Source organism: Pleurodeles waltl, chromosome 10 (assembly GCF_031143425.1).
Source record: "Pleurodeles waltl isolate 20211129_DDA chromosome 10, aPleWal1.hap1.20221129, whole genome shotgun sequence".
NCBI lineage: Eukaryota > Metazoa > Chordata > Amphibia > Caudata > Salamandridae > Pleurodeles > Pleurodeles waltl.
In genome coordinates this window covers 411,387,362-411,964,077 of record NC_090449.1, presented here as the reverse complement: position 1 = coordinate 411,964,077, position 576,716 = coordinate 411,387,362, and positions in this window count along the sequence as shown.

Here is a 576,716-nt window from a genome sequence, read left to right as displayed (position 1 = left end):
AGCACCACAAGAGAGGCCCATGGGCTTTCAGAATGTTCAACCACTCCTAAGTCAAGCATTTTCTGAACTTCTTGCTTTATGCAGTCCCTGACATGGTCAGGCTGCCTATGGATTTTACTTTTGACAGGCATGCTGTCTCCAGTATCAATTGTGTGTTCACACCAAGATGTGGTGCCTGGCACAGTTGAAAAGAGTTCAGAAAACTGACCTAAGAAATGTATGCAGTTGTCTTTCTGCTCAGCAGTAAGACATTTTGCCAAAACTAAACCTTCCACTAGAGCATCCTCTTCTGTGGAAGAGAAGAGATCAGGGAGAGGGTCACTTTCTTCTTCCTGTCCTTCATCTGTTGCCATGAGCAGGGTGAGATCAGCCCTGTCATAGTAGGGTTTAGGCGATTGACATGGAGCACCCTAAGGGGACTCCTGGCAGTGCCCAGGTCAACCAAGTAGGTGACCTCGCCCTTCTTTTCAACAATGAGATGGGGTCCACTCCATTTGTCTTGGAGTGCTCTTGGGGCCACAGGCTCCAATACCCACACCTTCTGTCCTGGTTGGTACTGAATCAGAACAGCCTTCTGGTCATGCCATTGCTTTTGGAGCTCTTGGCTGGCCTGAAGTTTTTACTGGCCTTTTTCATGTACTCCGCCATTATGGATCTTAGGCCAAGTACATAGTCCACTATATCTTGCTTAGGAGCTTTTAAAGGTTGTTCCCAACCCTCCTTCACAAGTGTTAGAGGACCTCTTACAGGGTGCCCAAATAGGAGTTCAAAGGGGCTGAAGCCCACTCCTTTCTGGGGTACCTCCCTGTAAGCAAAAAGGAGGCAAGGTAACAGGACATCCCATCTCCTCCTCAGTTTTTCAGGGAGTCCCATTATCATTCCTTTGAGAGTTTTATTAAACCTCTCTACCAGTCCATTTGTTTGTGGATGATAAGGTGTGGTGAATTTGTATGTTACACCACATTCCTTACACATAGCCTTCAAGTATGCAGACATAACGTTGCTACCCCTGTCTGATACAACCTCTTTTGGGAAACCCACCATGGAAAAGATTCCCAGGAGGGCTTTTGCCACTGCAGGTGCTGTAGTGGTCCTTAGAGGAATAGCTTCAGGATATCTTGTGGCATGGTCCACTACCACCAAGATAAACCTATTGCCTGAAGCAGTAGGAGGGTCAGGGGGGGCAACTATGTCAACCCCTACCCTTTCAAAGGGAACCCCAACCACAGGTAGTGGAATAAGGGGAGCCTTTGGAGTGCCACCAGTCTTGCCACTGGCTTGGCAGGTCACGTAAGACTTACAAAATTTTTTTGTGGCCTCTGACATCCTAGGCCAGTGAAACAGGGGGACAAGCCTTCCCCATGTTTTAATCTGACCTAAATGTCCAGCCAAAGGAATGTTGTGTGCCAGAGTTAGGAGGAACTGTCTGTACTGTAGGGGAATGACCAATCTCCTGGTTGTTCCAGGTTTTGGGTCCCTTGCCTCTGTGTACAAGAGGTTGTCCTCCCAGTAAACTCTATGTGAGTCACTGACATCCCCATTTTGCTGTTTTGACAGCTTGCTGTCTGTGACCCTCTAATGTGGGACAGGATTGCTGTGCCACACTCAGCTCCTCCCTGGCAGGCCCCCCTCCACCCAAAAGCTCAGCAGTGTCTGCTGCCAGCTCTTCTCTCTGGTGAAGGTTTTGCACAGGGTGGAAATTCTTCTTCCTCAGAAGTTGAATCATCTGTAGAGGGAGGGATAGTGGGTAGGGATTTACCCTTGCTACCCCTAGCTTTAGGGAGCACTTGGTCCATTGTTCCAGGATCCACGTCACCCTGTCCTTTTTGCTTTTGGCCTGAGCCCTTGTCAAAGCAAAAATATGCCCAGGAATGCCCAACATTGCTGCATGAGCCTCCAACTCCACTTCTGCCCAAGCTGATGTCTCTAAATCATTTCCTAGTAGACAGTCTACAGGTAAATCTGAAGCAACCACAACTTTCTTTGGACCAGTAACCCCCCCCCCCAGTTGAGATTCACAACAGCCATGGGGTGGCTAGGAGTGTTGTTATGAGCGTCTGTCACTTGGTACTGGTGACCAAGTAGGTGTTGTTCAGGGTGTACCAGTTTCTCTTTTACCATGGTAACACTGGCACCTGTGTCCCTGTAGGCCTGAACCTCAACACCATTGATTAGGGGAAGTTGCTTGTACTTATCCATATTAAGGGGACACACAACCAAGGTGGCCAAATCAATGGCACCTTCAGAGACTAGCACAGCCTCTGTGGTCTCCCTAACAAGACCAGCCCCAACTAAATTACCAAAAGTGAGCCCAGCTGCTCCCTTGGATTGGCAATTAGTAGGTTTGCCCCCACCACCACTGCTATTACTAGGGGCACTAGAGGTTGCAGTAGGGGTTGTGGTAGTGGGAGGTTTGGTGCTTTTCTTTGGACAACTGGCATCAGTTGTCCAATGGCCTTTTACTTTATATAAATAGCACCAAGGTTTTGTCACTTGATTAGAAGAGGATTTGGACCCACCACCCCCACCAGAGTAATTTTGTGGGCCTGATGAAGACTCATTTTTAGATTTGTCCCCACCCTTGTCTGATGACTTACCATCCTTATTCTTGCCATCCTTGTCACACCCTGTATGAACTTTTCTGTTCACTCTTGTTCTGACCCGTTTGTCTGCCTTCTTTCCCAATTCTTAGGGAGAGGTCAGATCTGAGTCCACTAGATATTGGTGTAACAAATCAGACACACAGTCATTCAGAATATGCTCTCTCAGGATTAGATTGTACAGGCTTTCATAGTCAGAAACTTTACTGCCATGTAACCACCCCTCCAAGGCCTTCACTGAATAGTCAACAAAGTCTACCCAGTCTTGTGAGGACTCTTTTCTGGTTTCTCTGAACTTAATCCTGTATTGTCCAGTGGTTAAGCCATAACCATCCAAGAGTGCATCCTTCAAAACTGCAAAATTATTGGCATCACTTTCTCTAACCGTAAGGAGCCTATCCCTACCCTTTCCATTGAAAGATAGCCATAGGATAGCAGCCCACTGCCTTTGAGGGACCCCCGTACCATACAGGCCCTCTCAAGTGCAGCAAACCACTTGTTAATGTCATCCCCCTCCTTGTAAGGGGGAACTATCTTGTGCAGATTCCGGGAATCATGCTCCCTCACAGGATTGTTCTCAGGAATACTGCTGCTGCCACCATGGGGTCCAAACCCCAACCCCTGTCTCTCCTTCTCCAGATCTAGGGATTCCCTGTCTAGAGCCATCTGTTGCTGTTTAAGCTTCAGCCTGGTCTCTTCCACTCTCAACTTGTTGAGTTCCCTTTCTAACATTTTGTCTTCAGGGTGGGTGGGTTGGGAATGTTTAGACACAGAAGATGGATTGGAATTAACAGTGGGAAACCTGTCCCTAACAGCTTGCACTCTAACAACCTGGCATTCAGGAACAAAAACATCCCTACAATGATGGGAGCTTCTATTACTACCAGCATCCCTGTACACCTCCCTCAAGGGGCTCCCTGAGTCAGAGTGTGAGCTATCTACTAACTTCTCAGATGAAGTGCCAGCTATGGACTTATCATTCTCAATGAGCATGTTAAACAGAAATTCTCTAGAAGGGTTCTTTCCTACCACTAAACCTCTATCAATGCAGAGACTCCTTAGGCTCTTAAAGTTAAGATTGTCATATGTTGTATTGACCATTTTAAGAGAAGTTCCTACACCAGACATGATAGAAGAAGGTTTAGGGACAGTGAGAAGAGAGAAAAAGTTTCAGGACTTTTTAAAGAACAGGAAAAAAAACTTTTTCAAACTTTTTCAAACTTTTAGAAAGTTTAGGAGTACTTTTCAGCACTTTGCAGAAAGTGTAAGAGAAGAAAAGCAAAACTTTTTGGTTAGGTGTACATACACTGAACTTGTTTTGTATATTTTTCTCTTATGAAAAGTACAATATGACAAAGTGGTAAGTAGTTACAAGTACTTATCCAACTGCTGCACAACCAATGTAGGAGGCTGGCCTGGCCTTTAGTGGGTACCAAATGGTACTTACACTCTGTACCAGGTCCAGTTATCCCTTATTAGTGTAGAAGAGGTGTTTCTAGCAGCTTAGGCTGATAGAAGGTAGCTATAGCAGAGCAGCTTAGGCTGAACTAGGAGACACGCAAAGCTCCTACTACACCACTGGTGTCATATGCACAATGTCATAAGAAAACACAATACACAGATATACTAAAAATAAAGGTACTTTATTTTTATGACAATATGCCAAAAGTATCTCAATGAGTACCCTCAGAATGAGGATGCCAAATATACACAAGATATATGTACACAATACCAAAAATATGCAGTAATAGCAAAAGGAAGTAATGCAAGCAGTGTAAAGTTACAATAGATTGCAATAGGAGAACATAGGTATAGGGGCAACACAAACCATATACTCCAAAAGTGGAATGCGAACCACGAATGCACCCCAAACCTATGTGAGCTTGTAGAGGGTTGCTGGGACTGTAAGAAAATAGTGAGGGTTAGAAAAATAGACCACCCCAAGACCCTGTAAGATAGGTGTAAAGTGCACCTACAACCCCCAGAGAGCACAGAAGTCGTGAAAGGAGGATTCTGCAAGGAAAACCAATACCAGCAATGCAACAACAGTGGATTTCCAGACCTGAGTACCTGTAAGACAAGGGGACAAAGTCCAAGAGTCGCGACACTGTCGAGAGTGGGCAGGAGCCCAGGAAATGCCAGCTGAGGGTGCATGAAGCTGCCACTGGATGGAAGAAGCTTGGTGTTTTGCAAGAACGAAGAGGACTAGGAACTTCCCCTTTGGAGGATGGATGTCCCACGTCGTGAAAAAGCTTGAAGAGGTATTCCCATGCAGAAAGACCGCAAACAAGCCTTGCTAGCTGCAAGGGTCGCGGTTAGGGTTTTTGGATGCTGCTGTGGCCCAGGAGGGACCAGGATGTCGCCACTTGGATGAAGAGACAGAGGGGGCATCCAGCAAGTCAGCGAGCCCTCACAGAAGCAGATAGCTCCTGCAGAAGTATCGGAACAGGCACTTGGAAGAGGAGTGAACCGGAGTCCACCCGAAGTCAGAAAAGAGAGTCCACGACGCCAGAGGACAACTCAGAAGGTTGTGCACTGCAGGTTAGAGTGTCAGGGACCCAGGCTTGGCTGTGCACAAAGGAAATCATGGAAAAGTGCACAGGAGCCGGAGCAGCTGCAAATCACTCAGTACCCACAATGCAGTCTAGCGTGGGGAGGCAAGGACTTACCTCCACCAAACTTGGACTGAAGAGTCACTGGAGTGTGGGAGTCATTTGGACAGAATTGCTGAGTTCCAGGGACCACGCTCGTCCGTGCTGAGAGGGGACCCAGAGGGCCGGTGATGCAGTCTTTTGTTGCCTGCGGTTGCAGGGGGAAGATTCCATTGACCCACTGGAGATTTATTCAGAGCTCCTGGTGCAAGAAGGAGGCAGGCTACCCCCAGAGCATGCACCACCTGGAAACAGTCGAGAAAGCCGGCAGGATAAAGCGATACAAGGTTGCTAGTAGTCGTCTTGCCACTTTGTTGTGGTTTTGTAGGCGTCCTGAGCAGTCAGCAGTCGATCCTTTGGCAGAAGGTGAAGAGGGAGTTGCAGAGGAACTCTGGTGAGCTCTTGCATTCGTTATCTGAAGAATTCCCCCAAGCAGAGACCCTAAATAGCCAGAAAAGGAGGTTTGGCTACCTAGGAAGGAGGATAGGCTAGTAAGAAAGGTAAGAGCCTATCAGAAGGAGTCTCTGACGTCACCTGCTGGCCCTGGCCACTCAGAGCAGTCCAGTGTGCCAGCACACCTCTGAATCCAAGATGGCAGAGTTCTGGGGCACGCTGGAGGAGCTCTGGGCACCTCCCCTGGGAGGTGCAGGTCAGGGGAGTGGTCACTCCCCTTTCTTTTGTCCAGTTTCACGCCAGAGAAGGGCTGGGGGATCCCTGAACCGGTGTAGATTGGCTTATGCAGAGATGGGCACCATCTGTGCCCATCAAAGCATTTCCAGAGGCTGGGGGAGGCTACTCCTCCCCAGCCCTGACACCTATTTCCAAAGGGAGAGGGTGTAACACCCTCTCTCTGACGAAGTCCTTTGTTCTGCCTTCCTGGGCCAGGCCTGGCTGGACGCCAGGAGGGCAGAAACTTGTCTGAGGGGTTGGCAGCAGCAGCAGCTGCAGTGAAACCCCAGGAAAGGCAGTTTGGCAGTATCCGGGTTCTATGCTAGAGACCCGGGGAATCATGGAATTGTCTCCCCAATGCCAGAATGGCATTGGGGTGACAATTCCATGATCTTAGACATGTTACATGGCCATGTTCGGAGTTACCATTGTGACGCTATACCTATGTATAGTGCACGCGGGAAATGGTGTCCCCGCACTCACAAAGTCTGGGGAATTTGCCCTGAATGATGTGAGGGCACCTTGGCTAGTGCCAGGGTGCCCACACACTAAGTAACTTTGCACCCAACCTTCACCAGGTGAAGGTTAGACATATAGGAGACTTATAAGTTACTTAAGTGCAGTGGTAAATGGCTGTGAAATAACGTGGACGTTATTTCACTCAGGCTGCACTGGCAGGCCTGTGTAAGAAGTGTCAGATCTCCCTATGGGTGGCAAAAGAAATGCTGCAGCCCATAGGGATCTCCTGGAACCCCAATACCCTGGGTACCTCAGTACCATATACTAGGGAATTATAAGGGTGTTCCAGTATGCCAATGTGAATTGGTGAAATTGGTCACTAGCCTGTTAGTGACAATTTGGAAAGCAGAGAGAGCATAACCACTGATGTTCTGGTTAGCAGAGCCTCAGTGAGACAGTTAGTCATCACACAGGGAACACATACAGGGCACACTTATGAGCACTGGGGCCCTGGCTGGCAGGGTCCCAGTGACACATACACTAAAACAACATATATACAGTGAAATATGGGGGTAACATGCCAGGCAAGATGGTACTTTCCTACACACATTACGAGACCATCTTTGTCACAGTTTTATACCACCCGTGATCGACCATACGTGGCTACCCAAACCACCACATGGCTCTTTCAAGTGCGGCCATTGTAATATCTGCTGTTACCTCAAAGATAAATTACTTTCTTTTCAATATAATACAAACTTTGTACATAGGATTGAACATTTCATCAATTATAACACTACTTTTGTTGTTTACTCTGTCATATGTATATGTGGGATTATATATGTGGGAAGCACGATTAGGCCTCTAAAAGAAAGGATAAAAGAACATGTCAGGGCCATCCATTCCAACATGCAAACTATCCCTTTGCTACACATTATTATAGCACACATGGGCAAAGAGAAATCTTAGGCATTTCTGTACCTGGTTTTCGATACAATAAGCAGCTTCCCTAGGGAGGCAATAAGACCGCATTCCTTGGACTTTTAGAAAGTAGTTGGATCCTAAAACTTAGGGCTGTGGAAAAAGGCTTTAACACTGATAAGGACCTTCATGTATTTTTATAATTTTAATACACACTGGTAGTTTTTTCATTACATGCATGATTACGCCATTCATAAGTTTTGTATGTATCTGTGTCTCATTTGAGATTCTGTTCTACTATCCCATTTGTTGATATGATATATCTTGCAAACATGTACTTTGTGTTTATTTATTTACTTGTTTGTTTCTCTTATGCTTTTTGGTTAATTCACCCTCCCCCCCTTTTTTTTGTATATATCATGCATTCTCTCTTTTCCTTGCATCATATTCATTATGTGTGTTCTGTATGTTGTGACTCCCGAAATTCATTGAACTACGAATATCTTCGATAATATCTGTTACTCATTGACTCTTACTACATAAGTGCTGTACTAGGTTTGATGAAATAAGTAATGATGTTCATTTGAATGGCTTCAATGTTATTTTTTATCGTATCATTTCACATACTATGACTTCCGTTAGAATATTTAACTGATTTATTCCTATTTTTCCTTTTGTTTGTTTCCCCATTTCATTGTCACTTTTTCATACTTTTTCTTACCGCTATGTTTCTGCTTTTTATTATATTCGGGCTTTTTCACTTTAACCTTTCCAATATGGTACCCGTGTTTCAGTCCTATCGGGGCTCTCGATCTTAACTGTTGCCTTCTTTCTATTTCCACGACACATCACTGTAAAATGGCTTCTGCTTGTCTTTTACGTGCTACACGCTGCCTGCACGTCGGACCACTCAGACCGACTCTGTCTAACACGGGTAAGCTCGCAGACCTGCTTTTTTCTGTCAAACAATGGATTAGGAGTTTTTTATTGCCTTGCCGCATTTCCGTAGTTAGTTTCCATTTCATATTGTGTTTATGGAACCGCTGGGCTTCACTCTGCGATTCCAACCTTTTTTACTGCATCCTGATAGTTTTTTTCTTTAAATGTTTTATGTTATGCAGGTGGGTTTTTACATTTATAACAACTATACTGTGTGGGCCAAGAGTTCCATTAACCCTTAGATATTTTATTATATTTATCTTAGTCCATCTCTCCGGTTACTGTTCTCCCCTAAACTATTCTGCTGGCTCCGCACCAATTTAATTATGTTTTGGGCCAGATATGCTTCTTCTATTTATATATTTACTACTTATTATTGGTCACAATATTTTTAAATATTAATGGGAATTTTTGTACAAATTCCTTAGTTCCTTCTGGGCTTATCACAGCCTATCTCTATTTAATCATGTTATGACCGACTTGATGCCCTGAGATTTTTCCTGATAAACCACGTTACAGTGATTTGCTGACTCACTTTCATCTGTGAACGCCACAATTCTTCGCTGGACTTTATGACAATTCAGTCCTCTCATGTATGAATTCATCTTTACTCATTATATTTCGGTATGTTGCTTCTTTCTGTTCTTATTATCATCTTTGTTGCTCTCACCTCTTACGTTAGTAAAATACGCAAACTATCGGTAGCGTAGCACATTATTACCTCTAGCGTTTTTGTGCATTGTTCTATACACTGACCACGGTGCTTTTTTGGGTAACTTTTCTGCTTTTTGTTCTGCGGATTACTTGGTACACACTTTCAATACTCTCCGTCACAAAGTCCAGGTTTTTTTTTTGCATGATGTCTTTTCTCACTTACTCATCTGATACATCCGTTTTTTCCTCCCTATTCTTTTCTTCTCACCACCTCTCAATTCTCCTCTATATCTTCACCAAATCCCCAGTATATACACTATGTACCTTTTGAGCTTTGTGTACTTCAATGCAGATGATTTCGCTTACACCATTACATATGGTTTTCGATCTTTGATTTAAAGCCTTGAAAAAGTCCTTCAGACGAAACACGTGTTGGCTGTTTTGCGCATTGGTTATACTTACCGGAAATAAAGGTTACTCATTGGAAGAAAAAAAATCTCTTTGTGAATTTTGGACTGTTTTACTATCTGTCCATACTGCTTGGACTATCTTTTGGAGTGCCCTGGTATTTTGCTTAATATGTTTTCCAGCACAGTTCATAACTCTGTTATGATCAGTGCATTGGACACCTGGGTGGTTGGGTGTCATACCGGCCCTGGCACCTTCACATTGTATCTCAACATTCTGGATTGACCAGCCATTCATCTTGATCATTGATGTGCGGACTTTATAGCATCAATCACCGTTCTCTTATTTCTCTAGTGTTCCTACCAATAGATGTCTGCTGCACCTGTGATCCGAATAGCTGTGGCTCTACCCGGATGATTTCCTCCACCATGACCCTGAGCTCCTCCTCTGAAAACCTGGGGTGTCTTTGAGGTGCCATGATGTGGTGTGGGTGATGTGTGAGGTGCTGTCTGTTGTGATGTGTGAGGGGATGTGTTGGTTGAGGTGCGTGGATGTTGTATAAGTGATGGTGTTGTGTGTCTGTGGATGCATGTGTTGTGTTCGCTAATCTCTCTCTGGCCTTCTTTCAAATTTTGGGTTTTAAGGGTTTGTGGGTGATGTGGTGTGTGCTTTATATTTGATTGGGTGTGTGGGTGTGGTGTGTGTATGTGTATCAGGTGTGTGTATATTGAATTGTCCAATGTGGTTGTGTTTTGTAAATGTTTGTGTATTTTGAGTGCAGCGATGTGTACCGCCAATTGATTACCGCGATTGAAAGACCACTGCATTGATTTGTGGGTCGTGATAGTGTGGGCGTATTCTTGTTGGCATGACGGTGTGGGTTTTGGAATTGCCAGTTTATCACTGACCTTTGGTGTGGTGAACTTGTGTGGGTGTCTGTATTGTGGTGGATTCCGAGCTGTGAGTCATACCTGTAGCGGATTTCCACTGACGCAACGGTATGTTGGCAGTCTTCAGCACGGCGGAAAGCATGATTTACTGCGAAGGTTGTAATGAGAGCCTATATGTTTTAAAGTATTTTTTCTGCTACCCGTGCCTGTGTACTGTAGACCCTCTCTGTTTAAGGCAGCGTGGCCTTTTAAAGTGCTGTTTCTTTAATGGTGACTGTTTGAAATTTCCCTCCCAGTTTGTGGCACAAAACTGCATAAAGCCTCATCCTCATTTTTCTTAGTAAGAAGTCTACATACATCTCAGTGACTATCCAGAGTGTGTTTAGGAGACTGCTTAATCTGTTTCTGTGATTTAAATTGTGTTTCAAAACTGTCTGCATCCCCTGTCTCAGCCCTAAAAAAGCCACATTTCAGAGTGCGCATCAAGCAGTATTTCAGTGTATTTTTACAACCTCTCCCTTATCTGTAAAGTAGACTCTGCTAGCTTGGAAGTGTGGATTCAGCCTGTCTGTATCCAAGGAGAATCTGAATAGAGCAGCAGCTCCCTCCTCCGTTCCTACAGGGGCTGTGCCTAGCTGATTGGCTGTCTGAGTCCAAGGCAATGTGAGCACTCCACACACACCTGCCCTGGCACCTTAAGTTTGTGGAGGGAACACCAAGAGAGACAACTCCATTTTGTGAGCCCAGCTCTTTCACTGTGCCCTAATACAGCCCAGTGATCAAGGATTCCTAAGAGACCTAGGTAAGGAGCCCCAGAATTTTCTGTGAAATCTTATTATCTGTTTTAATGTGTTTTGTACTGCAACCTGTGCCTGTTTATTGTGGACTCTATGTGTTTCAGGCAGCTTGGCCTATTAAACTGCTTTTTTTTAGCCATGACTGTTTGAAATTTCCCTCCTAGTTTGTGGCACAAGACTGCATAAAGCCTCCCCCCTCTTTTCTAAGTGGAAAGTCTACATACATCTCAATGACTATCCAAAGTGTGTTTAGGAGACTGCTTAATCTGTTTCTGTGATTTAAATTGTGTTAAGGAACTATCTACTTCCCCTGTTTTTGCCTTAAAAAAGCCACATTTCAGAGTATGTGACAAGCAGTATTTCAATGTTTTTTTTACAATATCTCCTTTACCTGGAAACTAGATTCTGTTAGCTTGGAAGTATGGATTCAGCCTGTCTGTGTCCAAGGAGATTCTAAATAAAGCAGCAGCCCCCTCTTCCCTTCCCTCAGGGGCTGGGCCTAGCTGATTGGCATTCTGAGTCCCAGGCAAACCTCAGCCCTCCTCCCACACCTGCTCTGGCCCCTTAAGTTAGGGAAGGGAATCCCAAGACAGCCATCTCCATTTTCTGAGCCCAGCATTTTACCTGTGCCTTAAAACAGCCCAGTGATCAAGGATTCCTAAGAGACCTAGGTAAGGAGCACCAGACGTTTCTGTGAAATCTTATTATCTGTTTTAAAGTTTTTTTTACTGCAACCCGTGGTTGTTTACTGTGGACTCTATGTGTTTCAGGCAGCTTGGCCTATTAAACTGTTGTTTTTTAGCCGTGACTGTTTGAAATTTCCCTCCTAGTTTGTTGCACAAGAATGCATAAAGCCTCCCCCCTCTTTTCTAAGTAAAAAGTCTACATACATCTCAATGACAATCAAAAGTGTGTTTAGGAGACTGCTTAATCTGTTTCTGTGATTTTAATTGTGTTAAGGAACAACCTACATCACCTGTTTTTGCCTTAAAAAAGCCACATTTCAGAGTGTGCGACAAGCAGTATTTCAGTGTCTTTTTACAACCTCTCCCATATCTGGAAATTAGATTCTGCTAGCTTGTAAGTGTGGATTCAGCCTGTCTGTATCCAAGGAGAATCTGATTAGAGCAGCAGCTCCCTCCTCCCTTCCCAAAGGGGCTGTGCCTAGCTGATTGGCTGTCTGAGTCCAAGGCAATGTGAGCACTCCACACACACCTGCCCTGCCACCTTAAGTTTGTGGAGGGAACACCAAGAGAGCCAACTCCATTTTGTGAGCCCAGCTTTTTCCCTGTGCCCTAATGCAGCCCAGTGATCAAGTATTCCTCAGAGACCTAGGTAAGGAGCCCCAGACATTTCTGGGAAATCTTATTATCTATTTTAAAGTGTTTTTTACTGCTACCCGAGCCTCCTTAATGTAGACTGTCTATGTTTCAGGCAGCTTAGCCTTTTAATGTGCTGTTTTTTTAGCCATGACTGTTTGAAATTTCGCTCCTAGTTTGAGGCACAAGACTGCATAAAGCCACCCCCGTCACCCCTCTTTTCTAAGGAAAAAGGCTACATACATCTCAGTGACTATCCAGAGTGTGTTTAGGGGACTGCTTAGTCTGTTTCTGTGATTTCAATTGTGTTTAGAAACTGTCTGCATTTCCTGTTTTTGCCTTAAAAAGCCACATTTCTGTGTTTGCGACAAGCAGTATTTCAATGTTTTTTTACAATCTCTACTTTACTTGGAAAGTAGACTCTCCTAGCTTGGAAGTATGGATTCAGCCTGTCTGTATCCAAGGAGATTCTAAATTAAGCAGCAGCTCCCTCTTTCCTTCCCAGAGGGGCTGGCCCTAGCTGATTGGCTCTCTGAGTCCCAGGTAACCTGAGCCCGCCTCCCACACCTGCTCTGGACCCTTAAGTTTGGGGAGGGAACCCAAAGACAGCCACCTCCATTTTGTGAGCCCAGCTTTTTCCCTGTGCCCTAATGCAGCCCAGTGATCAAGTATTCCTCAGAGACCTAGGTAAGGAGCCCCAGACTTTTCTGTGAAATCTTATTATCTGTTTAAAAGAGTTTTTTAATGCTACTCATGCCTGTTTACTGTAGACTCTCTATGTTTTAGGCAGTTTGCCCTTTTAAAGTGCTGTTTTTTAGCCATGACTGTTTGAAGTTTCGCTCCTAGTTTGAGGCACAAGACTGCATAAAGCCACCCCGCCACCCCTCTTTTCTAAGGAAAAAGGCTACATACATCTCAGTGACTATCCAGAGTGTGTTTAGGGGACTGCTTAGTCTTTTTCTGTGATTTAAATTGTGTTTAGAAACTGTCTGCATTTCCTGTTTTTGCCTTAAAAAAGCCACATTTCTGTGTTCGCGACATGCAGTATTTCAATGTTTTTTTACAATCTCTCCTTTACCTGGAAAGTAGACTCTGCTAGCTTGGAAGTGTGGATTAAGCCTGTCTGTACCCAAGGAGATTCTAAATCAAGCAGCAGCTCCCTCTTCCCTTCCAACAGGGGCTGGGCCTAACTGAATGGCTCTCTGAGACCTAGGTAACCTGATCCCTCCTCCCACACCTGCTCTTGCCCATTAAGTTTGAGGAGAGAACCCCAAGACAGCCTCTTTCATTTTGTAAGCCCAGGTTTTTCCCTGTGCCCTAATACAGCCCAGTGATCAAGGATTCCTAACAGACCTAGGTAAGTAGCCCCAGAGTTTTCTTTGAAATCTTATTATCTGTTTTAAAGTGCTTTTTACTGCAACCCATGCCTGTTTATTGTGAACCCTCTGTGTTTCAGTCAGCTTAGCTTATTAAACAGCTGTTTTTTAGCCGTGACTATTTAAAATTTCCCTCCTAGTTTGTGGCACAAGACTGCATAAAACCTCCCCCCCTTTTCTAATTAAAAAGTCTACATACATCTCCATGACTATCCAGAGTGTTGTTAGGAGACTGCTTAATATGTTTCTGTGATTTAAATTGTGTTTAGGAACTATCTACATCCCCTGTTTTTGCCTTAAAAAAGCCATATTTCAGATTGCGCGACAAGCAGTATTTCAGTGTCTTTTTACAATCTCTCCCTTATCTTGAAAGTAGACTCTGCTAACTTGGAAGTGTGGATTCAGCCTCTCTGTATCCAAGGAGAATATGAATAGAGCAGCAGCTCCCTCCTACCTTCCCAGAGGGGCTGGGCCTAGCTGATTGGCTCTCTGACTCCCAGGTAACCTGAGCCCTCCTCCCACACCTGCTCTGGCCCCTTAAGTTTGGGGAGGGAACCTAAAGACAGCCACCTCCATTTTGTGAGCCCAGCTTTTTCCCTGTGCCCTAAAACAGCCCAGTGATCAAGTATTCCTCAGAGACCTAGGTAAGGAGCCCCAGACTTTTCTTTGAAATCTTATTATCTGTTTAAAAGTGTTTTTTATTGCTACCCGTGCCTGTTTACTGTAGACTCTCTGTGTTTCTGGCAGCTTGGCCGAATAAAGTGCAGTTTTTTAGCCGTGACTGTTTGAAATTTCCCTCCTAGTCTGAGGCACAAGACTGCATAAAGGCTCACCGCCACCCCTTTTTTCTAAGTAAAAAGGCTACATACATCTCAGTGACTATCCGGGACGTGTTTAGGAAAGTGCATAATCTGTGATTTAAATTGTGTTTAGAAACTTTCTGCATCCCCTGTTTTTGCCTTACAAAGTCCCATTTCAGAGTGCACTACAAGCAGTATTTCAGTGTTTTTTTACAATTTCTCTTTTACCTGGAAAGTAGACTCTGCTAGTTTGGAAGTGTGGATTTAGCCGGTCTGTATCCAAGGAGCATTCTGAATAGAGCAGCAGCTCCCTCCTCCCTTCCCACAGGGTTGGGCCTAGCTGAATGGCTCTCTGAGTCCCAGGCAATGTCAGCCCTCCACCCACACATGCTTTGGCACCTAAAGGTTATGGAGGGAACCCCAAGACAGCCAACTCCATTTTGTGAGCCCAGCTTTTTCCCTGTGCCCTAATACAGCCTAGTTATCAAGAATTCATAAGAGACCTAGGAAAGGAGGACCAGACTTTTCTGGGAAATCTTATTTTCTGTTTTAAAGTATTTTTTAATGCTACTGTGCCTTTTTACCATAGACTCTCTGTGTTTCAGGCAGCTTGGTCTTTTAAAGTGCTGTTTTTTAGCCGTGACTGTTTGAAATTTCTCTCCTAGTTTTTGGCACAAGACTGCATAAAGCTTACCCCTCCCCCTCTTTGCTATGTAAAAAGTCTACACACTTCTCAGTGACTATCCAGAGTGTGTTTAGGAGACTGCTCAATCTGTTTCTGTGATTTGAACTGTGTTTAGAAACTGTCTGCATCCCCTGTTTTTGCCTTAAAAAAGCCTAATTTCAGAGTGAGCGACAAGCAGTATTTCAGTGTTTTTTTTAAAATCTCTACCTTACCTGGAAACGAGACTCTGCTAGGTTGGAAGTGCGGACTTAGCCTGTCTATATTCAAGGAAATTCTGAATAGAGGAGCAGCTCCCTTCTCCCTTCCCACAGGGGCTGGGGCTAGCTGATTAGCTCTCTGAGTCTCTGACAAACTTAGCCCTCCTCAAACACCTGCTCTGGCTCCTTAAGTTTGTGGAGGGAGCCCCAAGACAGCCACCATTATTTTGTGAACCCAGCTTTTCCCCTGTGCAATAATACAAACCAGTTATCAAGGATTCATAAGAGACCTAGGTAAGGAGCCCCATCTTTTTCTGGGAAATATTATTATCTGTTTGAAAGAATTTCTTTACTTCTACCAATGCCTGTTTACTGTAGACTTTGTGTTTGAGTCAACGTGCTGTTTTTTAGCCATGACTGTTTGAGACTTCCCTTCTAGTTTGTGGCACAAGACTGCATAAAGCCTTCACCCCCTCTTTTCTAAGTAAAAAGGCTTCATACATCTCCGTGACTATCCAGAGTGTATAGAGGAGACTGCTTAATCTGTTTCTGTGATTTAAATTGTGTTTAGAAACTGTCTTCATCCCCTGTTTTTGCCATAAAAAACACCTTTCAGAGAGCGCAACAAGCACTATTTCAGTGTTTTTTTTACAATATCTCCCTTACCTGGAAAGTAGACTCTGCTAACTTGGAAGTGTGGATTCAGTCTGTCTGTATCCAAGGAGATTCTGAATAAAGCAGCAGCTCCCTCATCCCTTCCCAGGGGGCTGGCCCTCGCTGACTGGCTCTCTGACTCCCAGGCAACCTGAGCCCTCCTCCCATACCTGCTCTGGCCCCATACGTTTGTGGAGGGAACCGCAAGACAGCCACCTCCATTTTCTGAGCCCAGCTTTTTCCCTGTGACCTAATACAGCCCAGTGATCAAGGATTCCTAAGAGACCTAGGTGAGCAGCCCCAGACTTTTCTCGGAAATCTTAATATCTGTTTTAAAGTGTTTTTTACTGCAACCCGTGCCTGCTTACTGTAGATTCTCTGTTTCAGGCAGCTTGGCCTTTTAAATTGCTGTTTTTGAGCCGTGACTGTTTGAAATGTCCCACCTAGTTTGGGGCACAAGATTGCATGAACCCTCCCCCGCGGCTTTTTTTTAATTAAAAGGCTACATACATCTCAGTGACTATCCAGTGTGTGTTTAGGAGACTGCTTAATCTGTTTCTGTGATTTAAATTGTGTTTGGAAAATAACTGCATCTCCTGTTCTTGCCTTGAAAAAGCCAAATTTCGGAATGCGTGACAAGCAGTATTTCAGTTTTTTTAATAACCTCTCCCTTACCTGGAAATTTAACTCTGCTAGCTTGGAACTGTGATTTCAGCCTATCTGTATCTGAGGAGATTCTAAATAAAGCAGTAGCTCCTTCTTCCCTTTCCACAGGGGCTGGGCCTCGCTGATTGGCTCTCTAAGTCCCAGGCAACCTGAGCCCTCCTCCCATACCTGCTCTGGTCCCACACGTTTGTGGAGGGAACCCCAAGACAGCCACCTCTATTTTCTGAGCCCAGCTTTTTCCCTGTGCCATAATACATCCCAGTGATCAAGAATTCCTAAGAGACCTAGGTATGGAGCCCCAGACTTTTCTGTGAAATCTTATTATCAGTTTTAAAGTGTTTTTTACTGCTACCTGTGCCTGTTTACTGTAGACTCTCTGTGTTTCAGGCAGCTTTGTCTTCTAAAGTGCTGTTTTGAAGCCCTGATTTTTTAAAATTTCCCTCCTAGTCTGTGGCACAAGACAGCATAAAGCCCCCCCTTTTCTAAGTAAAAAGACTACATCCATCTCAGTGACAATCCAGAGTGTATTTAGCAGCAGACATTTTAATCTGTTTCTGCGATTTAAATCGTGTTTAGAAACTGTCTGCATCCCATGTTTTTGCCTTAAAAAAGCCAGATTTCAGAGAGAGCGACAAGCAGTATTTCAGTGTTTTTTTACAATCTCTCCCTTACCTGGAAAGTAGACTCTACTAGTTTGGAAATGTTGATTCAGCATGTCTGTATCTAAGGAGATTCTAAAAGCAGCAGCTCCCTCTTCCCTTCCCACAGGGGCTGGGCCTAGCTCATTGGCTCTCTGAGTCCCAGGCAGCCTGAGCCCTCCTCCCATGCCTGCTCTTGCCCTAAAGGTTTGTGGAGGAAACCCCAAGACACCCACCTCAATTTTCTGACCCAGTTTTTTTCCTGTGCCCAAATACAGCCCAGTGATCATGGATTCCTAAGTGACCTAGGTAAGGAGCCCCAGACTTTTCTGGGAAATCTTATTATCTGTTTTAAAGTGTTTTTTACTGCTACCCGTGCCTGTTTACTGTAGACTCTCTGTGTTTCAGGCTGCTTGGCCTAGTAAAGTGCTGTTTTTTAGCTGTGACTGTTTCAAATTTCCTCCCTAATTTTTGGCACAAGACTGCATGAAGATCCCCCCGCTTTTCTAAGTAAAAAGGCTACATACATCTCAGTGACTATCCAGCGTGTGTTTAGGAGACTGCTTAATCTGTTTCTGTGGTTTAAATTGTGTTTAGAAAATAACTGCATCTCCTGTTCTTGCCTTGAAAAAGCCACATTTCAGAATGTGTGACAAGCAGTATTTCAGTTTTTGTTGTAATCTCTCCCTTACCTGGAAATTCGACTCTGCTAGCATGGAAGTGTGAATTCAGCCTGTCTGTATCTGAGGAGATTCTGAATAAAGTAGCAGCTCCTTCTTCCCTTTCCACAGGGGCTGGGCCTCGCTGAGTCCCAGGCAACCTGAGCCCTCCTCCTAAACCTGCTCTGGCCCCATAAGCTTGTGGAGGGAACCCCAAGACAGCCACCTCTATTTTCTGAGCCCAGCTTTTTCCCTGTCCCCTAATACATCCCAGTGATCAAGGATTCCTAAGAGACCTAGGTAAGGTGCCCCAGACCTTTCTGTGAAATCTTATTATCTGTTTTAAAGTGTTTTTTACTGCTATCCGTGCCTGTTTACTGTAGACTCTCTGTGTTTCAAGCAGCTTGGTCTTTTAAAGTGCTGTTTTGAAGCCGTGACTGTTTGAAATTTCCCTCTTAGTTTGTGGCACAAGACATCATAAAGCCCTCCCCTTTTCTAAGTAAAAAGGCTACATCCATCTCAGTGACAATCCAGAGTGTATTCAGCAGACGTTTTAATCTGTTTCTGTGATTTAAATCGTGTTTAGAAACTGTCTGCATCCCATGTTTTGCTTAAAAAAAGCCAGATTTCAGAGAGAGCGACAAGCAGTATTTCAGTGTTTTTTTACAATCCCTCCCTTACCTGGAAAGTAGACTCTACTAGTTTGGAAATGTGGATTCAGCCTGTCTGTATCTAAGGAGATTCTAAAAGCAGCAGCTTCCTCTTCCCTTCCCACAGGGGCTGGGCACAGCTGATTGGCTCTCTGAGTCCCAGGCAGCCTGAGCCCTCCTCCCATACCTGCTCTGGCCCCATGGGTTTGTGGAGGAAACCCCAAGACACCCACCTCCATTTTCTGAGCCCAGTTTTTCCCTGTGCCCAAATACAGCCCAGTGATCATGGATTCCTAAGAGACCTAGGTAAGAAGCCTCAGACGTTTCTGGGAAATCTTATTATCTGTTATAAAGTGTTTTTTACTGCTACCCGTGCCTGTTTACTGTAGACTCTCTGTGTTTCAGGCAGCTTGGCCTAGTAAAGTGCTGTTTTGTAGCTGTGACTGTTTCAAATTTCCTCCCTAATCTTTGGCACAAGACTGCATGAAGATCCCCCCCGCTTTTCTAAGTAAAAAGGCTACATACATCTCAGTGACTATCCAGAGTGTGTTTAGGAGACTGCTTAATCTGTTTCTGTGATTTAAATTGTGTTTAGAAACTGTCTGCATTCCCTGTTTTTGCCTTAAAAAAGCCACATTTCAGAGTGTGCATCAAGCAGTATTTCAGTGGGTGGTTTTTCAATCTCTCCCTAACCTGGAAGGTAGACTCGGCTGGCTTGGAAGTGTGGATTCAGCCTGTCTGTTTCAAAGGAGATTCTCAATGGAGAAGCAGCTCCCTCCTCCATTACCACAGGGGCTGGGGCTAGCTGATTGGCTCTCTGAGTCCCAGGCAACCTTAGCCCTCCTCCCACACCTGCTCTGGCCCCAAAGGTTTGTGGAGGGAACCCCAAGACACCCACCTCCATTTCTGAGCCCAGCTTTTTCGCTGTGACCTAACAGCCCAGGGATCAAGGATTCCACAGAGACCTAGGGAAGGAGCCCCATACTTTTCTGAGAAATCTTATTATCTGTATTAAAGTGTATTTTACTGCTACCCGTGGTGGTTTACTGTAGATTCTCTGTTTTAGGAAGCTTGGCCTTTTAAAGTGCTGTTTTTTAGCCATGACTGTTTGAAATTTCCCTCCTAGTTTGTGGCACAAGACTGCATGAAGCCTCCCCCGCTTTTCTCAGTAAAAAGGCTACATACATCTCAGTGACTGTCCAGAGGGTGTTCAGGAGACTGCTTAATCTGTTTCTGTGATTTACATTGTGTTTAGAAACTGTGTGCATCCTCTGTTTTTGCTGTAAAAAAAGTCACATTTCAGAGTGCGCGTGAAGCAGTATTTCAGTGTTTCTTTACAATCTCTCCCTTACCTGGAAAGTAGACTCTGCTAGCTTGGAAGTGTGGATTCAGTCTGTCTGTATCCACAGAAATTCTGAATAGAGCAGTAGCTCCCTCTTTCCTTCCCACATGGGCTGGGCCTAGCTGGTTGGCTCTCTGACTCCCAGGCAATGTGAGCCCTCCTCCCACACCTGCTGGTGCCCCTTTAGTTTGTGGAGGGAACCCCAAGACAGCCATCTCTATTTTGTGATCACAGCCTTTTCCATTTTCCCCTAATATAGACCAGTGATGAAGGATTCTTAAGAGACGTAGGTAAGTTGCACCAGACATTTCTGGGAAATCTTGTTATCTGTTTTAAAGTGTTTTTACTGCTACCCGAGCCTGCTTAATGTAGACTGTCTAAGTTTCAGGCAGCTTGGCCTTTTAAAGTGTGTTTTTTTTAGCCATGACTGTTTGAACATTTCCTCCTAGATTGTGGCACATGACTGCATAAACCCTCCCTCGCTTTTCTAAGTACAAACACTACATACATCTCAGTGACTATCCAGAGTGTGTTTTGGAGACTGCTTAATCTGTTTCTTTGATTTAAATTGTGTTTAGAAACTCTCTGCAGCTCCTCTTTTTGCCTTAATGAAGCCACACTTCAGAGTACGCGAGAAGAGGTATATCATTGTTTTTTTACAAACTCTCCCTTAGATGGAAAGTAGACTCTGCTAGCTTGGAAGTGTAGATTCCGAAAGTCTGTATCCAAGGAGATTCTGAATAGAGCAGCAGCTCCTTCCTCACTTCCCACAGGGGCTGGGCCTCACTGATTGGCTTTCTGAGTCCCAGGCAACTTGAGCCCTCCTACCACACCTGATCTGGACCCTTAAGATTGAGGAGGGAACCCCAAGACATCCTCCTCCATTTTGTGAGCCCAGCTTTTTCCCTGTACCCTAATACTGTCCAGTGATCAAGGATTCCTAAGAGACCTAGGTAAGGAGCCCCAGACTTATCTGGGAAATCTTATTATCTGTTTTAAAGTGTTTTTTTACTGCTACCCGTACCTGTTTACTGTAGACTCTCTGTGTTTCAGGCTGCTTGGCCTTTCAAAGTGCTGTTTTTTGCCATGACTGTTTGACATTTCCCTCCTAGTTTGTGGCACAAGACTGCATAAAGCACCCCCCCTCTTTTCTAAGTGAAAAGGCTACAAACATCTCAGTGACTATCCAGTATCCAGAGTGTGTTTAGGAGACTGCTTAATCTGTTTCTGTGATTTAAATTGTGTTTAGAAACTGTCTGCAGCTCCTGTTTTTGCCTTAAAAGTGCCACCTTTCAGAGTGCACGACAAGCAGTATTTCAGTGTTTTGTTACAATCTCTTCCTTACCCGGAAAGTAGACTCTGTATGCTTGGAAGTGTGGATTCAGCCTGTCTGTATTCAAGGAGATTCTGAATAGAGCAGCAGCTCCCTCATTCCTTCCCACAGGCGCTGGGCATAGCTGATTGGCCCTTTGAGTCCCAGGCAACCTGAGCTCTCCTCCCTGACTTGCTTGTGCCCCTTAAGTTTGTGGAGGGAACGCCAAGACAGCCACCTCCATTTTGTGAGCCCAGCTTTTTCCCTCTGCCCTAATACAGCCCAGTGATCAAGGATTCCTAAGAGACCTAGGTAAGGAGCCCCAGACTTTTCTGGGAAATCTTATCATCTGATTTAAAGTGTTTTCTACTGCTGCCCGTGCCTGTTTACTGTAGATTCTCTGTGTTTCAAGTAGCTTGTCCTTTGAAAGTGCTGTTTTTCAGCCATAACTGTTTAGAATTTCCATCCTAGTTTGCGGCACAAGACTGAATAAAGCCTCCCCCCTCTTTTCTAAGTAAAAAGGTTACATACATCTCAGTGACTATCCAGTGTGTTTAGGAGAAGCCTAATCTGTTTCTGTAATTTAAATTGTGTTTAGAAACTGTCTGTGTCCTCTGTTTTTGCCTTAAAAAAGTCATATTTCAGAGTGCACGACAAGCAGTATTTCAGTGTTTTTTAACAATCTCTCCCTTTCCTGAAAAGTAGACTCCTATAGCTTGGAAGTTTACATTCAGCCTGTCTGTATCCAAGGTGATTCTGAATAGAGCGGCAGGTCCCTCCCTTCCCACAGGTGCTGGGCCTAGCTGATTGACTCTCTGAGTCTCAGGCAACCTGAGCCCTCCTTCCACACCTGCTCTGGGCCCTCAAGTTTGTTGAGGGAACCCCAAGACAACCACCTCTATTTTGTGAGCCCAGCTTCTCCTTCTGCACTAATTCAGCCAAGTGATCAAGGATTCCTAAGAGACCTAGGCATGGAGCCCCAGACCTTTCTGGGAAATCTTATTATCTGTTTTAAAGTCCATTTTACTGCTACCCATGCCCGTTTACTGTCGACTCTCTGTGTTTCAGGCAGCTTGTCATTTTAAAGTGATGTTTTTATCTGTGACTGAAATTTCCCTCCTAGTTTGTGGCACAAGACTGCATAAAGCCTCCCCCCTCTCTTCTAAGTAAGAAGGCTACATGCATCTCAGTGACTATCCAGAGTGTGTTTGGGAGACTGCTTAATCTGTTTCTGTGATTTAAATTGTTTTTAGAAACTGTTTGCATCCTTTTGTTTTTGCTTTAAAAAAGCCCAATTTCAAGTTTGTGATAAGCAGTATTTCAGTGTTTTTTTACAATCTCTCCTTTACATTCAAAGTAGACCCTGCTAGCCTGTAAGTATGGATTCAGCCTGTCTGTATCCAAGGAGATTCTGAAGAGAGCAGCAGCTCCCTTCTCCTTTCCCACAGAGGGTGGGCCTAGCTGATTGGCTCTCTGAGCCCTAGGCAACCTGAGCCCTCCTCCCACACCTACTCTGGCCCCTTAAGTTTCTGGAGGGAACTCCAAGACAGCCACCTCCATTTTGTGAGCCCAGCTTTTTCCCTCTGCCCTAATACAGTCCAGTGATCAAGAATTCCTAAGAGACGTAGGTAAGGAGCCCCAGCCCTTTCTGGAAAATCTTATCATCTGTTTTAAAGGTTTTTCTACGGCTACCCGTGCCTGTTTACTGTAGACTCTCTGTCGTTCATGCAGCTTGGCCTTTTAAAGTGGTGTTTTTTAGCTGTGACTCTGAAATTTCCCTCTAAGTTTGTGGCACAAGAGTGCGTAAAGCCCCCCCCCCTCTTTTCTAATTAAAAAGGCCACATACATCTCAGTGACTATCCAGTGTGTTTAGGAGACTGCTTATTCTGTTTCTGTGATTTAAATTGTGTTTAGAAACTATCCGCTTCCTCTGTTTTTGCCTTAAAAAAGCAACATTTCAGAGTGTGCAACAAGCAGTATTTCAGTGTTTTTTTACAATCTCTCCCGTACCTGGAAAGTAGACTCTGCTTGCTTGGAAGTGTGGATTCAGCCGGTCTGTATCCAAGGAGATTCTGAATAGAGCAGCAGCTCCCTCCTCCCTTCTCACAGGGGCTAGGCCTAGCTGATTGACTCTCTGAGTCCCAGGCAACCTGAGCCATCCACCCACACCTGCTCTGGCCAATTAGGTTTGTGGAGGTAACCCCAAGACAGCCACCTCCATTTTGTGAGCCCAGCTTTTTCCCTCTGCCCTAATACAGCCAGTGATCAAGGATTCCTAAGAGACGTAGGTAAGGAGCTCAGGACTTTTCTGGGAAATCTTATTATCTGTTTTAAAGTGTTTTTACTGCTACTCATGCCTGTTTACTGTTGATTCTCTGTGTTTCAGGCAGCTTGGCATTTTAAAGTGCTGTTTTTATTTGTGACTGTTTGAAATTTCCCTCCTAGTTTGTGGCACAAGACTGCATGAAGCCTCCACCCTCTTTTCTAAGTAAAAAGGCTACATACATGTCAGTGACTATCCACTGTGTGTTTCTGAGACTGCATAATCTGTTTGTGTGATTTAAATTGTGTTTAGAAACTATCTGCATCCCCTGTTTTTGCCTTAAAAAAGCCGCATTTCAGAGTATGTGAAAAGCAGTATCTCAGTGTTTCTTTACAATCTCTCCCTTACCTGGAAAGTAGACTCTGCTAACTTAGAAATGTTTATTCAGCCTGTCTGTAGCCATGGAGATTCTGAATAGAGCAGCAGCTCCCTCTTCCCATCCCACAGCAGCTGGGCCTAGCTGATTGACTCTCTAAATCCCAGGCAACCTGAGCCCTCCTCCCACACCTGCTCTGGCCCTTTAAGTTTCTGGAGGGAACCCCAAGACAGCCACCTCCGTTTTGTGAGTGCAGCTTTTTCCCTCTGCCCTAACAGCCCAGTGATCAAGGATTCCTATGATACCTAGGTAAGGAGCCCCAGACCTTTCTGGAAAATCTTATTCTCTGTTTTAAAGTGTTTTTTACTTCTACCCGTGACTGTTTACTGTAGACTCTCTGTGTTTCAGGCAGCTTGGCCTTTTAAAATGTTGTTTTTTAGCCATGACTGTTTTTAATTTCCCTCCTAGATTATGGCATAAGACTGCGTTAAGCCACCCTCCCCTCTTTAGGAAGTAAAAAGGCTAAGTGCATTTCAGTGACTATCGAGTGTGGTTAGGATACTGCCTAATCTTTTGCTGTGATTTAAATTGTGTTGAGAAACTGTCTGCATCCTCTGTTTTTGCCTTAAAAAAGCCACATTTCAGAGTGCCCGACAAGCAGTATTTCAGTGTTTTTTAACAATATCTCCCTTACCTGGAAAGTAGACTCTGTACACTTGGAAGTTTGGAATCAGCCAGTCTGTATCGAAGGAGATTCTCAATAGAGCAACATCTTTCCCCTCCCTTCCCACAGGGGCTGGGCCTAGCTGATTGCCTCTCCGAGTCCCAGGCAACCTGAGCCCTCCTCCCACACCTGCTCTGGCCCATTAGGTTTGTGGAGGGAACCCCAAGACAGCCACCTCCATTTTGTGAGCCCAGTTTTTTCCCTCTGCCCTAATGCACCCCAGTGATCAAGGATTCCTAAGAGACCTATGTAAGGACCCCCAAACTTTTCTGGTAAATCTTATTATCTCTTTGAAAGTGTTTTTTACTGCTACACATACCTATTTACTGTAGACTCTCTGTGTTTCAGGAAGCTTGGCCTTTTAAAGTGCTGTTTATAGCCATGACTATTTGAAATTTCCATCCTAGTTCGTGGCACAAGACTGCGTAAAGCCTCCCTCCCCTCTTTTCTAAGTAAAAAGGCTACATACATCTCAGTGACTATCCAGAGTGTATTTAGGAGACTGCCTAATCTGTTTGTGTGATATAAATTGTGTTTAGAAACTGTATGCATCCCCTGTTTTTGCCTTAAAAAAGCCACATTTCAGAGTGCGTGACAAGCAGTATTTTACTGTTTTTTTTTACAATCTCTCCCTTACCTGGAAAGTAGACTCTGCCGACTTGGAAGTGTGGATTCAGCCTGTCTGTATCCAAGGAGATTCTGAATAGTGCAGCAGCTCCCTCTACCCTTCCCACAGGGGCTGGGCCTAACTGATTGGCTCTCTGAGCCCCAGGCAACCTGAGCTCTCCTCCCACACTTGCTCGTGCCCCCTTAAGTTTCTGGAGGGAACCCCAAGACAGCCACCTCCATTTTGTGAGCCCAGCTTTTTCCCTCCACCCTAACACAGCTCAGTGATCAAGAATTCCTAAGATACCTAGGTAAGGAGTGTAGGAGTCTGGTCTGGCTTGTAGTGGGTACCAGAGGTACTTACACCTTGTGCCAGGTCCAGTTATCCCTTATTAGTCTAGAAGAGGTGTTTCTAGCAGTTTAGGCTGATAGAAGGTAGCTATGGCAAAGCAGCTTAGGTTGAACTAGGAGACATGTAAAGCTCCTACTATACCACTGGTGTCATATGCACAATATCATAAGAAAACACAATACACAGATATACTAAAAATAAAGGTACTTAATTTTTTATGACAATATGCCAAAAGTATTTCAGTGAGTACCCTCAGTATGAGGATAAGTTATATACACAAGATATATGTCCACAAACCAAGAGTATGCAGGTTATAGCAAGAAAAGTAATGCAAGCAGTGTAAAGTACAATAGATTGCAATAGGAGCACATAGGTATAGGGGCAACACAAACCATATACTCCAAAAGTGGAATGCGAACCACAAATGGACCCCAAACCTATGTGATCTTGTAGAGGGTCGCTGGGACTGTAAGAAAACAGTGAGGGTTAGAAAAATAGCCCACCCCAAGACCCTGAAAAGTAGGTATAAAGTGCACCTACTACCCCCAGAGAGCACAGAAGTCGTGATAGGGGGGTTCTGCAAGGAGAACAAACACCAGCAATGCAACAACAGTAGATTTCCAGACCTGAGTACCTGTAAGATAAGGGGACCAAGTCCAAGAGTCGCGACAGTGTCGAGAGTGGGCAGGAGCCCAAGAAATGCCAGCTGAGGGTGCAAGGAAGCTGCCACCTGTTGGAAGAAGCTTGGTGTCCTGCAAGAACGAAGAAGACTAGGAACTTCCCCTTTAGAGGATAAATTTCAAACGTCGTGAAGAAGCTTGCAGAGGTATTCCCGTGCAGAAAGAGCACAAACAAGCCTTGCTAGCTGCAAGGGTCACGGTTAGGGTTTTTGGATGCTGCTGTGGACCAGGAGGGACCAGGATGTCGCCACTTGGATGAAGAGACAAAGGGGGCACGTAGCAAGTCAGGGAGCCCTCACAGAAGCAGGCAGAACCCGCAGAAGTACCTGAGCAGGCACTCAGAAGAAAAGTGAACCGGAGTCCACAGAAAGTCACAAAAGGGAGTCCCACGACGCCGGAGGACAACTCAGAAGGTTGTGCACTGCAGGAAGGAGTGTCGGAGAATCATGCTTGGCTGTGCACAAAGGAAATCCTGGAAGAGTGCACAGGAGACGGAGCAGCTGCAAATCACTCGGTTCCCAGTAATGCAGTCTAGCGTGGGGAGGCAAGGACTTACCTCCACCAAACTTGGACTGAAGAGTCAGTGGACTGTGGGAGTCACTTGGACAGAGTTGCTGAGTTCCAGGGACCAAACACTGAGGTTCTGGTTATCAGAGCCTCAGTGAGACAGTTAGGCATCACACAGGGAACACATACAGGGCACATACTTATGAGCACTGTGGCCCTGCCTGGTAGGGTCCCAGTGACACATAGACTAAAACAACATATATACAGTGAAATATGGGGGAAACATGCCAGGCAAGACAGTACTTTCCTACACAACCCCCCCCCCAGGACAATAAGACTAGCCAGGACCTGATGAGTCTTCATTGTCTAAGTGGAAATATCTGGAGAGTCCATCTGCATTGGAGTGGGTACTCCCAGGTCTATGTTCCACTGTATAGTCCATTCCCTGTAGGGATATGGACCACCTCAGCAATTTAGGATTTTCACCTTTCATTTGTTTTAGCCAAAGTAGAGGTTTGTGGTCTGTCTGAACAATGAAGTGAGTGCCAAACAGGTATGGCCTCAACTTCTTCAGTGCCCAGACCACAGCAAAGGCCTCCCTCTCTATGGCAGACCAACGCTTTTCTCTAGGGGTCAACCTCCTGCTGATAAAAGCAACAGGTTGATCCTGGCCCTCAGAATTAAGTTGTGATAAGACTGCCCCTACCCCTTATTCAGATGCATCAGTTTGGACAATGAATTTTTTGGAGTATTAGGGGCTTTTCAGGACAGGTGCAGAGCACATGTCCTGCTTCAGCTCCTCAAAAACTTTCTGACAGTTTGCTGTCCATAATACCTTCTTAGGCATTTTCTTTGATGTGAGGTCATTAAGAGGGGCTGCAATGGAGCCATAGTTCTTTATGAACCTCCTGTAATACCCAGTGAGGCCTAAAAAGGCTCTCACCTGAGTCTGAGTTGTAGGGGGAATCCAATCTATAATAGTTTGGATTTTCCCCTGAAGTGGTGCAATCTGTTCTCCACCTACCAGGTGTCCCAGAAAAACCACCTTCCCCTGCCCTATCTGGCACTTTGAAGCCTTGATAGTGAGGCCTGCCTTTTGCAGGGCCTCCAAAACTTTCCATAGGTGGACCAGGTGATCATCCCAGCTGGAGCTAAAGACAGCTATATCATCTAGATATGCTGCACTAAAAGCTTCCAGCCCTTGCAGGACTGTGTTCACCAACCTCTGAAAAGTGGCAGGTGCATGTTTCAATCCAAAAGGCATTACTGTGAATTGGTAATGGCCTCCAATGGTTGAAAATGCAGTTTCTGCTTTTGCATCTTCTGATAACTTGATCTGCCGATACCCTGCAGTCAAATCAAAAGTGCTTGGATACTTGGCAGATGCCAGTGTATCTATTAGCTCATCTGCCCTGGGTATAGGGTGAGCATCAGTTTTGGTTACTTGGTTGAGACCTCTGTAATCCACACAAAATCTAATTTCCCTTTTACCATCTTTGGAATGAGGTTTTGGTACAAGTACCACAGGAGAGGCCCATGGACTTTCAGAGTGCTCAACCACTCCCAGTTCCAGCATTTTCTGCACCTCTTGCTTTATGCAGTCTCTGACATGGTCAGGCTGCCTATAGATCTAACTTTTGACAGGCAAGCTGTCTCCAGTATCTATAGTGTGCTCACATCAAGAAGTGGTGCCTGGCACAGTAGAGAAGAGTTCAGAAAACTGACCCAGGAGATTTATGCAGTGGTCTTTCTGGTCAGCAGTGAGACAATCTGCCAGTACTACACCTTTCACTAGAGCATCTTGTTCTGTGGAAGAGAAGAGATCAGGGAGAGGGTCACTCTCTTCTTCCTGTCCCTCATCTGTTGCCATGAGCAGGGTGAGATAAGCCCTGTCATAGTAGGGTTTCAGGCGATTGACATGGAGCACCCTAAGGGGACTCCTGGCAGTGCCTAAGTCAACTAAGTAGGTGACTTCTCCCTTCTTTTTAATAATTATGTGGGGTCCACTCCATTTGTCTTGGAGTGCTCTTGGGGCCACAGGCTCCAAGACCCACACTTTCTGCCCTGGTTGGTACTGAACCAAAACAGCCTTTTGTTCATGCCGTTGCTTTTGGAGCTCTTGGCTGGCCTGAAGGTTTTTACTGGCCTTTTTCATGTACTCAGCCATCCTAGATCTTAGGCCAAGTACATAGTCCACTATGTCTTGCTTTGGAGCTTTTAAAGGTTGTTCCCAACCCTCCTTAACAAGTGTTAGGGGACCTCTTACAGGGTGTCCAAATATGAGTTTAAAGGGGCTGAAGCCGACTCCTTTTTGGGGTACCTCCCTGTAAGCAAAAAGGAGGCAAGGTAACAGGATATCCCATCTGCTGCGGAGTTTTTCAGGGAGTCCCATTATCATACCTTTGAGAGTTTTGTTAAATCTCTCCACTAGTCCATTTGTTTGTGGATGATAGGGTATGGTGAACTTGTATGTCACACCACATTCCTTCCACTTGTCCTTTAAGTAAGCAGACATGAAATTGCTTCCCCTGTCTGATACCACCTCTTTTGGGAAGCCCACTCTGGAAAATATTCCCAGGAGGGCCTTTGCCACTGCAGGAGCTGTAGTGGTCCTTAGAGGAATTGTATCAGGATATCTGGTGTCATGGTCCACTACCACCAAGATAAACCTATTGCCTGAAGCAGTAGGAGGGTCAAGGGGGCCAATAATGTCAACCCCTACCCTTTCAAAGGAAACCCCAACCACAGGCAGTGGAATAAGGGGTGTCTTTGGAGTGCCACCTGTCTTGCCACTGGCTTGACAGGTTTCACAGGACTTACAAAATTCCTTTGTGTCCTCTGACATTCTAGGCCAATGAAACAAGGGAACAAGCCTGTCCCAAGTTTTCATTTGCCCCAAACGTCCAGCTAAGGGAATGTCGTGGGCTACAGTTAGGAGGAACTTTCTGTACTCCTGAGGAATCACCAATCTCCTGGCACCTCCAGGTTTTGGATCCCTTGCTTCAGTGTACAAGAGGTTGTCCTCCCAGTAAACTCTGTGTGAGTCACTGACATCCCCATTTGCTTGTTTGACAGCTTGCTGCCTTAGACCCTCTAGTGTGGGACAGGTATGCTGTGCCACACTCAGCTCCTCCCTGGCAGGCCCCCCTTCACCCAAAAGCTCAGCAGTGTCTGCTTCCAGCTCCTCTGATGTAGGTTCTGCACAGGGTGGAAATTCTTCTTCCTCAGAAGTTGAATCCACTGTAGAGGGAGGGATAGTAGGTAGTGATTTACCTTTACTAACCCTAGCTGTAGGGAGCACTTGGTCCATTCTTTCAGGATCCAAGTCACCCTGTCCTTTTTGCTTTTTGGCCTGAGCCCTGGTCAAAGCAAAAATATGCCCTGGAATGCCCAGCATTGCTGCATGAGCCTCTAACTCCACTTCTGCCCAAGCTGATGTCTCTAAATCATTCCCTAATAGACAGTCTACAGGTACATCTGAGGCAACCACAACTTTCTTTGGACCAGTAACCCCCCCCAGTTGAGATTCACAACAGCCATGGGGTGGCTAAGAGTGTTGTTATGAGCATCGGTTATTTGGTACTAGTGACCAAGTTGGTGTTGTTCAGAGTGGACCAGTTTCTCTATTACCATTGTAACACTGGCACCTGTGTCCCTGTAGGCCTGAACCTCAACACCTTTTATTAGGGGTAGTTGCTTGTACTTATCCATGTTAAGGGGACAAGCAACCAAGGTGGCTAAATCAGTAGCCCCCTCAGAGACTAACACAGCCTCTGTGGTCTCCCTGATCAGACCAACCCCAACTAAGTTACCAAAAGTGAGCCCAGCTACTCCCTTGGATTGGCTATTAGTAGGTTTGCTCCCACCACCACTGCTATTACTAGGGGCACTAGGTGTAGCAGCAGGGGTTGTAGTGGTAGGAGGCTTGGTGGTTTCTTTGGACAACTGGGATCTGTTGTCCAGTAGCCTTTTATTTTACATAAATAGCACTGTGGTTTCTTTTCTTTGTTTTGATTTGAAGAGGATTTGGGCCCACCACCCCCACCATAGTGTTTTTGTGGGCCTGATGAAGACTCATTTTTAGATTTGTCCCCACCCTTGTCAGAAGACTTACCATCCTTCTTCTTGCCATCTTTGTCACCCCCTGTATGAACTTTTCTGTTCACCCTTGTTCTGACCCATTTGTCTGCCTTCTTTCCCAATTCTTGGGGAGAGGTCAGATCAGAGTCCACCAAGTACTGGTGTAACAAATCAGACACACAATTATTAAGAATATGCTCTCTCAGGATTAAGTTATACATCCTTTCATAGTCAGAAACATTACTGCCATGTAACCACCCCTCCAAGGCCTTCACTGAATGGTCAACAAAGTCTACCCAGTCTTGTGAAGACTCCTTTTTGGTTTCTCTGAACTTCATCATGTACTGTTCAGTGGTTAAGCCATAACCATCTAGGAGTGCATTCTTAAGAACTGTGAAATTATTGGCATCACTTTCCTTTACAGTAAGGAGCCTATCCCTACCCTTTCCACTGAAAGATAGCCATAGGATAGCAGCCCACTGCCTTTGAGGGACCTCCTGTACAACACAGGCCCTCTCAAGTGCAGCAAACCACTTGTTAATGTCATCCCCCTCCTTGTAAGGGGGAACTATCTTGTGCAGATTCCTAGAATCATGCTCTCTTGCAGGATGGCTATTGGGAATACTGCTGCTGCCACCATGGGGTTCACATCCCAATTTCTGTCTTTCTCTTTCTATCTCCAAGGACTGCCTATCTAAATCCAGCTGTTGCCTCTTGAGCTTCAGCCTGGATTGTTCCACTCTCAATCTATTGAGCTCCCTTTCTAACACTCTGTCATCAGGGTGGGTGGGTGAGGCATGTCTGGAAACAGAAGTATGGTGAGAATGAACAGAAGGAGACCTGGCCCTAACAGATGGCACTCTAACAACCTGGCTAACAGAAATAACACTCCTACTATGATGAGAAGGAACACTCTTACTTTGATGTGAGATAACACTATTACTGTGATGTGAAATCACATCAGTACCAGCTATGCTAGGTGGTCTGCTAATGGGCAGGTTGAGAAGAGTCCCTCCCAAATCTTTTGCTAGGGGTGCCCCAGGATCAGATTGGGAACCATCAGCTAATTTCTCACCAGAAGTGCCAACTAAGGTCTTATCTTGTTCAATGAGCATATTAACCAACAGTTGTCTTGAGGGATTCTTCCCTACCCCTAAACCTCTATCTATGCAGAGACTCCTTGCTTCCTTCCAGCTAAGGTTATCATAAGCTATGTTGGACAGATCAAGAGTATGGCCTGTACCAGACATTTTAGACAGTGTTTAAGGGATAGAAAAAGTGAGAAAAAAGTTTTTCAGAACTTTTTGAAAGACAGAAAAAAACGTTTAAAACTTTTAAAGAACTTTTTAGAAAGTTTAGAGGTACTTTTCAGCACTTAGTAAAGAAGTGAGAGAAGAAAAGCAAAACTTTTTGGTTAGGTGTACATACACTGAACTTGTTTTGGGTAAACATCCTTTATGCCGAATTTTTTATAACGAAGTCCTGGTTAACGAAAGCGGAACAACGCTTTCTTTAACCACGACTTCGTTATTTTGTGCCTTAACCACGCATGTCCTGAACAACGAACATGCATGGTTAAGGTACAAACAAGGGAGTCGGCTGAGGAGGACGACGCAGATGACAAGGTGACGACTCAGGTAAGTGGGGGGGTTTAGGTTTTGGGGAGGGGTTGGGGGGGTGGGGCGTTTTTGGTTTTGGGGAGGGGGTGGGGGGTCGGGGGTTTTAGGTTTTGGGTTGGGGGGTGGGGCGTTTTTGGTTTTGGGGAGGGGGTGGGGGGTCGGGGGTTTTAGATTTTAGGGTGGGGTTGGGAGGGTGGGGAGTTTTTGGTTTTGGGGAGTGGGTGGGGGGGTCAGGGGGTTTTAGGTTTTGGGGTGGGGTTGGGGGGGTGGGGCGTTTTTGGTTTTTGGGAGTGGGTGGGGGGTCAGGGGGTTTTAGGTTTTAGGGTGAGATTGGGGGGGTGGGGCGTTTTTGGTTTTGGGGAGTGGGTGGGGGGTCAGGGGGTTTTAGGTTTTGGGATGGGGTTGGGGGGGTGGGGTGAGGGATGTAGTGTGAATGGTGCCTATTGCTAATGATTTTATCAGGAATGCCTTTACAATGAAATATCGTTGTTAAGGCATTCGTGGTAAAATCATTAGTAGTAAAGACGAGGTCGGTGTTCCAACCTCGTTGTTAAGGTTAGTAGTAGTTTAAGATTCGGTGTTCCGTCATATAACCCTTGTTTTGTATATTTTTCTCTTATGAAAAGTACAATGACAAAAGTGGTAAGTAGTTGCAAAGTACTTATCCCACCGCTGCACAACCAATGTAGGAGGCTGGACTGGCTTGTAGTGAGTACCAAGGGGTACTTACACCTTGCACCAGGCCCAGGTATCCCTTATTAGTGTATAGGGGTGTCTAGCAGCTTAGGCTGATAGAAAAGGTAGCTCAGCAGAGCAGCTTAGGCTGAACTAGGAGACGAGTGAAGCTCCTACAGTACCACTAGTGTCATATGCACAATATCATAAGAAAACACAATACACAGATATACTAAAAATAAAGTTACTTTATTTTTATGACAATATGCCAAAGTATCTCAGTGAGTACCCTCAGTATGAGGATAGCAAATATACACAAGATATATGTACACAATACCAAAATATGCAGTAATAGCAATAGAAAACAGTGCAAACAATGTATAGTCACAATAGAATGCAATAGGGGCACATAGGGATAGGGGCACCACAAACCATATACTCTAGAAGTGGAATGCGAACCACGAATGGACCCCAAACCTATGTGACCTTGTAGAGGGTCGCTGGGACTGCAACAACAATGGATTTTCAGACGAGAGTACCTGTGGAACAAGGGGACCATGTCCAAAAGTCACGATCAAGTCGGGAGTGGGCAGATGCCCAGGAAATGCCAGCTGTGGGTGCAAAGAAGCTGCCACTGGATGGTAGAAGCTGAGGATTCTGCAAGAAAGACAAGGGCTAGAAACTTCCCCTTCGGAGGATGGATGTCCCACGTCGTGAAGAGTCGTGCAGAAGTATTTTCCAGCAGAAAAACCGCAAACAAGCCTTGCTAGCTGCAAAGATCACGATTAGGGTTTTTGGATGCTGCTGTGGCCCAGTAGGGACCAGGATGTCGTCAATTGCGTGAGGGGATAGAGGGGGCGTCCAGCAAGACAAAGAGCCCACTCAGAAGCAAGCAGCATCCGCAGAAGGGCCATAACAGGCACTACGAAGTGGAGTGAATTGGTGTTCACCCGAAGTTGCACAAGAGAGTCCCACGCCGCCGGAGGACAACTCAGGAGGTTGTGCAATGCAGGTTAGAGTGCCAGGGACCCAGGCTTGGCTGTGCACAAAGGAAATCCTCGGAGAGTGCACAGGAGCTGGAGTAGCTGCAAAACACGCGCTTCCTAGCAATGCAGTCTAGCATGGGGAGGCAAGGACTTACCTCCACCAAACTTGGACTGAAGAGTCACTGGACTGTGGGAGTCACTTGGACAGAGTTGCTGAGTTCAAGGGACCTCACTCGTCGTGCTGAGAGGAGACCCAGAGGACCAGTGATGCAGTTCTTTGATGCCTGCGGTTGCAGGGGGAAGATTCTGTCGACCCACTGGAGATTTCTTCTGAGCTTCTAGTGCAGAGAGGAGGCAGACTACCCCACAGCATGCACCACCAGGAAAACAGTCGAGAAGGCGGCAGGATCAGCGTTACAAGGTCGCAGTAGTTGTCTTTACTACTTTGTTGCAGTTTTGCAGGCTTCCAGTGCGGTCAGCAGTCGATTCCTTGGCAGAAGGTGAAGAGAGAGATGCAGAGGAACTCTGATGAGCTCTTGCATTCGTTATCTAAGGAATTCCCCAAAGCAGAGACCCTAAATAGCCAGAAAAGAGGGTTTGGCTACTTTGGAGAGAGGATAGGCTAGCAACACCTGAAGGAGCCTATCAGAAGGAGTCTCTGACGTCACCTGCTGGCACTGGCCACTCAGAGCAGTCCAGTGTGCCAGCAGCACCTCTGTTTCCAAGATGGCAGAGGTCTGGAGCACACTGGGGGAGCTCTGGGCACCTCCCAGGGGAGATGCAGGTCAGAGGAGTGGTCACTCCCCTTTCCTTTGTCCAGTTTCGCGCCAGAGCAGGGCTGAGGGATCCCTGAACCGGTGCAGACTGGCTTATGCAGAGATGGGCACCATCTGTGCCCATCAAAGCATTTCCAGAGGCTGGGGGAGGCTACTCCTCCCCAGCCCTGACACCTTTTTCCAAAGGGAGAGGGTGTAACACCCTCTCTCTGAGGAAGTCCTTTGTTCTGCCTTCCTGGGCAAAGCCTGGCTGGACCCCAGGAGGGCAGAAACCTGTCTGAGGGGTTGGCAGCAGCAGCAGCTGCAGTGAAACCCCGGGAAAGGTAGTTTGGCAGTACCCGGGTCTGAGCTAGAGACTTGGGGGATCATGGAATTGTCTCCCCAATGCCAGAATGGCATTGGGGTGACAATTCCATGATCCTAGACATGTTACATGGCCATGTTCGGAGTTACCATTGTGACGCTACATATATGTTGTGACTTATGTATAGTGCACGCGTGTAATGGTGTCCCCGCACTCACAAAGTCCGGGGAATTAGCTCTGAACAATGTGGGAGCACCTTGGCTAGTGCCAGGGTGCCCACACACTAAGTAACTTAGCACCCAACCTTTACCAGGTAAAGGGTAGACATATAGGTGACTTATAAGTTACTTAAGTGCAGTGGTAAATGGCTGTGAAATAACGTGGACGTTATTTCACTCAGGCTGCACTGGCAGGCCTGTGTAAGAATTGTCAGATCTTCCTATGGGTGGCACAAGAAATGCTGCAGCCGATAGAGATCTCCTGGAACCCCAATACCCTGGGTACCTTAGTACCATATACTAGGGAATTATATGGATGTTCCAGTATGCCAATGTAAATTGGTGAAATTGGTCACTAGCCTGTTAGTGACAATTTGGAAAGAAATGAGAGAGCATAACCACTGAGGTTCTGAATAGCAGAGCCTCAGTGAGACAGTTAGTCATAACACAGGTAACACATACAGGGCACACCTATGAGCACTGGGGCCCTGGCTGGCAGGGTCCCAGTGACACATACAACTAAAACAACATATTTACAGTGAAATATGGGGGTAACATGTCAGGCAAGATGGTACTTTCCTACACTAGGGGCACTAGAATTTGCAGTAGGGGTTGTGGTAGTGGGAGGTTTGGTGTTTTTCTTTGGACAACTGGCATCAGTTGTCCAATGGCCTTTTACTTTACATAAATAACCCCAATGTTTTTTTACTTGATTTGAAGAGGATTTGGAACCACCAACCCCACCAGAGGATTTTTGTGGGCCTGATGAATACTCAGTTTTACTTTTGTCCACACCCTTGTCAGAAGACTTGCCATCCTTCTTCTTGCCATCCTTGTCACCCCCTGTATGAAACTTTACTGCCATGTAACCACCCCTCCAAGGCCTTCACTGAACAGTCAACAACGTCTATCCAGTCTTGTGAGGACTCTTTTCTGGTGTCTCTGAACTTAATCCTGTATTGTTCAGTGGTTAAGCAAAATCTATCCAAGAGTGCATCCTTCAAAACTGCAAAATTGTTAGCATCACTTTCTCTAACAGTAAGGAGCCTATCCCTACCCTTTCCATTGAAAGATAGCCACAATATAGCAGCCCAGTGCCTTTGAGGGACCCCCTGTACCATACAGGCCCTCTCAAGTGCAGCAAACCAATTGTTGATGTCATCCACCTCCTTGTAAGGGGGGACTATCTTGTGCAGATTCCTGGAATCATGCTCTATAACAGGATTACTATCCGGAATACTGCTATTGCTGCCACCATGGGGTCCAAACCCCATTATCTGTCTCTCCTTCTCCAGGTCTAGGGATTCCCTGTCTAGTGCCAGCTGTTGCTGTTTAAGCTTCAGTCTGGTCTCTTCCACTCTCAACTTTTTGAGTTCCCTTTCTAACATGTTGTCTTCAGGGTGGGTGGGTTGGGAATGCTTGGACACAGAGGATACATTGGAAACAACAGAGGGAGATCTGTCCCTAACTGACTGGACTCTAACAACCTGGCATCCAGAAATGAAGACCCCCCCTACTATGATGGGAGCCTCCATTAATACCAGCATTACTAGGTGGTCTGCTAAGGGGCAGATTTGGAACAGAACCCTCACCACCTCCCTCAAGGAGTTCCCCTGAGTCAGAATGGGAGCCATCTATTAACTTCTCATTTGAAGTGCCTGCTTGGGACTCATCGTTCACAATCAGCTTGTTATATAGAAACTCTTTTATGGGTTTCTTTCCTATCACTAAACCTCTATCTAAGCAGAGACTCCTAAGGCTCTTGTAATTCATATTGTCGTAGGTAGTATTGACCATTTTAAGAGTAGACTCTACATCGGACATGATAAGAGAAGGTTTAGAGACAATGAGAAGAGAGAAAAAGTTTCTGAACTTTTTAAAGGTCAGAGAAAAAACTTTTTCTAACTTTTTGGAAACTTTTAGAAGTTTTAGAGTACTTTTCAGCACTTAGTAGAAAGTGTAAGAGGAGAAAAGCAAAACTTTTTGGTTAGGTGTACATACACTGAACTTGTTTTGTTTATTATTCTCTTATGAAAAGTACATAATGACAAAGTGGTAAGTAGTTACAAGTACTTATCCCACCGCTGCACAACCAATGTAGGAGGCTGGCCTGGCTTGTAGTGGGTACCAGAGGTACTTACACCTTGTGCCAGGTCCAGTTATCCCTTATTAGTGTAGAAGAGGTGTTTCTAGCAGCTTAGACTGATAGAAGGTAGCTATGGCAAAGCAGCTTAGGCTGAACTAGGAGACATGTAAAGCTCCTACTATACCATTGGTGTCATATGCACAATATCAAAAGAAAACACAATACACAGATATACTAAAAATAAAGGTACTTTATTTTTTAATGACAATATGCCAAAAGTATCTCAGTAAGTATCCTCAGTATGAGGATAAGTTATATACACAAGATATATGTACACAAACCAAAATTATGCAGGTTATAGCAAGAAAAGTAATGCAAGCAGTGTAAAGTTACAATGGATTGCAATAGGAGCACATAGGAATAGGGGCAACACAAACCATATACTCCAAAAGTGGAATGCGAACCACGAATGGACCCCTAACCTATGTGAGCTTGTGGAGGGTCGCTGAGACTGTAAGAAAACAGTGAGGGTTATCAAAATAGCACACCCCAAGACCCTGTAAGGTAGGTGTAAAGTGCACCTTCAACCGCCAGAGAGCACAGAAGTCGTGATAGGGGGATTCTGCAAGGAAAACCAACACCAGCAATGCAACAACAGTGGATTTCCGGACCTAAGTACCTGTAAGATAAGGGGACCAAGTCCAAGAGTTGCAACAGTGTCGAGAGTGGGCAGGAGCCCAAGAAAAAGCCAGCTGAGGGTGAAAGGAAGCTGCCACCGGATGGGAGAAGCTTAGTGTTTTGCAAGAACAAAGAGGACTAGGAACTTCCTCTTTGGAGGATGGATGTCTCACGTCGTGAAGAAGCTTGCAGAGGTATTCCCAGGCAGAAAGACTGCAAACAAGCCTTGCTAGCTGCAAGGGTCAAGGTTAGGGTTTTTGGATGCTGCTGTGGCCCAGGAGGGACCAGAATGTTGCCACTTGGATGAGGAGACAGAGGGGGCGCCCCGCAAGTCAGGGAGCTGTCACAGAAGCAGGCAGCACCCACACAAGTACTGGATCAGGCACTTAGAAGAAAAGCAAACTGGAGTGCACCCGAAGTCAGAAAAGGGAGTCCCACGACGCCGGAGGACAAATCAGAAGGTTGTGCACTGCAGGTTAGAGTGTCAGGGACCCAGGCTTGGCTGTGCACGAAGGAAATCCTGGAAGAGTGCACAGGAGCCGGAGCAGCTACAAATCACGCGGTACCCAGCAATGCAGTCTAGCGTGAGGAGGCAAGGACTTACCTCCACCAAAGCTGGACTGAAGAGTCACTGGACTGTGGAAGTCACTTGGACAGAGTTGCTGAGCGGGGACGCAGAGGACCGGTGATGCAGTCTTTTGTTGCCTGCAGTTGCAGGGGAAGATTCAGTCGACCCACGGGAGATTTCTTCAGAGCTCCTGGTGCAAGAAGGAGGCAGGCTACCCCCAGAGCATGCACCACCAGGAAACAGGCGAGAAAGCCGGCGGAATGAAGCGTTACAAGGTTGCAGTAGTCGTCTTTGATACTTTGTTGCGGTTTTGCAGGCGTCCTGAGCAGTCAGCGGTCTATCCTTTGGCAGAAGGTGAAGAGGGAGATGCAGAGGAACTCCGGTGAGCTCTTGCATTTGGTATCTGAAGAATTCCCCAAAGCAGAGACCCTAAGTAGCCAGAAAAGGAGATTTGGCTACCTAGGAAGGAGGATTGGCTACTAAGAGAGGTATGAGCATATCAGAAGGAGCCTCTGACATCACCTGCTGGCACTGGCCACTCAGAGCAGTCCAGTGTGCCACAGGCACCTCTGTTTCCAAGATGGCAGAGGTCTGGGACACACTGGAGGAGCTCTGGGCACCTCCCCTGGGAGGTGCAGGTCAGGGGAGTGGTCACTCCCCTTTCCTTTGTCCAGTTTCGCGCAAGAGCAGGGCTGGGGGATCCCTGAACCAGTGTAGACTGGCTTATGCAGAGATGGGCACCATCTGTGCCCATCAAAGCATTTCCAGAGGCTGGGGGAGGCTACTCCTCCCAAGCCCTCACACCTATTTCCAAAGAGAGAGGGTGATACACCCTCTCTCAGAGGAAGTCCTTTGTTCTTCCTTCCTGGGCCATGGCTGCCTGGACCCCAGGAGGGCAGAAACCTGTCTGAGGGTTTGGCAGCAGCTGCAGTGGAGACCCCGGAAAGGCAGTTTGACAGTACCCGGGTTCTGTGGTAGAGACCCGGGGGATCATGGAATTGTCCCCCCAATGCCAGAATGGCATTGGGGGGACAATTCCATGATCTTAGACATGTTACATGGCCATGTTCGGAGTTACCATTGTGACGCTGTACATAGGTAGTGACCTATGTACAGTGCACGCGTGTAATGGTGTCCCCGCACTCACAAAGTTCGGGGATTTATGCCTTGAACGATGTGGGGGCACCTTGGCTAGTGCCAGGGTGCCCACACACTAAGTGAGTTTGCACCCAACCTTCACCATGTGAAGGTTAGACATATAGGTGACTTATAAGTTACTTAAGTGCAGTGGTAAATGGCTGCGAAATAACGTGGACGTTATTTCACTCAGGCTGCACTGGCAGGCCTGTGTAAGAATTGTCAGAGCTCCCTATGGGAGGCAAAAGAAATGCTGCAGCCGATAGGGATCTCCTGGAACCCAATACCCTGGGTACCTCCGTACCATATACTAGGGAATTATATGGGTGTACCAGTATGTAGGAAAGTACCATCTCGCCTGGCATGTTACCCCCATATTTCACTGTATATATGTTGTTTTAGTCTATGTGTCACTGGGACCCTGACAGGCACGGCCCCAATGCTCATAAGTATGTGCCCTGTATGTGTTCCCTGTGTGATGCCTAACTGTCTCACTGAGGCTCTGCTAACCAGAACCTCAGTGGTTATGCTCTCTCAGCTTTCCTAATTTCTCACTAACAGGCTAGTGACCAATTTCACCAATTTACATTGGCGTACTGGTACACCCATATAATTCCCAAGGGGCCCCTGACACTAGCCTGGACGATGAACTGCCCACCACCACCGCCGGCGCTAGTGGACAGGACGCCCCGCCACAGGACCACCACACCAGCACCCCACCCCCTGCAGACGGAGAACCACCCCGCAAGCGGTCCCTGAGATCCAGGAACAGGACAGAGCAAGATGTCAAGACCCCCACCAGGAAATGAGACCACCCTGATTGTCATCCCACTGTCCCACTTTGTGACCCTGTCCATATTGGAACTGTTCCAGCTCCACTTCCTATGCCCATATGGGCAGTGAACCTGTGAGACTAATAGACTGGACTCTGCCATGGACATTCCTCCACCATCACCCATCACCATTTTGCCACCACCTCCAATAATTAGCACTTCAATAAACACCCTTGAACCACAAAAAAATCTACAGTCAGTCTGTGATTTATAAAATGTATATTAGCTATGACAATGACAAAATCCGTTCGAAAATGTAATGTCAACATACCTATGTCACACATCACAAGCCCATGAAGGATGCAAGCTGATGACACACGTTGGTAACCACACCTGTGAAACCGTAATGGAAATGTACCACTTAGTTAGCATATATTGCTTCAAATTGACAAACAGGATAGAGGTAGAAGTGTGAAAGTAAATGTTATAGTAAAAAAATGTGTTCTCACCTGTGTGTCACTGGAAATATTGCTGTATGACAGAGTCCCTGTTATCAATGTCTTCATCCTCTGCTTCCTCCTCATCACTGTCCACAGGCTCCACAGCTGCCACAACACCGTCATCTGGACCATCCTCCTGCAGAAAAGGCACCAGGCGTCGCAAAGCAAGATTGTGAAGCATAGAGCAGGCGAAGATGATCCGGCAGACCTTCTTTGGTGAGTAGAATAGGGAACCACCTGTCATATGGAGGCACCTGAACCTGGCCTTCAAGAGGCCGAAGGTGCGTTCAATCACCCTCCTGGTCCGCCCATGGTCCTCATTGTAGCGTTCCTCTGCCCTGGTCCTGGGATTCCTCACTGGGGTCAATAGCCATGACAGGTTGGGGTAACCAGAGTCCCCTAATAGCCACACACGGTGCCTCTGGAATTGACCCATCACATACGGGATGCTGCTATTCCGCAGGATGTAGGCGTCATGCACTGATCCAGGGAACATAGCATTTACCTGCGAGATGTACTGGTCTGCCAAAGATACCATCTGTACATTCATCGAATGATAACTCTTCCGGTTCCTGTACACCTGTTCACTCCTGTGGGGGGGGGCCAAAGCCACATGGGTCCCATCAATGGCACCTATGATGTTAGGGATATGTCCCAGGGCATAGAAGTCACCTTTAACTGTAGCCAAATCCTCCACCTGAGGGAAAACGATGTAGCTCCTCACGTGTTTCAGCAGGGCAGACAACACTCTGGACAACACATTGGAAAACATGGGCTGGGACATCCCTGATGCCATGGCCACTGTTGTTTGAAATTACCCACTTGCAAGGAAATGGAGTACTGACAGCACCTGCACTTGAGGGGGGATTCCTGTGGGATGGCAGATTGGTGATATCAGATCTGGCTCCAACTGGGTACACAGATGATTAAATGTCGCTCCTCCATTGTCAACAGGTCCACCAGCAGTCGGTACACCGGAGGATTCCGCCATCTCCTCACATGTCCCAGCTGACGGTGCCTAGAAAGGACAACAGCGACCACAGAGCCAAGCAACTCAGAGGTATGTACCCACAGCTACACAGTACACGAAACATAATCCAAAAAGTTGTCTGTAAGTGTGTTGAGTCCAGGCCTAGGTGTGTGTGACGCAGTTGCAAATGAAGCCATGTGGGCCCCTGAAATGGCAGCTGCCTGACCTCTAAACTGGGACAATTCGATGTGAGGTAACTGCGGTGGAGTTGTACACCGTCGCGGTAGGCGGTCGAAGACCGCGGCGCAATGCTGCATTGGTTAACATTGGACCCTATGGGTCCCAGGAGCCAATGACGAAGTGCGCCGGTGGTGATGATACGCACCACCGCGGACGTCACCGCCGCGGACGTGACCGCCATTTTCTATCTGTTCAATCACTCGATACCTGATCTTCGACAGGAGAGGACCTACACTTCAAGTGCTGATGTGACCTCGGTCTGGAAGAGACAATGGCACGTGCATCTGGGGAAAGGGCCCCTGCCTTCACTGCACAGGAGTTGGAAAAGCTTGTGGACAGGGTTCTCCCCCAGTACACGCTACTCTACGGTCCTCCAGACCAACAGGTGAGTACATAGGGTGCAAGTTGTATGGCTTATGCCTGGGTGGAGTGGGCTGGATGTAAGTAGGAAGGCGGGCAGAGTTATGCGAGCATGAAGGAGTGTGAATACATGTGCCACATGGCAAGGGCAGGGATGTGGGCCTCTCACTTCGACGGTGCTGTTGCTAATGACTTCTCTTCTTCCCCTGTACATGTCATGTAGGTCAGCGCCCACCAGAAGGAGGATATTTGGCGTGCCATCGCCAAGGAAGTCCGGACCCTGGGGGTCCACCAGAGACGGAGCACCCACTGCTGTAAAAGATGGGAGGACATTCGCCTCTGTGCCCCCGACTTCTACAGGTACAGCTGCCACCCCCCCCTACCAGCACCGCCCTCCCAGCAGCCCCTCAGCCTTCGCTCCGTGCCCGCTCACCCAGGAGGGTGGGCATCACCTTCACCCCAGGCAACTCAGCCCCTGCCCCTGTCACCCCTGCTGCCCTCAGTGAGGAGGCCATTGACCTTCTCAGGTCACTCACTGTTGGGCAGTCTACCATTGTGAATGCCATCCAGGGTGTAGGAAGGGAGTTGCAACACAGTAATGCATTCCTGGAGGGCATTCATTCTGGTCAGGCTGCCCTTCATCGAACCCTGCAATCTCTGGCCTCAGCACTGATGGCAGCCATTGTCCCTGTCTCTAGCCTCCCCCCTCCAACTTCCTCCACCCAGACCCAATCCCCTGTACCCCAGCCTATCCCAAGCACACCATCAAACCAGCCTGCACACACGTCAACACACAAGGGAAGCTCAGGCAAACATAAGCACCACACATCCCACAGGCACTCACACAAGCATCACCCACATACAGACACAGCAACATCCACTGCCTCCACTGTGTCCCCCTCGTCGTCGTCTCCCTCCTCCCTCCCAGTGTCGTCTACACTCTCACCTGCATGCACTACATCTACAGCCACTAGGACTCGCACCAGAACACCCAGCACCACACCCCGCTCACCTGCACTCATCACCCCCACTACCATTTACACGTCCCCTCTGTCCTCTCCCAGTGTGTCTGTGACGCCCCCTCCCAAAGTACACAAACGCGGGCACCCACACACCCAACATCCATCCACCTCACGACAGCCTCCAGAACATGCACCTGCATCCAAATCATGTAAAGTTACACCTCCTACAACCATCTCCTCTTCCTCCACTCCCAGACCCCCTCCAGCTACCCATTCCAGTGTTCGTCAGAAACTTTTCCTGAGCAACGTTGACCTCTTTCCCACCACCCCCCCCTCCAATTCATAGGTCCCGTACTAGCACCTCAGTCAAAAAAAGTCCGGTTTCAGTGGTGCGTGTTAGATGTATATGGAGTGCATCGGGCACCTGGGCAGCCAGTGTGACACGGAGCCAAAGCACTGCCAGTCCACCCCCTGTAAAGCACCAGAAGTTGGACAGTGCCCGACGGGAGAGGGTGAAGACTCCTGCCGGCAAAGCCGCTCACAAGGGTCCCGGGGGGAGTGCCGAGTCAGCTGTGACTCCTCACAAGGTGGTGAAGGGGCAGAAGAAGTCTCCAAAGTCTGGGAAGAGCAGCATGGCGTAGAAGGCCGCCATCCTCCCCGCTGGCCAGGACACCACCGCCAGCACTATAGTCACTGGTCCGGAGACCACCGCCAGAGTCAGTGCCCAGGAGGGCAGCACAATCGTCACTGGTCAGGAGACCACCGCCAGAGTCAGTGCCCAGAAGGGCAGCACAATTGTCACTGGTCCGGAGACCACCGCCAGAGTCAGTGCCCAGGAGGGCAGCACAATCGTGACTTGTCAGGAGACCACCGCCAGAGTCACTGCCCAGGAGGGCCCTGGCAGCCACAGCCCCGCTGGGCACTGAGGGACTGTCATGCCACACACCGCTGCACAGGTCAGAGACAGCAAAGTCAAGCACCCCTGAACAGGCCAAAGACCGCCATGACAAGCACCTCTGAACAGGTCAGAGACAGCAAAGTCAAGCACCGCTGAACAGGGCAAAGACCGCCATGGCAAGCACCGCTGAACAGGGCAAAGACCGCCATGGCAAGCACCGCTGAACAGGGCAAAGACCGCCATGGCAAGCACCGCTGAACAGGTCAGAAACTGCAAAGTCAAGCACCGCTGAACAGGGCAAAGACCGCCATGGCAAAGCACTATTGAACAGGGCAAAGACCGCCATGGCAAGCACCGCTGAACAGGGCAAGCACCGCTGAACAGGCCAAAGACCGCCATGGCAAGCACCGCTGAACATGGCAAAGACAGCCATGGCAAAGCACCGCTGAACAGGGCAAAGACCGCCATGGCAAGCACCGCTGAACAGGGCAAGCACCGCTGAACAGGGCAAAGACCGTCATGGCAAGCACCGCTGAACAGGGCAAGCACCGCTGAACAGGGCAAAGACCGCCATAGCAAGCAGCGCTGAACAGGTCAGAAACTGCAAAGTCAAGCACCACTGAACAGGGCAAAGACCGCTATGGCAAAGCACCGCTGAACAGGGCAAAGACCGCCAACTCAAGCATCGTTAGCCCATGTGCAGCTGGGATAGTGACGGAACTGGGACCGTCACGGGCAGCGTGATGCACTCTGGGCACCAGTCCCCCTCCAGAACCAGTGGAGAACTGCATCCACTACCTGAATCCTTCACAGGATGAAGCACTCTGGGCACGGGTCCCCCTCCAGAACCAGTGGAGAACTGCATCCACTACCTGAATCCTTCACAGGATGAAGCACTCTGGGCACCAGTCCCCCTCCAGAACCAGTGGAGACATGCATCGACTTGAGAGACTGTGGCTTTGCACTCCCCAGGATGGTACAGTGGGCAAACCAACCACTGTAGAGACCTGAGAGACTGTGGCTTTGCACTCCCCAGGATAAAGCAGTGGGCAAACCACCCACTTTAGAGACTTGAGAGACTGTGGCTTTGCACTCCCCAGGATGGTACAGTGGGCAACCCACCCACTGTAGAGACTTGAGAGACTGTGGCTTTGCACTCCCCAGGATAAAGCAGTGGGCAAACCACCCACTGTAGAGACTTGAGAGACTGTGGCTTTGCACTCCCAAGGATGGTACAGTGGGCAAACCAACCACTGTAGAGACTTGAGAGACTGTGGCTTTGCACTCCCCAGGATAGTACAGTGGGCAAACCAACCACTGTAGAGACTTGAGAGACTGTGGCTTTGCACTCCCCAGGATAAAGCAGTGGACAAACCACCCACTTGAGAGACTTGAGAGACTGTGGCTTTGCACTCCCCAGGATAAAGAAGTGGGCAAACCACCCACTGTAGAGACTTGAGAGACTGTGGCTTTGCAGTCCCCAGGATACATCAATGGGCATGGAGCACCATTGTGGATCTGGCGTAGTGCACTCATCCGGCTGAGGTGCCCCCCTTCTCTTCCCCCTGATGTGCCTGTTGTATTTCTATCTGATGCCCCTGCAGTGTTCTCTCCGTTTGTGGACAGGTATCTAGTGGTGGCCTCGCCCATGCATTGTGGGCCCAGTGGTCCACGGACATTGAAATGTGCATACCTGCACTACTAATCGTGATGTATATATTTGGAATGTGTATATATTTCTGTATATATGAGCTTACTGTATTTGGATACATTACAATGGTTCAAGTAATTTGGTTTTGACTTTGCATTCTTCCGGGGGGGTTGTGGGTTGTTCCTGTGATGTTTGGAAATGCATTGGTGTGTGTGTTGTAGTGTGCGAGGGTCGTGTTGAGGGTGGGGGTGTTGCGTGTGTGTGTCTCTGACTTTTGCCTCCCCTATGTCGTAGATGCAGTACTCACCGTTGCTGGTGTTCGTAGAGGAGCAGGAAGACAAGCGCAGGGAGTATTTGGAGTTCGGGCTCCATGGTGGCCTCCTTCCTCGTGGAGTGTGTTCAGGTGAGCGTTTTCCCATTGCAAAAGCTGTTCCCACCATGTTTTTATCCACAGTGAATCCGCCCCGGAAAAGGTGGCGGATTGGTGTGTTGTAATACTGTGGGCAGTACTTTGTCTTCCGCCTGTCTGTTGGCGGTGTCCGCCGCGCTGCTTGTCTGTACCGCTGTGGCGGTCGGTTTTTTGAAGTGGCTGTCTATGTTGGCGGTTTCCGCCACGGTCATAATTCCCTTTTTATTACCGCCGGCCTGTTTGCGGTATTACCGCAGCTTTAACACCGTCCGCCAGGGTTGTAATGACCCCCATTATCTTTAAATGTTTTTTACTGCTACCCGTGCCTGTTTATTGTAGACTCTCTGTGTTTCAGGCAGCTTGGCCTTTTAAAGTGCTGTTTTTTAGCTGTGACTATTTGAAATGTCCCTCCTATTTTGTGGCACAAGACTGCGTAAAGCCTCCCCCCCTCTTTTCTAAGTAAAAAGGCTGCATACATCTCAGTGACAATCCAGAGTTTGTTTAGGAGACTGCTTAATCTGTTTCTGTGATTTCAATTGTTTTAAAAACTGTCTGTATCCCCTGTTTTTGCCTTAAAAAAGCCACATTTCAGAGTGCGTGTTAATCAGTATTTCATTGTTTTTTTACAATCTCTCCCTTACCTGGAAAGTAGACTCTGCTAGCTTGGAAGTGTGGATTCAGCCTGTCTGTATCCAAGTAGATTCTGAACAGAGCAGTAGCTCCCTCTTGCCTTCCCACAGGGACTGGGCTTCAGTTAACTTGGCCCTTTTGTATGTTTCTATTGTTTGCTGCATATGTTGTTGTGATAGGTTGTTGGGGGCTGGTCTTTCTATTGGCTTAGGGATTAAAGTTGGGTTTGTGATTTGTAGTAGTATTGAGATTCTGATTGGTCCTGGTTTTTAGGGTTGGGTTTGTGATTGGTAGTAGGGTTGAGATTCTGATTGGTTCCTGGTTATTAGGGATGTGCTTTTGATTGGTACTAGAGTTGAGATTCTGACTGGTTCTTGGATCTAGGGTTGGGCTTGTGATTGGTTCTCTGGTTTAGGGATATGATTGGTAATTAGAGTTGGGTCTCCCATCGGTTGAGAGATTTAGGGTTACAAATTTGACTGGTTAGGGATAAGACTAGGTTTCTATTGACCAGTAGGGCTATTTAAGCCTAGGGCTCAGGGTGTATTAGCCCAGGCGTCTCACCTAAGGGCGGAGAAGACAAGGGCAGCTGCCTTTTTGAGCCTCTTCGGGACTGGTAGTGACTAGGGCCAGAAATTCTGCCCAATTTTCCATTCATCAGAAAGGACCTTACTCCCTATACATCCATCAACATGCAAACACATTATCTGCAAAAACATCCAACTCCTGCATCACAAACTGACCTCATACAAATTGCAATGTCTCATCACCCAACAAGATACCCCATATAAAACACCTATACACATATCCACCACAACTACACCAGTAAAACACCTTAATTCTCACAGCAAACACTACTCTGTCCACTCCCACTAACTCAACCTGCCATTGCCCACACAACACTAAACCACATTATACATTACTTTCAGCCATCCAGATACACACTCCCTGTTCACACAAACTAACAACACTATCCTCCATTTGTTCCACACAGATTCCCTTTTATCATGACGATTCCTAAACCCAGCCTTCCAACAAACCATCAACAAATGCCCTTCCCCTCTCTTCACCAATTACACACAACCATACAATCCTCACACTCCACTCCACCACACATATTACCTCTTCCAGTAATCACAACTAACACAAACTCCCCCGACACACACCCATCCCCTCTTACACACCTCATACATTAATCTCCAAAACACATCAACACCTCCTGTAATACTCTAACTCCACTCACCAGCCCTAACTCACAAACAAATCCCTCACAGAAAACCACTACATCAATATCCCCTCACTATTCCACAAAAACAATACAGACCACACATATCAGCACATCAAATCAACACAAACTTTTATTCTACTTATCGTCACACCCACTCCTACCCTCATGACTATACAAAGAAGTAAATCCTGTCCAATCTTTACCCCTACATTCTCACTCTTCACAAACATCTACCACACGCACCCCAACACAGCAACATTCATTCACAAGCCTCTCATCCATTGCACAATTTAGAGCCTTACATTATGATGCACATGCTCCTTCACCACCACTAACCCATATTGCTTCGACGTTAAACAGACACAATCACAATAAACAACATTCCACTCTTAACAACTTTGCATCCCCTTGCCTATTACATAATAAGGTTACCCTACAAAAACAATACACCCTTCTTGTCTCTCTCAGCCACCAAGTCCACCACCCACACACACAGACCCAACAAAATGACTCCCAAACCTTCTGGAAGAGGAACACTATATTGAAAAACAAGACTATTGTGACCCTCACACAGTTATCACATCTAACAACACACCTGCTACAAGCTCAAAATATACTGCTCACCCTTCTCCTAAACAAAACAACACCGCCACTGAACTAGCAGCTCATAAATGCTTGGTCACTCTAAAAAAACAAGCACCACATCTACGACCTGCTCACAGACACACAACCTGACTTACTATTCATAACAGAATCATGGTTGGGAGATGACATGGCCCCAGTGTTGCATGAAGCCCTTCCTCTGGATCAAACCATCACACAAAACCGTAGAGGCAAGAGATGAGGTGGACTAGCTATTATATTCAAACAGGCAATGAATCTCAGTAAAACAGACAACATTTCCATACAATGTAGTGAAGCCCTCCTCACCAGATGCCACCCTACACCAACTTCCTCCTGTAACTTTCTTGTCCTTTATAGACCTACACCTTACAACTCAACATTCCCAATGCTTCTCTAGACACAGTCTCAAACCTTATTACATTGTACACAAACCTATGCATTCTTGGGGACCTAAACATTTGGTTTGACAAACCCAATGTGCCCCGTCCAAAAGCTATCACCACTGGCCTAGTCACATTAAACATACATACAAACATACATCAGATTGTACACAATCCTACACACATCACTGGACACATCCTAGATGTCATTTTTGCTAAGCCTGAAACTAGATAACGTTCAATGCATGACGCCAATCACATGGTCAGACCACCATTTGATAACTTTCTGACATAAAACACCACAAATCAACACACCCCACAAGTACTTACATACATGCACCTATCAACCTTGGAGCAAACTCAGTTTTGATGACTTAGAAACACAACTAACAGCCAACACAGATCTAGATACAATTAATTATGTTCTAAAACTTTATGAGTGGCTACAGGAAGCTTTTGATATCCTAATACTACTCAGAAAAAACTTAACAGGACAAAAGAAAACCAACACCTTGGAGAAACACAGAACTTAAAAATATAAAGCAACAAATCAGAAAGTTGCAGCGGACCTGGCTCAGAACAAACAACCGTCAAGACAAACTGCAGCTACACAAACTTAACAGAATATACAAATCATCAATCAAAAAAGCTAAAAAAAATGTACTACTCAGACAGAATTAAAAATGCTAAATCTGCAACCAAAGAATTTTATAAACTTCTCAATGAATTTTGAAAACCAAGGCAGACACATTGGACTCCTATTTAAAACAGAAGAAATCCATCAGCACCAACCCCTTTCCTAAAATACCCTCTAAGAACAAACCAACCCAGCCTCTCCAGTCCTTCATACAAATATCACAAGGTGAATTCATGGATTTGGTCAAAGCAAGCAGACCTTCGGGTTGCCCTTCTGACCCACACATCTTCAAGAACATTCTTTTATCTACTTCTGCTGCCACACCTGTAAGAAGAATCATAAACAACTCTTTAACTACAGGAACTTTTCCTGTAGACCTGAAAAAGGCAAACATACAACCGTTATTAAAGAAAACAAACCTAGACCCGCAGGACCCCAACAACTACAGACCAATCACAAATGGACCTTTCCTGGGCAAACTGATAGAAAGAGCAGCATTCGCCCAGATGTCACATTTCATTGAAGACAATTCTATACTTTCAGACTACCAAACTGGATTCCGCCCAGAAAGAGGCACTGAATCGTCACTCCTAGAAATCTGGGATGATCTTAAAAACACAGTTGACCGCAATGGAGTTGCTGCACTACTTCTCTTGGACCTCTCAGCTGCCTTTGATGCGGTTGACCATGACACTCTAATTCAAAGACTCCACGAAGCCGGCATAGAAGGGACTGCTCTCGACTGGATTACATCCTACCTTTAACAAAGAACTAATATCATCTATTCTCCCCCTTTCTCGTTCAAACCCTACCTCACAAAAGCAGGGGTCCCCCAAGGATCAATCATCTCACCTTTGCTTCTCAACATCTACGTGATATCATTACCAGAACTGGTCAATGAATTTCATCTCACATGCTACAACTATGCAGATGACACACAAATACTACTTAAATGAGAATGTACCAAAAACATTGAAAACTCACTAATCTTCAGCTGCCTCAGAGTCGCTGATCAGTGGATGACTTGAAGCCATCTCAAACTAAGGCCGTCATTATGACATTGGTGGTAAGTCCCGCCTACCTCCATGCCGACCGCCACCAACATACGGGCGCTGCGGCGGATTACCGCTACCCATATTATGACACACACATACCAATCCGTCACTATACAGACACACACACAAGTCCGCCAGCCCAAAGGTCAGTGATAAATTGGTGGTACCAAAACCCATACCGTTATGCTAACAGAACTATGCCCACAGCATCATGACCCACAAATCAGTGTGGAGGACATTCAACTGTGGTAAACCATTGGTGGTACATACCGCCGTGCTCAAAATACACACACATACAAAACACCACCACATTGGACAATTCAAACTACACACACCTGACACACATACACACACCACACCCATAACCCACAACACTATAAAACACACACCCTCAATACCCACAACCCCTTACGATGAAAAAATATTACCAACTGAGAGAGACAGACCAAGATCACCCACAGAACCAGAGCCACATACCACCATCACCCATACACCATCCACACACCTTACAGCACACACCCCAACACATCACCCCACACACCCTCACACACACCACACACACTACACCCATTGTACCACAAAGACACCCCAGGTTCTCAGAGGAAGAGCTAAGGGTCATGGTGGAGGAAATCATCTGGGTAGAGCCACAGCTATTCGGGTCATAGGTGCAGAAGACATCCATTGCTAGGAAGATGGAGCTATGGCGGAGGATGGTGGACAGGGTCAACGCCGTGGGACAGCACCCAAAAACAAGGGATGACATCAGGAAGAGGTGGGACTACCTACGGGGGAGGTGCATTCCGTGGCAGCAAGACACCAGATAACAGTACAGAGGACTGGCGGTGGACCCCCACCTCCTCCCCACAACTAACAACATGGGAGGAGCAAGTCTTGGCAATCATTCATCCTGAGGGCCTGGCAGGAGTAGCAGGAGGACTGGACTCTGGTAAGTCAACTCTCTATTACTATCACCCCCTACCTGCATGCCATAACATACCCCCACCCCTGCCCACACCCCCATCACCCCACCACCTCGTATACACCCCACCATCACAACCCACTCATCCCAATGTCAAGCTCTGCATGTAGCACCAATGCACGGAACGCCATCACAGACCTGCATGGACACACATTACTAAAGCATGCACACTTGAGACAATCACCTAGCCCACCAAATCACTACTCACACAAGGCTAAACTGCCACGGCAATAACAACCATAGAGGGCAACACACCAATGCACAAGATGACACACACAGAAACAATAACACTGCATTTACATCCCCACAGGTTCCCCATCCAACGTCACCGGAGAGGAGGTGCCAGCAACATCAAGCCCCCCCTCCCAGAAGAGGCCCACAGTGATGACAGCATCTCTGGATGCCTGGATCTGGATGTTCAACCTGGCCCATCAGGGACCTCCAGACAGTCGGTTACCCAGGCACAGTCACACACTGTAGAAAAGTAGCCTCTTTCTAGCATGGTTACCCCAATTTTTGGCCTGTTTGTGAGTGTGTGTCCGTGTGTTTTTACTGTGTCACTGGAATCCTGCTAGCCAGGACCCCAGTGCTCATGGATAAAAACCTGTATGTCAGGGTGTTTTGCCAGTCTCACTGGGATCCTGCTAGCCAGGAACCCAGTGCTCATAGTTTGTGGCCTAATGTGTATGCCTGTGTAGTGCCTGTCACTGAGGCTCTGCTAATCAGAACCTCAGTGCTTATGCTCTCTCTGCTTTTAAATTTGTCACTGTAGGCCAATTACTACATTTACCAATTTCAATTGGCATACTGGACCCCCCTTTTAAGTTCCTAGTATATGGTACCCAGGTACCCAGGGTATTGGGGTTCCAGGATATCCATATGGGCTGTAGCAATACTTTTGCCACCCACAGGGAGCTCAGACAAACCCTTACACAGGACTGCCATTGCAGCCTGCATGAAAGAGTGCACACACTATTTCCCAGCCGTTTTCACTGCACTTAAGTAACTTATACGTCACCTATGTGTCTAACCTTCACTTGCTGAAGATTAGTTGCAAAGTTACTAAGTGTGAGGGCACCCTTGCACTAGCAAAGGTGCCCACACATAGTTCAGGGTCATTTCCCCAGACTTTATGAGTCCAGGGACACCAAAACACGTGTTCACTACATATAGGTCAATACCTATATGTAGCTTCACAATGGTAACTTCGAATATGGCTATGTAACATGTCTAAGGTCTTGGAATTGCCCCCCCCATTCCAAATCTGATATTGGGAAGCCAATTCCATGCATCCTGGGGGCTCCACCCTGGACCCCCACTACTGCCAAACCAGCTCTCTGAGGCTTGCACTGCAGCTACAGCTGCTGCTACCTCACAGACAGGGTTCTGCCCTCCTGGGGTCTGGGCAGCCCAGTCCCACCCAGGAAGGCAGAACAAAGAATTTTCTCTGAGAGCAGGGTGTTACACCCTCTCCCTTTGGAAATAGGTGTTACAGGCTGGGGAGGGGTAGCCTCCCCCAGCCTCTGGAAATGCTTTGAAGGGCACAAATGGTGCCTTCCTTGCATAAACCAGCCTGCACCAGCTCAGGGACACCTTATCCCCTGCTCTGGCGGGAAACTGGACAAAGGAAAGGGGAGTGACTACTCCCCTGTCCATCACCACCCCGTGGGTGGTGCCCAGAGCTCCTCCAGTGTGTCCCAGACATCAGCTATCTTGCTTTGCAAAGTGTGGGGGCACTCTGGAGGGCTCTGAGTGGCCAGTGCCAGCAGTTGACGTCAGAGACCCCTCCTGATAGGTCCATACCTGAGAAGGTAGCCAAATCCCCCTCTCAGGGCTATTTTAGGTGTCTTCTGTGGGTTCTCTTCAGAATCTGCTTCTAAGTTTCCTTCAGGAATCCTCTGCAACAACTTCAGACTCTTCTGACCTCGGATCAACCACAGCCTCCTCTAAGAAACGCTGTAACTGCAACAAAGTGTCTACAAGAGACACTTTTCTCCAGCAACATCAGCTCCAAGTCAGCAACTGCAACAGTTTCCATGGTGTGCACATTCTGGGGACTCCCTGTCTTCATCCTGCACCAGAAGAACCGAAGAAACCTCCCGTGGAGTGACAGAATCAGTCCCCTGCTCCAAGCAGGCACCTTCCAAGGCAATGACTGGTACCCTGGGACTCCACTTACAGCAATGACCATGCTCCTAATGACGCAGAGGATGGACATCATTGTTACAGGCTGTCCTGAGGTCCTGCTGACGCAATTTGGAGGAGATAAAACCTTGCCTTCCCCGAGAACAACAGTACCCCTGTGTTTTGTGTCTTCTTTGCCTCCTGAGGCCTCTGTGCTCTCTTTGCAAAATTCCTTCATGCACACCCAGGCCCAGGTCCCCAGCACTCCACCCTGCAAGGCTGAACTCTCTGAGTTGTTCTCCGATGGCGTGAGACCTTCTTTTGTTGTGCTGCATCAACTGCCTTTTGCACCTCCTTTGAGCCCAGATCCTGTGGCTTCTGGGGATGCTGGCTGGCATCCTGAGGGCTCTCTAAAGTGCTGAGAGCCCCCTATTCCTCCCCACACAGAGTTGAGGCCCTCAGATCCCTTCTGTGTCCATCCAGTGCCATTTTGATGAAAAACGCACTTTTGTCGTAGCCAAGGCTTGTTGGCACCTTCCAACATGAAATCTCAGCTGCAATGATCTTCACGCCATGGCCCATCTTTTGCATCATGAAGGAATTCACTGGCATCTGTCTAGGGTGCATTTCTGCAATCTCTGACTAACTGGGGACTTTTTTTGCACCCTCTTAGGGTTGGCAGGGGCTCCTGTCCATCCTGGAACTTCTTTCGACTTCTGGAATTAGTCCCCTTCCTTTGCAGGTCTTCAAGTCCAATAATCCAGCAGTTGTTCTTTGCAGACTTGGTTGGCTGCTGCAAAATCCCAAAAACGAGGTGTAGTGTGTCCTAAGGAAACTTGCAGTACTTTACTCCTGCTTTTCTGGGCTCTGGGGTGGGGTAATTTACTTACCTTTACTGTATTCTTACTCTCCCAGCAATTCTGCACATACTACAATGAGGTAATGCCGCTGACGTTGTGCGCCGCTGCGGGAGGCGGTCGAGTACCGCTGTGCAACTCCTCGTTGGTTGTCATTGGGCGCTATGGGTTACAGTGGCCAATGGTGAAGTATGCCGGTGCTTACAGTACGCACCGCCGCAGACGTGACCGCCATTTTCTATCTGTTCTCTCACTTGCTACCTGACATTCAATAGGAGAGGACCTACACTGCAAGTGCTCCTATGACCTGTGTCTTGAAGCGACCATGGCTCGAGTCACTGGGGAAGGGGCCCCTGCCTTCACCGCTGTAGAGTTGGAGAGACTGGTGAATGGGGTCCTACCCCACTACCGAATGCTGTATGGCCTCCAGACCAACAGGTGAGTAGACTGTGAGCCCGATGCATGGGGCATGAATGAATATAGTGCTGTGTGTGAGGGCCTCATGTGGGGGGGGTTGATGGAAGGGTCCTGGGCAGCGTGCTGCATGTATGGTGGGCAATGTCTGTGCATAAGGGGATGGGAGGGCTATGGTGGGACATGAGTATAACAGGCCGGACAATATGGCTGATACCTTTTTCTATGTTTATTTGTCTGCAGGTCAGCACCCATCAGAAAAAGGGTATATGGCGTGCCATCGCCAAGGACGTTCGGACCCTGGGGGTCTACGGCTGGAGGAGAGCCCACCGTCGCAAACGGTGGGAGGAACTGAGACGCTGGGCACGAAAGATGGCAGAGGCCCAGCTGCGGACGGCCTCCCAACGAGGAAGGGATCCCCGTCGAACCCTGACCTCCCGATATTCTGCATACTAGAGGTGACCTATCCAGAGCTGGATGGGCGCTTGAGGGCATCACAGCAGCCACAAGGGGTTGAGTACAGTTTCCAAATCTACTACTTGTGCATGTTGGGGTGGTCTATGGGTGGGGGATGTGGGACTGTGGGTGCTAGTAGGCATCCACTGTGGGGTCTGTGAGTTTCAGGTATGCTGCTATTGGTGTTAGGTATTCCTGTTCTTGGGCTGGTAACTAGCATTGTGACTGGTAGTGTGTTGCATAATGCGTAGGGCTGTTCCCTGTGTGATGCTGCTGTGTACGCCAGCGGTGGTGTTGGGGCAGCCATTGACCAAGTGTATCCTTTGTCTCTTCCCCCCCTTTTTGTTTTGTCACCCTGTCCTTATATATTAGCATCATCTGGCAGAGGAGCAGAGGCACCGGAGGCAAGGGAGCTGCATCCCACATGGCCCATGAGGCCAAATCCACCAATGGTGAGGGTACCAGTGGGGCGGAGGGCGAGGGGAGCACCACAGCAAAGACAGGAGAGGACAATTCTGACAGTGATACCTCCTCTGATGGAAGCTCCCTGGTGGTGGTGGACACCTCTGTGACCACCCCAACTACAGGTACAGCCATCACCACCCGTACCAGCACAGCCCTCCCAGCAGCCCAGCAGCGAGATTCCGGTGCCCATTCACCCAGGAGGGTCGGCATCTCCTCCACCCCAGGCACCTCGAGCCCTGCCCCAGTCAGCTCTGCTGCCCTGAGTGAGGAGGCTATTGACCTCCTGCGATCCATCTCTGTTGGGCAGGCAACCATAGTGAATGCCATCTAAGGGCTGGCAGGCCGTTTGCAACAAACAAATGCATTCCTGGAGGGCATTCACTCTGGCATGGCGGCCCAACAGAGATCAATCCAGGCTCTGGCCTCCTCCCTAATGGCAGCCATTGTCCCTGTCTCTAGCCTCCCCCTCCAACTTCCTCTACCCAGTCACATTCCCCTCAACCCCATCCTATCTCAAGCACACATTCAGATCAGCATGCACCCAAGACAACACACAGGAATGGCTCAAGCAAACACAAGCACCACACATCATCCCACAGGCACTCACACAAATACCATCCAGATGCAGACACACCAACATCCACTGCCTCCACTGTGTGCCCTCCTCCTCCTCGTCCACCACCCTCCCAGTAGCGTCTCCACTCACACCTTCATGCACTACATCCTCATCCACTACACCCATCATGCCTACCACTGCACACCCCTCACTGGGAGTCACCACCCCCACATCCATGCACACGTCCCCTGTGTCTTCTCCCACTGTGTCTGTGCCCACTCCTCTCAATGTACACAAACGCAAGCACTCAGACACCCAACAGCCATCCACCTCACAATAGCATCCAGCCCATGCACCTGCACCCAAGCACAGCAGACAGATACCTCCTACAACCACTCCCTCTTCCTCCACTCCCAAACCTTCACCCTCTTTGCGCCCCAGTGCCCCTAAGAAGCTTTTCATCTCCGCCGTTGACCTTTTCCCCACTACTACCCCCCGTCATTCACGTCCACCACCCTCCCAGTAGCGTCTCCACTCACACCTTCATGCAGTACATCCTCATCCACTACAGCCAGGGTGGTCAGAACCCAGCCGAGCACCTCAGTCACCCAGTCTACGGCTAGGGGGAGAGGTTTCAGGGAACCAGCCATCAGCACTGACAGTGTGCCTGCACCAGCTACCAAGGGGAAAGGCAAGGAGGCACCACCAGCTGCCAAGGGGAAAGGCAAGGAGGCACCACCAGCTGCCAAGGGGAAGGGCAAGGAGGCACCACCAGCTGCCAAGGGCAAGGAGGCACCACCAGCTGGAAAGGGCAAGGGCAAGAGGCCTGCCCTTGCAGGCAGGAAGGGCAGGAGGTCTGTTGATGGGACTGATTCTGAGCCCCCAACACCAACCATGGTGGTTCAGCCGTCCGAGGCAGCAGGGGAAGGGCAGGAGCCTCCCCCACCACTGGCTTTCACCAGCACCACCACCAGCACCACCACCAGCACCACCATCAGCACCACTGCCTGCACCACTGCCTGCACCACTGCCAGCAGCAGCAGCCTCAGTGGGCAGCCGTCCGAGGCTGCAGGGGATGGGCTGGAGCCCCCCCCCACCACTGCCATCACCACCACCAGCCCCAGTTGGCAGCCGTCTGAGGCTGCAGGGGATGGGCTGGAGCCTCCCGCCAGCACCGACACCAGCACCGCCACTGCCTCCACTGAGCAGTCGTCACCGCCAGCGGGCAGTGTGTAGTGCTGCCTATATGGACTGTAGTGCGTCCTGGACCCTGCAAATCCTGTGGGTGTGACACCCAGATGAGAGACTGTGACTTTGCACTCCCCAAGTGCTGCATCACAGGGCACAATCCAATAACCCCATCCAAGCCAGAATAAAGCACACTGGGCACTATGCCCCCTTCAGAACCCGTGGAAGAAGCCATCCACTTAGCCCATCCTTGCCAGGATGAAGCACACTGGAAACTATGCCCCCCTCCAGAACCAGTGGAAGAAGCCATCCACTCACCCCATCCTTGCCAGGATGAAGCACACTGGACACAAGCCCCCTTCAGAACCAGTGGAAGAAGCCATCCACTCAGCCCATCCTTGCCAGGATGAAGCACACTGGACACAAGCCCCCTTCAGAACCAGTGGAAGAAGCCATCCACTCAGCCCATCCTTGCCAGGATGAAGCACACTGGAAACTATGCCCCCCTCCAAAACCAGTGGAAGAATCAATCCACTCACCCCCTCCTTGCCAGGATGAAGCACACTGGCCACAAAGCCCTCTCCAGAACCAGTCGAGAATCCATCCACTTGAGAGACTGTGGCTTTGCACTCCCGAGGACCAAGCAGTGGGCAGACCACCCACTAGAGAGACTGTGGCTTTGCACTCCCCAGGACTAAGCAGTGGGCAGACCACCCACTAGAGAGACTGTGGCTTTGCACTCCCCAGGACCAAGCAGTGAGCAGACCACCCACTTGAGAGACTGTGGCCTTGCACTCCCCAGGACATCGCACAGGGCATGTAGCCCTCTCCAGGACCAATGGTATTGTACCATCTTCAAGCTGAGATGCCCCCTGTTCCCCATCCCCCTGAGGTGCCTGTGTATTTTTGACCTGATGCCCCTCCGGTGTTCTCTCCGTGTTGTTGCAGGAGTCAAGTGGGGCCTTGGCCTATGTGATGTGGCCTGTGGCCCACGGACATTGTGGACTTGGCTGTGTCCCTCCATTTGTATATATGTGTATACTGTTTTGATTTTGAAGCATGATTTTCTACATTTTATATTATTACACTCACCGCTGGCCTGTTGGTGGTATTACCGCTGCTTTATCACTGACAGCCAGGGTTGTAATGAGGGCCTAATTGCCTCCAAAACAGAAATACTCATATGTGGTGACTGGAAAAATTATGACCCGCTGTGCGCCTGGCCTGACGATCTCGGACCACCTCTTCAATTATCCAAGGAAGTTAAAAACCTTGGAGTCACCATGGACTCCAAGTTAACAATGAATGCCCAAGTGGACAAATTAGCACAAAAAATCTTCATCACCTTGAAGACTCTTTTCTGACGCATCTTCCCCCACCTCTGATTTCCACACAAGGTGCAGGCTACTATCTCGCTTGTACTATCAAACTGGAGCATGCCAATGGCCTCTACCATGGATCATCTCTATTATGAAAAAACTACAATGTATTCAGAACCCCGCAGCCAGGTTACTATTACATGTAAAGCCACAAGCCCACATCTCCCCTGCCTTAAGAGCACTACTCTGGTTACCCGTTACCAGAATATGCACCTTCAAGCTGCTTTGTATCACCCACAAAGCTATACACAGAATAGGATCAGAAACAAAATAACCAAATACATTCAACAAAGAAACCTCCGCTCAAGATTGGCACCCCACCTTAGAACACCGCCATACAAGAAAAAGACTATAGGTGGTACATCCTTCTCCATTCAAGCTTCCAAACTATGGAATTCATTACCCCCAAATATAAGATCCACAGATAAATATCTCGTCTTCAGAAGACTACTCAAGAGTTGGCTCTTTCCTTCATAACCACCATATTCAAACATCTATGGACTGCATGTGTCTGTGTTGATAAATATTTTTTATCTGATTATGTGTATATTCTACATATGTATAGTTCTTTAGGAAATATGTATCGCTACTATGTCATAACGATAAATTACACACATACTCTTTAAACCTGTTTAACTAATGTATATTTACTCATGGTTTCAATATGTATATGTATGTACAAATATGTGTGTATATGTGTGTTTATTCATGTGTGTGTGTGGGGGGTGTATCTCTCTATATATATATATATATATGCATATGTATATATATATATATATATATATATATATATATATATATATATATATATATATATATATGTTATTCTACGCTTAACATGTTCATAGGTCATTGCATAAGTTGTTATATTAGATACTAATGAATACCTGCTCTCATTTTATATCACACTGATCAAATGTTTATTATCATAGGCATTTGGTATTCAAAAATTGAGTAAAGATAAAAAAATGTTAGATAAGGACACTTATGAATTAACTTCAAATGTTACAAATCGTGAAAGTCTGTGTTTATACAATACTGCTTTTCTTCTCATATTATACCCATTACTATATACCTTGGACATATATTCCCTTACTATGTATTTACATATCTATTTATTTATTACTCTAGTCCTACCGTATTAGAGAAAAAATGAAATACAAATAAAATAAAATCTATAAATAAAATTCGAATTATAAATACATTAAAAAAAATATATAATAATAAAGAATAAATAAATAAAATAAAATTAATAATAGAAAATGTGTACATATATATATATATATATATATATATATACAGCAAACAGAAAAAATAGTATTCGCACACTCAGGTATCAGGAGCAAAAAAATTCAGTTTAATCCATACACAACGCGTTTCGACTGACACAGCAGCCTTGGTCACGTGATAAGTATCACCAATAGGATACCTTTAAATACCCTCCTAAATTAAACATAAAAATAGGATTATCACCCTGTGAATTAAATCAAATCAAAACCAAACCACAACTACTTTGCAGTTACCATGATATAACCAATACTAATAATAAATACATTAATATAATAAATTAGTACCCCAAATATAAACGATATGATTAAAAACCATAATTTGCAGTTCCACAACTTTTCCTAAATAATTATTATTATTTTTTTTTTTTTCATAGCTTTATAGTCTGTTAAAAGGGGAACACACACATCAGGGAACAGTGTTATTACATACTAGAATTCATATTTCTTATTTCTTTATCAAACATCGTATCTATAATAAAATATTATTATAAGTTTGTAGAAAAATAGAAAATCAACTAAATAGTAAAAATATACACTGCTAATATATCATCAAAGACTCAATCAGGGTAAAAAGTTATCTACAATAATAAATTATTAGAAATTCTTATCTGAACAATTGCAAAGCAGATCACCGAACGGTGTTATATGAAACAAATAAGGAGAATGAATAGAAGAAAAACAGGTAGAGTAGAGTTTGATTGATCTTCATCCGACCCAAAGTATCTGAAAGGAATATCCAAAATTAAATAAATACCACAAAAAACTTAAAGAGCAAATTCATAAATGCAAAAAGAACACAGTACATTAAAAAATTAAAAAAATTATCCCTGGACATGTTCTACATTTTTATCCACACCCTAATGATTCTCATACAGGTGAGTATTTTAGTTCTTCCCCCATATTCAAACCTGTTGGGATCTTGGTCTCCAAATCCAAAATATATATTGACTCTTGTTTCCTTAACATTAATTCTCTGTTCCCTCCTCGATGGTATGGAAGAACATGTTCAATACCAAAATAGGAAAGTTTAGTACAGTCTGAGTTATGTTTTTCTTTGAAATGCCTTGCTACCGGATAATGCTCATCATTAGATGTAATAGCTCGCATGTGTTCTAAGATCCGTTTCTTCACACTGTGTTTGGTGCTTCCGACATACCAACTCAAGCAGGGACATTCCAAAACATAGATCACAAAAGGGGTACTGCATGTTATAAATTGGGAGATCAATCTGGTTTTCCCAGGTCTAGGTAAAACATACTGCTTCCGCATAGTGCTATTACGACATGCTTTGCAGTGGCCACAGGGAAAGAAGCCTTGCAGATTGTGTTGTCTCAGTTGGGGAACTGTAGTAATATCATTGGACCTCAAAATATTATGTAAACTTCGTCCTCTTCTATAAGTGATCCGGGGTCTTTGCTGAATTGTACCCCCAATTACAGGATCACTTTTTAAGATATTCCAATTTTTTGAAATAATGTTGTTAATCTGTCTTGTATCCTCACTAAATGTCATAACAAGTCTCGCCACATCATTGTCATCATCTTCCTCTTGTTTAATAGTATTATCAAAAAGGGTATCAGATCTTTTAATTCCCTTAGTCTTATCAATTGCTCTTTTGATTACCCAATCTGGGTAACCACGCTGTTTGAACCTTATAGTCATCTCCTTTTGTTCAGCCTCAAAAGCTTCATCAGTACTACTGATTCGTTTTGCTCTTAGTAATTCACCAAAGGGGATACTCCATTTTAAACTATCTGGGTGACCACTTGAGGCATGTAGTAAACTATTACCCGCTGCGTGTTTCCGGAATAGTTCAGTTGTAATATTCTGTTTCTTAATCAGAATATCAAAAAATTAGATGGAGGAACTACTCATATTGCAGGTCAAACCAATATTCAAATCATTTTTATTCAATTTGTCCACAAACTGAGTAGCCTCTTCTTTCGTTCCTTTCCAAATAATGAAAAGGTCATCAATGTATCTGAGCCAAAGGATTGCCTGATTGGCTTCTGGGTATAATTCTTCATTTCTAAAAATAGTCTCCTCCCACCAGCCAAGAAAAAGGCAAGCAAAACTAGGAGCGAAGCAAGTACCCATAGCAGTCCCAAGGGTCTGTTGATACAAAATCCCATTAAACAAAAAGAAATTGTTAGTTAGACAGTATTTGATCATATCTAATATCATCTCAGTATGGGCCAGATATTTCAACGACCTAGCACGCAGAAAATGTTTACATGCAGTAATACCCTTATCATGATCTATAATAGTGTACAACGAGTTGACATCCAACGTCAACAGCAAAAAGTCATCTTCCCAGACAATACCCTCCAGTTTGCCTAAAAAGTCCTTTGTATCACGGACATACGAGGGTAAATTGGTAACAAATTCCCTTAGGAAATGATCAACATATTTAGAGACATTTTCAAGCACACTACCACACGAGGATACAATTGGGCGTCCCGGAGGATTGCTTTCATTTTTATGGATTTTAGGAAGTATGTACAAGATAGGCAGTTTAGGGAAGTCTCTTTTCAAAAAACAATATTCCTCCCATACTAATAGGCCTCTATCTTTCCATTCCATCAATAGCTGCCAAATTCCAGTGACACTGTTAACATATGCCTCCTTAGTAGTAACCATGTAAAATACTGTGTTGTTCAATTGACGCATAACTTCCTCAATATATCTTTGTTTGTCCATCAATACTATATTACCGCCTTTATCAGCAGGACAAACAACAGTATCCTTGTCTACAGCCAACTTACAAATAAAGGATCTCTGTGAATGTGTCAGATTCTGATTACATCTCGGTTTAAACCAAGTTTTGCGACGAAATTTCATTAAATCCTTAACCACCATATCATAGAATGTATCGATGTTGTCATGATTCATGTTGGGAAAAAATTTGGATTTAGGTTTAAAACCAGTTGGAACCGATAAATCATAAGTAATATTTAACTCATCAAGGATTTGGTAAACATCATGAGTTACATTCGGGTTTAAATAATTTTTTTCTAGTTCATACAATGTTATTAAAGAATCAACATCACCAATACTCAGCACATCCTGGCTATCAGATGTCAGGGGACGAATATCCCCCGCCTCTGATGGATTTTTTAATTTAAACCATTTCTTCAATTTCAATTTCCTGATGAATTTATAGAAATCAATCCTAGTCTCTGCATAATTAAAGCGTTCAGTGGGGCAAAAAGAGAGACCTAGACATAGGGCCTGATTCTAACTTTGGAGGACGGTGTTAAACCGTCCCAAAAGTGGCGGATATACCACCTACCGTATTACGAGTTCCATAAGATATAATGGACTCGTAATACGGTAGGTGGTATATCCGCCACTTTTGGGACGGTTTAACACCGTCCTCCAAAGTTAGAATCAGGCCCATAATGTCAATTTGTCGCTCTCAGACAAAGCAAAGTTCGATAAAATAACAATAGTTTTATTCACCATAGTGTTATCCATTATATCTGCGAGTTGGAGCTTCTTGTTATTTTTCCCACTTGCCCCATGTTGTAATCGGTTCTTGTTGTGATTTCTAAGTCTTTCTCGCCTCTTCTTGGTCCGCCCCGTCTTCCTCTTCGGCCCGATATCCTGCCCTTGTGATTTGAAGTCTGTCCCTGTTGGTTCTTGGAAATTTGCCTGCCATGACGCAGCAGGCGATATTCGTCTAAAAAAGTTGCTGGTTTGTTGGTAATTTCCTCAATAGATTTTTCACTTTCTAACGAACTCGGGGTATCAGACTCCCTTGTGCTTTCTACATCACTTTCTACGTCAATCTATCTCTGAGAGTGATGTAGAAAGCACAAGGGAGTCTGATACCCCGAGTTCGTCAGAAAGTGAAAAATCTATTGAGGAAATTACCAACAAACCAGCAACTTTTTTAGACGAATATCGCCTGCTGCGTCATGGCAGGCAAATTTCCAAGAACCAACAGGGACAGACTTCAAATCACAAGGGCAGGATATCGGGCCGAAGAGGAAGACGGGGCGGACCAAGAAGAGGCGAGAAAGACTTAGAAATCACAACAAGAACCGATTACAACATGGGGCAAGTGGGAAAAATAACAAGAAGCTCCAACTCGCAGATGTAATGGATAACACTATGGTGAATAAAACTATTGTTAATTTATCGAACTTTGCTTTGTCTGAGAGCGACAAATTGACATTATGGCCCTCATTCTGACCTTGGCGGGCGGCGGAGGCCGCCCGCCAAAGTCCCGCCGTCAGGTTACCGTTCCGCGGTCGAAAGACCGTGGCGGTAATTCTGACTTTCCCGCTGGGCTGGCGGGCGGTCTCCTTCAGACCGCCAGCCAGCCCAGCGGGAAAGAGGCTTCCACGATGAAGCCGGCTCGGAATCGAGCCGGCGGAGTGGAAGCTGTGCGACGGGTGCAGTTGCACCCGTCGCGTATTTCACTGTCTGCGCAGCAGACAGTGAAATACATGTAGGGGCCCTCTTACGGGGGCCCCTGCAATGCCCATGCCAGTGGCATGGGCACTGCAGGGGCCCCCAGGGGCCCCGCGACCCCCCCCTACCGCCATCCGGATCTCGGCGGTCCGACCGCCGGGATCTGGATGGCGGTAGGGGGGGTCAGAATCCCCGCGGCGGTGCAGCAAGCTGCACCGCCGCGGAGGATTCAATGGGGCCGCGGTACACTGGCGGGACCCCGCCAGTGGTGCCGGTCCGACCGCGGCTTTACCGCCGCGGTCGGAATCCCCATTGGAGCACCGCCGGCTTGTCGGCGGTGCTCCCGCGGTCCTCCGCCCTGGCGGTCAAAGACCGCCAGGGTCAGAATGAGGGCCTATGTCTAGGTCTCTCTTTTTGCCCCACTGAACGCTTTAATTATGCAGAGACTAGGATTGATTTCTATAAATTCATCAGGAAATTGAAATTGAAGAAATGGTTTAAATTAAAAAATCCATCAGAGGCGGGGGATATTCGTCCCCTGACATCTGATAACCAGGATGTGCTGAGTATTGGTGATGTTGATTCTTTAATAACATTGTATGAACTAGAAAAAAATGATTTAAACCCGAATGTAACTCATGATGTTTACCAAATCCTTGATGAGTTAAATATTACTTATGATTTATCGGTTCCAACTGGTTTTAAACCTAAATCCACATTTTTTCCCAACATGAATCATGACAACATCGATACATTCTATGATATGGTGGTTAAGGATTTAATGAAATTTCGTCACAAAACTTGGTTTAAACCGAGATGTAATCAGAATCTGACACATTCACAGAGATCCTTTATTTGTAAGTTGGCTGTAGACAAGGATACTGTTGTTTGTCCTGCTGATAAAGGCGGTAATATAGTATTGATGGAAAAACAAAGATATATTGAGGAAGTTATGCGTCAATTGAACAACACAGTATTTTACATGGTTACTACTAAGGAGGCATATGTTAACAGTGTCACTGGAATTTGGCAGCTATTGATGGAATGGAAAGATAGAGGCCTATTAGTATGGGAGGAAATATTGTTTTTTTGGAAAGAGACGTCCCTAAACTGCCTATCTTGTACATACTTCCTAAAATCCATAAAAATTAAAGCAATCCTCCGGGACGCCCAATTGTATCCTCGTGTGGTAGTGTGCTTGAAAATGTCTCTAAATATGTTGATCATTTCCTAAGGGAATTTGTTACCAATTTACCCTTGTATGTCCGTGATACAAAGGACTTTTTAGGCAAACTGGAGAGTATTGTCTGGGAAGATGACTTTTTGCTGTTGACGTTGGATGTCAACTCGTTGTACACTATTATAGATCATGATAAGGGTATTACTGCATGTAAACATTTTCTGCGTGCTAGGTCGTTGAAATATCTGGCCCATACTGAGATGATATTAGATATGATCAAATACTGTCTAACTAACAATTTCTTTTTTTTAATGGGATTTTGTATCAACAGTCCCTTGGGACTGCTATGGGTACTTGCTTCGCTCCTAGTTTTGCTTGCCTTTTTCTTGGCTGGTGGGAGGAGACTATTTTTAGAAATGAAGAATTATACCCAGAAGCCAATCAGGCAATCCTTTGGCTCAGATACATTGATGACCTTTTCATTATTTGGAAAGGAACGAAAGAAGAGGCTACTCAGTTTGTGGACAAATTGAATAAAAATGATTTGAATATTGGTTTGACCTGCAATATGAGTAGTTCCTCCATCGAATTTTTAGATATTCTGATTAAGATTAAGGAACAGAATATTACAACTGAACTATTCCGGAAACACACAGCGGGTAATAGTTTACTACATGCCTCAAGTGGTCACCCAGATAGTTTAAAATGGAGTATCCCCTTTGGTGAATTACTAAGAGCAAAACGAATCAGTAGTACTGATGAAGCTTTTGAGGCTGAACAAAAGGAGATGACTATAAGGTTCAAACAGCGTGGTTACCCAGATTAGGTAATCAAAAGAGCAATTGATAAGACTAAGGGAATTAAAAGATCTGATACCCTTTTTGATAATACTATTAAACAAGAGGAAGATGATGACAATGATGTGACGAGACTTGTTATGACATTTAGTGAGGATACAAGACAGATTAACAACATTATTTAAAAAAATTGGAATATCTTAAAAAGTGATCCTGTAATTGGGGGTACAATTCAGCAAAGACCCCGGATCACTTATAGAAGAGGACGAAGTTTACATAATATTTTGAGGTCCAATGATATTACTACAGTTCCCCAACTGAGACAACACAATCTGCAAGGCTTCTTTCCCTGTGGCCACTGCAAAGCATGTTGTAATAGCACTATGCGGAAGCAGTATGTTTTACGTAGACCTGGGAAAACCAGATTGATCTCCCAATTTATAACATGCCGTACCCCTTTTGTGATCTATGTTTTGGAATGTCCCTGCTTGAGTTGGTATGTCGGAAGCACCAAACACAGTGTGAAGAAACGGATCTTAGAACACATGCGAGCTATTACATCTAATGTTCAGCATTATCCCGTAGCAAGGCATTTCAAAGAAAAACATAACTCAGACTGTACTAAACTTTCCTATTTTGGTATTGAACATGTTCCTCCATACGATCGAGGAGGGAACAGAGAATTAATGTTAAGGAAACAAGAGTCAATATATATTTTAGATTTGGAGACCAAGATCCCAACAGGTTTGAATATGGGGGAAGAACTAAATACTCACCTGTATGAGAATCATTAGGGTGTGGATAAAAATGTAGAACATGTCCAGGGATGAATTTTTTAATTTTTTAATGTACTGTGTTCTTTTTGCATTTATGAATTTGCTCTTTAAGTTTTTTGTGGTATTTATTTAATTTTGGATATTCCTTTCAGATACTCTGGGTCGGATGAAGTTCAATCAAACTCTACTCTACCTGTTTTTCTTCTATTCATTCTCCTTATTTGTTTCATAAAACACCGTTGGGTGAACTGCTTTGCAATTGTTCAGATAAGAATTTCTAATAATTTATTATTGTAGATAAATTTTTACCCTGATTGAATCTTTCATGATATATTAGCAGTGTATATTTTTACTATTTAGTTGATTTTCAATTTTTCTACAAACTTATAATAATATTTTATTATAGATACGATGTTTGATAAAGAAATAAGAAATATGAATTCTAGTATGTAATAACACTGTTCCCTGATGTGTGTGTTCCCCTTTTAATAGACTATAAAACTATGGAAAAAAAAAATATATGTATTTAGGAAAAGTTGGGGAACTGCAAATTATGGTTTTTAATCATATCGTTTATATTTGGGGTACTAATTTATTTTATTAATGTATTTATTATTAGTATTGGTTATATAATGGTAACTGCAAAGTAGTTGTGGTTTGGTTTTGATTTGATTTAATTCACAGGGTGATAGTCCTATTTTTATGTTTAATTTAGGAGGGTATTTAAAGGTATCCTATTGGTGATACTTATCACATGACCAAGGCTGCTGTGTCAGTCGAAACGCGTTGTGTATGGATTAAACTGAATTTTTTTGCTCCTGATACCTGAGTGTGCGAATACTATTTTTTCTGTTTGCTTCATTTATTACCGATTTGCTCGTGCCGGTTGTCGCACCACCCCTTTGGGCTGATTGAGATCTGCTTTCGAGTATTTTGTTTTTTTCATATATATATATATATATAAAATTCAATAAAAAAGATTATATTTTACTCTCTTGTAAGCTTTACTTTGGCTACCCATCACCATGTGTCCTGTCTTTATCTATTTATCCTCGATTCCCACTCTGATCATACCAAATAAATTCTACTACTTTCATCTCCTAAATAACCCTGCCTAAGCTCTTTCCTCCTCTTCCACATCTAACTCACCCAAACCTCAGTTTACTACCATGATCTCCCAAACAAACCTACTACATTCTCCCTTTTATGTCACCTTCAACTCATCCAAAACCCTTCCTGCTACTATGATCTCCCTAATCCTTTCCACAGACTCTTCTCACTCCCACCCCCCTTTACTCATCCCAAGCCTAAATCCTATTACTATAAACTCCAAATTAACACTTCTGAATTCTTCCCTCCTCTACACCTCCATTACTCCAGTCACTCCAACTAACAAACTCACATATTCACGGCTCAAACTCACTCATAATAATACTAAAACTGTACTCATATTTCCCTATACTAATTAACCACTAATTCCTTTTGGGTTCCAGAATAGCGTGCTGCTTGCCAAAAAGCACTTCAACGCTTCAATAGGGGAAGTAAATGCTATATAAATACTATTACAATTTCAATTACAATAACAGATGCTGCCCTCCTTGCATAAGCCAGTCTACATAGGTTCAAGGACCCCAGTCCCTGCTCTGGCGCAAAACTGGACAAAGGAAACAAGAGTGACCACTCCCCTGTCCATCACCACCCCAGGTGGTGCGCAGAGATCCTCTAGTGTGTCACAGACTTCAGCCATCTTGTTTTCCAAGGTGTGGGGACACTCTGGAGATCTCTGAGTGGCCAGTGCCAGCAGGTGACGTCAGAGACCCCTCCTGGTAGGTCCATACCTGATAAGTTAGCCAATCCCCTAATCAGGGCTATTTATGCTCTCTCCTGTGGGTTTATGTAGGAAAGTACCATCTTGCCTGGCATGTTACCCCCATTTTTACTTGTGTGTCTGTTTGCTTTTGCCTGTGTCACTGGGATCCCACTAGCCAGGACCCCAGTGCTCATAGTTTGTGGCCTATATGTGTTCCCTGTGTGGTGCCTAACTATATCACTGAGACTCTGCTAACCAGAACCTCAGTGATTATGCTCTCTCTGATTTTTAAATTGTCACTGCAGGCTAGTGACCATTTACACCAATTCTAACTGGCACACTGGAACACCCTTATATTTCCCTAGTATAAGGTACCTAGGTACCCAGGGTATTGGGGTCCCAGGAGATCCCTATGGGCTGCAGTATTTCTTTTGCCACCCATAGGGAGCTCAGACAATTCTTACACACACTGCCACTGCAGCCTGAGTGAAATAGCGTCCACGTTATTTCACAGTCATTTTACACTGCACTTAAGTAACTTATAAGTCACCTATATGTCTAACCCTCACTTGGTGAAGGTTAGGTGCAAAGTTACTAAGTGTGAGGGCACCCTGACACTAGCCAAGGTGCCCCCACATTGTTCAGGGCAATTTCCCCGGACTTTGTGAGTGCGGGGACACCATTACACGCACCAATACCTATATGTAGCTTCACAATGGTAACTCCAAACATGGCCATGTAACATGTCTAAGATCATGGAATTATCCCCCCAGGCCAAATCTGGTGTTGGGGTGCCTATCCCATGCACCCCGGGGCTCCAGAATGGAGTCTGGGTACTGTCAAACTAAGTCTCTGGGGTTTTCTCTGCAGCTACCACTGCTGCCAAACCCTCAGGCAGGTTTCTGCCCTCCTGGGGTCTGGGCAGCCCAGTCCCAGGAAGGCAGAACAAAGGATTTCCTCTGAGAGAGGGTGTTACACCCCCTTCCTTTGGAAATAGGTATTAAGGGCCTGAGAGGAGTAGCCTCTCCTGGCCTCTAGGAATGCTTTGAAGGGCACAGATGGTGCCCTCCTTGCATAAACCAGTCTACACCGGTTCAGGGATCCCCCAGACCCTGCTCTGGCACGAAACTGAACAAAGGAAAGGGGAGTGACCACTCCCCTGTCCATCACCACCCCAGGGGTGGTGCCCAGAGCTTCTCCAGTGTGTCCCAGAACTCTGCCATCTTGAATGCAGAGGTGTGAGGGCACAATGGAGACCTCTGAGTGGCCAGTGCCAGCAGGCGACGTCAGAGACCCCTCCTGATAGGCTCTTACCTGGTCATGTAGCCAATCCTCCTCTGAGGGTTATTTATGGTCTCTTCTGTGGGTTCCTCTTCAGATAATGAATGCAAGAGTTTCTCTGCATCTCTCTCTTCAACTTCTGCCAAGGATCGACTGCTGACAGCTCCAGGACGCCTGCAAAACCACAACAAAGTAGCAAGAAGACAATCAGCAACATTGTAGCGCCTAATCCTGCCGGCTTTCTCGACTGTATCCTGAGGGTGCATGCTCTGAGGGCTGTCTGCCTCAACCCTGCACTGGAAGCCAAGAAGAAATCTCCCGTGGGTCGATGCAATCTTCCCCCTGCTAACGCAGGCACCAAACTTCTGCATCACCGGTCCTCTGGGTCCCCTCTCATCTTGACGAGCGTGGTCCCTGGAACACAGGAGCTGGATCCAAGTGACCCCGACAGTCTAGTGGTCCTTCTGTCCAAATTTGGCGGAGGTAAGTCCTTGCCTCCCCACGCCAGACAGTAATCCTGTGTGCTGCGTGATCTGCAGATGCTAGGGCTTCTGTGCACTTTTGCAAGGATTCCTTTGTGCACAGCACAGCCCAGGTCTCCAGCACTCTGTCCTGCATTGCTCAACTCGCTGAGTTGACCACCGGCTTTGTGGGACCCTTTTTTGTTGTGTTGAGATGACCTCCATGCTCGGATTTCTTGAATGCCTGTTCAAGTGCTGCTGCAGGTGCTGCCTGCTTCTGCATGGGCTGTCTATGTTGCTGAGTGCCTCCTCTGTCTCCTCCTCCAAGGGGTGACCTCCTGGTCCTTCCTGGGCCCTGGCAGCACCCATTATCTTCAAACCGCGACTCTTGCAGCTAGCAAGGCTCATTTGTGGTATTTCTGAGTGGAAACAACTCTGCATCCTCCAGCACGCTGTGGGACATCTTCTGACCAAAGCAGAAGTTCCTGGAACCTTCCGTTGTTGCAGAATCTTCAGCTTCTTCCACCCAGAGGCAGCCATTTTGTACCTTCATCCGGGGTTTAGTGGGCTCCTGCCCCCTCAGACAGTTGCGTGACTCTTGGACTTGGTCCCCTTCCTTTACAGGTCCTCAGGTCCAGGAATCCATCTTCAGTGCTTTACAGTCAGTTGTTGCCTTTGCAGAATCCCCTATCTCGACTTTACTCTCTTTCTGGGGTAGTAGGGTAACTTTACTCCTACTTTTCAGGGTCTTGGGATGGGGTATCTTGGACACCCTTAGTGTTTTCTTACACTACCAGTGACCCTCTACACACTACACTAGGCCTGGGGTCCATTCATTGTTCGCATTCCACTTTTGGAGTATATGGTTTGTGTTGCCCCTAGGTCTATTGTCTCATATTGCATTCTATTGTGTTCTATAGTGTTTGCACTACTTTTCTAACTGTTTACTTACCTGATTTTGGTCTGTGTGTATATTTTGTGTTTATTACTTACCTCCTAAGGGAGTATATCCTCTGAGATACTTTTGGCATATTGCCACTAAAATAAAGTACCTTTATTTTTAGTAACTCTGAGTATTGTGTTTTCTCATGATATAATGCTCTATGATATAAGTGGTATAGTAGGAGCTTTGCATGTCTCCTAGTTCAGCCTAAGCTGCTCTGCTATATCTACCTCTATCAGCCTAAGCTCCTAGAACACTACTAATCTACTAATAAGGGATAACTGGACCGGGCACAAGAAGAACCACAAGTTACCCACTGTAAGCCAGGCCAGCCTCCTACACATCCCTGTCTAGTATTTCCTGCATTTGACATAGGCCCAATGGACCAATTCCATTGCCCAACTTTAAAACATACTAATAGGAAGTCTGAGAATTTACACTCACACTGTTGGTTAGGTAAAAATCTCCAAACAGGTGGTTTACATCCCCGCAGGGAAGTAACCATACAGTGGATGATGAAGGGAGTAACCACTCTATTGCAGATCTACTCTCCACTTATCAGCACTTAGACAATAAAGTCTCATCTTGCCAAGGTTAGCCTTATTGTCCTTCGTTTTGGGGGGTTATGTGAGAAAGTAGCCTCTTTCTAGCATGGTTAACCCCACGTTTGGCCTGTTTGTGAGTGTGTCAGTGTGTTTTTACTGTGTCACTGGGATTCTGCTAGCCTTGACCCCAGTGCTCATAGTGAAAACCTATATGTCGGTGTGTTTTGCCTGTCTCACTGGGATCCTGCTAGCCAGGACCCAGTGCTTGTAGTTTGTGGCCTAATATGTGTGTTGTCAGTAGTGCTTAACTCTGTCACTGACGCTCTGCTAACCAGAACCATAGTGCTTATGCTTTCTCTGCTTCCAACTTAGTCACTATAGTTTAGTGACTTAATTTACCAATTTCAATTGGCACACTGGACCCCTCCTAAAAGTCCCTAGTATATGGTACCTCGGGACCCAGGACATTGGGATTCCAGGAGATCCTTATGGGCTGCAGCATTTCTTTTGTCACCCATAAGGAGCTCAGACAAACCCTTTCATAGAACTGCCTCTGCAGCCTACATGAAATAGTGCACAAACTATTTCACAGCCATTTTCACTGCACTTAAGTAACTTATAAGTCATCTACATGTCTAACCTTCATTTACTGAATGCTTGGTGCAAGGTTACTAAGTGTGAGGGCACCCTTGCACTAGCAAAGGTGCACCCATGCCCTCCAGGGCCAATTCCACAGACTTCGTGAGTGCAGTGACGCCATTACACGTTTGAACTACATACAGGTCAATACCTATATGTAGCTTCACAATGGTAACTCCAAATATGGCCATGTAAGGTGTCTAAGATCATGGAATTGTCCCCTCATTCCAATTCTGGTATTGGGGAGCCAATTCCATTCATCCAGGGGGTTCCACCATGGACCCCCAGTACTGCAAAGCCAGCACTCTGAGGCTTGCACTGAGGCTACAGCTGCTGCCACCTCAGAGACAGTGTTCTGCCCTCCTGGGTTCTGAACAGCTCTGTTCCAGGAAGGCCGAACAAAGCATTTCCTTTGGAAGGAGGGTTTTACACCCTCTCCCTTTGGAAATAGGTGTCACAGGCTTATGAGGGGTAGCCTCCAAGAGACTCTGGAAATGCTTTGAAGGGCACAGGTGGTGCTCTCATTGCAAAAGCCAGTCTACACCGATCCAGAAACCCCCAGTCCCTGCTCTGGTGCGAAACTGGACAAAGGAAAGGGGAGTGACATATACAAGTGGTTTGCTGAACGTGAGAGGGCCTGTAAAGTTCAGAGGGTCCCTCAAGTCCAGTGGGCTGCAATCCTTTGGCTATCCTTCACTGGCAAGGGGAGAGACAGACTCCTTATTGCCAGGGAGGATGATGCAGATAACTACCATATACTCAAAAGTGCACTATTAGATGCTATGGAACAATACAGGATAACATTCAGAGAGACCGGAAAGGAGTCATCACGGGATTGGAAAGATTTTGTGGACTGTTCAATGAAGGACCTAGAAGGTTGGTTAAATGGCAGTAAGGTGCCTGACTATGAAAGCCTATATAACTTGATTCTGAGAGAGCATATATTGAATAATTGTGAGTCTGATTTGTTGCATCAGTATCTTGTGAACTCGGCTCTGACCTCACCCCAAGAATTGGGAAAGAAGGCAGACAAATGGGTCAGAACAAGGGTGTAGGAGGCTGGCCTGGCTTGTAGTGGTTACCAAGGGGTACTTTTACTCTGTACCAGGTCCAGTTATCCCTTATTAGTGTAGAAGAGGTGTTTCTAGCAGCTTAGGCTGATAGAAGGTAGCTATAGCAGAGCAGCTTAGGCTGAACTAGGAGACATGCAAAGCTCCTACTACACCACTGGTGTCATATGTACAATATCATAAGAAAACACAATACACAGATATACTAAAAATAAAAGGTACTTTATTTTTATGACAATATGCCAAACGTATCTCAGTGAGTACCCTCAGTATGAGGAGGACAAATATACACAAGATATATGTACACAATACTAAAAATATGCAGTAATAGCAAAAGGAAGTAATGCAAGCAGTGTAAAGTTACAATAGATTGCAATAGGAGCACATAGGTATAGGGGCAACACAAACCATATACTCCAAAACTGGAATGCGAACCACGAATGGACCCCAAACCTATGTGAGCTTGTAGAGGGTCACTGGGACTGTAAGAAAACAGTGAGGGTTAGAAAAATAACCCACCCCAAGACCCTGTAAGGTAGGTTTAAAGTGCACCTACCACCCCCAGAGAGCACAGAAGTCATGATAGGGGGATTCTGCAAGACCAACACCAGCAATGCAACAAAAGTGGATTTCTGGACCTGAGTACCTGTAAGACAAGGGGACCAAGTCCAAGAGTCGCGACAGTGTCGAGAGTGGGCAGATGCCCAGTGTAGGAGGCTGGACTGGCTTGTAGTGAGTACCAAGGGGTACTTGCACCTTGCACCAGGCCCAGTTATCCCTTATTAGTGTATAGGGTGTCTAGCAGCTTAGGCTGATAGATAATGGTAGCTTAGCAGAGCAGCTTAGGCTGAACTAGGAGACGTGTGAAGCTACTACAGTACCACTTAGTGTCATATGCACAATATCATAAGAAAACACAATACACAGTTATACTAAAAATAAAGGTACTTTATTTTTATGACAATATGCCAAAGTATCTTAGAGTGTACCCTCAGTGAGAGGATAGGAAATATACACAAGATATATATACGCAATAGCAAAAATATGCAGTATAGTCTTAGAAAACAGTGCAAACAATGTATAGTTACAATAGGATGCAATGGGGAAACATAGGGATAGGGGCAACACAAACCATATACTCCAGAAGTGGAATGCGAACCACGAATGGACCCCAAACCTATGTGACCTTGTAGAGGGTCGCTGGGACTATTAGAAAATAGTGAGAGTTAGAAAAATAACCCTCCCCAAGACCCTGAAAAGTGAGTGCAAAGTGCACTAAAGTTCCCCTAAGGACAAAGTAGTTGTGTTAGAGGAATAATGCAGGAAATACACAAACCAGCAATGCAACAACTGTGGATTTCCAATCTAGGGTACCTGTGGAACAAGGGGACCAAGTCCAAAAGTCACAAGCAAGTCGGAGATGGGCAGATGCCCAGGAAATGCCAGCTGCGGGTGCAAAGAAGCTTCGACTGGACAGAAGAAGCTGAGGTTTATGTAGGAACAAAAAGGGCTAGAGACTTCCCCTTTGGTGGACGGATCCCTCTCGCCTTGGAGAGTCGTGCAAAAGTGTTTTCCCGCCGGAAGAACGCCAATAAGCCTTGCTAGACGCAAATAGTGCGTTTGGCGTTTTTGGACGCTGCTGGGGCCCAGGAGGGACCAGGAGGTCGCAAATTGGACCTGAAGAGAGAGGGAACGTCGAGCAAAACAAAGAGACCTCACTGAAGCAGATAGCACCCGGAGAACTGCCAGAAACAGGCACTACGAGGATGCGTGAAATGGTGCTCGCCGAAGTTGCACAAAGGAGTCCCACGTCGCCGGAGACCAACTTAGAAAGTCGTGCAATGCAGGTTAGAGTGCCGTAGACCCAGGCTTGGCTGTGCACAAAGGATTTCCGCCGGAAGTGCACAGGGGCCGGAGTAGCTGCAAAGTCGCGGTTCCCAGCAATGCAGCCCAGCGAGGTGAGGCAAGGACTTACCTCCACCAAACTTGGGCTGAAGAGTCACTGGACTGTGGGGGTCACTTGGACAGTGTTGCTGGATTCGAGGGACCTCGCTCGTCGTGCTGAGAGGAGACCCAAGGGACCGGTAATGCAGCTTTTTGGTGCCTGCGGTTGCAGGGGGAAGATTCCGTCGACCCACAGGAGATTTCTTCGGAGCTTCTGGTGCAGAGAGGAGGCAGGCTACCCCCACAGCATGCACAAGCAGGAAAACAGTCGAGAAGGCGGCAGGATCAGCGTTACAGAGTTGCAGTAGTCGTCTTTGCTACTATGTTGCAGGTTTGCAGGCTTCCAGCGCGGTCAGCGGTCGTTTCCTTATCAGAAGGTGAAGAGAGAGATGCAGAGGAACTCGGCTGAGCTCATGCATTCGCTATCTCTAGTTTCCCCAGAGACAGAGACCCTAAATAGCCAGAAAAGAGGGTTTGGCTACCTAGGAGAGAGGATAGGCTACTAACACCTGAAGGAGCCTATCAGCAGGAGTCTCTGACGTCACCTGGTGGCACTGGCCACTCAGAGCAGTCCAGTGTGCCAGCAGCACCTCTGTTTCCAAGATGGCAGAGGTCTGGAGCACACTGGAGGAGCTCTGGACACCTCCCAGGGGAGGTGCAGGTCAGGGGAGTGGTCACTCCCCTTTACTTTGTCCAGTTTCGCGCCAGAGCAGGGGCTAAGGGGTCCCTGAACCGGTGTAGACTGGCTTATGCAGAATTGGGCACATCTGTGCCCAAGAAAGCATTTCCAGAGGCTGGGGGAGGCTACTCCTCCCCTGCCTTCACACCATTTTCCAAAGGGAGAGGTTGTCACACCCTCTCTCAGAGGAAGTTCTTTGTTCTGCCATCCTGGGCCAGGCCTGGCTGGACCCCAGGAGGGCAGATGCCTGTCTGAGGGGTTGGCAGCAGCAGCAGCTGCAGTGAAACCCCAGGAAGGGCAGTTTGGCAGTACCAGGGTCTGTGCTACAGACCACTGGGATCATGGGATTGTGCCAACTATGCCAGGATGGCATAGAGGGGGCAATTCCATGATCATAGACATGTTACATGGCCATATTCGGAGTTCCCATTGTGAAGCTACATATAGGTAGTGACCTATATGTAGTGCACGCGTGTAATGGTGTCCCTGCACTCACAAAGTTCAGGGAATTGGCTCTGAACAATGTGGGGGCACCTTGGCTAGTGCCAGGGTGCCCTCACACTAAGTAACTTTGCACCTAACCTTTACCAGGTAAAGGTTAGACATATAGGTGACTTATAAGTTACTTAAGTGCAGTGTAAAATGGCTGTGAAATAACGTGGACGTTATTTCACTCAGGCTGCAGTGGCAGGCCTGTGTAAGAATTGTCAGAGCTCCCTATGGGTGGCAAAAGAAATGCTGCAGCCCATAGGGATCTCCTGGAACCCCAATACCCTGGGTACCTCAGTACCATATACTAGGGAATTATAAGGGTGTTCCAGTAAGCCAATGTAAATTGGTAAAATTGGTCACTAGCCTGTTAGTGACAATTTGAAAGTAATGAGAGAGCATAACCACTGAGGTTCTGGTTAGCAGAGCCTCAGTGAGACAGTTAGGCACCACACAGGGAACATATACATGCACACCTATGAGCACTGGGGCCCTGTGTGACAGGGTCCCAGTGCCACATACATATAGGCCACAAACCTATGAGCACTGGGGTCCTGACCAGCAGGATCCCAGTGACACATAACAACCATACTGAAAACATAGTGTTTTCACTATGAGCACTGAGGCCTGGCTATCAGGATCCCAGTGAGACAGTGAAAACAGTGACAAACACCCTGACATACACTCACAAACAGGCCAAAAGTGGGGGTAACAAGGCTAGAAAGAGGCTACCTTCTCACACAACCCCCCCCCAAACGAAGGACAATAAGGCTAACCTTGGCCAGTTGAGACTTTATTGTCTAAGTGGTGATAAGTAGAGAGTAGCTCTGCAATAGACTGGTTACTCCCTTTATCATCCACTATATGGTTACTTCCCTGTGGGGATGTAAACCACCCTGTTTGAAGTTTTTTAGCTAAGCAACAATGTGAAGATGTATTTTCAGAGTTTCTATCAGTAAGTTTTAGTTTAGAGCAGTGGGAATTGTCCACTGAACCTATTTGTAGTGATGGAAATGCCAGACAGGGATGCTGTCTCAGAAAAGCCATAGCTGGGCAAAAACTTTGTCCATCTGGCTGGAAGAGAGAACAGGGATGCTGTTTCTCTTGAGTTGGAGCAGGGCAGGGATGCTGTCCTATGAGCTCCACACTAGGGCAGGGATGCTGTCCTAAGTGTTGTGAGGTAGTGCAGGGTTTCTGCACTAAAGTTTCTCTGGGAGGGTTGGAGGGATGCTCCATGTTAACTAAAATGGTGCTGTTTTTCTCACCAATGTTAGTAATCCCACAGAGAGGTACTTCCACCTCAGGGAGTCCAGCTTTGCCAGCTGATGATTCCCTTGGAACAGGTGCCACCCCAGGAGAGGTTTCTCCCACCACAGGAATAGTATCCTGAATGGTAGGGTGGTTAGGGGATACTGTGATACCCTTTTTACCTGTTGATGGAGAGGGATCCTGAGTTTTCAGGCCTTCTCTCCTTTGCTTTTTCATTTCACTTGAAATGAGAGGGAACAATTCCTCAGGGATGCCCAGCATGGCTGCATGGGCATAAAACTCTACATCAGCCCAACCTGAGGCCTCTAGGTCATTACCTAAGAGACAGTCTACAGGTAAGCTAGGTGATACCACCACCTGCTTAGGGCCAGTAACTCCACCCCAACTAAACTGAATTATAGCTAAGGGAAGAAACTTAGTGGAGTTATGGACATCAATAATCTTATACTGTTGTCCAATGATGTGTTGTTCAGGAGGCACTAGGTTTTCAGTCACCAAAGTGAAACTGGCACCTGTGTCCCTGTAGGCCAAGGCCTCCACACCATTTATTGAAACTGTCTGCCTGTACTTATCCATTGTAAGGGGACAAGCAGCCAGTGTGGCAAGGCCAGTGCCACTAGGTGTGACAGAAACTGTCTTGGGACTGATTACATCAGTTTCCACTATGGACCCATAAGTGAACCCAACTACACCCTTTGCTTGACTGTTGCCAGCAGTCCCACCACTAGTACCACTACTGCTAGGGGCACTAGAGCTTGATGTATTAGTGGTGGTAGGCTCAGGGGGTTTACCTGGACAGGACTTATCCCCTGGCCTATGGCCTCTATTTTTACACACAAAGCACCAAGGCTTTTTAATGTGTGCAGGTTGGGAAGAAGAGGAAGAATTTGTTTTATCCCCACCCTCTGAAGAGTGTTTAAGATTTGAAGTGGGATCTTTGGTTTTACCCTTATCCCCATGCTTATCTTGAGATTTTTCACCATCTTTCTTCTTATTGCCATCTTTGTCACCCCCTGTATGAACTTTTCTGTTCACCCTTGTTCTGACCCATTTGTCTGCCTTCTTTCCCAATTCTTGGGGAGAGGTCAGATCAGAGTCTACCAGGTACTGGTGCAACAAATCAGACACACAATTATTAAGTATATGCTCTCTCAGGATTGTGTTATACAGGCTTTCATAATCAGTAACTTTACTGCCATGTAACCACCCCTCCAAGGCCTTCACTGAATGGTCAATGAAATCAACCCAGTCTTGTGAAGACTCCTTTTTGGTCTCTCTGAACTTTATCCTGTACTGTTCAGTGGTTAAGCCATAACCATCCAGGAGTGCATTCTTAAGAACTTGGAAATTATTAGCATCATTTTCTTTCACAGTAAGGAGCCTATCCCTACCTTTTTCACTAAATGATAGCCATAGGATAGCAGCCCACTGCCTTTGAGGGACATCCTGTACAACACAGGCCCTCTCAAGTGCAGCAAACCACTTGTTAATGTCATCCCCCTCCTTATAAGGGGGAACTATCTTGTGCAGATTCCTGGAATCATGCTCTTTTGCAGGATGACTATGGGGAATACTGCTGCTGCCACCATGGGTATCTAAACCCAACTTCTGTCTTTCCTTCTCTAATTCAAAAGACTGTCTATCCAAATCCAGCTGTTGCTTTTTAAGCTTCAGTCTGGTTTGTTCCACCCTCAACTTATTGAGTTCCCTCTCTAACATTCTGTCATCAGGGTTGGTGGGAGGGACATTTCTAGAAACAGAGCTATGATGGGAATGAACAGAAGGAGACCTGTCCCTTACAGAAGCCACCCTAACAGCTTGGTTTACAGAAACATTACTACCAGTATGGTGAGAATAAATGCTTTTGCTATGATGTGAGACAACACTATTTATTTGGTGTGGCTCATCATCATTACCATCTATGCTAGATTGTCTAGTAATGGGCAGGCTAGGAAGTTTCTTTCCTGAATCTTTTCCTGGGGGAGTCCCTGAATCAGATTGGGAACTATTAGGTACTTTTTCAACAGATGGGGCACCTATGGCCTTATCCTGTTCTCTAAGCATGTTAAGTAACAGTTCCAAGGAAGGATTTTTCCCTACACTCAAACCTCTCTCTATACAGAGACTCCTTGCTCTTTTCCAGCTAAGGTTGTCATATGCAAGTTTGGACAGATCAACACTTTGGCCTGTGCCAGACATTTTTTAGAGAGAGTTAAAGTGATAGAAAAAGAGAAAAAAGTTTTCAGAACTTTTTGGAAAGACAGAAAAAAACTTTTTAAACTTTTAAGAACTTTTTGAAAGTTTAGAAGTACTTTTCAGCACTTAGAAAAGAGTGAAAAGAGGAAAATGCAAAACTTTTTGGCTATGTGTATATACACTGACCTTGTTTTGTATATTTTTCTCTTATGAAAAGTACAATGACAAGAGTGGTAAGTAGTCTCAAGCACTTATCCCACCACTGCACAACCAATGTAGGAGGCTGGACTGGCTTGTAGTGAGTACCAAGGGGTACTTGCACCTTGCACCAGGCCCAGTTATCCCTTATTAGTGTATAGGGTGTCTAGCAGCTTAGGCTGATAGATAATGGTAGCTTAGCAGAGCAGCTTAGGCTGAACTAGGAGACGTGTGAAGCTACTACAGTACCACTTAGTGTCATATGCACAATATCATAAGAAAACACAATACACAGTTATACTAAAAATAAAGGTACTTTATTTTTATGACAATATGCCAAAGTATCTTAGAGTGTACCCTCAGTGAGAGGATAGGAAATATACACAAGATATATATACGCAATAGCAAAAATATGCAGTATAGTCTTAGAAAACAGTGCAAACAATGTATAGTTACAATAGGATGCAATGGGGAAACATAGGGATAGGGGCAACACAAACCATATACTCCAGAAGTGGAATGCGAACCACGAATGGACCCCAAACCTATGTGACCTTGTAGAGGGTCGCTGGGACTATTAGAAAATAGTGAGAGTTAGAAAAATAACCCTCCCCAAGACCCTGAAAAGTGAGTGCAAAGTGCACTAAAGTTCCCCTAAGGACAAAGTAGTCGTGTTAGAGGAATAATGCAGGAAAGACACAAACCAGCAATGCAACAACTGTGGATTTCCAATCTAGGGTACCTGTGGAACAAGGGGACCAAGTCCAAAAGTCACAAGCAAGTCGGAGATGGGCAGATGCCCAGGAAATGCAAGCTGCGGGTGCAAAGAAGCTTCGACTGGACAGAAGAAGCTGAGGTTTCTGCAGGAACAAAAAGGGCTAGAGACTTCCCCTTTGGTGGACGGATCCCTCTCGCCTTGGAGAGTCGTGCAGAAGTGTTTTTCCGCCGGAAGAACGCCAACAAGCCTTGCTAGACGCAAATCGTGCGTTGGGCGTTTTTGGACGCTGCTGGAGCCCAGGAGGGACCAGGACATCGCAAATTGGACCTGAAGAGAGAGGGGACGTCGAGCAAGACAAAGCGCCCTCACTGAAGCAGATAGCACCCGGAGACGTGCCAGAAACAGGCACTACGAAGATGCGTGAAATGGTGCTCGCCGAAGTTGCACAAAGGAGTCCCACGTCGCCGGAGACCAACTTAGAAAGTCGTGCAATGCAGGTTAGAGTGCCGTTGACCCAGGCTTGGCTGTGCACAAAGGATTTCCGCTGGAAGTGCACAGGGGCCGGAGTAGCTGCAAAGTCGCGGTTCCCAGCAATGCAGCCCAGCGAGGTGAGGCAAGGACTTACCTCCACCAAACTTGGGCTGAAGAGTCACTGGACTGTGGGGGTCACTTGGACAGCGTCGCTGGATTCGAGGGACCTCGCTCGTCGTGCTGAGAGGAGACCCAAGGGACCGGTAATGCAGCTTTTTGGTGCCTGCGGTTGCAGGGGGAAGATTCCGTCGACCCACGGGAGATTTCTTCGGAGCTTCTGGTGCAGAGAGGAGGCAGGCTACCCCCACAGCATGCACAAGCAGGAAAACAGTCGAGAAGGCGGCAGGATCAGCGTTACAGAGTTGCAGTAGTCGTCTTTGCTACTATGTTGCAGGTTTGCAGGCTTCCAGCGCGGTCAGCGGTCGTTTCCTTATCAGAAGGTGAAGAGAGAGATGCAGAGGAACTCGGCTGAGCTCATGCATTCGTTATCTCCAGTTTCCCCAGAGACAGAGACCCTAAATAGCCAGAAAAGAGGGTTTGGCTACCTAGGAGAGAGGATAGGCTACTAACACCTGAAGGAGCCTATCAGCAGGAGTCTCTGACGTCACCTGGTGGCACTGGCCACTCAGAGCAGTCCAGTGTGCCAGCAGCACCTCTGTTTCCAAGATGGCAGAGGTCTGGAGCACACTGGAGGAGCTCTGGACACCTCCCAGGGGAGGTGCAGGTCAGGGGAGTGGTCACTCCCCTTTCCTTTGTCCAGTTTCGCGCCAGAGCAGGGGCTAAGGGGTCCCTGAACCGGTGTAGACTGGCTTATGCAGAATTGGGCACATCTGTGCCCAAGAAAGCATTTCCAGAGGCTGGGGGAGGCTACTCCTCCCCTGCCTTCACACCATTTTCCAAAGGGAGAGGGTGTCACACCCTCTCTCAGAGGAAGTTCTTTGTTCTGCCATCTTGGGCCAGGCCTGGCTGGACCCCAGGAGGGCAGATGCCTGTCTGAGGGGTTGGCAGCAGCAGCAGCTGCAGTGAAACCCCAGGAAGGGCAGTTTGGCAGTACCAGGGTCTGTGCTACAGACCACTGGGATCATGGGATTGTGCCAACTATGCCAGGATGGCATAGAGGGGGCAATTCCATGATCATAGACATGTTACATGGCCATATTCGGAGTTCCCATTGTGAAGCTACATATAGGTAGTGACCTATATGTAGTGCACGCGTGTAATGGTGTCCCCGCACTCACAAAGTTCAGGGAATTGGCTCTGAACAATGTGGGGGCACCTTGGCTAGTGCCAGGGTGCCCTCACACTAAGTAACTTTGCACCTAACCTTTACCAGGTAAAGGTTAGACATATAGGTGACTTATAAGTTACTTAAGTGCAGTGTAAAATGGCTGTGAAATAACGTGGACGTTATTTCACTCAGGCTGCAGTGGCAGGCCTGTGTAAGAATTGTCAGAGCTCCCTATGGGTGTCAAAAGAAATGCTGCAGCCCATAGGGATCTCCTGGAACCCCAATACCCTGGGTACCTCAGTACCATATACTAGGGAATTATAAGGGTGTTCCAGTAAGCCAATGTAAATTGGTAAAATTGGTCACTAGCCTGTTAGTGACAATTTGAAAGTAATGAGAGAGCATAACCACTGAGGTTCTGGTTAGCAGAGCCTCAGTGAGACAGTTAGGCACCACACAGGGAACATATACATGCACACCTATGAGCACTGGGGCCCTGTGTGACAGGGTCCCAGTGACACATACATATAGGCCACAAACCTATGAGCACTGGGGTCCTGACCAGCAGGATCCCAGTGACACATAACAACCATACTGAAAACATAGTGTTTTCACTATGAGCACTGAGGCCTGGCTATCAGGATCCCAGTGAGACAGTGAAAACAGTGACAAACACCCTGACATACACTCACAAACAGGCCAAAAGTGGGGGTAACAAGGCTAGAAAGAGGCTACCTTCTCACACCCAGGAAATGCCAGCTGAGGATGCAAGGAAGCTGCCACTGGGTGGAAGAAGCTTGGAGTTCTGCAAGAACGAAGAGGACTAGGAACTTCCCCTTTGGAGGATGGATGTCCCACATCGTGAAGAAGCTTGCAGAGGTGTTCCCACGCAGAAAGACTGCAAACAAGCCTTGCTGGCTGCAAGGGTCGCAGTTAGGGTTTTTGGATGCTGCTGTGGCCCAGGAGGGACCAGGATGTCGCCACTTGGATGAGGAGACAGGGAGGGCACCCATCAAGTCAGGGAGCTCTCACAAAAGCAGACAGCACCTGCAGAAGTACCGGAACAGGCACTTAGAAGAGGAGTGAACCGGAGTCCACCCGAAGTCAGAAAAGGGAGTCACACGACACCGGAGGACAACTCAGAAGGTTGTGCACTGCAGGTTAGAGTGTCGGGGACCCAGGCTTGGCTGGGCATAAAGGAAATCCTGGAAGAGTGCACAGGAGCCCGAGCAGCTGTAAATCACGCGGTACCCAGCAATGTAGTCTATCGTGGGGAGGCAAGGACTTACCTCCACCAAACTTGGACTGAAGAGTCACTGGACTGTGGGAGTCACTTGGACAGAGTTGCTGAGTTCCAGGGACCACGCTCGTCATGCTGAGAGGGGACCCAGAGGACCGGTGATGCAGTCTTTTGTTGCCTGCGGTTGCAGGGGGAAGATTCCGTCGACCCATGGGATCTTTCTTCAGAGCTCCTGGTGCAGAATGGAGGCAGGCTACCCCTAGAGCATGCACCACCAGGAAACAGTCGAGAAAGCCGGCAGGATGAAGTGATACAAGGTTGCAGTAGTCGTCTTTGCTACTTTGTTGCGGTTTTGCAGGCGTCCTGAGCAGTCAGCCGTCGATCCTTTGGCAGAAGGTGAAGAGGGAGATGCAGAGGAACTATGGTGAGCTCTTGCATTCAGCACCTGCTGGCCCTGGCCACTCAGAGCAGTCCAGTGTGTCAGCACACCTCTGAATCCAAGATGGCAGAGGTCTGGGGCACACTGGAGGAGCTCCCCTGGGAGGTGGAGGTCAGGGGAGTGGTCACTCCCCTTTCCTTTGTCCAGTTTCGCGCCAGAGCAGGGCTGGGGGATCCCTGAACCGGTGTAGACTGGCTTATGCAGAGATGGGCACCATCTGTGCCCATCAAAGCATTTCCAGAGGCTTGGGGAGGCTACTCCTCCCCAGCCCTTCACACCTATTTCCAAAGGGCGAGGGTGTCACACCCTCTCTCAGAGGAAATCTATTATTCTGCCTTCCTGGGCCTGGGCTGCTCAGACCCCAGGAGGGCAAAATCCTCTATGAGGGGTTGGCAGCAGCAGCAGCTGCAGTGAAAACCCCAGAAAGGCAGTTTGGCAGTATCCGGGTTCTGTGCTAGAGACCCGGGGGATCATGGAATTGTCCCCCCAATACCAGAATGATATTGGGGTGATAATTCCATGATCGTAGACATGTTACATGGCCATGTTCGGAGTTACCATTGTGACGCTATAAATAGGAAGTGACCTATGTATAGTGCACACTTGTAATGGTGTCCCCGCACTCACAAAGTTCAGGGAATTTGCCCTGAACGATGTGGGGGCACCCTGGCTACTGCCAGGGTGCCCACACACTAAGTAACTTGGCACCCAATCTTCACCAAGTCAGGGTTAGACATATAGGTGACTTATAAGTTGCTTATGTGCAGTGAAAAATGGCTGTGAAATAACGTGGACGTTATTTCACTCAGGCTGCAGTGGTAGGCCTGTGTAAGAATTGCCTGAACTCCCTATGGGTGGCAAAAGAAATGCTGCAGCCCATAGGGATTTCCTGGAACCCCAATACCGTGGTACCTCAGTACCATGTACAAGGGAATTATATGGGTGTACCAGTGTGCCAATGAGAATTGGTAAAATTAGTTGTAGGAAAGTACCATCTTGCCTGGCATGTTACCCCCATTTTTCACTGTATATATGTTGTTTTAGTTGTATGTGTCACTGGGACCCTGTCATCCAGGGCCCCAGTGCTCATAAGTGTGCCTGAATGTGTTACCTGTGTAGTGACTAACTGTCTCACGGAGGCTCTGCTAATCAGAACCTCAGTGGTTATGTTCTCTCATTTCTTTCCAAATTGTCACTAACAGGCTAGTGACCAATTTTACCAATTTACATTGGCTTACTGGAACACCCTTATAATTCCCTAGTATATGGTACTGAAGTACCCAGGGTATTGGGGTTCCAGGAGATCCCTATGGGCTGCAGCATTTCTTTTGCCACCCATAGGGAGCTCTGACAATTCTCACACAGGCCTGCCACTGCAGCCTGAGTGAAATAACGTCCACGTTATTTCACAGCCATTTTACACTGCACTTAAGTAACTTATAAGTCACCTATATGTCTAACCTTTACCTGGTAAAGGTTAGGTGCAAAGTTACTTAGTGTGAGGGCACCCTGGCACTAGCCAAGGTGCCCCCACATTGTTCAGGGCCAATTCCCCGGACTTTGTGAGTGCGGGGACACCATTACACGCGTGCACTACATATAGGTCACTACCTATATGTAGCTTCACAATGGTAACTCCGAATATGGCCATGTAATATGTCTATGATCATGGAATTGCCCCATCTATACCATCCTGGCATAGTTGGCACAATCCCATGATCCCAGTGGTCTGTAGCACAGACCCTTGTACTGCCAAACTTCCTTTCCCGGGGTTTCACTGCAGCTGCTGCCAACCCCTCAGACAGGCTTCTGCCCTCCTGTGGTCCAGCCAGGCCTGGCCCAGGATGGCAGAACAAAGGACTTCCTCTGAGAGAGGGTGTTACACCCTCTCCCTTTGGAAAATGGTGTGAAGGCAGGGGAGGATTAGCCTCCCCCAGCCTCTGGAAATGCTTTCATGGGCACATTTGGTGCCCATTTCTGCATAAGCCAGTCTACACCGGTTCAGGGACCCCTTAGCCCTGCTCTGGCGCGAAACTGGACAAAGGAAAGGGGAGTGACCACTCCCCTGACCTGTACCTCCCCTGGGAGGTGCCCAGAGCTCCTCCAGTGTGCTCCAGACCTCTGCCATCTTGGAAACAGAGGTGCTGCTGGCACACTGGACTGCTCTGAGTGGCCAGTGCCACCAGGTGACGTCAGAGACTCCTTCTGATAGGCTCCTTCAGGTGTTGCTAGCCTATCCTCTCTCCTAGGTAGCCAAACCCTCTTTTCTGGCTATTTAGGGTCTCTGTCTCTGGGGAAACTTTAGATAACGAATGCAAGAGCTCATCCGAGTTCCTCTGCATCTCTCTCTTCACCTTCTGCCAAGGAATCGACTGCTGACCTCGCTGGAAGCCTGCAAAACTGCAACATAGTAGCAAAGACGACTACTGCAACTCTGTAACGCTGATCCTGCCGCCTTCTCGACTGTTTTCCTGGTGGTGCATGCTGTGGGGGTAGTCTGCCTCCTCTCTGCACTAGAAGCTCCGAAGAAATCTCCCGTGGGTCGACGGAATCGTCCCCCTGCAACCGCAGGCACCAAAGAACTGCATCACTGGTACCCTGGGTCTCCTCTCAGCACGACGAGCGAGGTCCCTTGAATCCAGCAACTCTGTCCAAGTGACTCCCACAGTCCAGTGACTCTTCAGTCCAAGTTTGGTGGAGGTAAGTCCTTGCCTCCCCACGCCAGACTGCATTGCTGGGAACCGCGACTTTTGCAGCTACTCCGGCCTCCGTGCACTTCCGGCGGAAATCCTTTGTGCACAGTCCAGCCTGGGTCCACGGCACTCTAACCTGCATTGCACGACCTCCTAAGTTGTTCTCCGGCGACGTTGGACTCCTTTGTGCAACTTTGGGTGAGCACCGTTTCACACATCCTCGTAGTGCCTGTTTCTGGCTTTTCTCTGGGTGATACCTGCTGCTGAGAGGGCTTCTTATCTTGCTCGATGTCCCCTCTGTCTCCTGACGCAATTTGCGACATCCTGGTCCCTCCTGGGCCACAGCAGCATCCAAAAACCTTTACTGCACGATTTGCAGCTAGCAAGGCTTGTTGGCAGTCTTTTGGCGGGAAAACACTTCTGCACGACTCTCCACAGCGTGTGGGATCCCTCCTCCAAAGGGGAAGTCTCTAGCCCTTGTCGTTCCTGCAGAAACCTAAGCTTCTACAGTCCAGTAGCAGCTTCTTTGCACCCGCAGCTGGCATTTCCTGGGCATCTGCCCATCTCCGACTTGCTTGTGACTTTTGGACTTGGTCCCCTTGTTCCACAGGTGCCCTCGACTGAAAAATCCATCGTTGTTGCATTGCTGGTTTGTGTCTTTCCTGCAGAATTCCCCTATCACGACTTCTATGTCCTTTGGGGAACTTTAGTGCACATTGCACTCACTTTTCAGGGTCTTGGGGTGGGCTATTTTTCTAACCCTTACTATTTTCTAATAGTCCCAGCGACCCTCTACAAGGTCACATAGGTTTGGGGTCCATTCGTGGTTCGCATTCCACTTTTGGAGTATATGGTTTGTGTTGCCCCTATCCCTATGTGTTTCCATTGCATCCTATTGTAACTATACATTGTTTGCACTGTTTTCTAATACTATTACTGCATATTTTGGTATTGTGTATATATATCTTGTGTATATTTGCTATCCTCATACTGAGGGTACACTCTGAGATACTTTGGCATATTGTCATAAAAATAAAGTTCCTTTATTTTTAGTATAACTGTGTATTGTGTTTTCTTATGATATTGTGCATATGACACTAAGTGGTACTGTAGGAGCTTCACTCGTCTCCTAGTTCAGCCTAAGCTGCTCTGCTAAGCTACCATTATCTATCAGCCTATGCTGCTAGACACCCTATACACTAATAAGGGATAACTGGGCCTGGTGCAAGGTGCAAGTACCCCTTGGTACTCACTACAAGCCAGTCCAGCCTCCTACATTAGTCACTAGCCTGCAGTGACAATTTTAGAAAGCAGAGAGAGCATAAACACTGAGGTTCTGGTTAACAGAACCTCTGTGATACAGTTAGGCACCACACAGGGAACACATACAGGGCATACACTATGAGCACTGGGCTCCTGCTTAGCAGGATCCCAGAGACATAAGGGCAAAAACAAACATACATACAGTAAAAATGGGGGTAAAATGCCAGGCAAGATGGTACTTTCCTACATCTTGTGGTAACCATTCACTGGTAAGGGTAGGGATAGACTCCTTACTGTAAGAGAAAGTGATAACTACAAAGTTTTGAAAGATGCACTCTTGGATGGATTTGGCTTAACCACTGAACAATACAGGATAAAGTTCAGAGGTACCAGAAAAGAGTCCTCTCAAGACTGGACAGACTTTCTAGACTGTTCAGTGAAGGCCTTGGAGGGATGGTTACATGGCAGTAAGGTGACTGACAGTGAAAGCCTATATAATCTTATCCTGAGAGAGCATATTTTGAATAATTGTGTGTCTGACTTGTTTCATCAGTACTTGGTAGACTCAGATCTGACCTCTCCCCAAGAATTGGGAAAGAAGGTAGACAAATGGGTAGAACAAGAGTGAACAGAAAAGTTCATACAGGTGGTGACAAGGATGGCAAGAAGAAGGATGGCAAGTCTTCTGACAAGGTTGGGGACAAAGCTAAATAGCATTGTGAGTCTTCATCAGGCCCACAAAAATCCCTTGGGGGAAATGGGTCCAAATCCTCTTCTAACAATCAAAAGAAGCCATGGTGTTATTTATGCAAGAGTAAAGGCCATTGGGCAAGTGATTCCACCTGCCCAAAGAAAAACACCAAGGATCCTACTACCACAACCCCAACCTCTAGTGCCCCTAGTAACAGAAGTGGTTGTGGGAAGTCTACTACAAATAGCCACTCAAAGGGTATCAGTGGGCTCACCATTGGTAATGTAGTTGGCGTTGGTCTTGTTAGGGAGACCACAGAGGCTACTTTAGTCTCTGATGGTGGAATTGACTTTGCAACCTTGGTTGCTTGTCCCGTTAATATGGGTAAGTACAAGCAACTTCCCCTAATAAATGGTGTTGAGGTTGAGGCCTACAGGGATACAGGTGCCAGTGTCACTACGGTGATTGAGAAACTGGTTCACCCTGATCAACACCTACTTGGTCAGCAGTACCAAGTGACTGATGCTCATAACAACACTCTTAGCCACCCCATGGCTGTTGTAATTCTCAACTGGGGGGGGAGTTACTGGTCCAATGAAAGTTGTGGTAGCCACTGATTTACCTGTAGACTGCTTACTAGGCAATGATTTGGAGACATAAGCTTGGGCTGAAGTGGAGTTGGAGGCTCATGCAGCAATGCTTGGCATTTCGGGCATATTTTTGCTCTCACAAGGGCTCAGACCAAGAAGCAAAGAGGACAGGGAAGCTTAGATCCTGGAACAATGGACCAAGTGCTCCCAAAAGCTAGGGGTAGAAAGGGTAAATCCTTGCCCACTATCCCCCCCCTCCAGAAGATTCCCCTTTTGAGGAAGAGGAACCCTCTCCCTGTGTAGAACCTACACCAGATAAGCTGGCATCAGACACTGCTGAGCTTTTGGGTGCAGGGGGGCCTGCTAGGAAAGAGCTGAATGTGGCACAGCAGACCTGTCCCACACTAGAGGGTTTGAAACAGCAAGCTGTCAAACAGCAGAATGGGGATACCACTGATAGCCTTAAGGTCTATTGGGAAGATAACCTCCTTTATACTGAGTCAAGGGACTCTAAACCTGGAGCTGCCAGGGGATTGATCATCCCTTTGCAGTATAGGGAGTTTCTTCTGACCTTGGCACATGATATTCCTTTGGCTGGGCATTTGGGCCAGAGCAAAACTTGGGACAGACTTGTTCCATTCTTTCACTGGCTCACATGTCAGAGGACACTAAGGAGTTTTGTGGCTCCTGTGTGACCTGCCAAGCCACTAGCAAGACTGGTGACACACCTAAGACCCCCTTAATTCCACTTCCTCTCGTTGGGATGCCCTTTAAAAGGGTAGGGGTTGACATAGTTCGCCCCCTTGACCCTCCAACAGCTTCAGGCAATAAATGTATCCTTGTCGTAGTGGACCATGCCACTAGGTATCCTGAAGCAATTCCCTTAAGGACCACTACAGCTCCTGAAGTGGAAAAATCCCTCTTGGAAATCTTTTTCAGAGTGGGTTTTACTAAGAAAGTGGTGTCAGACAGAGGTAGTAACTTCATGTCTGCATATCTCAAAGCTATGTGGAAGGAGTGTGGTGTAACCTTTAAGTTCACTACCCCTTATCATCCACAGACAAATGGTCTGGTTGAGAGGTTTAATAAAACTCTCAAAGGTATGATTATGGGACTCCCTGAAAAACTCAGAAGGAGATGGGATGTCCTGTTGCCATGCCTCCTTTTTGCTTACAGGGAGGTACCCCAAAAAGGAGTGGGCTTTCGCCCCTTTGAACTCCTCTTTGGACACCCTGTGAGAGGTCCCATTGCTCTTGTGAAGGATGGTTGGGAACAACCTTTAAAAACTCCAAAGGAAGACATTGTGGACCATGTACTTGGCTTAAGATCCAGAATGGCTGAGTACATGAAAAAGGCCAGTAAAAACCGTCAGGCCAGCCGAGAGCTCCAAAAGCAATGGCATGACCAGAAGGCTGTCCTGACCCAGTACCACCCACGACAGAAGGTGTGGGTATTAGAGCCTGTGGCTCCAAGAGCGCTCCAAGACAAATGGAGTGGACCCCATCTCATTGTTGAAAAGAAAGGTGAGGTCACCTACTTGGTAGACCTGGGCACGGCCAGGAGTCCCCTTAGGGTGCTCCATCTCAGTCACCTGAAACCTTACTATGACAGGGGTGACTTAACCCTGCTCATGGCAACTGATGAGGGGCGGTAAGAAGAGAGTGACCCTCTCCCTGGCCTCTTCTCCACCACTGAAGCTGATGGCTTAGTGGAGGGAGTAGTGCTTGCAGATTGCCTTACTGCTGAGCAGAAGGACAACTGAATAAATATCCTAGGCCAATTCTCTGACCTCTACTCACTGATACCAGGTACCACTACCTGGTGTGAGCACACAATCAACACTGGAGACAGTTTACCTGTGAAAAGTAAGATTTATAGATAGCCTGACCATATCAGGGACTGCATAAAACAAGAGGTACAGATAATGTTGGACTTAGGAGTGATTGAGCCTTCAGAAAGCTCATGGGCTAGTCCAGTGGTGCTTGTCCCAAAACCTCACAGTAAAGATGGTAAAAGAGAAATGAGGTTTTGTGTTGACTACAGAGGTCTCAATCAGGTAACCAAAACTGATGCTCACACTATACCCAGGGCAGATGAGCTAATAGATATACTGGCTCTGCCAAGTATCTAAGCACTTTTGACTTAACTGCAGGGTATTGGCAGATTAAGTTGTCAGAAGATGCTAAACCCAAAACTGCATTTTCCACCATTGGAGGGCACTATCAGTTCACTGTTATGCCCTTTGTTTTGACAAATGCACATGCCACTTTTCAGAGGTTGGTGAACACAGTCCTGCAAGGGTTGGAATCTTTTAGTGCAGCATATTTAGATGATATAGCTGTCTTTACCGCCACCTGGGATGATCACCTGGTCCACCTATGGAAAGTTTTGGAGGCCCTGCAAAAGGCAGGCCTCTCTAGCAAGGCCTCAAAGTGCCAGATAGGGCAGGGGAAAGTGATTTATCTGGGCCACCTGGTAGGTGGCGAACAGCTTGCACCACTGCAGGGGAAGATCCAGACCGTTATGGAATGGGCTCCCCCTACAACTCAAACCCAGGTGAGATCCTTCTTAGGCCTCACAGGGTACTGTAGGAGGTTCATTAAGAACTATGGCTCAATTGCAGCTCCTCTTAATGACCTCACCAGCAAGAAGATGCCTAAAAAGGTATTGTGGACAGCTAGCTGTCAAAAGGCTTTTGATGAGCTGAAACAGGACATGTGCTCTGCACCTGTCCTAAAAAGCCCTTGTTACTCCAACAAATTCATAGTCCAGACTGATGCTTCTGAATTAGGGGTAGGGGCAGTTCTATAACAGCTTAACACTGAGGGCCAAGATAAAACTGTTGCTTTTATCAGCAAAAGGTTGACCTCTAAGGAAAAGTGTTGGTCTGTCATAGAGAGGGAGGCCTTTGCTGTGGTCTGGGCACTGAAAAGGTTGAGTCCATAACTGTTTGGAACTCACTGTATTGTTCAGACAGACCACAAACCTCTGTTATGGCTTAAACAAATGAAAGGTGAAAACTCTAAATTGTTGAGGTGGTCAATCTCCCTACAGGAAATGGGCTATACAGTGGAAAATAGATCTGGGAGTACCCACTCCAATGCAGATGGACTCTCCAGATATTTCCACTTAGACAATGAAGACTCACCTGGGCAAGGTTAGCTTTATTGTTCTTCGTTTGGGTGTGTGTGTAGGAAACAACCATCTTGCCTGGCAAGTTATCCCCATTTTTACTTGTATATCAGTTTGTTTTTGCCTGTCTTACTGGGATCCTGCTAGCCAGGACCCCAGTGCTCATAGTTTGTGGCCTGAATGTGTATCCCTGTGTAGTGACTAACTGTGTCACTGAGGCTCTGCTAATCAGAACCTCAGTGCTTATGCTCTCTCTGCCTTTCGAATTGTCACTATAGGCTAGTGACCATTTTCACCAATTCTAATTGGTACACTGGAACAACCTTATAATTCCCTAGTATATGGTACCTAGGTACCCAGGGTATTGGGGTTCCAGGAGATCCCTATGGGCTGCAGTATTTCTTTTGCCACCCATAGGGAGCTCAGACAAGTCTTAAACAGGACTGCCATGTTATTTCACAGCCATTTTACACTGCACTTAAGTAACTTATAAGTCACCTATATGTCTAACCCTCACTTGGTGAAGGTTAGGTGCAAAGTTACTAAGTGTGAGGGCTCCCTGGCACTAGCCAAGGTACCCCCACATAGTTCAGGGCAATTTCCCCAGACTTTGTGAGTGCCAGGACACCATTACACAGTGCACTACATATAGGTAAATACCTATATGTAGCTTCACAATGGTAACTCCAAATACGGCCATGTAACATGTCGAAGATCATGAAATTGTCCCCCCATGCCAAATCTAATCTAGTATTGGGGTGCCAATCCCATGCATCCCTAGGGCGCCACCATGGACCCTGGGTACTGCCAAACCAGCTCTCTGGGGATTTCTCTGCAGGACCGCTGCTGCCAACCCACAGACAGGCTTCTGCCCTCCTGGGGACTGGGCAGCCCAGGAAGCGCTGTAACAACAACAAAGAATCCAGAAGGGCTACTTTTCATCTGCAACATCAGCTCCTGCCAACAACTGCAACAGTTTCCACGATGCACACACTCTGAGGACTCCCTGTCTTCACCCTGCACCAGAAGGACCGAAGAAATCTCCAGTGGAGTGATAGAGTCACTTCCCTGCTCTTGCAGGTGCCTTCTAAGTCTCCTGGTGACGAGCGTGCTCATTGGAACACAGGTGATGGACCTCTTCGACACAGACTGTCCCAAGGTCCTGCTGTCCAAATTTGGAGCAGGTAAGAGCTTGCCTTCCCCGTTTGCAACAGTACCCCTGCACACCACGTCATCTTCACCTCCTGATGCCTCTATGCACTATTTGGTACAATCCTTCATGCACAGCCTGACCCAGGCTCCCAGCACTCTATCCTGTGACTGTGAAGCTCAACTCGCTGAGTTATTCTCCGGGGGTGTGGGACCTTCTTTTGAAGTGCTGCAACAACTGCAATTTGCACCTTCTTTGTCCCCGTGTCCTTGGCCCTCCGTGGGTGCTGCCTGGTCATTTGTAGGTTCCCTCCAGTGTTGGGAGTCCCCTCTGCCTTCTCAGTCCAAGTTGAGGCCCCCAGGTCCCTCCTGGGCCCAGGAAGCGCCACTTTGATGCAAAATGTGACTTTGCTTGAACCAAGGCTTGTTTGAAGAATCCAGTGCCGAAACTTCCTGCATCCAACATCTCTTCGTGGGACATCAATTGCATCATGCAGTAACACACAGACATCTTCCTTTGGTGCATTTCTGCAGTCTTCGTCCAACCAGCAACTCTTCTTTTGCATCATATTCTAGGTTGGCAGGTGCTCCTGTCCTTCCTGGAACCTTCTGGGACTTCTGGACTTGGTCTCCTCTCTTTGAAGTTCTTCAGGTCCAGGAATCCACCATTTGTTGTTTGCAGTCTTGCTTGGTTCTTGCAGTAACTCTAATCACGACTTGTAGTTGTAGGAGGCTGGATGGGCTTGTAGTGAGTACCAAGGGGTACTTGCACCTTGCACCAGGCCCAGTTATCCCTTATTAGTGTATAGGGTGTCTAGCAGCTTAGGCTGATAGATAATGGTAGCTTAGCAGAGCAGCTTAGGCTGAACTAGGAGACGTGTGAAGCTACTACAGTACCACTTAGTGTCATATGCACAATATCATAAGAAAACACAATACACAGTTATACTAAAAATAAAGGTACTTTATTTTTATGACAATATGCCAAAGTATCTTAGAGTGTACCCTCAGTGAGAGGATAGGAAATATACACAAGATATATATACACAATAGCAAAAATATGCAGTATAGTCTTAGAAAACAGTGCAAACAATGTATAGTTACAATAGGATGCAATGGGGAAACATAGGGATAGGGGCAACACAAACCATATACTCCAAAAGTGGAATGCGAACCACGAATGGACCCCAAACCTATGTGACCTTGTAGAGGGTCGCTGGGACTATTAGAAAATAGTGAGAGTTAGCAAAATAACCCTCCCCAAGACCCTGAAAAGTGAGTGCAAAGTGCACCAAAGTTCCCCTAAGGACAAAATAGTCGTGTTAGAGGGAAAATGCAAGGAAAACCCAAATCAGCAATGCAACAACGATGGATTCCTGACTGAGGGCACCTGTGGAACAAGGGGACCAAGTCCAAAAGTCACAAGCAGCTCGGAGATGGGCAGATGCCCAAGAAAGGCCAGCGGTTGGTGCAAAGAAGCTCTTACTAGGCTGAAGAACTGTGAATACTGCAGGAACGACAAGGGCTAGAGACTTCCCCTTTGGAGGATGGATCCCCCACGCCTTGGAGAGTCGTGTAGAAGGGTTTTCCCGCCGGATGGACGCCAACAAGCCTTGCTACACGCAAATCGAGCGTTTGGCGTTTTTGGACGCTGCTGGGGCCCAGGAGGGACCAGGAAGTCGCAAATTGGACCTGTAGAGAGAGGGGACGTCGAGCAAGAAAAAGAGCCCTCACTGAAGCAGGTAGCACCCAGAGAAGTGCCAGAAACAGGCACTACGAGGATGCGTGAAACGGTGCTCGCCGGAGTTGCACAAAGGAGTCCCACGTCGCCGGAGACCAACTTAGAAAGTCGTGCAATGCAGGTTAGAGTGCCGTGGACCAAGGCTTGGCTGTGCACAAAGGATTTCCGCCGGAAGTGCACAGGGGCCGGAATAGCTTGCAAAGTTGCGGTTCCCAGCAATGCAGCCCAGCGAGGTGAGGCAAGGACTTACCTCCACCAAACTTGGGCTGAAGAGTCACTGGACTGTGGGGGTCACTTGGACGGTGTCGCTGGATTCGAGGGACCTCGCTCGTCGTGCTGAGAGGAGACCCAAGGGACCGGAGATGCAGCTTTTTGGTGCCTGCGGTTGCAGGGGGAAGATTCCGTCGACCCACGGGAGATTTCTTCGGAGCTTCTGGTGCAGAGAGGAGGCAGACTACCCCCACAGCATGCACAAGCAGGAAAACAGTCGAGAAGGCGGCAGGATCAGCGTTACAGAGTTGCAGTAGTCGTCTTTGCTACTATGTTGCAGGTTTGCAGGCTTCCAGCGCGGTCAGCGGTCGATTCCTTATCAGAAGGTGAAGAGGGAGATGCAGAGGAACTCGGCTGAGCTCATGCATTCGTTATCTAAAGTTTCCGCAGAGACAGAGACCCTAAATAGCCAGAAAAGAGGGTTTGGCTACCTAGGAGAGAGGAAAGGCTACTAACACCTGAAGGAGCCTATCAGCAGGAGTCTCTGACATCACCTGGTGGCACTGGCCACTCAGAGCAGTCCAGTGTGCCAGCAGCACCTCTGTTTCCAAGATGGCAGAGGTCTGGAGCACACTGGAGGAGCTCTGGACACCTCCCAGGGGAGGTGCAGGTCAGGGGAGTGGTCACTCCCCTTTCCTTTGTCCAGTTTCGCGCCAGAGCAGGGGCTAAGGGGTCCCTGAACCGGTGTAGACTGGCTTATGCAGAATTGGGCACATCTGTGCCCAACAAAGCATTTCCAGAGGCTGGGGGAGGCTACTCCTCCCCTGCCTTCACACCATTTTCCAAAGGGAGAGGGTGTCACACCCTCTCTCAGAGGAAGTTCTTTGTTCTGCCATCCTGAGCCAGGCCTGGCTGGACCCCAGGAGGGCAGCTGCCTGTCTGAGGGGTTGGCAGCAGCAGCAGCTGCAGAGAAACCCCAGGAAGGGCAGTCTGGCAGTACCAGGGTCTGTGCTACAGACCACTGGGATCATGGAATTGTACCAACAATGCCAGGATGGCATAGAGGGGGCAATTCCATGATCATAGACATGTTACATGGCCATATTCGGAGTTACCATGGTGAAGCCACATATAGGTAGTGACCTATATGTGGTGCACGCGTGTAATGGTGTCCCCGCACTCACAAAGTTCAGTGAATTGGCTCTGAACAATGTGGGGGCACCTTGGCTAGTGCCAGGGTGCCCTCACACTAAGTAACTTTGCACCTAACCTTTACCAGGTAAAGGTTAGACATATAGGTGACTTATAAGTTACTTAAGTGCAGTGTAAAATGGCTGTGAAATAACGTGGACGTTATTTCACTCAGGCTGCAGTGGCAGGCCTGTGTAAGATTTGTCAGAGCTCCCTATGGGTGGCAAAAGAAATGCTGCAGCCCATAGGGATCTCCTGGAACCCCAATACCCTGGGTACCTCAGTACCATATACTAGGGAATTATAAGGGTGTCCCAGTAAGCCAATGTAAATTGGTAAAATTGGTCACTAGCCTGTTAGTGACAATTTAAAAGTAATGAGAGAGCATAACCACTGAGGTTCTGGTTAGCAGAGCCTCAGTGAGACAGTTAGGCACCACACAGGGAACATATACATGCACACCTATGAGCACTGGGGCCCTGTGTGACAGGGTCCCAGTGACACATACATATAGGCCACAAACTTATGAGCACTGGGGTCCTGACCAGCAGGATCCCAGTGACACATAACAAACATACTGAAAACATAGTGTTTTCACTACGAGCACTGAGGCCTGGCTATCAGGATCCCAGTGAGACAGTGAAAACAGTGACAAACACTCTGACATACACTCACAAACAGGCCAAAAGTGGGGGTAACAAGGCTAGAAAGAGGCTACCTTCTCACAGTAGTGTGTGCTAAGGAAACTTGCAGTACTTTACTCCTACTTTCCAGGGCTCTGGGGTGGGCTATTTTACTCACCTGTGGTTTTCCTACTCTCCCAGCGATTCTCTGCACATAACACTTGTCTAGGCGGGAATTTGTGATTCATATTCCACTTTCTTGGTATATGGTTTGTGTTGTCCCTAGACCTATTTTCTTCCATTGCATTCTACAGCTTTTCCTATTGTTTGCGTTATCCTATGACTATTTACTGACCTTATTGTGGTATCTAGTGTATATATTGTGTATAATACTTACCTCCAGCAGGAGTATTGCCTCTAAGATATTTTTGGCCTTGTGTTACTAAAATAAACGACCTTTATTTTTTGTAACACTGAGGCCCGTATTTATACTTTTCGACGCTAAACTGCGTTAGCGCAGTTTAGCGTCAAAAAGTATTGCGCCGGCTAACGCCATTCTGAAGCGCCATGCGGGCGCCGTATTTATTGAATGGCGTTAGCCGGCAAAAGCAGACCGGCGCTGCCTGGTGTGCGTGGAAAAAAAACACGTACACCAGGCAGCGCCGGCGTTGGGAAAAATGGCGCTAGGGCGTCTTAAAAATGGTGCAAGTCAGGTTGACGCAAAAAATCGCCTCCACCCGATTTGCGCCATTTTTAACGACGCCCAGACGCCATTTACATGACTCCTGTCTTAGTAAAGACAGGAGTCATGCCCCCATACCCAATGGCCATGCCCAGGGGACTTATGTCCCCTGGGCATGGTCATTGGGCATTGAGGCATGTAGGGGGGCACAAATCAGGCCCCCCTATGCCAAAATTTTTTTTTAAAAAATTATACTTACCTGAACTTACCTGAATGTCCCTGGGGTGGGTCCCTCCATCCTTGGGTGTCCTCCTGGGGTGGGCAAGGGTGGCAGGGGGGGTCCCTGGGGGCATGGGAGGGCAGCTGTGGGCTCATTTTGAGCCCACAGGTCCCTTAACGCCTGCCCTGACCCAGGCGCTAAAATCCGGCGCAAATGCGGGGTTTTTTGCCCCGCTCACTCCCGGGCGTCATTTTTGCCCGGGAGTATAAATACGACGCATTTGCGGTGCAGTCATTTTTTTAGACGGGAACGCCTACCTTGCATCTCATTAACGCAAGGAAGGCGTTCACGCAAACAAATGACGCTCTTTCCTCATACTTTGGCGCTAGACGCGTCTAACGCCAAAGTATAAATATGGCGTTAGTTTAGCGCCGAATTTGCGTCGAAAAAAACGACGCTAATTCGGCGCAAACGGAGTATAAATATGCCCCTGAATATTGTCTTTACTTATGTATAAGTACTGTGTAACTATAGTGGTATTGCAGGAGCTTTGCATGTCTCCTAGTTCAGTGTAAGCTGCTCTGCTACAGTTACATCTATCAGCCTAGGCTGCTAGAACACTCCTACATTTCACTAATAAGGGATAACTGGACCTGGTATAGGGTGTAAGTACTCAAGGTACCCACTACAAACCAGGCCAGCCTCCTACAATGGCTAACACCAGGGACAGACTGGAGGAGCTCTTGGGACCAGCCCTGGGGTGGTGACGGACAGGGGAGTGGTCACTCCCTTTCCTTTGTCTTGTTTCACGCCAGAGCAGGGACTGGGGGTCCCTGAACCGATGTAGACTGGCTTATGCAAGGAGGGCACCATCTGTGCCCTTCAAAGCATTTCCAGTGGCTCTGGGAGGCTACCCATCTGAAGCCTTTTAAAAATGCATTAAAAATCGTACGGAAGCAACTTTGGAAAAGTTCTTGGCACAGGGTCACCTGGATGGGCCGCTTGGAAAAGCAGCTCGTTTGCAAATTCAAAGTGGTGCCTGGGGGTCCTCTTTGGCTGTCGAGGACACAAGGGGTGGGGGACCTGGGGCACACAGCAGAACCTGCGATGCAAGGCCCAGGGTGGCCAGGTGCAGGGAGTTTTGGAAGTTTTGGATGCTGTGCGCAAAGAGGTCCACTGGAGCTGGAGGTAAGTCTCTTTGGGGGTCGCTTGCAGGACAACGGGGGCACTCTGGTCAGAGATCCAGGGTGTTCCTGAAGTCCCTCAACTGGGGCTTCCTACTGATCCTTTGTTAGCTCTGGGGGAGCTGGTTTTCTCCTGGTCTGATGTCAGCTGACCAGGACCAAGGGTATTGCTCTATCTCAGCCAGCAGGGGTCGCAGCACCACCAAACTAGGTACAGTTGGGGGTCACTCCTGTACTGTCGTCTCTGTGATGTCCGGTCACGGAGATATCGCCAATTCAGTAAAGTATCCTTCACTGTTTTTTTGGTCTTTCGCAGTTTACTTGCTTTTCTCGAGTGATGCCTTCACTCAGGAGGGAGATCTGAGGTAATCCTTGAAGCCTGGAGGTCCCCTGGGTTTCTTGGGGTTGGTCCAGTGTTCAGCTCCTCCGCTGTCGCGATTGTCAGGACTCTGGTGCAGCAAGCAGGGGCCTTGGCGCCTCTTCTGGTGCAGCAGGACCTCAGTTCTCATCCTGGCGGTTTCTCTGGTGCTCGTTTTCCTGTCTGTGAGAAAGTAGCCTCTTTCTAGTATGGTTACTCCCACTTTTGGCCTGTATGTGAGTGTGTGTCAGTGTGTTTTTCCTGTGTCACTGGGATCTTGCTAGCCAGGACCCCAGAGCTCATGGATAAAAACCTATATGTCAGTGTGTTTTGCCTGTCTCACTGCGATCCTGCTAGCCAGGACCTCAGTCCTCATAGTTTGTGGCCTAATGTGAATGTTGTCAGTAGTGCTTAACTGAGTCACTGAGGCTCTGTTAACCAGAACCTCAATGCTTATGTGCTCTCTGCTTTTAAATTTGTCATTGTAGGCTAGTGACTTAATTTACCAATTTCAGTTGGCACACTGGACCCCCTTATAAGTCCCTAGTATATGGTACCAAGGTACCCAGGGCATTGGGGTTCCTTACTGGCTGCCGCATTTCTTTTGCTACCCATAAGGAGCTCAGACAAACCCTTCCAGAGGCCTCCTTTTGCAGCCTGCATGAAATAGTACACACACTATTTCACAGCCATTTTCACTGCACGTAAGTAACTTATAAGTCACCTATATGTCTAACCTTTACTTGCTGAAGGTTAGGTGCAAAGTTACTAAGTGTGAGGGCACCCTTGCACTAGCAAAGGTGCCCCCACATAGTTCAGGAACAATTCCCAGGAGTTTGTGAGTGCGGGGTTGCCATTACATGTGTGCACTACATATAGGGCAAAACCTATATATAGCTTTACAAAGGTAACTCTAATATGGCCATATAAGGTGTCTAAGATCATGAAATTGTCCTACCATTCCAAATCTGGTATTGGGGAGCCAATTCCATGCATCCTCGGGGCTCCACCATGGACCCCCAGTACTGCCAAACCAGCTCTGTGAGGCTTGCAATGCAGCTACAGCTGCTACCACTTCACAGACAGGGTTGTGCCCTCCTGGGGTATGAGCAGCTCAGTCCCAGGAAGGCAGAAAAAAAAATTCATTTGGGAAGAGGGTGTTACACCCTCTGGAATTAGGTGTTACAGGCGGGGGAGGGGTAGCCTCCCCCAGCCTCTGGAAATGCTTTGAAGGGCGCAGATGGTGCCCTCCTTGCATAAGCCAGTCTGCACCGGTTCAGTAGTGCGACACTGGACAAAGGAAAGGGGAGTGACCACTCCCCTGTCCATCAACACCCCAGGGATGGTGCCCAGAGCTCCTTCAGTGTGTCCCAGACCTATGCCATCTTGTTTTCCAAGGTTTGGGTACACTCTGGAGGCCTCTGAGTGTCCAGTGCCAGCAGGTGACATCAGAGACCCCTCCTGATAGGTACATGCCTGATAAGGTAGCCAATCCCACTTTCAGGGCTATTTAGGGTCTCTCCTGTGGGTTTCTCTTCAGATTCTACTTGCAGGTTTCCAGCAGGAATCCTATGCAACTACTACTTCATCCTCTGACCTCGGATCGACTGCAGACTGCTCCAGGAACAGCTGTAACAGCAACAACGTATCCAGATGGGCTATTTTTCCTCTGCAACTTCAGCACCAGCCAGCAACTGCATCAGTTTCCATGGTTTGAACACTCTGGGGACTCCCTGTCTTCACCCTGCACCAGAAGTACCGAAGAAATCTCCCGGCGGGTGACAGAGTCACTTCCCTGTTAAAGCGGGCACCTTCTGAGTGAATGACTGGTTCTCTTGAACTCCTCTCCTGGCAACGAGCTTGCTCCTTGGAACACCGAGGTTGAACTCCATAGACACAGACTGTTCTGAGGTCCTTCTGTCTCAATTTGGAGGAGGTAAGACCTTGCCTTCCCCGAAAACGACAGTACCCCTGTGCACCACGTCTTCTTCACCTCCTGAGGCCTCTGTGCACTCTTTGCAAAATTCCTTCATGCATATCCTAGCCCAGTTCCCCAGCACTCTATCCTGCGACGCTCAACTCACTGAGTTGTTCTCCAGCGGCGTGGGACCTTCCTTTGTAGTGCTGCACCAACCACATTTTGCACCTCTTTTGCCCCTGTGTCCTGGGACTCCCATGGGTGCAGAGTTGAGGCCTCCCGGTCCATCCGGGGTCCAGATAGCGCCATTGTGTTGCAGAACGTGACTTTCCCGGAACCAAGGCTTGTTGGAGAATTCCAGCACCAAAACTCACCTGCATCCAACTTCTCTACGTGGGACATCCAGTGCATCAGGCAGGAACCCGCTGATATCTTCCATGGGTGCATTTCTGCAGTCTTTGTTCAACTGGGGACTCTTCTTATGCACCCTCTTCTGGGTTGACAGGGGCTTCTGTCCTTCCTGGAACTTCTTTTGACTTCCAGACTTGGTCTCCTTCCTTTGCAGGTCTTCAGGTCCAGGAATCCACCATCTGTTGTTTGCAGTCTTGTTTGGTTCTTGCAATAACTCTAATCACGACTTGCAGTGTGCCCTAAGGAAATTTGCAGTACTTTACTCCTGCTTTTCTGGGCTCTGGGGTGGGGTAATTTACTTACCATTACTATATTCTTACTCTCCCAGCGATTCTCTACACACTACACTTGTCTAGGGGGAATTCATGATTCGCATTCCACTTTCTTAGTATATGGTTTGTGTTGCTCCTAGACCTATTTTCTCCCATTGCCTCCAATAGCATTTCCTATTGTTTGCAATATCCTATGTCTAATTACTTACCTTATTTTAGTGTCTAGTGTATATATTGTGTATAATACTTACCTCCAGAAGGAGTTTTGCCCTTTAAGATATTTTTAGTACTGTGTCACCCAAATAAACTACCTTTATTTTTGGTAACACTGAGTACTGTCTTTACTTGTGTATAAGTACTGTGTCACTATAAGTGGTATAGCAGGAGCTTTGCATATCACCTCGTTCAGCCTAAGCTACTCTGCTATAGCTACCTCTATCAGCCTAAGCTGCTAGAACACTACTACTTTTCACTAATAAGTGATAACTGGACCTGGTGTGAGGTGTAAGTACCCAAGGTACCCACTACAAACCAGGCCAGCCTCCTAACTTGTCTACTTGGAATCCTTTTCAAATCTTTTTCAAATCTGAAACTTCGTCTAAGGGAGCACCATAAATACTGAATTTAGTGGGTGTTTTAGAGGGAACCTAGTAGTGTCCAATGGGGCACTTACCCTTGGGTGGCTACACCCATTATCATGACCATTTCCTGTGGGAAGGGTCATTTCCCTAAACCTCATTGGCTGTTTCTCTCAATTTCAAGATGGAGAAATCTGAATCAGAGGGTCCACTTTGAAAGCAAGCTCTTAGGGGTGGTGGATGCTGAGTGAGGCCCCTCCTCCTACCCTTAGTCTAGTTTCCCGCCTTTGCTCCAGCCAAAAGTGTGGGATTGCAAAGGGGGAAGCCCTCTGCTTCTAGCAGCAGGCCTGGAGGATCGAGGTTCAGGGGCTGTAGCCCTTTGAATCTCACCACCAGGGTGTTGGACATTCCTGAGGCAGGGGGTGTTAGCTTCTCCACCCAGGAAGGCCATTGTCTTACAAACCGGAGAACCAGGGCTCTCCCCAGGTTTGTATATTGGCTGTCTGGAGTCGCAGCTGGATGGAACCAGCCAGCAACTCTGCCAGTTAGGGTTAGCTTTTGCAGGGGGCACCTCTAAGGAGGCCCCTGGGTACATTTAAGGTTAAATCCAATACTGGCATCAGTTTGGAATTAATATTCTGAGTTGTTTGATACCAAACAACCCAGGGTACAGAGTGGCCATTATTTAGCTAGGGAACTCATGTTTGAAAAGCTTTCTGACAACTAGCTGTCCACAATACCTTTTTAGGCATTCTCTAAGAGGAGAGCTCATTAAGAGGGGCAACAATGGAGCCATAGTTCTTAATGAACCTTCTGTAATACCCAGTGAGACCTAGGAAGGTTCTGACCTGGGGCCGTGTAGTATGGAGATCCCAGTCCATAATGGTCTGAAACTTCTCCTGTAGTGGTTCAATCTGTTCTCCACCTACCAGGTGGCCTAGATAAACCACTTTCCCCTGACATATCTGGCACTTTGAAGCCTTGATAGTTAGGTCTGCCTTTTGCAGGGCCTCCAAAACTTTCCATAGATGGGCCAGGTGGTCATCCCAGGTGGAGCTAAATACGGCAATATCATCTAAGTATGCTGCACTAAAAGCTTCCAAACCTTGGAGGACTGTATTCACCAGCCTCTGGAAAGTGTCAAGTGCAATTTTCAAACCACATAACAGTGAAATGATAATGCCCTCCTATGGTAGAAAATGCAGTTTTTGCTATAGCATCCTCTGATAACTTGATCTGCCAATACCCTGCAGTCAAATCAAAGGTGCTTAGATACTTGGCAGAAGCCAGTATGTCTATTAGCTCATCTGCCCTGGGTATAGGGTGAGCATCAGGTTTGGTTACAATATTAAGACCCATATAGTCCACACAAAACCGCATTTCTCTCTTTTCTTCTTTGCTATGCAGTTTGGGGACAAGCACCACTGAGGGCTCAATAACTCCTAGATCATACATTTTCTGAACCTCTGTTTTAATGCTATCTCTGACATGGTCAGGCTGCCTGTAAATTTTACTCTTGACAGGTAAACTGTCTCCAGTATCAATTGTATGTTCACACAAGGTAGTTGTACCAGATATGAGAGAAAAGAGGTCAGAAAACTGTTCTAGGAGATTTTTGCAGTCCTCCCTCTGCTCAGCAGTGGTGCAGTCTGCAAGCACCACTCCTGCCACTAAGCCATCAGCTTCAGGGTTGGAGAAGAGGCCAGGGAGAGGGTAACAATCTTCCTCCTGCCTCCCATCTGTGGCTCTGAGCAGGGTTAAGTCAGCCCTGTCATAGTAAGGTTTAAGGCAAATGAAATGAAGCACCCTAAGGGGGCTTCTGGCAGTGCCCAGGTCCACCAGATAGGTGACCGCACCTTTCTTTTACACAATGAGATGGGTTCCACTCCATTTGTCCTGGAGTGCTCTTGGGGCCACAGGCTCCAACACCCACACCTTCTGTCCTGGTTGGTACTCTGTCAGGACAGCCTTCTGGTCATGCCATTGCTTATGGAACTCTTGGCTAGCCTGAAGGTATTTACTGGCCTTTTTCATGTACTGAGCCATTCTAGATCTTAGGCCACGAACATAGTCCACAATGTCTTGCTTTGGAGGTTTGAAAGGTTGTTCCCAAACCTCCTTAACTAGAGCAAGGGGATCCTTAACAGGGTGACCAAAGAGGAGCTCAAAGGGGCTGTAGCCCACTCATTTATGGGTACCACCCTGTAGGCGAAAAGGAGGCATGGAAAGAGGACAGCCCATCTCCTTCTGAGTTTCTCAGAGAGTCCCATGAGCATGCCTTGGACTGTTTTATTAAACCTCTCAAGCAATCCATTTGTTTGTGGATGATAAGGGGTGGTGAACTCGTAGGTAACACCACACTCCTTCCACATTGCCTCGAGGTATGCAGACATGAACTTACCACTTCTGTCTGATACAACTTCCTTTGGGAAACCCGCCCTGGAAAAGATTCCCACGAGGGCTTTTGCCACTGCAGGTGCTGTAGTGGTCCTTAAGTGATATCTTCTGGATACCTTGAGGCATGGTCCACTACCAAAAGGATTAATCTATTGCCAGAAGCTGTTGGAGGGTCAGGGGGCAAACTATGTCAACCCCTCCCATCTCAAAGGGCACCCCACCCACTGGCAGTGGGATTAAGGGGGCCTTTGGGGTGCCACCACTTTTGCCACCGGCTTGGCAGGTGACACAGGAGCGACAACATTCCTTTGTGTCTTCTGACATATGGGGCCAGTGACAATGGGGAACAAGTATGACCCATGTTTTACTCTGGCCTAAATGCCCAGCCAAGGGAATGTCATGAGCTAGAATTAGGAGGAATTCCCTATACTGGAGGGGGATGACCAGTCTCCTGGTGGCACCAGGTTTAGGGACCCTTGCTTCAGTATAGAGGAGATTATTCTCCCAATAAACTCTGTGGCTGTCATTGACATCCCCATTCTGCTGTTTGACAGCTTGCTGTCTGAGACCCTCTAGCGTGGGACAGGTCTGATGTGCCACACTCAGTTCCTCCCTGGCAGGCCCCCTTGCACCCAAACGCTCAGATGTGTCAGCTTCAAGCTCCTCTGGTGTAGGTGCTGCACAGGGAGATGACTCCTCCACATCAAAAGAGGAATCATCTGGGGAGGGAGGAATAGTGGACAAGGGTTTGTCCTTCCACCCCTAGTTTTTGTGAGCACTTGGTTGTAAAAGACTGGCCTGGTTTGTAGTGGGTACCTGAGGTACTTACACCTTATACCAGGTCCAGTTATCCCTTATTAGTGAAGTAGTAATGTTCTAGCAGCTTAGGCTGATAGAGGTAGCAATAGCAGAGCAGCTTAGGCTGAACTAGGAGACATGTAAAGCTCATGAAATACCACTTCTAGTTACACAGTACTTATACACAAACAAAGACAATACTCAGTGTTACCAAAAATAAAGATATTTATTTGGGTGACCTAGTACCAAAAATATCTTAAAGACAATACTCCTTCTGGAGGTAAGTAATATACACAATATATACACTAGACACTACAATTAGACAAGTAAATAGTCATAGAACAATGCAAACAGTCAGAAATCATATAGAATGCAATGGAAGAAAATAGGTCTAGGGGCAACACAAACTATATACTAAGAAAGTGGAATGTGAATCTCAAATTCCCCCTTAGAGAAGTTTAGTGTGTGTAGAATCGCTGATAGAGTAAGAATACAGTAAAGGTAAGTAAATTACCCCACCCCAGAGCCAGGAAAAGCAGGAGTAAAGTACTGCAAGTTTCCTTAGGACACACTTGTAGGAAAGTAGCGTCTTGCCTGGCATGTTACCCCCATTTTTACTTGTATGTATGTTTGTTTTTGCCTGTGTCACTGGGATCCTGCTAGCCAGGACCCCAGTGCTCATAAAGTGTGCCCAGTATGTGTTCCCTATGTGGTGCCTAACTGTATCACTGAGGCTCTGCTAACCAGAACCTCAGTGTTTATGCTCTCTCTGCTTTTAAAATGGTCACTGCAGGCTAGTGACTAATTTTACCAATTCTGATTGGCACACTGGAACACCCTTATAATTCCCTAGTATATGGTACCTAGGTACCCAGGTGTAGGAGGCTGGCCTGGCTTATAGTGGGTACCCTGTGGTACCTCCACCTTGTGCCAGGTCCAGTTATCCCTTATTAGTAGAATAGAGGTGTTCTAGCAGCTTAGGCTGATAGAGGAAGCTATAGCAGAGCAGCTTAGGCTGAACTAGGAGACATGCAAAGCTCCTACTATACCACTTATATTACATAGCACTATATCACAAGAAAACACAATACTCAGAGTTACTAAAATTAAAGGTACTTTATTTTAGTGACAATATGCCAAAAGTATCTCAGAGGACACCCTCCCGTAGGAGGTGAGTAATATACACAATTTATATGCACACAAACCAAATTAAAGTAAGTAACAGTTAGAAAAGTAGTACAAACAATGTAGAATCTCAATAAGATGCAATAGGTAGAAATAGGCCTAGGGGCAACACAAACCATATACTCCAAAAGTGAAATGCGAACCACAAATGGACCCCAGGCCTAGTGTAGGTTGTAGAGGGTCACTGGGACTGTTAGAAAACACTAAGGGTGTCCAAGATACCCAACCCCAAGACCCTGAAAAGTAGGAGTAAAGTTACCCTACTACCCCAGAAAGACAGTATAGTCGAGACAGGGGATTCTGCAAGAACAACAACTGCCAGCAAAACACTGAAGATGGATTCCTGGACCTGAAGACCTGTAAAGGAAGGGGACCAAGTCCAGGAGTCATGCAAGTGTCCGGGGGGGCAGGAGCCCACTAAACCCCAGATGAAGGTGCAAAAGGGCTGCCTCCAGGTTGAAGAAGCCGAATATTCTGCAACAACGGAAGATGCCAGGAACATCTCCTTTGGTCAGAAGATGTCCCACGGCGTGCTGGAGGATGCAGAGTTGTTTTCACGCAGAAAGACCGCAAACAAGCCTTGCTAGCTGCAAGAGTCACGGTTGAGGATTTTGGGGGCTGCTGGGGCCCAAGAAGGACCAGGATGTAGCCCCTTGGAGGAGGAGACAGAGGGGGCAGTCAGCAACTCAGTGAGTCCTGACAGAAGCAGGCAGCACATGCAGAAGTACCAGAATGGGCACTTAGAAGATCTGAAGACAGCAGTCAACTCAGAGCCACAAAGGAGGGTCCCACGACATCAGAGTCCAACTCAGCGAGTTGGGCAATGCATGACAAAGTGCGGGGGACCCAGGCTAGACTGTGCACAAAGGAAGTCTTTGAAAAGTGCACAGAAGCCGGAGCAGCTGCAGTTCATGCAGTACACAGGATCACTGTCTAGCGTGGGGAGGCAAGGACTTACCTCCACCAAATTAGGACAGAAGGGCCATTGGACTGTCGGAGACACTTGGACCCAGCTCCTGTGTTCCAGGGACCACACTCGCCAGGATGAGAGGGGACCAAGAGGACTGGTGATGCAGAAGTTTGGTGCCTGCGTTGGCAGGGGGAAGATTCCGTCGACCCACAGGAGATTTCTTCATGGCTTCCAGTGCAGGGTGAAGGCAGACAGACCTCAGAGCATGCACCACCAGGAAACAGTCGAGAAAGCCGGCAGGATGAGGCACTACAATGTTGCTGGTAGTCATCATGCTACTTTGTTGCGGTGTCCTGGAGCAGTCATCGGTCGATCCTTGGCAGAAGTCAAAGAGGGAAGTGCAGAGGAACTCTGGTGTGCTCTTGCATTCGTTATCTGAGGAATAGCCCAGAGGAGAGACCCTAAATAGCCCGAAAAGGAGGATTGGCTACTGAGAAAGGTAAGCACCTATCAGAGGGGTCTCTGATGTCACCTGCTGGCACTGGCCACTCCGAGCTGTCCAGTGTGCCCCCAACACCTCTGAATCCAAGATGGCAGAGGTCTGGGACACACTGGAGGAGCTCTGGCCACCTCCCCTGGGAGGTACTGGTCAGGGGAGTGGTCACTCCCATTTCCTTTGTCCAGTTTCACGCCAGAGCAGGGCTGGGGGATCCCTGAACCGGTGTAGAATTGCTTATGCAGAGATCGGCACCATCTTTCCCATCAAAGTATTTCCAGAGGCTGGGGGAGGCTACTCCCCCCCAGCCCTTCATACCTATTTCCAAAGGGAGAGGGTGAAACACCATCTCTTAGAGGAAATCCTTTATTCTGCCTTCCTGGGCCGGGACTGCCCAGACCCCAGGAGGGCAGAATCCAGTCTGAGGGGTTGGCAAGAGCAGCAGCTGCAGTAGAAACCCCGGAAATGCAGTTTGGCAGTACCTGAGTTCTTTGCTAGAGACCCGGGGGATCATGGAATTGTCCCCCAATACCAGAATGGTATTGGGGTGACAATTCCATGATCTTAGACATGTTACATGGCCATGTTCGGAGTTACCATTGTGACGCTATACATAGGTAGTGACCTATGTGTAGTGCACGTGTGTAATGGTGTCCCCGTACTTACAAAGTTCGGGGAATTTGCCCTGAACGATGTGGGGGCACCTTGGCTAGTGCCAGGGTGCCCACACACTAAGTAGCTTGTCACCCAACCTTCACCAAGTGAGGGTTAGACATATAGGTGACTTATAAGTTACTTATGTGCAGTGAAAAATGGTTGTGAAATAACGTGGACGTTATTTCACTCATGCTGCAGTGGAAGGCCTGTGTAAGAATTGCCTGAGCTCCCTCTGGGTGGCAAAAGAAATGCTGCAGCCCATAGGGTTCTCCTGGATCCCCAATACCCTGGGTACCAAAGTACCATATACAAGGGGATTATATGGGTGTACCAGGGTGCCAATGAGAATTGGTCAATTTAGTCACTAGCCTGCAGTGACAAATTTATAAAGCAGAGAGAGCATAAACACTGAGGTTCTGGTTAGCAGAGCCTCAGTGATACAGTTAGGCACCACACAGGGAACACATAGAGGGCACATACTATGAGCTCTGGGGTCCTGCCTGGCAGGATCCCACTGACACAAGGGCAAAAACAAACATACACACAGTGAAAATGGGGGTAACATGCCAGTCAAGATGGTATTTTCCTACACCGCTGCCTCAGGTCTTACTTAAGTGCCTGTTCCGGTACTTCTGCGGATGCTGCCTGCTTCTGTAGGCGCTCTCTGAGTTGCTGAGCGCCGCCTCTCCCTCCTCCTCCAAGGGGCGACATCCTGGTCCGTCCTGGGCCCCAGCAGCACCCAAAATCCTCAACCGCGACTCTTGCAGCTAGCAAGGCTTGTTTGCGGTATTTCTGCGTGGAAACACTTTTGCATCCTCCAGCACGCCGTGGGACATCTTCTCACCAAAGGGGAAGTTCCTGGCACCTTCCGTTGTTGCAGAATCTTTGGCTTCTTCCACCCGGAGGCAGCCCTTTTGCACCTTCATCCGGGGTTTAGTGGGCTCCTGCCCCACCTGGACACTTGCGTGACTCTTGGACTTGGTCCCCTTACTTTACAGGTCCTCGGGTCCAGGAATCCATCTTCAGTGCTTTGGTAGCAGTTGTGGTTCCTGCAGAATCCCCTATCACGACTATACTGTCTTTCTGGGATGGTAGTGTAACTTTATTCCTACTTTTCAGGGTCTTGGGTTGGGGTATCTTGGACATCCTTACTTTTTTCTTTCAATCCCAGCAACTCTTTACAACCTCCCAGACGTCTGGGGCCCATTCGTGATTCTCATTCCACTTTTGGAGTATATGGTTTGTGTTGCCCCTAGATCTATGTCTACCTATTGAATCCTTTTGTAATTCTACATTGTTTGCACTACTTTTCTTACTGTTACTTACCTGTTTTGGGGTTGTGTACATATAATTTGTGTATATTACTTACCTCCTAAGTGAGGGTATCCTCTGAGATACCTTTGGCATATTGTCACTAAAATAAAGTACCTTTATTTTTAGTAACTCTGAGTATTGTGTTTTCTTATGATATTGCACTATATGATATAAGTGGTATAGTAGGAGCTTTGCATGTCTCCTAGTTCAGCCTAAACTGCTTTGCCATAGCTACCTCTGTCAGCCTAAGCTGCTAGAAACACCTCTATTCTACTAATAAGGGATAACTGGACCTGGCACAGGGTGTAAGTACCACAAGGTACCCACTATAAGCCAGGCCAGCCTCTTACAACTACACTTCATTTTTGCGATTTTTCAGCAGTCAACCAGGTCTGCAAAGAACAACTGCTGGATTATTGGACCTGAAGACTTGAAAAGGAAGGGGACCAAGTCCAGAAGTTGAAAGAAGTTCCAGGAAGGACAGAAGCCCCTTCCAACCTAGAAGAGGGTGCAAAAGAATAGTCCCTGGTTAGTCGAAGACTGCAGGAATGCACCCTAGGAAGATGCCAGCAGGTTCTTGCATGATGCAAAAGATGTCCCACGGCGTGAAGATTGCTGCAGATGGGATTTTGTGTCGGAAGTCGCCAACAAGCCTTGGCTATGACAAAAGTCTGTTTTGCATCAAAATGACACTGGATGGACCCAGGAGGGACACGGAGACCTCAACTCTGTGTGAGGATGAAGAGGGGGCAATCAGCACTTTAGAAAGCCATCAGGATGTCAGTCTGCACTCCCAGGAGTTGCAGGGTCTGGGTTTAAAGGAGGTGCAAAATGCAGTTGATGCAGCACAACAAAAGAAGGTCCCACGCCGCCGGAGAACACCTCAGCGAGTTGAGCATTGCAGGATGGAGTGCTGGGGACTTGGGCCAGGCTATGCATGAAGGAATTTTGCAAAGAGTGCACAGAGGCCTCAGAAGGCGAAGAATACACAATACACAGGGGTTACCTGGTTCTCGGGGAAGGCAAGGTCTTACCTCCTACAAATTGCATCAGCAGGACCTCAGGACAGTCTATGTCTATGATGTCCACCATCTGTGTCCTTGGGGGCACGCTCGTCATTGTGAGAGGAGTCCCAGGGTACCAGTCATCATCTTGGAAGGTGCCTGCTTGGAGCAGGGGAGTGACTCCTTCACTCCACAGATTTCTTCAGTTCTTCTGGTGCAGGGTGAAGACAGGGAGTCCCCAGAGCGTGCACACCATTGAAACTGTTGGAGTTGCTGACTTGGAGCTGAGGTTGCTGAAGGAAAGTGTCTCTTGAAGACACTTTGTTGCAGTTACAGCGTTTTCTTGGATCAGGCTGTGGTTGATCTGAGGTCAGAAGAGTCTGAAGTTGTTGCAGAGGGTTCCTGAATGAAACTTGCAGCAGAATCTGAAGAGAACCCACAGGAGAAACCCTAAATAGCCCGGAGAGGGGGATTGGCTACCTTATCAGGTATGGACCTATCAGGAGGGGTCTCTGATGTCACCTCCTGGCACTGACCACTCAGTGCCCCACACCTTGCAAAGCAAGATGGCTGAAGTCTGGGACACACTGAAGGAGCTCTGGGCACCACCCCTAGGGTGGTGATGGACAGGGGAGTGGCCACTCCCCTTTCCTTTGTCCAGTTTCCTGCCAGAGCTGGGGAGAAGGGGTCCCTGAACTGGTGTAGACTGGTTTATGCAAGGAGGGCACCATCTGTGCCCTTCAAAGCATTTCCAGAGGCTGGGGGAGGCTACCCCTCCCCAGTCTGTAACACTTATTTCCAAAGGGAGAGGGTGTAACACCCTGCTCTCAGAGGAAATGCTTTGATCTGCCGTCCTGGGACTGGGCTGCCCAGACCCCAGGAAAGCATAACCCTGTCTGTGGGGTGGCAGCAGCTGTAACTGCAGTGCAAGCCTCAGAGAGCTGTTTTGGCAGTACTAGGGGTCCATGGTGGAGCCCCCAGGATGCATGGAATTGGCTCTCCAATATCAGATTTGGAATGAGGGGACAATTCCATGATCTTAGACATGTTACATGGCCATATTGGGAGTTACATCCAACAAAGAACCCTCCGCTCAAGACTGGCACCCCACCATACAAGAAAAAGACTGTAGGTGGTACATCCTTCTCCGTCCAAGCAGCAAAACTATGGAATTCATTACCCCCAACTATAAGAGCCACAGATACCTTTCTTGTTTTCAGAAAACTACTCAAGAGTTGGCTCTTTCCTTCATAACCACCTTTTTCAAACAACTATGAACTGCATATGCCTATGTGGATAAATATTTTTTTCAGATTATATGTATATTTCTATTTATTTATAGTTTCTTTGAAAAATATGTATTGCTACTGTCATAACAATAAAATACACACACACTCTTTTAAACCTGTCTGACTAAGTATTTTTTACCCATGATTCTAATTATGTATTGTATGTGCATATGTGTGTATTCGTGTGTGTGTGTATAAATATTTTTATATATATATATATGTGTATGTATGTGTATATGTTGTTTCTGTGCTTGGCATGTTGTGGATCATTGCATGGCTCCTGGTTTTTTTGGGTTGTTATACTAGATATCTATGAATTTCTGCTCTCATTTTTCATCACTCTTATGTCATGTCTCTATCAAACTATCCTCCATTCTCACTCTGACTCATCCCAAATCCCTTCGACCACTTTCATCTCCTAAATATCTCTGCCTAAGCTCTTCCCTCCACCTCCACATCTAACTCACCAAACCTCACTCTACCTCTGTGACCTCCCACACAACCCTACTAAATTCTCCTGCATTCATCTCACCCTGCTACTATGCTCTCCCTAACCCTTCCACATACTCTTCACCCCTCCGCCCCCCTTTATTCATCCCAAGCCTTTGGATTGAGTAAATGAAGGATATACTCCCAATTAACACTTTTAGATTTCTTTCCTCCTCCACCCCTCCATTACTCCAGTCAATCTAACTAACAAACTCTCATATCCGCAGCTCAAATTAACTCATAATAATACTAAAACTGTACTCATTATTAAATGATACTAATCCATCACTAATTCTTGTTGGGTTCCGGAGTAGCGTGCTACTCATCGAAAAGCGCTTCGACGCCTCGTCCGGGGTAGTAAGCGCTATATAAATACGATTACAATACAATACAATACCATTGTGAAGCTACATATAGTTATTGATCTATATGTAGGTCACACGTGTAATGGTGTCCCCACACTCACAAAGTCCAGGGAAATGGCCCTCAACTCTGTGGGGGCACCTTTGCTAGTGCAAGGGTGCCCTCACACTTAGGGCCGTATTTATACTTTTTGACGCAAAACTGCGCTAACGCAGTTTTGCGTCAAAAAAATTAGCGCCGGCTAACGCCATTCTGAAGCGCCATGCGGGCGCCGTATTTATTGAATGGCGTTAGCCGGCGCAAGCAGACCGGCGCTGCCTGGTGTGCGCGAGAAAAACCACGTACACCAGGCAGCGCCGGCGTAGGGGGAAAATGGCGCATGGGCGTCTTAAAATGGGGCAAGTCAGGTTGCGTCGAAAAAATCATCGTAACCCGACTTGCGCCATTTATTTTCGACGTCCATCCCCCATCAACATGACTCCTATCATTGTAAAGATAGGAGTCATGCCCCCTTGCCCAATGGCCATGCCCAGGGGACTTCTGTCCCCTGGGCATGGTCATTGGGCATAGTGGCATGTAGGGGGGCACAAATCAGGCCCCCCTATGCCACAAAAAAAAAAAAAAAAAATACTTACCTTAACTTACCTTAATGTCCATGGGATGGGTCCCTCCGTCCTTGGGTGTCCTCCTGGGGTGGGCAAGGGTGGCAGGGGGGGTCCCTGGGGGCAGGGGAGGGCACTCTGGGCTCATTTTGAGCCCACTTGTCCCTTAACGCCATCCCTGACCCAGGCGTTAAAAAGCGGCGCAAATGCGCCGTTTTTGGCCACGCCCACTCCCGGGCGTCATTTTTGCCCGGGAGTATAAATACCACGTAAAGGCCTGGGAGTCATTTTTTAAGACAGGAACGCCTCCCTTGCATATCATTAACGCAAGGAAGGGGTTCACGCTAAAAAATGACGCACATTCCGGGAACTTTGGCGCTAGACGCGTCTAGCGCCAAAGTATAAATATGGCGTTAGTTTTGCGTCGAATTTGCGTCGAAAAAAACGACGCAAATTCGGCGCAACCAGAGTATAAATATGCCCCTTAGGGCCGTATTTATACTTTTTGACGCAAAACTGCGCTAACGCAGTTTTGCGTCAAAAAAATTAGCGCCGGCTTACGCCATTCTGAAGCGCCATGCGGGCGCCGTATTTATTGAATGGCGTTAGCCGGCGCAAGCAGACCGGCGCTGCCTGGTGTGCGCGAGAAAAACCACGTACACCAGGCAGCGCCGGCGTAGGGGGAAAATGGCGCATGGGCGTCTTAAAATGGGGCAAGTCAGGTTGCGTCGAAAAAATCATCGTAACCCGACTTGCGCCATTTATTTTCGACGCCCATCCCCCATCAACATGACTCCTATCATTGTAAAGATAGGAGTCATGCCCCCTTGCCCAATGGCCATGCCCAGGGGACTTCTGTCCCCTGGGCATGGTCATTGGGCATAGTGGCATGTAGGGGGGCACAAATCAGGCCCCCCTATGCCACAAAAAAAAAAAAAAAAAATACTTACCTGAACTTACCTTAATGTCCATGGGATGGGTCCCTCCGTCCTTGGGTGTCCTCCTGGGGTGGGCAAGGGTGGCAGGGGGGGTCCCTGGGGGCAGGGGAGGGCACTCTGGGCTCATTTTGAGCCCACTTGTCCCTTAACGCCATCCCTGACCCAGGCGTTAAAAAGCGGCGCAAATGCGCCGTTTTTGGCCACGCCCACTCCCGGGCGTCATTTTTGCCCGGGAGTATAAATACCACGTAAAGGCCTGGGAGTCATTTTTTAAGACGGGAACGCCTCCCTTGCATATGATTAACGCAAGGAAGGGGTTCACGCTAAAAAATGACGCACATTCCGGGAACTTTGGCGCTAGACGCGTCTAGCGCCAAAGTATAAATATGGCGTTAGTTTTGCGTTGAATTTGCGTCGAAAAAAACGACGCAAATTCGGCGCAACCAGAGTATAAATATGCCCCTTAGTAACTTTGCACCTAGCCTTCAGCAAGTGAAGGGTACACATATAGGTGACTTATAAGTTACTTAAGTGCAGCAAAAATGGCTGTGAAATAATGTGTGCATTATTTCACGCAGGATGCAATGTCAGTCCTATGTAAGGGTTTGTCTGAGCTCCCTATGGGTGGCAATAGAAATGCTGCAGCCCATACGGATCTCCATATAGATCTCCTGGAACCCCATTGGCCTGTCTACCTAGGTACCACATACTAAGGACTTATAAGGAGGGTCCAGTATGCCAATAGAAATTGGTAAATGAAGTCACTGGCCTACAGTGTCAAATTTAAAAGCAGAGAGAGCATAAGCACTGATGTTCTGATTAGCAGAGTCTAAGTGACACTGTTAGACACTACACAGGCAGACACATTAGGCTATAAACTATGAGCACTGGGGTCCTGGCTAGCAGGATCCCAGTGACACAGTAAAAACACACCGACACACACTCACAAGCAGGCAAAAAGTGGGAGTAACCATGCTAGAAAGAGGCTACTTTCTCACATTGGTCCATTCCCTGTCTTCTTTGCTTCTTGGCCTGAACCCTAGTAAGAGCAAAGATATGCCCAGAAATGCCCAGCATTGCTGCATGGGCCTCGAACTCCACCTCAGCACATGCTGAAGTCTCCAAATAATTTCCTAATAGACATTCTACAGGTAAGTAAGTGGCTACCACAGCTTTCTTTGGAAAGGTAACCCCCCCCCCCAGTTGAGATTCACAACCACCATGGGGAGGCTAACAGTGTTGTTATGGGCTTTTGTCACTTGGTACTGATGACCAAGTAAGTGTTGCTCAGGGGCAACTAGTTTCTCTAACACCATAGTGACACTGGCATCGGTGTCCCTGTAGGCCTCATTCTGAACACCATTTATTAGGGGTAGTTGCTTGTACTTACCCATATTAAGGGGGCAAGCAACTAAGGTGGCAAGGTCAATGCCACCATCAGAGACTAGAACAGCCTCAGTGGTCTCCCTAACTAGACCACTCCCACTACATTATCAGTGGTGAGCCCAGCTACACACTTGGACTGGCTATTAGTAGTGTTCTTCCAACAACCACAGCTATTACTAGTGACATTAGTGGAAGAAGTGTGGGCTGTGGTGGTGGATGGTTCGGTGTATCTTTTTGGACAAATGGGATCACTTGCCAAATGATCTTTGGCTTTACAGAGTTAACACCATGGCTTTTTCTGATTGTGAGAAGAGGATTTGTGCCCACCACCCCCAGAGGATTTTTGTGAACCTGATGAATACTCAGAAGATTTTTTATCTTTGTCCCCACCCTTGTCATGAGACTTACTGTAGGAAAGTACCATCTTGCCTAGCATGTTACCCCCATATTTCACTGTATGTATGTTGTTTTAGTCCTTGTGTCACTGGGACCCTGCCAGGCAGTTCTCCAGTGCTCATAGTATGTGCCCTGTATGTGTTCCCTGTGTGGTGCCTAACTGTATCACTGAGGCTCTGCTAACCAGAACCTCAGTGTTTATGCCCTCTCTGCTTTCCAAATGTGTTGCTATAGGCTAGTGACTAAATTTACCAATTCACATTGGCATACTGGTGCACCCAGATAATTCCCTTGTATATGGTACTGAGGTACCCAGGGTATTGGGGTTCCAGGAGATCCCTATGGGCTGCAGCATTTCTTTTGCCACCCATAGGGAGCTCAGACAATTCTTACACAGGCCTACCATTGCAGCCATTTACCACTGCACATAAGTATCTTATAAGTCACCTATATGTCTAACCTTCACCTGGTGAAGGTTGGATGTCAAGTTACTTAGCGTGTGGGCACCCTGACACTAGCCCAGTTGCCCCCACATCATTCAGGGCAATTTCCCCTGACTTTTTGAGTGTGGGGACACTATTACACGCGTGCACTATACATAGGTCACTACCTATGTATAGCGTCACAATGGTAACTCCGAACATGTCTAAGATCATGGAATTGTTACCCCAATACCATTCTGGTATTGGGGGGACAATTCCATGATCCCCCAGGTCTCTAGCACAGAACCCGGGTACTGCCAAACTGCCTTTCCGGGGTCTCCACTGCAGCTGCTGCCAACCCTTCAGACAGGTTTCTGCCTTCCTGAGGTCCAGGCAGCCCTGGCCCAGGAAGGCAGAACAAAGGATTTCCTCTGAGAGAGGGTGTTACACCCTCTCCCTTTGGAAATAGGTGTGAAGGGCTGGGAAGGAGTAGCCTCCCCCAGCCTCTGGAAATGCTTTGATGAGCACAGATGCTACCCATCTCTGCATATGCCAGTCTACACCGGTTCAGGGATCCCCCAGCCCTGCTCTGGTGCGAAACTGGACAAAGGAAAGGGGAGTGACCACTCCCCTGACCAGTACCTCTCAGGGGAGGTGCTCAGAGCTCCTCCAGTGTGTCCCAGACCTCTGCCATCTTGGAAACAGAGGAATTGGGGGCACACTGGACTGCTCTGAGTGGTCAGTGCCAGCAGGTGACATCAGAGGCTCCTTCTGATAGGCTCTTACCTCTCTTGATAGCCAATTCTCCTTCCTTGGTAGCCAAACCTCCTTTTCTGGCTATTTAGGGTCTCTGCTTCGGGGAATTCTTCAGATAACGAATGCAAGAGCTCACCAGAGTTCCTCTGCATCTCCCTCTTCGCCTTCTACCAAGGATCGACTGCTGACTGCTCTAGGACGCCTGCAAAACTGCAACAAAGTAGCAAGATGACTACCAGCAACATTGTAGCGCCTCATCCTGCCGGCTTTCTCGACTGTTTCCAGGTGGTGCATGCTCTGAGGGTAGCCTGCCTTCACCCTGCACCAGAAGCTCCGAAGAAATCTCCCGTGGGTCGACGGAATCTTCCCGCTGCTAATGCAGGCACCAAAAGACTGCATCACTGGTCCTCTGGGTCCCCTCTCATCCTGATGAGCAGGGTACCTGGAACACAGCAACTCTGTCCAAGTGACTCCCAAAGTCAAGTGACTCTTCAGTCCAAGTTTGGTGGAGGTAAGCCCTTGCCTCCCCACGCTAGACTGCAAAGCTGTTTATTGCGTGATTTGCAGCTGCTCCGTCTTCTGTGCACTCTTCCAGGATTTCTTTCATGCACAGCCTAGCCTGGGTCCCCACCACTCTGTCCTACAGTGCACAAACCTCTGAGTTGGCCTCCGACGTCATGGGACCCTCTTTTGTAACTTCGCGTGGACTCCAGTTCACAAATCTTTTAAGTGCCTATTGGGGTACTTCCACAGGTGATGCCTTCTTCTGTGAGGGCTCTCTGAGTTGCTGAGTGCCACCTCTGTCTCCTCCTCCAAAAGGCGATATCCTCGTCCTTCCTGGTCCTCAGCAGCACCCAAAAACCTCCACTGCAATCCATGCAGTTAGCAAGGCTTGTTTGTGGTATTTCTGCGTGGGAACAACTCTGCAAGCTACATTGCAACGTGGGACATCTGTCTTCCAAAGCAGAAGTTCCTAGTCCTCTTCTTTCTTGCAGAATTCGAAGCTTCTTCCATCCAGAGGCAGCTTCCTTGCACCTTCATCCAGGGTTTCCTGGGCTCCTGCCCCCACTGGACACTGTCACGACTATTGGACTTGGTCGCCTTGCAGGTCCTCAGGTCCAGAAATCCATTGTCAGTGCACTGCTGGTGTTTGTTGTTCTTGCACAATCCCCCTATCACGACTATTGTGCTCTCCTGGGGTAGTAGGTGTACTTTACTCCTACTTTTCAGGGTCTTGGGGCGGGGTATCTTGGACACCCTGACTGGTTTCTTACAGTCCCAGCAACCCTCTACAAGCTCACATAGGTCTAGGGTCCATTTGTGATTCACATTCGACTTTTGGAGTATATGGTTTGTGTTGCCCCTATACCTATGCTTGCCTATTGCAACCTATTGTAATTCTACACTGTTTGCATTACTTTTCTGACTCTTACTTACCTATTTTTGGTTTGTGTACATATAACTTGTGTATATTACTTACCTTCTTTCTGAGGGTACTCACTGAGATACTTATGGCATATTGTCATAAAAATAAAGTATCTTTATTTTTAGTAACTCTGTGTATTGTGTTTTCTTATGATATTGTGCATATGATATAAGTGGTATAGTAGGAGCTTTGCATGTCTCCTAGTTCAGCCTAAGCTGCTTTGCCATAGCTACCTTCTATCAGCCTAAGCTGCCAGAAACACCTCTGTTCTACTAATAAGGGATAACTGGACCTGGCACAAGGTGTAAGTACTTTTGGTACCCACTACAAGTCAGGCCAGCCTCCTACATTTCCCATCCTTGTACGTGCTGTCTTTGTCACCCCCTGTATGAGCTTTTCTACTCACCCTTGTTCTGACCCATTTGTCTGTGTTCTTTCCCAGTTCTTGGGGAGTGGTCAGATCATATTCCCCAAGATACTGATGCAATAAATCAGACACACAATTATTCAATATATGATCTCTCAGAATCAAGTTATATAGGCTTTCACAGTCAGTCACCTTACTGCCATTTAACCAACCTTCTAGGGCCTTCACTGAACAGTCTACAAAATCTGTCCAATCCTGTGATGACTGCTTTCTGGTCTCTCTAAACTTTATCCTGTACTGTTCAGTGGTTAAGCCCACGCATCTAAGAGTGCATTTCTGAGTATATGGTAGTTATCTGCGTCATCCTCCCTGACAATATGGAGTTTGTCTCTCCCCTTGCCAGTGAAAGATAGCCACAGGATAGCAGCCCACTGAACTTGAGGGACCCTCTGAACTGTACAGGCCCTCTCAAGTGCAGCAAACCACTTGTATATGTCATCTCCATACTTGTAAGGAAGGACAACTTTATGCAGATTTCTTGAATCAAATGAGGGTTCCCGTACATTAGAATTCATGGAACAGCTGCTGCCACCATGGGGAACTAACCCCAGCCTTACCTTTTCCACAGCCAGGGATTCCCTGTCTAAGGCCAACTGTTGCTGCTGTAGCCTCAATCTGACCTCTTCTAACCTCAGCTTTCTGAATTCCCTTTCTAAGGAATGGTCCTCAGGGTTAAAAGTGTGGGATGCTTCTGAAACAGAAGTAACTTTGGAATTTGCAGAGGCAGATCTTTCCCTAACTTGAGCCACCCTAGTGACCTGGCCTCTAGGTGTCAAGGGAGACCTACTAGTGTGTGAACCCTTACCACTCCCAGTTACAGTAGGGTGTTTGTTGACAGAAAGATCAGTGGAAGGACCCTCCCCAGGATTATCAGTGTGCTCCTCTAAGCCTGCCTGGTTGGAAGCTTCCTCAGCTTCCCCATCTGGCTGATCCTGACCAGTTCTAAGTCCCTGGTCATCCTTCAGGAGAAGATTTAAAAGGAATTCCTTATTGGGGTTCTTCCCAATCCCTAAACTCCATTCAATACAAAGACACCAAAAACATTTAAAGTTAAGATTCTCATATGTTGTTTTCACAACTCTAGAGGTAGCTTCGGCAGAAGACATGTTGAAAGAAAAAGAGTTTAGGAAAGTAAATAAAAAGTTAGTAGGCTAGCACACCTAACATTTTAGAGAAAATGAGAAACTTTTCAGAAAAACTGTAAAACGTTTGCAAAGTTTAAAGAACTTTTTAGAAAGTTGGAAATTACTTCTAGGTACAATATGTATAGCTATAAATATTGGAGCAAGCTTTTCTTGTGAAAAGCACCAGTAACAAAGTGGTAAATCAATTACAAGTACTTATCCCACCTCTGCACCTCCACTCTAGGAGGCTGGCCTGGTTTGTAGTGGGTACCTTGGGTACTTACACCTTACACCAGGTCCAGTTATCCCTTATTAGTGAAATGTAGTAGTGTACTAGCAGCTTAGGCTGATAGAGGTAGCTTTAGCAGAGCAATTTAGGCTGAACTAGGAAACATACAAAGCTCCTGCAATACCACTAATTGTTACACATTACTTATGCACAAGTATAGACAATACTCAGTGTTACAAAAAGATATTTATTTGGGTGACACAGTATCAAAAATATCTTAGAGACAATACTCCTTCTGGAGGTATGTTATATACACAATATATACACTAGACACCAAAATTAGACAACTAAATTGTCATAGAACAATGCAAACAGTAGGACAGTAGGCAATTCTATAGAATGCAATGGGAGACTATAGGTCTAGGGACAACACAAACCATATACTAAGAAAGTGGAATGTGAATCACAAATGACCCCCTAGACAAGTGTAGTGTGTGCAGAATCTCTGGGAAAGTATGCATACAGTAAAGGTAAGTAAATTACCCCACCTCAGAGCCCAGAAAAGCAGGAATAAAGTACTGCGAGTTTACTTAGGGCACACTACACCTCGTGATTGGGAATATGCAGTAACCAACCAAGTCTGCAAAGAACAACTGCTGGAGTCCTGGACCTGAAGACCTGCACAATAAGGGGACCAAGTCCAGGGGTCAAAAGAATTTCCAGGAAGGACAGGAGCTGCTGCCAACCCAGAAGACGGCGCAAAAGAAGTGTCCACGGTTAGTCGAAGACTGCAGAACTGCACCCTAGGAAGAGGTCGGAGGTTTCCTGCATCATGCAAAGGATGTCCCACGACGTGAAGATGGATGCAGATGTGATTTCATGTTGGAAGTTGGCAACAAGCCGTGGCTACAACAAAAGTGCTTTTTGCGTCAAAATGGCACTGGAGAGACCCAGAAGGGACCTGGGGGCCACAACTCTGTTGGAGGAGGAAGAGGGGGCGCTCAGCACTTTATAGAGCCCTCAGGTTGCCAGGCAGCACCCACGAGAACCCCAGGACATGGGGACAAAAAAGGTGCAAAATGCAGTTGGTGCAGCACAACAAAGTAAGGTCCCACGCTACCGGAGAACAACTCAGCAAGTTGAGCATCACAGGATGGAGTTCTGGGGGCCTGGGGCCAGGCTGTGCACGAAGGAATTTCGCAAATAGTGCACAGATACTCAGGATGTGAATAAGACGCAGTATACGGGGGTACGGCCGCTCTCAGGGAAGGCAAGGCCTTACCTCCTCCAAATTGCGTCAGCAGGACCTCAGGACAGTCTATGTCGAAGGGGTCCAACCTCTGTGTCCTTAGGAGCAGGCTCGTTACTGTGAGAAGAGTCCAAGGGAACCGGTCATCATCTTAGAAGATGCCTGCTGGTGCAAGGGAGTGACTCCGTAACTCCACGTGAGATTTCTGTAAGGAGAATCTGAAGATAACCCACAGGAGAGACCTAAGTAGCCCTGAGAGGGGAACTGGCTACCTTATCAGGTATGGACCTATTAGGAGGGGTCTCTGACGTGACCTGTTGGCACTGGACACACAGAACGCTCCAGCGTGCCCCCACACCTTGCAAAACAAGACAGCTGAAGTCTGGGACACACTGGAGGTCACTCCCCTTTCCTTTGTCCAGTTGGAAGAAGCTGAAGATTCTGCAACAACGGAAGGTGCCAGGAACTTCTCCTTTGTTCAGAAGATGTCACACGGCATGCTGGAGAATGCAGAGTTGTTTCCACGCAGAAAGATCACAAACAAGCATTGCTAGCTGCAAAGGTTGCGGTTAAAGAAAATGGGTGCTGCCCGGGCCCAGGAAGGACCAGGGGGTCGCCACTTGGACAAGGAGACAGAGGCGGCGCTCACACAGAGAGCCCAAGCAGAATCAGGCAGCACCCGCAGAAGTACTTGAACATGGGTTCAAGAAAACTGAACACAACGGTCATCTCAACACTACAAAGGAGGGTCCCACGAAGCCGGTGGTCAACTCAGTGAGTTGAGCAATGCAGGACAGAGTGCTGGGGACCTGGGCTGTGCTGTGCATGAAGGATTCCTAGAAAACGTGCACAGAAGCCCTAGCAGCTGCAGTTCATGCAGTACACAGGATTACTGTCTGGTGTGGGGAGGCAACGACTTACCTCCACCAAATTTGGACAGATGGACCACTGGACTGTCGGGGTCACTTGGATCCAGCTCCTGTGTTCCAGGAATCATGCTTGTTACAATGAGCTGGGACCCAAAGGACCAGTGAAGCAGAAGTTTGGTGCCTGCGTTAGCAGCGGGAAGATTCTGTCGACTCACAGGAGATTTCCTCTTGGCTTCCAGTGCAGGGTGAAGGCAGACAGCCCCCAGAGCATGCACCACCAGGAAACAGACGAGAAAGCCGGCAGGATTAGGCGCTACAATGTCGCTGGTAGTCTTATTGCTACTTTGTTGTAGTTTTTAAGGCGTCCTGGAGCAGTCAGCAGTCAATCCTTGGCAGAAGTCGAAGAGGGAGATGCAGAGGAACTCTGGTGAATTCTTGCATTCAGTATCTGAAGAGAAGCCCACAGGAGAGACCCTAAATAGCCCTCAGAGGAGGATTGGCCACCTAGTCAGGTAAGCACCTACCAGGAGGGGTCTCTGACGTCAACTGCTGGCACTGGTCACTCAGAGGCCTCCATTGCCCTCACACCTCTGCATTCAAGATGGCAGAGGTCTGGGACACACTTGAGGAGCTCGGGGCACCACCCCTGGGGTGGTGACGGACCGGGGAGTGGTAACATCCTTTTCCTTTGTCCAGTTTCGCGCTAGAGCAGTTAAACTGCCTGATGGTGCTGTGAGAAACATGTTTTCGTGCTGTGAGAAAGCATATTTAGAAAATGTGCCTTTGAAAGAAATGATGTTCCTTTTGTTCTTGACAGAAGGGTTTGGATACTTTTATCTGCTTACAGAAAAATGCAGGAGGGATGTAGGCAGTTAGAACATGAAAATAAGAATTTATGTGAACAAATTAGCCAGAACACATTAATGCAAGATAATGCTGAAAGCAATAAAACTGCTGTTTTAGAAGAATCTGTTTTTTCTCATTCCAGTAATGAGGGGGATAAGACAGCTGTGAGCCAGTCTGAGCCTCCGTGTGAGCCGGACTTTTTGGCAGCTGAAGTGCATTCCTTAAATGATAACACGGAGAACAGAGCGTCGCAAAATGTGCAGTTACTGGCACAAGCAAAACAAAAGATTTTAGATTTTCTTACTGTTTGCACTAAGCAAGAGACACCAAGTTTCATTAGCTTGTTTGATTTTTGGAAACAGTATAGCCCTCATCTGAGTGAAATCTTAACACTTTGGTATAAAGTCATTAGGAAAAAATATAAGCAGCTGCGCGCTTTTAATTTGGCAAATGAAATAATTCAGACTTTAGGTTTCTGCGCAGTGCAAGAGGGAAACACTGATTTACATGTAAATCAGGAACAGGGGAAGAAAAGAGTGCCCCTGCAAGACAGGGCTAGAGTCACTGCAGCCCTACATGAACAGGTGCCACAAGCCCCTTTTCAGGATGTGGAGAGGGTGCAGGGAGTACCACAGGTAAAAGAGTCACCAGTGAAATTGAGTGCACCATTTGAATTCGTGTCCCCTGAGGATAAAAAGCATGTTTGTTTGACTAATGATTCATTGACTGAAATGTTGTTTTCTAGCACAGGAGAAGAAACAGCGTTATACAATGTGTGTCAGACTTTAAAGCAAGAGCTGTTTGAGATGTGTCATTTTTACACTGATTGTTGGTTCACTGCCAATGGTTTAGCCGTTTGGTTTTCCACATGGCTTGTACATAACTGGTTCAATTGCCTTGCAGATGTTAAAGACAAAAATTCAGAGAGAGAAGTGTCCACCCAGAATTCTGACTTAGTGGGGTTGGCTAAGTGGGTGCACCAGAAATGTGGACAGCTGGTAGAAAAAGCCACTTACAGGTGGGCAGAGATGAGAGAAATGCACACTCCCCTAGATTTGATCAAAACTGTGCAGCACGTACAAGAGAAATCTGTCCCACAAGCAGTCACAGAGCAGTTGGGGAGAGGACAGATACCAGGACAGATATGGCAAATTGATCAGGTTTTAGGGGGAATGATTGCTGCTGATTACCAAGGAGAAATCAAAATTACGTTGATAACTAGAAAATAATATGATTCATTCATACAAATTGGAGACAGAATGGCCCAACTTGTCAAAAGTGCAGTGAATGGAGGTTTGGTAAAGAAGGAGTCTGCCCCAGCCCTTCTGACAGTGCAAGAAAAGGGAAGCTGTGGTGAAGCACATAAAAACCTCAGTGCTGAGGTACGGGTTGAAGCCCCAGATGACCCTCCAGAACCTGCAGAAATTATAACAAAGGGCCCCAAAAACGTCCTGCTGATTATAAAACAGGGAGAGGAAGGGCACATTTCAGATAACAAAGGTTATTTGCAAGAAAAGTCATACTTTTTTCTTTTGCAGATCCTACCACGTTTCGCCACTGTCCATGAGTGTGCCGTGTGGTCTCCCTTCGGGTGTGTGCGTGTGGGGTCGGGGAAGGGACCGAACCCCCAACCTGAACCTGACTGAATAAAGTACAAGCCCCATGTATCCATTTTGCGCAAATGGCGCCTTCAATTCAAGTTCAACTTGTTTGATTACATTCTTCCACTGGAACTAAGCAACCTTAACAGTTAACTGTCTGTGTTTTTTCGTGTGGAACTCTGACTTTCACTTACATTCCTACAAACCTTTAAGGTGGACCGTGCACCTTTATATGAGTAGAACTCATGCTACATCAAATAGCTATTTTAGAGACACTATTATCTCAATCAGAGTATATAAGTTTCAGTCTTTTTTGTGTAGATGTATCTGATGTGAAAGGTTATGAGATCAATATGTTATTCCACTTCCATTGCTTTTCAGTGATTGCTTTGATCATTCAAATCTGATTTGCTTATAATGTTTTTTTTTGTTGATATTGGTTGTTTTTTTGGGGGGTTTGAAATAAGAGGTATGTGAAACAAAAATTAATTGGTCATAGGGTGGAATGTGATGATATTAATTGTGTTTGACCAATGACATTGTGTTTCACCCCTGCGCATATTAGTTGCTCAATGTTCACCAGTAGCACATTATGGGGGTCATTACAACATTGGTGGTAAAAGGCACTTACCGCCGTGCAGAAGACCGCCAATACACCGCCGCCGCTGCGGTATTCCGCCACAGCTATTATGACACACATCTTGGAATCCGCCGAAATTCAGACACCCACACAACACCGCCACACCAAAGGTCAGTGATAAACTGGCGGAAACAAAACCTCCACCTCCACGGCAACAGAAACACGCCCATGCTATTACGACACACGAATCCACACGGCGGTCTTACAACCGCGGTATTCCATTGGCGGTACACACCGCCGAGCTAAAATTCACACACATCTCCAAAACACCGCCACATTGGACAATTAAAAATACACACACCTGAGACACATACAAACACCACTCCCACACACCCAACACAATATAAACCACACACCCACATCACCCACAAACCCCTACGACAAAAAAGTCACAAACAAAGGCTAGAGAGAGAGCACAGAATAGACAACCCCATCACACAGAGGCACACAACACCATCACCCACACAACATCCACGCACAAAAAACCACACACCACTATACTCACCACACTCATCACCACATACACCACCCCACACATCACACACACCACTCCATGTCACGCCAAAGACACCCCCACTTCTCCGAGGAGGAGCTCAGGGTCATGGTGGAGGAAATCGTCCGGGTAGAGCCACAGCTATTTGGATCACAGGTACAGCACACATCAATAGCCAGGAAGATGGAGCTATGGCGCAGAATAGTGGACAGGGTGAACGCCGTGGGACAGCACCCAAGAAATAGGGAGGACATCAGGAAGAGGTGGAACGACCTACGGGGGAAGGGGCGTTCAACGGTATCCAGGCACAACATCGCGGTACAGCGGAGTGGCGACGGACCACCACCTCCTCCCCCACAACTAACAACATGGGAGGAGCAAGTCTTGACCATCTTGCATCCTGAGGGCCTCGGAGGAGTCGGTGGAGGATGGGACACTGGTAAGTCAAATCTTAACTATCAGATCCACCACCCTACCTGCATGCTATCACACACCCCCACCCTCACACCCTCCCCTATCACCCCAAATCCTCACTAATGTCTATATAACACAAACTACACATCCCAACACCAAGCCCTGCATGACACAACAAAGCATGGACACCTATCACCTAAGCATGCCCACTGCACATACCCAGAACAACCCCCTAACCATCATCACACAAGCCCCCTCACAGGAATGCTTGCACTGGGGTACACAAACACCCACTCATTGCACACCATTATACACACACATGCAATAATCATGCACTTATGCCCCTGCAGGAACCCGAAAGACCGTCACCACACCAGAGGGTCCAAACAACACCACTCCACCCCCAGAAGAGGCCCACAGTGACGAGAGCAGCTCTGCCCTACTGGATCCTGATGACCAGCCCGGACCATCGTGGGCCTCGGGACAGTCGGTTCCCCTTGCACAGGCACAGCCCAACACCAACCTTCCATCCTCTGGTAACACCAGCACAGCACCCACCCAGCTGGCCCAAACCTCCGTACCCAGGACAGGTCAATCAGCGGTGTGTCCACCACTACAGGGCACCCAGGATAACCCGCCACCCCAACAACAACAGGGACCTGTGGGCAGTGGTAGTGGGCACATGGTTCAGGGGACGGAGGCACAGGAACACAGGGGAACTGGGAGGGCTGCAGTGCGACAGGGGGCGGACAGGCCAAGGGAACCCACTCTCCACGAGGCCCTATCCTCCATCATGGGAGCATACCACCATTCCCAGGAGACGATGGCGACGGTCCTGGACAAGTTGCAGGAGACACTGCGCCTGCAGGACGAACTGTATTTGGGGTTGAGGGAGGAGCTCAGGACCATCAGCTCCGCCCTGGGCACCATCGTAGGGGTGCTGAAGGACATAAAGAAGACCATGAGGGACACCATGGCACTCCAAGGGGCCCCTGACACTAGCCAGGACGATGAACTGCCCACCACCTCCGCCAGCGCTAGTGGACAGGACGCCCCGCCACAGGACCACCACACCAGCACCCCACCCCCTGAAGACGGACAACCACCACGCAAGCAGTCCCTGAGATCCAGGAACAGGACAGAGCAAGATGGCAAGACCCCCGCCAGGAAATTAGACCACCCTGATTGTCCTCCCACTGTCCCACTTTGCTACCCTGTCCATACTTGAACTGCCCCACCTCCACTTCCTACGCCCAGATGGGCAGTGCACCTGTGAGACTAATAGACTGGACTCTGCCATGGACATTCCTCCACCATCCCCCATGACCATTTTACAACCCCCCTCCACTTTTTGAGCACTTAAATAAACACCCTTGAAACACAAAACAATCTGGAGTCAGCCTGTGATTTATTAAATATGTATTATCAATGACAGTGTCATAATGGGTTTACCATTGTAAGGCTAACATACCTATGTCACACATCACAAGCCCTTGAAGGATGCAAGCAGTTGACGTAGGTAGGTAACCACACCTGTGAAACCGTAATGGAAGGGTACAACTCAGTTACCAAATAGTGATTTAAATCGAGAAACAGGATAGAGGTAGACGTGTGAAAGTTAATGTAATGTTAAACCTGAAAATGCTCTCACCTATGTCTCACTGGAAATATTGCTATATGACTGACTCCCTGTTGTCGTTGTCTTCTATATCAGCTTCATCCTCATCACTGTCCACAGGCTCCACAGACTCCACAGCTGCTACAACACCGTCATCTGGATCATCCTCTTGCAGAAAAGGCACCTGGCGTCGCAAAGCCAAATTATGGAGCATGGAGCAGGCGATGATGATGTCGCACACCTTCTTTGGTGAGTAGAATAGGGAACCACCTGTCATATGGAGGCACCTGAACCTGGCCTTCAGGAGGCCAAAGGTGCGTTCGATCACCCTCCTAATCCGCCCATGGGCCTCATTGTAGCGTTCCTCTGCCCTGGTCCTGGGTTCCTCACTGGGGTCAATAGCCAGGAAAGGTTGGGGTAACCAGAGTCCCCCAATAGCCATTCACGGTGCCTCTGGAGTTGACCCATCATATCAGGGATGCTGCTATTCCGCAGGATGTAGGCGTCATGCACTGAGCCAGGGAACATAGCATTTACCTGGGAGATGTACTGGTCTGCCAAACAGACCATCTGAACATTCATGGAATAATAACTCTTCCTGTTCCTGTACACCTGTTCACTCCTGTGGGGGGGACCAGAGCTACATGGGTCCCATCAATGGCACCTATGACGTTGGGAGATATGTCCAAGGGCATAGAAGTCACCTTTCGCCGTAGGCAAATCCTCCACCTGAGGGAAAATTATGTATCTCCTTACATGTTTCAGCAGGGCAGCCAACACTCTGGACAACACGTTGGAAAACATAGGCTGGGACATCCCTGATGCCATGGCCACAGTAGTCTGAAAAGACCCACTTGGAGCACTGACAGCACCTGCACGTCAGGGGGGATTCCAGTCGGATGGCGGATTGGTGACATCAGGTCTGGCTCCAACTGGGTACATAGTTCCTGGATTGTGGCACGGTCAAACCGGTAGGTGACGATGACATGTCTCTCTTCCATTGTCAACAGGTCCACCAGCGGTCGGTACACCGGAGGATTCCGCCATCTTCTCATATGTCCCAGCTGACGGTGCCTACGAAGGACAACAGCGAAGAACCAGTCATTATTCCTCCAGCTATGTACCCACAGTTACACACAAGACTACACCACTCACAAAACCCTTCCTGTATGTGTGTTGAGTGTAGGCCTAGCTATGTGTGACGCAGTAGTAAATGAAGCCATGTGGACCCCTGAAATGGCGGCTGCCTGACCTCTAAACTGGGACAATGGGATTGTGGGGTAACTGCGCTGGCATTGTACACCGTCGCGGTAGGTGGTAGTAGACCGCGGCGCAATACTGCATTGGTTAACGCTGGACTCTATGGGTCCCAGGAGCCAATGAACAGGTGCGCCGGCGTTAATGATGCACACCACCGCGGACGTCACCGCCGCGGACGTCCCCGCCATTTTCTATCTGTTCAATCACTAGATACCTGATCTTCGACAGGAGAGGACCTACACTGCAAGTGCTGCTGTGACCTCGGTCTGGAAGCGATGATGGCTGCTGCGTCTGGGGAAAGGGCCCCTGCCTTCACTGCACAGGATTTGGAGAAACTGGTAGACGGGGTCCTCCCCCAGTACACGCTACTCTACGGTCCTCCAAACCAACAGGTCAGGACACAGGGAGCACGTTGTATGGGCTAGGCCTGGGTGGAGAGGGCTGTTGGAAGAGGGAAGGGGGCAGAGTTCATAGAACATTAATGCAAGGGAATGAATGGGCCACATGGCCAGAGTAGGGAGGTGGCCGCTCACAATTACGGTGCAGTTGGTAATGACTGTTCCTCTTCCCTTGTGCATCTCATGTAGGTCAGCGCCCACCAGAAGAGGGACATCTGGCGTGCCATCGCCAAGAAGGTCCGGACCCTGGGGGCCCACCAGACACGGGGCACCCACTGCCGTAAGAGATGGGAGGACATTCGCGCTGCAGAAAGAAGACAGCAGAGGCTCAGCTGGGGATGGCCTCCCAACGTGGGAGGGGTGCCCGTCGCACCATGACCCCCCTGATGTTCCGGATCCTGGCGGTGGCCTACCCGGAGTTGGATGGGCGCTTGAGGGCCTCACAGCAGACACAAGGGGGTGAGTACAACCTCATTCTGCAGACTTTGCGTGCAGTGGAGGTGTCTGGGTGGGGGAGGTGGGCTGTGGGTGTCCCTAGGCCAGGGCGAGTTAGGTAGGCAAGACCTCTCCGTAATGTAGGCCATTTGGCATTCTACCCCACCTCAGCAGAGTGCCAAGTCGAGGTATAGTTTCCCCTGTGGCATCCATGTGCGCAGATGTCCACCATTGCCATGTAGTCAAAATCCCAGAAATTGCGTGTGCAGAGGGCAGGAGCACGGCGTAATGCAGGGGGCTGCTGCGTCGGTCTTGTCCGCCAACGGTGGCGGTATGCCATGCACTAAAACTCTCTTTCTTCTGTCTTCCCCCCTCTTTCTGCTCTCCCTGTCCTTTTGTACATCAGCATCAACAGGCGGAGGTCCAGTGGCACCGGAGCACGAGGGAGCTGCATCCCACATGGCCATGGAGGGCCACACCACGGTCTCTGAATGCACCAGTGGGACGGAGTGCGAGGGGAGCTTCACGTCGGCCACCGGATCACCAACCAGTGACACGGACTCGTCCGACGATGGGGGCTCCCTTGTGGTGGCGGCACCATCTGTGCCCTCACCTCTACAGGTACAGCCGCCACCTCCCCTACCAGCCCCGCCCTCCCAGCAGCCCCTCAGCGATCGCCCCGTGCCCACTCACCCAGGAGGGTGGGCATCACCTTCGACCCAGCCACCTCAGGCGCCGCCCCAGTCACCCCTGCTGCCCTCAGTGAGGAGGCCATTGACCTCCTCAGGTCACTCACTGTTGGGCAGTCTACCATTGTGAATGCCATCCAGGGTGTAGAACGAGAGTTGCAACACGGTAATGCATTCCTGGAGGGCATTCATTCTGGTCAGGCTGTCCTTCATCGAACCCTGCAATCTCTGGCCTCAGCACTGATGGCAGCCATTGTCCCTGTGTCTAGCCTCCCCCCTCCAACTTCCTCCACCCAGACCCAATCCCCTGTACCCCAGCCCATCCCAAGCACACCTACAGACCAGCATGCACACAAGTCAGCACACACAAGTAGCTCAAGCAAACATAGGCACCACACACACCACAGGCACTCACGTAAGCCTCACCCACATGCAGACACATCAACATCCACTGCCTCCACTGTGTCCCCCTCCTCCTCATCTCCCTCCTCCCTCCCAGTCTCATCTACACACACACCTGCATGCACCACATCTACAGGCACCATGAATCGCACCAGGACATCCAGCACCACAAGCCGCTCACCTGCACTCACCACCTCCACTGCCATTTACACGTCCCCTGTGTCCTCTCCCAGTGTGTCTGTGACGCTCCCTCCCAAAGTACACAAACGCCGGCAATCACTCACCCAACATCCATCCACCTCATGACAGCCTCCAGTACCCGCACCTGCACCCAAAACAGCTAAAGTGACACCTCCGACAACCACCTCCTCTTCCTCCACTCCCAGACCCCCTCCAGCTACCCATCCCAGTGTTCGTCAGAAACTGTCCCTCTGTAAAATTGATCTTTTTGCCCCCCCTCCAATTCATCATTCCCGTCGTAGCGCCTCAGCCAAAAAGCCTCGAATACCAGTGGTGCCTGTTCAAGGTTTGTGGAGTGCACCAGCCACCAGGGCAGGCAGTAGGACCCGGAGCCAAGGCACTGGCAGCCCACCCCCTGTAAAGGCTCTAAAATTGGAGAGTGGACGACAGGACCGTGTTAAGACTCCTGTTGGGAAAACAACTGACATGGGTTCCAAGGGGATTGGAGAGTCAGCTGCGACTCCACCAAAGGTGGGGAAGGTCCAGAGGAAGTCTGCCCAGCCTGTTGTGAGTGTCACGGCGGAGAAGTGCGCCATCATTTCCGGCGGTCGAGACACAACCGCCAGCACCGTCGTCACTGGTCCAGAGACCACCGCCAGAGTCACAGCCCAGGAGGGCCCAAGTATCGTCACTGGTCCAGAGACCACCGCCAGAGTCACAGCCCAGGATTGCCCAAGTATGGTCACTGGTCCAGAGACCACCACCAGAGTCACAGCCCAGGAGGGCCCAAGTATCATCACTGGTCCAGAGACCACCGCCAGATTCACAGCCCAGGAGGGCCCAAGTATCGTCACTGGTCCAGAGACCACCGCCAGAGTCACAGCCCAGGAGGGCACAAGTATTGTCACTGGTCAGGAGACCACCGCCGGAGTCAGTGCCCTGGAGGGCCCCGGCTGCCACAGCCCCGCTGGGCAATGATGGAACGTCATGCCACACACCAATGCCCAGTGTAGAGAACGTCATGCCCCACACCAATATCCAGTGTAGAGAACGTCATGCCACACACCAATGTCCAGTGTAGAGAACGTCATGCCACACACCAACGTCCATATCAGAACCGACATGGCAAAGCACTGCTGAACAGGGCAAAGACCGCCATGTCAAAGCACCGCTGAACAGGGCAAAGACCGCCACGGTAAAGCACCTCTGAACACTCGAGAGACCGCCATGGCAAAGCACCGCTGAACAGTCCTGAACCGCCATGGCAAAGCACCGCTGAACAGGGCAAAGACCGCCATGGCAAAGCACCGCTGAACAGTCCTGAATCGCCATGGCAAAGCACCGCTGAACAGGGCAAAGACCGCCATGGCAAAGCACCGCTGAACAGGGCAAAGACCGCCATGGCAAAGCACCCCTGAACAGGGCAAAGACCGCCATGGCAAAGTACCACTGAACAGGGCAAAGACCGCCATGGCAAAGCACCGCTGAACAGTCCAGAACCGCCATGGCAAAGCACCGCTGAACAGGGCAAAGACCGCCATGGCAAAGCACCGCTGAACAGGGCAAAGACCGCCATGGCAAAGCACCGCTGAACAGGGCAAAGACCGCCATGGCAAAGCACCGCTGAACAGGGCAAGCACCGGGTAGGAATGAATGGACCGCCACATCAGGCATCCTTATCCCATGTGCAGCTGGGACAGTGACAGGACACAACCTTTCACGGGGACACTCATACAGTCTGGGCACCAGTCCCCCCAGTACCAGTAGAGACCTGCATCCACTTGAGAGACTGTGGCTTTGCACTCCCCAGGGTGGCACAGTGGGCAACCCACCCACTGTAGAGACTTAAGAGACTGTGGCTTTGCACTCCCCAGGATGGTACAGTGGGCAACCCACCCACTGTAGAGACTTGAGAGACTGTGGCTTTGCACTCCCCAGGATGGTACAGTGGGCAAAGCACCCACTGGAGAGCCTTGAGAGACTGTGGCTTTGCACTCCCCAGGATGGTACAGTGGGCAACCCACCCACTGTAGAGACTTGAGAGACTGTGGCTTTGCACTCCCCAGGATACATCAATGGGCATGGAGCCCCGTCGTGGATCTGGCTTTGCAGTAATTCGGCTGAGGTGCCCCCCCTTCCCTTCCCCCTGAGGTGCCTGTAGTATTTCTATCTGATGCCCCTGCAGTGTTCTCTCCAATTGTGGTCAGGTATCGTTTGTGGGCCTCGCCCATGCATTTTTGGACTGTTGGTGCACGGACATTGTTATGTACATATCTACACTACTTCTCGTATTGTATATAATTATGACTGATTTTCAAATATATCTGTATATTTTTGTATGACATGTATATTGGCAGATTACTATGTTTGACCGAATTTCACATTGTCTTTTCATTCTTCCGGGGGGTTTGTGGGTTGTTACTGTGTTTTTTGTGAATGCATTGGTGTGTATGTTGGAATATGCGAGGGTGGGGGTGTTTGCTGGGTGTCCCCCTAACTTTTGCCTCCCCCCTTCCCCGTGTCATAGGTGCAGTACTCACCGTTGTCTTCGGCGCCTACGTAGCTGTTGGTCGTAGAGGAGCAGAAACACAAGGGCAGGGAGTATTTGGAGTTCGGGCTCCATGGAGTCCTCGTTCCTTGTGGAGTGTGTTAACGTGAGGGTTTTCCCATAGCAAAAGCTGTTTCCGCCGTGTTTTTATCCACGGTGAATCCGCCCCGGAAAAGGTGGCGGATTGGCGGGTTGTAATACTGTGGGCGGTACATTGTCTCCCGCCTGTCTGTTGGCGGTGACCGCCGCGCTGCTTGTCTGTACCACCGTGGCGGGGGGTGTGCTAAAGTGGCTGTCTATGTTGGCGGTTTCCGCCAGGGTCATAATTCCCTTTTTTTGTCCACCGGCCTGTTTGCGGTATTTCCGCAGCTTTAACACCGTCCGCCAGGGTTGTAATGACCCCCTATATGTTTTGTTCAGGTTAGCTGCCTATTGGTTTTGACATGGCATTAGCCATTACATTTTGTAATCAGTTCAGCTGCCTATTGGCTTTGACATGGCATTAGCCATTACATTCTGTATTCAGTTTAGCTGCCTATTGGCGTTGACATGATATTAGACATTACATTTGATATTTAGGTTAGCTGCCTATTGGCTTTGACATGACATTAGACATTACATTTGATATTTAGTTTAGCTGCCTATTGGCTTTGACATGACATGAGACATTACATTTGATATTTAGGTTAGCTGCCTATTGGCTTTAACGTGGGGTTAGACATTGCAATTGAGACATTACAGATGTCTGTGTTTTTCCTAGCTGTATTTTTCCACAAGGAGAACCAAGCTGTTTTCTTCAAACCAGACCTTAGCTGATAAGAGCACGTAGATTTTGTGTTAACCTCACAATCCAGTCTGAGAGCGGAATGGATCAGGAGAACTGGCCACTCTCCAAGGTTGTTCAGATCTGACACTGAGTTTGCTTTTAAGGATGACTCTGGGCTACAGTGAGTTAGATTTGAAACAGCTTGACTTCAGGCTGGAGCTAGACGTCAGATGCCAGTCTCCCGTTTGGGTAGATAATCTCTTTCTCGCAGTTCACCGGATTCATCAACTTGCAGACCCCAGAAAGATGAAGCTGAGTTAGGCCCTACCGCCTTGCCCATACGGTGATGAATTTGACTTTTATGCTTTGCTTTGCAGTTATGATATATATTTGCTGTGTACATTGCAACTGAGAAGTACTGTGATATTTTTTGCTTTCATTGCTGCGACTACTTTGAAACTTGTGCTTGAGATCTACTAATTTCGTCTCTCAAGAACTTGTGGGTGGGGGAGAATTAACAACAATAAAGGTCTTCTTTGAACTCAGAAGTGCATTCCAGAGAGGTTCTGCAAGCTCCGATAAGAGATATGTAGGAAAGCAGAACATTATGGCGTAGTCAACAGTTTTCAGAGTCGGGAAATTGGTGGATTTCTTATTGCACAATTTAAAAGTGTAATTGTTTTTTGTTGTTTAGAGAATTACAGAAGCACGGCAGACCATGTTTGAAAATGCATGTGAAGTTAAGCTGCCTGATGGTGCTGTGAGAAACATGTTTTCTTGCTGTGAGAAAGCATATTTAGAAAATTTACCTTTTGAAAGCAATGATGTTCCTTTTGTTCTTGACAGAAGGGTTTGGATACTTTTATCTGCTGACAGAAAAATGCAGGAGAGATGTAGGCAGTTAGAACAGGAAAATAAGAATTTACGTGAGCAAATTAGCCAGAACACATTAATGCAAGATAATGCTGAAAGCTATAAAACTGCTGTTTTAGAAGAATCTGTTTTTTCTCATTCCAGTAATGAGGGGCTTAAGACAGCTGTGAGTCAGTCTGAGCCTCCGTGTGAGCCAGACTTACTGGCACAAGTAAAACAAAAGATTTTAGAGTTTCTTAGTGTTTGCACTAAGCAAGAGACACCGAGTTTCATTAGCTTGTTTGATTTTTGGAAACAGTATAGCCCTCATCTGAGTGAAATCTTAACACTTTGGTATAAAGTCACTAGGAAAAAATATAAGCAGCTGCGCGCTTTTAATTTGGCAAATGAAATAATTCAGACTTTAGGTTTCTGCGCAGTGCAAGAGGGAAATACTGATTTACATGTGAATCAAGAACAGGGGAAGAAAAGAGTGCCCCTGCAAGACAGGGCTAGAGCCACTGCAGGCCTACATGAACAGGTGCCACAAGCCCCTTTTCAGGATGTAGAGAGGGTGCAGGGAGTACCACAGGTAAAAGAGTCACCAGTGAAATTGAGTGCACCATTTGAATTCGTGTACCCTGAGGATAAAAAGCATGTTTGTTTGACTAATGATTCTTTGACTGAAATGTTGTTTTCTAGCACAGAAGGAACAGCATTATACAATGTGTGTCAGACTTTAAAGCAAGAGCTGTTTGAGATGTGTCATCTTTACACTGATTGTTGGTTCACTGCCAATGATTTAGCCGTTTGGTTTTCCACATGGCTTGTACATAACTGGTTCAATTGCCTTGCAGATGTTTAAGAGAAAAATTCAGAGAGAGAAGTGTCCACCCAGAATTCTGACTTAGTGGGGTTGGCTAAGTGGGTGCACCAGAAATGTGGACAGCTGAGAGAAAAAGCCACGTACAGGTGGGCAGAGATAAGAGAAATGCACATTCCCCCAGATTTGATAAAAAACTGTGCAGCATGCACAAGAGAAATCTGTTCCACAAGCAGTCACAGAGCAGTTGGGGAGAGAACAGATACCAGGACAGATATGGCAAATTGATCAGGTTTTAGGGGGAATGATTGCTGCTGATTACCAAGGAGAAATCAAAATTATGTTGATAACTAGAAAGAAATATGATTCATTCATACAAATAGGAGACAGAATGGCCCAACTTGTCAAAAGTGCAGTGAAAGGAGGTTTGGTAAAGAAGGAGTCTGCCCCAGCCCTTCTGACAGTGCAAGAAAAGGGAAGCTGTGGTGCAGCAGGTAAAAAACCTCAGTGCTGAGGTGTGGTTTGAAGCCCCAAATGACCCTCCAGAACCTGCAGAAATTATAACAAAGGGCCCCAAAAACGTCCTGCTGATTATAAAACAGGGAGAGGAATGGCACATTTCAGATAACAAATGTTATTTGCAAGAAAGGTCATACTTTTTTCTTTTGCAGATCCTACCAAGTTTCGCCACTGTCCATGAGTGTGCCATGTGGTCTCCCTTCTGGTGTGTGCGTGTGGGGTCAGGGAAGGGACCGAACCCCCAACCTGAACCTGACTGAGTAAAGTACAAGCCCCATGGATCCATTTTGCTCAAATGGCACCTTCAGTTCAAGTTCAACTTGTTTGATTACATTCTTCCACTGGATCTAAGCAACCTTAACAGTTAACTGTCTGTGTTTTTTCGTGCGGAACTCTGACTTTCACTTACATTCCTGCAAACCTTTCAGTTGGACCGTGCACCTTTACATTAGAGTAGAACTCATGCTACATCAAATTGCTATTTTAGAGACACTATTATCTCAATCAGAGTGTATATAAGTTTCAGTCTTTTCTGTGCAGATGTATCTGATGTGAAAGGATATGAGATCAATATGTTATTCCACTTCCATTGCTTTACAGTGATTGCTTTGATCATTCAAATCTGATTTGCTTATAATGTTTTTTTTTGTTGATATTGGTTGTTTTTTGTTTTTGGTTTGAAATAAGAGGTATGTGAAACAAAAATGAATTGGTCATAGGGTGGAATGTGATGCTATTAATTGTGTTTGACCAATGACTTTGTGTTTCACCACTGAGCATATTAGTTGCTCAATGTTCACCAGTAGCACATTATGGCCCTCATTCTGACCTTGGCGGTCGGCGGAGAGGCGGCGGTCGGACCGCGAACAGACCGGCGGTATTAAAAATGGCATTCTGACCGCGGCGGTCACCGCCGCGACCGACCGCCACTTCCCCACTCCGACAGCCACGGCGGTCATGACCGATGGGCTGGAGTCTGCGCACTCCGGTCCGGCGGTCGACCCAAGACCGCCAACGGTATCATGACCCTGCTTACCGCCGCGGTTTCTGGCGTTCGGGAACCGCCATGCGAACCATGGCGGTAGGCACTATCGGGGCCAGGGAATTCCTTCCTTGGCACTGATAGGGGTCTCCCCCACCCCCCACTGCCCCCCCGAGTCCTCCCCCCACACCCTCCACCCCCCTGCCACCCCCCAGAGGTGGTACGAACCCCCTCCCCACCCCCACCCCGACATGCACATACACGCACCCCGACATGCACACACCCCCAACATGCACATATACACACCCCCTACACACACACATACACAACGGGGACACATACCCGCACACATACATGCCGACATGCACACCCGCCGAACTAAACACATTGCCCATAGGCACAGCAGCACTCCCCGCCCGCATGCACGCACTCACACACCCCCTCTACACACTCACACGCACACCCCCATGCACGCACACATCACACAACACCCCCCCACCCCCTCCCCTCACGGACGATCAACTTACCTTGTGCGTTGGTCCTCCGGGAGGTGACAGGAGCCATGGGGAGGTGACCGCCAACAGAAGACCGCCAACAGAAGACCGCCACACAGAAATGTGGGTCGTAATTCTGTGGGCGGTGTTCTGCTGGCGTGGCGGTGGAGGTTGACCAGTCTCCACTTTCCCGCCGACCGCCAGTGTGGCTGCTGGCGGTTTTCCGGCGGAACGCTCCCAGCGGTCAGAATGCGCACAGCGGCATACCGCCGCGGTCGGCGGTCTTCACCGCGGCGGTAACTCGGCGGTCTTGCAAAAAGACCGCCAAGGTCAGAATGAGGGCCTATATGTTTTGTTCAGTTTAGCTGCCTATTGGCTTTGACATGGCATTAGCTATTTCATTTTGTATTCAGTTCAGCTGCCTATTGGCTTTGACATGGCATTAGCCATTACATTCTGCATTCAGTTTAGCTGCCTATTGGCTTTGACATGATATTAGACATTACATCTGATATTTAGGTTAGCTGCCTATTGGCTTTGACATGACATTAGACATTACATTTGATATTTAATTTAGCTGCCTATTGGCTTTGACATCACATGAGACATTACATTTGATATTTAGGTTAGCTGCCTATTGGCTTTAATGTGGGGTTAGACATTGCAGTTGAGACATTACAGATGTCTGTGTTTTTCCAAGCTGTATTTTTCCACAAGATGAACCAAGCTGTTTTCTTCAAACCAGACCTTAGCTGATAAGAGCACGTAGATTTTGTGTTTACCTCGCAATCCAGTCTGAGAGCGGAATGTCCCAGGAGAACTGGCCACTCTCCAAGGTTGTTCAGATCTCACACTGAGTTTGCTTTTAAGGATGACACTGGGCTACAGTGAGTTAGATTTGAAACGGCTTGACTTCAGGCTGGAGCTAGACGTCAGATCCAGTCTCCCGTTTGGTTAGATAATCTCTTTCTCGCAGTTGACCGCAGTCATCAACTTGCAGACCCCAGAAAGATGAAGCTGAGTTAGGCCCTACCGCCTTGGTCATACGGTGATGAATTTGACTTTTATGCTTTGCTTTGCAGTTATGATATATATTTGCTGTGTACATTAGAACTGAGAAGTACTGTGATATATTTTGCTTTCATTGCTGCAACTACTTTTAAACGTGTGCTTGAGATCTACTAATTTCGTCTCTCAAGAACTTGTGGGTGGAGGAGAATTAACAACAATAAAGGTCTTCTTTGAACTCAGCAGTGCATTCCAGAGAGGTTCTGTAAGCTCCGATAAGAGATATGTAGGAAAGCAGAACATTATGGCGTAGTCAACAGTTTTCAGAGTCGGGAAATTGGTGGATTTCTTATTGCACAATTTAAAAGTGTAATTGTTTTTTGTTGCTTAGAGAATTACAGAAGCATGGCAGGCCATTTAGAAAATGCTTGTGAAGTTAAACTGCCTGATGGTGCTGTGAGAAACATGTTTTCTTGCTGTGAGAAAACATATTTAGAAAATGTGCCTTTTGAAAGAAATGATGTTCCTTTTGTTCTTGACAGAAGGGTTTGGATACTTTTATCTGCTTACAGAAAAATGCAGGAGAGATGTAGGCAGTTAGAACAGGAAAATAAGAAGTTACGTGAGCAAATTAGCCAGAACACATTAATGCAAGATAATGCTGAAAGCTATAAAACTGCTGTTTTAGAAGAATCTGTTTTTTCTCATTCCAGTAATGAGGGGCTTAAGACAGCTGTGAGTCAGTCTGAGCCTCCGTGTGAGCCAGACTTACTGGCACAAGTAAAACGAAAGATTTTAGAGTTTCTTACTGTTTGCACTAAGCAAGAGACACCGAGTTTCATTAGCTTGTTTGATTTTTGGAAACAGTATAGCCCTCATCTGAGTGAAATCTTAACACTTTGGTATAAAGTCACTAGGAAAAAATATAAGCAACTGCGCGCTGTTAATTTGACAAATGAAATAATTCAGACTTTAGGTTTCTGCGCAGTGCAAGAGGGAAACACTGATTTACATGTAAATCAGGAACAGGGGAAGAAAAGAGTGCCCCTGCAAGACAGGGCTAGAGTCACTGCAGCCCTACATGAACAGATGCCACAAGCCCCTTTTCAGGATGTGGAGAGGGTGCAGGGAGTACCACAGGTAAAAGAGTCACCAGTGAAATTGAGTGCACCATTTGAATTCGTGTCCCCTGAGGATAAAAAGCATGTTTGTCTGACTAATGATTCATTGACTGAAATGTTGTTTTCTAGCACAGGAGAAGGAACAGCGTTATACAATGTGTGTCAGACTTTAAAGCAAGAGCTGTTTTAGATGTGTCATTTTTACACTGATTGTTGGTTCACTGCCAATGGTTTAGCCGTTTGGTTTTCCACATGGCTTGTACATAACTGGTTCAATTGCCTTGCAGATGTTAAAGAGAAAAATTCAGAGAGAGAAGTGTCCACCCAGAATTCTGACTTAGTGGGGTTGGCTAAGTGGGTGCACCAGAAATGTGGATAGCTGGGAGAAAAAGCCACGTAAAGGTTGGCAGAGTAGAGAGAAATGCACATTCCCCTAGATTTGATCAAAACTGTGCAGCACGCACAAGAGAAATCTGTTCCACAAGCAGTCACAGAGCAGTTGGGGAGAGGACAGATACCAGGACAGATATGGCAAATTTATCAGGTTTTAGGGGGAATGATTGCTGCTGATTACCAAGGAGAAATCAAAATTATGTTGATAACTAGAAAAGAATATGATTCATTCATACAAATTGGAGACCGAATGGCCCAACTTGTCAAAAGTGCAGTGAATGGAGGTTTGGTAAAGAAGGAGTCTGCCCCAGCCCTTCTGACAGTCCAAGAAAAGGGTCGCTGTGGTGAAGCAAATAAAAACCTCAGTGCTGAGGTACGGGTTGAAGCCCCAGATGACCCTCCAGAACCTGCAGAAATTATAACAAAGGGCTCCAAAAACATCCTGCTGATTATAAAACAGGGAGAGGAAGGGCACATTTCAGATAACAAATGTTATTTGCAAGAAAAGTCAAACTTTTTTCTTTTGCAGATCCTACCAAGTTTCGCCACTGTCCACAAGTGTCCCATGTGGTCTCCCTTTAGGTGTGTGCTTGTGGGGTCGGGGAAGGGACCGAACCCCCCACAACCTGAACCTGACTGAGTAATGTACAAGCCCCATGGATCCATTTTGCGCAAATGGCGCCTTCAGTTCAAGTTCAACTTGTTTGATTACATTCTTCCACTGGAAATAAGCAACCTTAACAGTTAACTGTCTGTGTTTTTTCGTGTGGAACTCTGACTTTCACTTACATTCCTGCAAACCTTTCAGGTGGACCGTACACCTTTACATGAGTAGAACTCATGCTACATCAAATTGCTATTTTAGAGACACTATTATCTCAATCAGAGTATATAAGTTTCAGTCTTTTCTGTGTAGATGTATCTGATGTGAAAGGATATGAGATCAATATGTTATTCCACTTCCATTGCTTTACAGTGATTGCTTTGATCATTCAAATCTGATTTGCTTATACTGTTTTTTTTTGTTGATATTGGTTGTTTTTTGTTTTTGGTTTGAAATAAGAGGTATGTGAAACAAAAATGAATTGGTCATAGGGTGGAATGTGATGCTATTAATTGTGTTTGACCAATGACTTTGTGTTTCACCACTGCGCATATTAGTTGCTCAATGTTCACCAGTAGCACATTATGGCCCTCATTCTGATATTGGCGGGCGGTGGTCGCCGCCCCACCAATATCTGGCCGCCGAATGACCGCCCCGCGGTCAAGAGACCGCGGCGGCCATTCCAACTTTCCCGCTGGGCCGGCGGGCGCCCTCCAAAAGAGCGCCCGCCGGCCCAGCGGGAAAGCCCCTGCAACAATGAAGCCGGCTCCAAATGGAGCCGGCGGAGTTGCAGGGGTGCGACGGGTGCAGTGGCACCCGTCGCGATTTTCACTGTCTGCTAAGCAGACAGTGAAAATCTTTGTGGGGCCCTGTTAGGGGGCCCCTGCACTGCCCATGCCAATGGCATGGGCAGTGCAGGGGCCCCCAGGGGCCCCAGGGGCCCCACGACACCCGTTCCCGCCATCCTGTTCCTGGCGGTAAAAACCACCAGGAATAGGCTGGCGGGAAGGGGGTCGGAATCCCCATGGCGGCGCTGCAAGCAGCGCCGCCATGGAGGATTCCCTGGCCCAGGGGAAAACCGACGGAAAACCGCTGGTTCCCCTTTTCTGACCGCGGCTTTACCGCCGCGGTCAGAATGGCCCTGGAAGCACCGCCAGCCTGTTGGCGGTGCTTCCGTGGTCCCCGGCCCTGGCGGTTTGAAACCGCCAGGGTCGGAATGACCACCTATATGTTTTGTTCAGTTTAGCTGCCTATTGGCTTTGACATGACATTAGCCATTACATTTTGTATTCAGTTCAGCTGCCTATTGGCTTTGACATGGCATTAGCCATTACATTCTGTATTCAGTTTAGCTGCCTATTGGCTTTGACATGGCATTAGACATTACATTCTGTAATCAGTTTAGCTGCCTATTGGCTTTGACATGATATTAGACATTACATCTGATATTTAGGTTAGCTGCCTATTGGCTTTGACATAACATTAGACATTACATTTGATATTTAGTTTAGCTGCCTATTGGCTTTGACATCACATGAGACATTACATTTGATATTTAGGTTAGCTGCCTATTGCCTTTAACGTGGGGTTAGACATTGCAGTTGAGACATTACAGATGTCTGTGTTTTTCCAAGCTGTATTTTTCCACAAGATGAACCAAGCTGTTTTCTTCAAACTAGACCTTAGCTGATAAGAGCACGTAGATTTTGTGTTTACCTCGCAATCCAGTCTTAGAGTGGAATTGCTCAGGAGAACTGGCCACTCTCCAAGGTTGTTCAGATCTCACACTGAGTTTGCTTTTAAGGATGACTGTGGGCTACAGTGAGTTAGATTCAAATCTGCTTGACTTCAGGCTGGAGCTAGACATCAGTTGCCAGTCTCCCGTTTAGGTAGATAATCTCTTTCTCGCAGTTGACCGGAGTCATCAACTTGCAGACCCCAGAAAGATGAAGCTGAGTTAGGCCCTACCGCCTTGCCCATACGGTGGTGAATTTGACTTTTATGCTTTGCTTTGCAGTTATGATATATATTTGCTGTGTACATTGCAACTGAGAAGTACTGTGATATACTTTGCTTTCATTGCTGCGACTACTTTGAAACGTGTGCTTGAAATCTACTAATTTAGTCTCTCAAGAACTTGTGGGTGGGGGAGAATTAACAACAATAAAGGTCTTCTTTGAACTCAGAAGTGCATTCCAGAGAGGTTCTGTAAGCTCCGATAGGAGATATGTAGGAAAGGAGAACAGTCATCTTCTTCAAACTCTTCACACAATCAGAAGAAAAAGCCTTGGTGCTATGTATGTAGAAATAAAGGCCATTGCCAGGGAATGGGCCCTGCCAAGGTATTGCCCCTAAGCCTACCACCACTAAGACATCAGACTCTAGTGCCCCTAGCAATAGTGGTAATAGCAGTGGGCTACTGGAAATAGTCAAACTAAAGGTATAGTTGGGTTCACTTTTGGAACCATAATAGAAACTGGGGTAGACAGTCCCAAGACAGTTTCTGTCACACCTGGTGGCCTTGGCCTTGTCACTTTGGCTGCTTGTACCCTTAACATGGATAAGTACAGGCAATCAATCTTAATAAATGGTGTTTAGGTCCAGACCTACAGGGACACAGGTGCCAGTATCACTTTGGTGACTAAAAACCTGATGTCACCTGCACAACACCTCCTTGGACAGAAGTACCAAGTTACTGATGTCAATAACTCCACTCAGTCTCTCCCGTTAGCTGTAGTTCAACTTATTTGGGGTGGAGTTACTGGCCCTAAGCAGGTGATGGTATCACCTAGCTTACCTGTAGATTGTCTCTTAGAGAATGACCTAGAGGCCTCAGGTTGGGCTGATGTAGAGTTTAGTACCCATGCATCCATGCTGGGTATCCCTGAGGAATTGCTTCCTCTCATTTCTGTTGAAATGAAAAAGCAAAGGAGAGAAAAAGGCCTGCAATCTCAGGATCCCTCTCCACCAACAGGTAAGAAGGGTATCAAAGTATCCCCACCCTTACCCACCCTGCCACTAAGGATACCATTCTTGTGGTGGGCGAAACCTATCCTGGGGGGGAATCTGTACCAAAAAAGCCCTTAGCTACCACACCTGGACTCCCAGAGGAAAAAGTACCTCTCTGTGGAACTACTAAACCAAATTTGTAAAACTGGACCATTTTAGTAAATGTGGAGCATCCTTCCAACCGTCCCAGAGAAACTTTAGTGCAGCAGCCCTGCACTGCCTCTAAACACTTAGGACAGCAGCCCTGTCCTGGTGTGGACCTTATAGAACAGCAGCCCTGTCCTTCTCCAACTCAAGAGAAACAGCAAACCTGTTCTCTCTCACAGCCATATATTGCCCAGCTATGGCTTTATTGAGACAGCATCCCTGTCTAGCATTTCCTGCATTTGACATAGGCCCAGTAAACCAATCCCACTGCCCATCTTTAAACATACCAAGAGGAACTCTGAGAAGTTACACACACACTGTTGGTTAGGTAAAAATCTCCAAATAGGGTGGTTAACATCCTCACAGGGAAGTAACCACATAGTTGATGATAACAGGAGTAACCACTCTATTGCAGATCTACTCTCCACTTATCACCACTTAGACAATAAAGTTTCAATTGGCCAAGGTTAGCCTTATTGTCCTTCGTTTAGGGGGAGAGGGTTGTGCGAGAAAGTAGCCTCTTTCTAGCAATGTTACCCCCACTTTTGGCCTGTTTGTGAGTGTGTGTCAGTGTATTTTTACTGTGTCACTGGGATCCTGCTAGCCAGGACCCCAGTGGTCATAGATTAAAACCTATATGTCAGTATGTGTTGCCTGTCTCACTGGGATCCTGCGAGCCAGAACCCCAGTGTTCATGGTTTGTGGCCAATTGTGTATGCCTGTGTAGTGCCTAACTGTCACTGAGGCTCTGTTAATCAGAACAGCAGTGCTTCTGCTCTCTCTGATTTTAAATTTGTCACTGTAGGCCAGTGACTTAAATTACCAAATCAATTGGCACACTGGACCCCTCTTATAAGTCCCTAGTATATGGTACCTAGGTAACCGGGGCATTGGGGTTCCAGGAGATCCACATGGGCTGCAGCAATTCTTTTCCCACCAATAGGGAGCTCAGACAAACCCTTACACAAGACTGCCATTGCAGCCTGCTCGAAATAGTGCACACACTATTTCACAGCCATTTTCACTGCACTTAAGCAACTTATAAGTCACCTATATGTCTAACTTTCACTTGCTGAAGGTTACGTGCAAAGTTACTAAGTATGAGGGCACTCTTGCACTAGCAAAGGTGCCCCCCATAGTTCAGGGCCATTTCCCCGGACTTTGTGAGTGCGGCAACACCATTACACGTGTGCACTTGTATAGGTCAATACCTATATGTAGCTTCACAATGGTAACTCCAAATATGGCCATGTAACATATCTAAGACAATGGAATTGTCCCCCCATTCCAAATTTGGTACAGGGGAGCCAATTCCATGCATCCTGGGGGCTCCACCATCGACCCCCAGTACTGTCAAAGCAGCTCTCTGAGACTTGTGCTGCAGCTACAGCTGCTGCCACCTCACAGATAGGGTTCTACCCCCCCCCCCCCGGGGTCTGGGCAGCCCAGTCCCAGGAAGGCAGAACAAAGCATTTCTGAGTGTTACACCCTCTCCCTTTGGAAATAGGTGTTACAGGCTGGGGAGGGTGTAGGAGGCTGGCCTGGCTTGCAGTTGGTACCAGAAGTACTTACACCTTGTGCCAGGTCCAGTTATCCCTTATTAGTGTAGAAGAGGTGTTTCTAGCAGCTTAGGCTGATAGAAGGTAGCTATGGCAAAGCAGCTTAGGCTGAACTAGGAGACATGTAAAGCTCCTACAATACCACTGGTGTCATGCACAATATCATAAGAAAACACAATACACAGAAGTACTAAAAATAAAGGTACTTTATTTTTATGAAAATATGCCAAAAGTATCTCAGTGAGTACCCTCAGTATGAGGATAAGAAATATACTCAAGATATATGTACGCATTGGGCGGAGAGGAGGCAGGCACCACCTGTTGCTGGGGCAGGAGCCCTTTAACTAACTTCGCGCTCCTGCTGTCGCGGGAAGCGCATTGACCGGAGAGGAGGCAGGCGTCACCTGTTGCTGGGGCAGGAGCCCTTTAACTAACTTCGCGCTCCCGCTGTCGCGGGAAGCGCATTGGCCGGAGAGGAGGCAGGCGTCACCTGTTGCTGGGGCAGGAGCCCTTTAACTAACTTCGCGCTCCCGCTGTCGCGGGAAGCGCATTGGCTGGAGAGGAGGCAGGCGTCACCTGTTGCTGGGGCAGGAGCCCTTTAACTAACTTCGCGCTCCCGCCCATCCTGCGCCCGTCATCGCCCGTAAGAGGCTGGGCTGGGCCACCCCTCTTTCGTTCTCAGTGGAGGGTGACTATTCATATCTACTAATACTTGGAGTATAAATTGGAGTCTTTTTTTGTTTTTAGTGGGTTTTTAATAGTTTAATTAGTTTGTTTTGTTTGTTGTTTTGTTGTTGCATTGTTTTTATTTATTTTTCTATTTTTGTAGTAATGGGCAGGAAAAGATGTCCATTAACTGGTCCATTGGGGGTTGGTGGTGGCGGTAGTAGACAGGGTAGTGGCACCACCACATTGGATTCCTTCCTCGCAAGAGCTGTCGGGGTTGTTACAAAGGAAATTGATTTGGCAGAGAGGAGGCTATCCATGGAACTGGAGGATTGGCGCCAGGCCCCAACAGATAGTGGTCCTCGTGAGGCCGTGGATGTGGAGGTGGCTTAACTGGGGGGGGGTCCAAGGTGCTGTTATGGCTGCTGTTGAGCCTGTCCAGGTTGAGCCAACAGAGTCAATAGAGGGTTCTGGTGGCCAACGCCCCTCTAGAAGAAGTAAAAGACTTTTATTATCTTCTCCCCCGGCCTGCCCCATGGATAAATGTAGCCCTCCCCGAGGAAAAAAAAGGCCCTAAAGAAATTGATACCCAAGTCAAAAACATCTCTCTTGGAGCTCCTTAAGGGTGTGAGCAGTGACCCTGCACCTTGTCAGCACCTGGGGTGTGTTGCAACTAATTTATTGTCCAAATTTTGGGAAATGATCCAGGAGATTTTGTCCCCCGTTTTGGCGAAATTATCAGCCATAGAAAAAACAGTCTAGCAGTTTTGTGTGGAAGGAAATCAAGGGAAGCATGGGGTAGGTGGATGTGTGGCCTCGACTAGGCGTCCCCATTCCAGTGATGAGTTGTCCCTACCAGAGGAAGTTGCGGGGCCGCTGGGGCCCGTGGGAAAAACATCTTACTTATTGGTGAATCCTGTAAACTCTGGGGGTCAGGGTGCCTGTGTTGAGACTGCTCCGGCCGCACCGACCTCTCTATTGAGGGCGGATAGGACTGTCAATATGTCTAGTTGCAGTAGGCAGTCTGATCCGGATTCTGTGGCAGCCGGGGGGATTGGCCAACAGTGGATTGGAAAACGATAATTTGAACTTGCCGACAGCCAGGCCTTCCCTGGCCTGTTTGGATCTTCCCCCAGCATGTGCCCCCTATGTGGTAGCGCTGACAAATGTGCCTGTTCTTGCTCCTGGGGCAACTGAGTCTACGAACCAACTCATAAATAAGGTTGGCCATTGGCTGAGCAACAACTGTGATTTTTCATGTAAGGATTTTAAGGATATTCTGTTTGCCAGATAAATTGGCTGGGTCGGCCCCAAAAATAAGGTGGGGAATGAAGACTGTATCATTATAAATGTTAGATATCCTGCCCTGACTCAAAGGCTCCTTTCTACCCATCGTTCTGCTGTCCTTAGAGCAGGTTCAATGGGTATGGTCCCTCTGGTTTTTTTTTATGATCACATGCAATTGAGTACTGGGGTGTCTCTTGGTTATGGTAGGAATCCCCCCCTGGGTCAGAATAGCCTGCAGGCGACTAGGAGAAGAACTGCTACCAACAGCAATCTCTCCTTGGAAGGGGTGGACTGACAATGCGCCAATACGATGGCTGTACAGGTAGAGGTTCCTCCACAGTGTAATCTTATCTCATGGAATATTGCGGGCTATGAGGCTAAGTTATCTGATCAAGCATGGGTTGGGTGTGTGGCTAACTATGATGTTATCATGCTTCAGGAAACCTGGTCAGAGGGGCTGTCTGTTTGGGATGGGTATGATAGATATGCAATCCCAGCTGTGCAGTCTCTTGGTGGCCGCTCAAAAGGTGGCCTGGTTACCCTAATTCGCCTCTCCAAGATAGTGGGTGCTTTTCAAATTAACTGTAACCACCGAGGTATATTGTTGGTATGGGTAATCTTCTCCAATAATTGTAATATTTTATTGGTTAACTTCTATAACGCTGTGTGGGATGGGGGGTGCCAAATTGGGGCCCTGTTCTCCGTTCTTCAGGTTCTGAAATACAGAATGGAGAAGGTGGGGCTGGAATTTCATGCTATCATCTCTGGAGATTTTAATGCCAAGCTGGGCAGGCTCAGCACTGTGGTTAATCCCTTTATCTGTGACTGCGAGGATTACTTAGCGCATGGTCTGCAGGACTCTAGAGGCAGGGATCTAATAAAGGAACTCAGGAAGATGGGCCTTTTGAATTTTTATGATATAGAAGAGTTGGCACCCACCAACTCCCAACCTATGTGGGAAGAGGGTCTGGATCCACCATTGATTATATTTTTGTGTCTCTCCCTATGAGAGATTTGGTGATTGGGGGTAAAGTGTTAGGGGAGTGTTTTAGTGATCATAATCCCCTTATAGTGTCCTTTAAACTCCCTGGGGCTCTACGTAAACTAGGATGAGGTAGGCCTGTAGCAGTGGTGACAAAGGACCAGGGTGGGCGGCTTGGGTGGAAGCAAGTACACTCCCAAAAAGTTGTAGGAAGGGTGGTGGGGGATAATTTACATCTATTTAAGGAAATACTCCTGATAGAGGTTCAAATCCTAAGACTGTTATGAATGCCATAACAGTAGTAAATGCAGCAGTTAAATACTGCCTTTTTTCAGTAGGCAGCCACCCCAGTAAACGTAAATGTGGCTGGTATGACAAGGCCTGCTATGATGCAAGGGCAAACCTAAAGATGGCTACCAAGAATCACCCTAGAGATTGGGTCCTCGTAAAAGAAGCTAGAATGAGGTACAAAAGGGCCCTGAGGGATACTAAGCTAAAACATAAAGATAAAGCCTGGGAAGAGTTAGAGCGTGCTATAGCTCTGAAGGACCCCGCCCTGTTTTGGAAGGTGGTAAATAGAGGTTCCTTTGAAACAGAAACATCTGAGGGCCTTGGCTGTAACATCGCCCCGGAGGCCTGGGTAATTGATTTTTGTAATATTTTTGAGGGTATTCCCTTAAGAAATATCCGGGAGAACGTGTATGATGTGGCTCCTAACCTAGCAATCAGGTTTTCGCTCCAGGAGGTTATTGATGCATTACAGAGTAGCGCGAGTAATAAAGCTCCGGGCCCGGATTCGATCCCTATGGACTTGTATAAAGCTAACCCCCAGCTATGGGCACCTATTCTGCTAAATGTTCTCAATGCAGCAGTTACTGTGGGCATTCCTGCCTCATGGAGACTGGCATGTATTGTCCCAGTGTTTAAAAAGGGCGATCGTAATGACCCTAAGTCTTATCGCCCTATATCTCTCCGGGACTCTTCTGCAAAGATTCTGGGATTATTCTAAGGCGTCTGGAGGCCTGGATGATAGGAAATGATATTTTAAGCCGGGAACAGTATGGTTTTAGGGAAGGCCTCGGTACGCGAGAACAATGTCTCAATTTACTGATGATGTTCGGTAAATACACGCAGGCCAGGAAAGGTACCCTTTATCTTGCTTTTATGGACCTTAGCTGTGCCTTTGATAAAGTGAACCGGTCTATTTTATGGGAGAGGCTAAATCATTTAGGGTTGGATCCTAATATTGTAGAGCTGCTCCGATATCTCCATTCTGGGACAGTTGCAAATGTGAGGGTGGGGCCTAATGGGGAATGGTCAGAGGCTTTTAAGCTTTCAAGAGGTTTGCGCCAGGGGTGTGTCCTGGCTCCTACTTTGTTCCTTCTATATACAAAGGTTCTGTCTGATTTTTTGATGGAACACTGTAGGGATGTCCCAAAGGTGAAGGGTATTGATATCCCTGGGCTGACCTACGCGGATGACGCGTTCCTCATGGCCCGCACGATGAATGGTCTCCGGGAAATAGTTAGAGCTTTTGCTACCTTTATGTCAGCTTTGGGTTTAGAGGTCAATTTTAAGAAATCACATTTTATGGTTTGCGGAAGACCCCTGAGCAGGGTGGGGGAGCTAATGGTGGAGGATCAAGTTATTAGCAGAGTCCATGAGTTCCCATACTTAGGGGTCATTTTTGATGAGAAAGGATCCTGGAAACCCTGTATTGCCAGAAGGGTTGTGCTTTTTCATGCAACAGTTGGTGCGACTTTTGACTTTGCTGTAAGGGTAGGTAGTAAACCTATCAAGCCCCTGCTTGAAATTTATTGGCCTAAATGCCTTCCTGTCCTGCTGTATGATGTGGCACTTTGAGGGTATAGGGATACCCGAGCCTTTACGGTGGAAGAAAATCGTTTCTGCAGAAGGCTTCTGGGAGTTGGACAAAACATCCCTGGTTTTTGCCTTCACCTGGAACTGGAGCTTGAGTTTGTGCGGGACACTATCCAGTTGGCTCCCCTTCTGTTATGGATCTCAATCTGGAGTAACGAACATGCCACTCTTAATAGGGATAGCCTAAGGGATTGTTTGGCTTGCAACAATGCAAAGAATATTCCCTGGCTGATGCACATAAGGAAGATGGCTCATGACCTGGGGCGGCCTGAATTGTTTGATTATCCCGAGGGTCTGACTAGCTATGATAAGAAATGGGTTAAGGATAATTTTCTGAGAATACAGGAGACCAAGAGGGAGGGGGAGGCTTTAGGGAAAAAATCGATCAGGGATTTGATCATGCTAAAGATGTGGGTGGGCCCTGAACGCTATCTCTTAGAAATAAAGGATGTGAGGGAAAGGTCTCTCATAACTCGATTCCGTTTGGGGAGCATTAGAAGTAATTTGTGTTTCCCGCTAGGTCAGTATGGGACAAATGTATTAGACTCTGTCCCTGTGATGGGGTGTCCCATCAGACCCTGCTCCATTTTACATTGTTTTGCGTTTTCTATGCACCGTTTAGAACTCGTTTTTTATTACCTCTCCTAAGGCCCAAGGGTTTCGTGCAATATCGCCCTACTTTTATGTGGTTGCAAATGGCCTCAGATGTATTGGTATGGAAGGGCCTGGTATCATTCTTGAAGGGAGCTATTACTTGGCCTAATAATGTAGAGTTTTTAGAATGATTTCTTCTATTTTATTGTTTTTATGAATGAGGTTTTTATATGTTCATATTTATGATGGCTGTTTTTACTATATGTGGTTTTATTGGTATATTAATAATGTATTGGTGATTATTTGCTGTAATGGATGAATTTTTTCATGCCAAATAAATGTTTCTCTTTCTTTCATGTACACAAACCAAAATTATGCAGGTAATAGCAAAAGGAAGTAATGCAAGCAATGTAAAGTTACAGTAGATTGCAATAGGAGCACATAGGTATAGGGGCAACACAAACCATATACTCCAAAAGTGGAATGCGAGCCACAAATGGACCCCAAACCTATGTGAGCTTGTAGAGGGTCGCTGGGACTGTAAGAAAACAGTGAGGGTTAGAAAAATATCCCAACCTAAGACCCTGAAAGGTAGGTGTAAAGTGCACCTACTACCCCCAGAGAGCACAGAAGTCGTGATAGGGGGATTCTGCAGGAAGAACAAACACCAGCAATGCAACAACAGTGGATTTCTGAACCTGAGTACCTGCAAGACAAGGGGGACCAAGTCCAATAGTCGCGACAGTGTCGAGAGTGGGCAGGAGCCCAGGAAATGCCAGATGAGGGTGCAAGGAAGCTGCCACCTGTTGGAAGAAGCTTGGTGTTCTGCAAGAACGAAGAGGACTAGGAACTTCCCCTTTAGAGGATGGATGTCCAACATAGTGAAGAAGCTTGCAGAGGTGTTCCCATGCAGAAAGACCGCAAACAAGCCTTGCTAGCTGTAAGGGTTGCGGTTAGGGTTTTTGGATGCTGCTGTGGCCCAGGAGGGACCAGGATGTCGCCACTTGAATGAGGAGGCAGAAGAGGCACCCAGCAAGTCAGGGAGTCCTCACAGAAGCAGGCAGCACCCGCAGAATTACCTGAACAGGCACTTAGAAGAAAAGTGAACTGGATTCCACCCAAAGTCACAAAAGGGAGTCCCACGACGCCGGAGGACAACTCAGAAGGTTGTGAACTGCAGGTTAGAGTGTCGGGGACCCAGGCTTGGCTGTGCATGAAGGAAATCCTGGAAGAGTGTACAGGAGCCGGAACAGCTGCAAATCACGCAGCACCTAGCAATGCCGTCTAGCATGGGGAGGCAAGGACTTGCCTCCACCAAACTTGGACTGAAGAGTCACTGGACTGTGGGAGTCAGTTGGACAGAGTTGCTGAGTTCCAGGGACCACGCTCGTCGTGCTGAGAGGGGACACAGAGAACTGGTGATGCAATCCTTTGTTGCCTGTGGTTGCAGGGGAAAGATTCCGTCGACCCACGGGAGATTTCTTCAGAGCTCCTGATGCAGAAAGGAGGCAGGCTACCCCCAGAGCATGCACCACCTGGAAACAGTCGAGAAAGACGGCAGGATGAAACAATACAAGGTTTCTAGTAGTCGTCTTGCTGCTTTGTTGCGGTTTTGCAGGCGTCCTGAGCAGTCAGCGGTCGATCCCTTGGCAGAAGGTGAAGAGGGAGATGCAGAGGAACTCTGGTGAGCTCTTGCATTTGTTATCTGATGAGATCCTCAAAGCAGACACCCTAAATAACCAGAAAAGGAGGTTTGGCTACCAAGGAAGGAGGATTGGCTACCAAGAGAGGTAAGAGCCTATCAGAAGGAGCCTCTGACATCACCTGCTGGCACTCGCAACTCAGAGCAGTCCAGTGTGCCACAGACACCCCTGTTTCCATGATGGCAGAGGTCTGGGACACACTGGAGGAGCTCTGGGCACCTCCCCAGGGAGGTGCAGGTCAGGGGAGTTGTCACTCCCCTTTCCTTTGTCCAGTTTCACGCCAGAGCAGGGCTGGGGGATCCCTGAACCTGTGTAGACTGGCTTATGCAGAGATGGGCACCATCTGTACCCATCAAAGCATTTCCAGAGGCTGGGGGAGGCTACTCCTCACCAGCCTTCACACCTATTTCCAAAGGGAGAGAGTGTTACACCCTCTCTCAGAGGAAGTCCTTTGTTCTGCTTTCCTGGGACAGGGCTGCCTGGACCCCAGGAGGGGAGAAACCTGTCTGAGGGGTTGGCAGCAGCAGCAGCTGCAGTGGAGGCCCCGGAAAGGCATTTTGAGACCTGGGGGATCATGGAATTGTCCCCCCAATGACAGAATGGCATTGGGGTGACAATTCCATGATCTTAGACATGTTACATGGCCATGTTCGGAGTTACCATTGTGACGCTGTATATAGGTAGTGACCTATGTACAGTGCACAAGTGTAATGGTGTCCCCGCACTCACAAAGTCTGGGGAATTTGCCCTGAACGATGTGGGGGCACCTTAGCTAGTGCCAGGGTGCCCTCACACTAAGTAACTTTGCACCCAACCTTCACCAGGTGAAGGTTAGACATATAGGTGACTTGTAAGTTACTTAAGTGCAGTGGTAAATGGCTGTGAAATAACGTGGACGTTATTTCACTCAGGCTGCACTGGCAGGCCTGTGTAAGAATTGTCAGATCTCCCTATGGGTGGCAAAATAAATGCTGCAGCCCATAGGGATCTCCTGGAACCCCAATACCCTGGGCACCTCAGTACCATATACTAGGGAATGATATGGGTGCACAAGTATGCCAATGTGAATTGGTAAATTTAGTCACTAGCCTGTTAGTGACAAATTTGGAAAGCAGAGAGAGCATAACCACTGAGGTTCTGGTTAGCAGAGCCCCAGTGAGACAGTTAGGCATCACACAGGGAACACATACAGGGCACATACTTATGAGCACTGGGGCCCTACCTGGCAGGGTCTCAGTGACACATAGACTAAAACAACATATATACAGTGAAATATGGGGGTAACATGCCAGGCAAGATGGTACTTTCCTACACAACCCCCCCCCCAACGAAGGACAATAAGACTAGCCATGACCTGATGAGTCTTCATTGTCTAAGTGGAAATATCTGGAGAGTCCATCTGCATTGGAGTGGGTACTCCCAGGTCTATGTTCCAATGTATAGTCCATTCCCTGTAGAGATATGGACCACCTCAACAATTTAGGATTTTCACCTTTCATTTGTTTTAGCCAAAGTAGAGGTTTGTGGTCTGTCTGAACAATAAAGTGAGTGCCAAACAGGTATGGCCTCAACTTTTTCAGTGCCCATACCACAGCAAAGGCCTCCCTCTCTATGACAGACCAACGCTTTTCTCTAGGGGTCAACCTTCTGCTGATAAAAGCAACTGGTTGATCCTGGCCCTCAGAATTCAGTTGTGATAAGACTGCCCCTACCCCTAATTCAGATGCATCAGTTTGAACAATTAATTTATTGGAGTAACAAGGGCTTTTTAGGACAGGTGCAGTGCACATGGCCTGTTTGAGCTCCTCAAAAGCTTACTGACAGCTAGCTGTCCACAATACCTTTTTAGGCATCTTTTTACTGGTGAGATCATTAAGTGGGGCTGCTATGGAGCCATAGTTTATATTGAATCTCCTGTAATTCCCAGTGAGGCCTAGGAAGGATCTCACCTGGGTCTGAGTTGTAGGGGGAACCCAATCCATGATTGTTTGGATTTTCCCCTGAAGTCGTGCAATCTGTTCTCCACCTACCAGGTGTCCCAGATAAACCACCTTTCCCTGCCCTATCTGGCACTTTGAGGCCTTGATAGTGAGGCCTGCATTTTGCAGGGCCTCCAAAACCTTCCAAAGGTGGACCAGGTGCCCATCCCAGGTGGAGCTAAAGACAGCTATATCATCAAGATATGCTGCACTAAAAGCGTCTGACCCTTGCAGAACTGTGTTCGCCAAACTCTGAAAAGTGGCAGGTGCATTCTTCAAACCAAAGGGCATCACTGTAAATTGGTAGTGCCCTCCTATAGTTGAAAATGCAGTTTTAGGTTTAGCATCCTCAGCCAATTTGATCTGCCAATACCTTTCAGTCAAATCAAAAGTGCTTAGATACTTGGCAGATGCCAGTGTATCAATGAGCTCATCTGCCCTGGGTATAGGGTGAGCATCAGTTTTTGTTACCTGATTGAGACTTCTGAAATCAACACAAAACCTCATCTCCCTTTTTACATCTTTTGATTGAGGCTTTGGTACAAGCACCACAGGACTCGCCCATGGGCTTTCAGAAGGTTCAACCACTCCTAGATCAAGCGTTTTCTGAACCTCTTGTTTTATGCTGTCCCTGACATGGTCAGGCTGCCTATAGATTTTACTTTTGACAGGCATGCTGTCTCCAGTATCAATTGTGTGTTCACACCAAGATGTGGTGCCAGGCACAGTTGAAAAGAGTTCAGAAAACTGTCCAAAGAGATTTATGCAGTTGTCTTTCTGTTCTGCAGTCAGACAATCTGCTAAAACTACTCCCTCCACTAAAGCATCCTGTTCAGTGGAGGAGAAGAGATCAGGGAGATGGTCACTCTCTTCTTCCTGTCCTTCATCTGTTACCATGAGCAGGGTGAGATCAACCCTGTCATAATAGGGTTTTAGGCGGTTGACATGAATCACCCTAAGGGGACTCCTGGCAATTCCCAGGTTTACCAGATAGGGAACCTCACCCTTTTTTTCAACAATTAGATGGGGTCCACTCCATTTGTCCTGGAGTGCTCTTGGGGCCACAGGCTCCAATACCCACACCTTCTTTCCTGGTTGGTACTGGATCAGAACAGCCTGCTGGCCATGCCATTGCTTCTGGAGCTCTTGGCTGGCCTGAAGGGTTTTGCTGGCTTTTTCATGTACTCAGCCAATCTGGATCTTAGGCCAAGTACATAGTCCACTATGTTGTGTTTGGGAGCTTTTAAAGGTTGTTCCCAACCCTCCTTCACAAGTGTTAGTGGACCTCTTACAGGGTGTCCAAAGAGGATTTCAAAGGGGCTGAAGCCCACTCCTTTCTGGGGTACCTCCCTGTAAGCAAAAAGGAAGCAAGGTAACAGGACATCCTATCTTCTCCTGAGTTTTTCAGGGAGTCCCATTATCATACCTTTGAGAGTTTTATTAAACCTCTCTACCAGTCCATTAGTCTGTGGACGATCCGGAGTGGTGAATTTGTAGGTTACACCACATTCCTTCCACAAAGCTTCAAGTAAGTAGACATAAAGTTGCTACCCCTGTCTGATACAACCTCTTTTGGGAAACCCACGGTGAAAAAGATTCCCAGGAGGTCTTTTGCCACTGCAGGAGCTGTAGTGGTCCTTAGAAAAATTGCTTCAGGATATCTTGTGGCATGGTCCACAACCACCAAGATAAACCTATTGCCTGAAGCAGTAGGAGGGTCATGGGGCCAACTATGTCAACCCCTACCCTTTCAAAGGGGACCCCAACCACAGGTAGTGGAATAAGGGGAGCATTTGGTGTGCCACCAGTCTTGCCACTGGCTTGGCAGGTCACACAAGACTTGCAAAAATCTTTAGTGTCCTCTGACATCCTAGGCCAGTGAAACAGGGGGACAAGCCTTTCCCATGTTTTGATATGGCCCAAATGCCCAGCCAAAGGAATGTCATGTGCCAGAGATAGGAGGAACTCTCTGTACTGCAGGGGAATGACCAATCTCCTGGCTGCTCCAGGTTTTGGGTTCCTTGTCTCTTTGTGCAAGAGGTTGTCCTCCCAGTAAACTCTATGTGAGTCACTGACATCCCCATTTTGCTGCTTGACAGCTTGCTGTCTGAGACCCTCTAATGTGGGACAGGATTGCTGTGCCACACTCAGCTCTTCCCTGGCAGCCCCCCCCCCCACCCAAAAGCTCAGCAGTGTCTGCTGCCAGCTCATCTGGTGAAGGTTCTGCACAGGGAGGAAATTCTTCTTCTTCAGAAGGAGAATCGTCTGTCGAGGGAGGGATAGTGGGTAAGGTTTTACCCTTGCTACCCCTAGCTTTAGGGAGCACTTGGTCCATTGTTCCAGGATCCAAGTTACCCTATCCTTTTTGCTTTTTGGCCTGAGCCCTTTTCAAAGCAAAAATATGCCCAGTAATGCCCATCTTTGCTGCATGAGCCTCCAACTCCACTTCTGCCTAAGCTGATGTCTCTAAATCGTTCCCTAGTAGACAGTGTACAGGTAAATCTGAGGCAACCACAACTTTCTGTGGACCAGTAACCTCCCCCCCCCCCAGTTGAGATTCACAACAGCCATGGGGTGGCTAAGAGTGTTGTTATGAGCGTCTGTCACTTGGTACTGGTGACCAAGAAGGTGTTGTTCAGGGTGTACCAGTTTCTCTATCACCATGGTAACACTGGCACCTGTGTCCCTGTAGGCCTGAACCTCAACACCATTTATTAGGGGAAGTTGCTTGTACTTATCCATATTAAGGGGATAAGCAACCAAGGTGGCCAAATCAATGCGCCTTCAGAGACTAACACAGCCTCTGTGGTCTCCCTAAAAAGACCAACCCCAACTAAATTACGAAAAGTGAGCCCAGCTACTCCCTTGGATTGGCTTTTAGTAGGTTTGCTCCCACCACCCCTGCTATTACTAGGGGCACTAGAATTTGCAGTAGGGGTTGTGGTAGTGGGAGGTTTGGTGTTTTTCTTTGGACAACTGGCATCAGTTGTCCAATGGCCTTTGACTTTACACAAATAACACCAAGGCTTTTTAACTTGATTTGAATAGGATTTGGACCCACCACCCCCACCAGAGGATTTTTGTGGGCCTGATGAAGACTCGGTTTTACTTTTGTCCCCACCCTTGTCAGAAGACTTACCATCCTTCTTCTTGCCATCCTTGTCACCCCCTGTATGAACTTTTCTGTTCACTCTTGTTTTGAACCATTTGTCTGCCTTCTTTCCCAATTTGTGGGGAGAGGTCAGATCTGAGTCCACTAGATATTGGTGTAACAAGTCAGACACACAGTTATTCAGAATATGCTCTCTCAGAATAAGATTATACAGGCTTTGATAGTCAGAAACTTTACTGCCATGTAACCACCCCTCCAAGGCCTTCACTGAACAGTCAACCAAGTCTATCCAGTCTTGCGAGGCCTCTTTTCTGGTGTCTCTGAACTTAATCCTGTATTGTTCAGTGGTTAAGCCAAATCCATCCAAGAGTGCATCCTTCAAAACTGCAAAATTGTTAGCATCACTTTCTCTAACAGTAAGGAGCCTATCCCTACCCTTTCCATTGAAAGATAGCCACAATATAGATGCCCACTGCCTTTGAGGGACCCCCTGTACCATACAGGCCCTCTCAAGTGCAGCAAACCACTTGTTGATGTCATCCCCCTCCTTGTAAGAGGGAACTATATTGTGCAGATTCCTGGAATCATGCTCTCTAACAGGATTACTATCAGGAATACTGCTATTGCTGCCACCATGGGGTCCAAACCCCAATCTCTGTCTCTCCTTCTCCTGGTCTAGGGATTCCCTGTCTAGAGCCAGCTGTTGCTGTTTAAGCTTCAGTCTGGTCTCTTCCACTCTCAACTTTTTGAGTTCCCTTTCTAACATGTTGTCTTCAGGGTGGGTGGGTTGGGAATGCTTGGACACTAAAGATAAATTGGAAACAACAGAGGGAGATCTGTCCCTAACTGACTGGGCTCTAATAACCTGGCCTCCAGAAATAAAGACACCCCTGCCATGATGGGAGCTTCTATTACTACCAGCATTACTAGGTGGTCTCCTAAGGGGAAGATTTGGAACAGAACCCTCCCCACCTCCCTCATGGTGATCCCCTGAGTCAGAATGGGAGCCATCTATTAACTTCTCATTTGAAGTGCCTGCTTGGGACTCATCATTCACAATAAGCATGTTATATAGAAACTCTTTTGTGGGGCTCTTTCCTATCACTAAACCTCTATCTAAGCAGAGACTCCTTCGGCTCTTGTAATTCAAATTGTCATAGGTAGTAATGACCATTTTAAGAGCAGACTCTACATCAGACATGATAGAAGAAGGTTTAGAGAGAGTGAGAAGAAAGAAAAAGTTTCAGAACTTTTTAAAGAACAGAGAAAAAAACTTTTTCTAATCTTTTTGGAAAGTTTTAAAAGTTTTAGAGTACTTTTCAGCACTTAGTAGAAAGTGTAAGAGGAGAAAAGCAAAACATTTTGGTTAGGTGTACATACACTGAACTTGTTTTGTATATTATTCTCTTAGGAAAAGTACACAATGACAAAGTGGTAAGTAGTTACAAGTACTTATCCCCCCGCTGCACAACCAATGTAGGAGGCTGGCCTGGCTTGTAGTGGGTACCAGTGTGATGCTCCAAGTATAGTGGAGGTAAGTCCTTGCCTCCCCACGCTAGGCTGCATTGCTGGGTACCGCGTGATTTGCTGCTGCTCCAGCTCCTGTGCACTCTTCCGGGATTTCCTTCATACACAGCCAAGCCTGGGTATCCGGCATTCTAACCTGCAGTGCACAACCTTCTGAGTTGTCCTCCAGTGTCGTGGGACTCCCTTTTGTGACTTTGGGTGGATTCTGGTTCACTTTTCTTCTAAGTGCATGTTCAGGTACTTCTGCAGGTGCTGCCTGCTTCTGTGAGGGCTCCCTGACTTGCTGGGCGCCCCCTCTGTCTCCTCATTCAAGTGGCGACATCCAGTGTGTCCCAGACCTCTGCCATCATGGAAACAGGGGTGTCTGTGGCACACTGGACTGCTCTGAGTTGCGAGTGCCAGCAGGTGATGTCAGAGGCTCCTTCTGATAGGCTCTTACCTCTCTTGGTAGCCAATCCTCCTTCCTTGGTAGCCAAACCTCCTTTTCTGGTTATTTAGGGTGTCTGCTTTGAGGATCTCATCAGATAACAAATGCAAGAGCTCACCAGAGTTCCCCTGCATCTCCCTCTTCACCTTCTGCCAAGGGATCGACCGCTGACTGCTCAAGACGCCTGCAAAACCGCAACAAAGCAGCAAGACGACTACTAGAAACCTTGTATTGTTTCATCCTGCCGTCTTTCTCTACTGTTTCCAGGTGGTGCATGCTCTGGGGGTAGCCTGCCTCCTTTCTGCATCAGGAGCTCTGAAGAAATCTCCCGTGGGTCGACGGAATCTTTCCCCTGCAACCACAGGCAACAAAGGATTGCATCACCAGTTCTCTGTGTCCCCTCTCAGCACGACGAGCGTGGTCCCTGGAACTCAGCAACTCTGTCCAACTGACTCCCACAGTCCAGTGACTCTTCAGTCCAAGTTTGGTGGAGGCAAGTCCTTGCCTCCCCATGCTAGACGGCATTGCTAAGTGCTGCGTGATTTGCAGCTGTTCCGGCTCCTGTACACTCTTCCAGGATTTCCTTCATGCACAGCCAAGCCTGGGTCCCCGACACTCTAACCTGCAGTGCACAACCTTCTGAGTTGTCCTCCGGCGTCGTGGGACTCCCTTTTGTGACTTTGGGTGGAATCCAGTTCACTTTTCTTCTAAGTGCCTGTTCAGGTAATTCTGCGGGTGCTGCCTGCTTCTGTGAGGACTCCCTGACTTGCTGGGTGCCTCTTCTGCCTCCTCATTCAAGTGGCGACATCCTGGTCCCTCCTGGGCCACAGCAGCATCCAAAAACCCTAACCGCAACCCTTACAGCTAGCAAGGCTTGTTTGCGGTCTTTGTGCGTGGGAACACCTCTGCAAGCTTCATCGCGACGTGGGACATCCATCCCCCAAAGGAGAAGTTCCTAGTCCTCTTCTTTCTTGCAGAACTCCAAGCTTCTTCGAACAGTTGGCAGCTTCCTTGCACCCTCAGCTGGCATTTCCTGGGCTCCTGCCCACGCTCGACACTGTCGCGACTATTGGACTTGGTCCCCTTGTCTTACAGGTACTCAGGTCCAGAAATCCACTGTTGTTGCATTGCTGGTGTTTGTTCTTCCTGCAGAATCTGCCTATCACGACTTCTGTGCTCTCTGGGGGTAGTAGGTACACTTTACACCTACCTTTCGGGGTCTTGGGTGGGCTATTTTTCTAACCCTCACTGTTTTCTTACAGTCCCAGCGACCCTCTACAAGCTCACATAGGTTTGGGGTCCATATGTGGTTCGCATTCCACTTTTGGAGTATATGGTTTGTGTTGCCCCTATACCTATGTGCTCCTATTGTAATCTACTGTAATTCTTCACTGCTTGCATTACTTTTCTTGCTATTACTTACCTAATTTTGGTTTGTGTACATATATCTTGTGTATATAACTTATCCTCATACTGAGGGTACTCACTTAGATACTTTTGGCATATTGTCATAAAAATAAACAACCTTTATTTTTAGTACTTTCTGTGTATTGTGTTTTCTTATGATATTGTGCATATGACACCAGTGGAATAGTAGGAGCTTTACATGTCTACTAGTTCAGCCTAAGCTGCTTTGCCATAGCTACCTTCTATCAGCCTAAGCTGCTAGAAACACCGTTTCTACACTAATAAGGGATAACTGGAGCTGGCACAAGGTGTAAGTACCTCTGGTACCCACTACAAGCCAGGCCAGCCTGGTACAGGAAGTGACTCCATCACGCCACTGGAGAGTTCTTCGGTCCTTCTGGTGCAGTGTGAAGACAGGGAGTCCCCACAATGTGCACACCATGGAAACTGTTGCAGCTGCTGGCTGGAGCTGAAGTTGCAGATGAAACATAGCCCATCTGGATACTTGTTTGCTGTTACAGCGGTTCCTGAAGCAGTCTGCGGTCGATCCGAGGTCAGAGTATGAAGTAGTAGTTTCAGAGGATTCCTGATGGAATCTTGCAAGCAGAATCTGAAGAGAACGCCACAGGAAAGACCCTAAATAACCCTGAGAGGGGGATTGGCTACCTTATCAAATGAGGACCTATCAGGAGGGGTCTCTGACGTCACCTGCTGGCATTGGCCTCTCAGACGCCTCCAGAGTGTCCCTACACCTTGGAAAACAAGATGGCTGAAGTCCGGGGCACACTGCAGGAGCTCTGGGCACCACACCTGGGGTGGTGATGGACAGGGGAGTGGCCAATCCCCTTTCTTTTGTCCAGTTGTGCACCAGAGCAGGGGAAAAGGGGTCCCTGAACCTCTGTAGACTGGCTTTTTCAAGGAGGGCACCACCTGTGCCCTTCAAAGCATTTCCAGAGGCTGGGGGAGGCTACCCCTCCCCAGCCTGGAACACCTATTTCCAAAGGGAGAGGGTGTAACACCCTCCCCCGAAAGGAAATGCTTTGTTCTGCCTTCCTGTGACTGATCTGCTCAGACCCCAGGAGGGCAGGACCCTGTCTGTGAGGTGGCAATAGCTATGGCTGCAGTGCAAGCCTCAGAGAGCTGGTACTGGGGGTCCATGGTGGGGCCCTCAGGATTCTTGGAATTGGATCCCCAATACCACATTTGGAACGGATGGACAATTCCATGATCTTAGACACCTTATGTGGCCATATTCGGGGTTATCATTGTGAAGCTACATTTAGGTGTTGACCTATATGTAGTGCACTCATGTAATGGCGTCCCCACACTCACAAAGTCCATGGAATTGGCCTTGGACTGTGAGGGGGCACCTTTGCTAGTGCAAGGGTACCCTCACACTTAATAACATTGCACCTAGCCTTAGGTAAATGAAGGCTATACAAATAGGTGACTTATAAGTTACTTAAGTGCAGTGAAAATGGCTGTGAAATAATATGTACACTACTTAATGCAGGCTGCAGTGGCACTCCTGTGAAAGGGTTTGTGTGAGCTCCTCATGAGTGGCAAAAATAAAAATGCTGCAGCCCATAAGGATCTCCTGGAACCCCAATGCCCTGGGTACCTAGGTACCATATACTAGGGACTTATAAGGGGGGTCCAGTGTGCCTATTGAAATTGGTAAATGAATTCACTAGCCTATAGTGACAATTTTAAAAGCAGAGAGAGCACACGCACTGAGGTTCTGATTAGCAGAGCCTCAGTGACACTGTTAATCACTATTCACAACACACACATTAGGCCACAAACAATGAGCACTGAGGTCCTGACCAGCAGGATCCTAGTGAGACAAGAAAAAACATACTGACATACAGGTAAAAATGGGGATAACATGCCAAGAAAGATGGCAAAAGGGAGACATGGAGGTGCTTCTCGTCCAGCGTGCACGCAGACACAGAGCCCAGCAGCAACAACAGCAGCTACCACAACACCAGCACGGACCCCAAAGGCAGGGCAGAAGGCAGGAGAGGATATTCCGCACCAGAACAACCCTTCATGGCCTCAGGGAACATGACATCATCCATAGGTACAGGTTGAACTGGCAGGCCATTCAGCAACTACTGCGAAACATTGAGCGACAGTTGGCACCCACCTTGCTGACACCCTGCACCATCCCAACAGAAACCAAGCTGCTTGCCGTACTTCACATGCTGGCAAGTGGCTCTTTCCAAACAACTGGTGCCCTGGTTGCCGGAATATCACAGCCATCATTCTCTGCCTTTTTACCCAAAGTACTGGATGCCATCATTGGACTCACACCCCGCCACATCTGCTTCCCTAACACACTGCAGAAGCAGCAGGAAACAAAACAGGGGTTCTACCTCATTAGTGGCTTCCCACACGTCCTTGGTGCAATCGACTGCACACATGTACGCCTTGTGCCACCTGCTGCAACTGAACACCTCTACCGCAACAGGAAGCACATACATTCCATCAATGTGCAGGCCATTGTCGATCACCAAGATTGATCACCAACATTGTGGCAAAATATCCTGGGAGAGTCCATGACTCATTCATCTTCCGTCACAGCACCATCAATCAACACTTCCAAGATGGACGGTATGGCAATGGACTACTTGTTAGTAAGTACAAAAACCTGCTTATATACACACTGCACAGCAACCCTCTAGGACACACAACACATACACCACAACAGCAACATGTCGACAGGATCACACTGAGGTTGTGACATCGCTAGCCATGTTTCTTAGGTAACCATTAAACCTGTCACACATCTGAAATTACTGTACAGCCTAATGTTAAGACGTCAATGATCACAACGTTTGGACTGTGTTGCCTAAATGTCACCTTGCAAATTGTAAGCGTCTCAATTATGTTTATATTAATCCATTGCATAAGTCTAAAGGTATGTGATGTCCAGGGTACATTGATATGAACGTGTTAACAACACTGTCAATTTTAACCTGTGTATGGAACTATCATCTCACCCCCGGTGAAGACACAGGGACACCTGTATCACAAGTCACAATGCTAGGGAGGGCACACTGTACTGCAAATCCCAAAACATACTGCTGACAACTGGTCAGAGGCCAAACACTTGTCCAGCCAAGGAAACAACACAATGCAGATGGTACATCCTACAAGCCTAGGATGTGACACAATACCATAAAAGAGTCACAGACAACACAAGACAACTACTGTCATGCAAGGTGATTTCAATAGGGCTAGCTACATCAACATGATCCCATTCAATTTCTCTTGCAGCTGATCAGGGGTATGGCATCCAGCCATGGATAATGACACCTATTGGCAACCCGAGTACTGCAGCAGAGCGTGCCTACAATGACGCACATAGGAGGACACGCACCATAGTCGAGAGGACCTTCAGCATCCTCAATTCGAGATTCCGGTGCCTCGACATCACTGGTGGTAGCCTCCTATATTCCCCGGAAATGGTCTGTAAGATCATTCTAACATGTGCCATTCTGCACAACATTTGCATAAGAAGGAACATTCCCATCCTGGAACAAGAGCCACACATGCCTGAAGAGGAGGAAGAGGAGGATGGTGGCCTGCAACATGAGGGGGAACAACAAAACACGGCCGCTGGTTTGTGTAGGCGGCAACATATCATGAACAATTTATTTTAAATATAATCACCATCACCACTTTATGAACTAATTTAAATAAACACCTATAACACTCACCATATCATGGTTTGGCTATTCATTTTTGCTCACCTTTATCTCTAACTATCAGGATAAGAGTGCTGCCTCATGGAGCATTGCTGATATACCAATTAGGACACTGAAAATCCCAGAGCAAATGTGCTGCGTACCATACAACGGTCACATACACACACACTGTAAATGACATACATCCTGTACATTTCACCTTTGAAGGACAATAGCAGAGGACCACACCTATTTCACACATACATGTTGGCAATATGGTGCATCGCAGGACATGGCACACACCAAAGAGACCATCACTCAATAAGGGAAAAACACACCTCATACATGAGGCAGTTGATGTGCTTTTGAATCAGTAACAGGAATGTATGACCAGGCCCTTGACAGCAGTAAGTCCAATTGCATCCAATCTTTGCAAGGACTGTCTGTGACTAGAGTTCCCTAGAATCAGAACATACACAGCACATACACAGCACAAGTGCCACACATATGAGCAGCATTGCGAACATGACATTCCATATACATGTCAGCCCATTTCCTAACTCCTGACACACCCATGCACCTGGTCATAACCCACCTGTCTGAAGAGGTCCCTTGAATACTAATATGTGTACCCCGATATTCCCTCCTCTACACACACAGACTAACAATAGGAATTCAGTGTGCTACACCCTTTCCTATGGTATACCATTGTCATAGTACATCTGACTGCATGGACGCCAGGTCAATTAATACACTGGCTTCTAGTTTCTAAGCCCTATTAGCAGCTGTAGATTGCTTCCCATGTGAAAACGTCTGTTGGCCATTAGAATGCAAATCTCACCCTACAGGACTTGTGAGAAACAGATGCAGCCCACACCTGTGATCACCTCCATGCACACCACCCATTTCAATATGCACTGCCCCTGCTGATGCCTGGAACAGCATAGGAGTTGCCATTTTGTCAAATACACCGCATTGTTACTAATTAAGCCGTGCAACACAGCCCTTGGGTTCATGTGTCACCTTCAAAAACACAGGACATACACAGTTTTACATATCAACTGTCTAGTTCGTCCTTTAAACAGTCTTAGTCAGACCACTGTTTATGTAACTTGTGAAATTGCTGGACCCTGATTGACCCTGCATCCTGTCAGCCGGACTGGTATCTGTCTGTGCATCACCCTAAAGTTTCCCTGTGGCTATGTACGTACCACACTTGCTTTACCTAACCTCTCATTCCTCAGAGGGTATTTGGTCATGTGCTTCATCAATGCATACCCAAATACATTGTATAGCATAATCTACCTTTTAATTGTACCATATGAGTTAAATCCTCTGTAAATACCAAAATTCATGGCCCATCCCTTCTCTGGGTCTCATTTATGCATGAACGACAAAGTGTGACAGTGCCCCAGGGCCATATGCAGGGATTGGGTACGGGGCCTTCAGCAGAACCAGCAACCTCTGATAATGCCCATGAAAAGTCCACACATGTCAGGACCCTGTCAGTTCATGCACAGGATTACATTGCTCACAACATATTGTTGGGCCATGTGTGGTGATTAGCTGCGAGAATAATCAGCACAGAGGCTATGATGTTCCCAAATGCAGTGGGAATTGCAGAGGCCAACCTGTGTACAAATGTTGTAATGACACCTGCCGGAACATGACACCTGAGACATTATCTCACTCAGCACACCAAGGTTGCCCTGTTGGCAGTCTCATTACACGTCTTAAGTGACAGGGTGGGACCATCCCCATGTAGGTTCTCATGTCCTCATCCACTTTACTCACATTGATCAACAAAGGATACTCAGTAGATAAAGGAATAGCTGCCACTGACTCATGATGAGACCTGGACCTAACTGTGACAACATACACCCCTAAAATATACAGGATCAACATTGGACCACACACATGAACAACACGTGCTGCCTCGTCTGCTGGTCCACCACAGCCACTGGAGATTTGTGGCTCAGTTATATGACCTCAACTGTGGCGTTATCATACATTTGTGGTTCACCTTTGGCTGTCTGGGCCGATTACATGGTACCCACTTCCTCAATGCATGTGTCTGACTCACTGTGGGATTCACCAACAAGTGCCCAGGAAACTGTTACAAAAAATCTAGGACATAGGATGGTGAAATTGTGGACCATTGACATGAATAAGCGTCTGCCATCTATCTGGTGCATGCTTTGTCATTTGTGGTGTCTACGTTACCCAAAATCTTGGAAGTGCACATAACGGATGTTGCTACATTTATGACTAACACATTTCCTCTCTCATTTCCACAATGACTTGCATCTAAGGTATGGACACATTTACTTCACATTCATACAAGCATATGTTCAATGATGCATCTTGTGATGCACACACACTCGGTCAATAACTACATTAGTTGCCACTGCACACACATGGAGCCATAGACACTGAGGTATTGTACTTATGTGCGTCACCTTGCTATCCTCTCCTGATGCCAAACATGTCCAAATTGTGCAATTCATATATGTAGGCCACACATATGGCCATCTAGTGCATCAGCCAACCGTCAAAATCCTGTTAAGGAAGTAGCGGGTCATGGTCCGCTGCAGTATGATGTCTCACATGTGAACATACACTATCAACACCATAGTGGGTGCAATCAGCCTATCTCTGATGTGTCCCAAATGTAACATAACGTAAAATCTGATAAGATGCCCAAAACCAGTTCAAGCACTGAAATTTTGACGTTGCTAGCGTTATGCGTCATTTTTTTCCCACCAATGCAGATTGTGCATCATATTTTTTGATGCACAGGAGTGAAAATTAGGCTAATTTTCACTCCTGTGCATCGAAAAATATGACGCACAAACTGTATGCGTGAAAAAATATGATGCATAACGCGAAAAAAGGTGGCCATTTTATGCAGGAAGTGATGTAATAGGATATCCTGTTTACAGATTAATCAATCAATCAAGGATTTATAGAGCACACTAATCACCCGTTAGGGTCTCAAGGCGATGGGGGGAGCTACTGGTCGTAGAGCCATGTCTTGAGGCGTTTCCTGAATGTCAAGAGGTCTTGGGTCTGGCGAAGGTGGAGCGGTAGGGAGTTCCAGGTCTTGGCGGCTAGGTGAGAGAAGGATCTTCCTCCTGCGGTGGTGCGGCGGATGCGGGGGATGGAGGCGAGGGCGAGGCTGGCGGAGCGAAGATTGCGGGTGGGGATGTGGAAGGTGAGTCTGTCGTTGAGGTAGGCTGGGTCTGTGTCGTGGAGGGCCTTGTGTGCGTGGATGAGGAGTTTGAAGGTGATCCTCTTTGACACTGGTAGCCAGTGAAGGTCTCTGAGGTGGGGGGAAATGTAGTCACGGCGTGGGATGTCCAGAATGAGGCGGGCGGATGCGTTCTGGATTCTTTGCAGTTTTGTTAGGAGTTTGGTTGTTATTCCTGCATATAGAGCGTTTCCGTAGTCCAATCGGCTGCTGACCAGGGCGTGGGTGACAGTTTTCCTGGTTTCAACGGGAATCCACTTGAAGATTTTGCGGAGCATGCGGAGAGTGTTGTAGCAGGAAGAGGAGATGGCATTCACCTGCTGAGTCATGCTGAGTGTGGAGTCCAAAATGAAGCCTAGGTTACGTGCGTGGGTGGTGGGTGAGGGTGCTGTTCCTAGGGAGCTGGGCCACCAGGAGTCATTCCAGGTTGATGGGTTGGTGCCAAAGATGAGGATTTCTGTCTTGTCTGTGTTTAACTTGAGGTGGCTCGTTTCCATCCAGCTGGCGATGGCGTGAAGTCCATTGTGGAGGTTGTTCTTTGCAGTTGTAGGGTCTTTCGTGAGGGAGAGGATGAACTGTGTGTCCTCTGCATAGGAAACTATGTTGATGTGGTTGGTTTGTGCGATGTTGACGAGGGGGGTCATGTAAACATTGATGAGCGTGGGGCTGAGCGAAGATCCTTGGGGAACTCCACAGAATATTCTGGAAGCTTCTGACAGGAACGGTGGGAGGCGGACCCTCTGGGTTCTGCCTGAGAGAAATGACGAGATCCAGTCGAGTGCCTTGTCGCGGATTCCAGCGTTGTGTAGGCGTGTGCGGAGAGTGTGATGACATACCGTGTCGAAAGCTGCGGAGAGGTCCAGGAGGATGAGTGCTGCTGTTTCTCCTTCATCGAGCATGGTCTTAATGTCGTCTGTGGCAGCAATGAGTGCAGTCTCAGTGCTGTGGTTTCTGCGGAATCCGGATTGGGTGTTGAGTACCTTGCTGTCTTCCAGGAACCGGGATAGTTGGCTGTTTAAAATTTTTTCGATGACCTTGGCTGGGAAGGGGAGGAGGGAGATCGGCCGGTATTTCTTGGGGTCGTCTGGGTCTGCCTTTGGTTTCTTTAGCAGGGCGTTGATTTCTGCGTGCTTCCATCTTTCTGGGAAGGTGGCTGACTCGAAGGAGCTGTTGATGGTTTTGCAGAGGTGGGGGACGATGATGATGTTTGCCTTATTGAAGATATGGTGTGGGCAGGGGTCCGATGGTGATCCGGAGTGGATGGAGGCCATGGTGGTAGCGGTGTCCTCTATGTTGACTGGGGTCCAGGTGTGGATGAGGTGGGTGTTGCTTGGAGAGTTGTGTTCTTGGGTGTTTGTAGTCAGCTGGTGGGTCTGGGGTTTGAAGCTATTGTGGATTTCTTCTATCTTTCGACGGAAGTGGGTTGCCAGTGAGTTGCGGAACTCCTGTGATGGCAGGGGTTCGTTGGAGCAGGTCCTGGGCGTGGAGAGCTCATTGACGATGCCGAAGAGCTCTTTACTGTTGTGAGTGTTGGCGTTGATGTGGTTTTTGAAGTGGGTCCTTTTGGTGGTGCGGATCAGTTGGTGATGTTTACGTAGGGCATCCTTGAAAGCAATGTGGTTGGAGTTGGTAGGGTCAAGGTGCCAGGTTTATTCCATTCTGCGACATAGCCATTTGGATTCCTATAGTTCTGGGGTGAACCAGCTGGCCTTGATTCTGTTGGAGGTGTTTGGGGGTTTTTTGAGCGGTGCGAGGGTGTTGCCGCAATCTTCTATCCAGCGATGCAGGTTGGTGGTGGCTATGTTGGGGTCCGGGGTTCCAGGGGGTGGGGCCCGGGCGAGAGTGGAGATCAGTTGATCCGTTATGTACAGTGGGTGTACTTTCACTTTCACATTGCAGTCTGTGAATCTTCTAGACTGTGTGGCTGTGTTCTGAGTGGTGTCCAGTGATTTTGTGTTTTGTGTCCTGTGTGCTATCTTAATTGTCATTTTGTGAAATAAATATTGCTGTTGTATAGTGTCCTAGTGTGTTTTGTTTACATTTGTCCAGTATTCTAGTGTTTTTGTTGTTTGGGGGAGTCTGTTGTGGGTAGTGCTAGTTTGGGGATAGTTGGGCTCTTTTAGTGGTTAAGTTTACTTTTCTTCTTTTTTTGTACCCCTACTTTCCCCCTTTTCCCCTTTCTACTTCTTTATCCCCTATTCCCCTTTTCATTGCCGAGATGTCTGGTAGGCCATGTCTTGGCAGGATGGGTGAGGAGGAGTTGGGGGGCTTTATATGGCTTGTGTACCATTTCCTACTACTCATGATCGAGGCAGGGTGATATAGGGGTATCACACTGAGGCATGCAGAATCCGGTGTGGAAAGGTGCTGCATCACTTGCAGCGCGTGTATGCCAGCCCGAGGAGTGACCACCAGCTGAAGCACCGGTGGGCTGACCTCATCACCAGGGAGCAAGATCTGCTGGACCACCTGGGAATAGTGATTGGTGGCCCTGTTGGTGAGTACTAATCATGTAAATGTGCACGATTAAATGCTCTGTAGTGACATCAGATGATTTGTACAATATCTGTCAGCTAAGTTGCTGACTGTGTGTAATACTGCAAAAACATGCAAGGTAATTGATGCACTATGAGAAGGATCACAATTGCTAGCAGTAAAGAAGCACGTGCTCTGCAAACTTACAGGATACTTTTCCGTTAAGTAAATTGGTGCCGCCTTTGTGTCAGACAACCAAACAAAATAGGAGCCAATCATGTCTATATAGGTCACATTTGCCAGAGAAGTAAAGATGTACTAAAATATTGCCTAACTTTGTTGACGCAATAGCTAGACTGACTTTAGAAACACTACATGATGCAGAAAATGAGTGCTGGCTTAACGTCAATTGATGATAGCAAAGTGGCCCAGACATATGTCTCATGTGAGTCTGGTGAGTCTGGAAGGAAAGCGTTCACGGAAGTTCTATGAATGTTAGGGATTATTGTGGTCCTTCATCTTTTTAGATACATGTCAGATATTAATTTAAAAACATCGTGAAGAGGTGTAAGGTGCCCTCAGCTGACATCTTAGACTGGTATTTGGAGTTAGTTGTGCCACATTCCAATTAGGGATGGCAGTCCAAAGGTGTGCACATGGGTTCACATCTCCATGGTTGGTGCAAATCATCATTGCTGGGCCACATCAAATGAAGAAACTGTAACAACATGAGGGCTTACAAACGTCCCTGCCCCTCTGTACATTGTACCTATGTGTAATAAATGTGTCATGGCCACATGGGCTGTTTGACTGGTAATTCAGTCCTCACGTAACCAGGCTTTGGATGTCTCTCTTGGATGCACATGATGAGACGATTACACTCCATTATTATTTCTGATCACTAATGACGGAGCATGTTTGCCACCACATGATAGTTAGGGCCACTGCATATGTGCAGATATGTGTGTAACTGTCACAGGAGACCCATGCTATGTACATGTTGGCCGTGATATATCAGATGCAGTATCATCATGTCTGAATGGTTGTCATTTCCTTATTCAGCTTACACATTGGATATGTCTTTGAAATTGTTGGTCAGTGCACAGATTCTGAGCACATTTCTTCCTTCCATGCCTTACAGGTGGACCGGCATCCTACACTGTGGGAGAGGTGGCTACGTTTGAGGACCCCAACCACTCCAGTAAGTGTTGATATGTCTGCTATGTGTTGTGTTTGCTGGTGATGTGTGATGGACTCCTGTGTGTTGAACACATAGCAAGGTGTGATGCGCTGGCCAATTATTTGTCTTGTTCCATGAGTGGGATTTCAATTTCTCAAAAGTTTTGAGTTGGCCAATGCTTATCCGATTGTATTATCTAGGGATTGTAGGTCATTCCTGTAGGCCCACAATGAGTACTGGGGTGAGTCATGTGGATAACACTTGTATCAACAAGAGTCGCACTGGAACTCAGCTCAGATTTAGTCAGCCTGTCAGACCCACATTCTCCCAGACTGGTACTGCAAATCGCTTTCCAACTGACTTTTGCTTCCCTATTCACCAAAGTACTTATTAAACTGTAGGTAGAACTTCCTAGCAGCATGTACTTCCACATGTAGTGCTACAGGTATATAGAACTTGAGTGCAATGGCCTAGGTGTGCATGCTAATCATGATCATGGGTGTTCTTGCAACTCTGTGTCTGGTGTAAGCCATGCCTTACTAGAAGTATATGTTGTGTACCAAGCTCTGCATTTCCTTACATGTGTGGCGCTATGATTGGTCAAGGGTTTGCAGAATCCTAATTGTTGATAGACCTTACCTGTTGTGTGTGTGTAGAGACAAACACGTTTTCTATACACTCCTGGGTGTCTATGTTGTTTGGAATTGTTCATTGTTTCTCCCCCCCCCCCTCAAACACAGGCATGGGTTTGTGAATAGGGTACCTAGGACTGATGCTACCAGTATGTTACACATACATGTGAATAAGTGACTGGTCGGAACCTAGTTTACACACTCAGGTATGGCACATGGGTACTATACTGGCAAGTCCAGTTACAACTTGCAGACCATGTGGCTTTAGTTTTGCATTCCGTACACTGTCATCTGTAGCCCAGGTACTGGCGGAGGATATGCAGCATGATTGTTAGTTGATAACTGGCAGAACTCAGATGGCAAGTCAATGCCAGTTGTTACCCATCTCGTAGGTTTTGGATGTGCTATGTGTGATGTGACCTTTGCAGGCTGACCTGCCATGTACTTCCTCAGGGTCATTCAATGATCTGTACGGTGATATGAGCTGTTACAAGTACAGTAGATGTACTGTCAGATTTACTTCTTGTGCCATTTCAGACAATGCAGTTCCTAATGTAAATTATTTGCCTTTGTCTTCACAGCTGCAAACATGACACCCATCCAGGTCCGTGAGTTCCAGAGGCGGGCCATGAGATACCAACATATCCTGCTGGTAGAGTTGGGGTTCAGGATTATGGCCCGTAGATACCGCCATGAACGGGCTTCCGGAGCATGGAAGGCTTTCCCACAGGGTGGCCCTACTTTGCCCACCACAGCCACCACCAGCACAACCACCAGTTCCACCCAGGTGGCACCACCCACAGCTGGGACTGTTGTCCCAACGTCTGCTGTAGTTCCAGGCCCCAGCATTGCAACAGCTTCAGGACAGCCTACAGGCCTTGGCTCTACACGCCCACAAACCTCCTCTGCTGGTACCCAGACTGCCCCCGCTCCAACAGTTGACCCTACAGCATTCCAGGAAATGGAACGTAAGATGGACCGTGTGTTGAGGAAGATCAGTAATCTGAGCCGGGATGTTCGCCATATTAACAGGCGTGTTAAGTCCATAAAGCGGACCCTCCGGAGGGCCAACCTCTAGACTTTGATGACAATGGACATGATTCCCTCCCCTCCCTCCTCTTTCCTTGTTCTCATACTTAGTGGGCTTAGGGAGCTTAGTGTTAGGTTAGTATAGTCTGTTAGTTTAGTTAGTGTTAGTAGGTGGGGGGTCCTGATTCTTTCTATTTTTACTTATTAAGTGTATGGGTGGATGGATGGGGGGCTATGCTGGGGTTCTTGTGTGTTTAATTTAAAAAAACAACAACAAAAATACACAAAAAAAAAGTGTTGTGGCAACTCCCTTACTGCAGTGGTGAATTCCTTGACAGTTTCTTGTAGTCCTTGCAGGATGGATGTTAGCGCCTGCATGGCTGCTGCCTGATCTGGAGATTACATCATGCACGAACGCACCCCCTCTAGGCTGGCTGCCATAGTTTGCATCCATACCCGCACCTCATTGGCCAGCTCCCACTGTACCCCAACTACAGTTCTCTCAAAGCTGGTGCCTGTGTCGTCTGAGTCCTCAGCTGTATTGGAACTGCAAGGTCTTACAATTGGGGTGGTGGGTGGATCCTCTGTGATGGCTGCTTGTTCTGTGCTCCTCCTTGTGACTGAAGGTGGGGTCTGGAGGGTTCCAAGGACCTCTCGGATGGTCTGCTGGGGAATGTTTGTCAGCTCGTCAGCCATGTCATCAGGGTATTCTGGGACAGGCATATCCGCATGAGATCCATCTTCCTCTGCATTGAAATGGGGTACAATTAGTGTGTGTGTTGTGGCATTAGTGATGTGACATGCCTGCCTTGTGATGAATTCACATTGTGATCTTGTTTCATGTTCATTGCTCCAGTCTTTCAGATGGGCATTCTCCCAGGCCCATTGCCCACCTGTATGTCACATGTATTGTGGTAAGTTATTAGACTTGTCCGCATCATCTCCTCTAGGTGTTGGTTTAGGCCAAATAGTGAATTGCCACCTTCTTGTCCTACTCAACCCTCCGTCTACATTCATTCTCATGATGAGGCCTTTCACTGGCTGTGGGCGTTCTGATGGCACTGGCAGCACACTTCACAATCTGGACCTGCCCCAGTCTCTGATCTTTCACATCCACTTAAATGTAGTTGACATGTAGCGTATCCTATGCATAGCATTGTTATGGCACGATATGGATGTTGGCATTGGTAATGTGTACAGCTGATGTTGGGAATGTGTGGTACATTGGATTGCCCTGATAAGCGTATCAGTGTCCTATTTCCTCTCCTGACTGTACAGGTGCATTTCAGTGACCAGTTACATGTGTCCTCCCCCTTAATGCTGTTGTCTGAGCAGTATGACATTTGGGATGTTACATTGTGACCCAGGCACAGGATGGACCCTGACATATGCAGCATGGGTATGTCCTTAGTGCTGTGTAGCTCCTACTGTTGATGACATTGGCTGATGTTTGCGACAACTATGGGCATTGACATTTGACAGGACTGGGGCCTTTGTCTTGTTTAAGGGGATTACTGGAATTGTCATCATCAACCCTCAAATATTTGCTGTGTATGATCCATGGGGAAGTTACTGCCATTGGCTACTTGAGCTGCACACAGAGCGGAGGTGGTAGTGACAACTGTCGTCACAGTTACATTCCAGTTGTCGGTATGGCTAGAGGTTGTTAATTGGGCCCTAATTAATGTAGGGGGTATGGTGGCTGACATGTGCCAGGATGTCAGTTTGACGTTGTGCCCTTCCCTCCTGGCGTGACTTTCCCTTTGCTCCATCGTTGGCATTGCAGCATGCCCCCATGGGACTGTTGTTAGTGTAGTGTAATGGTGTGCCCCAGCTTCTGTCTGTGCAGGCCATGCCCCCATGACATACCCCTTTACCCATGCCACTCTATGTATATGATGACTTCCATGCATTTTGTGGTCGGTATCCCCCCTGCTTACGGTTAACATTAGTGCACTTTAATTCCCCATGCGACTTACCCTGCATGTGCGTTGTCTCCTGGTAGTCTGCGCTGTCCTGTCCTTAAATCCCAGAGCACATGGCCTGTTTAAGTTCCTCAAAAGCTTTCTGACAGCTAGCTGTCCATAACACCTGTTAGGCATTTTCTTGCTTGTGAGATCATTAAGCGGGGCTGCTATGGAGCCATAATACTGGATGAATCTCCTGTAGTACCCTCTGAGGCCTAAAAAGACTCTCACCTGGGTCTGAGTTGTAGGGGGAACCCAATCCATGATAATCTGGATTTTCCCCTGTAGTGGTGCAATCTGTTCTCCACCAACCAGGTGGCCCAGATAAACCACTTTCCTCTGCCCTATCTGGCACTTTGAGGCCTTGATAGTGAGGGCTGCCTTTTGCAGGGCCTCCAAAACTTTCCATAGGTGGACCGGGTGATTATCCTAGGTTGAGCTAAAGACAGCAATATCATCAAGATATGCTGCACTGAAAGCCTCCAACTTGCAGGACTGTGTTCACCAACCTCTGAGACCCTCTAATGTGGGACAGGTTTGCTGTGCCACACTCAGCTCTTCCCTGGCAGGCCCCTCTCCACCAAAAAGCTCAGCAGTGTCTGCGGCCATCTCCTCTGGTGTAGGTTCTGCACAGGGAGGAAATTCCTCTTCCTCAGAAGGGGAATCATATGTAGAGGGAGGGATAGTGGGTAGGGATTTACCCTTGCTACCCCTAGCTTTAGGGAGCTCTTGGTCCATTGTTCCAAGATCCAAGTTACCTTGTCCTTTTTGCTTTTTGGCCTGAGCCCTGGTTAAAGCAAAAATATGCCCAGGAATGCCCAGCATTGCTGCATGGGCCTCCAACTCCACTTCTGCCCAAGCTGATGTCTCCAAATCATTCCCTAGTAGACTGTCTACAGGTAAATCTGTGGCTACCACAACTTTCTTGGACCAGTAACCCCCCCAGTTGAGATACACAACAGCCATGGGGTGGCTAAGAGTGTTGTTATGAGCGTCTGTCACTTGGTACTGCTGACGAAGTAGGTGTTGCTCAGGGTGGACCAGTTTGTCTATCACCATAGTTACACTGGCTTCTGTGTCCCTTTAGACCTGAACCTCAACACCATTTATTAGGGGAAGTTGCTTGTACTTATCCATATTAAGGGGACAAGCAACCAAGGTGGCAAAATCAATGCCACCATCAGAGACTAAAACAGCCTCTGTGGTCTCCCTAACAATACCAACCCCAACTTCATTGCTAATAGTGAGCCCAGCTACACCCTTGGATTGGCTATTAGTACTAGATTTCCAACCACCACTGCTATTACTAGGGGCTCTAGAATTTGCAGCAGGGCTTTTGGTGGTGGGAGCTTTGGTGTTTTTCTTTGGGCAACTGGAATCAGTTGCCCAATGGCCTTTGACTTTACACAAATAACACCAAGGATTTTTAGGTTGATTATTAGAAGAGGATTTGGACCCAACACCCCCAGAGGATTTTTGTGGGCCTGATGAAGACTGAGAATGTTTACTATTGTCCCCACCCTTCTCAGAAGACTTACCATCCTTCTTCTAGCCATCCTTGTTACCCCGTGTATGAACTTTTCTGTTCACCCTTGTTCTGACCAATTTGTCTGCCTTCTTTCCCAATTCTTCGAGAGAGGTCAGATCAGAGTCCACTAGGTATTGGTGCAGCAAGTCAGACACACAATTGTTAAGAATATGCTCTCTCAGAATAAGATTGTACAGGCTTTCATAGTCAGATACGTTACTGCCATGCAACCACCCTACCAAGGCCTTCACTGAACAGTCCACAAAATCTGTCCAGTCTTGAGAAGGATCTTTTCTGGTGTCTCTGAACTTAATCCTGTATTGTTCAGTGGTTAAGCCAAATCTATCCAAGAGTGCATCTTTTAAAACTTTGTAGTTATTGGCTTCACTTTCTCTGACAGTAAGGAGCCTATCCCTAGTCTTTCCAGTGAAAGATAGCCACAAAATAGCAGCCCGCTGCCTTTGAGGGACCAACTGTACCATACAGGCCCTCTCAAGTGCAGCAAACCACTTATTAATGTCATCCCCTCCTTTTAAGGGGGGACTATCTTGTTAAGATTCCTGGAATCTTGCTCTCTAACAGGATTGCTATCAGAAATACTGCTGCTGCCACCAAGGGGAACTAACCCCAACCTCTGTCTTTCCCTCTCTATGTCTAGGGATTCCCTATCTAAGGCCAGCTTCTGCTGTTTAAGCTTCAGTCTGGTCTCTTCAACCCTCAACTTTTTGAGTTCCCTTTCTAACAAGTTATCCTCAGGGTGGGTGGGTTGGGAATGCTTTGACACAAATGAAATATGGGAAGTTTCAGAGGGGGACCTGTCCCTAACTGTCTAGACCCTGGTAACCTGGCCTCTAGGGATAAAGGATGCCCTACTGCTATGGGAACCTCTATCACTACCAGCATCACTAGGTGTCCTGCCACGGGACAGACCCTTGTCAGAACACTCCCCAGCTCCTCCAGGGGACTCCTCTGAATCAGACAGGGAAGCTTCTCCCTTTTCTACCCTCTCATGTGATGGCCCGGACTGGTTCTGGTCATCTACAACAAGCATGTTAAAGATGAAACGCTTTTGTGGGGTTCTTTCCTGTACTCAAACCTCTATCCAGGCAGAGACCCCTCAAACTTTTATAGTTCAAACTCTCATATGTTGCATTAACAGTTTTGAGAGTGGAATCTACAACAGACATGATAGTATAGGTTTAAGGATAGTAAGAAAGAAAAACTTTTAGAACTTAGAAAGCACAGAGAAAAAACTTTTTCAAACTTTGGAAAGCTTTTTAGAAGTTTTAAGAAACTTTTCAGAACTTTGTTAAAAGTTTTAGGATAGAAAAGTAAACTTTTTTAGTTAAGTGTACATACACTGAACTATTTGGTATATGATTCTCTTATGAAAAGTACCAAATGACAAAGTGATAAAGCAGTTGCAAATACTTAATCCACTGCTGCAACTAATGTAGGAGGCTGGACTGGCTTATAGTGGGTACCTTGTGGTACTTACACCCTGTGCCAGGTCCAGTTATCCCTTATTAGTAGAATAGAGGTGTTTCTAGCAGCTTAGGCTGATAGAAGGTAGCTAAGGCAAAGCAGCTTAGGCTGAACTAGGAGACATGCAAAGCTCCTACTATACCACTTATTTTATTGCTATGATATAGCAAAATATCATAAGAAAACACAATACTCAGAGTTACTAAAAATAAAGGTACTTTAATTTTATGACAATATACCAAAAGTATCTCAGTGAGTACCGTCAGTAAGAAGGTAAGTAATATACACAAGTTATATGTACACAAACCCAAAAAAGGTAAGAAATAGTAAGAAAAGTAATACAAACAGTGTAGAATTACAATAGGATGCAAGAGGTGAACATAGGTCACAAACCATAGACTCCCAAAGTGGAATGAGAATCACGAATGGACCCCAGACCTATGGAAGCTTGTAGAGGGTCGCTGGGACTGTAGGAAAACAGTCAGGGTGTCCAAGATACCCCACCCCAAGACCCTGAAAAGTAGGAGTAAAGTACACCAACTACCCCAAAAGTACACAATAGTCGTGATAGGGGGATTCTGCAAGAACAACAAACACCAGCAAAGCACTGAAGCTGGATTCCTGGACCTGAGGACCTGCCAGGGGACCATGTCCAAGAGTCGCGTTAGTGTCCATGGGGGGCAGGAGCCCAGAAAACACCAGATGAAGGTGCAAGGAAGCTGCCTCTGGATGGAAGAAGTTTAGGATTCTGCAACAACGAAGAGGACTAGGAACTTCTCCTTTGGATGAAAGATGTCCCACGTCGTGCTGAAGGTTGCAAAAGTGTTTCCACACAGAAATACAACAAACAAGCCTTGCTAGCTGCAAGGGTCGCAGGAGAGGTTTTTGGGTGCTGCTGGGGACCAGGAAGGACCAGGATGTTGCCCCTTAGAGGAGGAGACAGAGGGGGCACTCAGCAACTCAGGGAGCCCTCACAGAAGCAGACAGCACCTGAAGAAGTATCAGAGTAGGCACTTAGAAAATTTGTGAACCGGAGCTGGCTCAGAGTCACAAAGGAGGGTCCCACGACGTCGGAGGTCAACTCAGCGGGTTGAGCACTGTAGGACGGAGTTCTGGGGACCCAGGCTAGTCTGCGCACGAAGGAAATCCTGGAAGAGTGCACAGGAGCCGGAGAAGCTGCAAATCACACAGTACACAGGTTTGCAGTCTAGCATGGGGAGGCAAGGACTTACCTCCACCAAACTTGGACTGAAGGATCACTGGACTGTGGGAGTCACTTGGATAGAGTTGCTGTGTTCCAGGGACCACGGTCGTCAGGATGAGAGGGGACCCAGAGGACCGGTGAGGCAGTCTTTTGGTGCCTGCGTTAGCAGGGGGAAGATTCCGTCGCTCCACAGGAGATTTCTTCTTGGCTTCCAGTGCAGGGTGAAGGCAGATAACCCCCAGAGCATGCACCACCAGGAAACAGTCGAGAAAGCCGACAGGATGAGGTGCTACGATGTTGCTGGTAGTCGTCTTGCTACTTTGTTGCGGTTTTGCAGGCGTCCTGGAGCAGTCACCGGTCGATCCTTGGTAGAAGTCAAAGAGGGAAGTGCAGAGGAACTCTGGTGAGCTCTTGAATTCATTATCTGAAGAATTCCCCAGAAGAGAGACCCTAAATAGCCAGAAAGGGAGTTTTTGCTACCAAGAAAGGAGGATTGGCTACCAAGAAAGGTAAGAGCCTATCAGAGGCGATCTCTGACATCACCTGCTGGCACTGGCCACTGAGAGCAGTCCAGTGTGCCTCCAACACCTCTGTTTCCAAGATGGCAGAGGTCTGGGACACACTTGAGGAGCTCTGGGCACCTCCCCTGGGAGGTACTGGCCAGGGGAGTGGTCACTCCCCTTTCCTTTGTCCAGTTTCATGCCGGAGCTGGGCTGGGGGATCCCTGAACCAGTGTAGACTGGCTTATGCAGAGATGGGCACCATCTGTGCCCATCAAAGCATTTCCAGAGTCTGGGGGAGGCTACTCCTCCCCAGCCCTTCACACCTATTTCCAAAGGGAGAGGGTGTAACACCCTATCTCAGAGGAAATCCTTTGTTTTGACTTCCTGGGCCAGGGCTGCCTGGACCCCAGGAAGGCAGAATCCTATATGAGGGGTTGGCAGCAGCAGCAGCTGCAGTGGAACCCCCGGAAAGGCAGTTTGGCAGTACCAGGGTTCTGTGCTAGAGACCCGGGGGATCATGGAATTGCCCCTCCAATACCAGAATGGTATTGGGGTGACAATTCCATGATCTTAGATATGTTACATGGCCATGTTCGGAGTTACCATTGTGACGCTATACATAGGTAGTGGCAGGGTCAACACAGTGGGACTGCATCCAAGAACACGGGATGACATCAGAAATAGGTGGAACGACCTACTGGGGAAAGTGCGTTTCGTGGTCTCCAGACACCAGATTGATGTACAGAGGACTGGCGGTGGACCCCCACCTCTCCCCCTACAACTAACAACATGGGAGGAGCAAGTTTTGGCAATACTGCATCCTGAAGGCCACACAGGAGTAGATCGAGGACCGGACTCTGGTAAGGCAAATTTTTACTACTTCATCCCCCCCACCCCAACTGCATGCCATCACATACAAATACCCTCACCCCCTTGTCAACACCAGGAGAGACACAGTGGCACAACAAGGGGCCCCTGACACTAGCCTGGACGATGAACAGCCCTCCACGTCCGCTAGTGGACAGCAGATGCAGAACCACCTCGCAAACGGTCCCTGAGATCCAGAAACAAGACAGAGAACATTGCAAAGACCCCCGCCAGGAAATGAGACCCCCCTGAATGTCACCCTTTTGTCCCACTTTGTCACTCTGTCCATCCTTCAAACGCCATTGCTCCACTTCCTATGCCCCTTTGGACAATGCACCTGTAAAACAAATAGACTGGACTCTGCCATGGACATTCCTCCACCATCACCCCAGCCCATTTTACAACCCCCTCCATTTATTTGCACAGAAATAAACACACTTCAATCACAAAACAATCTGGAGTCAGTCTGTGCTTTCACAAATGTGTAATTGCAATAACCATGGAATGTAGCAATGTCAATTTACTTGTGCACATACCGATGTAACACAGCTGTAGGCCTGGAGGAAATATAGCAGAGGGCACAAAGTGGAACCCACATCTGTGAAATGGAAAGGCATAGTGACAAGTCAGGGTCCATACACTGAGTAAAAATGACAGACTCATGCAAGCTCCAGAAATTGTATGAGATGTGGGAGGCAGTGACATATTCTTACCTGTGTCTCACTGGAGGTATTGCATGATTATGTTGTTTGGGTTGTCGATATCCTCTTCTTCTGCCTCCTCTTCTTCACTGTCCACAGGCTCCTCAGCTGACACAAGACTACCAGCTGGACCATCCTCCTGCAGAAAAGGCACCTGCTGTCGTAAAGCCAGGTTGTGCAGCACACAGCAGGCCACGATGATCTGGCACACCTTCTTTGGTGAGTAGTAGAAGGAACCACCTGTCATATGGAGGCACCGGAATCTGGCCTTCAGGAGGCCGAAGGTTCTTTCGATCACCCTCCTAGTTCGCCCATGTGCCTCATTGTATCGTTCCTCTGCCCTTGTCCTGGGATTCCTCACTGGGGTCAGTAGCCATGACAGGTTGGGGTAACCAGAATCACCTGCAAAGATCGAGGGACAACTGTTAGACACACACTAACCCTTAGGGACACCCCCATACCCAGACACCTATTCACACTGTATAGGGTCCTTGGCCTCACCTATTAGCCACACATGGTGCCTCTGGAGTTGCCCCATCACATAAGGGATGCTGCTATTCCTCAAAATGTAAGCATCATGCACTGAGCCAGGAAACTTGGCATTCACATGGGAGATGTACTGGTATGCCAAACACACCATCTGCACATTTATCGAATGGTAGCTCTTCCATTTTCTGTACACCTGTTCACTCCTGCGGGGGGGACCAATGCCACATGTGTCCCATCAATGGCACCAATGATGTTGGGGATATGCCCCAGGGTATAGAAGTCACGTTTCACTGTGGGAAAATCCTCCACCTGAGGGAACACGCTGTAGCTGCACATGTGTTTCAGCAGGGCAGACAACACTCTGGACAACATGTTAGAGAACATTGGCTGTGACATCCCTGATGCCATGGCCACTGTTGTCAGAAAGGACCCACTGGCCAGGAAATGGAGTGCTGACAGGACCTGCACTAGAGGGGGTATCCCTGTGGGATGGCGGATAGCTGACATCAGGTCTGGCTCCAACTGGGCACACAGTTCCTGGATTGTTGCATGATCAAGTCTGTAGGTGACTATTATGTGTCTCTCTTCCATTGTCGACAGGTCCACTAGCGGTCTGTACACCAGGGGATGCCGTCATCTCATCACCTGCCCCAGCAGACGTGTTCTATGGAGGAGAACAGCGAGCAGAGAGTCAGCCAACACTGAGGTATCCAAAAATTTAATTTGCACACATTTATTAATCAGCAATGTGCCTGTAACTGTGTGCATTCCAGGCCTACATAGGTGTGATGCAGTTAATATTAATGCAATGGGGCCCCCTGAAATGGCAGCTGCCTGACCTGTAATGTGGGACAAGGGGATATGAGGTAATTGCGCTGGCATTGTACAGCGTCGCGGTGGGCGGTCGAAGACCGCTGCGCAATTCTGCATTGGTTAACATTGGGCCCTATGGGTCCGAAGAGCCAATGACGATGTACGCCGGTGGTGACGGTCCGCACCGCCGCGAACGTGACCGCCATTTTCTGTCTGTTCACTCTCTTGTTACCTGACCTTCAACAGGAAAGAATCTACACTGCAAGTGCTGCTGTGACCTGTGTCTGGAAATGACGATGGCTCATGTGTCTGGGGAAAGGGCCCCTGCCTTCACTTCGGAGGAGTTGGAGAAACTAGTGGATGGGGTCCTCCCCCAGTACACGCAACTGTATGGTCCTCCAGACAAACAGGTGAGTACACTGTGAGCATGCTGCATGGGCAATGCCTGTTTTGAGTGATGTGGATGGAAGATACATGGGGAGGGCTGAGGCCTCCATGTGCGGACGCTGAGTGTAGGTGCGTCAGGGCATGGGTGGGAACGGGGGGCAATGAGTATGACAGTCCGGACGGGTAATGAATTTCCTTTCCCCCTGTACCATTCCTCTAGGTCAGCGCACACCAGAAGAAGGCTATTTGGCGTGCCATCGCCAAGGACATCCGGACCCTGGGGGTCCACCACAGACAGAGCAGCCACTGCCGTAAAAGATGGGAGGACCTGCGTCGCTGGAGCAAGAAGACGGTGGAGGCCCAGCTGGGGATGGCCTCCCAACGTGGGAGGGGTGCCCGTCGCACCATGACCCCCCAGATGTTCAGGATCCTGGCGGTGGCGTATCCGGAGTTGGATGGGCACTTGAGGGCATCACAGCAGCCACAAGCGGGTGAGTACACTCTCATTCAGCTGACATAGCGCGCATTACGAGGGGTCTGGGCGGGGAAGGTGGGCTGTGGGTTCCCCTAGGCCAGGGCAATCTTGGTAAGCAAGGTCCCTTGTGAGGCAGGCTATGTGGCACCCCAACCCCACTAGTGGTTAGAGCCATCTACACCTAGTCAGGCCCCTGTGACTTCCAGGTGTGCAGCAATTGGGCTTAGGCCTCGTACCCCATTGGCATGTGATTAATCTAGGAACTATAAGTGCATGGAGTAATGCAGAGGGCTGCTATGTCTGTTGTGTCCACCAACGGTAGTGGTGTTGCATGCACTGAACATGTCTTTCTTCTGTCTTCCCCCCCTCTTTTTGTGCTCTCCCTGTTCTTGTGTGCAATAGCATCATCAGACGGAGGAGCATTGGCACCGGAGCAGGAGGGAGCTGCATCCCACTTGGCCCTGGAGGGTGAAGTAATGGAGTCTGAAGCCACCAGTGGGACGAAGGGTGAGGGGAGCTCCACGGCAGGGACAGGAGCAGAGACCAGCCACAGCAACTCCTCCTCTGATGGGAGCTCCCTTGCGGTGGCGGGCACCTCTGTGCCTACCGCATCAACAGGTACAGCCGCCACCCCCCCTACCAGCACTGCCCTTCCAGCAGCCCCTCAGCGTCTGTCCTGTGCCCGCTCACCCAGGATGGTTGGCATCTCCTTCGCCCCAGGCACCTCAGCCCCTGCCCCAGTCAGCCCTGCTGCCCTCAGTGAGGAGGCTATTGACCTCCTGAGATCCCTCACTGTTGGGCAGTCTACCATTCTGAATGCCATCCAGGGTGTTGAGAGGCATTTGCAACAAACAAATGCATACCTGGGGGGCATTCATTCTGGCCAGGCAGCCCAACAGATAGCATTTCAGGCTCTGGCCTCAGCACTGATGGCAGCCATTGTCCCTGTGTCCAGCCTCCCCCCTCCAACCTCCTCCATCCAGACCCAATCCCCTGTACCTCAGCCTATCCCAAGCACACCATCAGACCAGCATGCACACACATCAACACACAAGAGTGCCTCAGGCAAACATAAGCACCACACATCCCACAGACACTCACACAAGCATCATACCCATGCACACACACCAACATCCATTTCCTCCTCTGTGTCCCCCTCCTCCAAGTCTCCCTCCTCCCTCCCAGTCTTGTCTCCACTCACACATGCATGCACTACATCCTCATCCACTACCTCCATCACCAGCACGCCCATCACCACACACCGCTCACGTGCAATCACCACCCCACTACCATTCACACATCCCCAGTGTCCTCTCCCAGTGTGTCAGTGAGCCCTCGTCCCAAAGTACACAAACGCAGGCACACACCCCCCCAACAGCCATCCACCTCACAACAGCCTCCAGCCCATGCACCTTCACCCAAATTCAGCAGACGTACACCTCCTACAACCACTACCTCTTCCTCCACTCCCAAACCCCCTCCATCTAGCCATCCCAGTGTGTCTAATAAACTTTTCATGTCAAACCTTGACCTCTTCCCTTCACCTCCCCCCCGTCCTTCCCCTAGGGCCAGGCTTTCCAGGTCCCAGCCCAGCACCTCAGCCACCACATCCCCAGGCACAGTGGTGCCAGCAACTGCGGGGTCATGGAGTGCCCCAACCATCAGGGCTTCCAATGTGCCACGGAGCGAGGGCAAGGACATTCCGCCACCTGCCAAGGTTAAAAAGGTGCCCACATCCCGGAGGGAGAAGCCGAAAACACCTGCCACCAAGGGGTCAGCGAAAACGAAAGGGGATAGTGGCAAGACAACTGCGCTACCATCAAAGTTGGGGAAGGGCAAAAAACTGAAGGGCAGGTGAGGAGAGGGCATGGTGGCACCTACTGAGGGACCAGTGTCACACCTTCTGTCCACGTCCACGCCAACCAGTACGGAGGCGAACACTGCCACCTGCACCGGCACCTGCACCGCCATCAGCACCACCACCTGCACCACCTCCAGCATGTCTACAGCTGCTGCAACAGTCCCCAGCCTCTTCACCGGTGGGCAGCCGTCCGAGGCTGCAGGGGACATCCTGCTTTTTCCCTCAGCAGGTGCTGACACATGCCCCGCTGCCACAGACCCCGCAGTCAGCAACGCTGCCACAGACCCCGCAGCCAGCACTGCCACCACAGACCCCGCAGCCAGCCCCACCACAACTGACACCAACCCAAAGCACCCCACTGCTGACACCGCTGCAAGCACCGCCAGCGGCCCTGCGACGTCCTCGGACAGTGGCACCACCGCAGACGTGCATACCATCCCCAGTGGTCATTCGTCCGAGGCTGTACCCAAAAACCTCTACCTCGACCCTTGCAGCTAGCAAGGCTTGTTTGCGGTATTTCTGTGTGGAAACACTGCTGAAACATCCAGCAAGTAGGAGTAAAGTTCCCCTACTACCCCCAAAGGACACAATAGTCATGATAGGGGGATTCTGCAAGAACCACAAACACCAGCAAAGCACTGAAGATGGATTCCTGGACCTGAGAACCTGCAAGGCAAGGGGACCAAGTCCAAGAATCGTGATAGTGTCCGGGGGGGGCAGGAGCCCAGGAAACCCCGGATGAAGGTGCAAAAGGGCTGTCTCCGGGTGGAAGAAGCCAAAGATTCTGCAACAATGAAAAGGGCTAGGATCTTCTCCTTTGGATGGAAGATGTCCCACGGCGTTTTGGATGTTGCAGAAGTGTTTCCACACAGAAATACTGTAACAAGCCTTGCTAGCTGCAAGGGTCACGCTAGAGGTTTTTGGGTGCTGCTGGGGACCAGGAAGGACCAAAATATCACCCCTTGGAGGAGGAGACCGAGGGGGCGCTCAGCAACTCAGAGACCCCCACAGAAGCAGGCAGCACACGCTGAAGTACCACAGCAGGCACTTAGAAGATTGGTGTAACCGGAGTCACAAAAGGAGGGTCCCATGACGTTGGAGTCCAACTCAGAGGGTTGACCACTGCAGGACGGAGTGATGGGGACCCAGGCTATGCTGTGCACAAAGGAATCCTTGGAGAAGTGCACAGAAGCCGAAGCAGCTGCAAATCACGCAGCACACAGGTTTGCAGTCTAGCGTGGGGAGGCAAGGACTTACCTCCACCAAACTTGGACTGAAGGATCACTGGACTGTGGGGGTTACTTGGATCTAGCTCCTGTGTTCCTGGGACCACGCTCGTCAGGATGAGAGGGGACCCAGTGGACCGGTAATGCAGTCTTTTGGTGCCTGCGTTAGCAGGGGGAAGATTCCGTTGATTTCTTGTTGGCTTGCAGGGTGAAGGCAGACTGCCCCCAGAGCATGCACCACCAGGAAACAGTCAAGAAAGCCGGCAGGATGATGTGCTATAATGTTGCTGGTAGTCGTCTGCTCCCCTCACCAGTGCCTTGAGACCCTGACAGGTGAGTAGCGCGCTTTATAAATTACGTGATTGATTGATTGATACTTCATCACCTCAGGAGGCTGCGCTCCTGTGATTCTGTCCCTTGCCGGTTCCTCGGTCGGGCAATCCACGCTCCTTTTCCACTCAAGCCACAAATCAGCTGGAACTATGATCTCAAAAGAGAGTATTCAGGTCTTCCCAAAGACATTTCGCAAGTGTCACAAACTTGTCCATCTGCTGATACCAGTCACAACAATGTGCGGTACCCCTTATAAAAATTGTTAGAAACCAGTCTTAATAGAATAACTTTCCAACAGAAAAATCCATTCAAATATAATTTCGGTTTAACCAATCAAAAATCAAAACATTTATTGTTGTGCATACATTATAAACTAATTCGAAACAACTATTGTGTACATGATTATACAATTCATGCCTCAAAACAAATTATAGATTTGATTATAATTATAATAATCAGTTTAAACATTCATTATAACCCGTCCGTCAAAATGTTTTTCACAGTTCAAGCCAATTTGTAACAATCAATTAATTGTAATTCGTCCGTCATGTTATTATAATTCAAGCCATAATTCAAGCCAACACGTGTTTCGTCTCGGGACAGTGTTTTCTCTCATCCCAAATGACTTCTTCAGGGCTGAAAAGATTTTTGTAGGCAAGTTAAATGTACAATAGTTAAAGAAACCAAAATGCTCCAACTTAAAAATTCAAAAAGTCTCCAAAAGTCCCAAAAGAGAAAAAGATATATAAAGGATCTAGTAAATTCTGATAGAGCACCCTTAAACTGCAAAGATATTTGAAATATATGAAAAGTGACAAAGGGTAAAAAATCAATCACCAATGGGGCATCCCCAACCCCAAACAACCATAGTATACCTGAAAAGGGGGATTGTGCTATCGTCATGCATTAGTATAATACAGTGATAAACATCTCCAAATACACTCCTCCGAGTAATAAGCAAGACCCTTCCGTGTCATTAATCACACCAATGTGTTGCATGCCATCTACGAATTGTAATGCACTAAAGTAACCAATCTTCCCATTTATTGCTAGTGCTAATTGTATAAGCTACACCTATCTTAGTTAAATGACTACTCACCACTTGACTTTAATTATTTGTCTCTAGTAATCAAAACAACAACAAACAAGTCTCAGTAAGATAACTCCATGTTGTAATCAAAGTCCTATTTTCTTAAATAAAGGTAATTTCACATATAATACCTCCGTTAAATCTTCCAATAATAAAGATTTCCACCAAAACTTATATACGGAAAATCCAATGCCGTTCTAAAATGTAAAATATTATACCATTAGTTATCTTCCAAGTTACATGTCATCTCTATGATAAAACTGCCCTGGCTCAATTGCTCACCTGGCTAATACAAGCAATTATCTAAATCATTCATCGGTAAAGCAGGACGCCATGTGACGAGTACACACAATGTGTCAATCCAATAACCCCAAAGCGCATCTATATGGAAAAGTTTTGTCATTAGTACTCTTCTCAAATAAATAAAACCTGTTAGTAGCGCTTCCTTCTCTCCATGTACTTATCTGAGTACCTCCTGACGAAATTCCAAACCGGCATACACAGTAAAAGGACGCCGTGTTGCGAGTACGCACAGCGCGCCTTATTCACCCGGAAGTTAAATACGCTTCCGAGGTGAGTTCAAGTCTTCGACCGTAGAGACAAACAACGGACTAACGGTCATGTTCATTCATTATAACCCGTCCGTCAAAATTATTTTCTTGTATTTAGTCTAACACTACTTAGTGAGTCCGCAGTGCAAAGCCAAACCGTGCAAACCTATTTTTACTTCTTTTTTTACTCCGGACAGCTATGAAAAATTACGATGTACCTTGTAGACAGGTACTAATCTTCGCTGTTATGTCATTTATTTCCTTATTTAACTCCCATTACATCAGAATAAAATTAAAACCAAAAATCGACCATATCCAATTTTTTTACCCTTATTCACCAATTATTTAAATTCCAAATCAACGTCTTGCACTGTGCCCAAATAGATATACCACAAATCAAACACCAATCCGTGATTTATTCAGTTTAAGTAATAAAATAATTTAATCAATATAACAAACTAAAGATATATTACTGTTCCAGCGCTTAATAACCATTTGTGAATTGTTGGAGAATTTTGGTTATTGTAAACATCACAATATGCAGTGTATCATCATGTTACATAAACAAATCATTTCACTTTTCACTTCATTTCCCTAAGAAAAATTCCAGTTCCCTATCAGAGTTGAGGCCACACTCAACAGTTCTAAGTCTCATAATCCATAATGCTTCTTTTTTCCGAAGGGCCACTTTGACTCAAACTCGACTCGTTGACTTCACTATCGACCTATTAAACCGCGCAAATTACAACATAAACCAAGTGTCTCATACACTTACCAATATACTCCGGAGTCTTAGACCACGCAGGGTCCGTACATCATCAACAACAACGTGTGCAATTTTTTAGCACAAAGCGCCACACTCACATGAAGTTTGCCGACTTCCCTACTCTCATACTGCTGAGTACGCACACTCCTACTAAAACATCATCATCTGGCCTAAATCCTCACAAAGGGCCAGATGTATAAAGAAATCAATATTACCGAGTCGCAATAGGCCATGTATCATAATAGAGATTCGGAATTAGTGATTTCTTAAAAATCGCTATTTGTGGTTTGCGAGGCCCAAATGCCAAATCAAAATTTGTATTTTTGCAAATAGCGATTCGGTAATTGAAAATCGCAAACTGCGAGAAAGCACACCTGGAGGAGCCTGATGACATCACAATCTGGAAGTGAGTCATCCCAGGCAGTTTCAGGTGCCACACCCAAACCAGCACTCAGAGAGAGTCAGCCCAGCCACACTGAGCAACACTCTGAAGAAGGCAGCACGCCAGAACAACCATGGACACCTCTACGCAGGGAAAGGAGCAGGAAGAAAGGAAGAGCAAGCTGAAGTTCAGTGAGCAAGAGCTGGAGGTGCTGACAGAGGAGGTGGTCAGGAGCAGGAGCCATGGCCGGTTGTTTGGCAAAAGCTCACTCCAGGTGCCTGAGAGTGAAAAATGCAGACTCTGGGCAGATATCCAGACGAAGATTTGCGCTGTTGGAGTGGCATATCGCTCTGTAGAAGAAATTAAGAAGAGGTGGTACGAACTGCGTTCCCGTGCCAAGGAGAGGGTGGCAAGACGACTGCAGGAGGCCAGGAGTACAGGAGGTGGACCACCCACAAAGACATCCTCCACCCCAATAGAGGACCTAGTGGAGTCCACACTCCTCCCGGAAGCAGTCAGTGGGGTCACAGAGATTGACACCTCCGGCACACCAAGTACCAGCAAAGGTAAGTCCAATATTGAATTGTAACACCATATGTGTATGCACAAAAGCCCCTTAGGAATTAGCAAGTAATGTTAAACATTGTGAGAAGTAGTCCATTCCACATCTTAGAAGCAGCACAACAATGCTTTATGGGAGTGGTAGTCCACAACCCAAAGCTGAAAGTAGCACATACAATGTAAGAGGCAGAGTGACACACAGAAGAACACAACACCCACAACACAGTGAAGATAAGTACCTGTACCTTTATTACCATTGTGTGACCTGTATTGTAAGAAACAAAGCTGACATGCTGCATATTGTTGTTGCAGGTGGGACAGGCCCAGCAGCCACATCATGTGCCAGTGCAGGGGAGACAGACACCCATCCTGCTTCAGACTCCAATACAAGTGAGTCCCAGAACATTGCGACACTCCGACGCAGGCCTAGGGCACTGCCACTGCCAGAAATGAGTCAGGACTCTGATGAGCAGCAGGAAGGCTCACAAACACCGTCCCCAACTGGCAGATGCACCCAGATGCAGGAGCCCCGTTCGCAGCAGACCACAGCACCCCGCAGGATGCCGACATATGCAGGTGCACAGGCTTATGAGGCAGGTGAGGGAACATCCATATTTGGTGGCCTGGAATCGGCTATGTTGCAGCAGCAGCGCCTGCAAAATAAAAAGATCACGGCATTACAAAGGCAGATGCAGCAACATAATGCTAACATGGGGGGCCTGCATCGCCAGCTGGAGTGCCTGAATGCCAACATTGAACAGCTGCATGAGGGAGAGGTCCAGGCATCGCAGGACACAAGGGAGCGCACTACTGCTGTGAGGGAACTATGTAAGGAGCTGCGCCATGACAGCGTGAGCCACCGCAGGCAGGAGCGACGCTTCATGAGCATGTTTGGGGGATTTTGTTGCTCTGTGACTAGGCTGGCTAATTCCACCTCACTAATATCGCATCGTGCAGTGGCTGCACAGGTTGAGGCAGCACACAGCAGCAGGGATGTTGCCCAAGGACCATTACAGATCACTAATGTGATCGACAATATAATGGGAAGCCATTCAGCCACACCTAGCGAGCTTGGACTGAGGGGCACAGAGGACACTTCCAGCCTCAGCAGCCTAGCTGTGCCCGAAATGGACACCAGACGGTGCAGTGCCAGGCACAGCACTGCCAAAGAGGCAGACAATCGAGGTGCCAGTGAGGCAACTTCACACTCGAGTTGTGTGCGTGGCCGAAAGAAGTGACTGAAGGGGCCAAAGGGGACTGTATGTGTGTCTGGAATGAGTACACTATGAAGGAATAGTGCTTTACTGTGAACTGTTATTGGTTTTTTTTCACAATCACTTTTGTGTGTATTCGTTGGACTAACATTACCTGAAAAGAAGGTAATAAATGTATTTAGTACAGTACATTTGTCAGTGGATTTGTGTTTACATACTTACATCTGAAATGGTTTTGTGTGATGTCAGCACGCCTTTGCCTTCCCTCTGCTGCACTGGTCCTGTCTGCTGGCTGTAGGGGTGGTATGGGATCATCATCCTCATCTGAGTCTGGCTCCGATATTTCCACAGGTATGCCCCTGGTGGTAGCTATATTGTGCAAGATTACACAAGTAGCCACTATTCTACATGTTGTCTCTGGGCTGTACTGTAGTGCCCCTCCACTTTTGTGGAGGCACCAGAAGCGACTCTTCAGCAGCCCAAAGGTGCGCTCCACCACGTTGCGGGTCGCCCTGTGTGCTGCATTGTATCTCCGTTCTGCTGGTGTTGCAGGATTAAGGTAGGGCGTCATCATGTAGGTGCACACTGCGTAGGCACTGTCTCCTGGAAGGGACAGAGGGTATATTGAGTAACTGAGCCATCTGACATCTGCACGCCATCAATGCGCCAGTGTACAGAGGGTCAATACCTAGAAGATATCCTTCACCAAACTCCCCAGCTAGCAGTCTTGTGTGAATCCCGCTGTGGCAAAAGATGTACGAATCATGTGTGCTCCCTGGGTACCTGGCCGCGAGATCAGTTATGATACAGGAGGCATTGCATATCACCTGTATGTTCATTGAATGTTGGTATATACGGTTGCGGTACACATACTCTGTGGCAGATGGTGGACATATTGCAACATGTGTCCCATCTCTGGCACCTAGGACATGGGGGAACTGTGCTATCTGGTAGAACTCAATTTTTGTCTGCTGTATTTCCTGTGGGGTGTGGGGGAATCTGATGTACTGGTGTATTCTGCTCAGCATGGCGTTAATAAATGCATTGAAAAATCGAGAGGATGCTGTGTGAGACCCCTCCAGCTGCTGCTATGACCCCTTGATAGCTCCCTGAGGCGAGTAGGTGGAGAGAGCATAATACCTGCACATGGGTGGGGATGCTATGAGTCCTATGTGTTCTGCGCTGCAGTATGGGTTGTAGCTCAGCTATCAGATCAAATATCATGGCTGAGTTCAACCTATACCTCTCAAATATTTCCTCCTCTGTCTGATCAAAAAGGGTTATGCGCACTCTGAAAATGCGCTCCTGTCTCCTCCTCCCTCTCCTCAAACCTGCAGAGATCCTCATCCTCCTCGCCATGACATAGAGTGCAGCCATTGTTGAAAAGAGTCTGAGGCATTCTGGGCCTCTTTATATAGGTTTCACCTGGTTACCACCTGGTTTCACTTAGTGGTATTTTGCATGTGCAACATGCCATTCTGCGAAAAATCACAATTGGCGATTTTTTGATGCATCGATTTGCGACCTGGGTTTTGCGATTCTCATTTTGTGCCTCGCAATTTCCTACTTGAAATACCGAATCGCAAAATGCGACTCGCAAAAAATCGCAATTTTTGCGATTTCTTATTTTTGGTCTGCGAATGCCTTTCAGGCATCGCAGACCACGTTTTTGCATTCTCAAACGGCCAAATTTTGCGATTTGCACCGTTTGCGAATGCAAAAATCTTTGATACATCTGGCCCAAACTTCACAATTCACCTGCGGTATGCATAAGCTGTGCAAACGCAAAATCTACTTCATCTACACTATCACTAGAACGCCGAGAACACACTCAAACTCCCTTCAGCAAGCTCTGAGATTACGGGAAAGCCATTTGGGACTTAGGGGCACATCATTTCCCCAAATTGTATCATTGAAAAAAAAACTTTCTCCCAAAACACAACTTTTCCGATACACCTTACTTACTTCCAAACCACGCCCATCAATCTCTACCATAAACCAACACCTTTCTACCAAACTAATTTTTGGACCATTAACACTATCAAACCGTAGCCCCTCGTACTGGGGCCCCAAAGGGCGAAACCATCCCCTGCTACCAAAAACTGTTAGCGTGTCAGAGCCTTAATAAGTAAACTTACAAGGATGCACGTTTAGGTCGATAAACCTTTGGAACACGTTCGGAGACTTCCCAGTACGAGATGTCTTCTTGGCATCACAAATCAATAGATCAAGAAACCAATCAATAATTTCAATAACTAATCAACAAACTAATCAATGACATTTAGTAAGAATCGATAAGTTGAACACACCATGACCTTTCAGTCATGAATAACCACACCAATTTAGTTAAGTGTTAGGATATTTATTTCCCTATTGGTTACAATCTAATGTCATCTCTGTTAATCTTATTAGCAATGAATCTCATTAGAAACTCTTCTAATTAGCAATTAGAACGCAATTAATCAATGCTTATAGAATATTCATTCAGTATTAGGCACATCATTAATATGAAGCAACTTAGCAGAGTCTCAGTAATGCATGATTCAACAAAGCAAGAACTCAGTCGTTTGCCTATTTGCCTATGATAATTGTGAACACCTTAACTAACCTCAAATGAGCATTAGCATGTTGGGCTTCATGCAAAACATTTTAGCAAACACAAATTTAGAAAACATCTAAACTATGGCCTCTATCAAAATAGCAGTTGGTACCTAGAAAGAAAAGGCAAATAGACAATTACAATTTTGCATCAGATAGTTACCAATCCAACAGATCAGCAAACAGCGTCAGTCTTCGTCCTCAGGACATCAGTCGATTCACCATTAGCAGAGATAGGATGGGGCAAAGTCTCAATATAGCATGGCTAAGGAATAGGACCCTTCCCTCATATGGAGGAGAAGTAAGAACAAAGCAAGAATGGGTAGAGATGGTTTAGAGTATCAGGACAAAACACTAGAGGAATGGTAGCAAGCCGTCTGGTAAGTGAGCAAGAGAGTGAGAAAAGTCTCAGTGAGTGAAAAAAGTCCCTGTTTCTTCTTGGGTCATGCCGTTAAATCAAAACTGTCTAATTAGCCTTTAACTCCTCATTGGATAATAATTTGCACATCGTTATCTCTGTCCAATAATTTTTCAAGCATCTTGCCAGAATTTTTCACATACCACAGTTCTCATGTCACAGATTGGCCCATATTATTGATGTCTTCAACGGTTGGAATGTCAGGTAGGAAAAGTTACACTTTGCGCTCCAGTCAGTGTCTCCATTGTCTTCTCCTAATAAAGTTAACCTTGCACCTGTTACGAATTCCACTGTTGCATTCAGCAAGAACGTCGCCTTGAGTAAGTCAGTTCTCATGAGAAAGAAGTTACTACGGCTACACACACATAACTTCTGGAAAAATACAGCTTTGTGTCCTTCAGAAGAACAGCACATTACCCTTTAGAAAATGCAGTTTAATATGAGGCCAGGCAGCTAGGCCCAGACCCTCGCTATGCTAAGGCCCTCTAATTTTACTAAAACAAACTCTTAACACAAACTCTAAATACGATATGCTAATACAAATTCAAAACATTATAGCATAATAATTCAGAATTAACAAGTTTTTCATTAGTCTTCATATACATTGGTAGCCAGTCCCTGTGGGCACCTTTCAAACTTGTGCATTCTTTTCCATGATAACACATTTTCTACGTAGCTTAATCGCACAATATATTGCAAGCTTTTCATGTTAATATTGCTTTTAAAAGACACACTCCAACAGGGTGAGTCAGCGTTTTGACTTTGCTAATAATATTTCATTGAATTATTTATTTGTGCATTTATTTTCATCTCAAGGGTAAGAGAACTGTAATGCAGCATGACACAAAGGTATTTTTATAGTAAAACATATCGTAACTCAAGTGCTACATGCGTGATGCGAAGCTGTATTGCCTGCTGGAAGTCATATTTATGTGTCACAAGTCAGCTGTGGATCACACAGCAGTCAAATGCTTGCTGCAACACATGAAAATACCATACAGTGTCAATCATTTGTTTTGGCCATCGGCATTGTCACAATATGGAAAGTTCAATAAGCCAAGAGATCAGTAATAAGGAGAATGAGGCAAACAAGCAGTCTAGGAGGGAGAGGGAATTGAATTATACTGAGGGAGAAGTTCAAATTGTGGTAACTGGAGCCACTAAAAATGAGAAATTGTTGTTTGTGAGCTACAACTTGCAATTAGCTAAACAGGATGTATTATTGCAAGCAATAGTGGACAAGAAAAACTGGGGTGCACCAACCAGAAGGACTTCAGTAAAATGCAAGAACAGGTGGCATGATCATCAATGCAGGACTAAAGAGGCACTGGCCAGGAACCTAAAGGCTGCAATGAGGACAGGATGAGGACCAGAATTTGAGGAAGAGTTGAACAAACTTGTGGAGCAGGTGGCATCACTCATTGTTTGCCATAGTTAAGATAATGGACAGTGCTGACTTTGACCATCTGCACAATGTGCAGGGGAAATGCAAACATAATGAACACAAAATAGTGGATGCCATCATCGTTTCCTGCACCAGTCTGCCTCCAGGGTGGACTGCAGCTACTTTAATCCCTGAGCTCTCAGGAGAAGGAGGGGCTTTGGTGGATAGCGCTTTTAAGCATGAGACTCTTTCCTGCCTGTGGCTCGCCAGTGGAACATGTTTGGATGCCATCCAGACGTAGCCTGGATGAATTCCGGGCCAAGAGTGGGCCATCTGCACCAAGCAGCAGCCTTGAGAGGCAAGGTTGGGCCCCACCTCTTGGACCCATGTGTCTGCAACTGGTTTGTTACCTCATCTACTGATTTGAGTGGCAACATGTTGAAAAGGAAAACTATGGCAGGTACCTTGGGGGGCACGATTGCCTGTATTGATTCTTTTATTGTCTGTGCTGCAGGGTTTCTATCAAAGGAAACTAAGCTGACTGAAAGACGTGTTTCACTGGGGGAGGCAGGAGACGAGTAGCTTTCCCCGATGGCTCAGGCACTCATACGGGGGCTGTTGAAGGTGTTAATGCTGCCCGACTGCCTCTGCATTCTCCAAAGCTGAATTGGGCCAGCCCTAGCCAAGTGGACAATTTGTCTTGCACAGAGCCCCCAGTGAGGAGGAAGAGGGCTGGAACCCTACGTAAGAACGGGCCCTCAAATGGTAATGGGCTATTGTAAAACAAGGTGCTGCCATGCATCCCTTCAAGACAGGTGAACTCTACTTTCACACTGATTGTTTGGTGAAATAGTATTTGTCATGGCTCCTCTTTGGAAGCCAATGTGTCTAAATTACTCTGTATTGCTACTTCCATCCCCTCCCCCAGCACTGTCCCTCCTAATTCTTAACTTGGAACTTAGTGCAACTGATAACAGGGGGTGTATTCCATCCAGTGCACTGACTCTTCCCTGCAAGAATGGTGTTTCTGGTGGGTCACTTAACGTCCTGACCATGAATATTGCTGGTTTCAGGAAAACACAACAAATATAAGAATGCCCTTTCCAGACTCCTGGTTAAGTTCCATTTGGTAGTAGTGAACAACTGCTTCATTATCTAGGCCATTTTGCCTCTACTTTTATGGAGGTTGACAGTGAATCCACTATTGATTATATTATAGTTTCCGAGACCATAGGTACTCTGTTGCATGATTTCGAAGCGGTCTTCTCTGGTTTCTGCGATCATGCTAGAAGCTCATGTAGTCTGCTGTTGGGGAATACGGTAGGTTCTAAACATGTGCTTGCTAAGAAAAACAGATTTTAATTAAATTTTTGGCATGTGTTCTTAAAATGAAATAAAATTCCAATAATTATTGTTTATGGGCAGGAAGGTGTCTATTCCTGCACATAAACAATCATTAAATAATGACGATTTGCTACGCCTATGTGTGCTTCATTGTACAGCACATATAAGACTAGTGAATCACCATTGTGCTTTGTGCAAGGGTATCTGTGTTGTCGCTAGGCAGCTAGCTTTTGCACCAACAGTAGGGAAAACACAGGGATTACAGTGTATTGCATTAAACATGCAATTCCCTGTGTTTCTGAGGTGACGCAGCGCAGCACTGCCACATTCGGTGCAGTGGCACGCTGCGCCACTTCTTAGTAAATGAGACCCCAATGCATGGAGAACCATTTTCTAAAGAATCTCTTAAGTTGTTTCCATAGTGTGTGTAATGAGGAGCTAGGACAAAATCAAACTTGCCCCTCTATTGCTGTAGCATTCAATCTAGACAAGGGAGTCGGCCAAGCTAAATCACTGGGTGTTATAATGATATTTTGAAAGCTGATGCAGCCCTTGAGATGCCTTTGGTCTATTATGTGATATCAACCTTGGAAAAATTAGGGCTGATGAAGGTATTTACAGCACATCAATCCTGCTTGTCCTATAGTAAGACAAGGTTAAAGCAAGTATTTCTGGTGTATATGTGGGGGAAAAGAGTGGAGTCCAGCTAAAATCAAACATCAGTGCTTTTTATCAAAAGACTCCCTCCTATGTGGGCCTCCAACCCTATTTGTTAGGTATCCAGAACCTGCAGCACTGATTTGTTCTTTCTAGGTTTCACCTTAATTATTTACCCTCAATGGTAGGCCTACCTTAAAGGCGTTACGACTTGAAGGAGCTCGTCCTTGTCTCCTGAACAGACAACACAAACTGGTATACCTTGTGCAGTGTCCTTTAGCCTTGGACAGAAGGTACTGATTATATGTCGTGCAAAGGATAACTAAACAAGAAACGTATTTCTCATTCTCCTGGACTAAAAGCAAGCTGATAAAAAATATGTAAAAATCATTGTTAAAAGCAGCCTTACTAAAATGAATATAATTTGAACTATAAAGCAAATCTAAAAGAGGGGTGACCAACTTGGTACCTAGAGGTCCTCATGATAAGCCAAGGATGACTATTATATGCCATTTCTACATAGACAAAATGAGCATTCCTGCCCTTTTTGCCTACATAAAAGCCAAATACTATGGCCCATATTTAAGGAAACGTGTGCACAAATGCGCTAGCGCAGTTGTGCGTCAAAAAAATGTACAGAGAGCTAACGTCATTCCCTAGCAACATCTGTGTGCTATACTGTCACACAATGGTGATACGGGATGCTTAGTGCCTCAAAAAAATAATGCTAACCACTGCACATGCCATGGGAAAAAATTACGCTAATGTTGCAAAAGTGACGCTAGACCATTTTGCTGCACTTTTTTTTGATGCACAATAGGTTAGCGCCATATTTAAAAGCATTAGTGTAAAAAAAATTAACATGTGAGAAGACAAGATGGAAAATGGAGGCCAGGAGAGACCCCAGGGAGATCCCAGTCAGCCAAGTACCAGCCAGGAGGGTCCAGAAAAGTCCCAGGAGAAGGAGAAGAGGAAGCAGAAGTGTTGCTTTAGTGAGGAGGAGCATGACTTCTTGGTTAGAGAGGTGACAGTGCATCAACACCTGCTTTTCATCACCTTCAAATTGAAGCGAAGCCAAACTCAACAGCGTGGTAGAGGTGAGGAGGACTGTCATGGATTGCAAGAAGCGCTGGCACGGTTGCAAGCGCAGAACTTGGGGGGAGAAACTGGCCAGGAACAGAAAGGGAGCACTGCAGACTGGAGGAGGAAGTCCCACACCACAGGAGGACCTGTCTGAGCTGGAGGAGATGATTGCAAAGGTCATCCCAGAGGAGCTGGCCACTGGAATTGAAGGACAGGACAGCACAGACTACCAAGAACTATCACAAATCCAGGGCAAGTTGCGGGGGGGACTGTCTGGAATCTCACAAATGCCAGAAGGGGAAGGCACATAGGCCACACCCAATGAATGCTAAAAGTTTGCATCGGGATAAATAGGCCCTGAATCAAAATTCCACATCTCCACCCAAGCCACATTTGAGGTGACGCTCTGGTTGCGTAATGCACTCTGACATATACACAACGCGGTCATAAGCCACTTACTGTGGCTTTACACTACCTTGCAAATATGCAGCACATTGCCTGGAAGGGACATGCAATTAGTGTGGCTGTGTCACAACACCCATTGCATATTGTTTTTGCTCCAGATCCAACAGAACATGTTCATCGGAGACTGTGACTGAAGTCAACACCACCCCAGGGGTGGTGTTGGGATAGAGCAACAAAGCAAATTGCTTTCCTTCCTCTTTGTGTCATTGCCCTTCTCATGTGTGCTCTGTCCTGCTGCACACATAGAAATGCCAACTTGCCAAATTAGCTTGTTCATGTGCAGGAAGGGAGACCTCCCTGCATATAAACAATCTATTCCCTCAACACAGACACCCCTTCTCTATGGTGCAAGGATGCCTGTGTTGGTGCTGGAAGAACAAATCTGCCAAGGCCATGGGGGAAACGCAGAGGTGTGCAGTATTCTAGTAAACATGGTGCATCCCTGCATTTCAAAAGTGGCGCAGAGACATGTAAATTATACTGCTGCTACACTGAGTTGTCTCTAGAGGAAAAAATCTGAGCCTAAGTGTACAACCTATGGAATGCAAACCGCACAGGGTGGACCAACAACAACTCCACACACCTCCATTTGAGAATGGGCACAAAAGTGAACTCATACAACACATGGGCATGTCTGTGACCATTATTTGTGCTGCTCTACAAGTAGCTTCAATCTCACCATGTAACAAGGTTGTCTGTGATGTGTGAATGGTAGGTTTTCTGTACAATGGGACATCTACATGCGTAAGAACTAGCACAAGTGACATCACAGTTGCAGTATTGGCATAATGTCTCAAATCTGTAATGCAAATGTACCATCATGCAAATAGTTGCCCATGTGGATCCAAGCTGCACATTCCCCTTGTGCCATATCGACAAAGTCTCAAAATGCATACATTGATCCACATTCTACATCCTTCGCCCAACATATGCATGTTGCAGATACGCTGTATGCAAGAAAATGTCCCAAATGTAGGGAGGGACAAATTAATGGGCAGTCAATCCATACGAGTTGGACTGTCCCATCCAATTAGCACATGTGTGAGGCCTGCTAAAGGCAGATGACAATGTAACACAAGCATTGTGAGCAATGGACCTACCTCTGCTTTGCTGCACTAGGGCCACCATTCAACGTGGCAATGCAGTATAGCACCAGAAGAGTGACAACACACATTACACTACTTTGGGAATGTTTACCATGGTGAATAGGTAGGTAAATGACATGCCACTATGGTGTCCGTGGCAGGGGTAAGGAGCCTGCAAGGAAGTTGGTGGTGTGGGATCAAAGCACAAAATACCTTGAAAGGTTGCCCCATGTGCGATGCAGAATGCAACACATAGTTTATAACTACAACCTGGGGTCTGTAACATGTCACTGAACCTCCAGTAGCAAGTAAATGATGTGTCATGTCAACAGCCACCACAGTAAAAGATTGACATTTCACTTTCTCATTGGAGAGGATGACCCCTTACCGCCTTTCGACCTGCCTGTCCTGGATTTTACGGATGACATGGATGACAAGCTGCCAACCGTCAATAAATAGACTCTTCAGGAGGACAGAGGTTCTCTCCAGGCACCACCTCTACTCGCAGGGAGGTCACACAGTATTGCTTGGTCTCCACATGAACCACCCAGCTACCAAAACACAGCACCAGCCAGTCCTGACACAGCCCTGGACTCCAGGGTCAGACATCACCTTTCAGAAGACATTGGTAGGAGTGCAGCGGGAGCTGGCCAAGCAGGTACGGTGATGATGGAGATCATGGCAGGCAGCCTAGAGGGAGTGCAGAGGGGCCTCAGTTCAAATAAGGACAACTCAGCTGCCATCATAGGCCCCCACTGCCCACTAAGTGGAGTCCAGCAGTCCCTGGCCGACATAGCTGCTGTCATGAGACAGAGGCTTCAATAATTGCAACAACTGTCCTCCCAAAGTAGCAGCAACATGATAGACAACAGGCTGGGAAGCATGCAGCGGGAAGTAGCCTCCCTGAGGGAAAACATGGCTACCTACCACCGTGATGTTGCTGTGTTTTTGAGAAATCAGCAGTTCCTCCTTGCTGCAGTGATGCTTTATGTGTTCCCACAAATGGTAGCTACTGGGACCTTTGACTCCACATCTCTATCCCCTGAGCTGTGGGTGCTCTCTCAAACCACAACAACAGCACACCCATGGCACAGGTGGAACCACACATATAAGAGGATGAAGATATGTAAGGTACAACATTAACACAGTAAACCAACCGGTAGCACCAGTCTGTGCCACATGGACAGTATCTCCTTAGTTCTGTGTCTAAGACCATGCCAGTGTTGTGACATCTGGCAATGTGCCCTTTTCTCTCTACCACTGTTGACTTGTCTGCTATGTACTGTCATTGTCTCAACTTCTACCTATTTCCAATTTGAACACCTCCTCACTAATGCACACTTATCCTAACCATGTCTCATGACATGCCCCTAACCCTTTGACTCTGAATGGCTCAGAATCTCTCATGGAGTCTGTAAACTGGACATTGTATTGCATTGGAAAATAAACTTACAACTGTGAATAAATATCCTTTTTTTTACATTTAACATGTCAACGTTTACTGTGATCCATCAACTCACCTAAATGTATGCATTGTGTGAAGCTATGTCATTGAGAACATAACCTGAATTACTTGGGTGCCTTACTGTCAGACACAAAGCCACCACTGGGATTCCTTCTTGAAAAAGGTGACAGATGGTGTTGTGGGCTACAACCACCTTACTGATCCTTAAATACATGTATTGAACAGATATCCATGTAAGTTGACATATGGCATGTATGCGTCAAAACCAAGTGTCTGGAAATTTTCCCAGATAAGAGCACCAGTACAACTAATATGTATGGTTCAGAAGAGGAACATTTCATCAGTGATGGGCAACTGGCAGTGTGTCAGCATAGAGACCCTAAAATGGCTGATGTTATATGTTCCACATTTTCCATCTATAATTCTGACATACTTCAGCGATGACAGTTGAAGGTCCATACTTATCTGTATAACTGGACCTGGTATAAGGTGTAAGTACCATAGGCACCCACTACAAAACAGGCCAGACTCCCACACTATGATGATAGGAAAATTAAATACTTGAGGTTATTCATAATCACTGGAGGAGCAGGTGGCAACATTCATTTTCACAGTGTTGTTTGCTGGAATGTAGGTTAGAGGCAATGCAGAGCTGGGTAAATCCCTAAATGAACTTACAAATGATTATGCACTGGAAAGTAACAAATATTTATTATTTTCTAGTTTATGCTAATGTATGTGAGCATCAATAATCACTTTGGATTGTGGTGTTCACAATGAGCGGGGACAGATACTATGAAATTATACCCACATATGTAAACCGAAATGTAAAACATACAACATAGTTGTGTTTCTATGTGTGTTCTTCATACAAAACCTGTGTAATGCTAGGGTACAGTTCTCAATGGACTGGGAGCTTTTGGTTTTAATATGTGTACATGGCATGGAATATGGTGTGTTGCACTCAATGTGTAATGGTCATTCCTCAATTAACAATCATCAGTTCACCTGGTTATGTGGAGAACAAACCACACATCCCCTTGACGCATGCTTTATGACTCATAAACCTGTTAATAGTCATTTTCACCTCTACTTTATATGTGTGCAGCGTTGCACACCACACATGTGAGAAAGTAGCCTCTTTCTAACATGGTTACCCTTACTTTTGGCCTGTTTGTGAGTGTGTGTCAGTGTGTTTTTACTATGTCACTGGGATCCTGCTAGCCAGAACCCCAGTGCTCATAGATAAAAACCTATATGTCAGTGTGTTTTGCCTGTCTCACTGAGATCCTTCTAGCCAGGACTCCAGTGCTCATAGTTTGTGGCCTAATGTATGTGTTGTCAGTAGTGCTTGACTGTGACACTGAGGCTCTGCTAGTCAGAACTTCAGTGCTAATGGTCTCTCTGCTACATTTACCAATTTCAATTGGAACACAGGACCCCCCCTTATAAGTTCCGAGTATAAGGTACCTAGGTACCTAGGACATTATGGTTCCAGGAGATCCATATGGCCTGCAGCATTTCCTTTAGTACCCATAAGGTGCTCCGACAAATCCTTGCACTGGTCTACCATTGCAGCCTGTGTGCAATAACGCACATGTTATTTCACAGCCATTTTCACTGCGCTTCAGTAACTTATAAGTCATCTATATGTCTAACCTTCACTTGCTGAAGGTTAGGTGCAAAGTTACTAAGTGCGAGGGCACCCTTGCACTAGCAAAGGTGCCTCCACACAGTTCAGGGCCATTTCCCCTGGCTTTGTGAGTACGGGGACACCATTACACGCGTGCACTACATATAGGTCACTACCTATATGTAGCTTCACAATGGTAACTCCAAATATGGCCATGGAACATGTCTAAGATCATGGAATTCTCCCTCCATTCCAAATCTGGTATTGGCAGCCAATTCCATGCATTGGTGCTGGTGATCAGGTAGGTGTGCCTCAGAGGCAACCAGTTTGTCCATCACCATGGTGACACTGGCACCTGTGTCCCTGTAGGCCGCAACCTGAACACCATTAATCAGGGGTAGCTGCTTGTATTTATCCATATTAAGGGGACAAGCAACTAAAGTGGCTAGGTCCATGCCATCATCAGAGATTAAAACAGCCTAAGTGATCTCCCTAACGAGAAAAACCCCAACTACATTCCCAATGGCGAGCCCAGTTACCCCCTTTGACAGGCTATTAGTAGTGTTTTTCCCACCACAACTGCTATTACTAAGGGCACTAATGGTTGCAGTTGGGGTTGTGGTGGTGGGAGTTTTTATGTTTTTCTTTGGACAATGAGGATCACTTGCCCAATGGCCTTTGGCTTCACACATATAACACCAAGGTTTCTTATCTTTGTGGAAAGAGGATTTGGACACACCACCCCCAGAGGATTTTTGTGGGCCTGATGAAGAGTCTGATGATTTATTATCTTTGCCCCCACCCTTGTCAAGTGACTTACCATCCTTCTTTTTGCCATTCTTTTCACCCCGTACGAGCTTTTCTGCTCCCTTGTTCTGACCCATTTGTCTGCCTTCTTTCCCAATTCTTGGGGAGAGGTCAGATCTGAGTTCACAAGATACTTATGTAACAAGTCAGACACACAATTTTTCAAGCTATGCTCTCTCAGAATCAAGTTACATAGGCTTTCATAATCAGGCACCTTACTGCCATTGTAGGGGGCTAGCCTGGCTTATAGTGGGTACCTTGTGGTACTTAACCTTGTGCCAGGTCCAGTTATCCCTTATTAGTAGCTTAGAAGTGTTCTAGCAGCTTAGGCTGATTGAGGTAGCTATAGCAGAGCAGTTTAGGCTGAAGTCGGAAACATGGAAAGCTCCTACTATACCACTGATATCATATAGCACTATATCATAAGAAAACACAATTCTCAGAGTTACTAAAAATGAAGGTACTTTATTTTAGTGACAATATGCCAAAAGTATCTCAGAGGATATACTCCCTTAGGAGGTAAGTAATATACACAAAATATACACACACACCAAAAGCAGGTCAGGAAAACACTTAGAAAAGTAGTGCAAATACTGTTGAACACAATAGAATGCAATAGGAGACAATAGGCCTAGGGGCAAGACAAACCATATACTCTAAAAGTGGAATGCGAACTACAAATGGACCCCGGGCCTAGCGTAGTGTCTAGAGGGTCACTGGGAGTGTAAGAAAGCACTAAGGGTGTCCAAGATACCCCACCCCAAGACCCTGAAAAGTAGGAGTAAAGTTACCCTACTACCCCAGAAACACAGTAAAGTTGAGATAGGGGATTCTGCAAAGACAACAACTGACTGCAAAGCACTGAATACGGACTCCTGGACCTGAGGACCTGCAAAGGAAGGGGACCAAGTCCAAGAGTCACTCAAGTGTCCAGGGGGGGAGTGTGAGAAAGTAGCCTCTTTCTAGCCTTGTTACCTCCACTTTTGGCCTGTTTGTGAGTATATGTCAGGGTGTTTTCACTGTCTCACTGGGATCCTGCTAGCCAAGGCCCAGTGCTCATAGTGAAAACCCTATGTTTTCAGTATGTTGTTATGTGTCACTGGGACCCTGCTAGCCAGGACCCCAGTGCTCATAAGTTTGTGACCTATATGTATGTGTTCCCTGTGTGATGCCTAACTGTCTCACTGAGGCTCTGCTAATCAGAACCTCAGTGGTTATGCTCTATCTGCTTTCTAAATTGTCACTAATAGGCTAGTGACCAATTTCACCAATTCACATTGGCATACTGGAACACCCTTATAATTCCTTAGTATATGGTACTGAGGTACCCAGGGTATTGGGGTTCCAGGAGATCCCTATGGGCTGCAGTATTTCTTTTGCCACCCATAGGGAGCTCCGACAATTCTTACACAGGCCTGCCACTGCAGCCTGAGTGAAATAATGCCCACATTATTTCACAGCCATTTTACACTGCACTTAAGTAACTTATAAGTCACCTATATGTCTAACCTTCACCTGGTGAAGGTTGGGTGCTAAGTTACTTAGAGGGTCATTCTGACCCTGGCGGCCGGTGGCCGCCAGGGCCACCGACCACGGGAGCACCGCCAACAGGCTGGCGGTGCTCCAACGAGCATTCTGAACGCGGCGGTTCAGCCGCGGTCAGAAGCGGAAAGTCAGCGGTCTCCCGCTGACTTTCCGCTGCTCGTTTGAATCCTCCATGGCTGCGGAGCGCGCTCCGCAGCCATGAGGATTCTGACCCCCCCTACCGCCATCCTGTTCATGGCGGGAAAGCCGCCATGAACAGGATGGCGGTAGGGGGGGTCGCGGGGCCCCTGGGGGCCCCTGCCGTGCCCATGCCAATGGCATGGGCACCGCAGGGGCCCCCGTAAGAGGGCCCCGCAAAGTATTTCAGTGTCTGCCTTGCAGACACTGAAATACGCGACGGGTGCCACTGCACCCGTCGCACCTTCCCACTCCGCCGGCTCGATTACGAGCCGGCATCCTCGTGGGAAGGTCGTTTTCCCCTGGGCTGGCGGGCGGTTTTTCAGCAACCGCCCGCCAGCCCAGGGGAAAACTTGTAATACCCGCCGCGGTCTTTTGACCGCGGCGTGGTATTTTGGACGGCGGCATCCTGGCGGGCGACCTCCGCCGCCCGCCAGGATCATAATGAGGCCCTTAGTGTCTTGGCACCCTGGCACTAGCCAAGGTGGCCCCACATCGTTCAGGGCAAATTCCCCGGACTTTGTGAGTGCGGGGACACCATTACACGCGTGCACTGTACATAGGTCAGTACCTATGTACAGCGTCACAATGGTAACTCCGAACATGGCTATGTAACACGTCTAAGATCATGGAATTGTCACCCCAATGCCATTCTGGCATTGGGGAGCCAATTCCATGATCCCCCGAGTCTCTAGCACAGACCCGGGTACTGCCAAACTACCTTTACCGGGGTTTCACTGCAGCTGCTGCTGCTGCCAACCCCTCAGACAGGTTTCTGCCCTCCTGGGGTCCAGCCAGGCTTGGCCCAGGAAGGCAGAACAAAGGACTTCCTCAGAGAGAGGGTGTTACACCCTCTCCCTTTGGAAAAAGGTGTCAGGGCTGGGGAGGAGTAGCCTCCCCCAGCCTCTGGAAATGCTTTGATAGGCACAGATGGTGCCCATCTCTGCATAAGCCAGTCTACACTGGTTCAGGGATCCCCCAGCCCTGCTCAGGCGCGAAACTGGACAAAGGAAAGGGGAGTGACCACTCCCCTGACCTGCACCTCCCAGGGGAGGTGCCCAGAGCTCCTCCGGTGTGCTCCAGACCTCTGCCATCTTGGAGACAGAGGTGTTGCTGGCACACTGGACTGCTCTGAGTGGCCCGTTCCAGCAGGTGACGTCAGAGACTCCTTCTGATAGGCTTTTACCTGTGTTGCTAGCCTATCCTCCTTCCTAGGTAGCCAAACCTCCTTTTCTGGCTATTTAGGGTCTCTGCTTTGGGGAATTCTTTAGATAACGAATGCAAGAGCTCATCAAAGTTCCTCTGCATCTCTCTTCACCTTCTGCCAAAGGATTGACCGCTGACTGCTCGGGACGCCTGCAAAACCGCAACAAAGTAGCAAAGACGACTACTGCAACCTTGTATCGCTGATCCTGCCGCTTTCTGGCCTGTTTCCTGGTGGTGCATGCTCTGGGGGTAGCCTGCCTCCTTCTTGCACCAGGAGCTCTGACGAAATCTCCAGTGGGTCAACAGAACCTTCCCCCTGCAACCGCAGGCAACAAAAGACTGCATCACCGGTCCTCTGGGTCCCCTCTCAGCACGACGAGCGTGGTCCCTGGAACTCAGCAACTCTGTCCAAGTGACTCCCACAGTCCAGTGACTCTTTAGTCCCAGTTTGGTGAAGGTAAGTCCTTGCCTCCCCACGCTAGACTGCATTGCTGGGTACAGCGTGATTTGCAGCTGCTCCGGCTCCTGTGCACTCTTCCAGGATTTCCTTTGTGCACAGCCAAGCCTGGGTCCCCGACACTCTAACCTGCAGTGCACAACCTCCTGACTTGTCCTCCGGCTTCGTGGGACTCCCTTTTGTATCTTCGGGTGAGCTCTGGTTCACCCCTCTTCCATGTGCCTGTTCCGGTACTTCTGCGGGTGCTGCCTGCTTCTGTGAGGGCTTGCTGACTTGCTGGGCGCCCCCTCTGTCTCCTCATCCAAGTGCCGACATCCTGGTCCCTCCTGGGCCACAGCAGCATCTAAAAACCCTAACTGCAACCCTTGCAGCTAGCAAGGCTTGTTTGCGGTCTTTCTGCGTGGGAATACCCCTGCAAGCTTCTTCACGACGTGGGACATCCATCCTCCAAAGGGGAAGTTTCTAGCCCTCTTCGTTCTTGCAGAATCCACAGCTTCTACCATCCGGTGGCAGCTTCTTTGCATCCTCAGCTGGCATTTCCTGGGCATCTGCCCACTCTCGACTTTGTCGCAACTCTTGGACTTGGTCCCATTGTTCCACAGGTACTCTCGTCCGGAAATCCATTTTTGGTTGCATTGCTGGTGTTGGTCTTCCTTGCAGAATTCCCCTATCACGACTTCTGTGCTCTCTGGGGAATATAGGTGCACTTTACACCTACTTTTCAGGGTCTTGGGGTGGGCTATTTTTCTAACCCTCACTGTTTTCTTACAGTCCCAGCGACCCTCTACAAGCTCACATAGGTTTGGGGTCCATTTGTGGTTCGCATTCCACTTCTAGAGTATATTGTTTGTGTTGCCCCTATACCTATGTGCTTCTATTGCAATTCACTGTAACTATACATTGCTTGCATTACTTCTTTTTGCTATTGCTGCATATTTTTGGTATTGTGTACATATATCTTGTCTATATTTGGCATCCTCATACTGAGGGTACTCACTGAGATACTTTTGGCATATTGTCATAAAAATAAAGTACCTTTATTTTTAGTATATCTGTGTATTGTGTTTTCTTATGATATTGTGCACATGACACCAGTGGTATAGTTGGAGCTTTGCATGTCGCCTAGTTCAGCCTAAGCTGCTCTGCTATAGCTACCTTCTATCAGCCTAAGCGGCTAGAAACACCTCTTCTACACTGATAAGGGATAACTGGACTTGGTACAGTGTGTAGGTACCCCTTGGTACCCACTACAAGCCTGGCCAGCCTCCTACGGGAGGAGCCCCCAAACCCTGGACGAAGGTGTAAAAGGGCTGCCTCCGTGTGGAAGGAGCCGAAGACTCTGCAACAACGAAAGGCGCCAGGAACTTCTCCCTTGGTCAGAAGATGTCAAACGGCGTGCTGGAGGATGCAGAGTTGTCTCCACGCAGAAAGACAGCAAAAAGCCCCGCCAGCTGCAAGAGTCACGGCTGAAGGTTTTGGGTGCCGCAAGGGCCCCGGAAGGACCAGGAGGTCGCCCTTTGGAGGAGGAGACAGAGGGGGCGATCAGCAACGCAGGGATCCCACGCAGAAGCAGGCAGCACCCGCAGAAGCACCTGAACAGGAGTTCAGAAGATCTGAGCACGGCACTCGTCTCAGCACAACAAAAGAAGGTCCCACAAAGTCGGAGTCCAACTCAGCGAGTTGGGCAATGCAGGACGGAGTGCTGGGGACCTGGGATGTGCTGTGCACTAAGGAAGTCTTGCAAGAGTGCACAGGAGTCCTAGCAGCTGCAGTTCACCTAGTTGTAGGAAAGTACCATCTTGCCTGGCATGTTACCCCCATATTTCACAGTATATATGTTGTTTTAGTCTATGTGTCACTGGGACCCTGCCAGGCAGGGCCCCAGTGCTCATAAGTGTGCCCTGTATGTGTTCCCTGTGTGATGACTAACTGTCTCACTGAGGCCCTGCTAACCAGAACCTCAGTGGTTATGCTCTCTCTGCTTTCCAAATTGTCACTAACAGGCTAGTGACCAATTTCACCAATTCACATTGGCATACTGGAACACCTGTATAATTCCCTAGTATATGGTACTGAGGTACCCAGGGTATTGGGGTTCCAGGAGATCACTATGGGCTGCAGCATTTCTTTTGCCACCCATAGGGAGATCTGACAATTCTTACACAGGCCTGCCAGTGCAGCCTGAGTGAAATAACGTCCACGTTATTTCGCAGCCATTTACCACTGCACTTAAGTAACTTATAAGTCACCTATATGTCTAACCTTCACCTGGTGAAGGTTGGGTGCAAAGTTACTTAGGCTGTCATTGGCAGAGTGCCGCGGAAGCACCGCCAACAGGCTGGCCGTGCTTCATGGGCAATTCTGACCGCGGCGGTAAAGCCGCGGTCAGAAAAGGGCAACCGGCGGTTTCCCGCCGGTTTACCCCTGCCCCAAAGAATCCTCCATGGCGGCGCTGCTTGCAGCCCCGTCATGGGGATTCCGACGCCCTTCCCGCCATCCTGGTCCTGTCGGTAAAAACCGCTAGGAACAGGATGGCGGGAACGGGTGTCGTGGGGCCCCTGGGGCCCCTGCCCTGCCCATGCCACAGGCCTGGGCAGTGCAGGGGCCCCCTAACAGGGCCCCATAATGATTTTCAGTGTCTGCCTAGCAGACACTGAAAATCGCAACGGGTGCCACTGCACAGTCGCACACCAGCAACTCCGCCGGCTCCATTCTGAGCCGGCTTCATCGTTGCTGGGGCTTTCCCGCTGGGCGGGCGGGCGGCCTTTTGGCAGTCGCCCGCCCAGCGGGAAAGTCAGAATGACCGCTGCGGTCATTTGACCGCGGTGCGGTCTTCTGGCGGTCTCCGCCCGGCGGGCGGCGCCCGCCGCCGGCCGGGGTCGGAATGACCCCCTTAGTGTGTGGGCACCCTGGCACTAGCCAAGGTGCCCCCACATCGTTCAGGACAAATTCCGCGGACTTTGTGAGTGCGGGGACACCATTACACATGCGTGCACTGTACATAGGTCACTACCTATGTACAGCGTCACAATGGTAACTCCGAACATGGCCATGTAACATGTCTAAGATCATGGAATTGTCACCCCAATGCCATTCATGCATTGGGGAGACAATTCCATGATCCCCCAGGTCTCTAGCACAGAACCCGGGTACTGCCAAACTGCCTTTCCGGGGTCTCCACTGCAGCTGCTGCTGCTGCCAACCCCTCAGACAGGTTTCTGCCCTCCTGGGATCCAGGCCCAGGAAGGCAGAACAAAGGATTTCCTCTGAGAGAGGGTGTGACACCCTCTCCCTTTGGAAATAGGTGTGATGGCTGGGGAGGAGTAGCCTCCCCCAGCCTCTGGAAATGCTTTGATGGGCACAGATGCTGCCCATCTCTGTATGAGCCAGTCTACACCGGTTTAGGGATCCCCCAGCCCTGCTCTGGTGCGAAACTGGACAAAGGAAAGGGGAGTGACCACTCCCCTGACCTGCACCTCCCAGGGGAGGTGCCCAGAGCTCCTCCAGTGTGCCCCAGACCTCTGCCATCTTGGAAACAGAGGTGTAGCTGTCACACTGGACTGCTCTGAGTGGCCAGTGCCATCAGGTGACGTCAGAGACTCCTTCTGATAGGCTCTTACCTTTCTTACTAGCCTATCCTCCTTCCTAGGTAGGCAAACCTCCTTTTCTGGCTATTTAGGGTCCCTGCTTTGGGGAATTCTTCAGATACCAAATGCAAGAGCTCACCAGAGTTCCTCTGCATCTCCCTCTGCACCTTCTGCCAAAGGATCGACCGGTGACTGCTCAGGACGCCTGCAAAACCGCAACAAAGTAGCAAAGACGACTACTGCAAACTTGTATTGCTTCATCCTGCCGGCTTTCTCGCCTGTTTCCTGGCGGTGCATGCTCTGGGGGTAGCCTGCCTCCATCTTGCACCAGGAGCTCTGAAGAAATCTCCTGTGGGTCGACGGAATCTCCCCCCTGCAACCGCAGGCAACAAAAGACTGCATCACCGGTCCTCTGGTCCCCTCTCAGCACGACAAGTGTGGTCCCTGGAACTCAGCAACTCTGTCCAAGAGACTCCCACAGTCCAGTGACTCTTCAGTCCAAGTTTGGTGGAGGTAAGTCCTTGCCTCCCCACGCTAGACTGCATTTCTGGGTACCGAGTGATTTGCAGCTGCACCGGCTCCTGTGCACTCTTCCAGGATTTCCTTCGTACACAGCCAAGCCTGGGTCCCCGACACTCTAACCTGCAGTGCACAACCTTCTGAGTTGTCCTCTGGCGTCGTGGGACCCCCTTTTGTGACTTCGGGTGGACTCCGGTTCACTCCTCTTCTAAGTGCCTGTTCCAGTACTTCTGCGGGTGCTGCCTGCTTCTGTGAGGGCTCCCTGACTTGCTGGGTGCCCCCTCTGTCTCCTCATCCAAGTGGCGATATCCTGGTCCCTCCTGGGCCACAGCAGCATCACAAACCCTAACCATGACCCTTGCAGCTAGCAAGGCTTGTTTGTGATCTTTCTGCATGGGAATACCTTTGCAAGCTTCTTCACGACGTGGGACATCCATCCTCCAAAGGGGAAGTTCCTAGTCCTCTTCGTTCTTGCAAAACACCAAGCTTCTTCCATCTGGTGGCAGCTTCCTTGAACCCTCAGCTGGCATTTCCTAGGCTCCTGCCCACTCTCGACACTGTCGCGACTCTTGGACTTGCTCCCCTTGTCTTACAGGTACTCAGGTCCGGAAATCCACTGTTGTTGCATTGCTGGTGTTGGTTTTCCTTGCAGAATCCCCCCTATCACGACTTCTGTGCTCTATGGGGGTTGTAGGTGCCCTTTACATCTACCTTACAGGGTCTTGGGGTGGGCTATTTTTCTAACCCTCACTGTTTTCTTACAGTCCCAGCGACCCTCGATAAGCTCACATAGGTTTGGGGTCCATTCGTGGTTCGCATTCCACTATTGGAGTATATGGTTTGTGTTGCCCCATACCTATGTGCTCCTATTGCAATCTATTGTAACTTTACACTGCTTGCATTGCTTCCTTTTGCTATTACTGCATATTTTTGGTATTGTGTACATATATCTTGTGTATATTTGGCATCCTCATACTGAGGGTACTCACTGAGATAGTTTTGGCATATTGTCATATAAATAAAGTACCTTTATTTTTTAGTATATCTGTGTATTGTGTTTTCTTATGATATTGTGCATGTGACACCAGTGGTATAGTAGGAGCTTTGCATGTCTCCTAGTTCAGCATAAGCTGCTCTGCTATAGCTACCTTCTATCAGCCTAAGCTGCTATAAACACCTCTTCTACATTAATAAGGGATAACTGGACCTGGCACAAGGTGTAAGTACCTCTGGTACCCACTACAAGCCAGGTCAGCCTCCTACAGTAGTACACAGGATTACTGTCTGGCGTGGGGAGGTGTAGGAAAGTACCATCTTGCCTGGCATGTTACCCCCATTTTTCACTGTATATATGTTGTTTTAGTTGTATGTGTCACTGGGACCCTGTTCACCAGGGCCCCAGTGCTCATAAGTGTGCCTGAATGTGTTACCTGTGTAGTGACTAACTGTCTCACTGAGGCTCTGCTAATCAGAACCTCAGTGGTTATGCTCTCTCATTTCTTTCAAATTGTCACTGACAGGCTAGTGACCAATTTTACCAATTTACATTGGCTTACTGGAACACCCTTATAATTCCCTAGTATATGGTACTGAGGTACCCAGGTTATTGGGGTTCCAGGAGATCCCTATGGGCTGCAGCATTTCTTTTGTCACCCATAGGGAGCTCTGACAATTCTTACACAGGCCTGCCACTGCAGCCTGAGTGAAATGACGTCCACGTTATTTCACAGCCATTTTACACTGGACTTAAGTAACTTATAAGTCACCTATATGTCTAACCTTTACCTGGTAAAAGGTTAGGTGCAAAGTTACTTAGTGTGAGGGCACCCTGGCACTAGCCAAGGTGCCCCCACATTGTTCAGGGCCAATTCCCCGGACTTTGTGAGTGCGGGGACACCATTACACGCGTGCACTACATATAGGTCACTACCTATATGTAGCTTCACAATGGTAACTCCGAATATGGCCATGTAACATGTCTATGATCATGGAATTGCCCCCTCTATGCCATCCTGGCATAGTTGGCAGAATCCCATGATCCCAGTGGTCTGTAGCACAGACCCTGGTACTGCCAAACTGCCCTTCCTGGGGTTTCACTGCAGCTGCTGCTGCTGCCAACCCCTCAGACAGGCATCTGCCCTCCTGGGGTCCAGCCAGGCCTGGCCCAGGATGGCAGAACAAAGGACTTCCTCTGAGAGAGGGTGTTACACCCTCTCCCTTTGGAAAATGGTGTGAAGGCAGGGGAGGAGTAGCCTCCCCCAGCCTCTGGAAATGCTTTGTTGGGCACAGATGTGCCCAATTCTGCATAAGCCAGTCTACACCGGTTCAGGGGACCCCTTAGCCCTGCTCTGGCGCGAAACTGGACAAAGGAAAGGGGAGTGACCACTCCCCTGACCTGCACCTCCCCTGGGAGGTGTCCAGAGCTCCTCCAGTGTGCTCCAGACCTCTGCCATCTTGGAAACAGAGGTGCTGCTGGCACACTGGACTGCTCTGAGTGGCCAGTGCCACCAGGTGACGTCAGAGACTCCTTCTGATAGGCTCCTTCAGGTGTTAGTAGCCTATCCTCTCTCCTAGGTCGCCAAACCCTCTTTTCTGGCTATTTAGGGTCTCTGTCTCTGGGGAAACTTTAGATAACGAATGCAAGAGCTCAGCCGAGTTCCTCTGCATCTCTCTCTTCACCTTCTGCCAAGGAATCGACTGCTGACCGCGCTGGAAGCCTGCAAACCTGCAACATAGTAGCAAAGACGACTACTGCAACTCAGTAACGCTGATCCTGCCGCCTTCTCGACTGTTTTCCTGGTGGTGCATGCTGTGGGGGTAGTCTGCCTCCTCTCTGCACTAGAAGCTCCGAAGAAATCTCCCGTGGGTCGACGGAATCTTCCCCCTGCAACCGCAGGCACCAAAAAGCTGCATTACTGGTCCGTTGGGTCTCCTCTCAGCACGACGAGCGAGGTCCCTCGAATCCAGCAACTCTGTCCAAGTGGCCCCCACAGTCCAGTGACTCTTCAGTCCAAGTTTGGTGGAGGTAAGTCCTTGCCTCACCTCGCTAGACTGCATTGCTGGGACCCGCGACTTTTGCAGCTACTCCGGCCTCCGTGCACTTCCGGCGGAAATCCTTTGTGCACAGTCCAGCCTGGGTCCACAGCACTCTAACCTGCATTGCACGACCTCCTAAGTTGTTCTCCGGCGACGTGGGACTTCTTTGTGCGACTTCAGGTGAGCCCCGTTTCACGCATCCTTGTAGTGCCTGTTTCTGGCACTTCTCCGGGTGCTACCTGTTGCTAAGAGGGCTCCTTGTCTTGCACGACGTCCCCTCTACCTCCTGGTCCAATTTGCGACCTCCTGGTCCCTCCTGGGCCACAGCAGCATCCAAAAACACTAACTGCATGATTTGCAGCTAGCAAGGCTTGTTGGCGTTCTTTCGGCGGGAAAACACTTTTGCACGACTCTAGACGGCAAGAGGGATCCGTCCACCAAAGGGGAAGTCTCTAGCCCTTTTCGTTCTTGCAGAAACCTCTGCTTCTTCTGTCCAGTAGAAGCTTCTTTGCACCCACAGCTGGCATTTCCTGGGCATATGCCCATCTCCGACTTGCTTGTGACTTTTGGACTTGGTCCCCTTGTTCCACAGGTACCCTAGATTGGAAATCCATCGTTGTTGCATTGTTGGTTTGTGTCTTTCCTGCATTATTCCTCTATCACGACTTCTTTGTCTTTTGGGGAACTTTAGTGCACTTTGCACTCACTTTTCAGGGTCTTGGGGAGGGTTATTTTTCTAACTCTCACTATTTTCTAATAGTCCCAGCGACCCTCTACAAGGTCACATAGGTTTGGGGTCCATTTGTGGTTCGCATTCCACTTTTGGAGTATATGGTTTGTGTTGCCCCTATCCCTATGTGTCCCCATTGCATCCTATTGTAACTATACATTGTTTGCACTGTTTTCTAAGACTATACTGCATATTTTTGCTATTGTGTATATATATATCTTGTGTATATTTCCTATCCTCTCACTGAGGGTATACTCTAAGATACTTTGGCATATTGTCATAAAAATAAAGTACCTTTATTTTTAGTATAACTGTGTATTGTGTTTTCTTATGATATTGTGCATATGACACTAAGTGGTACTGTAGTAGCTTCACACGTCTCCTAGTTCAGCCTAAGCTGCTCTGCTAAGCTACCATTATCTATCAGCCTAAGCTGCTAGACACCCTATACACTAATAAGGGATAACTGGGCCTGGTGCAAGGTGCAAGTACCCCTTGGTACTCACTACAAGCCAGTCCAGCCTCCTACAGGAGGCAAGGACTTACCTCCACCAAATTTGGACAGAAGGGCCACTGGACTGTCAGGGACACTTGGATCCAGCTCCTGTGTTCCAGGGACCACTCTCGTCAAGATGAGAGAGGACCCAGAGGACCTGTGATGTAGAAGTTTGGTGCCTGCGTTAGCAGTAGGAAGATTCTGTCGAACCACAGGACATTTCTTCTTGGCTTCCAGTGCAGGGTGAAGGCAGACAGCCCTCAGAGCTTGCACCACCAGGAAACAGTCGAGAAAGCCAGCAGGATGAGGCACCACAATGTTGCTGGTAGTCTTCTTGCCACTTTGCTGCGGCCCTGCAGGCGTCCTGGAGCAGTCAGCGGCCGATCACTGGCAAAATTCAAAGATGGAAGTTCAGAGGAACTCTGGTGAGCTCCTGCACTCGCCATCTGATTAGAAACCCACAGGAGAGACTCCAAACAGCCCTCAGAGGAGGATTGGCCACCCAACCAGGCAAGAGCCCATCAGAAGGGGTTTCCGACGTCACCTGCTGGCAATGGCCACTCAGAGGTCTCCACTGGGCCCTCACACCTCTGCATTCAAGATGGCAGAGGTCTGGGACACACTGGAGGAGCTCTGGGCACCACCCCTGGGGTGGTGATGGGCAGGGGAGTAGTCACTCCCCTTTCCTTTATCCAGTTTCACACCAGAGCAGGGGCTGGGGGCTCCCTGAACTGGTGTAGACTGGTTTATGCAAGGAGGGCACCATCTGTGCCCTTCAAAGCATTTCCAGAGGCCAGGAGAGGCTACTCCTCTCAGGCCCTTAACACCTATTCCCAAAGGGAGAGGGTGTAACACCCTCTTTCAGAGGAAATCCTTTGTTTTGCCTTCCTGGGTCTGGGCTGTCCAGGCCCCAGGAGGGCAGAAACCTGTCTGAGGGTTGGCAGCAGCCACAGCTGCAGAGAAAATCCCAGAGAGCTAGTTTGGCAGTACCCAGGGACCATGCTAGAGCCCCGGGGATTCATGGAATTGTCCCCCCAATACCAGAATGGTATTGGGGGGACAATTCCATGATCCTAGACATGTTACATGGCAATGTTCGGAGTTACCATTGTGAAGCTACACATAGGTATTGACCTATATGTAGTTGACGCTTGTAATGGTGTCCCCACACTCACAAAGTACGGAGAATTTTCCCTGAACAATGTGGGGGCACCTAACCTTCACTAAGTGAGGGTTAGACATATAGGTGACTTATAAGTTACTTAAGTGTAGTGTAAAATGGCTGTGAAATAACATGGATGTTATTTCACTCATGCTGCAGTGGCAGTCCTGTGTAAAAAAATTCTGAGCTCCCTATGGTTGCAAAAGAAATGCTGCAGCCCATTGGGATCTCCTGGAACCCCAATACCCTGGGTACATAGGTACCATATACTAGGGAATTATAAGGGTGTTCCAGTGTGCCAATCAGAATTGGTAAAATTAGTCACTAGCCTGCAGTGACAATTTTAAAAGCAGAGAGAGCATAAACACTGAGGTTCTGGTTAGCAGAGCCTCAGTGATACAGTTAGGCACCACACAGGGAGCACATATGGGCACACCTTATGAGCACTGGGGTCCTGGCTAGCAGGATCCCAGTGACACAGGCAAAAACAAACATACATAGTAGTAAAAAATGGGGGTAATATGCCAGGCAAGATGGTACTTTCCTAAAGCCATGTAACCAACCCTCTAGGAACTTCACAGAACAGCCCAACAAGTCTGTCCAGTCCTGTGATGGCTCCTTTCTGGTCTCTCTGAACTTAAGTCTGTACTATTCAGATGTTAAGCCCAGACCATCCAAAAGTGCATTTTTAAGAACCTGGTAATTATCTGCATCATCCTCTCTGACAATAAGAAGTCTGTCTCTACTGTCTCTACCCTTGCCAGAGAAGGATAACCAAAAGATGGCATCCCACTGTACCTGAGGGACCCTCTGAACCTTACAGGCCCTCTGAAGTTCAGCAAACCACTTGTTGATGTCATCACCATCCTTGTAAGGAGGGACAACCTTGTGCAGATTCCTAGAACCAATAAAGGCTCCCTAACATTTGTATTTCTAAAACTGCTGCTGCCACAATGGGGAACTAACCACAAAACCTGCCTCTCTTTCTCCACAGCAAGGGATTCCCTGTCTAAGGCCAACTGTTGCTGTGTTAGCTTCAGCTTCTGAGTTCCCTATCTAGGGACTGGTCCTCATTGTTAGAATTATGTGAAGCCTCTGAAACAGAGGTAACATGAGAGCGTGCAGAGGCAGACTCTTCAGTCCAAGTTTGGTGGAGGTAAGTCCTTCCCTCCCCACGCTAGACTGCGAAGCGGTGTACTGTGTGATTTGCAGCTGCTCCGGCTCTGGTGCACTCTTCCAGGGTTTCCTTCATGCACAGCCTAGCCTGGGTCCCCAGCACTCCGTCCTGCAGTGCACAACCCTCTGAGTGGTCTCCGACGTCATGGGACCCTCCTTTGTAACTTCGCGTGGACTCCGGTTCACTCTTCTTCTAAGTGCCTGTTGGGGTACTTCTGCGGGTGCTGCCTGCTTCTGTGAGGGCTCTCTGAGTTGCTGATTGGCCCCTCTGTCACCTCCTCCAAAAGGCAACATCCTGGTCCTTCCTGGTCCTCAGCAGCACCCAAAAACCTCCACTGTGACCCTTGCAGCTAGCAAGGCTTGTTTGCGGTATTTCTGCGTGGGTACACCTCTGTAAGCTTCATCGCGACGTGTGACATCTGCCTTCTAAAGGAGAAGTTCCTAGTCCTCTTCTTTCTTGCAGAATTTCAAGATTCTTCCATCCGGAGGCAGCTTCCTTGCACCTTCATCCCTAGTTTCCTGGGCTCCTGACCTCCTGGACACTGTCGCGACTATTGGACTTGGTCCCCTTGCCTTGCAGGTCCTCAGGTCCGGAAATCCATTGTCAGTGCACTGCTGGTGTTTGTTGTTCTTGCAGAATCTCCCTATCACGACTATTGTGCTCTTTTGGGTTAGTAGGTGTACTTTACTCCTACTTCTCAGGGTCTTGGGATGGGGTATCTTGGACACCCTGACTGCTTTCTTACAGTCCCAGTGACCCTCTACAAGCCCACATAGGTCTGGGGTCCATTCGTGATTCGCATTCCACTTTTGGAGTATATGGTTTGTGTTGCCTCTATAACTATGCCTGCCTATTGCAACCTATTTTAATTCTACACTATTTGCATTACTTTTCTGACTCTTACTTACCTATTTTCGGTTTGTGTACATATAACTTGTGTATAGTACTTACCTTCTTACTGAGGGTACTCACTGAGATACTTTTGGCATATTGTCATAAAAATAAAGTACCTTTATTTTTAGTAACTCTGTGTATTGTGTTTTCTTATGATATTGTGCATATGATATAAGTGGTATAGTAGGAGTTTTGCATGTCTCCTAGTTCAGCCTAAGCTGTTTTGCCATAGCTACCTTCGATCAGCCTAAGCTGCTAGAAACACCTCTATTCTACTAATAAGGGATAACTGGACCTGGCACAAGGTGTAAGTACCTTTGGTACCCACTACAGGCCAGGCCAGCCTCCTACAGTATGGACCTATCAGGAGGGGTCTCTGACATCACCTAGTGGCACTGGCCACTCAGAGCCCTCCAGAGTTCCCCCACACATGGATGAAGTCTGGGCACACAGGAGGAGCTCTGTGCACCACCCCTGGGGTGGTGATGGACAGAGAAGTAGTCACTCCCCTTTCCTTTGTCCAGTTTCCCGCCAGAGCAGGGGAGAAGCGGTCTCTCAACCGGTGTAGACTGGTTTGTGCAAGGAGGGCACCATCAGTGCCCTTCATCGCAATTCCAGAGGCTGGGGGAGGCTACCCCAACTAGGCTTACCTACGACAAAGGTGCGTTTTTCATCAAAATGGCAATGGATGGACCCAGGTGGGACTTGGCGGCCTCAACTGTGTGTAAGGAGGAAGACAGGGCTCCCAGTACTTTAGAGATCCCTCAGGAGCTTTGGAGCTATATGTGTAGAAATAAAGGCCATTGGCCAGGAGATAAGTCCTGCACAGGTAAAGCCCCTGAGCATACCACCACTAAGACATCAAGCTCTAGTGCCCCTAGGAGTAGTGGTAATAGTGGTGGGACTACTGGCAATAGTCAAGCAAAGGGTGTAGTTGACTTCACTTTTGGGACCATATTAGAAACTGGGGCAGACAGTCCCAAGACAGTTTCTGTCTCACCTGGTGGCATAGGTCTTGCCACATTGGGTGTGTGTCCCCTTAACATGGATAAGCACAGGCAGTCAATCTTAATAAATGGCCTTGAGGCCCAGGCCTACAGGGACACAGGTGTCAGTATCACTTTGGTGACTGAAAACCTAGTGTAACCTGCACAACACCTCGTTGGACAGAAGTACCAAGTTACTGATGTCAATAACTCCACTCAGCCCCTCCCCTTAGCAGTAGTTCAATTTAGTTGGGGTGGAGTTCCTGGCCCTAAGCAGGTGGTGGCATCACCTAGCTTAGCTATAGATTGTCTCTTAGGGAATGACCTAGAGGCCTCAGGTTGGGCTGAGATAGAGTGTAATACTCATGCATCCATGCTGGGTATCCCTGAGCAATTGCAAAAGCAGCACAATCCCAGGAAGGCAGAACAAAGCTTTTCCTCTGAGAGCAGGGTGTTACACCCTCTTCCTTTGGAAATAGGGGTTACAGGCTGGGGAGGGGTAGCCTCACCCAGCCTCTGGAAGTGCTTTTAAGGGCACAGATGGTGCCCTCCTTCCATAAGCCAATCTACACTGGTTCAGGGACCCCTTGTCCCCTGCTCTGGTGTGAAACTGGACAAAGGAAAGGGGAGTGACCATTCCCCTGTCCATCACCACGTTAGGGGAGGTAACCAGAGCTCCTCCAGTGTGTCCCAGACTTCAGCCATCTTGCTTTGCAAGGTGTGGGGGCACTGTGGAGGCCTCTGAGTGGCCAGTGCAGCAGGTGACATCAGAGACCCTTCCTGGTAGGTCCTGACCTGACGAGGTAGCTAATCCCCCTCTCAGGGCAATTTAGGGTCTCTCTTGTGGGTTCTCTTCAGATTCTGCTTGCAAGAAAGTTTCCAGCAGGAAACTCTGCAACTACTACTTCATCCTCTGACCTCGGATCAACCGCTACCAACTCCATGAACCATTGTAAATGCAACAAAGTATCCACAAGGGTTACTTTTCCTCTGCAACTTCAGCTCCAGCAAGCAACTGCAACAGTTTCCATGGTGTGTATGCTCTGAGGACTCCCTATCTTCATCCTGCACCAGAAGTACTGAAGACATCTCCTGTGGGGTGACGGAGTAACACCCCTGCTAATTCAGGCACCTTCCAAGATAAGGACCGGTGCTTTTGGACTCCTCTCACAACAAAGAGAGTGTTCCTAATGACACAATGACCCCATTGACATAGACTGCCCTGAGGTCCTGCTGATGCAATTTGGAGGAGGTAAGACCTTGCCTTCCCTGAGAGCGAGGGTACCCCTGTGTAGTGCGTCTTCTTCACCGCCTGAGGCCTCTGTGCACTATTTGCAAAATTCCTTCATGCACAACCTGGCCTTGGACCCCTGCATTCCATCCTGTGATGTTCAACTTGCTGAGTTGTTCTCTGGCAGCGTGGGACCTTCCTTTGTAATGCTGAACCAGCCGTGTTTTGCGCCTCCTTTGTCCCCATGTTCTGGGACTTGGGTGGGTGCTGCCTGGCACCCTGAGTGCTCTCTAATGTGCTGAGAGCCCCCTCTTCCTCCTCACACAGTGTTGAGGCCCCAAGGTCCTTCCTGGGTCCAGGCAGCACCATTTTGATGCAAAACTCATATTTGTTGTAACCAAGGCTTGTTGGTGACTTCCAACACGAAATCACATCTGCATCCATCTTCACGTCGTGGGACATCTGCATCATGCAGCAACCCGCTGGCATCTTCCTAGGGTGCATTCCTGCAGTCTTCATCCAACCAGGGACTCTTCTTTTGCACCCTCTTCTGGGTTGGCAGGGGCTCCTGTCCTTCCTGCAACTTCTTTCGACTTCTGGATTTGGCCCCCTTCTTTTGCAGGTCTTCAGGTCTGGGAATCCACCATTTGTTGTTTGCAGTCTTGCTTGGTTCTTGCAATAACTCTACTCACAACTTGAAGTGTGTCCTAATGAAACTTGCAGTACTTTATTCCTGCTTTCCCGGGCTCTGGGGTGGGGTAATTTAGTTACTTTTACTGTATTCTTACTCTCCCAGCGATTCTGCACACACTACACTTGTGTAGGTGGAAATTCGTGATTTTCATTCCACTTTCTTAGTATATGCTTTGTGTTGCCCCTAGACTTGCTTTCTCCCTTTGCAATCTATAGCATTTCCTGTTGTTTGCATTGTTCTATGACTACTTACTTGTCTAATTTTGGTGTTCTAGTGTATATATTGTCTATAATACTTACCCCCAGAAGGAGTATTGCCTCTAAGATATTTTTGGCCTTGTGTTACCCAAATAAACGTCCTTTCTTATTGGTAAAACTGAGTATTGCTTTTACTTGTGTATAAGTACTGTGTAACTATAAGCGGTATTGCATGAGCTTTGCATGTCTCCTAATTCAGCCTAAGCTGCTCTTCTACAGCTACCTCTATCAGCCTAAGCTGCTAGAACACTACTACATTTCACTAATAAGGTATAACTGGAACTGGTATAAGGTGTAAGTACCCACTACAAACCAGGCCAGCCTCTTACACCAGTGCCAGCAGGTGACGTCAGAGACCCCTCCTGATAGGTCCATACATGATAAGGTAGTCAATCCATCTCTCAGGGCTATTTAGGGTCTCTCCTGTGGGTTTCTCTTGAGATTCTGCTTGCAAGCTTCCATCAGGAATCCTCTGCAACCACTGCTTCATCCTCTGACCTCGGATCAACCGCAGGCTGTTCCAGGGACCGCTGTAGCTGCAACTAATTTTCCAGAAGGGCTATTTCATCTATGCAACTTCAGCTCCAGCCAGCAACTGCAACAGGTTCCAAGGTGTGCAAGCTCTGGGGACTCCCTGTCTTCACACTGCAACAGAAGAACTGAAGAAATCTCCTGTGGAGTGACGGAGTCACTTCCTTGCTCCAGCAGGCACCTTATAAGACAATGACTGTTTCTCTTGGACTTCTCTCCTGGTGATGAGCTTGCTCCTTGGAACATAGGTGGTGGAGCCCTTCGACACAAACTGTCCTAAGGTCCTGGTGTCCTAATTTGGAGGAGGTTAGAGCTTGCCTTCCCCGTTTGTGACAGTACCCCTGCACACTGTGGCATCTTCACCTCCTGAGCCCTCTCTGCACTATATGCAAGAATCCTTCATGCAAGGCCTGGCCCAGGTCCCCAGCACTCTATCCTTTGACGCTCAACTCGCTGAGTTGTTCTCCGGCAGTGTGGATCCTTCCTTTGTAGTGCTGCAGCAACCGTAATTTGCACCTTCTTTGTCCCAGTGTCCTGGGACCTCCGTGGGTGCTGTCTGGTCATCTGTGGGTTCCCTCCAGTGTTGGGAGTCCCCTCTGTCTCCTCAGTTCGAGTTGAGCCCCCCAGGACCCTCCTGGGTCCAGGCAGCACCATGTTGACGCAATCCGTGACATTGCTTGAACCAAGGCTTGTTGGACGAATTCAGCACTGCAACTCAGCTGCATCCAACATCTCCACATGGGACATCCTTTGCATCATGGAGGAACCCACAGCCATCATCTTTGGTGCTCATCTGCAGATTTCTTCGAACCAGAGAATCCTCTTTTGTACCATCTTTTACGTTGGCAGGGGTTCCTGTCCTTCCTGGAATCTTCTGCAACTTCTGTTGCCCCTAGACCTATTTTCTCCTATTGCATTCTATATCTTTTTCTATTGTTTGCACTATCCTATGACTATTTACTTACCTGATTTTGGTGCCTAGTGTATATATTGTGTTTAATTCTTACCCCAGGAAGGAGTATTGTCTCTAAGATATTTTTGGTCTTATTTCACTAAAGTAAAGTACCTTTATTTTAGTAACACTGAGTAGTGTATTTTAATTTTTATAAGTACTCTGTAACTATACTGCAGAAACTTTGCATATCTCCTAGTTCAGCCTAAGCTGCTCTGCTACAGCTACCTCTATCAGCCTAAGCTGCTAGAAGACTACTACATTTCACTAATAAGGAATAACTGGACATGGTATAAGATGTAAATACCCAAGATACCCACTACAAACCAGGCCAGCCTGCTACATTGGGGGTGCGGCAGTGGGATAAGTACCTTCAATTGCTTTACGACTTTGTTACTAGTGGTTTTCACAAGGAAATCTTGCTCCAATACTTAGAGCTAACCATAATTTTCCTTAGAAGTAATTTCTAACTTTCTAAAAAGTTCTTTGAACTTTGTAAAATTTTTACAAAGTTTCTGAAAAGCTTCTTCTTTTCTCTAAAAAGTTAGGCCTGCTAGTCTACCAACTTTTTACTTTTTTCCTAAACTCTTTTTTCAACATGTCTAGTGTAGAAGCTACCCCTAGAGGTGTGAAAACAACATATGAGAATCTAAACTTTAAATGTTTGAGTGGTCTCTGCATTGAAAGGAGTTTAGTGATTTGGAAGAACCCCAATAAGGAATTCCTTTTAAATCTTCTCCTGAAGGATGACGAGGGACTTAGCACTGGTCAGGAACAGCCAGAGGGGAAAGTAGAGGAAGAGTCCAACCAGGCAGGCTCAGAGGAGCATTCTGATAATCCTGGTGAGGGTCCTTCCATTGATCTTTTTATCAACAAACCCCCTAGTGTAGCTGGGAGTGGGAAGGGTTCACACACTAGTAGGGCTCCCTTCACACCTAGAGGCCAAGCCACTAGGATGGTTCAAGTTAGGGAAAGGTCAGCCTCTGCCAATTCCAATGATACTTCTGTTTCAGAAGCATCCCTACTTCTAACCCTGAGGACTAGTCCCTAGTTAGGGAACTCAGAAAGCTGAGGTTACAGGAGGCCAGACTGAGGCTACAGCCGCAAGAGTTGGCCTCAGACAGGGAATCCCTGGCTGCAGAAACGTAAAGGCAGGGGTTTGGGTTAGTTCCACATGGTGGCAGCAGCGGTTTCAGGAATTCCAGTGTTAGGGAACCTACATTTGTTTCCAGAAATCTGCACAAAGTTGTTCCCCCTTAGAAGGATGGAGATGACATATATAAGTGGGTTGCTGCACTTGAGAGGGCCTGTACAGTTCAGAGGGTCCCTCAAGTTCAGTGTGCTGCAATCCTGTGGCTATCTTTCAATGCGAGGGGATGAGACTCCTTATTGTCAGGGAGGATGATGGAGATAACTACCATATACTCAACTGTGCAGTCTTAGATGATCTGGGCTTCACCACTGAACAATACAGTATAAAGTTCAGAGAGACCAGAAAGGAGTATCACTGGATTGGACAGATTTTGAGGACTGTTCAGTGAAGGCCCAAGAAGGTTGGTTAAATGGCAGTAAGGTGACTGACTATGAAAGCCTTTATAACTTAATTCTAAGCATATATTGAACAATTGTGAGTCTGATTTGTTATATCAGTATCTTGTGGACTCAGATCTAACCAATCCCCAAGAATTGGGAAAGAAGGCAGACAAATGGGTCAGAACAAGGGTGAGCAGAAAAGCTCATACAGGGGGTCACAAGGACAGCAAAAAGAAAGATGGTGAAAAATCTTAGGACAAGGTTGGGGATACAAGTGAGCATAAATATCCTTCTTCAGGTCCAAAACACTCCTCTGGGGGTGGGGATAAATCATCTTCTTCATCTTCTTCTCACTCTTCACACACTAAAAAGCCTTGGTGCTATGTGTGCAGGGGTACAGTCCATTGGCCAGGGGATTAGTCCTGCCCAGGTCAAGCCCCTAAGCCTACCACCACTAATCCATCAAACTGTAGTGCCCCTTGCAGTAGTGGCAATAGGAGTGGGACTTCTGGCAATAGTCAAACTAAAGGTGTAGTTGGGTTCACTTTTGGGTTCATAATAGAAACTGGGGCAGATACTTCCAAGACAGTTTCTGTCACACCTGGTGGCATTGGCCTTGCCACCTTGGTTGCTTGTACCCTTAACATGGATAAGTACAGGCAGTCAGTCTTAATAAATGGTGTTGAGGCCCAGGCCTACAGGGACACAGGTGCCAGTATCACTTTGGTGACTGAAAACTCGGTGTCACCTGCACAACACCTGCTTGGACAGAAGTACCAGGTTACTGATGTCAATAACACCACTCAGTCTCTCCCCTTAGCTGTAGTTCAACTTAGTTGGGTGGAGTTACTGGACCTAAGCAGGTGGTGATATCACCTAGCTTACCTGTAGATTGTCTCCTAGGGAATGACATTGAGACCTCAGAATGGGCTGAGGTAGAGTTTAGTACCCATGCATCCATGCTGGGTATCCCTGAGCAATTGCTTCCTTTAATTTCTGATGAAATGAAAAAGCAAAGGAAAGAAAAGGCCTGAAATCTCTGAATCCCTTTCCACCAACAGGTATCAAAGTATCCCTTCCTCACCCTGCCACTAAGGATACCATGCCTGTGGTAGGAGAAGCCTCTTCTGGGGTGGAACCTGTACTAAGAGAGTCATCAGCTACCACAGCTGGACTCCCAGAGGTAAAAGTACATCTCTGTGGAACTACTTATCAGGATGTCCAAAATTGCACCATTTTAGTAAATGTGGAGAAACCCTCCAGCCCTCCCAGAAAAACTTTTGTGCAGCAGCCCTGCACTGCCTGTGAATACTTAGGACAGCAGCCCTGTCCTAATGTGTAGCTTATAGGACAGCAGCCCAGCCCTGCTCCAACTAAAGAGAAATAGCAACCCTGTTCTCTCTTACAGCCATACGGACAAATGTTTTGCCCAGCTGTGGCTTTATTGAGACAGTATCGCTGTCTAGCCTTCTCTTCATTTGACATAGGCCCAGTGGACCAATCCCACTGCCCAACTTTAAAACATACTAAAAGGAACTCTGAGAATTTAAACTCACGCTGTTGGTTAGGTAAAAATCTCCAAGCAGGGTGGTTTACATCCCCACATGGAATTTACCATACAGTGGATAATAAAGGGAGTAACCACTCTACTGCAGATCTACTCTCCACTTATCACCACTTAGACAATAAAGTCTCAACTGGCCAAGATTTGCCTTATTGACCTTTGTTTGGGGAGGCGAGGTTATGTGAGAAAGTAGCCTCTTTTTGGCATGGTTACCTCCACTTTTGGCCTGTTTGTGAGTGTGTGTCAGTGTGTTTTTACTGTGTCACTGGGATCCTGCTACCCAGGACCCCAGTGCTCATAGTGAAAACCCTATTTGTCAGTGTGTTTTGCCTGTCTCACTCTCATCCTGCTAGCCAGGACCCCAGTGCTCATAGTTTGTGGCCTAAGTTGTGTGTTGTCAGTAGTGCTTAACTGTGTCACTGAGGCTCTGCTAACCAGAACCTCAGTGCTTATGCTCTCTCTGCTTCCAAATTAGTCACTATAGGCTAGTGAATTAATTTGCCAATTTCAATTGGCACACTAGGACCCTCCTTATAAGTCCCTGGTATGTGGTACCTAGGTACCCAGTGCATTGGTGTTCCATGAGATCCTTATGGACTGCAGCATTTCTTTTGCCAACCATAAGGAGCTCAGACAAACCCTTTCACAGGACTGCCATTGCAGTCTGCGTGAAATAGTGCACATACTATTTCAAAACCATTTTTACTGCACTAAGGGGGTCATTCTGACCTCAGCGGTAAAAGTCGCGTACCGCCGGCCAGAAGGCCGCCATAACACCGCCGCGGTAAACCGCCACGGTCATTCTGACCCGCAACTGGCAAACCTCCAAAAACCCGACATCCACAAAAGTCCGCCACAACAAAGGTCAGCGGGAAACTGGCGATGACCAAACCTCCACCGTCACGCCAACAGAAATACGCCCATTCCATTCCGACCCACAAATCCCCGCAGCGGTCTTTCAACCGCGGTATTCCATTGGCGGTACACACCGTTGCGCTCAAAATACACACACAGCTCCAAAACACCGCCACATTGGATAATTCAAAATACACACACCTGAGACACATACACACACCACTCCCACACACCCAATTAACTATAAAACACACACCCACATCACCCACAAACCCCTACGACCACAATTGCGAGTGAAGGACAGAGAGAGAGAGCACAGCATAGAGTGCACCATCACACAGAGGCAAATCACAACATCACCCACACAATTTCCATGCACAAAACACCATGCACCACCACACTTGTAGGAGGCTGGACTGGCTTGTAGTGAGTACCAAGGGGTACTTGCACCTTGCACCAGGCCCAGTTATCCCTTATTAGTGTATAGGGTGTCTAGCAGCATAGGCTGATAGATAATGGTAGCTTAGCAGAGCAGCTTAGGCTGAACTAGGAGACGAGTGAAGCTCCTACAGTAATACTTAGTGTCATATACACAATATCATAAGAAAACACAATACACAGTTATACTAAAAATAAAGGTACTTTATTTTTATGACAATATGCCAAAGTATCTCAGAGTGTACCCTCAGTGAGAGTATAGGAAATATACACAAGATATATATACACGATACCAAAAATATGCAGTATAGTCTTAGAAAACAGTGCAAACAATGTATAGTTACAATAGGATGCAATGGGGACACATAGGGATAGGGGCAACACAAACCATATACTCCAAAAGTGGAATGCGAACCACGAATGGACCCCAAACCTATGTGACCTTGTAGAGGGTCGCTGGGACTATTAGAAAATAGTAAGGGTTAGAAAAATAGCCCACCCCAAGACCCTGAAAAGTGAGTGCAAAGTGCACTGAAGTTCCCCAAAGGACAAAGAAGTCGTGATAGGGGAATACTGCAGGAAAGACACAAACCAGCAATGCAACAACAATGTATTTCCAGTCGAGGGTACCTGTGGAACAAGGGGACCAAGTCCAAAAGTCACAAGCAAGTCGGAGATGGGCAGATGCCCAGGAAATGCCAGCTGTGGGTGCAAAGAAGCTTCTACTGGACAGAAGAAGTGTTGGTTTCTGCAGGAACGACAAGGGCTAGAGACTTCCCCTTTGGAGGACGGATCCCGCACGCCATGGAGAGTTGTGCAGAAGTCTTTCCCCGCCGAAAGAACGCCAACAAGCCTTGCCAGCTGCAAATCGTGTGGTTAGCATTTTTGGGTGCTGCTGTGGCCCAGGAAGGACCAGGATGTCGCAAATTGCGCCAGGAGGTAGAGGGGACATCGAGCAAGACAAGGAGCCCTCTCAGCAGCAGGTAGCACCCAGAGAAGTGCCAGAAACAGGCACTACGAGGATGCGTGAAATGGTGCTCACCCGAAGTTACACAAAGGAGTCCCACGTCGCCGGAGACCAACTTAGAAAGTCGTGCAATGCAGGTTAGAGTGCTGTGGACCCAGGCTTGGCTGTGCACGAAGGATTTCTGCCGGAAGTGCACAGGGGCCGGAGTAACTGCAAAAGTCGTGGTTCCCAGCAATGCAGTCTGGCGTGGGGAGGCAAGGACTTACCTCCACCAAACTTGGACTGAAGAGTCACTGGACTGTGGGAGTCACTTGGACAGAGTTGCTGGATTCAAGGGACCTCGCTCGTCGTGCTGAGAGGAGACCCAAGGGACTGGTAATGCAGCTTTTTGGTGCCTGCGGTTGCAGGGGGAAGATTCCGTCGACCCACGGGAGATTTCTTCGGAGCTTCTAGTGCAGAGAGGAGGCAGACTACCCCCACAGCATGCACCACCAGGAAAACAGTCGGGAAGGCGGCAGGATCAGCGTTACAGAGTTGCAGTAGTCGTCTTTGCTACTATGTTGCAGTTTTGCAGGCTTCCAGTACGGTCAGCAGTCGATTCCTTGACAGAAGGTGAAGAGAGAGATGCAGAGGAACTCGGATGAGCTCTTGCATTCGTTATCTTAAGTTTCCCCAGAGACAGAGACCCTAAATAGCCAGAAAAGAGGGTTTGGCTACCTAGGAGAGAGGATAGGCTAGCAACACCTGAAGGAGCCTATCAGAAGGAGTCTCTGATGTCACCTGGTGGCACTGGCCACTCAGAGCAGTCCAGTGTGCCAGCAGCACCTCTGTTTCCAAGATGGGAGACGTCTGGAGCACACTGGAGGAGCTCTGGACACCTCCCAGGGGAGGTGCAGGTCAGGGGAGTGGTCACTCCCCTTTCCTTTGTCCAGTTTTGCGCCAGAGCAGGGCTAAGTGGTCCCCTGAACCGGTGTAGACTGGCTTATGGAGAATTGGGCACATTTGTGCCCAACAAAGCATTTCCAGAGGCTGGGGGAGGCTACTCCTCCCCTGCGTTCACACCATTTTCCAAAGGGAGAGGGTGTAACACCCTCTCTCAGAGGAAGTCCTTTGTTCTGCCATCCTGGGCCAGGCCTGGCTGGACCCCAGGAGGGCAGAAGCCTGTCTGAGGGGTTGGCAGCAGCAGCAGATGCAGTGAAACCCCAGGAAAGGCAGTTTGGCAGTACCAGGGTCTGTGCTACAGACCACTGGGATCATGGGATTGTGCCAACTATGCCAGGATGGCATAGAGGGGGCAATTCCATGATCATAGACATGTTACATGGCCATATTCGGAGTTACCATTGTGAAGCTACATATAGGTAGTGACCTATATGTAGTGCACGCGTGTAATGGTGTCCCCGCACTCACAAAGTCCGGGGAATTGGCCCTGAACAATGTGGGGGCACCTTGGCTAGTGCCAGGGTGCCCTCACACTAAGTAACTTTGCACCTAACCTTTACCAGGTAAAGGTTAGACATATAGGTGACTTATAAGTTACTTAAGTGCAGTGTAAAATGGCTGTGAAATAACGTGGACGTTATTTCACTCAGGCTGCAGTGGTAGGCCTGTGTAAGACTTGTCAGAGCTCCCTATGGGTGGCAAAAGAAATGCTGCAGCCCATAGGGATCTCCTGGAACCCCAATACCCTGGGTACCTCAGTACCATATACTAGGGAATTATAAGGGTGTTCCAGTAAGCCAATGTAAATTGGTAAAATTGGTCACTAGCCTGTTAGTGACAATTTGGAAAGAGATGAGAGAGCATAACCACTGAGGTTCTGGTTAGCAGAGCCTCAGTGAGACAGTTAGTCACTACACAGGTAACACATTCAGGCACACTTATGAGCACTGGGGCCCTGGATGCCAGGGTCCCAGTGACACATACAACTAAAACAACATATATACAGTGAAAAATGGGGGTAACATGCCAGGCAAGATGGTACTTTCCTACAACACTCACCACACTCTACAACACATACACCACCCCTCACCTCATCCACACAACCCCATGGCACCCCAAAGACACCCCAGGTTCTCTGACGCAGAACTCAGGGTCATGGTGGAGGAAATAGTTTGTGTAGAGCCCCAGCTCTTCGGGGCACAGGTGCAGCACACCACCATTGCCAGGAAGATGGAGCTATGGAGCAGAATAGTGGACAGGGTCAACTCTGTGGGACAGCATCCACGCAATCGGGACGACATCAGGAAGCGGTGGAACGACCTACGGGGGAAGGTGCGTTCCATGGTATCAAGGCACAACATCGCTGTACAGAGGACTGGCGGCGGACCCCCACCTACTCCCCCAGAATTCACAGCATGGGAGGAGGAAGTCTTGCACATCCTGCATCCTGAGGGCCTCGCAGGAGTAGGCAGAGGAATGGACTCTGGTAAGTCAAATCTTCACTACTCCATTCCCCCCACCCCACCTGCATGCCAAATCATACCCCCACCCTCACCCCCACCCCCATCACACCAACTCCTTGCAAATGGCTCACCATCACATCCCACCCATCCCAAAACCTAGCCCTGCGTGCGTCCCCAAAGCATGGACACCCATCCCCAAAGCATGCCCACTGCACACACCCATCACCCCCACAAGCCACCGTCACAAAAGCCCCCACAAGGGAATGCCAGCCCTGGGGGACACGGCCACCCACCCATTACACGAAATGCCACACACAGAAGCAATAACCATACTCTTATACCCCTGCAGGACCCGAACGCCACCACACCACCACGGAGGGTCCAGAGATGTCCATCCCACCCCCAGAAGAGGCCCCCAGTGATGACAGCATCTCTGTCTCCCTGGACCCTGATGACCAGCCCGGCCCATTGGGGACCTCGGGACAGTCGGTTCCCCACAGACAGCCACAGGCTACACCAGACCTAACCCCCTCTGGGAACACCAGCACAGCTCCCACCCAGCGGGCCCATGCCTCTGTCTCCAGGACACGTCAATCAGCAGTGTGTCCACCACTACAGGGCACCCAGGTTGACCCACCACCCCAACAACAACAGGGACCTGGGGGCAGTGGTAGTGGGCGCACCGTCCAGGGGACAGAGGCCCAGGGAAACAGGGGAACTGGGAGGGCTGCTGTGCGACAGGGGGGTACAGGCCCAGGGAACCGACTCTCTAAGAGGCCCTCTCCTCCATCATGGGAGCATACAACCACTCCCAGGAGACGATGGTTACGGTACTGGCCAGGTTCCAGGAGATCCAGGTCATGCAGGAGCAACAGTACATGGGGTTCAGAGAGGAACTGAGGAACATTAGTTCCGCAATGGGGACCATCGTCGTGGCCCTAACCCAGATAGTCACCACATTGCGGGACCATATGGCACCACAAAGGGCCCCTGTCACTAGCCTGGACCAGGAACAGCCTACCACCTCCGCCGGCGCTAGTGGACAGGAGGCCCCCACACAACGACAGGCCACCAGAACCCCACCTCCTGCAGAAGAAGAACCACCCGGCAAGCGGAACCTGAGATCTCACAAGAAGACAGAGTAGGATTGCAAGACCCCCGCCAGCAAAGGATACCCCCTGATGTCATCCCACTGTCCCACATTGTCACCCTGTCCAACTTTGAACTGCCCCTGCTCCATCCTTCCACAGGCATATGGACAATGCACCTGTGCGACTGAGAACTGGACTCTGCCATGGACATTACTCCACCATCACCCATCCCCGTTTTACAATCATGTTCCTTAAATTTAGCACTTGAATTAAATCACTTCTTGCACTAAAAAAATCTGGAGTCTGCTTGTATTTTGAACAAATGTATTAGACATAACGGTGCCAAAATGTTCAGTTACATTGTGATGACAACATACCACTGTCACACAGCTGTAGTCCATGGGCAAACAAAGCAGAGGTCACGCAGTGGGGCCCACAGCTCTGAAAACGGAAGGGAAAGTCACAACTCAGTTAACAGGAACTGGGGGGGAACTCAGACAGTAGAGAGGCAGGAGACTTTAAGTAAATGTAAAATGGCGGGGTTGATTCGTACCTGTGTGCTACTGAAAATACTGTTGTATCACTGTGTCCCTGTTGTCTGTGTCGTCCCCGTCGTCCTCCTCCTCTTCACTCTCCACAGGCTCCACAGCTGCTACAACACCACCATCTGGACCATCCTCCTGCAGGAAAGGCACCTGGCGTCGCAAAGCCAGGTTGTGAAGCATACAGCAGGCCACGATGATATGGCACACCTTCTTTGGTGAGTACATTAGGGATCCCCCTGTCATATGCAGGCACCTAAACCTGGCCTTCAGGAGGCCGAAGGTTCTTTCTATAATCCTCCTAGTTCGCCCATGGGCCTCATTGTAACGTTCCTCTGCCCTTGTCCTGGGATTCCTCCCTGGGGTCAGTAGCCACGACAGGTTGGGGTAACCAGAGTCACCTATTAGCCACACACGGTGTCTCTGTAGCTGTTCCATCACATAAGGGATGCTGCTATTTCGCATGATGTACGCGTCATGCACTGACCCAGGGAACTTGGCATTTACATGGGAGATGTACTGGTCAGCCAAACAGACCACCTGAACATTCATAGAATGATAACTTTTTCTGTTCCTGTACACCTGCTCACTTCCACTGGGGGGAACCAAGGCCACATGGGTCCCATCAATGGCACCAATGAAGTTGGGGATATGTCCAAGGGCATAGAAATCACCCTTCACTGTACGCAAATCTCCCACCTCAGGGAAAACAATGTAGCTCCGCATGTATTTCATCAGGGCAGACAACACTCTGGACAAAACCTTAGAAAACATAGGCTGAGACATCCCTGATGATATGGCCACTGTTGTTTGGAATGATCCACTTGCCAAAAAATGGAGTACTGACAGAACCTGCACCAGAGGGGGAATCCCTGTGGGTTGGCGAATGGGGGACATCAGGTCTGGCTCCAGCTGGGCACACAGTTCCTGTATAGTGGCTCGGTCAAGTCTGTATGTAAGTATGACATGTCTTTCTTCCATTGTCGACAGGTCCACCAGCGGTCTGTACACAGGAGGATTTCTCCATCTCCTCGCAAGTCCCAGCGGAAGGTGCCTAGGAAGGACAACATGGAGCACAGCGTCAATCAACCCACAGGTACGTAACCACAGCTTGCACATCACACGATTCGCTATGCATTGAATGGCTTGTATGAGTGGCAATGCAAGGCCTAGGCCTGTGTGACGCCGTAGAAATTCAGCCATGTGGGCCCTTGAAATGGCGGCTGCCTGACCTGTGAAGTGTGACAATTGGATGTGAGGTCAATGCGCTGGCGTGGCACACCGTGGCGGTAGGCGGTCGAAGACCGCGGCGCAAAGCAGCATTGGTTAACATTGAACCCTATGGGTCTCAGGAGCCAATGACGATGTGCGCCGGCGGTCGCGGTATGCACCGCCGCGGGCGTGACCGCCATTTTCTACTTGCTTAATCACTCGAGACCTGATCATCCACAGTAGAGGACCTATACTGCAAGTGCTGCAGTGCTGAAAATGGATGCTGCGACTGGGGAAAGGGCCCCTGCCGTCACATCTGAGGAATTGGATAAACTTGTTGATGGGGTCCTCCCCCAATATGCGCTACTCTACGGTTCTCCAGACCAACAGGTAAGTACACTTGGAGCACGTAGTATGGACTATGCCTGTGTTGAGTGGGGTGGATGTAAGATGGTGGGGAGGGGAGCGAATGAGGAGTGCAACGCATGACAGATGAGAGCATGTGCCACATGGCAAGGTTGGGGAGGGGGGGCCGCGCACATCGACCATGCAGAAAAGTGATGATATTGATTTTTCAACCCTGTACATGTCACATAGGTCAGCGCCCATCAGAAGATCGACATTTGGCGTGCCCAACAGATGGGGCACCCACTGCCGCAGGCGGTGGGAGGACATCCGCCGCGGGAGCAGAAAGACCGCTGAGGCTCTGCTGTGGATGGCCTCCCAACGTAGGAGAGGTGCCAGTCATCAATTGACCCCCCTGATGTCCCGGATCCTGGCGGTGGCCTACCCCGATTTGGATGGGCGCGTGAGGACATCACAGCAGACACAAGGGGGTGAGTATCAGCACATTCCGCTATATTAGCGCACAGTGGAGGCGTCTGGGTGGGGGAGGAGGGCTGTGGCTATCTCTAGGCCAGGGCGGTTTCTGTAGGCTAGGCCCCTCCGTTAGACATGGCCCTGTGCCCCCGCCCCCCACCTCTGTAGGGTGCTAAGTACAGCTATCCATGGCCTGGGCTCACCTATGTGTGCATTTGTCGTCCATAGACTTGTAGGCCAAGTCACTAGCATTGAGAAGTGTACCCCGAGTGTGCGGCGTAGTGCAGGGGGCTTCTGTGTCTGTCCTCTCCGCCAACGGTGCCGCCAATGCATGCACTCAACATGTCTTCTTTTCTTCTCCCCCCCACTTTTTTATGGTTTTCCTGTTCATGTGTGCATTAGCATCATCAGGCGGAGGAGAAGTGGCATCGGCGCACGAGGGAGCTTCATCTCACATGGCCCCGGAGGGCCCTGCAACCGACTCCGAGTTAACCAGTGAGGCGGAGGGCGAGGGGGGCTCCACAACGGGGACCCGTGGAGACGTCAGCGACACAGACACGTCCTCGGAAGGAAGCTCCCTTGTGGTGGCGGCAACATCCGTGCCCACCGCAACAACAGGTACAGCCGCCACCCAGCGCACCAGCTCCGCCCTCCCAGCAGGCCCTCAGCTTCCGCCCCGTGCCCGCTCGGCCAGGAAACGGCCATCTCCTTTGCCCCTGGCACCTCAGGTCCTGCCCCAGTTACCCCTGCTTCCCTCAGTGCGGAGATCATTGACCTCCTCCAGACGCTCATTGTTGGGCAGTCTACCCTTTTGAATGCCATCCAGGGGGTAGAAAGGGAGGTGCATCGGAGCAATGCATACCTGGAGGGCATTCATTCGGGTCAGGCTGCCCATCAGCGACCGTTCAACGCTCTGGCCTCAGCACTGACGGCAGCAATTGTCCCTGTGTCTAGCCTCCCCCCTCCAACTTCCTCAACCCAGTCCCACTCCCCTGTTCCTCTGCCTATCCCAGACACACCTACAGACCAGCCTGCACACACATCAACACCCAAGGGCAGCTCATCCAGACATAAGCACCACAGATCACACAAGCATTCACCCAAGCAATATCCACATGCAGACACAGCAACACCCACTGCCTCCACTGGGTCCCCCTCCTCCTCGTCTCCCTCCTCCCTCCCTGTGACGTCTCCACTCACACCTGCATGCACACCACCATCAGCCAGTACGTCCATCACCACCACACCCACCAGAACAGTCCACACACGTGCAGTCACCACCCCCACTGCCATTTACACGTCCCCTGTGTCCTCTCCCAGTGTGTCTGTCACTCCCTCTTCCAAGCCACACAAACGCCGGCAGCCACCCACCCAACAGCCATCCACCTCACCACAGTCTCCAGCACAACACCTGCACCCAAAGACAGCACACTTGACTCTCCTACAACCACATCCTCTTCCTCCACTCCCATACCCACTGCACCTACCCTTCCCATTGCTCCTAAAAAGTTGTTCCTCTCCAAAATTAAACTCTTTGCATCACCTGACCCACCCCCTCCATCTCGTAAGAGTCCAAACAGCACCTCAGCCACCACAAGCCCTGCACCTACAAGGACCATCGTTCAGGGCTATTGGAGTCCACCAGCTCCTAGGGCAGGAACATCGGCCAGCAGCAAGGGGACAGCCAGCCCACCCCCTGGGAAAAGAGCCAAAAAAGGGAAGGGCCGGCGCGACAGGCCTGAGACGGCTGCCCCCAAGGACACCACCCTTGCACCGTCACCTGGCCCATCCACAAAGGGAGGCAAGGGCCCCAGAGATTCGGCCAAGGGGGGCAAGGGCAGCAGGGCGGACAAGTCCGGCAGCAGGCGAGCTGCCCAGGAGAGCCCCACCAGCCCCATTTGGGGTGTGACGGAGGACACCCACGGGCCCAGGAGTCCAGCACAGGAGGGCCCCGCAAGCGATAGGTCGGATGGCGACTGAGCGGGAATAATTGCCCAGATCTGGTTCCCTAGGAACACAAGACAAGCACCGCTGAACAGGGCCCCGCCATGAGAAGCACCGCTGAACAGGGCCCCGCCGTGAGAAGCACCGCTGAACAGGGCCCTGCGCTGAACAGGGCCCCGCCGTGAGAAGCACCGCTGAACAGGGCCCGCCGTGAGAAGCACCGCTGAACAGGGCCCCGCCAAGACAAGCACCGCTGAACAGGACCCCGCCGTGAGAAGCACCGCTGAACAGGGCCCCGCCGTGAGAAGCACCGCTGAACAGGGCCCCGCCATCTCTGCACCGCTCCGCTGGGCCCTTCCTGTCAAGCACCGCTCCGCTGGGCCCCGCCGTCTCTGCACCGCTCCGCTGGGCCCTTCCTGTCAAGCACCGCTCCGCTAGGCCCCGCCGTCTCTGCACCGCTCCGCTGGGCCCCTCCTGTCAGGCACCGCTTGTAGGAAAGTACCATCTTGCCTGGCATGTTACCCCCATTTTTCACTGTATATATGTTGTTTTAGTTGTATGTGTCACTGGGACCCTGCTAGTCAGGGCCCCAGTGCTCAAAAGTGTGCCTGAATGTGTTACCTGTGTTATGACTAACTGTCTCACTGAGGCTCTGCTAATCAGAACCTCAGTGGTTATGCTCTCATTTCTTTCAAATTGTCACTAACAGGCTAGTGACCAACTTTACGAATTTACATTGGCTTACTGGAACACCCTTATAATTCCCTAGTATATGGTACTGAGGTACCCAGGGTATTGGGGTTCCAGGAGATCCCTATGGGCTGCAGCATTCCTTTTGCCACCCATAGGGAGCTCTGACAATTCTTACACAGGCCTGCCACTGCAGCCTGAGTAAAATAACGTCCACATTATTTCACAGCCAGTTTTAACTGCACTTAAGTAACTTAAAAGTCACTTATATGTCTAACCTTTACCTGGTAAAGGTTGGGTGCTAAGTTACTTAGTGTGTGGGCACCCTGGCACTAGCCAAGGTACCCCCACATTGTTCAGGGCCAATTCCCCGGACTTTGTGAGTGCGGGGACACCATTACACGCGTGCACTACATATAGGTCACTACCTATATGTAGCTTCACAATGGTAACTCCGAATATGGCCATGTAACATGTCTATGATCATGGAATTGCCCCCTCTATACCATCCTGGCATAGTTGGCACAATCCCATGATCCCAGTGGTCTGTAGCACAGACCCTGGTACTGCCAAACTGCCTTTCCCTGGGTTTCACTGCAGCTGCTGCCAACCCCTCAGACAGGCTTCTGCCCTCCTGGGGTCCAGCCAGGCCTGGCCCAGGATGGCAGAACAAAGGACTTCCTCTGAGAGAGGTTGTTACACCCTCTCCCTTTGGAAAATGGTGTGAAGGCAGGGGAGGAGTATCCTCCCCCAGCCTCTGGAAATGCTTTCATGGGCACACATGGTGCCCATTTCTGCATAAGCCAGTCTACACCGGTTCAGGGACCCCTTAGCCCTGCTCTGGCGCGAAACTGGACAAAGGAAAGGGGAGTGAACACTCCCCTGGGAGGTGTCCAGAGCTCCTCCAGTGTGCTCCAGACCTCTACCATCTTGGAAACAGAGGTGCTGCTGGCACACTGGACTGCTCTGAGTGGCCAGTGCCATCAGGTGATGTCAGAGACTCCTTCTGATAGGCTCCTTCAGGTGTTGCTAGCCTATCCTCTCTCCTAGGTAGCCAAACCCTCTTTTCTGGCTATTTAGGTTCTCTGTCTCTTGGGATTCCTTAGATAACGAATGCAAGAGCTCATCCGAGTTCCTCTGCATCTCTCTTTTCACCTTCTGCCAACGAATCGACTGCTGACCGCGCTGGAAGCCTGCAAAACTGCAACATAGTAGCAAAAAAATGACTACTGCAACTCTGTAACGCTGATCCTGCCGCCTTCTCGACTGTTTTCCTGGTGGTGCATGCTGTGGGGGTAGTCTGCCTCCTCTCTGCACTAGAAGCTCCGAAGAAATCTCCTGTGGGTCGACGGAATCGTCCCCCTGCAACCGCAGGCACCAAAGAACTGCATCACCGGTACCTTGGGTCTCCTCTCAGCATGACGAGCGAGGTCCCTTGAATCCAGCAACTCTGTCCAAGTGACTCCCACAGTCCAGTGACTCTTCAGTCCAAGTTTGGTGGAGGTAAGTCCTTGCATCCCCACGCCAGACTGCATTGCTGGGAACCGCGACTTTTGCAGCTACTCCGGCCTCCATGCACTTCCGGCGGAAATCCTTTGTGCACAGTCCAGCCTGGGTCCACGGCACTCTAACCTGCATTGCACGACCTCCTAAGTTGTTCTCCGGTGACGTGGGACTCCTTTGTGCGACTTCGGGTGAGCACTGTTTCACGCATCCTCGTAGTGCCTGTTTCTGGCACTTCTGAGGGTGCGCCTGCTGCTGAGAGGGCTCCTTGTCTTGCTCGATGCCCCCTCTGTCCCCTGACGCAATTGGCGACATCCTGGTCCCTCCTGGGCCACAGCAGCATCCAAAAACACTAACCGCACGATTTGCAGCTAGCAAGGCTTGTTGGTGGTCCTTCGGCGGGAAAACACTTCTGCACGACTCTCCACAGCGTGTGGGATCCGTTCTCCAAAGGGGAAGTCTCTAGCCCTTGTCGTTCTTGCAGAAACCTACGCTTCTACTGTCCAGTAGCAGCATCTTTGCACCCACCGCTGGCATTTCCTGGGCATCTGCCCATCTCCGACTTGCTTGTGACTTATGGACTTGGTCCCCTTGTCCCACAGATACCCTCGACTGGAAATCCATCGTTGTTGCATTGTGGTTTGTGTCTTTCCTGCAGGATTCCCCTATCACGACTCCTATGTCCTTTGGGGAACTTTAGTGCACTTTGCACACATCTCAGACTACTTACCACTCTTGTCATTGTACTTTTCATAAGAGAAAAATATACAAAACAAGTTCAGTATATGTACACATAACTAAAAAGTTTTGCATTTCCTCTTTTCACTCTTTTCTAAAGTGCTGAAAAGTACTTCTAAACTTTCTAAAAGTTCTTAAAAGTTTAAAAAGTTTTTTTTCTGTCTTTCTAAAAGCTCTAAAAACATTTTTATCACTTTTTCTGTCACTTAAACTCTTTCTAAAATGTCTGGCACAGGCCAAAATGTTGATCTGTCCAAACTTGCATATGACCACCTTAGCTGGAAAGGAGCAAGGAGTCTCTGTGTAGAAAGAGGTTTGAGTGTAGGGAAGAATCCTTCCTTGGAATTATTGCTTAACATGCTTAGAGAACAAGATAAGGCCACAAGGGCCCCATCTGTTGAAAAAGTAGCTAATGGTTCCCAATCTGATCCAGGGACTCCCCTAGAAAAAGATTCAGGAAAGAAACTTCCTAGCCTGCCCATTACTAGACAGTCTAGCATAGTTGGTACTGATGTTGAGTCACACCATACAGATAGTGTTGTCTCACATCATAGCAAGAGCATTCATTCTCACCACAGTAGAACTGATGTTTCTGTTAACCAAGCTGTTAGGATGCCTTCTGTAAGGGACAGGTCTCCTTCTGTCCATTCTCACCATACTTCTGTTTCAAGACATGTCCCTCCCACCCAACCTGATGACAGATTGTTAGAAAGGGAGCTCAATAGATTGAGAGTGTAACAAACCAGACTGAAGCTCAAGAAGCAACAGCTGGATTTGGATAGACAGTCCTTAGAAGTAGAGAAGGAGAGACAGAAACTGGGTTTAGAAACCCATGGTGGCAGCAGCAGTATTCCCAAAAGTCATCCTGCAAAAGAGCATGATTCTAGGACTCTGCACAAGATGGTTCCCCCTTATAAGGAGGGGGATGACATTAACAAGTGGTTTGCTGCACTTGAGAGGGCCTGAGTTGTACATGATGTCCCTCAAAGGCAGTGGGCTGCTATCCTATGGCTATCATTTAGTGGAAAGGGTAGGGATAGGCTCCTTACTGTGAAAGAAAGTGATGCCAATAATTTTACAGTTCTTAAGAATGCACTCCTGGATGGGTATGGCTTAACCACTGAACAATACAGGATAAAGTTCAGAGAGACCAAAAAAGAGTCTTCACAAGACTGGGTTGATTTCATTGACCATTCAGTGAAGGCCTTGGAGGGGTGGTTACATGGCAGTAAAGTTACTGATTATGACAGCCTGTATAACTTGATCCTGAGAGAGCATATTCTTAATAATTGTGTGTCTGATTTGTTGCACCAGTACTTGGTGGACTCTGATCTGACCTCTCCCCAAGCATTGGGAAAGAAGGCAGACAAATGGGTCAGGACAAGGGTGAACAGAAAAGTTCATACAGGGGGTGACAAAGATGGCAACAAGAAGAAGGATGGTAAGTCTTCTGACAAGGGTGGGGACAAATCTAAAAATGAGTCTTCATCAGGCCCACAAAAACACTCTGGTGGGGGTGGTGGGCCCAAATCCTCTTCAAATCAAAACAAAGAAAAGAAACCATGGTGCTATTTATGTAAAATAAAAGGCCATTGGACAACAGATCCCAGTTGTCCAAAGAAAAACACCAAGCCTCCTACCACTACAACCCCTACTGCTACACCTAGTGTCCCTACTAATAGCAGTGGTGGTGGGAGCAAACCTACTAATAGCCAATCCAAGGGAGTAGCTGGGCTCACTTTTGGTAACTTAGTTGGGGTTGGTCTGATTAGGGAGACCACAGAGGCTGTGTTAGTCTCTGAGGGGGCTATCAATTTAGCCACCTTGGTTGCTTGTCCCCTTAACATGGATAAGTACAAGCAACTACCCCTAATAAATGGTGTTGAGGTTCAGGCCTACAGGGACACTGGAGCCAGTGTGACTATGGTCATAGAGAAACTGTTCCACCCTGAACAACACCTACTTGGGCACCAGTACCAAGTAACCGATGCTCACAACAACACACTTAGCCACCCCATGGCTGTTGTAAATCTCAACTGGGGGGGGGGGTTACTGGTCCAAAGAAAGTTGTGGTAGCTTCAGACTTACCTGTAGACTGTCTATTAGGGAATGATTTGGATACATCAGCTTGGTCAGATGTGGAGTTGGAGGCCCATGCAGCAATGCTGGGCTTCCCAGGGCATATTTTTGCTTTAACTAGGGCCCAGGCCAAAAAGCAAAAAGGACAGGGAAACTTGGATCCTGGAACAATGGACCAAGTGCTCCCTAAAGCTAGGGCTAGTAGAAGTAAAGCACTTCCTACTATCCCTCCCTCTACAGTGGATTCAACTTCTGAGGAAGAAGAATTTCCACCCTGTGCAGAACCTACACCAGAGGAGCTGGAAGCAGACACTGCTGAGCTTTTGGGTGAAGGGGGGCCTGCAGGGAGGAGCTGAGTGTGGCACAGCATACCTGTCCCACACTAGAGGGTCTAAGACAGCAAGCTGTCAAACAGGCTAATGGGGATGTCAGTGACTCTCACAGAGTTTACTGGGAGGACAACCTCTTGTACACTGAAGCAAGGGATCCTAAACCTGGAACTGCCAGGAGGTTAGTGATTCCTCAGGAGTACAGAAAGTTCCTCCTAACTCTAGCCCACGATATTCCCCTAGCTGGGCATCTGGGACAAATGAAAACTTGGGACAGGCGTGTTCCCTTGTTTCATTGGCCTAGAATGTCTGAGGACACAAAAGAATTTTGTAAGTCCTGTGAAACCTGTCAAGCCAGTGGCAAGACAGGTGACACCCAAAGGCACTCCTTATTCCACTGCCTGTGGTTGGGGTTCCCTTTGAAAGGGTAGGGGTTGACATAGTTGGCCCCCTTGACCCTCCTACTGCTTCAGGCAATAGGTTTATCTTGGTGGTAGTGGACCATGCCACAAGATATCCTGACACAATTCCTTTAAGGACCACTACAGCACCTGCAGTGGCAAAGGCCCTCCTGGGAATATTTTCTAGGGTGGGCTTCCCAAAGGAAGTAGTATCAGACAGGGGAAGCAATTTCATGTCTGCTTAGTTAAAGGCCATGTGGAAGGAGTGTGGTGTGACTTACAAGTTCACTACACCCTATCATCCACAAACAAATGGACTGGTGGAGAGATTTAACAAAACTCTCAAAGGCATGATTATGGGACTCCCGGAAAAACTCCGAAGGAGATGGGATATCCTGTTACCATGCCTCCTTTTTGCCTACAGGGAGGTACCCCAGAAAGGAGTGGGCTTCAGCCCCTTTGAACTCCTCTTTGGACACCCTGTTAGGGGTCCACTAACACTTGTCAAGGAGGGTTGGGAACAACCTTTAAAAGCTCCAAAACAAGATATTGTGGATTATGTACTTGGCCTCAGATCCAGGATGGCTGAGTATATGAAAAAGGCCAGTAAAAACCTTCAGGCCAGCCAAGAGCTCCAGAAGCAATGGCATGATCAGAAGGCTGTTTTGGTTCAGTACCAACCAGGGCAGAAAGTGTGGGTCTTGGAGCCTGTGGCCCCAAGAGCACTCCAAGATAAATGGAGTGGACCCCACATAATTGTTGAAAAGAAGGGTGAAGTCACCTACTTAGTTGACTTAGGCACTGCCAGGAGTCCCCTTAGGGTGCTCCATGTCAATCGCCTAAAACCCTACTATGACAGGGCTGATCTCACCCTGCTCATGGCAACTGATGAGGGACAGGAAGAAGACAGTGATCCTCTACCTGATCTCTTCTCTTCCACAGAACAAGATGCTCTAGTGGAAGGTGTAGTTTTGGCTGATTGTCTTACTGCTGAGCAGAAAGACCATTGCATAAATCTCCTGGGTCAGTTTTCTGAACTCTTCTCTACTGTGCCAGGTACCATTTCTTGGTGTGAGCACACTATAGATACTGGGGACAGCTTGCCTGTCAAAAGTAAGATCTGTAGGCAGCCTGACCATGTCAGAGACTGCATAAAGCAAGAGGTGCAGAAAATGTTAAAACTGGGAGTGGTTGAGCACTCTGAAAGTCCATGGGCTTCTCCTGTGGTACTTGTACCAAAACCTCATTCCAAGGATGGAAAAAAGGAAATGCGGTTTTGTGTAGACTACAGAGGTCTCAACCAGGTAACCAAAACTGATGCTCACCCTATACCCAGGGCAGATGAGCTCATAGATACACTGGCATCTGCCAAGTATCTAAGCACTTTTGATTTGACTGCAGGGTATTGGCAGATCAAATTATCAGAAGATGCTAAACCTAAAACTGCATTTTCAACCATTGGAGGCAATTACCAATTCACAGTAATGCCTTTTGGATTGTAAAATGCACCTGCCACTTTTCAAACGTTGGTGAACACAGTCCTGCAAGGGCTGGAAGCTTTTAGTGCAGCATATTTGGACGATATAGCTGTCTTTAGCTCCAGTTGGGATGATCACCTGGTCCACCTATGGAAAGTTTTAGAGGCCCTGCAAAAGGCAGGCCTCACTATCAAGGCTTCAAAGTGCCAGATAGGGCAGGGGAAGGTGGTTTATCTGGGACACCTTGTTGGTGGGGAACAGATTGCACCACTTCAGGGGAAAATCCAAACTATTGTTGATTGGGTTCCCCCTACTACTCAGACTCAGGTGAGAGCCTTCCTAGGCCTCACTGGGTATTACAGGAGGTTCATTAAGAACTATGGCTCCATTGCAGCCCCTCTTAATGACCTCACATCCAAAAAGATGCCTAAAAAGGTATTGTGGACAGCTAGCTGTCAGAAAGCTTTTGAGGAGCTGAAGCAGGCCATGTGCTCTGCACCTGTCCTGAAAAGCCCTTGTTACTCTAAAAAAAATTATGTCCAAACTGATGCATCTGAATTAGGAGTAGGGGCAGTCCTATCACAACTTAATTCTGAGGGCCAGGATCAACCTGTTGCTTTTATTAGTAGGAGGTTGACCCCTAGAGAAAAGCGTTGGTCTGCCATTGAGAGGGAGGCCTTTGCTGTGGTCTGAGCATTGAAGAAGTTGAGGCCATACCTGTTTGGCACTCACTTCATTGTTCAGACAGACCACAAACCTCTACTTTGGCTAAAACAAATGAAAGGTGAAAATCCTAAATTGTTTAGGTGGTCCATATCCCTACAGGGAAAGGACTATAAAGTGGAACATAGACCTGGGAGTAGCCACTCCAATGCAGATGGACTCTCCAGATATTTCCACTTAGACAATGAAGACTCATCAGGTCATGGCTAGTCTTATTGTCCTTCGTTTGGGGGGGGGGTTATGTAGGAAAGTACCATCTTGCCTGGCATGTTACCCCCATTTTTCACTGTATATATGTTGTTTTAGTTGTATGTGTCACTGGGACCCTGCTAGTCAGGGCCCCAGTGCTCATAAGTGTGCCTGAATGTGTTACCTGTGTTATGACTAACTGTCTCACTGAGGCTCTGCTAATCAGAACCTCAGTGGTTATGCTCTCATTTCTTTCAAATTGTCACTAACAGGCTAGTGACCAATTTTACCAATTTACATTGGCTTACTGGAACACCCTTATAATTCCCTAGTATATGGTACTTAGGTACCCAGGGTATTGGGGTTCCAGGAGATCCCTATGGGCTGCAGCATTTCTTTTGCCACCCATAGGGAGCTCTGACAATTCTTACACAGGCCTGCCACTGCAGCCTGAGTGAAATAACGTCCACGTTATTTCACAGCCATTTTTCACTGCACTTAAGTAACTTATAAGTCATCTATATGTCTAACCTTTACCTGGTAAAGGTTGAGTGCTAAGTTACTTAGTGTGTGGGCACCCTGGCACTAGCCAAGGTGCCCCCACATTGTTCAGGGCCAATTCCCCGGACTTTGTGAGTGCGGGGACAACATTACACGCGTGCACTACATATAGGTCACTACCTATATGTAGCTTCACAATGGTAACTCCGAATATGGCCATGTAACATGTCTATGATCATGGAATTGCCCCCTCTATACCATCCTGGCATAGTTGGCACAATCCCATGATTCCAGTGGTCTGTAGCACAGACCCTGGTACTGCCAAACTGCCTTTCCCGGGGTTTCACTGCAGCTGCTGCTGCTACCAACCCCTCAGACAGGCATCTCCCCTCCTGGGGTCCAGCCAGGCCTGGCCCAGGATGGCAGAACAAAGGACTTCCTCTGAGAGAGGGTGTTACACCCTCTCCCTTTGGAAAATGGTGTGAAGGCAGGGGAGGAGTAGCCTCCCCCAGCCTCTGGAAATGCTTTCATGGGCACACATGGTGCCCATTTCTGCATAAGCCAGTCTACACCGGTTCAGGGACCCCTTAGCCCTGTTCTGGCGCGAAACTGGACAAAGGAAAGGGGAGTGACCACTCCCCTGACCTGCACCTCCCCTGGGAGGTGTCCAGAGCTCCTCCAGTGTGCTTCAGACCTCTGCCATCGTGGAAACAGAGGTGCTGCTGGCACACTGGACTGCTCTGAGTGGCCAGTGCCATCAGGTGACGTCAGAGACTCCTTCTGATAGGCTCCTTCAGGTGTTGCTAGCCTATCCTCTCTCCTAGGTAGCCAAACCCTCTTTTCTGGCTATTTAGGGTCTCTGTCTCTTGGGATTCCTTAGATAACGAATGCAAGAGGTCATCCGAGTTCCTCTGCATCTCTCTCTTCACCTTCTGCCAAGGAATCGACTGCTGACCGCGCTGGAAGCCTGCAAAACTGCAACATAGTAGCAAAAACGACTACTGCAACTCTGTAACGCTGATCCTGCCGCCTTCTCGACTGTTTTCCTGGTGGTGCATGCTGTGGGGGTAGTCTGCCTCCTCTCTGCACTAGAAGCTCAGAAGAAATCTCCTGTGGGTCGACGGAATCGTCCCCCTGCAACCGCAGGCACCAAAGAACTGCATCACCGGTACCTTGGGTCTCCTCTCAGAACGACGAGCGAGGTCCCTTGAATCCAGCAACTCTGTCCAAGTGACTCCCACAGTCCAGTGACTCTTCAGTCCAAGTTTGGTGGAGGTAAGTCCTTGCCTCCCCACGCCAGACTGCATTGCTGGGAACCGTGACTATTGCAGCTACTCCGGCCTCCGTGCACTTCCGGCGGAAATCCTTTGTGCCTCCAGCCTGGGTCTACAGCACTCTAACCTGCATTGCACGACCTCCTAAGTTGTTCTCCGGCGACGTGGGACTCCTTTGTGCGACTTCAGGTGAGCACCGTTTCATGCATCCTCGTAGTGCCTGTTTCTGGCACTTCTGCGGGTGCTGCCTGCTGCTGAGAGGGCTCCTTGTCTTGCTCGACGCCCCTTCTGTCCCCTGACACAATTGGCGACATCCTGGTCCCACTTGGGCCACAGCAGCATCCAAAAACACTAACTGCACGATTTGCAGCTAGCAAGGCTTGTTGGTGGTTCTTCGGCGGGAAAACACTTCTGCACAACTCTCCACGGCGTGCAGGATCTATCCTCCAAAGTGGAAGTCTCTAGCCCTTGTCGTTCTTGCAGAAACCTACGCTTCTACTGTCCAGTAGCAGCATCTTTGCACCCACCGCTGGCATTTCCTGGGCATCTGCCCATCTCCGACTTGCTTGTGACTTTTGGACTTGGTCCCCTTGTCCCACAGGTACCCTCAACTGGAAATCCATCGTTGTTGCATTGTTGGTTTGTGTCTTTCCTGCAGAATTCCCCTATCACGACTCCTATGTCCTTTGGGGAACTTTAGTGCACTTTGCACTCACTTTTCAGGGTCTTGGGGTGGGCTATTTTTTTAACCCTTACTATTTTCTAATAGTCCCAGTGACCCTCTACAAGGTCACATAGGTTTGGGGTCCATTCGTGGTTCGCATTCCACTTTTGGAGTATATGGTTTGTGTTGCCCCTATCCCTATGTGTCTCCATTGCATCCTATTGTAACTATACATTGTTTGTGCTGTTTTCTAATACTATTACTGCATATTTTGGTATTGTGTACATATATCTTGGGTATATTTGCTATCCTCATACTGAGGGTACTCACTGAGATACTTTTGGCATATTGTCATAAAAATAAAGTACCTTTATTTTTTGTATATCTGTGTATTGTGTTTTCTTATGATATTGTGCATATGACACTAGTGGTACTGTAGGAGCTTCACTCGTCTCCTAGTTCAGCCTAAGCTGCTCTGCTAAGCTACCATTATCTATCAGCCTATGCTGCTAGACACCCTATACACTAATAAGGGATAACTGGGCCTGGTGCAAGGTGTAAGTACCCCTTGGTACTCACTACAAGCCAGTCCAGCCTCCTACACCACTCCGCTGGGCCCTTCCTGTCAAGCACCGCTCCACTGGGCCCCGCCGTCTCTGCACCGCTCCGCTGGGCCCTTCCTGTCAAGAACCGCTCCGCTGGGCCCTTCCTGTCAAGCACCGCTCCGCTGGGCCCCGCCGTCTCTGCACCGCTCCGCTGGGCCCTTCCTGTCAGGCACCGCTCCGCTGGACCCTTCCTATCAAGCACCGCTCCGCTGGGCCCTTCATCTCAAGCACCGCTCCGCTGGGCCCTTCATCTCAAGCACCGCTCCGCTGGGCCCTTCATCTTAAGCACCGCTGGCCCATTGGCAGGGCTGGATCTGTGTCGGGCAGGGCTTCACGAAGCACTCTGGGCACCATGCCTCCTCCATAACCAGTGGAGTCTGTAATCCACCAGATGGACTGTGGCTTTGCACTCCCCAGGATGGTACAGTGGGCAATCCACCCACTGTAGAGACTTGTGGGACTGTGGCTTTGCACTCCCCAGGATGGTACTGTGGGCAATCCACCCACTGTAGAGACTTGAGAGACTGTGGCTTTGCACTCCCCAGGATGGTACAGTGGGCAATCCACCCACTGTAGAGACTTGAGAGACTGTGGCTTTGCACTACCCAGGATGGTACAGTGGGCATGGAGGCCCCTTGTGGATCTTGCGTCGTGGACTCATGTGGCTGAGGTGCCCCCCCTTCCCTTCCCCCTGAGGTGCCTGTGGTTTTATTATCTGATGCCCCAGCAGTGTTCTCTCCAATGGAATCGGGTCTCGTGTGTGGGCTTTGCCCATGTGTTTATGCACATTGGCCCACGAACAATGGCATGTAGCCAATATGTGCAGGGCTTTTGGACTATGTATACATTGTTCATGTTGTGATTTGTATGTTTTAAAAATCTCATATTTCACTTAAGTTCAAATATGCTTTAATATACTTCTATTTTAATGATCATTTTATTTTGTCTTTGAATTATTCCGGGAGGTTTGGGGGGTGTAAATCTGACTTGTTGCTCTGCATTGGTGTGTGGGGATTTGGGGGGGGGGAGTGTCGCGTATGTGTGTGCCCGTAATCTTTTCTCCTCTCCCCTCCCCTGTGTCGTAGGTGCAGTACTCACCGTTGTCTCCTGCGGCGGCGTTTGTGCTCCTGGTAGAGGAGCAGGTAGACAATCGCTGGTAGGATGTTTAATTCAGGTTCCATGCTGTCCAGATTCCTCGTGGAGTGTATAGAGGTGAGCGTTTTCCCGTTCGTGGTCTGTTTCCGCCGTGTTTTTATCGGCGGGGCTCCCGCCCCGGAAAAGGTGGCGGATTGGTGGGTCGTGATAGGGTGGGCGGTACATTGTCTGCCGCCTGTCTGTTGGCGGTGACCGCCGCGCTGTTTGTTTGCCCCGCCGTGGCGGTCGGAGTGTTAAAGTGGCGGGCTGTGTTGGCGGTTACCGCCAGGGTCAGAATTCCATTTTTTTTACCGCCTGCCTGTTGGCGGCTTGCCTGCCGCTTTAACACCGACCGCCGGGGTCGGAATGACCCCCTAAGTGACTTATAAGTCACCTATATGTCTAACCTTCATTTACTGAAGGTTAGGTGCAAATTTACTAAGTGTGAAGGCACCATTGCACTAGCAGTGGTGCCCCCACTCAGTCCAGGGCCAATTCCCCAGACTTTGTGAGTGTTGGGACGTCATTACATGCATGCACTAAATATAGGTCAATACCTACATATAGCTTCACAATGGTAGCCTTGAATATGGCCATGTAAGGTGTCTAAGATCATGGAATTATCCCCCCATTCCAAATCTGGTATTGGGGAGCCAATTCCATGCATCCGGGGGGCTCCACCATGGACCCCCAGGACCGCAAACCAGCTCTCAGAGGCTTACACTGCAGCTGCTGCCATCTCACAGACAGGGTTCTGTCCTCCTGGGGTCTGAGCAGCTCAGTCTCAGGAAGGCCAAACAAAGCATTTCCTTAGGGATGAGGGTGTTACACCATATCCCTTTCTTTAAATAGGTGTTACAGGCTTGGTAAGGGTAGCCTCCCAAAGTCTCTGGAAATGCTTTGAAGGGCAACATGTGCCCTCCTTGCATAAGCCAGTCTACACCGGTTCAGGGACCCCCAGTGCCTGCTCTGGTCCGAAACTGGACAAAGGAAAGGGGAGTAACCATTCCCCGGTCCATCACCACCCTGGGGTCTCTGACGTCTAAGTCCATACCTGATAAGGTAGCCAATCACCCTCTCAGGGCTATTTAGGGTCTCTCCTGTAGGTTTCTCTTCAGATTCTGCTTGCAAGTTTCCATCGGAATCCTCTGCAACCACTGCTTCATCCTCTGACCTCGGAGCAACCGCAGACTGCTCCAGGAACCGCTGTAACTGCAGTAAGGTATCCAGAAAGGGTACTGCGAATGTGCAACTTCAGCTCCAGCCAGCAACTACAACAGTTTCCATGGTGTGCACACTTTGGGGACTCCCTATCTTCACCCTGCACCAGAAGGACCAAAGTAATCTCCAGTGGAGTGACAAAGTCACTTCCCTGCTCCAGCAGGCACCTTCTAAGACAATCACTGGTTCTCTGGGACTCCTCTCCTGACGACGAGCATGCTCCTTGGAACACAGGTGGTGGACCCTTTCGACAAACACTGTCCTAAGGTCCTGCTGTCCAAATTTGGAGGAGATGAGAGCTTGCCTTCCCCGTTTGTGACAGTACCCCTGTGCACTGCATCATGTTCACATCCTGAGGTCTCTATGCATTATTTTCAAGAATCCTTCATGCACAGCCTGGCCCAGGTCCCCAGCATTCTATCCTGCGGCGCTCAACTCACTGAGTTGTTCTCCGGCAGCGTGGGACCTTTTTCTGTAGTGCTGCAGCAACCACAATTTAATTCTTTTTCCCGGTGTCTTGGGACCTCCGGGGGTGCTACCTAGTCACCTGTGGGTTCCCTGCAGTGTTGGGAACCCCCTCTGCCTCTTCAGTCTGAGTTGAGGCCCCCAGGTCCCTAGTGGCTCCAGGCAGTGCCATTTTGAAGCAATCCCCGACATTGCTTGAACAAAGGCTTGTTGGATGAAACTAGTGCTGCAACTTGCCTGCATCCAACATCTCCATGAGGGACATCCTTTGCATCATGCCAGAACCCTCAGCCATCTTCTTTGGTGCTCTTCTTCAGACTTCTTCTAACCGGAGAATACTCTTTTGCACCATCTTCTAGGTTGGCAGGGGCTGCTGTCCTTCATGGAATCCTCTGTGACTTCTGGACTTGGTCTCCTCTCATTACAGGTCCTCAGGTCCAGGAATCCACCATTTGTTGTTTTCAGTCTTGCTTTGTTCTTGCAATAACTCTAATCATGACTTGTAGTGTGTCCTAATGAAACTTGCAGTACTGTACTCCTACTTTCCCGGGCTCTGGGGTGGGGTATTTTACTTAATTGTGGTGTTTTCTTACACTCCCGGCAATCCTGTACACACTACACTTGCCTAGGGGGGAATTCATGATTCGCATTCCACTTTCTTAGTATATGGTTTCTGTTGCCCCTAGTCCTATTTCTTCCTATTGCATTCTATGGTACTTCCTATTGTTTGCTCTATCCTATGACTATTTACTTACCTTATTTTGATGTGGTGAGAAGAGGCCTCTTTTTGCATGGTTAGCCCCACTTTTTGCCTGATGTTGATGTGTTCCAGAAGTTGGTAGTGCCCAGGGCCCCTGCTAAACAGGTTCCCTGGGCCAGATGTTTTTCCCTAAAACTGTTGTGATGCATGGAACAATTGGTTATGCTCTTAAATACCCCTGTAAGTCCCTAGAAAATTGGTACCTGTAGGAAAGTACCATCTTGCCTGGCATGTTATCCCCATATTTCACTGTATATATGTTGTTTTAGTGTATGTGTCACTGGGACCCTGCCAGCCAGGGCCCCAGTGCTCATAAGTGTGCCCTGTATGTGTTCCCTGTGTGATGACTAAGGGGGTTATTACAACTTTGGAGGAGGTGTTAATCCGTCGCAAAAGTGACGGTAAAGTGACGGATATACCACCTGCCGTATTACGAGTTCCATAGGATATAATGGACTCGTAATACGGCTGGTGGTATATCCGTCACTTTACCGTCACTTTTGGGACAGATTAACACCTCCTCCAAAGTTGTAATAACCCCCTAACTGTCTCACTCAGGCTCTGCTAATCAGAAACTCAGTGGTTATGTTCTCTCTGCTTTCTAAATTGTCACTAACAGGCTAGTGACCAATTTCACCAATTCACATTGGCATACTGGAACACCCTTATAATTCCCTAGTATATGGTACTGAGGTACCCAGGGTATTGGGGTTCCAGGAGATCCCTATGGGCTGCAGCATTTCTTTTGCCACCCATAGGGAGCTCTGACAATTCTTACACAGGCCTGCCACTGCAGCCTGAGTGAAATAACGTCCACGTTATTTCACAGCCATTTACCACTGCACTTAAGTAACTTATAAGTCACCTATATGTCTAACCTTTACCTGGTAAAAGTTGGGTGCTAAGTTACTTAGGGGGTCATTCCAACAAAGTTCCCCCGTCAGAAGACCGCACCGCAGTCAAATGACCACGGCGGTCATTCTGACTTTCCTGCTGGGCGGGCGGGCGACCGCCAAAAGGCCGCCCGCCCGCCCAGCGGGAAAGACCCAGCAACGATGAAGCCGGCTCCGAATGGAGCCAGCGGAGTTGCTGGGGTGCGACAGGTGCAGTGGCACCCGTCGCGATTTTCAGTGTCTGCTAAGCAGACACTGAAAATCATTATGGGGCCCTGTGAGGGGCCCCTGCACTGTCCATGCCAGTGGCATGGGCAGTTCAGGGGCCCCCAGGGGCCCCACGACAGCCGTTCCAGCCATCCTGTTCCTGGCGGTAAGAACCGCCAGGAACAGGATGGCGGGAAGGGGGTCGGAATCACCGCCATGGAGGATTCCTATGGCAAGGGGAAAAACGGCGGGAAACCGCCGGTTTCCCTTTTCTGTCCGCGGCTTTACCGCTGCGGTCAGAATTGCCCAGGAAGCACCGCCAGCCTGTTGGCGGTGCTTCCGCGGTCGTTGGCCCTGGCGGTCCATGACCGTCAGGGTCAGAATGACCCCCTTAGTGTGTGGGCACCCTGGCACTAGCCAAGGTGCTCCCACATCGTTCAGGGCAAATTCCCCGGACTTTGTGAGTGCGGGACACCATTTCACGCGTGCACTATACATAGGTCACTACCTATGTATAGCGTCACAATGGTAACTCCGAACATGGCCATGTAACATGTCTAAGATCATGGAATTGTCACCCAAATGCCATTCTGGCATTGGGGAGACAATTCCATGATCCCCGAGTCTCTAGCACAGACCCGGGTACTGCCAAACTACCTTTCCCGGGGTTTCACTGCAGCTGCTGCCAACCCCTCAGACAGGTTTCTGCCCTCCTGGGGTCCAGCCAGGCTTGGCCCAGGAAGACACAACAAAGGACTTCCTCAGAGAGAGGGTGTTACACCCTCTCCCTTTGGAAAAAGGTGTCAGGGCTGGGGAGGAGTAGCCTACCCCAGCCTCTGGAAATGCTTTGATGGGCACAGATGGTGCCTGTCTACACCGGTTCAGGGATCCCCCAGCCCTGCTCTGGCACAAAACTGGACAAAGGAAAGGGGAGTGACCACTCCCCTGACCTGCATCTCCCAGGGGAGGTGCCCAGAGCTCCTCCAGTGTGCTCCAGACCTCTGCCATCTTGGAAACAGAGGTGCTGCTGGCACACTGGAGTGCTCTGAGTGGCCAGTGCTAGCAGGTGACGTCAGAGACTCCTTCTGATAGGCTCTTACCTGTGTTGCTAGCCTATCCTCCTTCCTAAGTAGCCAAACCTCCTTTTCTGGCTATTTAGGGTCTCTGCTTTGGGGAATTCTTTAGATAATGAATGCAAGAGCTCATCAGAGTTCCTCTGCATCTCTCTCTTCACCTTCTGCCAAAGGATTGACTGCTGACTGCTCAGGACGCCTGCAAAACCGTAACAAAGTAGCAAAGATGACTACTGCAACCTTGTATCGCTGATCCTGCCGCTTTCTTGCCTGTTTCCTGGTGGTGCATGCTCTGGGGGTAGCCTGCCTCCCTCTTGCACCAGGAGCTCTGAAGAAATCTCCCGTGGGACGACGGAATCCTCCCCCTGCAACCGCAGGCAACAAAAGACTGCATCACCGGTCCTGTGCGTCCCCTCTCAGCATGACGAGCATAGTCCCTGGAACTCAGCAACTCTGGCCAAGTGACTCCCACAGTCCAGTGACTCTTCAGTCCAAGTTTGGTGGAGGTAGGTCCTTGCCTCCCCACTCTAGAATGCATTGCTGGGTACTGCGTGATTTGCAGCTGCTCCGGCTCCTGTGCACTCTTCCAGGATTTCCTTTGTGCACAGCCAAGCCTGGGTCCCTGACACTCTAACCTGCAGTGCACAACCTCCTGAGTTGTCCTCCAGCGTCGTGGGACTTCCTTTTGTGTCTTCGGGTGAGCTCCGGTTCACTCCTCTTCCAAGTGCCTGTTATGGTACTTCTGTGGGTGCTGCCTGCTTCTGTGAGGGCTCCCTGACTTGCTGGGCGCCCCCTCTGTCTCCTCATCCAAGTGGCAACATCCTGGTCCCTCCTGGGCCACAGCAGCATCCAAAAACCCTAACCGCGACCCTTGCAGCTAGTAAGGCTTGTTTGTAATCTTTCTGCGTGGGAACACCTCTGCAAGCTTCTTCACGATGTGGGACATCCATCCTCCAAAGGGGAAGTTTCTAGCCCTCTTCGTTCTTGCAGAATCCACAGCTTCTACCATCCGGTGGCAGCTTCTTTGCACCCTCAGCTGGCATTTCCTGGCATCTGCCCACTCTCGACTTTGTCTTGACTCTTGGACTTGGTCCCCTTGTTCCACAGGTACTCTCGTCCGGAAATCCACTTTGGTTGCATTGCTGGTGTTGGTCTTCCTTGCAGAATTCCCCTATCACAACTTCTATGCTCTCTGGGTAATATAGGTGCCCTTTACACCTACTTTTCAGGGTCTTGGGGTGGGCTATTTTTCTAACCCTCACTGTTTTCTTACAGTCCCAGCGACCCTCTACAAGCTCACATAGGTTTGGGGTCCATTCGTGGTTCGCATTCCACTTTTGGTGTATATGGTTTTTGTTGCCCCTATACCTATGTGCTCCTATTGCAATTCACTGTAACTATACATTGCTTGCATTACTTCCTTTTGCTATTACTGCATATTGTTGGTATTGTGAACATATATCTTGTGTATATTTGGCATCCTCATACTGAGGGTACTCACTGAGATACTTTTGGCATATTGTCATAAAAATAAAGTACCTTTATTTTTAGTATATCTGTGTATTGTGTTTTCTTATGATATTGTGCATATGACACCAGTGGTATAGTAGGAGCTTTGCATGTCTCCTAGTTCAACCTAAGCTGCTCTGCTATAGCTACCTTCTATCAGCCTAAGCTTCTAGAAACACCTCTTCTACACTAATAAGGGATAACTGGACCTGGTACAGAGTGTACGTACCACTTGGTACCCACTACAAGCCAGGCCAGCCTCCTACATTGGTTGTGCAGCGGTGGGATAAGTACGTGTAACTACTTACCACTTTGTCATTGTGTACTTGTCATAAGAGAATAATATACAAAACAAGTTCAGTGTATGTACACCTAACCAAAAAGTTTTGCTTTTCTTCTCTTACACTATCTGTTAAGTGCTGAAAAGTGCTCCTAAACTTTCAAAAAGTTTCTAAAAAGTTGAAAAAGTTTTTTTTCTGTTTCCTTAAAAAGTCCTGAAACTTTTTTTCTCTTTTATCTGTCCCTAAACCTTTTCTATCATGTCTGATGTAGGAACTTCTACTAACTTGGTCAGCTCAGCTTATGACCACCTTAACTGGAAGGGTTTAAGGAGTCTCTGCATTGATAGAAGTTTAGGAGTGGGAAAGAATCCCTCTAGAGAATTGTTGTCTAACATGCTTATTGAAAATGATAAGGCCTTAGCTGGCACTTCAATTGAGAAGTTAGGAGATAGTTCACACTCTGACTCAGGGGAGCCCCCAGTAAGAGTGTTAGAAGGGGACCTTCCCAACCTGCCCCTTAGCAAACCACCTAGCATAGCTGGTAGTAATGTAAGTTCACATCACAGTAGGGATAATTTTATTCCTGCAGGCCAGGTTGCTAGAGTGCCAACTGTTAGGGACAGGTCTCCCTCTGTTCATTCACATCATTCTTCTGTGTCAAAGCATTCCCAACCCACCCACCCTGATGACAGATTGTTAGAAAGGGAGCTCAATAGATTGAGAGTGGAAGAGTCCAGGCTGAAGCTTAAACAGCAATAGGTGGCTCTAGACAGGGAATCTCTAGACTTAGAAAAAGAGAGACAGAGGTTGGGGTTTGGACCCCATGGTGGCAGCAGCGGTATTCCAGATAGTAATCCTGTGAAAGAGCATGATTCTAGGAATCTGCATAAGATAGTTCCCCCTTACAAGGAGGGGGATGCCATTAACAAGTGGTTTGCTGCACTTGAGAGGGCCTGTGTTGTACAGGGGGTCCCTCAAAAGCAGTGGGCTGCTATCCTATGGCTATCTTTCAGTGGAAAGGGTAGGGATAGGCTCCTTACTGCGAAGGAAAGTGATGCCAATAATTTTGCAGTTTTAAAGAATGCACTCTTGGATGGATTTGGTTTAACCACTGAACAATACAGGATTAAGTTCAGAGAAACCAGAAAAGAGTTCTCACAAGACTGGGTAGACTTTGTTGACTATTCAGTGAAGGCCTTGGAGGGGTGGTTACATGGCAGTAAAGTTTCTGACTATGAAAGCCTGTACAATCTAATCTTGAGAGAGGATATTCTGAATAACTGTGTGTCTGATTTGTTACACCAATATCTAGTGGACTCAGATCTGACCTCTCCCCAAGAATTGGGAAAGAAGGCAGACAAATGGGTAAGAACAAGAGTGAACAGAAAAGTTCATACAGGGGGTGACAAGGATGGCAAGAAGAAGGATGGTAAGTCTTCAGACAAGGATGGGGACAAATCTAAAATTGAGTCTTCATCAGGCCCACAAAAATACTCTGGTGGGGGTGGTGGGTCCAAATCCTCTTCTAATCAAGTAAAGAAACCATGGTGCTATTTATGTAAAGTAAAAGGCCATTGGACAGCTGATGCCAGTTGTCGAAAGAAAAGCACCAAGCCTCCCACTACCACACTGCAACCTCTAGTGCCCCTAGTAATAGTGGTGGTGGTGGGAGCAAACCTACTAATAGCCAATCCAAGGGAGTAGCTGGGCTCACTTTAGGTAATTTAGTTGGGGTTGGTCTTGTTAGGGAGACCACAGAGGCTGTGTTAGTCTCTGAAGGTGCCATTGATTTGGCCACCTTGGTTGCTTGTCCCCTTAATATGGATAAGTACAAGCAACTTCCCCTAATAAATGGTGTTGAGGTTCAGGCCTACAGGGACACAGGTGCCAAGGTTACCATGGTCATAGAGAAACTGGTACACCCTGAACAACACCTACTTGGTCACCAGTACCAAGTGACAGACACTCATAACAACACTCTTAGCCACCCCATGGCTGTTGTGAATCTCAACTGGGGGGGGGGGTACTGGTCCAAAGAAAGTTGTGGTTGCCTCAGATTTACCTGTAGACTGTCTACTAGGGAATGATTTAGAGACATCAGCTTGGGCAGAAGTGGAGTTGGAGGCTCATGCACCAATGCTGGGCATTCCTGGGCATATTTTTGCTTTGACAAGGGCTAAGGCCAAAAAGCAAAAAGGACAGGGTGACTTGGATCCTGGAACAATGGACCAAGTGCTCCCTAAAGCTAGGGTTAGTAAGGGTAAATCCCTACCCACTATCCCTCCCTCTAAAGATGATTCTACTTCTGAGGAAGAAGAATTTCCCCCCTGTGCAGAACCTTCACCAGAGGAGCTGGAAGCAGACACTGCTGAGCTTTTGGGTGGAGGGGGGCATGCCAGGGAGGAGCTGAGTGTGGCACAGCAAACCTGTCCCACATTAGAGGGTCTAAGACAGCAAGCTGTCAAACAGCAAATGGGGATGTCAGTGACTCACATAGAGTTTACTGGGAGGACAACCTATTGTATACAGAGGCAAGGGACCCAAAACCTGGAGCAGCCAGGAGATTGGTCATTCCCCTGCAATACAGAGAGTTCCTCCAACTCTGGCACACGACATTCCCTTAGCTGGACATTTGGGTCACATCAAAACATGGGAAAGGCTTGTCCCCCTGTTTCACTGGCCTAGGATGTCAGAGGACACAAAAGACTTCTGTAAGTCCTGTGTGACCTGCCAAGCCATTGGCAAGACTGGTGGCACTCAAAAGGCTCCCCTTATTCCACTGCCTGTGGTTGGGGTTCCCTTTGAAAGGGTAGGGGTTGACATAGTTGGCCCCCTTGACCCTCCTACTGCTTCAGGCAATAGGTTTATCTTGGTAGTAGTGGACCATGCCACAAGATATCCTGAAGCAATTCCTCTAAGGACCACTACAGCACCAGCAGTGGCAAAAGCCCTCCTGGGAATCTTTTCCAGGGTGGGTTTCCCAAAAGAGGTTGTATCAGACAGGGGTAGCAACTATATGTCTGCATACTTGAAGGCCATGTGGAAGGAATGTGGTGTAACATACAAATTCACCACACCTTATCATCCACAAACAAATGGACTGGTAGAGAGGTTTAATAAAACTCTCAAAGGAATGATAATGGGACTCCCTGAAAAACTCAGGAGGAGATGGGATGTCCTGTTACCTTGCCTCCTTTTTGCTTACAGGGAGGTACCCCAGAAAGGAGTGGGCTTCAGCCCCTTTGAACTCCTATTTGGACACCCTGTAAGAGGTCCTCTAACACTTGTGAAGGAGGGTTGGGAACAACCTTTAAAAGCTCCTAAGCAAGACATAGGTGGTCATTCTGACCTCGGCGGTAAAAGGTGCTTACCGCCGGTCAGAAGACCGCCATAACACCGCCGCGGCCGCGGTAAACCGCCACGGTCATTCTGACCCGCAACTGGCAAACCGCCAAAAACCCGACATCAACAAAAGTCCGCCACACCAACGGCCAGCGGGAAACTGGCGATGACCAAACCTCCACCATCATGCCAACAGAAATACGCCCATGCCATTCCGACCCACGAATCCACGCGGCGGTCTTTCAACCGCGGTATTCCATTGGCGGTACACACCGCCGCGCTCCAAATACACACACATTTACAAAACACAACCACATTGGACAATTCAAAATACACACACCTGATACACATACACACACCACACCCACACACCCAATTCAATATAAAACACACACCCACATCACCCACAAACCCTTACGACCAAAAAAAACTACTGAAGGCCAGAGACAGACAGCACTGCTTAGATAACACCATCACACAGAGGCAAACCACACCATCACCCACGCAATATCCACACACAAAACAGCACACATCACCACACTCACCACACTCTACAACACATACACCACCCCACATCTCATCCACACCACCCTATGGCACCCCAAAGACACCCCCGGTTTTCAGACGCCGAACTCCGGGTCATGGTGGAGGAAATAGTTCGGGTAGAGCCCCAGCTCTTCGGGACACAGGTGCAGCACACCACCATTGCCAGGAAGATTGAGCTATGGCAAAGGATAGTCAACAGGGTCAACGCTGTGGGACAGCATCCACGAAATCGGGATGACATCAGGAAGCGGTGGAACGACCTACGGGGGAAGGTGCGGTCCATGGTATCAAGGCACAACATCGCAGTGCAGAAGAGTGGCGGCGGACCCCCACCTACTCCCCCAGAATTTACAGCATGGGAGGAGGAAGTCTTGCACATCCTGCATCCTGAATGCCTCGCAGGAGTATCTGGAGGAATGGACTCTTGTAAGTCAAATCTTAACTACTTCATCCCCCCCACCCCACCTGCATCCCATATCATACCCCCAACCTCACCCCCACCCCCATCACACCTACTCCCTGCAAATGTCTCACCATCACAACCCACCCATCCCAACACCTAGTCCTGCATGAGTCCACAAAGCATGGACACCCATCACCAAAGCATGCCCACTGCACATACACATCTCCCCCACAAGCCACCCTCACTAAAGCCCCCACACAGGAATGCCAGCCCTGGGGTACACGGGCACCCACCCATTGACCGATATGGCACACACTGAAGCAATAACCATACCTCTATACCCCTGCAGGACCCGAACGCCACCACACCGCCCAGGAGGGTCCAGAAATGTCCATCCCATCCCCAGAAGAGGCCACCAGTGATGACAGCAGCTCTGTCTCCCTGGACCCAGATGACCAGCCTGGACCATCGGGGACCTCGGGACAGTCGGTTCCCCTCACACAGGCAATGGCCACAGCAGACCCAACCCCCTCTGGGAACACCAGCACAGCTCCCACCCAGCGGGCCCATGCCTCTGTCTCCAGGACACGTCAATCAGCGGTGTGTCCACCACTACAGGGCACCCAGGGTAACCCACCACCCCAACAACAACAGGGACCTGGGGGCAGTGGTAGTGGGCACACGGTCCAGGGGACGGAGGCCCAGGGAAACAGGGGAACTGGGAGGGCTGCTGTGCGACAGGGAGGGACAGGCCCAGGGAACCCACTCTCCACGAGGCCCTCTCCTCCATCATGGGAGCCTACCACCACTCCCAGGAGACGATGGCGACGGTACTGGCCAGGTTCCAGGAGATCCAGGTCATGCAGGAGCAACAGTACATGGGGTTCAGGGAAGAACTTCGAAGCATCAGTTCCGCAATGGGCACAATCGTCGGTGCACTCAACCAGATTTTCACCACATTGCGGGACCATGTGGCACAACAAAGGGCCCCTGTCACTAGCATGGACCAAGAACAGGCAACCACCTCCGCCGGAGCTAGTGGACAGGAGGCCCCCACACAACAACAGGCCACCAGAACCCCACCTCCTGCAGAAGAAGAACCACCCCGCAAGCAGGGCCTGAGATCTCATAAGAAGACAGAGTAGGATGCCAAGACCCCCGCCAGCAAAGGATACCCCCTGATGTCATCCCACTGTCCCACATTGTCACCCTGTCCAACCTTGAACTGCCCCTGCTCCACCTTCCACAGGCATATGGACAATGCACCTGTGAGACTGAAAAGCTGGACTCTGCCATGGACATTCCTCCACCATCACCCATCACCGATTTGCAACCATGTCCCTATTTCCAGCACTTTAATAAAAACACTTATTGCACAAAAATCATCTGGAGTCTGCCTGTATTGTGAACAAATGTATTAGACATAACGCAGCCAAAATGTCCAGTTACACAGTGATGAGAACATACCACTGTCACACAGCTGTAGTCCATGGGTAAACAAAGCAGAGGTCATGCAGTGGGGGCCACATCTCTGAAATTTAAAGGGAAAGTCACAAATCAGTTAACATACACTGGGGGAATAGGCCAGACAGTGGAGAGGCAGGAGACTGTAAGTAATCGTAAAATGCCGGTGTTGAATCTTACCTGTGTGTTATTGAAAATACTGTTGTATCACTCTGTCCCTGTTGTCTGTGTCGTCCCCGTCGTCTTCCTCCTCTTCACTCTCCACAGGTTCCACCGCTGCCACAACACCACCATCTGGACCATCCTCCTGCAGGAAAGGCACCTGGCGTCGCAAAGCCAGGTTGTGAAGCATACAGCAGGCCACGATGATATGACACACCTTCTTTGGTGAGTACATTAGGGATCCACCTGTCATATGCAGGCACCTAAACCTGGCCTTCAGGAGGCCGAAGGTCCGCTCGATCACCCTCCTAGTACGCCCATGGGCCTCATTGTACCGTTCCTCTGCCCTGGTCCTGGGATTCCTTACTGGGGTCAGTAGCCAGGACAGGTTGGGGTAACCAGAGTCACCTATTAGCCACACACGGTGTCTCTGTAGCTGTTCCATCACATAAGGGATGCTGCTATTTTGCATGATGTACTCGTCATGCACTGACCCAGGGAACTTGGCATTTACATGGGAGATGTACTGGTCTGCCAAACAGACCACCTGGACATTCATCGAATGATAACTTTTTCTGTTCCTGTACACCTGTTCACTTCTTCTGGGGGGAACCAAAGCCACATAGGTCCCATCAATGGCACCAATGATGTTGGGAATATGTCCAACGGTATAGAAATCACCCTTCACTGTAGCCAAATCGCCCACCTCAGGGAAAACAATGTAGCTCCGCATGTATTTCATCAGGGCAGACAACACTCTGGACAACACCTTTGAAAACAGAGGCTGAGACATCCCTGATGAAATGGCCACTGCTGTTTGAAACGACCCACTTGCCAAAAAATGGAGTACTGACAGAACCTGCACTAGAGGGGGGATCCCTGTGGGTTGGCGGATGGGTGACATCAGGTCTGGCTCCAGCTGGGCACACAGTTCCTGTATAGTGGCACGGTCAAGTGTGTATGTCAGTATGACATGTCTTTCTTCCATTGTCGACAGGTCCACCAGCGGTCTGTACACCGGAGGATTCCTCCATCTCCTCGCAAGTCCCAGCGGATGGTGCCTAGGAAGGACAACATGGAGCACAGAGTCAAGCAAACCACAGGTACGTTCACACAGCTTGCACAGTACACGATTCTCTATGCATTGAATGGCTTGTATGAGTGGCAATGCAAGGCCTAGGCCTGTGTGACGCAGTAGAAATTAAGCCATGTGGGCCCTTGAAATGGCGGCTGCCTGACCTGTGAAGTGTGACAATGGGATGTGAGGTCAATGCGCTGGCGTGGCACACCGTGGCGGTAGGCGGTCGAAGACTGCGGTGCAAAGCCGCATTGGTTAACATTGAACCCTGTGGGTTTCAGGAGCCAATGAGGATGTGCGCCGGCGGTCGCGGTACGCACCGCCGCGGTACGCACCGCCGCGGCCGTGACCGCCATTTTCTTTCTACTTAATCACTCGAGACCTGATCATCCACAGGAGAGGACCTATACTGCAAGTGCTGCTGTGACCTCGGTCTGGAAGAGACAATGGCTGCTGCGACTGGGGAAAGGGCCCCTGCCTTCACTTCAGAAGAATTGGAGAAACTCGTCGATGGGGTCCTCCCATAGTATGCGCTACTCTACGGTCCTCCAGACCAACAGGTAAGTACACTGGGACCATGTTTTGTGGCCAATGCCTGGGTTGAGTGGGGTGAATGAAAGATGGTGGGGAGGGGAGCGAATGAGGCATGCATCGCACAACAGATGAGAGCATGTGCCATATGGCAAGGTTGGGGAGGGGGGCCACTCACATCGACCATGCAGAAAATGATGATATTTTTTTCCCCACCCTGTCCATGTCACATAGGTCAGCACCCATCAGAAGATCGACATTTGGCATGTCATCGCCAAGGACGTCTGGACCCTGGGGGTCCACAACAGACGGGGCACCCACTGCCGAAAGAGGTGGGAGGACATCCGCCGCGGGAGCAGAAAGACCGCGGAGGCTCTGCTGGGGATGGCCTCCCAACCTAGGAGGGGTGCCACACGGCAATTGACCCCCCTGATGTCCCGGATCCTGGCGGTGGCCTACCCCGATTTGGATGGGTGCGTGAGGACATCACAGCAGACACAAGGGGGTGAGTACCAGCAAATTCTGCTATATTAGCGCACAGTGGAGGTATCTGGGTGGGGGAGGAGGGCTGTGGCTATCTCTAGGCCAGGGCGATTTCAGTAGGCTAGGCCCCTCCGTAAGGCATGGCCCTGTGCCCCCGCCCCCCACCTCTGTAGGGTGCTAAGTACAGCTATCCATGGCCCTGGGTCACCTATGTGTGCATTTGTCGTCCATAGGCTTGTAGGCCAAGTCACAATAATTGAGTAGTGTACACCGAGTGTGCGGCGTAGTGCAGGGGGCTTCTGTGTCTGTCCTCTCCGCCAACGGTGTCGCCAATGCATGCACTCAACATGTCTTTGTTTCTCCCCCCCCCTTTTGTTGTGGTTTTCCTGTTCATGTGTGCATTAGCATCATCAGGCGGAGGAGAAGTGTCATCGGAGCACGAGTGAGCTGCATCTCACATGGCCCCGGAGGGCCATGCAACCGTCTCCGAGTTCACCAGTGAGACGGAGGGCGAGGGGAGCTCCACAACGGGGACCCGTGGAGACGTCAGCGACACAGACACGTCCTCAGAAGGGAGCTCCCTTATGGTGGCGGCAACATCCGTGCCCACCGCTACAACAGGTACAGCCGCCACCCAGCGCACCAGCTCCGCCCTCCAAACAGCCCCTCAGCGCTCGCCCCGTGCCCGCTCGGCCAGGAAGGCGGGCATCTCCTTCGCCCCAGGCACCTCAGGCCCTGCCCCAGTTACCCCTGCTGCCCTCAGTGAGGAGATCATTGACCTCCTCCAAACGCTCATTGTTGGGCAGTCTACCCTTTTGAATGCCATCCAGGGTGTAGAAAGGGAGGTGCACCGGAGCAATGCATACCTGGAGGGCATTCATTCGGGTCAGGCTGCCCATCAGCGATCATTCAACGCACTGGCCTCAGCACTGACGGCAGCCATTGTCCCTGTCTCCAGCCTCCCTCCTCCAACTCCCTCCACCCAGTCCCAATCCCCTGTTCCTCTGCCTATCCCAGACACACCTACAGACCAGCCTGCACACACATCAACACCCAAGGGCAGCTCATCCAGACATAAGCACCACAGATCACACAAGCATTCACCCAAGCAACATCCACATGCAGACATGCCAACAGCCACTGCCTCCTCTGTGTCCCCCTCCTCCTCGTCTCCCTCCTCCCTCCCTGTGACGTCTCCACTCACACCTGCATGCACACCACCATCAGCCAGTACGTCCATCACCAGCACACGCACCAGAACACTCCGCACACGTGCAGACACCACCCCCACTGCCATTTACACATCCCCTGTGTCCTCTCCCAGTGTGTCTGTCACCCCCTCTTCCAAACCACACAAACGCAGGCAGCCACTCACCCAACAGCCATCCACCTCACGACAGCCTCCGTCACAAGCACCTGCACCCAAAGACAGCACACTTCACACTCCTACAACCACATCCTCTTCCTCCACTCCCATACCCACTGCACCTACCCTTCTCACTGCTCCTAAAAAGTTTTTCCTCTCCAAAATTAACCTCTTTGCATCACCTGACCCACCCCCTCCATCTCGTAAGAGTCCAAACAGCACCTCAGCCACCACAAGCCCTGCACCTACAAGGACCATAGTCCAGGGCTATTGGAGTCCACCAGCTTCTAGGGCAGCAACATCGGCCAGCAGCAAGGGGACAGCCAGCCCACCCCCTGGGAAAAAAACTAAAAAAGGGAAGGGCCGGCGCGAGAGGCCAGAGACGGCATCCCTCAAAGACACTACCCAGGCACCGTCACCTGGCACTTCCACAAAGGGAGGCAAGGGCCCCAGAGAATCGGCGAAGGAGGGCAAGGACAGCAGGGCGGACAAGTCCGGCACTAGGCGAGCTGCCCAGGAGGTCCCCACCAGCCCCATTTCGGGTGTGAAGGAGGACACCCACGGGCCCAGGGCTCCAGCACAGGAGGGCCCCGCAAGCGAAAGGTCAGATGGCGACTGAGCAGAAAATATTGGCCCGATCTGGTTCCCTGGGTACACATGTGAAGCACAGCTGAACAGGGCCCCGCCGTGACAAGCACCGCTGAACTTGGGCCCCGCCGTGACAAGCACCGCTGAACTTGGGCCCCGCCGTGACAAGCACCGCTGAACTTGGGCCCCGCCGTGACAAGCACTGCTGAACTTGGGCCCTGCCGTGACAAGCACCGCTGAACTTGGGCCCTTCAAGACAAGCACCGCTGAACTTGGGCCCTTCAAGACAAGAACCGCTGAACTTGGGCCCTTCAAGACAAGCACCGCTGAACTTGGGCCCCGCCGTGACAAGCACCGCTGAACTTGGGCCCCGCCGTGACAAGCACCGCTGAACTTGGGCCCCACCGTGACAAGCACCGCTGAACTTGGGCCCCGCCGTGACAAGCACCGCTGAACTTGGGCCCTTCAAGACAAGCACCGCTGAACTTGGGCCCCGCCGTGACAAGCGCCGCTGAACCTGGGCCCCGCCGTGACAAGCACTGCTGAACTTGGGCCCTGTCGTGACAAGCACCGCTGAACTTGGGCCCTTCAAGACAAGCACCGCTGAACTTGGGCCCTTCAAGACAAGAACCGCTGAACTTGGGCCCTTCAAGACAAGCACCGTTGAACTTGGGCCCCGCCGTGACAAGCACCGCTGAACTTGGGCCCCGCCGTGACAAGCACCGCTGAACTTGGGCCCCACCGTGACAAGCACCGCTGAACTTGGGCCCCGCCGTGACAAGCACCGCTGAACTTGGGCCCTTCAAGACAAGCACCGCTGAACTTGGGCCCCGCCGTGACAAGCGTCGCTGAACTTGGGCCCTTCCTGTCAAGCACCGCTCCGCTGGGCCCTTCCTGTCAAGCACCGCTCCGCTGGGCCCTTCCTGTCAAGCACCGCTCCGCTGGGCACCGCCGTCTCTGAACCACTCCGCTGGGCCCTTCCTGTCAAGCACCACTCCGCTGGGCCCTTCATCTCAAGCACCGCTCCGCTGGGCACCGCCGTCTCTGAACCGCTCCGCTGGGCCCTTCCTGTCAAGCACCGCTCCGCTGGGCAACGCCGTCTCTGAACCGCTCCGCTGGGCCCTTCCTGTCAAGCACCGCTCCGCTGGGCACCGCCGTCTCTGAACCGCTCCGCTGGGCCCTTCCTGTCAAGCACCGCTCCGCTGGGCACCGCCGTCTCTGAACCGCTCCGCTGGGCCCTTCCTGTCAAGCACCGCTCCGCTGGGCCCTTCATCTCAAGCACCGCTCCGCTGGGCACCGCCGTCTCTGAACCGCTCCGCTGGGCCCTTCCTGTCAAGCACCGCTCCGCTGGGCCCTTCATCTCAAGCACCGCTCCGCTGGGCACCGCCGTCTCTGAACTGCTCCGCTGGGCCCTTCCTGTCAAGCACCGCTCCGCTGGGCCCTTCATCTCAAGCACCGCTCCGCTGGGCACCGCCGTCTCTGAACCGCTCCGCTGGGCCCTTCATCGCAAGCACCGCTGGCCCATTGGCAGGGCCGGATCTGTGTCGGGCAGGGCTTCACGAAGCACTCTGGGCACCATGCCTCCTCCAGAACCAGTGGAGTCTGTAATCCACTTGATGGACTGTGGCTTTGCACTCCCCAGGATGGATCAGTGGGCAACCCACCCACTGTAGAGACTTGTGAGACTGTGGCTTTGCACTCCCCAGGATGGTCCAGTGGGCAACCCACCCACTGTAGAGACTTGTGAGACTGTGGCTTTGCACTCCCCAGGATGGTACAGTGGGCATGGAGGCCCCTCGTGGATCTGGCGTCGTGGACTCATGTGGCTGAGGTGCCCCCCCTTCCCTTCCCCCTGAGGTGCCTGTAGTTTTACTCTCTGATGCCCCTGCAGTGTTCTCTCCAATGGAATCGGGTCTTGTGTGTGGGCTTTGCCCATGTGTTTAGGCCCATTGGCCCCCGAACAATGGATGATGGACAATATGGACCGGACTTTTGACCTATGTATATATTGTTGATGATGTAATATATTTTATTTATATATTTCATATTTCACTTAACTTCAAATATGCTATAATATACTTCAATTTTAATGATCATTTTATTTTGTCTTTGCATTCTTCCGGGGGGTTTGGGGGGTGTCACTCTGACGTGTTGCTCTGCATTGATGTGTGTGTTGTAGTGGGTGAGGGTGGGGGTGGGTGTGTGGCGTATGTGTGTCCCCGTAATTTTTTGCCTCCCCCCTCCCCTGTGTCGTAGGTGCAGTACTCACCATTGTCGTCTGCGCCGGCGTTCGTGCTCCTGGTAGAGGAGCAGGAAGACAATGGCTGGGAGGATGTGTAGTTCCGGTTCCATGCTGTTCAGATTCCTCGTGGAGTGTGTAGAGGTGAGCGTTTTCCGTTAGGAAAGTCTGTTTCCGCCGTGCTTTTATCGGCGGGGCAACCGCCCTGGAAAAGGTGGCGGATTGGTGGGTCGTGATAGTGTGGGCGGTACATTGTCTCCCGCCTGTCTGTTGGCGGTGACCGCCGAGCTGTTTGTTTGTACCGCCGTGGCGGTCGGAGTGTTAAAGTGGCGGGTTGTGTTGGCGGTTCCCGCCAGGGTCGGAAATCCATTTTTTGGACCGCCAGCCTGTTGGCGGGTTGGCCGCCGCTTTAACACCGACTGCCAGGGTTGGAATGACCCCCATAGTGGCTAAGATCCAGAATGGCTGAGTACATGAAAAAGGCCAGTAAAAACCTTCAGGCCAGCCAAGAGCTCCAAAAGCAATGGCATGACCAGAAGGCTGTTCTGATTCAGTACCAACCAGGAAAGGTGTGGGTCTTGGAGCCTGTGGCCCCAAGATCACTCCAAGACAAATGGAGTGGACCCCACATCATTGTTGAAAAGAAGGGAGAAGTCACCTACTTGGTTGACTTGAGCACTGCCAGGAGTCCCCTTAGGGTGCTCCATGTCAATCGCCTAAAACCCTACTATGACAGGGCTGATCTCACCCTCCTCATGGCAACAGATGAAGGACAGGAAGAAGAGAGTGACCCTCTCCCTGATCTCTTCTCTTCCACAGAACAAGATGCTCTAGTGGAAGGTGTAGTTTTGGCAGACTGTCTTACTGCTGAGAAAAAAGACAACTGCATAAATCTCCTGGGTCAGTTTTCCGAACTCTTTTCTACTGTGCCAGACACCACTTCTTGGTGTGAGCACACTATAGATAATGGAGACAGCATGCCTGTCAAAAGTAAGATCTATAGGCAGCCTGACCATGTCAGAGATTGCATAAAACAAAAAGTTCAGAAAATGCTTGAACTGGGAGTGATTGAACATTCTGAAAGCCCATGGGCCTCTCCTGTTGTGCTTGTACCAAAACCTTACTCCAAAGATGGAAAAAGGGAAATGAGGTTTTGTGTAGATTACAGAGGTCTCAACCAGGTAACAAAAACTGATGCTCACCCTATACCCAGGGCAGATGAGCTCATAGATACACTGGCATCTGCCAAGTATCTAAGCACCTTTGATTTGACTGCTCTTGGGGCCACAGGCTCCAATACCCACACCTTCTGTCCTGGGTGGTACTGAGACAGGACAGCCTTCTGGTCATGCCATTGCTTTTGCAGCTCCTGGCTGACCTGAAGGTTTTTACTGGCCTTTTTCTTATCCTCAGCCTCTCTGGATCTTAGGCCAAGTACATAGTCTGCTATGTCCTGTTTAGGAGCTTTTAACGGTTGTTCCCAACCCTCCTTCACAAGAGCAAGTGGACCTCTTACAGGGTGCCAAAAGAGGAGTTTAAAGGGGCTGAAGCCCACTCCTTTCTGGGGTACCTCCCTGTAGGCAAAAAGGAGGCAAGGTAACAGGACATCCCATCTCCTTCTGAGTTTTTCAGTTAGTACCATTATCATACCTTTGAGAGTTTTATTAAACCTCTCAACCAGACCGTTTGTGGATTGTGAGGGGTGGTGATCTTGTAGGTAACACCACAATCCTTCCACATTGCTTTTAGCTATGCAGACATAAAGTTGCTACCTCTGTCTGACACCACTTCCTTAGGAAAACCCACCCTGGAAAAGATTCCCAGGACAGCCTTTGCCACTGCAGGAGCTGTAGTGGTCCTTAAGGGGATGGCTTCAGGATATCTTGTGGCATGGTCCACTACCACCAACATAAATCTATTGCCTGAAGCTGTTGGAGGGTCAATGGGGTCAACTATGTCAACCCCTACCATTTCAAAGGGCACCCCAACCACTGGAAGTGGAATTAGAGGGGCCTTTGGAGTGCCACCAGTCTTGCCACTGGCTTGGCAGGTCACACAAGATTTACAAAAGTCTTTTGTGTCCTCTGACATATGAAGCCAGTGAAACAAGGGGACAAGTCTTTCCCAAGTTTTCGTCTGGCCCAAATGCCCAGCCAAAGGAATGTCATGAGCCAGAGTGAGAAGGATCTCTCTGTACTGAAAGGGAATGACCAATCTCCTGCCAGCTCCAGGTTTAGGGTCCCTTGACTCTGTGTACAAGAGGTTGTCTTCCCAGTATACCCTATGGCTATCACTGACATCCCCATTCTTCTGTTTGACAGCTTGCTGTCTCAAACCCTCTAATGTGGGACAGGTTTGCTGTGCCACACTCAGATCTTCCCTGGCAGGCCCCCCTGCACCCAAAAGTTCAGCAGTGTCTGCTGCCAGCTCCTCTGGTGTAGGTTCTGCACAGGGAGAGGATTCCTCTTCCTCAAAAGGGGAATCATTTGTAGAGGGAGGGATAGTGGGCAGGGATTTACCCTTTATACCCCTAGTTTTTGGGAGCACTTGGTCCATTCTTCCAGGATCCAAGTTTCCTTCTCCTTATTGCTTCTTGGCCTGAGCCCTTGTCAAAGCAAAAATATTCCCTGGAATGCCCAGCATTGCTGCATGAGCCTCCAACTCCACTTCTGCCCAAGCTGATGTTTCCAAATCGTTCCCTAGTAGGCAATCTACAGGTAATTCAGTGGCTACCACAAGTTTCTTTGGACCAGCAACCGCCCCCCCCCCCCCCAGTTGAGATTCACAACAGCCATGGGGTGGCTAAGAGTATTGTTATGAGCATTAGTCACTTCGTACTGCTGACCAAGTAGGTGTTGATCAAGGTGGACCAGTTTTTCGATCACCATAGTTACACTGGCTCCTGTGTCCCTGTAGGCCTCAACCTCAACACCATTGAATAGAGGTAGTTGCTTGTACATACCCAAATTAAGGGGACAAGCAACCAGGGTGGCAAAGTCAATGCCACCATCAGAGACTAAAACAGCCTCTGTGGTGTCCCTAACAAGACTAACCCCAACTACATTGCCAATAGTGAGCCCAGCTACACCCTTGGATTGGCTATTTGTAGCAGATTTCGCACGACCACTGCTATTACTAGGGGCACTAGAGGTTGCAGCAGGGGCTGTAGTGGTGGGAGGTGTAGGAGGCTTGCCTAGATTGTAGTGGGTGCCAAAGGTATTTACACCATGCGCCAGGTCCAGTTATCCCTTATTAGTAGAATAGAGTTGTTTCTAGCAGCTTAGGCTGATAGAAGGTAGCTACGGCAAAGCAGCTTAGGCTGAACTAGGAGACATGCAAAGCTCCTACTATACCACTTATATGCACAATATCATAAGAAAACTCAATACACAGAGTTACATAAAATAAAGGTACTTTATTTTTATGACAATATGCCACAAGTATCTCAGTGAGTACCCTCAGTAAGAAGGTAAGTAATATACACAAGTTATATGTACACAAACCCAAAATAGGTAAGTAAGAGTCAGAAAAGTAATGCAAACAGTGTAGAATTACAATAGGTTGCAATAGGAGAACATAGGTATAGGGACAACAAAAACCATATACTCCAAAAGTGGAAAGCGAACCATGAATGGACACAAGACCTATGTGGGCTTGTAGAGGGTTGCTGGCAGTGTAAGAAAACAGTGAGGGTTACCAAAATACCCCACCCCAAGACCCTGAAAAGAAGGAGTAAAGTGCACCTACTACCCCAAAAGAGCACAATACTCGTGATAGGGGGATTTTGCAAGAACAACAAACACCAGCAGTGCACTGACAACAGATTTCTGGACCTGAGGACCTTCAAGGCAAGGGGACCAAGTCCAATAGTCGCGACAGTGTCCAGGGGGGCAGGAGCCCAGGAAACCCCAGATGAAGGTGCAAGGAAGCTGCCTCTGGTTGGAAGAAGCTTGGAGTTCTGCAAGAAAGAAGAGGACTAGGAACTTCTCCTTTGGGAGACAGATGTCCCACGTCACGATGAAGCTTGCAGAGGTGTTCCCACGCAGAAATACCACAAACAAGCCTTGCTAGCTGCAAAGGTTGCAGTAGATGTTTTTGGGTGCTGCTGAGGACCAGGAAGGACCAGAATGTTGCCTTTTGGAGGAGGAGACAGAGGGGGTGCTCCGCAACTCAGAGAGCCCTCATAAAAGCAGGCAGCACCCGCAGAAGTACCCTAACAGGCACTTAGAAGAAGAGGGAACCGGAGTCCACGCAAAGTTACAAAAGAGGGTCCCACGACGTCGGAGACCAACTCAGAGGGTTGTGCACTGCAGGACGGAGTGCTGGGGACCAAGGTTAGGCTGTGCATGAAGGAAATCATGGAAGAGTGCACAGGAGCCGGAGCAGCTGCAAATCATGCAGGACACAGCTTTGCAGTCTAGCGTGGGGATGCAAGGACTTACCTCCACCAAACTTGGACTGAAGAGTCACTGGACTGTGGGAGTCACTTGAACAGAGTTGCTGTGTTCCAGGGACCACGCTCGTTGTGCTGAGAGGGGACCCAGAGGACCGGTGATGCAGTCTTTTGGTGCCTGCGTTAGCAGGGGGAAGATTCCTTCGACCCACGGGAGATTCCTTTGGAGCTTCTGGTGCAGAGTGAAGGCAGGCTACCCCCAGAGCATGCACCACCTGGAAACAGTCGAGAAAGCCGGCAGGATGAGGTGCTACAATGTTGCTGGTAGTCGTCTTGCTACTTTGTTGCGGTTTTGCAGCGTCCTGGAGCAGTCAGCGGTCGATCCTTGGTAGCAGGCGAAGCGGGAGATGCAGAGGAACTCTGGTGAGCTCTTCCATTCGTTATCTGAAGAATTCCCCAAAGCAGAGACCCTAAATAGCGAGAAAAGGAGGTTTGGCTTCCAAGGAAGGAGGATTGGCTACCAAGAGAGGTAAGAGCCTATCAGAAGGAGCCTCTGACGTCACATGCTGGCACTGGCCACTCAGAGTAGTCTAGTGTGCCCCCAACACCTCTGTTTCCAAGATGGCAGTGGTCTGGGACACACTGGAGGAGCTCTGGGCACCTCCCCTGGGAGGTGCAGGTCAGGGGAGTGGTCACTCCCCTTTCCTTTGTCCAGTTTCGTGCCAGAGCAGAGCTGGGGGATCCCTGAACCGGTGTAGACTGGCTTATGCAGAGATGGGCACCATCTGTGCCCATCAAAGCATTTCCAGAGGCTGGGGGAGGCTACTCCTCCCCAGCATTCACACCTATTTCCAAAGGGAGAGGGTGTCACACCCTCTCTCTGAGGAAATCCTTTGTTCTGCCTTCCTGGGCCAGGGCTGCCTGGACCCAAGGAGGGCAGAAACCTGTCTGAGGGGTTGGCAGCAGCAGCAGCAGCAGCTGCACTGGAGACCCCGGAAAGGCAGTTTGGCAGTACCCGGTACTATGCTGGAGACCCGGGGGATCATGGAATTGTCACCCCAATGCCAGAATGCCACTGGGGTGACAATTCCATGATCTTAGACATGTTACATGGCCATGTTCGGAGTTACCATTGTGGAGCTGTACATAGGTAGTGACCTATGTACAGTGCACACATGTAATGGTGTACCCGCACTCACAAAGTCCGGGGAATTTGCCCTGAACGATGTGGGGGCACCTTGGCTAGTGCCAGGGTGCCCACACACTAAGTAACTTAGCCCCCAACCTTCACCAGGTGAACGTTAGACATATAGGTGACTTATAAGTTACTTAAGTACAGTGGTAAATGGCTGTGAAATAACATGGATGTTATTTCACTCAGGCTGCCCTGGCAGGCCTGTGTAGGAATTGTCAGAGCTCCCTATGGGTGGCAAAAGAAATGCTGCAGCCCATAGGGATCTCCTGGAACCCAAATACCCTGGGTACCTCAGTACCATATACTAGGGAATTATATGGGTGTACCAGTATGCCAATGTGAATTGGTGAAATTGGTCACTAGCCTGTTAGTGACAATTTAGAAAGCAGAGAGAGCAGAACCACTGAGGTTCTGATTAGCAGACCCTCAGTGAGACAGTTAGTCATCACACAGGGAACACATACAGAATTAGAAGAGTTTCTAATGAGATTCATTGCTAATAAGATGAACAGAGATAACATTAGATTGTAACCAATAGGGAAATAAATATCCTAACACTTAACTAAATTGGTGTGGTTATTCATGACCGAAAGGTCATGGTGTGTTCAACTTATTGATTCTTACTAAATGTCATAGATTAGTTTGTTGATTAGTTATTGAAATCATTGATTGGTTTATTGATCTCTTGATTTGTGATGCCAAGAAGACATCTCGTGCTGGGAAGTCAAACGCGGTCCAAAGGTTTATTGACCTAAACGCATCTCCTTGTAAGTTTACTTATTAAGGCTCTGACGCGGTAACACCCCCTAAAGGTGAAACTTTTGCCAATGCTTGTTTAGATATTAAAATGACTACGCATCTGAAAAGAATACCTGTAGAAGCTGTAAACGTTTTTATCACATAAGTAATGATTGTTTAACAAGAAGTAAGTATGGCACAGCATGCCTGAAATGCTTGTGTACATGTTTGTATTGACACTGAACCACAGAGATAAAAACAGAAGTACGATGTTTCATTTTACTGTAAAAAGTAATCCTGTTATGCGGTCCAACATTTGTAATATATTTGATGTATTGTAAATCAAAGACAACGTTTTGATTATTTTTCAGTGGTCGTGCAAATTTAACAAGTGGTCTGTGGGTTTCTACATGCTGAATTATACTTTTGCATCTATTAAGATATTTTGCAAGCTTGAGCAAACCATACTAGTAGGTACGACAGAGATAAAAACATGCAAGATTTTGTGCGAGTTTTTGGCGAGGTCATTTTCACCCACTCAGAGACCTGGAAAGTGAGAGTAAACAACGCCCAGGCTGTACATTATGGTAAACGAACGATAACTTAAAACACCCTGTTTGCTTAGTTGGGAAAAATGTATGATTTATCGAACAGCACTCACTGTTTTATTTAATATCAATGCCCACTACCACATTGTACAAAGGCCTGGATAACAGAATATGGTGTATTGTTTAGTCACATTTTTTGTGTAATAACACACTGTCTTTGTCAACTCTCAATATATGCAGTTATCTACAAGCTATATCTTAAAAACACTCAGTTCAAAATGGTCTCTCAAAACAGTAACACAAAGGGCTCCTTTTCGAGTTCCCTTGAGTTGGAATGATAACTCTGCCCTCCTAAAGTCACTCATACTGTGGTATGGAGTTACAAGATATTATGGCCCATAGTTATGTTTTTTTCCGCAAAACTGCGCTAATGCAGTTTTGTGGGGAAAAAAATTAGAACTGGCTTGCGTCATTCAACAGCGCCAGCCAGGCACCACATTTAAGGAACAGCGCAAGCCGGGGCTAAGGCTGGGTCACAATAAATGACGCTAGCCGGGTGGGGGTGGCGGTATGGGAAATGGAGGCTGTGCGCCAGAAAATTATGGTAGGCTGGTTAGCAGCAAAATTCTGCCGCTAATCAGCCTAGCGTCATTTTCTGATGCACAGGCAGCCACACACGACTCCTGTCTAAGTGTAGACAAGAGTCATGCCCACCACCCCAAATGCCAGCACAGGGGACCTGGGCATGGCCATTAGACCCAGTGCCAGGCAGGGGGCTCCATGTAAGGGCCCCCAAAGGCACTTTACAGAAAAATGAAAAAATACTTACATTACTCACCTTTGATGGGGTCCCTGTCCTCTGGTGTCCCTCTGGTGTGGGTGGGGGTGTTCCTGGGGCTTGGGGTGGGCACCTGTGGGACCATTCCATGGTGTTTTGCCATGGAAATGGATTTACAGGTACCTTAAAACCTAGTCTGAACCAGGTGTTAAATACTGGTGCTAAGCAGGCGCCATTATTTAGGTCCGTCTCCCACCCATGCGCAATTTTTGCACAGGGGGATGAATATGGCGCTATGGGCTTAGAGTAATTTTTTGGACGTGAACTCCTATCTTGCAACTTATTGGTACAAGGAGGGTTCACGCATCCAAAAAATGGCACTAACTCCAATATGTTGACGCTAGACGTGTCTAGCTCCAAATTTAAATATGGAGTTAAGGTTGCGCCATTTTAGCATAAAAGAAATATAAATATGCCCCTATGTGTGGGAGCCTTGTGATAACCTTAAAATAGGAAATTTAAAGAAGACTTAGTAATTGAGGTGATGATTCTCACGGTTATTCCCATTTCCCTTATTATTTAACAAAAAAAAACACCCTCTTGTAACGAATGTACCAGGCGAAGGATGCTGATTTTTCTGTCTGCTGTTGACATATAAGGGCCTCATCACAAAACATTTTTGTTTGATGCACATTTAGGGATAAGTAGCACAGTGATTGTGAAACACATTTCACTACTAAATTGGCTGATTTCTTTGTGATTTTCAATGCTCAGTGTGCCTTCTTTTGCTTAGTTTAGAGCAGTATGGAGAGGGTCTCTGTAACCTAATCAGTTAGGGAGACCACCATCTGAATTAGTAGAATAATGGAAAATGAATGAGTACCCAAGCAGAATTTGAGAAGGGGCCCCTAGTCTTCCATGCCTTAGTGATATACATTGGCCTTTGCCTGAATGGGCCTGTTGAAGTGTTGGGGGCCCCTAGAAGAGTTGAGACGCTGCTGCACAGCCTGGTTACACTCTGATTTGATTATATAATTAAATCATTTTTGAGAAGTGTATTCTTTTGCTAATCATTTCAATTACATAGAATGATGTCATGCAAGTTTGTTGCTACCAGTTTTCACCAGATCAAAATCATAAAGAAAGAGAATACAACCTGGCTCAACTGAAATTGAAGCGTATAAAAGGGCAGATTTATCAAAGTTTCATGCAGCGCAGCAACCCACCTTGCTGTGCTGATAAAAGAAAATGACAGGAATGTGACATATTTAACATATGGTCTATTTCTCTCCTTTCCTTATGCTGGATCTCTTTTGGCTGCCCAGTGCCAACACAGGTACCCTTGCGCCATAGTGCAAAGGTGCCTGCATTGCAGGAAGGATTGTTTTCCTGCAGGAATGGATACCTTCCTACACAACAACAATCTTCAAAGACATTTTCCACTTTCTATGTGTGAAGCACAAATAGAGAGATAAAAAAACGAGGAGAAATAGTGATTTTTCTTCTTGTTCCTCCTCAACTGGGGATGCATATAATTTTGATACATTCCCAGGTCTAATAGTAATGGTAAATCTGGGCATGCACCAAAATTCATGGGTGGATGTGTGGGAATACCGACATTCAGCCCATTGAACCCCTTCCTGAGGCAGAGTAACGCAACACAGCGATTTGTACTGTGTTGTGTTACTCTAGATTTATCAAGCCATGCAGGGCCATGAATGGTGGTCTTGTGTAGCTTGATAAATACGACTTAGTAGTTGTGACACCACTGCATCCCCTTGCGTGGCACGAGGCGACACACCTCAATTATAAATATGTCTCAAGATGTATATCAGCACAGTGAGTTTCTTATCTTAAAGAACTTGGTTTTTAAATGCTTGACTATCTTTTCTACTGGTCTCAATTTTTTTTAACTTGTAGGTCACATCAGATGTTCTTCGGATGTAACCCCCCTGGTAGCATGGACAAGGGAGAAGGCAACTTTGAAAAGGACTGCCTTCAGTACATTTTCAAACCAAGTTATTTTGGCTTAGCTCTTGGTATTTCATAACCTAAGCTTCAGACCCCACTGCCTCTTATCAAACATTGGATTTCACATTTCAGCTATTTGAAAGATTGTTTACTGATGTGGTGAGGTGTAAAGATTTCTGTCTGGTAAATAGCTGAGGGCTAGAGGATGGAGGTATTTTGGACCTTGATCCACAGTAGACAGTGTAAAGGACCTTTAACTTTATCCTTAAATCTCCAAGGCAATTAGGCATTTTCAGTTATTTTTTTGATGAGGTCATGTTCAGATATATTTTTGCTGCATGGTATTTCAGTGTTAGGAATTTGTAAACTGCCTGGATACTTACCATTACTCGATTTCCAAGAGTCTTAGGGCTTCTGTATTACGATCACCGTAGGATACAATGAGATAGTAATACAGCCAACAGAATATCCATCAAATTTGTGAGGGAGTAACCCCATCCACCAAGATCATAATCATTCCCTTGTTCTTCCTGCACACTGTTCTTACCATATGAGTGTAGGAGGCTGGCCTGGTTTGTAGTGGATACCTTGGGTACTTACACCTTATACCGGGTCCAGTTATCCCATGTTAGTGAATGTAGTAGTGTTCTAGCAGCTTAGGCTGATAAAGGTAGCTATAGCAGAGCAGCTTAGGCTGAACTATGAGACACGCAAAGCTCATGCAATACCACTTATAGTTACACAGTACTTATACACAAGTAAAGACAAAACTCAGCGTTACCAAAAATAAAGGTATTTATCTGGGTGACAAAGTACCAAAAATAGCTTAGAGAACATACTCCTTCTGGAGGTATTATACATAATATATTCCCTAGAAACCAAAATTAGACAAGTAAATAGTCATAGAACAATGAAAACAGTAGGAAATCCTATAGAATGCAATGGGAGAAAATAGGTCTAGGGGCAACACAAACCATATACTAAAAAAGTAGAATGTGAATCATAAATTCCCCCCTAGACAAGTGTAGTGTAGAAAAGCAGGAGTAAAGTACTGCAAGTTTCCTTAGGACACACTGCACCTCGTTTTTGGGATTTTGCAGCAGCCAACCAAGTTTACAAAGAACAACTGCTGGATTATTGGACCTGAAGACCTGCAAAGAAAGGGGACCAGGTCCAGAAGTCGAAAGAAGTTCCAGGAAGGGCAGGAGCCCTTGCCAACCCAGAAGAGGGTGCAAAAGAGGAGTCCCTGGTTAGTTGAAGACTGCAGATATGCACCCTAGGAAGATGCCAGCGGGTTCCTGCATGATGGAAAAGATGTCCCATGGTGTGAAGATCATTGCAGATGAGATTTTGTGTTGGAAGGCGCCAACAAGCCTTGGCAATGGCAAAAGTGTGTTTTTCAACAAAATGGCACTGGATGGACCCAGGAGGGACCTGGGGGCCTTAACTATCTATGAGGTGGAATACGGGGCTCTCAGCACTTTAGAGATTCCTCAGGATGTCAGCCAGCACCCCCAGGAGCCGCAGAATCCACATTCAAAGGTTGTGCAAAATGCGGTTGATGTAGCACAACAAAAGAAGGTTCCACGCCACCGGAGAACAACTCAGTGAATTGAGCGTCACAGGGTGGAGTGCTGGGGACCTGAGGCAGGTTGTGCATGAAGGAATTTTGCAAAGAGTGCACAGAGGCCTCAGGAGCCGAAGAAGGCACAAAACACAGGGGTACCGTCGTTCTCAGGAAGGCAAGGTCTTACCTCCTCCAAATTCCGTCAGCAGGATCTCAAGACAGTCTGTGTTGATGATGTCCACCCTCTGTGTCCCTAGGAGAATGCTTGCCACTGTGAAAGGAGTCCCAGGGTACTGGTTGTCGCCTTGCAAGGTGCCTGCTTGGAGCAGGGGAGTGACTCTGTCACTCCACTGGAGATTTCTTCGGTCCTTCTGGTGCAGGATGAAGACAGGGAGTCCCCAGAGCATGCACACCATGGAAACTGTTGCAGTTACTGACTTGGAGCTGAGGTTGCTAAAGAAAAGTGTCTCTTGTAGACACTTTGTTGTAGTTACAGCGTTTCTTGGGGCAGGCTGTGGTTGATCCAAGGTCAGAGGATGCTGAAGTTGTTGCAGAGGATTCCTGAAGGAAACGTGCAAGCAAAATCTGAGGAGAACCCACAGGAGATACCCTAAATGACCCTGAGAAGGGGATTGGCTACCTTATCAGTTATGGACCTATCAGGAGGGGTCTCTGATATCACCTGCTGGCACTGGCCACTCAGAGCCCTCTAAAGTGCCCCCACACCTTGCAAAGCAAGATGGCTGAAGTTTGGGACACACTGGAGGAGCTCTGGGCACCACTCCTGGGGTGGTGATGGACAGGGGAGTGGTCACTCCCCTTTCCTTTGTCCAGTTTCCCACCAGAGCAGGGCAGAAGGGGTCCCTGAAGTGGTGTAGACTGGTTTATGCAAGGAGGGCACCATCTTAGCTCTTCAAATCATTTCCAGAGGATGGGGTAGGCTAACCCTCCCCAGCCTGTAAAACTGATTTACAAAGGGAGAGGGTGTAACACCCTCTCTCAGAGGAAATGCTTTGTTCTGCCTTCCTGGGACTGGGCTGCCCAGACCCCAGGAGGGCAGAACCTGTCAATGAGGTGATTGAGAGCACATAGGAAGCAAGTCATAGGATATGGGCGCTCACAGTGAGTCAATATAATAGCATTAACATTCCAATTTTAACATGGTGCTCCTGGCAAGAGGATCTTCCTAACACCTCTAATGTTTCCAGGGAAACTCACAATGACAAAACCACAGCTGTCAGGGCACCCATGAATATATAATTCCAAGTAAGTAATGTATCAATATGTAATGTATAATGGCATTAATACCATGGAGAGTTTCAAGCTCAATTTATTCTTCAACAGAAAAGTTCATCATAGTAACCACAGAATTGTCCTTTGACATCCATGTTCATGTAGTAAACACAGTATTGAAGTCAGTATCCATGTAGCACATACAGCCACAGCCAGTTTCAAGCTCAATTTATTCTTCAACAGAAAAGTTCATCATAGTAACCACAGAATTGTCCTTTGACATCCATGTTCATGTAGTAAACACAGTATTGAAGTCAGTATCCATGTAGCACATACAGCCACAGCCAACACGTGTTTCGTCCTATGAGAACAGTACTCTCACGGACTTCATCAGGGCTGAAAATAAATGAGAACAGTCACTACTTCATAACATGTGTACAGAACCGTCAAGAGCAGACCATAAAGTATATCTTATCGTGACAATTTGTGAGATCCTAAAACGAAAACATGTAATTTGTGACTTCTTGTGATCATACATCTGGTGGGAACTAACATATAGTCCCATCACCACAATAAAATTATTAAAATGATCACAAAATATGATAACATTGCCTATAAAGTTAAAGCACAAAATGGGAATATATATGTGAATAACCCATGTGTACAAAGTTTGATCACAATATGAGTGTGCATGTTTCCAAAGTCCAAAGAAAAGTCACCCCAGACACCCAGTCAACACCAAAGTGCGCAATGTAATAATAGCTTACCCAGTGTAAGATAACAGAAACACCACCAGAGCCCTTCATAATAAACAGTGAAAAACCCATAAATCGAAACATACCTTAACTCAAATTATATCTACATGTATAACCAGTATCATTAAGAACCGTCCAGAGTCTGTGGAAAATAATCATAGATCCACTATATAATCAACTAAGTCTCCTGCATGTCTAAATAGAAAAACATCCCCAAATAAGGGTAAAAGCAAATGTGACCAAAAGGTCCCAGACTGACCTGAGTAAAATATATATAATATCCAACATTAGGATGCAAATGAAGTATTCAAGAACCGTTTCCTAAGTATGCAGAGTGAAGAAAGAAATCGGAAAGAAAAAATTATTATATGCTGCAATTGAGGCATGCTAAATATAAATCAACACATTTAAGAAATATCCCCAAAAGTAATAATGAGACATCAAGTCACCAGGTCCCCAATAACCAAATTCAGTATCTCACCTATCGTATACGTAAGTAGCCATCATCAAGAAAGGCAACGACCGCGGTCGAAATCCCCCCGCGGCGTCCTCTGTATCGGTAATTAATCTCGAACGTCGAACTAACGGAGGAGGATTGAAATTTAAAACCTCCGCGCGTTGGTAGTGAAGTAATAGAAAATGGACTAACCCATGAGTATGGGCGCCATCTTAGAAAAGGAGAGAAGGACCAGCCTTCAACAGGACACGAGAGGAAAAGAAGGACTATCTCCCGTAATGGGCGCCATTTTGGAACTGCATATACCCCGAGCTTGATGTATGTTAATAATCGGTATATACAACAAAAACATAACGAGTAAATAAGTATCCTCCCAAATTCTTATTAGCCTAAGTCATGCAATACAGCAATAACTGTAAGGAATTCCTTAAGTTGCATACCGCCACCATCCGTGTCAAGATAATGGCCTATGGGGAGAACTCCTTCCCCTAAGATATCTGGTTGTAACCATAATTGTTTATTACCGCATCTAACAAGATATATGTAGGTGAAGTAGTAGTATCCCTCGCACAACCCAACTGAATAGATTAATACGAAAAACCCAGTGGTCTATACGTGAGTGTTTGGTGTGAAAGGAGAAAGGGGAAGAGTACACGTGACCGTGTCATGCCCCACTCATATTATGTATAGACAACACACTGTCAAGTATACCTAAAACATATAAATTACACCATGGTTTGGATTACAAACAAGCAAACCTGAGACAGTTAATGATGATCTACCATTGCATTACTATGTATTCCTGTTCTAACACAATATATGTATCTGATCTCTCCAAATGAGTATTTATGCATGCCGCAAATACAGAGTATATGTCCCTCTGAGTTGGGCACCAGTCAGTATAATCAATTCACATAGCATTTGACCCAGTGACTTGTATATAGATGAGACACAATATAATCAAAAGACTACACTTGCAGTAGATTCATGAATAACATATGCTTAATGAACTTAGTAAGTCAGAATGAGAGGAGAGTAGATTGTAAAGATGATGCATAAATATCAGTGATTATTCTTATGTTCCCAAATAGTATTCCATTTCAAAGTTGGTATTGAGACCCTCCTCCACCGCTCTGAGTTTCAAAATCCAATAACATTCTTTTCTCCTGAGGGCTAGTTCCCTATTGCCACCTCTGGGGTCTCTATTTACCTGATCAAATCCAAAGAATTCAAAACCAACAATGTTTTTTTGTTTTGGACAGTGTCGCATATGGTTTACTATAGGGTATCTCTCGTCACCTTGTCTCAAAGCTCTGAAATGTTCACTCGCCCTAACTCTGAGTGGTCTGATAGTACTGCCTACATAGTATAGGCCACAATTGCACATGATCATGTAGATGACAAAATTACTATCACATGTAATATTGTGGTTAATGTTGTATGGCGTCCCAGTACAGCTGGTGAATGTGGAGATGCCTGACTTGGCCCATCTACACATTCCACAATGTCCACACTTAAAGAAACCCTTTCCACGGCTGGTAAGCCAGTTAGTCTGAGTTGGTTTACAGCGAAAATTAGAACATAGCAAATTTTTAAGGGTTCTGCCTCTTCTATACGTAAACAGTGGGGTAGCCGGGATCACTTTTTTCAGAGTAGGATCTGCTGTTAGAATAGACCAATGTCTGTTCATACATTTACGTAATAAAGTAGCCGTTTTTGTGAAATTCACAATACAGCGGATACCATTATCCTTACTTCTCAATTTTTGACCCAGTGTGTCTGATCTGGACAGACGTAAAGCCCTATTCCGAGCTTTGTCTATCACCTTAGTGGAGTATCCCCGTGCTTTGAATCTCATGCTCATATCTTGTATACATAGGCCAAAATCTTCCTCAAGACTACAATTGCGCCTCGCCCTAACCATCTCACCATAAGGTATCGCATTAATTTGATGAACTGGATGTGCGCTCTTTGCGTGTAGGATAGAGTTACAGGAAGTACTCTTTCTGTAAAGACGACTTTCTATTTTGTTGTTGCAAATCAGAAGTTCCACGTCAAGAAAGGCAATGTTAGTCACACTTCGTTCAGAAGTAAAGTGAATGTTATACTCATTATTATTTAAATAGTTAATGAAGTTGTCAAGTTCTTGTGAGTCGCCAGTCCAGATCATCAAACAATCATCGATATATCTGCCCCAATAGAGTATATCAGAGATCCATTTACTACCCTCTTTACTCCAGATCATATTTTGCTCAAACATTCCCATAAAGAGATTCGCATAGGCCGGTGAGAATTTGGATCCCATAGCTACACCTTGCTTTTGGCGATACCAATCACTTTTAAATAAAAATACATTATTGTTTAAGATCAGATCTACCATTTTTATTAGCATTTGGGAATGGCCTTATAGGTTCGCCGGTCGTTTAGAGAAGAGACGAAGTGCCTCCTTTCCTTGTTCATGGTTAATGCTGGTATAAAGGGAGGTGACATCTAGTGTAACTAAAATCATCCCTGGTTCCCATGTTATATCCATGAGTATGCTGAGAATATGTTTCGTATCCTTAATATAGGAAGGTAAGTTTCCTACATAAGGCTGTAAAAAAATGTCAACATATTCCGACAGTCTCTCAGATGGACCATCGATGCCTGAAACAATAGGCCTGCCAGGAGGGGAAGTGAGACTCTTATGTACTTTAGGTAGTATATATATACAAGGGTTCCTGGGTCTGTGAATACGAAGGTACATATACTCATCTTCTTTTAAAAGTGATTGAGTAAAACAGTCATGTAGAAATTTATTGATTTTATTCGTAAGTGCGGGGATAGGGTCTGATATCATCTTTTCATAACAAGTCACATCCCCTAGTTGCCTATAAATCTCCTGATCATAATCTGAGGTGTTCATTACTACAATATTTCCCCCCTTGTCTGCCTCTCTTATGGTAATCTCCCCATTGGTACGTAATAGTCTCAAGTTAGTCATTTCCTTTTGGGTAAGGTTCTGATGCCAAATATAATGGCGACTGTCATTCTTTGATTCTAGTTTATTAAAATCACGCCAGACCACTCTGAAAAAGGTTTCTATACAGTTATCCCTATTAAGGGTTGGTGTCCACATTGATTTGCTTTTTAAACCACTAGGCAGTGAGTCTGATGGGATATCTAGATCCGATAAAATTTGAGTTATAGTGGTAGGATCCTGTTCGCAGTCCGCTATAGACAATAGAGTGGCCGTGTCTTGAACATCCTTAATGGACAACTGTTGGTCTTCATTGAGACCATCCAGGGAGATGATGTTGTCCCTGTTATCAGAATGATTCGCAAAATATTTTTTCAGTTTTAGACGTCTAATAAATTTGAAAAAATCAATTTTCGTATTCTGAAAGTCTCCAAACTCTCCTGGACAGAACCCTAGTCCCTTGCCAAGAAGTGTAAGGTCATGAGAAGTAAGCTCCAAGTTGGAGAGGTTAATTACATTGATAGAACCAATATCAGAATTGGCTATTTCCCCCTGTTCCATGATCTTGTCTGCATTCCTTGTCTTGTATTTGCGTGTTCCTCCTCTGCCACCCCGCCTGATTTTCCTGGGTCTATCTTGCGTCGGCCTAGTTCCCATTGTCCCTGCCTTATCCTCTGGACCTCTGCTAAAAAAGAGGGTTGTGCTGACCTGTCCTGTCTAGAAGTGTTGGAAATAGCACTTAAATCACTGTTGCTGGTAGAAGCACTATTTAGTGAGGATGAGGAGCCTAAATCAGAACCTAATGGGGACGCACTTCTTTTGGATAAATGATCATATTTATGGGAGAATGTAAAGATCCTACCATTTTTGTAATCCAACTCATCTCGCCTAAGTTTGCGTGCCTTCCTTTGTGTAATCTCATTTTGATGCAGTTCCATAATTTCATTAAGAATTTTATAGTTCTTAGCCGTTGGTTCCTCCATGTTCATTTTGTTAATATCTGTTTCTAATTCAGCAATTTCTGTTTGTAATTTAGTGATTTTCCTCTCCGAGTTTTCTATCAGAATATTCATTAGTCTAAAAGAACTTGACACTATTTCTTGTTCCCAATTGTCCAATAAGTCTGGATCAAGATCATCAAAGGTAGGAAAAATATGTGATCTTAGACCTCTAGGTATCCTGTGAAGTTTTACATATTGTTTTAAGGTTGCTCCATCCCACCATTTAGACATCTCCTGTTTCTTCAATTTTTCTAATTTGAAAAATTTGTCACGAAGCCCCATTTTGGTGTGCTGGGCACCCGCTGTATAAGGTTTAGGTATAGTCCCTGTCTGCTCTAAACTACCAAAGATGTCTGCTGCTAGTTTATCACGGTCCATATTTACAATATAAAGTACAAACGAAGCAAAGCACTCCAATCAAAGAATAATCAAAACATACAATGCAAAAGGCTGGAGTTGATTTATATTTAGCATGCCTCAATTGCAGCATATAATAATTTTTTCTTTCCGATTTCTTTCTTCACTCTGCATACTTAGGAAACGGTTCTTGAATACTTCATTTGCATCCTAATGTTGGATATTATATATATTTTACTCAGGTCAGTCTGGGACCTTTTGGTCACATTTGCTTTTACCCTTATTTGGGGACGTTTTTCTATTTAGACATGCAGGAGACTTAGTTGATTATATAGTGGATCTATGATTATTTTCCACAGACTCTGGACGGTTCTTAATGATACTGGTTATACATGTAGATATAATTTGAGTTAAGGTATGTTTCGATTTATGGGTTTTTCACTGTTTATTATGAAGGGCTCTGGTGGTGTTTCTGTTATCTTACACTGGGTAAGCTATTATTACATTGCGCACTTTGGTGTTGACTGGGTGTCTGGGGTGACTTTTCTTTGGACTTTGGAAACATGCACACTCATATTGTGATCAAACTTTGTACACATGGGTTATTCACATATATATTCCCATTTTGTGCTTTAACTTTATAGGCAATGTTATCATATTTTGTGATAATTTTAATAATTTTATTGTGGTGATGGGACTATATGTTAGTTCCCACCAGATGTATGATCACAAGAAGTCACAAATTACATGTTTTCGTTTTAGGATCTCACAAATTGTCACGATAAGATATACTTTATGGTCTGCTCTTGACGGTTCTGTACACATGTTATGAAGTAGTGACTGTTCTCATTTATTTTCAGCCCTGATGAAGTCCGTGAGAGTACTGTTCTCATAGGACGAAACACGTGTTGGCTGTGGCTGTATGTGCTACATGGATACTGACTTCAATACTGTGTTTACTACATGAACATGGATGTCAAAGGACAATTCTGTGGTTACTATGATGAACTTTTCTATTGAAGAATAAATTGAGCTTGAAACTGGCTGTGGCTGTATGTGCTACATGGATACTGACTTCAATACTGTGTTTACTACATGAACATGGATGTCAAAGGACAATTCTGTGGTTACTATGATGAACTTTTCTGTTGAAGAATAAATTGAGCTTGAAACTCTCCATGGTATTAATGCCATTATACATTACATATTGATACATTACTTACTTGGAATTATATATTCATGGGTGCCCTGACACCTGTCAATGAGGTGGCAGCAGCTGTAGCTGCAGTGCAAGCCTCAGAGAGCTGGCTCTGCAGTGCTGGAGGTCTACAGTGGAGCCCCCAGGATGCATGGAATTGGCTCCCCAATACCAGATTTGGAATGGGAGAACAATTCCATGATCTTAGACATGTTACGTGGCCATATTCGGATTTACCATTGTGAAGCTACATATAGGTAATGACCTATATGTAGTGCATGCGTCTAATGGTGTCCCACACTCACAAAGTCTGGGGAAAGGGCCCTGAACTATGTGGGGGGCACCTTTGCAAGTGCAAATGTTCCCTCACACTTAGTAACTATGCTCCTAACCTTCAGCAAGTGAAGGTTAGACATATAGGTGACTTATAAGTTACTTAAGTGCAGTGACAATGGCTGTGAAAGAGTGTGTGTACTATTTCACGCAGGCTGCAGTGGCAGTCCTGTGTAAGGGTTTGTCTGAGCTCTCTATGGTTGGCAAAAGAAATGCTGCAGCACATATGGATCTCCTGGAACCCCAATGCCCTGGGTATCTAGGTACCATATACTAGGGACGTATAAGGGGGTCCAGTGTGCCAACTGAAATTGGTAAATGAAGTCACTGGTCTACAGTGACAAATTTAAAAGTAGAGAGACCATAAACACTGAGGTTATGATTAGCAGAGCCTCAGTAACACAGTTAGGCACTACACAGGCATACATATTAGGCCACAAACTATGAGCACTGGGGTCCTGGCTAGCAGGATCCCAGTGAGACAGGCACAATACGCTGACATATAGGTTTTTATCTATGAGCACTGGGGTCCTGCCTAGCAGGATCCCAGTGACACAGTATCCCAGTTACACAGTAAAAACACACTGACAAACACACTCACAAACAGGCCAAACGTGGGGCTAACCATGCTAGAAAGAGGCTACTTTCCTACAATAAGTACTTGCTTTCAACCACCAAAAGTGTTTACCTATCCAACAAGCAAAAGATTCAACCATTTCAGAATTGCTTCTTCCCAGAAATATTCTGTGCCTATTATTTAGAAAGTTAAAGAAAAACTGATCCCCTAATTACACAAACTTTGTGGAGTGGTTCAACTTATAGGATTTTTGCCATTTTGGTATCAAATAATGTATATAAATTTACTCTTCATATAAAATGATGTGGGGCTGTGCTCTTTTGTTTTTACTTTATAACTGCTTAAGTGCAGCATAAATACTTTACACATTGCCTCTTAGTTAAGAGTAGTTACCTGTTACTTTGTAATCAGTAGACACAGGCTACTTAAGCAGGAGTTGTGTGTGTACTTGATTCCATAATTGACGATTTTCTCTAATATGAGAGATCACTTCCATCATAAATAAATTGTTTGACTGCTAAATGAGAATCGGATGTGTGGTGTGCAATGCTGCACATATATAAAGTAGAGCTGAAAATGACTATTAACAGGTTTGTGAGTCATAAAGCATGCTTCAAGGGGATGTATGGTTTGTTCTCCACATAACCAGGTGAACTGATGTTTGTTAATTGAGGAATGACCATTACACATTGACTGAAATACATATGCATAATGTGGGATCTAGCCCGTGAACCATGGCTGGTTGGCAAGAGATACTCCCTCCATTTTCAGACTGATTGAATAGACCGACCTGCTGGGGAAAGTGAAACAAGCGGCACGGTGGCAGCACCATCTCGGAAGGGGACTCGGAGACCCAGAGCCACTGCACACGCCCAGGGGGCGGGGCCTGAAACTTTCCAGTGCTCTTAGAGTTACCGGACTCCTGCGCTGCAGGAAAAGTGAAAAAAGCGGCGCGGCAGCAGCACCATTTCGGAAGGGGACTCGGAGCCCCAGAACCACTACACACGCCCAGGGGCGGGCCTGAAACTTTCCAGCGCTCTTAGCGTCAGTGACCGGTTGAGGCCGGGCTGGGCCACCCCCCTGAAGAGTGCTACCCAAGGAGGTGAGCATTTAGTAATGTGACAGGAGGAAGTCTTCATTTGCTAAGAGCTGCCCTAGACTGTGTAGCGGCAGTCCCTGTACTCTCAGCCAGTCTATGGGCACCCACCTTCTCCTCCTTTTTAGGGATAGGAGATTCTGCACCAGCGCACAGCGATATTAGCTGGTCATCTTAGGGGTGTAAATTATTGACTGCAATGGGCAAGAGGAAGATAAGTACACACAAGGGCGACAGTGCCCATAGTCCGTCGATACAGCCATCAATTTCCAGTTACCTGTCATCTTTTATTGGGGCTATTGAAACTGAATTGGTGCAGGTTGAAGAACAAATCAGGGCTGGCATAGGAGTTTCTCTCATGCAAGCCCCAAGTGTCCCCAATGAGCAGAACATTGTCCGCTCCCCCACGGTCTCTCCATCACTGAAAAAGAGGAAATCGGGTGGCCACTCTAAAACCATCAAACGTGATGCAGGGGCTAAGAGGAAATCTTCACCACTCCCGGAACATTCTGCCTGTCACTTGTCGGTTCCCGATACTTACTTGGCTAATCTCACATCTGATAAAAGTGAGAAGGGAACTTGGCGAGACAAACTCATACATACAGTTGATTCTATACTTAAATCAATCTGTGCTGTTTGGGAGGAGAAACTGCTCAGCCTGTTAGATAGAAAATTGGACCAATTTTATATAACCTTGTCTAAGCTAAATCCCCAATTAGCATTAGGATTTATTAATTCGGGCAATCGTCCTATGGAGGAGGCCGTGGCCTATAAAGGAGACGCACCGTACAATACACCACCGATCACTCAAGTCGTACCTCGGCCACGGCCGTTAGATGGGCATGGTTTATCATCTATGAAGACTAATCCCCCTGCAGAGATTAGAATTGGAATTTACCCAGGCTGCCCACTCCTTCCTTATGCCAATTCTATTTCTAAAAGCAAACAGGCACTGCAACTCCCTCCAGCTTGTATGCCATATGTCTTGGTTCTTGCAAAAGTGCCTTCCTTATATCCTTGTCATGAAGAAGATACTAAGGCATTAATGAGAAAATGTGCCCATTGCTTAAGATCTAAGTCTAGATATAAGGGTGATCTAAATCAGTGTTTTTCAACCTTTTTTGGGCAAAGGCACACTTGTTTCATGAAAAAAATCACGAGGCACACCACCATTAGAAAATGTTAAAAAATGTAACTCTGTGCCTATATTGACTATATATAAAGTAATTCTCTTGAATAGGAATCAAATAAACACAAAGAAAGAATTTTATAATTACTTTATTATGAAATAGTAAGTTAGCAGAAATATGAAAAATTATAAAATACTTTATTCAGTGCGCAACCTGGGCCTGTTTGGCTGAACACAAAGCTGATATTCTGGCTGGAATCGAAGAAAGACACACACGTAGCTCTTCGTCAACAGCTCTCAGTCTCTCTCTGCATTTAGTTTTTATAGCAATCATGCTTGAAAAGCTCATCTCACACAGATATGTAGTGGAAAATGGAAGCAATGTCAAAATAGCTTTGTTTGCCAGAAGGGGGAACTCCTTGGCAGTATCCAACCAAAAACTGTCCAAAGGTAGATCAGCAAATCTTAGCTTGAAACCACGATTTTGTCTCAGTTCAGTTAGTTCCTCCTGCTCCTGTAAAGTCATGTCCTTTCCACCAACTGATGCTGAGCTATAAGGGTCCCTAACCCAGTCAAGGCATTCAGTGGAGACTGAAGAGAAATAAAATGACAACTTCTCCTCGAGAGTTTTTAAATGTTTAACTATTATCTCACACAGTGCAGCAGTGTGAACACCTTGCCATTGCTTGGTGAGTGTGAACATTTCAAGATTGCCACTTTCCACGTGTTGATGCCAGAGTTGCACCTTTGAACGGAATCCATTTATTTTATCTGTACTTGTAAGCAGGTTTTCATTTCGGCCTTGCATTCGTGTGTTCAGTTCATTCAGATGATGAAATATATCTGCCAGGTATGCCAGCCTTGCACACCACTCATCACTTGCAAGCAGCTTTGCGTAATCTGACCTCTCATTTGTCAGAAACACTTTAAGTTCCTCCCGCAGCTCATACACACGAACCAAGACCTTGCCACGCGACAACCACCGGACCTCCGTATGAAACAGCAAGGTTTTATGCTTCGCTCCCATCTCCTCACACAAAGCTGCAAATATGCGAGTTTTCACGGGTCGTGACTTTACAAAGTTTACCATGCGCACAACATCATCCAACACATGAACTAGGTCTGCTGGTAAAGTCTTGGTTACGAGGGCCTCACGGTGTAAAAAACAATGCATAACAATAACATCTGGATTTCTTTCCTTCACTCTGCTTACAAAGCCTTTGGTGCGCCCGACCATGGCTGCAGCTCCATCGGTGCAGACACTTGTGCAGTTTTCCCACTTAAGTCCTCCTTGTTCAAGGTATTCTGATGTGACCCGAAAAATTTCTTCTCCTGTTGTTTTTTCTGGCAATGCCTTGCAAAAAAAGAAGTTTTCTCTAATTGCATCACCATCAACAAATCGCACATTTGCCAAGAGTTGAGCATGTCCACTGATATCAGTAGACTCGTCAAGTTGCAATGCAAATTTCTCACTGATACGGATCTTTTCCAAAACCACACTTTCGATGTCTGCAGACATGTCATTAATACGTCTGGAAATTGTGTTGTCTGAGAGAGGGACTTTGGCTATTTCCTTAGCTGCTTCAGGTCCGAGCATCTCCTGTACAATAGCTTTGCAGGCGGGAAGTATTAATGTCTCTGCCACAGTGTGCGACTTTTTTGACTTGGCTATAAGTTCAGCAACTTGATAGCTAGCTTTAAGAGCTCTTTCATTTACCTTTGTGGTTTTTCTCATGAAAGTTGCCTCTTTCTCCGTGTTTTCACGCAGGCGAACAAAATAGTCCGCATTCTTGTTTTGAAGCGAAGGGTGTTTCGTTTGGAGATGGCGTTTAAGTTTGCTTAGGACCATAGCACTGTTAGCTAGCTTTTCACCACACACCACGCACAGTGGAGTTGGTTTGTTTGCATCTCCGGTGAAAGTAAATCCAAATGAAATATAGCTTTCGCTATATTGCCTTGTGCCAGAGAATTTGCTTGAGCTAACCATCTTTGCTTTCTTTTGATCCCCACTCATACTTGGGCTTTGGATCTGGCTCCAAATTTTGTTCAGAGTCCAGTTCTTTCCTTTTCAAAAACTTGTCCATCACTGCAGTATCTCACTGTCACTCAGTACTTACTGCGCTTGTCTCCTCCAGATAGCCGCTGTCCGTCACACTCAGCACTCTTCTGCGCATGTCTCCATCCAGATCCATCAGTCAGCGCTCTTCTGCTCTTCTGCTCATGTTTCCTCCAAATCCAGATCCATTGGCGCTCTTCTGCTCATCGGCAATCTACTGCGATGTCTCCTCCTGTCCTCCTCCTGTTAGTGTAACAGTGACACCGGAGCTATTTATAGTCCTTAACATCAGTGGTGGGATTCAAAAAGTTTAGTAACCAGTTCCGACATTCAAGCATGGTTTAATATTTGTTTCTTTAATGGCAAACAAAAACGTTGCACACGCCAGAAGGATTAAGATAGCATGGTGTTTTTAACACTAACAGCGCAGTTTCAAGGGTCAAGTATCAGGTTTTGGAGACTGAGTTCAATCTGAAACCTCAGAGACGCTGGTTTAGAAGCATCTGGTTACGTAGACATCAAATTGGTTCAGCACCTCTGCAGCAAGTTTATGCGGCATCGGGGTCCCTGGAAGCCACACACTGTGACTATTCTAGGGCACTGAACCACTTATCTTTCTAATCACCTGAAACACCTGTGGTTTGTGTCATCTTTCTACAGTTAAAGTGCTGGAACTTTCATTGCTATGGGGCTCAATGTTACCAGAATAAAAGTACATATATGCATAACTCCATGATGAATTCCTCCATGAATTCCACCACGATGCCCCCAATGAAATCTTCAATGATGCCCCCGATGAACACTTCCATGATGCCCCCGGTGAACTCCTTCTGTGAGGTAAGTGCCATTCTAGTTTTGAATCCTAGGTACTCTGCTTGAGAAACAACTTGTGTTTTGGTGTGTATGAGAGAAAGAGGTGTATGATACATCCTTAATTCTTATTAACTCGCTGTAGCTCACCTCAATTTTGAGCACTCAATTTTACTAAAATTAGCTGTAACTACAACAATAATACTGTTAGACCTGGCAGCCTTGCTATGGTTTTCTCTAACTTTTTGCATTCAGACCACATGTTTTAGAACTAGACCACAGATATGTGTAACCTTACCTTCTCCGTGGTAGACCCCCTTCTCCTTGTCTCTCGTTACCGCCGCTCTCTCGTCCTCCTCGTCCCGCTCCTCGACGAGACTCCTTCGTCTCGTCCTGACCTCGTCGCGCTCTCCCTCTCTTTCGGCTCCGGCCCCCTTTTCACCACTCCCCTGGAAGTCCTGAAGCGTTTCCCTGGAAACAGGGAAACGCGTCATCGACGCCCGGAGCGTTCCCATGGAGACATGGGAACGCGCAACGGGCTTTCGAGAAGCTGGTTGGCGCTGGCGTGGACGTGGTCGTAACGACCCGTTCACAATGCCACAGTCCGGCGCCCGCCGCCATAGTGGGCGGAAATTTGACATTTTTTTTTTTTTTTTTTAATCTTTCGAATTTTTCCTACGGCACACCAGGCAACATCTCGCGCCACACTAGTGTGCCGCGGAACAGTGGTTGAAAAACACTGATCTAAATGATGGGATTCTAATGGCCCGTAGAGTAAATTGGGTTGGTCTAACAAATAAGGTATATGAAGGTGATTGTATTGTGATTAATTTTGATAATCCTTGTTTAGTAAAATACTTGTTGGCAGATTTGTATTACTGTGCTGGGAAGGAAGAAGGAATCATAGTCTTCCCACTTAGTCATTTTTATGTCCCTCCCTTGGCATATGTTCCTTCGAAAGCAGCACAATGTGTTTATAATTAGGGCTGCCCACAACTCAAGTACAACCTTTAAGTTCTTTTGGCCACCCACAGGCCTTAACTCCCTTTGATGAGATTGATTGACACCTAACCAAGGCCAGGGCATTGGAAGGTCTTTGGGAGGGCTCTGTTGACGATTTTGGGTTGGATAAGTGCTTAGTACAAGGGGGACCCAATGAGACAGATACCCCTCCACTCAAGTTTCTAGAAGTAGCGAGTGATGAGAATATGGTGGCAGGCCCAGGATCAAAATCGCTAGTGCTACTTTGTTGGAACAGTGCAGGGCTTCGGTCAAAGGTAAAAAAAAACAGCGTGGTTATGATTTATATCCTCGTACGATGTGATTTGTTTACAGGAGACCTGGTCAATGGATCCCCTTTTTCCGGATGGTCATTATTCTGTACACAAACCGGCAATCCCCTCCTCAGAGGGAAGGGCAAGCGGGGGCCTTATGGTTTTTGTCTCTTTGCATCTCCCAAAATTGGAGGTTTCCTTAATTTGGTCCTCACCCAATTTTATGGTTGTTTTATTGCTGATTGAGGGGAGCAAAGGCCTCCTAATAATACATTTTTATAATAACATTCCAAATGACCTTTTGAAGGGAAGTTTTGAAGAGATTGCAGATTTCCTGGATTTTCCTGATAAGCTCCAGGATAAGGAGTACACTATTATATGGGCCGAGGACTTTAATACTCCACTATGCAACTCGGAAGCTTTAGATGCTCATTACCCCTATGGAGGATAGAGAGACTTCAACTCATTTTATCCATACTAATCAAGGGGAAATTTTGTATGCTTTTATTTACAAATTTGATCTTGTTTACACCAGAGATAGGGCAAATGCAATTATCCAAAAATGACCAACTTTTACGGGGAACTCCAAAGGGAGCATTATTGATTTTATTCTTATTAGTGCAGCCGATTTCCTTCTAATCCTTGATTTTAAGATAATACCACACTGTGCCAGTGATCACAACCCATTATTTATAGAACTTGCGTATAATAGTAAACCGGCTATAAGTATTAGGGAATTAAATAGAGAAACTATCTTTAATAAAAACTTTGGTTTACGCATGAAGTGGATAAGACTAGACCCCAAAACATTAAATCGGGAAATTATTGAACAAAATTTGGACTCTATTAACTTATTTCTGTTGCAACAAAGCACCCCTCATAAGTTAGCATTAGAATATGTGAAATTATGTTCTGCTATTTGTAGGAAAGTACCATCTTGCCTGGCATGTTACCAGCATATTTCACTGTATGTATGTTGTTTTAGTCCTTGTGTCACTGGGACCCTGCCAGGCAGGGCCCCAGTGCTCATAGTATGTGCCCTGTATGTGTTCCCTGTGTGGTACCTAACTGTATCACTGAGGCTCTGCTAACCAGAACCTACGTGTTTATGCTCTCTCTGCTTTCTAAACTTGTCACTGCAGGCTAGTGACTACATTTGCCAATTCCCATTGGCACACTGGTACACCCATATAATTCCCTTGTATATGGTATTGAGGTACCCAGGGTATTGTGGTTTCAGGAGATCCCTATGGGCTGCAGCATTTCTTTTGCCACCCATAGGGAGTTCAGACAATTCTTACACAGGCCTGCCACTGCAGCCTGCGTGAAATAACGTCCACGTTATTTCACAGCCATTTTCCACTGCACAAAAGTAACTTATAAGTGTAGGAGGCTGGACTGGCTTGTAGTGAGTACCAAGGGGTACTTGCACCTTGCACCAGGCCCAGTTGTCCCTTATTAGTGTATAGGGTGTCTAGCAGCATAGGCTGATAGATAATGGTAGCTTAGCAGAGCAGCTTAGGCTGAACTAGTAGACGAGTGAAGCTCCTACAGTACCACTTAGTGTCATATGCACAATATCATAAGAAAACACAATACACAGTTCTACTAAAAATAAAGGTACTTTCTTTTTATGACAATATGCCAAAGTATCTCAGAGTGTACCCTCAGTGAGAGGATAGGAAATATACACAAGATATATATACACAATACCAAAAATATGTAGTATAGTCTTAGAAAACAGTGCAAACAATGTATAGTTACAATAGGATGCAATGGGGACACATAGGGATAGGGGCAACACAAACCATGTACTCCAAAAGTGGAATGCGAACCACGAATGGACCCCAAACCTATGTGACCTTGTAGAGGGTCGCTGGGACTATTAGAAAATAGTGAGGGTTAGAAAAATAGCCCACCCCAAGACCCTGAAAAGTGAGTGCAAAGTGCACTAAAGTTCCCCCAAGGACAAAGAAGTCGTGATAGAGGAATACTGCAGGAAAGACACAAACCAGCAATGCAACCACGATGGATTTCCAGTCGAGGGTACCTGTGGAACAAGGGGACCAAGTCCAAAAGTCACAAGCAAGTCGGAGATAGGCAGATGCCCAGGAAATGCCAGCTGTGGGTGCAAAGAAGCTTCTACTGGACAGAAGAAGCTAAGGTTTCTGCAGGAACGACAAGGGCTAGAGACTTCCCCTTTGGAACATGGATCCGTCACGCCGTGGAGAGTCGTACAGGAGTGTTTTCCCGCCGAAAGAATGCCAACAAGCCTTGCTAGCTGCAAATCGTGCAGATAGCGTTTTTGGATGCTGCTGTGGCCCAGGAAGGACCAGGATGTCGCAAATTACGCCAGGAGGTAGAGGGGACGTCGAACAAGACAAGGAGCCCTCTCAGCAGCAGGTAGCACCCGGAGAAGTGCCAGAAACAGGCACTACAAGGATGCGTGAAATGGTGCTCACCCGAAGTTACACAAAGGAGTCCCACGTCGCTGGAGACCAACTTAGAAAGTCGTGCAATGCAGGTTAGAGTGCCGTGGACCCAGGCTTGGCTGTGCACAAAGGATTTCTGCCGGAAGTGCACAGGGGCCGGAGTAGCTGCAAAAGTCGCGGTTCCCAGCAATGCAGTCTGGCGTGGGGAGGCAAGGACTTACCTCCACCAAACTTGGACTGAAGAGTCACTGGACTGTGGGAGTCACTTGGACAGAGTTGCTGGATTCGAGGGACCTCGCTCGTCGTGCTGAGAGGAGACCCAAGGGACCGGTAATGCAGCTTTTTGGTGCCTGCGGTTGCAGGGGGAAGATTCCGTCGACCCACAGGAGATTTCTTCGGAGCTTCTAGTGCAGAGAGGAGGCAGACTACCCCCACAGCATGCACCACCAGGAAAACAGTGGAGAAGGCGGCAGGATCAGCGTTACAGAGTTGCAGTAGTCGTCTTTGCTACTATGTTGCAGTTTTGCAGGCTTCCAGCGCGGTCAGCAGTCGATTCCTTGGCAGAAGGTGAAGAGAGAGATGCAGAGGAACTCGGATGAGCTCTTGCATTCGTTATCTAAAGTTTCCCCAGAGACAGAGACCCTAAATAGCCAGAAAAGAGGGTTTGGCTACCTAGGAGAGAGGATAGGCTAGCAACACCTTAAGGAGCCTATCAGAAGGAGTCTCTGACGTCACCTGGTGGCACTGGCCACTCAGAGCAGTCCAGTGTGCCAGCAGCACCTCTGTTTCCAAGATGGCAGAGGTCTGGAGCACACTGGAGGAGCTCTGGACACCTCCCAGGGGAGGTGCAGGTCAGGGGAGTGGTCACTCCCCTTTCCTTTGTCCAGTTTCGCGCCAGAGCAGGGCTAAGGTGTCCCCTGAACCGGTGTAGACTGGCTTATGCAGAATTGGGCACATCTGTGCCCAACAAAGCATTTCCAGAGGCTGGGGGAGGCTACTCCTCCCCTTCCTTCACACCATTTTCCAAAGGGAGAGGGTGTAACACACTCTCTCAGAGGAAGTCCTTTGTTCTGCCATCCTGGGCCAGGCCTGGCTGGACCCCAGGAGGGCAGAAGCCTGTCTGAGGGGTTGGCAGCAGCAGCAGCTGCAGTGAAACCCCGGGAAAGGCAGTTTGGCAGTACCAGGGTCTGTGCTACAGACCACTGGGATCATGGGATTGTGCCAACTATGCCAGGATGGCATAGAGGGGGCAATTCCATGATCATAGACATGTTACATGGCCATATTCGGAGTTACCATTGTGAAGCTACATATAGGTAGTGACCTATATGTAGTGCACGCGTGTAATGGTGTCCCTGCACTCACAAAGTCCGGGGAATTGGCCCTGAACAATGTGGGGGCACCTTGGCTAGTGCCAGGGTGCCCACACACTAAGTAACTTTGCACCTAACCTTTACCAGGTAAAGGTTAGACATATAGGTGACTTATAAGTTACTTAAGTGCAGTGTAAAATGGCTGTGAAATAACGTGGACGTTATTTCACTCAGGCTGCAGTGGCAGGCCTGTGTAAGAATTGTCAGAGCTCCCTATGGGTGGCAAAAGAAATGCTGCAGCCCATAGGGATCTCCTGGAACCCCAATACCCTGGGTACCTCAGTACCATATACTAGGGAATTATAAGGGTGTTCCAGTAAGCCAATGTAAATTGGTAAAATTGGTCACTAGCCTGTTAGTGACAATTTGGAAAGAAATGAGAGAGCATAACCACTGAGGTTCTGGTTAGCAGAGCCTCAGTGAGACAGTTAGTCACTACACAGGTAACACATTCAGGCACACTTATGAGCACTGGGGCCCTGGATGCCAGGGTCCCAGTGACACATACAACTAAAACAACATATATACAGTGAAAAACGGGGGTAACATACCAGGCAAGATGGTACTTTCCTACAATAAGTCACCTATATGTCTAACCTTCACCTGGTGAAGGTTGGGTGCAAAGTTACTTAGTGTGTGGGCACCCTGGCACTAGCCAAGGTGCCCCCACATCATTCAGGGCAAATTCCCCGATCTTTGTGAGTGCGGGGACACCATTACACGCGTGCACTATACATAGGTCACTACCTATGTATAGAGTCACAATGGTAACTCCGAACATGGCCATGTAACATGTCTAAGATCATGGAATTTTCACCCCAATGCCATTCTGGTATTGGGGGGACAATTCCATGATCCCCCGGTTCTCTAGCACAGAACCTGGGTACTGCCAAATTGACTTTCTGGGGTTTCCACTGCAGCTGCTGCTGCTGACAACCCCTCAGACAGGTTTCTGCCCTCCTGGGGTCCAGGCAGCCCTGGCCCAGGAAGGCAGAACAAAGGATTTCCTCTGAGAGAGGGTGTTACACCCTCTCCCTTTTGAAATAGGTGTGAAGGGCTGGGGAAGGGAGTAGCCTCCCCAAGTCTCTGGAAATGCTTTGATGAGCACAGATGGTGCCCATCTCTGCATAAGCCAGTCTACACCGGTTCAGGGATCCCCCAGCCCTGCTCTGGCATGAAACTGGACGAAGGAAAGGGGAGTGACCACTCCCCTGACCAGTACCTCCCAGGGTAGGTGCCCAGAGCTCCTCCAGTGTGTCCCAGACCTCTGCCATCTTGGAAACAGAGGTGTTGGGGGCACACTTGACTGCTCTGAGTGGCCAGTGCCATCAGGTGAAATCAGAGACCCCCTCTGATAGGCTCTTACCTTTCTTGGTAGCCAACCCTCCTTTATTTGTAGCCAAACCTCCTTTTCTGGCTATTTAGGGTCTCTGCTTTGGGGAATTCTTCAGATAACGAATGCAAGAGCTCACCAGAGTTCCTCTGCATCTCCCTCTTCGACTTCTACCATGGATCGACCGGTGACTGCTCCAGGACGCCTGCAAAATCACAACAAAGTAGCACCTCATCCTGCCGGCTTTCTCAAGTGTTTCAAGGTGGTGCATGCTCTGGGGGTAGCATGCCTTCACCCTGCACCAGAAGCACAGAAAAAATCTCCTGTGGGTCAACGGAACCCTCCCCCTGCTAACGCAGGCACCAAAAGACTGCATCACTGGTCCTCTGGGTCCCCTCTCATCTTGACGAGCGTGATCCCTGGAACCCAGGAACTCTACCCAAGTGACTACCACAGTCCAGTGACCCTTCAGTCCAAGTTTGGTGGAGGTAAGTCCTTGCCTCCCCACGCTAGACTGCAAAGCTGTGTACTGCGTGATTTGCAACTACTCCGGCTCCTGTGCACTCTTCCAGAATTTCCTTCATGCACAGCCTAGCCTGGGTCCCCAGCACCCCGTCCTGCAGTGCTCAACCCGCTGAGTTGGCCTCCAATGTCATGGGACCCTCTTTTGTAACTCTGCGTGGACTCCGGTTCACAAATCTTCCAAGTGCCTGTTCAGGTACTTCTGCGGGTGCTGCCTGCTTCTGAGAGGGCTCTCTGAGTTGCTGAGTGCCCCGTCTGTCTCCTCCTCCAGGTGGCGACATCCTGGTCCTTCCTGGTCCTCAGCAGCACCCAAAAACCTCTAACACAACCCTTGCAGCTAGCAAGGCTTGTTTGCTGTATTTCTGCATAGGAGCACCTCTGCAAGCTTTATCGCGACGTGGGACATCTTCCCTCCAAAGGAGAAATTCCTAGTCCTCTTGCTTCTTGCAGAACTCCAAGCTTCTTCCATCCGGAGGCAGCTTCCTTGCACCTTTTTCCGGGGTTTTCTGGGCTCCTGCCCCCCTTGAACACTATTGCGACTATTGGACTTGGTCCCCTTGCTTTGCAGGTCCTCAGGTCCAGGAATCCTTTTTCAGTGCACTGCTGGTGTTTGTTGTTCTTGCAGAATCCCCCTATCACAACTATTGTGCTCTTTTGGGGTAGTAGGTGTATTTTACTCCTACTTTTCAGGGCTTTGGGGTGGGGTATCTTGGAAACCCTGACTGTTTTCTTACAGGCCCAGCAACCCTCTACAAGCTCCCATAGGTCTGGGGACCATTCGTGATTCGCATTCCACTTTTGGAGTATATGGCTTGTGTTGCCCTTAGACCTATGTTCACCTGTTGCATCCCAATCTAATTCTACACTGTTTGCATTACTTTTCTTACTCTTACTTACTTGTTTTGGGTTTGTGTACATATTACTTGTGTATATTACTTACCTTCTTACTGAGGGAACTCACTGAGATGCTTGTGGCATATTGTCATAAAAATAAAGTACCTTTATTTTTAGTAACTCTGAGTGTTGTGTTTTCTTATGATATTGTGCTATGTGATATAAGTGGTATAGTAGGAGCTTTGCATGTCTCCTAGTTCAGCCTAAGCTGCTTTGCCATAGCTACCTTTTATCAGCCTAAGCTGCTAGAAACACCTCTATTTTACAAATAAGGGATAACTGGACCTGGCACAGGGTGTAAGTACCACAAGGTACCCACTACAAGCCAGGCAAGCCTCCTACACTATTTCTGAATCTTTGGTAATTGAGAGGCCTATTCGCGGCCCAAGGGTGTGCCGTTGTAGGAAAGTGCCTGGTATGTTACCCCCATATTTCACTATATATATGTTGTTTTAGTCTATGTGTCACTGGGACCCTGCCAGGCAGGGCCATAGTGCTCATAAGTATGTGCCCTGTATGTGTTCCCTGTGTGATGTCTAACTGTCTCACTGAGGCTCTGCTAACCAGAACCTCAGTGGTTATGCTCTCTCTGCTTTCCACTTTTTCACTAACAGGCTAGTGACTAAACTTACCAATTCACATTGGCATACTGGTACACCCATATAATTCCCTAGTATATGGTACTGAGGTACCCAGGGTATTGGGGCTACAGGAGATCCCTATGGGCTGCAGCATTTCTTTTGCCACCCATAGGGAGCTTTGACAATTCTTACACAGGCCTGCTAGTGCAGCCTGAGTGAAATAACGTCCACGTTATTTCACAGCCATTTACCACTGCACTTAAGTAACTTATAAGTCACCTATATGTCTAACCTTCACCTAGTGAAGGTTGGGTGCAAAGTTACTTAGTGTGTGGGCACCCTGGCACTACCCAAGGTGCCCCCACATCGTTCAGGGCAAATTCCCCGGACTTTGTGAGTGCGGGGACACCATTACACGCGTGCACTGTACATAGGTCACTACCTATGTACAGCGTAACCATGGTAACTCCGAACATGGCCATGTAACATGTCTAATATCATGGAATTGTCACCCCAATGCCATTCTGGCATTGGGAGGACAATTCCATGATCCCCCGGGTCTCTAGCACAGAATCCGGGTGCTGCCAAACTGCCTTTCCGGGGTCTCCACTGCAGCTGCTGCTGCTGCCAACCCCTCAGACAGGTTTCTGCCCTCCTGGGGTCCAGGCAGCCCTGGCCCAGGAAGGCAGAACAAAGGGCTTCCTCTGAGTGAGGGTGTAACACCCTCTCCCTTTAGAAATAGGTGTGAGGGCTGGGGAGGAGTAGCCTCCCCCAGCCTCCGGAAATGTTTTGATGGGCACAGATGGTGCCCATCTCTGCATAAGCCAGTCTACACCGGTTCAGGGATCCCCCAGCCCTGCTCTGGCACGAAACTGGACAAAGGAAAGGGGAGTGACCACTCCCCTGACCTGCACCTCCCAGGGGAGGTGCCCAGAGCTCCTCCAGTGTGTCCCAGACATCTGCCATCTTGGAAACAGAGGTGTTTGTGGTACACTGGACTGCTCTGAGTGGCCAGTGCCAGCAGGTGATGTCAGAGGCTCCTTCTGATAGGCTCTTACCTCTCTTGGTAGCCAATCCTCCTTCCTAGGTAGCCAAACCTCCTTTTCTGGCTATTTAGGGTCTCTGCTTTGGGGATCTCACCAGATAACGGATGCAAGAGCTCACCAGAGTTCCTCTGCATCTCCCTCTTCACCTTCTGCCAAAGGATCGACCGCTGACTGCTCAAGACGCCTGCAAAACCGCAACAAAGTAGCAAGACGACTACTAGCAACCTTGTATCGCTTCATCCTGCCGGCTTTCTCAACTGCTTCCAGGTGGTGCATGCTCTGGGGGTAGCCTTTCTGCTCTCTGCACCAGGAGGTCAGAAGAAATCTCCTGTGGGTAGATGGAATCTTCCCCCTGCAACCGCAGGCACCAAAAGACTGTATCTCTGGTCCTCTGGATCCCCTCTCAGCACGACAAGCGTGGTCCCAGGAACTCAGCAACTCTGTCCAAGTGACTCCCACAGTCCAGTGACTCTTCTGTGCAAGTTTGGTGGAGGTAAGCCCTTGCCTCCCCACGCTAGACTGCATTGCTGGGTACCGCGTGATTTGCAGCTGCTCTGGCTCCTGTGCACTCTTCCAGGATTTCCTTCATGCACAGCCAAGCCTGCGTCCCCAACACTCCTTCCTGCAGTGCACAACCTTCTGAGTTGTCCTCCGGTGTTGTGGGACTCCCTTTAGTGACTTCGGGTGGACTCTGGTTCACTTTTTTTCCAAGTGCCTGTTCAGGTACTTCTGTGGGTGCTGCCTGCTTTTATGAGGGCTCCTTTAGTTGCTGGGTGCCCCCTCTGTCTCCTCTTTCAAGTGGCGACATCCTGGTCCCTCCTGGGCCACAGCAGCAACCAAAAACTTCTAACATGACCCTTGCATCTAGCAAGGCTTGTTTGTGGTCTTTCTGCGTGGGAACACCTCTGCAAGCTTCATCGCTACGTGGGACATCCCTCCTCCAAAGGGGAAGTTCCTAGTCCTCTTCTTTCTTGCAGAACTCCAAACTTCTTCCAACAGGTGGCAGCTTCCTTGCACCCTCAGCTGGCATTTCCTGGGCTCCTGCCCACTCTCGACACTGTCGCAACTATTGGACTTGGTTCCCTTGTCTTACAGGTACTCAGGTCTGGAAATCCACTGTTGTTGCATTGGTGGTGTTTGTTCTTCCTGCAGAATCCCTCTATCACGACTTCTGTGCTCTCTCGGGGTAGTAGGTGCACTTTACACCTACCTTACAGGGTCTTGGGTTGGGCTATTTTTCTAACCCTCACTGTTTTCTTACAGTCCCAGCGACCCTCTACAAGCTCACATAGGTTTGGGGTCCCTTCGTGGTTCGCATTCCACTTTTAGAGTATATGGTTTGTGTTGCCCCTATACCTATGTGCTCCTATTGCAATTCAAATCAAATCATAAACATTTATAAAGCGCGCTACTCACCCATGCGGGTCTCAAGGCGCTAGGGGGAAGGGGTTACTGCTGCTCGAAAAGCCAGTTCTTGAGTAGTCTCCGGAATGCGGAGTGGTCCTGGGTGGTCCTGAGGATGGTGGGGAGGGAGTTCCAGGTCTTGGCCGCCAGAAGGACCTCCCACCCCCCGTGGAGCTGCGGATGCAAGGGACGGCGGCGAGAGCGAGGCTGGTGGAGCGGAGAAGACGGGTGGGTGCGTAGAAGCTGAGGCGGCGGTTGAGGTATTCTGGTCCCTTGTTGTGGAGGGCTTTGTGTGCGTGGGTGAGGAGTCGGAAGGTGATCGTTTTGCTGACGGGAAGCCAGTGCAGGTGTCTCAGGTGTGCGGAGATGTGGCTGTTGTGGGGTATGTTGAGCATGAGGCGGGCAGAGGTGTTTTGAATTCCTTGCAGACGTTTCTGGAGCTTAGCGGTGGTTCCTGCGTAAAGGGTGTTGCCGTAGTCCAGGCGGCTCGCGACGAGGGCGTGGGTCACGGTCTTTCTGGTGTCGGCGGGGATCCAGCGGAAGATCTTTGGGAGCATGCGGAGGGTGAGGAAGCAGGAGGATGATACGGCGTTGACTTGTTTGGTCATGGTGAGAAGTGGGTCCAGGATGAAGCCGAGGTTGCGTGCGTGGTCTGAGGGGGTCGGTGCGGTGCCAAGGGCCGTGGGCCACCAGGAGTCGTCCCAGGAGGTCGGGGTGTTTCCGAGGATTAGGACTTCCGTTTTGTCTGAGTTCAGTTTCAGACGGCTGAGTTTCATCCAGTCTGCGACGTCTTTCATTCCATCTTGCAGGTTGGTCTAGGCGCTGGTGGGGTCCTTGGTGAGGGAAAGTATCAGCTGGGTGTCGTCGGCGTAGGAGGTGATGATGATGCTGTGTTTGCGTACGATGTCAGCGAGGGGACTCATGTAGACATTGAAGAGAGTCGGGCTGAGCGAGGAGCCTTGTGGGACGCCGCAGATGATCTCGGTGGGGTCTGAGCGGAAGGGAGGGAGGTAGACTCTTTGGGAGCGGTTGGAGAGGAAGGAGGTGATCCATTCCAGGGCCTGTCCTTGGATCCCGATGGAGCGGAGGCGGGTTATTAGGGTGCGGTGGCAGACGGTGTCGAAGGCAGCCGAGAGGTCGAGGAGGATGAGGGCGACTGTTTCTCCGTTGTCCATTAGGGTTCTGATGTCGTCTGTGACTGAGATGAGGGCGGTTTCTGTGCTGTGGTTGGCTCGGAATCCGGACTGAGAGGGGTCGAGAAGGTTACAAGGTACAATTTATTGTAACTTTACACTGCTTGCATTACTTTTCTTGCTATTACCTGCCTAATTTTGGTTTGTGTACATATATCTTGTGTATATAACTTATCCTCATCCTGAGGGAACTCATTGGCATATTGTCATAAAAATAAAGTACCTTTATTTTTAGTACTTCTGTGTATTGTGTTTTCTTATGATATTGTGCATATGACACCAGTGGTATAGTAGGAGCTTTGCATGTCTCCTAGTTCAGCCTAAGCTGCTCTGCTACAGCTATCTCTATCAGCCTAAGCTGCTAGAACATCTCTAATCTACTAATAAGGGATAACTGGACCTGACACAAGGTGTAAGTACGACAAGGTACCCACTATAAGCCAGGCCAGCCTCCTACAAATACCTTTTTAGGCATCTTTCTGCTAGTGAGATCATTAAGAGGAGCTGCTATGGAGCCATAATTCTTGATGAATCTCCTATAGTACCTGTGAGGCCTAAAAAGGCTCTCACCTGGGTTTGTGTTATAGGGGGAGCCATAATGGTCTGGATCTTCCCCTGCAGTGGTGTAATCTGTTCCGCACCTACCAGGTGGCCCCGATAAACCACTTTCCCCTGCCCTATCTGGCACTTTGAGGCCTTGATAATGAGGCCTGCCTTTTGCAGGGCCTCCAAAACTTTCCACAGGTGGACCAGGTGATCAACACAGGTGGAGCTACAGACAGCTGTATCATCTACATATGCTACACTAAAAGCTTCCAACCCTTCCAGGACTGTGTTCACAAACGTGTGAAAAGTGGCGAGTGCATTTTTCAGACCAAAGGGCATTACAGTAAATTGATAGTGCCCTCCAATGGTTGAAAATGCAGTCTTTGGTTTTGCATCTTCTGATAACCTAATCTGCCAATACCCTCCAGTTAGATTAAAAGTGCTTAGATACTTGGCAGAAGCTAGTGTATCTATGAGCTCATCTGCCCTGGGTATAGGGTTAGCATCTGTCTTGGTTACTTGGTTGATCCCTCTATAGTCAACACAAAACCTCATCTCTCTTTTACCATCCTTACTGTGAGGTTTAGGGACAAGCACAACTAAGCTTCCCCTGGGGGTTTCTGAAGGCTCAATCACTCCTAAGTCTAACATTTTCAGAACCTCTTGTTTAATGCAGTCCCTGACATGGTCAGGCTGCCTATAAATTTTACTTTTGACAGGTAAACTGTCTCCAGTATCAACTGTATGCTCACACCAAGTAGTGGTACCTGGTATCAGTGAGAAGAGTTCAGAAAACTGACTTAAAAGATTTATACAGTTATCTTTCTGCTCTGCAGTAAGACACTCTGCAAGTACTACTCCCTACACTAAGCCATCAGCTTCAGTGTTTGAGAAGAGATCAGGGAGAGGGTCACTCTCTTCTTCCTGTCCCTCATCAGTTGCCATGAACAGGGTGAGATCAGCCCTGTCATAGTAGGGTTTCAGGCGGTTCACATGGAGTACCCTAAGGGGACTCCTGGCAGTGCCAAGGTCTACCAAGTAGGTAATCTCACTCTTTTTCTCAGCAATTAGACGGGGTCCACTCCATTTGTCCTGGAGTGCTCTTGGGGCCACAGGCTCCAATACCCACACCTTCTGTCCTGGGTGGTACTGAGTCAGGACAGCCTTCTGATCATGCCATTGCTTTTTCAGCTCCTGGCTGGCCTGGAGGTTTTTACTGGCCTTTTTCATGTACTCAGCTGTCCTTGATCTTAGGCCAAGTACATAGTCCACAATGTCCTGTTTCAGAGCTTTTAAAGGTTGTTCCCAGCCCTCCTTAACAAGAGCAAGGGGACCTCTCCCCCGGGGTGCCCAAAGAGGAGTCCAAAGGGGCTGAAGTCCACTCCTTTTTGGGGTACCTCCCCGTAAGCAAAAAGGAGGCAAGGTAACAGGACATCCCATCTCCTTCTGAGTTTTTCAGGGAGTCCCATTATCATACCTTGGAGAGTTGTATTAAACCTCTCAACCAGACCATTTGTTTGTGGATGGTAAGGAGCAGTAAACTTGTAAGTTACACCACACTCCTTCCACATTACTTTTAGGTATGCAGACATGAATTTACTACCTCTGTCTGATACCACTTCCCTAGGGAAACCCAATCTGGAAATGATTCCCAGGAGGGCCTTTGCCACTGCAGGAGCTGTAGTGGTCCTTAAGGGGATGTCTTCAGGATACCTTTTGGCATGGCCCACTACCACCAGGATAAACCTATTGCCTGAAGCTGTTGGAGGGTCAAGGGGGCCAACTATGTCAACCCCTACCCTTTCAAAGGGTACCCAAACCACTGGAAGTGGAATAAAGGGGGCCTTTGGAGTGCCACCAGTCTTGCCACTGGCTTGGCAGGTCACACAAGAGCAACAAAACTCTTTAGTGTCCTCTGACATATGAGGCCAGTGAAACAGGGGAACAAGCCTGTCCCAAGTTTTACTTTGGCCCAAATGCCCAGCCAAAGGAATATCATGTGCCAAGGTAAGAAGACACTCTCTTTATTGTAAGGGAATGACCAATCTCCTGGCAGCTCCAGGTTTAGGGTCCCTTGACTCAGTATACAAACAGCCTCTGTGGTCTCCGTAACAAGACAAACCCCAACTTCGCTGCCAATAGTGAGCCCAGCTACACCCTTGGAGTGGCTATTTGTAGTAGACTTCCCACCTCCACTGCTATTACTAGGGGCACTAGAGGTTGCAGTTGGGGTTGTGGTGGTGGGAGGTTTGATGTTTTTCGTTGGACAAGTGGAATCACTTGCCCAATGGCCTTTTACTTTACATAAATAACACCAAGGCTTTTTCTGATTGTTAGAAGAGGATTTGGACCCACCACCCCCAGAGGATTTTTGTGGGGCTGATGAAGACTCAGAATGTTTTTTATATTTGTCCCCACCCTTGTCAGAAGACGTACCATCCTTCTTCTTGCCATCCTAGTCACCCCCTGTATGAACTTTTCTGTTCACTCTTGTTCTGACCCATTTGTCTGCCTTCTTTCCCAATTCTTGGGGAGAGGTCAGATCTGAGCCTACCAAGTACTGGTGCAACAAATCAGACACACAATTGTTAAGAATATGCTGTCGCAGGATTAGATTATACAGGCTTTCATAGTCAGTCACCTCACTGCCATGCATCCAACCCTCCAAGGCCTTGACTTAACAGTCTACAAAGTCTGTCCAGTCTGGAGAGGACTCTTTTCTGGTGTCTTTGAACGTAATCCTGTATTGTTCATTGGTTAAGCCGAATCCATCCAAGAGTGCATCCTTCAAAACTTTGTAGTTATTAGCATCACTTGCCATGACAGTAAGGAGCCTATCCCTACCCTTACCAGTGAAAGATAACCACAAGATAGCAGCTCACTACCTTTGAGGGACCAACTATACTATACAGGCCCTCTCAAGTGCAGCAAACCACATGTTAATGTCATCCCCCTCCTTGTAAGGGGGGCTATCTTATACAGGTTTCTGGAATCTTGCACTCTAACAGGAATGCTATCAAAAACACTGCTGCTGCCACCATGTGGAACTAACCCCAATCTCTGCCTTTCCCTCTCTACATCCAGAGATTCCCTGTTTAAGGCCAGCTGCTGCTGTCTAAGCTTCAGCCTGGCCTCTTCCAAACTCAGCTTTTCTGAGTTCCATTTCCATTAAGTTATCCTCAGGGTGGGAGGCTTGGGAATGGTGAGATACAGAGGAAATATGGGAATTGGCAGAGACCTGTCCCTAACTGGCTGGACCCTAGTAACCTGCCCTTTAGGAGTGAAAGGTGCTCTACTAGTGTGTGACCCCCTCCCACTACCAGTGTCACTAGAAGGCCTGCTAAGTGGTAGGTCTTTGTAAGAACCCTCCCCAATCTCTTCAGGAAACTCCTCTGATTCTGACTGGGTACCTTCCCCTCATACCTCCTGTTCCTGGGATGGGCCAGACTGGTTCTGGTCATTTTCTAGGAGAAGGTTGAAGAGAAAGTCTTTGGTAGGATTCTTGCCAATGCTTAAACCTCTTTCTATGCAAAGACCCCTCAAAACTTTAAAGTTTAAACTCTCATAAGCTGCTTGAACAAGTTTGGGAGTTAGCTCTACTGCAGACATGATAGAAAAGGTTTAGGACAGAGAGAGACAAAGTTTTAGAACTTTTGAAAGCACAGAGAAAAAAAACGTTGTCAAACTTTTTGAAAACTTAAAAAAGTTTTCAGAAACTTTTCAGAAACTTTGTAGAAGGTTTTAGAGAAGGACAGTTAAACACTTTGGTTCAATGTGTATACATTGAAATATTTGGTATATGTTTTTCTCATGAAAAGCACCAATGACAAAGCGGTAAAGCAGTTACAAGTACTTATCCCACCGCTGCACCACCAATGTAGGAGGCTGGCCTGGATTATAGTGGGTACCTAGTGGTAACAACGGAAGGTGCCAGGAACTTCTCCTTTTGTCAGAAGATGTCCCACGGCGTGCTGGAGGCTGCAGAAGTGTTCCCACGCAGAAATACCGCAAACAAGCCTTGCTAGCTACAAGAGTGGCCGTTGAGGATTTTGGGTGCTGCTGGGGACCAGGAAGGACCAGGTTGTCGCCCCTTGGAGGAGGAGACAGAGGGGGCACTCAGCAACTCAGAGAGCCCCCGCAGCAGCAGGCAGCACCCACAGAATTACTGGAAGAGGCACTTAGAAGATCTGAGGACAGCGGTTGACTCGGAGTCACAAAGGAGGGTCCCACAACGTCGAAGTCCAACTCAGTGAGTTGGGCAATGCAGGACGGCGTGCTGGGGACCCAGGCTAGGCTGTGCACAAAGGAGTCCTTGGAAAAGTGCACAGAAGCCGGAGCAGCTGCAGATCACGCAGTACACAGGATTACTGTCTGGCGTGGGGCGGCAAGGACGTACCTCCACCAAATTTAGACAGAAGGGCCACTGTACAGTGGGAGACACTTGGACCCAGCTCCTGTGTTCTAGAGACCACGCTCGTCAGGATGAGAGGGGACCCAGAGGTTGGCAGGGGGAAGATTCATTCGACCCACTGGAGATTTCTTCTTGGCTTTCAGTGCAGGGTGAAGGCAGACAGCCCTCAGAGCATGCACCACCAGGAAACAGTCGAGAAAGCCGGCAGGATGAGGCGCTACAATGTTGCTGGTAGTCTTCTTGCTACTTTGTTGTGGTTATGCAGGTGTCCTGGAGCAGTCAGAGGTCGATCCTTGGCAGAATTCGAAGAGGTAAGAGCAGAGGAACTCTGGTGAGCTCTTGCATTCGTTATCTGGTGAGATGCCCACAGGAGAGACCCTAAATAGCCCTCAGAGGAGGATTGGCTACGGAGAAAGGTAAGCACCTAACAGGAGGGGTCTCTGACATCACCTGCTGGCACTGGCCACTCAGAGCTGTCCATTGGGCCCTCACACCTGTGCATGCAAGATGGCAGAGGTCTGGGACACACTGGAGGAACTTTGGGCACCTCCCCTGGGAGGTGCTGGTCAGGGGAGTGGTCATTCTCCTTTCCTTTGGCCAGTTTCGTGCCAGAGCAGGGCTGGGGGGATCCCTGAAGCGGTGTAGACTGGCTTATGCAAGGAGGGCACCATCTGTGCCCTTCAAAGCATTTCCAGAGGCCAGGAGAGGATACTCCACCCAGGCCCTTCACACCTATTTCTAAATGGAGAGGGTGTAACACACTCTCTCAGAGGCAATCCTTTGTTCTGCCTTCCTAGGACCAGGCTGCCCAGGCCCCAGGGGGGCAGAAACCTGTCTGAGGTTTGGCAGCAGCGGTAGCTGCAGTGGAAACCCCGGAAAGTTAGTTTCGGGCTCTATGCTGGAGACCCGGGATGCATGGAATTGTCCCCCAATACCAGAATGGTATTGGGTGACAATTCCACGATCCTAGACATGTTACATGGCCATGTACGGAGTTACCATTGTGACGCTACATATAGGTATTGACCTATATGTAGTGCACGTGTGTAATGGTGTCCCCGCACTAACAACGTCCGGGGAATTTGCCCTGACCAATGTGGGGGCACCTTGGCTAGTGCCAGTGTGACCACACACTAAGTAACTTTGCACCTAACCTTCACTAAGTGAGGGTTAGGCACATAGGTGACTTATAAGTTACTTAAGTGCAGTGTAAAATGGCTGTGAAGTAACGTGGACGTTATTTCACTCAGGCTGCAGAGGCAGTCGTGTGAAAGAATTGTCTGAGCTCCCTATGGGTGGCAAAAGAAATGCTGCAGCCCATAGGAATCTCCTGAAACCCCAATACCCTGGGTACCTAGGTACCATATACTAGGGAATTATAGGGGTGTTCTAGTGTGCCAATCAGAATTGGTAAAATTGGTCACTAGCCTGCGGTGACAATTTTAAAAGCAGAGAGAGCATAAACACTGAGGTTCTGGTTAGCAGAGCCTCAGTGATACAGTTAGGCACCACACAGGGAACACATATATTTCCAGTGTTGAGACGACCCCCATGTTCAGACTTCTTGAACCCATGTTCAATGACTTCTGCGGGTGCTACCTTCTTGTGCGTGGGTTCTCTATGTTGCTGAGGGCCCCCGTCTCCTTTTCCAAGTGGCGATATCCTGGGCCCGGGCAGTACACTTTTCCTTCTCCTGGGACTCTTGCAGCTAGCAAGGCTTGTTTGCTGGTCCTCAGGTCCAGGAGTCCGCCTTCAGTGCTTTGCAATCTGTTGTGGTCTTTGCAAAATCCTCTATCACGACTTTAGTGTGTTTCTGGGGAAATAGAAGTACTTTACTCCTACTTTCCAGGGCCTTCGGGTGGGGTATCTTGAACATCCGTAGTGTTTTCTTACACTCCCAATGACCCTCTACACACTACACTAGCCTAGGGGTCCATTCGTGGTTCTCATTCCACTTTCTTAGTATATGGATTGTGTTGCCCCTAGGCATATTGAATACTATTGCATTCTACAGTGTTTTCACTACTTTCTGACTGTTTTACTTACCTCATTTGGTTTTCTGTGTATATTTTGTGTATGTTACTTACCTCCTAAGGGAGTCTATCCTCTGAGATATTTTTGGCACATTGTCACTAAAATAAAGTACCTTTATTTTTAGTAACACTGAGCATTGTGTTTCTTATGATATAGTACCTATATGATATAAGTGGTGTTGCATGAGCTGTGCATGACTCCTAGTTCAGCCTTGGCTGCTCTGCTATAGCTACCTCTATCAGCCTAAGCTGCTAGAACAGTACTACTCTACTAATAAGGGATAACTGGACCTGGCACAAGGTGTAAGTACCATTGGTATCCACTACAAGCCAGGCCAGCCTCCTACATTGGTGGTGCCGCGGTGGGATAAGTACTTGTAACTCCTTTACCACTTAGTCATTGGTGCTTTTCATAAGAAAACCATACTCTAAATACTTAGAAATATGCACAGTTAACCTAAACAGTCTAACTCTCTTTCTTAAAACTTTCTAAAAAGTTTTGAAAAGTTTGAATAACTTTTTCTCTATTTTCTTTAAAAGTTTCTAAACTTCTTTCTCTCTATACTAAACTCTTTCTTGCAACTATGTCTGTAGTAGAGGCCACTCCCAAAGCCATACAGACAACTTATGACAATTTAAACTTTCAAAGTTTGAGAAGTCTCTGCATAGAAAGAAGTTTAGGGATTGGTAAGAACCCTACCAAAGAACTTCTCTTCAGCCTTCTCCTTGAAAGTGACCAGAACCATTCTGGTCAAACCCAGAATCAGGGGGTAGAGGAGGAGGGCACCCAGGTAGAATCAGGGGAGGGCCCTGAGGACTCTGGGGAGGGTTCTTCTAAAGACCTTTCAGCTAACAAGCCATCTAGTGAAGCTGGTAGTGGGAGGGGGTCACATATCAGTAGGGCACCTTTCACTCCAAAAGGCCAGGTAACTAGAGTTCAGGTAGTTAGAGATAGGTCCACTTCTGCCCATTCCCACATCTCCTCTGTGCCAGAGAATTTCTAAGCCTCCCACCCTGAGGATGACACCCTAGACAGGGAACTCAGAAAGGTGAGGTTGAAAGAGACCAGACTGAAGCTCAGACAGCAGCAGTTGGCCTTAGACAGGGAGTCTCTAGATGTAGAGAGGGAAAGACAGAAGTTGAGGTTAGTTCCCCATGGTGGCAGCAGCAGTATTCTTGATAGTCATCCTGTTAGAGAAACAGATTCAAGAAAACTGCATAAGATTGTCCCCCCTTACAAGGAGGGGGATGACATAAACAAGTGGTTTTCTGCACTTGAGAGGGCCTGTATGGTGCAGTTGGTCCGTCAAAGGCAGTGGGCTGATATCTTGTGGCTATCTTTCACTAGCAATGGTAGGGACAGACTCCTTACTGTCAGGGAGACTAATGCCAACAACTACAAAGTTTTGAAAGATGCACTCTTAGAGGGATTTGACTTAACCACTGAACAATACATGATAAAGTTCAGAGATACCAGAAAAGCATCATCTCAAGACTGGACAGACTTTGTAGACTGTGCAGTGAAGGCCTTGGAGGGATGGTTACATGGCAGTAAGGTGACTGACTATGAAAGCCTACATATACTTATTTTGAGGGAGCATATTTTGAATAATTGTGTGTCTGACTTGTAGCATTAGTACTTGGCAGAGTCAGATCTGACCTCTCCCCAAGAATTAGGAATGAAGGCGGACAAATGGGTCAGAAAAAGAGTTAGTAGAAAAGCTCATACAGTTGGTGACAAGGATGGCAAGAAGAAGGATGGTAAGTCTTCTGACAAGGGTGGGGACAAAGATAAAAAGAATTCTGAGTCTTCATCAGGCCCACAAAAATCCTCAGGGGGAGGTGGGTCCAAATCCTCTTCTAACAATCAAACTAATCCATGGTGTTATGTAAAAGTAAAGGCCATTGGGCAAGTGATTCCACTTGTCAAAAGAAACACACCAAGGCTCCACTACCACAATCCCAACTGTGTCCTCTAGTGTCCCTAGTAATAGCAGTGGTGGTGGGAAGAATACTACAAATAGCCAATCAAAGGGTGTAGCTGGGCTCACCATTGGTAATGTAGTAGGGGTTGGTCTTGTTAGGGAGATGACAGAGGCTGTTTTAGTCTCTGATGGTGGTATTGACTTTGCCACCTTGGTTGCTTATCCCCTTCATAAGGTAAGTACACACAACATCCCTCAATAAATGGTGTAGAGGTTGAGGCCTACAGGGATACAGGAGCCAGTGTCACTATGGTGAGTGAGAAACTGGTTTACCCTGATCAACACCTACCTGATCAGAAGTACCAAGTGATTGATGCTTATAACAACATTCTTAGCCACCCCATTGCCGTTGTGAATCTCAACTGAGGGGGGGTTACAGGTCCAAAAGAAGTTGTGGTAGCCACTGATTTACCTGTAGACTGCTTACTAGGAAATGATTTAGAGTCATCAACTTGGGTTGAAGTGGAGTTGGAGGCTCATGCAGCAATGCTGGGCATTCCAAGGATATCTTTGCTCTCACAAGGGCTCAGGCCCAGAAGCAAGGAGGACAGGGAAACTTGGATCCTGGAAAAATTGACCAAGTGCTCCCAAAAGCTAGGGGTAGAAAGGATAAATCCTTGCCCACTATCCCACCCTCTCAAGAAGATTCCCCTTTTGAGGAAGAAGAATCCTCTCCCTGTGCATAACCTACACCAGATGAGCTGGTAGCAGACACTGCTGAGCTTTTGGGTGCAGGGGGGGGCTGCTAGGGAACAGCTGAGTGTGGCACAGCAGACCTGTCCCACGCTAGAGTGTTTAAGACAGCAAGCTGTCAAACAGCAGAATGGGGATATCACTGATGGCCATAAAGTCTATTGGGAAGATAACCTCCTCTATACTGAGTCAAGGGACCCTAAACCTGGAGCTGCCAGGAGATTGGTCATCCCTTTGCAGTATAGGGAGTTTCTTCTCACTTTGGCTCATGATATTCCTTTGGCTGGGCATTTGGGACAGACTAAAACTTGGGACAGACTTGTTCCATTATTTCACTGGCCTCACATGTCAGAGGACCCCAAGGAGTTTTGTCTCTCTTGTGTGATCTGCCAAGCCAGTGGCAAGATTGGTGGCACACCTAAGGTCCCCTTAATTCCACTTCCAGTGGTTGGGGTGCTCTTTGAAAGGGTAGAGGTTGACAAAGTTGGCCCCCTTGACCCTCCAACAGCTTCAGGCAGTAGATTTATCATTTTGGTAGTGGACCATGCCACTAGGTAACCTGAAGCCATACCCTAAAGGACCACTACAGCTCCTGCAGTGGCAAAAGGCCCCCTGGGAATATTTTCCAGAGTGGGTTTCCCTAAGGAAGTGGTGTCAGACATAGGTAGTAACTTCATGTCTGCATACCTCAAAGCTATGTGGAAGGAGTGTGGTTTAACTTACAAGTTCACTACTCCTTATCATCCACAGACAAATGGTCTAGTTGAGAGGTTTAATAAAACTCTCAAAGGCATGATCATGGGACACTCTGAAAAACTCAGGAGGAGATGGGATGTCCTGTTACCTTGCCTCCTTTTTTCTTACAGGGAGGTACCCCAGAAAGGAGTGGGCTTCAGCCCCTTTGAACTCCTCTTTGGACACCCTGTAAGAGGTCCACTAACACTTGTGAAGGAGTGTTGGGAACAACCTTTAAAAGCATGAAAAAGGCCAGTAAAAACCTCAGACCAGACAAGAGCTCCAGAAGCAATGGCATGACCAGAAGGCTGTTCTGATCCAGTACCAACCAGGACAAATGGAGTGGACCCCATCTAATTGTTGAGAAAAAGGGTGAGGTCACCTATTTTGTAGACCTTGGGACTGCCAGGAGTCCCCTTAGGGTGATTCATGTCAACCGCCTAAAACCCTACTATGACAGGGCTGATCTCACCCTGCTCATGGCAACAGATGAGGGACAGGAAGAAGAGAGTGACCCTCTCCCTGATCTCTTTTCCACCACTGAAAATTATGCTTTAGTGGAGGGAGTAGTTTTGGCAGATTGTCTGACTGCAGAACAGAAAGACAACTGCATAAATCTCCTTGGACAATTTTCTGAACTCTTTTCAACTGTGCCAGGCACCACATCTTGGTGTGAACACACAATTGATACTGGAGACAGCTTGCCTGTCAAAAGTAAAATCTATAGGCAGCCTGACCATGTCAGGGACTGCATAAAACAAGAGGTTCAGAAACTGCTTGATCTAGGAGTGGTTGAACCTTCTGAAAGCCCATGGGCGAGACCTGTGGTGCTTGTACCAAAGCCTCACTTAAAAGATGGAAAAAGGGGGATGAGGTTTTCTGTAGACTACAGAGGTCTCCAGCAGGTAACAAAAACTGATGCTCACCCTATACCCAGGGCAGATGAGCTCATAGATACACTGGCTTCTGCCAAGTATCTAAGCACCTTTGATTTGACTGCAGGGTATTGGCAAATCAAATTGGCTGAGGATGCTAAACCTAAAACTGCATTTTCAACTATAGGAGGGCACTACCAATTTACAGTGATGCCCTTTGGGTTAAAGAATGCACCTGCCACTTTTCAGAGGTTGGTGAACAAAGTCCTGCAAGGGTTGGAGGCTTTTAGTGCAGCATATCTAGATGATATAGCTGTCTTTAGTTCCACCCGGGATGAGCACCTGGTCCATCTTTGGAAAGTTTTGGAGGCCCTGCAAAAGGCAGGCCTCACTATCAAGGCCTCAAAGTGCCAGATAGGGCAGGGAAAAATGGTTTATCTGAGACACCTGGTAGGTGGAGAACAGATTGCACCACTTCAGAGGAAAATCCAAACAATCATAGAGTGGGTTCCCCCTACAACACAGGCACAGGTGAGAGCATTCTTAGGCCTCACTGGGTATTACAGGAGATTCATTAAAAACTATGGGGGTCATTCTGACCCTGGCGGTAAATACCGCCAGGGCCGGGGTCGGCGGTAGCACCGCCAACAGGCTGGCGGTGCTCCGCCGGGCATTCTGACCGCGGCGGTACAGCCGCGGCCAGAAGCGGAAAGCCGACTTTCCGCTGCCCATGTGAATCCGCCATGGCGGCGCAGCTTGCTGTGCCGCCATGGGGATTCTGACACCCCATACCGCCATCCTGTTCCTGGCGGTTCGCCCGCCAGGAACAGGATGGCGGTATGGGGTGTCGTGGGGCCCCTGTAAGAGGGCCCCACAAAGAATTTCAGTGTCTGCTTTGCAGACACTGAAATTCGCGACGGGTGCAACTGCACCCGTCGCACCTTCCCACTCCGCCGGCTCCATTCGGAGCCGGCTTCCTCGTGGGAAGGGTGTTTCCCACTGGGCTGGCGGGCGGCCTTTTGGCGGTCGCCCGCCAGCCCAGTGGGAAACCCAGAATGACCGCCGCGGTCTTTTGACCGCGGTACGGTCTTCTGGCGGTTCCCGCTTGGCCAAGCTTAGAATCAGGGCCTATGGCTCCATAGCAGCCCCACTTAATGATTTCACTAGTAAGAAGATGCCTAAAAAGGTATTGTGGACAGCTAGCTGTCAGAAAGCTTTTGAGGAGCTCAAACAGGCCACATGCTCTGCACCTGTCCTAAAAAGCCCATGTTACTCCAATAAATTAATTGTTCAAACTGATGCATCTGAATTAGGGGTAGGGGCAGTCTTATCACAACTGAATTCTGAGGGCCAGGATCAACCAGTTGCTTTTATCAGCAGAAGGTTGACCCCTAGAGAAAAGTGTTGGTCTGCTATAGAGAGGGAGGCCTTTGCTGTGGTCTGGGCACTGAAAACGTTGAGGCCATACCTGTTTGGCACTCACTTTATTGTTCAGAGAGACCACAAACCTCTACTTTGGCTAAAACAAATGAAAGGTGAAAATCCTAAATTGTTGAGGTGGTCTATATCCCTACAGGGAATGGACTATACAGTGGAACATAGACCTGGGAGTACTCACTCCAATGCAGATGGACTCTCCAGATATTTCTACTTAGACAATGAAGACTCATCAGGTCATGGCTAGTCTTATTGTCCTTCGTTGGGGGGGGGGTTGTGTAGGAAAGTACCATCTTGCCTGGCATGTTACCCCCATATTTCACTGTATATATGTTGTTTTAGTCTATGTGTCACTGGGACCCTGCTAGGCAGGGCCCCAGTGCTCATAAGTATGTGCCCTGTATGTGTTCCCTGTGTGATGCCTAACTGTCTCACTGAAGCTCTGCTAACCAGAACCTCAGTGGTTATGCTCTCTCTGCTTTCCAAATTTGTCACTAACAGGCTAGTGACTCAATTTACCAATTCACATTGGCATACTGGTACACCCATATAATTCCCTAGTATATGGTACTGAGGTACCCAGGGTATTTGGGTTTCAGGAGATCCCTATGGGCTGCAGCATTTCTTTTGCCACCCATAGGGAGCTCTGACAATTCTTACACAGGCCTGCCAGTGCAGCCTGAGTGAAATAACGTCCACGTTATTTCACAGCCATTTACCACTGCACTTAAGTAACTTATAAGTCACCTATATGTCTAACCTTCACCTAGCGAAGGTTGGGTGCAAAGTTACTTAGTGTGTGGGCACCCTGGCACTAGCCAAGGTGCCCCCACATCATTCAGGGCAAATTCCCTGGACTTTGTGAGTGCGGGGACACCATTACACGCGTGCACTGTACATAGGTCACTACCTATGTACAGCGTCACAATGGAAACTCCGATCATGGTCATGTATCATGTCTAAGATCATGGAATTGTCACCCCAACACCATTCTGGCATTGGGGGGACAATTCCATGATCCCCTGCGTCTCTAGCACAGAGCCCGGGTACAGCCAAACTGCCTTTCCGGGATCTCCACTGCAGCTGCTGCTGCCAACCCCTCAGACAGGTTTCTGCCCTCCTGGGGTCTAGGCAGCCCTGGCCCAGGAAGGCAGAACAAAGGATTTCCTCTGAGAGAGGGTGTAACACCCTCTCCCTTTGGAATAGGTGTGAAGGCTGGGGAGGAGTAGCCTCCCCCAGCCTCTGGAAATGCTTTGATGGGCACAGATGGTTCCCATCTCTGCATAAGCCAGTCTACACCGGTTCAGGGATCCCCCAGCCCTGCTCTGGCGCGAAACTGGACAAAGGAAAGGGGAGTGACCACTCCCCTGACCTGCACCTCCCAGGGGAGGTGCCCAGAGCTCCTCCAGTGTGTCCCAGACCTCTGCCATCTTGGAAACAGAGGTGTCTGTGGCACACTGGACTGCTCTGAGTGGCCAGTGCCAGCAGGTGACATAAGAGGCTCCTTCTGATAGGCTCTTACCTCTCTTGGTAGCCAACCCTCCTTCCTAGGTTGCCAAACCTCCTTTTCTGGCTATTTAGGGTCTCTGCTTTGGGGATCTCACCAGATAACAAATGCAAGAGCTCATCAGAGTTCCTCTGCATCTCCCTCTGCACCTTCTAGCAAAGGATCGACTGCTGACTGCTCAGGACGCCTAGTAGCAAGATGACTACTAGCAACCTTGTATCGCTTCATCCTGCTGGCTTTCACGACTGTTTCCAGGTGGAGCATGCTCTGGGGGTAGCCTGCCTCCTCTCTGCACCGGGAGCTCTGAGGAAATCCCCCCTGGGTTGACAGAATCTTCCCCCTGCAACCGTAGGCACCAAAAGACTGCATCACCGGTCCTCTGGGTCCCCTCTCAGCACAACGAGAGTGGTCCCTGGAACTCAGCAACTCTGTCCAAGTGACTCCAACAGTCCAGTGACTCTTCACTCCAAGTTTGGTGGAGGTAAGTCCTTGCCTCCCCACGCTAGACTGCATTGCTGGGTACCACGTGATTTGCAGCTGCTCTGGCTCCTGTGCACTCTTCCTGGATTTCCTTGGTGCACAGCCAAGCCTGGGTCCCCAACACTCTAACCTGCAGTGCACAACCTTCTGAGTTGTCCTCCGGCGTCGTGGGACTCCCTTTTGTGACATTGTGTGGACTCCGGTTCACTCTTCTTCCAAGTGCCTGTTCAGGTACTTCTGCGGGTGCTGTCTGCTTTTGTGAGGGCTCCCTGGCTTGCTGAGTGCCCCCTCTGTCTCCTCCTCCAAGTGGCGACATCCTGGTCCCCCCTGGGCTACAGCAGCACCCAAAAACCTCTAATGCAACCCTTGCAGCTAGCAAGGCTTGTTTGCAGTCTTTCTGCGTAGGAACACATCTGCAAGCTTCATCGCGATGTGGGACATCCATCCTCCAAAGGGGAAGTTCCTAGTCCTCTTCTTTCTGCAGAACTCCAAGCTTCTTCCAACAGGTGGCAGCTTCCTTGCACCCTTAGCTGTCATTTCCTGGGCTCCTGCCCACTCTCGACAATGTCGCAACTATTGGACTTGGTCCCCTTGTCTTACAGGTACTCAGGTCCAGAAATCCACTGTTGTTGCATTGCTGGTGTTTGTTCTTCCTGCAGAATCCCCCATCACGACTTCTGTGCTCTCTGGTGGTAGTAGGTGCACTTTACACCTACCTTTCAGGGTGTTGGGGTGGGCTATTTTACTAACCCTCACTGTTTTCTTACAGTCCCAGTGACCCTCTACAAGCTCACATAGGTTTGGGGTCCATTCATGGTTCGCATTCCACTTTTGGAGTATATGGTTTGTGTTGCCCCTATACCTATGTGCTCCTATTGCAATCTACTGTAATTCTACACTGTTTGCATTACCTTTCTTGCTATTACTTACCTAATTTTGGTTTGTGTACATATATCTTGTCTATATAACTTATCCTCATACTGAAGGTACTCACTGAGATACTTTTGGCATATTGTCATAAAAATAAAGTACCTTTATTTTTAGTACTTCTGTGTATTGTGTTTTCTTATGATATTGTGCATGACACCAGTGGTATAGTAGGAGCTTTACATATCTCCTAGTTCAGCCTAAGCTGCTTTGCCATAGCTACCTTCTATCAGTCTAAGCTTCTAGAAACACCTCTTCTACACTAATAAGGGATAACTGGACCTGGCACAAGGTGTAAGTACCTCTGGTACCCACTACAAGCCAGGCCAGCCTCCTACAACATGTCAGTTGCCCCATTGGCAGTAACAGATGATCTTTTGTTACAATATTGCAGGAAGATAACAGACGTTACGCTATCTTCACTGCCAGATACTGTAGGCCTTGTCAAAAGGAGTAACACCACCAGAACACGGACTACTGCCTGGCAACTGGGTTTGGGTCAAGGCCCACACTAGACGCCATTGCCTTCAACCACGGTGGAAAGGGCCTTACCAAGTCCTACTGACAACAGCCACAGCAGTCAAGTGTGAGGGTCTCAAATATTGGATCCACAGCTCACACACCAAGGGAGCCATTGGACCTGAGGACATCCAGCCACCACCTGCGGTACCCATAAAGATCACATGCGTACCGCAGGGGTACAACCTTCGATCAACAAGCAACACCAGACAACACTGACAGGGCTGCTCGTGCTGCACTCCTACAGGAGTCAGGAGGTGCAAGCGGGTCCTGCGGTGAGACTACTAGGGACTGCTTGTGCTGCGCTCCTACAGGAGTAAGGAGATGCAAGCGGGTCCATCAAGGAGTTCTTCATAGACTGCTCGTGCTGCACACCTCAGGAGAGGGATGGGTGCAAGCGGGTCTTACCTGAATATCTACATATATCACACAAGTGGTTTCAAGTGCTAGTAACCTCTGAAACCACTCTGTGATGTGCCAACAAGAAGATACAAAGAATAAGAGAGTAACAGACAAGGACTAAACAGTGCAATTTGTGACACCTGGAGTATAATAATGCCTAGAAGAAGAAAAGAGGAAAAAAAGTGGCCTATGGTACTAACTGCCATATGTACCCCGGTTCCAGCAATAATTATCACCATAGTGATTATTATATATCAAGAAGAAATACAAATCCCATATCTGGACCAAGAACAGTATATCAATAACAGTGTAAATGAAATAGGGATTACCATTGCTGTGAAACAAGAACAAGGGGAGAACTCTAGTGTGGTAGAAAGGGTGGGGAACAGAACACAGTGGATAAAATATACCAAATGGGAGGAAGATGGGAACAATTACAAGGATAACGCATTTGTGTAAATGGTGACATTTTATAAGGAATTGGCAAATGTGTTGGATTGCTATATTTGTACACACTTACCCACCTCCGTCCAGGGAAGGACAGATTACGCTCAGATTCCTCTCCCCCATTATGTTCCATGTCACATACTAAACAGCATGTTTGCAAAGGAAGTGAATGGGACTATAAAGAGAAGGCCACCTAAAAGGAAGAGGAAGGTTGGAAAAGAGAGATTAAAGCAGGGAAACAGTGGGGGGGAGAAATAGTAAACTAGGAGGTAGGATAGGTGTGTGTGGACAACTAGTACCGGAAAAAGGCGAAACAGCTGCTGGAAGCATTCAACATAGAAAGAGATAAGGGTTATGCTTAGGGGGAGAAGAACATAGATATATCACGAATGTCCCTTTCTATACATAAGGAGAAAAAGGGGTCATGGTGTTTTCGATACCTCAAAGGCAGCATCCCAACGCCAAACACATTTTATGATAAGGTGTGTCGAATGGTTACACCAGTAATGAAATGCCCTAGCATACACCTCCCCGACCATAATAATAGCAGCATAAAGGTAGGAGATAGCACCAGCTCCAAATGCTCTGATTTGGATAACATACGGAAGGGCCCAGAAGGTTTGTCTATAGGTCTCTCAGCTCCAAGGGGAATATTCATAGTATGCGGGAAATCTGCATATTTTAGACTCCCTGCAGGGTGGCAGGGCTCCTGCTACCTGGCGTTCGTACTACCCCGAATGTTGCATATAACCAATTTGACCACTGCAACACAAGGGGCACCCAGAAGGGTACGAAGAAGAAGGACACCTACTTGGTTGGATAGGTTCATAGCAGTGGAAGGAATATTTGTGATGCCATTAGGGATAGCGCATTCAGAATATCAAATACACAAATTGGCAGAATTGGTGGAAACATTAGCAAGTTCTACAGCAGCAGCCCTAGATAACATTACTGAAGAACTTACAGACTTAAGAGCTGTTGTAATACAGAACAGACTTGCATTAGACATCATTTTAGCAAGAGCCGGTAGTGTATGTAACGTGATCCATCAGGAATGTTGTGTTTATATACCGGAGAACAGTGGGAATGTGAGGATCGTAATAGGGAAAATAGAGGAGGTAGAAGAGGGAGCAAGGAAAGTGGCGGATGTGACGGATGTAGGAGGAATACTAAATGACATTGCAGCATGGTTCCGTGGTTGGGGATCCTGGCTGATAGAAGTACTAGTGGTGGGAATAGTGGGATTAATAACACTATGGTGGTCATTATGACCCTGGTGGTATTACAACCGCAGGGCCAAAACGACAGGAGCACCGCCAACAGGCTGGTGGTGCCTCCCGGCGTATTTTGACCGCGGCGGTAGCGCCGCGGTCACACCGCCGGGGCCGGCGGTTTTCTGCCACAATGGCCCCGGCGGATGTAATCCACCAGGGCAGCGCTGCTTGCAGCGCTGCCCAGGGGATTACGAGTCCCCGACCGCCAGCCTTTTTCTGGTGGTCTGAACCGCCAGGAAAAGGCTGGCGGTACGGGGAGTCGTGGGGCCCCTGGGGGCCCCTGCACTGCCCAAGCCACTGGCATGGGCAGTGCAGGGGCCCCCTGGCAGGGCCCCATGCAGCTTTTCACTGCCTGCTGTGGAGACAGTGAAAAGCGCGACGGGTGCAACTGCACCCGTCGCACAGCCGCAACACCGCCAGGCCAGCGGGGATGTCCAAATGGGCACCGCAGGAGTGAGGCCGCAATGTTGTAATGAGGCCCTATGTGTGTTGATAAGGGTGTGCCCTTCCTGTTTGACCATGTTAATGAAGAAAATGTGTCATAAGGACACTGAGAACCACCGTAAGAGAAGTTATGAGGATGAGGCCAGGAAAGATGATGCTATTGAAATGACACCTGTCCATCAGGATAATTAGACTGTCAATGAGTGTTTTCATTGGGTATCAGAGGGCGGAATGTGGAATCACATTCTCCTGGATCCATTTTGGGCCTAGTAGGCCCTGTGATACACAATGAAAATACAGGCCTGTTTCTGTTGAACCCCTTACAATGTTGAATTAGCTGGGCCTTGAAGAAATGTTTATTGTGCTTGAAACGCATTATGCTGCAAGGCTTGCTAAACTGACGACCATCACAAGACACCACCACATGCTAGCTTGCGAAATCTTCACTGGTAAAAGTACTAACGTATGCACTTATGGTTCCTCTTTCTCCACATATAGGTGTATCACAAGACATTTGATTCAGAGGACATTGTGCAAGCTTCTTGTCTATGATTCTAACTCTTATATGGAGCGTTATGAAGAATAAATGATAAATCACATGTTCTGTATAGAAAAAAATAATCATACGTCAGTATCAAGAACCAATGAAATGTGTTAATGTGTCTGCGGTTTAATGCTATAAAAGATCATGCATTACTTCCTTGTGTAGACTGTTCGAGCTGGATTTAGGCTGCTCAGTCTCCAAGTACATGTATTTCTTATTATTTCTTATTAAACCTTATCTAAGGAAGAGCGGGCTGGTCTTGGTTTGTTTCCGGAATTGTCTGGATCTGATTTACATCTGAGTTGGCTTCGACAAGGGGGACGCCTGTCAGTGCCAAGGTCTACCAAGTAGGTAACCTCAGCCTTTCTTTCAACAATGAGATGGGGTCCACTCCATTTGTCCTGGAGTGCTCTTGGGGCCACAGGCTCTAATACCCACACATTCTGTCCTGGGTGGTACTGAGGCAGGGCAGCCTTTTGGTCAAGCCATTGCTTTTGCAGCTCCTGGCTGGCCTGAAGGTTTTTACTGGCCTTTTTCATATACTCAGTCATTCTTGATCTTAGGCCAAGTACATAATCCACAAAGTCCTGTTTAGGAGCTTTTAAAGGTTTTTCCCAACCCTCCTTAGCAAGAGCAAGGGGACCTCTCATAGGGTGCCCAAAGAGGAGTTCCAAGGGGCTAAAGCCCACTCCTTTTTGGGGTACCTCCCTGTAAGCAAAAAGGAGGCAAGGTAACAGGACATCCCATCTCCTTCTGAGTTTTTCAGGGAGTCCCATTATCATACCTTTGAGAGTTTCATTAAAACTCTCAACCAGACCATTTGTTTGTGGATGATAAGGAGTAGTAAACTTGTAAGTTACACCTCACTACGTCCACATTGCCTTGAGGTATGCAGACATGAAGTTGCTACCTCTGTCTGACACCACTTCCTTAGGGAAGCCCACTCTGGAAAAGATTCCTAGGAGGGCATTTGCCACTGCAGGAGCTGTAGTGGTCCTTAAGGGGATGGCTTCAGGGTACCTAGTGGCATGGTCCACTACCACCCAGAGAAATCTATTGCCTGAAGCTGTTGGAGGGTCAAAGGGGGCAACTATGTCAACCCCTACCCTTTCAAAGGGCACCCCAACCACAGGAAGTGGGATTAAGGGGGCCTTTGGAGTGCCACCAGTCTTGCCACTGGATTGGCAGGTCACACAAGAGCGACAAAACTATTTTGTGTCCTCTGAGATATGAGGCCAGTGAATCAGGGGAACCAGCCTGTCCCAAGTTTTTCTTTGGCCCAAAAGCCCAGCCAAGGGAATGTCATGTGCCAGGGTAAGAAGAAACTCTCTGTATTGCAATGGAATGACCAATCTCCTGGCTGCTCCAGGTTTAGGATCCCTTGACTCAGTATACAAGAGGTTGTCTTCCCAATACACCTTATGGGTATCACTGACATCCCCATTCTGCTGCTTGACAGCTTGCTGTCTCAAACCCTCTAGCGTGGGACAGGTCTGCTATGCCACACTCAGCTCTTCCCTAGCAGGCCCCCCTGCACCCAACTGCTCAGCAGTGTGTGCTGCCAGCTCACCAGGTGTGGGTTCTGCACAGGGAGAGGATTCCTCTTCCTCAAAAGGGGAATCTTCTGGAGAGGGAGGGATAGTGGGCAAGGATTTACCCTTTCTACCCCTAGATTTTGGGAGCACTTGGTCCATTGTTCCAGGATCCAAGTTTACCTGTTCTTTTTGCTTTTTGGCCTGAGCCCTTGTCAGAGCAAAAATATGCCCAGGAATGCCCAGCATTGCTGCATGAGCCTCCAAATCAACTTCAGCCCAAGCTGATGTATCCAAATCATTGCCTAGTAAGCAATCTACAGGTAATTCAGTGGCTACCACAACTTTCTTTGGAACAATAACCCCCCCCCAGGTGAGATTCACAACAGCGGCTAAGTGTGTTATTGTGAGCATCAGTCACTTAGTACTGCTGACCAAGTAGGTGTTGATCAGGGTGACCCAGTTTCTCTATCACCATAGTTACACTGGCTCCTGTGTCCCTCAACCTCAACATTGTTGATTAGGGGTAGTTGCTTGTATTTACCCATATTAAGGGGACAAGCAACCAAGGTGGCAAGTCAATGCCACCATCAGAGACTAAAACAGCCTCTGTGGTCTCCCTAACAAGACCAACCCCAAGTACACTGCCAATAGTGAGCCCAGCTACACCCTTGGTTTGGCTATTTGTAATAGAGCTCCCACCACCACTGCTATTAATAGGGGCACTAGAGGTTGCAGTTGGGGTGTGGTAGTGGGAGCCATGGTATTTTCTTTGGACAAGTGGAATCACTTGCCCAATGGCCTTTTACTTTACATAAATAACACCAAGGCTTTTTCTGATTGTTAGAAGAGGATTTGGACCCCCCAGCCCTAGACGATTTTTATGGGCCTGATGAAGACTCAGAATGTTTTTTATCTTTGTCCCCACCCTTGTCAGAAGACGTACCATCCTTCTCCTTGCGATCCTTGTCACCCCCTGTATGAACTTTTCTGTTCACACTTGTTCTGACCCATTTGTCTGCCTTCTTTTCCAATTCTTTGGGAGAGGTCAGATCTGAGTCTACCAAGTACTGGTGCAACAAATCAGACACACAATTGTTAAGAATATGCTCTCTCAGGATTAGAATATACAGGCGTTCATAGTCAGTCACCTTACTGCCATGCAACCAATCCTCCAAGGCCTTGACTTAACAGTCCACAAAGTCTGTCCAGTCTTGAGAGGATTCTTTTCTGGTGTCTCTGAACTTAATCCTATATTGTTCAGGGGTTAAGCCAAATCCATCCAAGAGTGCATCCTTCAAAACTTTGTAGTTATTAGCATCACTTTCTCTGACAGTAATGAGCCTAACCCTACCCTTACCAATGAAAGATAGCCACATGATAGCAGCTCACTGCCTTTGAGGGACCAACTGTACCATACAGTCCATCTCAAGTGCAACAACCCACTTGTTAATGTCATCCCCCTCCTTTAAGGGGGTACTATCTTATGCAGGTTTCTGGAATCTTGTTCTCTAACATGATTGCTATCAAAAACACTGCTCCTGCCACCAAGGGGAACTAACCCCAATCTCTGCCATTCCCTTTCTACATCTAGAGATTCCCTGTCTAAGGCCAGCTGCTGCTGTTTAAGCTTCAGTCTGGTCTCTTCCAACCTCAGCTTTCTGAGTTCCTTTTCCATTAAGTTATCCTCATGGTGGGAGGCTTGGGAATTGTGAGACACAGAGGAAATATGGGAATTAGCAGAGAGAGAACTGTCCCTAACTGGCTGGACCCTAGTAACCTGGCCTTTAGGAGTGAAAGGTACCCTACTAATGTGTGACCCCCTCTCACTACCAGTGTCACTAGGTGACCTGCTAGCTGGCAGGTCTTTGGAAGAACCCTCCTCAGCCTCTGCAGGGTACTCCTCTGAGTCTGACTGCTTACCCTCCCCTCCTACCTCCTGTTGCTGGGATTGGCCAGACTGGTTCTGGTCACTTTCTAGGAGAAGGTTAAAGAGAAAGTCCTTGGTAGGATTCTTGCCAATGCTTAAACCTCTTTCTATGCAGAGACCCCTCAAACTCTTAAAATGTAAACTCCCATAGGTTGCCTGGACAACTGTGGGAGTAAGCTATACTGCAGACATGATAGAAAAAGATTAGGACAGAGAGAGAAAAAGTTTTAGAACTTTTGAAGGCACTGAGAAAAAAACTTTTTGAAAACTTTTAAAGGTTTTCAGAACTTTTCAGAAACTTTGTAGAATGTTTTAGAGAAGGAAAGTTAAACTGTTTAGTTCAATGTGTATGTCTTGAAGTATTTGGTATATGTTTTTCTCATGAAAATCACCAAATGACAAAGTGGTAAAGCAGTTACAAGTACTTATCCCACCGCTGCACCACCAATGTAGGAGGCTGGCCTGGCCTATAGTGGGCACCCTGTGATACTTACACTTTGTGCCAGGTCCAGTTATCCCTTATTAGTAAATTAGAGGTGTTCTAGCAGCTTAGACTGATAGAGGTGGCTATAGCAGAGCAACTTAGGCTGAACTAGGAGACATGCAAAGCTCCTACTATACCACTTATATCACTCAGGACTATATCATAAGAAAACACAATACTCAGAGTTACTAAAAATAAAGGTACTTTAGTTTAGTGACAATATGCCAAACGTATCTCAGAGGATATACTCCCTTAGGAGTAAGTAATATACACAAAATATACACACACAAACCAAATCAGGTAAGTAAACAGTTAGAAAAGCAGTGCAAATACTGTAGAACCCAATAGAATGCAATAGGAGGCAATAGGCCTAGGGGCAACACAAACCATATACTCCAAAAGTGGAATGCGAACCACAAATGGACCCGAATCCTAGTGTAGTGTGTAGAGGGTCACTGGGAGTGTAAGAAAACACTAAGGGTGTCCAAGATACCCCACCCCAAGACCCTGAAAAGTAGGAGTAAAGTTACCCTACTACCCCAGAAAAACAGTAAAGTCGAGATAGGGGATTCTGCAAAGACGCCAACTGACTGCAAAGCACTGAAGATGTATTCCTGGACCTGAGGACCTGTAAAGGAAGGGGGCCAAGTCCAAGAGTCATGCAAGTGTCCGGGGGGGGGGGGCAGGAGCCCACTAAACCCCGGATGAAGGTGCAAAAGGGCTGCCTCCATGTGGAAGAAGCCAAAGATTCAGCAACAATGGAAGGTGCCAGGAACTTCTCCTTTGGTCAGAAGATGTCCCACGTTGTTTCCACGCAGAAAGACCGCAAACGAGTCTTGCTAGCTGCAAGAGTTGTGGTTGAGGATTTTGGGTGCTGCCAGGCCACAGGAAGGACCAGGAGGTCGCCCCTTGGAGCAGGAGACAGAAGGGGCGCTCAGCAACACAGAGAGCCCTCACAGAAGCAGGCAGCACCCGCAGAAGCACCTGAACAGGCATTCAGAAGATCTGAGCATGGAGGTTGTATCAGCACAACAAAAGGGAGTCCCACGAAGTCGAAGTCCAACTCAGTGAGTTGGGCAATGCAGGACGGAGTGCTGGGGACCTGGGCTAGGCTGTGCAAAAAAGAAGTCTTGCAAAAGTACACAGAAGCTCTAGCAGGTGCAGTTCACTCAGTACACAGGATTACTGTCTGGCGTGGGGAGGCAAGGACTTACCTCCACCAAATTTGGACAGAAGGGCCACTGGACTGTCGAAGACACTTGGATCCAGCTCCTGTGTTCCAGGGACCACGCTCGTCAAGATGAGAGGGGACCCAGAGGACCGGTGATGCAGAAGTTTGGTGTATGCGTTGGCAGGGGGAAGATTCCGTCAACCAACGCAAGATTTCTATTTGGTTTCCAGTGCACCCATAGGGAGCTCAGTCAATTCTTACACAGGGCTGCCACTGCAGCCTGAGTCAAATAACGCACACATTATTTCACAGCCATTTTCACTGCACTTAAGCAACTTATAAGTCGCCTATATGTCTAACCTTCACTTGCTGAAGGTTAGGTGCAAAGTTACTAAGTGTGATGCCACCCTTGCACTAGCAAAGGTGCCTCCACATAGTTCAGGGCATTTACCCCAGACTTTGTGAGTGCAGGTCAATACCTATATGTAGCTTCACAATGGTAACTCGAAATATGGCCATGTAACATGTCTAAGATCATGGAATTGTCCACCCATGCCAAATGTTGTATTGGGGTGCCAATTCCATGCATCACGGGGGCTCCACTATGGACCCCGGGTACTGCCAAACCAGCTCTCTGGGGTTTCCTCTGTAGCTACCGCTGCTGCCACCCCACAGACAGGGTTCTGCACTCCTGGGGTCTGGGCATCCCAGTCCCAGGAAGACAGAACAAAGGATTTCCTCTGAGAGAGGGCGTTACACCCTCTCACTTTGGAAATAGGTGTTGTAAGGCTGGGGAGGGGTAGCCTCTTCCAGCCTCTGGAAATGCTTTGAAGGGCATATATGGTGCTTAAGCCAGTCTACACCGGGTTAGGGATCCCCCAGTCCCTGCTCTGGCACGACACTGGACAAAGGAAAGGGGAATGACCACTCCCCTGTCAATCACCACCCCAGGGGTGGTGCCCAGAGCTCCTCCAGTGTGTCCCAGACCTCTGCCATCTTGAATCCAGAGGTGTGAGGGCACTCTGGAGGCCTCTGAGTGGCCACTGCCAGCAGGTGACGTCAGAGACCCCTCCTGATAGGTGCTTACCTGACTAGGTGGCCAATCCTCCTCTGAGGGCTATTTAGGGTCTCTCCAGTGGGCTTTTCCCCAGATAACAACTTGCAAGAATTCACCAGTGTTCCTCTGCACCTCTCTCTTTGACTTCTGCCAAGGATTGACCGCTGACTGCCCCAGGACGCCTGCAAAACTGCAACAAAGTAGCAAGAAAGCTACCAGTGACATTGAAGCGCCTAATCCTGCCAGCTTTCTCAACTGTTTCCTGGTTATGCATGTTGTGGGGGCTGCCTGCCTTCACCCTGCACTAGAATCCATGAAGAAATCTACCTTGGGTTGATGGAATCTTCCCCCTGCTCCAGCAGGCATCAAACTTCAGTGTCACCGGTACTCTGGGACCCCTCTCATCCTGACGAGCGTGGCCCCTGGAACACAGGTGGTAGTCCAAGTGACCCAGACTGTCCAGTGGTCCAACTGCCCAAATTTGGAGGAGGTAAGTCCTTGTATCCCCTCTCCAGACAGTAATCCTGTGTACTGCCTGATCTGCAGCTACAAGGGCTTCTGTGCACATTTCCAAGAAATCCTGCATGCACAGCTGAGCCTAAGTCCCCGGCACTCTGTCCTGCGATGCTCAGCTCCCCGAGTTGATCTCCGTGTCGTGGGACCCTCTTTTAAAGTGTTGACATGCCAGCCATGTTCAGACATTTTGTTCAAGGACTTCCGCAGGTGCCACCTTCTTGTGCCTGGGCTCTCTACATTGCTGAGGCCCTCCTCTGTCTCCTCTCCCAAGCGGCAACATCCTGGTACTTCCTGGGCCCAGGCAGTATCCTTGTTCTTCAACCGCGACTCTTGCAGCTAGCAAGGCTTGTTTGTAGTATTTTGCCAAGGAAGCAACTCTGCATCCTCCAGCATGCTGTAGGAAATCTTCTGCACAAAGGAGAAGTTCCTACCACCTTTTGTTGTTGCAGAATCTTCAGCTTCTTCCATCCAGAGGCAGCCATTTTGCCCCTTCATCTGGGGTTTAGTGGGCTCCTGCCCCCCTCGACACTTTAGTGACTCTTGAACTTGGTCCCCTTGTTTGCAGGTCCTCAGGTCCAGGAATCCATCTTCAGTGCTTTACAGTCTGTTGTGGTCTTTGAAAAATCCTCTATCACAACTTTATTGTGTTTCTGGGGAAAAAGTAGTACTTTACTCCTACTTTCCAGGTACTTAGGATGGGATATCTTGGACACCCTTAGTGTTTTCTTACACTCCCAGCGACCCTCTACACACTACGCTAGCCTAGGGGTCCATTCGTGGTTCGCATTCCACTTTCTTAGTATATGGTTTGTGTTGCCCCTAGGCCTATTGCATCCTATTGTATTCTACAGCGTTTGCACTAATTTCTGACTGTTTTACTTACCTGATTGGTTTTTCTGTGTATATTTTGTGTATATCCTCTGAGATATTTTTGGCACATTGTCACTAAAATAAAGTACCTTTATTCCCATGATAATTTACTAGTTAACCTGACTCCCAAGTTGTCTATAGAGCTAACTTCCTTCAAGGGGACTCCGTCAATGTGATCATGGGAAGAGCAGATCATAAAAAGTGCAGGGCTCCTACAACACAGAGCTTCATCCATACTGCGTTTGTAAGCACCTCTACAAAAGTTGTTTCCCCAGCAATAAATATTTATGTAGCTAAGGCTCAAGGTGCAGCCCTGTACGGAGCGGAAGTATGGGGTTTCTTTAACTGTAACAAGGTCAGTGTGGGGGAAAACAATTTTGCAAGGGCTTTAATTGCATGTCCACACACCACACCCCTGCTTCCATTATTTTTAGATTTGGGGTTAAGCCGAGTAGCAGATCTAGCTATTTTAAGACCCCTCCTTTATTGGATCAGGTTATGGATAACCCCCGAACTAGATATATATAAGACCTCATTACTGGACCTATTAAAATGCCAAAATGCTAACACTCTTCCCTGGATTCGTCATGTGGCCCATTGGCATCGGCTGTTGGGTCTGGGTGACTAGTGGGAAAATCCCCATAAACTAGAGAGATGGCATAAAAACGTTTTAAAGCTAACTTAATGGTCTTATGTTAGGGATAACTATATAACCCACAAATCCCATGGTCGCTTAATTAATTCCTTTATTGATCTCAAATGGTCTCCAAAGTTTGAATCTTATTTGGATATTATACCGGATTCGCAGGGCAAGAGCTTATATGCAAGGTTTTGTTTTGGCTCTTTGCCCTTGATGTCATTGACTCATAGGTGGGGGCCGATCAATCTTCCCGATAAATGCCCTGCTTGTGGCAGCACTCCTGAAACCATTGAGCATTTTATGTTCTTTTGCCCAGCCTATGCGATTCCGCGATCAAAATGGATTCGCAATACTTGCAGGGGTATGGGATTTAAGAACTGTTCCCTGACTCTATGGCTTTTAAAAAGCCATAATTCAGCCGATGTAATTCTTTCAGTAAGCAAGTATTTAGCAACAGCTTGGCGTATACGATGCCATCTCCAAAAAGCAATTTAAGGCTTCATTTCTTTTATAGATATGTTTTAGAGTCTCATGTGTAATTCAAGTTTATTATTGTTTTAATGTTTTTATACCAATTTATAGATGTGTATTTATTTACTCAAGTATTATTTATTATCTCTGTTTTTATGTGCTTTTATGGTCATTGATTGAATAAAGCTGATGATGATGATGATGAAGTACCTTTATTTTTAGTAACACTGAGTATTGTCTTTCTTATGATATAGTACCTATATGATAGAAGTGGTATTGCATGAGCTTTGTATGTCTACTAATTCAGCCTTGGCTGCTCTGCTATAGCTACCTCTATCAGCCTAAGCTGCTAGAACTCTACTACTCTACTAAAAAGGGATAATTGGACCTGGCACAAGGAGTAAGTACCATTGGTACCCGCTACAAGCCAGGCAAGCTTCCTATAGGAAGTATTAAGGGATCACACACTAGTAGGACTCCCTTCACACCTACATGCCAAGTCTCTAGGTTAGCTCAAGTTAGGGAAAGATCTGCCTCTGTCAATTCCAATGTTACATCTGTTTCAGAAGCATCCCACATTTCTAATCCTGAGGACCAGTCCCTAAATAGAGATCTCAGAAAGCTGAGGTTAGAGGATGCCAGACTGAGGTACAGCCGCAACAGTTGGCCTTTGACAGGGAATCCCTGGCTGTGGAAAGGTAAAGGCAGGGGTTGGGGTTTGTTCCCCATGGTGACAGCAGCAGTTTCAGGAACTCCCGTGTTAGGGAACCTACATTTGATTCCTGAAATCTTCACAAAGTTGTTCCCCCTTACAAGGATGGGGATGACATCAATGAGTGGTTTGCTGCACTTGAGAGTGTCTGTAATGTTCAGGGGGTTATTCAAGTTCAGTGGGCTGCTATCCTGTGGCTATCTTCCACTGGCAAGGGGAGACACAGACTCCTTATTGTCAGGGAGGATGATGCACATAACTAAGTTCACTCTTAGATGGTCTGGGCTTAACCACTGAACAATATAGAATAAGGTTCAGAGAGACCAGAAAGGAGTCATCACAGGATTGGACAGATTTTGTAGACTGTTCAGTGAAGGCCATAGAAGGTTGGTTAAATGGCAGTAAGGTAACAGATTATGGATGCATGTATAACCTAATTCTGAAAGAGCATTTACTGAACTATTGTGTATCTGATTTGTTACATCAGTATCTTGTGGACTCAGATCTGACCTCTCCCCAAGAATTGGGAAAGAAGGTAGACAAATGGGTCAGAACAAGAGTGAACAGAAAAGTTCATACAGGGGGTGACAAGGATGGCAAGAAGAAGGATGGTAAGTCTTCTGACAAGGGTGGGGACAAAAGTAAAACTGAGTCTTCATCAGGCCCACAAAAATCCTCTGGTGGGGGTGGTGGCACCAAATCCTCTTCAAATCAAGTGAAAAGGCCTTGGTGTTATTTGTGTAAAGTCAAAGGCCATTGGACAACTGATGGCAGTTGTCCAAAGAAAAACACCAAACCTCCCACTACCACAACCCCTACTGCAAATTCTAGTGCCCCTAGTAATAGCAGTAGTGGTGGGAGCAAACCTACTTATAGCCAATCCAAGGGAGTAGCTGGGCTCAGTTTTGGTAATTTAGTTGGGGTTGGTCTTGTTAGGGAGACCACAGAGGCTGTGTTAGTCTCTGAAGGTGCCATTGATTTGGCCACCTTGGTTGCTTTCCCCCTTAATATGGATAAGTACAAGCAACTTCCCCTAATTAATGGTGTTGAGTGTTACCATGGTAATAGAGAAACTGGTACACCCTGAACAACACCTACTTGATCAGCAGTACCAAGTGACAGATGCTCATGACAACACTCTTAGCCACCCCATGGCTGTTGTGGATCTCAACTGGGGGGGGGGGGGGTTACTGGTCCAAAGAAAGTTGTGGTTGCCTCAGATTTACCTGTAGACTGTCTACTAGGGAGCGATTTAGAGACATCAGTTTTGGCAGAAGTGGAGTTGGAGGCTCATGAAGCAATGCTGGGCATTCCTGGGCATATTTGTGCTTTAACCTGGGCTCAGGCCAAAAAGCAAAAAGGACAGGGTAACTTGGATCCTGGAACAATGGACCACGTGCTCCCTAAAGCTAGGGGTAGCAAGGGCAAATCCCTACCCACTATCCCTCCCTCTACAGATGATTCCCCTTCTGAGGAAGAGGAATTCTCTCCTTGTGCAGAACATACACCAGAGGAGCTGGAAGCTGATACAGGTGAGCTTTTGGGTGCAGTGAAGCCTGCCAGGGAAGAGCTGAGTGTGGCACAGAAAACCTGTCCCACATTGGAGGGTCTCAGACAGCAAGCTGTCAAACAGAAAAATGGGGATGTCAATGACAGCCACATAGTTTACTGGGAGAATAATATCCTCTATACTGAAGTAAGGGGCCATAAACCTGGTGCCACCAGGAGATTGGTCATCCCCCTACAGTACAGGGAATTCTTCCCAACTCTTGCTCATGACATTCCCTTGGCTGGGCATTTAGGCCAGAGTAAAACATGGGACAGGCTTGTTCTACATTTTCACTGGCCCCATATGTCAGAAGACACAAAGGAGTTTTGTCGCATCTGTGCCACCTGCCAAGCCAGTGGCAAGACTGGTAGCACACCAAAGGCCCCCTTAATCCCACTGCCAGTGGTTGGGGTGCCCTTTAAAAGTGTAGGTGTTGATATTGTAGGCCCCCGTGACCCTCCAACAGCTTCTGGCAATAGATTTATCCTTGCAGTAGTGGACCATGCCAGAAGATATCCAGAAGCTATCCTTTAAGGGCCACTACAGCACCTGTAGTGGTAAAGCCCTCCTGGGAATCTTCTCCAGTGTGGGTTTCCCTAAGGAAGTGGTCTCAGATAGAGGTAGTCACTTCATGTCTGCATACCTCAAAGCAATGTGGAAGGAGTGTGGTGTTTCCTCCAGTTCACCACCCCTTATCATCCACAAACTAATGGATTGGTTGAGAGGTTTAATAAAACTCTCGATGGCATGATCATGGGACTCTCTGAAAAACTCAGAAGGAGATGGGATGTCCTCTTGTCATGCCTCCTTTTTGCCTAGAGGGAGGTAGCCCAAAAAGAAGTGGACTACAGCCCCTTTGAACTCCTAGTTGGTCACTCTGTTAGGGGTCACCTTGCAATGGTTTAGGAGGGTTGGGAACAGCCTTTAAAAACTCCAAAGCAAGACATTGTGGACTATGTGCTTGGCCTAAGATCCAGAATGGCTGAGTACATGAAAAAGGAAACTAAAAACCTTCTGGAAGCCAAGAGCTCCAAAAGCAATGGTAAGACCAGAAGGCTGTCCTGACAGAGTACCACCCAGGACAGAAGTGTGGGTATTGGAGCCTGTGCCCCCCCCCCCCCAGGAGCACCCCAGGACAAATGGAGTGGACCCCATCTAATTGTAGAAAAGAAAGGTGAGGTTACCTACCTGGTGGACCTGGGCACTGTCAGAAGCCCCCTTGGGGTGCTTCATGTCAATCGCCTAAAGACTTACTATAACAGGGCTGACTTAACACTGCTCATGGTTACAGATGAGGGGCAGGAAGAAGAGAGTGACCCTCTCCCTGACCTCTTCTCCAACACTGAAACTGATGGCTTAGTGGAAGGAGTGGTTCTTGCAGACTGCCATACTGCTGAGCAGAACGAGTACTGTAAAAATCTCCTTGGACAGTTTTCTGAAATCTTCTCACTTACACCTGGTACAGCTACTTGGTGTAAACATACAATTGATACTGGAGATAGTTTACCTGTCAAAAGTGCAATTTACAGGCACCCTGACCATGTCAGAGATTGCATAAAATCAAAAGTTCAGAAAATGTTAGACCTTGGAGTTTCTGAGGCTTCTGATAGCCCCTGGGCCAGCCCAGTGGTGCTTGTCCCCAAAAACATAGCAAAGAAAAAAAGAGAGAAATCTGTTTTTTTGTGGACTATAGGGATCTTAATGTAGTAACCAAAACAGATACTCACCCTATACCCAGGGCAGATGAGCTAATAGATACACTGGCATCTGCCAAGTATCTTAGCACCTTTGATTTGACTGCAGGGTATTGGCAGATCAAAATATCAGATGATGCTAAAGCAAAAAATGAATTTTCTACGGTAGGGGGGCATTATTAATTCACTGTTATGCCCTTTGGTTTGAAAAATGCACCTGCCACTTTTCAGAGGCTGGTGAATACAGTCTTCCAAGGTTTGGAAGCTTTCAGTGCAGCATACTTAGATGATATTGCTGTATTTAGCTCCACCTGGGATGACCATCTGGTCCTTTTCTGGAAAGTTTTGGAGGCCCTGCAAAAGGCAGGCCTAACTATCAGGCTTCAAAGTGCCAGATAGGGCAGAGGAAGTGTTTTTTCTGGGCTACATGGTAGGTGGGGAACAGATTGAACTACTACAGGGGAAGATTCAAACCATTATGGACTGGGCTCCCCCTACTCCACAGATTCAGGTCAGAGGCTTCTTAGGTCTCACTGGGAATTAAGGGGAGGTTCATTAAGAACTATGGCTGCATTGCAGCCCCTCTTAATGATCTCACCAGTAGGAAAATGCCTAAAAAGATATTGTGGACAGCTAGATGTCAGAAAGCTTTTGAGGAGCTTAGCAGGCAATGTGCTCTGCACCTGCCTTGAAGAGCCCAGGCTACTACAAAAAAATTAATTGTTCAAAGAGATGCTTCTGAATTAGGGGTAGGGGCTGTACTATCACAACTGAACTCAGAGGGGCAAGAGCAACCTGTTGCTTTTATTAGCAGGAGGTTGACCCTTAGAGAAAAGTGTTGGTCTGCAATAGAGAGGGAGGCCTTTGCTGTGGTCTGGGCCTTGAAGAAGCTGAGACCCTACTTGTTTGGGACTCACTTCATTGTTCAGACAGACCGCAAACCTGTATTATGGAATAAACAAATGAAAGGTGAAAACCCTAAATTGTTGAGGTAGTCCATTTCCCTACAGGGTATGGACTTTACAGTGGAACATAGACCTGGGAGTACTCCATAGACCTGGGAGCATTCCAATGCAGATGGATTATACAGATATTTCCACCTAGACAATGAAGGCTCATCTGGGCAAGGTTAGCCTTATTATCCCTCGTTTGGGGGGGGGGGGTTGTGTAGGAAAGTACAATCTTTCTTGGCATGTTACCCCCATTTTTACCTGCATGGCAGTATGTTTTTGCCTGTCTCACTGGATCCTGCTGGTCAGAACCCCAGTGCTCATAGTTTATGGCCTAATGTGTGTGTGTCTGTAAAGTGCTTGACTGTGTCACTGAGGCTCTGCTAATCAGAACCTCAGTGCTTTTGCTCTCTCTGCTTTTAAATTTGTCGCCATAGGCTAGTGACTTCATTTACCAATTTCAATTGGCACACTGGCCCCCTTATTATAAGGCCCTAGTATATGGTACCTAGGTACCCAGGGCATAGGGGTTCCAGGAGATCCTTATGGGCTGCAGCATTTCTTTTGCCACCCATAAGGAGCTCAGACAACCCATTTTACAGGACCTATGTGTAGCTTCACAATGGCAACTCCAAATATGGCCATGTAAGGTGTCTACGATCATGGAATTGTCTCCCCATTCCAAATCTGGTTTTGGGGAGCCACTTCCATGCATCATGGGGGCTCCACGGGGGCGTGGCCAGCCATCTAAGATGGCCGACGCAAGCAGTTAACTCTCCGCGCTCAAATCCCGGATTATCCAGCATTGAGCATGGCGCACGGGGCTGGTGAGGGCGGCGTGGTGTCCGTCTTGCGGCGCTGGACTCCCGTGGTGGGCTGGAGCCTCCGTCCTCGACCCTGCGGGCCCGCGTGGTGTAGCAGCGGGGAGCATGCGGCTGGGCACGGAGGCCTGTGCCGGGGTATCGAGGTGGCGGCGCTCCGGAGAGCAGGGATGGCGCTAGGCCCGCAGAGTGGAAGGGGCCTTATGGGGTGCTGGGTGGCACGATGGAGATTGCGGCAGGTGAGCCATGTTGAAGACCCCCACGGCCGTGGACTGTGCAGCTGCAGAGGCACTGGGCCTTGGCCTGAGGCGATTGGGAGCGCAACGGCGAGGTGAGCCTGATCTATGGCGCTATTGGTGCCCTGAAAGGAGTTGTGGCCTTGATGGTGGGGCCCCCTGGGCAGCACAAGAGATCAGAGCCCCGAAGAACAGAGGAGTTACCGGGGCCTGGGCTGCTCGTGCTGCTGCTCCATTGAGGCCTAGTGGAGCATGCAAGACGGGCCTGGCCTGGCTGCCTAGTGTGAAGAAGGCACGGAGGATTGGCACTTGAGGGGCTCCGAGTGGCCCCGTGGTTGGGCGCCCCGCCTTTTGGGGAAGCTCGTTTATCTGTGGAGCCAGGGCCGGACTTTTGTCGCATGGTGAGGTGTGGGGATGGACCCTGCTGCTTGGCCTGCGGGGGTTCACCTGTGTGGGAGCTGGCTGAATAATATTCTCTACGCGACTCATCCTATTTGCCCCCAACAGACAGGCTGGCGAGTTGAGAACAGCGGGGATTCCTTGGAACTGACCTGTACAGGGTGTGCAGAACTGCCTTCTTGAGCGAGTATACAAGGGCGGTGGCTATGGCGGGGGTTGGTCTCCTCCGCTCTGGTGCAGGAGCTGGTGCAAAGTCTACGCAGGAGCCTGCGCCCCAAGACAGCAAAAAGCTGGATGCTGTGTTGGCGGCGGTGGAACAAATAGGCGCCTCTTTGGAACGGGCCAGGACGTCCCTGGAAGGCAAGATAGACAAGGTGGCCAGTGACCTTGCCCTGCTGCATGCGGATCACCGTAAATTGTCGGAGAAGACAGGAACTCTTGAGGTACGACTGGACGAGCTGACGCCCGCGACAGCTCGACTGGAGAATACAATGGGGGATGTTCTGGCCCGCATAAATGAGCTTGAAAGACGGGTTGAGGATGCCAAGGGCCGCACCCGCAGGAATAACATTTGCGTCACTGGGATTCCGGAGGGCGTGGAGGGCCATGATGCTGTCGCATATGCTGAGACCTGGCTCCGTGGGTTGGTACCGGAGGGAACATTGTCTCCCTTCTTCTCGGTGGAACGTGCGCATAGGATCCCTAGCGCGTCTAGTGGGAAACGGTCCTTGCCCCTTCATACTCCGCCAACTTCACTTTGCGGACAGAGACAACATTCTGAGGTCGGTCAGATCATCCCGCCACCTCAAGTGGAGAACGCCCAGATCATGTTGTTTCCTGATTACTTGCTGGCAGTGCAAAAAGATCGTGCCTCTTATCTGCCATTAACACGTAAGCTCCGGACTCTCAATCTTGAATACTCCCTTCTATTTCCGGCCAAGCTTTGTATAATAGCAGACAGCAAATCACACTTCTTTGCCACTCCAGAGGTGGCATGGGAATGGCTGGAGTCCACAGGCAGAATCAGTGGAAGGGAATCGGAAAAGACTCTGGCGGCGTCGAGGAGCAGATGCACTCGCGCAAAACGCACCTGCAGGACAAACGACACTGCCCCGGAAAGGGCAAAACATGTTCCCGATCTGGAGCAGATCATTCAGGAGCGGCGAAAAGCTCTGCAGTCGGCAGCAGCCATAAACTCTCCCTCGAGGATTTCGGAGATGGGAACTGAAGCCACACAACTCAATAGTGAGGAACTTGCCACGCCGGACAGGCTCTTTGAGGTGGACTCCCCAGCGCGCCCAGGGGTGACCCCGCACACAGAGGATGAGCTGTTCTAGCCCGTCCCTGCGCACATCGTGGACCCCCTTGCGCTCCTGCGGCTGTGCGTCCATTGCTCCCCAGTCTCTTTAATGGCCATCCCATGCCTTGAGAACTAAATGGTATTATATCGCTGGTTTGATGGGCTGGGAGTGCGTCTATGTGTTGAGTGGAGGGCTCCTGGGCGGGGCACCTCTGTTTCCCTCCGGCCATCTTCTCCTGCGCTCTTGCTTGTCCCCCCCCTTTAGGGTTAGTAATACAGACTGGCCCCGCATACAGACATTCTTGCACATCGGGAATGCGCTCCATTGCATCCCGGTCTTTTCGGCACACAGCCCACCCCACTCTCCTGCCCACGGAGATTCATTATACACAGTTGTTTGGTTGACCCACGTGGTCACATGGTTTTGGCGGGTGCCTGTTGTTTCTCTGCTCTGATGGTATTGTATTTGTTCTTGTTTTCTTGGAGATTATATACTAGCAGTTTGATGGAGTGTTGGAACCCTGTTGCTTCATACACCACCCTGCATGCGCAGTCCGCATTGTCACTTAGTCGCACTAATCACCTTTACCCGCCATGAGCACTTATACTATTTTTACATGGAACGTGCGCGGCATACATACACCAAAGAGAAGGTACTCAATATACTCCTATCTTAAAAGACATTCATCGCACATCGCTTTCCTACAGGAAACCCACTTTGCGCTCCCTGAGGTGCCCCGCCTGCAGCGTAGATGGAGAGGTCAGTTATATGCGACAGAATACTCGACCTTTGCAAGGGGCGCTCTGATTTGCATCAGGCCAGGTATACCCTTTGTGGAAGAGGGCCAGATAATAGATGAACAGGGGCGGTACGTGCTGGTGCGGGGACGACTAGCAGGTCGGGCACTAGTGCTGGGCTCCATCTATGCGTCGAATTTGGAGCAGGCCTCTTTTCTCCACACTCTGTCACGCCAGTTGTCAGGATGGAGGGACTACCCCTGGCTCCTGGGAGGGGACTTTAACAGTGTGCTGGACTCGGTTCTTGACTGCTCATTTCCACCATTACCCACGGCGCCTACTCTGCATGTGCGTCTAGACAGAATAATGTGCACTCACAATCCATCCACTGTGATCCATGGTGCTGCCTACTTGGTCCGCACGCACTCAGGTCACAACCTGCAAACAGTGCAAATGGGATGGGATTCCTCTCTCCCTGTAGGAGGCTGGCCTGCCTTGTAGTGGGTACCAAAGGTACTACACCTTGTGCCACGTCCAGTTATCCCTTATTACTAGAATAGAGGTGTTTCTAGCAGCTTAGGCTGATAGAAGGTAGCAATGGCAAAGCAGCTTAGGTTGAACTAGGAGACATGCAAAGCTCCAAATATACCACTTATATCATATGCACAATATCATAAGAAAACACAATACTCAGAGTTACTAAAAACAAAGGTACTTTATTTTTATGACAATATGCCACAAGTATCTCAGTGAATACCCTCAGTAAGAAGGTAAGTAATATACACAAGTTATATGTACACAAACCCAAAACAGGTAAGTAAGACTCAGAAAAGTAATGCAAACAGTGTAGAATTACAATAGGTTGCAATAGGAGAACATAGGTCTAGGGGCAACACAAACCATATACTCCAAAAATGGAATGCAAATCACGAATGGACCCCAGACCTATGTGAGCTTGTAGAGGGTCGCTGGGACTGTAAGAAAACAGTCAGGGTGTCCAATATACCCCACCCCAAGACCCTGAAAAGTAGGAGTCAAGTACACCTACTACCCCAAGAGAGCACAATAGTCGTGATAGGGGACTTCTGCAAGAACAACAAACACCAGCAGTGCACTGACAATGGATTTACAGACCTGAGGACCTGCAAGGCAAGGGGACCCCAATCCAATAGTCGCGACAATGTCCAGGGGGGAGCAGGAGCCCAGGAAACCGCAGATGAATGTGCAAGGAAGCTGCCTCCGGATGGAAGAAGCTTGGAGTTCTGCAAGAAAGAAGTGGACTAGGGACTTCTCCTTTGGAAGACAGATGTCCAGCGTCGCGATGAAGCTTGCAGAGGTATTCCCATGCATAAATACCACAAACAAACCTTGCTAGCTGCAACGGTCGCAGTAGAGGTTTTTGGGTGCTGCTGAGGACCAGGAAAGACCAGGATGTCGCCTTTTGGAGGAGGAGACAGACGGGGCGCTCAGCAACTCAGAGAGCCCTCACAGAAGCAGGCAGAACCCGCAGAATTACTGGAAGAGGCACTTAGAAGATCTGAGGACAGCGGTTGACTCAGAGTCACAAAGGAGGGTCCCACGACGTCGGAGTCCAACTCAGTGAGTTGGGCAATGCAGGACGGAGTGCAGGGGACCCAGGCTAGGCTGTGCACAAAGGAGGTTTTTGGGTGCTGCTGAGGACCAGGAAGGACCAGGATGTTGCCTTTTGGAGGAGGTGACAGAGGGGCCAATCAGCAACTCAGAGAGCCCTCACAGAAGCAGGCAGCACCCGCAGAAGTACCCCAACAGGCACTTAGAAGAAGAGTGAACCGGAGTTCATGTGAAGTTACAAAAGAGGGTCCCACGATGTCGGAGGCCAACTCAAGGGTTGTGCACTGCAGGACAGAGTGCTGGAGACCCAGGCTAGGCTGTGCATGAAGGAAATCCTGGAAGAGTGCACAGGAGCCGGAGCAGCTGCAAATCACGTGATACCCAGCAATGCTGTCTAGCGTGGGGAGGCAAGGACTTACCTCCACCAAACTTGGACTGAAGAGTCACTGGACTGTGGGAGTCACTTGGACAGAGTTGCTGAGTTCCAGGGACCTCGCTCATCAGGATGAGAGGGGACCCAGATGACCAGTGATGCAGTATTTTGGTGCCTGCGTTAGCAGGGGGAAGATTCCGTCGACCCACAGGAGATTTCTTCGGAGCTTCTGGTGCAGGGTGAAGGCAGGCTATCCCCAGAGCATGCACCACCTGGAAACAGTCAAGAAAGCCAGCAGGATTAAGCGCTACAATGTTGCTGGTAGTCGTCTTACTACTTTGTTGCGGTTTTGCAGGCATCCAGGAGCAGTCAGCGGTCGATCCTTGGTAGAAGGCGAAGAGGGAGATGCAGAGGAACTCTGGTGGGCTCTTCAATTCGTTATCTGAAGAATTCCCCAAAGCATAGACCCTAAATAGCCAGAAAAGGAGGTTTGGCTACCAAGGAAGGAGGATTGGCTACCAAGAGAGGTAAGAGCCTATCAGAAGGAGCTTCTGACGTAACCTGCTGGCACTGGCCACTCAGAGCAGTCCAGTGTGCCCCCAACACTTCTGTTTCCAAGATGGCAGAGGTCTGGGATACACTGGAGGAGCTCGGGGCACCTCCCCTGGGAGGTACTGGTCAGGGAAGTGGTCACTCCCCTTTCCTTTGTCCAGTTTCGCGCCAGAGCAGGGCTGGGGAAACCCTGAACCGGTGTGGACTGGCTTATGCAGAGATGGGCACCATCTGTACCCATCAAAGCATTTCCAGAGGCTGGGGGAGGCTACTTCTCCCCAGCCCTTCACACCTATTACCAAAGGCAGCAGCAGCTGCAGTGGAAACCCCGGAAAGGCAGTTTGGCAGTACCCGGGTTCTGTCCTAGAGACCCGGGGGATCATGGAATTGTCCCCCCAATACCAGAATGGTATTGGGGTGACAATTCCATGATCTTAGACATGTTACATGGCCATGTTCGGAGGTGTCCCCCCACTCACAAAATCCGGGGAATTTGCCGTGAACGATGTGGTGGCACCTTGGCTAGTGCCAGGGTGCCCACACACTAAGTAACTTGGCACCCAACCTTCACTAAGTGAAGGTTAGACATATAGGTGACTTATAAGTTACTTATGTGCAGTGGTAAATGGCTGTGAAATAACGTGGACGTTATTTCACGCAGGCTGCAGTGGCAGGCCTGTGTAAGAATTGTCAGAGCTCCATATGGGTGGCAAAAAACCTGCTGCAGCCCATAGGGATCTCCTGGAACCCCAATACCCTGGGTACCTCAGTACCATATACAAGGGAATTATATGGGTGTACCAGTATGGCAATGTGAACTGGTAAATTTAATCACTAGCCTGTTAATGACAAATGTGGAAAGCAGAGAGAGCATAACCACTGAGGTTCTGGTTAGCAGAGCCTCAGTGAGACAGTTAGGCACCACTCAGGGAACACATACGGGGCACATACTATGAGCACTGGGGCCCTGTCTGGCAGGGTCCCAGTGACACAAGGACTAAAACAACATACATACAGTGAAATATGGGGGTAACATGCCAGGCAAGATGGTACTTTCCTACACTCCCCGCGATCCCCACTTGGAGGCTCAGACCCGAGCTTTTGGAGGATGCGGTGTTCAGAGCATCATTAAAGGAGGCAATCCCCGAATACTTTGAACACAACAGAGGCACGGCATCCCCCGGCCTGGTTGCATGGGATGCCTTCAAGGTCTTTATTAGAGGCCACTGTATGGGAACGCAGTGGAGTCAGCAACGCTCTGTCGAAAATTAGTTTGCTTGGGTTGAGCGGACTCTGCTGCGCCCTGAGCGAGAGGCTGCGAGGGGATCCGGGGGATGATGCGTTTTTGTCGGTGGCAAAGAGGGAGCATTATGCTCTATTGGAGAGGCTGCGCTGTCTAAACTATGCTGCCCACTCGGCTCGAACTCATGCATCAAGACGGGTAGACTACTGGCGTTGCTGACCAAGGGCGAGCAAGAGAGTGGCCCAATCGTAGAAATACGCTCAGTGTCGGGCACAATACTTTATGCTCCTTCGGAGATACAGGCAGAGTTTATGCACCACTATAAAGCCCTCTACCAATCGACTGCGCAGCCGGGCAGTCAAACCTGAGTGAAATACCTATTACGTCACTCCGACTGACAGTGGAGCAATCCGCCACAATAGAGGAGCCACTTGAGCTCTCTGAAATACGGGCTAGCATCCACAACCTCTCAGTGGGCAGAACTCCTGACCCAGATGGCCTCTGTGCTGACTTCTATAAAACCTTTGCTGCTGTCTTTGCACCTCACCTTCTCCGAGTGTATGAGGAGTCGGTACGGAGGGGCTCGTTGTCGACATCACAGAATGAGGCGCTGTTGGTGTCGCTCACAAAGCCGGGGAAGGACCCACTTGAGCTTGGCTCGTATCGTCCGTTAGCGATGCTTAATACAGACTATAAAATACTAGCCAAGACGCTGGTGGTGCGAGTGGCGCCGATGGTACCGGACCTTGTACACGCTGATCAGAACGGCTTTGTGCCAGCGCGGGACACATCGCACAATATCAGGCTGCTGTTCCGTGTTATGCATTACTCGACACAGGATTGGCCAAGGGCGGGCTGTTTGGTTCTGGACCTAGAGAAGGCCTTCCATTCGCTGGAATGGCCATACCTCTTTGGAGTGCTGAGGCACTTTGGCATTGGCCCCCTCTTTCTCCGCATGATCAAACTGTTAAATACGAGTCCCCGAGTCCGGGTCAAAATAGGTGGAGGTGTGTAGGAAAGTACCATCTTGCCTGGCATGTTACCCCAATTTTTCACTGTATATATGTTGTTTTAGTTGTATGTGTCACTGGGACCCTGCCAGCCAGGGCCCCAGTGCTCATAAGTGTGCCTGAATGTGTTACCTGTGTTATGACTAACTGTCTCACTGAGGCTCTGCTAACCAGAACCTCAGTGGGTATGCTCTCTCATTTCTTTCAAATTGTCACTAACAGGCTAGTGACCAATTTTACCAATTTACATTGGCTTACTGGAACACCCTTATAATTCCCTAGTATATGGTACTGAGGTACCCAGGGTATTGGGGTTCCAGGAGATCCCTATGGGCAGCAGCATTTCTTTTGCCACCCATAGGGAGCTCTGACAATTCTTACACAGGCCTGCCACTGCAGCCTGAGTGAAATAACGTCCACGTTATTTCACAGCCATTTTACACTGCACTTAAGTAACTTATAAGTCACTTATATGTCTAACCTTTACCTGGTAAAGGTTAGGTGCAAAGTTACTTAGTGTGAGGGCACCCTGGCACTAGCCAAGGTGCCCCCACATTGTTCAGGGCCAATTCCCCGGACTTTGTGAGTGCGGGGACACCATTACACGCGTGCACTACATATAGGTCACTACCTATATGTAGCTTCACAATGGTAACTCCAAATATGGCCATGTAACATGTCTATGATCATGGAATTGCCCCCTCTATGCCATCCTGGCATAGTTGGCACAATCCCATGATCCCAGTGGTCTGTAGCACAGACCCTGGTACTGCCAAACTGCCTTTCCCGGGGTTTCACTGCAGCTGCTGCTGCTGCCAACCCCTCAGACAGGCTTCTGCCCTCCTGGGGTCCAGCCAGGCCTGGCCCAGGATGGCAGAACAAAGGACTTCCTCTGAGAGAGGGTGTTACACCTTCTCCCTTTGGAAAATGGTGTGAAGGCAGGGAAGGAGTAGCCTCCCCCGGCCTCTGGAAATGCTTTCATGGGCACACATGGTGCCCATTTCTGCATAAGCCAGTCTACACCGGTTCAGGGACCCCTTAGCCCTGCTCTGGCGCAAAGCTGGACAAAGGAAAGGGGAGTGACCACTCCCCTGACCTGTACCTCCCCTGGGAGGTGCCCAGAGCTCCTCCAGTGTGCTTCAGACCTCTGCCATCTTGGAAACAGAGGTGCTGCTGGCACACTGGACTGCTCTGAGTGGCCAGTGCCACCAGGTGACATCAGAGACTCCTTCTGATAGGCTCCTTCAGGTGTTGCTAGCCTATCCTCTCTCCTAGGTAGCCAAACCCTCTTTTCTGGCTATTTAGGGTCTCTGTCTCTGGGGATTCATTAGATAACGAATGCAAGAGCTCATCCGAGTTCCTCTGCATCTCTCTCTTCACCTTCTGCCAAGGAATCGACTGCTGACCGCGCTGGAAGCCAGCAAAACTGCAACAAAGTAGCAAAGACGACTACTGCAACTCTGTAACGCTGATCCTGCTGCCTTCTCGACTGTTTTCCTGGTAGTGCATGCTGTGGGGGTAGTCTGCCTCCTCTCTGCACTAGAAGCTCCAAAGAAATCTCCCGTGGGTCGACGGAATCGTCCCCCTGCAACCGCAGGCACCAAAGAACTGCATCACTGGTACCCTGGGTCTCCTCTCAGCACGACGAGCGAGGTCCCTTGAATCCAGCAACTCTGTCCAAGTGACTCCCACAGTCCAGTGACTCTTCAGTCCAAGTTAGGTGGAGGTAAGTCCTTGCCTCCCCACGCCAGACTGCATTGCTGGGAACCACAACTTTTGCAGCTACTCCGGCCTCCGTGCACTTCCGGCGGAAATCCTTTGTGTACAGTCCAGCCTGGGTCCACAGCACTCTAACCTGCATTGCACGACTTCCTAAGTTGTCCTCCGGCGACGTGGGACTCCTTTGTGCGACTTTGGGTGAGCACTGTTTCACGCATCTTCGTAGTGCCTGTTCCGGCACTTCTGTGGGTGCTGCCTGCTTCTGAGAGGGCTTCTTCTCTTGCTCGACGCCCCCTCTGTCCCCAGACGCAATTGGCGACATCCTGGTCCCTCCTGGGCCACAGCAGCATCCAAAAACCCTAACTACATGATTTGCCGCTAGCAAGGCTTCTTGGTGGTCTTTCTTCAGGAAAACACTTCTGCACGACTCTCCACGGCGTGGGGGATCCATCCTCTGAAGGGGAAGTCTCTAGCCCTTGTCGTTCCTGCAGAACCTTCAGCTTCTACTGTCCAGTAGCAGCTTCTTTGCACCCACAGCTGGCATTTCCTGGGCATCTGCCCATCTCCGACTTGCTTGTGACTTTTGGACTTGGTCCCCTTGTTTCACAGGTACCCTCGACTGGAAATCCATCGTTGTTGCATTGCTGGTTTGTGTCTTTCCTGCAGAATTCCCCTATCACGACTCCTATGTCCTTTGGGGAACTTTAGTGCACTTTGCACTCACTTTTCAGGGTCTTGGGGTGGGCTATTTTTCTAACCCTTACTATTTTCTAATAGTCCCAGCGACCCTCTACAAGGTCACATAGGTTTGGGGTCCATTCGTCGTTTGCATTCCACTTTTGGAGTATATGGTTTGTGGTGCCCCTATCCCTATGTGTCCCCATTGCATCATATTTTAACTATACATTGTTTGCACTGTTTTCTAATACTATTACTGCATATTTTGGTATTGTGTACATATATCTTGTGTATATTTGCTATCCTCATACTGAGGGTACACTCTGAGATACTTTGGCATATTGTCATAAAAATAAAGTACCTTTATTTTTAGTATATCTGTGTATTGTGTTTTCTTATGATATTGTGCATATGACACTTGTGGTACTGTAGGAGCTTCACTCGTCTCCTAGTTCAGTCTAAGCTGCTCTGCTAAGCTACCATTATCTATCAGCCTATGCTGCTAGACACCCTATACACTAATAAGGGATAACTGGGCCTGGTGCAAGGTGCAAGTACCCCTTGGTACTCTCTACAAGCCAGTCCAACCTCCTACAAGGTATCTCGGAGTCGGTGGAGGTGCAGAGGGGTACCAGGCAGGGCTGTCCCCTTGCGCCGCTGTTGTTCTCTCTTGCCATAGAGCCTCTAGCTGAGATGCTCCGCAGCCATGGGCCTCATTGGGGCATTCCATTGGGAGATGGTGTCCATACGGTGTCGCTGTATGCTGACAACCTCTTACTGTATCTTCAGGATGTCACCCGGGACCCTCCGGAAGTTGGAACAATTCTGCAGCAATTTGCCTCTTTATCTGGGCTATGGGTCAACTTGGCAAAATCCTGTCTGTTTCCCTTTGATCCTACACTCCCAGACCCAAGGCTGCATCTTTCTGGAGTGGTAGTTCCCTGGCAACCACACACGTTAAGATACCGAGGCATCCAAGTCTATCATCGAAAGGAGGACCTGTTCGATGGAAACCTTAAAAGGGTGGTGTCCTCCATCAGATCCCAGATGGCCTTCTGGCAAACACTGCCATTGTCAGTGGCAGGTAGAATTGCCCTTCTGAGAATGATTGTGCTGCCAATACTGTTATATAACTTTACCAACCTTCCACACTATGTGCCGGTCAGTTTCTTCAGGGAGTTGGAACCTAAGCTAAGAGAATTAATTTGGAACAAAGGCCGCTGTAGAGTGGCGCTTAGAAAATTGTATCTGCCACTGGAACAGGGTTGGCCTTCGGCTCCCAACCTGGAGCACTACTACTTAGTGTTGCAGCTTCAGTGGGTGTCCAGATGGTTGGCGGGGCTCCATCTCTCGGACACAGCAGCCACTACGGGTCCCTGGTCTCTATTGAGAGTTACGAGATTATTCCACCTGCTTGCGCGCTCTGCGCCACCGGAGGAGCTTCTTCTCAAGGTGGCCCTGTGACGGGCTAGAACCGGTTTGCCCGCACATAGCTCTCACTTGTGCTGACGCTGCCCCTGTTACTCCGAGGCTTCCTGGTCCCGCTGCCTGTGATTGGTCAGTAGATCAGCAGTGGCGGGACGCCAGAAGGTCAAAAGTGCCGCTGCCAGCACTTGCGGCGTTCAGAGGTTGGGAGGAGAAAGCGGGTGACAAGACAACAGCCGAGAACCAGTTATCGGAGGAAGATGAGGAGTGGAGCCCACTTGAGATCCAGAGACAGCTGTATTGTCCGAGTATCTGAGGAGAAGGCGGAAGACGAGTGACGGACAACCCTGTTCCAGATGACCGGGAGGACGAAACGCAGCATCCCGCCACGCTTCATGAGAAGCGTGGCCATTCAGGTGCGTGGGACCACGTCACTGAACGAGTGAAAGTGAAAGAGATAAAAGAGCGGAGTGAGAGAGGGGGGGAAGGGGAAAAAGGTAACACGGGGAGAAGGGAGGGGGAAGGACAAAACTGGGAATCATAAAAGCACGAGTACTGGGGGAAGGGGAAGGGGTGGAAAAGAGAAACGGACAAGGACGAGGGAGAAACCTACAGGGAGAGATAAAATACTTACCACCGGGCACCATAGAGCACCGTCACCTTAAATAGGCCAGCCAAGACCCGGGAGCAGGAACGTTTGAGCGCTGAAAGGAAAATACAAAGACAGAAAGAACAGGAATTAGACCACTAAGGAACAGATGGAAGAAAACACGTACTAACCTAAACCAGTTTGAGAAATGTAATCTTGACAAGAACAGTAAGACAGGGACAACAAAGAAAGCATATGGAAACAAAATAGATACAAGTATCACGATCACTTACTGCTATTATTCTCTTCTCTCCACATGCGCTTCCCGGAGAACGACCTGTGAACAAGAGAGACAGGAAGAGAAGAGTGAAGACCAAACCTCAAGAACATCCCACCACCCTAAACCCAGCAACCCAAGACTGAAGTAAACTCACCTGATTTATACCACATCCAAATCATCAATAAAATTCCAGTTTTTAAGACTATAACGCAGTCTAGAGTGGTTCCTCCACACTCACACAGTAACAGGCTCACAGCTGCTTCCGTAGGTCTTTGCGACTCATGAGCGGGACCATTCGATTTGCCCCGGCTCTGGTGATCTTGTGCACGCCCTGTGCCTCAGGAGCAATAACCGGGACGAAGTTGAGGGCTTGGTACAACGCAGATCTGCACACCCTGGGTGACCTATATAGGGAGGGAGAATTGATTCCATTTGACACTCTGGTTTCTGATATGGGCCTCCCTGCCGGACAGTTTCTATTATACTCTACACTGTTTCGCTCATTATCAAAAGAATGGGGAGATTTAACAACGGCTCCCCGACTCATTTGCTCTTACAATATATGCAGGTAATGGGCCAGGGCAGACATCTGATCAAATGGTTTACGGAAGCGCTCAGAACTCACTCGATGCAAGAGAATTATGCCCTGCGCACGGCTTGGGAATGCGACTCGGCCACAACTTTCACGACAGGCAGTGGGCATCTGCCATTGCTGGGCACACTAACATACCCCGCAATTCCAGATTTAGACTTATACAATTTTACATAATACAAAGGGCATATCTCACACCAGACCGCATAAATAAATACTTCCGCCGCTCTGATGCAGCCTACCCTAGATGTAAATGTGTGAATGCAGATCTCTTACACATGCTATGGTCCTGCCCCTCCCTGCGTAGTTACTGGGCAGCTGTGGTCAATAACTTGACAGTATGTACAGAACGAGCCATACAGCTTACATGGGAGAGTTGTGTGCTGGGCCTATTCCCTAGGGGCCCCCAACATAGAGCGACCACAAGATTCCTAGATTTGGGATTTATAACAGCAAAAAGACTCATAACACGTAGCTGGAGGTCGACGGAGGCACCGAGTCCGCTGGCCTGGAAACGATCATTTGTAACAAGGGCGGGCGCTGAGGGGGTGGCACTGAAGAGAGAAGACATGCTTGACCTGCGTAAATACCCATCGTCAAGCAGCTGGGACGCCATGATGGCACACTTACAATTTCCGGAGGGGGATCTACCGGTGATAGGGGCGGATTAGAACCACAGGTCAGCCCAGAGTGTATTAGACGTAGGAAAAAGCAGGTGCAGCTCACTGAAATGTCCTTTGCACATTCCATTTCGGTTTCAAACAGCTCAGTATGCGGTATGGCGCTCGCTATGCAACAGGGAATCTCCCGCGGCTCGGCGCTACACTGACGCATGCAAACAACATTGAGAGCATCTCTCCATATAAGGGGACACTGCACTACCATTGTCACACACTAGGGAAAAACAATGCACTCCATTGTTTATGAATGTTCTTTGTTTACACTTGTTGTTACTCCGGAATCTCCAAATATAAATTGTCTGCTCACACGAAGGCGAGACAAGGGGGATTGATTGACAGAAATGTTGACTACCCAATAGTCGAAGCAGGCATCCAAAGAATTGTTTCTGCGTTGTGCGGAAGACTTCCGCTAATATTAGGGCAAAGCTGACTTCTGGTAAAAAGATGATCATCAACTTAGGCAGTCTGCTTAACAAACAGATTGAAGACACAGTAAATATAGAGGCATATGTAAACTCTGTTTGCAGTTCTATGTAAGATGTTTTTGTTACAAATATTTACTGTGCTGCTACAGCTGAAATGTCTAAGTGACTTTTGAAAATGTTTATAATATCTGAAACACCAATAAAAAGATTCCTGAAAATAAAATCATGGGGGCTCCACTATGGACCCCAGTACTGCCAAACAAGCTCTCTGAGGCTTGAACTGCAGCTACAGCTGCTGCCACCTCACAGACAGGGTTTTGCCCTACTGGGGAGCAGCTCAGTCCCAGGAAGGCAGAACAAAGCATTTCCTTTGGGACCATGGTGTTACACCCTCTCCCTTTGGAAATAGTTGTTACAGCCTGGGAGGGATAGCCCCCCCAAGCCTCTGGAACTGCTTTGAAGGGCACAGAAGGTGCCCTCCTTGCATAAGCCAGTCTACACTGCTTCAGGGACTCCTTGTTCCCTGCTCTGGTGCCAAACTGGACGAGGGAAAGGGGAGTGACCACTCCCCTGTCTATCACCACCTGGGTGGTGCCCAGAGCTCCTCCAGTGTGTCCCAGACTTCAGCCATCTTGCTTTGCAAGGTGTTTGGGCACGCTGGAGTACTCTGAGTGGCCAGTGCCAGTAGGTGACGTCAGAGGCCCCGCCTGATAGGTCCTTACTTGATAAGGTAGCCAACCCCCCTCTCAGGGCTATTTAGGGTCTCTCCTGTGGGTTCTCTTCAGATTCTGCCTGCAAGTTTCCAGTAGGAATCCTCTGCAACTACTACTTCATCCTCTGACCTCGGATCAACCGCAGCCTGCTCCAGGAAACGCTGTAACAACAACAAAGTATCTAAAAGGGATACTTTTCTTCTGTAACTTCAGCTCCAGCCACCAACTGCAACAGTTTCCACAGTGTGCACACTCTGAGGACTCCCTGTCTTCACCCTGCACCAGAAGGACCAAAGAAATCTCTTCTGTTGCACCCTCTTCTGGGATGGCAGGGGCTCCTGTACTTCCTGGAACTTCTTTTGACTTCTGGACTTGGTCTCCTTCCTTTGCAGGTCCAGGAATCCACTGTTTTTTGTTTGCTGACTTGGTTGGTTATTGCAATAATCCCAATCATGAGGTGAAATGTGTCCTAAGGAAACTTGCAGTACTTTGCTCCTGCTTTTCTTGGCTCTGGGGTGTGGTAATTTACTAACCTTTACTGTATTCTTACTCTCCCAGCGATTCTGCACACACTACACTTGTCTAGGGGGAATTTGTGATTCGCATTCCACTTTCTTAGTATATGTTTTGTGTTGCCCCTAGACCTATTTTCTCCCATTGCATTCTATAGCATTTCCTATTGTTTGCACTATCGTATGCCTCATTACTTACCTTATTTTGGTGTCTAGTGTATATATTGTGTATAATAATTACCTCCAGAAGGAGTATTGCCTCTAAGATATTTTTGGTACTGTGTCACCCAAATAAATACCCTTATTTTTGGTAACACTGAGTATTGTCTTTACTTGTGTATAAGTACTGTGTAACTATAAACGGTATTGCATGAGCCTTGCATGTCTCCTAGTTCAGCCTAAGCTGCTCTTCTATAGCTACCTCTATCAGCCTAAGCTGCTAGAAAACTACTACCTAGGCTTTAGACCCCACTACCTCTCATCAAACATTGGATATCACATTTCAGCTATTTGAAAGATTGTTTACTGATGTGGTGAGGAGTAAAGATTTCTGGCTGGCAAATAGTTGAGGGCTAGAGGATGGAGGTATTTTGGACCTTGATCCACAGTAGACAGTGGAAAGGACCTTGAACTTCATTCTAAAATCTCCCAGCAGGTAATTATGCATTTTCAGTGCTTTTTTTGATGAGGTCATGTTCAGACATATTTTTGCTGCATGCTATTGTAGCATTAGGAATTCGTAAACTGCCTGGATACTTACCTGTCCTCTGTATTACGATTTCCCTAGGATACAATGGGATAGTAATACAGCCAAAAGAATATCCCTAAAATTTGTGACGGAGGAACGTCCGCAAAGATCATAATCATTTCCTTGGTCTTCCTGCACACTATTCTTACCATTGGAGTACTTGCTTTCGTCCACCAAAAGTGTTTACCTATCCAACAAGCAAAAGAAATGTTCTGTGCCCATTACATAAACTTTGTGGAGTGGTTCAAATTATTGGATTTTTGCCATTTTGGTGTCAAATAATGTATTTCCTCTTCATATAAAATGATGTGGGGTTGTGCTCTTTTGTTTTTACTTTATAACTGTTTAAGTGCTGCATAAATACTTTACACATTGCCTCTTAGTTAAGCCTGGCTACATTTGTGCCAAGATACCAGAGGGTTAAGCACAGGTTAAATTAGTACCTTTTTGTGGTTTACCATAACAAGGATTGGCGTTGTTTCTTGAGTACGTTTTCACCCCCCACACAGCCAACAGCCCAATCTTTCACACACTCCTATTTCATGAATGCGCTATACTTTTTCATATTTAGCTCATCATAACTGTGGTATTCCAGAAGTACCCTTGAGTGAGACAAATTTATAAGTAGTTGATTGAGAATATTTACCTGTTACTTTGTAGTCAGTATACACAGGTTACTTAAACAAGAGTTGCAAGTGTACATGATTCCATGATTGGCAATTTTCTCTAATATGAGAGATCACTTCCATCATAAATAAATTCTTTGATTGCTAAATGAGATTTGAATGTGTGGTGTGCAATGCTGCACATATATAAAGTAGAGCTGAAAATGACTATTAACAGGTTTGTGAGTCATAAAGCATGCTTCAAGGGGATGTGTGGTTTGTTCTCCACATAACCAGGTGAACTGATGGTTGTTAATTGAAGAATGACCATTACACATTGAGTGAAACACCCCATATTCCATGCCATGTACACATATTGAAACCAAAAGCTCCCAATTCCTTGAGAACTGTATCCTAGCATTATATAGATTTAGTATGAAGAAGACACATAGAAATACAACTGATATGCTGTGTGTGTTACATTTCTATTTACATATGTGGGTATAATTTCGTAGTGTCTGTTCCCACTCATTGTGAATACCACAATCCTAAGTGATTTTAGATGCTCACATACATTAGGATAAACTAGAAAATAATAAATATTTGTTACTTTCCAGTGCATAATCATTTGTAAGTTCAATTAGGGATCTACCCAGCTCTGCATTACCCCTGACCTACATTCCAAACAAACACTGTGAAAATGAGGGTTGCCACCTGGTCCTCCGCTGATTACGAATAACCACAAGTATTTAATCCTCCTATCAGCATAGTGTATGAGGCTGGCCTGGTTTGTAGAGGGTACCTATGGTACTTACACCTTCTACCAGGTCCAGTTATACAGGTAAGTATGGAACTTCATCTGTCATCACTGAATTATTGGTAGAAAGTGTGGCACATATAACATCAGGCATTTTAGGGTCTGTATTCTGGCACACTGACAGCTGCCCATCACTGATAAAAATGTTCCTCTTCTGAACCATACATATTAGTTGTACTGGTGCTCTCATCTGGGAAAATTTCCAGACACTTGGCTCTGACGTATGCATGTCATATCTCAACTTACATGGGTATCTGTTCAATACATGTACTTAAGGATCCGTAAGTTGATTGTAGCCCACAACACCATCTGTTACCTTTTTCATGTTAGAATCCTAGTAGGGGCTTTGTGTCTGACAGTAAGGCACCCATGTAATTCAGGTTATGTTCTCATTGACATAGCTTCACACAATGCATACATTTAGGTGAGTTGATGGATCACAGAAAATATTGACATGTTAAATGTGAAAAAGGAGATTTATTTACAGTTGTAAGTATATTTTCCAATGCAATACAATGTCCAGTTCACGGAACCCATGAGAGATTTTGAGCCATTTGTTGTACATTCAAAGTCAAAGGGTGAGGGACATCTCATGAGACATGGTTAGGAGAAGTGTGTATTAGTGAGGAGGTGTTCAAATTGGAAATAGGTAGGAATTGAGACAATAGCAGTACATAGCAGACAACAGTGGTAGAGAGAAGAAGGCACATTGCCAGCTGTCACAACACTCTGTGTTAATGTTGTTTCTTCCACATCTTCATCCTCTGATGTGTGTGGTGCCTCCTGTGCCATGGGTGTGCTATTTTTGTGGTTTGGCAGGGCACACACACATCAGGGGATAGAGATGTGGAGTGAAATGTCCCATTGGCTGCCATTTGTGGGAACATATAAAGCTTCACTGCAGCAAGGAGGAGCTGCTGATTTCTCAATACAGCAGCAACATCATCCTTGTAGGCAACCATGTTTTCCCTGAGGGAGGCTACTTCCCACTATATGCTTCCCAGCCTGTTGTCTGTCATGTTGCTGCTACTTTGGGATTACTATTGTTGCAATTGTTGAAGCCTCTGCCTCATGACAGTAGCCATGTCGGCCAGGGACTGCTGGAGTCCACTTAGCAGGCTGTGGGTGCCTATGATAGAAGTTGAGTTGTCCTTATTTGAACTGAGGCACCTCTGCACTCCCTCTAGGCTGCCTGCCATGATCTCCATCCTCACCTGCACCTGCTTGGACAGCGCCCCCTTGTAGGATGCTGGCCTGGCTTGTAGTGGGTACCAGAGGTACTTACACCTTGTGCCAGGTCCAGTTATCCCTTATTAGTGTAGAAGAGGTGTTTCTAGCAGCTTAGGCTGATAGAAGGTAGCTATGGCAAAGCAGCTTAGGCTGAACTAGGGGACATGTAAAGCTCCTACTATCCACTGGTGTCATATGCACAATATCATAAGAAAACACAATACCCAGAAGTACTAACTGTAGGAGGCTGGACTGGCTTGTAGTGAGTACCAAGGGGTACTTGCACCTTGCACCAGGCCCAGTTATCCCTTATTAGTGTATAGGGTGTCTAGCAGCTTAGGCTGATAGATAATGGTAGCTTAGCAGAGCAGCTTAGGCTGAACTAGGAGACGTGTGAAGCTACTACAGTACCACTTAGTGTCATATGCACAATATCATAAGAAAACACAATACACAGTTATACTAAAAATAAAGGTACTTTATTTTTATGACAATATGCCAAAGTATCTTAGAGTGTACCCTCAGTGAGAGGATAGGAAATATACACAAGATATATATACACAATAGCAAAAATATGCAGTATAGTCTTAGAAAAAAGTGCAAACAATGTATAGTTACAATAGGATGCAATGGGGAAACATAGGGATAGGGGCAACACAAACCATATACTCCAAAAGTGGAATGCGAACCACGAATGGACCCCAAACCTATGTGACCTTGTAGAGGGTCGCTGGGACTATTAGAAAATAGTGAGAGTTAGAAAAATAACCCTCCCCAAGACCCTGAAAAGTGAGTGCAAAGTGCACTAAAGTTCCCCTAAGGACAAAGTAGTCGTGTTAGAGGAATAATGCAGGAAAGACACAAACCAGCAATGCAACAACTGTGGATTTCCAATCTAGGGTACCTGTGGAACAAGGGGACCAAGTCCAAAAGTCACAAGCAAGTCGGAGATGGGCAGCTGCCCAGGAAATGCCAGCTGCGGGTGAAAGAAGCTTCTACTGGACAGAAGAAGCTGAGGTTTCTGCAGGAACGAAAAGGGCTAGAGACTTCCCCTTTGGTGGACGGATCCCACTCGCCTTGGAGAGTCGTGCAGAAGTGTTTTCCCGCCAGAAGGACGCCAACAAGCCTTGCTAGTCGCAAATCGTGCGTTTGGCGTTTTTGGACGCTGCTGGGGCCCAGAAGGGACCAGGAGGTCGCAAATTAGACCTGAAGAGAGAGGGGACGTCGAGCAAGACAAAGAGCCCTCTCTGAAGCAGGTAGCACCCGGAGAAGTGCCAGAAACAGGCACTACGAGGATGCGTGAAACGGTGCTCACCGAAGTTGCACAAAGGAGTCCCACGTCGCCGGAGACCAACTTAGAAAGTCGTGCAATGCAGGTTAGAGTGCCGTGGACCCAGGCTTGGCTGTGCACAAAGGATTTCCGCCGGAAGTGCACAGGGGCCGGAGTAGCTGCAAAGTCGCGGTTCCCAGCAATGCAGCCCAGCGAGGTGAGGCAAGGACTTACCTCCACCAAACTTGGACTGAAGAGTCACTGGACTGTGGGGGTCACTTGGACAGAGTCGCTGGATTCGAGGGACCTCGCTCGTCGTGCTGAGAGGAGACCCAAGGGACCGGTAATGCAGCTTTTTGGTGCCTGCGGTTGCAGGGGGAAGATTCCGTCGACCCACGGGAGATTTCTTCGGAGCTTCTGGTGCAGAGAGGAGGCAGGCTACCCCCAGAGCATGCACAAGCAGGAAAACAGTCGAGAAGGCGGCAGGATCAGCGTTACAGAGTTGCAGTAGTCGTCTTTGCTACTATGTTGCAGGTTTGCAGGCTTCCAGCGCGGTCAGCAGTCGATTCCTTATCAGAAGGTGAAGAGAGAGATGCAGAGGAACTCGGCTGAGCTCATGCATTCGTTATCTGCAGTTTCCCCAGAGACAGAGACCCTAAATAGCCAGAAAAGAGGGTTTGGCTACCTAGGAGAGAGGATAGGCTACTAACACCTGAAGGAGCCTATCAGCAGGAGTCTCTGACGTCACCTGGTGGCACTGGCCACTCAGAGCAGTCCAGTGTGCCAGCAGCACCTCTGTTTCCAAGATGGCAGAGGTCTGGAGCACACTGGAGGAGCTCTGGACACCTCCCAGGGGAGGTGCAGGTCAGGGGAGTGGTCACTCCCCTTTCCTTTGTCCAGTTTCGCGCCAGAGAAGGGGCTAAGGGGTCCCTGAACCGGTGTAGACTGGCTTATGCAGAATTGGGCACATCTGTGCCCAACAAAGCATTTCCAGAGGCTGGGGGAGGCTACTCCTCCCCTGCCTTCACACCATTTTCCAAAGGGAGAGGGTGTCACACCCTCTCTCAGAGGAAGTTCTTTGTTCTGCCATCCTGGGCCAGGCCTGGCTGGACCCCAGGAGGGCAGCTGCCTGTCTGAGGGGTTGGCAGCAGCAGCAGCTGCAGTGAAACCCCAGGAAGGGCAGTCTGGCAGTACCAGGGTCTGTGCTACAGACCACTGGGATCATGGAATTGTACCAACAATGCCAGGATGGCATAGAGGGGGCAATTCCATGATCATAGACATGTTACATGGCCATATTCGGAGTTACCATGGTGAAGCTACATATAGGTAGTGACCTATATGTAGTGCACGCGTGTAATGGTGTCCCCGCACTCACAAAGTTCAGTGAATTGGCTCTGAACAATGTGGGGGCACCTTGGCTAGTGCCAGGGTGCCCTCACACTAAGTAACTTTGCACCTAACCTTTACCAGGTAAAGGTTAGACATATAGGTGACTTATAAGTTACTTAAGTGCAGTGTAAAATGGCTGTGAAATAACGTGGACGTTATTTCACTCAGGCTGCAGTGGCAGGCCTGTGTAAGAATTGTCAGAGCTCCCTATGGGTGGCAAAAGAAATGCTGCAGCCCATAGGGATCTCCTGGAACCCCAATACCCTGGGTACCTCAGTACCATATACTAGGGAATTATAAGGGTGTTCCAGTAAGCCAATGTAAATTGGTAAAATTGGTCACTAGCCTGTTAGTGACAATTTAAAAGTAATGAGAGAGCATAACCACTGAGGTTCTGGTTAGCAGAGCCTCAGTGAGACAGTTAGGCACCACACAGGGAACATATACATGCACACCTATGAGCACTGGGGCCCTGTGTGACAGGGTCCCAATGACACATACATATAGGCCACAAACCTATGAGCACTGGGGCCCTGACCAGCAGGATCCCAGTGACACATAACAACCATACTGAAAACATAGTGTTTTCACTATGAGCACTGAGGCCTGGCTATCAGGGTCCCAGTGAGACAGTGAAAACAGTGACAAACACCCTGACATACACTCACAAACAGGCCAAAAGTGGGGGTAACAAGGATAGAAAGAGGCTACCTTCTCACACAACCCCCCCCCCAAACGAAGGACAATAAGGCTAACCTTGGCCAGTTGAGACTTTATTGTCTAAGTGGTGATAAGTAGAGAGTAGCTCTGCAATAGACTGGTTACTCCCTTTATCATCCACTATATGGTTACTTCCCTGTGGGGATGTAAACCACCCTGTTTGAAGTTTTTTAGCTAAGCAACAATGTGAAGATGTATTTTCAGAGTTTCTATCAGTAAGTTTTAGTTTAGAGCAGTGGGAATTGTCCACTGAACCTATTTGTAGTGATGGAAATGCCAGACAGGGATGCTGTCTCAGAAAAGCCATAGCTGGGCAAAAACTTTGTCCATCTGGCTGGAAGAGAGAACAGGGATGCTGTTTCTCTTGAGTTGGAGCAGGGCAGGGATGCTGTCCTATGAGCTCCACACTAGGGCAGGGATTCTGTCCTAAGTGTTGTGAGGTAGTGCAGGGTTTCTGCACTAAAGTTTCTCTGGGAGGGTTGGAGGGATGCTCCATGTTAACTAAAATGGTGCTGTTTGTCTCACCAATGTTAGTTATCCCACAGAGAGGTACTTCCACCTCAGGGAGTCCAGCTTTGCCAGCTGATGATTCCCTTGGAACAGGTGCCACCCCAGGAGAGGTTTCTCCCACCACAGGAATAGTATCCTGAATGGTAGGGTGGTTAGGGGATACTGTGATACCCTTTTTACCTGTTGATGGAGAGGGATCCTGAGTTTTCAGGCCTTCTCTCCTTTGCTTTTTCATTTCACTTGAAATGAGAGGGAACAATTCCTCAGGGATGCCCAGCATGGCTGCATGGGCATAAAACTCTACATCAGCCCAACCTGAGGCCTCTAGGTCATTACCTAAGAGACAGTCTACAGGTAAGCTAGGTGATACCACCACCTGCTTAGGGCCAGTAACTCCACCCCAACTAAACTGAATTATAGCTAAGGGAAGAAACTTAGTGGAGTTATGGACATCAATAATCTTATACTGTTGTCCAATGATGTGTTGATCAGGGTGCACTAGGTTTTCAGTCACCAAAGTAAAACTGGCACCGGTGTCCCTGTAGGCCAAGGCCTCAACACCATTTATTGAAACTGTCTGCCTGTACTTATCCATTGTAAGGGGACAAGCAGCCAGTGTGGCAAGGCCAATGCCACTAGGTGTGACAGAAACTGTCTTGGGACTGATTACATCAGTTTCCACTATGGACCCATAAGTGAACCCAACTACACCCTTTGCTTGACTGTTGCCAGCAGTCCCACCACTAGTACCACTACTGCTAGGGGCACTAGAGCTTGATGTATTAGTGGTGGTAGGCTCAGGGGGTTTACCTGGACAGGACTTATCCCCTGGCCTATGGCCTCTGTTTTTACACACAAAGCACCAAGGCTTTTTAATGTGTGCAGGTTGGGAAGAAGAGGAAGAATTTGTTTTATCCCCACCCTCTGAAGAGTGTTTAAGATTTGAAGTGGGATCTTTGGTTTTACCCTTATCCCCATGCTTATCTTGAGATTTTTCACCATCTTTCTTCTTATTGCCATCTTTGTCACCCCCTGTATGAACTTTTCTGTTCACCCTTGTTCTGACCCATTTGTCTGCCTTCTTTCCCAATTCTTGGGGAGAGGTCAGATCAGAGTCTACCAGGTACTGGTGCAACAAATCAGACACACAATTATTAAGTATATGCTCTCTCAGGATTGTGTTATACAGGCTTTCATAATCAGTAACTTTACTGCCATGTAACCACCCCTCCAAGGCCTTCACTGAATGGTCAATGAAATCAACCCAGTCTTGTGAAGACTCCTTATTGGTCTCTCTGAACTTTATCCTGTACTGTTCAGTGGTTAAGCCATAACCATCCAGGAGTGCATTCTTAAGAACTTGGAAATTATTAGCATCATTTTCTTTCACAGTAAGGAGCCTATCCCTACCTTTTCCACTAAATGATAGCCATAGGATAGCAGCCCACTGCCTTTGAGGGACATCCTGTACAACACAGGCCCTCTCAAGTGCAGCAAACCACTTGCTAATGTCATCCCCCTCCTTATAAGGGGGAACTATCTTGTGCAGATTCCTGGAATCATGCTCTTTTGCAGGATGACTATGGGGAATACTGCTGCTGCCACCATGGGTATCTAAACCCAACTTCTGTCTTTCCTTCTCTAATTCAAAAGACTGTCTATCCAAATCCAGCTGTTGCTTTTTAAGCTTCAGTCTGGTTTGTTCCACCCTCAACTTATTGAGTTCCCTCTCTAACATTCTGTCATCAGGGTTGGTGGGAGGGACATTTCTAGAAACAGAGCTATGATGGGAATGAACAGAAGGAGACCTGTCCCTTACAGAAGCCAACTTAACAGCTTGGTTTACAGAAACATTACTACCAGTATGGTGAGAATAAATGCTTTTGCTATGATGTGAGACAACACTATTTCTATGGTGTGGCTCATCATCATTACCATCTATGCTAGATTGTCTAGTAATGGGCAGGCTAGGAAGTTTCTTTCCTGAATCTTTTCCTGGGGGAGTCCCTGAATCTGATTGGGAACTATTAGGTACTTTTTCAACAGATGGGGCACCTATGGCCTTATCCTGTTCTCTAAGCATGTTAATTAACAGTTCCAAGGCAGGATTCTTCCCTACACTCAAACCTCTCTCTATACAGAGACTCCTTGCTCTTTTCCAGCTAAGGTTGTCATATGCAAGTTTGGACAGATCAACACTTTGGCCTGTGCCAGACATTTTTTAGAGAGAGTTAAAGTGATAGAGAAAGAGACAAAAGTTTTCAGAACTTTTTGGAAAGACAGAAAAAAAAACTTTTTAAACTTTTAAGAACTTTTTGAAAGTTTAGGAGTACTTTTCAGCACTTAGAAAAGAGTGAAAAGAGGAAATGCAAAACTTTTTGGCTATGTGTATATACACTGACCTTGTTTTGTATATTTTTCTCTTATGAAAAGTACAATGACAAGAGTGGTAAGTAGTCTCAAGCACTTATCCCACCACTGCACAACCAATGTAGGAGGCTGGACTGGCTTGTAGTGAGTACCAAGGGGTACTTGCACCTTGCACCAGGCCCAGTTATCCCTTATTAGTGTATAGGGTGTCTAGCAGCTTAGGCTGATAGATAATGGTAGCTTAGCAGAGCAGCTTAGGCTGAACTAGGAGACGTGTGAAGCTACTACAGTACCACTTAGTGTCATATGCACAATATCATAAGAAAACACAATACACAGTTATACTAAAAATAAAGGTACTTTATTTTTATGACAATATGCCAAAGTATCTTAGAGTGTACCCTCAGTGAGAGGATAGGAAATATACACAAGATATATATACACAATAGCAAAAATATGCAGTATAGTCTTAGAAAACAGTGCAAACAATGTATAGTTACAATAGGATGCAATGGGGAAACATAGGGATAGGGGCAACACAAACCATATACTCCAAAAGTGGAATGCGAACCACGAATGGACCCCAAACCTATGTGACCTTGTAGAGGGTCGCTGGGACTATTAGAAAATAGTGAGAGTTAGAAAAATAACCCTCCCCAAGACCCTGAAAAGTGAGTGCAAAGTGCACTAAAGTTCCCCTAAGGACAAAGTAGTCGTGTTAGAGGAATAATGCAGGAAAGACACAAACCAGCAATGCAACAACTGTGGATTTCCAATCTAGGGTACCTGTGGAACAAGGGGACCAAGTCCAAAAGTCACAAGCAAGTCGGAGATGGGAGGCTGCCCAGGAAATGCCAGCTGCGGGTGCAAAGAAGCTTCTACTGGACAGAAGAAGCTGAGATTTCTGCAAGAACCAAAAGGGCTAGAGACTTCCCCTTTGGTGGACGGATCCCTCTCGCCTGGGAGAGTCGTGCAGAAGTGTTTTCCCGCCAAAAGGACGCCAACAAGCCTTGCTAGTCGCAAATCGTGCGTTTGGCGTTTTTGGACGCTGCTGGGGCCCAGGAGGGACCAGGAGGTCGCAAATTGGACCTGAAAAGAGAGGGGACGTCGAGCAAGACAAAGAGCCATCCCTAAAGCATGTAGCACCCGGAGAAGTGCCAGAAACAGGCACTACAAGGATGCGTGAAACGGTGCTTGCTGAAGTTGCACAAAGGAGTCCCACGTCGCCGGAGACCAACTTAGAAAGTCGTGCAATGCAGGTTAGAGTGCCGTGGACCCAGGCTTGGCTGTGCACAAAGGATTTCCGCCGGAAGTGCACAGGGGCCGGAGTAGCTGCAAAGTCGCGGTTCCCAGCAATGCAGCCCAGCGAGGTGAGGCAAGGACTTACCTCCACCAAACTTGGACTGAAGAGTCACTGGACTGTGGGGGTCACTTGGACAGAGTCGATGGATTCGAGGGACCTCGCTCGTTGTGCTGAGAGGAGACCCAAGGGACCGGTAATGCAGCTTTTTGGTGCCTGCGGTTGCAGGGGGAAGATTCCGTCGACCCACGGGAGATTTCTTCGGAGCTTCTGGTGCAGAGAGGAGGCAGGCTACCCCCACAGCATGCACAAGCAGGAAAACAGTTGAGAAGGCGGCAGGATCAGCGTTACAGAGTTGCAGTAGTCGTCTTTGCTACTATGTTGCAGGTTTGCAGGCTTCCAGCGCGGTCAGCAGTCGATTCCTTATCAGAAGGTGAAGAGAGAGATGCAGAGGAACTCGGCTGAGCTCATGCATTCGTTATCTGCAGTTTCCCCAGAGACAGAGACCCTAAATAGCCAGAAAAGAGGGTTTGGCTACCTAGGAGAGAGGATAGGCTACTAACACCTGAAGGAGCCTATCAGCAGGAGTCTCTGACGTCACCTGGTGGCACTGGCCACTCAGAGCAGTCCAGTGTGCCAGCAGCACCTCTGTTTCCAAGATGGCAGAGGTCTGGAGCACACTGGAGGAGCTCTGGACACCTCCCAGGGGAGGTGCAGGTCAGGGGAGTGGTCACTCCCCTTTCCTTTGTCCAGTTTCGCGCCAGAGCAGGGGCTAAGGGGTCCCTGAACCGGTGTAGACTGGCTTATGCAGAATTGGGCACATCTGTGCCCAACAAAGCATTTCCAGAGGCTGGGGGAGGCTACTCCTCCCCTGCCTTCACACCATTTTCCAAAGGGAGAGGGTGTCACACCCTCTCTCAGAGGAAGTTCTTTGTTCTGCCATCCTGGGCCAGGCCTGGCTGGACCCCAGGAGGGCAGCTGCCTGTCTGAGGGGTTGGCAGCAGCAGCAGCTGCAGTGAAACCCCAGGAAGGGCAGTCTGGCAGTACCAGGGTCTGTGCTACAGACCACTGGGATCATGGAATTGTACCAACAATGCCAGGATGGCATAGAGGGGGCAATTCCATGATCATAGACATGTTACATGGCCATATTCGGAGTTACCATGGTGAAGCTACATATAGGTAGTGACCTATATGTAGTGCACGCGTGTAATGGTGTCCCCGCACTCACAAAGTTCAGTGAATTGGCTCTGAACAATGTGGGGGCACCTTGGCTAGTGCCAGGGTGCCCTCACACTAAGTAACTTTGCACCTAGCCTTTACCAGGTAAAGGTTAGACATATAGGTGACTTATAAGTTACTTAAGTGCAGTGTAAAATGGCTGTGAAATAACGTGGACGTTATTTCACTCAGGCTGCAGTGGCAGGCCTGTGTAAGAATTGTCAGAGCTCCCTATGGGTGGCAAAAGAAATGCTGCAGCCCATAGGGATCTCCTGGAACCCCAATACCCTGGGTACCTCAGTACCATATACTAGGGAATTATAAGGGTGTTCCAGTAAGCCAATGTAAATTGGTAAAATTGGTCACTAGCCTGTTAGTGACAATTTAAAAGTAATGAGAGAGCATAACCACTGAGGTTCTGGTTAGCAGAGCCTCAGTGAGACAGTTAGGCACCACACAGGGAACATATACATGCACACCTATGAGCACTGGGGCCCTGTGTGACAGGGTCCCAATGACACATACATATAGGCCACAAACCTATGAGCACTGGGGCCCTGACCAGCAGGATCCCAGTGACACATAACAACCATACTGAAAACATAGTGTTTTCACTATGAGCACTGAGGCCTGGCTATCAGGGTCCCAGTGAGACAGTGAAAACAGTGACAAACACCCTGACATACACTCACAAACAGGCCAAAAGTGGGGGTAACAAGGCTAGAAAGAGGCTACCTTCTCACACTAACAATAAAGGTACTTTATTTTTATGACAATATGCCAAAAGTATCTCAGTGAGTACCCTTAGTATGAGGATAAGTTATATACACAAGATATATGTACACAAACCAAAATTATGCAGGTAATAGCAAGAAAAGTAATGCAAGCAGTGTACAGTTACAATAGATTGCAATAGGAGCACATAGGTATAGGGGCAACACAAACCATATACTCCAAAAGTGGAATGCGAACCACGAATGGACCCCAAACCTATGTGAGCTTGTAGAGGGTCGCTGGACTGTAAGAAAACAGTAAGGGTTAGAAAAATAGCCCACCCCAAGACCCTGAAAGGTAGGTGTAAAGTGCACCTACTACCCCCAGAGAGCACAGAATTCATGATAGGGGGTTTCTGCAGGAAGAACAAACACCAGCAATGCAACAACAGTGGGTTTCCGGACCTGAGTACATGTAAGACAAGGGGACCAAGTCCAATAGTCGTGACAGTGTCGAGAGTGGGCAGGAGCCCAGGAAATGCCATCTGAGGGTGCAAGGAAGCTGCCACCTGTTGGAAGAAGTTGGAGTTCTGCCAGAAAGATGAGGACTAGGAACTTCCCCTTTGGAGGAAGGATGTCCCACGTCGCGATGAAGCTTGCAGAGGTGTTCCCACGCAGAAAGACCGCAAACAAGCCAGGCCAGCCTCCTACACCCCTGGACTCCTACCACTGTCTTCTGTAAGGTGATCTCTAGATCCTCAGAGTCCAGGGCTGTGTAAGAACTGGCTGGTGCTGTGTGTTGGTAGCTGGGTGGTTCATGTGGAGACCACACAATGCTGTGTGTCCTCCCTACGACTGGAGGTGGTGCCTGGAGGGAACCTCGGACATCCTAGAGAGTCTATTCCTTGATGGTTGGCAGCTGGTCATCCATGTCATCCGTAAAATCAGGACAGGCAGGTCGACAGCAGGTAAGTCATCATCCTCTAAAATGAGATAGTGAAATGTCAATCTTTGACTGTGGTGGCTGTTGACATGGCGTATCATTGACTTGCTATTGAAGGTTCAGTGACATGTTACAGACCCCAGGTTGTAGTTATAATTCATGTGTTGCATTGTGCATCACACATGGGGCAACCTTTCAAGGTATTTTGTGCTTTGATCCCACACCACCAACTTCCTTGCAGGCTCCTTACCCCTTCCACGAACACCATGGTGGCTCGTCATTTACCTACCTTCTGGTGCTATAATGCGTTTTGGCATGTTGAATGATGGTACTAGTGCAGCAAAGCACAGGTGGGTCCATTGCTTACAATGCTTGTGTTAAATTGTCATCTGCCTTCAGCAGGCCCCAAACATATGCTAATTGGATGGGACAGTCCGACCCGTATGGATTGACTGCCCCATTAGTTTGTCCCTCTGTACATTTAGTAAATTTTCTTGCATACAGCGTATCTGCGACATGTATGTGTTGGGCTAAGGATGTAGAATGTGGATCATTGTATGCATTTTTAGACTTTGTTGATGTGGCACAAGGGGAATGTACAGCTTGGATCCACATGGGCAACTATTTGCATGATGGTACATTTGCATTACGGGCTTGAGACATTGTGCCAATAGTGCAACTTTGATGCAGATTGTGCCAGTTCTTATGCATGTAGATGTCCCATTGTGCAGAACACCTACCATTCACACATCACAGACAACCTTGTTACATGGTGAGATTGAAGCTACTTGTACAGCAGCACAAATGATGGTCACAGACAGGCCCATTTGTTGTATGAGTTCACTTTTGTGCCCATTCCCAAATGGCGCATGGAGGTGTGTGGAGTTGTTGTTGGTCCACCCTGTGCGGTTTGCATTCGACAGGTTATACACTTAGGCTCTGATTTTTTCCCGAAGAGACACAGCTCAGTGTAGCAGCAGTATAATTTGGTTGGCGCTGCACCACTTTTGAAATGAACGGATGCGCCATGTTTACTGGAATACAGCACACCCCTGCATTTCACCCAGGGCCTGGGCAGATTTGTTCTCCCTGCACCAACACAGGCATCCTTGCACCATAGTGAAGGGGTGTCCGTGTTGAGGGGATACATTGTTTATTTGCAGGGAGGTGTCCCTTCCTGCACATGAACAAGCTATTAGGGCAAGGTGGGATTTCTTAGTGTGCAGCAGGACACAACACACATGAGAAGGGCAATGACACAATTAGGAAGGAAAGCAATTTGCCTTGTTGCTCTATCCCAACACCACCCCTGTGGTGATGTTGACTTCAGTCACAGTCTCTGATGAACATGTTCTGTTATATCTGGAGCAAAAACAACATGCAATGAGTGTTGTTGTGACACAGCTGCAGCCACACTAATTGAATGTCCCTTCCAGGCAATGTGCTGCATATTTGCAAGGTAGTGTAAAGCTGCAGTATGTGGCTTATGACGGCGTTGTGTATATGTCGGAGTGCATTGCGTAACCAGAGCCTCACTACAAGTGTGGCATGGGTGGAGAGAGGGAATTTTGATTCATTGCTTATTTGTCCTGGTGCAAACCTTTAGCATGCATTGAGTGTGTCCTATGTGCCTCCCCCTTCTGGCATTTGTGAGATTCCAGATAGGCCCCCCTGCAACTTGCCCTGCATTTGTGGTAGTTCTTGGTAGTCTGCGCTGTCTTGTCCTGCAATTCCAGTGACCAGCTCCTCTGGGATGACCTTTGCAATCATCTCCTCCAGCTCATCCAGGTCCTCCTGTGGTGTGGGACTTCCCCCTTCAGTCTGCAGTGCTGCCTTTCTGTTCCTGGCCAGTTTCTTCCTACTTCTTCGCTTGCAATTGTGCCAGAGCTTCTTGCAATCCGTGACAGTCCTCCTCACCTCTGCCATGCCGTTGAGTTTGGCTTCTCTTCTACCTGTTGGCAATTTGAAGGTGATGAAAAGCTGGTGTTGGTGCACTGTCACCTCTCTGAACAAGATGTCCTGCTCCTCCTCACTAAAGCAACAATTCTGCTTCCTCTTCTCCTTCTCCTGGGACTTTTCTGGACCCTCCTGGCTGGTACTTGGCTGATTGGGATCTCCCTGAGGTCTCTCCTGGCCTGCATTTTCCATCTTGTCTTCCCACATGTTTATTTCTTGCTCGCGTTTTTTTTTTTTTTTTTACACTAATGCTTTTAAATATGGCGCTAACCCATTGTGCATCAAAAAAACGTGCCGCAAAATGGTCTAGCGCCACTTTTACAGCATTAGCGTCATTTTTTCCCATGCATGTTGCAGTGGTTAGCGTTATTTGTTTGGGCGCTAAGCATTCCTTAGCGCCATCGTCTGACAATATAGCACACAGATGGTGCTAGGGAATGACATTAGCTCTCGGTAAATTTGTTTGATGCACATTTGCACTAGCTTATTTGTGCATACATTTTCTTAAATATGGGCCCTAGTATTTTGCTTTTATGTACGCAAAAAGGGCAGGAATGCTCATTTTGTCTATGTAGAAATGGCATATATTAGTCATCCTTGGCCTCTCATGATGACCTCTAGGTACTGAGTTGCTCACCCCTGATTTAGCTTTGCTTCATACTTCAAATTATATTCATTTTAGTAATGCTCCTTTTATCAATGATTTTTATAAAAATTTTTATCAGCTTGCTTTTAGTCCAGGAGAATGAGAAATAAGTTGTTTGTTTAGTTAGCCTTTGCACCATATATAATCAGTACTTTCTGTCCAAGGCTAAAGGACACTGTACAAGGTATGCCAGTTTGTGTTGTCTGTTCAGGAGACAAGGATCTAGCTCCTTCAAGGCGTAACGCCTATAAGGTAGGCCTACCATTGAGGGTAAGTAATTAAGGTGAAACCTAGTAAGAACAAATCAGTGCTGCAGGTTCTGGATACCTAACAAATAGGGTTGGAGGCCCACATACAAGGGAGTCTTTTGATAAAATTACTGATGTTTGATTTTTGTTGGACTCCACTCTTTTCCCCCACATTTACGCCAAACATACTTGCTTTAACCTTGTCTTACTATGGGACAAGCTGGATTGAAGTGCTGTAAATACCTTTATCAGCCCTAATTTTTCCAAGGTTGATATCACATAATGGACCTAAGGCAGCTCAAGGGCTGCATCAGCTTTCAAAAAATCATTATCACACCCAATGATTTAGCTTGGCTGATTTCCTTGTCCAGATTGAGTGCTCCAACAATAGCGTGGCAAGTTTGATTTTGTCCTAGCTCCTCATTAGGCACACTATTGAAACAACTTAAGAGATTCTTTCGAAAAGGGATCTCCACGCATTCGGGCCTCATTTACTAAGACGTGGCGCAGCGTGCCACTGCACCAAATCTGGTAGTGCTGCACTGCGTCACCTCAGAAACACAGGGAATTGCATGAATAGTACAATACGCCGTAACCCCTGTGTTTTCCCTACCGTTGGTGCTAAAATTAGCTGCCTAGTGACAACACAGGTACCCTTGCACCATGCACAATCGTGATTTGCTAGTCCTATATGTGCTGTACAATGAAGCACACATAGCAGTAGCAAATTGTCATCATTTATTGATTGTTTATGTGCAGGAATAGGCACCTTCCTTCTTATAAACAATCATTACTGGTGTTTTATTTCATTTTAAGAACACATGCCAAAAACTTAATTAAAATCTGTTTTTCTTAGCAAGCACAGGTTTAAACCCGACCCTTTTCTGGTTTTTACTAACTCCCCCCAACAACATACTACTTGAGCTTCCAGCATGATTGCTGAAACCAGAGAAGACCGCTCCGAAATTATGCAGCAGAGTACTTATGGTCTCGGAAACTATAATATAATCAAAAGTGGATTCACCGTCAACCTCCATAAAAGTAGAGGCAAAATGACCTAGATAACAAAGCAGCTCGTTCACTACAAACAAATTAAATATAACCAGGAGTCTGGAAAGGGCATTTTTATATTTGTTGTGTTTTCCTGAAACCAGCAATATTCATGGTCAGGACCTTAAGTGACCCACGGGAAACACCATTCTTTCAGGAAATAGTCAGTGCACTGGATGGAATACACCCCCTGTTATCAGTGGCACTAAGTTCCAAGTTAAGAATTAGGAGGAACAGTGCTGGGTGAGGGGATTGAAGTAGCAATACAGAGTAACTTAGACATATTTGCTTCCAAAGAGGAGGGGTGAGAAATACTATTTCCCCAAACAATCAGTTTGAAAGCAGAGTTCACCTGTTTTGAAGGGATGCATGGCAGGATCCTGTTTTACAGTAGACCCATTACCATCTGAGGGCCCGTTCTTACGTAGGATTCCAGCCCTCTTCTTCTGCACTGGGGGCTCTGTGCAAGACAATTGTCCAATTGGCCCAATTCAGTTTTGTAGCATACAGAGCCTTAACAGCTTCAACAGCTCATGTATGAGTGGCTGAGCCATCGGGACAAGCGACTCATCCCTTGCCACCCCCATTAAAACGCGTCTTTCAGTCAGCTAAGTTTCTTTTGATAGAAGCCCTGCAGCACAGACAAGAAAAGAATCAATACAGGCAATCGTGCCCCCCTCCCCCCAAGGTACCTGCCATAGTTTTCATTTTCAACATGTTGCCACTCAAATCAGTAGATGCAGTAACAGACCCTGATGCAGAAACACGGGTCCAAGAGGTAGGGCCCAGCCTCTCCTGTTACGGCTGCTGCTTGGTGCAGATGGCCCGCTCTTGGCCCGGAATTCGCCCACTCTACGCCTGTGTAGCACCCAGACGTGTTCCACTGGCGAGCCACAGGCAGAAAAGAGTCTGATATCAGTATCCACTGAAGCCCCTCCTTCTCCTGAGGGCTCAGGTATTATGGTAGATGCAGTCCGCACTGGAGGCAGACTGGTGCAGAAAACGATGATTGGGTCCACTATTTTGGGTTCATTATGTTTGCATTTCCCCTGCACATTGTGCAGATGCTGAAGGTCAGCACTGTCCATTATTTCAACTATGTCAAACAACTCTGTTGAAATGAGTGATGCCACCTGCTCCATAAGTTTGTTCAACTCTTCCTCAAATTCTGGACCTCATCCTGTCCTTATTGCAGCCTTCAGGTTCCTGGTCAGTTTCTCTTTAGTCCTGCATTGATGATCATGCTACCTGTTCTTGCATTTCATTTTACTGAAGTCCTTCTGGTTGGTGCAACCCAGTTTATCTTGTCCACTATTGCTTGCAATAATACATCCTGTTTAGCTAATTGCAAGTTGGAACTCACAAACATTTGTTTTTTTTCATTTTTAGTTGCTCCTGTTACCACATTTTGAAGTTCTCCCTCAGTATAATTCACTTCCCTCTCCGTCCTAGTAGGCACGGTTGCCTCATTCTCCTTATTACTGATCTCTTGTCTTATTCAACCTTCCATATCGTGACAATGCTGATGGTCAAAAAAATGATTGACACTGTATGGTATTTTGATGTGTTGTAGCAAGCATTTGACTTCTGTGTGATCCACAGCTGACTTGTGGCACAAAAATATGACTTCCAGCAGGCAATACAGCTTTGCATCACGCATGTAGCACTTGAGTTACACTATGTTTTCCTACAACTATACCTTTGTGTCATGCTGCATTACACTTCTCTTACCCTTGTGTCATGGTGTGTCACTTGGTAAATTTGGTAGCCTCGATGCAGGAAATTAGAGTAAAGCAACTATTTCTTACACAATGCTACGCAACTCAGTGAAGCATGAGCCTTAGTAAATCTGGCTAACAAGACTGAAAAAAAGCTAAAATGTCTGCTGGTGCGTCATGACAGGTGCACGCTTTCAAGCACACAGTCACATTTAGAAATGGTTTTTAAACAATTCTAAGATGCCTGCTGTGAGCTTGAGTACATTCACATGCAAATACGCATATTTCATAAACATTATTCATAACTCCTTCTGTGCCCAGGACGTAATGGTTACGTCCTGAGGCACAGTGCTCATGTGCCCAGGATGTAACCATTACGTCCTGGGCACAGAGCCCAGAGGGAGCTCTAGCGCTCCCTCTGTGGGGTTCCCCCCACCCCACAAAGGCAGGGATGGAAGGGGAAGCCCTTCCCCTTCCACCCCCGACCCCCCCGTGACATCAGCGCGCAATCGCGCGCTGATTGTCACAGAGGCCTACTCCCATAGCGCGATCGGAAGAGAAATGCAAAGCATTTCTCTTCCGATCACGTGGAGGAGGCCGGAGAGGCTTCAAAGGGAAGGAAAGGAATTTCCTTCCCTTTGAAGTCATTCTGAGCGTTTTAGCTGCCGGATTGCAAGCAATCCGGCTGCTAAAACGCCCACTAGACACCAGGGATTTATTTATTTTTTTAAATTGGCATGAGGGAGCGACCCCTTGGGCAAGGGTCTCTCCAAGGGGGGGCACTTTTTTTTAAGGCCTTTTCTGCCCCCTCTGGGGGCAGATCTGCCAATTATTAGGCCTTTTCTGCCCCCAGGGGGGCAGAAGCCTCTAGGCACCAGGGATCATTTTTATATTTTTGTTTTGTTTTTGTTTTTAGAGGTCGGGAGCGACCCGTTAGGCAAGAGTCGCTGCCCTAGGGGGCAAATTATATTTAGGCCATTCCTGCCCCCCTTGGGGGCAGATTGGCCTATTTTTATGAGGCCAAACTGCCCCCAAGGGGGACAGAAACCATTAGACACCAGGGAGTTTTTTTTTTGTGAATGTCAAGCAAGGGGAGTGACCCCTTAGGCAAGGGTCACTCCCCTGGGGGGCAAATTTATTTTAGGCCATTTATGCCCCCCTGGGGGGCAGATCAGCCTATTTTAATTAGGCTGATATGCCCCCAAGGGGGGCAGAAACCACTAGGCACCAGGGATTTTGTTGTTGTTGTTTTTGTTGTTTTACAGAGGGGGAGCGACCCAAGGGCGCTCCCCTGGGGGGGGGCAAATCGTATTTAGGCCATTTATGCCCCCTTTGGGGGCAGATCTGCTGATTTTTGCTATGCTAATCTGCCCCAAGGGGGCAGAAACCACCAGACACCAGGGATCTTTTTTTTTTGCGTCAATGTCACGCAAGGGGAGCGACCCCGTAGGCAAGGGTCGCTCCCCGGGAGGGTGGGGGGCAAATTTATTTTAGGCCATTTCGGCCTATTGTTATTAGGCCGATCTACCCCCAGGGGGAGCAGAAACCTCTAGGCGCCAGGGGAAATTTTTTTTGTGTGTTTTTTTTTGTTTGTTTTTTTAGAGATTGAGAGCGACCCATTAGGCAAGGGTCGCTCCCCTGGGGGGCAAATTGTATTTAGACCATTTCTGCCCCCCTTGGGGGCAGATCGGCCGATTTTAGGTCAATCTGCCCCCAAGGGGGGCAGAAACAACTAGGCACCCGGGATTTTTCTTTTTGCGCCAATGTCACGCAAGGGGAGCGACCCCTTAGGCAAGGGTCGCTCCCCAGGGGGCAAATTATATTTAGGCCATTCCTGCCCCCCTTGGGGGCAGATTGGCCTATTTTTATGAGGCCAAACTGCCCCCAAGGGGGACAGAAACCATTAGACACCAGGGAGTTTTTTTTTTGTGAATGTCACGCAAGGGGAGTGACCCCTTAGGCAAGGGTCACTCCCCTGGGGGGCAAATTTATTTTAGGCCATTTATGCCCCCCTGGGGGGCAGATCAGCCTATTTTAATTAGGCTGATATGCCCCCAAGGGGGGCAGAAACCACTAGGCACCAGGGATTTTGTTGTTGTTGTTTTTGTTGTTTTACAGAGGGGGAGCGACCCAAGGGCGCTCCCCTGGGGGGGGGCAAATCGTATTTAGGCCATTTATGCCCCCTTTGGGGGCAGATCTGCTGATTTTTGCTATGCTAATCTGCCCCAAGGGGGCAGAAACCACCAGACACCAGGGATCTTTTTTTTTTGCGTCAATGTCACGCAAGGGGAGCGACCCCGTAGGCAAGGGTCGCTCCCCGGGAGGGTGGGGGGCAAATTTATTTTAGGCCATTTCGGCCTATTGTTATTAGGCCGATCTACCCCCAGGGGGAGCAGAAACCTCTAGGCGCCAGGGCTAATTTTTTTTGTGTGTTTTTTTTTGTTTGTTTTTTTAGAGATTGAGAGCGACCCATTAGGCAAGGGTCGCTCCCCTGGGGGGCAAATTGTATTTAGACCATTTCTGCCCCCTTTGGGGGCAGATCGGCCGATTTTAGGTCAATCTGCCCCCAAGGGGGGCAGAAACAACTAGGCACCCGGGATTTTTCTTTTTGTGCCAATGTCACGCAAGGGGAGCGACCCCGTAGGCAAGGGTCGCTCCCCAGGGGGGATTGGGGGGGCAAATTTATTTAAGGCCATTTCTGCCCCCCCGGGGGGCAGATCGGCCCATTGTTATTAGGCCGATCTGCCCCCAGGGGGGCAGAAACCTCTAGGCGCCAGGGCTAATTTTTTTTGTGTGTTTTTTTTGTTTGTTTGTTTGTTTTTTTAGAGATGGGGAGCGACCGATTAGGCAAGGGTCGCTCCCCTGGGAGGCAAATTGTATTTAGACAATTTCTGCCCCCCTTGGGGGCAGATCGGCTGATTTTAGGTCAATCTGCCCCCATGGGTGACAGAAACAACTAGGCACCAGGGATATTTTTTTTTGCGCCAATGTCACGCAAGGCGAGCCACCCCGTAGGCAAGGGTCGCTCCCCGGGGAAGTGGGGGGCAATTTATTTTAGGCCATTTCTGCCCCCCCGGGGACAGATCGGCCTATTGTAATTAGGCTGATCTGCCCCCAGGGAGGGCAGAAACCTCTAGGTGCCAGGGCACATTTTTTTTTGTGTTTTTTTGTTTGTTTGTTTGTTTTTTTAGAGATGGGGAGCGACCCCTTAGGCAAGGGTCGCTCCACTGGGGGGCAAATTGTATTTAGACCATTTCTGACCCTCTTGGGGGCAGATCGCCCAATTTTTGTTAGGCCAATCTGCCCCCATGGGGGCAGAAACCACTTAGGCACCAGGGATTGGTGTGTGTGTATGCATGTGCTTTCTTTAAGGGTGCAGCCCCTTGGGTAAGGGTCGCTCCCCATGGGGGCACATTACTGTTGGCCATATCTGCCCCCCATTGGGGGCAGATGGGCCTATTTTTGGAAGGCCCGTCTGCCCCCAAGGGGGGGCAGAAAGCCCACCAGAGGCCAGGGAAGTTTTTTTTTCAAAAATAAGAGGGTGGAGGTATGGCCATACCCCCACCCCAAATAAATGGGGCCAAAGTTGTTCTGCCCACCAGTGGGCAAATGGGGCAATTACCCCTGAGCCACACTCCGGGGGGGGGCAGAAAGTCTACTAGATGCCAGGGAATAAAAAAAAAAAATGTATTGGGGTGGTGGCTACCAACCAGTATGGGCCTGTTTACGCCCCCACCTCAACTGAAGGGGGTAACAGTCTTTCAGCTCTCCCCGCACTCTAAAACATCTTATCCCACAGCAAGCAAGAAGACATTTGATTATTTTGGGTTTTAGTTTTACATTTGGGCCATGTGAACTTGGCTTACTCTCAAAATCGTCCCACTTGGAATGGTGAGGGCTGCACTTTATGGACTTTGGGACGCTGCCATGTAGAAAAATCCACAAGACCTAGACACATCTGAAAACTAAACATCTGGGTGATTCCAGGGTGGTGTGTTTCACATGCACCCCGCAGCATTTTTGTGCCCACTATCCCCTGCAAACCTCCAACTTTGCTGGAAATCACAAATTTTTCCCACATTTTTGTGATGGAACCTTCCGGAATCTGCAGGTATCCACAAAATTCCTACCACCCAGCATTGTCTCATCTATACCGATAAAACTTCTGCTGCACTTGTCAGCCTAAAAATGTGTTTTTTGCAAACTGCCCTTTTGGACCCCTTTTGTTCCCCCTCAATATCGACATGTTTTTGGCTCTTCCCTTTCACAAGCACTTGGCTCACCTACACAAAAGAGTTATAATTTTTACCTGGAGACTGAGGGAAACATTGGGTGGTATGAAATGTGTCCCAGTACGGTGATCCCACACAGAAATGTGGGAAAAATTTGATTTTTTTTAGCTAAATTTGAGGTTTGCTGAGGATTCTGGGTAAGAAAACATTGGGGGATCCACGCAAGTCACACCTCACTGGACTCCCTCAGGTGTCTAGTTTTCAGAAATGTCTGGGTTTGGTAGGTTTCCCTAGAAGGAACCCAGGAACAAAAACGCAGGTGCACCCCTGCAAAAACAGGTAGTTTTGTATTTGATAATTTTGATGTGTCCAGATAGTGTTTTGGGGCATTCCCTTTTGTGGGCGCTAGGCCTACCCACACAAGTGAGGTACCATTTTTATCGGGAGACTTGGGGGAACGCTGGGTGGAAGGAAATTTGTGGCTCCTCTCAGATTCCAGAACTTTCTGTCACCGAAATGGGAGGAAAAGGTGTTGTTTTTGGCCAAATTTTGAGGTTTGCAAAGTATTCTGGGTAACAAAACCTGGTCAGAGCCCCACAAGTCACCCCATCTTCGATTCCCCTAGGTGTCTAGTTTCAAAAAATTTGCTGGTTTGCTAGGTTTCTCCAGGTGCCGGCTGAGCTGGAGGCCAAAATCCACAGGTAGGCATTTTGTAAAAAACACCTCTGTTTTCTGTGAAAAAATTTGATGTGTCCATGTTGTGTTTTGGGCCATTTCCTTTCGTGGGCGCTAGGCCTACCCACACAAGTGAGGTACCATTTTTATTGGAAGACCTGGGGGAACGCTGGGTGGAAGAACATTTGTGGCTCCTCTCAGATTCCAGAACTTTCTGTCACAGAAATTAGAGGAAAAAGTGTTTTTTTGGTCACATTTTGAGGTTTGCAAAGGATTCTGGGTAACAGAACCTGGTCAGAGGCCCACAAGTCACCCCATCTTAGATTCCCCTAGGTGTCTAGTTTTAAAAAATGTGATGGTTTGCTAGGTTTCCCCAGGTGCCAGCTGAGCTAGAGGCCAAAATCCACAGGTAGGCACTTTGTAAAAAACACCTCTGTTTTCTGTGAAAAAATGTGATGTGTCCACGTTGTGTTTTGGGCCATTTCCTTTTGTGGGTGCTAGGCCTCCCCAAACAAGTGAGGTACCATTTTTATCGGGTGACTTGGGGGAACGCTGAGTGGAAGGAAATGTGTGGCTCCTCTCAGATTCCAGAACTTTCTGTCACAGAAATGAGAGGAAAAGTGTTTTTTTTGGTCAAATTTTGAGGTTTGCAAAGGATTCTGGGTAACAGAACCTGGTCAGATCCCCACAAATCACCCCATCTTGGATTCCCTTAGGTGACTAGTTTTAAAAAAAAAGGCTGGTGTGCTAGGTTTCCCAAGGTGCTGACTAAGCTAGAGGCCAAAATCCACAGGTAGGCACTTTGCAAAAAACACCTCTGGTTTCTGTGAAAAAATGTGATGTGTATGTGAATATTTATGTCTTTTTTCCGCAAAACTGCACTAACGCAGTTTTGAGGCAAAAAATATTAGCGCCGGCTTGTGTCATTCAACAGTGAAAGCCAAGCGCTAAGAATAGGCTGGGCCACAAAAAATTACACTAGCGTGGGGGTGTCGGTATGGGAAATGGAAGCTGTGCACCAGAAAATGAAGTTAGGCTGGTATGTGGCAAAATTTCTGCTGCTAATCAGCCTAGCGTCATTTTCTGACGCACAAGCAGCCACATACATGACTCCTGTCTAAGTGTAGACAGGAGTCATGTCCACCACCCCAATGGCCAGCACAGGGGACCTGGCATGTCCATTAGACCCAGTGCCAGGCAGGAGGGCCCATGTAAGGACCCCCAATGGCACTTTACAGAACAATGAAAAAATACTTACCTTACTCACCTGGGATGGGGTCCCTGTTCTTTGGTGTCCCTCTGGTGTGGGATTTCCTGGGGCTCTGGGTGGACACCTGTGGGCCCATTCCATGGTGTTTACCCTAACGCCCTGTCTGAACCAGGCGTTAAATAATGGAGCTAAGCAGGCTTAGTGCCATTATTTGGCTCCGCCTCCCACCCGTGGGCAATTTTTGCACGGGTGATGAATATGGCGCAATGGGCTTTGAGTAATTTTTTGGACAGGAACTCCTACCTTGAATCTCAGTGGCGCAAGGTGGGTTCACGCATCCAAAAAATGGGGATAACACCAATATTTTGACTCTAGACGTGCCTAGAGCCAAAATATAAATATGGAGTTAAGTTTGCGCCATTTTAGCGTAAAAGAAATAAATGACGCAAAAACGGCGCAAACAGAATATAAATATGCCCCTATGTGTGGGAGCCTTGTGATGACCTTAAAATAGAAAATTTCAGGAAGAATTAGTAATTGAGGTGACGATTCTCATGATTATTCCCCTTTCCCTCATTATTTAACAAAAATAAAATGCCCTCTTGTAATGAAGTCCACAGAGTGAGAGAAGGGATGGATACCAGGCGAAGGCTGCTGATTTTTCTGTCTTCTGTTAACATATAAGGGCCTCATCACATAACATTTTTGTTTGACATACACATAGGGATAAGTAGCACAGTGATTGTGAAACGCATTTCACTACTAAATTGGCTGATTTATTTGTGATTTTCAATGCTCAGTTTGCCTTCTTTTGCTAAGTTTAGAGCAGTATGGCGAGGGTCTATGTAACCTGATCAGTTAGGCAGACCACCATCTGATTTAGTGGAATAATGGAAAATAATTGAGTACACAAGCAGAATTTGATAAGAGGCCCCTAGTCTTCCATGCCTTACAGATATACATCGGCATTTGCCTGAATGGGCCTGTTGAAGGTTTGGGGCCCCTTTGAAGGGTTGAAACACCCCTGCACAGCTCGTGTTATGCTCTGATTTGATTATAAAATTAAATCATTTTTGAGGAGTGTATTTTTTTACTAATCATTCCAATCACATTGAATGATATCATGCAAGGTTGTTTGCTCCCCTCATCACACCAATTTTCACCAGATGAAAATCATAAAGAAAGAGAATACACCCTGGCTCAACAGAAATTAAAGCATATCAAGGGGCAGATTTATCAAAGTTTCATGCAGCGCAGCAACCCACCTTGCTGTGCTGCGTGAAAGGAAAATGACAGGAATATGCCATATTTAACATATGGTCTATTTCTCTCCTTTCCTTATGCTGGATCTCTTTTGGCAACCTAGTGCCAACACAGGTGCCCTTGTGCCATAGTGCAAAGGTGCCTGCGTTGCAAGAAGGATTGTTTTCCTGCAGGAATGGATACCTTCCCACACAACCACAATCTTCAAAGACATTTTCCTCTTTCTATGTGTGCAGCACACATAGAAAGAGAAAAAAACGAGGAGAAATAATGATATTTTTTCTTGTTACTCCTCAACTGGGGATTCATATAATTTTGACACATTCCCAGGTCTACTACTAATGGTAATTCTGGGCATGCACCAAAATTCATGGGTGGATGTGTGGGAATACCGACATTCAGCCCATTGAACCCCTTCCTGAGGCAGAGTCATGCAACACAGCAATTTGCACTGTGTTGCGTTACTCTAGATGTATCAAGCCTTGCAGGGCAATGAATGGTGGTCTTGCGTTGCTTGATAAATATGACTTAGCACAAGGGTGACACACCTCAATTATAAATATGTATCAAGATGTATATCAGCACAGTGAGTTTCTTATTTTAAAGAAATTGGTTTTCAAATGCTTGACTATCTTTTCTACTGCTCCCAATTTTTGAATCTTGTAAGTCACTTCAGATGTTCTTCGGATGTAACTCCCCTGGCAGCATGGACAAGGGAGAAGGCAACTTTGAAAACGTATGTCTTCAGTAAATTTTCAGACCATGGTATTTTGGCTTAGCTCATGGTTCCTGGTATTTCATAACCTAAGCTTTATACCCCACTACCTCTCATCAAACATTGGATTTCAATTCACATTTCAGCTATTTGAAAGACTGTTTACTGATGTGGTGAGAAGTAAAGATTTCTGTCTTGTAAATAGTTGAGTGCTAGAGGAAGGAGGTATTTTGGACCTTGATCCACAGTAGACAGTGGAAAGGACCTTGAACTTTATCATAAAATCCCCCAGCAGGCAATTATGCATTTTCAGTCCTTTTTTTGATGTGGTCATGTTCAGACAGATTTGACATATTTTTGCTGCATGGTATTGCAGCACTAGGAATTTGTAAACTGCCTGGGTACTTACCATTACTCGATTTCTAACAGTCTTAGGGCCTGATTATGATCTTGGAAGATGGAATACTCCATTACAACATTGATGGATATTCCGTCCTCTGTATTACGATCTCCATAGGATACAATAGGATAGTAATACAGCCAACAGAATAGCCGTCAAATTCGTAAGGGAGTAACCCCGTCCGCCAAGATCATAATCATTCCCTTGGTCTTCCTGCACACTGTTCCTTCCATATGAGTACTTGCTTTCATCCACCAGATGTGTTTACCTATCCAACAAGCAAAAGCTTCAACCATTTCAGAATTGCTTCTTCCCAGAAATGTTCTGTGCCCATTAGTCAGAAAGTAAAAAAAAAATCTGATCCCCTAATTACACAAACTTTATGGAGCGGTTCAACTTATTGGATTTTTGCCATTTCGGTGTTAAATAATGTGTTTAAATTTACTCTTCATATAAAATGATGTGGGGTTGTGCTCTTTTGTTTTCACTTTATAACTGTTTAGGTGCTGCATAAATACTTTACACATTGCCTCTAAGTTAAGCCTGGCTACATTTGTGCCAAACTACCAGATGGTTAAGCACAGGTTAATTTAGTAACATTTTGTGGTTTACCACAACAAGGATTGGGGCTGTTGCTTGAGTACATTTTCACCCCCCACGCAGCCAATAACCCAATTTCCCACACACTCCAATTTCATGAATGTGCTATTCTTTTTCATATTTAGCTCATCATAATTGGGATATTCCAGAAGTACCCTTGAGTGAGACACATTTATAAGTAGTTGACTGAGAGTAGTTACTTGTTACTTTGTAGTCAGTATACACATGATTGACAATTTTCTCTAATATGAGAGATCACTTCCATCATACATACATTGTTTGACTGCTAAATAAGATTCGGATGTGTGGTGCACAATTCTGCACTTATATAAAGTAGAGCTGAAAATTACTATTAACAGGTTTGTGAGCCATAAAGCATGCTTCAAGGGGATGTATGGTTTGTTTTCCATATAACCAGGTGAACTGATGTTTGGTAATTGAGGAATGACCATTACACATTGAGTGAAATGCACCATATTCCATGCCATGTACACATATTGAAACCAAAAGCTCCCAGTCACTTGAGAACTGTACCCTTGCATTTCATAGATTTAGTATGAAGAACACACATATAAACACAACCGATATGTTGTATGTTTTACATTTCTATTTACATATGTGGATATAATTTCATAGTATCTGTCCCCGCTCATTGTGAACACCACAATCCGAAGTGATTTTTGATGCTCACATACATTAGGATAAACTAGAAAATAATAAATATTTGTTACTTTCCAGTGCATAATCATTTGTAGGATCAATTAGAAATTTGCCCAGCTCTGCACTACCCCCAACCTACATTCCAGCAAACAACACTGTGAAAATGAATGTTGCCACCTGATCCTCCAGTGATTATTCATAACCACAAGTACTTAATCCTCCTAGCATCATAGTGCAGGAGGCTGGCCTGGTTTGTAGTGGGTACCTATGGTACTTACACCTTATGCCAGGTCCAGTTATACTGGTAAGTATGGAACTTCAACTGTCATTTTTGAGGTGTGTCAGAATTATTGATGAAAAGTGTGGCACATATAACATCAGCCATTTTAGGGTCTGTATCCTGGCACACTGACAGCTGCCCATCACTGATGAAATGTTCCTCTTCTGAACCATACATATTAGTTGTACTGGTGCTCTCATCTGGGAACATTTCCAGACACTTGGGCCCATATTTATACTTTTTGACGCAAAACTGCGCTAACGCAGTTTTGCGCCCAAAAAATTAGCGCCGGCTAACGCCATTCTGAAGCGCCATGCGGGCGCTGAATTTATTGAATGACGTTAGCCGGCGTTAGCCGCCGGCGCCGTCTGGTGTGCGTTAAAAAAAACGACGTACACCAGGCAGCGCCGGCGTAGGGGGATATGGGTCTTGGGCGTCAAGAAATGGGGCAAGTCAGGTTGAGGCAATTTTTTCGCCTCAACCCGATTTGCGCCATTTTTTTTTCACTCCCAACCCCCATAGAAATGACTCCTGTCTTAGCAAAGACAGGAGTCGTGCCCCCTTGCCCAATGGCCATGCCCAGGGGACTTCTGTCCCCTGGGCATGGTCATTGGGCATAGTGGCATGTAGGGGGGCACAAATCAGGCCCCCCTATGCCACAAAAAAAATTAGAAAAAAAACTTACCTGAACTTACCTTAATGTCCCTGGGATGGGTCCCTCCAGCCTTGGGTGTCCTCCTGGGGTGGGCAAGGGTGACAGGGGGGGTTCCTGGGGGTATGGGAGGGCACCTCTGGGCTCCTTCAGAGCCCACAGGTCCCTTAACGCCTGCCTTTTGCAGGCGCTAAAAAACAGCGCAAAAGCGGCCGTACGTCATTTTTTTGACCCGCCCACTCCCGGGCGTGAATTTTGCCCGGGAGTATAAATCCGACGCACATGCTTCGGAGTCGATTTTTTAGACGGGAACGCCTACCTTGCATATAATTAACGCAAAGTAGGTGTCCACGCTAAAAAATGACGCTAACTCCATGGACTTTGGCGCTAGACGCGTCTATTGCCAAAGTATAAATATGGAGTTAGTTTTGCGTCGGAATTGCGTCAAAAAAAACGACGCAATTCTGGCGCAAATGGAGTATAAATATGCCCCTTGGTTCTGACGCATACATGCCATATGTCAACTTACATGGATTTCTGTTCAATACATGTATTTCAGGATCGGTAAGTTGGTTGTAGCCCACAACACCATCTGTCACCTTTTTCATGTTAGAATCCTAGTGGTGGCTTTGTGTCTGACAGCAAGGCACCCATGTAATTCAGGTTATGTTCTCATTGACATAGCTTCACATAATTCATACATTTAGGTGAGTTGCTGATTTCTCTACACCGCAGCAACATCATGGTGGTAGGCAGCCATGTTTTCCCTGAGGGAGGCTACTTCCCCCTGTATGCTTCCCAGCCTGTTGTCTGTCATGTTGCTGCTACTTTGGGAGGAGTTTGTTGCAATTGTTGAAGCCTCTGCCTCATGGCAGCAGCCATGACGGCCAGGGACTGCTGGAGTCCACATAGCAGGCAGTGAGTGCCTATGATAGCAGTTGAGTTATCCTTATTTGAACTGAGGCACCTCTGCACTCCCTCTAGGCTCCCTGCCATGGTCTCCATCCTCACCTGCACCTGCTTGGCCAGCGCCCGCTGGACTTCTACCACTGTCTTCTGTAAGGTGATCTCTGGGTCCTCGGAGTCCAGGGCTGTGGAAGAACTGGCTGGTGCTGTGTGTTGGCAGCTGGGTGGTTCATGTGGAGACCACGCAATGCTGTGTGTCCTCCCTGCGACTGGAGGTGGTGTCTGGAGGGAACCTCGGACATCCTGGAGAGTCTATTCATTGATGGTTGGCAGCTGGTCATCTATGTCATCCGTAAAATCAGGACAGGCAGGTCGACAGGAGGTAAGGCGTCATCCTCTGCAATTAGTGAAATGTCAATCTTTGACTGTGGTGGCTGTTGACATGGCACATCATTTACTTGCTACTGGAGGGTCAGTGACATGTTACAGACCCCAGGTTGTAGTTATAATATATGGGTTACCTTGTGCATCACACATGGGCAACCTTTCAAGTTATTTTGTGCTTTGATCCCACACTACCAACTTCCTTGCAGGCTCCTCACCCCTTCCACAGACATCATGGTGGAGCGTCATTTAGCTTCCTATTCACCATGGTAAACATTCCCACAGTAGTGTAATGTGTGTTGTCACTCTTCTGGTGCTATAATGCATTGGCAGGTTGTAGGAAAATACAATTTTGCCTGGCATGTTACCCCCATTTTCACTGTATGTATGTTTGTTTTGCCCATGTGTCACTGGGATCCTGCTAGGCAAGACCCCAGTGCTCATAATGTATGCCCTATATGTGTTCCCTGTGTGGTGCCTAACGGAGGCTCTGCTAACCAGAACCTCAGTGTTTATGCTCTCTCTGCTTTTTAAAATTGTCACTGCAGGCTAGTGACCAATTTTACCAATTCTCATTGGCACACTGGAACACCCTTATAATTCCCTAGTATATGGTACCTAGGTACCCAGGGTATTGGGGTTCCAGGAGATCGCTATGGGCTGCAGAATTCCTTTTGACACCCATAGAGAGCTCAGACAATTCTTAGACAGGACTGCCACTGCAGCCTGAGTGAAAAAACGTACACGTTATTTCACAGCCATTTTCCCTGCACATAAGTAACTTATAAGTCATCTATATGTCTAACCCTCACTTGGTGAAGGTTAGGTGCCAAGTTCCTTAGTGTGTGGGGACCCTGGCACTAGCCAAGGTGCCCCCACATTGTTCAGGGCAAATTCCCCTGACTTTGTGAGTGCGGGGACACCATTACACGCGTGCACAACATATAGGTCACTAAATATATGTAGCGTCACAATGGTAACTCCAAACATGAAATGCAACATGTCTAGGACCATGGAATTGTCACCCCAATACCATTCTGGTATTGGGGGGACAGTTCCATGCATCCCCGGGTCTCTAGCACAGAACCCGGGTACTGCCAAACTGCCTTTCCAGGGTCTACACTGCAGCTGCTGCCAACCCCTCAGACAGGTTTCTGCCCCCCCCTGGGGCCTGGCCAACCTGGTCCCAGGAAGGCAGAACAAAGGATTTCCTCTAAGAGAGAGTGTTACACCCTCTCGCTGTGGAAATAAGTGTGAAGGGCTGGGGAGGAGTAGCCTCCCCCAGCCTCTGGAAATGCGTTGATGGGCACAGATGGTGCCCATCTCTGCATAAGCCAGTCTACACCGGTTCAGGGATCCCCCAGCCCTGCTCTGGCGTGAAACTGGACAAAGGAAAGGGGAGTGACCACTCCCCTGACCAGCACCTCCCAGGGGAGGTGCCCAGAGCTCCTCCAGTGTGTCCCAGACCTCTGCCATCTTGGATACACAGGTGTTCGGGCACAATGGACAGCTCTGAGTGGCCAGTGCCAGCAGGTGACATCAGAGACCCCCTCTGAAAGGTTCTTACCTTTCTCAGTATCCAATCCTCCTTTTGGGGCTATTTAGGGTCTCTCCTCTCGGCTATTCCTCAGATAACAAATGCAAGAGCTCACCAGATTTCCTCTGCACTTCCCTCTTCGACTTCTGCCAGGGATCGACCGCTGACTGCTCCAGGACACCTGCAAAACAACAACAAAGTAGCAAGACGACTACCAGCAACATTGTTGCGCCTCATCCTGACGGCTTTCTCGACTGTTTCCTGGTGGTGCATGCTCTGAGGGCTGTCTGCCTTCACCCGGCACTGGAAGCCAAGAAGAAATCTCCTGTGGTTCGACGGAATCTTCCCCCTGCTAAAGCAGGCACCAAACTTCTGCATCACCGGTCCTCTGGGTCCCCTCTCATCCTGACAAGCGTGGTCCCTGGAACACAGGAGCTGGGTCCAAGTGTCTCCCACAGTCCAGTGGCCCTTCTGTCCAAATTTGGTGGAAGTAAGTCCTTCTCTCCTCACGCCAGACAGTAATCCTGTGTACTACATGATCTGCAGTTGCTTCGGCTTCTGTGCACTTTTCCAAGAATTCCTTTGTGCACAGCCCAGCCTGCATCCCCAGCACTCCGTCCTGCATTGCCCAAGTCGCTGAGTTGGACTCCGATGTCATGGGACCCTCCTTTGTGACTCTGAGTCGACCGCTGTCCTCAGATCTTCTAAGTGCCTGTTCCAGTACTTCTGTGGGTGCTGCCTGATTCTGCGGGGGCTCTCTGAGTTGCTGAGCACCCCCTCTGTCTCCTCCTCCAGGTCCGACATCCTGGTACTTCCTGATCCCCAGCAGCACACAACATCCTCAACCTCGACTCTTGCAGTTATCAAGGCTTGTTTGTGGTATTTCTGCGTGGAAACACTTCTGCATCCTCCACCACACCGTGGGACATCTTCTGACCAAAGGAGAAATTCCTGTCTCCTTTCGTTGTTGCAGAATCTTTGGCTTCTTCCACACGGAGGCAGCCCTTTTGCATCTTTATCCGGGGTTTAGTGGGCTCCTGCTCCCCCTGGACACTTGCGTGACTCTTGGACTTGGTCCCCTTCCTTTACAGGTCCAGGAATCCATCTTCAGTGTTTTGCTTGTGGTTGTGGTTCTTGCAGAATCCCCTATCTCGACTATACTATCTTTCTGAGGTAGTAGGGTAACTTTACTCCTACTTTTCAGGGTCTTGGGGTGGGGTATCTTGGACATCCTTCCTGTTTTCTCACAGTCCCAGCGACCCTCTACAACCTCCCATAGGTCTGGGGTCCATTTGTAATTCACATTCCACTTTTGGAGTATATGGTTTGTGTTGCCCCTAGACCTATGTCTACCTATTGCATCCTATTGTGATTCTACATTGTTTGCACTACGTTTCTTACTGTTACTTACCTGTTTTGGGTTTGTGCACATATAATTTGTGTAGAATACGTACCTCCTAAGTGAGGGTATCCTCTGAGATACTTTTGGCATATTGTCACTTAAATAAAGTACCTTTATTTTTAGTAACTCTGAGTATTGTGTTTTCTTATGATATTGTGCTATATGATTTAAGTGTTATAGTAGGAGCTTTGCATGTCTCCTAGTTCAGCCTAAGCTGCTTTGCCATAGCTACCTCTATCAGCCTAAGCTGCTAGAAACACCTCTATTCTACTAATAAGGGAAACTGGACCTGGCACAAGGTGTAAGTACCACAAGGTACCCCCTATAAGCCAGGCCAGCCTCCTACACAGGTTGAATGTTTCCCGCCGTTTTAGCCCCGGCGGTGATAATCCGCAAGGGCAGCGCTGCCCTGGGGATTATGACCCCCCTACCGCCAGCCTGTTTCTGGCGGTTTGCACCGCCAGGAAGAGGCTGGCGGTAAGGGGTGTCCTGGGGCCCCTGGGGGCCCCAGCACTGCCCATGCCACTGGCATGGGCAGTGCAGGGGCCCCCTAACAGGGCATCGGGCAGCTTTTCACTGTCTGCGTAGCTCCTATGTTGCGGCCTCATCCCCGCGTAAACTTGGTTTGCGCCCGCCGGCCCAGCGGGGATGTCTTAATGGGGTCGGCGGGAGTGCGGCCGCATTGGCGGCCGCACGACGGTTACCACTTGGCGGGCGGCGGTAGCCACCCACCAAGCTTGTAATGACCCCCTAAGACTCTGATTTTTTCCTCAAGAGACACAGCTCAGTGTAACAGCAGTATAATTTGAATGGCTCTGCACCACTTTTGAAATGCAGGGATGCGCCATGTTTACTGGAATACGGCACACCCCTGAGTTTCCCCCAGGGCCTGGGCAGATTTGCTCTCCCTGCACCAACTCAGGCATACTTGCGCCATAGTGAAGGGGTGTCTGTGTTGAGGGGATACATTTTTTATATGCAGGAAGGTGTCCCTTCCTGCACATGAACAAGCTATTATGGCAAGGTGGCATTTCTATGTGTGCAGCAGGATGCAGCACACATGAGAAGGGCAATGACACAAGGAGGAAGGAAAGCAATTTGCCTTGTTGCTCTATCCCGACACCATCCCTGGGGTGGTGCTGACTTCAGTCACAGCCTTTGATGAACATGTTCTGTTGGATCTGGGGCGAAAACAATATGCAATGGGGGTTGTTGTGACACAGCCACGCTAATTGAATGTCCCTTCCAGTCAATGTGCTGCATATTTGCAAGTTAGTGTAAAGCCACAGTAAGTGACTTATGACCACATTGTGTACATGTCAGAGTGCATTGCGTAATCAGAGCATCACTACGAGAGTGGCTTGGGTGGAGATGGGGAATTTTAATTCAGCGCTTATTTGTCCTGATGCAAACCTTTAGCATGCATTGAGTGTGTACTATGTTCCTCCCCCTTCTGGCATTTGTGAGATTCCAGTCAGTCCCCCCTGCAACTTGCTCTGCATATGTGGTAGTTCTTGGTAGTCTGCGCTGTCCGGTCCTGCAATTCCAGTGGCCATCTCCTCTCGGATGACCTTTGCAATCATCACCTCCAACTCATCCAGGTCCTCCTGTGGTGTGGGACTTCCCCTCCAGTCTGCAGTGCTGCCTTTCTGTGTCCTGGCCATTTTCTCTCTAGTTCTGCGCTTGCAATCGTGCCATCGCTTCTTGCAATCCGCGACAGTCCTCCTCACCTCTGCCACGCCATTGAGTTTGGCCTCTTCTACCTGTTGGCAATTTGAAGGTGATGAAAAGCTGGTTTTGGTGCGCTGTCACCTCTCTGACCAAGATGTCATGCTCCTCCTCAGTAAAGCGACACTTCTGCTTCCTCCTCTCCTTCTCCTGGGACTTTTCTGGACCCTCCTGGGCGGTACTTGGCTGATTGGGATATCCCTGGGGTCTCTCCTGGCCTGCATTTTCCATTTTGTCTTCCCACATGTTTATTTCTTGCTCGTGTTTTTTTTTTTACACTAATGCTTTTAAATATGGCGCTAACCCATTATGCATCAAAAAACGTGCCGCAAAATGGTCTAGCGCCACTTTTGCAGCATTAGCGTCATTTTTTCCCAAAGCATGTTGCAGTGGTTAGCGTTTTTTTTTTTTGCGCTAAGCATTCCTTAGCGCCATGGTGTGACAATATAGCACACAGGTGGTGCTAGGGAATGAGATTAGCTCTCTGTAAATTTGTTTGACGCACAACTGCGCTAGCACATTTGTGCATACGTTTTCTTAAATATGGGCCATAGTATTTTGCTTTTATGTAGGCACAAAGGGCAGGTCTGTGTAGAAATGGCATATAATAGTCATTATTGGCCTATCATAAGGACCGCTAAGGTTCCAAGTTGGTCACCCCTGTTTTAGCTTAGCTTTATAGTTCAAATTATATTCATTTTAGTAAGACTGATTTTAACAATGATTTTTACATATTTTTATCAGCTTGCTTTTAGTCCAGGAGAATGAGAAATAAGTTGCTTGTTTAGTTAGCCTTTGCACGACATATGATTAGTACTTTCTGTCCAAGGCTAAAGGACACTGTACAAGGAATGCCAGTTTGTGTTGTCTGTTCAGGAGATAAGGACCTAGCTCCTTCAAGGCGTAACGCCTATAAGGTAGGCCTACCGCTGAGGGTAAATAATTAAGGTGAAACATAGTAAGAACAAATCAGTGCTGCAGGTTCTGGATACCTAACAAATAGGTTTGGAGACCCACGTACGAGGGACTCTTTTGATAAAAAAACACTGATGTTTGATTTTTGTTGGACTCCACTATTTTCCCTCACATACATGCCAGAACTATTTGCTTTAACCTTGTTTTACTATAGGACAAGCTGGATTGAAGTGCTGTAAATACCTTCATCAGACCTAATTCTTCCAAGATTGATATCACATAATAGAGCAAAGGCATCTCAAGGGCTGCATCAGCTTTAAAATAATCATTATAACACCCAGTGATTTAGCTTGGCCGACTCCCATGTCCAGACTGAGTGCTACAGCAATAGAGGGGCAAGTTTGATTTTGTCCCAGCTCCTCATTACACACACTATTGAAACAACTTAAGAGATTCTTTCGAAAAGGGATCTCCACCTATTGGGACCTCATTTACTGAGAAGTGGCGCAGCGTGCCACTGCACCGAAACTGGCACATGCCAAAAACGTAATTAAAATCTGTTTTTCTTATCAAGCACAGGTTTAAAACATACCCTATTCTGGGTTTTACTCACTCCCCTCAACAGCAGACTACATGAGCTTCTAGCATGATTGCTGAAACCAGAGAAGACTGCTTCAAAATCATCCCTCAGAGTACTTATGGTCTCGGAAACTATAATAAAATCAATAGTGGATTCACAGTCAACCTCCATAAAAGTAGAGGCAAAATGGCCTAGATAACAAAGCAGCTCGTTCACTACTACCAAATTGAATTTAACCAGGAGTCTGGAAAGGGCATTCTTATATTTGTTGTGTTTTCCTGAAACCAGCAATGTTCATGGTCAGGACCTTAAGTAGCCCACCGGAAACACCATTCTTTCAGGGAAGAGTCTGTGCACTGGATGGAATACACCCCCTGTTATCAGTGGCACTAAGTTCCAAGTTAAGAATTAGGAAGGAAAATGCTTGGGGAGGGAATGCAAGTAGCAATACAGAGTAATTTAGACACATTGGCTTCCAAAGAGGAGCGGAGCGGTGACAAATACTATTTCACCAAACAATCAGTTTGAAAGCAGGTTCACCTGTTTTGAAGGGATGCATGGCAGCATCCTGTTTTACAGTAGACCCATTACCATCTGAGGGCTCGTTCTTATGCAGGGTTCCAGCCCTCTTCTTCTTCACTGGGGACTCTGTGCAAGACAAATTGTCCACTTGGCTAGGGCTGGGCCAAATCAACTTTGAAGAAGGCAGAGGCAGTCGGGCAGCATTAACACCTTCAACAGGCCATATATGAGTGGCTGAGCCATCAGGGCAAGCAACTCGTCTCTTGCCTCCCCCAGTGAAAGGAGTCTTTCAGTCAGCTTAGTTTTGTTTGATACAAGCCCTGCAGCACAGACAAGAAAAAATCAATAAAGGCAATCGTGCCCCCCCAAGGTACCTGCCACTCAAATCAGTTGATGCAGTAACAGACCCTGATGCAGACACACGGGTCCAAGAGGTGGGGCCCAGCATGGCCTCTTACGGCTGCTGCTTGGTGCAGATGGCCCGCTCTTGGCCCGGAAGTCACCCAGGCTACACCTGTGTAGCACCCAGACATGTTCCACTGGCTAGCCACAGGCAGGAAAGAGTCTCATGCTTAAAAGCTCTATCCACCAAAGCCCCTGTTTCTCCTGAGGACTCAGGTATTATGGTAGATGCAGTCCGCCCGGGAGGCAGACTGGTGCAGGAAAAGATGATGGCGTCCACTATTTTACGTTCATTATGTTTGCATTTCCCCTGCACATTGTGCAGATGCTGAAGATCAGCACTGTCAATTATCTCAACTATGTCAAACAACTCTGTTGAAATGAGTGATGCGACCTGCTCCACGAGTTTGTTCAACTCTTCCTCAAATTCTGGTCCTCATCCTGTTCTCATTGCAGCCTTCAGGTTCCTGGACAGTTTCTCTTTAGCCCTGCATTTATGATCACGCTACCTGTTCTTGCATTTTACGGAAGTCCTTCTAGTTGGTGCAACCCAGTCTATCTTGTTCACTATTGCTTGCAATAATACAACCTGTTTAGCTAATTGTAAGTTGGAGCTCACAAACAAACATTTCTCATTTTTAGTGGCTCCTGTTACCACAATTTGAACTTCTCCCTAAGTATAGTTCACTTCCCTCTCCCTCCTAGACTGCATGATTGCCTCTTTCTCCTTATTTCTGACCTCATGGCATATTGAACCTTCCATTTTGTGACAATGCTGATGGCCAAAAAAATGATTGACATTGTATGGTATTTTGATGTGTTGCATTTGACTGCTGTGTGATCCACAGCTGACTTGTAGCACATAAATATGACTTCCAGCAGGCAATGCAGCTTTGCATCACACATGTAGCACTTGACTTACGCTATGTTTTCCTATAACTATACCTTTGTGTCATGCTGCATTACACTTCTCTTACCCTTGTGTCATGGTGTGTCACTTGGTAAATTTGGTAGCCTTGATGCATGAAATTAGAGTAAAGCAGCGCAACTATTTCTCACACAATGCCATGCAACTCAGCGAAGAATGACCCTTGCTACATCTGGCTAAGAAAGACTAAAAAAAGCTAAAATGTCTGCTGGTGCGTCATGGCAGGTGCATGTTTTCGAGCACACAGCCGCATTTAGAAATGCTTTTTAAACAATTCTAAGATGCCTGCTGTCATCTTGAGTACATGCACATGCAAATATGCATGTTTCATAAACATTATTCATAGAGCACGCATCATGATGCACTGGCAGCCATTTTGCTTTTTCATTTTTACTTTGACATTCCAAAATGGCTGACGACCATTTCAGATCAGCAAAATAAAAATACAGTGTGCATATGCGTAAAAAGGAAAGTGAGACACCCAATAGCCGTTACTAAACCACCAGGCCCTCGAAAATAAATGCATCAATAAATAATTAAATGAAATAGTATTAGCAAAGTCAAAACGTTGACTCACCATCTAAAGGTGAAACCTTTGCCAATGCTTGTTTAGATATTAAAAAGACTGCACATCTGAAAAGAATACCTGTAGAAGCTGTAAACATTTTATCACATACGTAATGATCGTTTAACAAGAAGTAAGTATGGCACAGCATACCTTAAATGCTCGTGTACATGTTGGTAGTGACACAAAACCATAGAGAAAAAAACAGATGTATGATGTCTCATTTTACTGTAAAAAGTAATCCTATTATGCGGTCTGACATTAGTATTATATTTGAAGTATTGTAAATCAAAGACAACGTTTTGATTATTTTTCAGTGGTCGTGCAAAATTAAGAAGTGGTCTGTGTGTTTCTAAATGCTGAATTATACTTTTACATCTATTAAGATATTTTGCAAGCTTGAGCAAACTTCACAATAGTAGGTACGACATAGATAAAAACATGCAACAATTTTGTGCAAGTTTTTGGCGAGTTAATTTTCACCCACTCAGAGACTTGGAAAGTGAGAGTAAACAACGCCCAGGCTGCACATTATGATAAACGAATGATAAGTTAAAACGCCCTGTTTGCGCAGTTTGGAAAAATGTATAATTCATCGAACAGCACTGACTGTTTTATTGAATATCAATGCCCACTACCACATTGTACAAAGGCCTGGATAATAGAATATGGTGTACGGTTTAGTCAAATTTTTTGTGTAATAACACACTCTCTTTTTCAACTTTCAATATTTACAGTTATCTACAAGCTATTTATCTAAAAAAACACTCAGTTCAAAATGGTCCCTCAAAACAGTAACACAAAGGGCTCCTTTTCGAGTTCCCTTGAGTTGGAATGATAACGCTGCCCTCCTAAAGTCACCCATACTGTGGTATGTAGCTACAAGATATTATGGTCCATATTTATGGGGTTTTTCCACAAAACTGCGCTAACGCAGTTTTGCGGCAAAAATATTAGCATCGGCTTACGTCATTTAACAGTGAAAGCCAGGCGCTAAGAATAGGCTGGATCACAAAAAATGACGCTAGCCGGGTGGGGATGGCATTATGGGAAATGGAAGCTGTGCGCTAGAAAAAGACGGTAGGCTGGTAAGTGGCAAAACCTCTGCCGCTAATTAGCCTAGCGTCATTTTCTGACACACAAGCCGCCACATACATGACTCCTGTCTAGGTGTAGACAGGAGTCATGCCCACCACCACAATGGCCAGCACAGGGGACCTGGGTATGGCCATTAGACCCAGTGCCAGGCAGGGGGGCCCATGTAAGGGCCCCCAATGTCACTTTACAAAAAAATGAAAAAATACTTACCTTACTCACCTGGGATGGGGTCCCTGTCCTCTGGTGTCCCTCAGGTGTGGGTGGGGGTTTTCCTGGGGCTTGGGGTGGGCACCTGTGGGCCCATTCCATGCTGTTTTGCCATGGAAATGGGTTCACAGGTACGCTAACGCCCTGTCTGAACCAGGTGTTAAATAATGATGCTAAGCAGGCTTAGCAACATTATTTAGGTCCGCCTCCCACCCATGTGCAATTTTTGCACGGCGGATGAACATGGCGCTATGGGCTTAGAGTAATTGTTTGGACAGGAACTCCTACCTTGAATCTCATTGGCGCAAGGTGGGTTCACCCAACCAAAAAATGTCGCTAACACCAATATTTTGACTATAGACGTGCCTAGAGCCAAAATATAAATATGGAGTCACGTTTGCACCATTTTAGCGTAAAAGAAATAAATTTCACTAAAACGGCACAAACAGAATATAAATATGCCTCTATGTATGGGAGCCTTGTGATGACCTTAAAATAGGAAATGTAAGGAAGAATTAGTAATTGAGGTGACGACTCTCATGATTATTCCCCTTTCCCTCATTATTTAACAAAATAAAATGCCCTCTTGTAATGATGGAAACAGAGTGAGAGAAGGGATGGATACCAGGCGAAATCTGCTGATTTTTCTGTCTGCTGTTAACATATAAGAGCCTCATCACAAAACATTTTTGTTTGACATGCACTTAGGGATAAGTAGCACAGTGATTGTGAAAAGCATTGCACTACTAAATTGGCTGATTTATTTGTGATTTTCAATGCTCAATGTGTCTTTTTTTGCTTAGTTTAGAGCAGTATGGCGAGGGACTATGTAACCTGATAAGTTAGGCAGACCATCATCTGATTCAGTGGAATAATGGAAAATGATTGAGTACACAATCAGAATTTGATAAGGGGCCCCAGGTCTTCCGTGACTTACTGATATACATTGGCATTTCCCTGAATGGGCCTGTTGAAGGTTTAGGGGCCCCTTGAAGGGTTGAGATGCCCCTGCACAGCTCGTGTTATGCACTGATTTGATTATATAATTAAATCATTTTTGAGGAGTGTATTCTTTTACTAATCATTCCAATCACATTGAATGATGTTATGCAAGCTTGTTTGCTCCCCTCATCATACCAATTTTCACCGGATGAAAATCATAAAGAAAGAGAATATAACCTGGCTCAACAGAAATTAAAGCGTATCAAGGGGCAGATTTATCAAAGTCTCATGCAGCGCAGCAACCCACCTTGCTGTGCTGAGTGAAAGGAAAAGGACAGGAATGTGCCATATTTAACATATGGTCTATTTCTCTCCTTTCCTCATGCTGGATCTCTTTTGGCTGCCTAGTGCCAACACAGGCACCCTTGCGCCATGGTGCAAAGGTGCCTGCGTTGCAAGAAGGATTGTTTTCCTACAGGAATGGATACCTTATGGATACCTTCCTAAACAACCACAATCTTCAAAGACATTTTCCTCTTTCTAGGTGTGCAGCACACATAGAAAGAGAAATAAACTAGGAGAAATACTGATTTCTTTTTTTGTTACTCCCCAACTGGGGATTCATATAATTTTGACACATTCCCAGGTCTACTAGTAATGGTAAATCTGGGCATGCACAAAAATTAATGGGTGGATGTGTGGGAATACCGACGTTCAGCCCATTGAACTCCCTCTTGAGGCAGAGTCATGCAATGCAGCGATTTGCACTGTGTTGCGTTACTCTAGATCTCTAGATTTATCAAGCCATGCAGGGCCATGAAAGGTGGTCTTGCATGGCTTGATAGTATGACTTAGCACAAGGGCGACACACCTCAATTATAAATATGTCTCAAGATGTATATCAGCACAGTGAGTTCCTTATTTTAACCCCTTCGCTGCCAGGCCTTTTCCCCCTCCTGTGCCACGCCTTTTTTTGCCTATTTGGGGCAGTTCGCGCTTAGGCCCTCATAACTTTTTGTCCACATAAGCTAACCAAGCAAAATTTACGTCCTTTTTTTCCAACATCCTAGGGATTCTAGAGGTACCCAGACTTTGTGGGTTACCCTGAAGGAGGCCAAGAAATTGGCCAAAATACAGGGAAAATTTCGTTTTTTTCAAAAAAATTGGAAAAAGTGGCTGCAGAAGAAGGCTTGTGTTTTTTTCCCTGAAAATGGCATCAACAAAGGGTTTGCAGTGCTAAACTCAGCAGCTTCCCAGCTTTCAGGAACAGGCAGACTTGAATCAGAAAACCCAATTTTTCAACACAATTTTGGCATTTTACTGGGACATACCCCATTTTTGCATTTTTTTGTGCTTTCAGCCTCCTTCCACTCAGTGACGGAAATGGGCATGAAACCAATGCTGTATCCCAGAAGCCTAAACATTTCTGAAAAGTAGACAGAATTCTGAATTCAGCAAGGGGTCATTTGTGTAGATCCTACAAGGGTTTCCTACAGAAAATAACAACTGAAAAAGAAAAATATTGAAATTGAGGTGAAAAAAACATAAATGTTTCTCTACGTTTTACTCTGTAACTCTTCCCTGCAATGTCAGATTATCGAAAGCAATATACCGTTACGTCTGCTGGACTCCTCTGGTTGCGGGGATATATAGGGCTTGTAGGTTCATCAAGAACCCAAGGAACCCAGAGCCAATAAATGAGCTGCACCCTGCAGTGCGTTTTCATTCTATACCGGGTATACAGCAATTCATTTGCTGAAATATAAAGAGTGAAAAATTGCTATCAAGAAAACCTTTGTGTTTCCAAAAAGGGCACAAGATAAGGTGTTGAGGAGCAGTGGTTATTTGCACATCTCTGAATTCCGGGGTGACCATACTAGCATGTGAATTACAGGGCATTTCTCAAATAGATGTTTTTTTTACACACTCTCTTATATTTGGAAGGAAAAATTTTAGAGAAAGACAAGGGGCAATAACACTTGTTTTGCTAATCTATGTTCCCACAAGTCTCCCGATAAAAATGATACCTCACTTGTGTGGGTAGGCCTAGCGCCCGCGTCAGGAAACGCCCCAAAGCGCAACGTGGACACATCCAAATTTTTTAAAGAAAACTGAGGTGTTTTTTGCGAAGTGCCTACCTGTAGATTTTGGCCTCTAGCTCAGCCGGCACCTAGGGAAACCTACCAAACCTGTGCATTTCTGAAAACTAGAGACCTAGGGGAATCCAAGGAGTGGTGACTTGCGGGGCTCGGACCAGGTTCTGTTACCCAGAATCCTTTGCAAACCTCAAAATTTGGCTAAAAAAACACATGTTCCTCACATTTCTGTGGCAGAAAGTTCTGGAATCTGAGAGGAGCCACAAATTTCCTTCCACCCACCGTTCCCCCAAGTCTGCCGATAAAAATGATACCTCACTTGTGTGGGTAGGCCTAGCACCCGCGACAGGAAACGCCCCAAAGCGCAATGTGGACACATCCAAATTTTTGGAAGAAAACAGAGGTGTTTTTTGCAAAGTGCCTACCTGTAGATTTTGGCCTCTACCTCAGCCGGCACCTAGGGAAACCTACCAAACCTGTGCATTTCTGAAACCTAGAGACCTAGGGGAATCCAAGATGGGGTGACTTGCGGGGCTCGGACCAGGTTCTGTTACCCAGAATCCTTTGCAAACCTCAAAATTTGGCTAAAAAAACACATGTTCCTCACATTTCTGTGGCAGAAAGTTCTGGAATCTGAGAGGAGCCACAAATTTCCTTCCACCCAGCATTCCCCCAAGTCTCCCGATAAAAATTATACCTCACTTGTGTGGGTAGGCCCAGCGCCCGTGACAGGAAACGCCCCAAAGCGCAACGTGGACACATCCAAATATTTGGAAGAAAACAGAGGTGTTTTTGGCGAAGTGCCTACCTGTAGATTTTGGCCTGTAGCTCAGCCGTCACCTAGGGAAACCTACCAAACCTGTGCATTTCTGAAAACTAGAGACCTAGGGGAATCCAAGGAGGGGTGACTTGCGGGGCTCGGACCAGGTTCTGTTACCCAGAATCCTTTGCAAACCTCAAAATGTGGCTAAAAAAACACATGTTCCTCACATTTCTGTGGCAGAAAGTTCTGGAATCTGAGAGGAGCCACAAATTTCCTTCCACCCAGCGTTCCCCCAAGTCTCCCGATAAAAATGATACCTCACTTGTGTGGGTAGGCCTAGCGCCCGCGACAGGAAACGCCCCAAAGAGCAACGTGGACACATAAAAATTTTTGGAAGAAAACAGAGGTGTTTTTTGCGAAGTGCCTACCTGTAGATTTTGGCCTCTAGTTCAGCCGGCACCTAGGGAAACCTACCAAACCTGTGCATTTCTGAAAACTAGATACCTAGGGGAATCCAAGGAGGGGTGACTTGCGGGGCTCGGACCAGGTTCTGTTACCCAGAATCCTTTGCAAACCTCAAGATTTGGCTAAAAAAACACATGTTCCTCACATTTCTGTGGCAGAAAGTTCTGGAATCTGAGAGGAGCCACAAATTTCCTTCTACCCAGCGTTCCCCTAAGTCTCTCGATAAAAATGGTACCTCACTTCTGTGGGTAGGCCTAGCGCCCACGAAAGGAAATGGCCCAAAACACAACGTGGAAACAACATATTTTTTCACAGAAAACAGAGGTGTTTTTTGCAAAGTGCCTACCTGTGGAGTTTGGCCTCTAGCTCAGCCGGCCCCGGGAGGGGGGGGCAGAAATGCCCTAAAATAAATTTGACCCCCCCCCCAAACCCCCCCTGCCCGGGAACGACCCTTGCCTTGCCTCCCCATCTCTAAAAAAACAAACAAAAAAAAAACACAAAAAAAAATTTGCCCTGGTGCCTAGAGGGTTCTGCCCCCCCCAGGGGGGGCAGAAATGGCCTAAAATAAATTTGCCCCCCCCAACTCCCCCCCCCCGGAGCGACCCTTGCCTACGGGGTCGCTCCCCCTGCGTGACATTGGCACCAAAAAACAAATCCCAGGTCCCTAGTGGTTTCTGCCCCCGGGGGGGGCAGACTGACCTAAAATCGGCCAATCTGACCCCAAGGGGGGCAGAAATGGCCGAAATACAATTTGCCCCCCAGGGCAGCGACCCTTGCCTGATGGGTCTCTACTCATCTCTAAAAAAACAAACAAACAACCCCAAAAAAACACACAAAAAAAATTTGCCCTGGCGCCTAGAGGGTTCTGCCCCCCCCTGGGGGCAGATCGGCCTAATAATAGGCCGATGGGCAGAAATGGCCTAAAATAAATTTGCCCCCCCAGCCCCCACCCCCCCACGGAGCGACCCTTGCCTACGGGGTCGCTCCCCCTGCGTGACATTGGCGCCATAAAACTAATCCCCGATGCCTAGTGGTTTCTGCCCCCTTGGGGGCAGATTGACCTAAAATCGGCCAATCTGCCCCCAGGGGGGCAGAAATGGTCTAAATACAATTTGCCCCCCAGGGGAGCGACCCTTGCCTGATGGGTCGCTCCCCATCTCTAAAAAAAGAAACAGAAAAAAAAAAAAAAACACAAAAAAAAAATGTGCCCTGGCGCCTAGAGGTTTCTCTGCCGGGGGGGCAGAAATGGCCTAAAATGAATTCCCCCCCCCCAGGGAGCGATCCTTGCCTAAGGGGTCGCTCCCCTTGCGTGAAATTCACGCAAAGAAAAAACTCCTTGGTGTCTAGTGGTTTCTACCCCCCTTGGGGGCAGATTGGCCTCATCAAAATAGGCCAATCTGACCCCCTTGGGGGCAGAAATGTCCTAAATATAATTTTCCCCCAAGGGGAGCGACCCTTGCCTAAGGGGTCGCTCCCCACCAAAAAAAAAAAAAAAACGTAAAAAAAACAAAAAATAACAAAATTTGCCCTGGTGCCTAGAGGTTTCTGCCCCCCCTGGGGGCAGATCGGCCTAATAATAGGCCGATCTGCCCCCAGGGGGGGCAGAAAAGGCCTTCCTGAAAACATGCCCCCCCTGGGAGCGACCCTTGCCCAAGGGGTCGCTCCCTTTTGTCAGTATCAGTAAAAAAAAAAAAAAAAATCCCTGGTGTCTAGTGGGGTTTCAAAAGCCGGATGGCAAGCAATCCGGCTTTTGAAACCCTCGAAGAGACTTCAAATGGAAGGAAATACATTTCCTTCCCTTTGAAGCCCCTCTGGGCCTCCCCCACGTGATTGAAAGAGAAATGCTTAGCATTTCTCTTTCATTTCCAGCGTGATGGGGGAGGCCCCTGTGACTAATCAGCGTGCGCTCGCGCGCTGACGTCACGGGGGGGGGGGTGGAAGGGGAAGGTCTTCCCCTTCCATCCCCGGTTTGGGAGGGGAGGGGGTGCAAGGGGGGGGCGCGCTAGCGCTCACCCAAGTTCCCCTGTGCCATGGACGAGATGATCTCGTCCAAGGCACAGGGGAACTGTAGCCTTGGACGAGATCATCTCGTCCAAGGCACAGAACAGGTTAAAGAACTTGTTTTTCAAATGCTTGACTATCTTTTCTACTGCTCCCAATTTTTTTAACTTGTAGGTCACATCAGATGTTCTTTGGATGTAACTCCCCTGGCAGCATGGACAAGGGAGAAGGCAACTTTGAAAATGTCTGTCTTCAGTAAATTTTCAAACCATGTTATTTTGGCTTAGCTCTTGGTTCCTGGTATTTCATAACCTAAGCTTAATATCCCACAACCTCTCATCAAACATTGGATTTCACATTTCAGCTATTTGAAAGACTGTTTACTGAAGTGGTGAGAAGTAAAGATTTCTGGCTGGTAAATAGTTGAGTGCTAGAGGATGGAGGTATTTTGGACCTTTGTCCACAGTAGACAGTGGAAAGGACCTTGAACTTTATCCTAAAATTTCCCAGCAGGCAATTACGCATTTTCAGTGCTTTTTTTGATGAGGTCATGTTCAGACATATTTTTGCTGCATGGAAGTGCAGCACTAGGAATTTGTAAACTGCCTGGGTACTTACCATTACTCAATTTCTAACAGTCTTAGGGCCTGATTACGATCTTGGAAGATGGAATACTCCATTACAACGGTGATGGATATTCCGTCCTCTGTATTACGATCTCCATAGGATACAATAGGATAGTAATACAGCCAACAGAATATCCGTCAAATTCGTGAGGGAGTAACCCAGTCCGCCAAGATCATAATCATTCCCTTGGTCTTCCTGCACACTGTTCTTACCATATGAGTACTTGCTTTCATCCATCAGATGTGTTTACCTATCCAACAAGCAAAAGATTCAACCATTTCAGAATTGCTTCTTCCAAGAAATGTTCTGTGCCCATTATTCAGAAAGTAAAAAAAAATTATCCCCTAATTACAAAAACTTTATGGAGCGGTTCAACTTATTGGATTTTTGACATTTCGGTGTTAAATATTGTGTTTAAATATACTCTTCATATAAAATGATGTCGGGTTGTGCTCTTTTGTTTTCATTTTATAACTGTTTAAGTGCTGCATACATACTTTACACCTTGCCTCTTAGTTAAGCCTGGCTCCATTTGTGCCAAGCTACCAGAGGGTTAAGCACAGGTTAATTTAGTACCTTTTTGTGGTTTACCATGACAAGGATTGAGGCTGTTGCATGAGTACGTTTTCACCCCCCATACAGCCAACAACCCAATTTCCCACACACTCCAATTTCATGAATGTGCTATTTTTTTTCAGATTAGCTCATCATAATTGTGATATTCCAGAAGTACCCTTGAGTGAGACACATTTATAAGTATTTGACTGAGAGTAGTTACCTGTTACTTTGTAGTCAGTATACACAGGCTACTTAAGCAGGAGAACTTGATTCTATGATTGACAATTTTCTCTAATATGAGAGATCACTTCCATCATAAACAAATTGTTTGACTGCTAAATGAGATTCGGATGTGTGGTGCGCAATGCTGCACATATATAAAGTAGAGCTGAAAATGACTATTAACAGGTTTATGACTCATAAAGCATGCCTCAAGGGGATTTGTGGTTTGTTCTCCACATAACCAGGTGAACTGATGTTTGTTAATTGAGGAATGACCATTACACATTGAGTGAAATGCACCATATTCCATGCCATGTACACATATTGAAACCAAAAGCTCCCAGTCACTTGAGAACTGTACCCTAGCATTACATAGATTTAGTAAGAAGAACACACATAGAAACACAACTGATATGTTGTGTGTTTTACATTTCTATTTACATATGTGGATAAAATTTCATAAGATCTTTCCCCGCTCATTGTGAACACCACAATCCGGAGTGGTTTTTGATGCTCACATACATTAGGATAAACTAGAAAATAATAAATATTTGTTACTTTCCAGTGCATAATCATTTGTAAGTTCATTTAGGAATTTACCCAGGTCTGCACTACCCCAACCTACATTCCAGCAAACAACACTGTGAAAATGAGTGTTGCCACCTGATCCTCCAGTGATTATGAATAACCACAAGTATTTAATCCTCCTAGCATCATAGTGCTGGAGGCTGGCCTTGTTTATAGTGGGTACCTATGGTACTAACACCTTATGCCAGGTCCAGTTATACAGGTAAGTATGGACCTTCAACTGTCATCGTTGAGGTGTGTCAGAATTATTGATGGCAAGTGTGGCACATATAACATCAGCCATTTTAGGGTCTGTATCCTGGCACACTGACAGCTGCCCATCACTGATGAAATGTTCCTCTTCTGAACCATACATATTAGTTGTACTGGTGATCTCATCTGGGAACATTTCCAGACACTTGGTTCTGACGCACACATTCCAAAATGTCAACTTACATGGATTTCTGTTCAATACATGTATTTAAAGATCGGTAAGTTGGTTGTAGCCCACAACACCATCTGTCACCTTTTTCATGTTAGAATCTTAGTGGTGGCTTTGTGTCTGACAGTAAGGCACCCATGTAATTCAGGTTATGTTCTCATTGACATAGCTTCATACAATTCATACATTTAGGTGAGTTGATGGATCACAGTAAACGTTAACATGTGAAATGTGAAAAAGAAGATACATTTACAGTTGTAAGTATATTTTCCAATGCAATACAATGCCCAGTTCACAGACCCCATGAGAGATTCTGAGCCATTTGTTGTACATTCAGAGTCCAAGGGTCAGGGACATGTCACCAGACATGGTTAGGAGAAGTGTGCATCAGTGAGGAGGTGTTCAAATTGGAAATAGGTAGAAATTGAGACAATGACAGTACATAGCAGACAAGTCAACAGTGGTAGAGAGAAGAGGGAACATTGCCAGCTGTCATAACACTGGCATGGTCTTAGGCACAGAACTAAGGAGATACTGTCCATGTGACACAGACTGGTGATAAAGTATGGTTTTCCATGTTAATGTTGTTTCTTCCACATCTTCATCCTCTGATGTGTGTGGTGCCTCCTGTGCCATGGGTGTGCTGTTATTGTGGTTTGGCAGGGCACACACACATCAGGGGAAAGAGATGTGGAGTCAAATGTACCATTAGCTGCCATTTGTGGGAACATATAAAGCAGCACTGCAGCAAGGAGGCGCTGCTGATTTCTCAACACCGCAGCATCATCACAGTGGTAGGCATCCATGTTTTCCCCAAGGGAGGCTACTTCCCGCTGTATGCTTCCCAGCCTGTTGTCTATCATGTTGCTGCTACTTTGGGAGGAGTATTGTTGCAATTGTTGAAGTCTCTGCCTCATGGCAGCAGCCATGACGGCCAGGGACTACTGGAGTCCACTTAGCAGGCAGTGGGTGCCTATGATAGCAGTTGAGTTGTCCTTATTTGAACTGAGGCACCTCTGCACTCCCTCTAAGCTGCCTGCCATGGTCTCCATCCTCACCTGCACCTGCCTGGCCAGTACCCTCTGGACTCCTACCACTGTCTTGTGTAAGGTGATCTCTGAGTCCAGGGCTGTGTAAGAACTGGCTGGTGATGTGTGTTGGTAGCTGGGTGGTTCATGAAGAGACCACGCAATGCTGTGTGTCCTCCCTCCGACTTGAGGAGATTCCTGGAGGGAACCTAGGACATCCTGGAGAGTCTATTCATTGATGGTTGGCAGCTGGTCATCCATGACATCTGTAAAATCAGGCAGGTCGACAGGAGGTAAGGCATCATTGTAGGAGGCTGGCCTGGCATGTAGTGGGTACCAAGGGGTACTTACACTCTGTACCAGGTCCAGTTATCCCTTATTAGTGTAGAAGAGGTGTTTCTAGCAGCTTAGGCTGTTAGAAGGTAGCTATAGCAGAGCAGCTTAGGCTGAACTAGGAGACATGCAAAGCTCCTACTATACCACTGGTGTCATATGCAGAATATCATAAGAAAACACAATACACAGATATACTAAAAATAAAGGTACTTTATTTTTATGACAATATACCAAAGGTATCTCAGTGAGTACCCTCAGTATGAGGATGCCAAATATACACAAGATATATGTACACAATACCAAAAATATGCAGTAATAGCAAAAGGAAGTAATGCAAGCAATGTAGAATTACAGTAGATTGCAATAGGAGCACATAGGTACAGGGGCAACACAAACCATATACTCTAGAAGTGGAATGCGAACCACGAATGGACCCCAAACCTATGTGAGCTTGTAGAGGGTCACTGAGACTGTAAGAGAACAGTGAGGGTTAGAAAAATAGCCCACCCCAAGACCCTGAAAAGTAGGTGTAAAGTGCACCTATATTCCCCAGAGAGCACAGAAGTCGTGATAAGGGAATTCTGCAAGGAAGACGAACACCAGCAATGCAACCAAAGTGGATTTCCGGATGAGAGTACCTGTGGAACAAGGGGACCAAGTCCAAGAGTCGCGACAGTGTTGAGAGTGGGCAGATGCCCAGGAAATGCCAGCTGAGGGTGCAAAGAAGCTGCCACCGGATGGTAGAAGCTGTGGATTCTGCAAGTACGAAGAGGACTAGGAACTTCCCCTTTGGAGGATGGATGTCCCATGTCATGAAGAAGCTTGCAGAGGTGTTCCCACGCAGAAAGACTGCAAACAAGCCTTGCTAGCTGCAAGGGTTGCAGTTAGGGTTTTTGGATGCTGCTGTGGCCCAGGTGGGACCAGGATATCGCCACTTGCGTGAGGAGAAAGAGGGGGCACCCAGTAAGACAGGGAGCCCTCACAGAAGCAGGCAGCACCCGCAAAAGTGCTGGAACAGGCACTACGAAGAAGAGTGAACCGGAGCTCACCCAATGTCACAAAAAGAGATCTGACGCCGCCGGAGGACAACTCAGGAGGTTGTGCACTGCAGGTTAGAGTGTCGGGGACCCAGGCTTGGCTGTGCACAAAGGAAATCATGGAAGAGTGCACAGGAGCCGGAGCAGCTGCAAATCACACGGTACCCAGCAATGCAGTCTAGCGTGGGGAGGCAAGGACTTACCTCCACCAAACTTGGAGTGAAGAGTCACTGGACTGTGGGAGTCACTGGGACAGAGTTGCTGAGTTCCAGGGACCATGCTCGTCGTGCTGAGAGGGGACCCAGAGGACCAGTGATGCAGTTCTTTTGGTGCCTACTGTTGCAGGGGGAGGATTCCGTCGTCCCACGGAGATTTCTTCAGAGCTCCTAGTGCAGAGAGGAGGCAGACTACCCACACAGCATGCACTACCAGGAAAACAGTCAAGAAGGTGGCAAGATCAGCGATACAAGGTTGCAATAGTCGTCTTTGCTACTTTGTTGCGGTTTTGCAGGCGTCCTGAGCAGTCAGCGGTCGATCCTTTGGCAGAAGGTGAAGAGAGAGATGCAGAGGAACTCTGATGAGCTCTTGCATTCGGTATCTAAAGAATTCCCCAAAGCAGAGACCCTAAATAGCCAGAAAAGGAGGTTTGGCTACCTTGGAAGGAGGATAGGCTAGCAACACAGGTAAGAGCCTGTCAGGAGGAGTCTCTGACGTCACCTGCTGGCACTGGCCACTCAGAGCAGTCCAGTGTGCCAGCAGCACCTCTGTTTCCAAGATGGCAGAGGTCTGGAGCACACTGGAGGAGCTCTGGGCACCTCCCCTGGGAGGTGCAGGTCAGGGGAGTGGTCACTCCCCTTTCCTTTGTCCAGTTTCGCACCAGAGCAGGGCTGGGGGATCCCTGAACCGGTGTAGACTGGCTTATGCAGAGATGGTCACCATCTTTGCCCATCAAAGCATTTCCAGAGGCTGGGGGAGGCTACTCCTCCCCAGCCCTAACACCTTTTTCCAAAGGGAGAGGGTGTAACACCCTCTCTCTGAGGAATTTATTTGTTCTGCCTTCCTGGGCCAAGCCTGGCTGGACCCCAGGAGGGCAGAAACCTGTCTGAGGGGTTGGCAGTAGCAGCAGCTGCAGTGAAACCCCGGGAAAGGCAGTTTGGCAGTACCCGGATCTGTGCTAGAGACTCGGGGATCATGGAATTGTCTCCCCAATGCCAGGATGGCATTGGGGTGGAAATTCCATGATCTTAGACATGTTACATGGCCATGTTCAGAGTTACCATTGCGACGCTATACATAGGTAGTGACTTATGTATAGTGCACACGTGTAATGGTGACCCTGCACTGACAAAGTCCGGGGAATTTGCCCTGAACGATGTGGGGGCACCTTGGCTAGTGCCAGGGTGTCCACACACTAAGTAACTTAGCACCCAACCTTTACCAGGTAAAGGTTAGACATATAGGTGACTTATAAGTTACTTAAGTGCAGTGGTAAATGGCTGTGAAATAACGTGGACGTTATTTCACTCAGGCTGCAGTGGCAGGCCTGTGTAAGAATTGTCAGAGCTCCCTATGGGTGGCAAAAGAAATGCTGCAGCCCATAGGGATCTCCTGTAACCCCAATACCCTGGGTACCTCAGTACCATATACTAGGGAATTATAAGGGTGTTCCAGTATGCCAATGTGAATTAGTGAAAATGGTCACTAGCCTGTTAGTGACAATTTAGAAAGTAATGAGAGAGCATAACCACTGAGGTTCTGGTTAGCAGAGCCTCAGTGAGACAGTTAGTCATCACACAGGGAACACATACATGGCACACTTATGAGCACTGGGGCTCTGGCTGGCAGGGTCCCACTGACACATACACTAAAACAACATATATACAGTGAAATATGGGGGTAACATGCCAGGCAAGGTGGTACTTTCCTACAATAATCCTCTGCAATTAGTGAAATGTCAATCTTTGACTGTGGTGGCTGTTGACATGGCACATCATTTACTTGTTACTGGAGGGTTAGTGACATGTCACAGACCCCAGGTTGTAGTTATAATTTATGGGTTGCATTGTGCATCACACATGGGGCAACCTTTCAAGGTATTTTGTGCTATGATCCCACACCACCAACTTCCTTGCAGGCTCCTTACCCCTTCCACAGACACCATGGGAGACCATCATTTAGCTACCTATTCACCATGGTAAACATTCCTACAGTAGTGTAAAGTGTGTTGTCACTCTTCTGGTGCTATAATGCATTAGCAGGTTGAATGAGGGCAGCAGTGCAGCAAAGCACAGGTGTGAGGAAGTAGCCTCTTTCTAGCCTTGTTACCCCCACTTTTGGCCTGTTTGTGAGAATATGTCAGGGTGTTTTCACTGTCTCACTGGGATCCTGCTAGCCAGGGCCCAGTGCTCATAGTGAAAACCCTATGTTGTCAGTATGTTTGTTATGTGTCCCTGGGACCCTGCTAGTCAGGACCCCAGTGCTCATAAGTTTGTGGCCTATATGTATGTGTTCCCTGTGTGGTGCCTAACTGTCTCACTGAGGCTCTGATAACCAGAACCTCAGTGGTTATGCTCTCTCATTTCTTTCAAATTGTCACTAACAGGCTAGTGACCAATTTTACCAATTTACATTGGCTTACTGGAACACCCTTATAATTCCCTAGTATATGGTACTGAGGTACCCAGGGTATTGGGGTTCCAGGAGATCCCTATGGGCTGCAGCATTTCTTTTGCCACCCATAGTGAGCTCTGACAATTCTTACACAGGCCTGCCACTGCAGCCTGAGTGAAATAACGTCCATGTTATTTCACAGCCATTTTACACTGCACTTAAGTAACTTATAAGTCACCTATATGTCTAACCTTTACCTGGTAAAGGTTAGGTGCAAAGTTACTTAGTGTGAGGGCACCCTGGCACTAGCCAAGGTGCCCCCACATTGTTCAGGGCCAATTCCCCGGACTTTGTGAGTGCGGGGACACCATTACACGCGTGCACTACATATAGGTCACTACCTATATGTAGCTTCACAATGGTAACTCCGAATATGGCCATGTAACATGTCTATGATCATGGAATTGCCCCCTCTATGCCATCCTGGCATAGTTGGCACAATCCCATGATCCCAGTGGTCTGTAGCACAGACCCTGGTACTGCCAAATTGCCTTTCCTGGGGTTCACTGGAGCTGCTGCTGCTGCCAACCCCTCAGACAGGTTTCTGCCTTCCTGGGGTGCAGCCAGGCTTGGCCCAGGATGGCAGAACAAAGGACTTCCTCTGAGAGAGGGTGTTACACCCTCTCCCTTTGGAAAATGGTGTGAAGGCAGGGGAGGAGTAGCCTCCCCCAGCCTCTGGAAATGCTTTCATGGGCACACATGGTGCCCATTTCTGCATAAGCCAGTCTACACCGGTTCAGGGACCTCTTAGCCCTGCTCTGGCGCGAAACTGGACAAAGGAAAGGGGAGTGACCACTCCCCTGACCTGCACCTCCCCTGGGAGGTGTCCAGAGCATCTCCAATGTGCTCCAGAGCTCTGCCATCTTAGAAACAGAGGTGCTGCTGGCACACTGGACTGCTCTGAGTGGCCAGTGCCACCAGGTGACATCAGAGACTCCTTCTGATAGGCTCCTTCAGGTGTTGCTAGCCTATCCTCTCTCCTAGATAGCCAAACCCTCTTTTCTGGCTATTTAGGGTCTCTGTCTCTGGGGATTCCTTAGATAACGAATGCAAGAGCTCATCCGAGTTCCTCTGCATCTCTCTCTTCACCTTCTGCCAAGGAGTCGACTGCTGACCGCGCTGGAAGCCTGCAAAACTGCAACAAAGTAGCCAAGACGACTACTGCAACTCTGTAACGCTGATCCTGCCACCTTCTCGACTGTTTTCCTGGTGGTGCATGCTGTGGGGGTAGTCTGCCTCCTCTTTGCACTAGAAGCTCCGAAGAAATCTCCCGTGGGTCGACGGAATCGTCCCCCTGCAACCGCAGGCACCAAAGAACTGCATCACCGGTACCCTGGGTCTCCTCTCAGCATGACGAGCGAGGTCCCTTGAATCCAGCAACTCTGGCCAAGTGACTCCCACAGTCCAGTGACTCTTCAGTCCAAGTTTGGTGGAGGTAAGTCCTTGCCTCCCCACGCCAGACTGCATTGCTGGGAACTGCAACTTTTGCAGCTACTCCGGCCTCTGTGCACTTCCAGCGGAAATCCTTTGTGCACAGTCCAGCCTTGGTCCACGGCACTCTAACCTGCATTGCACGACCTCCTAAGTTGTCCTCCGGCAGCGTGGGACTCCTTTGTGCAACTTTGGGTGAGCACCATTTCACTCCACTTCATAGTGCCTGTTCCAGCACTTCTGCGGGTGCTGCCTGCTTCTGAGTGGGCTCATTGTCTTGCTCGATGCCCCCTCTGTCCCCAGACGCAATTAGCGACATCCTGGTCCCCCCTGGGCCACAGCAGCATCCAAAAACCCTAACCGCACGATTTGCAGCTAGCAAGGCTTGTTGGCAGTCTTTCTTCAGGAAAACACATCTGCACGACTCTCCACGGCGTGGGGGATCCGTCCTCCAAAGAAGAAGTCTCTAGCCCTTGTCGTTCCTGCAGAACCTTCAGCTTCTACTGTCCAGTAGCAGCTTCTTTGCACCCACAGCTGGCATTTCCTGGGCAGCTGCCCATCTCCGACTTGCTTGTGACTTTTGGACTTGGTCCCCTTGTTCCACAGGTACCCTCGACTGGAAATCCATCATTGTTGCATTGCTGGTTTGTGTCTTTCCTGCAGAATTCCCCTATCACGACTTCTATGTCCTTTGGGGAACTTTAGTGCACTTTGCACTCACTTTTCAGGGTCTTTGGGTGGACTATTTTTCTAACCCTTACTATTTTCTAATAGTCCCAGCGACCCTCTCCAAGGGCACATAGGTTTTGGGTCCATTCGTGGTTCGCATTCCACTTTTGGAGTATATGGTTTGTGTTGCCCCTATCCCCATGTGTCCCCATTGCATCCTATTGTAACTATACATTGTTTGCACTGTTTTCTAATACTATTACTGCATATTTTGGTATTGTGTACATATATCTTGTGTATATTTGCTATCCTCATACTGAGGGTACTCACTGAGATACTTTTGGCATATTGTCATAAAAATAAAGTACCTTTATTTTTAGTATATCTGTGTATTGTGTTTTCTTATGATATTGTGCATATGACACTTGTGGTACTGTAGGAGCTTCACTCGTCTCCTAGTTCAGCCTAAGCTGCTCTGCTAAGCTACCATTATCTATCAGCCTATGCTGCTAGACACCGTATACACTAATAAGGGATAAATGGGCCTGGTGCAAGGTGTAAGTACCCCTTGGTACTCACTACAAGCCAGTCCAGCCTCCTACAACAGGTGGGTCCATTGCTTACAATGCTTGTGTTACATTATCATCTGCCATTAGCAGGCCCCACACATATGCTAATTGGATGGGACAATCCAACCCGTATGGATTGACTGCCCCATTAGTTGGTCCATCTCTACATTTGGGACATTTTCTTGCATACAGCGTATCTGCCACATGCATATGTTGGGCTAAGGATGTATAATATGGATCAATGTATGCATTTTGAGACTTTGTTGATGTGGCACAAGGGTAATGTTCAGCTTGGAACCAGATGGGCAACTATTTGCATGATGGTACATTTGCATTACGGGCTTGAGACACTGTGTCAATAGTGCAACTTTGATGACACTTGTGCCAGTTCTTACGCATGTAGATGTCCCATTGTGCAGAACACCTACTATTCACACATCACAGAAAACCTTGTTACATGATGATATTGAAGCTACTTGTACAGCAGCACAAATGATGGTCACAGACATGCCCATGTGTTGTATGAGTTCACATCTGTGCCCATTCCCAAATGGCGCATGGAGGTGTGTGGAGTTGTTGTTGGTCCACCCTGTGCGGTTTGCATTTCACAGATTGTACACTTAGACTCTGTTTTTTTCCTCAAGAGACACAGCTCAGTGTAACAGCAGTATAATTTGGATGGTGCTGCGCCACTTTTGAAATGCAGGGATGCCCTATGTTTACTGGAATACGGCACACCCCTGAGTTTCGCCAAGGGCCTGGGCATATTTGCTCTCCCTGCACCAACACAGGCATCCTTGCGCCATAGTGAAGGGGTGTCTGTGTTGAGGGGATAAATTGTTTATATGCAGGGAGGTGTCCTTTCCTGCACATGAACAAGCTATTATGGAAAGGTGGCATTTCTATGTGTGCAGCAGGACGCAGCACACATGAGAAGGGCTATGACACAATAAGGAAGGAAAGCAATTTGCCTTGTTGCTTTATCCTGACACAATCCCTGGGGTGGTATTGTCTTCAGTCACAGTCTCTGATGAACATGTTCTGTTGGACCTGGAGCAAAAACAATATGCAATGGGTGTTATTGTAACACGGCCACGCTAATTGAATGTCCCTTCCAGTCAATGTGCTGCATATTTGCAAGGTAGTATAAAGCTACAGTAAGTGGCTTATGACCACGTTGTGTATATGTTGGAATGCATTGCGTAACCAGAGCGTCACTACAAGCGTGGCTTGGGTGGAGATGGGGAATTTTGACTCAGGGCTTATTTTTCCTGATGCAAACCTTTAGCATGCATTGAGTGTGCCCTATGTGCCTCCCCCTTCTGGCATTTGTGAGATTCCAGAAAGTCCCCCCTGCAACTTGCCCTGCATTTGTGGTAGTTCTGGGTATTTTGTGCTGTCCTGCAATTCCAGTGGCCAGCTCCTCTGGGATAACCTTTGCGATCATCTCCTCCAGCTCATCCAGGTCCTCCTGTGGTGTGGGACTTCCCCCTCCAGTCTGCAGTGCTGCCTTTGTGTTCCTGGCCAGTTTCTCCCTAGTTCTGTGCTTGCAATCATGCCAGCGCTTCTTGCAATCCGTGACAGTCCTCCTCACCTCTGCCACGCCGTTGAGTTTGGCTTCTCTTCTACCTGTTGGCAATTTGAAGATGATGAAAAGCGGATGTTGGTGCGCTGTCACCTCTCTGACCAAGATGTCATGCTCCTCCTCACTAAAGCGACACTTCTGCTTCCTCCTCTCCGTCTCCTGGGACTTTTCTGGAACCTCCGGGGTGGTACTTGGCTGATTGGGATATCCCTGGGGTCTCTTCTGGCCTGTAATTTACATCTTGTCTTCCCACATGTTTATTTCTTGCTCGCATTTTTTTTACGCTTTTAAATATGGCGCTAACCCATTGTGCATCAAAAAACGTGCCGCAAATGGTCTAGCGCCACTTTTGCTGCATTAGCGTAATTTTTTCCCACTGCATGTTGCAGTGGTTAGCGTTATTTTTTTAAGCGTTAAGCATTCCTTAGCGCCATTGTGTGACGATATAGCACACAGATAGTGCTAGGTAATGATATTAGCTCTCTGTAAATTTGTTTGACGCACAACTGCGCTAGCGCATTTGTGCATACGTTTTCTTAAATATGGGCCATAGTATTTTGCTTTTAAGTATGCAAAAAGTGCAGGGAATGCTCATTTTGTCTATGTAGAAATGGCATATAATTGTCATTATTGACCTATCATGAGGACCCCTAAGGTACTGAGTTGGTCACCCCTGTTTTAGCTTTGCTTTATGGTTCAAATTATATTCATTTTACTAAGACTGCTTTTAACAATTATTTTTACAGATTTTTATCAGCTTGCTTTTAATCCAGGAGAATGAGAAATAAGTTGCTTTGCCCGACATCTAATCAGTACTTGCTGTCCTAGGCTAAAGGACACTGTACAAGGTATGCCAGTTTGTGTGGTCAGTTCAGGAGATCAGGACCTAGCTCCTTCAAGGCATAAGAACAAATCAGTGCTGCAGGTTCTGGATACCTAACAAATACGGTTGGAGGCCCACGTACAAGGGAGTCTTTTGATAAAAAAACACTGATGTTCGATTTTTGTTGGACTCCACTATTTTCCCCCACATATACGCCAGAAATACTTGCTTAAACTTGTCTTACTATAGGACAAGCTGGATTGAAGTGCTGTAAATACCTTCATCAACCCTAATTCGTCCAAGGTTGATATCACATAATAGACCAAAGGCATCTCAAGGGCTGCATCAGCTTTCAAAAAATCATTATAACACCCAGTGATTTAGCTTGATCGACTCCCTTGTCCAGATTGAGTGCTACAGCAATAGAGGGGCAAGTTTGATTTTCTCCCAGCTCCTCATTACACACACTATTGAAACAACGTAAGCGATTCTTTCGAAAAGGGATCTCCGTGCATTGTGGCCTCATTTACTAAGAAGTGGCGCAGTGTGCCACTGCACTGAATCTGGCAGTGCTGCACTGCGTCACCTCAGAAACACAGGGAATTGCATGATTAATACAATACGCCGTAACCCCTGTGTTTTCCCTTCCGTTAGTGCTAAAGTTAGCTGCCTAGCAACAACACAGGTACCTTTGCACCATGTACAATGGTGATTCGCTAGTCCCATATGTGCTGTACAATGAAGCACTCATAGGAGTAGCAAATCATCATTATTTAATGACTGTTTATGCGCAGGAATAGACACCTTCCTGCCCATAAACAATCATTATTGGTGTTTTATTTCATTTTAATTTAAGGACACATGCCAAAAACTTAATTAAAATCTGTTCTTCTTAGCAAGCACAGGTTTAAAGCTTACCTTATTCTGGGTTTTACTCACTCCCCTCAACAGCAGACTACATGAGCTTCTAGCATGATTGCTGAAACCAGAGAAGACTGCTTCAAAATCATGCAACAGAGTACTTATGGTCTCAGAAACTATAACGTAATCAATAGTGGATTCACCATCAACCTCCATAAAAGTAGAGGCAAAATGGCCTAGATAACAAAGCAGCTCGTTCACTACTACCAAATTGAATTTAACCAGCAGTCTGGAAAGGGCATTCTTATATTTTTTGTGTTTCCCTGAAACCAGCAATGTTCATGGTCAGGACCTTAAGTGGCCCACTGGAAACACCATTCTTTCAGGGAAGAGTCAGTGCACTGGATGGAATACACCCCCTGTTATCAGTGGCACTAAGGGCCATATTTAAACTTTTTGACGCAAAACTGCGCCGGCGCAGTTTTGCGTCAAAAATATTACTGCCAGCTAACGCCATTTTGGGGCGCCAAATTTATACTTTGACGCACGGCGGCGCAAACCACAGGTGGGAGTCAATATTTTTGACGCACACCGCATCTTCAAGTCGTAAAGCAAAATGACGTTAGCGCGGCAGAAATGACTGTGGGTCGATTTACGACACCGCAAACCAGATATGTGCAGTTTTTTGACGCAATAGCGTCAAAAAACACTGCGAACACTGCCATTTCACCAGAGGAGAGCCAACATGGATCCCAGAGGCCACTACAGACCCCAGGAAGATGACAACAGACCAGGAACCAGCCAGGAGGACCCACACAAGAACCAGGACACTTATAAGAAGAAAAGAAAGTGTAGCTTCAGTGCAGAGGAGCAGGAAATTCTGGTTAAAGAGGTGACGGAACATCAGCACCAACTGTTTGTCACCTCAAAGTTGCCAATTAGAAGGAGAGAGGCAATATGGCAACAAATTGTTGACAAGATTAACAGTGTGGCTGAAGTACGCAGAACAGTCATCGAGTGCAAGAAACGTTGGCAGGACTGCAAGCGCAGGACCAAGGAAAAAATGGCCAGGAACAGGAAGGCAGCACTGCAGACTGGAGGTGGGAGTCCAGCACACCAGGAGGCCCTGGACCACATGGAGGAGATGGTCGCAGCCGTCATCCCTGAGGAGATCGTCACAGGGATTCAAGGACAGGACAGCGCAGACTACTAGGAGACAGCGCGCATGCAGGGTAAGTCGCATGGGGAATCAAAATGCACTATTGTTAACCGTAAGCAGGGGGGGATACCAACCACAAAATGAATGGAAGTCATCATATACATGGAGTGGCATGGGTAAAGGGGCACGGCATGGGGGCATGGCCTGCACAAACAGAAGCTGGGGCACACCATTACACTACCCCAACAACAGTCCCATGGGGTCATGCTGTCATGCCAACAATGGAGCAAAGGGAAATCCACCCCAGGAGGGAAGGCCACAACGTCAAACTGACATCCCGGCACACGTCAGCCACTATACCCCGTACATTAACTAGGGCCCTCTTAACAACCTCTAGCCATACCAACAACTGGATTGTAACTGCGACAACAGTTGCCACTACCACCTCCGCTCTGTGTGCAGCTCAAGTAGCCAATGGCAGTAACCTCCCCATGGATCATACACACCTAAATTAGGGGGTTGAGGATGACAACTTCAACAATCCCCTGAAACAAGATAAAGGCCCCAGTATTGTCAAGTGTCAATGCCCATAGTTGTTGCAAACATCAGCTAATGTAAACAACGATAGGAGCTACACAGCACTAAGGACATACCCATGCTGCATATGTCTGGGTCCATCCTGTGCCTGGGTCACAATGTAACATCCCAAATGTCACACTGCTCAGACAACAGCACTGAGGGGGGGACACATGTAACTGGTCACTGAAATACACCTGCACAGTCAGAGGAGGAAATAGGACACTGCTACGACTATCAGGGCAATCCAATGTACCACGCATTCCCCAACATCAGCAGTACACATTACCAATGCCAACATCCATATTGTGTCATAATATTGCTATACATAGGATATGCCACATGTCAAATACATTTAAGTGGATGTGAAAGATCAGAGATTGGGGCAGGTCCAGATTGTTTAGTGTGCTGCCAGGGCCATCAGAACACCCACAACCAGTGAAAGGTCTCACCATGAGAATGGACGTAGACGGAGGGTTGAGTAGGACAAGAAGGTGGCAATTCTCTATTTGGCCAAAACCAACACCTAGAAGAGATGATGCTGACAAGTCTAATAACTCAATAACATACATGTGACATGCAGGTGGGCCATAGGCCTGGGAGAATTCCCATCTGAAGGACTGGAGCAATGAACACGAAACAAGATCACAATGTGAATTCATCACAAGGCAAGCATGTCACATCACAAATGCCACAACACAGACACACTAATTGTACCCTGTTTCATTGCAGAGGAAGATGGATCTCCTGCAGATATGCCTGTCCCAGATTACCCTGATGACATGGATGAGAAGCCGATAAACATTCCCCAGGAGACTATCCAAAAGGTCCTTGAAACCCTCCAGACCCCACCTTCAGTCACAAGGAGGAGCACAGAACAAGCAGCCATTGCAGAGGATCCACCCACCACCCCAATTGTAAGACCTGCCAGCCCCAATACAGCTGAGGACTCAGACAACACTGGCACCAGCTTTAAGAGAACTGTAGTTGGAGTACAGCGGGAGCAAACTATGGCAGCCAGCCTTGAGGGGGTGCGTATGTGCGTGATGTCATCTGCAGATCAGGCAGCAGCTATGCAAGCCCTAATATCTATCTTGCAGGAACAGCAAAAAACCCAGAAGGAAATCAGCACAGCTGTAATACAGTTGACCCAACACCTACAACAGCAATCCTGTCAACGAATGCACGAATGCAACATTGAACCCCTCAGGGCTGACCTGGCTGCCTACCATCGTGATGTGGCTGCTATTCTCAAGAACCAGCAGATCCTCCTTGCTGCAGTACTGCCCTTAAGACCTTCACAGGGAGCAGCGACCGGGATGTCTGACTCCACGTCTTCTAACACTGAGGTGTGTGTTGCCCCTTCACAACCAACAACAACAAGGACAGAGGAGGCAACACACACATCAGAAGAAGAAGACATGGAACAGATCACATTCACAAGGAAAAGTACCCCGAAGCACTAGTCCCTGCCACATGGCCAACTATTACCAAGGTCCTGAGCTTTGTAACATGCCAGTCTTGCAACAACTCTACTTAATGACTGTTCTGCTTACCACTGTATATCTTGTCAGCCTGCCCAGTGATTGTCTCTCTCCTACTCATTGGCAAATCCTGTCCCTCTGCACTGTCTGAAATATCAACCCCAGAATGTCAAAAGCATTTCCGGAACCCCTTGTGTAGGATCACAATGTAAGATGTCACTATAATGGACAATGTACAGATAGCACTACAGCACTTTTTAATAAATAGCAATTACACAACACATCTGTCTCTGGGTAATGTGACATATCAACTCTGCAGTAGATAACTGCAATGTACCTACTGTCAAATTACGTAGCTTGTCAATACAACTGTCCTGATATTATGTAGTCAGATAAATCTGCACAGTGCCCATGATTGCATCATACTCTGCCCATCCTGAGGGACATATCTGATGAAGTGTGAAACTATACACCATCATGCTGTGTTGGACAGAAGAATGCTTCCTCAAGGGATATCTAAGTCATCAAATAGTGGCCGCAAAATGTTGTCACCATGCAATACTAACACATATAACAGTGCACACTAATCTTACCAAACACTACAAAAACTGCATAAATGAAGGTGTCTGAGTTTACATACAAATAGGTAATCATGCTGAACTGTGTCACAAATGACGTATGAGAGTCATGAAGACAAGAATACAAGAGTGCCTATGAGAACTCATCTTATAAGGGTGTCCTTGATCATCACACTGCAGTCAGACCTAAAACTGTTCCCTCAATACAAGTCAGGAAGCACTGTTTGTGACGTAGAAAACACACTTATCAACAGAGACACATTGTCATCCATATTAACTGTGATTGGTGGTTGCAACGAAGGGTGGACATTTTGCAAGGTAGCTCTGGGTTAGCTGCCAATCGTACAGCGCAGTTGGGATTTGTTTGTAGCATAGGACACAAATGTAATAGTACAAAATTCATGTACACTGATTCCAAACCCAGGATCAAGTACCATTTGACACATACTGTTAAGGGTTAACCAAATATTTATTAAATGCTAATCACAGAAGAGGAAACTGAGGGAAAAATATTACCTACCCTAATCTACCATGACTACTCATTACTCACAACTGTCCCTAAATAACCTAAGCTACACTTACTTATCACATGTAACGAAACGTTTTAAACATCCACCCCCCCCCCCTTATGAGACGGGACACATGGAGGACTAACCTTAACACATACTATACTATCCTAAACAAATATATATTTTTTGTAGTATTATTTTTTCTTTTTTTAAACACAAGAACCGCAACATAGCCCCCCACCCACCAACCGACACACTTAATAAGTAAAAAAAGAAAGAATCAGGACCCCCCCACCCACAACCACTAACTAAGCTAACAGCCTATACTAACCTAACACTAAGCCCCCTAAGCCCACTAACTATAAGAACAAGGAAAGAGGAGGGAGGGGAGGGAATCATGTCCATTTCAAAAACAGTCTAGAGGTTGGCCCTGCGGAGGGTCCTCTTGATTGACTTCACACGCCGGTTAATGTGGCGCACATCCCGGCTCAGGTGGCTTAACTTGCGCAGCACACGGTCCATCTTCGGTTCCATGTTGTGGAAGGCTGCAGGGTCAACAGATAGAGCTGGGGCAGTCTGGGTACCGGTGGAGGAGGTCTGTGTGTGTGTGGAGCCAAGGCCAGTGGGCTGTCCTGCACCTGTACCAATGCTGGGGCCTGGAAGTCCAGCAGATGTAGGCACAACAGTCCCAGCTGTGGGTGGGGCCACCTGGGTGGAAGTGGTGGTTGTGCTGGTGGTGGCTGTGGTGGGCAAAGTAGGGCCACCCTGTGGGAAGGCCCTCCATGCCCCGGAGGCCCCTTCATGGTTATATCGAGGGGCCATCCTCCTGAACCCCGACTCCACCAGCAGGATGTGCTGGTATCTCATGGCCCAGCACTGGAATTCACGGACCTGGTCTGGAGTCATGTTTGCAGCTGTGAAGACAAATGCAAATATTCTACATTAGTAACTGCATTGTGTGAAATGGCACAAGAAGTTAATCAGACAATAAATCTACTGTACTTGTAACAGCTCATATTACAATACAGATCATTGAATGTCCCTGAGGAAGTACATGGCAGGCCAGCCTACAAAGGTCAAATCACACATAGCACATCCATAACCTACAAGATGGGTAACAACTGGCTTTGACTTGCCATCTGAGTTCTGCCAGTTATCAGCTAACAAGGATGCTGCGTATCCTCCGCCAAGACCTGGGCTACAAATGTCAGTGTACGGAATGCAAAACTAAAGCCACATGGTCTTCAAGTTGTAACTTGACTTGCCAGTATAGTACCAAGGGCCAAACCTGAGTGTGTATACTAGGTTCCAACCAGTCACTTATTCACATGTATGTGTAACATACTGGTAGCATCAGTACTAGGTACCCCATTCACAAACCCATGCCCGTGTTTGAGGGTGGGGGGTGGATAAACAACTATCAATTTCCAACAACATGTACACCGAGGAGTGTATGGAAAACTCCACACGTGTTTGGCTCTACACACACACCACAGGTAAGGTCTATCAACAATTAGGAGTCAGCAAACCCTAGACCAATCATAGGGCCACACATGTCAGGAAATGCAGAATTAGGTACACAACATATACTTCCAGTAAGGCCTGACTTACATCTGACACAGAGTTGCAAGAACACCCATGATCATGATGAGCATGCACACCTAGGCCATTGCACTCAAGTTCCACATACTTGTACCACTACATGTGGAAGTACATGCTGCTAGGAGGTTCTACCTACAGTTTAATAAGTACCTTGGTAAATAGGGAAGCAGAAATCTATTGGAAAGCAATTTGCTGTACCAATCTTGGAGGATGTGGGTCTGACAGGCTGACTAAATCTGAGCTGACTTCCAGTGCGACTCTTGTTGATACAAGTGTCATACACATGACTCACCCCAGTACTCACTGTGGGGCCTACAGGAATGGCCTACAATCCCTAGATAATACCACAGGATGCGCATTGGCCAACTCAAAACATTTGAGAAACTGAAATCCCTCTCATGGAACAAGAGAAATGATTGCCCAACGCATCACACCTTGCTATGCGTTCAACACACACGAGTCCATAACCAGCAAACCCAACACATAACAGACATATCAACACTTACTGGAGTGGTCGGGGTCCTCAAATGTCACCACCTCTCCCACATTGTACGGTGCCAGTCCACCTGTGAGGCATTGAAGGAAGAAATGTGCTCAAAATCTGTGCACTGACCAACAATTTCAAAGACATATACAATGTGTGGGCTGAATAAAGAAATGGCAGCCATTCAGACATGATGATACTGCATCTGATATATCACGGCCAACTTGTACATAGAAGGGGTCTCCTGTGACAGTTACATACATATCTGCACACATGCATTGGCCCTAACTATCATGTGGTGGCAAACATGCACCATCATTCGTTACCTGAAAAAAATATGGAGTGTAATCGTCTCATCATATGCATCCAAGAGAGACATCCAAAGCCTGGTTACTTGAGGACTGCATTACCAGTCAAACATGCTATGTGGCCATGACACAGTAATGACACATAGGTACAATGTACAGAGGGAGAGGCAGGGACATTTGTAGGCCCTCATGTTGTTACAGTTTATTCAATTGATGTGGCCCAGCTATGGTGATTTGCACCAACCATGGAGATGTAAACCCATGTGCATACCTTTGGACTGCCATCCCTAATTGGAATGTGGCACAACTAACTCCAACAAACATTCTAAGATGTTAGCTGAGGGCACCTTACACCTTTTCACGATGTTTCCAAATCCAGATCTGACATGTATCCAAAAAGATAAAGGACCACAATAATCCCAAACATTCATAGTACTTCCGTGAACGCTTTCCTTCCACACTCACCAGACTCACATGAGACATATGTCTGAGCCACTTTGTTATAATCAATTGACTTGAAGCCAGCACTCATTTTCTGCATCATGTAGTGATTCTAAAGTCATTCTAGCTATTGCGTCAACAAAGTTAGCCAATATGTTGGTACACCTTTACTTCTCTGGCAAAAGTGCCCTATATAGACATGACTGGCTCCTATTTTGTTTGGTTGTCTGACACAAAGGCTGCACCAATTTACTTCATGGAAAAGTATCCTGTAAGTTTGCTGAGCACGTGCTACCTGACAGCTAGCAATTGTGATCCTTACAATAGTGCATCAATTATTCCTGTATGTTTCCCCAGCATTACACACAGTCAGCAAGTTAGCTGGCAGATATAGTACAAATCATCTGATGTCACTACAGAGCATTTAATCGTGCACATTTACACGATTAGTACTCACCAACAGGGCCACCAATCATGATTCCCAGGTGGTCCAAGAGATCCTGCTCCCTGGTGATGAGGTCAGCCCACCGGTGCTTCAGCTGGTGGTCACTCCTCTGGCTGGCATACACACGCTGCAGGTGATGAAGCACCTTTCCCCACCGGATTCTGCGCGCCTCTGTTTGATACCCCTGTATCACCCTGCCCCCTGCCTCGATCATGAGTGGCAAGAAATGGCACACAAGCCATATGAACCCCCCCAACTCCTCTTCACCCATCCTGCCAAGACGTGGCCTACCAGACATAGTAGAAATGTGAAAGGGAATAGGGGTTAAAGAAATAGAAAGGGAAAAAGGGGGAAAGTAGGGGGACAAATACAGAAGAAAAGTAAACTTAACCACTAAAAGAGCCCAACTATCCCCAAACTACCACTACCCACAACAGACTCCCACAAACAACAAAAACACTAGGTAAATGGACAAATGTACACAAAACACAGTAGGACAGTATACACCAACACTATTTATTTCACAAATTGACAATACAGACAGCACACAGGACAAAAAAGCACAAAATCTTAGGACACCACTCTCTACACAGCCACACAGTCTAGAAGAATCATAGACTGCAAAGTGAAAGTGAAAGTACACTCACTGTACATGATCTGGCCGAAAAATGACGCATAACGCTAGAAACGTCAAAATTTCAGTGCATGAACTGGTTTTGGGCATTTTTTTCAGTTTTTATGTTATGTTACATTTGGGACACATAAGAGATAGGCTGATTGCACCCACTATGGTGTTGATGGTGTATGTTCACATGTGTGACATCATATTGCAGTGGACCATGATCCGCTACTTCCTTTACAGTATTTTTACAGTTGGCTGACGCACTAGATGGCCATATGTGTGGCCTACATATATGTGTTGCACAAATTGGGCATGTTTGGCATAAGGAGAGGATAGCAATGTGACACACATATGTACAATACCTAAATGCCTTTGGCCCAATGTGTGTGCTTTGGCAAGTAATGTAATTGTTGACCAAGTGTGTGTGTATCACATGAAGCATTATTGCACATATGCTTGTATGAATGTGACGTCCGTGTGGCCAATCCTTAGATGCAAGTCATTGTGGAAATGAGAGAGGACATGTGTTAGTCATACATGTAGCAACATCCGTAATGTGGACTTCCAAGATTTAGGGTAACGTAGACACCACATGTGACAAAGCATGCACCAGATAGATGGAAGACGCTTGTTCATGTCAATGGTCCACATTTTCAACATCCTGTGTCCTAGAATTTTGGTAACACCTTCCTAGGCACTAGTTGGTGAATCCCACAGTGAGTCATACATATGCATTGAGGAAGTGGGTACCATGGTGTTTGCCCAGACAGAAAAAGGTGAATCACAAATGTATGATAACACCACAGTTGAGGTCATAGAAGTGAGCCACAACTCTCAAGTGGCTGTGGTGGACCAGCAGACGAGGCGTGTCCACATATTTCCAGTGATCAATTGCACATAGGTGTCTTGTTCATGTGTGTGGTCCAATGATGATCCTGTATATTTTTTGGGGTGTAATTTGTCACAGTTCGGTCCAGGACTCATCATGAGTCAGTGGCAGCTATTCCTGTATCTACTGAGTATCCTTGGTTGATCAATGTGAGTAAAGTAGATGAGGACATGTGAACCTACATGGGGATGGTCCCACACTGTCACTAAAGACGTGTAATGACACAGTCAACAGGGCAGCCTTGGTGTGCTGAATAAGATAATGTCTCAGGTGTCATGTTCCGGCAGGTGTCATTACAACATTTGTACACAGGTTAGCCTCTGCAATTCCCACTGCATCTGGGAACATCATAGACTCTGTGCTGATTATGCTCTCAGCTATTAACCACACACGGCCCATCAATATGTTGTGAGCACTGTAATTCTGTGTGTGAACTGTCAGGGTCCTGACATGTGTGGATTTTTCATGGACATTATCAGTGGTTGCTGGTTCTGCAGAAGTCCCCGTACCTAATCCCTGCATACGACCCTGGGACACTGTCACACTTTGTCATTCATGCATAAATGAGACCCAGACAAGGGATGGGCCATGAATTTTGCTTTTCACAGAGGATTTAACTCAAATGGTACAGTTAAAAGGCAGATGATGCTATACAATGTATTTGTGTATGCATTGAAGAAGCCCATGCCCAATACCCCCTGATGAATGAGAGGTTTGCTAACGCAAGTGTGGTACATATGTAGACACAGGGATACTTTAGTGTGACACACAGACAGATGCCAGTCAGGCTGACAGAATGCAGGGTGAATCAGGATCCAGCAATTTGACAAGTTTCATAATCAGTGGTCTGACTCAGACTGTTTGGAGGACGAACTAGACAGTTGACATGTCAAACAGTGTATGTCCTGTGTTTTTTAAGATGAAAAATGAACCCAAGGGCTGTTTTACACGGCTTAATTAGTATCAATGCTTAACGGTATATTTGACAAAATGGCAACTCCTATGCTTTTCCAGGCATCAGCAGGGGCAGTGCTTGTTGAAATGGGTGGTGTGCATGGAGGTGATCACAGGTGTGGGCTGCATCTGTTTCTCACAAGTCCTGTAGGTGAGATTTGCATTCTAATGGCCAACAGACATTTTCACACAGGAAGCAATCTACAGATGCTAACAGGGCTTGGAAACTAGAAGCCAGTGTATTAATTGACCTGACGTCCATGGAGTCAGATGTTCTATGACAATGGCATACCATAGGAAAGGGTGTAGCACACTGGATTGCTATCATTAGTCTGTGCGTGTAGAGGAGGGAATATCAGGGTACACATCTTAGTATTCCAGGGACCTCTTCAGACAGGTGGGTTGTGATCAGGCGCATGGGTGTGTCAGGAGTTAGGAAATGGGCTGACATGTACATGGAATGTCATGTGCGCAATGCTGCTCATATGAGTGGCACTTGTGCTGTCTATGTTCTGCTTCTATGGAACTCTGGTCACAGATAGTCCTTGCAAATATTGGATGCAGTTGGACTTACTGCTGTCAAGGGTCTGGTCAGACATTCCTGTTATTGATGCAAAAGCACATCGACTGCCTCATGCATGAGGCTTGTTTTCCCCTTATTGAGTGATGGTGTATTAGTTGTGTGCCATATGCTGCGTTGGACCTTGATTTCAACATGTATGTGTGAAATAGGTGTGGTCCTCTTCTATTGGCCTTCAAAGGAGAAATGTACATGACATATGTCATTTACAGTGTGTGTGTATTTGACCATTGCATGTAACGCATCACATTAGCTCTGGGATTTTCAGTGTCCTAATCAGTATCTCAGCAATGCTCCATGAGGCAACACTCTTATTCTGATAAGTAGAGATGAAGGTGTCCAAAAATGATTAGCCAGACCATGATATGGTGATTATTATAGGTGTTTATTTAAATTAGTTCATTAAAGTGGTGATGGTGATTATATTTAAAAGAAATTGTTGACGATATGTTGCCGCATGTGTATACCAGCGGCCGTGTTCTGTAGTTCCCCCTCATGTTGCAGGCCAGCATCCACCTCTTCCTCCTCTTCAGGCATGTGTGGCTCTGGTTCCAGGAGGGGAATGTTCCTTTTGATGCATATGTTGTGCAATATTGCACATGTTAGGATGATCTTACAGACCATCTCCGGGGAATATAGGAGGCTACCACCAGTGATGTCGAGGCACCGGATCCTTGACTTGAGGATGCTGAAGGTCCTCTCGACTATGGTGCGTGTCCTCCTATGTGCGTCGTTGTAGGCACGCTCTGCTGCAGTACTCGGGTTGCCAATAGGTGTCATTATCCATGGCTGGATGCCATACCCCTGATCAGCAGCAAGAGAAAATTAATGGGATCATGTTGATGTAGCTGCCCCTATTAAAATTACCTTTCATGGCAGTAGTTGCCTTGTGTTGTCTGTGACTCTTTTGTGTTATAATGTCACATCCTAGGCTTCTAGGATGTACCATCTGCATTGTGTTGTTTCCTTGGCTGAACGGGTGTTTGCCTGCTGACCGTTTGTCAGCAGTATGTTTTGGGATTTGCAGTACAGTGTGCCCTCACTAGCATTGTGACTTGTGATACAGGTGTCCCTGTGTCTTCACTGGGGGTGAGATGATAGTTCCATACACAGGTTAAAATTGACAGTGATGTTAACACATTAATTTCAATGTACCCTGGACATGCCATACCTTTAAGACTTATGCAATGGATTAATGTAAACGTCATTGGGACACTTACAATTTGCAACCTTTAGGCAACCCACTCTACACGTTGTGATCATTGACGTCTTAACATTAGACTTTAAACTAATTTCAGATGTGTGACAGGTTCACTGCAGACCTATGAAACATGGCTAGCGATGTCACGACCTCAGTGTGTTCCTGTCGACATGTTGCTGTTGTGGTGTATGTGTTGTGTGACCTAGAGGGTTGCTGTGCAGTGTACATATAAGTAGGTTTCTGTACTTACCAACAAGTAGTCCATTGCCATACCGTCCATCCTTGAAGTGTTCATTGATGGTGCAGTGACGGAAGATGAAGGAGTCATGGACACTCCCAGGATATTTAGCCACAATGTTGGTGATCAATCTCTGGTGATCGACAATGGCCTGCACATTGATAGAATGTGTGTGCTTCCTGTTGCGGTAGAGGTGTTCAGTTGCAGCAGGTGGCACAAGGCGTACATGTGTGCAGTCAATGGCACCAAGGACGTGTGGGAAGCCACTAATGAGGTAGAACCCCTGTTTTGTTTCCTGCTGCTTCTGCAGTGTGTTAGGGAAGCAGATGTGGCGGGGTGTAAGTCCAATGATGGCGTCCAGTACTTTGGGCAAAAAGGCAGAGAATGATGGTTGTGATATTCCGGCAACCAGGGCACCAGTTGTTTGAAAAGAGCCACTTGCCAGCATGTGAAGTACAGCAAGCAGCTTGGTTTCTGTTGGGATGGTGCGGGGTATCAGCAAAGTGGGTGCCAACTGCGGTTCAATGTTGCGCAGCAGCTGCTGAATGGCCTGTCAGTTCAACCTGTACCTCTGGATGATGTCATATTCCCTGAGGCCATGAAGGGTTGTTCTGGGGCGGAATATCCTCTCCTGCCTTCTGCGCTGCGTTTGGGGTCCCTGCTGGTGTTGTTGTAGCTGCTGTTGTTGTTGCTGGGCTCTGCGTCTGCGTGCACGCTGGAATATAATCACCTACATGTCTCCCTGTTGCTGCTCTGCTGCTCTGCTGTTGCTTCTGTGTGTTCTGATTAAATACAGGTGTGTTTGCCCCATTTTAATGCCTGCCCTGACCCAGGCGTTACATTTTGACGCAAATCGGGCTGTGTGTCATTTTCCGGGTCCGCCTCCCGGCCGTGCGTCATTTTTGCCCGAAAGCATAAATACGACACATGGCCGTTTAAGTCATTTTTTGGACAGGAACGCCTACCTTGCATATCATTAACGCAAGGTGGGTTGCCGCATCCAAAAAATTACGCACACGGTGGAATTTTGTCATCCTCGGGCGTCAAAGTTTAAATACGGGGCAACGTTTGCGCTGAATGTGCGTCAACATTTTTGACGCACATTCGGCGCAGACAGAGTATAAATATGCCCCTAAGTTCCAACTTAAGAATTATGAGGGAAAATGCTTGGGGGAGGGGATGGAAGTAGCAATACAGAGTAATTTAGACACATTGGCTTCCAAAGAGGAGCGGAGTGGTGACAAATACTATGGCCCTCATTACAACCCTGGCGGTCGGTGTTAAAGCGGCGGTAAAAAACGCCAACAGGCCTGCGGTGAAAAAAATTGAATCACAACCGTGGCGGAAACCGCCAACTTAGAGAGCCACTTTGACACTCCGACCGGCACGGCAGTACAAACAAACAGCGTGGCGGTCAGCGCCAACAGACAGGCGGAAGACAATATACCGCCTGTAAGAAAGAACCATCTTGCCTGGCATGTTACCCCCATATTTCACTGTATATATGTTGTTTTAGTCTATGTGTCACTGGGACCCTGCCAGGTATTGGTGTTCCAGGAGAACCCTATGGGCTGCAGCATTTATTTTGCCACCCATAGGGAGCTCTGACAATTCTTACACAGGCCTGCCACTGCAGCCTGAGTGAAATAACGTCCACGTTATTTCACAGCCATATACCACTGCACATAAGTAACTTATAAGTCACCTATATGTCTAACCTTCACCTGGTGAAGATTGGGTGCAAAGTTACTTAGTGTGTGGGCACCCTGGCACTAGCCAAGGTGCCCCCACATCGTTCAGGGCAAATTCCCCAGACTTTGTGAGTGCTGGGACACCATTACATTTGTGCACTATACATAGGTTACTACCTATGTATAGCGTCACAATGGTAACTCGGAACATGGCCATGTAACATGTCTAAGATTATGGAATTGTCACCCCAAACCATGATCCCCCGGGTCTCTAGCACAGAGCCCGGGTACTGCCAAACTGCCTTTCCGGGGTTTCCACTGCAGCTGCTGCTGCTGCCAACCCCTCAGACAGGTTTCTGCCCTCCTGGGGTCCAGGTAGCCCTGCCCCAGGAAGGCAGAACAAAGGATTTTCTCTGAGAGAGGGTGTTACACCCTCTCCCTTTGGAAATAGCTGTGAAGGGCTGGGGAGGAGTAGCCTCCCCCAGCCTCTGGAGCCAGTCTACACCGGTTCAGGGATCCCCCAGCCCTGCTCTGGCACAAAACTGGACAAAGGAAAGGGGAGTGACCACTTCCCTGACCAGTACCTCCCAGGGGAGGTGCCCAGAGCTCCTCCATTGTGTCCCAGACCTTTGCCATCTTGGAAACAGAAGTGTTGGGGGCACACCGGACTGCTCTGAGTGGCCAGTGCCAACAGGTGACGTCAGAGACTCCTTCTGATAGGCTCTTACCTCTCTTGGGAGCCAAACCTCCTATCTTGGTAGCCAAACCTCCTTTTATGGCTATTTAGGGTTTCTGCTTTGAGGAATTCTTCAGGTAACGAATGCAAGAGCTCACCAGAGTTCCTCTGCATCTCCCTCCTCACCTTCTACCAAAGGATCGACCGCTGACTGCTCCAGGGTGCCTGCAAAACCGCAACAAAGTAGCAAGAGGACTACCAGCAACATTGTAGCGCCTAATCCTGCCGGCTTTCTCGACTGTTTCCTGGTGGTGCATGCTCTGGGGGTAGCCTGCCTTCACCCTGCACCAGAAGCTCCGAAGAAATCTCCAGTGGGTCGACGGAATCTTCCCCCTGCTAACGCAGGCACCAAAAGACTACAACACTGGTCCTCTGGGTCACCTCTCATCCTGACGAGCGTGGTCCCTGGAACACAGCAACTCTATCCAAGTGACTCCCACAGTCCAGTGACTCTTCACTCCAAGTATGGTGAAGGTAAGTCCTTGCCTCCCCACGCTAGACTGCAAAGCTGTCCAGGATTTCCATCGTACACAGCCAAACCTGGGGCCCCGGCACTCCATCCTGCTGTGCACAATCTTCTGAGTTGTCCTCCGGTGTCGTGGTACTCCCTTTTGTGACTTTGCATGGACTCTGGTTCACTTTTCTTCTAAGTGCCTGTTGGGCTACTTCTGTGGGTGCTGCCTGCTTCTGTAAGGACTCCCTGAGTTGCTGGGCGCCCCCTCTGTCTCCTCCTCCAAAAGGCCACATCCTGGTCCCTCCTGGGCCACAGCAGCACCCAAAAGCCTCTACTGCAACCCTTGCAGCTAGCAAGGCTTGTTTGCAGTCTTTCTGTGTGGGAACACCTCTGCATGCTTCATCGTGACGTGGGACATCCATCTTCCAAAGGAGAAGTCCCTAGTCCTCTTCTTTCTTACAGAACTCCAAGCTTCTTCCAACCGGTGACAGCTTCCTTGCATCTTCAGCCGGCATTTCCTGGGCTCCTGCCCGCTCTCGACACTGTCACGACTATTGGACTTGGTCCTCTTGTCTTACAGGTACTCAGGTCCCGAAATCCACTGTTGTTGCATTGCTCGTGTTTGTTCTTCCTGCAGAATCCCCCTATCACGGCTTCTGTTCTCTCTGGGGGTAGTAGGTGTACTTTACTCCTACTTTTCAGGGTCTGGGGTGGGGTATTTTTCTAACCCTCACTGTTTTCTTACAGTCCCAGAGACCCTCTACAAGCTCACATAGGTCTGGGGTCCATTTGTGGTTCGCATTCCACTTTTGGAGAATATGGTTTGTGTTGCCCCTATCCCTATGTGCTCCTATTGCAACCTATTGTAATTCTGCACTGTTTGCATTACTTTTCTTGCTCTTACTTACCTAATTTTGGTTTGTGTACATATAACTTGTGTATATAACTTGCCTTCTTATTAAGGATACTCACTGAGATACTTTTTGGCATATTGTCATAAAAATAAAGTATCTTTATTTTTAGTAACTCTGTGTATTGTGTTTTCTTATGATATTGTGTATATGATATAAGTGGTATAGTAGGAGCTTTGCATGTCTCTTAGTTCAGCCTAAGTTGCTTTGCCATAGCTACCTTTTATCAGCCTAAGCTGCTAGAAACACCTCTTCTACACTAATAAGGGATAACTGAACCTGGCACAAGGTGTAAGTACCTCTGGTACCCTCTACAAACCAGGCCAGCCTCCTACACCGCCAACAGTATCATGAGAGGCCAATCCGCCACCTTTTCTGGGCGGATTCACCGTGAACAAAAACACGGCGGAAACAGGACTTGGAAGGGAAAACGCTCACCTCTACACACCCCACGCGGAACTAGGACACCATGGAGCTGGAACTCCAAATTCTACCTGCCATTCTCTTCCTGCTCCTCTACCAGGAGCACGAACGCTGGCGGTAACGACCAAGGTGAGTACTGTACCTACGACACAGGGGAGGGGGAGGGAAAAGAGAGTGACACACATGCAACACCCCCACCCCTTCCCTCACCCACTACAACACACACACAAATACATGTTTATACATCACATCACATGTTTATACATTCAATGGAAGAACGCAAGGACAAAAGGAAATGAGTTGAAGGAATGCAATCAATAAAAATCCATTACTCAAAAATATATATACACTTTTAACAAATATATACACCAAGAATTCAAGTTCGTGATTCCCACAAAATCAAGGCCAGCTGGTTCACCCCAGAACTACAGGAATCCAAACGGCTTTGTTGCAGACTGGAAAAAACCTGGCACCTTGACCCTACCAACTCCAACTACATGGCTTTCAAGGATGCCCTACGCAAACATCACCAACTGATCCGCACCACCAAAAGGACCCACTTCAAAAACCGCAGTGACGCCAACGCTCACAACAGTAGAGAGCTCTTCGCCATTGTCAATGAGCTCTCCACCCCCAGGACCTGCTCCAACGAACCCCCGCCATCACAGGAGTTCTGCAACTCACTGACAACCCACTTCCGTCGAAAGATAGAAGAAATCCACAATAGCTTCAAACCCCAGACCTACCAGCTGACTACAAACACCCAAGATCCCAACGCTCCAAGCAACACCCACCTCCTCAACACCTGGACCCCCGTCAACATAGAGGACACCGCCACCACCATGGCCTCCGTCCACTCCAGATCACCATCAGACCCCTGCCCACACCATATCTTCAATAAGGCAAACATCATCATCACCCCCCACCTCTGCAGAACCATCAACAGCTCCTTCGATTCAGCCACCTTCCCAGAAAGATGGAAGCACGCAGAAATCAACGGCCTGCTAAAGAAACCAAAGGCAGACCCAGACGACCCCAAGAACTACCGGCCGATCTCCCTCCTCCCCTTCCCAGCCAAGGTCATCGAAAAAATTGTAAACAGCCAACTATCCCGGTTCCCGGAAGACAGCAAGGTACTCAACACCTCCCAATCCTGATTCCGCAGAAACCACAGCACTGAGACTGCACTCATTGCTGCCACAGACGACATTAGGACCATGCTCGATGAAGGAGAAACAGCAGCACTCATCCTCCTGGACCTCTCCGCAGCTCTGGACACAGTATGTCATCACACTCTCCGCACATGCCTCCACAATGCTGGAATCCGCGATAAGGCACTCAACTGGATCTCGTCATTTCTCCCAGGCAGAACCCAGAGAGTCCGCCTCCCACCGTTCCTGTCAGAAGCCTCCAGAATCATCTGTGGCATTCCTCAAGGATCTTCGCTCAGCCCCACGCTCTTCAACATTTACATGGCCCCCCTCGCCAACATCGCAAGAACCCACCACATCAACAGAGTTTCCTACGCAGATGATACTCAGCTCATCCTCTCCCTCATGAAAGACCCTACAACTGCAAAGAACAACCTCCACAACGGACTTCACACCATCGCCAGCTGGATGGAATCAAGCCACCTCAAGTTCAACACAGACAAGACAGAAATCCTCATCTTTGGCACCAACCCCTCAACTTGGAATGACTCTTGGTGGCCCACCTCCCTAGGAACTGTGCCCTCACCCACCACCCACGCACGCAACCTAGGCTTCATCTTGGACTCCACACTCAGCATGACTCAGCAGGTCAAGGCCATCTCATCTTCCTGCTACAACACTCTCCGAATGCTCCGCAAAATCTTCAAGTGGATTCCCGTCGAAACCAGGAAAACTGTCACCCACGCTCTGGTCAGCAGCCGATTGGACTACGGAAACGCCCTATATGCAGGAATGACAACCAAACTCCTAACAAAACTGCAAAGAATCCAGAAAGCATCCGCCCGCCTCATTCTGGACATCCCACGCCGTGACCACATTTCCCCCCACCTCAGAGACCTTCACTGGCTACCAGTATCAAAGAGGATCACCTTCAAACTTCTCATCCATGTACACAAGGCCCTCCACAACACAGGCCCATCCTACCTCAACGACAGATTCACCTTCCACAACCCCACCCGCAATCTTCGCTCCACCAGCCTCGCCCTCGCCTCCATCCCCCGCATCCGCTGCACCACCGCCGGAGGAAGATCGTTCCCTCACCTAGCCGCCAAGACCTGGAACTCCCTACCACTCCACCTTCACCAGACCCTAGACCTCTTGACATTAAGGAAATGCCTTAAGACATGGCTCTACGACCAGTAGCTCCCCCTAGCGCCTTGAGACCCTAATGGGTGATTAGTGCGCTCTATAAATCCTTGATTGATTGATTGATTGAAGTCCATGTACTGCACCTACATAGTCCGTGGACCACTGGGCCCAAAATGCATGGGCGAGGCCCACACAAGATACCCGATCAAAACGGAGAGAACACCACAGGGGCATCAGATCAAAATAAAACAGGCCCGTCAGGGGGAAGGGAAGGGGGGGCACCTCAGTCGGATGAGTGCACGACGCCAGGGGGAAAGGAAGAGGGGGCTCCATGCCCATTGATGTATCCTGGGGAATGCAAAGCCACAGTCTCACAAGTCTCTCCAGTGGGTAGTTTGCCCACTGCTTTATCCTGGGGAGTGCAAAGCCACAGTCTCTCAAGTCTTTCCGGTGGGTGGTTTGCCCACTGCTTTATCCTGGGGAGTGCAAAGCCACAGTCTCTCAAGTCTCTCCAGTGGGTGGTTTGCCCACTGCTTTATCCTGGGGAGTGCTAAGCCACAGTCTCACAAGTCTCTCCAGTGGGTGGTTTGCCCACTGCTTTACCCTGGGGAGTGCAAAGCCACAGTCTGTCAAGTGGATAACAGTTCTCCACTGGTTCTGGAGGGGGCTTTGTGCCCAGAGTGCTTCATCCTGCCAGGATTGGGTGAGTGGATGCCTTTCTCCACTGGTTCTGGAGGGGGCTTTGTGCCCAGAGTGCTTCATCCTGCAAAGGATTGGGTGAGTGGATGCCTTTCTCCACTGGTTCTGGTGGGGGCTTTGTGCCTGGAGTGCTTCATCCTGCCAGGGACAGAGGTAGTGGATGCCTTTCTCCACTGGTTCTGAAGGGGGCTTTGTGCCAGAGTGCTTCATCCTGCCAAGGACAGAGGTAGTGGATGCGATACTCCACTGGTTCTGGAGGGGACTTTGTGCCCAGAGTGCTTCATCCTGCCAAGGACAGAGGTAGTGGATGTGATACTCCACTGGTTCTGGAAGGGGCTTTGTGCCCAGAGTGCTTCATCCTGCCAAGGACAGAGGTAGTGTATGTGACACTCCACTGACTGTGGGCCTACATGGAAGCTGTCCAGGCCCCTGGAACTGACCACCAGCTTTGTACGACTGACCACTGGGGATGGCAGCCATGTCTGCGGTGGTGCCACTGGCACAGGATGTGGCGTGGCCGCTGGCGGTGCTTGCAGCGGCATCAGTAGCGGACAGTGCTTGCGGCGCTCATTGGCCAGCGGTGATGGTGGGTGGCTCAGTGAGCGTGCTGCTGGCGGTGGTGTCCTGGGCAGCGGTGCTGGTGGCAGCGGTGTCCTGGGCAGCGGTGCTGCTGGCGGCGGTGTCCTGGGTAGCGGTGCTGGTGGTGGCAGTGTCCTGGAAGCAGTGCGGGTGCAGTGGTGTCCTGGGAAGCGTGCTGGTGGCAGCAGTGCATGTGGCGGTCTTGTCCGCAGTGCAGGTTTTGCGGTGACTTCCCTTTCTTTCTCTGTCCCTTCCCCACCTTGGATGGTGGCGCAGCTGTCTTGCCACTCCCAACTGTAGTCCTGGGAGAGCCCTTAGTGGCAGGTGTTTTGACCTTCTCCCTCCGGGCTGTGGCCAACTTCTTATGTTTCTAAGGTGGGGGACTGTCCTTGGCCTGGCTCCTTGGCACACTGGCTGCCCTGCTGCTTGGCGCTTTCCAGAAGCCGGTTACTGCTGGCACCACTGTTCCCGGTGATGTTGTGGCTGGGGTGCTGGGTTGGGACCTGGAAAGGTGGGCCCTAGGGGACGGAAGGTGTAGGAGGCTGGCCTGGCTTGTAGTGGGTACCAAAGGTACTTACACTTTGTGCCAGGTCCAGTTCTCCCTTATTAGTAGAATAGAGGTGTTTCTAGCAGCTTAGGCTGATAGAAGGTAGCTATGGCAAAGCAGCTTAGGCTGAATAAGGAGACATGCAAAGCTCCTACTATACCACTTATATCATATAGCACAATATCATAAGAAAACAAAATACACAGTTACTAAAAAATAAAGGTACTTTATTTTAATGACAATATGCCACAAGTATCTCAGTGACTACCCTCAGTAAGAAGGTAAGTAATATACACAAGTTATATGTAAACAAACCACAAATAGTTAAGTAAGAGTCAGAAAAGTAATGCAAGCAGTGTAGAATTACAATAGTTTGCAATAGGCAATCATAGGTATAGGGGCAACACAACCATATACTCCTAAAGTGGAATGCAAATCACAAATGGACCCCAGACCTATGGGAGCTTGTAGAGGGTCGCTGGGACTGTAAGAAAACAGTCAGGGTGTCCAAGATACCCCACCCCAAGATGCTGAAAAGTAGGAGTAAAGTACACCTACTACCCCAAGAGAGCACAATAGTCGTGATAGGGGGATTCTGCAAGAACAACAAACACCAGCAGTGCACTGAAAACAGATTCCTGGACCTGAGGACCTGCAAAGCCAGGGGACCAAGTCCAATAGTCGTGATAGTGTTCCTTGGGGGCAGGAGTCCAGAAAACCCCGGATGAACGTGCAAGGAAGCTGCCTCCGGATGGAAGAAGATTGGAGTTCTGCAAGAAAGAAGAGGACTATGAACTTCTCCTTTGGAGGGAAGATGTCCCACGTCGCGATGAAGCTTGCAGATGTGTTCCCACGCAGAAGTACACAAACAAGCCATGCTAGCTGCAAGGGTTTTTGGTAGAAGTTTTTGGGTGCTGCTGAGGACCAGGAAGGACCAGGATGTTGCCACTTGGAGGAGGAGACAGAGGGGGCGCTCAGCAACTCAGAGAGCCCTCACAGAAGCAGGCAGCACCCGCAGAAGTACCTGAACAGGCACTTGGAAGATTTGTGAACCGGAGTCCACGCAGAGTTACAAAAGAGGGTCCCACGATGTCGGAGGGCAACTCAGCGGGTTGGGCACAGCAGGACGGAGTGCTGGGGTCGAGGCTAGGCTGTGCATGAAGGAAATCCTGGAATAGTGCACAGAAGCCGGAGCAGCTGCAAATCAAGCAGCACACAGGTTTGCAGTCTAGCGTGGGGAGGCAAGGACTTACCTCTACCAAACTTGGACTGAAGGGCCACTGGACTGTGGGAGTTACTTGGTTAGAGTTCCTGTGTTTCAGGGACCACGCTCATCAGGATGAGAGCGGACCCAGAGGACCAGTGATGCAGTCTTTTGGTGCCTGCGTTAGCAGGGGGAAGATTCCGTCGACCCACAGTAGATTTCCTCTGTGCTTCTGGTGCAGGGTGAAGGCAGGCTACCCCCAGAGCATGCACCACCTAGAAACAGTCGAGAAAGCCGGCAGGATGAGGCACTACAATGTTGCTGGTAATCGTCTTGCTACTTTGTTGCAGTTTTGCAGGCGTCCTAGAGCAGGCAGCGGTCGATCCTTGGTAGAAGACGAAGAGGGAGATGCAGAGGAACTCTGGTGAGCTCTTGCATTCGTTATCTGAAGAATTCCCCAAAGCAGAGACCCTAAATAGCCAGAAAATGAGGTTTGGCTACCAAGAAAGGAGGATTGGCTACCAAGAAAGGTAAAAGCCTATCAGAAGGAGTCTCTGACGTCACCTGCTGGCACTGGCCACTCACAGCAGTCCAGTGTGCCCCCAACACCTCTGTTTCCAAGATGGTAGAGGTCTGGGACACACTGGAGGAGCTCTGGGCACCCCCTCTGGGAGGTACTGGTCAGGGGAGTGGTCACTCCCCTTTCCTTTGTCCAGTTTCGCACCAGAGCAGGGCTGGGGGATCCCTGAACTGGTGTAGACTGGCTTATGCAGAGATGGGCACCATCTATGTCCATCAAAGCATTTCCAGAGGCTGGGGGAGGCTACTCCACCCCAGCCCTTCACACCTATTTCCAAAGGGAGAGGGTGTAACACCCTCTCTCAGAGGGAATCCTTTGTTCTGCCTTCCTGGGCCAGGGCTGGCTGGATCCCAGGAGGGCAGAAACCTGTCTGAGGGGTTGGCAGCAGCAGCAGCTGCAGTGGAAACCCCAGAAAGGCAGTTTGGCAGGGTTGTACGATGGAACACCGATTTCAAAAAACAACTAGTGCCTTAACAACGAGGTCGGAACACCGACCTCGTTGCTACTACTAATGATTTTACCACTAATGCCTTAACAACGATTTTCGTTGTAAAGGCATTCCTGATAAAAGGATTACTAATAGGCACCATTGACCCTACATCCCTCACCTCACCCCCTCACCCCCTCCCCAAAACCAAAAACGCCCCACCCCCCAACCCCGCCCCAAAACCTAAAACCCCCTGACCCCCTACCCCTCCGCAAAACCAAAAACGCCCCACCCCCCCACCCAACCCCAAAACCTAAAACCCCCTGACCCCCCACCCCCTCCCCAAAACCAAAAACGCCCCACCCCCCCAATCCCACCCCAAAACCTAAAACCCCCTGACCCCCCACCCCCCTCCCCAAAACCAAAAACGCCCCACCCCCCCAACCCTGCCCCAAAACCTAAAAACCCCTGACCCCCACCCCCTCCCCAAAACCCAAAACGCCCCACCCCAAAACCTAAAACCCCCTGACCCCCACCCCCTCCCCAAAACCAAAAACGCCCCGCCCCCCCAACTCCACCACAAAACCTAAAACCCCCTGACCCCCCACCCCCTCCCCAAAACCAAAAACGCCCCACCCCCCTAACCCCGCCCCAAAACCTAAAACCCTCTGACCCCCCACCCCCTCCCCAAATCAAAAATGCCCCACCCCCCCAACCCCGCCCCAAAACCTAAAACCCTGTGACCCCCACCCCCTCCCCAAAACCAAAAATGCCCAACCCCGCCCCAAAACCTAAAACCCTCTGACCCCCCACCCCATCCCCAAAACCAAAAACGCCCCACTCCCCCAACCCCACCCCAAAACCTAAAACCCCCCACCCCCTCCCCAAAACCAAAAACGCCCCACCCCCCCAACCCCACCCCAAAACCTAAAACCCCCTGACCCCCCCACCACCTCCCCAAAACCAAAAACGCCCCACCCCCCCAACCCCACCCCAAAACCTAAAACCCCCTGACCCCCACCCCCTCCCCAAAACAAAAAACGCCCCACCCCCCCAACCCCACCCCAAAACCTAAAACCCCCTGACCCCCCACCCCCTCCCCAAAACCTAAAACCCCCCACTTACCTTAGTCGACCCCTTGTCACCTGCGTCCTCCTCCTTCGCCAACTCCCTTCTTTGTACCTTAACCACACATGTTCGTAGTTCAGAACATACGTAGTTAAGGCACAAAATAACAGAGTCGTGGTTAAAAAAAGCATTGTTGCGCTTTCGTTAACCACGACTTCGTTAAAAAGACGTCGTAATGAAGGATGTTTCCCGTTTGGCAGTACCCGGGTTCTGTGCTAGAGACCTGGGGGATCATGGAATTGTCCCCCCAACACCAGAATAGTATTGGCGGAAAATTCCATCATCTTAGACATGTTACATGGCCATGTTCGGAGTTACCATTGTGACGCTATACATAGGTAGTGACCTATGTATAGTGCACGCGTGTAATGGTGTCCCCGCACTCACAAAGTCCGGGGAATTTGCCCTGAACGATGTGGTGGCACCTTGGCTCGTGCCAGGGTGCCCACACACTAAGTAACTTTGCACCCAACCTTCACCAGGTGAAGGTTAGACATATAGGTGACTTATAAGTTACTTATGTGCAGTGTAAAATGGCTGTGAAATACCATAGACATTATTTCACACATGCTGCAGTGGCAGGCCTGTGTAAGAATTGTCTGAGCTCCCTATGGGTGGCAAAAGAAATGCTGCAGCCCATAGGTATCTCCTGGAACCCCAATACCCTGGGTACCTCAATACCATATACGAGGGAATTATATGGGTGTACCGGTGTGCCAATGAGAATTGGTAAATTTAGTCACTAGCCTGCAGTGACAAATTTAGAAAACATAGAGAGCATAAACACTGAGGTTCTGGTTAGCAGAGTCTCAGTGATACAGGTAGGCACCACACAGGGAACACATACAGGGCACATACTATGAGCACTGGGGCCCTGCCTGGGAGGGTCCCAGGGACACAAGGACTAAAGCTACATACATACAGTGAAATATGGGGGTAACGTGCCAGGCAAGATGGTACTTTCCCTTAGAAGGGGTGGGGGAGGTGAAGGGAAGAGGTCAAGGATTGGTCAAGGATTGACAGGAAAAGTTTTTTAGACACACTGGGACAGGTAGATGGAGGGGGTTTGGGAGTGGAGGAAGAGGTAGTGGTTGTAGGAGGTGTTTGTTTGCTGACTTTGGGTGAAGGTGCATGGGCTGGAGGCTGTCGTGAGGTGGATGGCTGTTGGGTGGGTGTGTGACTGTGTTTGTGTAGTTTGGAAGGTGGGCTCACAGACACACTGGTAGAGGACACAGGGGATGTGTGAATGTTAGTGTGGGTGGTGAGTGCACGTGAGCGGTTTGTGGTGATGGGCGTGCTGGTGATGGACGTAGTGGCTGAAGATGTAGTGCATGCAGGTGTGAGTGGAGACGTGACAGTGAGGGAGGAGGGAGACCAGGAGGAGGGGGACACAGTGGAGGCAGTGGATGTTGGTATGTGTGCATGGGTATGATGCTTGTGTGAGTGCCTGTGGAATGTGTGGTGCTTATGTTTGCCAGAGCTACCCTTGTGTGTTGAGGTGTGTGCATGCTGGTCTGATGGTGTGCTTGGGATAGGATGAGGTACTGGGGATTGGGGCGGGGTGGAGGAAGTTAGAGGGGGGAGGTTGGACACATGGGCAATGGCTGCCATCAGTGCTGAGGCCAGAGTCTGAGAAGCTCACTGTTGGGCTGCCTGACCAGAATGAATGCCCTCCAGGTATGCATTCATCTGTTGCAACTGCCTCTCTACACCCAATGGCATTCAGAATGGTAGACTACCCAACAGTGAGGAATCTGAGGAGGTCAATGGCCTCCTCACTGAGGGCAGCAGGGCTGACAGGGGCAGGGGCTGAGGTGCTGGGGCGAAGGAGATGCCCACCCTCTTGGGTGAGTGGCCATGTGGCACACGCTGAGGGGCTGGTGGGAGGGCGGTGCTGGTAGGGAGTGTGGCGGCTGTACCTGTAGATGAGGTGGGCACAGATGGGCCTGCCACCGCAAGGGAGCTCCCATTAGAGGAGGAGTCGGTGTCGCTGGTCTCAGTTCCTGTCCCCGCCGTGGAGCTCCCCTCGCCCTCTGTCCCACTGGTGAATTCGGAGTCTCTAGTCTCGCTCTCCAGGGCCATGTGGGATGAAGCTCCCTAGGACACTTCACACACAGCAGCCCTCTGCACTACGCCATGCACTTAGAGTTCCCTAATTAATCACAGGGCCATTGGGTACAAGGCCTATGCCCGATTGCTGCACACATGGAAGTCACAGGAGCCTGACTAGGGGTAGATGGCTCTTAACACTGGTGGGGTGGGGTGCCACATGGCCTGCCTTCCGTAGGGACCTTGCCTACAAATCTCGCCCTAGCCTAGGGGTACCCACAAATCACCTCCCCCACCCAGACACCTCCAATGAGCGCTGAATCAGATGAATGTGACTGTACTCACCCCCTTGTGGCTGCTGTGATGCCCTCAAGCGCCCATCCAACTCCGGATATGCCACCGCCAGGATCCGGAACATCAGGGGGCTCATGGTGCGATGGGCACCCCTCCCACGTTGGGAGGTCATCCCCAGCTGGGCCTCCACCGTCTTCTTGCTCCAGCGGCGAATGTCCTCCCATCTTTTCCGGCAGTGGGTGCTCCGTCTGTGGTGGACCCCCAGGGTCCTGACTTCCTTGGCGATGGTATGCCAAATATCCTTCTTCTGGTGGTCGCTGACCTACAGGAATAGTACAGGGGAAAATAAGAAGATATAACCGTCCGGACCATCACAGTCATTGGCCCACGTTCCTACCTTGCCATGATGCACATGCACTCACCATTGTTCATGCACGCCTCATTCACCCCCCAAATCTCCCATCCACACCACTCCAAACAGGCATTGCCCATACAGCATGCTCACAGTGTTCTCACCTGTTTGTCTGGAGGACCGTAGAGTAGCGTGTACTTGGGGAGGACCCCATCCACTAGTTTGCCCAACTCCTCTGATGTGAAGGCAGGGGCCCTTTCCCCAGACACTTGAGCCATTGTCGCTTCCAGACTGAGGTTACAGCAGCGCTTGCAGTGTAGGTCCTCTCCTGTCGAAGATCAGATATCAAGTGAGTGAACAGTGAGAAAATGGCGGTCACGTCCGCGGCGGTGCGTACGGCACCCCCGGCGTACATCGTCATTGGCTCCTGGGACCCATAGGGTCCAATGTTAACAAATGCAGGATTGCGCTGCAGTCTTCGACCGCATACCGCAACGGTGTACAACGCCAGCGCTGTTACCTCATATCCCCTTGCCCAACCTTACAGGTCAGGCAGCCGCCATTTCAGGGGGCCACATAGAAGTAATTGTAAATGCGTCACACATCTCTAGGCCTTGCATACACACTAAGAGAGGCACATAGCGAATTGACAAATGTGTGCAATAAATATTCTATTTAATACCTCAGTGTTGGATGACTCTCTGTTCGCTGTTCTCGTCCATAGGGCATGTCCGTTGGGGCAGGTGAGGAGACAGCGGCATCCTCTGGTGTACAGACCCCTGGTGGACCTCTCGACAATGGAAGAGCAACATGTAATTGTCACCTACAGACTTGATTGTGCAACAATCCATGAACTGTGTGCCCAGTTGGAGCCAGACCTGATGTCAGCAATCCGCCATCCCACAGGGACCCCCCCCCTTTAGTGCAGGTCCTGTCAGTACTCCATTTCCTGGCAAGTTGGTCTTTTCAAACTACAGTGGCTATAGCATCAGGGATGTCCCAGCCTATGTTCTCTAACGTGTTGTCCATAGTGTTGTCTGCCCTGCTGAAACACATGCGCAGCTACATCGTTTTCCCTCAGGTGGAGGATTTGCCTACAGTGAAAGGTGACTTCTATGGCCTGGGACATATCCCCAACATCATAGGTGCCATTGATGGGACACATGTGGCCTTGGTGCCCCCCGCAGGAGTAAACAGGCGTACAGAAACCAGAAGAGTTACCATTCCATGAATGTGCAGATGATGTGTTTGGCCGACCAGTACATCTCCCATGTGAACGCCAAGTTTCCTGGCTCAGTGCATGACGCTTACATTCTAAGGAATAGCAGCATCCCTTATGTGATGGGCCAACTCCAGAGGCACTGTGTGTGGCTATTAGGTGAGGACAATGGCCCTATACCATATGTGAATAGTTGTCTGGGTCTGGGGTTGTCTCTAAGGGTTAGAGTGTGTCTAACAGTTGTCCCTCGACATTTGCAGGTGACTCTGGGTACCCCAACCTGTCATGGCTACTGACTCCAGTGAGGAATCCGAGGACAAGGGCAGAGAAACTCTACAATGAGGCACATGGGCGAACTAGGAGGGTTATAGAGAGGACCTTCCTGAAGGCCAGGTTCCAGTGCCTCAATATGACAGATGGTTCCCTCTACTACTCACCACAGAAGGTGTGCCAGATCATCGTGGCCTGCTGTATGCTGCACAACTTGGCTTTGCGACGACAGGTGCCTTTTCTGCAGGAGGATGGTCCAGATGGAGGTGTTGTGGCAGCTGTGGAGCCTGTAGACAGTGAAGAAGAGGAGGCAGAAGAAGAGGACATAGACAACAGAAACACTGTGATCCATCAATACTTCCAGTGAGGCACAGGTAAGAAGACATCACTGCCTCCTACATCTGATACAATTGTTCTACCTCTCATCTGTCTGTCACTTTCACCCAGTGTATGGACCCTGATTTGTCACTTTCTCTTTCGATTTCACAGATGTGGGTCCCACTGTGTGACCTCTGCTATGTAACCTCATGGACTGGACCTGTGTGACATAGGTATGTTGACAATAGAATGGACATTGCTATTTCCCTCAGTTATTGCAAATACACATTTGTGAAAGCACAGACTGACTCCAGATAGTTTTGTGATTTAAGGGTGTTTATTTAAGTGCTAAATGTTGGCAGGGGTTTTAAAATGGTCAGGGATGATGGTGGAGGAATGTCCACAGCAGAGTCCAGTCTATTAGTCTCACAGGTGCATTGTTCAAAGGGGCATAGGAAGTGGAGCTGGGGCAGTTGAAGGATGGACAGGTTGACAAAGTGGGACAGAAGGATGACAATCAGGGTGGTCTAATTTATTGGCGGGGTCTTGGCATTGTTCTCTGTCTTTGTCCTGGATCTCAGGGATTGCCGGGTGGTTCTCCATCTGCAGGGGGAGGGGGGCTGGTGTTGTGGTCCTGTGGTGGTGCCTCCTGTCCATTAGCACCGGCAGAGGTGGTGGGCAGTTCATCGTCCAGGCTTGTGTCAGGGGCCCCTTGTTGTGCCACAGTGTCCCTCCTGGTGTTCATGAGTTCCTTCAGCATCCCTACAATGGTGCCCAGGATGGTATTGATGGATTTGAGTTCCTCCCTGAACCCCAAATACGGTTCCGCCTGCAGCCGCTGGGTCTCCTGAAACTTGGCCAGTACCGTTGCCATCATTTCCTGGGAATGGTGGTAGGCTCCCATGATGTTGGAGAGGGCCTCGTGGAGAGTGGGTTCCATGGTCCTGTCCTCCCCCTGTCGCACAGCAGCCCTCCCAGTTCCCCTGTGTTCCTGGGTCTCTGTCTCCTGAACCGTGTGCCCACTACCACTGCCCCTAGGTCCCTGCTGTTGTTGGGGTGGTGGGTTAGCCTGGGTTCCTTGTAGTGGTGGACACACTGCTGCTTGACGTGTCCTGGGGATAGAGGTATGGGCCCGCTGGGTGGGTGCTGTGCTGGTATTTCCAGAGGTGGGAGGCTCTGTTGTGGCTTGTGCCAATGTGAGGGGAACCGACTGTCTCGGGGTCCCAGATGGGCCAGGCTGGTCATCTAGATCCAGTTGGACAGAGCTGCTGTCATCCACTGTGGGCCTCTTCTGTGGGTGGAATGGACATATCTGGAACCTCCTGTCCGGTGACGTTGGGTAGGGGTCCTGCAGGGGTGTAAATGCATGATTATTGCATCTGTGTGTGCCATGGTGTGCAATGGGTGGTGACCCTGTACTCCAGTCCTTGCATTCCTGAGTAAGGACCTTGTGTGCTAATTGTTTAGGGGTCTGTGTGGGTATCTGTAGTGGCCATGCATTGGTGATGGGTGTTCATGCTTTGTTGTTGCATGCAGGGCTTGGTGTTGGGATGTGTGGTTTGTGATAGTGGGACATATGTGAGGAGTTGGAGTGATGGGGGTGAGGGTGAGGGTAGGGGTATGTGATAGCATGCAGGTAGGGTGGGGGATGTAATAGTTAAGATTTGACTTACCAGAGTCCATTCCTCCTGCTACTCCTGCAAGGCCCTCAGGATGCAGTATAGCCAAGACCTGCTCCTCCCATGTTGTTAGTTGTGGGGGAGGAGGTGGGGGTCTGCTGCCAGTCCTCTGAACCGCGATGTGGTGTCTTGAGACCATGAAACGCACCTTCACCGTAGGTCGTTCCACCTCTTCCTGATGTCATCCTGTGTTCCTGGGTGCTGTCTCACTGTGTTGACCCTGTCCACGATTCTGCACCATAGCTCCATATTCCTAGCTATGGTGGTGTGCTGCACCTGTAATCCGAATAGCTGTGTCTCTACCCAGATGATTTCCTCCACCATGACCCCGAGCTCCTCCTAGGAAAACCTGGGGTGTTTTTACAGTGCCATGGGGTGGTATGGGTGATGTGTGAGGTGGTGTGTGTTGTGATGTGTGGGGTGATGTTTAGGGGTGTGTGGTGTTTTGTGCATGGATGTGTATTTGTGATGGTGTTGTGTGCCTCTGTATGCTGGTGTTGTCTTTGCTGTGCTGCTCTCTGGCCTTTGTCAAACTTTTTGGTAGTAAGGGTTTGTGGGTGATGTTGGCAGATGATTTATATTGTATTGGGTGTGTGGGAGTGGTGTGTGTATGTGTATCAGGTGTGTGTATTTGGAATTGTCCAATGTGGTTGTGTTTTGTAAATGTGCGTGTATTTTGAGAGCGATGGTGTGTACCGTCAATGGAATACTGCAGTTGAAAGACAGCCGCGTAGATTCGTGGGTCGTGATAGTATGGGCGTATTCCTGTTGGTGTGACGGTGGAGGTTTTGTTATCGCCAGTTTATCACTGACCTTAGGTGTGGCGGACTTGTGTTGGTGTCTAGATTTTGGCGGATTCCAAGCTGTGGGTCATAATAGTTGTGTTCGGAATTCCGCTGCTGAGGCAGTGTCTTGGCGGTCTTCTGCAGGGCGGTAAGCGGCATTTACCGCCAATGTTGTAATGAGGGCCTATTTCACCAAACAATCAGTTTGAAAGCAGAGTTCACCTGTTTTGAAGGGATGCATGGCAGCATCCTGTTTCACAGTAGACCCATTACCATCTGAGGGCCCGTTCTTATGCAGGGTTCCAGCCCTCTTCTTCACTGGGGACTCTGTGCAAGACAAATTGTCTACTTGGCTACGGCTGGCCCAATTCAGCTTTGAAGAATGCAGAGGCAGTCGGGCAGTATTCACACCTTCAACAGGCCACGTACGAGTGGCTGAGCCATCAGGGCAAGCGACTTGTCTCTTGCCTCCCCCAGTGAAAGGCGTCTTTCAGTCAGCGTAGTTTTTTTTTATAGAAGCCCTGCAGCACAGACAAGAAAAGAATCAATACAGGCAAGCGTGCCCCCCCAAGGTACCTGCCACTCAAATCAGTTGATGCAGTAACATACCCTGATGCAGACACACGGGTCCAAGAGGTGGGGCCCACCATGGCCTCTTACGGCTGCTGCTTGGTGCAGATGGCCCGCTCTTGGCCCGGAAGTCGCCCAGGCTACACCTGTGTAGCACCCGGACATGTTCCACTGGTGAGCCAGAGGTAGGAAAGAGTCTCATACTTAAAAGCGCTATCCACCAAAGCCCCTGTTTCTCCTGAGGGCTCAGGTATTATGGTAGATGCAGTCCGCCCGGGAGGCAGACTGTTGCACGAAAAGATGATGGCGTCCACTATTTTGCGTTCATTATGTTTGCATTTCCTCTGCACATTGTGCAGATGCTGAAGATCAGCACTGTCCATTATCTCAACTATGTCAAACAACTCTGTTGAAATGAGTGATGCCACCTGCTCCACAAGTTTGTTCAACTCTTCCTCAAATTCTGGTCCTCATCCTGTTCTCATTGCAGCCTTCAGGATCCTGGCCAGTTTCTCTTTAGTCCTGCATTTATGATCATGCTACCTGTTCTTGCATTTTACTGAAGTCCTTCTAGTTGGTGCAACCCAGTTTATCTTGTCCACTATTGCTTTCAATAATACATCCTGTTTAGCTAATTGCAAATTGGAGCTCACAAACAAACATTTCTCATTTTTAGTGGCTCTGGTTACAACAATTTGAACTTCTCCCTAAGTATAGTTTACTTCCCTCTCCCTCCTAGACTGCATGATTGCCTCTTCCTCCTTATTACTGATCTCTTGGCTTATTAACCCTTCCATATTGTGACAATGCTGATGGCCCAAAAAATGATTGACACTGTATGGTATTTTGATGTGTTGGAGCAAGCATTTGACTGCTGTGTGATCCACAGCTGACTTGTGGCACATAAATATGACTTCCAGCAGGCAATACAGCTTTGCATCACGCATGTAGCACTTGAGTTACGCTATGTTACCTTATGTTTTCCTATAACTATACCTTTGTGTCATGCTGCATTACACTTCTCTTACCCTTGCGTCATGGTGTGTCACCTGGTAAATTTGGTAGCCTCGATGCATGGAATTAGAGTAAAGCAGCGCAACTACTTCTCACACAATGCCACGCAACTCAGTGAAGCATGAGCCTTAGTAAATCTGGCTAATAAAGACTAAAAAAATGCTAAAAGGTCTGCTGGTGCATCATGACAGGTGCACGCTTTTAAGTACACAGCCGCATTTAGAAATGCTTTTTAAACAATTCTAAGATGCCTGCTGTGAGATTGAGTACATGCACATGCAAATATGCATGTTTCATAAACATTATTCATAAAGCATGCATCATGATGCACTGGCAGCCATTTTGCTTTTTCATTTTTACTTTGACATTCCAAAATGGCTGACGAACATTTCAGATCAGCAAAATAAAAATACAAAAATACAGTTTGAATATGCGTAAAAAGGAAAGTGAGCCACCCAATAGCCGTTACTAAACCACCAGGCCCTCAAAAATAAATAATGAAATGAAATAGTATTAGCAAAGTCAAAACGTTGACTCACCATCTAAAGGTAACCTTTGCCAATGTTTGTTTAGATATTAAAAAGACTACACATCTGAAAAGAATACCTGTAGAAGCTGTAAACTTTTTTTTATCAGATAAGTAATGATCGTTTAACAAGAAGTAAGTATGGCACAGCATACCATAAATGCTCATGTACATATTGGTAGTGACACAGAACCACAGAGAAAAAAACAGAAGTATGATGTCTCATTTTACTGTAAAAAGTCATGCTATTATGCGGTCTGACATTAGTAAAATATTTGAAGTATTGTAAATCAAAGACAACGTTTTGATTATTTTTCAGTGGTCGTGCAAAATTAAGAAGTGGTCTGTGTGTTTCTAAATGCTGAATTATACTTTTACATCTATTAAGATATTTTACAAGCTTGAGCAAACCACACTAGTAGGTACGACAGAGATAAAAACATGTAACGATTTTGTGCGAGTTTTTGGCTGAATTATACTTTTACATCTATTAACCGGTTCTGTGCCGAGGACGTAGTGGTTACGTCCTGCGGCACAGTGCTGCTGTGCCGAGGACGTAACCATTACGTCCTCGGCACACAGCCCAGAGGGATCGCTCTTGCACCCTATGTGTGCTTCCCCCCACCACCCCAAAGGCAGGGATGGAAGGGGAAGCCCTTCCCCTTCCACCCCCGACCCCTCCCACCCCTCCTGTGACATCAGGGAGCGAGCGTGCGCTGTTTGTCACAGAGCCTCCCCCATCGCGCTCGAAGCTCAGCTTCCAGCGCGATCGAAAGAGAAATGCTTTGCATTTCTCTTTTGATCACGTGGGGGAGGCCCGGAGAGGCTTCAAAGGGAAAGAAGTGTATTTCCTTCCCTTTGAAGTCTCTCCAAGCGTTTCAAAAGCCGGATTGCTTGCAATCCGGCTTTTGAAACATCCACTAGACACTAGGGATGTTTTTTTTTTTTAAATTGTCATAAAGGGAGCGACCCCTTGGGCAAGGGTCGCCCCCAGGGAAGGCATTTTTTTGGAAGGCCTTTTCTGCCCCCACTGGGGGAGGATCGGCCTATTATTAGGCTGATCTGCCCCCAGGGGGGGCAGAAACCTTTAGGCACCAGGGATCATTTTTTTTGTTTACTTTTTTGTTTTAGGTGTGGGGAGCGACCCCTTAGGCAAGGGTCGCTCCCCTAGGGGGCAAATTATATTAAGCCATTTCTGCCCCCCTTGGGGGCAGATTGGCCTATTTTGATGAGGCTAATCTGCCCCCAAGGGGGACAGAAACCACTAGACACCAGGGAGTTTTCTTTTTTACGTGCATTTCACGCAAGGGGAGCGACCCCTTAGGCAAGGGTCGCTCCCCTAGGGTAGGGGGAATTATTATTATTATTTTTATTTTATTTTTTTTTAGAGATGGGGAGCGACCCATTAGGCAAGGGTCGCTCCCCTGGGGGCAAATTGTATTTAGACCATTTCTGCCCCCTTTGGGGGCAGAAACCACTAGGCACTGGGGATTTCTTTTGTTGCCGCCAATGTCACGCAGGGGGAGCGACCCCGTAGGCAAGGGTCGCTCCTGGGGGGGGTGAGGGGGCAAATTTATTTTAGGCCATTTCTGCCCCCGGGGGCAGATGGGCCTATTGTTATTAGGCCGATCTGCCCCCAGGGGGGGCACAAACCTCTAGGCGCCAGGGCAAATTTTTTGGGGGTGTTTTTGTTTTGTTTGTTTGTTTTTTTAGAGATGGGGAGTGACCCATTAGGAAAGGGCCGCTCCCCTGGGGGGCAAATTGTATTTAGACCATTTCTGCCCCCCTTGGGGGAAGATTGGCCGATTTTAGGTCAAGTAGCCATTTACCATTTATTTAATTGTTGTCAGCCTATCCGGCCTTAACAATAGTACACAATAAGTATCAATCCATCACACGCAATAAAATTACATTAAATAAAACATTGTAATAAAAGAAAGACTATACTTGAGTTTTTGATTTTACATGGCCCTAGGTGAATCCAATATACCCTGCAATATCATAAAACTTGATAATTAGCCATGATTGGCATAAGACTCTTTAATTATTCTAAAAGCATTATAGATCTAAAATTTAAATATCCTATTCTTGCACTAATCATTTGGGTTCTTACGATACCTGCCAGCAATATAATAATAACCCAGGACGTAGCCCGGTTTGATCAGCAACCTTCAACGGTTTCCCATATAAATGATAGCTAGGATAGCACAGGTAATTATACTTAGGCCAACTGTGAGTACATTAATGAACGTAGCTTCCATGCTTCCAATATGTAAGTTGAAACTTCGTCACAATATGTTTCTCATCTGATCGCATACAAAGCACTTCCGCCTCATTACATTTCCTGATTCCGTATGATCCAAAAAGCGGACGTAAGTACAATTTGCGGAGTTTACGCGTAAAATTACATAATAAAAGGAAGTGGGATAATGTTTCTTGACCACCATGAAGGCAAGGACAGCAGTCTGAACCGCACTGTGAGACGGCTTGCCATCTGTTAGTCACCGCCGTCACTGGTAATGTACCCATACGAAATTTAAAATAGAGAGCCCTTTTTTCTTCCGGATAAATGCAGTCAATGAAAAATGCTGGTTTAAGCTCTTGATTGAACAAAATGTACCGCTTGAGTAGAGGGCTAAGTATCTCACACATACTCTGGGTCTTTTGGTCCCAGTATGCCTTTTTAATGACAGATAAACTTGGCCTTCTGATTTTCCCTGGATGAAGCCAGAGGTCTTCTTGGCCAATAGCAGCCAGGGTAGTTGAGATGTGTTTAAACCAAGGCAATTTTCGATGATTTTGTAGCTTCATGATGTCCATGAGTGTATCTCTGTATGGTTTGAGTTCCTCTTTTGCCCAGATACGGATCCAATATCTTATTGGGGCCAATGCAATGTAATCCTCGACCTTTCTCATTTGTAGATCAGTTCTCAACGCAATCATTGGTACGGCAGTGCCTAAGCAAAGTAATCGGCGTAGAAAATTATTCTCGGTTACTTGTATTAATGGGGTCTTTCTAAATCCCCAGATCTCTGCGCTGTAAAGTGCTGCAGTCCTTGCTTTGGTTTTATAAGCAAGCAGTGCAGAGCTCACAGAATGATTGCCTGTGGCTTTAGCAAATCTAAGTACCGCTCCAGCGTGCTGGGCCAAGGAGATGTTACTTTTGTAGATTTGTGATTTCCATGTCTGTTTTTCATCCAGTCTGCAACCCAGGTAGTCATAGGTAGTCACTCGGGCCAAGGGCTTGTTGTTTACCCTAAAAGTCGAATGCATCGTTTGTTTTGGGTTAAGAATCATAAACTTTGTTTTCCCCTCATTAATTACCATGCTCCTTGAAGTGCAAAATGATTCGAAACCCCTAAGTAGACGATGCATTGCTATCTCTGTTCTTGCCAGTAGTACAGCGTCGTCAGCAAAAAGCAGGATAGGTATACTTTCGTTGGCTAGTTTTGGCACATCCAGATTTAATTTCCTCAGATCTTGGCTTACCTTATTTATATAACAGTTAAACAAGGTTGGGGCCAAAACACATCCTTGTTTTACACCACGCTGGATTGGAATTTCTGCTGTATAATCATTTCTCATAGAATATCTAACCCTAGCAGTATTCCCTGTATGCAGTAGAATTAACAGCCTTAGAATTTTTCCCTGTATGCCCATTTCCGACAATAACTGCCATAATGTTTGGCGGTTGACGCTATCAAAAGCTGTTTGGAGATCCACAAAGACCAGATATAATGCACAATCTTTTAGGGTGGCGTATTTCGCGCAGATCATATTTAGCTTAAAAAGTTGGTCTATTGTACTTTGGCCTCTCCTAAAACCAGCTTGGTGTGTCGATATTAAATCTCCATCCTCCAGCCATTGATCTAAACGCAGCTGGATCAATTTGGCGAAGATTTTTCCAACGCTGTCAAGCAGTGAGATAGGCCTATAATTGCACACCATGTCCCGAGGTCCTTTTTTGTGAATTGGGACAATTATTGATTTCTTCCAGGAGGTAGGAATTACCTCGTGGTGCCAAATACTGTTGAATATGCGTGTTAGAGCAGGCAGCCATAGCGTTAACTGATTACGATAGTCGTCTGAAGGGATACCATCTGGGCCTGCAGCCTTGTACGGCTTTTGAAGGAGAATAACTTGTTTAATCTCTTTCTCGCTGAATTCCGGTATCAGCTCCATTGCGCAAGGGATGGCATGGGTTACTTGCATGGCATTTGTACCGGGGAGTTCGTTTGGGACTAGTTCATTCTGGGTTCCATTTGTCGATCTAACAAACCTTTTTGATAATGCTACATAGGTCGTTTGAAGTGGAACTGCCTTGTTTGATCTTTGATTACTACCTTCCAGTCCTTGGATGAGGCTGGTTGAGTTATTTGTACTCCGGGATGCCGTCTTGACCTCATCCTGATACAAGGCGGTAAAATGCTCTACCCAGAGTTGTGGGTTGATATTCAGTTCTAGGTTTTTTGAGGGGCCTTCGCATCCCCATCTGACTCTCTCCCAAAACTTTTTGCAGTTTCCTGCCGATATTGCCTGCAGGAGGGATTTCCAGAGCTTATGTGGAAATGTCTTCCTTTTATATCTTAGTAATTTTTTGTACTGTTGCCTGCATTCATAAAAGTATTGCTCATTATGGTTATTCAAATGCCGATTCTTTAGTGCTTGCGATAAGGTATTTTTTAGTTTCAAACACTCTTCATCGAACCAGCCTTCCATCGTATTAGGGTTAGTTTGGGGATGCTTAATTCTTTCCTTTGTTGTTTGTAATAGCAAGTTGTTAAAATTATCCAGGAGGGGTAAAGCTTCATTAACTGGTAGGTTTAAAAACGGACTAAGTGATAGAAACCAGGTTTGACTAGGTACGCTCAAATAGGGTTCATCTACGTTTGACCTTAGTATGTTTTTCCTATTTGGTCTCATGGTTATAGCTAAGCAATTTCCGTTAAATGGAAACTCAACCTTCCCCAGGCTTGCGTCCGGATGCATTATCTCCATTAGCAATGGGTCGTGGTCACTCTCGATCCTGTCCCTTATTTCCATATCGATAACATAATGCCAGGCTTCGATGTTTATTGCCATATAGTCAATTATACTATGGCCCTCATTCTGACCTTGGCGGTCGGCGGAGAGGCGGCGGTCGGACCGCGAACAGACCGGCGGTATTAAAAATGGCATTCTGACCGCGGCGGTCACCGCCGCGACCGACCGCCACTTCCCCACTCCGACAGCCACGGCGGTCATGACCGACGGGCTGGAGTCTGCGCACTCCGGTCCGGCGGTCGACCCAAGACCGCCAACGGTATCATGACCCTGCTTACCGCCGCGGTTTCTGGCGTTCGGGAACCGCCATGCGAACCATGGCGGTAGGCACTATCGGGGCCAGGGAATTCCTTCCCTGGCACTGATAGGGGTCTCCCCCACCCCCCACTGCCCCCTGAGTCCTCCCCCCACACCCTCCACCCCCCTGCCACCCCCCAGAGGTGGTACAAACCCCCTCCCCACCCCCACCCCGACATGCACATACACGCACCCCGACATGCACACACCGCCAACATGCACATATACACACCCCCTACACACACACATACACAACGGGGACACATACCCGCACACATACATGCCGACATGCGCACCCGCCGAACTACACACATTGCCCATAGGCACAGCAGCACTCCCCGCCCGCATGCACGCACTCACACCCCCCCTCTACACACTCACACGCACACCCCCATGCACGCACACATCACACAACACCCCCCCACCCCCTCCCCTCACGGACGATCAACTTACCTTGTGCGTTGGTCCTCCGGGAGGTGACAGGAGCCATGGGGAGGTGACCGCCAACAGAAGACCGCCAACAGAAGACCGCCACACAGAAATGTGGGTCGTAATTCTGTGGGCGGTGTTCTGCTGGCGTGGCGGTGGAGGTTGACCAGTCTCCACTTTCCCACCGACCGCCAGTGTGGCTGCTGGCGGTTTTCCGGCGGAACGCTCCCAGCGGTCAGAATGCGCACAGCGGCATACCGCCGCGGTCGGCGGTCTTCACCGCGTCGGTAAGTCGGCGGTCTTGCGAAAAGACCGCCAAGGTCAGAATGACCCCCTATGTATTTTTCCAGTTCGAAAGGTAGATTTAAAAGTTCTATCTGAGTTGGTTCTTCCGTTTACTGTGCGAATTCTGCCTTCTATTAGTACTTCAAAGATTAGTTCCCCTTTTTTAGAATCTTGACAACGTTGGATGAGGGGCGTTGGTATATTCCAAGCGTGATCTTCCTCTACTACTTGTTCATCCCAAAGGATAGAATGGGGTTTAGTGTTAAAATCACCACATATTAGTAGAAGGGTTTTACAAAACTGTGGGGAACGGTTGTTCGCGTAACCTAGTATTGGGTTCCTCCAACCCTTAGATCTTTTATTTAAAATATGTTCTTCGAGGAGCCGCACACCAGGCGTGACTTGGGCCCGGCTAATGGGAGGGAAGTACACGTTTACTATTTCAAGTGACCACTCCTCATGTTTTACTGCAAGCGTCTGGATTTCCTTGCTTAGTATGGCATGGGTTACAGCAGAATTTCCCAATAGCGAAGTTCTGATCCAAATGATCAGACCTCCCGATGGTCTTCCTTTTTTTTGTTTGATAGCAGGTATGTAAAAAGTGGAAAACCCGTCTAGGTCAATGGCGTTGGTAGACCAAGTTTCTTGGAAGCAGCTGATATCTTGCTGTTTAATAAATTCAACCCAATCCTTATCTTCCATTTTGCTTTTTAGGCCTGCAATATTCCAGCTTAAGATTTTTAATGTAGGACTTGTACTATTTTTTATGTTTGAGCTGCCCATTTGTTGCTACAAATTTCTAGATGGTTGGTCTTCATCATTCTGCAACTGTGGGGGATGGCCCCTGCTGTTTCTAGGGGAGTTAACAAGCAGGCAGAACCTCATATTGCTCAGGTTTATTCGTTCAGGGAGTTGTTGTTTGGAACTAATTGCTCCCTGTAGTATCGAACCAGAATTGCCTTCTACCTCTTGCCTGCCCGAAACATTTTGCTTTGGAGCTTTTTCAAGAAATATTATTGGATACGGTTCCTTTTGCGGAGTAGCAGTAGATATTCCCCATGTCTTCATCATGTTAGAACATTTTAAAATCTGTTCTACTATCCAGGGTGAAGCCCAGACTGTTTCTGTTGATTCCCCGTTCTCCAATTCTTTCCTTTGCATAAATCTTACTGAGAGGAGGTCTTTAGTTGTTACATTCTGCAGAGCTGGCAGAGAATTGACCAAATGTAGGATGTTAGTCCTATTTAGAATGTCATGACTTCCTCTTGAGGAGTACTCGGGAATAAACGTGATTGTGGCATCAGGCTCTTTAATTATTGCAGTGCGAATCTCGGTATGCCCTTTACCTCCCTGTGACCATCTTCCTTGAGATTGATTATCTTCCTTTGCTTTATTGTAAATAGTAGCTGCCCGACTAGTCAATGTTCGTTCTACCTGGCATTTTTCCCTCCCGAATTGCAACTCCTTGTTCCTATGTTCCTCATGAGGTTGTCTTTTTGGAGGCCAATTATCCTTTTTTCCTTTAGTTTCCAAGTCAAGCACCGGACGCGGTGGGGCAGGTGGATCAGTCACCCACCCTGGCTGGCTACTAAAGTTGTGGTTTCCCGGACTTGCCTGAGAGCAGTGTTTTACTTTTGACCGAGGTGCGGGAACCGGGGCTATTGTGTTATCCACGCACAAGGTTTTTCTTGTGCTTTGTTCGCTTCTTGTGTATTCTGGGCTCTCTGCCCTTCCGTTTTCACTTTTGCTGTTTTCTTGTTCTACCCCCTCGGTAATAAAGTTCAGAGGCTGCTGACGTTTTCCATTATGGACTCCTACTGTATTTGGATAATGCGCCTGAATTGAGTGTTCTATTTTTATGGCTGGGAGGTGCTTATCAATGCCGGTGCTTGAATTTGTTGTCTCTGGGCTCCATTTGTATTGTCCATTGGCTAGGGGATCGTTTGCCTCATTGATCCCGTGATTTGTACCGGGGTCTTTTTCTGGCCTCTTTCCTTTGTCTAAGTCGTGCCCAGATACTTGGTAGCCCCTAGGACCAATGGGAATTCGGTTTATATGAGAATGGTGGGTGCAGCTTTTGTCGCACAATAATCCAGGATTTTTATTTATAAAACTAATATCTTTGTCAGTTGGTTTCTCGAGACTCTCGGGCTTGATGCACTGATCTTTAGGCTGCTGTTGAGTAGACTCATCGCCTGTGTTCCTGGTCTGCCCTGTTGGGCTTGCCTGTTTCGGCATATTTTGAGCCTTTTTTGCTGGTACTTTGTTGTTTCCTCTAGGTTTTTTCCATGTGTATTTCCATCTACCTGTTTGTTGATGCCCTTTACTCAGAGTCTTATTTTTTACTATATTTGTGATTTCGATTGCTGATACAGGACTTTTGTTGATTCTCTCCGTCTTGTCTATGTGGGTTTTTACGTCTGGGTGCTCGTCTCGTCCCGTGCCAGAGGGCCCTTCTTTATCTTCGCTATCTATTGGTCTTTCAGTTAATCTCGGTTCTATTTTTGCTGACTCGTGATTGCACGCCTGTGTGTTTTTGAGACTAGATTTGCAATCTTCGATTATGTCTTTAATTACTTTCGGAACTTCCAGTAATTTTTCCAGCAGTGGGCCACAAGCTTGCCTGTCCATCTTGTCCATTTTTTCAGCCACTGCCTGATGTAACAGATTTTCCCTTATTACACCCTCTACTAAGGCCATCCTATGGTCTATGGTCTGTAATGAGTTAGTAAATTGTTTAGTTAGCTCAAGTTGATCATCAAATTTTTGAGACTGGACCATGATCGTTGTTGCAATTGAGTCCAATGTTGTGCATATAACTTTCATGATGCTTAGAATTGGTTGATCTAATGGGGGATCGTCTCTATTTCCCCAGGTTTGCTCACTTTGCTCATTATTTGTCTGGCCTTCTAGGTTCTTATCATCCTCTCCTCTATGACCTAACATTATACTACCTTCCAAGAGGTTTAAGTCTTCCGATGTTATACTGTTTAATTGGGGCTCTATACTACCAATTACGGAGATGTCAGGCGAGGAGAGCTCCAGACTACAAGAACTATGATCAAATCTACTCAACGTTAGGTTCGTTTTTACAATTTGGCTTCCATGATGAAGCTGTGGCGTAGAGAGCTTGTGTGAGCATTTCTGTGGTGATTGTTCTATTTCAGGCCCCTTTACGTTTTGGAGGATTGTAGGTTCTACTTTTAGATGAGGTAAAGGGAATGTCAGTGTAGAGCTCCCAGAATGTAGTGGTCCCATTAGGGCTTCCGAATGAGGTGATTCATTACCTTTTCTTTTTCTTTTTCTTTGTCTTTGTTCTTCTGAGAAACTGCCCCATTCTGGGGAACTAATTGACCCCACTTCACTACCCACAAAGGAGTCGTTTGTTCCACAGGGTAGTCGTGATGGTCGGGCAGGTCGCTGCTGGGATGGACAGGAATCCTGATGCCCGGTCTCTAAGAGCTCCAGCTCGCCCTCCACATTATTGTCACCTTTTTCCCCGGATGGCTGTGATGGGAGGTTGCTAGCTTTAGAGCTTTGCATCTGCAGCCAATCAGTATTTAGATTTATATGATTGTAATAGTTGGTAATAGTATTTATCTTTGATTTAATTTTCCTTGGGTCCAGGTGCGTTGGTATATACTGTTGTCTCCTAAGTGGAGGACTTGCAGGGCCCCCCGCCATTTCACCTGCATTCAGTGATACATGCCCCATGTCGTCAGAGTCAGTATGGACTAGCAGCATAGACAGCATAGGCCCTGGTGCCGCTTCGGGTGTCCCACCCGGTTCTTCTCCTGGTTTGCTTTCATCGTTGGGAATCCCATTATGGGCTTCCTCAGCTGCTGCGACCACTCCTTGGTTTATAAATCCCCCTCGGGATGACTTAGTGGCTCCAGGGTCCAGGTCTTGGTCTTGGTCTGACCCCAGATCTTGTAAGCTGTTAGGTTCCTGCTCTGATCTTTGGGGTTTCACTGGATTACCGAGTGCCTCGTTGGCCTGTCTGGCTTTCTTTGTTTTCCCTCTTGTTCCAACCATTTTTTTTTTTAATTGTTTGAGAAGATCGGGATCAGCAACTTCAACAATTTCCGGGATCTGTAGGATCTGTAGGATGCTTCTCTAGAATATATAGAGCTTGGCTTTGCTTGCCTTGCTGTGTGGTGACGCGCAATGTATGCACAATATGCACAATACGCCGTACAAAAGCCCGATGTTCGAATGATATCTGTCCCTCTAGCGCAGTTTACTGTGTTGATTAATGGCCTCCTCTGGTTCTCTGGTTCTCTGGTTCTCTCTATCTGGCCCCTTCAGATCCTCTCTGTCTCTGTCTCTGTTTGTGAAGGCTACTTACGCCTACTTGCGTTACTTATGCGTTGTTTATGCACTGCTTATGCATTACTTGATGCGCTACTTTGTATGGCCCACTCTTGATCCGCTCACGGCCAAGCCAAGCCACAGGAACCACTTAGGTCACTTAAGTCACCCAAGTCACTTAAGTCACTTAAGTTACCTAGGTCGGGGTAATATCCTTAGGTTGGGTCAGGTCAGAGAAAACTAGATATGGCTAGGTACCGCTGTGGTGGCTGAAAAACAGCGAATACCCTCCTTGGCTCACCTCCTTGGCTTCACCTAGTCCATGTGATGGCAGGGCAGGGCAGGGCAGCAACTCCAAGCTCCTCTGGTACCCCTCTAGTGCTCCTCTCGTGCTCTGGGACTCCGGTACTCCTCTGGTGCTCCTTCTGGCTTACTGGCTTACTTAGTGTCCAGACCACGCCGTAGTCCGCACCGTGACAGCGTGACGGCGCTGGTGAGAAAACAGGCAGCAGCCCTGGTCGCACCCGCCTGCTCGCAGAAGCTGCTCCCCCCTGCCAGCAGCTTCTGCCCCCCGGACCGTGCTCACTCGGCTTCCCGGCTTCCCGCGGCTGTCTCTCCTGCTAGCACGGGGAGCGGCTAGCAGCGGCAGCCCCCAGACCGTGTGCCGTGCGCCGGACGCCGCGCACCTCGCGCTCACACTTGCACTCGCGGTGAGCAAACCGCGACGCGAGCCACCCGGCACCAGCGCCGTGCGTCTGAGCTCCTCTCTCGTCTCTCTCGTGTGTCCACTGCGATTTTAGGTCAATCTGCCCCCAAGGGGGCAGAAACTACTAGGCATCGGGGATTTTTTTTTTGGCGCCAATGTCACGCAGGGGGAGTGACCCCGTAGGCAAGGGTCGCTCCTGGGGGGATTGGGGGGTAGGGGACCAATTTATTTTAGGCCATTTCTGCCCCCCCTGGGGCCAGCTGAGCTAGAGGCCAAAATCCACAGGTAGGCACTATTTTCTATGAAAAAATGTGATGTGTCCACATTATGTTTTAGGCCATTTGCTGTCGCGGGCGCTAGGCCTACCCACACAAGTGAGGTATCATTGTTATCAGGAGTCTTGGGGGAACGCTGGGTGGAAGGAAATTTGTGGCTCCTCTCTGATTCCAGAACTTTCTGTCACCGAAATGTGAGGAAAATGTGTTTATTTAGCCACATTTTGAGGTTTGCAAAGGATTCTGGGTAACAGAACTTGGTCAGAGCCCCACAAGTCACCCCATCTTGGATTCCCCTGGGTTTCTAGTTTTCAAAAATGTGCTAGTTTGCTAGCTTTCCCCAGGTTCCAGCTAATCTAGTGGCCAAAATCCACAGGGAGGAACTGTTTTCTATGAAAAAATGTGATGTGTCCATGTTGTGTTTTGGGCCATTTCCTGTCACGTGCGCTAGGCCTACCCACACAAGTGAGGTATCATTTTTATCGGGAGACTTGGGGGAAAGCTAGGTGGAAGGAAATTTGTGACTCCTCTCAGATTCCAGAACTTTCTGTCACCGAAATGTGAGGAAAATTTGTTTTGTTTGCCAAATTCTGAGGTTTACAAAGGATTCTGGGTAACAGAACCTGGTCAGAGCCCCAAAAGTCACCCCATCTTGGACTGCCCTAGGTCTCTAGTTTTCAAAAATGCACAGGTTTGGTAGGTTTCCCTAGGTGCCTGCTGAGCTAGAGGCCAAAATCTACAGATAGGCACTTTGCAAAAAACACCTCTGTTTTCTTTAAAAAAATGTGATGTGTCCACGTTGTGTTTTGGGGCATTTTCTGTCACGGGTGCTAGGCCTACCCACACAAGTGAGGTATCATTTTTATCGGGAGACTTGGGGGAACGCTGGGTTGAAGGAAATTTGTGGCTCCTCTCTGATTCCAGAACTTTCTGTCACCAAAATATGAGGAAAATGTGTTTTTTAGCCAAATTTTGAGTTTTGCAAAGGATTCTGGGTATCAGAGCCTTGTCAGAGCCCCACAAGTCACCCCATCTTGGATTCCCCTGGGTTTCTAGTTTTAAAAAATGCACAGGTTTGCTAGCTTTCCCCAGGTGCCAGCTGAGCTAGAGGCTAAAATCCACAGGTAGGCACTGTTTTCTTTGAAAAAATGTGATGTGTCCACGTTGTGTTTTGGGCAATTTCCTGTCGCGGGCGCTAGGCCTACCCAAACAAGTGAGGTATCATTTTTATCGGGAGACCTGGGGGAACGCTGGGTGGAAGGAAATTTGTGGCTCCTTTCAGATTCCAGAACTTTCTGTCACTGAAATGTGAGGAAAACGTGTTTTTTTAGCCACATTTTGAGGTTTGCAAAGGATTCTGGGTAACAGAACTTGGTCAGAGCCCCAAAAGTCCCCCCATCTTGGATTGCCCTAGGTCTCTAGTTTTAAAAAATGCACAGGTTTGGTAGGTTTCCCTAGGTGCCTGCTGAGCTAGAGGCCAAAATCTACAGATAGGCACTTTGCAAAAAACACCTCTGTTTTCTTTAAAAAAATTTGATGTGTCCACGTTGTGTTTTGGGGCATTTTCTGTCACGGGTGCTAGGCCTACCCACACAAGTGAGGTATCATTTTTATCAGGAGACTTGGGGGAACGCTGGGTAGAAGGGCATTTGTGGCTCCTCTCAGATTCCAGAACTTTCTGTCACTGAAATGTGAGGAAAACGTGTTTTTTTAGCCAAATTTTCAGGTTTGCAAAGGATTCTGGGTAACAGAACCTGGTCAGAGCCCCACAAGTCACCCCATCTTGGATTCCGATAGGTCTCTACTTTTCAAAAATGCACAGGTTTGGTAGGTTTTCCTAGGTGCCGACTGAGCGAGAGGCCAAAATCTACAGGTAGGCACTTTGCAAAAAACACCTCTGTTTTCTTTAAAAAAATGAGATGTGTCCACGTTGCGTTTTGGGGCATTTCCTGTCGCAGGCGCTAGGCCTACCCACACAAGTGAGGTATCATTGTTATCGGGAGACTTGGGGGAACCCTAGGTGGAAGGAAAATTGTGGCTCCTCTCTGATTCCAGAACTTTCTGTCACCAAAATGTGAGGAAAATGTGTGTTTTTAGCCACATTTTGAGGTTTCCAAAGGATTCTGGGTAACAGAACCTAGTCAGAGCCCCACAAGTCACCCATCTTGGGTTCCCCTAGGTCTCTAGTTTAAAAAAATGCACAGGTTTGGTAGGTTTCCCTAGGTGCCGGCTAAGCTAGAGGCCAAAATCTACAGGTAGGCACTTTGCAAAAAACACCTCTGTTTTCTTAAAAAAAATGTGATGTGTCCATGTTGTGTTTTGGGGCATTTCCTGTCACAGGCGCTAGGCCTACCTACACAAGTGAGGTATCATTTTTATCAGGAGACTTGGGGGAACGCTGGGTAGAAGGACATTTGTGGCTCCTCTCAGATTCCAGAACTTTCTGTCACCAAAATGTGAGGAAAATGTCTTTTTTTACCCAAATTTTGAGGTTTGCAAAAGATTCTGGGTAACAGAACCTGGTCAGAGCCCCACAAGTCCCCCCATCTTGGATTCCCCTAGGTCTCTAGTTTTCAAAAATGTACAGGTTTGGTAGGTTTTCCTAGGTGCCAGCTGAGCTAGAGGCCAAAATCTACAGGTAGGCACTTTGCAAAAAACACCTCTGTTTCCTTTCAAAAAATGTGATGTGTCCACGTTGCGTTTTGGGGCATTTCCTGTCACACGCGCTAGGCCTACCCACACAAGTGAGGTATCATTTTTATCGGGTGACTTGGGGGAACGCTGGGTGGAAGGAAATTTGTGGCTCCTCTCTGATTCCAGAACTTTCTGTCACCAAAATGTGAGGAAAATGTGTTTTTTTAGCCGAAGTTTGAGGTTTGCAAAGGATTCTGGGTAACAGAACCTGGTCAGAGCCCCACAAGTCACCCCATCTTGGATTCCCCTAGGTCTCTAGTTTTAAAAAATGCACAGGTTTGGTAGGTTTTCCTAGGTGCCGGCTGAGCTAGAGGCCAACATCTACAGGTAGGCACTTTGCAAAAAACACCTCTGTTTCCTTTAAAAAAATGTGATATGTCCACGTTGCATTTTGGGGCGTTTCCTGTCGCGGGCGCTAGGCCTACCCACACAAGTGAGGTATCACTTTTATGGGGAGACGTGGGGGAACGCTGGGTGGAAGGACATTTGTGGCTCCTCTCTGATTCCAGAACTTTCTGTCACCAAAATGTGAGGAAAATGTGTTTTTTTAGCCGAAGTTTGCAAAGGATTCTGGGTAACAGAACCTGGTCAGAGCCCCACAAGTCACCCCATCTTGGATTACCCTAGGTCTCTAGTTTTAAAAAATGCACAGGTTTGGTAGGTTTCCCTAGGTGCCGGCTGAGCTAGAGGCCAAAATCTACAGGTAGGCACTTTGCAAAAAACACCTCTGTTTTCTTTCAAAAAATGTGATGTGTCCACGTTGCGTTTTGGGGTGTGTCCTGTCGCGGGCGTTAGGCCTACCCACACAAGTGAGGTATCATTTTTATCGGGAGACTTGGGGGAACATAGATTAGCAAAACAAGTGTTATTGCCCCTTGTCTTTCTCTATTTTTTTTCCTTCCAAATATAAGAGAGTGTGTAAAAAAGACATGTATTTGAGAAATGCCCTGTAATTCACATGCTAGTATGGTCACCCCGAAATTCAGAGATGTGCAAATAACCACTGCTCCTCAACACCTTATCTTGTGCCCATTTTGGAAATACAAAGGTTTTCTTGATAGCTATTTTTCACTCTTTATATTTCAGCAAATTAATTGCTGTATACCCAGTATAGAATGAAAACGCACTGCAGGGTGCAGCTCATTTATTGGCTCTGGGTACCTAGGGTTCTTGATGAACCTACAAGCCCTATATATCCCCGCAACCAGAGGAGTCCAGCAGACGTAACAGTATATTGCTTGCGAAAATCTGACATTGCAGGAAAAAGTTACAGAGTAAAACGTAGAGAAGAATTTATGTTTTTTTTACCTCAATTTCAATATTTTTCTTTTTCAGTTGTTATTTTTTGTAGGAAACCCTTGTAGGATCTACACAAATGACCCCTTGCTGAATTCAGAATTTTGTCTACATATCAGAAATGTTTAGGTTTCTGGGATCCAGCATTGGTTTCATGCCCATTTCTGTCACTGACTGGAAGGAGGCTGAAAGCACAAAAAAATATAAAAATTGGGTATGTCCCAGTAAAATGCCAAATTTGTCTTGAAAAATTGGGTTTTCTGATTCAAGTCTGCCTGTTCTTGAAAGCTGGGAAGCTGGTGATTTTAGCACCGCAAACCCTTTGTTGATGCCATTTTCAGGGAAAAAACCACAAGCCTTCTTCTGCAGCCACTTTTTCCCATTTTTATTTTAAAAAAACGAATTTTTCACAGTATTTTGGCTGATTTCTTGGCCTCCTTCAGGGGAACCCACAAAGTCTGGGTACCTCTAGAATCCCTAGGATGTGGGAAAAAAAGGACACAAATTTGGCTTGGCTAGCTTATGTGGACAAAAGGTTATGAGGGCCTAAGCGCAAACTGCCCCAAATAGCCAAAAAAAGGCTCGGCACAGGAGGGGGAAAAGGCCTGGCAGTGAAGGGGTTAAGATATTTTGCAAGCTTGAGCAAACCACACTAGTAGGTAAAACAGAGATTAAAACATGCAACGATTTTGTGCGAGTTTTTGGCGAGTTAATTTTCACCCACTCAGAGACTTGGAAAGTGAGGGTAAACAACGCCCTGGTTGCACATTATGATAAACGAACGATACGTTAAAAAGTCTTTTTTGCGTAGTTTGGGAAAAATGTATAATTCATCGAACACCACTGACTGTTTTGTTGAATATCAATGTCCACTACCACATTGTACAAAGTCCTGGATAACAGAATATGGTGTATGGTTTAGTCACATTTTTTGTGTAATAACACACTGTCTTTTTCAACTTTCAATATTTACAGTTATCTACAAGCTTTATTTAAAAAAAAACACTCAGTTCAAAATAGTCCCTCAAAACAGTAACACAAAGGGCTCCTTTTCGAGTTCCCTTGAGTTGGAATGATAACTCTGTCCTACTAAAGTCACCCATACTGTGGTACGGAGCTACAAGATATTATGGCCCATATTTATGTTTTTTTTCCACAAAACTGCGCTAACGCAGTTTTGCAGCAAAAATATTAGCGCCGGCTTGCGTCATTCAACAGTGAAAGCCAGGCGCTAAGAATAAGCTGGGTCACAAAAAATGAAGCTAGTCGGGTGGGGCTGGCGGTATGGGAAATGGAAGCTGTGCGCCGAAAAATGACGGTAGGCTGGTGTGTGGCAACATTTCTGCCGCTAATTAGCTTAGCGTAATTTCCTGACACACAAGCAGCCACATACATGACTCCTGTCTAAGTGGAGACAGGAGTCATGCCCACCACCACAATGGCCAGCACAGGGGACCAGGGCATGGCCATTAGACCCAGTGCCATGCCAGGGTGGCCCATGTAAGGGCCCCCAAAGGCACCTTACAAAAAAATGAAAAAATACTTACCTTACTCACCTGGGATGGGGTCCCTGTCCTCTGGTGTCCCTCTGGTGTGGGTGGGGGTTCTCCTGGGGGCATGGGGTTTACACCTGTGGGCCCATTCCATGGTGTTTTGCCATGGAAAGGGGTTCACAGGTACCCTAACGCCCTGTCTGAACCGGGAGTTTAATAATGATGCTAAGCAGGCTTACCACCATTATTTAGGTCCGCCTCCCACGGGGGACCTAATCCCCCAATTTTTGCACAGGGATGAATATGGCACTATGGGCTTAGAGTATTTTTTTGGACAGGAACTCCTACCTTGAATCTCATTGGCGCAAGGTGGGTTCACGCATCCAAAAAATGTCGCCAACACCAATATTTTGATGCTAGACGTGCCTAGAGCCAAAATATAAATATGGAGTTAAGTTTACGCCATTTTAGCGTAAAAGAAATAAATGACACTAAAACGGCGCAAACAGAATATAAATATGCCCCTATGTGTGGGAGCCTTGTGATGACCTTGAAATAGGAAATGTAAGGAAGAATTAGTAACTGAGGTGATGATTCTCATGATTATTCACCTTTCCCTCATTATTTAACAAAATAAAATGCCCTTTAGTAATGAAGGCCACAGAGTGAGAGAAGGGATGGATACCACGCGAAGGCTGCTGATTTTTCTGTCTGCTGTTAACATACTGTATAAGGGCCTCATCACAAAACATTTTTGTTTGACATGCACTCAGGGATAAGTAGCACAGTGGTTGTGAAAAGCAATTCACTACTAAATTGGCTGATTTATTTGTGATTTTCAATGCTCAGTGTGCCTTTTTTGCTTAGTTTAGAGCAGTATGGCGAGGGACTATGTAACCTGATCAGTTAGGCAGACCATCATCTGATTCAGTGAAATAATGGAAAATGATAAGGGGCCCCAAGTCTTCCATGCCTTACTGATATGCATTGGCATTTGCCTCAATGGGCCTGTTGAAGGTTTGGGGGCCCCTTGAAGGGTTGAGACGCCCCTGTCCAGCTCGTGTTACGCTCTGATTTGATTCTATAATTAAATCATTTTTGAGGAGTGTATTCTTTTACTAATCATTACAATCACATTGAATGATGTCATGCAAACTTGTTTGCTCCCCTCATCATACCAATTTTCACCAGATCAAAAAGCTAGAGAATACAACCTCTCTCAACAGAAATTAAAGCGTATAAAGGGGCAGATTTATCAAAGTTTCATGCAGCGCAGCAACCCACCTTGCTCTGCTGCGTGAAAGGAAAAGGACAGGAATGTGCCATATTTAACATATGGTCTATTTCTCTCCTTTCCTTATGCTGGATCTCTTTTTGCTGCCTAGTGGCAACACAGGTGCCCTTGCGCCATAGTGCAAAGGTGCCTGCGTTGCAAGAAGGATTGTTTTCCTGCAGGAATGGATACCTTCCTACACAACATCAATCTTCAAAGACATTTTCCTCATTCTATGTGTGCAGCACACATACAAAGAGATATAAACGAGGAGAAATAATGATTTTTTTCATGTTACTCCTCAACTGGGATTCATATAATTTTGACACATTCCCAGGTCTACTAGTAATGGTAAATCTGGGCATGCACCAAAATTCATGGGTGGATGTATGGGAATACCGACGTTCAGCCCATTGAACTCCTTCCTGGGGCAGAGTCATGCAACGCAGCGATTTGCACTGTGTTCCGTTACTCTAGATTTATCAAGCCATGCATTGCCATTAACGGTAGTCTTGCGTGGCTTGATAGTATGGCTTAGCGCAAGGGCGATAAACCTCATTATAAATATGTATCAAGATGTACATCAGCACAGTGAGTTCCTTATTTTAACCGGTTCTGTGCCTTGGACGAGATGATCTCGTCCAAGGCTACAGTTCCCCTGTGCCTTGGACAAGATCATCTCGTCCATGGCACAGGGGAACTTGGGGGAGCGCTAGCGCGCCCCCCGTGCACCCCCTCCCGCCCCCAAACCGGGGATGGTAGGGGAAGACCTTCCCCTTCCACCCCGACCCCCCCCCACCCCCTCCCTGTGACGTCAGCGCGCGCTGATTAGTCACAGGGGCCTCCCCCATCGCGCTGGAAGAAGAGCTTCCAGCGCGATTGAAAGAGAAATGCTAAGCATTTCTCTTTCAATCACGTGGGGGAGGCCCGGAGGGGCTTCAAAGGGAAGGAAATGTATTTCCTTCCCTTTGAAGTCTCTCCGAGGGTTCCAAAAGACCCACTAGACACCAGGGATTTTTTTGTTGTTGTTGTTACTGACAAAAGGGAGCGACCCCTTGGGCAAGGGTCGCTCCCAGGGGGGACATATTTTCGGGAAGGCCTTTTCTGCCCCCCCTGGGGGCAGATTGGCCTATTATTAGGCAGATCTGCCCCCAGGGGGGGGGTGCAGAAACCTCTAGGCACCAGGGATATTTTTGTAAAAAAAAAATTTTAACGTTTTTTTTTTGTTTTTTAGGCAAGGTTCGCTCCCCTTGGGGGAAAATTATATTTAGGCCATTTCTGCCCCCCTTGGGGGCAGATTGGCCTATTTTGATGAGGCCAATCTGCCCCCAAGGGGGGTAGAAACCACTAGACACCAGGGAGTTTTTTCTTTGTGTGAATTTCCCGCAAGGGGAGCGACCCCTTAGGCAAGGGTCGCTCCCTGAGGGGGGGGCAATTTATTTTAGGCCATTTCTGCCCCCCCTGGGGGCAGAAACCTCTAGGCGCCAGGGCAAATTTTTTTTGTGTGTTTTTTTTTGTTGTTTGTTTTTTTAGAGATGGGTAGCGACCCATCAGGCAAGGGTCGCTGCCCTGCGGGACAAATTGTATTTAGGCCATTTCTGCCCCCTTTGGGGGCAGATTGGCAGATTTTAGGTCAATCTGCCCCCCAAGGGGGCAGAAACCACTAGGCACCTGGGATTTGTCTTTTGGCGCCAATGTCACGCAGGGGGAGCGACCCCGTAGGCAAGGATCGCTCCGGGGAGTGTGGGGGTTGGGGGGGCAAATTTATTTTAGGCCATTTCTGCCCCCCCCTGGGGGCAGATCGGCCTATTATTAGGCCGATCTGCCCCCGGGGGGGGGGCAGAAACCTCTAGGCGCCAGGGGAAATTTTTTTTGTGTTTGTTTTTTTTTTAGAGATGGGGAGCGACCCATCAGGCAAGGGTCGCTTCCCTGGGGGGCAAATTGTATTTAGGCCCTTTCTGCCCCCCTGGGGGAAGATTGGCCGATTTTAGGTCAATCTGCCCCCAAGGGGGCAGAAACCACAAGACACCTGGGATTTGTTTTTTGGCGCCAATATCACGCAGGGGGAGCGACCCCGTAGGCAAGGGTCGTTCCCGGGCCGGGGGGGCTGGGGGTGTGGGGGGGGGTCAAATTTATTTTAGGGCATTTCTGCCCCCCCCCCCCCCTCCCAGGGCTGGCTGAGCTAGAGGCCAAACTCCACAGGTAGGCACTTTGCAAAAAACACCTCTGTTTTCTGTGAAAAAATATGTTTTGTCCACGTTGTGTTTTTGGCCATTTCCTTTCGTGGGCGCTAGGCCTACCCACAGAAGTGAGGTACCATTTTTATCGAGAGACTTAGGGGAACGCTGGGTGGAAGAAATTTGTGGCTCCTCTCAGATTCCAGAACTTTCTGCCACAGAAATGTGAGGAACATGTGTTTTTTTAGCCAAATTTTGAGGTTTGCAAAGGATTCTGGGTAACAGAACCTGGTCCGAGCCCCACAAGTCACCCCATCTTGGATTTCCCTAGGTCTCTAGTTTTCAAAAATGCACAGGGTTGGTAGGTTTCCCTAGGTGCCGGCTGAGCTACAGGCCAAAATCCACAGGTAGGCACTGTTTTATTTCAAAAATTTGCATGTGTCCACGTTGCGCTTTGGGGCGTTTCCTGTTGCGGGCGCTAGGCCTACCCACAGAAGTGAGGTACCATTTTTATCGAGAGACTTAGGGGAACGCTGGGTGGAAGGAAATTTGTGGCTCCTCTCAGATTCCAGAACTTTCTGCCACAGAAATGTGAGGAACATGTGTTTTTTTAGCCAAATTTTGAGGTTTGCAAAAGATTCTGGGTAACAGAACGTGGTCCGAGCCCCGCAAGTCACCCCTCCTTGGATTCCCCTTGGTCTCTAGTTTTCAGAAATACACATGTTGGGTAGGTTTCCCTAGGTGCCGGCTGAGCTAGAGGCCAAAAGCTACAGGTAGGCACTTCGCAAAAAACACCTCTGTTTTCTTCCAAAAATTTGGATGTGTCCACGTTGCGCTTTGGGGCGTTTCCTGTCGCGGGCGCTAGGCCTACCCACACAAGTGATGTATAATTTTTATCGGGAGACTTGGGGGAACGCTGGGTGGAAGGAAGTTTGTGGCTCCTCTCAGATTCCCGAACTTTCTGCCACAGAAATGTGAGGAACATGTGTTTTTTTAGCCAAATTTTGAGGTTTGCAAAGGATTCTGGGTAACAGAACCTGGTCCGAGCCCCACAAGTCACCCCATCTTGGATTCCCCTAGGTCTCTAGTTTTCAGAAATGCACAGGTTTGGTAGGTTTCCCTAGGTGCCGGCTGAGCTAGAGGCCAGAATCTACAGGTAGGCACTTCGCAAAAAACACCTCTGTTTTCTTCCAAAAATTTGGATGTGTCCACGTTGCGCTTTGGGGCGTTTCCTGTCACGGGCGCTAGGCCTACACACACAAGTGAGGTATCATTTTTATGGGGAGACTTGGGGGAACGCTGGGTGGAAGGAAATTTGTGGCTCCTCTCAGATTCCAGAACTTTCTGCCACAGAAATGTGAGGAACGTGTGTTTTTTTAGCCAAATTTTGAGGTTTGCAAAGGATTCTGGGTAACAGAACCTGGTCCGAGCCCCACAAGTCACCCCATCTTGGATTCCCCTAGGTCTCTAGTTTTCAGAAATGCACAGGTTTGGTAGGTTTCCCTAGGTGCCGGCTGAGCTAGAGGCCAGAATCTACAGGTAGGCACTTCGCAAAAAACACCTCTGTTTTCTTCCAAAAAATTGGATGTGTCCACGTTGCGCTTTGGGGCGTTTCCTGTCGCGGCCGCAAGGCCTACCCACACAAGTGAGGTATCATTTTTATCGGGAGACTTGGGGGAACATAGATTAGCAAAACAAGTGTTATTGCCCCTTGTCTTTCTCTATTTTTTTTCCTTCCAAATATAGGAGAGTGGGTAAAAAAGACATCTATTTGAGAAATGCCCTGTAATTCACATGCTAGTATGGTCACCCCGGAATTCAGAGAAGTGCAAATAACCACTGCTCCTCAACACCTTATCTTGTGCCCTTTTTGGAAATACAAAGGTTTTCTTGATAGCAATGTTTTACTCTTTATATTTCAGCAAATGAATTGCTGTTTACCCGGTACAGAATGAAAATGCACTGCAGGGTGCAGCTCATTTATTGGCTCTGGGTTCCTTGAGTTCTTGATGAACCTACAAGCCCTATATATCCCCGCAACGAGAGGAGTCCAGCAGACGTAACGGTATATTGCTTTCGATAATCTGACATTGCAGGGAAAAGTTACAGAGTAAAACGTAGAGAAACATTTATGTTTTTTTCACCTCAATTTCAATATTTTTCTTTTTCAGTTGTTATTTTCTGTAGGAAAGCCTTGTAGGATCTACACAAATGACCCCTTTCTGAATTCAGAATTTTGTCTACTTTTCAGAAATGTTTAGGTTTCTGGGATCCAGCATTGGTTTCATGCCCATTTCCGTCACTGACTGGAAGGAGGCTGAAAGCACAAAAAATTGCAAAAATGGGGTATGTCCCAGTAAAATGCCAAAATTGTGTTGAAAAATTGGGTTTTCTGATTCAAGCCTGCCTGTTCCTGAAAGCTGGGAAGCTGCTGAGTTTAGCACCGCAAACCCTTTGTTGATGCCATCGGGGGAAAAACCACAAGCCTTCTTCTGCAGCCACTTTTTCAATTTTTTTTGAAAAAAACAAAATTTTCCCTGTATTTTGGCCAATTTCTTGGCCTCCTTCAGGGGAACCCACAAAGTCTGGGTACCTCTAGAATCCCTAGGATGTTGCAATAAAAGGACGCAAATTTGGCTTGGTTAGCTTATGTGGACAAAAAGTTATGAGGGCCTAAGTGCGAACTGCCCCAAATAGGCAAAAAAAGGCCTGGCACAGGAGGGGGAAAAGGCCTGGCAGCGAAGGGGTTAAAGAACTTAGGCGGTCATTCTGACCGCGGCGGTCGGCGGTCGCCACCCGCCAAGCGGTTCCCGCCGAAAGACCGCGGCAGCTATTCCGGCTTTCCCGCTGGGCCGGCGGGTGACCGCCAGAAGACCGCCGGCCGGCCCAGCGGGAAAGCCCCTGCAACAATGAAGCCGGCTCCGAATGGAGCCGGCGGAGTTGCAGGGGTGCGACGGGTGCAGTGGCACCCGTCGCGATTTTCACTGTCTGCAGAGCAGACAGTGAAAATCTTTGTGGGGCCCTGTTAGGGGGCCCCACGGCACCCGTTCCCGCCATCCTGGTTCTGGCGGTGGATACCGCCAGAAACTGACTGGCGGGAAGGGGGTCGGAATCCCCATGGCGGGAAACCGCCAGGAAACCGCCAGCTCCCCTTTTCTGACCGCGGCTTTACCGCCGCGGTCAGAATCACCCAGGAAGCACCGCCAGCCTGTTGGCAGTGCTTCCGCTGCCCTCCGCCCTGGCGGTCATGGACCGCCAGGGTCGGAATGACCCCCTTAGTTTTCAAATGCTTGACTATCTTTTCTACTGCTCCCAATTGTTGAAACTTGTAGGTCACATCAGATGTTCTTCAGATGTAACTCCCCTGGCAGCATGGACAAGGGAGAAGGCAACTTTGAAAACATCTGTCTTCAGTACATTTTTAAACCATGTTCTTTTGGCTTAGCTCTTAGTTCCTGGTATTTCAGAACCTAAACTTTATACCCCACTACCTCTCATCAAACATTGGATTTCACATTTCTGCTATTTGAAAGACTGTTTACTGATGTGGTGAGAAGTAAAGATTTCTGGCTGGTAAATAGTTGAGTGCTAGAGGATGGAGGTATTTTGGACCTTGATCCACAGTAGACAGTGGAAAGGACCGTGAACTTTATCCTAAAATCTCCCAGCAGGCATTTACGCATGTTCAGTGCTTTTTGTGATGCGGTCATGTTCAGATAATATTTTTGCTGCATGATATTGCAGCACTAGGAATTTGTATGGCTGGATAATTACCATTACTCAATTTATAACAGTCTTAGGGCCTGATTACGATCTTGGAAGATGGAATACTCCATTACAACGGTGATGGATATTCCATCCTCTGTATTACGATCTCCATAGGATACAATAGGATAGAAATAAAGCCAACAGAATATCCGTCAAATTCGTGAGGGAGTAACCCCATACGCTAAGATCATAATCATTCCCTTGGTCTTCCTGAACACTGTTCTTACCATATAAGTACTTGCTTTCATCCACCAGATGTGTTTACCTATCCAACAAGCAAAAGATTCAACCATTTCAGAATTGCTTCTTCCAAGAAATGTTCTGTGCACATTAGTCAGGAAGTAAAAAAAAAAATATCCCCCAATTACACAAACTTTATGGAGCGGTTCAACTTAATGTATTTTTGACATTTCTTTGTTAAATATTGTGTTTAAATTTACTCTTCATATAAAATGATGTGGGGCTGTTCTCTTTAGTTTTCACTTTATAACTATTTAAGTGCTGCATAAATATTTTACACTTTACCTCTTAGTTAAGCCTGGCTACATTTGTGGCAAGCTACCAGAGGGTTAAGCACAGGTTAATTTAGTAACTTTTTGTGGTTTACAATGACAATGATTGAGGCTGTTTCTTGAGTACATTTTCACCCCCACAGAGCCAACAACCCAATTTCCCACACACTCCAATTTCATGAATGTGCTTTTCTTTTTAAGGTTAGCTCATCATAAATGTGATATACCAGAAGTACCCTTGAGTGAGACACATTTATAAGTGGTTGACTGAGAGTAGTTACCTGTTACTTTGTAGTCAGTATACACAGGTTACTTAGGCAGGAGTTGCAAGTGTACTTGATTCCATGATTGCCAATTTTCTCTAATATGAGAGATCACTTCCATCATATATAAATTGTTTGACTGCTAAATGAGATTCGGACGTGTGGTGGGCAATGCTGCAGATATATAAAGTAGAGCTGAAAATGACTGTTAACAGGTTTGTGAGTCATAAAGCATGCTTCAAGGGGATTTGTGGTTTGATCTCCACATAACCAGGTGAATTGATGTTTGTTGATTGAGAAATGACCATTACACATTGAGTGAAATGCGCCACATTCCATGCCATGTACACATATTGAAACCAAAAGCTCCCAGTCACTTGAGAACTGTACCCTAGCATTACATAGATTTAGTATCTGATATGTTGTATGTTTTACATTTCTATTTACATATGTGGATATAATTTCATAGTATATTTCCCCGCTCATTGTGAACACCACAATCAGGAGTGATTTTTGATGCTCACATACATTAGGATAAACTATAAAATAATAAATATTTGTTACTTTCCAGTGCATAATCATTTGCAAGTTCATTTAGGAATTTACCCAGCTCTGCACTACCCCAACCTACATTCCAGCAGACAACACTGTGAAAATGAGGGTTGCCACCTGATCCTCCAGTGCTTATGAATAACCACAAGTATTTAATCCTCCTACCATCATAGTGCAGGAGGCTGGCCTTGTTTGTAGTGGGTACCTATGGTAATTAAACCTTTTGCCAGGTCCAGTTATACAGGTAAGTATGGAACTTCAACTGTCATCGTTGAGGTGTGTCAGAATTATTGATGGAAATTGTGGCACATATAACATCATCCATTTTAGGGTCTGTATCCTGGCACACTGTCAGCTGCCCATCACTGATGAAATGTTCCTCTTCTCAACCATACATATTAGTTGTACTGATGCTCTCATCTGGGAACATTTCCAGACACTTGGTTCTGACGCATACAAGCCATATGTCAACTTACATGGATATCTGTTCAAAACATGTATTTAAAGATCGGTAAGTTGGTTGTAGCCCACAACACCATCTGTCACCTTTTTCATGTTAGAATCCTAGTGGTGGCTTGGTGTCTGACAGTAAGGGACCCATGTAAATCAGGTTATGTTCTCATTGACATAGCTTCACACAATTCATACATTTAGGTGAGTTGATGGATCACAGTAAACATTAACATGTGAAATGTGAAAAAGGAGATAAAATTACAGTTGTAAGTGCATTTTCCAATGCAATACAATGACCAGTTCACAGACCCCATGAGAGATTCTGAGCCATATGTTTTACATTCAGAGTCCAAGGGTCAGCGATATGTCACCAGACATGGTTAGGAGAAGTGTGCATCAGTGAGGAGGTGTTCAAATTGGAAATAGGTAGAAATTCAGACAATGACAGTACATAGCAGACAAGTCAACAGTGGTAGAGAGAAGCATTGCCTGCTCTCATAACACTGGCATGGTCTTAGGCACAGAACTAAGGAGATACTGTCCATGTGGCACAGGCTGGTGCTATTGGATGGTTTTCCGTGTTAATGTTGTTTCTTCCACATCTTCATCCTCTGATGTGTGTGGTGCCTCCTGTGCCATGGGTGTGCTGTTGTTGTGATTTGGCAGGGCACACACACATCAGGGGAAAGAGATGTGGAGTCAAATGTCCCATTAGCTGCCATTTGTGGGAACATATAAAGCAGCACTGCAGCAAGGAGGAGCTGCTGATTTCTCAACACCGCAGCAACATCACGGTGGTAGGCATCTATGTTTTCCCCGAGGGAGGCTACTTCCCGCTGTACGCTTCCCAGCCTGTTGTCTATCATGTTGCGGCTACTTTAAGAGGACTATTGTTGCAATTGTTGAAGCCTCTGCCTCATGACAGCAGCCATGACGGCAAGGGACTGCTGGAGTCCACTTAGCAGGCAGTGGGTGCCTATGAAAGCAGTTGGGTTGTCCTTATTTGAACTGAGGGACCTCTGCACTCCCTCTAGGCTGCCTGCCTGCCTGCCATGGTCTCCATCCTCACCTGCACCTGCTTAGCCAGCGCCCGCTGGACTCCTACCACTGTCTTCTGTAAGGTGATCACTGAGTCCTCGGAGTCCAGGGCTGTGTAAGAACTGGCTGGTGCTGTGTGTTGGTAGCTGGGTGTTTCATGTGGAGACCACGCAATGCTGTGTGTCCTCCCTGCGACTGGAGGTGATTCCTGGAGGGAACCTCTGACATCCTGGAGAGTCTATTCATTGATGGTTGGCAGCTGGTCATCCATGTCATCCGTAAAACCAGGACAGGCAGGTCGACAGGAGGTAAGGCGTCATCCTCTGCAATTAGTGAAATGTCAATCTTAGACTGTGGTGGCTGTTGACATGGCACATCATTTACTTGCTACTGGAGGGTTAGTGACATGTTACAGACCCCAGGTTGTAGTTATAATTGATGGGTTGCATTGTGCATCACACATGTGGCAACCTTTCAAGGTATTTTGTGCTTTGATCCCACACCACCAACTTCCTTGCAGGCTCCTTACCCCTTCCACAGACATCATGGAGGAGCATCATTTACCTACCTATTCACCATGGTAAACATTCCTACAGTAGTGTAATGTGTGTTGTCACTCTTCTGGTGCTATAGTGCATTGGCAGGTTGAATGATGGCACTAGTGCAGCAAAGCACAGGTGGGCCCATTGCTTACAATGATTGTGTTACATTATCATCTGCCTTTAGCAGGCCCCACACATATGTTAATTGGATAGGACAATTCAACCCGTATGGATTGACTGCCCCATTCCTTTGGCCCTCTCTACATTTGGGACATTTTCTTGCACACAGCGTATCTGCCACATGTATATGCATTTTGAGACTATGTTGATGTGGCACAAGGGGAATGTGCAGCTTGGATCCACATGGGCAACTATTTGCATGATGGTACATTTGCATTACAGGCTTGAGACATTGTGCCAATAGTGCAACTTTGATGCCACTTGTGCCAGTTCTTACGCATGTAGATGTCCCATTGTGCAGAACACCGACTATTCACACATCACAGAAAACCTTGTTACATGATGATATTGAAGCTACTTGTACAGCAGCACAAATGATGATCACAGATATGCCCATGTGTTGTATGAGTTCACGTTTGTGCCCATTCCCAAATGGTGCATGGAGGTGCGTGGGTTGCATTTTACAGGTTGTACACTTAGGGGGTGAATCTGACCCCGGCGGTCAAGGACCGCCGGGGCCAGGGTCGGCGGGAGCACCGCCAACAGGCTGGCGGTGCCCCACAGGGCATTCTGACCGCAGCGGTTTGGCCGCGGTCAGAACAGGAAAACCGGCGGTCTCCCGCCGGTTTTCCGCTGCCCTATGGAATCCTCCATGGCGGTGCAGCTTGCTGCGCCGCCATGGGGATTCTGACACCCCATACCGCCATCCTGTTCCTGGCGGTTCGCCCGCCAGGAACGGGATGGCGGTATGGGGTGTCGTGGGGCCCCTGGGGGCCCCTGCAGTGCCCATGCCAATGGCATGGGCACTGCAGGGGCCCTCGTAAGAGGGCCCCACAAAGAATTTCAGTGTCTGCCTAGCAGACACTGAAATTCGCGACGGGTGCAACTGCACCCGTCGCACCTTCCCACTCCGCCGGCTCCATTCGGAGCCAGCTTCCTCGTGGGAAGGGGTTTCCCGCTGGGCTGGCGGGCGGCCTTCTGGCGGTCGCCCGCCAGCCCAGCGGGAAACACAGAATCACCGCAGCGGTCTTTAGACCGCGGAGCGGTGTTCTGTCGGGGGAACTCTGGCGGGCGGCCTCCGCCGCCCGCCAGAGTTAGAATGACCCCCTTAGACTCTGTTTTTTTCCTCAAGAGACACAGCTCAGTGTAGCAGCAGTATAATTTGGATGGTGCTGCACCACTTTTGAAATGCAGGGATGCACTATGTTTACTGGAATACGGCACACCCCTGAGTTTCCCCCAGGGTCTGGGCAGATTTGCTCTCCCTGCACCAACACAGACATCCTTGCGCCATAGTGAAGGGGTGTCTGTGTTGAGGGGATAAAATGTTTATATACAGGGAGGTGTCCCTTCCTGCACATGAACAAGCTATTATGGCAAGGTGGCATTTCTATGTGTGCAGCAGGACAGCACACATGAGAAGGGCAATGACATAAGGAGGAAGGAAAGCAATTTGCCTTGTTGCTCTATCCCGACACAATCTCTGAGGTGGTGTTTTCTTCAGTCACAGTCTCTGATGAACATGTTCTGTTGGATCTGGAGCAAAACAATATACAATGGGTGTTGTTGTAACACAGCCACGCTAATTGAATGTCCCTTCCAGTCAATGTGCTGCATATGTGCAAGGTAGTGTAAAGCCACAGTATAGTGGCTTATGACCACGTTGTGTATATGTCGGAGTGCATTGCGTAACCAGAGCATCACTTCAAGCGGGGCTTGGGTGGGGATGGGGAACTTTGATTCAGGGCTTATTTGTCCTGATGCTAACCTTTCGCATGCATTGAGTGTGCCCTATGTGCCTCCCCCCTCTGGCATTTGTGAGATTCCAGACAGTCCCCCCTACAACTTGCCCTGCATTTCTGGTAGTTCTTGGTAGTCTGCGCTGTCCTGTCCTGCAATTCCAGTGGCCAGCTCCTCTGGGATGACCTTTCCAATCATCTCCTCCAGCTCATCCAGGTCCTCCTCTGGTGCGGGACTTCCCCCTCCAGTCTGCAGTGCTGCCTTTGTGTTCCTGGCCAGTTTCTCCCTAGTTCTGTGCTTGCAATCATGCCAGCACTTCTTGCAATCCGTGAAAGTCCTCCTCACCTCTGCCACACCGTTGAGTTTGGCTTCTCTTCCACCTTTTGGCAACTTGAAGGTGATGAAAAGCTGGTGTTGGTGCGCTGTCACCTCTCTGACTAAGATGTCATGCTCCTCCTCACTAAATCAACACTTCTGCTTCATCCTCTCCTTCTCCTGGGACTTTTCCGGACCCTCCTGGGTGGTACTTGGCTGATTGGGATATCCCTGGGGTCTCTTCTGGCCTGCATTTTCCATCTTGTCTTCCAACATGTTTATTTCTTGCTCGCGTTTTTTATTTACACTAATTGTTGTAAATATGGCGCTAACCCATTGTGCATCAAAAAACGTGCCACAAAATGGTCTAGTGCCAATTTTGCAGCATTAGCGCAATTTTTTAACACAGCATGTTGCAATGGTTAGCGTTATTTGTTTTTGGCGCTAAGCATTCCTTAGCGCCATCGTGTGACAATATAGCACACAGATGGTGCTAGGGAATGATATTAGCTCTCAGTAAATTTGTTTGACGCACAACTGTGCCAGCGCATTTGTGCATACGTTTTCTTAAATATGGGCCATAGTATTTTGCTTTTATGTAGGCAAAAAGGACAGGAATGCTCATTTTGTCTATGTAGAAATGACATATACTGTAATAGTCATTATTGACATATCATGAGGACCTCTAAGGTACCGAGTTGGTCACCCCTGTTTTAGCTTTGCTTTATAGTTCAAATTATATTCATTTTAGTAAGACTGCTTTTAACAATGATTTTTACATATTTTTATCAGCTTGCTTTTAATCCAGGAGAATGAGAAATAAGTTGCTTATTTAGTTAGCCTTTGCACAACATATAATCAGTACTTTCTGTCCAAGGCTAAAGGACACTGTACAAGGTATGCCAGTTTGTGTTGTCTGTTCAGGAGATAAGGACCTAGCTCCTTCAAGGCGTAACGCCTATAAGGTAGGCCTATCATTGAGGGTAAATAATTAAGGTGAAACCTAGTGAGAACAAATCAGTGCTGCAGGTTCTGGATACCTAACAAATAGGATTGGAGGCCCGTGTATGAAGGAGTCTTTTCATTAAAAAAACACTGATGTTTGATTTTTGTTGGACTTCACTCTTTTCCCCCACATATACGCCTGAAATACTTGCTTTAAACTTGTCTTACTATAGGACAAGCTGGATTGAAGTGCTGTAAATACCTTCATCAGCCCTAATTCTTCCAAAGTTGATATCACATAATAGACCAAAGGCATCTCAAGGGCTGCATCAGCTTTTAAAAAATCATTATAACACCCAGTGATTTAGCTTGGCCGACTCCCTTTTCCAGATTGAGTGCTACAGCAATAGAGGGGCAAGTTTGATTTTGTCCCAGCTCCTCATTACACACACTATTGAAACAACTTAAGGGATTCTTTCGAAAGTGGATCTCCATGCATTGGGGCCTCATTTACTAAGAAGTGGCGCAGTGTGCCAACTGCACTGAATCTGGCAGTGCTACACTGCGTCACCTCAGAAACACAGGGAATTGCATGATTAATACAACACGCCGTAACCCCTGTGTTTTTCCTACCGTTGGTGCTAAAATTAGCTGCCTAGCGACAACACAGGTACCCTTGCATCATGCGCAATGGTGATTCGCTAGTCCCATATGTGCTGTATAATGAAGCACTCATAGGAGTAGCAAATCGTCATTATTTAATGATTGTTGATGCGCAGGAATAGACACCTTCCTGCCCATAAACAATCATTACTGGTGTTTTATTTCATTTTAAGAACACATGCCAAACACTTAATTAAAATCTGTTCTTCTTAGGAAGCACAGGTTTAAAACCTACCCTATTATGGACTTTACTCACTCCCCTCAACAACAGACTACATGTGCTTCTAGCATGATTGCTGAAACCAGAGAAGACTGCTTCAAAATCATGCAACAGATTACTTATGGGGTCGGAAACTATAATATAATCAATAGTGGATTCACAGTCAACTTCCATAAAAGTAGAGGCAAAATGGCCCAGATAACAAAGCAGCTCGTTCACTACTACCAAATTGAATTTAACCAGGAGTCTGGAAAGGGCATTCTTATATTTGTCGTGTTTTCCTGAAACCAGCAATGTTCATGGTCAGGACCTTAAGTGGCCCACCGGAAACACCATTCTTTCAGGGAAGAGTCAGTGCACTGAATGCAGTACATCCCCTGTTATCAGTGGCACTAAGTTCCAAGTTAAGAATTAGGAGGGAAAATGCTTGGGGAGGGGATGGAAGTAGCAATACAGAGTAATTTAGACACATTGTCTTCCAAAGAGGAGCGGAGCGGTGACAAATACTATTTCACCAAACAATCAGTTTGAAAGCAAGGTCACCTGTTTTGAAGGGATGCTTGGCAGCATCCTGTTTTACAGTAGACCCATTACCATCTGAGGGCCCGTTCTTATGCAGGGTTCCAGCCCTCTTCTTCTTCACTGGGGACTCTGTGCAAGACAAATTGTCCACTTGGCTAGGGCTGGCCCAATTCAGCTTTGAAGAATGCAGAGGCAGTCAGACAGCATTAACACCTTCAACAGGCCACGTATGAGTGGCTGAGCCATCAGGCAAGCGACTTGTCTCTTGCCTCCCCCAGTGAAACGCATCTTTCTGTCAGCTTAGTTTCTTTTGATAGAAACCCTGCAGCACAGACAAGAAAATAATCAATACAGGCAATCGTGCCCCCCAAGGTACCTGCCACTCAAATCAGTTGATGCAGTAACAGACCCTGATGCAGACACACGGGTCCAAGAGGTGGGGCCCAGCTTGGCCTCTTGCGGCTGCTGCTTGGTGCAGATGGCCCGCTCTTGGCCCGGAAGTCGCCCAGGCTACACCTGTGTAGCACCCGGACATGTTCCACGGGCGAGCCACAGGCAGAAAAGAGTCTCATGCTTAAAAGCGCTATCCACCGAAGCCCCTCCTTCTCCTGAGGGCTCAGGTATTATGGTAAATGCAGTCCGCCCGGGAGGCAGACTGGTGCAGGAAAAGATGATAGCGCCCGCTATTTTACATTCATTATGTTTGCATTTCCCCTGCACATTGTGCAGATGCTGAAGATCAGCACTGTCCATTATCTCAACTATGTCAAACAACTCTGTTGAAATGAGTGATGCCACCTGCTCCACAAGTTTGTTCAACTCTTCCTCAAATTATGGTCCTCATCCTGTTCTCATTGCAGCCTTCAGGTTCCTGGACAGTTTCTCTTTAGTCCTGCGTTTATGATCATGCTACCTGTTCTTGCATTTTACTGAAGTCCGTCTGGTTAGTGCAACCCAGTTTATCTTGTCCACTATTGCTTGCAATAATACATCCTGTTCAGCTAATTGCAAGTTGGAGCCCACAAACAAACATTTCTCATTTTTAGTGGCTCCTGTTACCACAATTTGAACTTCTCCCTCAGTATAGTTCACTTCCCTCTTTCTCCTTATTACTGATCTCTTGGATTATTGAACCTTCCATATTGTGACAATGCTGATGGCCAAAAAAAATATTGACACTGTATGGTATTTTGATGTGTTGTAGCAAGCATTTGACTGCTGTGTGATCCACAGCTGACTTGTGACACATAAATATGACTTCCAGCAGGCAATACAGCTTTGCATCACGCATGTAGCACTTAAGTTACGCTATTTCACGTTATGTTTTCCTATAACTATACCTTTGTGTCATGCTGCATTACACTTCTCTTACCCTTGCGTCATGGTGTGTCACTTGGTAAATTTGGTAGCCATGATGCAGGAAATTAGAATAAAGCAGCACAACTATTTCTCACACAATGTTACACAACTCAGTGAAGCATGAGCGTTAGTAAATCTGGCTAATAAAGACTAATAAAATGCTAAAATGTCTGCCTCCCCCAGTGATGACAGGTGCACGCTTTCAAGCACACAGCCACATTTAGAAATGCTATTTAAACAATTCTAAGATGCCTGCTGTGAGCTTGAGTACATGCACATGCAAATACGCCTGTTTCATAAACATTACTTATAAAGCATGCATCATGATGCACTGGCAGCCATTTTGCTGATTCATTTTTTACTTTGACATTCCAAAATGGCTGACGACCATTTCAGATCAGCAAAATAAAAATACAAAAATACAGTGTGCATAAGCGTAAAAAGGAAAGTGAGCCACCCAATAGCCGTTACTAAACCGCCAGGCCCTCGAAAATAAATGCATAAATAAATAATTAAATCAAATAGTATTAGCAATGTCAAAACGTTGACTCACCATCTAATGGTGAAACCTTTGCCAATGCGTGTTTAGATATTAAAAAGACTACACATCTGAAAAGAATACATTTGAAGTATTGGAAATCAAAGACAACGTTTTGATTATTTTTCAGTGGTCGTGCAAAATTAAGAAGTGGTCTGTGTGTTTCTAAATGCTGAATTATACTTTTACATCTTTTAAGATATTTTGCAAGCTTGAGCAAACCACACTAGTAGGTACGACAGAGATAAAAACATGCAACGATTTTGTGCGAGTTTTTGGCGAGTTAATTTTCACCGACTCAGAGACTTGGAAAGTGAGAGTAAACAACGCCCAGGCTGCACATTATGATAAACGAACGATACGTTAAAACGCCCTGTTTGCGCAGTTTGGAAAAATGTATAATTCATCGAACAGCACTGACTGTTTTGTTGAATATTAATGCCCACAACCACATTGTACAAAGGCCTGGATAACAGAATATGGTGTACGGTTTAGTCAATTTTTTTGTGTAATAACACACTGTCTTTTTCAACTTTCAATATTTACAGTTATCTACAAGCTATTTATATAAAAAAAACAAGTGGTTCAAAACAGTAACACAAAGGGCTCCTTTTCGAGTTCCCTTGAGTTGGAATGATAACGCTGCCCTCCTAAGTCACCCATACTGGGGTATGTAGCTACACAATATTATGGCCCATATTTATGTTTTTTTCCACAAAACTGCGCTTCTGCAGTTTTGCGGGAAAATATTAGCGCCGGCTTGCGTCATTCAACAGTGAAAGCCAGGTGCTAAGAATAGGCTGGGTCCCAAAAAATGACGCTAGCCGGGTGGTGGTGGCGGTATGGGAAGTGGAAGCTGTGCGCCAGAAAATGACAATAGGTTGGTATGTGGCAACATTTCTGCCGCTAATCCGCCTAGCGTCATTTTCTGACGCACAAGCAGCCACATACATGACTACTGTCTAAGTGTAGACAGGAGTCATGCCCACCACCCCAATGGCAAGCACAGGGGACCTGGGCATGGCCATTAGACCCAGTGCCAGGCAGGGGGTCCCATGTAAGGGTCCCCAATGGCACTTTACAGAAAATTGAAAAAATACTTACCTTACTCACCTGGGATCGGGTTCCCGTCCTCTGATGTCCCTCTGGTGTGGATGGGGGTTTTCCTAGTGCTCGGGGTGGGCACCTGTGGGTCCATTCCATGGTGTTTTGCCATGGAAATGGGTTCACAGGCACTCAAATGCCCTGTCTGAACCAGGCGTTACACAATGGTGCTAAGAAGGGTAAGCGCCATTAATTAGGTACGCCTCCCACCCATGCGCAATTTTTGCACGGGGATGAATATGGTGCAATGTGCTTAGAGTAATTTTGTGGACAGAAACTCCTACCTTGAATCTCATTGGTGCAAGGTGGGTTCACGCATCCAAAAAGTTTTGCTAACTCCAATATTTTGACTCTAGACGTGCCTAGAGCCAAAATATAAATATGGAGTTAAGTTTGCGCCATTATAGCGTAAAAGAAATAAATGATGCTAAAACGGCGCAAACAGAATATAAATATGCCCCTATGTGTGGGAGCCTTGTGATGACCTTAAAATAGGAAATTTAAGGAAGAATTGGTAATTGAGGTGATTATTCTCATGATTATTCCCCTTTCCCTCATTATTTAACAAAAATAAAATGCCCTCTTGTAATGAAGGCCACAGAGTGAGAGAAGGGATGGATACCAGGCGAAGGCTGCTGATTGTTCTGTCTGCTGTTAACATATAAGGGCCTCATCAGAAAACATTTTTGTTTGACATGCACTTAGGGATAAGTAGCACAGTGATTGTGAAACACATTTCATTACTAAATTGGCTCATTTATTTGTGATTTTCAATGCTCAGTGTGCCTTTTTTTGCTTAGTTTAGAGCAGTATGACGAGGGTCTACGTAACCTGATCAGTTAGGCAGACCACCATCTGATTCAGTGGAATAATGGAAAGTGATTGAGTACATAAGCAGAATTTGATAAGGGGCCCCTAGTCTTCCATGCCTTACTGATATACATTGGCATTTGCCTGAATGGGCCTGTTGAAGGTTTGGGGCCCCTTGAAGTGTTGAGACACCCCTGCACAACTCGTGGTACGCTCTGATTTGATTATATAATTAAACCATTTTTGAGGAGTGTATTCTTTTACTAATCATTCCTATCACATTGAATGATGTCATGCAAGCTTGTTTGCTCCCCTCATCAGACCAATTTTCACCAGTTCAAAATCATAAAGAAAGAGAATACACCTGGCTCAACAGAAATTAAAGCGTATAAAGGGGCAGATTTATCAAAGTTTCATGCAGTGCAGCAACCCACCTTGCTGTGCTGTGTGAAAGGAAAAGGACAGGAATGTGCCATATTTAACATATGGTCTATTTCTCTCCTTTCCTCATGCTGGATCTCTTTTGGCTGCCTAGTGCCAACAAAGGCGCCATTGCGCCATAGTGCAAAGGTGTCTGCGTTGCAAGAAGGATTGTTTTCCTGCAGGAATGGATACCTTCCTACACAACCACAATCTTCAAAGAGATTGTCCTCTTTCTATGTTTGCAGCACACATAGAAAGAGAAATAAACGAGCAGAAATAATGATTTTTTTCTTGTTACTCCTCTGCTGGGGATTCATATAATTTTGATACATTCCCAGGTCTACTATTAATGGTAAATCTGGGCATGCACCAAAATTCATGGGCGGATGTGTGGGAATACCAACGTTCAGCCCATTGAACCCTTTCCTGAGGCAGAGTCATGCAATGCAGCGATTTGCACTGTGTTGCGTTACTCTAGATTTATCAAAGCATGCAGGGCCATGAATGGTGGTCTTGCGTGGCTTGATAAATATGACTTAGCACAAGGGCGACACACCTCAATTATAAATATGTCTCAAGATGTATATCAGCACAGTGAGTTTCTTATTTTAAAGAACTTGGTTTTCAAATGCTTGGCTATCTTTTCTACTGCTCCCAATTTTTGAAACTTGTTGGTCACATCAGATGGTCTTCGGATGTAACCCCCCCCGGCAGCATGGACAAGGGAGAAGGCTACTTTGAAAACGTCTGTCTTCAGTAAATTCTCAAACCATGTTATTTTGGCTTAGCTCTTAGTTCCTGGTATTTCATAACCTAAGTTCTATACCCACTACCTCTCTTCAAACATTGGATTTCACATTTCAGCTATTTGAAAGACTGTTTACTGATGTGGTGAGAAGTAAAGATTTCTGGCTGGTAAATAGTTGACTGCTAGAGGATGGAGGTATTTTGGACCTTGATCCACAGTAGACAGTGGAAAGGCCCTTGAACTTTATCCTAAAATCTCCCAGCAGGCAATTACGCATTTTCAGTGCTTTTTTTGTTGAGGTCATGCTCAGACATATTTTTGCTGCATTGTATTGCAGCACTAGGAATTTGTAAAGTGCCTGGATACTTACCATTACTCGATTTCTAACAGTCTTGGTGCCTGTTTACGATCTTGGAAGATGGAATACTCCATTACAATGGTGATGGATATTCCGTCCTCTGAATTACGATCTCCATAGGATACAATAGGATAGTAATACAGCCAACAGAATATCTGTCAAATTTGACAGGGAGTAACCCCGTCCGCCAACATCATAATCATTCCCTTGGTCTTCCTGCACGCTGTTCTTACCATATGAATACTTGCTTTCATCTACCAGATGTGTTTACCTATCCAACAAGCAAAAGATTCAACCATTTCAGAATTGCTTCTTCCCAGAAATGTTCTGTGCCCATTAGACAGAAAGTAAAAAAAAAATAGATCCCATAATTACACAAACTTTATGGAGCGGTTCAACGTATTGGATTTTTGCCATCTCGGTGTTAAACAATGTGTTTAAATCTACTCTTCATATAAAATGATGTGGGGTTGTGCTCTTTTGTATTCACTTTATAACTGTTTAAGTGCTGCATAAATACTTTACAAATTGCCTCTTAGTTAAGCCTGGCTACATTTGTGCCAAGCTACCAGAAGGTTAAGCACAGGCTAATTTAGTATCTTTTTGTGGTTTACCATGACAAGGATTGAGGCTGTTGCTTGGGTACGTTTTTACCCCCCACACAGCCAACAACCCATTTTCCCACACACTCCAATTTCATGAATGTGCTGTTCTTCTTCATATTTAGCTCATCATAATTGTGATATACCAGAAGTACCCTTGAGTGAGACACATTTATAAGTAGTTGACTGAGAGTAGTTACCTGTTACTTTGTAGTCAGTATACACAGGCTTCTTAAGCAGAAGTTGCAAGTGTCCTTAATTCCATGATTGACAATTTCCTCTAATATGATAGATCACTTCCATCATAAATAAATTGTTTGACTGCTAAATGAGATTCGGATGTGTGATGCGCAATGCTGCACATATATAAAGTAGAGCTGAAAATGACTATTAACAGGTTTGTGAGTCATAATGCATGCTTCAAGGGGATTTGTGGTTTGTTTTCCACATAACCAGGAGAACTGATGTTTGTTAATTGAGGAATGACCATTACACATTGAGTGAAATGCACCATATTCCATGCCATGTACACATATTGAAACCAAAAGCTCCCAGTCACTTGAGAACTGTACCCTAGCAGTACATAGATTTAGTATGAAGAACACACATAGAAACGCAACAGATATGTTGTATGTTTTACATTTCTATTTACATATGTGGATATAATTTCATAGTATCTGTGGCCGCTCATTGTGAACACCACATTCCAAAGTGATTTTTGATGCTCACATACATTAGGATAAACTAGAGAAAAAAAATATTTGTTACTTTCCAGTGAAAAATCATTGGTAAGTTCATTTTGGAATTTACCCAGCTCTGCACTACCCTAACCTACATTCCAGCAAACAACACTGTGAAAATGGGTGTTGCGACCTGATCCTCTAGTGATTATGAATAACCACAAGTATTTAATCCTCCTAGCATCATAGTGCAGGAGGCTGGCCTGGTTTGTAGTGGGTACGTTTGGTACTTACACCTTATGCCAGGTCCAGTTATACAAGTAAGTATGGAACTTCAACTGCCATCGTTGAGGTGTGTCAAAATTATTGATGGAAAGTGTGGCACATATGACATCAGCCATTTTAGGGTCTGTATCCTGGCACACTGACAGCTGCACATCACTGATGAAATGTTCCTCTTCTGAACCATAGATATTAGTTGTACTGGTGGTCTCTTCTGGGAACATTTCTAGACACTTGGGGGGTTATTCTAACTTTCGAGGAGGTGTTAATCCGTCCCAAAAGTGACGGAAAAGTGACGGATTTATGACCAGCCGTATTACGAGTCCATTATATCCTATGGAACCCGTAATACGGCTGGTGGTATATCCGTCACTTTACCGTCACTTTTGGGACGGATTAACACTCCTCCAAAGTTAGAATAACCCCCTTGGTTTTGACGCATACATGCCATATGTCAACTTACATGGATATCTGTTCAATACATGTATTTAAGGATCGGTAAGTTGGTTGTAGCCCACAACACCATCTGTCACCTTTTTCATCTTAGAATCCTAGTGGTGGCTTTGTGTCTGACAGTAAGGCACCCATGTAATTCAGGTTATGTTCTCATTGACATAGCTTCAGACAATTCATACATTTAGGTGATTTGATGGATCACAGTAAACGTTGACATGTGAAATGTGAAAAAGGAGATATATTTACAGTTGTAAGTGTATTTTCCAATGCAATACAATGTCCAGTTCACAGACCCCATGAGAGCTTCTGAGCCATTTGTTGTACATTCAGAGTCAAAGGATCAGGGACATGTGATGAGACATGGTTTGGAGAAGTGTGCATCAGTGAGGAGGTGTTCAAATTGGAAATAGGTAGAAATTGAGACAGTGACAGTACATAGCAGACAAGTCCGACAGTGGTAGAGAGAAGGGGGCACATTGCCAGCTATCATAACACTGGCATGGTCTTAGGCACAGAACTAAGGAGGTACTGTCCATGTGGTACAGACTGGTGCTACCGGATAGTTTTCTGTGTTAATGTTGTTTCTTCCACGTCTTCATCCTCTGATATGTGTGGTGCCTCCTTTGCCATGGGTGTGCTGTTGTTGTGGTTTGGCAGGGCACACACACATCAGGGGAAGAGATGTGGAATCAAATGTCCTATTAGCTGCCATTTGTGGGAACATATAAAGCAGCACTGCAGCAAGGAGGAGCTGCTGATTTCTCAACATCTCAGCAACATCACAGTGGTAGGCATCCATGTTTTCGCTGAGGGAGGCTACTTCCCGCTGTATGCTTCCCAGCCCGTTGTCTATCATGTTGCTGCTACTTTGGGAGGACTATTGTTGCAATTGTTGAAGCGTCTGCCTCATGACAGCAGCCATGTAGGCCAGGGACTGCTGGAGTCCACCTAGCAGACAGTGGGTGCCTATGATAGCAGTTGAGTTGTCCTTGATTGAACTGAGGCACCTCTGCACTCCCTCTAGGCTGCCTGCCATGGTCTCCATCCTCACCTGCATCTGCTTGGCCAGCACCTGCTGGACTCCTACCACTGTCTTCTGTAAGGTGATCTCTGGGTCCTCGGAGTCCAGGGCTGTGTAAGAACTGGGTGGTGCTGTGTGTTGGTAGCTGGGTGGTTCATGTGGAGACCACGCAATGCTGTGTGCCCTTCCTGCAACTGGAAGTGGTGTGTGGAGGGAACCTCGGACATCCTGGAGAGTCTATTCATTGATGGTTGGCAGCTGGTCATCCATGTCATCCGTAAAACCAGGACAGGCAGGTCGACAGGAGGTAAGGCGTCATCCTCTGCCATTAGATAGTGAAATGTCAATCTTTGACTGTGGTTGCTGTTGACATGGCACATCATTTACTTGCTAATGGAGGGTCAGTGACATGTTACAGACCCCCGGTTGTAGTTATAATTGATGGGTTGCATTGTGCATCACACATGTGGCAACCTTTCAAGGTATTTTGTGCTTTGATCCCACACCACCAACTTCCTTGCAGGCTCCTTACACCTTCCACGGACACCATGGTGGCACGTCATTTACCTATCTATTCACCATGGTAAACATTCCCACAGTAGTGTAATGTGTGTTGTCACTATTCTGATGCTATAATGCATTGGTAGGTTGAATGATGGCACTAGTGCAGCAAAGCACAGGTGGGTACATTGCTTACAATACTTGTGTTACATTGTCATCTGCCTTTAGCAGGCCCCACACATATGCTAATTGGAATGGACAGTCCAACCTGTATGGATTGACTGCCCCATTAGTTTGTCCCTCTCTACAATTGGGACATTTTCTTGCATACAGCGTATCTGCCACACGCATATGTTGGGCTAAGGATGTAGAATGTGGATCAATGTATGAATTTTGAGACTTTGTTGATGTGGCACAAGGAGAATGTGCGGCTTGGATCCACATGGGCAACTATTTGCATGATGGTACATTTTCATTATGGGCTTGAGACATTGTGCCAATAGTGCAACTTTGATGCCACTTGTGCCAGTTCTTACGCATGTAGATATCCGATTGTGCAGACCACCTACCATTCACACATCACAGACAACCTTGTTACATGGTGAGATTATAGCTACTTGTACAGCAGCACAAATGATGGTCACAGACATACCCATATGTTGTATGAGTTCACTTTTGTGCCCATTCCCAAATGGCGCATGGAGGTGTGTGGAGCTGTTGTTGGTCCAACCTGTGCGGTTTGCATTCCACAGGTTGTACACTTAGGCTCTGATTTTTTCCTCAAGAGACACAGCTCAGTGTAGCAGCAGTATTATTTGGATGGCGCTGTGCCACTTTTTAAATGCAGGGATGTGCCATGTTTACTGGAAAATGGCACACCCCTGCGTTTTCCCCATGGCCTGGGCAGATTTGTTCTCCCTGCACCAACATAGGTATCCTTGCACCATAGTGAAGGGGTGTCTGTGTTGAGGGGATAAATTGTTTATATGCAGGGAGGTGTCCCTTCCTGCACATGAACAAGCTATTATGGCAAAGTGGTATTTCTATGTGTGCAGCAGGAAGCAGCACACATGAGAAGGGCAATGATACAAGGAGGAAGGAAAGAAATTTGCCTTGTTGCTCTATCCCGACACCATCCCTGGGGTGGTGTTGACTTCAGTCACAGTCTCTGATTTATATGTTCTGTTGGATCTGGAGCAAAAACAATATGCAATGGGTGTTGTTGTGACACAGCCATGCTAATTGAATGTCCCTTCCAGTCAATGTGCTGCATATTTGCAAGGTAGTGTAAAGCCACAGTAAGTGGCTTATGACCACGTTGTGTATATGTCGGAGTGAATTGTGTAACCACAGCCTCACTACAAGTGTGGCTTGGGTCGAGATGGGGAATTTTGATTCAGGGCTTATTTGTCCTAATAGAAAACTTAAGCATGCATTGAGTGTGCCCTATGTTCCTCCCCCTTCTGGCATTTGAGAGATCCAGAAAGACCCCCTGCAACTTGCCCTGCATTTGTGGTAGTCCTTGGTAGTCTGTGCTGTCCTGGCCTGCAATTCCAGTGGCCAGCTGCTCTGGGATGACCTTTGCAATCATCTCACCCAGGTCCTCCTATGGTGTGCGATTTCCCCCTCCAGCCTGCAGTGCTGCCTTTCTGTTCCTAGCCAGTTTCTCCCTAGTTCTGCGCTTGCAATCATTCCAGCGCTTCTTGCAATCCGTGACAGTCCTCCTCACCTCTGCCACGCCGTTGAGTATGGCTTCTCTTCTACCTGTTGGCAATTTGAAGGTGATGAAAAGCTGGTGTTGGTGCGCTGTCTCCTCTCTGACCAAGATGTCATGCTCCTTCTCATTAAAGCGACAATTCTGCTTCTTCCTCTCCTTCTCCTGGGACGTTTCTGGACCCTCCTGGGTGGTACTTGGCTGATTGGGATATCCCTGGGGTCTCTCCTGGCTTACATTTTCCATCTTGTCTTCCCACATGTTTATTTCTTGCTCGGGTGTTTTCTTATTTACGCTAATGCTTTTAAATATGGCGCTAACCCATTGTGCATCAAAAAACGTGCCGCAAAAAGCTCTAGCGCCACTTTTGCAGCATTAACGTCTTTTTTCACACGGCATGTTGCAGTGGTTAGCGTTATTTTTTTTTCACGCTAAGCATTCCTTAGCACCATCGTGTGACAATATAGCACACAGATGGTGCTAGGGAATGACATTGGTTCTCTGTAAATTTGTTTGACACAATACTGCGCTAGTGCATTTGTGCATAAGTTTTCTTAAATGTGGGCCATAGTATTTTGCTTTTATGTAGGCAAAAAGGGCAGGAATGCTCATTTTGTCAAGGTAGAAATGGCATATAATAGTCATTCTTGGCCTATCATGAGGACCTCTAGGTACCGAGTTGGTCACCCCTGTTTTAGCTTTGCTTTATGGTTCAAATTATATTCATTTTAGTGAGACTGCTTTTAACAATGATTTTTACATATTTTTATCAGCTTGCTTTTAGTGCAGGAGAATGAGAAATACGTTGCTTGTTTAGTTAGCCTTTGCACAACATATAATCAGTACTTTCTGTCCAAGGCTAAAGGACACTGTACAAGGTATGCCAGTTTGTGTTGTCTGTTCAGGTGATAAGTACCTAGCTCCTTCAAGTCGTAACGCCTATAAAGGTAGGCCTACCATTGAGAGTAAATAATTAAGGTGAAACCTAGTAAGAACAAATCAGTGCTGCAGGTTCTGGATACCTAACATATAGGGTTGGAACCCCACATACGAGGGAGTCTTTTGATAAAAAACACTGATGTTTGATTTTTGTTGGACTCCACTCTTTTCCCCCACATATACACAAGAAATACTTGCTTTAAACTTGTCTTACTATAGGTAAGCTGGATTGAAGTGCTGTAAATACCTTCATCAGCTCTAATTCTTCCGAGGTTGATATCACATAATAGACCAAAGGCATCTCAAGGGCTGCATCAGCTTTCAAAAAATCATTATAACACCCAGTGATTTAGCTTAGCCGACTCCCTTGTCCAGATTGAGTGCTACAGCAATAGAGGGACAAGTTTGATTTTGTCCCAGCTCCTCATTACACACACTATTGAAACAACTTAAGAGATTCTTTCGAAAAGGGATCTCCACACATTGGGGCCTCATTTACTGAGAAGTGGTGCAGCGTGCCACTGCACCGAATCTGGCAGTGCTGTACTGCGTCACCTCAGAAACACAGGGAATTGCATGATTAATACAATACGCCGTAAACCCTGTGTTTTCCCTGCCGTTGGTGCTGAAATTTGCTGCCTAGCGACAACACAGGTACCCTTGCACCATGCACAATGGTGATTCGCTAGTCCTATATGTGCTGTACAATGAAGCACTCATAGGAGTAGCAAATCGTCATTATTTAATGATTGTTTGTGCGCAGGAATAGACACCTTCCTGCCCATAAACAATCATTACTGGTGTTTTATTTCATTTTAAGAACACATGCCAAAAATTTTATTAAAATCTGTTTTTCTTAGCAAGCACAGGTTTAAAACCTACCCTATTCTGGGTTTTATTCACTCCCCTCAATAACAGACTACATACGCTTCTAGCATGATTGCTGAAACCAGAGAAGACCACTTCAAAATCATGCAACAGAGTACTTATGGTCTCGGAAACTATAATATAATCAATAGTGGATTCACAGTCAACCTCCATAAAAGTAGAGGTAAAATGGCCTAGATAACAAAGCAGCTCGTTCACTACTACCCAATTGAATTTAGCCAGGAGTCTGGAAAGGGCATTCTTATATTTGTTGTGTTTTCCTGAAACCAGCAATATTCATGGTCAGTACCTTAAGTGACCCACTGGAAACACCATTCATGCAGGGAAGAGTCAGTGCACTGGATGGAATACACCCCCTGTTATCAGTGGTACTAAGGGCCAGATGTACGAATCCTTTTGCATGTCGCAAACTGCGAAAAACGCAGTTTGCGGCATGCAAAAGGCCAAACGCGATGCACATCCCCAAATTGCGAGTCAGTGCCGACTCGCAATTTGGGTATGCGACTCGCAAATAGGAAGGGGTGTTCCCTTCCTATTTGCGACCGAATTGCCATTCAGAGTTGCTTTGTGACCGCGAATGCGGTCGCAAACCAACTCGCAGTTACCACGAGTGTCACACTGGTGGTAACTCATGCGCAAAAGGAAAGGGGTCCCCATGGGACCCTTTCCCCTTTGTGAATGCCGAAAAAAATATTTTTTCAGAGCAGGAAGTGGTCTTATGGACCACTGCCTACTCTGAAAAAAACGAAACCAAATGGTTTCGGTTTAGTTTTCATTTTGCAGCTCGTTTTCCTTTAAGGAAAACGGGCTGCAAAATGAAAAAAAAAACTGCTTTATTGACAAAGCAGTCACAGACATGGAGGTCTGCTGACTACAGCAGGCCACCATCCCTGTGAGTGCAGGGACTCGCTATGGGGTCGCAAACTGCGACCCACCTCCTGAATATTGATGAGGTGGGTCTTTGCGACCCCATAGCGAGTTGCAGAAGGTGTCTGAGACACCTTTCTTCATCCAATTTTGTGAGTTGCAAATTGCGAGTCAGTCAGACTCGCAATTTGCAACTTGCAAAATTGGAGTTTACTACATCTGGCACTAAGTTCCAAGTTAAGAATTAGGAGGGAAAGTGCTTGGGGAGGGGATGGAAGTAGCAATACAGAGTAATTTAGATACATTGGCTTCCAAAGAGGAGCGGAGCGGTGACAAATACTATTTCACCAAACAATCAGTTTGAAAGCAGAGTTCACCTGTTTTGAAGGGATGCATGGCAGCATCCTATTTTACAGTAGACCCATTACCATCTTAGGGCCCTGTTCTTATGTAGGGTTCCAGCCCTCTTCCTCTTCACTGGGGACTCTGTGCAAGACAAATTGTCCAATTGGCTAGGGCTGGCCCAATTCAGCTTTGAAGAATGCACAGGCAGTCGGCCAGCATTAACACCTTCAACAGGCCACATATGAGTGGCTGAGCCATCAGGGCAAGCGACTCGTCTCTTGCCTCCCCCAGTGAAATGCATAGTTGCAATAACAGACCCTGATGCAGACACACGGGTCCAAGAGGTGGGGCCAACCTGGCCTCTTACAGCTGCTGCTTGGTGCAGATGGCCCGCTCTTGGCCCGTAATTCACTCAGGCTACACCTGCGTAGCACCCGGGCATGTTCCACTCGTGAGCCACAGGCAGGAAAGAGTCTCAAGCATAAAAGTGCTATCCACCGAAGCCCCTCCTTCTCCTGAGGGCTCAGGTATTATGGTAGATGCAGTCCGCCCAGGAGGCAGACTGGTGCAGGAAAAGATGATGGTGTCCAGTATTTTGAGTTCATTATGTTTGCATTTCCCCTGCACATTGTGCAGATGCTGAAGATCAGCACTGTCCATTATCTCAACTATGTCAAACAACTCTGTTGAAATGAATGATGCCACCTGCTCCACAAGTTTGTTCAACTCTTCCTCAAATTCTGGTCCTCATCCTGTTCTCATTGCAGCCTTCAGGTTCCTAGCCAGTTTCTCTTTAGTCCTGCATTGATGATCATGCTACCTGTTCTTGCATTTTACTGAAGTCCTTCTGGTTGGTGCAACCCAGTTTACCTCATCCACTATTGCTTGCTATAATACATCCTGTTTAGCTAATTGCATGCTGGAGCCCACAAACAAACATTTCTCATTTTTAGTGGCTCCTGTTACCACAATTTGAACTTCTCCATCAGTATAATTCACTTCCCTCTCCCTCCTAGAATGCATGAGTGCCTCATTCTCCTTATTACTGATCTCTTGGCTTATTGAACCTTCCATATCGTGACAATGCTGATGGCCAAAACATGATTAACACTGCATGGTATTTTGATGTGTTGTAGCAAGCATTTGACTGCTGTGTGATACAGAGCTGACTTGGGGCACATAAATATGACTTCCAGAAGGCAATGCAGCTTTGCATCACGCATGTAGCACTTGGGTTACGTTATGTTACGTTATGTTTTCCTATAACTATACCTTTGTGTCATGCTGCATTACACTTCTCTTACCCTTGCGTCATGGTGTGTCACTTGGTAAATTTGGTAGCCACGATGCAGGAAATTAGAATAAAGCAGCACAACTATTTCTCACACAATGTTACACAACTCAGTGAAGCATGAGCGTTAGTAAATCTGGCTAATAAAGACTAAAAAAATGCTAAAATGTCTGCTAGTGCATCATGACAGGTGCACGTTTTCAAGCACACAGGCGCATTTAGAAATGCTTTTTAAACAATTCTAAGATGCCTGCTGTGAGCTTGAGTACATGCACATGCAAATATGCATGTTTCATAAACATTATTCATAAAGCATGCATCATGATGCACTGGCAGCCATTTTGCTTTTTCATTTTTACTTTGACATTCCAAAATGGCTGACGACCATTTCAGATCAGCAAAATAAAAATACAAAAATAGAGTTTGCATATGCGTAAAAAGGAAAGTGAGCCACCCAATAGCCGTTACTAAACCACCAGGCCCTCGAAAATAAATGCATAAATAAATAATTAAATGAAATAGTATTAGCAAAGTCAAAACGTTGACTCACCATCTAAAGGTGAAACCTTTGCCAATGCTTGTTTAGATATTAAAAATACTACACATCTGAAAAGAAAACCTGTAGAAGCTGTAAACTTTTTTTATCACATAAGTAATGATCGTTTAACAAGTATGGCACAGCATACCATAAATGCTCGTGTACATATTGGTAGTGACACAGAACCACAGAGAAAAAAAACAGAAGTATGATGTCTCATTTTACTGTAAAAAGTCACCCTATTATGCGGTCTGACATTAGTAATATATTTGAAGTATTGTAAATCAAACACAACGTTTTAATTATTTTTCAGTGGTCGTGCAAAATTAAGACGTGGTCTGTGTGTTTCTAAATGCTGAATTATACTTTTACATCTATTAAGACATTTTGCAAGCTTGAGCAAACCACACTAGTATGTAAAACAGAGATTAAAACATGCAACAATTTTGTGAAAGTTTTTGGCGAGTTAATTTTCACCCACTCAGAGACTTTGAAAGTGAGGGTAAACAACGCCCTGGCTGCACATTATGATAAACAAACAATACGTTAAAAAGTCCTTTTTGAGTAGTTTGGGAAAATGTATAATTCATCGAACAGCACTGACTGTTTTGTTGAATACCACATTGTACAAAGTCCTGGATAACAGAATATGGTGTATGGTTTAGTCACATTTTTTGTGTAATAACACACTGTGTGTTTCAACTTTCAATATTTACAGTTATCTACAAGCTATATTTCTAAAAAAACACTCAGCTCAAAATGGTCCCTCAAAACAGTAACACAAAGGGCTCCTTTTCGAGTTCCCTTGAGTTGGAATGATAACTCTGCCCTCCTAAAGTCGCCAATACTGTGGTACTGAGCTACAAGATGTTATGACCCATATTTACGCAGTTTTGCAGCAAAAATATTAGCGCCGGCTTGCGCCATTCACCAGTGAAAGCCAGGCGCTAAGAATAGGTTGGGTCACAAAAAATGAAGCTAGTCGGGTGGGGGTGGCGGTATGGGAAATGGAAGCTGTGAGCCAGAAAATGACAGTAGGCTAGTGAGTGGCAACATTTCTGCCGCTAATTAGCCTAGCGTCATTTCCTGACACACAAGCAGCCACATACATGACTCCTGTCTAAGTGGAGACAGGAGTCATGCCCACCACCACAATGGCCAGCACAGGGGACCAGGGCATGGCCATTAGACCCAGTGCCAGGCCAGGGTGGGCCATGTAAGGGCCCCCAAAGGCACCTTACAAAAAAATGAAAAAATACTTACCTTACTCACCTGGGATGGGGTCCCTGTCCTCTGGTGTCCCTCTAGTGTGGGTGGGGGTTCTCCTGGGGGCATGGGGTTTACACCTGTGGGCCCATTCCATGGTGTTTTGCCATGGAAATGGGTTCACAGGTACCCTAACGCCCTGTCTGAACCGGAAGTTTAATAATGATGCTAAGCAGGCTTAGCACCATTATTTAGGTCCGCCTCCCACGGGGGACCTAATCCCCCAATTTTTGCACAGGGATGAATATGCCACTATGAGCTTAGAGTATTTTTTGGGACAGGAACTCCTACCTTGAATCTCATTGGCGCAAGGTGGGTTCACGCATCCAAAAAATGTCGCTAACACCAATATTTTGACGCTAGACGTGCCTAGAGCCAAAATATAAATATGGAGTTAAGTTTGCGCCATTTTAGCGTAAAAGAAATAAATGACACTAAAACGGCACAAACAGAATATAAATATGCCCCTATATGTGGGAGCCTTGTGATGACCCTAAAATAGGAAATGTAAGGAAGAATTAGTAACTGAGGTGACAACTCTCATGATTATTCCCCTTTCCCACATTATTTAACAAAATAAAATGCCCTTTTGTAATGAATGCCACAGAGTGAGAGAAGGGATGGATACCAGGCGAAGGCTGCTGATTTTTCTGTCTGCTGTTAACATATAAGGGCCTCATCACAAAACATTTTTGTTTGACATGCACTTAGGGATAAGTAGCACAGTGATTGTGAAAAGCATTTCACTACTAAATTGGCTGATTTATTTGTGATTTTCAATGCTCAGTGTGCCTTTTTTGCTTAGTTTAGAGCAGTATGGTGAGGGACTATGTAACCTGATCAGTTAGGCAGACCATCATCTGATTCAGTGGAATAATGGAAAATGATAAGGGGCCCCAAGTCTTCCATGCCTTACTGATATGCATTGGCATTTGCCTCAATGGGCCTGTTGAAGGTTTGGGGGCCCCTTGAAGGGTTGAGACGCCCCTGCACAGCTCGTGTTACGCTCTGATTTGATTATATAATTAAATCATTTTTGAGGAGTGTATTCTTTTACTAATCATTCCAATCACATTGAATGATGTCATGCAAACTTGTTTGCTCCCCTCATCATACCAATTTTCACCAGATCAAAAAGAAAGAGAATACAACCTGGCTCAACAGAAATTAAAGCGTATAAAGGGGCCGATTTATCAACGTTTCATGCAGCGCAGCAACCCACCTTGCTGTGCTGCGTGAAAGGAAAAGGACAGGAATGTGCCATATTTAACATATGGTCTATTTCTTTCCTTTCCTTATTCTGGATCTCTTTTGGCTGCCTAGTGCCAACACAGTCGCCCTTGCGCCATAGTGCAAAGGTGCCTGTGTTGCAAGAAGGACTGTTTTCCTGCAGGAATGGATACCTTCCTACACAACCACAATCTTCAAAGACATTTTCCTCTTTCTATGTGTGTAGCACACATAGAAAGAGAAATAAACGAGGAGAAATAATGTTTTTTTTTCATGTTGCTCCTCAACTGGAGATTCATATAATTTTGACACATTCCCAGGTCTACTAGTAATGGTAAATCTGGGCATGCACCAAAATTCATGGGTGGATGTGTGGGAATACTGACGTTCAGCCCATTGAACTCCTTCCTGGGGCAGAGTCATGCAATGCAGCGATTTGCACTGTGTTCCGTTACTCTAGATTTATCAAGCCATGCAGGGCCATGAATGGTGGTCTTGCGTGGCTTGATAGTATGACTTAGCACAAGGGCGATACACCTCAATTATAAATATGTATCAAGATGTATATCAGCACAGTGAGTTCCTTATTTTAAAGAACATGGGGTCAGATGTAGGTAAGTCACAAATTGCGACTTGCAATTTGCGAGTCATAACGACTCGCAAATTGCAACTCGCAATTCGCAATGCAGAAAAGTATCTCAGACACCTTCTGCAACTCGCTATGGGGTCGCAAAGACCCACCTCATAAATATTTATGAGGTGGGTCGCAGTTTGCGACCCCATAGCGAGTCTAGGCACTCATGGGGATGGTGGCCTGCTGGAGACAGCAGACCACCATGTCTGTGACTGCTTTCAAATAAAGCAGTTTTTTTTTCTCTTTGCAGCCCGTTTTCCTTAAAGGAAAACAAGCTGCAAATAGAAAAAATACCGAAACCTTTTTGTTTCGGTTTTTTTCAGAGTAGGCAGTGGTCCATAGGACCACTGCCTGCTCTGAAAAAATAATTTTGTAAGCATTCACAAACGGGAAGGGGTCCCATGGGGACCCCTTCCCGTTTGCAAATGAGTTACCATCCACTTCAAGTGGATGGTAACTGCGAGATGATTTGCGACCGCTTTCGCGGTCATAAATCAACTCTACATCGCGGTGCGAATCGCAAATAAGAAGGGAACACCCCTTCCTATTTGCAAGTCGGAAACACATTTTGCGAGTCGGTACCGACTCGCAAAATGTGTTTCTGCAACGCGTGAGGCCTTTTGCGCCTCGCAAACGGCGTTTTTCGCCGTTTGCGAGGTGCAAAAGGCTACCTACATCTGGCCCATGGTTTTCAAATGATTAACTATCTTTTCTACTGCTCCCAATTTTTTAAACTTGTAGGTCACATCAGATGTTCTTCAGATCTAACTCCCCTGGCAGCATGGACGAGGGAGAAGGCAACTTTGAAAACATCTGTCTTCAGTACATTTTCAAACCATGTTCTTTTGGCTTAGCTCTTAGTTCCTGGTATTTCAGAACCTAAGCTTTATACCCCACTACCTCTCATCAAACATTGGATTTCACATTTCAGCTATTTGAAAGACTGTGGTGAGACACATGTGGTGAGAAGTAAAGATTTCTGGCTGGTAAATAGTTGAGTGCTAGAGGATGGAGGTATTTTGGACCTTGATCCACAGTAGACAGTGGAAAGGACCTTGAACTTTATCCTAAAATCTCCCAGCAGGCAATTACGCATGTTCAGTGCTTTTTTTGATGAGGTCATGTTCAGACATATTTTTGCTGCATGGTATTGCACCACTAGGAATTTGTATGGCTGGATAATTACCATTACTAGATTTCTAACAGTTTTAGGACCTGATTACGATCTTGGAAGATGGAATACTCCATTACAACGGTGATGGATATTCCATCCTCTGTATTACGATCTCCATAGGATACAATAGGATAGTAATAAAGCCAACAGAATATCCGTCAAATTCGTGAGGGAGTAACCCCGTACGCCAAGATCCTAATCATTCCCTTGGTCTTCCTGCACACTGTTCATACCATATGAGTACTTGCTTTCATCCACCAGATGTGTTTACCTATCCAACAAGCAAAAGATTCAACCATTTCAGAATTGCTTCTTCCAAGACATGTTCTGTGCCCATTAGTCAGAAAGTAAAAAAAAACATATCCCCTAATTACACAAACTTTATGGAGCGGTTCAACTTAATGTATTTTTGACATTTCGGTGTTAAATATTGTGTTTAAATTTACTCTTCATATAAAATGATGTGGGGTTGTGCTCTTTAGTTTTCACTTTATACCTATTTAAGTGCTGCATAAATATTTTACACTTTACCTCTTAGTTAAGCCTGGCTACATTTGTGCCAGGCTACCAGAGGGTTAAGCACTGGTTAATTTAGTAACTTTTTGTGGTTTACCATGACAATGATTGAGGCTTTTGCTTGAGTATGTTTTCAACCCCACACAGCCAACAACCCAATTTCCCACACACTCCAATTTCATGAATGTGATTTTCTTTTTTAGGTTAGCTCATCATAATTGTGATGTACCAGAAGTACCCTTGAGTGAGACACATTTATAAGTAGTTGACTGAGAGTAGTTACCTGTTACTTTGTAGTCAGTATACACAGGTTACTTAAACAGAAGTTGCAAGTGTACTTGATTCCATGATTGACAATTTTCTCTAATATGAGAGATCACTTCATTCATAAATAAATTGTTTGACTGCTAAATGAGATTCGGATGTGTGGTGGGCAATGCTGCAGATATATAAAGTAGAGATGAAAATGACTGTTAACAGGTTTGTGAGTCATAAAGCATGCTTCAAGGGGATTTGTGGTTTGATCTCCACATAACCAGGTGAACTGATGTTTGTTGATTGAGGAATGACCATTACACATTGAGTGAAATGCACCATATTCCATGCAATGTACACATATTGAAACCAAAAGCTCCAAGTCACTTGAGAACTGTACCCTAGCATTACATAGATTTAGTATCTGATATGTTGTATGTCTTACATTTCTATTTACATATGTGGATATAATTTCATAGTATCTTTCCCCGCTCATTGTGAACACACAGTCAGAAGTGATTTTTGATGCAATTAGGATAAACTAGAAAATAATAAATATTTGTTACTTTCCAGTGCATAATCATTTGTAAGTTCATTTAGGAATTTACAAAGCTCTCCACTACCCCAACCTACATTCCAGCAGACAACACTGTGAAAATGAGTGTTGCCACCTGATCCTCCAGTGATTATGAATAACCACAAGTATTTAATCCTCCTAGCATCATAGTGCAGGAGGCTGGCCTTGTTTGTAGTGGGTACCTATGGTAATTACACCTTATGCCAGGTCCAGTTATACAGGTAAGTATGGAACTTCAACTGTCATCGTTGAGGTGTGTCAGAATTATTGATGGAAATTGCGGCACATATAACATCATCCGTTTTAGGGTCTGTATCCTGACACACTGACAGCTGCCCATCACTGATGAAATGTTCCTCTTCTCAACCATACATATTAGTTGTACTGGTGCTCTCATCTGGGAACATTTCCAGACGCTTGGTTCTGACGCATACAAGCCATATGTCAACTTAAATGGATATCTGTTCAAAACATGTATTTAAAGATCGGTAAGTTGGTTGTAGCCCACAACATCATCTGTCACCTTTTTCATGTTAGAATCCTAGTGGTGGCTTTGTGTCTGACAGTAAGGGACCCATGTAAATCAGGTTATGTTCTCATTGACATTGCTTCACACAATTCATACATTTAGGTGAGTTGATGGATCACAGTAAACGTTAACATGTGAAATGTGAAAAAGGAGATATATTTTCAGTTGTAAGTCTATTTTCCGATGCAATACACTGCCCAGTTCACAGACCCCATGAGAGATTCTGAGCCATATGTTGTACATTCAGGACCATATTTATACTTTTTGACGCAAAACAGCGCTAACGCAGTTTTGCGTCAAAAAAATTAGCGCCGGCTAACGCCATTCTGAAGCGCCATGCGGGCGCCGTATTTATTGAATGACGTTAGCCGGCGTTAGCCGCCGGCGCCGTCTGGTGTGCGTTAAAAAAAACGACGTACACCAGGCAGCGCCGGCGTAGGGGGAAATGGGGCTTGGGTGTCAAGAAATGGGGCAAGTCAGGTTGAGGCAATTTTCTCGCCTCAACCCGATTTGCGCCATTTTTTTTTCACTCCCAACCCCCATAGAAATGACTCCTGTCTTAGCAAAGACAGGAGTCATGCCCCCTTGCCCAATGGCCATGCCCAGGGGACTTCTGTCCCCTGGGCATGGTCATTGGGCATAGTGGCATGTAGGGGGGGCACAAATCAGGCCCCCCATGCCACCATTTTTTTTTTAAAAAAACACTTACCTGAACTTACCTTAATGTCCCTGGGATGGGTCCCTCCAGCCTTGGGTGTCCTCCTGGGGTGGGCAAGGGTGACAGGGTGGGTCTCTGGGGGCATGGGAGGGCACCTGTGGGCTCCTTCAGAGCCCACAGGTCCCTTAACGCCTGCCTTTTGCAGGCGCTAAAAAACAGCGCAAAAGCGGCCGTACGTCATTTTTTTTGACCCGCTTACTCCCGGGCGTGATTTTTGCCCGGGAGTATAAATCCGACGCACATGCCTCGGAGTCGATTTTTTAGACGGGAACGCCTACCTTGCATATAATTAACGCAAAGTAGGTGTCCATGCTAAAAAATGACGCAAACTCCATGGACTTTGGCGCTAGACGCGTCTAACGCCAAAGTATAAATATGGAGTTAGTTTTGCGTCGAAATTGCGTTAAAAAAAACGACGCAATTCCGGCGCAAACGGAGTATAAATATGCCCCTCAGAGTCCAAGGGTCAGCGACATGTCACCAGACATGGGGGGTCATTCCGACCCTGGCGGTCCATGACCGCCAGGGCCGGGGACCGCGGAAGCACCGCCAACAGGCTGGCGGTGCTTCCAGGGCCATTCTGACCGCGGCGGTAAAGCCGCGGTCAGAAAAGGGCAACCGGCGGTTTCCCGCCGGTTTACCCCTGGCCCAAGGAATCCGCCATGGCGGCGCTGCTTGCTGCACCGCCATGGGGATTCCGACCCCCTTCCCGCCACAGGCATGGGCAGTCCAGGGGCCCCCTAACAGGGCCCCATAAAGATTTTCAGTGTCTGCTGTGCAGACACTGAAAATCGCGACAGGTGCCACTGCACCCATCGCACCCCTTCAACTCCGCCGGCTCCATTCGGAGCCGGCTTCATTGTTGAAGAGGCTTTCCCGCTGGGCCCGCGGGCGGCCTTCTGGCGGTCGCACGCCGGCCCAGCGGGAAAGTCAGAATGACCGCCGCGGTCATTTGACCGCATTACGGTCTTTTGGCGGTTCCCACCAGGCGGGCGGCTTCCGCCGCCCGCCGGGGTCGGAATGACCCCCATGGTTAGGAGAAGTGTGCATCAGTGAGGAGGTGTTCAAATTGGAAATAGGTGGAAATTGAGACAATGACAGTACATAGCAGACAAGTCAACAGTGGTAGAGAGAAGAGGGCACATTGCCAGCTCTCATAACACTGGCATGGTCTTAGGCACAGAACTAAGGAGATACTGCCCATGTGGCACAGGCTGGTGCTACTGGATGGTTTTCCGTGTTAATGTTGTTTCTTCCACATCTTCATCCTCTGATGTGTGTGGTGCCTCCTGTGCCATGGGTGTGCTGTTGTTGTGGTTTGGCAGGGCACACAGACATCAGGGGAAAGAGATGTGGAGTCAAATGTCTCATTAGCTGCCATTTGTGGGAACATATAAAGCAGCACTGCAGCAAGGAGGAGCTGCTGATTTCTCAACACCGCAGCAACATCACGGTGGTAGGCATCTATGTTTTCCCCGAGGGAGGCTACTTCTCGCTGTATGCTTCCCAGCCTCTTGTCTATCATGTTACTGCTACTTTGGGAGGACTATTGTTGCAATTGTTGAAGCCTCTGCCTCATGACAGCAGCCATGACGGCAAGGGACTGCTGGAGTCCACTTAGCAGGCAGTGGGTGCCTATGAAAGCAGTTGAGTTGTCCTTATTTGTACTGAGGCACCTCTGCACTCCCTCTAGGCTGCCTTCCATGGTCTCCATCCTCACCTGCACCTGCTTCGCCAGCGCCCGCTGGACTCCTACCACTGTCTTCTGTAAGGTGATCACTGAGTCCTCGGAGTCCAGGGTTGTGTAAGAACTGGCTGGTGCTGTGTGTTGGTAGCTGTCGACTGGAGGTGATTCCTGGAGGGAACCCCAGACATCCTGGAGAGTCTATTCATTGATGGTTGGCAGCTGGTCATCCATGTCATCCATAAAACCAGGACAGGCAGGTTGACAGGAGGTAAGGCGTCATCCTCTGCAATTAGTGAAATGTCAATCTTAGACTGTGGTGGCTGTTGACATGGCACATCATTTACTTGCTACTGGAGGGTTAGTGACATGTTACAGACCCCAGGTTGTAGTTATAATTGATGGGTTGCATTGTGCATGACACATGTGGCAACCTTTCAAGGTATTTTGTGCTTTGATCCCACACCACCAACTTCTTTGCAGGCTACTTACCCCTTCCACAGACACCATGGTGGAGCATCATTTACCTACCTATTCGCCATGGTAAACATTCCTACAGTAGTGTAATGTGTGTTGTCACTCTTCTGGTGCTATAATGCATTGGCAGGTTGAATGATGACACTAGTGCAGCAAAGCACAGGTGGGTCCATTGCTTACAATGATTGTGTTACATTATCATCTGCCTTTAGCAGGCCCCACACAAATGCTAATTGGATGGGACAATTCAACCCGTATGGATTGACTGCCCCATTTGCATGATGGTACATTTGCATTACAGGCTTGAGACATTGTGCCAATAGTGCAACTTTGATGACACTTGTGCCAGTTCTTACGCATGTAGATGTCCCATTGTGCAGAACACCTACTATTCACACATCACAGAAAACCTTGCTACATGATGATATTGAAGCTACTTGTACAGCAGCACAAATGATGATCACAGACAGGCCCATGTGTTGTATGAGTTCACGTTTGTGCCCGTTCCCAAATGGTGCATGGAGGTGTGTGGAGTTGTTGTTGGTCCACCCTGCGTGGTTTGCATTTCACAGATTGTACACTTAGACTCAGTTTTTTTCCTCCAAAGACACAGCTCAGTGTAGCAGCAGTATAATTTGGATGGTGCTGCACCACTTTTGAAATGTAGGGATGCACTCTGTTTATTGGAATACGGCACACCCCTGAGTTTCCCCCAGGGTCTGGGCAGATTTGCTCTCCCTGCACCAACACAGGCATCCTTGCGCCATAGTGAAGGGGTGTCTGTGTTGAGGGGATAAATTGTTTATATGCAGGGAGGTGTCCCTTCCTGCACATGAACAAGCTATTATGGCAAGGTGGCATTTCTACGTGTGCAGCAGGACAGCACACATGAGAAGGGCAATGACATAAGGAGGAAGGAAAGCAATTTGCCTTGTTGCTCTATCCCGACACAATCTCTGGGGTGGTGTTTTGTTCAGTCACAGTCTCTGATGAACATGTTCTGTTGGATCTGGAGCAAAAACAATATACAATGGGTGTTGTTGTAACACAGCCACGCTAATTGAATGTCCCTTCCAGTCAATGTGCTGCATATGTGCAAGGTAGTGTAAAGCCACAGTAAGTGGCTTATGACCACGTTGTGTATATGTCGGAGTGCATTGTGTAAACAGAGCATCACTACAAGCGTGGCTTGGGTGGAGATGGGGAACTTTGATTCAGGGCTTATTTGTCCTGATGCAGACCTTTAGCATGCATTGAGTGTGCCCTTTGTGCCTCCCCCTTCTGGCATTTGTGAGATTCCAGACAGTCCCCCCTGCAACTTGCCCTGCATTTGTGGTATTTCTTGGTAGTCTGCGCTGTCCTGCAATTCCAGTGGCCAGCTCCTCTGGGATGACCTTTGCAATCATCTCCTCCAGCTCATCCAGGTCCTCCTGTGGTGTGGGACTTCCCCCTCCAGTCTGCAGTGCTGCCTTTGTGATCCTGGCCAGTTTCTCCCTAGTTCTCTGCTTGCAATCATGCCAGCACTTCTTGCAATCTGTGAAAGTCCTCCTCACCTCTGCCACACCGTTGAGTTTGGCTTCTCTTCTACCTACTGGCAATTTGAAGGTGATGAAAAGCTGGCGTTGGTGCGCTGTCACCTCTCTGACCAAGATGTTGTGCTCCTCCTCACTAAAGCAACACTTCTGCTTCATCCTCTCCTTTTCCTGGGACTTTTCCGGACCCTCCTGGGTGGTACTTGGCTGATTGGGATATCCCTGGGGTCTCTTCTGGCCTGCATTTTCCATCTTGTCTTCCAACATGTTTATTTCTTGCACACGTTTTTTTTTTTACGCTAATTGTTGTAAATATGGCGCTAACCCATCAAAAACCATGCCGCAAAATGGTCTAGCGCCAATTTTGCAGCATTATCGCAATTTTTTAACACAGCATGTTGCAATGGTTAGCGTTATTCTTTTTTTGCGTTAAGCATTCCTTAGCGCCATCGTGTGACAATATAGCACACAGATGGTGCTAGGGAATGATATTAGCTCTCAGTAAATTTGCTTGACGCACAACTGTGCCAGTGCATTTGTGCATACGTTTTCATAAATATGGGCCATAGTATTTTGCTTTTATGTAGGCAAAAAGGGTAGGAATGCTCATTTTGTCTATGTAGAAATGGCATATAATAGTCATTATTGACCTATCATGAGGACCTCTAAGGTACCGAGTTGGTCACCCCTGTTTTAGCTTTGCTTTATAGTTCAAATTATATTCATTTTAGTAAGACTGCTTTTAACAAAGATTTTTACATATTTTTATCAGCTTGCTTTTAATCCAGGAGAATGAGAAATAAGTTGCTTATTTAGTTAGCCTTTGCAAGACATATAATCAGTACTTGCTGTCCAAGGGTAAAGGACACTGTACAAGGTATGCCAGTTTGTGTTGTCTGTTCAGGAGATAAGGACCTAGCTCCTTCAAGGCGTAACGCCTATAAGGTAGGCTTATCATTGAGGGTAAATAATTAAGGTGAAACCTAGTAAGAACAAATCAGTGCTGCAGGTTCTGGATTCCTAACAAATAGGGTTGGAGGCCCGTGTATGAAGGAGTCTTTTGATAAAAAAACACTGATGTTTGATTTTTGTTGGACTTCACTCTTTTCCCCCACATATACGCCTGAAATACTGTCTTTAAACTTGTCTTACTATTGGACAAGCTGGATTGAAGTGCTGCAAATACCTTCATCAGCCCTAATTCGTCCATGGTTGATATCACATAATAGACCAAAGGCATCTCAAGGGCTGCATCAGCTTTCAAAAAATCATTATAACACCCAGTGATTTAGCTTGGCCGACTCCCTTGTCCAGATTGAGTGCTACAGCAATAGAGGGGCAAGTTTGATTTTGTCCCAGCTCCTCATTACACACACTATTGAAACAACTTGAGTGATTCTTTCGAAAGTGGATCTCCATGCATTGGGGCCTCATTTACTAAGAAGTGGCGCAGCGTGCCACTGCACTGAATCTGGCAGTGCTGCACTGCGTCACCTCAGAAACACAGGGAATTGCATGATTAATACAACACGCCGTAACCCCTGTGTTTTTACTACCATTGGTGCTAAAATTAGCTGCCTAGCGACAACACAGGTACCCTTGCACCATGCACAATGGTGATTCGCTAGTCACATATGTGCTGTACAATGAATCACTCATAGGAGTAGCAAATCATCATTATTTAATGATTGTTTATGCGCAGGAATAGACACCTTCCTGCCCATAAACAATCATTACTGGTATTTTATTTCATTTTAAGAACACATGCCAAACACTTAATTAAAATCTGTTCTTCTTAGCAAGCACAGGTATAAAACCTACCTATTGCTGAAACCAGAGAAGACTGCTTCAAAATCATGCAACAGATTACTTATGGGGTCGGAAACTATAATATCATGAATAGTGGATTCACAGTCAACTTCCATAAAAGTAGAGGCAAAATGGCCCAGATAACAAAGCAGCTCGTTCACTACTACCAAATTGAATTTAACCAGGAGTCTGGAAAGGGCATTCTTATATTTGTCGTGGTTTCCTGAAACCAGCAATGTTCATGGTCAGGACCTTAAGTAGCCCACCGGAAACACCATTCTTTCAGGGAAGAGTCAGTGCACTGGATGGAATACACCCCCCTGTTATCAGTGGCACTAAGGGCCATATTTAAAGTTCCAAGTTAAGAATTTGGAGGGAAAATGCTTGGGGAGGGGATGGAAGTAGCAGTACAGAGTAATTTAGATACATTGGCTTCCAAAGAGGAGCAGAGCGGTGACAAATACTATTTCACCATACAATCAGTTTGAAAGCAAGTTCACGTGTTTTGAAGGGATGCATGGCAGCATCCTGTTTTACAGTAGACCCATTACCATCTGAGGGCCTGTTCTTATGCAGGGTTCCAGCCCTCCTCTTCTTCACTGGGGACTCTGTGCAAGGCAAATTGTCCACTTGGCTAGGGCTGGCCCAATTCAGCTTTGAAGAATGCAGAGGCAGTCGGGCAGCATTAACACCTTGAACAGGCCACGTATGAGTGGCTGAGCCATCAGGGGAATCGACTTGTCTCTTGCCTCCCCCAGTGAAACGCATCTTTCTATCAGCTTAGTTTCTTTTGATAGAAACCCTGCAGCACAGACAAGAAAAGAATCAATAAAGGCAATCGTGCCCCCCAAGGTACCTGCCACTCAAATCAGTTGATGCAGTAACAGACCCTGATGCAGACACACGGGTCCAAGAGGGGGGGCCCAGCTTGGCCTCTTACGGCTGCTGCTTGGTGCAGATGGCCCGCTCTTGGACCGGAATTCGCCCAGGCTACACCTGTGTAGCACCCGGACATGTTCCACTGGCAAGCCACAGGCAGAAAAGAGTCTCATGCTTAAAAGCGCTATCCACCGAAGCCCCTCCTTCTCCTGAGGGCTCAGGTATTATGGTAAATGCAGTCCGCCCGGGAGGCAGACTGGTGCAGGAAAAGATGATGGCGTCCGCTATTTTACATTCATTATGTTTGCATTTCCCCTGCACATTGTGCAGATGCTGAAGATCAGCACTGTCCATTATCTCAACTATGGCAAACAACTCTGTTGAAATGAGTGATGCCACCTGCTCCACAAGTTTGTTCAACTCTTCCTCAAATTCTGGTCCTCATCCTGTTCTCATTGCAGCCTTCAGGTTCCTGGCCAGTTTCTCTTTAGTCCTGCATTGATGATCATGCTACCTGTTCTTGCATTTTACTGAAGTCCTTCTGGTTGGTGCAACCCAGTTTACCTCATCCACTATTGCTTGCAATAATACATCCTGTTTAGCTAATTGCAAGTTGGAGCTCACAAACAAACATTTCTAATTTTTTGTGGCTCCTGTTACCACAATTTGAACTTCTCCCTCAGTATAGTTCACTTCGCTCTCCCTCCTAGACTGCATGATTGCCTCTTTCTCCTTATTACTGATCTCATGGATTATTGAACCTTCCATATTGTCACAATGCTGATGGCCAAAAAAATGATTGACACTGTATGGTATTTTGATGTGTTGTAGCAAGCATTTGACTGCTGTGTGATACACAGCTGACTTGTGGCACATAAATATGACTTCCAGCAGGCAATACAGCTTTGCATCACGCATGTAGCACTTGAGTTACGCTATGTTACGTTATGTTTTCCTATAACTATACCTTTGTGTCATGCTGCATTACACTTCTCTTACCCTTGCGTCAAGGTGTTTCACTTGGTAAATTTGGTAGCCACGATGCAGGAAATTAGAATAAAGCAGCGCAACTATCTCTCACACAATGTTACACAACTCAGTGAAGCATGAGCGTTAGTAAATTTGGCTAATAAAGACTAAAAAAAGCTAAAACGTCTACCTCCCCCATTGATGACAGATGCACGCTTTCAAGCACACAGCCACATTTAGAAATGCTTTTTAAACAATTCTAAGATGCCTGCTGTGAGCTTGAGTACATGCACATGCAAATACGCATGTTTCATAAACATTATTCATAAAGCATGCATCATGATGCACTGGCAGCCATTTTGCTTTTTCATTTTTTACTTTGACATTCCAAAATGGCTGACGACCATTCCAGATCAGCAAAATAAAAATACAAAAATACAGTGTGCATAAGCGTAAAAAGGAAAGTGAGCCACCCAATAGCTGTTACTAAACCGCCAGGCCCTCGAAAATAAATGCATAAATAAATAATTAAATCAAATAGTATTAGCAATGTCAAAACGTTGACTCACCATCTAATGGTGAAACCTTTGCCAATGCTTGTTTAGATATTAAAAAGACAACACATCTGAAAGGAATACCTCTAGAAGCTGTAAACGTTTTTATCACATAAGTAATCGTTTAACAAGAAGTAAGTATGGCACAGCATACCTTAAATGCTCGTGTTCGTAGTGACACAGAACCACAGAGAAAAAAACAGAAGTATGATGTCTAATTTTACTGTAAAAAGTAATCCTATTATGCGGTCTGACATTAGTAATATATTTGAAGTATTGGAAATCAAAGACAACGTTTTGATTATTTTTCAGTGGTCGTGCAAAATTTAGAAGTGGTCTGTGTGTTTCTAAATGCTGAATTATACTTTTACATCTACTAAGATATTTTGCAAGCTTGAGCAAACCACACTAGTAGGTACAACAGAGATAAAAACATGCAACGATTTTGTGCCAGTTTTTGGCGAGTTAATTTTCACCCACTCAGAGACTTGGAAAGTGAGAGTAAACAACGCCCAGGCTGCACATTATGATAAACGAATGATATGTTAAAACGCCCTGTTTGCGCAGTTTGGAAAAATGTACAATTTATCGAACAGCACTGACTGTTTTGTTGAATATCAATGTCCACTACCGCATTGTAGCACGGCCTGGATAACAGAATATGGTGTACGGTTTAGTCAATTTTTTTGTGTAATAACACACTGTCTTTTTCAACTTTCAATATTTACAGTTATCTACAAGCTATTTATCTAAAAAAACACTCAGTTCAAAATAGTATCACAAAGGGCTCCTTTTCGAGTTCCCTTGAGTTGGAATGATAACGCTGCCCTCCTAAGTATGTAGCTACACGATATTATGGCCCATATTTATGTGTTTTTTTCCAGAAAACTGCACTAACGCAGTTTTGCGGCAAAAATATTAGCGCCGGCTTGCGTCATTCAACAGTGAAAGCCAGGTGCTAAGAATAGGGTGGGTCCCAAAAAATGACGCTAGCCGGGTGGGGGTGGCGGTATGGGAAATGGAAGCTGTGCGCCAGAAAATGACAATAGGCTGGTATGTGGCAACATTTCTGCCGCTAATCAGCCTAGCGTCATTTTCTGATGCACAAGCAGCCACACACATGACTACTGTCTAAGTGTAGACAGGAGTCATGCCCACCACCCCAATGGCCAGCACAGGGGACCTGGGCATGGCCATTAGACCCAGTGCCAGGCAGGGGGGCCCATGTAAGGGCCCCCAATGGCACTTTACAGAAAATTGAAAAAATACTTACCTTACTCACCTGGGATGGGGTTCCCGTCCTCTGGTGTCCCTCTGGTGTGGATGGGGGTTTTCCTAGGGCTCGGGTGGGCACCTGTGGGTCCATTCCATGATGTTTTGCCATGGAAATGGGTTCACAGGTACTCAAATGCCCTGTCTGAACCAGGCGTTACATAATGGTGCTAAGAAGGCTAAGCGCCATTAATTAGGTGCGCCTCCCACCCATGCACAATTTTTGCACGGGGGTGAATATGGTGCAATGTGCTTAGAGTAATCTTGTGGACAGAAACTCCTACCTTGAATCTCATTGGTGCAAGGTGGGTTCACGCATCCCAAAAATTTAGCTAACTCCAATATTTTGACTCTAGACGTGCCTAGAGCCTAATATAAATATGGAGTTAAGTTTGCTCCATTATAGTGTAAAAGAAATAAATGATGCCAAAACAGCGCAAACAGAATATAAATATGCCCCTATGTGTGGGAGCCTTGTGATGACCTTAAAATAGGATATTTAAGGAAGAATTGGTAATTGAGGTGATGATTCTCATGATTATTCCCCTTTCCCTCATTATATAACAAAAATAAAATGCCCTCTTGTAATGAAGGCCACAGAGTGAGAGAAGGGATGGATACCAGGCGAAGGCTGCTGATTGTTCTGTCTGCTGTTAACATATAAGGGCCTCATCACAAAACATTTTTGTTTGACATGCATTTAGGGATAAGTAGCACAGTGATTGTGAAACGCATTTCATGACTAAATTGGCTCATTTATTTGTGATTTTCAATGCTCGGTATGCCTTCTTTTGCTTAGTTTAGAGCAGTATGACGAGGTTCTACGTAACCTGATCAGTTAGGCAGACCACCATCTGATTCAGTGGAATAATGGAAAATGATTGAGTACATAAGCAGAATTTGATAAGTGGCCTCTATTCTTCCATGCCTTACTGATATACATTGGCATTTGCCTGAATGGGCCTGTTGAAGGCTTGGGGGCCCCTTGAAGTGTTGAGATACCCCTGCACAACTCGTGTTACGCTCTGATTTGATTATATAACTAAACCATTTTTGAGGAGTGTATTCTTTTACTAATCATTCCTATCACATTGAATGATGTCATGCAAGCTTGTTTGCTCCCCTCATCAGACCAATTTTCACCAGTTCAAAATCATAAAGAAAAAGAAAACAACCTGGCTCAACAGAAATTAAAGCGTAAAAAGAGGCAGATTTATCAAAGTATCATGCAGCGCAGCAACCCACCTTGCTGTGCTGTGTGAAAGGAAAAGGACAGGAATGTGCCATATTTAACATATGGTCTATTTCTCTCCTTTCCTCATGCTGGATCTCTTTTGGCTGCCTAGTGCCAACACAGTCGCCCTTGCGCCATAGTGCAAAGGTGCCTGCGTTGCAAGAAGGATTGTTTTCCTGCAGGAATGGATACCTTCCTACACAACCACAATCTTCAAAGACATTGTCCTCTTTCTATGTGTTCAGCACACATAGAAAGAGAAAAAAACAATGAGAAATAATGATTTTTTTCTTGTTACTCCTCTGCTGGGGATTCATATAATTTTGACACATTCCCAGGTCTAGTATTAATGGTAAATCTGGGCATGCACCAAACTTCATGGGCGGATGTGTGGGAATACCGACGTTCAGCCCATTGAACCCCTTCCTGAGGCAGAGTCATGCAACGCAGCGATTTGCACTGTGTTGCGTTACTCTAGATTTATCAAAGCATGCAGGGCCATGAATGGTGGTCTTGCGTGGCTTGATAAATATGACTTAGCACAAGGGCGACACACCTCAATTATAAATATGTCTCAAGATGTATATCAGCACAGTGATTTTCTTATTTTAAAGAACTTGGGCGGTCATTCTGACCGCGGCGGGCGGCGGTCGCCGCCCCCCATTCAGTTACTGCCGAATGGCCGCTCCGCGGTCAGGAGACCGCGGATGCCATTCTGGCTTTCCCGCTGGGCCGGCGGGCGACCGCCAAAAGGCCGCCCGCCGGCCCAGCGGGAAAGCCCCTGCAACGAGGAAGCCGGCTCCGAATGGAGCCGGCGGAGTTGCAGGGGTGCGACGGGTGCAGTGGCACCCGTCGTGATTTTCACTGTCTACTAAGCAGACAGTGAAAATCTTTGTGGGGCCCTGTTAGGGGGCCCCTGCACTGCCCATGCCAGTGGCATGGGCAGTGCAGGGGCCCCCAGGGGCCCCACGACACCCGTTCCCGCCAGCCTGGTTCTGGCGGTGAAAACCGCCAGAAACAAGCTGGCAGGAAGTGGGTCGGAATCCCCATGGCGGCGCTGCAAGCAGCGCCGCCATGGAGGATTCCCTGGGCCAGGGGAAAACCGGCGGGAAACCGCCGGTTCCCCTTTTCTGACCGCGGCTTTACTGCCGCGGTCAGAATAGCCCGGGAAGCACCGCCAGCCTGTTGGCGGTGCTTCCGCTGCCCTCCGCCCTGGCGGTCAGAGACCGCCAGGGTTGGAATGAGGGCCTTGGTTTTCAAATGCTTGGCTATCTTTTCTACTGCTCCCAATTTTTGAAACTTTTAGGTCACATCAGATGTTCTTCGGATGTAACCCCACCCAGCAGCATGGACAAGGGAGAAGGCTACTTCAAAAACGTCTGTCTTCAGTAAATTTTCAAACCATGTTATTTTGGCTTAGCTCTTAGTTCCTGGTATTTCATAACCTAAGCTATATACCCACTACCTCTCATCAAACATTGGATTTCACATTTCAGCTATTTGAAAGACTGTTTACTGATGTGGTGAGAAGTAAAGATTTCTGGCTGGTAAATAGTTGAGTGCTAGAGGATGGAGGTATTTTGGACCTTGATCCACAGTAGACAGTGGAAAGGCCTTTGAACTTTATCCTAAAATCTCCCAGCAGGCAATTACACATTTTCAGTGCTTTTTTTGTTGAGGTCATGTTCAGACATATTTTTGCTGCATTGTATTGCAGCACTAGGAATTTGTAAACCGCCTGGATACTTACCATTACTCGATTACTATCAGTCTTAGGGCCTGATTACGATCTTGGAAGATGGAATACTCCATTACAATGGTGATGGATATTCCGTCCTCTGTGTTACGATCTCCATAGGATACAATAGGATAGTAATACAGCCAACAGAATATCTGTCAAATTTGTGAGGGAGTAACCCCGTCCGCCAACATCATAATCATTCCCTTGGTCTTCCTGCACGCTGTTCTTACCATATGAATACTTGCTTTCATCCACCAGATGTGTTTACCTATCCAACAAGCAAAAGATTCAACCATTTCAGAATTGCTTCTTCCCAGAAATGTTCTGTGCCCATTAGTCAGAAAGTAAAAAAAAATAGATCCCATAATTACACAAACTTTATTGAGCGGTTCAACTTATTGGATTTTTGCCATCTCGGTGTTAAACAATGTGTTTAAATCTACTCTTCATTTAAATGATGTGGGATTGTGCTCTTTTGTTTTCACTTTATAACTGTTTAAGTGCTGCATAAATACTTTAGACATTGCCTCTTAGTTAAGCCTGGCTACATTTGTGCCAAGCTACCAGAGGGTTAAGCACAGGCTAATTTAGTAACTTTTTGTGGTTTACCATGACAAGGATTGAGGCTGTTGCTTGGGTAAGTTTTTACCCCCCACACAGCCAACAACCCATTTTCCCACGCACTCCAATTTCATGAATGTGCTGTTCTTCTTCATATTTGGCTCATCATAATTGTGATATACCAGAAGTACCCTTGAGTGAGACACATTAACAAGTAGTTGACCGAGAGTAGTTACCTGTTACTTTGTAGTCAGTATACACAGGCTTTTTAAGCAGGAGTTGCAAGTGTACTTAATTCCATGATTGACAATTTCCTCTAATATGAGAGATCACTTCCATCATAACTAAATTGTTTGACTGCTAAATGAGATTCGGATGTGTGATGCGCAATGCTGCACATATATAAAGTAGAGCTGAAAATGACTATTAACAGGTTTGTGAGTCATAATGCATGCTTCAAAGGGATTTGTGGTTTGTTTCCCACATAACCAGGCGAACTGATGTTTGTTAATTGAGGAATGACCATTACACATTGAGTGAAATGCACCATATTCCATGCCATGTACACATATTGAAACCAAAAGCTCCCAGTCACTTGAGAACTGTACCCTAGCATTACATAGATTTAGTATGAAGAACACACATAGAAACACAACAGATATGTTGTATGTTTTACATTTCTATTTACATATGTGAATATAATTTCATAGTATCTGTGGCCGCTCATTGTGAACACCACAATCCAAAGTGATTTTTGATGCTCACATACATTAGGATAAACTAGAAAATAATAAATATTTGTTACTTTCCAGTGCATAATCATTTGTAAGTTCATTTTGGAATTTACCCAGCTCTGCACTACCCCAACCTACATTCCAGCAAACAACACTGTGAAAATGAGTGTTGCCACCTGATCCTCTAGTGATTATGAATAACCACAAGTATTTAATCCTCCTAGCATCATAGTGCAGGAGGCTGGCCTGGTTTGTAGTGGGGACGTATGGTACTTACACCTTATGCCAGGTCCAGTTATACAGGTAAGTATGGAACTTCAACTGTCATCGTTGAGGTGTGTCAAAATTATTGATGGAAAGTGTGGCACATATGACATCAGCCATTTTAGGGTCTGTATCCTGGCACACTGACAGCTGCACATCACTGATGAAATGCTCCTCGTCTAAACCATAGATATTAGTTGTACTGGTGGTCTCTTCTGGGAACATTTCCAGACGCTTGGTTTTGACGCATACATGCCATATGTCAACTTACATGGATATCTGTTCAATACATGTATTTAAGGATCGGTAAGTTGGTTGTAGCCTACAACACCATCTGTCACCTTTTTCATGTGGAATCCTAGTGGTGACTTTGTGTCTGACAGTAAGGCACCAATGTAATTCAGGTTATGTTCTCATTGACATAGCTTCAGACAATTCATACATTTAGGTGAGTTGATGGATCACAGTAAACGTTGACATGTGAAATGTGAAAAAGGAGATATATTTACAGTTGTAAGTGTATTTTCCAATGCAATACAATGTCCAGTTCACAGACCCCATGAGAGATTCTGAGCCATTTATTGTTCATTCAAAGTCAAAGGATCAGGGACATGTCATGAGACATGGTTAGGAGAAGTGTGCATCAGTGAGGAGGTGTTCAAATAGGAAATAGGTAGAAACTGAGACAGTGACAGTACATAGCAGACAAGTCCAACAGTGGTAGAGAGAAGGGGGCACATTGCCAGCTATCATAACACTGGCATTGTCTTAGGCACAGACCTAAGGAGGTACTGTCCATGTGGCACAGACTGGTGCTACCGGATAGTTTTCTGTGTAAATGTTGTTTCTTCCTAATCTTCATCCTCTGATATGTGTGGTGCCCCCTGTGCCATGGGTGCGCTGTTGTTGTGGTTTGGCAGGGCACACACGCATCAGGGGAAAGAGATGTGGAGTCAAATGTCCCATTAGCTGCCATTTGTGGGAACATATAAAGCAGCACTGCAGCAAGGAGGAGCTGCTGATTTCTCAACACTGCAGCAACATCACGGTGGTAGGCATCCATGTTTTCGCTGAGGGAGGCTACTTCCCGCTGTATGCTTCCCAGCCTGTTGTCTATCATGTTGCTGCTACTTTGGGAGGACTATTGTTGCAATTGTTGAAGCCTCTTTCTAATGACAGCAGCCATGTAGGCCAGGGACTGCTGGAGTCCTCTTAGCAGGCAGTGGGTGCCTATGATAGCAGTTGAGTTGTCCTTAATTGAACTGAGGCACCTCTGCACTCCCTCTAGGCTGCCTGCCATGGTCTCCATCCTCACCTGCATCTGCTTGGCCAGCACCTGCTGGACTCCTACCACTGTCTTCTGTAAGGTGATCTCTGGGTCCTCAGAGTCCAGGGCTGTGTAAAAACTGGCTGGTGCTGTGTGTTGGTAGCTGGGTGGTTCATGTGGAGACCATGCAATGCTATGTGTCCTTCCTGCAACTGGAAGTGGTGTGTGGAGGGAACCTCGGACATCCTGGAGAGTCTATTCATTGATGGTTGGCAGCTGGTCATCCATGTCGTCCGTAAAACCAGGACAGGCAGGTCGATAGGAGGTAAGGCGTCATCCTCTGCCATTAGTTAGTGAAATGTCAATCTTTGACTGTGGTGGCTGTTGACATGGCACATCATTTACTTGCTCCTGGAGGGTCAGTGACATGTTACAGACCCCAGGTTGTAGTTATAATTTATTTGTTGCACTGTGTATCACACACGGGGCAACCTTTCAAGGTATTTTGTGCTTTGATTTCACACCACCAACTTCTTTGCAGGCTCCTTACACCTTCCACGGACACCATGGTGGCACGTCATTTACCTATCTATTCACCATGGTAAACATTCCCAAAGTAGTGTAATGTGTGTTGTCACTCTTCTGGTGCTATAATGCATTGGCAGGTTGAATGGTGGCATTAGTGCAGCAAAGCACAGTTGGGTCCATTGCTTACAATGCTTGTGTTACATTGTCATCTGCCTTTAGCAGGCCCCACACATATGCTAATTGGAATGGACAAACCAACCCGTATGGATTGACTGCCCGATTAGTTTGTCCCTCTCTACATATGGGACATTTTCTTGCATACAGCGTATCTGCCACACGCATATGTTGGGCTAAGGATGTAGAATGTGGATCAATGTATGCATTTTAAGACTTTGTTGATGTGGCACAAGGAGAATGTGCGGCTTGGATCCACATTGGCAACTATTTGCATGATGGTACATTTGCATTATGGGCTTGAGACATTGTGCCAATAGTGCATCTTTGATGCCACTTGTGCCAGTTCTTACGCATGTAGATGTCCGATTATGCAGACCACCTACCATTCACACATCACAGACAACCTTGTTACATGGTGAGATTGAAGCTACTTGTACAGCAGCACAAATGATGGTCACAGACATACCCATATGTTGTATGAGTTCACTTTTGTGCCCATTCCCAAATGGCGCATGGAGGTGTGTGGAGTTGTTGTTGGTCCAACCTGTGCGGTTTGCATTCCACAGGTTTGTACACTTAGGCTCTGATTTTTTCCTCAAGAGACACAGCTCAGTGTAGCAGCAGTATTATTTGGATGGTGCTGCGCCAATTTTGAAATGCAGGGATGTGCCATGTTTACTGGAAAACAGCACACCCCTGCGTTTTCCCCATGGCCTGGGCAGATTTGTTCTCCCTGCACCAACACAGGTATCCTTGCACCATAGTGAAGGGTTGTCTGTGTTAAGGGGATACATTGTTTATATGCAGGGAGGTGTCCCTTCCTGCACATGAACAAGCTATTATGGCAAAGTGGCATTTCTATGTGTGCAGCAGGAAGCAGCACACATGAGAAGGGCAATGATACAAGAAGGAAGGAAAAAAAATTGCCTTGTTGCTCTAGCCCGACACCATCCCTGGGGTGGTGTTGACTTCAGTCACAGTTTCTGATGAATATGTTCTGTTGGATCTGGAGCAAAAACAATATGCAATGGGTGTTGTTGTGACACAGCCACGCTAATTGAATGTCCCTTCCAGTCAATGTGCTGCATATTTGCAAGGTAGTGTAAAGCCACAGTAAGTGGCTTATGACCACATTGTGTATATGTCGGAGTGCATTGTGTAACCAGAGCCTCACTACAAGTGTGGCTTGGGTCGAGATGGGGAATTTTGATTCAGGGCTTATTTGTCCTGATACAAACCTTAAGCATGCATTGAGTGTGCCCTATGTGCCTCCCCCTTCTGGCATTTGTGAGATCCAGAAAGTCCCCCCTGCAACTTGCCCTGCATTTGTGGTAGTTCTTGGTAGTCTGTGCTGTCCTGTCCTGCAGTTCCAGTGGCCAGCTGCTCTGGGATGACCTTTGCAATCATCTCCTCCAGCTCATCCAGGTCCTCCTATGGTGTGCGATTTCCCCCTCCAGCCTGCAGTGCTGCCTTTCTGTTCCTAGCCAGTTTCTCCCTAGTTTTGCGCTTGCAATCGTTCCAGCGCTTCTTGCAATCCGTGACAGTCCTCCTCACCTCTGCCACGCCGGTGAGTATGGCTTCTCTTCTACCTGTTGGCAATTTGAAGGTGATGAAAAGCTGGTGTTGGTGCGCTGTCACCTCTCTGACCAAGATATCATGCTCCTTCTCATTAAAGCGACAATTCTGCTTCCTCCTCTCCTTCTCCTGGGATGTTTCTGGACCCTCCTGGGTGGTACTTGGCTGATTGGGATATCCCTGGGGTCTCTCCTGGCCTGCATTTTCCATCTTGTCTTCCCACATGTTTATTTCTTGCTCGGGTGTTTTCTTATTTACGCTTATGCTTTTAAATATGGCGCTAACCCATTGTGCATCAAAAAACGTGCAGCAAAATGGTCTAGCGCCACTTTTGCAGCATTAGCGTCATTTTTTCCCACTGCATGTTGCAGTGGTTAGCGTTATTTTTTTTTCACGCTAAGCATTCCTTAGCGCCATCTTGTGACAATGTAGCACACAGATGGTGCTAGGGAATGACATTGGTTCTCTGTAAATTTGTTTGATACACTACTGCGCTAGTGCATTTGTGCATAAGTTTTCTTAAATGTGGGCCATAGTATTTTGCTTTTATGTAGGCAAAAAGGGCAGGAATGCTCATTTTGTCTAGGTAGAAATGGCATATAATAGTCATTCTTGGTCTATCATGAGGACCTCTAGGTACTGAGTTGGTCACCCCTGTTTTAGCTTTGCTTTATGGTTCAAATTATATTCATTTTAGTAAGACTGCTTTTATCAATGATTTTTACATATTTTTATCAGCTTGCTTTTAGTCCAGGAGAATGAGAAATAAGTTGTTCGTTTAGTTAGCCTTTGCACGACATATAATCAGTACTTTCTGTCCAAGGCTAAAGGACACTGTACAAGGTATGCCAGTTTGTGTTGTCTGTTCAGAAGATAAGTACCTAGCTCCTTCAAGTCGTAACGCCTATAAAGGTAGGCCTACCATTGAGAGAGAATAATTAAGGTGAAACCTAGTAAGAACAAATCAGTGCTGCAGGTTCTGGATACCTAACATATAGGGTTGGAAGCCCACATACGAGGGAGTCTTTTGATAAAAAACACTGATGTTTGATTTTTATTGGACTCCACTCTTTTCCCCCACATATACACCAGAAATACTTGCTTTAACCTTGTCTTACTATAGGAAAGCTGGATTGAAGTGCTGTAAATACCTTCATCAGCTCTAATTCTTCTGAGGTTGATATCACATAATAGACCAAAGGCATCTCAAGGGCTGCATCAGCTTTCAAAAAATCATTATAACACCCAGTGATTTAGCTTGGCCGACTCCCTTGTTCAGATTGAGTGCTACAGCAATAAAGGGACAAGTTTGATTTTGTCCCAGCTCCTCATTACACACACTATTGAAACAACTTAAGAGATTCGTACGAAAAGGGATCTCCGCACATTGGGGCCTCATTTACTGAGAAGTGGTGCACCGAATCTGGCAGTGCTGTACTGCGTCACCTCAGAAACACAGGGAATTGCATGATTAATACAACACGCCGTAAACCCTGTGTTTTCCCTGGCGTTGGTGCTAAAATCAGCTGCCTAGCGACAACACAGGTACCCTTGCTCCATGCACAATGGTGATTCGCTAGTCCTATATGTGCTGTACAATGAAGCACTCATAGGAGTAGCAAATCGTCATTATTTAATGATTGTTTATGCGCAGGAATAGACACCTTCCTGCCCATAAACATTCATTACTGGTGTTTTATTTCATTTTAAGAACACATGCCAAAAACGTAATTAAAATCAGTTTTTCTTAGCAAGCACAGGTTTAAAGCCTACCCTATTCTGGGTTTTATTCACTCCCCTCAATAACAGACTACATAAGCTTCTAGCATGATTGCTGAAACCATAAAAGACCACTTCAAAATCATGCAACAGAGCACTTATGGTCTCAGAAACTATAATATAATCAATAGTGGATTCACCGTCAACCTCCATAAAAGTAGAGGTAAAATGACCTAGATAACAAAGCAGCTCGTTCACTACTACCAAATTGAATTTAACCAGGAGTCTGGAAAGGGCATTCTTATATTTGTTGTGTTTTCCTGAAACCAGCAATTTTCATGGTCATTACCTTAAGTGACCCACTGGAAACACCATTCTTGCAAGGAAGAGTCAGTGCACTGGATGGAATACACCCCCTGTTATCAGTGGTACTAAGGGCCAGGTGTACGAATCCTTTTGCATGTCGCAAACTGCGAAAAACTCAGTTTGCGGCATGCAAAGGGCCGAACGCGATGCACATCCCCAAATTGCGAGTCGGTACCGACTCGCAATTTGGGTATGCAACTCGCAATTAGGAAGGGGTGTTCCCTTCCTATTTGCGACCGCATCACCATTCAGAGTTGCTTTGTGACTGCGAATGCGGTCGCAAACCAACTCGCAGTTACCACCAGTGTCACACTGGTGGTAACTCATTTGCAAAATGGAAGGGGTCCCCATGGGACCCTTTCCCCTTTGTGAATGCCGAAAAAAATATTTTTTTAGAGCTGGGAGTGGTCCTATGGACCACTGCCTACTCTGAAAAAAACGAAACCAAATGGTTTCGGTTTAGTTTTCATTTTGCAGCTCGTTTCCCTTTAAGGAAAACGGGCTGCGAAATGAAAACAAAAAAACTGCTTCATTGACAAAGCAGTCACAGACATGGAGGTCTGCTGACTACAGCAGGCCACCATCTCTGTGAGTGCAGGGACTCGCTATGGGGTCGCAAACTGCGACCCACTTCATGAATATTGATGAGGTGGGTCTTTGCGACCCCATAGCGAGTCGCAGAAGGTGTCTGAGACACCTTTCTGCATCCAATTTTGCGATTTGCAAATTGCGATGCGGTCAGACTCGCAATTTGCAACTCGCAAAATTGGAGTTTACTACATCTGGCCCTAAGTTCCAAGTTAAGAATTAGGAGAGAAAGTGCTTGGGGAGGGGATGGATGTAGCAATACAGAGTAATTTAGATACATTGGCTTCCAAAGAGGAGCGGAGCGGTGACAAATACTATTTCACCAAACAATCAGTTTGAAAGCAGAGTTCACCTGTTTTGAAGGGATGCATGGCAGCATCCTATTTTACAGTAGACCCATTACCATCTTAGGGCCCTGTTCTTATGCAGGGTTCCAGCCCTCTTCTTCTTCACTGGGGACTCTGTGCAAGACAAATTGTCCAATTGGCTAGGGCTGGCCCAATTCAGCTTTGAAGAATGCAGGGGCAGTCGGGCAGCATTAACACCTTCAACAGGCCACGTATGAGTGGCTGAGCCATCAGGGCAAGTGACTTGTCTCTTGCCTCCCCCAGTGAAATGCGTAGTTGCAATAACAGACCCTGATGCAGACACACAGGTCCAAGAGGTGGGGCCAACCTGGCCTCTTACGGCTGATGCTTGGTGCAGATGGCCCGCTCTTGGCCCGTAATTCACCCAGGCTACACCTGCGTAGCACCCGGACATGTTCCACTGGCAAGCCACAGGCAGGAAAGACTCTCATGCTTAAAAGTGCTATCCACCGAAGCCCCTCCTTCTCCTGAGGGCTCAGGTATTATGGTAGATGCAGTCCGCCAGGGAGGCAGACTGGTGCAGGAAAAGATGATGGTGTCCACTATTTTGCATTCATTATGTTTGCATTTCCTCTGCACATTGTGCAGATGCTGAAGATCAGCACTGTCCATTATCTCAACTATGTCAAACAACTCTGTTGAAATGAGTGATGCCACCTGCTCCACAAGTTTGTTCAACTCTTCCTCAAATTCTGGTCCTCATCCTGTTCTCATTGCAGCCCTCAGGTTCCTGGCCAGTTTCTCTTTAGTCTTGCATTGATGATCAGGCTACCTGTTCTTGCTTTTTACTGAAGTCCTTCTGGTTGGTGCAACCCAGTTTACCTCATCCACTATTGCTTGCAATAATACATCCTGTTTAGCTAATTGCAAGTTGGAGCCCACAAACAAACATTTCTCATTATTAGTGGCTCCTGTTACCACAATTTGAACTTCTCCCTCAGTATAATTCACTTTCCTCTCCCTCCTAGACTGCATGAGTGCCTCATTCTCCTTATTACTGATCTCTTGGCTTACTAAACCTTCCATATCGTGACAATGCTGATGGCCAAAAAATGATTGACACTGTATGGTATTTTGATGTGTTGTAGCAAGCATTTGACTGCTGTGTGATACAGAGCTGACTTGGGGCACTTAAATATGACTTCCAGCAGGCAATGCAGCTTTGCATCACACATGTAGCACTTGAGTTACGTTATGTTTTCCTATAACTATATCTTTGTGTCATGCTGCTTTACACTTCTCTTACCCTTGTGTCATGGTGTGTCACTTGGTAAATTTGGAAGCCTCGATGCAGGAAATTAGAGTAAAGCAGCGCAACTATTTCTCACACAATGCCACGCAACTCAGTGAAGCATGAGCCTTAGTAAATCTGGCTAGTAAAGACTAAAAAAATCTAAAATGTATACTGGTGCGTCATGACAGGTGCACACTTTCAAGCACACAGCCACATTTAGAAATGCTTTTTAAACAATTCTAAGATGCCAGCTGTGAGCTTGAGTACATGCACATGCAAATACGCATGTTTCATAAACATTATTCATACAGCATGCATCATGATGCACTGGCAGCCATTTTGCTTTTTCAGTTTTTACTTTTTTTTTTAAGGATGTTTTTTATTGAGTCAAATACAAGAACATTAACTTAACATTGCCAGGACAGAAATATGCAGTTGTGAATATATAAGCATAAGGAATATTGTACTTATAAATGCATATTAAACATGTAAATGAATTAGGCATATACAGCAATATAGTATCAAAGACTCCAAGTTTGAATAAAGAAAGAAGAAAGAGAGAGGGAGAGGGAGAGGAGCTATTGGGATAGAAAAGGGAATCAAGTGATAGCCATGTTGATAGAGAGGTAATAGACATTAGTTACAGCGAATGTAAGGTGAAATAAGTATATATAAGAAGAAAAACAGGAAATATATTTAAATTGTTTAAAAAGGAGGAGAAAAATCCATTTCATTCGTAGTGCGTGAGAGAGAGTTACTTAATGGCAACCATAGCTGATGACGTTTGAAGAAAGTTGCTGTTGAATCAAGCTTGTAGCTGTCAAGTCTATGATGATAACATACAGAATTCCACCACTGTCTGAGAGTAATGTTCTCCGAAGATTTCCAGTTAGAAGTAATAATAGAGATTGCAATAGAAAGCAAAAGGTCCACCAATTTTCCAAGAGGCCTGAATGAACTCCAGATATCGTGTATGCCACCCAAAAACAGTAATTCATATGACATTGGTAAGGAGGTCTGAGCTATTGCTGAAATGCGAGACCATATTGAGGACCAAAAAGTAGATAGGGATGGACAGGAAAAAAACATGTGAAAGTCTGTACCCTGCTGAGTGTGGCAGCACCAACAATTGTCATTTTGTGCAAGTTTGAGTTTGTAAAGGCGTACAGGAGTGTAGAAAAGTCTATTATAAAAAAATATATGGGGTCTGTGTGAGGCTTGCAGTGCATGCAGTGGAATGTATCTTCTACCATATTCTATCCCATAAAAAAGTTGGCCAAACAACACCAAGATCTGATTCTCACAATGTCTCAATAGGTGATTTGAGTCTAGGTGAAACAGACGTTCTTAAAAGTTTATAAATTTCAGCTGCCGTAGGATAATTAGAAGTTACAATTATGTGTGGAGATGATGCAAGAGAAGAATGATTATTATGTATAAGTTTATTGAGGGCCTCTTGGACTAGAGTAGAAAGAATGTTTTTTGGGATTTGATGCAAATAGGGAGATTATAAATTGCTGAGAGAGTAGTAAAAGGGATGATAGAGTCTTTATGATATAATTGGGAAATGAGAAGAATACCTTTAGTCATCCAAGCCATCCAACACAAGGTTTTACCTTGCTTCCTAAGCAAACTATTGTGCAAATAGGACTGTTAAAGAATTGATTAATGGGGGGAAGATGTAAAATAAAAAAAGGTTTCAGTAAGTTGACTGAATGGGAGATAGTGCTGGGCAACCAGAATTTTGGGGGGGTTAGACATACATGTAATGTGTTTATGGGAAAAGGGAGAAATACATGTTCCTTCCAAAGAGAACCATAGCTTTTGAGGGGCATCATTGAGTGTAGATAAATAGGGATGTATTTGCTTAATGCCAAAAGATTTGTGGTAAGTTAAAAAGTCAGGAAAATTAACTCCATATTGTACTTTAGGAAGTTTTAATTTCGAGAGAGAGATTCAGGATTGTTTACCGTTCCACAGGAACTTCAATAGAATTTTATCAATTGAACTAAAAAATAGTTTAGGTATCTTAATAGGAAGCATCACAAGGAAGAAGTTATTGATAGGGAGAAGCATCATCTTAATGGTGTCCAAGCGGCCCCACCACGTGAGATATAACAGAGACCATTCCTGTGAGAGATCTATCAGCTTTGCAGATAAGATTTCTAAATTAGTCCTTAATGTATCCTTGAGACTAGTGCAGTACTATACCCCCAGGCATTTAATCTTAGTAGAATTCCAAGATAATCCTGCATCAAGCAATACAGAGTTAGTGCAATGAGCATTAAGTGGTAAGACCACTGTTTTGTCTACATTAAGTTTATAGCCAGATACATCAGAATATAAGTTGAGCTCATGCAGGAATGCAGGAAGAGAAGTGTCAGTATGAGACATGAAAAAAAGAATATCATCAGCATATGCCATAAATTTGATGTGTGCATTATTAATTTGAAACCCCGTAAATTGTTCAGATGTTTTTAATTGGTATAGAAAAGGTTCGAGAGCCAAAATAAATAGTAAAGGAGATAATGGTCATCCCTGACGAGTACCCCTTTTAAGAGGGGAAAAAAGGAGATCGGATACCATTTGTTATAACCGAGGAACATGGTGAGGAATAAAGAATGGATATAAAATGTCGGAATTTAGTACTTACTCCAATGCATTCCAATGCTTTCAACAAGAAATCCTAGTAGACCCTATCGAAGGCCTTTTCCGCATCCAATGATAAAGCTGCCAGAGGAATCTTAAGTTTAGATGACTTTTAATAATATTTTAAAAAGTACGGGAATTATCTGCTACATTTCTATTAGGGATAAAACCAGTTTGATGAGAATCAATAAGGTCAGGTATATATGGGAGTAAACGGAGAGCTAAAACTTTGGCATGGAGTTTACAATCAGTATTAATTAAAGATATGGGTCTATAATTTTTACAGTCAGTCGCATCCTGATTTTTTTGGGAATAAGACAAATCATGGCCTCCGTAAATGAGCCAGATGCACTATCTGAAAAAATATATATATAAGAAAATGAGAAGATGCAGAGAAGAAAAACCATGGATATAAATACTAAACCTAACCATTACTATTAAACTGTCCTTAAAAAAAAAAAGAAAGTACATTAAAGACAAATTAAATTATATCTTCAAGTAATTGTAGATGCTCCTAGTTCCATTGCTTCTGTTTTGTGTTGGTTAATAAAAGTTTGTAGTGCTGAAGGTTCCTCAAACGAGTAAGATTTGTCCTTGAATGTAATTTTGAAAAGGCATGGGTGAAGAAGACCATATTGAATATTCAAGGATTTGAGTTGTGGACGTAAGTCCAAAAACTGTTTGCGACGTGCAGCTGTAGCAGGAGAGAAGTCTTGTGTGAAAAACACTTTATGACCTGACCATAGCAAAGAGCCCATCATTTTGGCTTCCAAGAGTATTTGCATCAAGTCAGTAAATTGGAGAAAGAGAATAATAATGCCTCTAGGATGTACACCAGGGCCAGTTGAAGTCTGTGGACCTAAACGATGTGCCCGCTGGATAGAGAGGGGTGAGGTAGAAGGCAAGTGAAGAATTGAAGGTATTGCTGTTTGGAGGAATGCAATCATGTTAGAGCCTTCTGAACCTTCTGGAATCCTAAAAAGGCGAAGATTATTTCTCCTATTTCTGTTTTCTAAGTTTTCAGTAAGCCTTTTAAGTTGAGTTATGTCCTTGGAGATCTGAGGATTGACAGTGTTACAATCTTCAAGGTTAGTGACTCTCTGATCCAGAGTACAAATTTGTTGTTCGTGTTGGGACCATTGCTCCTCAATGCGTTGCAAAGAGGCATTAGTGTCCATCAGAAAGGGTTTAAGTGCACGCAATTCCTCCATGACATCATCTAGAGTAAGATGTATAGGTGATTTTGAGGGAGAATCAAGGTCTTTTTTTGGGCGCTTGACGGAGGAGATGTTAGATGTTTTTTTTCGCAATTGCGCCAGCTTCATGAGATGAAGAGGCGCTATCCTTTCAAAAGACTGCATTACTATCCATTGTTAAAGCTGATGGTAGAGAAGATTGAGTTATCTGTGTGCGCACCATTCAAAGAGGATTATTAGACTTGGAGAAAGATGATGACTGGCAACTCTGAGAATTATGTGGCAATTTGGTAATAGGAAGCCAGCAATGTGAGGTGTTGATGACATTTTATTACGATGAGAAGCTGCTGCAAGAAGTTTCCAACAACAGAGCAAAATATAATAAAAAAATATATAAATAGAAAATCCTAAATTATTCTCTCATAACAGGCATGACAGAATACCACAAGAGCAAAGCACTTTACTGCACATACTCAAACAATTGGTGACTAGTTTTAAGGGAACCTTCTGAAAAGGAAAATTCCCCTCCATCAAAGGAAAGCATTTACCATGTTATGAAGAGCAATTTGAAAGAGCTCCTTGACAACAAGAGCTGCCAGTGAATACTGAAAGTTGAAAACCTCAGCTAAATGTGTTTGAAGAGAGAGGTAAAAAGTTCAGCTGGCTGTCAGAAGGTAATAAATATTCCATTGCAGGGGTAACTAGATTTGTAGAATCACATCCAAGCAAGCAGTTAAAAGTCAAATAGAAACATCTCTGTTAAAATTTAGGTTTGTGCAGAGGCTTATGGAGAAAAATGAAAATGACGCAGATAAATAATTACCTCAGGCCCTCACATGAAGTCTCTGAAAAGACTTTAAAACTCTATGTCTCTGTAAGATAAAGGCTTAGCTCCAGTGCACAAAAATGCAGAAGAAATTAATCATTTTGATGTGAAAACATCTCCTTCTTTCCAGGAAGCGCTGAAGCCTCACGGAGCTCTAAAGAGCAGCGGCCACCTTGCATGACCTCCAGCCACACCCCCTTCATTTTTTACTTTGACATTCCAAAATGGCTGACAACCATTTCAGATCAGCAAAATAAAAATACAAAAATACACTGTGCATATGCGTAAAAAGGAAAGTGAGCCACCCAATAGCCGTTACTAAACCGCCAGGCCCTCAAAAATAAATGAATAAATAAATAATTAAACAAAATAGTATTAGCAAAGTCAAAACTTTGACTCACCGTCTAAAGGTGAAACCTTTGCCAATGCTTGTTTAGATATTAAAAAGACTACGCATCTGAAAAGAATACCTGTAGAAGCTGTAAAAGTTTTTATCACTTAAGTAATGATCATTTAACTAGAAGTAAGTATGGCACAGCATACCTTAAATGCTCATGTGCATGTTGGTAGTGACACAGAACCACAGAGAAGTAAACAGAAGTATGATGTCTCATTTTACTGTAAAAAGTAATCCTATTATGCGGTGTAATGTATTTGAACTATTGTAAATCAAAGACAAGGTTTTGATTATTTTTCAGTGGTCGTGCAAATTTAAGAAGTGGTCTGTGTGTTTCTAAATGCTGAATTATACTTTTGCATCTATTAAGATATTTTGCAGGCTTGAGCAAACGTCACACTAGTAGGTACGACAGAGATAAAAACATGCAACGATTTTGTGCGAGTTTTTGGCTAGTTCATTTTCACCCACTCAGAGACTTGGAAAGTGAGAGTAAACAACGCCCTGGCTGCACATTATGATAAACGAACGATATGTTATAACGCCCTGTTTGCGTGGATAGGAAAAATGTATAATTTATTGAACAGCACTCACTGTTTTGTTGAATATCAATGCCCACTACCACATTGTACAAAGGCCTGGATAACAGAATGTTGTGTATGGTTTAGTCACATTTTATGTGCAATAACACACTGTCTTTTTCAACTTTCAATATTTACAGTTATTTACAAGCTATATATCTAAAAAACACTCAGTTCAAAATGGTCTCTCAAAACAGTAACACAAAGGGCTCCTTTTTTAGTTCCCCTGAGTTGGAATTGTTGGAGTGTGTCTTTTAAAAGCAATATTAATACGAAAAACTTGCAATACATTGTGTGATGAAGCTGCATAGAAAATGTGTTAACATAGAAAATAATGCACACGTTTGAAATGTGCCCACGGGGAGTGGCTGTCAATGTATACAAAGACTAATGAAAAGGCTTATTAATTCAGAATTCTATGCAATAATGTTTGAAATTGTATTAGTATATCATAATTAGGGCTATGTGCTGAGAGTTGCTTTACTTAACACAGAGGGTTTTAGCTTAGCAGGGGTTTGGGCCTAGCTGCCCGACCTCATATTGAATTGTATTTTCTAACGTGTAATGTGCTGTTTTCCTGAAGGACACGAAGCTGTACTTTTCTAAGAGCTCTATGTGTGTAGCCGTAGTAAATTATTTCTCATGAGAACCGACTTGCTCAAGGTGATGTTCTTGCTGGATGCAACAGTGCAGTTCGTAACAGGTGCAAGGTTACCTGTACTAGGAGAAGACAATGAAGACACAGACTGGAGCGCAAAGTGTAACATTTCTACCTGACATTCCAGCCGTTGAAGACGTCAATAACATGGACCAATCCGTGACATGGGAACTGTGAACTGTGGAACATTCTAGTAAGGTGATTACCAAATTATTGGACAGAGATAATGTTGCACCAAACTTTATCCAATGAGGAATTAGGGAATAGTTAGACAGTTTTGATTTAATGGCGTGACTCCAGAAGAACTTAACCCATTTTCTCCGCTCTCCACTCCGGACACTCTGAGCCCGTACTTTAGTTGTCCTATCATTCAAACCATCCCCTGCCCACCTTTTGCTTGATGTTATTTTCTCCACTATCTGAGGAAAGTAATATGTTCCTTAGCTATGCTAATCCAAGACCATATCCCTCCCTATCTCTGGCGATGGTGAATCGACTGGTGTCCTGAGGACGAAGTCTGACGCTTCTTGCTGATCTGTTGGATTGGTAACTATCCGATGCAAATTGTGATTGTCAGTTTGCCTTTTCTTTCTAGGTACCAACTGCTATTTTGATAGAGCCCTTAGTATAGATGTTTTCTAAATTCATGTTCACTAAATGTTTTGCATGAAGCCCAAAATGCTAATGCTAATTAGAGGTTAGTTAAGGCATTCACTAATACCGTGTGCAAATAGACAAATGACTGAGTTCCTGCTTTGTTGAACCATGTACTAATGAGTCCCTGCTAAGTTTATCCATATTAAATGTTGTGTCTAAATACTGAATGAATATAGTTCATGTCTTGATTTAAGTTGTGCTCTGATTGCTAATTAGAAGTGTTTCTGATGTGGTTTATTGACATTGAAGTTAATTAGATTGTAACTAATAGGGAAATAAATATCTTAACACTTAACTAAACTGATGTGGTTATTCATGGCCGAAAGGTCATGGGGTGTTCAATTATTGATTCCTATTGATTGTTTATTGAGAAATTGATTGTAATTTTTGGTTGCTCATTGATTTATTGGTTAGTGATGCCAAGGAAATATCTCGTACTGGGAAGTCCTCAAACGTGGTCCAAAGGTTTGTCGACATAAACGCATCTCCTTATAAGTTTACTTATTAAGGCTCTGACGCGCTAACAGAATGATAACTCTGCCCTCCTAAAGTCACCCATACTGTGGTATGGAGATACAAGATATTATGGCCCATATTTATGTTTTTTTTCCAGAAAACTGCGCTAACGCAGTTTTGCGGAAAAAATATTAGCGCCATTCAACAGCACCAGACAGGCGCAATATTTAAGGAATGGCGCAAGCTGGTGTTAAGAATAGGCTGGGTCACAAAAAATGATGCTAGCCGGGTGGGTTTGGCGGTATGGGAAATGGAGGTTGTGCGCCAGAAAAAAACGGTAGGCTGGTTAGCGGCAAAATTTCTGCCGCTAATCAGCCTAGCGCCATTTTCTGACGCACAAGCAGCCACATACACGACTCCTTTCTAAGCGTAGACAGGAGTCATGCCCACCACCCCAATGGCCAGCACAGGGGACCTGGGCATGGCCATTAGACCCAGTGCCAGTCAGGGGTGCCCATGCAAGGGCCCCAAATGGCACTTAACAGAAAAATGAACAAATACTTACCTTACTCACCTGGGATGGGGTCCCCGTCCTCTGGTGTCCCTTTGGTGTGGGTATTCCTGGGGCTCGGGTGGACACCTGTGGGCCCATTCCATGGTGGTTTGCCATGGAAAAGGGTTCACAGGTACCCTAACGCCCTGTCTGAACCAGGCGTTAAATAATGGTGCTAAGCAGGCTTAGCACCATTATTTAGGTGCACCTCCTACCGGGCGCAATTTTTGCACGGGGATGAATATGGCGCAATGGGATTAGAGTAATTTTTGGGACGGGAACTCCTACCTTGAATCTCATTGGCGCAAGGTGGGTTCACGCATCCAAAAAATGTTGCTAACTCCAATATTTTGACGCTAGACATGCATAGCATCAAAATATAAATATGGAGTTAAGTTTGCGCCATTTTAGCGTAAAAGAAATAAGTGGCGCTAAAACGGCGCAAACAGAACATAAATATGCCCCTATGTGTGGGAGCTTTGGCAGAATTAGTAATTGAGGTGACAATTCTCATGATTATTGCCCTTTCACTCATTATTTAACTAAAATAAAATGCCTTCTTGTAATGAAGACCATAGAGTGAGAGAAGGGATGGATATCAGGCGAAGGCTGCTGATTTTTCTGTTGGCTGTAAACATATAAGGGCCTCATCAAAAAACATTTTTGTTTGACATGCCGTTAGGGATAAGTAGCACAGTGATTGTGAAACACATTTCACTACTAAATTGGCTGATTTATTTGTGATTTTCAATGCTCAGTGTGCCTTCTTTTCCTTAGTTTAGAGCAGTATGACGAGGGTCTATGTAACCTGATCAGTTAGGCAGACCACCATCTGATTTAGTGGAATAATGGAAAATGATTGAGTACACAAGCAGAATTTGATAAGGGGCCCCTAGTCTTCCATGCCTTACTGATATACATTGGCCATTTCCTGAATGGGCCTGTTGAAGGGTTGGTGGCCTCTTGAAGGGTTGAGACGCCCCTGCACAGCTTGTGTTACGCTCTGATTTGATTATATAATTTAATCATTTTTTAGGAGTGTATTCTTTTACTAATCATTCAAATCACATTGAATGATGTCATGCAAGTTTGTTTGCTCCCCTCATCATACCAATTTTCACCAGATCAAAGTCATAAAGAAAGTGAATAAAACCTGGCTCAACAGAAATTAAATCGTGTAAAAGGGGCAGATTTATCAAAGTTTCATGCAGCGCAGCAACCCATCTTGCTGTGCCGCATGAAAGGAAAAGGACAGGAATGTGCCTTATTTAACATATGGTCTATTTCGCTCCTTTCCTTATGCTGGATCTCTTTTGGCTGCCTAGTGCCAACACAGGCACCCTCGCACAATAGTGCAAAGGGGCCTGCATTGCAGGAAGGATTGTTTTCCTGCAGGAATGGATACCTTCCTACACAACCAAAATCTTCAATGGCATTTTCCTCTTTCTATGTGTGCAGCACACATAGAGAAAAAAACGAGGAGAAATAATGTTTTTTCTTCTTGTTACTCCTCAACTGGGGATTCATATAATTTTTACACATTCCCAGGTCTACTAGTAATGGTAAATCTGGGCATGCACCAAAATTCATGGATGGATGTGTGGGAATACCGGCGTTCAGTCCATTGAACTGCTTCCTGAGGCAGAGTCATGCAATGCAGCAATTTGCACTGTGTTGGTTACTCTAGCTTTATTAAGCCAGGCAGGGCCATGAATGGTGTTGTTGCGTGGCTTGATAAATATGACTTAGTAGTTGTGTTACCCTTGCACCCCCTTGCGTGGCAGAAGGGCGACACACCTCAATTATAAATATGTCTCAAGATGTATATCAGCACAGTGAGTTTCTTATTTTAAAGAAATTGGTTTTCAAATGCTTGACTATCTTTTCTACTGCTCCCAATTTTTGAAACTTGTAGGTCACATCAGATGTTCTTCAGACAAAGGAGAAGGCAACTTTGAAAACGTCTGTCTTCAGTAAATTTTCAAACTATGTTATTTTGGCTTAGCTCTTGGTTCCTGGTATTTTATAACCTAAGCTTTAGACCCCACTACCTCTCATCAAACATTGGATTTCACATTTCAGCTATTTGAAAGATTGTTTACTGATGTGGTGAGGAGTAAAGATTTCTGGCTGGTAAATAGTTGAGGGCTAGAGGATGGAGGTATTTTTTACCTTGATCCACAGTGGACAGTGGAAAGGACCTTGAACTTTGTCCTAAAATTTCCCAGCAGGCAATTACGCATTTTCAGTGCTTTTTTTGATGAAGTCATGTTAAGACATATTTTTGTTGCATGGAATTGTAGCACTAAGAATTCATAAACTGCCTGAATAATTACCATTACTCGATTTCTAACAGCCTTAGGGCCTGATTACGATCTTGGAGGATGGAATACTCCATCACAACGGTAATGGATATTCTGTCCTCTGTATTACGATCTCCTTAGGTTACAATGGGACAGCAATACAGCCACCAGAATATCCGTCAAATTCGTGAGGGAGTAACCCCGTCCGCCAAGATCATAATCATTCCCTTCGTCTTCCTGCACACTGTTCTTACCATATGAGTACTTCCTTTCATCCACCAAATGTGTTTACCTATTCAACAACCAAAAGATTCAACCATTTCAGGATTGCTTCTTCTAAGAAATGTTCTGTGCCCATTAGTCAGAAAGTAAAAAAAAAACTGATCTCCTAATTACAACAACTTTGTGGAGCGGTTCAACTTATTGGATTTTTGCCATCTCAGTGTTAAATAATGTATTTAAATTTACTCTTCATGTAAAATGATGTGGGGTTGTGCTCTTTTGTTTTCACTTTATAACTGTTTAGGTACTGCATAAATACTTTACACCTTGCCTCTTAGTTAAGCCTGGCTACATTTGTGCCAAGCTACCAGAGGGTTAAGCACAGGTTAATTTAGTAACTTTTTGTGGTTTACCATGACAAGGATTGGGGCTGTTGCTTGAGTACGTTTTCACCCCCCACACAGCCAACAACCAAATTTCCCACACACCACAATTTCATGAATGTGCTATTCTTTTTCATATTTAGCTCATCATAATTGTGATATTCCAGAAGTCCCCTTGAATGAGACACATTTATAAGTAGTTGACTGGGAGTAGTTACCTGTTACTTTGTAGTCAGTATACACAGGCTACTTAAGCAGGAGTTGCAAGTGTACTTTATTCCATGAGTGACAATTTTCTGTAATATCAGAGATCACTTCCATCATAAATAAATTGTTTGACTGCTAAATTAGATTTGGATGTGTGGTGCGCAATGCTGCACATATATAAAGTAGAGCTGAAAATGACTATTGACAGGTTTGTGAGTCAAAAAGCATGCTTCAAGGGGATGTGTGGGTTGTTCTCCACATACTCAGGTGAACTGATGTTTGTTAATTGAGGAATGACCATTACACATTGAGTGAAATACACCATATGCCATGCCATGTACACATAATGAAACCAACAGCTCACAGTCCCTTGAGAACTGTAATCTAGGATTACATAGATTTAGTATGAAGAACACACATAGAAACACAACTGATATGTTGTATGTTTTACATTTATATTTACATATGTGGATATAATTTGATAGTATCTGAGGCCGCTCATTGTGAACACCACAATCCAAAGTGATTTTGGATGCTCACATACATTAGGATAAACTGGAAAATAATAAATATTTGTTACTTTCCAGTGAATAATCATTTGTAAGTTCATTTAGGGATTTACCCAGCTCTGCACTACCCCGTCCTACATTCCAGCAAACAACACTATGAAAAAATTAGTGTTGCCACCTGCTCCTCCAGTGATTATGAATAACCACAAGTATTTAATCCTCCTAGCATCATAGTGCAGGAGGTGGCCTGGTTTGTAGTGGGTACCTATGGTACTTACACCTTATGCCAGGTCCAGTTATACAGGTAAGTATGGAACTTCAACTCTCATCGTTGAGGTGTGTCAGAATTATTGATGAAAAGTGTAGCACATATAACATCAGCCATTTTAGGGTCTGTATCCTTGCACACTGACAGCTGCCCATCACTGATGAAATGTTCCTCTTCTGAACCATACATATTAGTTGTACTGGTGCTCTCATCTGGGAACATTTCCAGACACTGGGTTCTGACGCATACATGACACATGTCAACTTACATGGATATCTGTTCAATACATGTATTTAAAGATCGGTAAGTTGGTTGTAGCCCACAATACCATCTGTCACCTTTTTCATCTTAGAATCCTAGTGGTGGCTTTGTGTCCGACAGTAAGGCACCCATGTAATTCAGGTTATTTTCTCATTGACATAGCTTCACACAATTCATACATTTAGGTGAGTTGATCGATCACACTAAATGTTGACATGTGAAATGTGAAAAAGGAGATACATTTATAGTTGTAAGTGTATTTCCCAATACAATACAATGTCCAGTTCACAGACCCCATGAGAGATTCTGAGCCATTTGTTGTACATTCAGAGTCAAAGGATCAGGGACATGTCATGAGACATGGCTAGGAGAAGTGTGCATCAGTGAGGAGGTGTCCAAATTGGAAATAGGTAGAAATTGAGACAATGACAGTACATAGCAGACAAGTCAACAGTGGAAGAGAGAAGAGGGCACATTGACAGCTGTTATAACACTGGCATGGTCATAGACACAGAACTGAGGAGATACTGTCCATGTGGCACAAACTGGTGCTACTGGATGGTTTTCCGTGTTAAAGTTGTTTCTTCCACATCTTCATCCTCTGATGTGTGTGGTGCCTCGTATGCCATGGGTGTGCTGTTGTTGTGGTTTGGCAAGGCACACGCACATCAGGGGATAGAGATGTGGAATCAAATGTCCCATTAGCTGCCATTTGTGGGAACATATAAAGCAGCACTGCAGCAAGTAAGAGCTGCTGATTTCTCAACACCACGGCAACATCACTGTGGTAGGCATCCATGTTTATCCTGAGGAAGGCTACTTCCCGCTGTATGCTTCCCACCCTGTTGTCTATCATGTTGCTGCTACTTTGGGAGGACTATTGTTGCATTTGTTGAAGCCTCTGCCTCATGACAGCAGCCATGTCGGCCAGGGACTGCTGGAGTCCACTTAGCAGGCAGTGGGTGCCTTAGATAGCAGTTGAGTTGCCCTTATTTGAACTGAGGCACCTCTGCGCTCCCTCTAGGCTGGCTGCCATGGTCTCCATCCTCACCTGCACCTTCTTGGCCAGCGCCCGCTGGACTCCTACCACTGTCTCCTGTAAAGTGATTTCTGGGTCCTCGGAGTTCAGGGCTGTGTGAGAACTGGCTGGTGCTGTGTGTTGGTATCTGGGTGGTTCATGTGGAGACCATGCAATGCTGTGTGTCCTCCCTGCAACTGGAGGTGGTGCCTGGAGGGAACCTCGGACATCCTGGAGAGACTATTTTTTGATGGTTGGCAGCTGGTCATTCATGTAATCCGTAAAATCAGGAGAGGCAGGTCAACAGGAAGTAAGGCGTTATCCTCTGCAATGAGATAGAGAAATGTCAATCTTTGACTGTGGTGGTTGTTGACATGGCACATCATTTACTTGCTACTGAAGGGTCAGTGACATGATACAGACCCCAGGTTGTAGTTATAATTTATCTGCTGCATTATGCATCACACATGGGGCAACCTTTTAAGGTATTTTGTGCTTTGATCCCACACCACCAACTTCCTTGCAGGCTCCTTACCCCTTCCACGGATGCCATGGTGGGGTGTCATTTACCTACCTATTCACCATGGTAAACATTCCCACAGTAGTGTAATGTGTCTTGTCACTCTTCTGGTGCTATAATGCATTGGCAGGTTGAATTATGGCACTAGTTCAGTAAAGCACAGGTGGGTCCATTGCTTACAATGCTTGTGTTACATTGTCATCTGCCTTTAGCAGGCCCCACACATATGCTAATTGGAATGGACAGTCTAACCCGTATGGATTGACTGCCCCATTAGTTTGTCCCTCTCTACAGTTGGGACATTTTCTTGCATACAGCGTATCTGCCAAATGCATATGTTGGGCTAAGGATGTAGAATGTGGATCAATGTATACATTTTGAGACTTTGTTGATGTGTCACAATGGGAATGTGTAGGTTGGATCCACATGGGCAACTATTTGCATGTTGGTACATTTGTATTATGGGCTTGAGACATTGTGCCAATAGTGCGGCTTTGATGCCACTTGTGCCAGTTCTTACGTAAGTAGGTGTCCGATTGTGCAGAACACCTACCATTCACACATCACAGACAACCTTGTTACATGGTGAGATTGAAGCTACTTGTACAGCAGCACAAATGATGGTCACAGACATACCCATGTGTTGTATGAGTTCACTTTTGTGCCCATTCCCAAATGGCGCATGGAGGTGTGTGGAGTTGTTGTTGGTCCAACCTGTGTGGTTTGCATTCCACAGGTTGTACACTTAGGCTCTGGTTTTTTCCTCAAGAGACACAGCTCAGAGTAGCAGCAGTATAATTTGGATGGTGCTGCGCCACTTTTGAAATGCAGGGATGCACCATGTTTACTGGAATATGGCACACCCCTTTGTTTTCCCCAGGGCCTGGGCAGATTTGTCCTCCCTGCACCAACACAGGCATCCTTGCACCATAGTGAAGGGGTGTCTGTGTTGAGGGGATAAACTGTTGAAGTGCACATGAACAAGCTATTATGGAAAGGTGGCATTTCTATGTGTGCAGCAGGACACAGCACACATGAGAAGGGCAATGACAGAAGCAGGAAGGAAAGCTATTTGCCTTGTTACTCTATCCCGACACCATCCCTGGGGTGGTTTTGTCTTCAGTCACAATCTCTGATGAACATGTTCTGTTGAATTTGTAGCAAAAACAATATGCAATGGTTGTTGTTCTGACACAGCCACGCTAATTGAATGAAGATGGGGAATTTTGATTCAGGATTTATTTGTCCTGATGCAAACCTGTAGCATGCATTGAGTGTGTCCTATGTGCCTCTCCCTTCTGGCATTTGTGAGATTCCAGACAGTCCCCCCCCTGCAACTTGCCCTGCATTTGTGGTAGTTCTTGGTGGCATGCCCTGTCCTGTCCTGCAATTCCAGTGGCCAGCTCCTGAGGGCTGACCTTTGCAAGCATCTCCTCCAGCTCATCCAGGTCTTCCTGGGGTGTGGGACTCCCCCCTCCAGTCTGCAGTGCTGCCCTTCTGTTCCTGGCCAGTTTCTCCCTAGTTCTGCGCTTGCAATCGTGCCAGCGCTTCTTGCAATCCGTGACAGTCCTCCTCACCCCTGCCATGCCGTTTAGTTTGGCTTCTCTTCTACATGTTGGCAATTTGAAGGTGATAAAAAGCTGGTGTTGGTGCGCTGTCACCTCTCTGACCAAGATGTCATGCTCTTCCTCACTAAAGTGCTTCTGCTTCCTCTTCTCCTTCTTCTGGGACTTTTCTGGACCCTTCTGGGTGTTACTTGGCTGATTGGGATATCCCTGGGGACTCTTCTGGCCTGCATTTTCCATCTTGTCTTCTCACATGTTTATTTCATGCTTGTCGTTTTTTTTTTTTTACTGTAATGCTTTTAAATATGGCGCTAACCCATTGTGCATCAAAAAACGTGCTGCAAAATGGTCTAGCGCCACTCTTGCAGCATTAGCGTAATTTTTTCCCACGGTATGTTGCAGTGGTTACCGTTTTTGTTTTTTGCGCTAAGCATTCCTCAGCACCATCGTGTGACAATATAGCACACAGATGGTGCTCAGGAATGACATTAGCTCTCAGTAAATTTGTTTGACGCACTACTGCTCCAGCGCATTTCTGCATACGTTTTATTAAAAATTGGACCTGGTATTTTGCTTTTATGAAGGCAAAAAGGGCAGGAATGCTCATTTTGTCTATGTAGAAATGGCATATAATAGTCATCCTTGGCCTATCATGAGGACCTCTAGGTACCGAGTTGGTCACCCCTGTTTTAGCTTTGCTTTATAGTTCAAATTATATTCATTTTAGTGAGACTGCTTTTAACAATGATTTTTACATATTTTTATCAGCTTGATTTTAGTCCAGGAGAATGAGAAATAAGTTGCTGGTTTAGTTAGCCTTTGTACAATATATAATCAGTACTTTCTGTCCAAGGCTAAAGGACACTGTACATGGTAAGCCAGTTTGTGTTGTCTGTTCAGGAGACAAAGACCTAGCTCCTTCAAGGCGTAACACCTATAAGGCAGGCCTACCATAAATGGTAAATAATTAAGGTGAAACATAGTAAGAAAAAATCAGTCCTGCAGGTTCTGGATACCTAACAAACAGGGTTGGAGGCCCACATACAAGGGAGTCTTTTGATAAAAAACACTGATGTTTGATTTTTATTGGACTCCACTCTTTTCCCCCACATATACACCAGAAATACTTGCTTTAACCTTGTCTTACTATAGGAAAGCTGGATTGAAGTGCTGTAAATACCTTCATCAGCTCTAATTCTTCTGAGGTTGATATCACATAATAGACCAAAGGCATCTCAAGGGCTGCATCAGCTTTCAAAAAATCATTATCATACCCACTGATTTAGCTTGGCCGACTCCCTTGTCCAGATTGAGTGCTACAGCAATAGAGGGGCAAGATTGATTTTGTCCCAGTTCCTCTTTACACACAGTACTGAAACAGTTTAAGAGATTATTTCGAAAAGGGATCTTCATGCATTGGGGCCTCATTTACTAAGAAGTAGCGTAGCGTGCCACTGCACCGAATCTGGCAGTGCTGTGCTGCGTCACCTCAGAAACACAGGGAATTGCATGATTAATACAATACGCCGTAACCCTTGTGTTTTCCCTACCGTTGGTGCTAAAATTAGCTGCCTAGCGACAATACAGGTACCCTTGTACCATGCACAATGGTGATTCGCCAGTCCTACATGTGCTGTGAAATGAAGCACTCATAGGAGTAGCAAATCGTCATTATTTAATGATGGTTCATGCGCAGGAATAGACACCTTCCTGCCCATAAACAATCATTATTGGCGTTTTATTTCATTTTAAGAACACATGGCAAAACTTAAATAAAATCTGTTTTTCTTAGCAAGCACAGGTTTTAAACCTACCCTATTCTGGGTTTTACTCACTCCCCTCTACAACAGACTACATGAGCTTCTAGCATGATTGCTGAAACCAGAGAAGACTGCTTCAAAATCATGCAAGAGAGTACTTATGGTCTCGGAAACTATAATATAATCAATAGTGGATTCACCGTCAACCTCCATAAAAGTAGAAGCAAAATGGAAATTAGAGTAAAGCAGCGCAACTATTTCTCACACAATGGTACGCAACTCAGTGAAGCATGAGCCTTAGTAAATCTTGCTAATAAAGACTAAAAAAGCTAAAATGTCTGCTGGTGCGTCATGACAGGTGCACGCTTTTAAGCACACAGCCGCTTTAGATATGCTTTTTAAACAATTCTAAGATGCCTGCTGTGAGCTTGAGTACATGCACATGCAAATTGCGCATGTTTCATAAACATTATTCATAAAGCATGCATCATGATGCACTGGCAGCCATTTTGCTTTTTTTAATTTGACATTCCAAAATGGCTGACGACCATTTCAGATCAGCAAAATAAAAATACAAAAATACAGTGTGCATATGCGTAAAAAGGAAAGTGAGCCGCCCAATAGCCATTACTAAACCTCCAGGCCATCGAAAATAAATGCATAAATAAATAATTAAATGAAATAGTATTAGCAAAGTCAAAACGTTGACTCACCGTCTAAAGGTGAAACCTTTGCCAATCCTTGTTTAGATATTAAAAAGACTACGTATCTGAAAAGAATACCTGTAGAAGCTGTAAACGTTTTTATCACATAAGTAATGATCATTTAACAAGAAGTAAGTATGGCACAGCATACCTTAAGTGCTCGTGTACATGTTGGTAGTGACACAGAACCACAGAAAAAAAACTAAAGTATGATGTCTGATTTTACTATAAAAAGTAATCCTATTATGCGGTCTGACATTAGTAATGTATTTGAAGTATTGTAAATCAAAGACAACGTTTTGATTATTTTTCAGTGGTTGTGCAAATTTAAGAAGTGGTCTGTGTGTTTCTAAATGCTAAATTATACTTTTGCATCTATTAAGATATTTTGCAAGCTTGAGCAAACTTCACACTAGTAGGTACGACAGAAATAAAAACATGCAACGATTTTGTGCGAGTTTTTGGCGTGTTCAATTTCACCCACTCAGAGACTTGGAAAGATAGAATAAACGACGCCCAGGCTGTACATTGTGATAAACGAACGATACGTTAAAATGCCCTGTTTGCATAGTTAGGAAAAATGTATAATTTATCGAACAGCACACACTGTTTTATTGAATATCAATGCCCACTACCACATTGTACAATGGCCTGGATAACAGAATATGGTGTACGGTTTAGTCACATTTTTTGTGTAATAACACACTGTCTTTTTCAACTTTCAATATTTGCAGGTATCTACAATCTATATATCTAAAAAATACTCAGTTCAAAATGGTCTCTCAAAACAGTAGCACAAAGGACTCCTTTCCGAGTTCGCTTGAGTTGGAATGATAACTCTGCCCTCCTAAAGTCACCCATACTGTGGAATGGAGCTACAAGATATTATGGCCCATATTTATGTTTTTTTTCCACCAATCTGCGCTAACGCAGTTTTGCGAAAAAAATATTAGCACCGGCTTGCATCATTCAACAGCGCCAACCAGGCTTCATATTTAAGGAATGACGCAAGCTGGTGCTAAGAACAGGCTGGGTCACAAAAAATGAAGCTATCTGGGTGGGGGTGGCGGTATGGGAAATGGAGGCTGTGTGCCAGAAAATGACGGTAGGCTGGTTAGCAGCAAAAGTTCTGCCGCAAATCAGCCTAGCGTCATTTTATGATGCACAAGCTGCCACATACATGACTCCTGTTTAAGTTTAAACAAGTCATGCCCACCACCACAAAGGCCAGCACAGGGGGCCTGGGCATGGCCATTAGACCCAGTGCAGGCAAGGGGGCCCATGTAAGGGCCCCCAATGGCACTTCACAGAAAAATGAAAAACTACTTACCTTATTCGCCTGGGATGGGGTCCCTGTCCTTGGGTGTCCCTATGGTGTGGGGGGAGTGTTCCTGGGGCTCGGGTGGGCACCTATGGGCCCATTCCATGGTGTTTTGCCATGGAAAAGGGTTCACAGGTACCCTAATGCCTTGTCTGAACTAGGCGTTAAGCAATGGTGCTAAGCAGGCTAAGCGCCATTATTTAGGTCCGCCTCCCACCGTGTGCAATTTTTGCACGGGGGATGAATATGGCGCTATGGGCTTAGAGTAATTTTTTGGACAGGAACTCCTACCTTGAATCTCATTGGCGCAAGGTGGGTTCATGCATCTAAAAAATGTCACTAACTCCAATATTTTGACGCTAGACGTTTCTAGCATCAAAATATAAATATGGAGTTAAGTATGCGCCATTGTAGAGTAAAACCAATAAATGACGCTAAAACGGCGTAAACAGAATATAAATATGCCCCTATGTGTGGGAGACTTGTGATGACCTTAAAATAGGAAATTTAAGGAAGAATTGGTCATTGAGGTGATGATTCTCATGATTATTCCCCTTTCGCACATTATTTAACAAAAATAAAATGCCCTCTTGTAATGATGGAAACAGAGTGAGAGAAGGGATGGATACCAGGCGAAGGCTGCTGATTTTTCTGTCTGCTGTTGTTATGCCATTAATGGAGTTTGACCAATGACTTTGTGTTTCACCACTGCGCATATTACTTGCTCAATGTTCACCAGTAGCACATTGTATGTTTTGTTTAGTTGAGCCGCCTATTGGCTTTGACATTGCATTAGCCATTACATTCTGTATTCTGCCTATTGGCTTTGACATGCTGTATCCAGTCTAGCCGCCTATTGGCTTTGACATTGCATTAGCCATTACATTCTGTATTCTGCCTATTGGCTTTGACATGATGTATTCAGTTTAGCTGCCCATTGGCTTTGACATGATATTATACATTGCATTTTATACTCAGCTCAGCTGCCTATTGGCTTTGACATGATATTATACATTGCATTTTGTATTCAGCTCAGCTGCCTATTGGCTTTGACATGACACTAGACATTGCATTTGATATTTAGGTTAGCTGCCTATTGCCTTTAACGTGGAGTTAGACATTGCAGTTGAGAATCCAGGCGGTATTTTTCCAAGCTGTGTTTTTGCACAAGATGAACCAAGATGTTTTGTTCTCACAGTAGACTAGACCTGATAAGAGAGGGTACATTGGTTGTTTTTCTCCGCTTGAGCTTGGGAAGAGGAGCAGTCTCGGAGACCTGGTCAGTCTCCAAAGGCTTGCGTAGTTTTCCAGAGTCTGAGAGGAGGGGGCACACCTTTGTGACGAATGTCACAGGCTGCAGAGATTCAGATTCGGATCTGCCTGACTTCGTGCTGGAACTAGGCGCCAGTTGCCAGCATCCCGTGTGGGTAGATAAATCTCTTTCTCGCAGCTGACAGGGAGTCATCAGCTTGCAGACCCTAGAAAGATGAAGCTGTAAATAGTTTCCCACACGGTGAAGTATTTGTTTTGCTTTGCATTCAATATCTTATAAATATAACCTGCTGTGTATATTGCAAACTGATATATTTTGTTTGATTAACGTGTGCTTGAAAGCTAATAATTCGTCATTCATAAAAATTGTGGTTGGGGAAGAATTAACAACAATAAAAGTCTTCTTTGAACTCAGAAGTGCATTCCTGATATGTTATGTAAGTGCTAAAAACTAGATAAAAGCAAAAGCACTACATTTGGTACTAGAAGTGGGGTATGACGAATTAGTAGATTTCTACGTGCACACTTTAAAAGTGTAATTGTTTTTGTTGTTTGGAGAATTACAGAAATTGTTTTCTGTTTGGAGAATCACAGAAGCACGGCAGACCATGTTTGAAAATGCATGTGTTGTTAAACTGCCCGATGGTGCTATGAAAAACTGTGAATTGTTTTCTGTTTGGAGAATTACAGAAGCACGGCAGACCATGTTTGAAAATGCATGTGTAGCTAAACTGCCTGATAGTGCTTTGAGAAATAATTTTTGTTGTGCATATTTAGAAAATGTGTCTTTTGGAAGTAATGATGACAGAAAGGTTTGGATATCTTTATCTGCTTACAGAGAAATGCAGGAGAAATGTAGGCAGTTGGAACATGAAAATAGGAATTTACGTGAGCAAATTAGCCAGAATACATTAATTCAAAATAATGCTGAAAGTTATAAAAATGCTGTTTTTGAAGAATCTTTCTTTTCCCATTCCAGTAATGAGGGGGTTAAGACAGCTCCGAGCTGCTTTGAGCTTTCGTGTGAGCCAGGGTTTTTGGCAGTGAAAGCACATTCCTTAACTGATAACACGGACGAGAACCATGAGAGAGCTCAGAATGTGATTTACGAGTTACCGTTGCAAAATGCACAAGTAAAACGAAAGATTTTAGAGCAAGAGACACCGAGTTTCATTAGCTTGTTTGATTTTTGGCAACAGAATAGCCCTTATTTGAGTGAAATCCTAACACTTTTGTATATGGTCACTGTGAAAAATAATATGCAGCTGCGCGCTTGTGATTTGGCAAATGAAATAATTCAGACTTCAGGTTTCTGCGCAGTGAAATTGAGTGCAAATACTGATGTACATGTAATTCAAGAACAAGGAAAGAAAATAGTGCCCCTAGCTAGAATCATACAATGGATCTGGTACTTGCAAGACAGGGCTAGAGTACCACAGGTAAAAGAGTCACTAGTGAAATTGTGTGCACCATTTGAACTCGTGTCCACTGAGGATAAAAAGCATGTTTGTTTGACTAATGATTCATTGACTGAAATGTTATTTTATGGCACAGGAGAAGGAACAGCGTTGTACAATGTGTGCCAGATTTTAAAGCAAGAGCTACGTGAGATGTGTCATTTTTACGCTGATTCTTGGTTCATTGCTAATGTTTTAGCTGTTTGTTTTTCCACATGGCTTGCACCTAACTGGTTCAATTACCTTGCAGATGTTAATGAGAAAAATTCAGAGAGAGAAGTGTACACCCAGAATTCTGCCTTAGTGGGGATGGCTAAGTGGGTGCCCCAGAAATGTGAACAGTTGAGAGAAAAAGCCACTTACAGGTGGGCAGAGATGAGAGAGATGCACAATCCCCTAGATTTGATAAAAACTGTGCAGCACGCACAAAAGCAATCTGTCCCACAAGCAGTCACAGAGCAGTTGGGGAGAGGAAAGTTACCAGGACAGAAATGGCAAATTGATCAGGTTTTAGGGAGAGTGATTGCTGCAAATTACCAAGGAAAAATCGAAATTATGCTGATAACTAGAAAATAATCTGATTTATTCATACCAATTGGAGACAGAATGGCCCAACTTGGCAAAAATGCAGTGAATGGAGGTTTGGTAAAGAATGAGACTGCCCCAGCCCTTCTGACAGTGCAAGAAAAGGGAAGCTGTGGTGCAGCAGATAACAACCTCAGTGCTGAGGTGTGGGCTGAAGCCCCAAGTGATCCTCCAGAACCTGCAGAGAATATAACAAAGGGCCCCAAAAACGTCCTGCTGATTATAAAACAGGGAAAGAAAGAGGAAGGGTGCAGTTTAAATGAAAAATGTTATTTGCAAGAAAAGTCATACTTGTTTCTTTTGCAGATCCTACCACGTTTCGCCACTGTCCCTGAGTGTGCTGTGTGGTCCCCCTTCCGGTGTGTGCGTGTGGGGTCGGGGAAGGGACCGAACCCCCAACCTGAACCTGGCTGAGTAAAGTGCCAGCACCATGGATCCATTTTGCGCAAACTGCGCCTTCAGTTCAAGTTCAACTTGTTTGATTGCATTCTTCCATGGGAACTAAGCTGTGTTTTTTTTTTTTTTTCCCTTCTCGTATGGAACTCTGACTTTTGCTTACCTTCCAGCAAACCTTTCAGATGGACCGTGCACCTTTACATGAGTAGAACTCATGCCACATCAAATTGCTAACACTGTTGAATTAGAGACTCATTCAGAGTACAAATTGATCAGTCTTTTCTGTGTAGATGTATCTGATGTGAAAGGTTATGAGATCAATGTGTTAATTCACTTTCATTGCTTTTCAGGGATTGCTTTGATCATTCAAATCTAACCTGCTGATAATGTTTTTTTTTTGTGCCAATGTTTTTTGTTTTTTGTTTTTGTTTGAAACAAGAGATATGTGAAACAAAAATTAATTGGTCAAAGGATGGAATGTTATGCCATTAACGGAGTTTGACCAATGACTTTGTGTTTCACCACTGCGCATATTTAGATGAGCCGCCTATTGGCTTTGACATTGCATTAGCCATTACATTCTGTATTCTGCCTATTGGCTTTGACATGCTGTATCCAGTCTAGCCGCCTATTGGCTTTGACATTGCATTAGCCATTACATTCTGTATTCTGCCTATTGGCTTTGACATGATGTATTCAGTTTAGCTGCCTATTGGCTTTGACATGATATTATACATTGCATTTTATACTCAGCTCAGCTGCCTATTGGCTTTGACACGATATTATACATTGCATTTTGTATTCAGCTCAGCTGCCTATTGGCTTTGACATGACACTAGACATTGCATTTGATATTTAGGTTAGCTGCCTATTGCCTTTAACGTGGAGTTAGACATTGCAGTTGAGAATCCAGGCTGTATTTTTCCAAGCTGTGTTTTTGCACAAGATGAACCAAGATGTTTTGTTCTCACAGTAGACTAGACCTGATAAGAGAGGGTACATTGGTTGTTTTTCTCCGCTTGAGCTTGGGAAGAGGAGCAGTCTCGGAGACCTGGCCAGTCTCCAAAGGCTTGCGTAGTTTTCCCGAGTCTGAGAGGAGGGGGCACACCTTTGTAACGAATGTCACAGGCTGCAGAGATTCAGATTCGGATCTGCCTGACTTCGTGCTGGAACTAGGCGCCAGTTGCCAGCATCCCGTGTGGGTAGATAAATCTCTTTCTCGCAGCTGACAGGGAGTCATCAGCTTGCAGACCCTAGAAAGATGAAGCTGTAAATAGTTTCCCACACGGTGAAGTATTTGTTTTGCTTTGCATTCAATATCTTATAAATATAACCTGATGTGTATATTGCAAACTGATATATTTTGTTTGATTAACGTGTGCTTGAAAGCCATTAATTCGTCATTCATAAAAATTGTGGTTGGGGAAGAATTAACAACAATAAAAGTCTTCTTTGAACTCAGAAGTGCATTCCTGATATGTTATGTAAGTGCTAAAAACTAGATAAAAGCAAAAGCACTACAGCTGTTAACATATAAGGGCCTCATCACAAAACATTTTTGTTTTGACATGCACTTAGGGATAGGTAGCACAGTGATTGTGAAACGCATTTCACTACTAAATTGGCTGATTTATTTGTGATTTTCAATGCTCAGTGTGCCTTCTTTTGCTTAGTTTAGAGCAGTATGGAGAGGGTCTATGTAACCTGATCAGTTAGGCAGACCACCATCTGATTCATTGGAATAATGGAAAATGATTGAGTACATGAGCAGAATTTGATAAGTGGCCTCTATTCTTCCATGCCTTACTGATATACATTGGCCTTTGCCAGAATGGGCTTGTTGAAGGGTTGGGGGCCCCTTAAAGGGTTGAGAAGCCCCTACACAGCTCGTGTTACGCTCTGATTTGATTATATAATTAAATCTTTTTTGAGGAGTGTATTCTTTTACTAATCATTCCAACCACATTGTATGATGTCATGCAAGTTTGTTTGCTCCACTCATCATACCAATTTTCACCATGTAAAAATCATAAAGGAAGAGAAAACAACCTGGCTCAACAGAAATTAAAACGTATAAAGTGGCAGATTTATCAAAGTTTCATGCAGCGCAGCAACCCACCTTGCTGTGCTGCGTGAAAGGAAAAGGACCAGAATGTGCCATATTTAACATATGGGCCCTCATTCTGACCTTGGCGGGCGGCGGAGGCCGCCCGCCAAAGTCCCGCCGTCAGGTTACCGTTCCGCGGTCGAAAGACCGCGGCGGTAATTCTGACTTTCTCGCTGGGCTGGCGGGCGGTCGCCTTCAGACCGCCAGCCAGCCCAGCGGGAAAGAGGCTTCCACGATGAAGCCGGCTCGGAATCGAGCCGGCGGAGTGGAAGCTGTGCGACGGGTGCAGTTGCACCCGTCGAGTATTTCACTGTCTGCGCAGCAGACAGTGAAATACATGTAGGGGCCCTCTTACGGGGGCCCCTGCAATGCCCATGCCAGTGGCATGGGCACTGCAGGGGCCCCCAGGGGCCCCGCGACCCCCCCTACCGCCATCCGGATCTCGGCGGTCCGACCGCCGGGATCTGGATGGCGGTAGGGGGGGTCGGAATCCCCGCGGCGGTGCAGCAAGCTGCGCCGCCGCGGAGGATTCAATGGGGCCGCGGTACACTGGCGGGACCCCGCCAGTGGTGCCGGTCCGACCGCGGCTTTACCGCCGCGGTCGGAATCCCCATTGGAGCACCGCCGGCCTGTCGGCGGTGCTCCCGCGGTCCTCCGCCCTGGCGGTCAAAGACCGCCAGGGTCAGAATGACCACCATGGTCTATTTCTCTCCTTTCCTTATATTGGATCTCTTTTGACTGCCTAGTGCCAACACAGGCACCCTTGCACAATAGTGCAAAGGTGCCTGCGTTGCAGGAAGGATTGTTTTCCTGCAGGAATGGCTACCTTCCTACACAACAACATTCATCAAAGACATTTTCCTCTTTCTATGTGTGCAGCACACATAGGAAGAGAAAAAAACGAGGAAAAAAAATTATTTTTCTTCTTGTTATTCCTCAATTGGGTATTCATTACTAGTAATGGTAAATTTGGGCATGCACCAAAATTCATGGGTGGATGTGTGGGAATACCGACGTTCAGCCCATTGAACCCCTTCCTGAGGCAGAGTCATGCAACACAGCGATTTTCACTGTGTTGCGTTACTCTAAATTTATCAAGCCATGCAGGGCCATGAATGGTGGTCTTGGGTGGCTTGATAAATATGACTTAGTAGTTGTATCGCCCTTGCACCCCCTTGCGTGGCACAAGGGCGACACACCTCAATTATAAATATGTATCAAGATGTATATCAGCACAATGAGTTTCTTATTTTAAAGAACTTGGTTTTCAAATGCTTGACTATCTTTTCTACTGCTTCCAATTTTCGAAACTTGTAGGTCACATCAGATGTTCTTCGGATGTAACTCACCTGGCCGCATGAACAAGGGAAAAGGCAACTTTGAAAAGGTCTGTCTTCAGTAAATTTTCAAACCATTTTATGTTGGCTTAGCTCTTGGTTCCTGGTATTTCATAACTTAAGCTTTAGACCCCACTACCTCTCATCAAACATTGGATTTCACATTTCAGCTATTTGAAAGATTGTTTACTGATGTGGTGAGGTGTAAAGATTTCTGGCTGGTAAATAGTTGAGGGCTAGAGGATGGAGGTATTTTGGACCTTGATCCACAGTAGACAGTGGAAAGGACCTTGAACGTTATCCTAAAATCTCAGTGCTTTTTATGATGAGGTCATGTTAAGACATATTTTTGCTGCATGGTATTGCAACCCTAGGAATTTGTAAACTGCCTGGATACTTACCATTACTCGATTTCTAACAGTCTTATGGTTGATTACGATCTTGGAGGATGGAATACTCCATCATAACGGTGATGGATATTCTGTCCTCTGTGTTACGATCTCCATAGGATACAATAGGATACTAATACAGCCGACAGAATATCCATCAAATTTGTGAGGGAGCAACCCATTCCGCCAAGATCATAATCATTCCCTTGGTCTTCCTGCACACTGTTCCTTCCATATGAGTACTTGCTTTCATCCACCAGATGTGTTTACCTATCCAACAAGCAAAAGATTCAACCATTTCAGAATTGCTTCTTCCCAGAAATGTTCTGTGCCCATTAGTCAGAAAGTAAAAATAAAAAAACTGTTCCCACAATTACACAAAATTGTGGAGCGGTTCAATTCATTGGATTTTTGCCATTTCGGTGTTAAATAATGTATTTAAATTTACTCTTCATATAAAATGATGTGGGGTTGTGCTCTTTTGTTTTCACATTAGAACTGTTTAAGTGCTGCATAAAAACTTTACACATTGCCTCCTAGTTAAGCCTGGCTACATTTGTGCCAAGCTACCAGAGCGTTAAGCACAGGTTAATTTAGTAACTTTTTGTGGTTTACCATGACAAGGATTGGGGCTGTTGCTTGAGTACGTTTTCACAGCCAGCAACCCAACTTCCCACACACTCCAATTTCATGAATGTGCTATTCTTTTTCATATTTAGCTCATCATAATTATGATATTCCAGAAGTACCCTTGAGTGAGACACATTTATAAGTAGTTGACTGAGAGTAGTTACCTGTTACTTTGTAGTCAGCATAAACTGGCTACTTTAGCAGGAGTTGCAAGTGTACTTGATTCCATGATTGACAATTTTGCTCTAATATGAGAGATCACTTCCATCATAAATAAATTGTTTGACTGCTAAATGAGTTTCGGATGTCTGGTGCGCAATGCTTCACATATATAAAGTAGAGCTCAAAATGACTATTAACAGGTTTGTGGAGGAGGCTGGCCTGGCTTATAGTGGGTACCTGATTGTACTTAGACCTTGTGCCAGGTCCAGTTATCCCTTATTAGTAGAGTAGTAGTGTTCTAGCAGCTTAGGCTGATAGAGGTAGCTATAGCAGACCAGCTTAGGCTGAACTAGGAGACATGCAAAGCTCCTACTATACCACTTATATCACATAGCACTATATGAAACACTATATGAGAAACACTATACGCAGAGTTACTAAAATTAATGGTACTTTATTTTAGTGACAGTATGCCAAAAGTATCTCAGAGGATATACTCCCTTAGGAGGTAAGTAAAGTACACAAAATATACACACAGGCCAAAATCAGGTAAGTAAACAGTTAGAAAAATAGTGCAAACACTATAGAACTCAATAGGATGCAATAGGCCTAGGGGCAACACAAACCATATACTCTAAAAGTGGAATGCGAACCACGAATGGACCCCAGGCCTAGTGTAGTGTGTAGATGGTCGCTGGGAGTGTGAGAAAACACTAAGGGTGTCCAAGATACCCCACCCCAAGACCCTGAAAAGTAGGAGTAAAGTTACCCTACTACTCCAGAAAGACAGTAAAGTCGAGATAGGGGATTCTGCAAAGGCAACAACTGAATGCAAAGCACTGAAGATGGGATTCCTGGACCTGAGGGCCTGTAAAGGAAGGGGACCAAGTCCAAGAGTCACACAAGTGTCCGGGGGGGGGCAGGAGCCCACTAAACCCCGGATGAAGTTGCAAAAGGGCTGCCTCCGGGTGGAAGAAGCAGAAGATTCTGCACCAACGGAAGGTGCCAGGAACTTCTCCTTTGGTCGGAAGATGTCCCACGGTGCGCTGGAGTATGCAGAGTTGTTTCCACGCAGGAAGGCTGCAAACAAGCCTTGCAAGCTGCAAGAGTTGCGGTTGAAGATAGTGGGTGCTGCCCGGGCCCAGGAAGGACGAGGAGGTTTCCCCTTGGAAGGAGGAGACAGAGGGGGCACTCAGCAATAGAGACAGCCCATGCAGAAGCAGGCAGCACCCGCAAAAGCACTTGAACAGGTGTTCAAGAAATCTGAGTATAGCGGTTGTCTCAACACAACAAAAGAGGGTCCCACGAAGCCGGTGGTCAACTCAGCGAGTTGAGCAATGCAGGACGGAGTGCGGGGGACCTGGGCTGTGATGTGCAACGAAGGAATCTTTACAAAAGTGCACAGAAGCCCTAGCAGCTGCAGATCACGCAGTACACAGGATTACTGTCTGGCGTGGGGAGGCAAGGTCTTACCTCCAACAAATTTGGAAAGAAGGACCACTGGTCGGTCAGGGTCACTAGGATCCAGCTCCTGTGTTCCCGGGACCACGCTCGTCAAGATGAGAGGGGACCCAGAAGACCGGTGATGCAGAAGTTTGGTGCCTGCGTTAGCAGGTGGAAGATTCCGTCGACCCACAGGAGATTAATTCTTGGCTTCCAGTGCAGGGTGAAGGCGGACAACCCTCAGAGCATGCACCACCAGGAAACAGTTGAGAAAGCCGCCAGGATTAGGCGCCACAATGTTGCTGGTAATCTTCTTACTACGTTGTTGCGGTTTTGCAGGCATCCAGGAGCAGTCAGCGGTCAATCCTTGGCACAAGTCGAAGAGGGAGATGCAGAACTCTTGCATTCCTTATCTGAAATAAACCCACAGGAGAGACCCTAAATAGCCCTCAGAGAAGGATTGGCTACCTAACCAGGTAAAAGCCTATCAGGAGGGGTCTCTGACGTCACCTGCTGGCACTGGCCACTCAGAGGCCTCCATTGTGCCATCACACCTCTGCTTTCAAGATGGCAGAGGTATGGGACACACTGGAGGAGCTCTGGGCACCACCCCTGGGGTGATGATGGACAGGGGAGTGGTCACTCCCCTTTCCTTTGTCCTGTATCGCGCCAGAGCAGGGGCTGGGGATCCCTGAACCAGTGTAGACTGCTGGTTTATGCAAGGAGGGCACCATCTGTGCCCTTCAAAGCATTCCCAGAGGCCAGGAGAGGCTACTCCTCTCAGGCCCTTAACGCCTATTTCCAAAGGGAGAGGGTGTAACACCCTCTCTCAGAGGAAATCCTTTGTTCTGCCTTCCTGGGACTGGGCTGCCCAGACCCCAGGAGGGCAGAAACCTGTTTGAGGGTTGGCAGCAGCAGTAGCTGCAGGGGAAACCCCAGAGAGTTAGTTTGGCAGTACCCGGGTCCATGCTGGAGCCCCGGGGATGCATGGGATTGGCACCCCAATACCAGATTTGGCATGGGGGACAATTCCATGATCTTAGACATGTCACGTGGCCATATTCAGAATTACCATTGTGAATCTACATATAGGTATTGACCTATTTGTAGTGCGCGCGTGTAATGGGGTCCCCGCACTCATTAAGTCCGGGGAAATTGCCCTGAACAATGTGGGGGCACCTTGGCTAGTTCCAGGGTGCCCTCACACTTAGTAACTTTGCACCTAACCTTCACTAGGTGAGGGTTAGACATATAGGTGACTTATAAGTTACTAAGTGCAGTGTAAAATGGCTGTGAAATAACATGGACGTTATTTCACTCAGGCTGCACTGGCAGTCCTGTGTAAGAATTGTCAGAGCTCCCGAAGGGTGGCAAAAGAAATGCTGCAGCCCATAGGGATCTCCTGGAACCCCAATACCCTAGTTACCTGGGTACCATATACTAGGGAATTATAAGGGTGTTCCAGTGTGCCAATTAGAATTGGTGTAAATGGTCACTAGCTTGCAGTGACAATTTAAAAAGCAGAGAGAGCATAAACACTGAGGTTCTGGTTAGCAGAGTCTCAGTGATACAGTTAGGCACCACACAGGGAATACATATGGGCCACAATCTATGAGAACTGGGGTCCTGGCTAGCAGGATCCCAGTGACACAGGCAAAAACAAACTGACACACAAGTAAAAATGGGGGTAATATGCCAGGAAAGATGTTACTTTCCTACACAACCCTTCCCCCCCAAATGAAGGACAATAAGGCTAACCTTGCCCAGATGAGTCTTCATTATCTTAGTGGAAATATCTGGAGAGTCCATCTGCATTGGAGTGGGTACTCCCAGGTCTATGTTCCACTGTATAGTCCATTCCCTGTAGGGAGATGGACCACCTCAACAATTTAGGGTTTTCACCTTTCATTTGTTTTAGCCAAAGTAGAGGTTTGTGGTCTGTATGAACAATAAAGTGAGTACCAAACAGGTATGGACTCAACTTTTTCAGTGCCCAGACCACAGCAAAGGCCTCCCTCTCTATGGCAGACCAACGCTTTTCTCTAGGTGCCAACCTCCTGCTGATAAAAGCAACTGGTTGATCCTGGCCCTCAGTATTAAGCTGTGATAGCACTGCCCCAACCCCCAATTCAGAAGCATCAGTCTAGACTATGAACTTTTTAGAGTAGCAAGGGCTTTTTAGGACAGGTGCAGAGCACATAGCCTGTTTGAGCTCATCAAAAGCTTCTTGACAGCTAGCTGTCCACAATACCTTTTTAGGCATCTTCTTATTAATGAAGTCATTAAGAGGAGCTGCAATGGAGCCATAATTCTTAATGAACCTCCTATAGTACCCTGTGAGGCCTAGAAAGGCTCTCACCTGGGTTTGAGTTGTAGGGGGAGCCCATTCCATAATGGTCTGGATCTTCCCCTGTGGTGGTGCAATCTGTTCCCCACCTATCAGGTAGCACAGATAAACCGCTTTCCCCTGCCATATCTGGCACTTTGAAGCCTTGATAGTGAGGCCTGCCCTTTGCAGTGCCTCCAAAACTTTCCACAGGTAGACCAGGTGATCATCCCAGGTGGAACTAAAGACAGCTATATCATCTAGAATTGCTGCACTAAAAGCTTCCAACCCTTGCAGGACTGTGTTCACCAACCTTTGAAAAGTGGCAGGTGCATTTTTCAGACCAAAGGGCATCACAGTAACTGATAGTGCCCTCCTATGGTGGAAAATGCAGTTTTGGGTTTAGCATCTTCTGATAATTTAATCTGCCAATACCCTGCAGTTAAATCAAAAGTGCTTAGATACTTGGCAGAAGTCAGTGTATCTATCAACTCATCTGCCCTGGGTATAGGGTGAGCATCTGTCTTGGTTACTTGGTTGAGCCGTCTATAGTCAACAAAAAAATCTCATCTCTTTTTTACTATACTTATTGTGAGGTTTTGGGACAAGCACCACTGGGCTAGCCCATGGAGTTTCTTAAGGCTCAATCATTCCTAAGTCTAACATTTTCTGTTCCTCTTGCTTTATGCAGTCCCTGACATGGTCAGGCTGCCTATAAATCTTACTTTTGACAGGTAAACTGTCTCCAGTATTGATTGTGTGCTTACACCAAGTAGTGGTACCTGGCATCAGTGAGAAGAGTTCAGAAAACTGACTTAAGAGATTTACACAGTTGTCTTTCTGCTCAGCAGTAAGTCAATCTGCCAGTACTACTCCCTCCACTGAACCATCAGCTTCAGTGGCGGAGAAGAGATCAGGGAGAGGGTCACTCTCTTCTTCCTGTCCCTCATCAGTTGCCATGAGCAGGGTGAGATCAGCCCTGTCATAGGAGGGTTTTAGGCAGTTGACATTGAGCACCCTAAGGGGACTCCTGGCAGTGCCCAGGTCTACCAAGTAAGTAACCTCACCCTTTTTCTCAACAATTAGATGGGGTCCACTCCATTTGTCCTGGAGTGCTCTTGGGGTAACAGGTTCCAATACCCACACATTCTGTCCTGGGTGGTACTGCGTCAGGACAGCCTTCTGGTCATGCCATTGCTTTTGCATCTCCTGGCTAGCCTGAAGGTTTTTACTGGCCTTTTTCATGTACTCAGCCATTCTTGATTTTAGGCCAAGTACATAGTCCACAATGTCCTGTTTAGGAGCTTTTAAAGGTTGTTCCCAACCCTCCTTACTAAGTACAAGGTGACCTCTCACAGGGTGCCCAAAGAGGACTTCAAAGGGGCTAAAGCCCTCTCCTTTTTGGGGTACCTCCCTGTAAGCAAAAAGGACGCAAGGTAACAGGACATCCCATATCCTTCTGAGTTTTTCAGGGAGTCCCATTATCATACCTTTGAGAGTTTTATTAAATCTCTCAACCAGACCATTTGTTTGTGGGTGATAAGGAGAAGTGAACTTGTATGTTACACCACACTCCTCCCACATTGCTTTGAGGTATGCAGACATGAAGTTACTACCTCTGTCTGACTCCACTTCCTTAGGAAAGTCCACTCTGGAAAACATCCCAGGAGGGCCTTTGCCTCTGCAGGAGCTGTAGTGGTCCTTAAGGGAATTGCTTCAGGATACCTAGTGGCATGGTCCACTACTACCAGGATAAACCTATTGCCTGAAGCTGTTGGAGGGTCAAGGGGGCCAACTATGTCAATCCTTCCCTTTTAAAGGGCACCCCAGCCACAGGAAGTGGAATTAAGGGGGCCTTTGGTGTGCCACCAGTCTTGCCACTGGCTTGGCAGGTCACGCAAGAGTGACACAACTCTTTGGTGTCCTCTGACATATGAGGCCAGTGAAACAAGGGAACAAGTCTGTCCCAAGTCTTACTTTGGCCCAAATGCCCAGCCAAAGGAATGTCATGTGCCAAGGTAAGAAGGAACTCCCTGTACTGCAAAGGGATGACCAATCTCCTGGCAGCTCCAGGTTTAGGGTCTCTTGACTCAGTATACAGGAGGTTGTCTTCCCAATACACCTTATAGCCATCACTGACATCCTCATTCTTCTGTTTGACATCTTGCTGTCTCAAACCCTCTAGTGTGGGACAGGTCTGCTCTGCCACACTCAGCTCTTCCCTAGCAGCCCCCCCCCCCCCGCACCCAAAAGCTCAGCAGTGTCTGCTGCCAGCTCATCTGGTGTAGGTTCTGCACAGGGAGAGGATTCATCTTCCTCAAAAGGGGAATCTTCTTGTGAGGGAGGGATAGTGGGCAAGGATTTACCCTTCCCCCCCCCTAGCTTTTGAGAGCACTTGGTCCATTGTTCCAGGATCCAAGTTTTCCTGTCCTTTTTGCTTCTTGGCCTGAGCCCTTGTCAAAGCACAAATGTGTCCAGGAATTCCCAGCATTGCTACATGAGCCTCTAAATCCATTTCAGCCCAAGATGATGTCTCCAAATCATTGCCTAGTAAGCAATCTACAGGTAATTCAGTGGCTACCACAACTGTCTTTGCACCAGTATCCCCCCCAGTTGAGATTCACAAAAGCCATGGGGTGGCTAAGTGTGTTATTGTGAGCATCAGTCACTTGGTACTGCTGACCCAATAGGAGTTGATCAGGGTGAACCAGTTTCTCTATAAACATAGTTACACAGGCTCCTGTGTCCCTGTAGGCCTCAACCGCAACACCATTGATTAGGGGAAGTTGCTTGTACTTACCCATATTAAGGGGGCAAGCAACCAAGGTGGCAAAGTCAATGCAACTATCAGAGACTAAAACAGCCTCTGTGGTCTCCCTTACAAGACCAACCCCAACTACACTGCCAATAGTGAGCCCAGCTACACCCTTGGATTGGCTATTTGTAGTAGACTTCCCACCACCACTGCTATTACTATGGGCACTAGAGGTTGCAGTTGGGGTTGTGGTAGCGGGAGCCTTGGTGTTTTTCTTTGGACAAGTGGCATCACTTGCCCAATGGCCTTTTACTTTACATAGATAACACCATGGCCTTTTCTGATTGTGAGAAGAGGATTTGGACCCACCACCCCCAGAGGATTTTTGTGGGCCTGATGAGGACTCAGAATGTTTTTTATCTTTGTCCCCACTCTGGTCAGAAGACTTACCATCCTTCTTCTTGCCTTCCTTGTCAACCCCTATATGAACTTTTCTGTTCACTCTTGTTCTGACCCATTTGTCTGCCTTCCTTCCCAATTCTTGGGGAGAGGTCAGATCTGAGTCTACCAAGTACTGGTGCAACAAATCAGACACACAATTGTTTAGAATATGCTGTCTCAGGATTAGATTGTACAGGCTTTCATAGTCAGATACCTTACTGCCATGCAACCACCCTTCCAAGGCTTTCCCTGAACAGTCCACAAAATCTGTCCAGTCTTGAGAAGGCTCTTTTCTGGTGTCTCTGAACTTAATCCTGTATTGTTCAGTGGTTAAGCCAAATCCATCCAAGAGTGCATCTTTCAAATCTTTGTAGTTATTGGCATCACTTTCTCTGACAGTAAGGAGCCTATCCCTACCCTTTCCAGTGAAAGATAGCCACAAAATAGAAGCCCACTGCCGTTGAGGGACCAACTGTACCATACATGCCCTCTTAACTGCTGCAAACCAATTATTAATGTCATCCCCCTCCTTGTAAGGGGGGACTATCTTGTGCAGATTCCTGGAATCTTGCTCTCTAACAGGATTGCTACGTATCTAAGGCCAGCTGTTGCTGTTTAAGCTTCAGTCTGGTCTCTTCAACCCTCAACTTTTTGAGTTACCTTTCTAACAAGTTATCCTCAGGGTGGGTGGGTTGGGAATGCTTTGACACAGAGGAAATGTGGGAAGTTTCAGAGGGGGACCTGTCCCTAACTGTCTGGCCCCCAGTAACCTGGCCTCTAGGGATAAAAGATGCCCTACTGTTGTGGGAGCCTCTATCACTATCAGCTTCACTAGGTGTCCTGCTAGGGGGCAGGCCCTTGTAAGAACCCTCCCCAGCTTTCTCAAGGAACTCACCTGAGTCAGACTCGGAAGCTTCCCCATTTTCTAACCTCTCATGTGATGGTCCAGACTGGTTCTGGTCATCTACAACAAGCATGTTAAAGAGAAACTCTTTTGTAGGATTCTTTCCTATACTCAAACCTCTATCCAGGCAGAGACCCCTTAAACTTTTGCAGTTTAAACTCTCATATGTTGCATGAACAGTTTTGGGAGTGGGCTCTACAACAGACATGATAGTACAGGTTTAAGGATAGTGAGAAAGCAAAAGTTTTAGAACTTTAGAAAGCACAGAGAAAACAACTTTTTCAAAGTTTGGAAAACTTTTAGAAGTTTTCAAAATCTTTTCAGAAACTTTGTCAAAACGTTTAGAATAGAAAAGTAAACAGTTTTGGTTAAGTGTACATATACTCAACAATTTGGTACATAATTCTTTTATGAAAAGTACCAAATGACAAAGTGGTAAAGCAGTTGCAAGTACTTATCCCACCGCTGCATGACCATTATAGGAGGCTGGTCTGGCTTATAGTAGGTACCTGATGGTACTTACACCTTGTGCCAGGTCCAGTTATCCCTTATTAGTAGATTAGTATTGTTCTAGTAGCTTAGGCTGATATAGGTAGCTGTAGCAAATCAGCTTAGGCTGAACTAGGAGACATGCAAAGCTCCTACTATACCACTTATATCATATAGCACAATATCATAAGAAAACACAATACTCAGAGTTACTAAAAATAAAGGTACTTTATTTTCATGACAATATACCAAAAGTATCTCAGTGAGTACCCTCAGTTAGAAGGTAAGTAATATACACAAGTCATATGTACACGAACCCAAAACAGGTACGTAATAGTAAGAAAAGTAATGCAAACAGTGTAGAATTACAATAGGATGCAATAGGTGAACATAGGTCTAGGGGCAACACAAACCATATACTCCAAAATTGGAATGCGAATCACGAATGGACCCCAGACCTATTGGAGCTTGTAGAGGGTTGCTGGGACTGTAAGAAACCAGTCAGGGTGTCCAAGATACCCCAACCCAAGACCCTGAAAAGTAGGAGTAAAGTACCCCTACTACCCCAAATGGATACAATAGTCGTGATAGGGGTATTCTGCAAGAACCACAAACACCAGCAAAGCACTGAAGACGGATTCCTGGACCTGAGGACCTGCAAGGCAAGGGGACCAAGTCCAAGAGTCGCGATAGTGTCCAGGGGGGGCAGGAGCCCAGCAAACCCCGGATGAAGGTGCAAGAAGGCTGCCTCCGGATGGAAGAAGCTTAGAATTCTGCAACAACAAAGAGAGCTAAGAACATCTCCATTGGATAGAAGATGTCCCACAGCGTGATGGAGGTTGCAGAAGTATTCCCACGCAGAAATACTGCAAACAAGCCTTGCTAGCTGCAAGGGTCACGGTAGAGGTTTTTGGGTGCTGCAGGGGACCAGGAAGTACCAGGATGTCGCCCCTTGGAGGAGGAGACAGATGGGGCGCTCAGCAACTCAGAGAGCCCCCACAGAAGCAGGCATCGCCCGCAGAAGTACCAGAGCAGGCACTTGGAAGATTTGTGAACCAGAGCTGGCTCAGAGTCACAAAGGAGGGTCCCACGAAGTCAGAGTCCAACTCAGAGAGTTGAGCACTGCAGGACGGAGTTATGGGGACCCAGGCTAGGCTGTGCACAAAGGAATCCTTGGAGAAGCGCACAGAAGCCGGAGCAGCTGCAAATCACGCAGTACACAGGTTTGCAGTCTAGCGTGGAGAGGCAAGGACTTACCTCCACCAAACTTGGACTGAAGGATCCTGGACTGTAGTAGTCACTTGGATATAGTGCCTGTGTTCCAGGGACCATGCTCGTCAGGATGAGAGGGGACCCAGAGGAACGTTGATGCTGTCTTTTGGTGCCTGCGTTAGCAGGGGGAGAATCCGTCGACCCAAGGGACTTCCAGTGCATGGTGAAGGCAGACAGCCCCCAGAGCATGCACCACCAGGAAACATTTGATAAAGCCAGCAGGATGAGGCGCTACAATGTTGCTGGTAGTCGTCTTGCTACTTTGTTGTGGTTTTGCAGGCGTCCTGGAGCAGTCAGCGGTCGATCCTTGGCACAAGTCGAAGAGGGAGATGTAGAACTCTGGTGAGCTCTTGCATTGGTTATCTGAAGAATACCCCAGAGGAGAGACCCTAAATAGCCAGAAAAGGAGGTTTGGCTACCAAGAAAGTTGGATTGGCTACCAAAAGAGGTAAGAGCCTATCAGAGGGGGTCTCTGAGATCACCTGCTGGCACTGGCCACTCAGAGCAGTCCAGTGTGCCCCCATCACCTCTGAATCCAAGATGGCAGAGGTCTGGGACACACTGGAGGAGCTCTGGGCACCTCCCATGGGAGGTACTGGTCAGGGGAGTGGTCACTCCCCTTTCCTTTGTCCAGTTTCACGCCAGAGCAGGGCTGGGGGATCCCTGAACCTGTGTAGACTGGCTTATGCAGAGCTGGGCACCATCTGTGCCCATCAAAGCATTTCCAGAAGCTGGGGGAGGCTACTCCTCCCCAGCCCTTCACACCTACTCCAAAGGGAGAGGAAATCCTTTGTTCTGCCTTCCTGGGCTGGGGCTGCTCAGACCCCAGGAGGGCAGAATCCTGTCTGAGGGGTTGGCAGCAGCAGCAGCTGCAGTGGAAACCCCAGAAAGGCAGTTTGGCAGCACCCGGGATCTGTGCTAGAGACCCGGGGGATCATGAAATTGTCCCCCCCAATACCACAATGGTATTGGGGTGACAATTCCATGACCATAGACATGTTACATGGCCATGTTCGGAGTTACCATTGTGACGCTATACATAGGTAGTGACCTATGTATAGTGCACGTGTGTAATGGTGTCCCCGCACTCACAAAGTTCGGGGAATTTGCCGTAAACGATGTGGGGGCACCTTGGTTTGTGCCAGGGCGCCCACACACTAAGTAACTTGGCACGCAACCTTCACCAATTGAGGGTTAGACATATAGGTGACTGATGAGTTACTTATGTGCAGTGAAAAATGAGCTCCCTATGGGTGGCAAAAGAATTGCTGCAGCCCATAGGGATCTCCTGGAACCCCAATACCCTGGGTACATAGGTACCATATACAAGGGAATTGTATGGGTGTACCAGTGTGCCAATGAGAATTGGTAAAATTAGTCACTAGCCTGCAGTGACAATTTTAGAAAAGCAAAGAGAACATAAACACTGAGGTTCTGGTTATTAGAGCCTCAGTGATACAGTTAGGCACCACACAGGGAACACATATAGGCCACAAACATATGAGCACTGGGGTTCTGGGTAGCAGGATCCCAGTGACACAGGCAAAAACAAACTGACACACAAGAAAAAATGGGGGGTAACATGCCAGGCAAGATGGCACTTTCCTACAGTTTGTGAGTCATAAAGCATGCTTCAAAGGGATGTGTGGTTTGTTCTCCACATAACCAGGTGAACTGATGTTTGTTAATTGAGGAATGACCATTACACATTGAGTGAAATACACCATATTCCATGTCACGTACACATATTGAAACCAAAAGCTCCTATTCACTTCGGAACTGTACCCTAGCATTACAAGGATTTAGTATGAAGAACAAGCTCGGTCATTGCACCCCAACTCCGGATTTTCATCAACAGTTCCTTTGAGCCCACCACCTTTCCGGAGAGCTATAAACAAGCAGAGATCAACGTCCTCCTCAAGAAACCCAAGGCAGCCCCAAAGGACCTCAAGAACTTCTGGCCCATCTCCCTGCTCCCCATCCCAGCAAAAGTCATCGAGAAAATTGTCAATAAACAATTGACCTGTTTCCTCGAGGAGAACAACACTCTGGACCCGTCCCAATCCGGGTTCCGCAGCAACCACAGCAGCGAAACCGCTCTAATGGCTGCCACCGATAATATCAGGACCATACTCAACAACAGCGAAACCGTGGCCCCCATCATCCTGGACCTCTCGGCCACGTTTGACACTGTCTGCCACCACACCGTATGCACACCCCTCAATTATGCAGGGATCAAATCAAATCAAATCAAATCATTAGCATTTATAAAGCGCGCTACTCACCCGTGCGGGTCTCAATGCGCTAGGGACAAAGGGGGTGGTTATCGCTGCTCGAACAGCCAGGTGTTTAGGAGTCTCCGGAAAGCGGAGTGGTCCTGGGTGGTCCTGAGGCTGGTGGGGAGGGAGTTCCAGGTCTTGGCCGCCAGGAAGGAGAAAGATCTCCCACCCGCCGTGGAGCGTCGGATGCGAGGGACGGCAGCGAGTGGCGGCGAGGACGGCCACGACAGATCCCTGGACTGGATCACCTCCTTCCTCACCAGCAGAACTCAGAGAGTCCACCTACCTCCATTCTGCTCTGAAGCCACCAAAATCATCTGTGGGGTACCCCAGTGTAGGAGGCTGGCCTGGTTTGTAGTGGGTACCAGAGGTACTTAGACCTTGTGCCAGGTCCAGTTATCCCTTATTAGTATAGAAGAGGTGTTTCTAGCAGCTTAGGCTGATAGAAGGTAGCTATGGCAAAGCAGCTTAGGCTGAACTAGGAGACATGTAAAGCTCCTACTATACCACTGGTGTCATATGCACAATATCTTAAGAAAACACAATACACAGAAGTACTAAAAATAAAGCTACTTTATTTTTATGACAATATGCCAAAAGTATCTCAGTGAGTACCCTCAGTATGAGGATAAGTTATATACACAAGATATATGCACACAAACCAAAATTATGCAGATAATAGCAAAAGGAAGTAATGCAAGCAATGTAAAGTTACAGTAGATTACAATAGAAGCACATAGGTATAGGGGCAACACAAACCATATACTCCAAAAGTGGAATGCGAACCATGAATGGACCCCAAACCTATGTGAGCTTGTAGAGGGTCGCTGGGACTGTAAGAAAACAGTGAGGGTTAGAAAAATAGCCCACCCCAAGACCCTGAAAGGTAGGTGTAAAGTGTACCTACTACCCCCAGAGAGCACAGAAGTCATGATAGAGGGATTCTGCAGGAAGAGCAAACACCAGCAATGCAACCACAGTGGATTTCCGGACCTGAGTACCTGCAAGACAAGGGGACCAAGCCCAAGAGTCGCAACAGTGTCGAGAGTGGGCAGGAGCCCAAGAAATGCCAGCTGAGGGTGCAAGGAAGCTGCCACCTGTTGGAAGAAGCTTGGTGTTCTGCAAGAACGAAGAGGATTAGGAACTTTCACTTTGGAGGATGGACGTCCCACGTCGTTAAAAAGCTTGCAGAGGTGTTCACACGCAGAAAGGCCTCAAACAAGCCTTGCTACCTGTAAGGGTCGCAGTTAGTCTTTTTGGATGCTGCTGTGGCCCAGGAGGGACCAATATGTCGCCACTTGGATGAGGAGACAGAGGGGGTGCCCAGCAAGCCAGGAAGCCCTCACAGAAGCAGGCAGCACCTGCAGAAGTACCTGAACAGGCACTTAGAAGAAAAGTGAACCGGAGTCCACCCGAAGTCACAAAAGGGAGTCCCACGATGCCGGACGACAACTCAGAAGGTTGTGCACTATAGGTTAGAGTGTCAGGGACCCAGGCTTGGCTGTGCACAAAGGAAATCCTGGAAGAATGCACAGGAGCCGGAGCAGCTGCAAATCATGCAGTACCTAGTAATGCAGTCTAGCGTGGGGAGGCAAGGACTTACCTCCACCAAACTTGGACTGAAGAGTCACTGGACTGTGGGAGTCACTTGGACAGAGTTGCTGAGTTCCAGGGACCACACTCGTCGGTGCTGAGAGGGGACCCAGAGGACTGGTGATGCAGTCTTTTGTTGCCTGGGGTGGCAGGGGGAATTTTCCGTCGACCCACAGGAGATTTCTTCAGAGCTCCTGGTGCAGAAAGGAGGCAGGCTACCCCCAGAGCATGCACCACCTGGAAACAGTTGAGAAAGCCGGCAGGATGAAGCGATACAAGGTTGCTAGTTGTCGTCTTGCTACTTTGTTGCGGTTTTGCAGGTGTCCTGAGCAGTCAGCGGTCGATCCTTTGGCAGAAGGTGAAGAGGGAGATGCAGAGGAACTCTGGTGAGCTCTTGCATTTGTCATCTGAAGAATTCCCCAAAGCAGGGACCCTAAATAGCCAGAAAAGGAGGATTGGCTACCTAGGAAGGAGGATTGGCTACCAAGAGAGGTAAGAGCCTATCAGGAGGAGCCTCTGACGTCACCTGCTGGCACTGGCCACTCAGAGCAGTCCAGTGTGCCATAGACACCTCTGTTTCCAAGATGGCAGAGGTCTGGGACACACTGGAGGAGCTCTGGGCACCTTCCCTGGGAGGAGCAGGTCAGGGGAGTGGTCACTCCCCTTTCCTTTGTCCAGTTTCGTGCCAGAGCAGGGCTGGGGGATCCCTGAACCGGTGTAAACTGGCTTATGCAGAGATGGGCACCATCTGTGCCCATCAAAGCATTTCCAGAGGCTGGGGAGGCTACTCCTCACCAGCCTTCACACCTATTTCCAAAGGGAGAGGGTGTTACACCCTCTCTCAGAGGAAATCCTTTGTTCTGCCTTCCTGGGCCAGGGCTGCCTGGACCCCAGGAGGGCAGACACCTGTCTAAGGGTTGGCAGCAGCAGCAGCTGCAGTGGAGACCCCGGAAAGGCAGTTTGGCAGTACCCGGATTCTGTGCTAGAGACCCGGGGGATCATGGAATTGTCCCCAATGCCAGAATGGCATTGGGGTGACAATTCCATGATCTTAGACATGTTACATGGCCATGTTCGGAGTTACCATTGTGATGCTGTACATAGGTAGTGACCTATGTACAGTGCACGCGTGTAATGGTGTCCCCGCACTCACAAAGTCCAGGGCATTTGCCCTGAACTATGTGGGGGCACCTTGGCTAGTGCCAGGGTGCCCACACACTAAGTAACTTTGCACCCAACCTTCACCAGGTGAAGGTTAGACATATAGGTGACTTATAAGTTACTTAAGGGCAGTGGTAAATGGCTGTGAAAAAACATGGACGTTATTTCACTCAGGCTGCACTGGCAGGCCTGTGTGATTATTGTCAGAGCTCCCTATTGGTGGCAAAATAAATGCTGCAGCCCATAGGGATCTCCTGGAATTGATCCTGATTGAATGATTGATTGATTGAAGAGCACACATAGAAACACAACTGATATGTTGTATGTTTTACATTTCTATTTAAATATGTGGATATAATTTCATAATATCTGTCCCCGCTCTCTGTGAACACCACAATCCAAAGTGATTTCTGATGCTCACATACATTAGAATACACTAGAAAATAATAAATATTTGTTACTTTCCAGTGCTTAATCATTTGTAAGTTCATTTAGGGATTTGCCCAGCTCTGCACTACCCCCGACCTACATTCCAGCAAAGAACACTGTGAAAATGAGAGTTGCCACCTGCTCCTCCAGTGATTATGAATAACCACAAGTATTTAATCCTCCTAGCATCATAGTGCAGGAGGCTGGCCTGGTTTGTAGTGGGTACCTATGGTACTTACACCATATACCAGGTCCGGTTATACAGGCAATTATGGAACTTCAACTGTCATCGCTGAGGTGTGTCAGAATTATTGATGGGAATTGTGGCACATATAACATCAGCCATTTTCGGGTCTGTATCCTGGCACACTAACAGCTGCCCATCACTGATGAAATGTTCCTCTTCTGAACCATACATATTAGTTGTACTGGTGCTCTCATCTGGGAACATTTCCAGACACTTGGTTCTGACACATACGTGCCATATGTCAACTTACATGGATATCTGTTCAATACATGTATTTAAGGATCGGTAAGTTGGTTGTAGCCCACAACACCATCTGTCACCTTTTTCATGTGGAATCCTAGTGGTGACTTTGTGTCTGACAGTAAGGCACCCATGTAATTCAGGTTATGTTCTCATTGACATAGCTTCAGACAATTCATACATTTAGGTGAGTTGATGTGATGGATCACAGTGAAAGTTGACATGTGAAATGTGAAAAAGGAGATATATTTACAGTTGTAAGTGTATTTTCCAATGCAATATAATGTCCAGTTCACAGACCCCATGAGAGATTCTGGGGGTCATTCTGACCCCGGCGGTCTCAGACCGCCGGGGCCAGGGTCGGTGGGAGCACCGCCGACAGACCGGCGGTGCCCCGCAGGGCATTCTGACCGCGGCGGTTCGGCCGCGGTCAGACAAGGAAAACCGGCGGTCTCCCGCCGGTTTTCCGCTGCCCTTGGAATCCCCCATGGCGGCGCAGCTTGCTGCGCCGCCATGGGGGATTCTGACACCCCCTACCGCCATCCTGTTCCTGGCGGTTCGCCCGCCAGGAACAGGATGGCGGTAGGGGGTGCCGCGGGGCCCCTGGGGGCCCCTGCAGTGCCCATGCCAATGGCAATGGCATGGGCACTGCAGGGGCCCCCGTAAGAGGGCCCCACTGTGTATTTCAGTGTCTGCAATGCAGACACTGAAATACGCGACGGGTGCAAACTGCACCCGTCGCACCCCTGCAACTACGCCGGCTCAATTCTGAGCCGGCGTCCTCGTTGCAGGGGCATTTCCTCTGGGCCGGCGGGCGCTCTTTTGGAGAGCGCCCGCCGGCCCAGAGGAAATGTCTGAATGGCGGTCATTTGGCGGCTCCCTCCAGGCGGGCGGCTCCCGCCGCCCGCCGGGCTCAGAATGAGCCCCTCTGAGCCATTTGTTGTACATTCAGAGTCAAAGGGTCAGGGACATGTCATGAGACATGGTTAGGAGAAGTGTGCATCAGTGAGGAGGTGTTCAAATTTGAAATAGGTAGAGATTGAGACAATGACAGTACATAGCAGACAAGTCAACAATGGTAGAGAGAAGAGGGCACATTGCAAGCTGTCATAACACTGAACTAAGGAGATACTGTCCATGTGGCACAGATTGATGCTATCGGATGTTTTTCCATGTTAATGTTGTTTCTTCCAGATCTTCATCCTCTGATATGTGTGTTGCCTCCTGTGCCATGGGTGTGCTGTTGTTGTGGTTTGGCAGGGCACACACACATCAGGGGATAGAGATGTTGAGTCAAATGTCCCATTAGCTGCCATTTGTGGGAACATATAAAGCATCCCTGCAGCAAGAAAGAGCTGCTGATTTCTCAACACCGCAGGAACATCACAGTGGTAAGCAGCCTTGTTTTCCCTGAGGAAGGCTATTTCCCGCTGTATGCTTCACAGCCTGTTGTCTATCATGTTGCTACTACTTTGGGAGGACTAGTGTTGCAATTGTTGAAGCTTCTACCTCATGACAGCAGCCATGTCGGCCAGGGAATGCCGGAGTCCACTTAGCAGGCAGTGGTTGCCTATGATAGTAGTTGAGTTCTCCTTATTTGAACTGAGGCACCTCTGCACTCCCTCTAGACTGTCTGTCATGGTCTCCATCCTCACCTGCACCTGCTTGGCCAGCGCCCGCTGGACTCCTACCACTGTCTTCTTTAAGGTGATCTCTGGGTCCTCGGAGTCCAGGGCTGTGTGAGAACTGGCTGGTGCTGTGTGTTGGTAGCTGGGTGGTTCATGTGGAGACCATGCAATGCTGTGTGTCCTCCCTGTGACTGGAGGTGGTGCCTGGAGGGAACCTCGGAGATCCTGGAGAGTCTATTCATTGATGGTTGGCAGCTGGTCATCCATGTCATCTGTAAAATCAGGACAGGCAGGTCGACAGGAGGTAAGGCGTCATCCTCTGCAATGAGATAGTGAAATGTCAATCTTTGACTGTGGTGGCTGTTGACATGGAACATCATTTACTCGAGACTGGAGTTTCAGTGACATGTTACAGACCCCAAGTTGTAGTAATAATTTATGTGCTGCATCGTGCATCACACATGGGGCAACCTTTCAAGGCATTTTGTGCTTTGATCCCACACCACCAACTCCTTGAAGGCTCCTTAACCCTTCCACAGACACCATGGTGGTGCGTAATTTACCTACCTATTCACCATGGTAAACATTCCCACAGTAGTGTAATGTGTGTTGTCACTCTTCTGGTGGTATAATGAATTTGGCACGTTGAATGATGGCACTAGTGTAGCAAAGCACAGGTGGGTCCATTGCTTACCATGCTTGTGTTACATTGTCATCTGCCTTTAGCATGCCCCACACATATACTAATTGGATGGGACAGTCCAGCCCGTATGGATTGACTGCCCCATTAGTTTATCCCTCTCTACATTTGGGACATTTCCTTGCATACAGCGTATCTGCCACATGCATATGTTGGGCTAAGGATGTAGAATGTGGATTAATGTATCCATTTTGAGACTTCGTTGATGTGGTACAAGGGGAATGTGCAGCTTGGATCCACATGGGCAACTATTTGCATGATGGTACATTTGCATTACGGGTTTGAGACATTGTGCCAGTACTGCAACTTTGATGCCACGTGTGCCAGTTCTTACGCATGTAGATGTTCCATTGTGCAGAACACCTACCATTCACACATCACAGACAACCTTGTTACATGGTGAGATTGAAGCATCACAAATAATGGTCACAGACATACCCATGTGTTGTTTGAGTTCACTTTGTGCCCATTCCCAAATGGCGCATGGAGGTGTGTGGAGTTGTTCTTGGTCCACCCCGTGAGGTTTGCATTCCACAGGTTGTACATGCTCTGATTTTTTCCTCAAGAGGCACAGCGCAGTGTAGGAGCGGTATAATTTGGATGGCACTGCGCCACTTTTGAAATGCAGGGATGTGCCATGTTTACTAGAATACAGCACACCCCTGCGTTTCCCCAAAGGCCTAGGCAGATTTGTTCTCCCTGCATCAACACACCATCCTTGCACCATAGTGAACGGGTGTCTGTGTTGAGGGGATAAATTGTTTATATGCAGTTTAATTAAAATATGTTTTTCTTAGCAAGCATAGGTTTAAAACCTACCCTATTCTGGGTTTTACTCACAGGCTGGCGGTGCTTCCTGGGCGATTCTGACCGCGGCGGTAAAGCCGCGGTCGGAAAAGGGGAGCCGGCGGTTTCCCGCTTCCCGGTGGCCCAGGGAATCCGCCATGGCGGCGCTGCTTGCAGCACCGCCATGGGGATTCCGAGCGCCTTCCCGCCTTCCCGCCAGCCTGTTTCTGGCGGTGTCCACCGCCAGAACCAGGATGGCGGGAACGGGTGCCGTGGGGCCCCTGGGGGCCCCTGCATTGCCCATGCCACTGGCATGGGCAGTGCAGGGGCCCCCTAACAGGGCCCCACAAAGATTTTCACTGTCTGCTGGGCAGACAGTGAAAATCGCGACGGGTGCCACTGCACCCGTCGCACCCCTTCAACTCCGCCGGCTCCATTCCGAGCCGGCTTCATTGTTGAAGGGGCTGTCCCGCTGGGCCAGCCGGCGGTCTTCTGGCGGTCGCGGTCAGAATGACTGCCTATATGAGCTTCTAGCATGATTGCTGAAACCAGAGAAGACTGCTTGAAAATCATACAACAGAGTACTTATGGTCTCGGAAACTGTAATGTAATCAATAGTGGATTCACCGTCAACCTCCATAAAAGTAGAGGCAAAATGGCCTAGATAACAAAGCAGCTTGTTCACTACTACTGTTGGAGTGTGTCTTTTAAAAGCAATATTAAAATGAAAGCTTGCAATATATTGTGTAATGAAGCTGCATAGAAAATGTGTTAACATAGAAAATAATGAGTGCGTTTGAAATGTGCCCACGGGGAGTGGCCACCAATGTATATGAAGACTAATGAAACTTATTAATGATGGATAAATTAATGTACTAATGTTATGAATTTGTATCAGCATATTGTAAGTACAGTCATATTTTAGGGGTTTGTTAACTAAATTACTAGGCCTTAGTTAGCGAGGGTCTGGGCCTAGCTGCCTGGTCTCATATTAAATTGTGTTTTTCCTAATGTGCAATGTGCTGGCTTCCTGAAGGACACAACGCTGTACTTTTCCAGAAGCTAGAGATGTGTGTGTAGCCATAGTAAATTCTTACTCATGGGACCCGACTTCCTCAAGGAGACATTCTTGCTGAATACAACAGTGTACTTCGTAACAGGTGCAAGGCTGCCTGGAGTAGGAGAAAACAATGGGACTACTGACTGGAGCATAAATTGTAACTTTTCTTACCTGACATTCCATCCGATGAAGACGCCAATAACGTGGGCCAATCAACGACATGAGAACTGTGTTTTGTGAAAAATTCTAGTGAAGTGCATGGAGAATTATTGGACAGAGATAATGATGCACCAAATATTATCCAATAGGAAATTGAGGGTTAGTTCGACAGTTTTGATATAATCGCATGACCCGAGGAGAAATCAGCCATTATTCGGACATTCTACCTTAAGCCATACTTTGCCAATTTTGAGACTTTGACGTTTATCCTTCCTGATACCTAAACCATTCTCTATTCGTCCTTACTGATACTTACTTCTCCTCCATATGAGGGAAGAGCCTTATTCTTTAGCTATGCCATACTGACACTTTGCCCTGTCCTATCCTTGCTGTTGGTGAATCGACTGATGTTCTGAGGACGAAGACTGACGCTGTTTGCTGATTCGTTGGCGGGGTAACTATCCAATGATAAATTGTAATTGTCTGTTTGCCTTTTCCTTCTAGTTACCAACTGCTCTTTTGATAGAGGCCATAGTTATATGTTTTCCAAATTTGTGTTTGCTGAATTGTTTTGCATAAAGCCCAACATGCCGATGCTAATTCGAGGTTAGTTAAGGTGTTCACTAATATCTGACGCAAATAGACAAATGACTGAGCTCTTGCTTTGTTGAATCATGTACTACTGAGACGTTGCTAAGTTGCTTCATATTAATGACGTGTGAATATTCTCTATATATTGAAATTGCGTTCAAATTGCTAATTAGATGAGTTCCTAATGAGATTGATTACTAATGAGTTTAACAGAGATTATATTAGATTGTAACTAATAGGGAAATAAATGTCCTAACACTTAACTAGATTGGTGTGGTCATTCTGACTGAAAGGTCATGGTGTGTTCACTTTATTGACTCTTATTAAATGTTATTGATTAGCTACTGTGACTACTGATCAAGTTATTGAAATATTGATTTTGTGATGCCAGAAAGATATCTTGTACTGGGAAGTCTCCGAACGTGGTCAAAAGGTTCATCGGCCTAGGCGTATCTCCTTGTAAGTTTACTTATCAAGGTCTTGACGCGCTATCAGTTTTTGGTAGCAGAGGTAATGGTTTGGCCCTTTGAGGGGCGTAGTTTCGAAGTAAGGAAGGTGTATCGGAAAAATTGGGTTTGGGAAAATTATTCTTTTTTGATGATGCAAATTGGAAAGATGATGTGCCCCTAAGTCCCAAATGACTTTCCCGGAATCTCAGAGCTTGCTGAAGGGAGTTTGAGTATGTTCTCGGTGTTCTAGTGATAGTGTGAATGAAGTAGGATTTGTGCTTGCACAGCTTATGCATACTGCAGGTGAAGTGTAAAGACTGTGAGGATTTTAGGCCAAATGATGATGTTTTAGTAAGAGTGTGTGTACTCCGCACTATGAGAGTAGGGAAGTCGGCGAACTTCATGTGAGTGTGGCGCTTTGTGCTAAAAAATGTCCACGTGGTTATTGATGATGTACGG